Genomic DNA, 500,068 nt, shown 5'->3' with positions numbered 1-500,068 from the left:
GGAAAGAGGAAATGTTTTCTGAAGAACTTTTACTGTATCCCATGTATTTCAAAAAGGGTGTGCCTGACTGGAAAATCTTTCATATGAGAGAATAACCTGATTGTGTGAGGTCCTTCTCACAGATGTCCAGGTGGGAAATAGGCTTGGTAGTTAATGCTGGAATGATATGACCCAGTAAAACTGGGAGACAGAGATTTTCCTTCCACGCTGGAAAGTTTAAATATTATTTTGCCTCTGGTCAAAATTTAGTTGATCTGGGAGGGAAAGAGAATAAGTCTTCACTGACTTGGGTGTGTGAGGACAGGAAGAAGTGGAGGATTCAGCCTTTTCTGAAATTTCCTGCAGCTTTGGGCTCTGTGTGTCTCTAGGAAAGGGTATTGCTTATCCCAATCACAGTCAGAGCAGTCTAAGAGCTTCACCAGTCTCTTCACAGCTCTTGTATCAGGGACAGGAGCCACAGGCTCTCACCATTCTGAGCGCTGTTCCCTGTGTGCAGGGAATACTCTCTAAGGTCAGGTTCCATCAGTGTTATGGTCCATTTTCACATGTCCAGAGACCATCAGAATGTACAGAAGTTATATGACTTACAAAAAGAAAGGTGTCCAAAGCAGAAAGACATGGAATCTTGCTTTTTGAATGTATTATAAAGTACAAGAAGGACATGACTCTGGGCTGAAGGAAATCCATTAGCTCATAATTTCTCTACTGGCTTTGGTGGAGTTAGTCCAGGTGTTAATTGAGCAGTTCAGCATCTGGCAATGTTTGCAGAACTTGTCTAATCAGATCCATTTGGATTTTCTATTCTCAGTAATTGAGACCTTAAACCATTTCACCACAGTCACCAGATTCAAGTTCCATAAGCAGGAAGTGAAGACATCACTTGTTTTACAATGTCATGCATCATTTCTGGGTTTTTTCTTCAATTCCTTAAGCTATCTTATGACCTGTGCTCCACAGTCAGATAGTTCAACGTGCATTTGTTGGATGACTCCTGAGCCTGAGATATTTTAATCACCTGATGATGACGACTGTCCTCCTCCAAAACGACTTAAACACAACCCGGTCCAATTGGTTGGCTTTGTCAGAGTGCTGAGCCAACACGTTGTTTGAGTGCCAAGAGTCAATGAAGCCAAAAATCAGGGTCAAAAGTTGCTGTTAGTTGGCACATATCTCTGGCAGGCTTTATAGAATACCTCGATTAAAGCATTTGTTAAACCTTTACTGAATTTTTTTCCCCTTTATAGAGTTTCGTCAGATTTCGTTTTTTACTCTCCACGCGATTTTTGTGAAGAGCTCTGTGATCAGAATGTTGGAAGAGCAACCTGAAACAAAAAGCAGGATTTCTTCCATGCCAGGGGGATTTGTGTTATTTTACATTATTAACTAGTCTGGTGACAGGTGCTATCTCCTGCATTAGCCCAAGATTTTTTGCAAGGTCAGCTGGGAGAGCTGCAAGCGCCTCTGTAAGGCTGGGAACTGCTGTTGCATCGACTGCAAAGAACCACCAGATGGTGCACGGAAATAATTAATAGACTCGTGGCTTTGTGGCATAGTTTGAGTTGGAAGGCACCTTAAAGATCCTCTATTTCCAACCCCCTGTCACTAGATAAAGTTGCTCAAAGCCCCATCCAACCTGGACTTGAATCATCATCAGAGGAAAAGTTTCCAGCTGGCCTTTTCCAGCTTGGCCACGGCTCAGCCGCTGCTTGGTGAAGTTTCATCTCAGTTTCGGTGGAGATAGAAGAAGTGACCCCTGAGTGAGGGAAAACTAGATGTAACTTTGTGGTTTTGTATCAACCCAGCAGACTTGTAGTCAAGCTAGGTTTGCTTTCAGAGGTTTAGATGAAAAATGTAGACACCGATACAAGGAAGAGCAATTGACTTAAATTTTTTGAGATTTAAACGGAGTTCATTGTCTGTTGAAGCGTGGAAAGTGATGCGAGAAGTACAGTCCAGCTGTGTTTGGTCATCTTTCAAAGTTCAAATCCACAGTGAATCCAAGGTTAATTGACGGATGAAGTTTTTGCATCCAAATGGTGAAAAACCTGCTAATTTTTCAGGTCTTGTGAAGTTCCTACTTCCTTGGGTTTGATCTGGAAAAAATCTGGCAAACGCATTTTTTGTAGTTTGTGCTTGGCCCAAACTCAAAAGTTTGGAGTGAAGCTTCAATCCTTAGGTGTGAGTCCAACCTCTCATCTAGGCATTTGGCATTTGGCTTTTAGGTGCTATTTGGACCTATAACTGATCCAAATATGATACAACACAGCTGAGCATGTGCCATTCTGTCACAAGAGGAGGTAATCCAATGGTATGTGTCTTCAGAGCCTTCCTGGTGAACCAGAACACATTAAAAGTATCACTGATAATGGCTGTCTCTTTAGAATAAATCTCAAAAACCCTATTATTTACCTCGTGTGTTTTACATTTGGAGGCTTTACCTGTGTGACTAACAAGGACTGCACTTCATTATGTATCCTTGGCTGCGGAATGTTTTCCTTGAGCACAGGGGACTCTGAAGTACAGTATTATGAGAACTTATTATTTCAGGAGAGGGAAGCAACTGGAATCCACTTGTTGCCTGTGATCAAACCTTAACTTTCTAAACCTGTTGAGCACTTAAAGTCATACTTTTAGGAATTTGTAAGGTGCAGAACCCTTTTTGTAAATACAAAGAAGATGAATCCTTGTACAGATTATGGTCATTATCTTATCCAATTTGTGCAAAATTTAGCCTATTGTGAAGGCTCCTTTATAGTGGATTTTGGAATAGCTACAGATAATGCAATAACAGCAGCATTTACAGTGATTATGTTTCTCTATCCCAGAATGCAGAAACCAGAGGTGTAGCCTGAAAAAACCCACCCAGGATTGCCCACTCAGCCAAACCAGACATCTCTGATATGGAACAGCAACATGAACTGTAGTGAGGATTAGACTAGCTATGGAAGTCTTGTGTAATACAGGCTTTTACAGGCAAAGGGTCAGAAAAAAACCATTATTGGAATGAACAAGAAACTTAGGGAACATATGAATACCAAAGCTTTAGGTGGGCAATTTCATTAAACTCTTTCTTTGCCCAATGGAGAAAGACTTTGGATTGCACCCCACAGGGTCTGTACCTCTTCTTGAATCAGGTGCAACAATTTAAGTTTTGTCTCTTTTTTTGGCACCCTCGTAAGGGTCCACACTTTGAACACTTCGTTCCATGTTTGGTGTGATGTAATAACAGGGAGCTATTTTCTTATGGGAACAGTTTTCCTTCCTTTTCTTTAGAAAGAAAAAGTATCAAATCATTAGGATTTTTTTTCCCTAGGATTTTGCAGGACAAACGTTCATGAAGAAACCAACTAAAAATCCCTCTCCTAGGAAAGTTTACTCCAAGCAAGAATATTTTTTCCATCTTTCCTTTACAGGTTTATTCAGATATAAATTTGCCCACTTCCTTTGGAAAGAACTGTAGGACAATTGGAAGCCCTTACAGCACAGCCTGGGCTTTTCCTGTACTGGTAGTATTTTACTGATTTATAGTGTTTGAATAACTAAACCCACTTTCCATGAACATTGAATGCAATAGTATTAAAAACTTGCATGTTGAGAAATCTGAGCATTATTTGAGCACGTATCTAACTTGTGATATCTAAAGGATACAATTCAGTTGTCATAATTTCTATAGCAAATGGCATATATAAAATTAATTACCTGCTTGGGTAATTAAAAGAAGAAGAAAACAAGGCAGCTGCTTGTAAGATTCCACATTTAGAAAGATATGAGATCTGTGGAATAAATTATTCCCTCAAAATAACATCTCTAGCCCTAGTCTTTAGAAAGTTTCTGTGCACTTAGATCTTTGAATTGGCTCAGCCCTGGGTAGAAACTTCAAAAATCCTGGATGTAAAATTTCGCTTTGCATTATTATTAGTGTCTGGCATATGTCCCACATTACAAAAACCTCAGAATGAAAGAACTGAGGTTCACCAGAACTACATTTAAAAGAATGAGATGAAAGGCACTTGAAAAATTACTTTTAGCTACATTACTTAGTTGTGTCTTTAAGGAGAACCAGAAAGAATCATGACAGAGTAAGGTTCTAAAGGTCCTTACTAAATTAAGAACTAACAGGTGTTTTATCATGAACATCCCTGTTTTCTTCTCTGGAAGTCAAGTTTCCAAGGAGTGTCTTGGATCAAGACCAGTTTCATAGAAAAATTAAGTCACTGCAGCAATACAGCCAGAGAGGATTTAGAATTGGCTCAAGCTATGCAAATTGTCAAACATTGAGGTGTTTGAGGGGTTAGTGATTTATACTATCTGTCCCTGAATCTGCATGGGGAGCTTAGTCCCCCAAGGACTGCCTCTGCTCTACCTTTCAGGGGGGACCTGCCTAAATTCCTCAGCCCTTCTTGCCAGGTGACTCCAGAGTGTGATGGATGTGTATCCATCTGGTGCCTGCCACAAAACTCTAGCTGTCAGAAACATCACAGCTTTTTTTATACCCAAACTGTGTGTCTGAACAGAGGGAGGGACCGGAATGGATATTAAGCTCTTGAGTGGTATCTTAAATGGGTATTAAGATTACCATATGAAATGCTGACTCCAAACAAAGGATTAACCACTTTAAACCACTCTAAAATGTCAACACCATTATTTATTTTTCACTATCAAAGTGCAAATGGTCTCTCTGTAAAAGAAAGACTGACCTTACCATTATCATAAGGTAATCACTCTCTCAGGGACCTCTGGCTGCAGTTGCTGCCTCCCAGAGCTCAAGGACTGTGGTGATCTCAGGATATCTGTACTTTTATCTTTACTGCTTCTTCTGCATTGTTTAATAAGCAGCAGAGATATATTCCAAGAATTTTTTTTATACCACAAAATGGATGTAAAGACTACAAGACAGATTCTCAGCTGCTATGTTACCTTACAGAATTGTGCAGCACCATGCTGTCACATTTCCTGAGGCTACAGAGAGCTTACTGGAAATACTCTGCAGAAGAAAGGATTGTTTCCCTAAGCTTTTCTGTTTAAGTCACTCAGCCACAAGAATCCTTTGAATGGACTATATTATTTTATAAAAAATGTATTCAAATAAAAAAATACTATGTAATCCTATTAAAAGTTATCCTCTGTAGCTCCACCCAGCTGGGATATACAACCTCAGAGGAACTCAGAAAACTGCTGTCAGTATCTACCAAACCCACAAATGAAGTAACTAAAAAAAGAGAGCTAGTGAAAATACACAAAGAATTGATCTAAGGTCACCTGCTTGAAGAGAAATATTCAAAACCACAAATGATTCTATATCTTAATGACCAGCTCATCTCCTGTTCTGGAATTAAGCAAAGCCACAAAATGTCAGGATTGTGTTAATGTATTTTTGTATTTAAAGAAGCTATTCCCACTCCCCAGTTTATATAATATGTAATCAGATAACTTCAAATAGAATATCATTATTAATAAACTTGTGACTACTCGTGGTCATAAAGAAAAAATTCTGAAGAGCTTCTAAACAGAGAAATACTGCGCTAGCAAAGAAACTTCCCTGTCTACTCAATAATTATTTCTTGCCCAAGCAATACTATGGCTCCCTGTAAATTGTTTGGCCTGTTAGAACCACTGTAAGGTAATAGGAATATCTGAGCTCTGCACCTGCAGAATGGAGCGAGAATGTTTGTGCATGGTGTTAAAGAGCCACAATCTGTATGATCCAGCTGAAGAGCAATGAACCCTGTGAAGGTAGATGCTCCAACCCTCAGCAGAGTGTGAGAGGAAGAGCTGCAGGAGACAGCTGGCTCACATGGGAATGATGTTGTTAACAGGATGAAGAAAAAGTGATGCTATTCACAAAACCAAGAAATAGCAATGCCACTGAAGTAAAAGATGGTCTTCAAAGACCAGTGACAGCAACCTGAAAGATAAAGGGCACTTGTGGGTGTTCTCCACACCCACAAAAATGAAAGGAGCATCCAAGTGCCCAGTCCCAGTCCCAGTGACTTGGTTAGCCCCCAGACAGCATGGGGGACTGCTGAGGCCAGTGACTTGTGGAGATTAACTGAGCATATGTTTGTTCCTGCAAGTAGTTTTAGCTATAAAGGGGCTCTTCCCCACGTAATGATCTTGCTCATTTAGGATACAATATCTACTAAAGTTAAGAACGGTTGGCACACATAATTGCACTCAAAGCTAATATTGTATCTTGGCATTATGCATGCATCTCTTCTTCATGGTCAAACTCCTTTCATCACAGTTACTTTCAGAATTTTGGCCTATGCAACTGCAAAAATTACAGCCTGAGTACTTCATTTTTGCTAAATGCTAGCCACAACCATTTCACTAAAAGACGTGCATTTTGTGATCTGACTGGAATATTACTATAAATGTATTAGGTTATATTCATTGAATCAGAGAATAACCCGAGTTGGAAGGGACCCACAAGGATCATCAAAATCCAACTCCTGGCCCTGCCCAGAACCACAAGAATCACACCATATGTCTGAGATAATTGTCCAATACTCTCTTAAACTCTGTCAGTTTTGGTGCTGTGACTCCATGTCTGAGGGCCTCCTTCCAGTGCCCAAACAGCCACCTGGTGAAGAACCTTTTTCTAATATCCAACTTAAACCTTCCCTGACACAAGTTCAGGCCATTCCCTTGGGTTCTGTCACTGGTGGCCAGAGAGAAGAGATCAGTGTCTGACCAATCCCATCCTCTTCTCCTTGCAAGGAAATATAGAGAAAGGATGTCAAAACCAATAGTTGGCATTTCTTACTGTGACAATATCTACCTGTAGCTACCACTGTTTAAAAAGTATTTTGGAAATAAACATGAGCTCTTTCTGCCTGTCCTCTCACCTGGCATAATCCCATGGCTAAGAAAGCTGACAGACAGTATTTTAGTGATGTTTTAGGGATGCATTTAGCATAGCCACACAATTCTTGTTCAGTAGGAAGTGTGAGCTCATGCCCATCCTCAAAGCTTTCTGTTGTATTTCTCTAAGCCTAAGAAAAAAGTAGAATAATGTATATTGTTTACCACAGGAACAAATTTGTAGATTTTAAGGGTTAACCTTATCTCCCCTGTGTCTCCAGCTCTGAACCAAGTCCCTTTTAAGGTACCATTTCTCACAAAGTATGCTATTCTGATACCTTGTTCATCTCGTGGTACTTTGTCAAATCATGTTTCCATCCTTGGAGATCAGATCAGTTGGCCAGAGCGTGGTGCTAAAAATACCAAGGTTGTGGTTGAATCCCCATATGGGCCATTCACTAAGGAGCTGGAATTTATCCTTGTGGGTCCCTCCCAGCTCAGAATATTCTGTGTGTCTGTGATTCATGTAATGTGAACCAAATGGCTGCCTGTTGAATAGCAAGGAACTCCCATTTAATACAAATTAGACACAGCAGAGTAGAGGTGCCCCAGTTCAGCAGCATTTAACCTCCTATGAACACACCACTGTAGCCTCCTACTCCTTCCTGCAGGGAGGATATTTCACTGCTTGCAGTGTTCCACACCCAGAAGTGTCTGTCAGTGAACTAGATCAAGTCTTTCTCTACCTGAAATCAGTTTGGCTTTTGCTTAATTGTAGGCAATTTTAAATGCAAGATATAAAATTGTTTGAACGCATTCAAAAAAGTTTATTTGAGCAATAATAGCATAATTGAAAATTCAAACACATTTCAATATTGCATTTCAGGAAAACTTTCAAGCACTGCTTTACTGAGTAATAGCTAAATCTTTATCTTTGCTGACACATATTCTACCTGAAAGCAACTGGAAAGTCCTTTTCAGATAAGCATTTTGGCAGTTAATGCTGTATTGCAGTACTCTTATCAGCACTGAATGGACCCCTCAACACCCTTCAACAAATAAATTAGAAAGGAATCATCAAACCTATCTGTGCAAGTAATAACCCTAAATCATATTGCAATCAAAAATTATTTTATGTGTAGCTGAACAAATAAAGCTTAGTTTCATATAGCTTTGTATGTTGCGTGTCTTCATTCTCTTTTAGCCCCCTCTTCTCACGGCAGTATAATCAGCTCCTTTGTTATCCTCTTTAACTTAACAAGTAGCAGGGTGCATTGATCAAATGGATGCTACACCAGAGTAGAAACCACTATGTTAAACTGTCTTTCCTTGTTAGGGAGATTATTTTTGTCCTTCTATTCATCTTCTGATTTTCCCAAATCTTACAGGTACTAAATGTTTTGGAGGTTTCTCTCTCTCTTCAAGCATACTTTCAGTTTTTCAAATATATGAAAACTCTTCATCTCTTTGTCAAACTGCCTTACCAAAATATACCTGAAGTTGTCAGAAATGTTCTCCTCAGTTATTTGTGTTACTGTGGAATGCTGCAAAAACACATTTCAACATTTAACACCTCTGTCTGAAACATTTCAAGATTTCTCCGCACCTTTTATTTTCAAATCAAAATTGGCAGAAGTATATTCCTACTGTTCAATGAAAATGTAATTAAAATTAAATGCAGTGTCAATGCAAGATGTTCAAGAATTTATGGCAACAAAATTGCTAATTCTTTGGACATAGTTTTGTGATTTGGCCATTAGCTTCAGCCAAAGTCCAGCAGAACTGCCCCATGAAAGTGATTTTAGAACTGCAGCTGGGAAACCCTCAGTGTTTCCTTGTCATTTTCAAACATTAAGAAATGTGTTTTGCCACTTTTCTTTTAAGCTTTCCAAGCTGATTTTCAAGATATTGTGGAAGCCTTCTGCTGCTGGCAGAGCAACACAGGAGTGGATGTATTTTGGGGAGGAAGGAGAGATTGGTCCCCTGTGATGCCCTAGGAAGGACTACGGCTATGGAAAACATGCCAGAAACCTGCTGGGAAGAAAGTGGGCTATTGTGAGGTCCACTGTTAGCTGGACCAAATACTTCTTCCCAAAGGTCTTCTGTACTAGAGTCAAACACAGTGGGAATGTTTTGCCCATTTCTAATCCTTGCAGGAACAATTCACTGTTGCTGGAATGTATTTGCCTCTGGACTAAGAGGATTCATGCATATCAACTGGGTCCAAGGCACTTTGGCACAAAAAAAAAAAAAAGCCAGAATAAGGTTGGAAAAAAGATGTTAATTGGTATTCAGCAGAGAAATAGCAATAGTATTGGCCCATGAAAATGTATTTCAAGAAGTGGTCTGGAATCTCATTTGCAGCCATTTTTGGGCAGGGATCACGCTGGATTTTTTTCTTCATATGAAGGGCATATGTTATATACAACATGAACTCTCAGCTCCAAATTCCTTTATACTAATTGAAGTCTAGAGTTAACTCCACAGACTTCTGAATCTGGTTTGTGGAGCTTATTCAAAAGAGCTGCATAGCTCTTCTCATGCATTTAAGGGGATAGCGATATAAATGGAGTGAAGGAAAAAGTGGGTCACAACGTTGGCACCCTCTTTCCTTCCCTGCATGTTTGGTCTCAGAGTTAAAGCCTTCGACATTTCCTTGTATGGACAAAACGATTAATAAAGAACCAGATCTTTTAGTGGAGGCAACCACACAAATAAAATGAGTTGACTTTAGCAGTGAGGAAAATACATAAAAATGGGCAACGGCCTGGAAAAGTCCCAATATCATGCCACATATGGTGTGAACTGATAAAATTAACGTAGTTGATCTACAGATAATGTCTGCGAAATGCTAACAGTAAAACTGTATGTGCTGAAGGCCTCCAAGGTTTAAATAAATATTTTGAGCAAATGTTATGAAAACCTCTACTCTTTCATGAGCACCTGTTCCAAGAAGGTTAAAATAAATATAGTTTATTTATATGAATCCCATTCTGATCTTCAATAAAAATAAAGTAGAGGCTGTGTTGGACCGAATGATATTGCACACCCAGCAGGACAGGGCACAAATCCTGTTAGTCTCAGAGTACATCCAGCCTGCAGAAATAAGAGATATTGACCTCCCAGGAAAATGAGACATATTTTGTTCTACATGTTCCAGTTCTGCAGGCTCCAGAGTGCTTAAAAATGCAGGTTTGATTGATTCTCCTGTAGGAGGAAATCCAATTCAGTTTATTGCCTCTAAGAAAGCTATAAAAAGTCAAAGGGAATGGAACATGTTCTGAAACACGGTATTGAGGGAGGAGCTGAAATGCTAAAGCAGATCCATGCTTTTTCTGGGGCTGGTGGACCATTAGGAAACTTTAGTGGGGATAGATATAAGAGGCCCTGCAACTGAGAGAATATTTCTTGAGAAACTCCAGGAACAAGGTTTCTTTCTTCATCTCCCACCTTCCCATGAAGTCTTTCTCTTGCACAAAATACCCTGTCACCCTCCTGTACCTCTCCACTTATGTGGCATGTATGGCCAAAGGAAAAGGGTGGAAGAGGGCAAAAACAGGGTAGAAAGAGAGAGGGAGGGACAGAAATCCAGCTGGGCCAGTGAGCCATCAGAAGAGCCTCAGGTGGATGTCCTTGCTGGACTCTGTGCTGCTACAGAGGACAGGAACAGCTGGAGGAGGGAGAGGCAGAGGAGGAGGAGGATTTTTGGCAGCTGGGGATGGGCAGGTTAGGGCAGAGGGGAGCAGTCCCTCTGCAATCAGGGAGCAATGATTGGCTTTGTTGCTTGAAAGTCTTCCCAGGATTTCAGCTTGGGCCCCTCCCAGCGGGATGAAAAGAGAGCTGGTTGAAGCTTCCCTATCACTGCTCCTCTCCACCCCTGCTGCACCAGACTTCATTTGTGACTAACCATAAATCCCACTGTGTTTTATTTATAAATTAACAAATTCCTCCCAAGTCCTGGCCCAAGAGTTCCATAACTCCTGACTTCCAGTGGAAATGGTCCTTTCAATGTGGTGGATGATCAATGCATATGGGTTGCTATCAATGGGCTTGGGCAGAGGGATCAGGACTGCAATTTCAAGACATTTTAGGGTGGAGCAAAGGTGGGGACAATACAGGAAGCAAAAGGAGGAGCTGGGACCATGGAGAGGGCAAACTGCTTCCCTCAGGTGTGGCTTGTCTCTCTGTTTGAGAGAACTAGGTCATTTCATTCCCCTGGAAAATCTTTTGCTATAGATACAAACCATGGCACTCAAGGGTCAATTCTGAGTGATTCACATTTTCAGTTCTTGATTTTTAAAGGCTAAAAATCAGAAATCACAACAGAATCACAATTGTCAGGTTTTCATTTAACTGGACATCTTCAGTTTCCAAAACCAGTTTTCTTTTGGGTGTTGTGTGGGTGATACTGTGAGTGTTTAGTTTCATATTTATGACTGAGTTAAAGATCCTGAATTAAACAAATAATACAGAGCCATGAACACGTACTACTTTTTGTGGCAATATTTACTTTGTAGAAATTTTAAAAAATAATTTGCATTTGATTAATAAATTTTAGCTTGGTTGCATAACTGAGTCATTCACTTTTCTTTGTGTTCATTTAGTATAAATTAAATGGCAGTGAAAACCTATGTCTCATGACAGCCATGTAAATGGCTCCAACAAGAGTTTATCTATTTACTAGATAAACAAATTGCTGCTTGGATTTTTGTGTAGCATAAGTTATGGGGAATAGTTAAAGACAGGAAACCTTTATTCTTTGCCAGGCTGTGGGTTGCTCTATAAAAAGGTGAAACTGATGGGGGAAATAACAGTGGAGAATGTTCAAAATATTGGCTTTTCACTTTTGGCTTGTGTTTATGTCTGTTTTGTGTGTGATTCAGTTGTTAAAACTTGAATGCTTAGGAGCCTGTGAACTGTACATTGTCTTTGATAACATAATAAATAAATCTAAAATAATAAAAGAATGGCATTTCTGAGGAGTTTCCCCAATATTAATATTTCAATGACTATGTTTGCTGCAGGTAGGATAGGATTCTCTTTTATTTATATACATTGTTACATATGATATTTCCAGATGATTCACTGGATATGGAAATTTTACTATCATACTAAGTATCTTTGACAGAACAAACAGCAACATTTTAATTTCTGGAAGACTAGTACTTTCAAAATACTCTTTGTAGTATTTATAGATTACCAACCTTCATGACTTGGAGCTAAAAAGAATATTGAACTGAAATAAAATAAAAATATCAACAACTTGGGTATTTCTTAAACGTCATGTTTCCCTTGACAGAAAACCAACTTCATTCATCTGCACCATTTCCTTTCATTTTTACTAGTTTGGAGTCAGCACTGTAAGTCCCAGCCCTACTTTTTTCGAATTTGATAGGTCACACTGAAAACTGATAAAAGATGCCTATGTTTTTCCTGCTACATTTGCAGTGTTGCCAACTGCAAACTTAGAGAAAACAAGAATATAATCCCCATAGCCTTTAAATGGTGTAAAAGTCATGAAGAAGAAAAAGAAAAGTGGGTTATTCATAGCTGACTTGGGACTTTTCAGCCCTGAAACTGTAATTGTCTCACATTCTTCATACTTTGTCTGCAAGTAAAAAAGACAGAAGCTTTGGTTTGAATGCAAGGGGAGAGTCCCATGAAATAGAAAAGTTTTAGTTTTCTTTCAGCCAGAATCCTGAGGCTTTAAGAAAACCCATAAGTAGGGAGACTTGTGATGAAATTGTGAGACCTGGCAACACCTCAATCAAGTTTGTTCTTCATTTCCATTGAAGCTGAAAGGAAAAATGCCAAAACCATACTTCTGGTGCAAAAAGTGATAAACCAGCAGGAAATAGTCTTGCCCAGTCAGCTTTTCCCCTGAAATGAAAGACAAGCATCTTGTAAAAGGTCTGCTCAGAGTTCCAGTGAAGTCAAATTGCAAAATCAGCTCTCACTGACTCCTGTGTTGAAATAGTTTGCTCACTTAAGGCGTTCTTCAAGGGAAGAGAGGGTACTCTGCTACCAAATTGAAATTCAGATATTCTTTGGCTTGACAAACCTGTAGCTCTCTAGAAGCTGGCAGACACACACACAGATATTTTTTTATTTCCTCCTTACCAATATGAATTTCTGCTACTGGCTTTGCGGTGAAATACTGAGAAGTTATACAGAACATACCGTGCTTCTGTTTATTTTTAACAAAAGCAGAATTTATCAACCTAAGTTAAATGTTTAGTAGAAGTCAAAGTGAGTTCATTGGGTAAGGGGTATAACAGTGTAAGTTTAAGGGTAAATGTGTCACTGCAGTGAAGAGCACATAAGCTATGTACTCATTATCTTTAAAGCTTTATGGCAATGCTAGTGCCAAGTCATATTTGGCATCACAACATGCTTTTTAAAGGTGGTTTCTTCATCCAGTTCAAGGCCATGTTGCCATCAAAAATGTCTATGCAATAACCTGTGCTTCAGTCCTGTGCCTACCACATCTTTCTCATTAACACTGGCAATTATGCAATCTCAGAACTGTTGGATCTGCTTGCACAGCTGCTTGCACCTGAAAATAGTAATGAAAAGAAAAAAAGTTAACATTTAGCTGAATCAGTAAGCTGATTTGGCTCTTTGTTCATCCCAAAGAGCAGAGATGGGGGCAGCAGTGCCACTGGAAAGGCAGGATTACCCTTTCAACAGAAGCATGGTCTTAGAAAAATCTCAAGTTATTCTTAAAATTGGACCTCTACATCACAAGTTTGCTCAGAGTAACAAAGTCTATCTCATTCTAATTGTGCTGCCTTTTCACTACCTTGCACATTAGGAAACTTGTGCAAACTGGGCTTCAAAACCAGGGCAGGTGAACTGATATTCCTCTGATATTGTTAGTGTATTCTGTCCGCTTTCTGCAGGTATAAGTCACTACACCATGTGCTAAGCAGAAAGCCCAAGGGCTGCATTAATTTTTCTTTCTTATGACTATTTTGTTCTACTGCAGTAAAAATTAATGCAATCGTAATAAAAAGTTGTTTACGTAGTACCAGAATGCAGAACTTCAAATTGTCATTTATAACTATGAGATTTTAGGGGGTCATTTACTCTTTGCTTTATCTCTACCTGCCTATATCAAATTAATTTTATGTTAAAGACATGATTTCTATTATGAATCAAAGTAATAGTCTGAAATAGTTTCCAACACATGGTTTTGTTACTTACTATACCAGGGAGTTGAATATACTTTACTGAAAATCTTAAGCCAGTAAGAGTTTCCATGTCCCAGAGAAAATTCCCCACTGTGTTGCTTAAGACCCAACAAAAAAAAAACAGTGCTTGAAAAATTAAGGATGAAGAAAATTCTACAATGTAACATGATGCTTTTTGGTAGAACACGAGGCCATTGATCTATTAGTGCAAGCAAAGGCCTAAGGAGTGCTGCTGTGTCTTTCACTTTGTCACTTTGCCAGGAACAAAATGGGTGTAGTGAAGTCAAAATTAACTGTATACTGTAAATGACTTGTCGTGTCCAGATATACACCTGTTTGATGTGAGCAACCAAACACACAGCAGTTCCGAATTACTAGAGGAAAAACAACTGGTTTTTCCTCATCAGAAAGAAATCATACACTTGAGCAATTGCAATCCCTTCTAAGACAAATCCTTTGCCAACCTAGAGAACATGGAAAGCAAATATGGTGTATCTGTAGTTTCTGTCCTTTTTCACTGTACAGCAGGCTCCTGTCTCCCTGCTTTGCCTGTTCCTCTTCACACGGTGTGCAGTTCATAGGAGCAATGTGGGTAAAGCCTAAATGTCTCCATTTACTACTCTCTGTAAGCCCTCAGTGTGTACTGTGCAAGGCCAAGCAACATGTAAACACCACTCTTTTGACTGAGTTCTGATGGCTCTGAAACAGAGAAAACAGTCAAGGTCACTAGATGCTTCACAAGCTGTGAAAGGGATAGTCCTCAATTCCTACCACTACAGACATCCATTGATTTGATTAAGAAGAGAGATTTATTTAAAATTATAAAACAATATTAGTCTAACAGGATATCCAGAGATCTTGCCCAAAGCATGGCCAACTTCAAAGTTACATCAGGTTGCCTGAGGTCTTGTCCAAACTAATTTCGTGTCTCTCCAAAGATGGTGGTGACACCACAGCCTCTTGAACAACCACTTTCAGTGTCTCACCACATTAACCATGAAGAAAGTGTCTGTTCTTCCCCAGAGATTCAGTCCAGAGAAAGAAGGGATTGCATGAAGCATTACAGCCAAAGAAGAGGGGCAGCACATGTTTTGGCCAGAATGCTGGAGGGACAGGTGGCACCAGAGACATGAAGAAGATGGCCCCCAGGACTGTGAGGTTGTTTTGGTCACTTGCTGGGTGATGGCAGCGGGAACACCAGTGCTGTGCAGAAATGGAGGATGATGTCTGGGTCCATGAGAAAGAGAAAAAAAAATCTGAAAAAAAAAGTGATGATGTATAAAGAAGTTGAACACCATTTTTTTAATCTTTTTTGATTCAATTCCCCACTGAGTGCCTGTTGATTTCAATAGAGTAGTACAAGTGATTAATCTGGTTTTTGTGTACAATAAGTCCTATTCTGTAAAAAAATAAACATCTGTTTCAGAAAAGTGCTCACCACGTGTTTTATCAAGAAAGTTTTAAAGAGAATGTGAATTGATTTGAAAGGAGCTCAAGAAAACAAGTAACAAAACAAAGAAACGGTCTCTTTTTTTCTTTTAAAAATTTTTGCAGAAATGCTTGCTGAAAATATCCACTTAAAGAAATTAAGGTCTTTTTATCACTAGAAAAACTTCAGCAAAATCTGCTTGAGGCCTTGTGTTTTGCATCACAATCAGATGCTGCCTGTGGCAGAACTTCCAAAGTTCTGAATCAATTTTCTTTTCCCTGTAAACAATCAAGTCCCTTTTTGTTTGAAGCATTTTATATCCTGTGCTAAAGAACTCCTCTCATACACACATTTAAACATATACATGGAGGAATGTGCTGGGAGATTTTGTTTTTTCCTGAGGCCAAAAAAAGGCAATGGTGGAGACAGTCTGAAGTCTCTTGATGTCAGTGATGGAGATTTAAAGGTTACTGGATAAGCTCTGCGTCTCTGTATGAACATCTTAGATCAACTGAAAATGTGTCAAGACCTTTAATGTTTCCTAGAAACTTTAAAATCTCTGTGGATTAGGAAAACCATTCCCTCAGCTTACTTGTTCCCATGGGCAAACACTGTCATCTCAAAATTGCATGACATATGGGACATTACAAGCATTCTAGAGGCTCTAGGCTACTTTCTTCTGACAGTGTAATTTGGACCTCATGGGTGTTAGATGATTATTTAGATTTAATTCCTAGCTTTACCTTCATCATCAGTCTTTGCAGAATAAGAAAATGAGACAGATCAATTTTGTATTTATCAGCTGATGCTCCTATAATTTTAGAAGATAGTTAATTTTGACATAGTCTATTCCAGAAATTACATCCAGTCATGAAACACAGTTTTCTGTTAAGCCTGAGAAAAAAATAATTCAGAGAGGGAAAAATATATAAATCTGCTTACAGTTTGGATAATCTTTACCAGTAGTTAGCGTGGGAGAAATAGAAATGAGAATTGTCAATCTTGATACAATAATGATTGCAAACATAGCCCAGTGTTGAACTTCAGGTCAAATAGGATTACAGAAATGAAGGAAAAACCAAGTAGGCCAAGAAACATACAACAAAATTTACCAACCAAAATTATACCCAAGTAGGAAAAAGCCGTTGTGTGTGATCTTGTTTGTAAAACCAATGCACTACCTTTCGCAAGCAAACTGATTATTATATTTTTCAATTCCAAATACTCTGATCACTTACCCTGGGAGAAAATGCTTGTTGGAACTTTTCTACCAGACTTTTAATTATCCTACTGGGATGCAATTTACAGCCCTCCTTTCAGGGTGAGTCTTGGAGGTGCAGCTCCCATTAACATTAATGATGTGTGCATGCTGTGAAGATAGCTATAATCCCTTTGAAAATTAAACACTTGGTGCTGTCAAATATTTTACTAATGCTGCAAATCTGAAGGCATTCAAAATGGGTGTAGGGCTCTCTTTATTTTCCGTATGAGTGATTTTTGATTTCTTTGGATGAACAAAAAGATCTCTCTGAGACTGATGTTTTCTGCCAGAAAGAACAGTTATGAATGGGTAGCTTGGTTAAGGTAGGTGTTCAGAATCTTCAAAAGTCACACCAAAGAGTATCTACACTATATTCTCATTGGAGCTAGTGAAGTTTAGGTGTATAAAAGCATACAAGTTTGAATTTTTCAATTTAATTTAAATTCACTACCAGATTGCTGGTGGCCCATTCTGTATTGATATGCATTCAGTCGGCAGGAGGACAGTTCTGTGAGTTTCATGAGTGGTGGATAAAGCTGGAATGTTATGCTTTGAGAAAAGAAATTGCTCTGCTTTCTGAGATAAAAGCTTCTCTATGCACTAAGTGCACTATATCTAGTTTTGCTCTCCATGGATATAGCTCTAGCTGAACACAAAAATGATGTAAAAAATTTCAACATCAAATTTGTAGACATGCTCTGCTGGTCTACAATCAAATTAATGCACAGATAATTGTACAAAGAATTGATAAACGTGTTTCAGACAGAGCAGCCTAACAGCAGGCATCCTCTGCCCTAGAGACCTCTGCTTTGTAGCTAAGCCAATATTCAAATCCAGAGAGAGAAAGAAATACAGCTGTAGTACTCACACATGCGAGCTAGATAACAAAATCAGACATTTAAGAGAAAGAGATACAAACAAATCAAGACACAATGTAGCCCTAAAATTAATAACCTTTTTATTTATTATTCAGTTTAACCTTTTTATATATTATTCAGTTACACGTCTGACATGTACATTTAAACTCAGGGATACTAAGATAAATTCAGAGCCATGGATAAGTGGGTTTCCCAGGTGGGAAAAGCCCTCACACTTGTAGGCACTGCCTGCTCTGCTTCATCTGCTACAGGCAAAGCTGAGCTGGCTCCTCTTGAGTTCAGTGCTCTGTCTGCCCTTAGCACACATTCACCCAACAGAATGTAAAGCCTAGCCACATTGATCAGCTCTGTCTTCTTCCAACTGTGCAGTGGTAGTAACTAAGTCCTAGACTTTGCTCATAAGCAGGGAGAGTCTAGGAGTCAGTAGCTACCATCTTAGAATACATCTGAAGTATGCTTGAAGGAGATGAATTGTCACAGGTTTGCACCCAAATTGCCACCTGTTGGTGGTGTGATATAAAGAATAAAATCTTCAAAAATGGCACAAGAGTAAATTTGTCTTGGAAAGAATTTGGCTCAGGCTGCATAAGCTGTTTGTGCTCTTTAGCACTCTTCAATGTTTTGTGAACCATCGGTACATTCTGGGTTATCTCCATTTTAGGTGACAAAGATGTACGCAGAGTGCATCCACACTGGGTCAGGCTTGGTGCTGTTATTACTGAAGAAAGAGCAGAATTACATGAATCTGTCCTGAGTTCTGATTTTGAATTGGAGCCAAATTCAACACCTCAGTAGAAAAAGATTGTTTCTCACCCTTCATCCGCAGCTGGCATTTTCACTTCCTCACCTCTTCCTGCCGCCATTTGGGAAGAAGGCTCCTCCAAATCACCTTAATTTGAAAAGACCTTTTGAAAAGAAGGAGAGCAAGTGCAGGTATTACACATCAGGAAGAAACCCACATTATTTTAAGGCTATTTTATGAAGTGCAGAACACTCCAAAAATTTCTGAGCATGTGAATTAGGTAAAATATGAAAAGGCAGACCTCTGTGTAAAAGAACATATTTCCATGTAAATTACATGGAGTGATGCCAGCTGAGACTTGGGATTGTCCTCTTATTTAAATATTATACTATTTGTCTTTAAAACAAAGCATGGGGTTTTGTGAGTGGAACTGCAAAGCACTCAAGAATATTTGCATTGCAGCAGGAGGGACTTTTGATTCTGTGATCACTGCCCCTGCCTGCACTCCAAGTTAGTGCTTCTAGAAATAAGGATATAGCCCAAAAGAAAGAAGCACAGAATAGTCCTCTCAGTGAGGTAAGTGCTAATAAATCACTAATCCACTCTCAGACCTTCACGTGCATTCCTCCAGGAGAGGCCACTCACTTCTGCAAGGACAGGCTTTAAAGAAGGGGATGGGAGTGTACCAGTTGAAAAGTCATTCAGGATCTCTGCAGAAAATTTTTTTCCCAAGCCAGCTGGCTGCCTCCAGCTGAACTGCCCACATGGCACAAACCCATCAGGTGCTGCAAGGGGAGTGAGTGCCCATGGCTGTTGGGGCAGTGCCTGGACATGCCACAGACAGAAGGAGCCACGTGGAGAAGGTGGTAGGAGGCAGTTTGGTGGGCAATGCAGTCCCAAGGACACCTGCAGGGAATTTCCTGAAAGAAGCCTTGGTGGTAATGCAGTGATCTTCCTACACTAGATCTTGCTGCAAGCCTGAAAGTTTAACTGGTTTTTTGGCTGATTAAGCTAATTTTTTACCACATGCACGTATTGTGGTTTTGTGGCAGCTTAGTCAAAGGCTATTGCTATCAAGACAGGTTTGAACATAAGAAAAAAGTGCTAAGAGTTGGACTATGCATTATTTCTGAGCTTCTCTCTACTGCTGAGGCACCTACACATCCCCTGACGACTTCAGGTCCTGGCCCTGGTACTTTCAGGCAGAAAAGGAGACTCCAATCCTGCGGTAATGAATGACCAGAGTTGGCTGTGGCAGATCTAAAGCAGATCCTCCAGCCAAGCCAAGTTATGAGGCTCATCCCTTGCCCTCTTTTCTCTCTCCATGCAGCCCTGTCTCATTTTGGCTGAAGGTCACCAGTGAATTACAGCAGGTTTGGTAGTTATGCTGCTGGCAGGATTCAAGGATGGGAGGCTGAAAACACAGCTGGACACATGAAAACAAAGCTACTGGGATTATTGTAGGATCTGGTGACTTGTCCATTATTTCTGGTCTCTAAACTAAAGCTCTTTTTGCAGAGGTCAGTGCATCTAATGGAATATTTTAGGGCCTCAACCTGAAAATACCTGCTACTGGCAAAGCAGAGCTACTTTAACTGCAAGTCATCTGCCTCTGCAAGGGAATTATCTGGTGAAGTGTTAAAAGCTTGCATTGCACTGATGACAGATGACAGGAGATTTTTTTTCTCTCCTTCTGAAATACTTGTTTTCTTTTAATGAAAATACTATCAAGACCCATTTCATATATGCAGCAAGGATAGATTCTAAATTTGACATGTCTTGCTTTTCTGGTCACCCTAGTGTTGGATAAACTTTCACAGGTGTGTTTAACAACATGGGTAATAGCTATCTTTTTTTAAATGCAAGTCTGTACATTGGAGTGACTTATTTTCATAGCTTTTGTGGATCTTTTTGGTAAATAGATATGCTTCTTTTTAATTAGGCAAAATCAAAGAATGCAGTCATATTTGGAGTATAGGAGGAACTTGGTTCTTTGGATAAACTCTCTATTTCCTGTGGATTTCTCCTCTGATTCCCATTGTGGATAATACTTCCACACAGATAAGCTCTACCCTGGTAATAAAGCCCTCATCACATTAGAGAAATTTAATGATTGGCTGGTGTGGGACTGGGCTTCGGGCAACCATAAAGAAAATGGTCAAGACTGAGCTTGATTTGAAATTCTGAAGGGAACTGATATGGCTGGGCTTCACATTTTGTCTCTCAGCTGAGACTGTTGCATATGGAGGAGTATTTTCTATTTCTTCCAGGCTGAATTAGTGGGTCACAAACACTTGCTGCACCTTTACCTGCATGGTGCACACAGGTGTGTGGACACATAAGGGTAGAACTCAGTGCAGCTAGTCTGTCTGCAATGCAAGGACTTGAAGATCTCTTAGAGCTGATTAGATGAGTTACAAAGAGATGCTTTATCAAACTTCACATTTGCTTAAGTCATCATCTGACTGAAAAGTTTAATTCGCTCAAGATATGCATGGAATTTGCATGGAAAAAAAAACCAGAATGGTCGAGATTCTACAGATTCTAGTTGTGTGTGGTTTAGAGTATTCCTCTGCAGCTTGAGAGACAAAATCTGCCCTGTGCACTGACACAACCACATTCACTTACGTGAAGCGACATGGCTGTAACTAATTGGACTAAGCAGGCAAACTTTCACTGCACACAGTGATAAAAGCCAAAGATAAACTGCCTCCTAATATTTCTCCCTGAAAATATTTTCATGCTACCTGGCCTCATTTTAGTCTGAACAATACATTTCTGTCTCTAGACACTAAAAATAGTTCACGTACTAATTAAAAAAAAACAAACTGTGACAGAAAACAATAAAGGCAAGGAAATGGGAGAGCATTTTTACATAGCCAGCAGCTTTCCTGGCACCATTTCTAGCTATGAAGAGGGTTATTAGCAAGCCCAGAATTATATAAACAGTTCCCTCTGCCAGCCAGTGTACACCAGAATCATCATTTACTTTCAAATTATTCAAGTCAGCAGAATTCATCTTTTCATCAGTCCAGTGGAAAGATTGGCAGAGGTTCTCAAAAGTGGGATTATTATAAGAAAAAAATTACTCTTTCTCTCAACAGTTCAGTGCCCTAATTTAATAAACTCATAGCTATTCCTGTTTTCTTCATTGACAGAAATGTGTGTTTATTCCTGCTAGCAGAGCATACCCATCCGCTGCAGGAGTGGGAGCTGCATTCTCTGCAAAATGCACCATCATCAAAATCATCCAATAATTCCAAGATGAAGAATCTTTGCTATTGGATGTGATAATTGAGAAAGAAAGAAACTGACTGAGTTTTGAACTGTGCTAGTACTGATTACAGTTTAAAACAGCAGGGGAAATCAGCTCTGGATTTAATGAGAAATAAAGTCCTAGCTACTTTTTGCATGAATTTTAATAGTGAGTTTGAGGATGAGCTATTCATCTCTTTGGCTTTATATGCTGACAAAAAAGGAGCTGACTGGGCGCAAATCAGGGCTAATGTTTGCTCTAGGTCTGGCAGAATGGCGTGGCTGCTCAGAGGTAGTGCATGGAGAGGCTGGTGGCTGCAGAGTGAGGGAGCCAAGCCTCGGAGCCCTCCGGCACACCGGGAGGCCCCGGCTCAGTAAATCCTTCAAGATTGCACAACCTGGAACAAGTGAGCAGTCCTATGGTGGTGTTATTATGTGCCTTGGGTTATGTAAGTGCTTAAGTGTTTTGCTGGATAGGTGCCCTAATCTGTCAGTATCTTTTTATCCTGTCTTTAAAACAGTAATAACTATTCCTACATCAGGAAGGAAAATAATTTATTTAGTCATGATTGCAGAAAAGAGGAGGTCTGTAAATACTAAAGAAAATAACTCCAAAGTAGGGGAAACAGGAAAGTGTGGGGAATATCACCCTGGGATGATTATTTGGTAAGAGGCAGTTCTGTTTTGGAAAGTGTTAAACTGCCACCCTCTCTTACTCTGGCTGATCATGTGCCTCTAAAGTGTAAAACTACCTGGGAAACCCTGCAGGAAGATAGCTAACAAACAGGAGTCAAGTGGACTGTGTTCCTCACACATAATGAATAGGTGCCTTCAGATCTCAGCAAAGCCTTTGAAAGCAGTGTCCTATTTGGCCTGAAGAACCAGAACAGATTGTCTGAATAACAGGCTGACTTTCCAGGATCAGGAGTTTAAAAACACATCGGTTCTCCAAATACAGCCTGGTACTCAACATGTTCCCTCATGAGTGACCCCCGGGGGAATATTTTTCTGAAAATTACTAAGACAAATGAAAATTGGAACATCAGTAACTTTTAGATTATACAGCATTTAGAATCAAGATGAAATAAAAACTAACATAAGAAAATGTACTTATTAATGCACTACTACTATTCCATATGCCAGAGGCTGTTAATTCAGACAGGAGATGTAGCTGTAGCCTGATAGAGCAAGGGGAATGTTCTACCATGTGCACCAGCTGAACCATCTTTAACTGCTGCTGCTGGAAACAGTTCTGCAGCCTTCTGCCCTGGGTTACCTCCTCTTCCTATGATGGCTCAGGTGCTCCATTTCCTTTTGGCTTCCTGAATCTGTAAATGAGAAATTCAGGGGAAAAGACAGAACAAAGATGGCTTCCAGTCCTTACATGCTTAGGCTGGACACACAGATTTGCCTGATTTTTTCTGCATGGAAGCTCAACAGCAGCTCTGTGTTCATCACACTACTTGGACATTTCTTCAATAACTTACAGGGAGGGTGAAGGCCTTTAAAAATCAGCTGAAAATATCCTGATAGATAGCTCTTCTGTATTTCCATTAGCTTCTCCAAGTCAAACAATTTTGTGCACCATTACCAACCCCAACGAAAATCAATGGTTGTAATTGAGATGCAGCAAGCCAATGCATCTCCCATGACCCATGACAGACTTGTGCCTGACAGGCCTGCCAAGGTAAAGTGGATGCACAGCAAATGACCTCCCTCAAATACAGCCAGGTATTCAACCTGCCCTCTTAGGAGTGATTCAATGGAGAACAGCTCAAGCTAGTCATTGAAACAGCATCATGACTTCTGTATAATATCATGGACCATGAAACCCTCTTTCATGTATCCTCTGCTGTGTTTCTATACTGCTTGATCATTAGTGAAGAAAAAATAATCCTTATTTCTCTTACATACAAAATGTTGCTACTTCTTTAAGCTGTCAGCTACACTAGCAAACACCATGATTTAGTTATCCACCTTAGCAGGGATTATTGCTTATCAGGAAAAAGTCCACTTTTCCAGAACAATGGGAACAAGGGCCTTATATGACAAATGACCTTGTAGCTGACTGTGGGGCTCTTGGGAAGCCTGGCCCTGTGCAGCAGGACAGAGACAGCCTGTAGCCTTTGTAGTTACAGCAGTCACCATGTTGTCTCAATGTAAAATGCAAGCAGGTTGCTTTTGGAAAGGTATTTCTCTCAAATAAATAAAGCTGAGTGCAAACATGAGTCTGAAAGAAAAAGAAATGCCCTGCAGGATTTCTGAAGTCCTCTCAGTTTGATGCCATTGGATTAACCTCCCTAGCAGCAAAGAAAAATTAGCTCTATTTGTGCAAGTTTGGACCTTGCAGATGGTTTGCTAGTGTGGAGGTGTGGTCATGTGGAATGCTGCTGGCTGGCAGATAATATATTTGTAAAAAGACTTTGAAGTTTACTTGAATAGACCTTACATCAGGCACTCAGAATCACTGCAGTTGTCAGTTCAACTTGAAAAAATAAGAAAGGTTTTTTACTATCAAACACGTATTTTGTGCCTAGTCTGAAGCTTTTCCCACTTGCAGGTGCTTTCAGTCTTCTACCTACTGTTATGGGTAGACGTGTGCCACAGGAATAGACAGAGAGTAAAAGCTTGGCTCTGCTTTACATTCTTTATATAGACAAAATGTAAACAATCATGGTAAATAATAATACTGGTAAGCATAGTAAATAACAGAGACCAGTTCTAATTCTAATTTACTGTTGGAACACACTTGGCTCAGTTTTGTATTTGTGACATTTAAACCAGGGAGAACTCCATGTAAGGCAATGGGGACACTTGGATTGGAAATAAAACAATGGAACAAAACTCACTGGAACTGTATACATGTTTGAAAAACTAATTTAAAAAAATGTTCAAAGTCTTGGTTTCTTTTCCCCTCTTTAGTTTGGGAATCTGAGTTTAGAGATTCCAAAGCTAAAATAGAGCAGAAATGGAGAGAAAAATGGCTGACAACTTGAGCTTGATCATGGTTTTCAAAATCTCAGAGCCAATAGCAACACCTGTTTTTGAGAGGACTACAATATAATCCTTAGATTTCTCCTTACCTCTGGGATTAAAAAGTATTTTGGCATGAAGTGCACATGTGGAACAGATGCCTGATGACCTCTGCTCCATGCAATGCTCCTCTGTGGCTTACAAGAAAAAGTAAGGACTCTGCATGTTCCCTAAGCTTGCCTACATGTGCATTTTAAATCTCTGCTTTTCTTGTAAAGTTATTTGCACGACAAAAAGATAACCAACAGCAGGCACTGAGAAACACCTACTTTCTGTGGACCATTTAATGTCAGACTGAAAAGAAATCTCTGCCTGTTTTGATGGAATTGCCTGTAAGGGTTTCTATGCTGAGTCACTGCTGAGGGAACATCTCTGTGTTTCTTTGTCCTTCTTAGTTACCTAGTGCTACTCCTAATAGAAAGAAATTAACTAAAAGAAAAAAAAACACAAAGTATTTGCTGGAACAAACTGGGTGAGCTTGTTCTCTCCTTTAATTTTCTTTTTTCCTGGTTTCTCTGAAGAATCTGCTTTACTGTGTCCAGTAGAAATGATAAGATTTTTCATTTGTATTCTGTTTTCTTTTACTAGACTATGCAGACATATTTTCTTGTTTTTTCTGTAAACACATCCACTAGGAGAAAGCCCCTCTTTGACCTGTTCTGGACTCATCCAAGTTTTATTGACTCATCCTTTCAGCATAAGTCCTCTGCACACAATTTATCCACCTACAAAGGCAGTTTCTACTTCTATTTGCTAATATTTTGCCTTTCAGGGGAAGCACAGGAATACAATAGATGAGAGAAAAACATAAAGGTGTTCCTTCTCTCACACTGCTTTTACCAAGGCAGGTTGCACGTCTTGTTCTTCTCTCACTCACCCCAGGAACTCCCCCAGCATTAGCTATTCAGGAGTTCAAGTTTTAGGCTGGCATAATGCCAGCAAATTCATTAGTGGCACACTGGATAACAGATCAGAACCAATCCTCAGGGATTTAAACAACATTTTAACAGTAATATTTGATGGCTAGAAGAAATTAAACTCTGTCTGGCCTGAACTGTCTCAGGGGGTCCAAGTACCCACATGTAGTAGATAATATAATAAACTGTTACCTCCCCTCGTAGGCAGCTTTGGGAGACCAGATGTCTCTTGCTTTAGTAGCTATCTGCAAATTGAAGTGTGCAAAGCTAACATATTTTTGCAGTCACCTCACTACTTACTTTTGTGATTTGACTTTTGGCTAAAATTATCAGGTTCCATTAATCCTGAAAACCTCAGCACTGAAGTGAACTGAAAACCAGAATCCAAACCTCTTGTTACTAAGAAGTTACTTGGGAATCCACCTCGCTTTTCTTGTGCACCTGCAAGAACAGCTTCTTTTGTTTGTTCTGGAAACAGATTAAAAAAAAAAAAAAAAAAAAAAATGAAAAATGTAACACACACAAATGCTGTGTGGGAAATGAGAAATGAGAAAGTGCCTGTACCAACAAACCATGGCTAGTGGCACCAGGTCGTTCCCACCCACGGGGCTGTGTGGACACGGCTGGGGTTGCCCTGGAACAGCTTTGTGGGTCACGGTGATGTGAGTCAGCACTGCACACGGTGTGGCTGGGCCGTTCACAGCTGTGCAGGACACTGCTGGTTGGGACACTGCCGTGCCTATCGGTCCTGTGCAGGACACGACAGTGTGACACCACTGTGAAGGACATTGCTCTGTGGCATCACAGCATGGGACACTGCTGTGCAGGACATGGCTCTGTGGGAGGGACATCAGTACGTGAGGCATTGCTGTGGGAGGTCACTGAGTGTGGGACACTGCTGAGGCGGACATTGCTGTAAAGGTTGTCAGCATGTGGGAGACACTGCCATGGGGAGGACATTGAAGTCACCACTATGAAAGTCCCTGCAGTGGGATATAGCAGTGTGGGTCATGGTGTGAGGGCCATCCCCGTGCAGGACATCACCACGAGGGTCATACCTGCGGGAGTCCCGCAGTGTGGGACATGGTTCCTGCTGTGCTGTATCCATCCTGATACAGAACATCGCGGTGTGGGACATCGCCAGCCGTCCTGCCATGCGGATGCAGCGGGAAACACCCCCCCACCACCTGGCAGGACACCCCCGGGGACACGCGGGTGTGTGATTTCAAATTTACGAGATTTTAAAATTTACGAGAGATTTAAAATGCACGCTGCGGCTGCCCCCGCACCCCGAAGCTTCGCCGCGGCAGCTGTGCCGCTGCCCGACCGGGCAGGGCAGGGCAGGGGCGGGCAGGGCAGGGCAGGGGCGGGCAGGGCCGGGCCGCTCCGGCCGCCCCCGCCCCCGCCGGGCGCCCGCCCAGCCCGCCCCGCTCTGCTCCGCTCCGTTCTGCCCCGCTCTGCCGGGGGCTGGCGGCGGCCGCGGCGCGCAGCGGTGGCGGGGCCCGCACGTCGGGGCGGCGGGGCGGTGATCGGTGTGGCGGCGGCGGTCGGTGTGGCGGTGATGGGCAGCACGGCGCTGTCGGGAGCGCTGTGGCTGGGGCTGCTGTGGGCCGGGAGCGGGGCCGGGGGCAGCTGCCAGGGAAAGTGCTGCCAGGGCCGGGACGCCACCTGCGTCGGCGAGGGCTGGAGGGAGGGAGGCGGCTACGGGACCTGCTACTGCGACGGAGGCTGCCGGCGAGCCGGGGACTGCTGCCACGACCACGGCCAGGCGTGCCCGGGTAGGTGCGTCCGGCCCCGGCCCTGGCAGGGGGTGCGGTGGCGGGCGGCCGGCGGGACCCCGCGGCCCAGCTCTGGCCCTGTCCCCGGCCCGGGAGCTGCGTGCCGGGGCTTCGCGGGATGCGGGTTTAGCCGCGTTCGTGCGGGCATGGGCTCAGGGCTGCGAGGGGGACAGATTCCTCCCTTCCCAGCCGGGCACCAGGCTGGCTCAGGAAGGGAGACGGAGACTTTTCTCCCGCTAGAGAGAAAAGGTTTCCGGATCAGCTGTAGTACAGTGACAGTCTGAAGTCATTTTCCCTCTAAAATATGTTACTTTTCACTCAGGCAAGTCCCAAACACAGATTTATTGCAGGGGGGACGTCCGATTGCCGAGACAGCGGGGAGATTAATTCAGCACCCCTGTGTCTCTCAGCTGATCCCTCACATCCTGACAAACAAATATCAGTGAAATAATTGGGGAAGTCCCCACGGTGAGGTTTTGTCCAGGAGCATGAATCCGCAGGAATTTACTGTGAAGGCAAAGGCTTTAAAATGAGCACAGGAGCATGAGTGAGAGGGTCCTTTGCCAGCCCTCGGGGGATGGCAAAGCCTCCCAGTGAGCAGTGGCAAGGAGGAAAAAGTATCCCAGTTCTACCAAACTGAGTCTGCTTTGTAGGTATTCACAGTGCCTCTTTCTGTGGGTTTTCTACCCTTTGCAGTCTTCACAATTTGAAGACCTCTCTGTGCCTGGGATGCAGGACACAGACCTTGCTTTGCAGGTGCAGTATGAGTACTCGGTCAGCTTAATGTCTCTTCCCAGCTGGCTGGATGCACGCCAGTCTCAGCCAAAAAGTCATGAGCCTCTGCTGCACAGTCCTGCTAATTAGGGTGTATTTAGCAGGCTCAGAGCCATGCTGACATAGCCACATAGCTTTGGGACCCAAGTTGGCTTACATCTGCCTGGACTTGGAAGGGAGAGTACAATTCTCAGATGGTGTAGACCCATCCTGAGGGGTGTAGAACTGCACAGAAGAACTCAGCAGAGCAGAACTATGACCCCAGGTCTCTAGAAGGAGCATGGTCAGCTCCTCCACAGCTAAATAATCTCCCCAGAGTAACAGAAGGGAAAAAAATGCACCACAAAGTAAGACAGAAGGTAGCATTTTTGAAATCAGCATTTTTCAAATAGATTGTTCTTTCATTCAGGAAAGTCACTAGAGGGAGAACTGTCAAGATGCTTGTCCTACAGCCACAGCATATTGCATCTTTTCAGTAAATAAAATTATTTTTATTATTTAAGCATAAAAGGAGAGAGTTGATGAACATGCATAGTGTTAGCATTAAAACAGAGCTGAAATCCTTCAAAAAGAAGCTCAAGATTGTGCTTGAAAAGTTCTAGTTTGAACACTTTCATTACCATGACTTCTCTGGCACCTGATGATGCCCTGCTGTTATCAAGATTTTTTTTTTTTGTCTCGGGCTCAGGGGTAATTGCCTCGAAAGGCATTGTATGTCTACAATATAAGCACACCACGCTTGCACCCTGTGTGGGGGTCGGTGCCCTAGATCCAGTCAGGAAGATGAGTCCCAGTGGAGCCTCCCTGTCTCACTGCCTCTCCTGCACCAGGGTTGGAATTTGCCAGTCTTTGGTGGCCCAGTTCAGGGAGGTAAACTCACAGGGAACTATTTCTGTTCTCCCTTTTGCCTGTTTCTGCCTGGTTTGACTCCTGCACTGCCTCACTGCCCAGCTGTGCGAGCACCAATGCAAACTCAAACAGAGGGAGCAGCACATTTTGCATTCATGGGTGTAGCATGGGAGGGCAGAATTTTGGCAGCCTGGCAAGGTGGTCCTAGAATTCACACATCCACAATTCTAACTTTATGAGAAGTTGTTCTTTTAAAGGCAAATTATCATATATACTCTCTATGGCAAGTAGTTATTAGCTTGTATTCTGTATAGACAGAAATTCTAAATAGTTTCAGTGGAAGTTTTTATTGATTTACACAAGTGTGGCTGAAAATGTTAGATTCATTTTTATTCTCATTGGGTGTTGAGGTCTCCCCATCGAGTCTTGTTAAAATCTACGTGTTTAATGACACCAGGGGTGTTCCCTGGCATAGTTCATTGTTTTAAATATAGAGTTCAAAACTTTAAAATGGAAATGTGAAGAAAGGGGATCAATGATTCTCATGCTACTGCTTGTTTGTCAACCTGTTCACAACCCATGATTTCAGCGCCTGCAGAAATGACATTTCATCCTCTGGGGAAAGTTTAAAGTGCCGCAAATGTAAGTAATCAAGAGATGCTAGGATGCAAGAGATGCTAGGAATCATACAACCAATTCTCCAAAATAAAAGAAACCTCTGAAAGAATGAACATCCTAAAGCTGCCAGCAGCAGGGTTAAATTCTGTCATGTCTAAAAATCGTTGTAGGTTTGGTACTTTATAAATAGATGGCTCAGCAGAAGTTCATGGACTGCTGAACCCAAGTACAAGAGTTTTAAAATGAACTTCTTTATAGTTCTAACAATGAAGAATATTTTTGAATAAATGGAGAATATTTTTGAAGAAAGAATATTTTTGTACATAGCATTTTAAATTAGAACTACTGTCCAATGAGAAAGCCTGAGAAAGGAATCAGCTCACCATTTGAATCAGTGGTTACTCTGAGAAAAGCTGGAGATCCTTACATATTACAGTATATGTTGTGCAATGAACATACTACAATCCTCCATTTTTCTTTTTCCAGAGATGGGGAAAAATTAAATAGACTTTGACTCAGAAATCAAAGATTTCTGAGGATCTGTGTTTCATAGTGCTGCAAGTGGAGAAAAAACCAAAGTTTTTGCTGCTCGAGCTGTCTTTCATAAAATAGCAATGTATTTTTTCTGTGATTTTTTTTTCCTGCGATTTTTTTTTTTGAAATTTCAAGTGTTGCATTAGCTTCCACATTTTGGTAGGTACCTGAGAACAAATCCCTTCCTTCAGTTTCCTTTGACTTGCATCCTCTTCATTGTTTCCAGGAATCACCATTAAACATACTTAAAATCATCGTGTTAACTAAGCTGAGCAAATAGCAGCACAGAGAGGGATCTATAAAGATGTAGCTATGGATCCCTAATACTTCTTTTAGTGTGTCAAGAGATGGCACCATTCCTTTTATGCCAGCTCATGGACCCAATCTCTGTCATGCTGAGGAATTTGACATCTTTCCAACAAGGCACAAAATCAATCCACTGTCCCTTAACAGTTTTTGGGTGCTGACTGCAAGAGCGACATTATTATCTCACTGCCTAAATTCCATTCTAGCAACCCAATATTCTTATTTTTCCACATGACTAGGGCAATTCATCCTCTTACTCTAAGTCTTGATAGCCGTAAAATTAGCATGTATTTCTGCAGATGACCAATTTTTAACTGTCAGCTTGGTTTGATTCCAGTAAGACATGAAGTCATCACTTTATTTGTTATGCACTTACTCAGTCCCTTTGGGAGTTTCTTCGTGGAAAATTTGATGTTAGACTGTTGTTATCTGCATATCAAGGTGCTAATATGGGATTAAAGTTCTGTGGAAATTCTTGTTTATGCAGGTCATTCATGCAGCAACTTGGAAGAGAATCAATAGATAAGGAAACAGGCTGGATAGATACTGTCCTTTGGATACTTGGGCAGAGCTAGGATGTGTGATCAGACATTGAAATCTGTGCTTGCACCATAAATCAAGTGGAGTCAAGGACTGTGTGCTGCAGTGTGAGGTGTCTGCATGTGCCAAAGGGGGCTTTTTCTGTGATTGTCCAGCACAAATCATACTCAGGAGCTGTCTGGAAAGGTGTTCCTCAGTAAGTAGAGGAAAACACCAGAGAGTATGAATTGTTGAGCAGGATGGAGAACTGGTGTCCCAATACCCAGGGCAGCCCTGTGATTCTGTTTCAGTGGAATTCCTTAGGGCGTGGGATGCAGTGTCCTCAGCCACAATACACCTGGTGCTGTCAGGGCTCTCAAAAGTGGGTGAGTTTGGTCAGAACAGCTGGTGCACAGTGAGAACAGAGGAAGGGAATTGTAGTAAAGTGGTAAGGACATCTGCCAAGTAGCCTCTTTCAGAGGTTTTAGAGGTTTTATTTGCTTTATGATATTGGTAAGAGTCCAAGAAATTAGAGATGTAATGACAGAGCAGACACTGCAGTTTTTGTGTTTTATGAGAAGAGTCACAAACCTCTAGGAGGTTATCATATTCTACTCTTCCTTCCCAGTGTGTTGTACTGGCAGAATCCCAGAGGGCATAAAATATTTTCCTGAAAGACTAGTTTGGTCCCATCACTTTCCTGCAACACTGATACAAAGATGTGACTAGTGGTTAAATGTAAAGCTTCTTGGGGATTTAAATTGTAATCCAGAAATGCAGAAAAAAAAATTGAAAGCATGTGATATGTTCCATAACAAGCTAATGAGAAATAGCGCACCTGGGAAATGAAAAGTTTTATTTAACTAAATAATGAGAAGCCTGACCCAGAACAATCCAGAAGCAGTTTAAGATAGCCCACCTATTGTTGATAATGTGTATTTTGTACCATTCTCTAACCTGGAGCACCTACTAGGTGGCTTCCAGGAAAAAAGGCTACTGGGAATGGATCACCAGTCAGATTAAATGTCCTTGTAGGCCACAAATTGAGGATGACTCGTGTAGGGAAATGATTGCTTGTCCTCAGAGAACTCTTCCACTTGATGGATACCCATGTGTGAGACATTTTACTTATCTACTCTTTCATGGCTCCTCCTGGCATGGCTGTGCAGATTTGAAGCTCCCAGATGGAGAGGTTGTGTTTGTTCCATCAGTGAGCATCCAGAGATCATCTTGATCCAACCCCTCAGGGCTCAGCCTGCAGTGAAGCTTTGAAAAGCTGTAGTATTTATTCTAACTGCTAGGAAAAAGGAAAATTTTTAGGTTATACAGTTTTCAAAAATGGACTTGGTGTTCCTGGAGAGGAGGCTGAGGAAAGCAGGTTCGTAAAGGTGTGAAATGGCTGTATGTTCTTTACAGTTGCATATTGTTTTAATGGGAAAATAAAGTGAAGACTTCTGTGTTATGTAGCTTCTCACTCAGGAATAAGGTATCTATCACCTGTTTTTGTATTCTGGGAATACACAAAATACACCACAAAACCTTTCTTCCCTCCCTGAGGGAAATGCAGTTTCTTATAATTCAAAGTTTACTTTAGAAATAATGGTACTTTCCCCAGAATTTTTGACCAAGTTCAGAGGAAGTTTGTGATCCATGAGAACTGAAATTAAAATATCTGGTGGACTGTTCTGTAGTTGGATATGAACAGGACCTGTGTTAAAACAGGTGGCAGTGGATACAGTAAGTGTTGAAGAAAAATTAGTTAGAAATTGATCTGAAGGGAATCAAGCAAGCTTCTGTTTAATGTTCCAGCCTTTAAGCAAAATGTAGTGGTGTAGGAGCTGCCAAGGAATGTCAGACCAGTCTGGTGTAGGTAATCTATGAACTGGTCTCCTTTGAGGCTAATGCTTCATGCTTCAGAGGAGGGTACAGAAGAGCCCCACAGCTGTTTCTTTGTGGACAAGGGATGGAATAGGGAGCCAAGCATTGCAAGCATTTGTTTGAACTTTCAATTTGAGTATGCAAAATCCCGGAAGAGCATTCAAACCCATATAAATAAAATTAGAAAAGAAAAAGTAAAAAAACCCAAACCAAGCAAAAAGCCCCTCACAATAGTCTTATTATCTCAAGCTTTTGAGAGCAATTAGGATAAAACAGAAGTCCTGACCACTGATAATATTTTAATACTGCTTTGCAGCTATTCCCTGTGTTGTGGGGGAGTGGAGTCATTGGAGTGGCTGTGCAGAACAATGTCATCCTGGGCTGCGGGTCCGTCGGCGCTATGTACAACAGGAGCCTCAAAATGGTGGGGAACCATGTCCAGCTCTGGAGGAGAAGGCTGGCTGCCTGGAATACCTGACTTACCAGGGGGAGGACTGCGGCCACGAACATGGTATTTTGAATTTCACCTCTCTGCTGAATATTGTGTCCATCACAACCATCATAAATTTTACTGATGTCAATGAACAGCAAAAAAGCCAAGCATCTATCTGCAGTTAGCTGGTTAAAATGATAATTTAGAACTTTCTGCTGTCATATTGCTTTTTATTCAATAATTTGTTCTTCTACTCTGTCTTTTCTTAATTTCAGTTAAGCAAACAACTAAGCTGTGTGCATTCCTTCAGCTGATCAAAGTATCAAATTACCTCTGTGCGAAGTTAGAACACAAATTCACTATGAAACAGGAAATAGTACTCCTTGTGGGATTCCAGTACATCCTCTCTCCTCACTGGCTAGATGACATGCATTATTAGATTTTTTTTTTCTGAATAAAGAGAGCTTAGCTGTAGGGAATGGGGTTGAGGTCCAATGTTGCCAACATTTTATCACTTTTTCAATAAAGTGAGCCAGCATCGCCATCCACAAGCTCCTGATTCATTCACCCACTGTTACAGGAGTTGCAATATGACTCAGCTGTGCCTTGCTGTTTTACCATAACTGTTTTTTTCCTCAGTCCCTGCTTTCATAACTACCTCTGAATACGGTAAAGAAAGAAAAAGACGAGCAGCATCTTCTCTCTGGCCTTCAGACAAAGAAGCAGCAGGGTAATCTATTTATCATATGTATGTGGGTCATCTTGTTCAGTAGAAAACAGATGTCTACAGAGAAAAATGTAATTAAATTTGAAATCATTAAACAATAAGCTATAGCTTGTACTGGTTTTCTCTCCCACAGCTTATTTGCATGTTCTAGATATTGTTTATTACTTGCTAATTGTCCTGAATTAGACATTGGGATCATGGCAGGTCTGATGATAGCTGCTTTTGAAAGCCAGCAGTAAACAATGCTAAAACAAAGCTGAATGTATCCTAAGTGTAAGTCTGAGAAATTAGATGTAGGTCTCTGAACAACGTGGGCTGAATGGGGTTGGTCTCAAGAGACCTTTTTTTTTAAACTGTTTGACACAAACAGTAAGAAATTTTGTTTAGTTACCAGTAGAGATGGTAATGAAGTTTAAATTAGGCTATTACTGGGTCTGTAATGCCCATAATGTTTTGTCCTCTGCTATTTTTCCTAGAACAATAAAACTCATTGATATTCTTAAAGTCTCTCTTCCATTTTCTTTCAGCAGCATAGAAGAAAAAATATGGGTTACTGAGATCTGTTTTTCATAATTTAGGAATACAGAACACTACCAGAAAGTGAGATTATACATAAAACACTGGACTGGGGCATAGAATGAGAAATAGTTTTCATAATGTTTTTAAGAATCCACTGATTGGGTTAGGGTCAGAAGATTTGTTAGCAACGACGATGTCTAACTTGCACCACCCTTACGATATGTAAGTCCATTCAAAGTGCCTACTTAGCTCATGCTTGATTTCTCATAATTTGGTGCTTTTCCTCCGGAGCAGATACTGCGTGGAGTTCCGGACGGAATCCCTTTCGCAGCACTGTGCTTCGGAGACGCGCCCGCACGCGCGCTGGATGCAGTACCTGCGCGAGGGACACACCGTGTGCGTGGCCTGCCAGCCGCCGGCCATGGGCCCGGCCACGCGCCGCTGCTCCGGGGACGGCCACGGCGCACACGGGTGAGCCACACCCAGCACAGTTCAGACTGCTCAGGGTATCTCATTAAGAGATGCATTAAATGGATCTAAAAGATGGAACAGCTCAAACCGTTTGAAAAGCTCAGAAGGTTTTATCCTTTCGCTTCTCACAGAAATTGCTTTTAAAACCTCGATAAAATTGGGAAGTCATTTTAACATAAGAGTTTAATGCTTTATTCACTATTGTGAAGAAGTGATGGAATTTGTGTAGTGGAAGAGGACTTTTTACAGCTGTGTGCACTTTTACTTAAAAAAGGTATTTCCTACCATAGTCCAAATCTGACTGCAGATTTAACAGTGGTGGATTGGTACTCCCCTCAAGCATATAATACCTGGTTTTTAGAAAAGTAATTGTGAAAGCAGATATTTATTATTAAAGTAGATATTTATTATTCAGAACTGATTTTTATTTGATCCATACATTTATTAATATGCATACTACTTAATACCTGTACAACCAGCTGCTCAACCCACCATCCTGGATATTCCACTTAGTAATAGAATGTCTGCTCCAGAAAGCATTTTAAGAACTAGATGAGTTTAGTAAAGTCTTACATGATTAAATCTTCTGACATTTTATACAACTCAATCCAGTAACACTAAATACACAGCTTTACTCCTCTAATTTCATATTTATTCTCATTTCAGAGATAAAATCTTACACTGGGAAGCAATTGGCAACTCTCAGTGCCAAGGAACCTGGAAGAAGATCCGGCAACTGGACCACTGTTCCTGTCCCCTGGTGCATAGTTTTATTTTTACATGAAAGTTTAAAAGGCCTTTAAAATTGCAACAAAAAGACTAAGAAAATTAACACAAATGGCAAGAAACCTATATATTTCTGCTGCATTTCTGGAGCCTTAACAAATTTTAAATGAGTCAGGATTTCAGCAGAATCATTTCAGGAAATTCTCTTTGCCTTAATACAAAATGCAAAGACTGATCTCTGTATTAGAACACTAGAAGCATGTTACCATGTTTCTCTTTTGTAATTAAAGAGCTAATGTTTCTAACCATAGTAGTTGCTTTCCTTTAGTTCTCCATCTTTACTGGCCATAGCCCTGTCTCCAGGCAATGCTCCTACTCAGTAGTAAGCCAGCCAAATATTTTCAAGTCTGAGAATAGTTACTGTACACATTTAAGAGCAAGGGTAAATAAAAATGAAGTTTTTGAAGGCTAAAACTGATTTCAGTTTAGGTACTTTGTTCCTCTCCAGTATCATCTAGACAATTTTTTACACTATAATTGTGTAAGTATTCTTCCTCTACCCTGCAGTTTTCACGTTCAGCCTTCATGAAGACATAGACCTAGACAGCATTGTTAAGGAATTGGTCTCCTCAGAACTTCATGTCAGTAATACACAGTGTAACTTCTCTGGCAGATGAACTTAGACAAGACCTTGTGACTAAGGTCTTGGCTAAGAGTAAAAAAATTACTTATTACTAGTTAAAATGCTATCTACAATGATTAACATATGAACCTGCAACAGCTGAGCACAGGCAAGACTGCTATGCAGGTGGAGAAAATTTCCTGTTAAGACAGGCAGCATCTCCATGCAGCATAAAGACTTACTAGGAGAAGCCATAGAGTCTCTTAGCCAGAATGAGGAAGGTGATCTGCTTGAGGTTCTGTCCACAATAAATGTGTTGTGAAACAAACCTTTAAACTGCATTTTACTATTTTATTGTAATGAATGCAAGCCTCCAAAACAGAAAGCAGAGATTATTTTAATACTTTCTGAATGTTTCAGACTTCATAACTATATGTTTTCCTTTTTTTATGGGGAAAATTAGCTCAGAGAGCTTTGTTTTAATATGACCAATTCAGACAGGTGCTTGTTCTTAAAAGGTTCTTGGAAAATAAAAACCTTAGCCATGAAAAAAAGGTACAGAAAACATCTGAATTCAGGGGATTTTGCTTTTAAAAGAATGGTGTATTATGTTAGTTCAAGTCACTAGATTCACACTAGTCTGACAGTGGAATGCATGAGTTTTCTGAGATTGTTGAAATCTCTTCCAAATGATCTGAATCCAGAGATACAGGCTAGTGCCATCATCCATCTGTCCCAGTCTCCCATGAGCAGGAGAGTTGCAGTGGCCAGCAGAGACCTTGATAGTGACCTCCATTAAAATGTATCTTTGCTGTCACTGACAGTGTAGACTCATTATTGAGCCCCACTTTGGCCATGTGTTTTTGAGCTTTCCCTTTCCTGCTGGTCTGGAAGAAGGCACTGATCAAGACAAGGTAGGTGTCACAAGCTAACCAAGAAATGCTAAGTGCTAGTGTAATAGGGTTCCTTTCCATGTAAAAAACTAACCAGTCCCTTTGTTACTTAAAAATACAATATTATATGTATTTACGCTTTTTAACTGCAGAAAAAAACCCCAACAAACCATCATCTCAGAAAATTAGCAATACTAATACATACATACTTTTTGGTAAAACTTATAGAAATGTCAAGTCTGACCTAAATTTCAAAGTGAAGCAAAACAAATTAGAATGGGTTATATGGCAGGAAGTAAAATTATGAAAAGGTCAATCTAAAAAGAGATACAGCCCTTTAAAAATACAGAACATTTGACTTTTCATTAGCCTCCATCAAACTAAAGATGTTGCCAGTCAGATCTAATACCCCTATTTACATAACAGACATTTCTTAAATCACTACAAACATTTTCACATTTCAGAATCTAGGTGATCTGTTATTGCATGTAGCAAAAAAGGCCAGACTTTACATTTAAGTCATCATTACCAGAGTAGGTGAGCTTACATGTTTTACACGTGTTTTACACGTATGACTATTCTGTTTCATGTTTTATGACAGCAGCACTGCTGGACACTCTGAGAGTAAAATAAGATGTTATTCTGAAAAGCTAGAGTAGGTCCTTATGTAGGGAAAGGTCAAGAAGAGTTGGTTCCTGTAGTCCAAATCAACTTTGTTTCATCTTGCTCAATGTTCTCCACCGGTCTTTCAACATGACACTTGTTCGGTTGTCGAAGGCACCATGGGCTAAAATTTTAGCCCAGTTACCCACTCCAAACTCCTTTACTCCCAATTTCAGCTCCAGGTCTTCTTTCGGAGTCCATTTCTAGGGCAAGAAAAACAGCAGATTTTTGAACAGAGAAAGATATTAATGTGAGAGCTTACAGCAAATATAAAAGTAAGTTTTCAAACAGCTCTCTAATTGTTAGAGTACACGTCAGAGGGTTTTTTTGAGCACCGTATCTTGAAACTAGAGATAAATGATACATTTTTAACTGAACCTGTAGAGCTTTATGGGGGCTCCCAAAGGGGGATCTGTGTTAATAAAGCCCTGGGTTAATTGGAGTAACAGGATTGGAAGTAAAAAATGTTTATAGAACATTACAAGAGCCATAAGAATTGTAAATGGCTGAATCTGACAGCCTAAAATTTACAGCTTGGTGGAATAAAAGGTTGGTTTTCCAGAGTATGTATAAAACCTCCTCCTATAAGTAACAGATCACTTCCAGCTATCAAATGGATAAATGGCATTGGCTATAGAGCAGAAGGGAACTTTACAGAATCATGTTATGGCTCACCTTTACAATTGAAAACTTCAAAATTGTAAGGAACTGGGCACAAAGGGAAATGGAGGTGCAAAGGAATAGCCTCAGCTTAAAGCCAGCTAGTAGATCTGGTAAGTGCAAGGAAATGTGAATTAAAGGGCGACAAACATCACTTAACTCTGAAAATAATGCACCCAGTGGAAATGTAAATCTTATGGCTGCTGCCATTACACAAATGCATACCCTCCTGCCTGTGCACAAAGGGAGGATGAGCAGCAGAACACCCAGCCAACATGACTGTCAGTGGCACAAGAACCCACATCCATGGAAATAGCAGGAAAAAATAAATTTATTTCTTAATGACATGGAACCCCTTTGGGATCTTTGAAAGATTCTGCTCTTGTAAGCATCATCAGTACAGTCTTTGGCAGGGTGGCAATTTTAAGTGCTCTTCTGCATGGTTCCACCCTTCTGTTAATTTAGACTTCTAAAAATTGCAGCAGGGCTCAGACATGAAAGACAAGGGGGAGTCTCTGAGTGCGAAGAAACTTAGATAACATTCAGCCTCAAAACTGTAACAGATCAAAACTGTATCCTGGTTTTTCTCCAAAAGGGGAAAATGTGGCATCTACACAAAGTGCAAACTGAGGTGTATAAAGACCAAACTTCAAATCTCAAAGCTGGATTTATTCCAGCTTAATGCAAGTATCAGGGCCCTTCCAGTAAACTCTGATCACTGACAAACCTCACTAAGCAGTGAAAGAATTACAAGTAATAGTAGTTCAACTGTATTTCTACACAGTTAGGAACCTAAAACTTCTCTAAAGTAGTTTACCCTTTATCAAAAATACTTCCTTTTTCTAATTCTTCCTGTTCCACAGATCTTTTGCAACATTAGCAGTGAATAGCTTTTTTTTCTACTATTATTAAAAGGCCAGAGATTCCATTGGAATAATGTAGTTCATCTCATTTCAGAGCATGCCAGAAAACTTTACTAAATAAAATCTTTATTCAAGTAACACAGTTATGCTTGACCTACAGCACCAGATAATTCAAATACTTTCATCAAAAGAGACAATCACAACCCTCGTTACTTGCAATGATTAATTACATTTGCTGTTAAAAGGGTTGTTTTTAGCTTGTTTTGATTTTTAATTGCTCACATTGAGCTTTTTAAAAAAATAAATTTCTTCCATTTATTGTATAAATGAGGGCCTGCTTTACAGGTAAATCAGGGACTGACTCTTCAGTGAGGAGCAGAACAGAGCAGTAACTTGCCCCCTGCCCCACTCACTGACCAGGTCTCTGTCCCCTCTGGGACAGAACTTATGTAGATTCCAGCTCTGCACTGTTACAAGAGTGGTTGAAAGCCTGGACATAATGCAGCACTACGCTTGAGCTCACATCAGCACAGTGCCTGGTCCACAGCAACAGTGTGACATCTGGCCAGCTCTGAACACCAGGAGAGCAAGCTTCACTTAGCCAGGCAGAATGTGAAGACATTCCCTCACAAATTTGAAGATCTTGTTATTCATTTGAGTCAGTTCTGCTCTAGTAACCTGTCTTCCTTTATGCATTAGGGGACTCTGCTCTGAGTCAGAGCTTTTTCTCCTTCAGCTTTAAATATATGATTTTTTTTTCCATACAAGTCTGACAAAACTCCAAACATTCAGATTTTCAAACACATTGCTAATTTAAATCAAGTATCATCTAGATTTTAGACAACTCAAAGGACTTGCCATATAATTACTGGATATAAAATTGAGTACAAACAGTTCCCTAAATTCTGTGACACTTGCATCCCCTAATTTAGGGATGACAAAATAAAGTATGTGTCCTTTCAATAGCACTGCAGATTGTTCTATGCAGCTAACTGAAAACACTGCAATGAAAGGCTGAAAATGGGCACTGAACCATTGCAATGAAATGCCATTTACAAAACAAGAGCAAACAATGCCAACATTGAATGAGGGACTACATGGAAAAGGAAGTTCTAGAAGTCAACAGCTTGACATTCATTGCATTCTTTCATGCATGTGGACAATTTTATAACCCAGATGATTAAGCAGAGGAGCAGATTTATTGTTTAAAAGGCCAATTATCATTGCTTTCTATAAAACATTTATGAGGTTTTAGTGGTAGGGAGTAAGGCATAAATATAACAGAGGAGCAGATGCCCACAACTTTTCTAAGCGTTGAAAGAAACACAGTTCTGAATCTTAAGTTTCATTGAAGTTCTTTTAACATTTTCAATGCCCCTGTCAGATGCAGTTCTCTACAAATTTAGTCTTTATATTTCAATTAAGGCTGAACTATAATAACATAATTAAGCAAACAACTCCTATTTTTTTCTAACAAGATGTGTGTGTAAGCCCTAGACCTAGACACAGTGCTTGTAGGTGACCCTGTAACAGACTAGCTCAGCACAAAAATATGTGACTACAAAGCTTTCATTAGCTCTGTGTCATTGTGCTCCAAACAGTTTAATTCTTGAAGTTGAAAACAAGCTTGATGGAAGGGCTCATGCTTACCAGCAACTGCCTAACAAGGTACCTATCCAAGTATATGCGGGAATAAAGTAATTTTGTCTTTAAAGGCAAAAAGCAAATCCAGTAAGTGATGTTTTTTTTTAGGGCACTGGTTTTATCTGCAGCTTTTAAACAGATTGTCAGTGATCTAACTATTCCTGAGATTTATGAGAAAGTGAAAATCTCTTTATAGGGGCTTAAACTTCAAGAACAGGGGCTTAAACTTCAAGAATGAGGTCTCATTAGGGCTTCAACTCATTTGAGGACAGCATGTAACTGAAAATTTAATCAGTACATCAACTTCAGTAAAAATGCTTAAAGAAATAGGAGGAAGTATAACTCTCCTCCAGAAAAACAAAACCAAAAAAAACCCCAGATTTGGTCTTCCCTGTTACATGAAAAATGAAATATCAAAATGAACACCAAAAAAATGAAACACCTCACATCAAAATGGAGATATGATGATAACTTGTACTATAATCTAAACAGAAAGACTCCACATTGCTTCCTAAGAGATATTATAAAGACAAATCCAACAATGGCAACACACATACTCAATGTTAATTTCTTCAGTTACCATGATAAAATGCTGAATGCTCATGAAGGAAAATTGGCTATAATCAAAAATCAGCTTGAAAGACCCCAACATCAAATCAACTTCAAATTGCATTCTATTAAGGCATACACTTCTGCACATCCTACCAGTGGGAATTCTAGCATTAGTGAACCCAGTAGGGTTATTTTAATGTAATTCAATGAAGTAGGCTTATCCATGAAGAGTGCACAAAGGACCATTTGAAATGTAGCATTATAAGAAGACCCTACCATTTGGTTTATAAAAACTAGAGCAGTTTCCCAAGTAAATGTTTTTACATCACATAAAAAAGTATTGAGTTATAAAACTGCTAAATATTTAAGCGTCTAAGATGGAAAATGAGTTGCCTCTGATAATTGCCCAAAATTCTCACAGGCAAATGACATCCTGAATTCTTTAATCCAAGCTGTGGAAAGAATTTTTTATTTCACACTAAGCTTTGGTAATGGTGTATTTCAACAAATAAAAGCCTTGGAAGCATTAGCAACAGCAGTATTTGAGACAGTAAAAATATGTTATATTTCCTGTCTTTAAAATAAAGGGACTGTAACAATTTCAGGAACTGTAGCACTTGAGTAAGCTACAGAATCTTAAATCTAAGCAATAGATTTAAAAATCAGATTAAAGCTGAGAAAAAAAATCTGCATGCACATTCATTTTATCTCTGTTTAGAAGAGAGAATAGGTACAAACCTGTCTTCTTCGGCTACATGCTAAAGAAACTTCGTTTTGTCCCATATTTTGCATGCTGGTAAGATCTAGAAGACAGTTAACATAAATCCAAAACAAAGAGGAGTCAACATCAAGGCAGCAGTTTTGCATTTTACTATTTAGACCTGACAAGATGTACACTCTTTTGATATGCTTTGACAGATTGGGAAAATTTCAATGTCTCTTTACATACATACTTTTATAAATGAATACACATGAACCTTGCCATAGTCCAAGGGCTTCAAAAAACAGGCTATTCAAAAAACCCACCATAATTTCTATACAATAGAGTTCACAGAATTATATTTTAAACACTTAGATTAAAATTGCTACATAATAACAAAACATTTGATTTTGGTAAAAACATTTTTACTATATGCACTAGTTTCATTTTACATAGAATGGGAAGTAAGAACCAATCAGAGCTATGATTCTTTGTATACAAATTCCATCATTTCCAAGTAATTTATCAGGTTTTAACTGTGGCAAGCACTCAAGGCATCTTAAGAGTTTGTCCTTCCTTATACAACATGGTCATGGTGCAGGAACTATAACATCATCTTGCTGTTGTAAGAGGGTGCTAATGGTCTTAAGAACATACTTATAACTATTATATTATCTGTGTTAGGTTTTTAAGAAGTAGTACCAGGAAATCACACAAACATCCTGACTTTGTACATTTTACAATACAATTTGTTTTTCCAATCAGCTAACTTCTTTAGTTCCTTCCCAATCAAGTTATCTAGCACGGAATTCAGAAAGAAATGAATTTCAGCTTTCTGTCAGCTTTCTTTTGGACAGGATACCATAAGTCCTGTAAACCAACCAAGCAAACCAGAAAATAGTCGATGACTTTGCAAAATTAATTGCTGGAGAACATTAAGCCACTTCATAGCTTCCTAAATATGGCAACCACAAAATTTGCATTTGTGCAGAAACCATACACAACTTGGAGAGTTTTTATCTACCACAACCATTTCTGCATTATTTTTAAGCACTATCCAATGTGATTGGATTACGTGTCTGAAAGTGTAAAAATAAACTAATACTCACTCTGAAGAACTCTGCTCTCTTTGGGCTTCTGTCCTGAACCTCTCCTGCAAAGAACACAGATCTGAAGTAAAAATACAAAGTACTTGATGAAAAGTCTGTGACCAGAGCAATAACACAAATTTCTTCACCTTGCTATGGGTTTTATTATGACTCCAGATGATTGACTTGTGATATACTGTTTCTCTTTCACCAACCTTAAAAAGAAAAGACAAAAAAATTATTTCCTAGGCAGCAACTTGCCATTTATATGATTCAACAATATTTCAATGAAAGAATCCTACGACTTCTCTGTAGAAGCAGTGGCATACAATAACTGACTGCATCAATGCATTCACCCTCTTAACCTTGCCTCCCTATACCTGGAGGAGAAATACAGAATCTGCCAAGTTGGAAGGGACCCACAAGAATCACTGAGTTCAGCTTTTAGCTCTGCTCAGACATCCCCAGGACTAACACCATGTATCTGAGGCCACTGTGCAAATGTTTCTTGAACTTTATCAGGTTTGGTAATGTGACCACTTCCTTGGGTAGCCTGTTCCCAAGACATTTAAGTTGAAGATAAAAGGCATTTTGCACTTCTATTTTTCATTAGGAATTATTTCCATAGGTATTTTTGAATGAGTCTTTAATCATATCTCTCAGATGTGTCAGGAGCTGCCCTTCTAAAAAAACAACCTAAAAAAAATATCTTATAACGTGTCTTCCTCTATACTGTCTGCATCAGTGTTTTCTTAACTAAATGATGCCAAGTATTCCAAGTACAAAAATGAAGAAATATAGACTCTATCCCAGCTAAAGCCAGCAATTTATTCTCCCTGAACAAGTGGTGATAAACCTAGAATATTAGCATTTTCCAAAATAATCATGTAATTGTTCTGAAGGTTTGCACTGTCAGAATCATGAAGCAATGTAACTATTTCCCTCCACACTAGTATCATTAAGGGGTCAGCTGTAAGAAAAATGTAAGACTTAATAAATTTCCTTATTCTTTTTCTTCTTGAGATGACCTATAGCCTGAAATTAGAACTAAAAGGAGTTCAACCAAGCATTAAAAAAGCAGTCTTTTTTGGACTTACATTATTATGGACTGACAGCTGTTTAAACTGCAAATTGTGCAACCTCACAAATAATTAAACTTAATGACGAGCTTTTTCATGTAAATGCCAAAAGTAACAACCACAGAAGAACACAAATTTAAAGAAAATAGGGAATGTGCTTGTAACTAATTTTCTATTGAACAGCAATTTGGAATTTAGTGCCTCCCCCCCTTTTACCTACTCTTTGATCTACAAGTTTCCTGTTACTGTCCAAGTACATCCCTTAGCAGTATAATACTTAATAACAAACCTATGTTTTGTTTCCAAATCACTTCTGCCATTTTCATTGACTTTCACAGGTCTGTTCTGCAATGTTGTTGCTCCCAATCCTTTAGACACCACATGCTTTGTGGCTTCCTGTGAGAAATATAACTGATATGTTAAAATTAAAGCCAGGCAGTACCTAGATAGGAGTTTGTACTAAGTTTAACATGCATACTTTTTATTAGAACTAGCAGTGCTTATTTGACAGACATTTCAGAGGTATTAACATTAAAGTAAGTAGTTTCAAAACAACTTTAGCATGTTAAGCTGAAATCCATAAAGATCTTTATCAACTAATAACTTGGAGAAATTTTAGTCATAGCTGCAACTGATTTTTATATGGACACAAAGAAATACAACAAATAGTTGCATAATGAGTGAACTTAAAAATGTGTCAAGTAAATTACAGAACTTAACTAAGACTGAAAATACTATCAAAGTACTCCAAATCTGGTTTTTATAACTAGGTTAGAAACTAAAACTAACAGGTGTCAAGTTTATCTAGTTCTGTAGCACATGGCAGGACAAAGCATACATGTAGCATGTTCAAAAGACATATCTAAGCAGACTTGAGGCTTGTAATAGAACCTTTTTTGCACTGGCAAAAAAATATTTCTAACATCCTGCTCAAACTTCTAGCCACAAACTAGGATTATTTCTCCTCCATTGCCAAGAGAAGGAAGTAGTAATTCATTACTCCTTATAGAGTACCTAAAAGGACCTCCTACACTGAATAATGATGGGACTTTACCTCTTACCAGGGCTTGTAGAGGTAGGACAAGAGTTCATGGTTTTAAACTAAAAGAGGGTAGATTTGGACTAGATATAAGGAAGAATTTTGTTTTGTTTATGATGAGAGTGGCAAAACATGGAACATTCTGCCCAGCAAGGCAGAATGTCTGATCCCTGAAAACCTTCAAGGCCAGGTTGAATGGGGCTCTAAACAACCTGATTTAATTAAAGATGTCCCTGCTTACTGCAGGGTTGCTTATTGTGGGTTGGACTAAACTACCTTTAAAGATTCCTTTCAATCCAAATTACTCTATGATTATACTTCTACATCTGGCACTAGAAGAAAGAGAAATTAGCAGTTAAAGCTAGACTGTTCTTCTGCAGAGAGGACAGGGTGCACTGCTGGGAGACATGAGTGAGGCACAGGAGTGGGAATTCCTCACAAAGTTGTCTCCTCCATGTGCCAGAGTAACTGTTCAAAGTAAGAATTGCAATGTGGGTGACAGCAGGACAAACTTGCAGGCAGTGAGGGCCTTAGGCATGTTAGTATGGAATTCTGGGCCTTCTCTGACACCTCCAAGCCTCCGCTTCGTCTTAGACTCAAAGAAAGAGCCTTGAAAAATAAACTTGAAAACTGACATTAAAGTGAAACCATTAAAAAGTATTCCTTGTATTATACTCTGAGTGTATGTAATAAGTTGTCCATTCTCTCTGGTAAGAGAATGAAAAACACAGAGGAACTTCAGGATTGTTTATTTAAAATTTGCTTCTTATTACCTTTACATGTCTGTGCTTTTGTAATTGAATAATTCAATATTCTTTTATATGAAGTAAACATAAGAGAAATTCTTTACAATCCTCCTGAAGATGAACTGAAGAAGGAATGTTGTTCTTGCCAATTTTAAATCACTTTTGAGCAAGACTGTTTGTAAGGAACATTTGTATTTACAGGAAAACAGCAATAATAGTTTGCTATCTCCTAACTCCCCTGACATTCCTAAAGCTTTTATCTAAATTAACAGGTCTTGATTTTTTTTTATTTTTAGTATGTGAAGACATGTAGGCTTAAATAAAATAAGCATTAAATAAAAAGTTACATTTTTAAAGGAGCCCCATATCAGAACTGCATCTCTTAAACAGCTCTTGTTTTAATTACACTATTGTCCTAACTACTTTTCTAATCAAAAAGTTGTGGGAAAAACATTCATAGAAGATATTTAAGAGGAGTCTCTTTCCAACTAACTTCCTCCAAGACATATTAATTAAAACAAGAAGGTTTAAAATAGGACAATCCAAAGGAAGGCAAAGTTTCCTTTTCATCTAATACAGTAATTGAATATTGCCTAAACAACTCCCTTGGAAGGAGAAATCTATTTAATTGTATCAGGTAAATTTTTTCAAAAGTTTTCAAAATACTTTCAACATACCTGTATTAAGAAGTTAGTTTCATTTTCTTTCATGAAAAGTTCAATGTAAGACTTGATTTTACTTATCAAAAGACTGTAACTGAAGCTTTGGAGAAGAGGAACATATGGATCCCTGGTTTTAATTACGGTTGCCAGCTTCACCCTTAAAGGCTAAGAAAAGCAAAGCTTTATACAACACAATCCTGCAGCAAACTTGGTATCTATGCTAAACAGGAAATACAGAAAGCTCAACATGATGATTATTCAGTTTCCTGCATATCCCTATAGAGTCCATGCTGCAGTTTGAAACAGTTCTAGAGCCACCTAAACATTATGCCAGCTATTTACCTTATGTGCTCATAAATGGCCAAGTGTAGCTGACCAGAGATTTACATTTTCATTTCCTTTATAAATAACACTGAAAGCAGGGCTGTCAGTGGAGGAAAAACACCCAGAAAAAAGCCACCCCTTACTCAGTTCTCTCTTCTCATTTGCTATCTCAAAAAAGTGCCATTGAAAGGGCTGTACAGTATTCAGGAGAAGGAAAACTTAGTACAGCAGCATTAAGGATACATCAACATTGATAATTAGAAATTCTCATTTTGTCTACCAATCCCTTTGAATTTTACAGAAGCCAATGCAGCCAGAGAATTATCTTCTGTGTATAGGTTACATTTTTATTCATGAATTTGAATACTATTACCACAATCTACACTTTCCAAACATCCAAATGCTCTGAATGGAAGTATATCTGAAGAGTAAGTTATACACAGGCTACTACTTACATAGAACACGTGTCCTAATATACCAGTTGAGGATATAGGAAGCATTTTTAACTTCTCTTCACCTACAGTTCTTCTGTTGCTGTTTTCTCTACTCCAGCAAATTCAAGTGTGTGCACTAACTATCATATTAGAGAGTTATTCACTCAAACCTGCAACTTTCTGAATGATGCAGTCAACTTCAAACCAGGAGGTGGCCTAACATAGATGTTGTCCTTTCCTGTCAGAGGCATAATAGCATCACTCTGTACTACAGAAGCTAATGAGTTTTCCTTCCCTGGGATGCTTTGGTACATACAACACTAATCAGAGGTGACAGAGTCCACTACAATAGAAATCTGCAAATTGGCTGTTAGTAGTCAGCACTATCAAATTCCCAGAATTTGTAGTGCCATCTCACTCCTCAAATGAAATGGAAGAGGGGATGAAGGACAACTCCTGCTAAAAGCATTTTACTCCCACAAAAATCATCCCATTTGTCTATCAATATCCTGGCCACAAATTTCCTTTTGTATTCTAAAGAGACACAGGTAAGAAAGTGACTGCACAGACAATAATGAGATGGAAGTTATGCAGGTAGGATTTGCTAGCTTTGGAAACCAACTCCCCTTTTTCTCCTCTGAAAGTCAAGAGCTTTTAATGCAATTTAAACAAGTTACTACCTTATCTGATTCAGAGTCTGTGAACAGCCTTTCAAGAACTTCAGCAGCTTCCCTGAAATACCTGTTTTCCATATGGACTGCTACAATCTACAAGAAATATAATTAAAAGATATGATTAAATACTTTTCATCTGAGATTCAGAAAAAGCAAGAGAATTCACAATTCTACAGTTTTCTGAGACTCCAAAAATTCAGTTTATATATTTAAGGGTTACTGACACATATCTACTTCTAACAGTTAGTTCTGAAATTAGTTTTGAAATTTATTTCAATTGATATCTTTTTCAGATTGTACCAGTTAAAATTTGTTTGAAAAACTGCCAAACAGGAACTATATGAGATAAAAAAAGGTCCCCTGTACAGATCTATTTACTCTGTACTAAAACTGAAAATTCAGTTCAGTCTGCTAATAGCCCAAGATTTTGGTAAAAAGGGCTCTGTTTTAGTAAGATAGAATTTTTAAGGCTGGAAAAGACCTTTAAGGTCATCAAGTCCAACCATCAACCTAACACACACCACCATGTTCACCATTAAACCATATCCTCAAGTGCCATATACACATGTTTTTTTCAAACACTTCCAAGGATCATGTTTCCAGCAGTTCCCTGGGCTGTCTGTTCCAATGCTGTGAAACCCTTTGTGTGAAAGTTTTTCTTTATACCCAATCTAAATCTCCCCTGGCACAACTTGAGGCCATTTCCTCTCATCCTGTCACTAGCCACCTGGGAGAGGAGACAAACTCCCACATGGCTCCAGTCTCCTTTCAGGCAGTTGTAGAGAATAACAAGGTCACCCTGAGCCTCCTTTTGTCCAGGCTAAACACTCCCAGCTCCCTCAGCTGCTCTTTGCAAGGCTTGTGCTCCAGACCTTTCACCAGACCTTTCCCCAGCTCCTTGGCCCTTCTCTGGACACTGTCCTCTTCCCTGGGCACTCCCCAGCACCTCAAAGTCTTTCTTGCCCTGAGGGGCCCAGAACTGAACACAGGATTTGCCCCCTGTGCTCAGCGCTGGTGAGGCCACAGCTCAATCACTGCCCTGGTCCTGATGGCCACTCTGTTCTGGATACCAGCCAGGTGCCATTGGCCTTCTTGGCCACCTGGGCACACACTGGCTCTTGTTCAGCTGCTGTTGACCAGCACCCTCAGGCCCTTTCCTGCCAGGCAGCATTCCAGATACTCATTCCCAATCAGTAGGTAGCATCCTGAAGCATTATGAGTAAGTCACACAGACCTGAATTTGAATCAAGCGACGAATTTCTTCATGAAGTTTTTCCAGTTTAATTTCTTCCCTTTCAAGTAAAGTCCAGAAAGACAGAGCAGATTCCAAAGGTGAAATTCTTTTATCATTTTCAAACTGTAATCCTTAGAGGGAGAAAAAACCAAAGTACTCATAAAAATCAAAGGATAAAATTAAATAGATTACAGTATGCAGTAATGTGCAGTAAAGTAATATGTACTATACAATTTCAATTCCTGTTTCCTCAAGTTCTAGGTGTTTAAGAAACCCAAAGCAACTGCCTTCTTTTCAGAGACTGGGTCTTCCTACCCTTGCTACTAACATTACTGATGCATTTTCAGGGGCTATTATGTCAGCTAATCATTGTTCACTTAAAATGTCACTTGCAATTAGGTATTTGGTCTGGCATTAATAATGCATTAAACTTAGCATGAGATTTCACAACATTTGATATTGATACTATTAATTTTGTAATACAATCACCATGGTAAGTTGTTTTTTCTTCCTGTGTCTATCACTATTTCCATGTCTTAACTTGCTGTTGTATTTGAAGTGCTTAAACCAAGAGGGAAACTCAAACAGGTCTACACAGGAGCGTCACTTAAAAAGCAGAAGCAACTCCCCACGCCAGTGTACTGCTGGGCCAACACCAAGGTTTTGCAAACTCTCAGCAAAGGATCAGTGACCAGTTCTGGCAGAAATCTAGTCTAGCCCAATATTCATCCCCTTAACACTCAAGCAGTTTCCCAGTCTGGTCATTGCACACCTGCACAAGCGAGTGTGCCAATGTAACACACGCAGGAGGAGCTGGCAGGTGCACAAGTGCTTCTTTCCCATGGCACTGCCAGCTTAATTCAAGATGTTCACTGAACTACAGCCTCACTTATGCCTTCATTTTATGGTATCAGCAGAATCTCTCTTAACTCATTCCTTTCATTAAGTATTTTTCAGACAGAAGGTAAGCAATTTACACAATAATGAAGAGAAAAATTATTTTTTATCCACTACAATGTCAAACAATGATATTTTAAACAGTATTATGTGCATATACACACATAACTAAAACAAAAACATGTCCCAGTCAAGTAACATGACACTTCATATTGTTTAATAATGTGAAACAAAAGTGTTGAGCTCTTAGTGAGCTGAAACAGCCTTGTCTGTGTGATCATCACAGATCAAATATTTTAATAACTAGAGAAATAGGAAAGCTACCATGTATTAGCTTTCCATGTACATGGTGCAGCCACACCTGATGTAATACCTACTACACACATGCAATCTTCCTCACCACACATATCATTCTCTACTGATAAGATAAAAACACACATTGAAGTAATATTCTCAAGTGTTATATGCAATAATACAATTTAGAGCATTAGGACAAAAATTTCATAATTTGTATACTATTTTAAATAATTTTATGAACTGTTTCAAATATTAGAATTTGATTCCCAAGCTAAACTAAATCAGGATGCCATAATACCTGATAAGCAACATAGGAAATTTAATTGTATAAAAACAAGACTTTGTGGCATTGCTAGGCTAGAATACACTTTTTTCTTCCATGTTCATGCTTTCAAGACTGCTTCTGAAGTCTTTAAATTCCAAAGAGCTTTATCAAACAGTGGAATAAAAAGAAGTTAGTCTTCCAGAAACTCAAAACAAAATCATTTTGGCTAAACCAACAAGTTGCAAATGCAGCCAAACAGAAGATGTAGTGAGTAAGAGCCCCAAGGACTTGCTGCCAGCTGAGATCTTACAGTCTTCTGTAGGAAACATGGGCAGTCATCCTTTTCATCCATCTTCTCATTCCTGCTGTCTGTCCTACTTTAATCTCTAGAGTGAAATGTGCAGAAAAGAACACATATCCTGAGTTTTAAACTTGTAAGTATTGCTCACTAAGACCCAGTCAGGTCTTTCCAGTATATTTCTTTTGTTGATACTACTCTGACAAAAAAAGCCTGGTAATTTAGGAAGTATATGGTCATTGAAACTCCATGCAGCTAAGTCAGTCAGCACAGAGTAAGTGCTGCAGACAGCTCAATCACATGTGTAAAAAAGATAGTCCAAAAAGTGAAATTTATTCCATTTATTTATATATAGCTATATCTATATTTAAAATATATATATATATATGCATAGTAAAGGCTATGTGAAAGCATATCTAATGTACCTCTGTAAAAGTTCATGCAACTATTTTTAAACACCTGAAAGAAAGAACCTATGTATTTACCAAGGCTTTTTCCTTGTGCAATTCTTATCAAAAGCTGGCAGAGATATACTGTTTTTTTCTGATGTGGAGGTATTTGGGAGAGGCCACTAATAAGAGCTGGAAAAGAAGAGAAAAGTTAAGTCAGTTTTGCTCCAGCACTGCCACAGTGTGGCTAGATATATAGTAGACACTGTGTTACCAGATTTTACTAAATTTCTAATTCCTTAAGAAACCAATGAAGCCCACTTCATTAAGTATTCTTCCTTGCTAAAACAACTAAAATAATATTTAAGAGCTTGACCAGAAGAATATATCCTTTTCTGAAGAAACAGCAGAATTAATCACAGGCTTTTATTCATCCAATTCAAAGACCATAGTATTAAATGTAGGGGTTTTTTTTTGGTAAGTAGGGTACTACAAAAGACAGCTGTCTGCTCCAAAGAACACTTCCAGGAAATGCCCACAAACCTTGAGCCACAGACAGACTGGTATAGCATGTTGCTATAGCAACTTACAGAAATAAAGCAGTAAAAGATACATGGAAAGCTTAGTCAGAAATGTAAATTTAAAAGGAAAATCCTCCTTGCAAGGCTGGAAGGTCACAAGGATTATTACATATTTTAAAATGGGAGCTATCATGAGCTTATTCCCATCATTCAGGTTACTGTGAATTTCTTATGCTAATGTGCTGGATATAGTAATTCATCTTCACAGCATAATACACAACCATTCAAAATGAAAAGTGAATCACAGTTGGGGTTCAAAGGAGCTGCTGGATATTATCTGGAACCACAGCCTTCCTTCCTTTCTGCACTTGCTTCAATTTGAATTGACTTTCTTGTTGACAGCCAATCATTATTTCTGTAGGGTCTCCCTTTGTCACATGCAAGAGTAACAATTCTGTGTTTCTATGAAAAAAACACACCTACTTTTCTATTACAATCTTATGACTGTGCTAAGCTTTTCCCAAAGACTTCTACAATATTGACTTAATAATCTTAGAGTGCCAAACTCTTTCCTCTGTTGCTGAACAGAGTAGGAGCAAGTTCAAAATTTGCTATTACTTGTTATTTCTGCATGACCTTGAATTCTGTACAACTTTATTAACAGTTTCTACTAACACACTCAGTCTTCCCAGGAGATATTTTCACTCTACTTTTGCATTGCATTGTCTCTGCTTCTCACCTGCACAAAACCTCAGTACAATTCTCCTGCTGAGCTGCAGTCCAAAGGCCACACATAGAGAAGCAACACAAATAATTTAATCTAGCAGCCTCCCATTCAAAGTACTGTAGCAAGTTATCATTAGATTTCTTACCATATCCCATATCAACCTGCTTAGTAATCATTCTGTATGCCATTGTATTCCATTCTTTGCACAAGTTTAAACAAGTCATACTGCTATGTTCCCTTGAGTCAAGAACATATAAAGAGACAAAATATGCCCCAAAGCTCTAACCTGGCATCGTCAGGAAAACCGCTTCTCATTGAAGAAAACATTAAAAATCCATCAAATTTATCTGAGTCTTAGACATTTACTTCTAGTTGTCAACCACTCTCACTCTAAAGTTTATTCCCCGTTTTAAATATATATTTTTCCATTCAAAAGCCAGTTACCACACTTCATCTCATCTCATCTCTGTCTGCCAGACTATAGTTCTCTGAAATATTTCTAGCACTGATGTATTGCTGTCGTGTGCGAGAGCTGCCGATACCACCTCAGCCCTCCACAGGCTCCCCGGTAACCCGGGGATCTCCTGAGGCCCCCCATAGAGCTGAGCATCACCCTCGGCGCTGCTGACCGCGGTGGTCGATAGGCAATGAGTGCTTTAGCGCTCCCATGCCCCGGCGGGCAGGAGGGCGCTGCCCCTGCGGCCCCTCAGGACTCGCTGTCCCGGCAGCGGCTGCGCAGAGCCCGAACCGCCGCCGCCCCTCACCCTGCGCAACGTCCCTCCAGCGCCAGAACTCCGCCCCGCTCTGCTCCGCGAAGTGCCGGCACAGGCAGGAGCAGGCGAACTCCAGCATCCACTCCGCGGCCACGGCCTCCAGTGCCTCCGGCGGGGCCGAACTGACGGAGCTGCTCACGAAGCTGCTGCCACCGCCGTCCGTCGCTTCCGGCGCGCCCTGGGCCGCCGTCGCCATCTTCAAACCGCGCGCCAACGGCTGCCGGCCCTGAGCTTCGCCCGCGCCGCAGCCAATCAGAGCGATCGTACCGCCCCGCCCCGCTCCGTATCCAATCAGCAAAGCCGTTCCGCCTGGCCCCGCCCCGCTCACCGAGCCGCAACCAATCAGCGCTGCCGCGCCTCACGGCTCGGGCCGTCGTCGCCGCGCCCTTGTTTTGGTTCGCAAGTGCCCTTTAGTGGTGGAGGGCGCGGGGGGAAAGCTGAGGGAGCGCTGTCCCGTGCGGAGCGGGGCTCTGAGAGCTGCCGTGTCCTGTCGCGTGTGCAGTGCTGCCCTGACCCATGTCGAGTGCTGGTTCTAAGAGCTGCCCTGACCCATGTGGAGCGGTGGATTTCAGAGCCGCCGTGTCCCATATGGAGCGGTCGCTCTCAGAACTGCCCTGTCCTATGTGGAGCGCTGTCCCGTGAGGAGCGGTCGCTCTCAAAGCTGCTCTGTCCCATGTGGAGCGGTGGCTCTCAAAGCTGCCCTGTCCTATGTGGAGCGCTGTCCCGTGAGGAGCGGTCGCTCTCAGAGCTGCTCTGTCCTATGTGGAGTGGTGGCTCTCAGAGCTGCGGTGTTCCGCGCTTCCTGGAAGAGCAAAAGGCGAAACGTGGATGTTTTCTTGCATGTGTGAACCGAAGGGCTTCTCTTAGCGCGTTTTCGTGTGGGCTCTGGAGAGAGGAGGCTGTGGGAGGGAGGGGAGAGAGGGGGGGACATACCAGAGCCTGGGAAAACTGAAAAGTGGGAGCTTGGACTTGGCAACGAAGCCCTGGATTGTATGTGGAGAGCGACGGTATTAGTTGGAGGGTGTTTATCTGACAAGGCAACTGTTTGTAGATCTTAAAATGTAAAACCCAGGAAGGAAGAAGGTGGTCTGCAAAGGGCTGAATTCAGGGCAAGTGCTGAAGGGCAGAAGAGTTTTCCTCTCAGAGATGTGGTGGAGGTTTCCATCTCAGTGATGTTCTAGGTCTGGTGAAAGGCTTTAATTTGAGCTTTATTTCACTCCAGGGAGGAGCAGGGTGGTATCAGAGTCAGGAGGTATCAGCTGATGGGCCTTTAAATCCTTTGACTCCTGTGCTCACACTAAATTGCACCCACAGCAATCTTGCTGTGGCATGAATACATTGAGGTCAAAGAGACAAGAAGACACATAATTTAACTTCAAAGAATCTTCTATTTGGACAGCTGTATTAATAGAGTGCAAGACTTAGGTTTGCACTTTGGAAGAGATTGTGACAACTTCTTAATGCTGATGGTGTCAGGAATAAAAATTCTTAGTGTTTGACACAAACCAGGTGGACATAAAAAATGAGATTATTATGCATTAATGTTTAATTGAGTAGATTTTTATAAGTTTTGTAGTAAAAACTGGCAGGAAGGTGGATCAAATTACCTGATAAACAACAGCAGGACCAGTTTGCTGAGTGTAAGCTCTGCTCAGTACTAGCAAAATCATGTTTGTTATCATCTCTGTGTTCAGCACAAATCCAAAACACAGCTCCTCACCAAGCCACTGTGAAGAAAATTAACTCTGGCCCAGCCAAAACCAGCACAACACACAGCCCTGAGTGTCCTTGAGGAGTCCCTAATATATGGGCAAATGGATTTCAGGTACTATCCCAGGCCTATCTCTTCTCCTTGACAGTAGAGGGAGCTTGAAGTATTCTAGAAAAGATGCCTATCTTGTAGGTGTTTTGAGGTCAGATGACTCTTGTGTTGGGTGAGCTTGCAGCAGCATGAGAAAAGATACTCTAGTGTGGCAGAAAACATGTTTTTATTCTTATGAATGAGGTGGAAAACCACAATTGTTCAGTTTAATTCCTAAACCAGTTTTTTCTTTCTTTTGCAGGTGTTTCTACCAGTTCTGTCTGTGATGGTGGCAATGTTTTTCTTCCCAGATTTAGCTCCTGTAGTCTTGGCTCCAAAGCTGCAACATGTTTACACTTTCCTCTTTATGCTGGGAAGTCTTGTTATTTATCTGCCTTTCATACATTTTAAAATGCACTTTGCATTTCTTGATAAAATTACAAGCTGCTTAGAGCTCCTGCTAGAAAACTGTCCTGCTGATGGGTCTGCCAAGGGCAGATGTGAATAGTGTTTAGTCCCAGTATAACTAAGAGCCAACAGAGGATTTTGTTTAACTGAGAGTATAAAAGGTACAAGTTACATGTGATACACAAGTGTGCATGCCTGTGTGCATATGCATATGTAGATGTAAATGAATGTACATGTATTGCATACCTATACACATAAATATATATAAATATATATTTATAAAAGTGTAGGTATTAGCATAGAGAGTTAGTATGTATATATTTTTGTCTCTGTGGATACATTAATGTAGATGCATAGCAATTTAATAAGTGCAAGGAGTCTCACCTAAACTTGTAAAATCTGTAAAATGCTCTCTTGCACCTTAAGACAGTTAAAATAAGAAACAAGACTAAATTGCAACACAAATAATTATCACTATTATCATATAATAAATGAGTAAATACATACTTAACAGCATAATTATGTAAATATACTTTTGGTCTCCAGACTCAATCAATCAGGATTATTCTTGGTTCATAGTTGCTCATTTATTAGAACTTCCAGTTTAAAAGGGTTTAGTCTTCTCTTAATTTGCTAAAACTTTTTTGGTTTGAATTTATTTTAAATAAGAATCTTTAAGGTACATCATAAAATTGACAGATCTTTTTTAATCCCTGAAAAACGGTGCATTTTAGCATTTTAGCTATTTTAGAACAACACATACAAATTCATGATGGAATCTTACACTTTATTCTTCAATTTCTTTTTGGTTACTTTATTCTTTATTTTGTTTTAGGTGCTGTTGGGAAGTAGGAGGCCCCTTTCCCCCCATGTTTATTTTGTTTATAAAAGCCAAATAAATTAATTTTTCTTTTGATAAATGGTCCATATTAACTTCATACAGTATTTAATCTTAAAAGCAAAGAACCATTGCACAAGAAACATCACATACTTAGGTAATTAATATACTAATATATGCTATTATTTTTATAACTGCAATAGAATTACATGTGTAAAGCAGTTTTTCAAATTTGTCAATGAAAACATGTGTAAAGCAGTTTTCAAATTTGTCAATGAAAGCTCAGCAATACAACCAGTAGATGGCCCCAGCCTAACATCTCCCTTACACAGTGGTGCTCTGGTTTGCTGGGTGGGTGGAAAAGTTCTTGCTAGGATACTCAGTGCACTGATGTATGGAAAATAGGGATCAGAATGATGGATAAAGACTTTATTCATAGCTGCCCAAATGATAGGGTACCCTTCTTTAAAGCTGGGAACCAACTGAATGTTAAACTGAACATTTAAGGAGATTTGACTTAACACAAATGAAAAGAAGTGCATGAAGAAAGTGCCTTTTCTCACAGGTGGTAATGCGCACAGGATGAAAATTTGAATTAAAATTTAGAATGCTGTAGGGAGTAAATTTTGTGCAAGTGAGAAGCTGAGCTAGAGATTGGATCCCACTGAAAGCAAGACAAGAATCAATCTCTAATTTCATTCAATATTGCTATTGGAAAAAACATTTCTCTTGCTATTTAAAAAATCACAGGACTCAATGAAGTTTTCCAGCGGTAATATTTTAAGAATTGAATTCTACTGAATAATAAAAGGAAGGAGGGATTTTACTGCGACCAAAGCACCAACCAGGGATCTATAAATTCAGGTAGTGCCTGGCATGCCACAGATTTTCAACTAATCTTTATAAAATAATTTATTTAAATCCGTATTTTAATATGGAATTAAAAGTGAAATTTATAGGGAACAAAAAGTGTATGTGACAATAATATTGTGGTGTAGACCAGATGGTTAGAAAAAGCAAGCATCAGGGGGAAGTTGCTCAGTTGGATGTGTAATTTCTTGTATCTTGTTCATACACTAATTCCATGAATTGTTGAGTACTAGTGGATACATTTGTCAGGGTGTGTTTGGGTAACTGGAACATGTATCTATCTGGTAAAGATACAAACTTTGAATTTAGAGATTTAGCAGAGTCAACATATCAGGGAACTAGAAAGTCCCAATAAAATGTAATATGAAATAAAGTGCATTCGTGTATCCATTCATGCCATGTTTTAGATGGAAACAAAGGAAGTCTAGCCAGAATTATTCACTGACTTTGGGCGCCTTGGACCTGATATTTCATAGAAATTCATAACTATAGGCTACCTATAGTCCTCTAGAATCAAGGTCCAAGAATACTAAAAGAAGAAAGAAGGACAAGTTTTCTCAGTCAGTTTGGTTTAGATGAAGAACAGGTATCCTAAAGCTCAACTTCTGACTCTGGATAGCTGCAATTCCTGTATGATCTAAAGTCTATGAAATGTTAAATTACAAAATGAGATCTTAAGATTCCACAACCCAAGCTGGGAGGATTTAAAATAGAGTATAGAAAATGAGGAAAGCGGGATTAATAACAATTTTTTTAAAAATTATGATTTAAATTATTCCAGTATGGTTTTAGATTTTATAGAGAAAGAGAAGTTTGAATATCTCTGGGCAGTACTGAAATTCTTTAATCTAACAACTGTTCTGGAAGTGTTACCTTATTCACTATATCAAATACTTCTACAGCAAATGAGGTATTGGCTACCTCTCATTTAGCATCTCCTTCACCACAAACTGTTCACTTATTGCCAGATATAAATGAAATGGGGATCTTCTGAAAGAAACCTTCTCATTAAATGACCTGAAAAGGTATTCATACAGCTGAGATGAATTAACATTGTAAAAGCAATGTCAGATGTTTCTGATTTCCTAAATGAGTCACTGATGTTCTCTTAATGTGGCCTTTCTTTTGCATGAGTTTTTTGAATGTGGAATCACAAAGAAGCAAATACAGAATTAAATTTATAATGATTTCTTATTGTTGCTGGATCATTACAGATTTTAAAACACTAATTGTGAAGAACACAATTCAATATTTTAACTAATATTAATGACTGAAGGCTAGGGCAATTCAATATTTTAATATTACAATATTATTATTGTTTCAGTGGCACTGGTGGGTCTCAGCTGCTTTCCTACTTGAACATGCCTCTGAAAATACCATAAAGAAATGTGACTGTTCTAGTTCTAGAATACATCAGACATTAGTTTAAATTTTTAATTCACTTTTTACCTGTGACTTAATAATTCTTTTAATTCATACTTGCATATTTTAAAAGTTCAAGCACACAACAAATAAAGATAAAATGTGGGGGTTTTTTTTCAATATTGTACTGGCCCAGTTTGACATGTAATCTCCCTTTTTTTGTTTTGTTGTTTCCTATCACAATATTTGTGTGCATATCTGCATTACCTTTCTTTTATTCTTTATCTCCTTAAAAACACAGCTTTAATAAAGAAATTATTATCAGTTCTATTTTTTAAAATTACTTGTAGTGCTCCATCATGCTAACTCCATGTGTGTTGACTGCTTTATAAAAAAAACCCCACAGAATAGAAGAAAAAAAAATCCTTGGAAAAATAATGGAACATTTAATATGAAACTAATCAATAAATAATTAAAAATGAATAGCAGATTTAATGCAAATTCATTTGTGTTTATGAAAAGTAATCTGTGTTGGGTCTGGCTGAGATAGAGTTCATTTTCCCAGAGCAGCCCTCGCAGTGCTGTGCTCTGTGTTGGTAACTGGAAAGATACTGACAACACACCTGTGCTTTGGCTACTGCTGAGCTGCACAGACTTCAGCTTTTCTTTCTTTGCTTTGGTAAATGGCCTTATCTTAAGCTACTAGTTGTTCCCCATCTTATTTTTGGTGTCCTGTCACCCAGGGCTTGGTGGCTTGGTGGGCACCTGGCTTCCAGCCAAGATCAACCCACTTTATAATTCTATCAAACCATCTTTACTTTATATTTTCTGTAATACTGGTTGCTTAAAGGATGACGAAAATTGGGGTTTAAAGGTCTGTTGAAGCTGTTGACTTCGACAAAGTTTTACACCACTATAAATCGGTCTATTTTGTTTTGCAATCCTAGAACAAAGTAAGTTGGGTTTTTTTCATCATGCAGAGCTACTAAAATGAGCCTTACTAGCAAGCCTTTGTGCTGTCCATACTATTGGCTAGGGACTTTCTTTTGATGGCAGAAGAAGATGTTTTTATTCCCGGCAGCAAGTGGTAAATGCATGCATTGGTTGGGCTGAGACCTCCCTATGTGCCACTATGTATATGGTAAATCTTTGTTGTGAGGGTGGCAAGGTTGTCCAGAGAACCTGTGGATGCCCCAGCTGTGGAAGTGTTAAGGCCAGGCTCAATAGGGCTGGGAGCAACCTGGCCTAGTGGAAGGTGTCCCTGTCCCTGGCAGGGGTGTTAACTAGATGGTCACTAAAGGTCCCTTCTTACCCAGACCCTTCTATGGTTCTGTGATTGCCAAGTGTTGGGCATCAGGTGCCAGCCACAGTAAAGTCCCTCCAGGGACTTGGGGGTTGGGCATGATCAAGCTTGGAACTTTGGGGGGGCACTGCCAAGCAACCTGACAAACATTCCATAAACGTTCCACTGCACTTGGTCAGGTAGTGTCTCCTGCTTGCGGCTTCTCTTAAGGTTTACAATTCACAGACTGTGCACAGGAGGATGTATTTGTCAGGTGCTTTATGTGTAAAGATTTTGGACACAGTCAATGGTTAAATTGGCCACCAGTGCCTTCCTTTTGGTATTACCACTTGTAGAGAGATCTTTGCACCAGAGCATCTTTTATGTGGGCTGGTTTCTTGTGAACTGAAATGACCACTTCATGCCTAGGCTTTCAGTAGATGTTACCTTGCTTCTAAATTTATCTTCTTGGCACCAGAATTGGCTTCATGTTTAATTAACTTTTCTTTCATGCTTGCAAATAGTGTCTTGTTAGGAAATGTCAGAAAGTTGGATAAAGGCAAAGTGAAGCAGTCCTACATTTCTGCTTATGTGTCTATGACTTAATTCTCTTTGCTCAAATTGAAGCCCAAATTGACATTGTTTTCTGAAAGGTTTTCAAAGTATATCAACAGGGACATATTCTTTTTTCTAGTGTGTATATTCATGGAAAATCAGCATGAGACCTTAATTCCAGTTAAAAGAAGACTAAGCAACCTGTTGTCTGAGGATGGCTGTGAACTAAAATTCACTTAATGCTATCATGCTGAGCAACTTAAGTGCTGTGAAAAACTGCCATAATTTCTTTTTATCTTCATATGATCTTCAGAATTCTTTTTTTTCCTACTAAATGATATTCTTTTTATACTGTGTTCAGCAAGAGGGGAAAATTAACTGAAAATAATTTATATTTGCAAATCCTCTCTATAAAAAACAACATTTTACCTATTTTTAAGTAGTGTTGAAAAACTTGGTGAAGTGTTGATGACTTGCTTTATGCACACTATATTAAAATATCGTGCTAACTACTTGTGTTGTTTTCAGTGGGGTTTTTGTGCTCACCTGTCTGTGCTCTTACATATCAACTCTGTGTCTTACTACTGCAGAGGCAATCTTGCAAAAAAAAGGGGATGATGTGGAAAAGACACCTAGACAGCAAAGAGACTGTGGGTGTTCCACTACACAAAAGCAGATACCAAAATAATTTACTATTTTTCTATATGAATGGCATTTAATGTAAAGGAATTGCTTACTTTAATTTTAATTTAGCTGAAAACTTTTTCCAAAGCATAGTGTAATCTAAACTAATATTTTATTCATGTTCTCTGATTATAATTTAACATCTTACTATTACAGTCATGCCACAGCTACATTCTAAGGTGGAGGAAATACCTTCTTCAGAAGACAAGAAAGAGTAGTGAAATGCTGAAACATATAATATACTATGCTTGCTGAATTGCCTTACGATTTTTGAATGGATAAATAAAACCCCCAGCTTTTTACAAATAGCTGTCTCAGGGCTTGGGGTTTCATTCAAATCTTACTAAAAAGTGAATTTACTGGTATCTGATTTATCTGTGTTTGTTCTTGTGCCAGTATGTTCTTGCCTGCAAGCTCAAGTCATCCCTGTCCCAAGCAGAACTCATGTTAAAATTATAGACACTGATCAATATTTTTTCCTTGTCTTGGTTTTGCTCTGTTGAATCAAGGTAGTCCACTGTCTCCTTGAATGCCAGGAACTTTGTTTTCTAAACATATCCATAGCCTGATTTCATAGTTAGTTTTGGTCAGATATGAATTCCTTTGCAGTTTGTTTCAACCAGAATTTATCATAGTACTTTCTAAATCATCTCTCAAATGCTAGTATGATTTTTTTTTTTCTGCTAAGAATTGCTTTGTTCTAGGTTTTACCACACTCTTGGATAATTAACCTGTGACTTATTGATACAGCCAGTTTTGTATCTGGCCAAGTGTTTAAGTTTCACATCTACTAAGCCCTATTTTAGAGTAGAAATCCTTGTTATTAATCCTGGGTTCCTGAGTGGTGTTCCTATTCCCTCTTGCTGTGTGTTAGTTTAATCTTTTGCATGTATGGAGTGCCTTGAAATTGATACTATGAAGGCACCAGATATGCTCACAGGTTTTCTGCATGTTTGTGTGATTTTTCCTGTTTCTTTTAATTAGGAAAGTCTACATATGGAAACAACTGGTAAAGAAACAACTGACAATCCAGGTAGCATTGTAAGCTACTTCTGTTCTAAATTTCCTTGACTATACCCTAGCCAAAAGTTTTTTCTTAAGCAATTGAGATGGACTGAATTAGTGGGATTTTTTCATCTATTAAAAATCTGTGTTGCTCTTGACCTTATAAGCCATTGCCACAGATTCTAGGGCTGTACTGGAACAGAGCTCATAGGTATTCAGACAAAAAAGGTCTCAGTGTTTTTCCAAAAGAAGTGCATGACAAAAAGGCTGTGGACAGGAGGGAGTACCTGTAGTGTAGGACATTTTGAATATATCATTATTTGCAACAGTACTTAAAGAGTTTAATGTTGTGTGCAGTAATTTCCTCATAAGGAAGTGAATGAAGAAGAAAAAAGCTTTGCTTTGTTGAGTGCTATCAAGATACATTGGAAAGTACATTTTAGGCACAGTTTTTCTGAAGAGCTCATTTCTTGCATGGGAGCAAGATTTTTTGAATGGAAATACATGCATATTCTCAACTTTAAATTTCTTACCTTCATTCTGCCAGCACCTTTTCTAAAATGTCTTTATTCTGTGTACATGCTATTAATTTTTATCTTTTGGGATCCTTATTGTTTTCCAGTAAAAGTATGACCTATCTAGCCTTGAAAAAATAGTAATTAAAGAGACTTTATATTCTTACTCAAGTATTTTACTGTTCTCATTAAAAATCAGGTGTGTGTTTTTTCACTTCTATTGTGCATTGATTAACCCCTGCCTGCCTTGAAACTTCCCCTGAACTTAGAGATGGGTGATACACATCCTGTTTTCTGCCTCTTTGACTATCCTGCTTTATCTTAAACTTGTTTGTGACATTATTCTGAATTCTTTGCTTTCAACAGCACCTAGAAGATGTGAGACAGATTCTTCAGTCCATTCTTCATCTGTCTCAGAGAGAGATTCATGCAAAGGGAACAAAAGGTTTGTGTATGGTTAAGTGATAGTTTTTCTGTCTCAATAGTGCTGACTCAATAATGCTCTCAAGGGGTTTTGGACTGGTGGCAAATAAGATAATTATTATTACTGTGGTAGTCTAAGAGTATAAAGAAAACAAACACTGGCAGTGGCAGGCCATTCCTTTTACTAGCCATCAGATCTTATTTGGGAATGCAGTATTGCAGTATTTGTGGTCATTGATAAAGTGATGATGAGGATTGTGGCTGAGATTGTGTAACTGAAGTTAATTTGTTGTGTAACTGAAGCCAGAATCTCCCTCTGAAAACCTTAGACTATTTAATCTTGAGAGATGAAAGTTATTTTCTTAAAACCAAAGACAATTTAGTTAGAGGGAGAGCCTGCATGGAAGTTTTAATGGATTTTTTTTTTTAATCACTCAAACACTGATTCTGGTGTCTCTTTGGAATCAGTTCATGTTTCTGTGCGAAACTATCCTTAAACCAGAAAAATATTAAATGAAAATCTAATTTATGAATTGCGGTAGTAATGACAAAGGAGTGTCAGATCATTCAAAGAGAGCATGGAGAGTGCCTTCCCTTGCTAGATAGGAGCATTTTGTTTAGTATCATTGAAAGCAGACAATTATGGAAGGAAGGGGTTTTGAAGTCAAGTTTTTAAATAAGTTTAAAATGTTGATGTGTCACAGAGTGGCTACATAATGCTAAGTGAAACTATTTGTGTGTCTGAGAGAGAGACAGAGACTGGATAAAAGGAGTAACTTGGTTAAGAAATTTCTTTGCACACTAGTGATACATTTTACCTTCCTAAGAAAAATCAAATTTGCTGTCACAAGGAAAATCACATAATGTACTTTGAAAAAAGATAAAATTTCCAATGATCTGAAAACTTTGTATATTTAAAAGTAAACTCCGAGCTAGTGTTCACTTAAATTTTGGTATTAATTGGAGTGCATTTTAATTTTTTATTTGTTTGAATGTTTGCAGACAGAGATATGGAGTCCTCAGCAGTGATTCCTTTTCCTCTTCTGATGATGATGAAGATTTTGAAATACAGAAGAAAAAGAGAAATTTAAGGAGGTTAATGAAATTAGTGAATGGGGGGGGGGGAGGGAGGGAGGGAGGGAGGGAGGAGTGTGCCTGGGAGGACTTTGCATATGCCTAACAAGTGTTGCCATCTTCATATTGTACATTTTCAAAATTGTCATACCTGTTGGTATTGACAACTGTAATTGGAGTCTCTAAAACCGGATTTTTAGGATTGACTTTTAATAAGAAATTTAATTTCCAGGTGGGAATGGGAGGAAATGTAGAGATACACACATTGATGTGTTTTCTTGATGTAAAATTTCATTGCTGCTGTGTTTTGCTGTTGTTTTTTCAAAGTGAAAACCACTATAAGAGAAAATAGGGGAAATAGGTTTTGTTACTTAACAAATGTTCTAGGAATATTAATTTAATAACAGTCTAACAAATGAGTTTTCAACCTGACATCTTTCAGATGTGTATCTTCTGGCACACAGATTCCAAAGTCCTCAGGAAAGCCCAGGAGTTGTGGGCAGCCTTTATAATGTTAACACCCACTGAAATAAGTGTTCTCCTGGGCTATAACTTTTTGAAGGTGAAAGTTAAACTATTTGAAAGATGTCAGTGTGTTTGGGAAGAGGAGGAATTTTCCATCATATCAATCAAGGGCAGTCCATGGTCTCCACATATGGAGTAATTGTTCTAAGCTTGTATTCCTATATGTGCTGTGTTAACTGGCTTGGGTATTCATAAGTGATAATGTTAAAATAATTAACTCAGTTTAATGTCTGGAGAGACAATTTTCTTTTATCTACTCATAGCCATTAAATGTAAAACACTGGAATGAGTATTTACCTATTTAGGAAGTTTATGCTGGTTAATAAGGTCTTCTGCGTTCACTTGCTGCCTTTAGAAAATCAAAAATCTTCTATCTGCATTGTAAGTTGGAAAGCACCTTTTTTTTCTCAGTTCAAATCAGATCTCTTCTGGTCAGCTTTCAGAAGTGTGCCTCAACAGGAGTTGACAAGGATACCATGAAAACTGGAGGAAGTCTGGCTGACATGGAACAAATGCAAATAGATGGTTCAGTAAGTATTTTTGATTCATTGTGGCAGTGAGACATTTGCAGTATTTATGAAACTTCTAGTAATGGACCATCTATAACTTCCTTGAGTTTTCTCTCAAGCAATCCAGCTTCTCATGGAACCTTATCAAGGCTGCAGCTTTTCTTAACATATAAAATGTGTTCTTTCTGTTGACTTCATCTTTAGGTACAGTTTGATGGTGTGGGTGGTCTTTCTGACCACATTTCATCTTTAAAAGAGATGGTCATTTTTCCATTGCTTTATCCCGAAATCTTTGAGAGATTGAAAATTGAACCTCCAAGGTAACAGACACTGTTTAAAACTCTTAAATTCTAATTAACATATTTTCAGGAGAATTAAGCTGGGGCATCAATATGTTTTCATGCTTCCAAATTTTCAGCAGTTGATTTTTCTTCAACAGTAGTAAAACATAACTTAAAAAAATAATTCGTAGAATCCAGTATATATGTTGGCCCAAAGATTTACTGTGTGGTGAGACCATCCTTTCAAAGTAAAGTGTCTTGCCTTTCAAAGGCAGAATTGGGGATTTTTTCGTTATAGCTCTAAATGGAAATGGACTTGATTGGTTTGTAAGCAGGAAATACTTTCTACTCAAAGTCAAATGTTTGTTTAGTGAAAGTCCACTTGTCTCTGCCACCAACTCTTTTTTTTTTTCAAGTTCTCAAGTATCACTTTTGCAACTGATAGGATATGCAGCTAGAAACTTGCAGTATTTGTTGTACTTGAGCTAAAATAAGAATCCGTCCTCTTTTTGCAGAGCTAAGTGGCTTCTGTGTTAAAAAAAAATACCAGTGTTTTACTTGTTACCTTTATACATTCTTGGTCAACAAAACTCAGTCATGGCATATTGAACTAGGACCTAAAATTCTTTGCCTGCAATAACTTAAAAAATATTTCAAAATAGAAAGAAAATATTTCTGTGCTTTGCTTCTTCATTAATTGAAATTCTTTTTTGAAGCAGCAGTGCTTTTCTAGTTGAGGTAAATGCAGAAATGCAGAATATCTTTCCAGCTTTAGAATACTTTTTCCTTTATCACCAGCAAAGGGAAGCCAATTCCAGTAACTCAAAGCTTTTTAAAGGGGAATCAAATGTTTTACTATAAAAACTTGACTTATTTGAAAAAAAAAAATGAATATGGAGTGCATTGTTGAAAAATGAACTGATGATTCCTAAGTTAGCCTAGTCTCAGATTCTGCATTGGAAGTTTGCTCTTGTTTGGCTCCAGCCACCCCTGCTGGATTGCCAGAAGTTTTGAGAGTGTCCTTTTAGGATGCTGCAAGCTTTTATCAAGGTTTTGTATTTCCTCATTATCTTCTTTACTGCTTTTTTGCTGCCTTGGAGAATTATGCAGGAACATTTCTTACTTTTCTGATACTTCAGCTGTTAGTGTTATCTTCCCCATGAGGTGTTTTGTTTAGGAGAGTAGAGTTGTGTGTTTTAAGGATGGGGTTTGTAAAAGGTGCTTTTCCATGACGTTTTGTTCTTATGTGACTTTTTAAATTTTTTTTTTTTTTTATTGCAGAGGCTGTCTATTCTATGGTCCACCGGGGACAGGAAAGACACTGCTTGCTCGTGCACTTGCTAATGAGTGCAGTCAAGGTGACATGAGAGTGACCTTTTTTATGAGAAAAGGTGCTGAGTGCCTGAGTAAATGGATAGGAGAATCTGAACGACAGCTTCGTACATTATTTGAGGAGGTAAGGTTGAAATTTGGCATGTGCTCTGTATGAGTTTGAAATAAATTTCTATGTTCTACTTGTTTTGTCAGCTCCTTTCACTGAAATGGGATTGTCACTGTTTCCTTTTTCAATGAAGTTTTAGGGGTTGAAATCTTGAGATGTATTGGGAAAGGTTAGTAAAGGAAATAATAAAATCCTGCAAAGCACCACCAATACCACCCCCCTCTCCCCCAAAACAACAAACCCAACAACCTCCCAAAAAGTCACAAAAATGTTTCAAGAAGTAAGAGATGGTGGCTTAAGATCAGAGGGAAAGAGGCTGAAAGCAGGGTCATTTAAACTGATAACAGAGAGTTGCTTCCAGAACATGTAACTTAGCTAAGTCCTGTCTCTGTTCTTGTGGTTGCCAGGGAGATGTAAAAACTCCTGATGTGGTTTGTTTCTTGTCACCCAGTCTCCTAGAGTTGATATAGGCTGTTTTCTGTTACTCATGCCACTTTACTCCGTGACCTCAGTTAACAGAGTCTGAAAAATATAGTTGCCTTTCCAACCATAATGTTTTTCATTCATTTTCTCTTTCAAATAGGGCTGTTTTCCTGATGTCAATATTCCTGTGTTTTCATTGTAGGCCTACCAGATGCGACCTTCAATTATTTTCTTTGACGAGATTGATGCTCTGGCTCCTGTACGGTCCAGTAAACAAGACCAAATTCATAGGTAGGATATGTTTTGTATCTACATAGAAGCTGCTTGATATTTTTGAAAAAGAGATGGCAACTTATTTAACTTCAAGTGACCCATTCATTACCCATTAGTAATTCCATGAAAATGAATCTCAGATTTTTAAACAGTAATTGAAAACTGTTTGCTGAGTTTGATATCAGCAAAAGGTCTGTGTTACCTTGCCTGTATTTTATTATGGCTTAAAATGAGTCTTTTGCTAAACAGAATCTCATCAGTAAAAATTTGTCCTTTTTGAGTGATCATTGGACAAGGTTATGTGTAACTGAAGAAAATTTACTAAGCTGGTGAATGAAAACCATATTTTTCTGTTAGCTCTATTGTGGGGACACTTCTGGCACTTATGGATGGCTTAGCCAGCAGAGGAGAGGTTGTGGTGATAGGAGCCACCAACAGACTGGATTCTATAGATCCTGCTTTGCGAAGACCTGGGCGCTTTGAACGAGAATTCCGCTTCAGTTTGCCAAACAAAGAGGTCAGAACTTCAAATCAACCTTGCACTTCTGTGGCAAAGTCCATCTTCATGACAAATCCCTGTAATAAGGCAGCATTGTGCTGCAGTGCAAGTCTCCATCTGTAGTGTACAGTTTGGACAAAGCTATAGGGAGACAAAAAGGGACATTGGAGAAATTGCATTGTAGTGTACAGGGCAGACCTGGTGCTGAGTATATATGATTAGGGTGATTTCAACAAGTAGTTGATTCTCATTCTCTAGTTTTGGTTGCTCTGTGACCGGTGAAGAAAATAGGATGCTGATAGTAACTAAAATGTTTAAGAATGGGTATATTAATTAGTTTTAAACTACCCCTCTAGCATCTTGAAATTAAAAGAAAGGGTGAGAGAATGCCTCCTTGGTAGCAAAAACTTTGATCAAGGCTGATGCTAGAGCAAATTAAATATGTTGGGATCTTACTGGAAGTTATTGACAGGGACGTGGACAAAGATGTGAAGGATACTGCACAGGTGCAGGGCTTGGGAAGCTTCTAGTTCAATGGCAATAGTTAAGCAATATAAAAATGGGTAAATAAAAATATTGAAAGGCAGGAGATAGCATGCAAAACTGGTGACCTCTTTTTTGTGTTTTCTCACTGGCTGTCTCTGATATTTCTTATCACTTCTTGGAAAAAGGACAAAAAGGCTTATTGGATTAAAAGCTAGTAAAAGTGCACAAATATTTTTCTCCAGCTTTCATCTGCTCTCAGGAAGAGGAGATGAGATGTCATTAAAAAGATCTAATGCATGATTCTCTACTGTGATAGAGTTCTAGAAATCTGCCATAATTAATCTGTCTGCTAAAAGTTTCATGAAATTTTACTTAATTTGAGAGAATTTTCTTTGATGAAAACACTGCAGATAAAGATTTTACAATGATTTTTTCTTTGGAATCATTGGGTCTCACACTTGGGAAAACTCACTTTTATGGTACATGTTAAATGCCTTTTACTTTACTGCAGCCCCCAGCAAGAGTTTAATGTAACAAGTTCAGAATTCTTAAATTTCCTGCTTGAAGAAGCAGACAGTGTATTAATAATTGACCTTTAAAATACTAAAAGGTTTAGCAGATAAGAAAAGCATTTGTATTGGTATAAGGGATTTTGTGGGTTTGTGTTGTCATTGTTCCTTTAAAAGAAAACTTAGGCCAAACTAAAATGCAACTGTTTCCAGGCAAGAAAAGAAATTTTCAAAATTCACACACGAGACTGGAAGCCGAAGCCTTCCGACCACTTACTTGAAGAGCTGGCTGAAGAATGTGTTGGTGAGCTTGAAAACTGTGGGTTGCCACATGTGGCTTGAGTCCTACGGAACCTGAGCTTGTAGCAGGCAGCACTAGAGCCCTTGTAACTTGTGGCAGAGGGAGGCAGTGAGGAGGCACTTGGCATGGGAGCAAATTTAGACACTGCTTTCAATTTTCTTCTTGTCTCTCAGAACATTGAATGGGTTTGTGACATCTTTCCCAGGAACGAAGTTTTGAGCAGCAAGCTGCTGCCTGAGTGCAGGATATTAGGCTGTGAGGCATGTAACAGAACTTTTCTGTGGTGCAGTAACTCTTTAAATTGTCTCTTAGCCTGGTAATTTATGGCTGCATACAAAGTCTTTCAGTGTTGCCCTTTAGAAGTATTGGCCTTGAATTCTGTTTTGTCTGAGATTGGCATAACATTTGATTCCTGTTTTGTTTATTTAGGATACTGTGGTGCTGATATTAAAGCCTTATGTGCCGAAACTGGTCTCTGTGCTTTGCGGCATCGCTATCCTCAGCTATACGAAAGCAGACAGAGACTGCAGATAAACATGGATTCAATTAAAATAAAAGCAAATGATTTTTCCATGGCCATGCAGAAGACTGTTCCAGCTTCACGGAGGGCTGTGCCTTCCCCTGGGCAAGCACTATCAGCTATTTCAAAGCCACTGTTAGAAGACACCCTGGAAAGGATTTTACAAACCTTGCAGAGAGTATTTCCCCATGCTGAGCTTGCACTAAAGAAGGACCAACAGCAAGGTAGAACATCTACATCCACTTGTTTTAAAATCTGCCGGAGCAAAATCTTGGGATCTGGGCAATCAACATACACAAATGTACTCAGCTGTACTAGCAGCACAATTTTATAATTTGTGTGTGCCCAGTGCTGGGTGGGAGCTGTGAGTGACATGCAAGAGCAGTCAAGAACTACACATTCTCTGCTGGAGGACCCTGTTTCTGACAGGAGCTAACATCACATTTATCTAAGCTTTAAATTATTAGCACCTCTTCAAATAAATGTTTAAAGCAGGAGAAATGTTTTTCAAGTGTCTGGGAGCTACATAAGTTGTTCCTAACCATCTTTATTCTAAGGAGAAAAACTCACAAGTTTTTGTCAACAGCAAGATAATACCTGTTGCAAATCGTGGGACATAGGACAGCTTTGTAGAGACTTTTACATTCTCCTTTGATTTGTGGTAGAATGAACTCTTCAGGAAATAGCATTCAAAGGATGAAAGACAAAAGAAGTGTTTTTCAGCACCGATTTTGAAAGTGTATTAATACAAGACAGAGATGGATTATGCAGGAAAGTTAACAACCCTTTCTTCTCTTTAAATCCTGTTTTAGGAAATTATGTGATTGATAGTGATGAGGAATCACCAACAATTTCTGAAGAGAAGCAGACCCATAAAACGTGTGATCACAAGAAGGCAGAATTCCTCACTTTCAGCAGGTACGTTTGTCCCTGTTATGGCTGTTTTTAAGACAGCTGAGTGTGTGAGCTCTTTGGTGTGAGGGATGCTAGATGAAGGAGCTGAGTGTGTGTGGAAGGATCAATATTTGCCAGACATAAGTGTGAAGGTTCAGCTGGTTACTCCTGTTCTGAGTACATTGCCCTGACCCATCAAACTGAACTGTTGTGTGGGTATTTGGCTGGACAGTCTCTGGGATTTAAGAGCTGTTAGTTAAGCCAGCCAAAAGAGTAGCAGATGTGCTGGGGACTGGCAGGATTTCTAGCAGAGGCAGAGTACCAGTTTGTGAGAAAGTAGGCCTTGATAGTTTTCCTGTTCACGGACCAGCTTATTATTTTGTGGAACAGGGAGAGTATTTCCAAACAAGGTGTATAGGAAAAAACTTTAATGTCTGTTTTCCTATTCATCACTCATTTTTAAACTTGTTTTCTACTTATTGATGTAGAAATCCTCGTGACCAACCAACATCTTACAGGCCACGCTTCTTGCTAATTGAAGAGCCAGGATCTGGGCAAGCTTCTGATTTGGCAGCTGCAGTAATACATTCCCTGGAGAAGTTTCCAATTTATTCACTAGATACACCAACTTTGTTTGCTAGCACATTACCAGATGAGACATGTGTACAGGTAGCTTTTTTTCTTGTTAGTCTCATAGGATTAGTGTATAAACTAGTGAAGTAAGCAAAAGTCATTGTCAATATAACTGGCCTGACTTAAATGTGCTGTTTTGTTTACTTCTGTCTGAAAATCCACTTTTCCAATAGAATGACACCATGTAAGGATTTTATACATAGCCATGTTATCCATTTGAAATGTAACAGGGAGAATATTACTAGAAGCTCAGGAAGATGGGAATTGCTGCTAATAAACCTCTCTTTGTGGCAAGAAATCCTGCTGGTCTCATGTGGGATTTAGAAAGTTGTTTTTGTTCCTTCTTAAGAGTCTGTGCTACCAGTAGATGGCTCTGCATCGACCTGACAGCATGTCAACGCACATTCTGTAGCCTCTTTTTTGTTTGTAGGGCAGCCAAGGTTTTGAGGCAAAGAATTTTTTTCTTTGTTTGGAGTTTTTTTACATATGCAGCTTTTAATGCTGCATTACATGCAGCAAAAGTGTTAAAATGGAATACTTAGATTTGTATGATATTGAGTTTTCATTAACTAGGAAAAGGAAATGTAAACAATTTAGTGCTGTTTTGCTTTTTTACTTTTGGGCAGTAAATCCACTTTGTTTTTTGGCATCACTGTGTTAAAATATTGTTATCTCTAGTAGCAGCATTTCAGAGCTGTGCAAGTTAGGACAGACACATTAGGTGACTGGATACTCAATTGTCACATAGGAGGAGCAAGTATTTTTCAGATTGTTAATCTGAAGTGGTGCATGGAGAAGTTTGTTGTGTGAAAGGACTGTTCCACTTCCCTCATGCAGTAGATGTGAGTTGTCTTCTGTGATTGAGGTGCCATCTGTAGGCAGTGGCTTGTGTTTTTTCTAAGCCCACGTTTGGTAATGAGAGGCAGTGAGTGATTTAGCTCTTCAGACAGTCTAAGGACTGGTCACCTCTCATAAAATGTGCTTGAAGTTATGAATTATAGCCAGGCACTTTGTGCTGTGTTAGCCCTCATCTTTTCACATACACCTTTGTTTGTTCAGCCTGTGCTCCAGGCTGAATTGGGTGTGTGTCCCTTCTGAACTGAAAATGATTTAGCTGCAGTTGTGTAGTGATTTCTCCAGGCAAATACATCTTGCTGAAGAGTTAGCTTTGGGGGTTTTTAGGCACACCACTACATTGGGTGAGGAATTCTTAGGCTCTTTAGAGTTATTTTATACCTAAGTAGTTTTGAAATCAGGCAGAGATTCAAATCTGTTACTCTCTGCATAAAAATGTCCATATTGGAGTCAAAGTGCAAATTTTACCTGATTATTAAGGAGTCATTTATCAATTTGTCTTCACATCTTGTGTTTATACCTCTTATTTCATAAGGTAGTTTGACTGATATCTAGTTTTTTAGTAGTCTGTTGTATGTGGTGGAGTTTTTTTATCCAAATAACCTTTCATTTTACTAGTTGATGCGAGAAGCTCAGAGATCAGCACCGAGTATCATATATGTCCCACAAATCCCTTCATGGTGGGACACTATTGGAACTACGCTGAGATCTGTTTTTACAACACTACTGCAGAACATCCCAAGGTTTACTCCAGTTTTATTCCTTGCAACATCTAATGTACAACTGAGAGATCTCCCAGAAGAGGTATTACAGCCGATACTTTTCTTCCTTTGTTACTCAATTTCTTGATAATTTGTAACTCCCTGAAGCATTAGAGTTACATGCCTCTCTTAAGCAAATTGGTAGCTGTTACTCAAGCATCCAAACCCAGTCCCTTAAAACTTGCTTAGACAAAACAGTGCTGAAAGCGTTTGCCTAGTATTTTCTGAGTAAAAATTGACTTTGATCCAGCTTTTTCTCCCTTCTCACATACTCAAGATTATTAGACAGATGTATGGACTTGCTTCCAACAATGGTTTTGGTGGCTTCAAGGTGGTTAGCTGTGTCCTTAGTGAAGAGTGTGGTGCTTGAAAAGTAGCTAGGAAGGAAAGACTGTTTTTCTGAAAACATTTTTACAGAAAAGTCAGATGTATTTTTGCTGAAAAAATACAGAGGTCACAGTGTTATTGATGGAATGTCATTTCAAATGTAAGTTATTAAAAAAAATTGCTTCCTTCATCGAGGTGAGAACTCAACATATTAGAAAGCTAAGTTTCAGTTTCTGCTTAAGCAACTTGGAAATCAATTTTTAGGTGTATTCTTTAAGAAAATTCCTCAAGAAGACATGCTAAGCGTTGTAGACATGTGAGACTGCTCATTAAAGGAAGGTGTTCAAAATGTGAATGTGTTGCTCAGATTATTTTGTCTGAGTAACAGAAGTTTTCATACTGTTAATAACTGCCTTCTAAAATAAAGATTGAAATCCCTTCCATAATTTTTGGTAGTAGAAATAGAAAAATTACGGAATACAACTTGGAAGTATTTAAATTGAGACACTTCATTTAAATTAATTGAAAATAAAATCAGAGAAAGCCCAATCACCTTACTAAAAAGCCAGCACTTTTCCTCTGAGCCTTGCCATTTTCCCTTTGTAGCTGCCATAAAGATTCAAGCCAAAGGACAGCAAGGCACATAAATGGAAAATAAGCAGCCTTTGGGATGGTAAATCCCCAATCACTCCTTTCTCAGTTGTTTATAATTCAGTTTCTTCATGGAGCTTAAAATCTAGAATGTGATCCTTAGAAAAGGCACTTGAAATTGCCATGCTATAAGAACCTAGTCTTTTAAGGCCACAAAGATAACTGTTAATTTATAGTCTTGTCCAGAGAAGTATTCGGTTTAATTCAGAGAGGTACTAATTTTTTTGGAAGAAAATATAAGAAGTGTGCATGGCCTTGTATAACTGAAGTATATTTTCTCTTCATGCCTTAGATAAAAGCATTGTTTAATAATGAATATGAAGAAGTTTTCAGAATACCACGTCCGACTTGTGCTGAGAGAAGACGTTTTTTTGAGGACTTAGTTATGAAGCAAGCTGCTCAACCTCCTGCATTAAAAACCAACACAAGTGAGGAGGATGTTCTACATATAAAACTTTGCTAACTCTAGATTAACAGTTAATAAAGTATTTGCTTGGGTGATAATTTTCTATCAATCATTTTTCATGTGCTTGTATATGAGTACCATCAATTAACTACAACTTTCTGATTCAATTCAGCTTGCCAGCCTTTGGAAGTGCTGCCTGTAGCACCACCACCTAAGCCTCGAAAGCTGACAGAGGAAGAAATAAGACAGTTGGAAGAGCAGGAAGAGGATACATTGCGTGAACTCAGGATTTACTTAAGAGATGTGGCTCAAAGACTTGTCATTGACAAACGTTTCAAAGTATTTACAAAGCCCATTGTCTCAGAGGAGGTTAGTATTGACTTATAATGCCTTTATAACTGTGTGTATTCATAATTCCTCTGTGTTTATATTTCTTGGTGTTCTTGTGCTCTTTCTAGGAAGGTTTATCTTTCATGTTAGGACCATACTATTCTGATTTTCCAAGAAGAAAGAAGTGAATTTTGCTTTTACTTGACTCCTTGAGACTCTCAAATGTTTATTATTTGTGTATTCACTGAAAGCCCTATGTTCTTTCTAAAAGGTCTTTAAAACTTTAGAATATTTCAGTTAGAAGGGATCTACAAGGAAGGTCTAGTACAAGTGCCAGTTACACCAAATGCCGACACAATTTGCCCATGGAAAGGTTTGGATACATAGGTATGTTACAGCACTAAAGAGCAGAGGGATCACTTTATATTTATAAAAATACCTAAAGAGCTGCTTTAATAAAGTCTAAAGCTCTTTGATTAAATAGTTTCTGTGAGAACAGGAGTAGAAGCAACAGTTTGTCAAATGAATTTTCAGATACTATTCCAATTTCATCTGTGGTTTTTCTCAGTACATAATCAACAATGAGGGCTGTTGTTTTTTCTTGCTCCCATACACTTCCCATTGAATTTAATGAATAAGTCTATGCCAGGGGCATGTACTTCAAAGTCAGTTGTAGTTTTAAGATAGCTGTGCATTTCAGCAAAGTCCCATTCCTCTAAGCATCCACTCACTTTTCTTTTTCTTTCCTTTAGTTTCCAAGGTGTGAATAACCTATAAACATATAGATCATCTAAAGTAGTCATTAGGCTCCTTTTAAGCTCTAAGTAAAGAAATTGACATTTCTGGGTCCAGTTATCTCATTCTAGAGTAGATGCTTAGGACTGGTGCTTCAAAGGTGCAAATCCTGCAGTTTTTTTCTTGCTGCCAACAACAAAGAGAATCCAAGATGACATTACTGAGAAAGGTTTCTCTGCTGTGATTTTCTAAAAGGAAATGAAATGCATCCTGCCAGTTCTCCTCTCTGCTCCACACATGCTTCTGACCACCCTGCTTCTTTTTTTCCTCTCTCTTGGTCTGTCTCTTCAAAGACACCTGAAATACCTTTTCTATTTTCAAGAAGCTGGTTATTTTCTGCATCTTTGAGGGTGTTATAAATATTTAGGGCCTTTATGAAGTCCTTTATTTGACTTTATGAAAGTCATTAATTTTTGTAGCTTAAATCTCAGAGCATGCATATTTAATTTGTAGGCACCCAATTACAAGGACACCATTAAACAGCCCATGGACCTCTTGACAGTTCTCTCCAAGATTGACATGCACCAGTACTTAACAGCAAGAGATTTTCTGAAGGACATCGATCTAATCTGTAGCAATTATTTAGACTACAAACCAAATAAAGGGCCTGGAGGTATGGGTGTATTTTTATGCCTAATTTGGAAAAATTTCAGATGTGTAAATTGATAGATTTTTTCTGTGGAAATTTAGTAATCCCACAGTGGATATGGTATCAGATAAATTTAAAGAACCCCATTAGACAGTTTTAAACAACCCCAGAGAGCATTTATTGCCAGGTTGTAAATGTTTTAGTATTAAATATACTGTTTGGGTATGGAATTGTGATAGATGTGTTCATTGATAACTAGTACTTTTTCTTAAATAATAACTTTTCTGGTTTTATGCTGAAAATACAGACTGAGATAATCTTTCAGAACCTGCATATGAAAAAAACCCCAGTCATTCTAATTAATCAAAATAAAGAGTTTCATTGACTGGTGGAAAATGCTCAGTTCTGGCTGTAAAAATTTCAGATCATTTCCTGAGGCACAAAGCTTGTACGTTGAGTGATACTGCATATTCCATAGTGAGGAATGAAATGGATGAAGGTTTTGAGCAACGCTGCCAAAAAATTAAAGACTCTCGTAAGGAAAGAGGTATGTTTTTTGATGCTCAGGATTTTAAGACTTGTCTCATGCTTTGTAACCAGCCACACAAGACCCAATTCTTTGCTCTGCGGGTATAAGAAAGCAAACCCAAAGTGTAATGAGAAATGGAAGATGCCCACAGCACCTGTGGACACCAGTGCCTCCTGCTCTAATGGCAAGTTGCATTTTATTTAGACTTTCTTGTAGAAGGTGCTAAAGTCACTGCTACCTTCTCTGTTTCTGTGGCCTAAAAGCAGGTTGTGATGCTTGGTTCTTCATGCCAGAGGCATTGAATTTTTCATTATGCTGCTTCAAATTGTGGGGTAAATCCTGAGGTCTTTCATTCAGTATGGTTCTGAAATTAATTGCACTGGCTGCATGACATTGTAAGAGCCTGGCCTTGATGTCCCAACTGACATTTAATGCACCTATATCTTGAAGTTCAAAGCATTGTCTGCATCTGTTTTGAATATTTAGCTAGTTTTCAGTTACATGAAACAGTGTTTTTCCCTTCTCTGCCTATAATATATCTAATAGAGAACTGATCTCATGAACTTGCAACCTTTTCTCTAGACACATGTAGGGAGATGGTGCTGAAGCTCCTGTGGTTATTTTCCTTGCAAGATGCTGCTGCTGTGTTTTGAAGAAAGAACTGCTTTGGGAATGGTTTGATTTACTTTTTTTTGGTATCTCTTTGTAGATAAGTCAAAAAGAAAATGCAAAATGAAGGAAGACTCTTCAAGTGTCTCAGTAAAGAGGGAGAATGTTCAGTTTGTATCCTCCCAGGACAGTCCTATGGAAGAACATGAAAATGTACTTCAAGGACACCAGAAAAATGTGACAGAAAATGAAAGTGCGAGAGTGACCCTTGTGGCTAAATCCCCTGCTGGAGAAAAGAGTGTTGTGCTTCCTGAATGTTCAGACCTAAGAGAGGAGAGTGAAATGCCAGATTGCCAAATAGCCAGAACTGTTGAAGATGCAGGTTCAAGTGGTAAGTGAAAGGTCAAACAGGTAATTTAGCTCCTTTTGATTCTTGAGGAGGGTTACACTATTTTAGGTTTTAGCCTTCTTGAATTTCATTCTGTTACTTCTTTTGTGTCTCTCTCAAATCAACACACAGTCTTCCTTGCATAATGATGTTGTTCCTGTAGTTACATTGGCTACAGCCATGGTCTTTTACAGCGGCTGTTCTTTTTTTTTTTTGAATCTACAGTTTGTTTTCCAAATGGTACTGAATTGTGCAAGTATCTTCCCAGTAATAAGCAGCCTAAGTGTAAACTGTACAGCTGTACTTAAAACAGTGGGGACCCAGAGAACCCTGTGGAATAGAAGAATTATGTCCTAATGTTTGAAATATAAGATGTGTAGATGTGTTTCCTAACCTAAAATACTACTTTTTTAGACCATGTTTGGTTTTTTTAACTTCAGGTTTACTGTGCAGTGCTGGAGTGGCAGCATGAATATTTTTTCCTAGTTTTATCCTGCCTTTTTTTCCCTAGTGCTTTTTTTCATGTCTGAGTTCCTAGTTTTTATGGAGCAGTACCAGAAGGATAGAAGTCAAGCATTTCTCTGTAATAAAAAATAGATAACAATTCTGTCTCTGTTACTGCAGAGGGCTAGTCTTTTCCAGGTACAGGATAATTCACTGATACTGTATTACAGATAAAGAAATCTTGATTTCAAAAATGTGTGTAATTCCAGATTCACAAGTACATCATACAACTTGTGTGGGACATTCTCAAGTGGATGAGCAACTGCAAGTATGTGGAGAAGCAAAGAAAATTCACACACAGGGAGTGTCTGTGGATTACTCTGAACTTAGAGTAAGTCTAATTTCAATTTTGTTGATACTGAAGTAGGATGTTTTCTTTCTACCTGTATGGTTGTCAATTAAGTCACTTGTTAACCAATGCCAATTCAAACAATTAATGAGAGGGATATATAGCTTGTGAAATGATTCAGCCTGTAATGACTGTTGTTTCCAGAGCTGGTGTTGGTGGCTGCTTTTGCTTTTGGTGAACTGAATTTTAGGAGACTGTTCTCTTCCTCATTTTCAATGTTTGTTAAGTTTTAAGTTAGCTCACTGTCAACCTGCTACTGCTGTTGGTTAGCAGTTTTTATGATGGACTGGGGAGATGGGTATCTTGGTTTGCTGTTTGCATGCTTTCATTAATTAGGACCTGGAAAAGTACCTTGATTTTTAGCAGTGATGACTTTAAACCTGAAATTAGAAGGTTGATCAAAAGATTGTCTTGGATAAAATACTAATATCTACTTTTCTCAAATGTTTTCAAAATTCAGTGTTAGAATTTTGCATCCATACAGTTACAAGTTTTTTCTAGTCCCCTGTAGGATAGAGGCTCTTATCCTAAGGTATAGTCAGGGAAAGGATCAAACATGGGCCTAGCTGCAGATGGAAAAGGAGGCTCCTTTGCATGAGCTGGAGAGGGTGGAAGAATGACCTGCCCTTCAGGTGATACAGCCACAAGAAAAATTCAGGAAATTACTAGGTTGCACTTCTGAGGGTCGGTCAAAGCAGAGGAAGCTGCTGTTTACCTGCCATGATGAGAGGGAGTATTACTTGGTTGTTTCCCTTGTGCAGGGAGAAAGTCCCTTTGGTAAAAGGGCTCACCAGCATAATTTATATCACATTTTTAAGTGTTGATCTGAACTGTAAAGGTTAAATTAACTTTCCAAGATGGCTTCCAAAGGAAGCAAATTTCAGGGGGTTGTGTTGTTCATGACTGCTTGTATATTTAAAAAAGCTACATGGTTTTTTTCTAGAATCAGGATGCTAATGGCATGTAATCTGAAATTACTGCCTACTGACTGGAGAAATGGTAGGGTAGAGCCCTTACTGATGTTCCTGCTCATATGTGTTTCAGCTGTGAGGAGAGGGCTACAGCCATGAAACACATATTTTAGAAGTCTTGTTTCCATAACATGGGTGTCACTGGAACTCACTTCTTGTAGCAGAGAGCCCCTCTAAGATGGATCTGCTTGGTTTTGTACGGGGTTTTTGTTTAGTTAATTTTATTTGTTTTCTTGGGGGTTTCCTTTGGATGTGTGTTCACTTATTTGCTTCATATTAGGTGTAGAACTCAAATCTTGTGATAGCTGATGTAAGCGAGGCTGAGTCTGATGGCAAGCAGGTGTGAGGCTGTAATATTTTTATTTGGTGTGGCTGCTCTCTTCAGATATATCTGCACAGCCTCCCACAACACACAGCTACTGAACAGCCCCAGCAGTGCTGCTGCTAGCTTGTTAGTGTTGCTTTCCCCAGATTACCACGTTCATGTCTCTGCTAACACAAGGAACTGTGTGAGAGATTGGTAATTTCTTACAGACTGCTCTGCTAGTTCATCCACTCTTGAGTTGAAGGGTAGGAGCTGACTGATGTTAGTCACCGCACTGATTCAGCTAATGGGGAGAGGTGAGCACCTAAAGATGCTTCTGTTTCCACCTGGCACAGCTCTGTCTGGCAGATCTGTAGGCTTGTTTCTAAAAACACATTTTCTAGGGCCCTGTATTGCATTTGTAATGAAATGCAACCATGACTTCCCCGAGGCAGCTCCTCAGTGACAAAGTGGATCGTGTCATTCCCCACTGTTTTAGAAGTAGTTGAATCACAGTTATGATCACTGATGTCATATAGTGATGAGTAAGAAAATCCTGTCTGAAATGTAAGCTTTTTCTCTGACATGTGGAATATTAATTTGCTTCCTCCAAACAATGTAAGAAAATAGGATGTATCTTGTGCAACTCTGAATTGCAATTTCCATTTTTTTGCTTCAGCGAGTGCTGGATTTGGTCATTGTGGCAACTGAGAATGTCAGTATATCTCGCATGGAAAGACTCTATGCCCTTCTTAGCCAGTGCATTTACCGACATCGGGAAGACGATGACAAAACTGAGTTAGTGAAGGTAAATTTTTTGTCTTGTAGCCCTTTGTGTCACATGCTATTGTACATGTGTGTGTGTTGTGTATGTGTGTGTGTGCGCTGTGAACATCATGCTTATTTGGCATTACTCTGTACAGCTCAGTTGCCTGTCTCTCAAGGCTTTCATTTCAGCCTGGAAGACATTTATTCATATTGCAAAACCTTTGTTGTATGTAGCATAATTTTTGACAGTTTCAGCAGGAAAAGGCTTGAAGGCAATGAGTCCACCCACTCAGGGCTCTCAAACCATTTAACCTCAGTCTGTCAATAATCTTCTCCAGAAGCCTTTCAGGGGTGGGAGGTTGTAAAAGGAGGGTGCATTTCTCAGTGTGTCACTTCCTCTTTCTCCCCCTGGAGGCAGGCACATGTGGTAATGCTTGTATAGTAGTAATTCCATTCTTGAAAAGAAATTAAGGATACAGCATAACAAGAACTTGAGACTTTTTTCTAGTCTCAGCAGACTTTATTTTTAACTAGCATTGCCCAAGCATCTTTAATTTGACAAATGGGGAGTTTTCTGCCTATGATAGTTTGCTAATGAGTCAAATTCTCTAGTCTTTCCCTCTGTGAGAGGATTTCTGAGTTGTCAGAACTAGGCAGAAATCTTCCACAGGCACCCATGGTCCCAGTTGGACATTCCTAGCATTCAGTTCATTAAGATAGGTTGGATATTCAGTCTTCAGCTTCAAGGCCTTTGAATCCCTTTCAGATGCTTGTGCCTGAGAATAGATAAAATTTGTTATGCCTCTCAGTCTGCCTTAAAAAAATGAGTAAGCCTGTTCTCTTTGGCCCTAGCCATCTTAATCCGTTCTTCCACAGCTGATAGTTAGAACAGACTCTGTTCTGATTGTGCAGGCCAGTCCTGAAAAATGCACCCACCCTTTTCTCATTTAGCATAATGATGTGGTGTGGTGTGAATAGGGAACTGTTTGTGTTATCTCAGTGCTTTTGAGCTTTTGTGACTGGACTTGATTTTTTGATTTGTTTTCTACTTCTATCTTAACCAAAAAACACCTCCTCTTCAGAGTACCTTGCATGAACTGATCAGGGGGAACCTTTCCTGTATATGGAGAGAGAGACTTTAACAAAGTACTTAATCAGAGTGCAGAAAAGAACAGTTCCAGCTTTTAGTTGTGGTTCTTTGGGAACTGCTTCTTTTCTCATTGTTGAAACCATCATTGATAAAAATCCATAGTCCCATAATACAGATTCCTCCAGTCTCTCTAGCCTGCTCTGTATTTTGGGTGCCTAATGATTTGTTTGAAGCTAACAGGTCTAGAAAGATGTTAGCACATGTATCGGCTAAACGTGTATTGGCTAAACATTACTAATAATTTTAAATATCAACAGACTCTTGATTCTTTTGATGAAGAAGCAAACAAGGTTCTCTTGCTTGCATTCACACTGTGACTCCTGATTTGTCTTTTTTTCTTGTTAGGCAATGGTGAAAGAAATTGCAATGTTAAGTTATCTGTGATACTTGACTTCAGTATATTCTAATGTTGATGTACTTCTCCAAAATGGAAAAATTATGTTTAATGTCTCAGTAATTGCAACAACTAAGAACAGAAGAACAGGAGAAAGAAACATCTTTTACTGTATGAAGGAAACCAGACATAACCTCCACTCTGACTATGGATCATCTCCTCGGACACTGGATGAAAGCCCCTTTCAAGACAACAATGTTTACTTTCCATGGAAACATCATGAAATTCTTCTAAAGGGTCCTGTTTCTGACTCCTGATATTGTCACAAAGCTTCCAAATATTTTTGTCACTGTAAGATGCGGGGACTGATTTTATTTTTCCTTTAACTTCTTCCTCTAATTTCTACTGAATAGAAGTGAGCTGGGATGCTCTGGGTTCTGCACCTTGGATGCAGCAACCTTGGTTGTGTGTACAGACTGGAGAATGAGATGCTGGAAAGCAGTGCCACAAAAAGGACCTGGGTCCTGGTTGATGGTTGAATCTGAGCCAGCAGCCAGGAGGGCCAAACATGTCCTGGGGGGCATCAGGCACAGCATGGCCAGCCAGGCAAGGGAGGGGATTGTCCCACTCTGCTCTGCACTGGGGTGGCTTCACCTTGAGTCATGTGTGCAGTGTTGGGCTCCTCAATATAAAAAAGACATTAAATTATTACAGAGTGTCCAAAGAAGGGCAACCAAAATGGTGAAGTGCCTCAAAGGACAGCTGTATGGGGAGCAGCTGAGGTCACTTGGTCTGTTCAGCCTGGAGGAGCCTGAGGGGAGACCTCACTGCAGTCTACAGTGCCCTCATAAGGGCAAGAGGAGGGGCAGGCATTGAACTTTCCTTTGTGGTGACCAATGACAATACCCAAGGGAATGGTCTGAGGCTGGGTCAGGGGAGGTTTAGGTTGGATATCAGAAAAAAGTTCTCCACCCAAAGAGTGGTTGGGCACTGGAATGGGCTCCTCATGGAAGTGGTCACCGCACCAAGCCTGACAAAGTTCAAGAAGCGTTTGGACAATGCTCTCACACATGTGGTGGAGTTCTTGGGGCTGTCTTGTCCAAGGCCAGGAGTTGAACTTGATGATCCTTGTAAGTCCCTTCCAAGTCAGAATATTCTGTGATTTGTGAGAGGCAGTACTGAGATCAGCCTCCCATCTGTGGCACAGGTTGGCAGAGGATGCCACTCCTGCTTGTGACTCTGGCTACCCTGTCACCTCACAGGGGTGGGGGGTGAGGGGAGCACTCACTTGCCCCATCCTTGTCCCCCAGCAGCCCTTACCAACAGCAGTGGTGCAGGCATGGGCAGGTTGGACCACACTGCTGCCTTGCAGGTGGCCAGCACAGGGATGTTGGAAGTAGATGATATTTATTTATTTTCCAACCCAAACCATGCCACAGAATGTGTGTCCAACTGTGTATATATATGTGTGTGAATATTTATGTATAGATATGGTATATACCTGTGCTCTCTCTGCATGTGCCTACTGAGAATAAAGCTTTTGGCTGCTTATCAAGTGAGTATTAACTATTAACATAGCATAAACTCATTTTTTTACAATTCTCTTCTGGCCTTTAGAAGGAAATAGATAAGGAGAAACAAGAGATATGAGTATAGCACGTGGGTAGTCTGAACTTGACTTTAAAAAGGCCTGACAGAACTCTGTGCTGGAATGCAGAGCTTCTTCAGCAGGCATAAAGACTATAAAGTTTTTAGTCTGCAACGGTGCTAGATTAAGTAGTTTTTTAATACATATATATTGGAAAATATGCTGAGATCCAATATAATTTCTTACTACTGTTTACATTACATCACTATTTTGCACTGTTGCTGCAAATGTGTTTTGGAATGCATTTTAGCCTTCAGGAGTTTCAGTCCTCCCCAAACATTCTCCATTGTTTGTTTTTTTCTCCCACAAACACTAGAAATTGCAGTGGTTTAATTTCCTTGTTCTGAAGGCTTCCTTTGCTTTTACATATCTGCATGAATTGGTCTTCTATAATTTCCATATTGCCTCAAGTAGAATTAAGAACCCTATTAAAGAGTACTTATCAGAGAAGCTAGGAAGGTGGAAAAAAGAAGTAATCCATTGAAAACTCCAAAGTCCCTTATAAAGTTTTTGCATTGTTAGCCCAGTTTAGCACTTTAGCTGTCTTTTCTGCCTAAAAGGCACACTTTCAAAGCTGCTGAGCTTTTTCAGGTGTGTTGAATTACAGTCTTTTGTTGCATGACAGAGCTACTTCTTGGCTCACAAATTGTAATTCCTGCTAAGTATGACAGCACAAGTTCTTTTTTTTAAATCTTGCTAGGAGTGCTGAACCATCACACAAATTGAACCAGTAGACTTTAGAATGAGATATATTAAAATTCTCACAACCATGGAACATACATTTAGTTATAATAGAGGTTATATCATATTATATGCAGTTATTTTGGAACAAAGGGGAAGGAAATTGTTCAATACTCTTGATATATGTGTGTATTTTAGCATCAGCTAAAATGCTGCTCTGCTGTAATTACCTTTTCATATTAGTCAATGGCAATAGTTATAAGATATAGAATGATGGAAAAATTGAAGTAAGACAACTCAAAGGTTCTTTTAAAATAACATTACTGAAATTATTAATCATATGTAGAAATACAGGACAGACCAGACTTCTGGTAGAATACTGAGTAAAATAATGGATTTGGAAAATCACATCTGCCTAGAAACTACTGGCAGTTTCCATTAGGTGAAAGATTTTATTTACAAGTATGCCAAGATTATGCGTGGATAATACCATGCAGACATTTCACAGATTTATGGGTGTTTTCCTGAGCCAATAATACAGAAGCAATTAGATGCAGTAAACTTATGAGAAGGCAAAAAGACATGGGTGAAGCTAGTCTGCAATAGAAAATAGTTATAGTTCTGAAACCGTGTTCTGTCTTTCCTTAGTCCTCTGGGCATGCATCTGCTGTGGTTTCAAACTGTTTGGACTTTACAAAAGTGGCAAGGCTGAATTAATGACTCCCTTGTCACATTCACAGGCCATGTGAGTCCTGGGGAATTCCCATGGTGAGGTCTAAACACAATATTTCTGTATTTCAATAGCTTCCTTGGGAGATCTGGAGGTCTCTACCTAAGCCTATGGCCCCTTTGAGGATATTGTTTCTTCCAAGGGGACAGCTTTCCTTATGGAACTTTGATCAGTGGGAAGGGAAGAATTTTCTGATTAATTGAATAGAGAAAGTAAAAGAGAAAATGAGTCTAATTTCCTGAGACTTGATTAGGAGCAGGGTATTATCCAACATATATGTTCCCATTTTACTCTTTCTAACTTAGATTTCTTGATTCAGTATTAAAGATTTCAACTGCCTTCTTGTAAATAAGTGCATTTTATGGAATAAAATGAAAGGGCAATTTAAAAATAAATGAAAGGCTAAATTTCTCCTGTTGAGAGTACTGTTGGCACTTGTAGGATATTTTTATGACTTCTGAAGCTTAAACTATAGATCTTTTTGTAAGCTTTAAATATTAGACATTTTAATGGCTCATTAAGCTAATATATGTATATAAGAATAAAGGCTGCATTATTCTCAGTTAGTGTAATGCAGTTTTAGAGACAAATGTGTTACAGTATTCAATATTATGAACTCAGCAGGGTCTCCTCCCCTTTGCTGAGATTAATTCATACGTGGAAAAGGAACTGATAGGTGTTTTATTCTGTCCCAGCTGAAGAGCTACATGAGACTTGAGTTAAAGACAATGTATTTGCTACAGTATCACCAGCCATGTTCATTGGCACATTCACATCACTGAATATAAAACCATTGTGTTGCCCTAGTGTCTGGGACTCCCCCTAGAAAGGGGAAAGGTAAGTTGGAATGCTGTGTAGCACTGGCTGTGGTCCACCTTGCTTGCTACCAGAAGCAAATATTTCTCATATTTTGTCTTTTCTCTATGTCTCTTGTTTTAACCAGGGACATGCTCTAACAGCCCCTATGCAAAACTCCTGATGAAATTACATGGAATTCTCCTTGGCTAAGATCATAGAATGCTTGGATTGGAAGGGACCTTAAAGAACATCTAGTTGTAACCCCCTGTTGTGTGTAGCTGCACCATCAACCAGGCCAGGTTGCTCAAGACCCCATCCAGCCTGGTCTTGAACAATTCCAGGGATGAGAAGTCCACAGCTTCTCTGGGCAACCTGTTCCAGTGCCTCACGACACTCAAAGAATTTCTTCCTAATGTCTAATCTAAACCTGCCCTCCTTTAGCTTACCACTGTTCCCTGTTGTCCTGTCACTATATGCCCTTGGGAAAAGTCCCTCTCCAGGTCTCTGGTAGACACGTTTAGGTACTTGGTGTCTTCTATAAGGTCCTTTGTGCCTTCTCCTCCCCAGGCTGAAAAACCCCCGCTATCCCAGCCTTTCTTCATAGGAGAGGTGCTCCAGCCCTCTGATGCATTTAAGTAAATTGTACAAATCCATAGTGTTTACATGCTTTAATCAATTTAAATTATGTTTACAGATTATCTTTTATGTAAATGAAGATTTTTCTCATAAAAACACATGGAAAGAGTCCCTAAGTTACTGGCCAAATACTGGCATCCCTGGTGTACTGAATAATGACTGACATTTGGCACCATTTTCTGTGGAGTTATACCTGAGATACACAATTGCAGCTTAGGCAACTGTATTTCTATGAAATGATCATTAGGGACCTCTCAGAAACTTTGCTTGTTTAGAAGTAATAATTTATTTATGTGTTTGTTCATTTTTCTAAATATGCCAGACAGTAGGAACTAACACCTTTGCAACTGTTCCCACTGTGAAAATAAGGTCTTGGGAACATGATTCTCTGGCTCTACTGATTAGCTCAGCATTGAATGTGTTTAGCAACCTGGAAGAAAGAGGATGAACTTGGAACAATGTTAAATACTGAAATGCTAAATGTGAAAATATTAAAGAGAGACACACTTTATTGTATATCTATAGAAGTGTCAGAGAAATAAATTGTAATGAATACCAGAAATTCTGAGATTCATTTGAATGGGTGAAACCAAATCTGTAGCTCTTTTCAACCCACGCTTCCACATGAAGAGGAAATAATTTACTGTTGTTTAAAAATGGGAGGTTGGTAGATTTCATCAGATTTCTTATGCTGTGTAAATAGCTATTGTGACAGACAATACCTCTGAACACATGCACAACAGCAAAGTAGTTTGCCTTGATCACTCATCACAATGAATGTCAAATTAATTTGCAACATCAGTACATTCCTGGAATTACAATTTTATTCATTCTGAGCTCTGGATACATTGCTGACAGTCCCTGAGTTTTAATTCTGCAGAAGACATGACTAGAAATTCCAAGGGAAAAAAATATGCTGATTATACAGAAATCATTTTCATTTTTAACTGGGGAGAAACACTGAAGTGAAACTGTACTCACAGAAAGCAGAGGTAGTGGAATATTTATGCAGTGGTGCCTGTTTAAATCTGTTTCTTCTTTATTCATTTTATGTGGGTGAGAATGAGATTCAGACATGAAAAACAGTAGCTACTCTTCTGTTATATTTTTAACACTATAAAATTGATTTTCTTTCTGTGTGTACTAAGGTCTTTATTTCTTTTGATTACTGAGAATCCTATTTTGTCCTCCCCAAGAAATGTGAGTGGCTTTTGATTTAGTTTTGTAATATTTAATAGAAAAGTTGGAGCTTTTCTCCCATCTTGCAAGGTAAACATGTGAAACCTGCTTGAAGTTATTAAGCAGGACTCGCTTATGTGCTTCTGATGAAAAGGGTGGTCAGGCAAGCAGGAGTGGCTGATAATAAACCAGTGGTTGTATTGTTGCTGCTAAAAGACACTTCTTTTGGAGATGTAACTGTTCATACTAGAACATGAAATTTTGGAGATGCTTAGTGTTCATACTAGAATGAAATTATTCCAGTATATGTATGCTTTAATTTACTGCCAGGTATATAAGCCTTGTAACAATCCCAGTGATGTGCAGGTTAACACTTCCATTCTTCTGTGTGAATGGAAAATGATGTCCTGGATATGTGAGTTGTTTTGAGTATGAATTAGAGTTGTGAGAACTATGAGATCTTTCTGCTGTGCCTTGGTGAACTTGGTAAGAAATCTCTAAATTGTGGCTATATCGTAGCACAAATGCAAAGTATTGTAGGGTTTTGGTTTGCAGACCATGGTGCTAAGACAGTGCCACATTCCATATGTGCTCTGTGCATGTGTGGGTGTTTTATGTGTGTGTGTGTGTATATCTATATATATATCTATATATGTACATGTGAAAGTGCTCAAGTGGTCAGCAGACTTGCCACTGGAAGATGAGTCACAGATATAAGATGTTTCTGTTACCATCCTGCTAAAGGATTGAAAAACTGAAAACTTAGCTCCTTTCTAAGAATGGTACAATTATGCCAGCCTCTGTATATATTAAAATGAAATTATTAAATCAAAACCAGTAAGAGATTAAGAGGGGAAAAGTGGTAAATAAAGGCAGTTTTTTGAGTGGCTGAGGAAATAAGTTCTACTTTATGGATCGGTGGTTTTGATCATTAAATTCCTCAGTGTTTAATAGAAATACTTCCAGCAGTTGGAGCATTCACAGTGGCTCTTTTAACTGTGGATTGTCCAGAGTCTAACTGGACTAAAGTTCACTTAAAGCTCTTTTCCATAAGGACTCCACTAAATTGCAAAAATATCTGAAGAAGCTTTTTTAGCTTTCATAGCATGGATATGAATAATGTACTGATACTTGACAGCTGACAGCTCGCCTCTTGCTGTCTAGTAGAAACAAACTGTTGTGGGAAGATATTTTGAAGAATAATGGCAAATTGCCATTTGAAAACTGCAACATAAGAGAAGAAATAATAAAAGAAAAGATTTCTTTTGCAAAGGAAACCAATAGTTTCATGAGTAGTTTCAATACCAGTGAATGACAACAGAACTCAACCTGAATGTTTTGCTGTAGAAATACCTAAATTGTAATTTAGCAGTGATTCACAATAAATTGTCACTGTGCTGATTTCCAGTGGGGGAAAGATGATAATCTGTAGAATGCATGAGAATGAACGGTGAGAAATAACAAACCAAATTTATTTATAATAACATAAAAATGCTATTGAATGGCACCATTCCTTCTGATGCCATATGCATGGTATGTCTTTACTTTCTGCAAATAAATAAGATTTTATGGTTATCATAATTCAACATCATTAAATACTTTTTAGGACTAAAAATGCTTCTGTAGCAGCCTTGAGTAAACTCGTGTTCCCTCTGGGCTTCCTGATGTTAGCTAACAAAATTGCAGATAGTTTTTCCTCATCATCTGATTAATAGTGTCTATTTTTCACTCAATGAGAAATTTGCATTCAGAGAGTCAGCAGAAACATGGTTTAAGCTTTTTCAGTAAATTAAGGTTTAACATGATAACCTGAATATTTAGGTTGCTTACTTTCCTGGTACTTATATCTAGAAATGCTAGGGATTTTTTTTCCCTATGAATAGATTATGGTGGGATACTTTCTGTGCTAACCTAATGCTATCTCAGTATTTTGTCAATATTTTCTCTACTGACCTGCTCTATTCCTGGTCTGCTAAGAATACATCTTTCTTTAGGACCTAATCCCAGCTACATATCACACTTGCAGGTTATCATAAAATAGTTCTCCTGCTTTCTGGCTGGATTTGTGTCCAGCCATAGGTCAAATTGCATCAATAAAATAGTGGAGATTTTCTATATTTTATTTTCTTACTAGCATCGAGTCAGTTCCTTTCTTGGGCTGCTTTGGGTCTGGGATGAGATGCTGGGGTTCTTGATTTTTTTTTTTGAAATGTGCTCCACAAGAAAAAATAGATGGAGAGGAGAAGATGGGAAAAGATGAAATGTTTAGAACAGAAATATTTTCTAAGCTCATGGTATGATTGAAGAGATGTTGAGCTAGGAACTACATTGGTGTATCTTGGTGCTTTGAATCTGCTTTTTAGAAAATGCTCCCACTTTTTTTTCTTCTATGTGATTTAGTCTCCTTTCTGCGCAACCAAAATCTGAAGAGGCCCAGGTCTTGGTGCAGGATGGAACCATGTGGAAGCTGGAATATTCATGTAGAACTGCAGTTTTGCAAAAACTCCTGGGTACCATGATTAGGTGTGTGGGCTGCTTGGTTTTTGAATAATGTATAACCCCCGAAATCCTTTCCTTAAAATGCAGTTACTCGCATGAATGCCAAGAAGAAGATATTTGGACAAGCAATAAGAAAGGTGTGGTTTGTTTTTTTTAAAGGAAAAAGGAAGTTGGGAATGTGTTCAAGGTAGAATAGAAAGATGGAACAAATTTAGATTTATGTACAGTGCTGCACATTCATAGAGGGAACCCTTAGATTAAAAGCTGAGAGGGTAGAGGTTCTGCAGTACAGTGAATGGTGTATTAAGAGATGTATAGCACAGTGAGGCTGTGAAAATAAAGTGTCTCTATGCTCTCATCAAAGGGATGGATTTGGACATCCATTTTTGCTTCATTGCAGTGCTGTTCAGATGTTGTCATTAAAAATAGCTTTCTAATTTGAAGGTGAGGGCATTATAGTCCTACTTTTCTGAATGGTAGAGTTGCTCTATTATAGGTGGATTTGCAGCAAAATTTTGCCTGTAAAAAAAAAAATCTGTTATTTTCATGAGTCATCTTAAAAAAGTAAAAGAATTTCCACTATAATCTAATTTTTCTCTTACAGTTTTAAGGTGGACAAGAGATTGGTTTATCCACTACGCCTGAATATTAGGCTGAGGTACCTAGGTTTGACTAGCCAAAAAAAGGGTGCCAAATCTTTCCATGCTTCTGCTTTCCATCCTGCAGGCAATACTGTTTACTCACCCTTGTGAAGTCATTTGAGGCTTTGTATCCAAGACACTGTGAGTATAATTCTGAACAGAGGGGAAAAAAAAAAGGCTTAGAATCACTACATTTCATTTTTTTATAAAAAAGCATGGATTCTGACTTTATTTGCATAGCCAAGTGATTTATTTCTATACACATTGTCTGTCAGAGATTCCTGTATAATTTTGTTGAGCAATGACACCTAAAGACACTATGGATAATTGTTTTGGTTTATATGCAATGTTCAATGTAAAGCGGTTTCATGAAGAGAACTGAAATGAGACACAGATGATTCATTTACACATTTATTTACTATCCTGCTTATTCTATCAGACTGAAATGGAGAACAATGCATTTATTTTAAAGACATTTGACATAAATTAAACAGATATTTTGATGTTGAACAATTGTACAGACTACAACATGCATATTAATATGTAGATTGGTGCAGAAATACTTAGTTGATCAGCAAAATCTAGTATGACAAAAAATAATAATCACATTTCCTTTTTTATGAAGTTAAAATGCAGCTGATATGGAAACATTGATACGAATACCACTAAATGTGAGAAGTTATTAGTCTAATGAAATCAAATGGTTAGTTGAAAAAATAAAGCTATTGTCAAAGTTTTATCTACAGAAAGAAACTAAATCAAAATGTTTCTAACAAATACAATAATAATGAAAAAAAGCATGTTTGATGCAATTACCATTGCAAAATGCCCTATTATTCCCCTGCCCCACCCCCAAATACAACAATGCATGAAGCAAAAGCAGCATATTCTCCCACAAAATGTCTGGGGCATTTTGTAAAGGCAGATGAATGAGATTAGACAAGACTCATCACATATGCTTTTATCTCCTAGTGACAGTACTTTTAAAGAAAGGTACATTATTAATAGAGCAATGTATGATGAAATGTTGCTAAATCTGTAAAACTGAACAATAGTGAAGACTGCTATTGCCCCAAGAGAACTTGAAAAAATACTGTTGTGCTTTTTTTGTTTGCAGCATTCAGAGCATTCACAGAGGAATACAAAGTAAAGTTCATTAAACTCCATGAAACTAATAATAGTCATGCTACTGTATCTATGAAACTAACACAGTAATAACATATAAACATGAATTAGTACATATTTAATTTGATATTTACAGTGATCTTAAAGCAATAGGCTATGTATTCAATGCTCAGCTTCTTTGTACACTAATCCCTCCATGTTTTAGCTTATCAGCATGGCTCCTTTGATTTTTGAAAGAGTTGTACAGTTAAAACTCTGCAGAACTCTGATAATTTAGACACACAAATCCAGAACTCTGCATCCTAGCAGAAGTACCCATGATTGTCCCCAATAGCAGTATTTTAAATTTCTTTTTAAATGTATTTAGTAATGTGTTAGAAATTGTTTCCTTTGCCTAACACTATAATATATTGCTCCATCCTTCAGTTTTATACAGGCAGAATTCCCACTGGCGTTCTGCTTAAGGACTTCAAGAACAGGCATAAATGTTTTGTACTCTGAACCTTCACAGAGAGATGCTATCTGTGCAAAACTTAGAGCAAAAATATCACTACAAGACTTACGTCCTCCACCTTGAAAGGGTTGAAAGAAGTAAGATAAGGAATAGGTTTTTTGTTCCTTGCTTTACTGTACAAGGTATGTCCCAGACATCAGAGCAGCAAAGCACACAACCAAAACCTTACTAGTTCCTCAATTTAAATAAATTTCAGCTGGTGATCCAAACAGGAAGATATCTAGATAATGGCAAATCAGCACAAAATATTCAAGCTGGGCTTCTGATCCTCCATCAATGCACAGCAATTTGCTTTTATTCATACCAGTATAAAGTCAGGGTTACTGGTTAAGTAAGGGTTAAGTGAAATAAAGCTACCTGCAATAAGTTTAATCATTGCACTGACTTAGGAGTAAGTCTAGTGCTGTCTGTACTGTCTTCATTAAATGTAACACCAACTTAAGAGTAAATTCACTGTAGAAATATGCAGTATATAGAGTTTGGTCCAAACTACAAAACACAACTTTCCAAAGGTTATCAAGAATTTATTGCTTAAATGATTTTATGCGGGTTAACTTGGGGAATGCAATGGGAACAATTTAATCTTTGGCTACATATTGCTTTTTTGTGCAATACCACTGATGAAAATGGCATAATTCACTTGAATAAGTGATTTATCAAAGAGCTACATGGGCTGGAGAGAGTAGCCATGCTAGAGATCTATGTCTACATTAGCAAGTCATGCAATAGGAGGAGATTTGTTGAGGACAACAGTTTGTGCTGACAGTTTACACTATTGGGGTACAAATTTTGGACTCGCTCTCATCTGGTATCAGGACCTGAATGCTTTATCCTGCCTGCAGCATAGCTGGTGCCCTCATGGAAGAAGTTTTCTGGTTCAACTTCACCTAAAAGCAGTCCAATTTCCATGGTGCAGGATTGCTTGGTTATGTGAATCAAAGCATGAGAAGTGAGGCTAGCTGAGAGATCCATGTCAAGAGATCTCTCCTGATTTTCTCTAAGATGCCAGTGTAAACTTAACCATAGACTTCCGGATTTAGAAATGTACATTATTCCTGCTGATGCTAAATATGTATTTAAATAGTTATTTGAGTTAAAGAATTACCCTAATGAAATCAATTACACAGACTGCTGTTAGATTATTGGTTTATGTTAATCACAGGACTACAGTCGATGTCTAAGGTAATGACAGGTCACCATTCTGTTTAGTTGATAGGTATAACTAGGAAAATCATCTTTTTTGGATTAAATGTTCGCTAATACCATGTTTTTTTAATTACTTTAAAGTAAAAAGAGCAGTAATATTTGTGTGCTACTTCCTTGTTCCACAGAGGTATTCATCAGGATCTGCATTAGGTGTTATAAAAGAAAACTAAATATCAATCAATATTAATATAGGATTAGAAAGTATCACTGCTGTTTTGGAAAAAATCTCCATATTACTAAAGGGTAATGGTTCCTAAATATCATAACTCAGCATTTAAAAAATACTGTTTAAACCTGGAACAAAATAAATACAAAGACAAGTACATTACCCCGCCTGCAGATGTCCCATGGTGTATGATCACTGAACAAGAAACCATCACACAATGCAAACAAAATTTTTTCTTTCATTTTTGCCTGCCAGTTACCTAACCTTCCTTTGTTAAGGAAACTGACAGAGAACAACTGATCTGTTTTAGAAAGCATTTCAGCTGGAGTTAAAGCTGAGCACCTCTAATAAAACCAGGCTGGACAAAATACAAATATTTACACCTAGACCAATGGCTCTCTTAACAGCATTTACCAATCAACTGCTTTTAAGAATGTTCTTGCAAGAACACTAAAAGCTCCTGTGTGAAGGATGGGTACACTGTGGGGACACTGGAGAATTCAGAGCACTTTGCAACTAGAAAACAGGGAGAAGTGACACTCAGTTCTTGTACCTTGGTTAAAATGCAGCATCTGGTCATTTGCACCACACTCCCAAAACACTTTCCTGACAAACAAGACACTCCTGTCATCTTGTTGGGTGGGCTGCCTTCTGACCACTCCCAAGAAGAAGAAAAGATTGATATTGAGGAGGAAATGGGAAGAGATCCAAAGATCAATAATGATACTGACAGGTGATATCTTATTTTTCAGGAAAGTCTTCTGAAAAATTATTAAAGATCAGATATTCATGTGGCAGGCGAGTGGGTAATGGCATCACTGAACCTGTTGGTTCTAGGTTAAAATTACGATGGAGGAGTGGAATTAAATCTTTTGCTACTGGCATTTTTACCTCATTTAGTGTGAACAAGGATTCTTTTACATGTATTTTATTACATCTCTTTTTATATAGTACACTAAAACATGCCTTGTTTACTTACAGTTTTCTGCCCTTCTTTTCCCCCTTGTTGTGTTTGTATTTCTTGCTTGATCTGTGCTGGCTACTTAGAAAAAAAAAAGGCAAAAGGCATATTTGTTGAATTATTTTGCTTCTAATATATATTTTTATGATCAAAATATATATTTTCTATCCAAGTTATTAAAAATTATTTGAATCAAAAAGCCAATCAGTTAAACCCTGGACATATTTGCCAGTCTGACTATCTGCAATAGAGAGTCAAGAAAACAACTGTTGTTTTTACTGGACTGTGGTTTAGAGATAAGGTTGAAGCAGTTCATGAATAAATTGAAGGTAAACCTTGAAGGAAACAGAAGCTCAGTCAACATGAAGGGGAAGAGGTCTACTTTCAAAAGAACTCATTGTTTTTCAAGGAATACAAATACATTGCCCAGTATTACCTGATAGGAAATTACTCACGGAAGCCAATTGTCATTTAGATTTATGAGTGTTATAGGCAAAAATACAATTGTCTTTACACATTTTGGGCTACATAATAGTGTGCTAAAAGGCTCTTCATGTCCATTGCTCTAGTGTTAGATCAGATATCACCTCTCTAGCATCACTAATGTTTGAATTTTGAGACCAATTGTGAAGTGAGGACACAGTGCTTTAGATTGCTGCATTAGCACAGAGGCTTCTATAATCTATACAATGTAGCATTAAAAGGCCTTTTGTGTATTCTTTAAAAAAGTGTATTTTATATAAATTTGGTAGTGCAAAAACTTCCTACACCTTGTTACATTCTTTACATGACATATTTCCCCTGTAAACAGCTTTCCTGTAGGAACTTCCTTTGCAGTTTGTGCAATATATTATTCCCCCCTACCCTCTACGCCCCACCCAGATTTGGATTTATGTGATTATTACTCAAAAGCTCTTCTAATTACTCTGTGAACTTTTTTAAATAGGTGCATTTGGTTTCATCATTGAAAAGGAATTAAAATTTTGATTCACAATTCTGCAGTTAGTAAAAAATATAAAAAATAGATCAATTGCAAAGCTATCTCCCTGAACATTCTTCATTTTCCATTGATGCAAGGAGTCAGACCCCTTTCAGGTGCACAAAGAAGTCACATCTTCCTAAGACTCCTTAAGCTGTTTTGAAACTGCACAGCTGGCATTAGAGACTGACTCCAGAACTCAGACACATTCTCCCCTTACTGTGGTGAACGGGTAATAAGTCTGAAATGGCTTCAAAGTTGTAGAAAACCAGAAAAATATACTTGTGTAGTTTTGCATAATTTGCTGCATATCAACCCATGATGAATGAAAGGATCCCGGCCTGCACTTCTTACACCTGCTGTGCTGGATAGAAAGCTAGGTCCAGTCTGCAACTGCTCAGAAAGATGTTTTAATCAGGAATTATACAAGTTTGGCATTCAGAGGTGGATCCTGTATATGCAGTCAAGACTGGAAAAACCACATTTCTAAACCTGTGCTTCTGGAAATAGTTTTCAGCATAGACAAAAGTAGATAACAAAATTATACCAAAAGCACTTCTAAAGCTTAATCATTTTGCTTCCAGTATTTCAAAAAAATAAAGCATCTGTTAATAAAGTGAATTACATTTCTTTCAAAATAAATGTGCTTCTCTGAAAACATTTAAAATACAGCAGCAAATAAGGGCCTGATCTTTCATCAGATTTATATAATTAAAGCTCCAGTTGATTTTCGTCAAGAGAGAGAGACTATTGTTTTTCTCATTTAGATTTCAGTCAGTCCCTTTTTCCACCAGACTCCCATTGGCTTCAGGGGAAAATCATTTGCACAAGAATCGATGGCCTTGACTTTACTCCTTTGAAATTTGTAGTGATTGTAATGGGCCGGAATCAGGTTTGCATGAGCTTTAGCTCAGGAGAGCTTTAGGAATGAAATCTCTGTTCCTGCAGTAGGTTCCCTATGGCTGGACTCCTCCCTTTCCATCAAGTGTCATAGGTCTAAGGGGCTTTTCCAAAGTGTAAGGGTCACCTGGGAGCAAAAGCACACAGAAGAAACATGACAGACCTCAGTCTTGCCAGAACAACATTATTGTCATGAATGGGAATTTTCTGTGGATCCAGAGCATGTGACCAGGTCCCATTTGGTCTCAATCTGGACTTCAATAGTTCACTAGGATGAAAAGGCAGATCAAACAGGCCCATGTGATTTCATAAAACTGCACATAGAAAATACAAACCAACAATTCAGGCATATAAAAATTGACTGGCATTTAGTTTTAGTCACCAAAAATATCTAGAAACTAAAAAATAAATGTAGAAGAGTAATGACTATAAAATATTAAAGAACTAAGTTTGGGGACAGTGAGACACAACATGATTGAAAAGTCTTACGCAGAATACAACATAAATACATAAAACTGAATGCAGCAACAAGTTGACATGAACTGCAATTAAAGACAAAAAAAAAATTTATTTTGAGAATTAATGACCAGACATTGTTTGAAAAAAAAAAAAGACATATTCTCAGGTATTGAAATGACTGAAGAGACACCTCAATATTATCTTGTTACAGAAATAAGATGGAAATATAGAAAACTTTTTTTAAAAAAAACCCATCTAAATGATTGTGCTGTGCTCATTGTTTGGCCCAGCCATCAGGATCAATATTTTGGGGCTCTTCAAACTTGACTCTTTTCTATGTGCCAGACTTGATTGAGGTCTGTGGCATTGGCCCAGCCATTTAAGCAAAGGGCCCCGTTGTAATAAAAATGGTTATTCCTTTGCCCTAAATGCATTAGGTGCCTGGTTGCTACATATTCAAGTGACATAAAAAGACTCAAGTAAAAATTAATCTACTAACCTAGGATAGTAGAAGCCTGCTGTTCCAAATGATTGAACTGAAAAACACAAACAAGCTTTGGGGTATGGAAGACCTGAGGCAAATCACATGTAGTGAAGACTTTTCTTCTCCAGCCATATGATTTATGATAACAAAAGGTATCACTTTCCCCTACAAACTATGTCTCACGTCCTTACAGCTTAACAGCTTCAACAACATTGCCATTACTGAAGTATGTGCACTGCATGGAGAACAAAAGGTAAAAGATTGAAGATCAAGTAGAAGCAAATAGTGTTAAATCAAAGGAAAACTAAGAGTTTGGGAAATATTTTTTAATACCAAGTTATATTCTATGAGGTCGAAAACTTTTGGATATATCTGAATAGCCATTTGGCACTGTTTATTGCCACAGAAATAACTATGATTTTTAAATTTTTAAATTTTAAAATGGAACTTTTTTTTTCTCAGTTATGAAATGTTGGCAATTTTCTATAAAAATATCGAATGCTTCAAGTTCTGGTCATTAAATCTTTGCTTTCCCTCACAGGATCATTAATTAAACTGACAAATGCAATAACTGAAGTTCTGCAAGTAAAAAAAGAAACCCATCATGATTTATAACACAGATAAACTAAAATACTGTAGTTCTTAATTAACAGATATACTCATGAGCTTTTTAACAGAAAGCAAGATACGTGAGATGCTTTAAGTAGAAGTTGCAATTTTGCAACATAAGTCTGTACAAAACCTCCAGGCAGCACGCTGTGAAGGAAGTACCTGTGTCCCAGGAAATGTTTTTCCATAAATCCTTGTTAACAGTAGCTTTCCCCCCAACCCCAAACTATTTACAAGTATATGCATTTTGCAAGCTCAAAGCACCTTGTTTCACATCCTTATGAATGCATGCATTGACATTTCATCCTTTCATGTGCAAATTCTAAAATTCATTGTAACTGAGGGAAAAAAAAGAAAGTTTAAGAGTTCAAAACCTGTCTACAATCATAAGTGAAAGGATCAAAAATGTCAGATGTTGCAGACCACCAGCTCCTAATAAAGCTCTCTTTATTGTATTCACCATTCTTGAGTAATTTTTTCCCCTGTTTTTTCAGTTTGTTACAAAAGCAGTCTTTTTCTTTTAAATTAAACAATATTTAAACTAAACAACTCTTCATGCCATGCAAAAATAACATTTTATGCACTTTTGTTGAGGCTTTCCATGTTTTAGTTCATAGGCATTACTAACTGTGTTTTAAGAAAAGATATTTTTATTGCTTCTGTAACTAGTCACATGCTAGTTTCACGTGTAGGACAATAACCAGTTTCTCCTGGACTTGAATGAATTTCTGGAGCAAATAAATGGTTTTCCATTTTGTGACCTTCTTGATTATTGTCTGGCTTTACTTCACCCACAGCATGGTAAATGTCTTGAGTACAGTTGTGGCTCATGCTTTTGGGTGAAGAGCTGACCTGTGGCTCCCCTGGTAAATTGTTGCCATCACTGTGTTTATCCCCACAGCAATTTGTCTTGATATCCTGTTTTTTCTCGTGTTTCATACCGTGTAACTCCATAAATTCTTCTTCTTCTCCAGTGTCTATTTCAGTGAAGCTCCTCCTCTCTTTTGAAGGGAAAGTGAAAATTTTTTGTTTGGGAAAGAGAGGGGACGATTTTTTAGCAGGTCCCTGACAAAGTGCAGGTGCATCAGCACCAAGTATGGGCCGTTCACCTTGGGGGGAATTTTCTTCTAGGAGAATGGTGCTGATGTGCTGAGGGGTGGCCTGTGTGAAATCTGCTCCTGCTGTCACTGGCAGTGGCCTTGCGGTGCTTGGCGGAGTTTGTGGAGCGCCACCTCTATTGTCTTTAAAATTAACCTTAAGGGATCTAGATTTTAATGGGTTGCTACCTTTCAGGGAGCTTTTGGGGCTTTCCATGGCAGTGTCAAAATGAAAATGACCATGTGAAACAGTTTGGGACCCACTGCCATCACTGATACCAGCTCTGTTGATTGGATTATAGTCAAAGGTGACATCAGTTGGAGAAAATCCTCTGTCTTTTGCAAATGGCATAAACTGAGAACTTCTTGCTCTTTGGTTTTCTTCAAGGTTAACAGCATCAGCTGGAAATCTCATTTGCAAGTGAGAGCCAGGAAACAGAGAGAGTGGAGACCTCTCTGTTTCCGTGAAGTCAGTTGCACAGCTGGCAAAACTGTCGATACTGGATGTGCTTCTCATGTCCATTACGATGTCCGCAGGCCCCGTTGGCAACGGATCCCTCTGACCTATAACTTCCTCCATTTCTATTTCTTCTTCATAACTGGGTGGCTTTGCTGACTGGTCTTGGTAACCAGCATTAAGATTAGGCTGAGACTGGGTTTTGGTAATTTCATTATACAGCATCTCCAATTTTTGGGCACTGAGGTGCTGTGGGCTGGAGGATGCTGCAGCATTATTTAATTGCTCATGGGAGTCTTGTTGACTAACTTCTTGGTACTTGTTCTCATAAGATTTGTTTGAGCTTGTTTCAGACATTGTCCTTCTGGCCCATTTCCACCGGCTTGGGGACAGGTGGCTATTATCAGATGTCTCCTTTGGGCTGAGTGGTTCTCCAAGCTTTCCTGAATCTACTGCTACATCTATCATTTCCATACTGCGAGCAAAGGCATCTTTCAGATTCATGGAGACAATACTGCCGTTTCTTTTAGCTCGCTCAAGTGCTTCTCTCCTCTTAATTGCCTTCTCCTGTCTTTTCTGCTCCTTATAAAACTCTGAGAAATTGTTCACAATAATTGGTATAGGCAGGGCTATGACCAGCACTCCAGCAATACAGCAGAGTCCTCCAACTATTTTACCTAATAAGGTCTTAGGATAAATGTCACCATATCCTACCGTAGTCATAGTGATTGTTGCCCACCAGAATGACGCAGGAATACTTGTAAATTTTGTAGCATCCTCATCCTTTTCAGCAAAGAATACAAGACTTGAAAATATCATTATTCCCATGGCTAAAAATAATATCAACAAGCCCAATTCATTGTAACTCCGCCTGAGTGTAAAGCCTAAAGACTGAAGGCCCGTTGAATGTCTGGCGAGCTTAAGAATCCTTAGGATCCTCATAATTCGAAATATCTGAACCACACGTCTGACGTTTTGGAACTGCAGGACACTTTTATTGGACTCTGTGAGGAAAATGGTGACATAGTACGGCAAGATAGCCAGTAAGTCAATGACATTTAATGGGCCTTTGAAGAACTTCCACTTATTTGGTGAGGACAGAAAACGCAAAAGATACTCCATGGTAAACCAAGCAATACACACAGCTTCAACATGTGCTAGCTGAGGGTTGTCATTTGGCTGCCCAAATTCATCCATTTCTTGAAGTTCTGGCAGCGTGTTAAGAGACAAAGCAATAGTGGACAGGACGATGAACAGAATGGACACAATGGCCAAAATCTGTAAAACAAAATAAAAATGTTTTGGTTAGACTGATACAAGTGTGCTTGTCAGGGTTTGATTAAATCCTTTCAAATACACATGTCAAATAAACACAGAGTGGTGGAAGCTGTTTTTGCTGATGTATTCATTATTTTGTTTTATTGTTTTGAATTTTGCACAGAGAAAACATTAGACTCATCTTAGACATGGTCAAAACCTGATTGTGTTACTGCCTGCAGTAAGCCAATTCATTTCAGAAAGCAGGCCATGACTGGTCTTACCATTTTTAAATTACAATAGGAGGTGATGTTTATTAGTATAAGTCACCAAGTGAAAGATATATTGTCCCTGCTAATATGCAGAACATTTTTAATTTTATGCATTAATTGTGATTATGTAAAAGTTTACATAGTGTGGAGAATTGATTGGGGAATACCATGTGTAAGATGGTAATTCAGTACTACATAATGCACACTTCTCTAGACAGGCGTACATTTACCAGCTGAAAAGTCAAGAAGAAAAAATTAAGAATAAACAGGAAGCACTATTCAGGAGACTAGTCCTGCTGAATTCTCATGTCTGGACAAATTTCAGATGATACAAGAATTGAAGGTAATGGTCCTGAATTAGGTTGACAGCAAGATTTTAAAAAATAAGTAGTATGAAGGTGAACTGAGTTTCTCATAATTATTAAAATGTGTAAGGAGAAAAAGGCTTCCAAGAAATAAAGTTTTATTTCTGTCTAAGGAGATAGGTTTTTATAATATATTTTGTCACTCACTTTCACAGAGTCTTAGAATGACAGAATGATAGAACCATAGAAACATTAGTGTCAAAAAAGATCTCCAAGACCCTCAAAGTCCAATATTTGACTGAGCACCACCATGCCAACTAAACCACGGCTCTAAGTGCCATACCACTTTCTTGAATGCTTCAAGACCTACAGACTCCTTAGGCAGCCATTCAAATGCCTGATAAGCCTTTGAGTGAAGAAATTCTTCCTGATATACAACCTGAACCTCCCCTGGCACAGCTTGAGGCCATATCCTTTCATCCTGCCACTGGTTGCCTGGGAGAACAGGCTCTCCTCCACATGGATCCAGCCTCCTTTCAAGCAGTTGTAGAGTGTAATAAATTCTCTCCTGAGCCTCGTTTTATCCAGGCTGAACAACTCCAGCTCCCTCACCTGCTCATCATAACACTTGTGAGCTGCTCTGTGCTCCAGACCCTGCCAGCTGGATGCAGAACCTTTCACCACCTCTCCCTGGACCCAGCATCCAGCCAGTCCTGAACCCAGTGAAGAGTGCCTCTGTCCAAGGTGTGGGCTGCCAGTTTTGGACAATGCTGTGGGAGGCAGTATCAAAGGCTTTACTGGAGGTAGACAGCATCCACAGCCTTTCCCTCAGCCACTAGGCAGGACCCCTGGTCATAGAAAAAGATCAGGCTCGTCAGACAGGACCTGCTTTTCCTAAACCCATTCTGGCTGAGCCTGATCCTCTGGTTGTCCTGTTCATGGTGGGTGATTGCACTTAAGATAATCTGTCCCATAACCTTCCCCAGCATTGAGGTCAGCTGAGAGGTTTGTAGTTCCCTGGAACTTTCTTCTGACCATTTGTGTAGATGTGTGTCACATTGGACAACTTCCAATCATTTGTTCTTGAGCTCTACACAGTTGAAACACTCCCTAAAGTACAGACTCCCCTGCCACACCTCTCCTTCCTCATCTGTTCCATCTGAAGGGCTTATAACCATCCATTGCCACTCTCCATTCTTGTGAGTGCTCCCCTGGTGCCAACTACACCACAGCTCTCCTGCTCTCGATGGCTCCCAGCTCCTCCCGTTTGCTCCCCAAACTGTGTTCATCCATGCATGTGCACTTCAAGTGGGCTGCTCATTTCACCCCCAGCAACAGCATGCTCCCCCCAGGTGCATTTCTAGTCAGCCTGGTCCTATTCTCTTCCCCCTTCAAACCTAGTTTAAAGCCCTCTCAATCAGTATTGCTACAATACTTTCTCCCCTTTTTCCCCCACCTGTCTCCTGCAGGCCTGGTTCTGTAAAAATTGCCCTATGATGGAAAAAAGACACTTTGATAAAGTTCAGACATCTCTGTACCTCACAGCGTTCCACTCTGCCTGGAATAGCTGGTCATTGTCTTTTTCAGAACCAATATTATCAGAAAAATATTAATATCAAAGAACCTCATGGCTTTACCAGAAAGTTTATTTATTTACACTCTAAGGAATATGAGCAACTTTGAGACAATGAGCAAAGTGTTAAAATGATATAAAAATTATTAAAACATTTGGAAAAAAGATATTACTTTGGTTGGAAGTCCTAATTAAATCCAGAGTTTTATTAAAAATACTAAAATAAATAATTTTCTGTTTAAAAGATCAGTTTAAGCTCATTCACAAAAGCATTTACTTTAATTTCTGAGAAATGGAACTGTTAAATCCATTTCTTGATGTTCCAAGGATGCATTAGGTCTGACAAAATTGCTGGAACACCCAAGAAGAATGAAATGAAGCTAAGAAGAATGCAAGTGTGAAAAGTGTATGCAGACTGGTCACAGTGGTGATAGAGGCTCTAGAGATAGAAAGGCCACCTCACTGTAGCTTTGAGAAAAACAGCAATAAACTTGTTTAATCTATGGGTTACTGTGGGATCTCAGCACCTCAGGACTGATGTGCAGAGTGACCGAGACCACCCTTGGGGGGATCAGGAGTCCTGGAATGTTGCCAGAAGTGTCTGGTGGCTGGACTTTGATCCGATACAGGAGACGACGCCTGTATGAGGATGGGAGGATTTCACTGGGGTAAATGGTGAAGGGATAAGTTAATTAGAGTGTAAGACACAGGGTTTAGGATTTCTGTACAGGGGGGTCTAAAGAAGTAAGATGGAGGAATTGGGGCGTGTCCTGTTCTTCTTCTTCTTCTTCTTGGCCTCCATCTTCTGTGGTGATGTTGGCACTTTGGGATTGGTTATTACTAAAAGTGCACTGGTTAATAAGGGTAGAAGGCATTGGGGAAAAATGATAAATATTGTATACGTAATTTTGGGTATAAAGATAGGTGACCGCCCCGGGGGCTCTCAGTGTGCCCATGGCTGGCTTGCTGTGCAGACCTCTGTTGGACCAAGAGAAAATCTTTTAGATAAACAATTAATAAACACCGAGACCGAGAAAAGATCTGGAGCCTCTTCTCGTCCTTTGAAGCGCGGGCTGTCCAAGGCCACCCCGGGCCTTTCCAGGCCACCTAAACAGCCGGGAAACCAGCAGGTTACCAAGTGGATATTCAGTTCTTTAAGCACAAACAGAAATTGCTCATGGTGTGTGGTGTGTATTTGGCATAATGTTGTAGTTAGGTACTATCTTTGGCCTTCTTCAGCTACTAATAGTGCAGAACAGGTATGCAGGTATCACCTTTCATATTCTAAAGTATTCAAACATATTTATTTGAAGTTTTCTCTACCAGTGCTGCTTCTGTCCTTTCTTTTTTATTATTTTTTTTTCCTTTTTCCTAACTATTTTTATTGGAGAAATAAGATCCCTTCATTTCTTCTGCCAAATGAGTTATGGACCATCTGTCTTCATCCTTTGTACAGCCAATTCAGAACACATCCTTAGGTTAACCCATCCTATTTAGAAAGGCTATACATTCCTTTAAACCTTCTGCTACCAACATCAGCAAAAGAAGCCGATCTTAGTAAAGAATGAGAGCAATAACAGTGCATATGTAGGCAGGGCTGATTTATGAAATTTGTAGCTAGGACGGAGGCAGACTAAAGACAACACTATAAGAGGGCAATAACTACCTTTCAAACTGTGGAAGTTGCCTGTATCAGATTTCTGTATTAAAGTTGGAAACTTGAATAAGGTGTACTGGGTTATCCATTTCACCTAAATGACTGTGAAACAGCTAATGCAGGCTTGACTCCTCTAAAATACTCAATAACATAATTATACTTTTTGAATTTATGGAACAAATGAACAAGGCACAGGTCTGAACAGTTGAGCTTGCAGTTTCTGTCAAGCTGATGGAGCCTCACTGGGGCCAGAATCAGAATGCAAATAACAGGATTAGGAAAAGCTGCATAATACCAGGACCAAATTACTTGACATGCATTGCTCTTAAAAAAAAAAAAAAATAATTTGTAAGAATGTATCTGCCCAACTGTCACAAAACTGATTTCAATTAGGAACCACTGGCATTTCAGTCGGTCATAAGGGATTTATTTTATGCCTAAATGTCTACCAGCATACAAAAGATCCCAGAAAAGAGGTGAGTTAGTGAATAGCACCCTCTCTTGCATTGTGACATTGCTAAAACTCCATGCATTTTGGGTGTTTTATTGAAAACAAGCATCCATCTGTTTGTTCCAGCCATTCCTTCATGTACTGCTAACACAAGCCTGAACTCCCCCAGCTCTTTTAATAAAATGTGCAGTACAGCAAGCCTGGGACCTTAAGTGATTTATACATATAATCTATAAGCATGAGTCTGTTCTTAATGAAAAAATTTACAGCAAAGTAAAGTAGTTTAGCTTCTTCTAATGTAAGAATCTCAAGCTTTTATTTGTTTGGGACTTTGTTGTGTAATTAAAGCAGTGCATCATTCCACACACAGTATGTTTTAATTATTGCAATTGATTAGATTTCACAAGTCATTAGGCAAAAAAATGCCAGGGGAAAACTTGGAAGAACAAGAGTAGCTAAGAAAAAAGAAGAAAAGAAGAACTTATTCTGAGTCTACATAAAGAATACTTTGCAGATATTACTATGCTGGTAAATTCTCATAGAACAGATGCAGATTGTATTAAGAGAAGCATAGAATTTATAAAAAAGACTTGTAGCAAACTGCTAGACTGCTTATGCTGATACAGAAAAGTAAAGAAACCACCACTGACTGAATTTTTCCCAGCAGAACTTCCTATTTATCATGTAATATTTTTTAAACTATGTTCTGGACTGAAATGCCTGGAAAATTTTTACACTCCAAGTCATTAATCTATGACCACAGTTCTTGACATAATATTTTTAGCCTGAATTTCAGAATATACTCTGTTAAATGACATATTCTGGTAGGTTATGTCATTTAGCTATGGTACTACAAATGCATATAAAAATCCAGATCCTCTTAATCTTTAAAAACATTTCCTTTTCAATGACAATTTTTTCTAAAAGAATGGACAGATTTAGAGTTTTTTTCCTATGGGCTGGATATGAGGCATTTGAATCTGTTGATGCAATGAATAGAAAAACATTCCATGAGTTAATGATGCAGTCTTAACAGCCTCTGCCAGATGCTGTTATTTTATTTTTTGGGTGCAAGAACTGGTAGCAATCTCCTGAAAATTTAGTTGTTTCCCAGTATTAAATTGCCACTAAAAATGGCTTTTTTTCCCTCATTGCTTATTACTGCCAGCAGAGTGAGGAATTCTGCATAAAATGAGCATACAACTGAGGCAGAAAATAAAGGTGAAATAGAATAGCCTTCAAATTTTGCCTTGCTACTCTGCAACAACTGATATGATACGTGAAATTATATGCTATGTGAAAAGGCTTCTGCTATAACTGACAAGCCAGTGTAATTTTGTGTGCGGCAGAGAAAAAGTATGCATCAGGTGCACATTAAAATATAGCTGCTGAGGGGAATTTCCACTGAGCCCTACTGATCAGCCAGTACAGTATGTTTGATAAATATAGGTTTCAGTCTGCAATCCACTAAGACTGTATTAGCAATAGTGTTTCCTTAGTCTTTTTTTTTTTTTTCCCCAGGGTAGGATCTAGGCTAGGATCTAGACCATTTAATAATAGACAGCAGTATAGTCTCATACTTTTGAGATTTCTAACCTCCACAGACAATGAAAATTATCAGGCTGTCACATATTCTTCCCTTTCTGTGTTGAAATTTATGATCTTGTCTCCACATAAGATATACCCTGGCAGTATCTTTAACTCTGCCTTTAGAAAATCTCAGAAAAAATTGCTGTTGTTCAGCTTTTGAAAGGCTTCTGGAGAACTGTATCAACTTTCTTGTGTATTTAGCTATATATTCTCAATCTGCTCTTGGGAAAGAGGTGTCTAAATTTGGGCAGATAGATATCTGGAGTTGTTCTAGGTTCTTCAGGTCAACCTGAGAGCTACCAAGTGCTATAGCCTGCAGGTCATGCTGGATCTTGCATAAAGTTTGTGCCATTCACATATTCTTTGAACAGAGAGAGACATAATTCTCTCTCCCAGGATTTTTCCTGGGTAAGGCAGTGAGAAACCTCAGAGAGAGAAGAGAAAACAATTCTTATCTCTATTTGGTGCACCTGTTGTTTGGCACATATAGAATGTGTTATGGAGATTGTTTACCAAAAGGGATTTGTTAATTGGCCACTGGTGATGGTTGTTTGGATTGATTGACCAATTAGGTCAAAGCTGGGTCCTGACTGTCTGGTAAGTGTCCCGGGTTTTTCTTGAGTAGTATAGCAGAGTATAGTATTAGTATAGTATGTAATATAATATAGTATAGCTGAATAAAGCAATTGTTCAGCCTTCTGAACCACGGAGTCATTCCCTGGCTGGGGGTTGCCTTGCATCAATAGAAGTGTCCTTAGCTTGTAGCACAGAGCTCCCAGCTCTGGCCAGACAAACCACAGACTCACAGCCACGCTGGCAGGAGCAGAAGGTTACATAACAGATGCTTTCATTTTTCTGAGGGAGTAAGCCCATGACAGTGGAAGACATTTTGGGAGGTTTGATGAGAATTTTATAGAAATTAGTTTACTTCAGCAGCATTCTTTACTGTCAGGTGTCTTCAGATTGTGATATTGAGTTTGCAACTGAATGGACAGAAAGTCTTGCTGAGTAAGAGTGTTGTCTTGTACATCTGTCTAAATCTGTGTGCATTCTGTTCTTGACATCTGGGACTTTCCAAATGAGACGCACATTGGAGAAGAAAAGACAACACTACAAATTGAGTCACCTTGCAACTAAGTATTACCACATGAGGAATTTTAAGCTTAGTCAGGACATCAGTCTGTAGACATTTAGGAGAAGAGGCCATTAAAATATTCTTCTGTGATGCAAAGGATGAGAAGAAGGTCATGGTACAACATCTCACTCCCTGGTCACTCCATGTTCTCCCTCCATTGTGTTCCTTGGACTTCCCACCCCCCAGTTACAAGCATCACCTCTTGCTTCTGACCCACAGCTCTATCTCATGCTGCTTTGCAGAGGGGACTGTGCTCAGCTCACACCTGTAATTCTGCATTCCCACGTATCAGCGTGCCATAGATCACATCATGAACAGTCTGACAGACTTAAAATTATTCTGAATCTAAGGTTTCAATAGACCACTTCTGTATTTTCCAAATTTGAAAAAGTTCAACAAAAGGCAAGACATTTTACTACAGTCCTTTACTGGCTAATGCTCTTTTTTAACATATGTCCTTGGCCATGGGACATAAAAAATGAGACAAATAGAAATGAATCCTACTTGGATTTACTTCAAACTAGAATGCAATGGAGCTATGGCAAACCTTAAGCATGCCAAATCTAAGCAATCTCAGTAGTCCTGCAACATTGAGAATTATCTAAGAAGTATATGTTTGCAAATGTTCCTTGTTTTAAGTGGTGGAAAAATTATTTTCCAGTTACTAAAAATTTAATTTTTGGAACATAAGAGAGGGGAATAATTTAACAGAACAGCATAAATTTAGTGCAGCTTACAGCTCTATCACTGTTGCCCTTTCAGGAGCACATCTGATTATAACTCTGACAGCCTGTGTGATCACTGAACAGCTTCTCTCTGCTGCTTCCAATCTCCTTCCTTGATGACATTATTTAGAATTCCGACTTTTCATTTTCCCCCTTTTTCTAGAGTAGTATTAATATTAATGTTTTTAAGGACTTGATTTGACTGTACTTCATAGCTCTTTCAAGGATATTCATTAAGCCTCACACCAACTACATATATGAAGGTTAAGCTCTCAGTGTTATGTTTATTTAGTGTCTAAGGGATGCGGTCTTTTCTTTTGGTCTCTTTGCACTGTGATGACTCTCACTTAAGAAGCTTGGTTTAGAAATACTCATTTAGGAGGTTTTCACTAAAGATTTCATAACTAGCTCCATAAACATTCAACATACTTTTAGATATGAGAATTATTTTCTAGTACATCAGTAGGTGAAAAAGCTCTGTCTCCAGTTTAGCTTGACAGACAAGCTTCTATGAAGACAGTGAACTCAAGTGCTGCTAGATGTTTATGCATGGTTTTATGAAGTTCAGTGGTGACTTTACCTAAGGAGTGGCATATGTCCAGGGATGTGCAGTCCTATCAAGCTCACCCAGACTGGGAGCCAACATGTGGGACCACCATTGTTTCTGTAACATGGGATCCTTCAGGTCTCTGTCTGAGGAGGTTTAAGGCAGGTAGGAGTTTGCTGCCTGCCAGTTCCAGTGTGCATGGCAGACCAGTGATGATAACATCAGCAGGATCATAATCATGGTAATTCAAGTGGAAGGCATGATAAGAGGTAGTTAAAGCTCAGATTTTGCCACAAGTTAATTCAAACTTCTCCAAGCACAGCTGTAGTCAAGCAAGGTATTTTAAAACTGGCTAAGGTAGGTCTGACTGGAGAAACTGCTTCTGCCTTGGCCAAACCTTCACTTCAGAAGTTCAGTCATAAAGCCATTCTCTGTAGCTGATATACTTCCTGCTTGAGAGCACTGTACAAATTCCATTTTTTTCACAAAGTCTTTCCACCACTTTGTGCTGATCTTCCCATTCCATAGATGAATATTTGCCTTAGAAGACCTAGCATCTCAGAGGGAATAAACCTGTGTAGGAAAGGATGTTTTGTTCTTTGAGATTAGCAAGCATCCTTCTGGTTTAATGTAACAGTAATAAAATGCATCTGTCCTGCAATCTGTTGCAGGTAGATTACTGTTTATTGTATTTATGCTATTAGGATAACATTAATAGAATACACCCCTCCTGCATTCTGGGGTGAGCTAACTGCATTTACTTAATGACTTGATTATTGCTTTATAGAAGGGTGGCCTTGGGGTTTCTACCACCAAGATTTTCAGCATAAGAATTTAGTTTGGGTTTGAGAATTTGATTATGGCTGAGTATCGAGGTGGTTTTTGTATAAGGCAACTCCGTGAGTAATGTGGCAAATGGGAACCCTGGGAATGGACTGAGTCTCTGTGAATCTGAACACAGGAACCACTCAAGTCTCTTAGAACACTAGGGGCACATTAGGTACGCAGTAGAAAACTAAGTACAACACTGCAAACATTTGCAGGATGTATTTACTAAATATTGTAACCAAAAAGTGATGTTGGAGACCAGAGAAATTGCAATATGCACAAGCAATAGGAAATGGATTGCAAATGGGACTATCAGCTTGAACTTAAGCACAGAGAGAGAAGAGAAAACAAACACAGCCCTGATGAAACCTGCTATGATTCCTTATAGGGAAAAGCTGAGGTTAATTCTGAGGGCATCTGTTGAACTGGCAAAGATGGGGAACCTTAAGTAGTCACAGATGAAGACAGTCTTCATAGTTTGGGAAGAGACAAATGTATTTTGTTTAGCATCAGTGGAGACAACCTTGAATACTGAATCAGCACAGAGCTAATAAGAATTCTTTTTTTGAACATATTAAGATCCATATCAAGTCAGCTCTAATATTTTTTGCTGTTGTTCAACAGCAAAAAGCTATTTCAGTAGGAGACATGAAATCAATTATTTCATGATAAATAGCAAACTGTCCCCTAGGAATTAATGTAGAAGAAATGGCAGATCCAGAGTAAATGTAGGTGAATTAATTTTTTTTTCACTATGCAATTGGATAAGCCCATGAATTTGACTGTCATATATTGACAGAAATAGAGCTAGGACCTGCTTGAAATTATAGTGTGGCTAGTTTAATCAATTAAATAATTTAATGTAAGGTAGTTTACAGTGAAAATAAAAAGTTTATCTAGCTAATGCTTTCTTTGCTCTATAATAATGTGAGAGATTTAACTGCCTTATGGATGATCACAAAAAATTAACTTAAAGAGTCGTCTTAGAGGCTTTATTTATATATAGATTTTTGGCCTCCTAAGTATTATTTCTAAATGGAATAATTTGCTTATGTGTGAAAAAAAAGTCACCTACATTTATCAAAAATGAATGAGATGTCTTTATTAAAGCTCCTGCCTGCCCTTGTTCAGAAGTTTTCCAAGCCTTTGACATATTTCTTCATTGAGGTTGTGTTTTGCAGTAGCTGTCTAATTTTTGGGTAGCGAAAGCTGAGTATTATTACTTAGATGAATGTACTAGACTCTCCAAAATTTGCATTGAAGTCATGACAAGAAGCTTGCAGCTTCCAATCCTTCTGCATAGCAAACCATATGCAAGATCTGTTCTGCGCTACTTCACTCACAAAAACATTGGCTTCATTACAGGAATTTCATAAAAAAAAAAAAATACCCAAACAAACAAAAACCGACAAAACCCCACAGCAACACAGCGCAGCCTCCATACCCAGGCAGGGAGGTGGTCCCGAGCAGCAGCTGGGCTGTGGGAGGCCGAGGGAGCGCGTCTGGAGCGGGGCTGGAGCGCGTCTGGAGCGGGGCTGGAGCGGGGCTGGAGCGGGGCTGGAGCGGGGCTGGAGCGGGGCTGGAGCGCGGCTGGAGCGCGTCTGGAGCGGGGCTGGAGCGGGGCTGGAGCGCGGCTGGAGCGGGACAGGGAGCGCGTCTGGAGCGGGGCTGGAGCGCGGCTGGAGCGGGGCTGGAGCGGGACAGGGAGCGCGTCTGGAGCGGGGCTGGAGCGCGGCTGGAGCGGGAGAGGGAGCGCGTCTGGAGCGCGGCTGGAGCGGGGCTGGAGCGGGAGAGGGAGCGCATCTGGAGCGGGGCTGGAGCGGGGCTGGAGCGGGAGGCGGCACCGGGAGCTGTCCCCGGCCCGGTGCTGAACGCGGGGCCGCGGCAAATGCGCTTCACCCCATTCACCCTAAACCCCTTTTTTCTGTCATTTACCTGAAGGTATGCAAATGATGCAGTCTAAAAAGATAAGTATGGAAAAATAAAGATAGGTCTGGCATGATATTTGTTTCTTGGAAAAAAAACACCGTGTAAGGAGGCAGGAGTCTCACCAGAGGTGAGATATTTCTTTTTACCTCTTGCCATTTAGAAAGTTATTACTAGCACCCAGCAAATCACGCTGGAGATAAACAAGCAGGAGTAATGAAAAATCAAACCCCAATTATTTAACTGTAAGGAGTTTTTGCATAGGCTGTTGAATGGATTTAATGGGGGAAATCAGCACACCTGATATACAGATTTATCCTGACGCTGCCTATTTTGATATCAACATTCAACTTAAAGCAGAAAGCCAGATGTAACTGATTTTTAAAACATGGAAACTGGAAACCAAATTACTCGGTTCTCACTTTTTCCATTTGTCATTTAGTTTTAATGGAATCTGCTTTCACTTGGGACCTCAGGTTATTAACCAGGACTTGAGTCTAATTTGAAAACATATTAAGATTTTTTTGTTTGAACGATTCTCATTGTATCATCTTTATACCATTGAATAATACTGTTTTTCAGTCATATAACACAATGAGTAGGTATGGTCTTCCTGAAGGCTGATATTATCTATCAGACTTATTTGAAATTATGACAGGCCCAAAATTCTTTATTCACACTTTAAAAATAATTTCTATATCTTGGCTTCATGTCAATTTCTATACACATTTGAGAACAAAGGTTCTATATAAAATATCTATGTTAATCTATGGTTTTATGTAAACGTTAGGCCAGTATTTCCCAAACTTGCAGAATAAGAGAAATTTTTTTTTCTGTCTTTTTTACAATACAGTAGTTGAAGGTCTGCATATCTTAGGTGTCATTTCCTTATGTTAGCTGTCACTCCAGGATTACTTTTGAAACTTCATCTGTAATACTGCAGTTTCAAACCCTTATTAAGGTGTAATATATGCTGTAACACATACACAGAGTACCAGTGCTCTTCAATAAATATGTAAATGTCCTCGCATCACATTTAGGAAGGTCAAATTGTAATTGAAGACAGATTTGATTCACAAAATATATTATCCATTATTAAAATACCATTAAAAGGTACTGCTCATGCTGCTGTGAGCTCCGACTAAGAGGACAGTATATGAGAAAATGCCTGTAAATTACAGGAACATTCCAGTTTAGAGCTGTAATTCAGACTCTACTTTTAGCACAAATTCCTCAGGCAGGTGCTGGACAGAGTGTTCAAGGAATGTCTGTTTTTCCCAAACTGTGACTTGGACAGAAGAAGGGCTGACTATTCCCTGCTCTACAGAAGACTGGTTTTGTTCTGTCACAAATAAATGTCTGTTATGTTTATAGTCTATTAGAATTATGGTCAATCATTGTTACAGGGTCTGGCTTTTTCTCATGAAATCAAAGGGAGGTTTGCTGTTGCCTTTAACCAGAATGCACCAGTGGAGTTTGAATATTTTAGTCAGCTGTACTGGGAAGCAAAGGAGAGCAGTCTGACAAGGCTTTGTCTAATGTTCTGCACAGATTTTTGTATTTTTCCCATTTTCTATTTTAACCAGTAGATGTCTCTGTTTTATCATGCAGCTGTTGACAAGGACACGCTGCTCCTGTTGTCACAACACATATTTAGTAAGAGAACCATTTGTTTCCAATGGAATGAATACACGTGAACGCAAAAATGTTGACTTAATGCTCTCAGCATAACCCTAACCAACCTAAGCCCCCAGCAGCTTTGGTGAGAGCTCTGGTTGCCAAACAATATTGAAAATCATCTTTATGCAAATGTCCCACAGGATTTTAAGAGGGCAAAAGGGGAATTGGTGGGATTCTATGGATATTCATTTAAAAATAGGTAATAAATTTAGTACATCTTTTTTTATCCCATGAGAAGGCTCACAGAAGCAGCTTACAGAACAGTGTGGAGTGTTTGATTTCTACACAATGCCTCAGGAAATTCCATGTTGTGATAGATGAATTATCTCCTCTACTTCACAAATGTGTAAGATGATATTATTTCTGCACCTACAGGCATCAAGAGTAGCAATGTAGATTATTTGAAACTCTTGTACCTAACTGAAAGTATCATTGTGATACAATTTGATTCAGACTTCTGTGTTTTCCAAATTTGAAAAAAAATCTAGGATATATACAATTTTTCTAAAATCTCTACAGAAGAGATCAGCAATTTAAAAATTGTATTCAAATTCTATTATTTTAAATATATGAAAAATGAAGATATATTATTTCAGAACTTATAACATTTTGATTTTTAGTAATTATCTAAGAATGTGATAGGCTTCCATCCGTTGTTTCCTGGCCTTGTTGTTGTTCTCCTAGGGCAGTTGTCAACACATTAAAAAACTTAGGAGCTATTTTTTCTTGTCTCTGTTTTCCTGGATATCTTTATATTTGAGATCCTGGATTAGGTCATCAGAGAGAAAAATACTAGACTGGATCTACACCGAGCCCTGAACTGCATCAAAATTTTTGTTTGTGGGTTGCTCCATCTTGGTCAGTCGCTCCCTTTTAGAAATCCCTACAGAAACTGTTAGGATCTGTTGTTGGGCCGTATACTCATTAAAGTAAAAAAGCATATAATCTTAGAGAAGAAAAAAGTCACCTCTTTTAGGTGGCAGCTGTTCCTACATGAACAAACGGTATGCTGGGGCTTTTTGTTTCCCCATGTCAATGTTGGAAACAGAACTTCTCTAGCTGGAAGGAACATGCTCCTTACAGACAAATGCATATCACAGACCAGCCCTGTGTGTTCCCACCTGCAGTCAAGAGGAGCCAGAGGTAAGCTATTTTTTAGCCCCCATTTATGCTCCAAAAGCACTGTGATGAGAGGCATGGGCGGCCAGTGTGAGTCATCAGTCCCATGTCACTGGTTCCACTGGATGGCCACTTCTGGAGCCAAGCAGAACACTGTGTAGCAGAAATATCAGGCCTTACCCCGAAATGGTTTATTATTAAATGCAGGTTTTACCCAAATGTCTGAGTTGACTGTAGAGAGGGACACGAGTGTTGCCTGCTTTCAAAAGAAGGACCAAACTGTCAAATCTTCCTGGTTGTCAGGCTGATGGCCAGGCCATAGAAACCCCATAGGTTTCCTTGACTGCAGCTACAGCATAGTTTCTACAGCTCAATCAGGCTTAAGACAAGAAATAAACCTGGAAATAAATTTGTCAGGTACGTACAGCTATAATGCAGCTATCTGCAGCAAGCCTATGGACACTAAAATTCATCTTCAAAGAACCCTTGAACGTGGAACAAATACATTATATTCTGGCTATGCTTCAGGAAGTATCTTTCATAGCTGACAATTTCATAATACATATATTTTTTTTCTTTTAACTGTCAGCATCTGGCAATTTATGATAAAGTCTTGGAACAGAGTCTTTGGGGTATTTACACACTGATTACACATATTTCTACTTCTGAAAGCCACATAAAGCCCCCACACCCACCACCAAAACCTCAAAAATGTGCTGGAAGGGCAATGTGATTCTTTATTTTGCATGATCTTTATGATAAGGGATAGAACTGCATGAGTAATTAAAGAAGAAAAAAGTTTGTGTTGTTACTCAGAAGTGCTAATCAAAGCAAAGTAAATATTTTTGAAAAATCCCTTACTGTGAAATATATATGACAAAACCATATGGCTTTTAGTAATTACAGTAATGGCAATACTGGAAGAAAACACTATAATTCCAGCATCACCTGGAATAAACTGGAACCACTGTGTATAAGGAATATATGTCATATTACTATATGCTATTATATATGTTTTCTCTGAGATGTAAACATACAGTTATTACTTTCAAAAGGATTATTAATCTTATTGATCTTACAGATTATAACTGCTTCTGCTTTATTCTGGGTCCTTTAAGTCCAATTATTTTTCTGTGAGCTGTATAATTAGAAACACATTTTTATGGGGAAATACCTGATTTACTATATCTAGGAGCTCATTGGCAGTGAAGCATTTCACTGCTATTAATAGAAACATCACAATGACACCATGGCTGAGGTTTGCTTTTTTCAAAATGATTTATCTTAGCAGTCCTGGCAGTGCACACTCCTGTCATTGTCTCATGCTCCTTTGAAGGATAGGAAGTGGGACAGAGGTGATTTTTTGCCTTCAGTGCAATGCATTTGACATTATAACAGTTAATGTTAGCCTGAAAGGAAATAACTGCACTACTGCGTTTACTGTCATATCAGATGGAGAAATGGATGTGACATGGAGATTAGGGAGTCAAAACATAGGAATATCTGGAGTGCTTTGCAGAATTTGGGATCTTGACTTCTGAACTGAATTTTCAGCATCTAAGAAAACAGTCTTCTTCTTTGAGGACCTGTCTATATTACAGAATGTTATCCTTTTGAAATATTTCCATTAAGACAGAAAATGAGAACCTAGTTTGACATAAAATAGGATTTAGAAATATGGGACTATATTACAATGACTGAAGGAAATACAACATCCTCCATCAGCCCTAACATCATCATTTATGGATACATTTCTGCTCAAACAATTAGCTCCCTGCTTCATTTCCATATCCTGGTTCACTTCTAGGTTCTTTCTGGAGGCACATAATCAACTTTGTGTGAGATGAGATCAATGTTCTTGATAATGTACTCCAGGAGAATAATATGGACAGAACAGTGAGGTCTAAAAGCAGGAGCAAGGATGTTTAGACCAGATTTGCTCATGACCTCCACCTCTGCACAAGTGCCCCTCCTGACACTTCTGGAATGGGAGGGCCTTTTGAGTAACCTGTTTGTGTGCTTGGACTGAGACAGAAGAGACATTTTCATCACTATCACCACCACACTTTCAAATGTACCTTTTATAGCCCCAATCTGACACTGAATCTGATTTACACGAGGAAGCACTCATATAGCAACTGTGTGGTGCTGCTGCACATATCTAATGCTTCTGTTGGGGGAAGCCTGCTATATGTAACTCAGCAAGATAAACAGTATTTTCTATGGATTTTTATCTGCAGGAGGCTTGTTTCAGAGCAGCATGATTTGGGTAAGAGATTCCCCTAAAGGCATGTGAAATTGTAAAGGAGGAACAGTTTCCAAATCTCTCTCTGTGGAAATCAGAGAGCCAAACAGTGAAATGGTGCCAGTAAAGAAAGAGAGGAACAGATGTACTTTCATTGTCTGCTGCTTCCACTTACTGTTAGTCTTTCAATACGATGGACACCATTTCTAACATCAAAACATACAAATAAAGCTGCATTGAAAATGTCAAACATCAGCACTGTTAGTAGGGTCACGAGTTTCACACCGATTCTGGAAGCTGGGATGAAAAGAGCTTATTAATTTTATCTTTACATCAGAGAAAAATGTGTTCTGAAACACCCTGTCAAAAGGAAAAGATGCAATCCCCTCTCCATTACAAGCATTGGATTTTTATTAAAATTCATTTAGTGTCTAACTTTGTAGCTGGAAAGAAAAGCAATATTTATTTAACTTTGTAGCTGGAAAGAAAAGCAATATTTATTTTGGAGTTGCCAATTGCTTTTGATTTTGACAAATGACTTAAATTATTTGCTTATCAGATTTACTTTAGGAATGAATTGTATATTTTTTTCCAGAGGGTGTTACAATTCCTAAAGAGTTTCATCAATTTTCCATTAGTGTGCCAGTCAGTCTTAAGCAATAATTACAAAAGCAGAAGCATCATATTAACCTCTTGATACCAGAAGTTGGAATTACCATATATGCACTTAAGCAATGTAAACATTGGCCCATTGGTGACAAGGGATTAAACTGCAGCATGCTGTGTCTGCTGGGAATAAATTCACTACACCTGGCCCAGCATATTTTCTGCAGTGCACAAATCCTTCTCCAGATGCACAGAACTCAATTCGAATCCTCATAACTTCAGGAGCCAAACACCCATGTAAAGCAGGAGTCAGGAATAAAATCCTACCCCAGTCTAATGTATCTCAAAGCAGCTCAAATGAATGAGCCTTTAGCTTTTCTTATCCTGCACTCTGTACAGTAATTACTGGGGGCTTTTGCAGGGAATGTACTGTGCATACTATCAGCAAACATTTTTGATCAGTAATTTATACATCAAGATATGCTTCAAAATCTTATCCCCACAGTAATCCTAGATGTAAGAATCCCACACTAAAATACTAAAAAATGGACATGGTAGAATTATAGGAACGGCAGTATAATTTTAAACAGAAATTCAGTGACTCAATGATTTTTTTTTCAGTGAGAAATCTGTCTCAACAGTTATTATTAATTTTTTTCTTCCAGTAATATTTATCACATTTTCTTCCAGTAATATTTATCACATCACAGGAAATGAAACGAAACGAAACGAAAAGAAAAGAAAAGAAAAGAAAAAGAATCAAACATATAGGCATAGTTACTTCTATAAGAATTTCTAGTATTTATTAAGCATATCAGAATTTTACAGGAATAAAGTTATGAAAGGAATTTGTTGCTCTGCATTATTATTGCCTTAAGCTATGATGACCTGTGAGTTATCAAAACTTCCAGGTAGGTCCTGAAATTGAAAGCCAGGTGGCCTTTCTAGACATAAGCTGTTTAATTTTCAAGACAAATGGCAAAGAGCTCCTGGGGAAGACTCTGGAATATTGTGCCTATGGTCTCACATTTCTTAGCTATGAATTTCCTGTTGCATAAAACTTCAATATAAAAACTACTGTACAGTATCTGCCAACCTTACGTTGGTCTTACAAGGATCGCTAATTATGTCTGGCATTTGCTAAACTTTCAGAGATCAGTTCTCATTTAAATCACAGCATCTTGCTAGCTCTTTCTTAGCTAGGAATGCAAGATGGGGTGGGTTATTGTTGGTCATGTACAGCCACACAGGCACTCAGGGTTTGCTGGCCATAGTCTAAGCACCTGCTTTGATATTATCAATTCGTAAATGATTCTGGAAATGATACCACACTGGACCAATAGTCAGCACTAACCACAGATGTGCTGCCTCTCCCAAGTGCCCATTTGTATGACATGACTTTGGGGCACTGGATAACTTGTTTTCCTTATAATTAATCATTTACCACTGTTTGCACTGCATTGCTGGAAGAATCCAGTTCCCTTTGAAGTGGGCTCTTTACAGACCACTGGCAGACTCTTATCTGCATCTAGATTAATCTTGGTACTAGAATGAACACAATAAATGAAATGGAAAGATAGGAAGACAGGGACACTGTCTTTACCATTTGAAGCTTGGTATCACATATTATTTACTTTATATGTTTTTATATGAGTGTCTGCACAGGGAATGGGGGCCTTTATGAGCTCAGGACATTATGTAGCAACAAGTGCTCTTAAGGTGGATTAAAAATATGATTTATTATTTTCTATGAAAATTTAATTCTGTATATGATTTAGATATTAGGAACTTTTTGCAACATAAGAAAGACAAAAAAATCCCTTAGACTGAATGAGAATCATGTTATCAAATTAATAATAATTTTCATTTCCCCATAGTGAAATAAATAAAATCCCCAAAGATAAGGGCAGGATTTGAGATGAGTAAAGTGGTCTAGAAGCCCATAGTTTTTATAGCTCAATTTCTTGGAGTGGCTTATACAAATTCTGTTCACCTGCTCCTACAGCTCTAACAAATATTCCAACAAATCATTGACTTTCCCTTCTTTTCCATCCTGAAAGATACTTGTTTGCAGAAATTCTTCCAAAACCATGAAAACATGACAAATGTATTTATTTTATACATCTTCTACGCCAGAAAGGAGTTGAAAGGATCCCATTTGATGAGATGTCTATTAAGAAACTTGAAATGAAAAACAAAATTTTCTTTTCTTTTTGTTCTCCACTAGTCTGTGAAGCAGGAAGACTGACATTTTAAGTTTTTTTTCACTGGACCACTCTCTCACTGTATTTTGTAAGTACATTACAATTCTTGCTTACCAGTCTATAAGCTTCCACTTCAGCAATTTAGATGAAGAAATAACCTGTATGTGCACATAACTGTGGTTATCTATCTTAACTACATCATCTGCAAAAGCAGAAACCTTAATTACCTTAATACAATCAGGAAAGGAACTTCTGAGTCCTTTCAATATAAATGCCCTTTTACTGGCTTTTACAGCTGATCTCCAGAATGCTGAGTTGAAACATATGGGAACAGCTGATGCTGTGCTGATAGACAAGAGGTCAAATCTTTGCAGGGTCACATATGTTACTCCTGAAAGCTTAAGCAACTGCTTGCACGCAGGATTATTTATAGTGCTGAAGAGTGAACCAATAGTATTGGTATCTGATCCATACCTCATATAGGTAAACCAAACTGAATGCCAAATCAGAGAGCAGATGTAGGGGAAACTCGTCTGGTTGACAGATGCCATAAAGTTTATTAAATATTAATGGCCACTTAGGCAGATTTTCTCTGCTAGTTTCTCTCTGGAGCGGTCACAAAATCCGAAATTATCTGGACTGCATTATAGTCCATGAAATATGCTACTTCAAGGTCTAGGGAAGGTGGAATCTTGAGCACTTTCATCAAGAACCTTCTTTCTGTATCCCCCGCAGGTGTCAAAGTTCTTTCTCAGTTGGGGCAGGACTTGTATTGGTTTCCCTTTAGCACATTTTTAGGTTTGATTATCCTACTTTACAAACAGTTCTTGGATGCAAATATGCTGCTTGGTTAGGAATACAGCAATAAAACAACAACAAAATGCAACAATAAAACAACAGTACAAATAATATGTCTGGTTTATGAACAGCAGTAAAATCCCTTTGCTTGGACCAGGGATTCTTAAACTGCACAACACTTAACTGCCATGAAAGATGCATAAATAATTCCTAGGAAGCCAATAGCTTCCTTCTGAGTAGAAATGTGACTGGGAACTGCTGTAGTTGCTCCCAGCATTACCACAGACAGTGCATGAGAAAAATAAAGTTGGGGCCTTCTAGAGCCCTTTGTGTTTTGCAACAGATAAAACTGTTCAGTTCAGAACAATGAGCAGCTTCTCTCCAGGACACATGCAGGAGGCTGTGCAGCACAGAAGCAGAAACTTTATATATAATGAGCCACTTCACATAGCACATTATGTGGTAGCCTCTCATAGCAGAGTAAAATAATTCCCCCAGTGTGAGCCTTATTTTAAAAGACATCTGCTTACAATTGAAAGGGATAATATTTTGCAGAGATAGGGAACATCTGAATCTCGAGCAAGAGACTGGAGTATTGGCTGTGACTACCTACAATTACCATTTCTACTCTCTCTTACAAAGATACACTTCCAGGTCTCCACAGCTGTTCATATATTCATGCACTGTACAGATGAGGAGGACAAAGATATCTGCTCAGACTACTTGCCTCTCACAGATAATTTTTTTTAGATACTTTGGGTAATCTCAAATGTACAAAGCGTATTTCTAAGACAGAACAACACTGTCTCAAGATTACAGTCTCTGAAGAAAATACACCAAATATCAAATTTACTCTTTCTCAAAACTGCCATTTACAAATCTCGAGATTTCATGAGAGCAGCAGATGGTGAAAATACATTTTTAACTCATTTATCTTCCATGTGGTGGGATGAATTCTTTTGCTCCCCTCTTAAGTATCCTCCCAATACAATTCTAGCATTATTTCCAAAAGCTGAAATTGGTTATAAAGTTAGGGGTTTTTTCTCCATTTCATTTTGTATGGCTTTTGAAGTGACAAAGAAGAAAAGCCTCACTTGTATTTCAAATGCAACAAACACCGGTCAGCTTTCACATATATTAGACATATACACACACATGTTCACATACACACACACCTACATATATATGTAGATGTATAAGATAAGTATGTACACTTATGCCTAGAGAGATCTCTGCTAAATATTTACAAATCTGAAAGGCAAAAGCTTAATTCAGGAGCATTTAGGGTTGCTGGCTACACTGCTGGCATAGTGCTAAATTCAATTTACTAAACCCTTTATGCAATGTTTTATTACACAAAAAATTGTAGATATGCCAAAAGTAACAAAGCGGATTGGTGTGGAAGATTTAATGAATTCGTGTCACTCTGGAAGCCTGAATCAAACTCGATATTCCTGGAGCTTAATTTGGATTGCTAGGGCTTTTTAAAGTAATTAAGAACATACAGTTAGGAGACATTTGAACTGGGCTGGAAATGCTCTATGGTAAAATACAATTTGTTGCATATCTTTTCTGCATTGGGTTATTTTGGGTTCCTTTCTATTTTTAGTGCAAGACTTTGACTTTCCTTATATCAGTTCTCAGTTCCCACCAATTTCTGCAAGAATTGCACCAATGGAGAGTGGCAAGAAAGAAAGCTCAAAAATAACCATAAAGTGCTTATGTACCATGGCAGAACTCCATGGGCACTGAGAATTGCAGGTAGATACTTGTGTACCAAGTGCATAAAAAGTGATATTTTGGTTTATTCAATATGATGAAATACCTGGAACACCCTTCTCCACAGTTCTTTGAATTTTTTTTAATCAATTCACAGTATTTCCTGATTTGCTTCTCCAATCTGATCTCATTTCAACAGTTCTCTTTGTGAGTAAGATGAAATGGAGAACATCTTACAGAGTCCGTTCAGTTCAAAATTCAGTTACACAGAAATGTTTTTAATGTAATATTGTGCTGTGATTTATATCCATTTAACAAAGCCAAACATTAATAGACTCCAGAGAAAGAAAAAAAGAATTAAAGCATTGCTGGACCTTACATTAGACCTTTTCTTCACAAAGAAAAAGCAAAATGAAAGCGTCACTAGACTGACCTGTATATTGGAAAAGTTAACCACATAACATCAATATGTCAAAATTAGGAGTATCTACAGAATACTGAATGAATCCTGGAGATACTTCACCAGTAATTTTATGTTCATTATGCATTATAAATATTGATCACTAGAACAGATGGTGAAGGATTTACTGAGGAAAATTTTGAGAGAAATGAAAATGAATAAATATTTCCTCCTTGCCTTTTCTTCTGTTCTAATGGTAAAAGTATTTTGTTTAGAAACCAAAATGTCAGATATCCATTAAAAATGTGAAGATTTTTATTTGGAGGGAAAAGCTTCTCTAAACAAATTCCAAGCAGTAAATTTCTGGCTCTCTCCATTGCAAACTAGGAATTGAGCCTTAAGAACCTGGACAAAATATGAGAATATTTCTGGGGACATTACATCACTGTCCCTTGTGGTCTGAGTCACCTGTTGGAATGGCCACATTCCACCTTCCCAATTTAGGGACTGCTTTGTCTCAGGCAGGTGAATATCAGCACGAGTGTTTAACAGATCCATCACAAGGGTGATGGGCTCCAGTGCACAGCAAAATACCCAAACCCCTGAAAACAAGGCTGACTCAGGATGTGCAGAACATCACCTTCTGGGCTATTTGCACATGCTCAGGCACAACAGGCAGAGTGCCCATCTTTCCTCTAGCCTGATTTTAGTGGGATGACATTATGACAACACTATTAAATGGAATGAATCAGAATTCTGATGGTCATGATATTCCCTGATACTTCATAAAATCAGTAATTTGTGTATGATTCTGTAAAGAAATTAAGTAGCAGGCACGGCATATTAAACTTCCCTTACCCTGTGTATAATATAATATAATATAATATAATATAATATAATATAATATAATACAATACAATACAGACTAATATGTATGGTCATGTGTCTGGGAATATTAAAGTTCACTTTTTCAACTGCAAGAGAACTCTCTATTATTCAGAGGAGTATTCCATACTATTCATCCTCAGGCTAGAATGTACAGTGGAGTTCACTATTTGTCCGAGAGAATGTTATGATGGACAGAGTCAAAAGACTTATTAACATTCACTAATCTCACATCCACCAAGAGAGCCATGCTATTCCAGAGAGGTATCAGGTTAGTTAAGCATGATTTTCCCATTTGTAAATCCATCTCTCAGTCACCTTCATGTCATTAAAATAGCTGGAAGCAGCTTCCAGGATGATTTGCTCCATGACCTTCCCAGGGATTGAGGTGTGGCTGACCAGTCTGTATTTTCTCCTTGCCCTTTTTGAAGTTATGAGTGACATTTCCTTTCTTGCAGCTCACATGAGCCTCTCCTGATCACCACAACTTTTTTAAGATAACTGAGAGTGGCCTTGTGGTGATATCACCTGGCCCCTCATCACTTGTGGGTTTATCCCATCAGATCCTACCCATTTGTGGATGCCCAGTTTGTTTAAATGCTTCTTAATCTGATTCTTCTCCACAGAGGGCAAATTCTCCTTTTTCCAGAATATCCCAGGGTTCTTACAGATTTTGTATTGCTGATGGTTGATCTTATCAGTAAAGACCCTCTGTGCTGGCTCAGGCTGCAGCTTTAACACTGCTCATGTGAATTGTATGATCTTTCACTACTAATGGATGGGTTGGAAATAATTTTCTTTAAGTTCTAGGCTCATTTTTTACCAGCCATTAGCCAGAAAAGCCTTGTTTTCTCCTACCAACAGAGATTTGCATGTAGAACTCCATTCATTGCGGTGAAGATATGGGACTAGAAACCTCAGGATATGCAGCAGCTTTGAAGGAATAACTCTTTGGTGAATCTAATAGCATACCACTACTTCAATGCTACTAGTCCTGAACTGACTAGATTAAAACCAGCAAGTTCTGTACATGCAACAATAACTCCTACTATTTTTCAGAATTCCTCCAATAACAGAGAAAAGGCATGGGATGGCTCATAAATAAATAATATAACCCACAGAAACAGCTGCCATTATTTTTTGTTTTATTTTACTGATGAAAAATTTCCACTCTAAAGACCAATTTTATGTTCCATAGAGAAGAACATCCTGTTACCACAAAGTACCAAAAGTCACACATTCTGACTTGTTAGATATGGCAGAAATTGAAAGTAAAAAGCCACAGCTAAATTGTCATAACTATAAATTGCACCTGAAGAGCACCATCGCTTTTTTTTTGTGTGTGTTAAGTGGTAATACGGACAATAAAATCAAACACATGTTGGAATGATACAACTCAACAAATAAGTTGGAATTGAAAGAGTTTCCTGGAACTGAGAATGGCCAGAGTGAAAATAAGAATGAAACACCATTATAATAAAAAAGAATACTTGGGAAACACTTATTGTTTGGGATTTTCTGAGAATCTTTTTTAGTTTTTTCCATGCTGTGCTAGCCTGATTGCTAACAAATTTTCCCTTTTATATAATATATTCTCCCTACAATTTTCAAGTAACAACTTTTCTCGCATTGTTGTTACTTGAAAATTATAAAGAGAATATTATATCAGGAAAGGAGAGCTTCCTTTGCCAGAAAATACCTCCTATTTGTTTAGAGCTTCCCTAAGTTTAAATAAGACAACTCCCATCATAACACAATAAACTTTTGCATGCTCATTTTTATGTCTTATTGACATGATGGAAATAAATCACTGATAGGCAAATCTCAAAAATATTCAGAGCTAGCTATATCTAAAAGGATACTTGGAAAGTCACAAGGAAAAAAGAAAGGAGGCATTTGCAGCGGCAGGGATCTGGGGAGCTGTGCTGACAGTGCCTGCACAGGGGGGTTCAATGAGTGCACAGGCACAGCAGGGAGCAGTGGGGTGCTTGGTTCTGCACAGTCACAGAAAGCTTTTCCCTTTCAGCCCTGCTGTCCAGAGCCTGTGGTTAATGCCAGCAGATAACAGCTCCTAATGCGGCTGGGATGAGCAGAGGATTGGCTGTGTTTGCTGAAGGGCAGAGACCAACATGAGCCAGGAACAGTTGAGGCTTAAAAGAGAAAAACATAGCAGGAAATATGCTGGGGCAGAAGGATGGCACCTTTTAGAACAATATGCTATTTTTCTTAGATAGAAACAGAAGACCCGTTAGGAAAACTGGGGGCTGGATTACAGTACCCTGTTTTTGAAGCAGACTTAAAATCTACTTGCTTACCACTAAACATCTTAATTTAGCATTCACTACATTGCATTCACTAAACATCTCAATTTAGCAACTACATGTTAGCAAAATACATAAATGACATTTCTGAACTGTCATTGGTGCAATATGATATTTCCCCAGAGCATATGGAATTAGAAATGATCTTCCTTTCCATTGGCGGGAGCAAACGCTTCATTTCCTGAGCCTTTGGATATATTTACATCGTAGGACTGTCACTCTACAGCCCACACCTAAAGCCCCAAGGTCATTAATCACCTCTATGAAAGATATAAAGCTACTGGAATAGAACACTGTCACCAGACAAATTACAGTATATTTCCGACCTTGTGTCTTAAATATTTATTATCGCTGTAAGTAGATTTGTGGGGCTGCTCTTTTTGAGAATCTGAAGAAAGCTGCAATGAAGGGAAGCTTGTCACTTGTTCTATGAATAAATAGGGCACTTCAAGATCCATCAATCTGATGCCTTCCCAAAGCAATAAATTCAACTTCAGAAGGGGGAAAACTTCCACCCTCAGCTGTTGATTTAATTTGTCATTATTGTATGTGTATGTTTCTTTTGATGGTTTAAAAGCAAATTCTTAGTGACAAAATTTGGAAAAAACATGAAAAGATTACCTTTACAAAACATAATGTTGTGTTTCACTTTGAAATCTATGTCATTATGCTCACATCTATTTCCAGACTTTATTAGGGTGTGTGGTAGAAAAAGCCCATCAAATCAATCAGAACCTTTGAAGAAAGGTTTTTCACAGTTGTCATTTATCCTGCCTGGTTTTTGACTCTCTTTCAAACAACCAGGAGAAAACACTCTTATCCTTAGTGAACTTCTCTTGGTTGCTTCTTTCAGAAACAGGAGGTATCTAATACTTTCACACCTCAGATATGAAATACAGCTATGTCATGAGACAATGCACTGCAGCACTGCAGAGGTCAGTCCCCACGGGAAGGAAGTGGTAATTTAACTAGAGAAAATACAGGATTTTTAAGGGAAGGGAAGGGAAGGGAAGGGAAGGGAAGGGAAGGGAAGGGAAGGGAAGGGAAGGGAAGGGAAGGGAAGGGAAGGGAAGGGAAGGGAAGGGAAGGGAAGGGAAAGTGATATTGGCCAGTGAGTGAACTGGGTGTAATGGACAGCATATGTGTGTGTGTGTGAATCTTTGTATGACTAGCGATGAGATCAGGAGCAAAAGAAGACCAATAAATATTTGATTTTTTTCTCATAGCCTATTGTGGTTACAAGCCAAAGCGATCAGTCATGAATGAGAATGTTTCCTCAAGCTTTTGCCTGCTGATCAAGGCTGCCTGTATAATTCAGTGCACATGCACAACTCACATCCCTTCAAGGACAACTCTCTTTTCTGCTAGAAAACCTATGCAGAGTGGCAGGTAGAGTTTAATGCAACTTATGGTCCTGTGAAGGTCTGGAACTAAATCTTGACTGGCTACAAACGTGACAGAGAAACTGAAATGGCACATTTCTATTCACACCAGAGATATTTCATATGATTTACATGTGTGTAAATCCATCACGTGATGGAAGTGTGTTCTATTTTGATATTCCATGCAAATCAAATGGGTCACACGGTTTGCTATTCAAAAGCTCAAATAAATAGTCTAATATTAACAGTCCTGAAATAGTATCATGGAAAGGACAGGCATGCACAGCTAACATAAGACAGTGATTTTCACAGAGCAACTTTGCTGTTTAATAGCACGTACATTTGCTGGCTCAGACTTTGTTTCCTCCAGCCTTGCACTAGGCACACCTGCAGCAAGGAGTTACTTGCAAACTGATAAGCTATGTTTTCCACATCTTCCAGAGTCAGAAGCATCATCCTGTATACTGTAATACAGTGATAAATTCCCACTCTTCAGGTCTTTTGAGTATTCCCTTGGACAGCTCCCTCCACTGCTGAGAAGTATTCACAAGCACATTAGCCAATGCATTTCTGAATGTGTTTATGGGAAAAAGTAGTCTGTAAACTGTATATTACTGTGCACTGACACCAGTGAAACTCTTGTCCTCCTCTGCTCTGCTCTCCTGTGCTTTATCATAGCTTTAGGGTGCTATGCCTCATTACAATTTTAGTCTGTTCAGAGCAGCAGTTGACCTTTCCTTTTGTTATGGAAAACTCCATGCATATTCCTGGAGCTATCCAAATGACAAATAAAAATCACCTAATCCCTAACTGCATCACCTAGTCCCTAGCTGGTGTGCACAGAAACTCTCCATACTACATTTTCTACCATCACTATCTCCCTAGGTACTCATTACTGTGAACAGTCAATGATCAGGCTGTAACCTGGATAAGTTTAGTGTAAGGACACATCTGAAGCAGTTCAGAGTAAACACATAAATAATTTAATTTCCAGAGTTGTCCAATAGAAACAAGAGTCTGTACAGAAATCTTGTTTTACCTCTCTACCTCTGTTCTTTTAGGCTCTTTTTCTTGAAGTTTTAAAGTTCAGCCTCATATGCATGATCTGTTTGTTTTAGTCCCCTAGTACCTAATGCATGACATTTAATAAACTAATACCCTGCTAAAGCCTAAAAACGGTTCTCTTTTAAGGTACTGTTGAAGAAACATCAGATGGTTTGTCATCCTGTACCAGGAAAGAATGAGTAAGTGCTAAAAGTGGCTTCACATCCTTTCTATATATAGAAATCCTATTACAATTACCCTTAACTGTCCTTTGCCTTGCTGTAGTAGTTTCTTCTGTGTCCTCTGTACTTCCATAAGTAAATACAATAAGATGTCAGGGCTTGTTTGTGTATATAAAAAGAAGAGGCAATCCTGATCCACTTTTAGTGTACAGCTAATTTCCAAGCAAATGTGTGGTAAATCCTCATCTATCTTCCCCTTTGTTTCACAGTTTGTATGTGCAGTAACAGTTCTTGATGCTGTATCTACTTCCACATTTTGAGAGCTTAACTGTTTCTCAGAGTATCTCCCATTGCCACACCTTGTGCTTGGAGTACAAAGTATTCAGAAAAGGAGTCAGGCAGCATTAATAGCTTCAGGAAGCAAATCTGTGCAGAATTCATGGCCTGCATAAGGAATGAAGGTGGGTTTTAGTGAAAGATCTGCCACAGATGGATAATGATTATAATAATCACCAGTGCATCTAATCACATTTTTAGAAGGTCTTTAAGAGGCTTCTTTGTTGACAAAGTTTTTTACTCCCTTTGCTGTCAGTGCAGAGTCTGTTTCTTTCCTTCTGAAGATTAATGGTCAGTTAACTGCTCCTGGCTGAGCAAGGCTCATTAAAGGAATATTGTCTAATCATCTACAACACTGCCTGTCTCTCCTTATTCTAAGCATATAATTTTGCAGAAACAGGATCAGAGATTAATTGAATCAATTAGCAGCAAGATTTGCCGACAGTTTGGGAGACCTAAGATTTCCCACTTACTGTATTGATTTGTGTGCAAAATGGCATCTAATTTTCCACACTTCTAGGACTGGCAGGCATCCAGTCTGTTATTTTTCTGTCCTAATGGCTAAGAACATGCCATGTGATCCTTGCCCATAAATTGCATTTCTTTAATCTTCCTTTTAAATGCAGTCATTCTATTTAGGTATTTGGGGCATTGTTTAATATATTTTTCAAAAAATCAAGAGATGTTGGTAAAATACAGGCCCAGCCAAGCTTAAATCTAAGACATTAGCTCTAAATCAGGAGTCACAGTGCTTACCTGACAGAAAATGGGACAACTTCTGTACTAATTGATAACCTGTAGATTTATAGTGAATCACTGCTTTTCACAGAAGAGGACAAACTAACATTAAATTCCTCAGTATGCATATATAGCTTGAAAGTTTAGGCTGCTCTCTCTTCCCACATCTGAGCTTTGTCATTCCTTATCTCAAGGCAGAGCTCATGCAGTTGATAGAAAGATTCTGGCCATTGATCAGGACCCCAGAGTGGTTTCAAGCATTCAGAAAAGCACTCCTTCCTTCTTCCTGGGTGTGCTTAGAAGCACATGAGAACAATTTCATAAAGCTAAATGGTGCTGCTTTACAGGTGAAAACTCTGGCAGAGTTTCTATTTAATCTTTTGTCTTCCATCCTAATTGTGCTGAAGTACTCCCCAATCATTAGCAGAAAAGACCCTTTATGTCTTTACAAGATGCAGAGAAAATCAATCATTTAATCTGTAGCTCTGTTTGTGAAAATAAATTATGAGGAGCTTTGACTTGCAAGAGTAAATGGTTTTGTGACTATCTCTGCTGAGGAAGAGCACCCCAGCCACACAGTAATCTCCTCTTGCACCAGCAGAAAGTGTGCACTTACTCATCTCTCTCAGCATTTCTACAGGCTTGTTTGACCTAAAGTTTCAGGAAAAAACTCTTTAGATACAACTTTTCCTGTAAAGAGTGGAATATTGCGAAGATCAGCTTTTATGTTAATAAGAAAAGGAGTGGAGATTCATGTGTTTTTATGAATGACTGTCGCACATTTATTTCTGTCTAAAATAGAAATTAGTAAGATGGAAGTGAAGGAAGGAGGAGAACAAACTTCAGTATCTGATTCAGATAGCATTTAAGTCATTGAGAAGTGGGTGACTCATTTGAATGGACTTTCACAGGGATGAAGGGACCTCATCTACAAAACTGAAACTCCTCCAAAGTCATAGAACATGATCATAGCTACACCTACTTATTTCCTTATAGATAGCCCTCAGTTTGGAAGGTTAAGGAAGGCTTTTGGAAGCTCTGCAACCCCTTTAGTGTTTTTCAATAGAATAGGCTCTTTGTTACTCAGAAGAAAATAGTAATTATTTGCTCCTCCTTCAATTACTCTTCCTTCAGCAAGGAATCAGATCCTCAGTGTCCAACATTTTCACATAGCAGTTTTTTGCTGTTCACATGTCTAAAATGAAATTGAGAGTGTTAATCTGCTTGTTTACTAAAGTTCCTTAACAGCCTTACTATCCACCTCCTCAGTTTTCCATCAGCAAGTGCCACTGTTCAGCAGAGTGGAGAACAGAGATAATTGCGTGAAAGACAAAAACCACAAGTAATGCAAGATTGCACGAGCCAGCTCATAAGCTAGCGCTCTCTTCATTTCCAAAGTGCAATTCAAAGCTCTGGGCCAGTTATGCATGTAAATTTTCATTCCTGGGGATTATTTAGTGAAGGTGGTGGGAAATGTGCTATTCTAAGAAACCACAGCTTTCATTTACTTAGTGGGTGCAACAGATTCTCAGCTACTTTGTGTAATCAGATTTGCTTCTTTAGCTAAATCATAGTATCCTGTTAACTTAAAAAAAAAAAAAACAAAACAGGAAACCTGGTTTATAACCTGGCAGTTTTCTGCCTTTCCCTCATTGTTAGACCACATTTCCTGCTTGCTGTTTTCCTTCCAGGACTCTGATAGGAAAGCATCTTCTCAGCTGGTTTCTTGAAAGGAAATGTTTGACACTGACTCTTTTGTCTCACTTGTTTTCCTCCTGTTATCAGCTGCCCTTTTGCTCCATGGCAGGTATTCTTGAAGGTGAGAAGGCACTGCTAGGGAAATGGGGAACTTTCAGTGGGATCAATGAATCTGAGTCTGGTGTGGCAGAAGTTCTGGTGAAAGCTGACCCCACTGTTGCCATAGTACAGACTGCTGAGTAGCCAGATATTAAAAAAATGCTATTAGCCCCTGTCTTTCTCAAAAGAGAATCAGCAATTTTATGAAGATGGGATCTGAAGTCTTTCATTATACTGAAAAACAGCAAAAAAAGCAAGCCTTTCTAAATATTACCTCTTGCAATGGAATTAAGAGTCTTACACCTAGTATGCTCTGATGTTTGTGCTGCATTTTTCAGTACAATATTATTTTTTTAAATTCAGTGAAGCAGGCTATTTTAGCCAAGATTAAGGGTTCTAAGGATCATGAATACTAAATTCCATTTATATAATACCAGAGTCACGGCAGACCTACAATATTACAGGCAAAGAAGAGAACATCCTGTAGGTAAAAGACCTCAGTGTATGAATAAAAGGTTCTAAATAAAGTGCAAACTCCTCTTTCATTCTCTTTAAACTACTCACACCCTCCAAAGCTGTAGCAAAGACCAAAAACCTCAGGTCTGTAACTATCTCAGGAAGTGTTCTCTATTATTTCTAAGAGTGGGTATTAGTTGTCACTTACAGCACACGGCCAAAGCCAAAAAACCCTGCCTGACACTGGATTTAGGTAGATATTTGTCACTGAAGTCCTACATTACTTAAAAAAATCACAACTAAAGGAAGTACCTGGAGGGACCTAAACTCTTTTGCTACTTTCCTTTCCACTTCAATGCCTCTCCTCTGATATACAAACTCTAGGAAACAGAAAATATCTGTCCCTTGTGATCTCTTCGTTTAGGGGTCTCTTTTTAGAATCTGACAAAATGGTTTGGGGTGCTTAATATATCCCAAATTTGTAAACCAAACCAATGTCTTAGTAACACAATGGAATTAAAAATCCCACTGTACTTATTTGACCAGCTTAAAAGAATTCTGCTAAACACTCTGCAATGCAAATGAGAGGCAAATTAGCATATCTGACCACAGACAGTCACTCTCCGAAGAGCAGCGTGTTTAGATGGAAATGATTACCCAGTAATGAAATAGCAGCAGCAGTGATGAACCTATTTCCTCAGTTCTAATTACATAGGCTCCAAAGAGGTCTAAGCTGTGTTCCCTGAAAAGCTAATTATTCTACCAAGAACACTCTCTGCATTACAAATAAATTAATCCCCACAGGAACAACTGAGCTGAAGCAAATGTGACAATGTTTCTGCCATAGGGAAAAGTATTTGCTCCAGAATTTTTAACCATTCAAACACTGGAAAAGCTCCATTTGCCCCCTTGAAAATAAAGAAATTTTGATAAACAGTTCAGATTTTGCAAGGTTCTTGATCTCTCAATTTGGTTTTTCATGGCAAGGACCTTTTTAATCCCTTCTACATTTTCCAGAAGACATTATTTCTGGTTTTCTATCTAAAGTTAGTTACTCCTTACCTTTGAATCACCTTAATAAATGCTTTAATATGGGGGTTTAATAAAAGGATTTTACAATAAAAAAGTCCCAAAACTGCAACAGAACTGAAGATATCTTCATATAACCTTAATGTTGCAATAAAAATTACTAAAATAAAATTGATCCCATATCTAACAGCCTATTGCCTAGAAGTAAAAGAAATTATTATTGAGAGCTCAAAGGCTCCCTAAAAGCAAAAGGTACAAAGGGGAAATTGGCACTTGAGTTGAAAGCCTGTGTTTAGAGACATACTGCATAACACTAGGCAAAGCTGTAAGACTGCTACTTTCCAAATGCTGCTATTTGAAAATAAGCAAACTAAGTTGTCTGCAGCTTTTCTTCCTGGGGTATTTTGTATCCTTTCTCCTCCTCATCTCTTCCTAAGATTAGCAGCAACACAGGTGGAAAGGGAGGGAAGGGTCAAAGCTTCTCAGTATCTCAAATTTCCAACTCTTGCCCTCTTGTTAGGAAGAGGATGTACCCATGTATCCAAATGGAGAAGCCAACATATTCTAGCAGGGTCAGAGGGAATTGTCATGTTCAGTTCTTGCAGCACCTTGAGACCCTTTGCCCTTTCTAATTTCTGTTTCTTTTATTTCTCAGTTTTGGGCATGGAAGACATCCAGCAACTCTGGATTAAAGTATGAAATTCATAGATACTATATTCTTGTCTTTAAATGGCTGGTTTAAATTAAGATAGGCTTAGGGAATTTCTTGAGATAAATACCCACCAACCCACCCTGCAGCTGAGAGCAAGGGAGTGAGCAAGGTTCTCTTTTGGCTTGTTAAAAAACCCAAAATATTTCCATGGAAAAGCAGAGGCATCTAAAGCAACACTGTGCTGCAAGAGTTACTCACTAAGGAGCTGCCAAAATATATTTTGACTGTGCAAGTTATAGTATGATCAGAATGGAAAATGGATTCAAATATTTAAGTTTCAACTGACAGATTGGGGAAGAGGGCATATATTCATTGCACACAATTTTATAGTACCTAATTTTTGTACTTAGCATTGCAATGAGGATTGATAGAACTAATCCAAACCTTTCACTTAAAATGAAACAACATGAAAATGAGAGGACATATTATTTAGAAATTATGAAATTATGCACAAGATTAGATCTTTATGCCTAGGGTAACAAGCACAAGAAATATTTATTTTTATTATTTAATTTAAATATTATATATTTATATAGTTCTTTAAATATTAATTTAATTTATTTAATTATTTAATTATTTAATTTTAATTTTAATTTAATTTTCCTCTGATACAGAGTCCTTATGGATCTGTCTGAGATATTTGACATAAGAATGAAGAAAGGAAACAGTTTGTTGAGAAGTTAGGGCCTTTTCATGATACTGAAATGCTGAACCTAGTTTTTCGAACAGCAATTTGACTAACATAGAACTTGAAGTGAGATGAATGAGACTTCCACTTAGTTTTCTCTTTTAAAATCTGATCCCTATTTCTTAACTGAAAACCAGCAAAAATAAAGGAAATCAGAAATGTAATTGTTTTTCAGTCCATTAGATAAAGAAATGTGTATGCCATTGACTAGGTAATAGCTTTCCCAGAACTAATGAATTCTCAAGATTCAGTCTGGTGGTGATGCAGCGGAGGATTATGGCAAGGAAAGGAAATACAAAATGCCATGTAGAAATCAAATATTTGAGCTGAAAGCAGAGGGAATTTTTTAAAAAATGAATATGCTAGCTCAATAGCACATGCAGTCTCCTGTAAAAACAAACTTTCACTGCTTAGTTTTAAGATTAAAATCACTTCACTTGAAACAGTGAAAACCTGTGAGGAAAAACATACTTGATATGCTCCAGGCTTAATCCAAAAAGCTGTTTAGTTAAATCCATGCAAGTTTTTGACAGACCTAAGTGCCTTGCCTATGATTATCAGTCCACCTGCAGCTTTCAAGCCTTCATCCCTAACTGACGGCTCTGACTATGGAAATGCCTGATACCTCCAAAAGAAACCACAGCACTGAAGGACGCCAGGTAAAGCAGGGTGCAGAGGCATGTTTTCCTCAGCATTGCTGCCAGCCACTGAAAATGTGTCAGGCTTGCTTGCTGTGCTTTCCATTGTCCCCTGTGCAATGCAGAACCAGGTGAAGGTCACAGCCTTCATCTTTGAGGTATCTCCTCACTGAAACAAAAGATTTTGTTTACAAGGGTGCAGAACACAGATGACAACACTTCTCAGGTGGAATGGAATAATATGGCCACAGCTCATCTTTACAGAGAATAGAACTGACATTTAACAAGAATATCAGACACCTAAAACCTAAAATAGAAAGCTCATTTCTTTCACCTTGTCTTCTTACATAAGTATTAATGATGTTGCTCGGTTAATGTATATGAATTTTCAAAACCAGACACTCAAGTACTCACTTCTATATCTGGGGAAGGGGTGGGATAACAAACTGCCTCTCAGGCATTAGATACAGTACTTAAGCAAGAAAATACAGTACATGTCCAGTTCTGGGCTCCTCAGTACAAGAGAGACATGGAGCTCCCAGAGCTGGTCCAGCGGAGGGCTACAGAGATGATTAAGGGACTGGAACATCTCTCTGATGAGGGCACCCTGAGACAGTTGGGCTAGTTCAAACTTGAGAAGAAACAACCAAGAGGGTACCTCATAAATGTGTATAAATTTCTGGAGGAAGAGTATCTAGAGCCTTGAGCCAGGCTCTGCTCGGTGGTGCCAAGCAGCAGGACATGAGGCAATGGGCAGAAAATGATGCAAAGGAAATTCCACCTCAATGTGAGAAAGAAGTTCTTTACTGTGTGGGTGACCAGGCACTGGAACAGGTCATCCAGAGAAGTCATAGACTGTCCCTCACTGGAAGTATTCAAGAACTGTTTGGATGCAATCCTGTTCCATGTACTCTAAGAGAACCCTGCTTGAGCAGAGAGGTTGGACCAGATGAACCCACTGTGGTCCCTTCCAACCTGACCCATTCTGTGATTCTGTAGCTGATTTTTGTTACAATGAAAAATACAGCCAGAAAACAGAGAAGGTCAAGATGAAAACTCTTGGAAGAAAATAACACACAAAGTTGTTGGGATAGAGAAGGAGAAGGACAAGGAGGGAAGAAAAGGGGGGAAGAAAAGGACTGACAAAAGCATGTAAAATATCTTCCTTGTATTTCTCTGATTTTCTGCAATCATTAGCCCCTCTTTTAATAGCCATAAGAAGCATTCGACTTTGTACAAAATGGAATGGGAATGGGAGGAATAAAGAGAAGTGCCCTTGAACCATCCTAGATGCAGAAATCACCTATGGCTGTCTTCTGTATTTCATTATCAGTTACCAAGAGCAAGTAAGTAATTTTTTGCTATCCTTGGTTGGGCAGTTCTATTAAAAATGGCTTCCTTTTATAACACATAATCCACTTTTTAAAATAAAGGGATGCATGGCTTTGAATAGTGAGCAATTCCATCTTAACCTTGAATTTGTTTTGTTACAATGAGGCAGATTGCTAGCCTAACACTGCAAGCAAACATAAAATTATTTGATAGAAACAAGTCCTTTCTTTTCCATGATACTTACAAGGGGAACAGGTTTATAGTTCAGAAGACAGAAACTATCCTCTGAGCTACTGTTGGAATTTCTGCCAAAATCCTATCCAACAGCATGCCCAGGAGTTGGTTCCTGCTCATCTGTGCTTTGGCCATCTTTGTGATGAGGGCAGATAAGGTGATCTTTGGTTTCACCCAGTACAGACTTAGAAACTGATTCTAAAATTACTGATAATGACAGTGAATGCATGTAAGATTTATTGCAGATCATTAATTTGCTTATATATCACTGTAGAAAGGTACTCAATGTTTTTTAGGACAGGATCAGTATCTCATTGCTTGGGAAGATCTGTGGCATTACACTGTGTCTCTGAAGGCTGAATAGATGAAATTTAAAGTGATGAATATTTCCCAACAAGAATCTAAAATCTTAGAGCAACAGTTATCGAAGAGTGGATGAGGCAAGACAGAAAATTATGCTGATCAGTGAAGCAATGTCAGTGGAGGAGCTTGTGATTCTTCAGAGGTTAAATCAGTCAAGCGACAGGGATCTTGTAAAATCTGTATTTCAAGTGCTTGTTTCCATCAAATTGTGATAAAAATCTGACTGGTGAAAGCTTACAGGATAGCTTTAATGAACAACATCTTTTCTGATTTTTAATTCTCAGATTTGAAATTCAAATTCAACAGTTTATAAGACAGAAAGTATTTTCTTGCTCATACTTCAATAAGTTTACATTATCCTGTCAGGATGGCCAAAAGCAGAGTCTAGTTGAAGCACACATTGAATTCTGCCTAACTTCAACCAGGTCCAGCCAAACTTTTCAGTCCAACACTTTCCAGAAAGTAGCAGCAGAACTGGGGATAAACAAAAGCAGTAGAAATACTTCATAGGCATCACTTTTTACATATTAAGGTATTGGAAAAACATGGATAGCAGTTATGTGAGGAAAAAGAATAAGCTACAGATTTGCTGGAAAATAATTCATTCTGATGTAAAAATCTCTTTTTTGCCCCCCTTGCAATTTTAGCATGCACATACTTCCCACTGTAGTAGCTGGTTCTTTGATGAATGTCAGCCAAACTAAGCTGCCAGTAACCTTTCCTCAGGTAATTGAACTTATTCAGAGTAGCATTCATCTGGGCACATCTGCTCTTTGGGTGTTTTTTTTTGCAGAGGACTGGTAGGGCCAAAAAGCCATGGGAACACCTGGGAGCAGCTGCACCAGGTTGCCTGGTCATGTTTTCTCCCAGCGCAGCCTGCTCCGGGGGCTGTGCTGGCTCCAGCTCTGACACTCCTGCTGAGTGTCCCCAGAAATTCTCCAAGCATCTCTGCTAACACCAGCTGCTGGGCAACCAGATAAATTCAGGCAGTCTGTCCTATTAACAGAGATTATGATTAATTTAAAAGCACAGAGGTGAAGAGCAATTAGTATTAGTGGTGTTATTAAAGTGAAATTCTTCTAGAGAGGAAATACTAGGAGAGAGAAAAAATTTTTCCTGATGTTTTTCAGTTACTGAGAATATTTCTAGACAAAAATAAGTGATTCACCCTAAGCATTTTTGTCACTTGTTATTTCAAGGGAATTATCATGGCTTAGCATTAGTTCTGAGGTATAATTCACAGTGTTTAAAATAATAAATATGTAAGATCCTCTTGGTAAACAGATCCATAGAAAGGGCAGGCAGATGGAGGTCTGCATGCTGTTTTGTTATACGTCCAGCATTACTTACATTTTGTAACTACTGAAACCCTTAAGCTTTAAATCTCCTCTTTCTCTTATAAAATACTGTGAGATTAGGAGGTCTGCACTAATCAAGTGTTAACAATAAAAAAAACCCAAACCCATTGTGGAGCAGCCAAGTCAAAGGTGAAGGTATTGCCCAAATCCTCAATGATAGACCTTAAGTATATTTTTCTCTGCTTAATGTGATTTGTAAAATACAAAGGTAAAGGTGTTTTTCTGTGCCTGGTTATCTGTTGAGAATAATGCATGAACATATATGCAACAATGAGCATAAAGAGAATAATGCATTAATAAACAGGAACAAAAAAACCTTGTTGACTTGATTGCTTCAGAGTCTGAGATTCACACTCTGATTATCTCTGATCTATTTTGAAAACAAATATTTGTTTTCTTTTTTTTTAAAGTTTCTCCATCTTAGATTTGGGGTAGACTAAGTGTCCTGGGTGTAGGTGCACAAAGAAGCAGATAATAGCAGATGAATCTCTGAGTTGAAAAGATATCTGTTCTAAGTGGAATTCCAAGTTGGGGACATACTTTGTTCACATTTTCTTTAAAATATCATAAAATATTTATCTAAACACTTCTGTGCCTAAATACCTTCCCCAGGTTTCTTGTTTGCCAGGTAATATGGCAACAGGATATGTGAAATATCAATTAAATAAATACAAAAAATAGGGTTTCATTTATTGAAAAACTTGATTTCTGACATTTTCTAAAGGAATGTTGATTTGGTATGTGGAAGATGCAATTTAAAATAATAAAAATATACAAAGAGGTACATATTTCCAAGCTGAAGAAAGTGTCCTTTTCATTAAAGATTAATAAAGTTTTTTACTTTAATAATTTCAAACATGAAATTGAAAAGTCTACAGTTACTAAATAAAAAAAAAGTATTCAAAATACCCAAATAATTGTATTGATATAATATTTACAGTTCTAGCTTGCTTGGCTTAGTGCCAAATCTTTATCCTCTTCTAGGAGATAAAAGAGAGTATTTCTTGGAGAAATGCTAATGGCAGTTCATTCAAATCCTGTGACTGAAGGCCTTGAGCTGAATATGTGGCACATTTTACCCTTAAAAAGATTACCCCCATATTAATTGAATTTCCCAAACATGCTTTAAGGAATATCACTATTATCTTACTTCTTTATTGAAGGCAAAGCCCCTGAGTGTTTAAAATGAGGCCAATTTTGCTGCATTAAGAATAATGATTATCAGTTATATTGAGGATAACACTATGCCACTTTATATTAGCTACTTGAGAAGGAAAAATAGAATTAACAAGGTCTACACTTCTCTGAGCCTATATCAGTATAATAAAATTTGATTAAAAATTAACTTTTTTTTGTTTTGTTCAACTTATGAGCCAGAGGCTCTTTGGATGGCTGACATTTGAAAGAAAAACTTTTAGTGTGATGTATGTGCATTGAATGAGATGCGCTGAAGCCAAGAATTCTGTAAGTGACCCAGCTGAGTAGCATGCTCCAACTGTGAATGAAGTTCAGGATAGTTTATTGGCCTCTTGTCTAGTAAACATGAGATGGATTCTGCCACGTAGCAGGGCATAACATTCAGAATGTTACAGAAGTAATCAAGGAAAAGAAGTACAGCACAGAATTGGTCACTGGCTGAACATTCATTTCAGTTTTGGTTAAAGCATGAGCATATTTGCATGTTCTCATGATGCATTTATCAGAACAAACAATTAGAAATGGATCCTGAACTCCTCTCATGATTCTCCTGTCCACCCCACGCATCAAAATGTTTTTGGGCTGAAAGTCAGCTGTAAGCAACAGATGCAAAGTAAAAGCTATTTTTCTTTATAATGTGAATATCTCCATCCCCACCATACTTATTTCAGCAGAATGCCAGAGGGCTAGGAGAAGATGGAGGTCAGTGAGTTTTTAAACCTATCATGGATATTCTTGTTCTTTTACATTGAAAGAATTTTCACTGGAAATTTTAAAAGCCAAGGCTCATCTGAAAAGCTGATGGTTTGAAGTCAGGAGTATCCATACAGTGTAGCATATTAGAACCTGAAAGTGGAAAAAGCTTATTCTCAATCCCCCATAAAACACAGAGATTTTCAGAGGTACAAGCGCTTTCATCTTGCCCTTGCAGTTAAGAGATCTTGTCAGTCCTGAAATTCAGAAGAGAAGGTTTTGTCTCGGCCATGAAACATAAGGCACATGAACATTTAAAATGCAGTTCAGAAAAAGATCTCAGTAGGATTGGATCTGAAACCCATTTACATTAATTCCTGATTCAGAAACACATCTGTAAGACTGATCTCTCATATAAAACTAAGGATTTAGATGCAAGTATGTGATGAATATACCACGTGAATGGTTATAGAAAACTTTCCAGAAAGGTCAGCTTTTTGGTCTGTCAATCCTGAAACAGTTGCTTTGAGCAGCAGGAATTATCAAACATCTCCAGATATTCAATGTAAAGATGAAGTTTTTGATGCCAGTCAAATAAATGCAAGTGTCAGCTTTCAGTGGCTTATAACCCTCACAACTGTAACAAGCAGCTGGGAAAGGTGACAGTCAGAGCATGGTCACTGACCAAACACAGCCAGCGTCACTCAGGATGCCCTTCTGGACCCTGACTGGCCTCCAGCTATTGCTCCACACGGGCACAGGTCTTCCATTGCTCTAATGTCACATCTGCAAGACTCCTGCAGATGCCCTGGATATCCCACCAGGGCACCTCAAATGGTACTGGCTATCAGCATTGAGGCAACTGAATGCAGTTCTCTGTGAGAAAAGCATGAAAGCCAAAGGATCCAAAGCTGGTATCTCAGATCCATAATTATTTTAAAATTGTTATGAGAAGCTCACCAGTGATTTCAGGATGCTTCAGCTGGCAAGTATTCAACTGGAGTATGCAAAGTTATTTTTCACATGTCTGCAATTAATTAAGCACTGGAAGTATTCAGCTAAGTGTTCCCTCAGATGAGCGTTTATAGAAAGGATAACATTTTGGTGCAGTTCTTTTACTAACAGGCTGCTTGGGAAACTGCAGTGTTTTGTGAAAATTTTGGACTGACTGCTTCAAAACCTTGACAATATGTTAGACTGCATAAATGAGGGAAAACATATTTTGTTTTGTTCAGCATGCTCTGAACTTTCACAGTTACATAATTATCTGCTCAGATGGTCCCACAGTCTTATTTTGACTGAAGGGAAATTGGAAGTGTTGATAAAATAAACCCAGGCTGGAAGCTTGGCAGCTCTGCCATTTGTTGGAGAGAAAAAGACCGAGGTTCAGGACTTTCTTTAGCATGTGATGTTTTTCCCTGCAAACCATTCCCTGTCATGGTGATAGTTAGCTGCTACAAGGACATAAAAAATGGCTGGATTATGCTTTTCTGGTCTTCTCCTGAATAAAGATATTATGAGAGTGTTGAGTTGAATATTGTGGGACAAGCTGAGATGCTGGCACTTCATACCACCCAGAATCTGAATCAAAGTACTTGATCTGATTTTGAAATGAAAGAATCCAGGGTTTAGTTGCGAAACTTTAAACTCTCAGGAAGCCTAATTTTTTTTTCCTTTCCAGTACCTTGTGTGTAAAACTAAGGTGTCAATGATTTCCTCTGCAAAGCATTTTGGTGACACCAATGCTATGGTATCACCACAGTCGTGATGAGTAAAAAAGGAAAGGTATGATTTGAGTCATAACAAGTTGGTAAAAATAAAATTGAATGAAAATTTTCAGATTATTTCTTGTCAAATATTTTACAAACTCAGTCCCTGACCAAAAAATGGATTTCAATGTGGGAAACTTTCTCCTGTGAATCTCTGAAAATTATTGTCATTCCTTAGTTCTGCAAAAGCTCTTAAGGTGAAAGGAAAAAGGAAACTAGGAGCTTTTCCTTGCCAGCCCTTCACCTCTGTATCGGCCAAGAAAAATATGGTCTGAAAGTGTAACTGTCCTGCACCTTTAATCATTTTCTGTGTTAGCAAAGAGTAAAATCTGCTTCTGGAGCTCCTGTAGTTAAAGCACCTTACATCCCTTGTCCCTAGGGGTAGCTGTCATCATGGCACCCAAGGCAGCTGAGGTTTGCTTCATTAATTTTTCACATGTGCATCAACATGCCATGTTTTTCTGCTTACAATTTCATTGATTGGTTCTTGACAGACAATTTTTTCCCAGAAAAATCTGAACTGTCTCCTACTGCTGCAGCAATACTGAGGTAGGCTTTGGGCAGATCTAGAAAGGAAGGCTGGCATTTTGTTTTCTCTTCCACACAACCAGTGGTGTGTCTGCTCAGTATTCATGAATATCTGCAAAGAACAACAGATTTCTTAATTTCTGGGACTGCTAAAGAAGTGCATTGCTTTTGGCTCCTTGCATCTTAAGTTTCACAGCAAAACTTCCCTGCTTACTTCAGTTCTGCTGGTTTCATACGTCCTTCCTTATCAGAGAGGCTGAACAAAACTGCCCAGGCCATGAGGCACTGTCAGCCTTGCCCATCCCTGCCCAGCTTCCCCAGGAGCCCCTTGCCCATGGGGGAGCTCCCACTCTGCTCAGGGCACAGGATGCCAGTTCAGCCTACTGGGGCCAGCAGCTGCCATGGGCTCAGCTGAGCCAGCTCCCCTCAGCCCAGGCCCCACAGCCCAGCATGGCCTTGTCCCAGTGCCTGGGGAGGTGCCCAGTGTCTGGGGCTGCCCTGTGCCTCCCTGCTCCTGGCTGGGGAGGCCTGTGATGAGCTGCCAGGCCCTATCCTGCTGCGCTTGAGGTGCCCTGACAGGAACATCTAAGCAATTATTAATGGCTGGAACTAAGGCAGAAGGAATCCATATCTTCCCATGGTATTTATTTGGGAATGCCAAGTCCTGGAAACGGTTTAACATGCAATGGTCCCAGTGGAGAAACACTTCAATCATGTTACTGGAATACCAAGGCTACAAACTTTTCATCCAGACTAGGCCAGGAAATGAATGTCACTTTCTCACAAAACACGTCGAACATCCATGGTGTCAGAAGAACACAAAAGCTCTGGTTAAAACTATGTAATGTTCCTATATAAAGAAATTAAAATTGAGGGGAATGGAGAATAGTGGAGTTGGGGGTCCTCTGGATATGAATTGAACACAACTTTCCACAGGCTGGCAGCCAGGTATACATATGGTATATCTCTTGATGGCTTTCTCTGGTATTGACTCTTCACAATTTTTGGATTTAGTTTAGGATGAGATTAGGTGTGTCCACCATGCATAGGCAGACCTACTGTATCTGCCTGGAGAAGACCCTGCCCATCAGGACTCACCAAGACACAGGCTGTGTCTTGGGCCGCACAGACTACCCCTTGGCATCCACCAACAGCCTTCCTACCTTCTACAGCCTTTCTCTGGAGACTTCTTGTGCCTTCATACACCTGTGCATTTAATATTAAGAGAAAGCTTTTCAGAATTCATACTTTGAATATTTTCCAAGGTAACAATCTAGAACCATCATGTGTCCTTTCTGATGATCAAAACAATTAACCTTGAGGACTAGAATGAAAAAAACATTTTTTTGCTCTCAAGAAGAGCTCTGTTCTGAGAGCACTGACAACTTCATTCTGCTAAGGATCTCCATTGGTTTTCCTGTATTCCAGACAGGAAAGAGCAATAGGGCTATACTTTCTTGCAGGTATTCAGTGCTAAAACAATCCTAATTCTGGTGGACAGGGATCCCCAGGAAACGTTTCTCTCTTCCAGTGCAGCTCACAACCTGGCCTGAGTGACTTTTTCCTTATTATAGATATTCTGCAGGTCTTACAGGAGATATTTCTGGATTAAAGAAATTCTTTTCCTTAGATGGGCATTTAAAGGATAAAGGCTTTAAATTTCTCATCTAGAAATTTTTCTGTGGGACATAAATATCAGGGCTGCAGGAACACATCAGGACAGGTTTTTGCAGGACACTCCCCACTCCTCAGAGCAGCATACAGTCAACTTTAAAAATACAATCTGTTTTCATACTGCATAATGCTCATGATTAAATGTGAATTTCTCATAGCTGTTAGAGCCTGGGGCAGTCACCAAGCCCCAGCTGATAAATGTTGCTTAAATGAAAAGACATTCTTTTGTTAGGCTCCTGGCAATTCAATAATGATGTGGACAAATCTCTGGCAGGGTAACTAGCAGACCCTGCAAACTTTCAAGGAGTCTCTTTTCAAATGTCATGATAACAATAGGTCAAATCCCTAATTTCTGAACCAGAATCACATACCACAAGGATAAAGCTCATTTCCTTATAACTCCTACATGACACTGCAAAATTTCCTTTTTGGTTTTGGAAAATCTACCAGGAACATTTGGAAAATGTACTAAGAGCCGAAGTAAGAAATAGATATATAGGCCCTGATAAATGGCACGACTGATGAGCCATTTTTTTTGTGGTAACACCTCAAGGCCTCTGACAGGATGAGGTCCTGTGGTGGGAGGTGCAATGGGAATGTTGCAGTGAAACCATATCTGCTCAAAGACTTTGCAGTCAGAAAAGCAGTTTGCAGCACAAAGAACAATCTAATCCCAGTTCTACATCCTGATGAGTGAGGTGTAAGGAGTGCCTTTGGTAAGCATGAAAGGGGAATAACTTATTTCACTGCTGTGTAGGCTCCAGCATTATAATTATATTATAAATATCATGTCACGACACAGGATGTTATATAGTCAAGTTTGTTCATATATCCCATTGCTGGAGCTGGGAAAACTGTTCCTGATGAGTAAGTTAAATTTTCAGCAGTTTTAACTTTTAGCATTAATCATAATGATAATAAAGTTCATGCTAATAGATGCATTCTATAATTTAGGTATCTAAATATAGCAGTTTCCTGAGGCTCTGACAGTGTGAGGTATTAGCCTTTCCTGACTGGTGTACTGAATGGGGCTTTCTGCTGGGAGCAATGTGAATCATGGATTTAATGTATGTAAATTCTTTCATGTCGAATCTTTTCATGGGTTACAACCTGCCTGCTTAGACTCACAATCTGTATTTGATATGGCTGTGATAAGAAGTTCTGCAGTATTTTCTTATGGTGGCATACCACGAGGGGAAAGGGTGGTTACAGGGGAAAGGCAGAAGCTGTGTGCTCTCCTTTGTAATTCAAAATAAATGAAAATGAAAAACAAGTGCAATATCTGAAGCACCATTATTTTAAATTTATGAATCATTAGCTTTCTAGTACAATAAGAAATAAACATAATTTAATAGGCAAAGCATAACAGAGGGAACTCTAAACATGTTTAAGTGATTAAACAGCAGAGATCAGCAGGTTTCAAAATGAGAAATTGTTTTAAATATATTTCATTAAATTATTAAGTGGATTGCTTCACTTATTAGCTTAAAATTTTTGTTCCCCAGAAATTATATCTCACTTTCCAAAGAAGATGTATTAAAAGAGAAAGTACATGCTTTTTCTGCCATGATGAAAATTGGGAAAGGACGCCCAAACCTCTGCCTTATGTAAAGGCTATTGCCCAGCCAAAAGAAAAAAAGAACAAAGAGGTTTTTTGTTACTGATACAATGTGCTGTTCTCAAAGAGGTGACAGGAATTTGTTTGCTGAACATACAGCATGTCTCTGGAAAACAATAATCCCCTTTAATTCTTAATCTTACTGGGAAAGTCTAGAGCTAAGAAGGAAGACCTAAATTTAACCAGACTCAAGAATTTAATCAATTTTGGGTAAATTTAGCTCTCCTTCCATGTAATCTGGTGGCAGGCTGGTGAGACAGCAATCTTGTGACAGGGTATGTACTACTGAAGTAATGAATTGGTGACCACAACCTGACCTCAGATTGCTTCAACATGAGCAATGCTCTCCCCTGGATGCTTGTTTCAGTACCACAGAAATGAATCCAACAAATCTCACCTCCAATCTGCTGTTCAGTGCTCCTAAGCAAGGGTACCACAGGGCACTTCAGTCCCACTGAGGGACAGAGACACCACAGCTTAGAGGCACCTCAGAATTCCTCAATACGTAGGGAACATTGACCACTTCCAGGGTCCTGCTAGAAGCAAACTGAGGGGCATCAGCACACAGACTCTTTCTCCTTTCTTACATGCAGCAGGCAAAATTTCCATTCCAGTATATCCTCTTTTTTAGGGATGTGACCTAGCTTCATGGGATATTTATGGCAATATTAACAGCAGGCATTAGCAGCATTTCCTGGATGGTCTCCAGATAATAAACAATGTATGGGATTCCTGTCGGCAGGCTTCCACTCCATAGCCAGGGGGAGTCAGCTGAGATGCCCAAAAAGCACAGCTTTGTCAAATGGTGGCCCTCCATGAAGCATTAGGACAGAGGATAGAGGATCACAGCAAGAGCAAGTGCTATGCTGGTGAACATATGGATAAACTCTAGAAAACTGTCCCTTAATTGCTGGGGAAGGATGGGCAATTAGTGCCAAGAATATGTTTATTACTGTATGTGGGTACAAGAGTGCATCCCGGTATTCTGGCTGCTCTCCAGGACTCCCAGGGTCTGTGGGTAATTATAATAGACACAGAAGTGTGACCTAACTACAGGTCCCATAAATTATCCTCCTGCATATTTTGTTTAATATTTTCTTCATGATTTTTATATATACTGCATATACAGTTAAAGAAAGTATATTTATCCTATAACAGCATTTTACTAGTAGAAAGATCAGAGAAAGAAATAATTTAAAAATCAAGATCAGGAACATTTATTTCTGTTATGATTTCTTTGCCCATATTTACCGAATGCCTATTTAACCTTTTAATTATTAGCTTTCCTGGATAAGTCTGCTATGTATAAGTTTTGTTAGTTTCCTCTAAGTAAGAAATTTTAAACAATCAGCTTCAAAAATATTTTTAATTCTGAACAGAAGTGGTTCAAATTGAAATGTTATTCTAAGGTGATCAAAAACCAAATGTAAAGCTGAGCTTTTGAAAATTATCAAATATGAAAAAACATGAACTACTCAAAAACCTGATCTAGACCGGAGTTTTGTGTTATTAGATAAGTTATAGCTATTTCTATTTTTTACCACCAAAATAAAAAAAAAGTTAATTAAAAATTCTCCTTTCATTTCAAAAGTCTTCTTTTTTTGAGAAAGAGAGAAAAATAAGAAATGGTACAAAGTTTTGTCTTCCATTTTTCCTACAAATTTACCAGAACTTACAGAGGACAGTTTAGGCAGAACTACAGTAGCATGCAAAACCTTTTTGTGTCATAACCCTTCCCCATAAAATATAGTGCTCTGTATCCTTCTGAGTAATATAATATGAACTTTGCAGGACATAATAATGCTACATCCGTCAAAGCCTCAATTACAACATAGGAACTCAGTTTGATCTAAATTGTCTAATAACATAGCCAGTGGAATTTTGCCCAAGCTACACTGATCATAAGTTTCCTTTATAGTTCAAAACCAAACTGCTTCTTCTTCTTTTGTCACTGATGGGCTAAAGTGCTTGAAAAATGGAATAGAAATTAGTCTCACAGAAGGACTTCTGTGATGGGACTTGACAAATAGAACTGTGGAATGAAGTCAAGATCTAGTGCAAGGTCTATAAATGTAATAGATTTCCAATTTCACATTAAAATTTGTCCATTCACAGATGAGGGCTAGCATACCTTCAGAAACAGGGAGGTTTTGTCCACAGGCACAAAATGTGTGGGAAAGAAGTGCCTGACAGAATATGTTCTAGGTAAATAAGGCAAGGGGGAGAAAGTAGGAGATTTGGGACAATGACTGCCTAAGTCAGGAATAAAGCTCAAAGTACAAACAGCTTGAAGTCAGCCTCCAACCACCACTTTGTGAATGGTTTGAGCTTTACCATATTCATTGCCTTTGTATGTGAATCCCTGTCAAAGTCTTAGCAGCTGTGGGGATCTAAAGTAATCAAAAGGAGCCAAATCTGAGAACAAAGAACTTGATATTCCATTAAGAATAAGCACTTCTGCACTTTGATCTAACATACAATTGATTTTGTCATTTTTCACTGCTCTAATGCTGTTTTTCACTTTTATTTAAATTTGATTACATTTTTTATGTAATTTGCTTTAAATATTCTTAGCAATAGCAGTAAAATGAGGTATGGGAATGATGATAGCAATGTGGACTTTGAACTGATAATAACAGTCCTCTTTTATTAGTCTGCTCAACAAGAGAATAGTAATCAATCCTTACCACAAGGTAATTATGGACCTGTGCAATCTCTACTGTATTTGGTTTGAGCAAATTTTTTGATTTTGCTTCTTCCACTGTAAAAAAATAACAATTTTCATAGTAACTCATTTTTGACTATGTCTTTATACCACGGCACCTGAACTCCTCTGTGGCTGCCATTAGCCAGTGTCAATAAGAAACTGTTATGTGTTTCAAGTCATATAGATGATTAAGAACGGGTTCTTAGGGTCTTAGGCCCAGCAAAGAAAATCACAGGTAACTTCCTTTAGTTTGTCTTAAAAACCTGTGGCAGGACCCAAGAAGTTCAGTCCATGATGGCTATCAGAACTCTATGAAATCTCCACAGATTATACAATGAAAATGAAAATTCAGCAAAACCTGCTATATCTCAAAGACAGGGATTTTTTCTAGAATTATTCTCTGGAAAAATTTTGTGTAATTGTCTTGAGAAGCTAATTCTATACTATGACAAGCAGTTTGTGGATGCAATTCATGCATTTGTTAGTACTCCTTCTAAAAACCCAGATATTCCTCATTTGCTAAGGAATCACTTTGATACCAAAGCATCATCCTGGTGTCACAGAAATGCATGACAACCCTGGCTGAATGAATTTTAGGTGTATAAACACGTCTCTGTAATGTCTCTTATATCTAGAGAGCATTCAATGCCCTTAGCCCAGCAAAAGGGCTAACAAATCACTGCCCTGCAAAGCAAGAAGCAAGCCTGGAAAACCTGGGGGAGGTTGGGCAGAGTGGCAGTGTGCTGCATGAGTGCTTCATCTCTTAAAAGGAGGTTCAGGCTACAAACTACAAACTTAACACCTGCTCCCTCCAAAGATCTCCTGGATTTGGACAATCTTACCCAAAACCAAGATTTCCCAGTCCAACCTCCCCTTTGGTTCTACAAACAGTAACTTTCTTGTATTTTCTTTCAGCCAGAAAAAAAATCAAAGTCTCACACAATGTGCCTTGGGGAGAAGAAGTTCTGGCTGCTGAGGAGGCAAACTTCAGGAAGGAGTGGCACCTCCAGCTGTTAAGCCCAGTCAGTCTTCTGCCCAGTAAATGCTCTAGATTCCTGGCAAAAAAAAGGAGCATCACCACCCAATTCCATGCCACTAAGTCATTTTTTGCCTTGCAGCAGTTTGTTTTGGGGTATCACAGACATGAAATCGTTAGTATATTACACAAGAGAGCAATGGTGCCACTGCAGTTGCGACAGCCCAAAGATACAAGGCACAGGGTTTGCAGTGAGAGATGGTATCTTTTGCTAGATCAACCAGCACCATGTTAAAAAAAAAAAAGGACAAAATAGTGAGTGAAAAAAATCTTGTCTTTTTTTTTTCTGATGGCTTGATATAATCTTCTTCTCAGCCTCTAAGAACTCCAATAATTAAAAAATATTTGCTTAAGGATGACACTGTTTGTTGATATTTAATTATCAAGTGATCAAACAATAGTTAATTCTACAGACCATTTAGTAATGTATCATGTTGCAATAACAAAAATAAGAACAAACATTTAATGAAACATTAAAAATCAAAGTGAGTGTTGACATTCATCCTGCTATTGCCCAGATTTCATCAAGTTTTCCACTGCTCTTACTAGTTCCAAAGGTTTTGCTCCATGTTTCACTGTATTATCTCAGATTGTGGCTGATGACTGAAGGATCATAAAGAAAATAAAATAAGAAAAGAGGAAAGATAATATTGTTTGGAACTGTGGTCAATTATTCAATTGGGACAGCTGTTGCCATGAATGATGTCACGTAGATCTCACTTAGAAATAATATACAAATAGAAAATATTGTTCCACCAAATGCAAAGTACTGCAAATTATGTAGATAATGAGTTTTTAATGACTAAATTCACTTTGTGCACAGTCTCAGAAATGTCTCTGCAAATGTCGTTTACGTCATGAAAAGGGCACATTAGGTAGAGTTGACCACTCTGTACTCCCTCCCTGCACTTACACCAAAACCATTAGAGAAGGGACTTGAAGATATTTGAAGCCTGTTGTAATTACCTCACATGAAAGAGAAGTTTCATACCAAAATCCACTGAGAAGGGATATTTTGGTAACAATGTAAAGCCAAAGTGCTTCAAAAGACCCTAGAAATTCTTAAGCATTTTATCCTGCTTGTGAATATAAAAGGCTACAATTTCATTCCCAGTTACAACAGCAATTCCAGGGATTTAAAAACCTAAGCGGTTCATTTTGCTTGACCTTCAATTTGCTACTATAGAACTAATTATGAACATCTAGCAAATTTTTTTTTGGAAGAAACAAGGATGTACATACAGAAATTTGGTTAATAAGAGAGAAGTAAGAGAATAAAAGTAAAATTTTGAGTTGCCTCACTATGACAGTAATTTTAAACTAGTTCAGTCAATTTTATACACATTGTGACAACCTAGGTTTGATCATATGAGATCTGTATCTGTTTCACTTGGAAATCAGAAGCATTTTATTGTGATATTAAGGCAATTCATTACAGCTTTCATGATGAAAATGCTGAGTGCATTGTGAACACACAGTGCTTTGTACTGCTTGCATTGTGTTTTTAGAGAATGTTTGCTGATTTAGTCAATTGTAAAAATTCATCAATTTCAGCAATAGAAAGGTACTAAATACCTTTGACTAATGTATAGTGACTTCATAATTGCATGCTGATAATTACAGCAGTATCATTTGAAATGTTTTATTTAGACAAAATTAAGCCTTTTTCTTTAATTTCTAATTCATACTTATGGCATAAAGTTTTAAACAAGAGAAATTTATTTTTAAATACATATTTTTTCAGAATTTTTCAAGGCTAAAATGTCAGTTTATGGTGGTGGGTTTTTATTCATAAATCTGTATTTCTCAATGGAAAAATCTTCTGTTTAAAAATTTCCTAATGAGCTTCTGTGGTAGATATATTATATAAAAACGACATGTCAACTAGTACTCTTTTACTATGGCAATTTTGCATGGCATGATTATTTTACATTTCCTTGTATATTCAAGAAAATAAGAAAACATTTAACCCTAATTGCATCTTCCCCAGTAAAAGATCTAAAAGTTTACAAATGTCTTTATCTTGAGACATTATCACAACATCCATCCTGTATTAAATGATTTAAATTCTTCACCATGTCTTGGCTTTACTGATCCTGGTTTCCAAAAGCTGTTGGTTTTCTATTTTCATATGACTTTGTTATCTAGTGATCACTGGTTTCCTTTGCTGGGATTTTTCATCACTTCTATCCCGAGAACGTTTTTCCTCACAAAACACTTCACCAGTCTTCATTGCCACTTTGTCAGCAATTTGAAAATGCCCATTCAAGCAAAGAAAAGAAATCCAAGGAGTCAAAAATTTTGAATTAAAATTTCTAAAGTAGCCTAACATGAGCGGTAGGGTGTCCACAGTGGTCATTTAAAGACCTGAGAATCTTTATGTTAGCAAACAACTTTTTGTTGATTGCTAACATATTGATAAAATGTTTGCTAGCTGTGCTGTCACCTCACTCCATCCCTGTGGCCACAGATGATTGCTTACTCATAAACCTTTTGAACCCAATTAGCCACCACAGTAATTATCAGCAGTCCCCACAAACCCCACTAACTTTGTAACAATACACCAGAGCCATTTATGGGACTTTGTAATGATGAGCAATACCCACAGCATTTTCACCCTGCACTTGAAATGTTTCTTTTCAAATGCAGACAATTTGAGCCACAAAAGCAATTTTGCACACAAAAAAGCCAGTATCAACTAACTTGGACAGAGAGCTGGAGCTGTAGCAAAAATGTCATGTCTGTTCCCCTGAGAGACTTGGAAATCATCACATTCCTGCAACAGCAAACTTAAACATTCATTTAATTTATACTGGATGTTATGAAGTCCAGTTGGTTGAGAAATTACAGCTTTGTATTGATTTTCTACTCCTTTTAAAAGGCTCTACCAGAAGTATTAGTGTTATGCCATATTCAAATTAATGACATGCTAGTTTTTATAGCCTATGTCCATCACTAACATAAAAAAAAAAATAAGACCACAGAAATAGTAAGTCTGTTTTCTTCTGTACAAGGAAAAAGACTGTAGTCACTATTTTGACTGGGCCTGTGAAGAATAACACAAATAAGATTATACAAAAAAAGAGCTCCTGCTTGACAAGAAGGTGTTTTTGTAAAATGATACACAATGGGTCAAATCCATTATGAGGAAAAGGAAGTCCCAAGAATTGGCTGGGGCAAAGACTGAACAGCATTCATAAAATAGCTGATGCCTAAAACTGTTATTCATTATGCTCTATTTATCAGCTTGTAAAGGCTCCTATTTTAATTTATAATAACACTCCTCCTCACTTATCACCCTTCTGCCACTTTTCATTACTTTTCATTAAAAAATTCAGTTTTGTATAACTTGTTCTCCCACAGAGAAGCAGAAATTTATTTTCCTCCCCGTGTTTTGATTACAATATGCATTTTTTGCCTAGATTCTCCTGACTTTTATTAGCGCAATAATTTACTGGACAGCTCTCTGCCACCTCAAATCTGGGCCCATTAACACCATGCTGCATCTTGATTTGTCTTCTTGATAGCAGAATATTGAATTCAATTCCAAAGATAAAAATGCCATCCTGTTTGATTCATCAAGTGGAATAAAGCCCTCTTGCTGAGAAAGCCATTTGAGTGAGGGTTAATTGTGACCTGTGCTCCTCCACAGTCCTTGGAACATCTGGCCATATGGGCTGTAAGCAGATTAACCCAGTGCTTTGCACTCTCCTCCTTTAAACAGCTTAAAGGTTGCTGTTTAAATAGCACGGCATGCAATTTTTTAAAAAAAGATCAGCAAATATTCAAAATAACTGGGACCAGATGAATAAACCTTCTCTATGGGAAATTTTCAGAGGACCTGAAGAAGCAAATTATTTGGAAATTGCTTCATTTTGTTTCAGTCTTATGTTTTAACTGGATATATCTAAATTTAATCTTTCCCAAAGTTGTCAAATCCTATCTAGCTTACATGATTGATCCAGACATACAACTTCCACTACTCCTGCTCCTGACAATTGTAATAGACAGTTTTAAAGTCTGGGTAAGAGAGACCTGTAGTAACACCAGCTTGTCTGGATGAAGCCTCCATGCCTCGGTGAAGCGTCCCCCCAAGGGTGCTGGTGGCAATGCCCTTTTAGCTTCAGCTGTAGCTCCAAAAAGCTGGAAAGTTCACCCTCCCCGCACTGACCACCCAGCTGGTGCCTGCTAGTGCCCAGAGCTATGCAAGCATCTCGCTTGACACGTCCTCTGTGGTGCAAGCCGAGGCAAGGCTCTGGCTGCCCTCCTCACGCCGGCTGATGCTTTTGGCCGCAGGAGCAATTGCAGATGGACCGCCCTGATGAACCAGAGGTCATGTGGAGGACAATAATGCAGAGTCTTTCTTTCTACCTGGGTGTTGGTTTTTTTTTTTTTTTTCCCAACAGCAAAATAAATTGCTGATGCTAAAACAAATATGTTAATTCTGTTTTCTTTAAATTTATGTTTTCTTGGAGTTTTTTTCCCCACTGAAAATGGAAACCTCCTCACAGGTGGAATTTTGGTTATATTTGAAAACAGGAAAATCCATTTAATTTATTTTAAATTAAAAGGTTTCACATAGAAATAACTGTTTTAAAAAGAAATCAGATTGAGGACAAGTTCCAAGCCATGTGAAGTTGGTACTTTTTATCCCCATCTCTGTGTCTAGGATTTTCTTTGGTAAAAGCAGAAGCTAAACTCCACAACCCCAAATGTTTGCTTTGTTTGAAATTGCCCTCTCAGGTTTTGTAAAACATCTAAATTTCTATTTTTCTCCTGATTTCCAAGCACTTTATCTCTCAGTTCTTGTACTTTGTAGTTACTGCAATAGAGATTTAGTTCTGATCACTGTGCTTTTGGGAGTAGCATGACCAATCCTGGCCAGTATTGTTTTCCAATGTGAGTTTGAAGAAGTGTCTTCTTCACAGGTGCAGGTGGTCACTGCAGCTCTGCAGACAAGCTGAAGTCTTATTATCTTCATTTTACGTAGCTACTAATTTTGAAGTTGTCCATCATGATTAGTTCTGGGACTAAATCCTGTCAATTACCAACCATGGTGATTTCAAGGTTGTCTCGCTAACTTTAAAGAGAGGAACCAAGGAAATATTGATGATATCCTCAGAAACAATATTAGAAAACAGTTTCTGAAATTGGATTTCTTATTAACATGCAGAGCAGCACACTGCCTATTACTCTGCATTCCTAGTTAATGGAAAAGTTATTAGCAGACAGCACTAAGTTAAGAAAAGGAATGATATTTTGATTGAGTTATTGAACTGGCTCTATTAAAGAAAACTCCATCACTGAGCTGACAATCCCCCTCCTCATCCTGCTGTGCATCTTCTAGGAGGGGACCTGAATGAGAGCAGAGTGCCAAGGCTGAGGACAGCCTGCACTGGAGACAGACTGCAGGAGCATTACCACAGTGCACAAAAAACTAAGGCAGCGTTTTAAGGACTAGATATCACCTCTTGCTTAAATTGTAGGTATTGTGTACACCAAAAGGCGCTCCTAAAACAGGAAAATGGCAGCAATTCTCAAATTTTGGGCTGATGATGCCACTGGCAATACTCCACCAGCCAGTTCAGGTCAGATGAGTGTGTGATGCATGATCTTTGTGGATAATTAACAGTAGACTTTTTTAAACACCAAAGGCCCAAGCAACTCTTTCTTTCAAATAAAACATATGCAGCACTGACATAGGAATTCTTTATTCCTAGACCATGGTAGAATATAATTTTTCAGTCCTTTAGAAGGTTTTGATTTTCGATTTTTCCCATTCCATCTGGGTTGAAACGAAGGCCTTTCTAGTGAAAGCCCAAATCTCAGAATATCATAAATTAGGATCTTTGTGTAAAATGGAAGATAATCCACATGAGCCTTCTTCAACTCCCAATTTCTGCCAGAGATTTCTATTTTACCAGCTCAGCTGGGATTCCTGACTACTAGATTACAGACTTGCTATCTCTTGCTGTGCCCTAGTAACTACTCAATTATTTAAATATGGAATAGCTCCAACAGATGCTGTTGCAAGAAACACGTTCTCTAACAGCACAGCCAAGTCATTCATCTGGGACACTGGAAACCAAGGGTCAAGTCCTCGTACCAGACAGGTATAAAATCTTTATACAAAGAATTAATTTTTGTGCTAGACACACAACACCACTGGGTCAGGGGAACATAAGTTCAGGGCTAGATTCATTCCTAGGATGGAGTAAACTCCACCACTGGTTATTGGGAAAGTAATTTAACTGTTGAATTTTGGCAGAAATAAGCTCTTATAAAATGGCATCCTAAGAAGGAATAGACATCCTCCCTAATCAATGATGCAGAAGTCTAATTAACAGTGCTACTGACACTGATATTTGGTATGAAAACAAGATATTTTGTGGAAGTGCAGAAGTTTTATTAAAATAATAAGGCATTAAAGCAAATTTCAGAGTTCATGGTGGTGGTTCACATTCTCAGCAACTCAAAAAGCATTTTTGCAGTGCAAGCAATAGACAAAACTGCCTTGGAACTAGATGTTGAACCAAATATTCCTGCTGGGGAAATTATGGAAGTTCAGTGAAGATCCATGCAGGTCAATGGAACTTTGTGACTTCACAGCTATTAGAAATCCAGCGCACAATCCCTTGACAATCAAACCAAACCTCCAGAAACTTAGCTATAGTCTCCGGGGGAAAGGCATTTGCCTTCAGCTCATGGTGAAACTGCTGCTCCAAGGCTCCTAGGAAGGCTGGTGGTGTAACTCCCCTCAGTCTGGGGCACTTTCATCATGCTGGTGTTAGAGCTGCAGGCCATAAGTCTGGTATGGCTCTGAGGCTGTGCAGGAGCAGCAGCAGCACTGAATGAGGCTGGAGCAGCGTTCATGAGCTGGGCACCAGCAGTAACAACCACTGCCCACCCCAGTACAAGGGGCTGCAACTGCCCGAGGGCACTGAAACCTGTATGAGCTCAGAAGAGTAGGAAGATGGACAGCACAGAATCATCCCATATGAAAAGCCCTGATTTACAACAATTGGATGCCATTTCTTCTTTCTGAAACTCTGAGATTTCATGATATGAATGATTCTCTGACTACTGCTAAGATAATGCCTTTGTTCAAACTGATACCCTGCAATAATTTATATAAACACTGTTAATTACATATTTGCACTGTATATCAATTTTGTCTGTGCCCAATGATTTCTTTTACAAAACAGAGAAATAAAACTTAACACAGTTTTCAAATAAATCACCAGCTGCCTGTCTGATTTCTTAGAAGTGAACAAAAACAGTGTAGGTGACAGTCAAGACAGGCAAACTCAGTCACTCCCAAATCATATTTACCTTCCAACACTGCCTTTTCCTTTCTGATTCATCTATAATGAATATCCTCCTCTCTTCATCAGATCCAGTTACTGTTTCTTTGTCTACAGTAACATAATCCACATGGTTTAAAAACATAGCTCTCTATCTCTATTTCTTTCCCTTTACCATTAGTATAATTGGGATGAAGCTTTGCCCATGAGACCTACAGATAGAGTTTGCAGTAATAAGGTATTGGAGGAGTTTAAAAGAGAGAGACCTTGCAGACAGGAGGAAAGACTGCAGCAGCTGTTCAGATGAGCAAGCCTGGGTTTTGTGAGGCTCTGAGCGCCTGCTGCTGCCGCGTTACACATGAAGAAATAAATGTGATGCCCAAAGGCAGAGTATGTGCATTTGACAAGGTAGGATGCCTTCCCCCACCTGGGTGCTTTCAGGCACAGCTAGAACAGGGCCAGCTCTAGAAAGCCACATGGCAGCAGCTCGTCAGCCATTGTTGCTGCTGCCACTGGTTTTCGGGAGAGGACGACAGCACTCGGTGAGCCCCGTCCTCATGGCTTTCAGAGACAGCACTGCAAGATATCCACATATAACAAGAAAGACGGGAGAAGATTTGTAAAAGAGGGAAATTGTAAGATTTCGATACTCTTTTAAATAAATCTCTTACCCTGCACAGTGACTTATCTTTCCGGGATTATTTTCACAGCCACGGATTTCCCTTACTTCTTCACTAAGTGAATATCCAAAGCGAGACTTTAGTACTAAGACATATGGAAATCAAACAAATCAAGATCCATATAGGCTGGTGTCCTCTGGTTGACCTGTCATGTGTGGAAAGCAATGACAATCTTAATCCTCAGATTTTGGATTGTATCCAGTCTATAAAAACATGTGAACTGAGAGGAGAGGATTGGGAGGCCGGCTGAGCTGCAACGGGCAGTAGATGTGGACACTGCTCAGCAGTGCCTCGAAGAGCTAAAACCCCACAAGTGTGTGGGATGCCTCCCTCTCCACTGCTGCTTCTGCCCAGTTTGGCTTGTGAGAGAGAAAGCCTTGAAACAAAAAGCAAGTCTCTGCTGTGAGATCAGTAGCTGTTAAAGCCCATCAAACCAGTAAAGGGAATCTCAGTTCTCATCTCTGATGCTGGGTGTTAGAGTTGGCAAAATAGCACTACAGCACGTGTTCTGGTATTTGTTTCTGCCAGCTGTGCTCTATTTTGTATTTTGGAGGAAAAGGATTGAGCTCTTTATGAACTCAAGGAGTTTATTTCAGTTCCTTTGCCTTTATAGAACAGAATCCAATATGAACAGTAAGCATAATTTGAAAACCGTTTAAGAGGAATATATTACAGTATAGTAATGAAGTGGTCCCTTCTCAGCATATTACTGCCTGCTATTTGACAGCATTTTATAAAGCAGCAGCTTTCCCTGTTCCATTGCAATGTGCACGCCTGTATCCTGCCTGTTACAAAGAGAGGGCTGGCTCAATCTGTTTGACCACTGTCTCTGCCAGAATGCCAAAATGCTGCTGTGAGCATCAGAGGAACATGCCAAAGATTAGAAAAAGAAATCCTGTGTAAACCAGCAGAACACAAGTGCTCAGGGCCCTGTGAGGGAGGTTTGCTCTTTGAGCTGCCCAGCTTGCCAGTGGGTCTCTTCCAGCCCATGCACCACCAGGCACAGAAACCAGGACCAGGGGCCAAATGCAACCCAAACCAGAGCTGGCAGCCAAAGATGCTGAGGAATGCACTGGTCCAGAGTTCAGAAAGGCAAGAGGCAAAGCCTGTGTGTCCTGTCCCTGGAGGAGCCAGGGCAAGGACCAAGGAGCAGAAATGACTGTACTAGAGGAAGGGTGAGGGACAAGGCTCAGTAGCAAGAGGAGTACACAGCTGCTGCCAAGAGACAGGAGAGCCAAGGTTATTGAATCCTCTACTAAATGAGCAGGGCACATATTTAGTAGCTGGATTTAGCAGATCATTCCAGTGGAAGAACTGGGCTGTGGAGCTCTGAGCTTGGGCAGAGCCTGTTACCTGAGCCAGAGCCCATGCTGCAGTAGCAGAGAGAGGATGACATAATGAGGGAGGAGGAATACAGCTTGAGCAACACAGCTCTTCCCTGCTAAACCTACCCTTGCTTATGGAGAGCTGGAACCGGCAACTTTTTTGTCAAAAAAGGGATGAGAGTTGTGAGCCACCTCCAGCTCCTGCATGCCTCACTCCACAGCCCTGCAGCACAGGGGGCACAACCCATCATACTATAGAAAAACCAGATCTTCATGAGGCCATTACCCTTCAGAAAAACACATTGGTGTGTGGACAAGTAGCACACAAACATGTTAGATCCACTCTTAAAAGAACCTCACTCAGCTCGCCTGCATTTTTTGCCTTTTGATACTTAACAAAGCTCTCAGATCCCTTTGAACCCTCATTCCAGCTCTTTTAAGTAATAAACTCTCACAAGACAGGCACAAGAACGAAAATATTCCTTCATTAAAGAAATCCTGCATAAAACACTACCCTTAGAATAAGTTTTAGGTAAGAAATGAATGTAGCTGAAAATGGCAGAAATGTAGAAGCTCTAATGTAGGATTTTTCACATTTCACGGAAACACAAGTACAAAACAGCACATTTGTTATTCATTACATGAATCTCCATAAAACTCTAGTCTTATAAAAAGTAATGTCAGGAAAAATCTGATTAAATGATGCTGTTTTCCCTCAGGGAAAACCTACTTAAATTAGAAGAAATTGTGTTAAAGCCTGAATTTCCTGCTCCATTTCACCTTATTTACCATTCCAATAAATTTATGCTAGGCAAAAAAATTGCAAAAACCACTCAATGTCGGGTGAACACAAAAAAGTATATGCATTTAATATGCTCACCTATTTAGACTTAATGCTTTTCAGTTGTCTACTTTCAAGGCTAAAATATTTTCTTTGGGCTTAGTTTTGTCATCTTGACATTTTTAATAATCTGAATATTTAGCTACGTTAGTCTCTAGCATAACTGGAGCTTCCTGCTTTAGTTTTGCTCAAGAATAGCCCTTGAAGTGGATAGTCAATGCTATTTTGAAATTACATTCAAGTATTCTTAGGTATTAAGTGTGAAATTTGACTCCAGATTAATAAAAATCTTTGTTTACCCTTTGCAATAATTGCATCAGTATTCATTTAACTTTGATTTAGGAAGACAGTTGTATGTGAGTGATTAGATGATTACTGAGAATATATCTGAGGATTATCAAATAACAATAGATATTTTGTCTTTTGCTGTCTTTGAGTTTGTGTCTATTATGCAGCTGTGAATTCTAGTAATTCTTCTTACTGTTCAAGTTGCTACTCTGTCAAAATAGAGCCAGCTTTAAAAACATTAGCTAAATTCGTACCTTAGACCACTGACACACACATAGAGGTATTAAGAAATAAAGCTTGATACTTGTCTCCATAAAACAGAGATGTTCACTTCATGTGTCGCATAGGCTGGACTGCAGGAGAATATGTGTATGAAGTGTGTGACTTCTGCTATGGCTAACAGATATTAATGACCTAGCACATGTGTTCTCCTTCAATTTACTGGGCTCATGGCAAAACTCTGAAGGCTGCTGCAGAGGCAGATTTCATTGACTGCTTCATTTTCTACATGCTGGAGGCAGCCTGGGGAAAACCAGTTGGGTTGTCTTCTGGCAGGGTAGGGGGTCACTAGCAGCCAGGTGACAGTCATCACTGCAATTGAGCAGAGTTTAGTTTCCTCTTAAACTCCTACCTAGGTTGTCCCTCCCAAATTCATGCTCCCCTCCACTTTAAACTTTGTTCATGTTTTACTGGTGAAATTTTTGGTTGCTTTCTAGACTCATGAATCAGCTGTAGGGAGGGACAAGGACATGCAATGCTCCTGCTGATGCAAGACCTGTTTTGCAGCTTTAATAATACCAAGATATAAAGAATATGCACTTCTGGGCAGTGATTTTCATTATTAGAATGATTTCTAGATTGAATGAGTTTCTGATAGATTTCAGTTTCTTGTCCACCTTTTTGAACACCAGGGAGGGGCCATTTTTTAAAAAAGAACATTTTTTAAAAAGGCTTAGGCATTGTTCAAATACTTTTTAGTGTAAAAACTTAGAAAAAGAAAAATTACATATCCAACTTTTTCTGTGCGCAGAACGATAAAAATAAGGATTCACTATGAAAAAAAATCAAATAATTCATTGCTTTTAACTAATCAGAATTTAACTTTCATTCTGTACATAGAACACAGAGTTTAGCAGAATGCTGCAATGCAATGTGCAAAATATTAATCTTTGAATTTTCACTGAAATTTTTTGTTGATGTGCTGAATTGTGGTAAGAACTTTGTCACTTTGGATGCTGAGTGCTGGACTTCAACCTAAAGGAAAACGTAAGGTCTAAAAAAGGACAATTTTGGTTGAAAACACACCAAAATTAAGTGTCAAAATAAGGTAACATTTGGAATAAAACTTTAAAATAATAAACAAGGTAGAAAGGGAAAAGAGAACAAGCAGGATACCACAGATATCATAACCAAGTCCAAGATAACTGATAAATAAAAAAGACAGATACAAGAAAGTGATGATTGACATCGACCCATTTCTGTGTAGATGGTGTATAACACACAGACAGGGCTGTTTTGCTCATTTTTTTCTGCTTTCACAAGAAAAATGTTTTTACAAGCATGATGAAATACTTTCTAGCACTTTCAAGAAGGATATCAAACAGCATGTACAGGAGATAAATACTTTTCAGGCTGTAACCCTGAAAAACTCACATAGAAGATCCTATTTCTTCTGGAACTCAGTCAAGCTTTTGAGTAGAAGCAAGCTCATCTGCCTTTGATCAAAACTTTTAATTCAGTTAGTACTTAGGTACCTAAGATTTTACTTAAAATGCAGACTTATAGCTAGTCAATACCTTGACTCTAAATTAATGCACTCTACATGTCTCATTAGCAAATTTGGCATGACAGAAGAAGATCAGAAGATCAAGACTTGATAAGGGTTCCTACATCTTTGTCAGAGATGTAGTTGAAGGAGTTTACTTTGAAGTAGTTTGTCTGTTTCTGAGATTGAAAGTCTCCACCTGTTGGGGCTCAATGCTCCTCATGGCCACATACCTCAGAGGGAGGGAATGACATGTATTCATAAGCACTTGGAACGGATTTTCCAATTTAGCTTCCTCCAAAAGAAATTTAAAATCCAAAACTGTGTTCCTAACTAGACCAGAACACAGTAAATGGAGGACATACAGGGATTTGCTTCAAACCAGCCCAAATAGCACTACAACTCTAAGCATTCACCTAAAGCAACAGTTTCCTGCTGTGCCACCATCCATGTCTCATCTCCAACACAGTTTCTTGCTGTGCCACCATCCATGTCTCATCTCCACAGATTTTACTTAAGCCCTGTATTTAAGAGGATGATTCACAACATGACCAACAAGTTAGAGAAAAAGAAATCAAGCTGTGTATGCCTCCCCTGTGGTTCTCCAGAGGATCACGTCTCCCTTTGGCAGTGCTGGTTCCTGATAGCATTCTCTAAGCTGGGAGGCTGAATGAAGCACTTGTGAAGGTGCCATGAGAAATGTCTTCTGCAGATGACCTACCTGAAGACAAAAGCTATGAAAGGCTTCCTTTAAATCATTTTGAAAGGCTATAGTACTATGGCCAGTGCTGGAAAGCTTTACTGCCTGAAAAATATTGTCAGGATGTGGAAGAAGAAAAAGCAGCAATTTACACAACTTCTTCAGGGCTAAACTGCTATCTCATATTTAGGAACTCTTGGCATCAAGTATCCTTAGTTACCCGTGGAAACTAGGCCTGTGTTAGTCAAAACCACATAGCTGAACAAAAATAAACACAACAGAAAATCTTCAGTTGAGCTGTTGCAGATAATAATTTTTCTCTATGCCTTCTTTAGTAAATTGAGATGAACATTTGAGAGTTGTAATATTTTTGGGGCATTTATGATAAAAATAAGAAAATAAAGAAATTCTGGACTCCTTTTATAACAAGAGTCAATTGATTTTCAAACACCAAGGAAGATGCAGCTGTGCAAACATGCACAGTACCACCATACTCTCTGGAAGTCAATCTCTCCAGCAATTAGCAAGTCATTTCCCAGGCAAATCTGGCCTGACTGATTCATCACAGAAACTGGAATTCATAGATGTCTTCTCCAAAGACAGGATTCTAGCCATCAGACTGTAAGTGAAGTACAGGCAATGAGGAGCCTCTAGTTTCTCTTCTCAAAGCCACTGAATTTTGGCTGAGCTTTTGCAAATCAAGTTCAATTGATTGACATTATGGCAGAGAGAGAAAATGGTGTTGAGCCTGTAGTTCATGTGCTAATAAGGAAGGTCCACCACATTTTCAGTTGAATTTAAAAGGTTCTAATTAATTTTTTGAACAGCTTTAACAAAAATAAGCTTTGAGTAATGGAAAAGTAAGATTTATTTTTCTAGAAAATATTCTTACTTCATTGCTAATAGAGCCCATGGATGTCAACTTCCTCACTTGCATCTGCCCCTTCTGTGAGAGAATTTTTCAGATAGATGCATGCAAAATGGAAAACGTAAATTACAAATTGAACATCTGTAAGGTAATCATCTGGTGAAGACAAGTAAGCCTTCTCAGGAAAGTACAAGAGTTCTGGTTAAATTATTATGAGCTGCAGAAATGCGCTCTTGGGTGTCTGTGTATGTGTATATATTATAAATAGACACACACATCACAATTCCAGTTTTAGCAAGGGGAATATGCACATCTTGTCTCATTACTCACATTCCATTTTCTACTTTGCCTAAAATATATTTAGTTACATCCCAGCATGGAGTATCTTTGAATTTTTGTTTGGAAGGAGTACCCAGCTTTCTAAACTCTTACCTGGCTAAGCTCTTTTCAGAGGAACAGCTCTCAATCCCCTTTTACACTAGAAGTACAGTAGAAGGAACAATTTGCCAATCTATGTACAAAAAGCTCTTATACAAAGAAAGTTTTTGCAGGTCTGTTGTGCAGCATGAAGGCAACTCTTTGGGTCAGCACTGAAGCCTTCTTTTGTGTGTAACATTAATGGCTTGACTTGCTAGAACCTTCCATTTTAGAGGCTGTAAATTATAATGTATTTACTGTTGGTAGGATAAAGTATTAGGGTATTTTTAGACACTTAATCCTGTGCATACCATATGTAAGGAAAACAACCCTAGGTGCAACTTAGCCTACGTACTTCACATTTAGTCCCATATTTTTTTAATACAGAATGGTCTGGCATGTTTTTCTTCAACTATATGCAATTTAATGTTATGGCTTGCCAAGTTATTTTAAAGAGATTTATAAAGATGGCTCATAACATCTTCAGAGGCTGAAAACTGCTATATCTGTAGGAGGGATGGAAAGGAATCTGAAAACCATTTTCTGGAAGGGGCTAATAGCTGAGAGCATGAAAAGAACCTAGGAAGAATTTCAATGGTACTTACAAGAATGCATTTTTCATTTAGCTCTTGGAAGAGGCTCTCACATGGGTCAAATGTGTCTTGGCAATTTGTCAGTAAAATGCAATTTGAGTTTGAAGCACTCTGAACTGAAGCTTCCAGAGTCTTACTTGTGGCCTGATGAGGAAGGTTTAATTTCAGTAACTGCAGGCCTGATTCTCTATTTCCTTTCTTAAACCACTGATGCCACTAACTGGGTGAATGCACTCCCAAAGTGGTACAAAGAGCCCTTCCTGAATGCCAATAGTAGAGCAACTGTCACCAGGGCCACAGGCCACAGGACAACTGGAGAAATTGTGTCTGGGCTTCTGGCATGTCTACATACAGGAAAAGACAGAGGCAAAAGCAGAGGTGAAAGAATCACACCTTAGGCACAGCCTTTACTGTGTGACCCCTCACTGTGGCCCAGAACATTTTACTCAGTGTCAGTTTGCTTAGTCTCCAAGGCAGCTGAATTCTGTGGCTGAATAATTTATTCCAGCAGGTCAGAGGAGTTCCCCACCGAACAGACTGTACTAAGCAATGACCCAAAACAACAACTAATGAAGGTGGTAGGCTCACCAAAAGCATTTATATGAGAACAGAAAGGAAAACTTTAAAAAAATCCTGCTCACAAAGATGATAAATCTCTTTACAAATCATATGACAATTGGCGGTACATCCACTACCCCTGTTTACACACCCTTTTTGAAATAGCTGCTTCACAGTCACACAGAGGATGTTGTCCACTGCCCACCACACATCACTCTCCAGAGAATCCATATGGAAATCTTTATGTCTAAGCCCAATTTCTGGTCAAATAAAAATTCTTGAGTCCTAATGCTCAAATGCTAAAGGGATGATATTACTTCCTTTCCATGGCAATTATGGGGAACTCTTCTCAACAACGCAGCTTGCTGATGTATTTCGATGATACTATGACTTTGCTACATAAACTCACGACTGTATTTTGCAAACATCCATGCACAATGAAGTGTCATTGCTTTTTCTCTTGCGTAGGAAAAAAGATTTAGTCTTGATTTGATTAAAGAGCATCTAAGAAACTAAGTATGGTTTCTACTCAGAGAGAACAGCATTAAGTTACTTTTATTTTTCTTCTAACAGTGAGAAAGAACAATGACAAAAATGCAATGAAAAGACATGATACATTTTAATTTCCATATAACAATCCTTGTCAAACTGAAAATGATTTTGCACTAACCTTGAAAAGATGAGCTGCCTAAACCTCAGGCCCCTCAAGAAAAAACAACTGCCAGTGGAAAGGACATAAAGGTAAAAATGCTGTATTGGGTAATTCATTTACATAACACGTTTAAAATGCTATTGTTTAGGATAAAGATTATCTTTGTTAAAAAAAAAAAAGCAGCAAAAATCCTTCTGGCTGTTACTATGCTACTATACAGACATTTGGTGAAGATTAGGACTATAACTCTAAGTCTCAGTCAAGCAGTGCTTTTAAATACATCATTACATGGAACACTGCAATTACACAGAACAGCGACTTCCACAAAACTCATTTTAGACTCGTCAATTCTAGCAATTTATGCCTACCATCACCATAAGCAAATGGGATGAAGAACTCATTTTATGACTGCTAGCTGAAAGAAGATACAAGAGGACTGGAAGTGATTGCCTGGACCAATATTTTATTTAGTTTTTCCTCACTTACAGAATGAGTCTGCTAGAGAATCTGTAAAAACATGGAAATGGAATAACACAGTACATTGACTGCCCAAGGTTGGCAAATGTTATGTTATAAAACAATCCTATAAATATCTATATATCTCCAAGTGGTTAACCAATAAAATACCAATGGAAAGCACTAAGGATAAGCAGAGGATTTTCTGGGTTTTATAAAAACAATAGCAGTTCTGATTGCACAATGCAAATAGGCTCTTCTTTGCAGTCCTTGATCTGGAACTCTTGTCGTGCTCTGTAGAGAATCGAATGGTTTATCCAAGCTCCCCCAGCAATCACACATAGAAAAAGAATTCCATTCCTTTGATGGAATTTAGAAAGGTCAACAGCTCAATTTCTAATCAATGATCTGCTGAAAGTCAAGAAATCTTTAAAGCTTGTTGGGCTAGTGAGATATTTGTGTAATTCTTTACACAAGTAGTAAAGAATTAATGCGTAATGATTCAGATTGTTCATAGAATAAGGAAGGATAAAGGCAAGAAAATGATGCTTGATGATCTCATTCCATGAGTGTCATTTTTCCTGGGATTGAAATTTTTCCAGGAGTAATGTAGACAATCATACTGATTTTGAACAACCTGACCCACACTGTAGAACCAGTTAGAGAAGAAGAAAATAAAAATATTCCATTTTCAGATAAAACTCCAGAGGGAATTTTATTGATGGGATGCAAAATAGCCATTTGATTAGTATCAAATAGCTTTTTTGACAAATTCTACAATATTTTTGAAAACTCCTTGCCCTTGTATGCCCAGTTTAGAGGTCTAGCTGAATCACTCACAAATGTATTTCCGAATATGTTGTTCAATGTGTTCCATGACATTTTAAGTAAAATATACAATGAATACATTTTCCCGGTTCTCAGATGACTCAAGTAATTAAACAAAACTGGGACTTGGCCAGGACATGGGAACTAAAAAAATTACTAAAAAATGTCACGGGAATTTTTAATAACACAAAAAAAATTATAATACAGCTTTGTCTCTCCTTTCTGGACTCATGGGGGAAGATTAATTGGGTGCAGGCAGAGAGAACATGGTCTACTGACTGAGCAGAAGTACTGTCTGAGTGTAATTACTGCCAAGCTACAATATAATTATCCTGAAGCGTGAGAGGTGGAGAGATCTCAGTGTGACATGTCAGCCAGGAGTATGGGGCAAGACAGGGAACCTGAAATGTGGAAAGCAGAGATCCCTCCACACTCATTCCCTGCTTCACTGGAAGTGTTTCATAAATGTAAAGATATTGAGCACTGAGAACTTAGGGAATGCTAGAATTAGTGGTTTTTATTCAGTATTTGTCCTTATTTACCCTTCCCCTTCAAGGCATAAGAATAGTTTTTAATGACTTGAGCCCATACAATTTTTTTCATAAGCCTCCTATCTCATTGAGTGAGTGCATGAAAGGGCACTTGATGTTATCTCCTTGCTCAATATATTGTGTACATTTCAGTGGAGAAACTCTTTCCCTAATGTAAGAGATACATTCTTGGGCTGTTCTGTAGTACACAGAGGACCATCCGGTGATTTGAAAATTTTATTTATATATTTTCTTGACCTGTAAGGTAAGAGATTCGATGCCAGGACAATTTTACAGATGTGTTACTAAGTGAAATAGAAATTGAGATTACCTACCACTTTTAAGCTCCTTTTGAGATGCCCCAGGACTGACTTTTCAGCAGAGGTAACATTGTACAGTGGTTAATATATTCTGAGAACAAGTCTTTTAAGTTAAACTGTATTATTAAGTATTGGCAAATCCAGGCCAGTACTTAATAATACAGTAAACTGCATTATTAAGTATTGGCCTGGATTTGCCAATACTACCCCAAATTAGAACCATGCTGCTCTCAGGCAAGGCACAACTGTAGAGAGAAACCTACAATTAAAGGGCGTGACAAGTCTGGTTTGTGTGACTTGCTCACTAAAGCACAGAAAGGAGCAAGAACTAAGGAAAGAATCCTATTTCCTTGGACCAGAGTCACCTTAACTAGATGAGTATCCTACCTCCTCTAACAGCTCCATGCGCTGCACTCCTCAGCTCTTGCAATGACAGAAGCAGTGTGCAAACAGCAGTCATACTTAATCATACTTAATTCTCCATTTGAGTGAAGGGCAACACAAAGAAACACTCTCTTATGAGAGACCAAGAGATTCCCCTTCTCAAGATTGTGAACTTACTAGGAATAGTATGACAAAACGTACAAAACTGGTTTTCATTAAAAACATAAAATTCAGATAAGTTGAACAAAGTATTCTAAGTCTTGTAATAAATATAATTCATATAGGACCTGTTTATCTTCCAGTCTGCAGCAAATGGAGAAGGGGAACAAAGTTTCACAAAGCTCTGCACTAAACAAAGGATGGTGGTTCATACATCTATTTTGACTTGTATCTTGAGTTTCCAAGCATGATTTCCAATACATGCAGGAACAAGTCTTAGGTGAATTCATCAGTTCAGAGCATCTGAACTGACATATTCACCCCAAAATTTATGATGATGTGAAGCAGTTGCAGTCTACTCTCTTTCTGAAATTTCACTATTTAAAAAGCAAAATATTAATTCTATATTTCTTTTACAAACCTAGTATAGGGTTTGTAAAAGAAAGATAGAATTAATATTTTGAGGGTTTTTTTTGTTCCAAATAACTTAGGGCAGTTGAAGTCTGCTGCCAGCCTGTCTCCCTGTGTCTCACAAAGCATTAACAGAACTATTTCCTGAGCCTCATACTCCCCTAGTTTTAACACCTTAAAATCAAATTACAAGCTCAAGGATCACAATCACAGCCTGGTACTGAAGCCTAGCTTCTTTCACCCTATGAAATGAATATTGCTTGAGAAGGAAATCAATACCAAGCCTTGTATAGTGAACAGGAAAGATACGAAAGCATTGCTCCTTTTCTGCTCCAGCATTGCATTCTGAAATCAAAATGAACACAACAGCTTTCCCAGCTAATGGGCTGTGCTGGTGAGCCCTGCTCTGCTCCTGTACAGATCTGTGCACAAGGCACTGCAAACAAATCTCAGGAGAGCAGGTGAGATTTGTCAGAGGCAACTCTTGTTCCAATTGACATTATATTCTGGTGCTGACAGCTGAAGGCTAAAATTCTAATTGATTAATTTTCCTTTCACTATAAACATTTTCTTTTTCCTGAGAAGGTCCATTTAATCTAGAAAAGTGATGGCCCTTGGCAGTACTGGTTATTCTAATGTGGTCAGTAAATATGCAAGAAGGCTTTGACTTCTAATTTTTCCCTGAGTTTTCAGCTCTGTCTGGATCCTGCTCAAGGAATGAACAAAAGCACAGAGTTCCAGCAAGCCAATAACTGACTTATTTACAGAAATGAACAGTTCTGTTCTCTGATCTGTTTTTTGGTCCCTGCACAGTCAAACAAATAACTTAAGTGGGAGTTTTGCCTGTGTAATGAATTTAGGAAACCTTCCAAAATAGCAATAGGATGTGTGGAGAGCAGCAGTGCAATAAATAGCCATGTTTTTTTCCCCCAATTATCTCTAGAGAAAGAACAGACATTGGACTGTGGAACAAAATTCAAGTTTCAAATGAACAACAGAATGAAGATATTCTGATATACTTTATTTCTGACCTCTGAACATCCAAAAGCCAGGTACAGGCACTAGATATGGAAACCGAGAGAAAGACTACCACTATTTCCTTTGACTCTTAGAAGCATTTAAAAAACTACGTAATATTAATTTAAATTACTCACAACAGGACACATTGAGCTAGATCTCTGTCCTGCAAATGGCAGGACAAAAGAGAAATTCCAGATGGGCAGCTAAACCCTTCCTGAGTTGCAATCATATTTTGTCAATATTTACCATTTCCCAGCTCACTGGCTTTTTCTTGGCTTTTGTACTCTTTGTTTTGCCACTGAGAAAATACTGTGCAGTGAAACTGTTCATTAATCCCTGCAAACATGTTCTGGAAGAGAATAAATAAAGAAAAATGCTGTTTACTTAGATGAACAATCATAATCAACATAAACTGGGCTTGAGGGAGAGTATAACACAGAACTATAGTCTCCTTTATCCTAAGTAAAGTCCATTCATTATGGGCTTTAGGATAAATTTCTAGAACTCTTGTGACTTCATCTTGTTTTTCCCTAAGCTTTTATGGAAAGCACAAGAAACCCCAAGCTCCATTTTCAGTTGAAATATATGTTTCCTTCAGCTGGAAAGGAATGGAACCTAGAATTCTGCCTGGCTGAGACAAAATGAAATGTCTGTCATGTTGATCTGCCTGACGTTTGGTTTTGATCTGGACACTGAACAACAAACCTCAAAAATCCATTGTTACATTGCCTTAGTGAACAAGAATTAGATGCAAATTGAGGGGATTTTTACTTTGTTTAATGACTGAGTATCCACAGTGGTGCCAGTGATTTAAGGTAAGGATCTGGTCAATGCTAACCTTGTCAAGCCAATGCTATCATGTTAATAAATGATATTATGAAGAAGAAGTAAAGAGCCAGGTAATATGGGTATCTAATCCTAAGCTAATCCTGGCCCTGGGTGAAGATGTCAGTGCCACACAGAGAATCCCTCCAGGCTGGATCTGGACACTCACTTGCACACAGTCTGCAGCCAGTACCTTCCTTTCCAGATGACAAACTTCATAAGGGGTCCCACAGTGTGTGACCAGCCTGTGCACAACACTAGCCCTTAATGGGAGGGGAGGGCTGCTTGAAGCAAGAATTTGATTGTTTGGAACAAAGCTTTTGGCCCAAACTGCATGACTCCATCCATTTACATCATGAAATGCTATAGTAAATCTAAAACCACATTATCTTGCACATTGAGCAGTCTTTTATAAAGTGTATTATAAACTAGTAAATATTACATTTGGAAAAAAACCAATGTAGTGAATAGAAGAGATTTTCATTTTACACTATCCTCAGAGACATCTGAAATTTCTTTGAGATCAACACTCTGGACAAAAAATGCTGATTTCAAAGGTATTTATGGAAATATAACCTCATATGAGTTCTGTGCAACAGACAGCTTGAAGTATTTGGGACCTGCATGCTTGAGGTTTATCTGTCAAAATACAAAAGGTAACAGGGAGGGTGGTAAATGCTATCAAGTAGTTTGGGAAGCAGGGATCCTTTTACCTTTCTCACTTACACACTCTTGGGCTGGCTGAGCAAAGCACTAATGTACTGTCTAGACATTTATATAGAAGCAGATTTAGTTTGTAGGAGAGTGAGCCACATAAATGACTAATTACCCTGTATCTTACATGAGCCATCTTCAACTGCCATATATTTTATTGAGATGAGCATATTAAGAGGCATAAACTCTATATGGGAAACCCTGAAATGCCCCATGTAACTTAATTTTCATAGATAAGAAATGCAAAACAGTCTTTCCAGCGTACCATGACTTTCTGCAGGAAGTAAATCCATTAGAAAATGAAAGCTTTCTAATGAAATGACAGGGTGCAGTCTCATCATCTGCATGTGGGACTGGCACTCACAAATTATTGTTCCAGCTGCCACCAGGCAGCTCTCTTTATCAGATCTAATTTACTTGTCTTTTATCAAGCCATGTGAGAGACATCTTAATCATGAAGGACAGGATTTATCTTACCTAATGTCAGCTTTCTGAGGTTAGGCAAATGGAACTCAAGGCAATGCTTAGGGTCAGAGGAGTTGGGCTCCTCTGTGAGATACCTGCTGCGGGATTGGGTCCATGACTCTCCTGTCTCTTGCTGCTGTCATGAGATCAGAGACATTTGGCTTCAACTTTGGTTTCAGCCTTCTTAAGCAGGTTGGGATGAATCCTGTGTTTCTTTCTCAGAATACTAATGACAGAGGTGAACCAAGGTTTTAAAATTTGGAACTGGAGACTCATCTTTTCCCCAGATGATGGCTATGTGATACCTTTTTTTTTTTTTTTTTGTTAAGTCCATTAGAGAGAGGATGTCACAGGTATTTGGACTGGTACTATCCTCAGGTTACACTGAAGAAAATGTCCTTGTGAGATATCAACCACCCAGTTAACATGACTGACTGATCTAAAGGCAGCTGAAAGCATTAGGCACTAATACAGTATATGCCAGTTTGCTACTCCAATGGCTGGTAAGCACAAAATCTGACATGAGAACAAAACTATCAAGCTGAAAACACCTGATTTCCCTTATTGTCTGCAGAAGGTGTTACAAGCTGGATGCTTTATGTCTATCTGATGTGTTGTAACACATTTTTGAATGCAAATAAATTGAAGTAGCCATAATATGAAGGCCATCAGATGGTTGCCTAGATCATGTTTGGTACCTCAGAGACAGCCAAGATGAAGAGAATGGTTGAATGAGAACATGAAAATATGTTTAGTTTAAATATTAGATGAAATCACATTCCATCTGGCCCTCCTTAAATAGTCTCCTGCTTGAGCTTTGCTGTGCTCTTGAAAGCAAACAGGTTGAAAGCTTCTCTAAAACACAAAGATTCAGCAGCACTCAGAGATGCTGTGATTAAGAAGCCAAGCAGTGCACAGTACATAATGTTACATCACCATCCTTAACTGTTAATGCCTTATTAATACATATACAAACCATGAGTTTATGTTCTATAATACTGATTAGGCTAAATATATTGTGACCAGGTTTTACTATTCCCAAGTAGAAAACTCTGTGTATTAAAAGAAAAGTAAATGCATGTATTTTACTAAACTATATGTGTGACTGACCAGCTTCAGTAAAATTACAGAAATTGACCTCAATGTTAGTCAAGGCATTTTCCCAAAATGTTGTTTTCTTATCTTTTCCATTTTCCTTTCCTGTAAATCAAGTTAATCCAAATATAAATAGTGTAAAATGGAATGAATAACTGCTGTGAGGTCAAAAGTGGGTCAAAGAAGGATAAAGAATTAATCTCAAGACCAAAGGCCATTGTATTTCAGATATGCAGCTCACAATGGGAAGAACTCTATAAATTTTAAATGAAATTTGGCAGGCTGACCCTGGTGTGATTGACATCTTTTTCTAGACACCACGATCTGAATTCAGTCTGTCCCTATGCATGTCCACATGTGTGAGAAACACTACTGAAGTGAAAACACAACCTACTATATGGGAATTGATGGTCATCATCCACAAGAAATGCATTCATTTAATTAATTTAATGAATTAGTTTTATTCAAATACATTGATTTTCCTTCTTTTTCTGCGCTAGATAGCAATCTTAATTCATTATAATATGCCAGAAATGTATATCCAAACATCATTTAACTATAGAAAGCTTGATGTCAGCTAATATTCTGCAGTTCCCAGTAGCTGGGAAACCTATCTCTAATAAAGTGACAAGACATATAATTGCTTTTACACATACCAGTACCAGGAATTCCTAACATGATTCATCTACAAAGGGTAGTTCTGAATACCTGCTGATGCAATATAATAATCTTAGAAATTTGATTAAACCTTGTTAGAGGCAGAGTCCTTCTTCTTCACATAGTTATCACAGCCCAGTATTGGCTGCTTTGCTAAATGGGATAGATCCTCCTCTCAGTCTGTTGTTTGAATTTTCTTCCTTTTTTGATATTCAGCTTGAGAATTGTAATAGTAAACACAAAGAAAGTACAATACTGCTGGAACACTGCTTACAGAATCAGCCCAGGGGACAAGCCACAGCAAGGCATTCTAGGCAAAGCTAATGGCTAAAGATTTATCCTAAGAAAGAAAATGAAGGAAAAACTGGTAAAAGGCTAAAAATCCAATCTGATGCTCCAGTACATGTGCAAATAGATATACTTTAATGACTTCAGTTATGGAGGAAATGAGGCTTTAGAGATAATGCTGCCTTGCCTAGCATAGCCTCTTCTCCCTCAAAAAGGCATTCACTTGACTTTCAAGACTCTGAGATTCTTTACTAGAGTTAATATCCTGTGATTTACCTCACACATCACTGTAGTGGACAAGAACTTCTACATCCTCTAATAAGCAGCAACTCTAAGTTTGTGACAAACTTCACAAGAAAATTTCAGAAACTTGCTTATTTTTCATCCTTCCTGTGTTCTGTAGCATGCTCAACTAAATCATAGTTATGGCCATGTCCAGAGAAAGATATTTCTTCTGCTTGATTTTAAACTCTGGTTTAAACTTGGTTTTAGAAGCTTAGCCATCTAAATTAATTGGCAATGTTTAAATTTATTGGTAATGAATGGTGATTTACCCTGAAAAAGAAGCCTCACGTAAATGGACTTCAGCACAAGAACACCAAAACTTCATGTGACAGAAAGGCTACTTTAGAGCTGGGGCCTGATGCCATTCCTCAGCTGGACTCAATTGCCATCAGACATCTCCTTTTGGCAGCTGGGATGTTCCTGTCCAGCTGGGAGGTCCTTCTAGCACTGAAAGAGAGGAGTGGATAAAACACAGTGTGCCACCGTTTGTCTAGAAGATGAAGACTTGGTGTTTTTGTGGCAGAACATGTCCAACAGGGGAGATGCCCACTGGACCCTTTTCAGGGACCTTTATTAGCTTCTCAGTAAAGGACTGTCAGACAAACTCTGCTCTAAACTGGCTCCAGGACTAATGCTTGCTTTACCACTTTGTAACCAGTAAAAAGTACCCCACCAGTGTGGAGGAGGATGAGCAGGAATATTTTGGTTCACCCACTCCAACACAAGCAAATAGTCAGCACAGTGTCTCTGGGACTGAAATTCCTCTGCCTGAGCAGAAAGAAGAAGGAACGAAGATTTTGTCAGCAATCTGATATGCTTCAGATTACTTGACTGGATACTTAGCTGACTAAAATCAACATAAACCAAACTGATACCTTTTTGGTCAGGTATAGTCAAGGTATACTTACTTTATGGGAAGTATGCTATCCATTGTATTTTCTAATACTGAAATATCTGAAGTAAAAGGATTAAAGTATTTGTCATCTTGATATCTCAGCCTAATTAACTGCACAGTCCTGACGGAGTTACAGAGAAATTTCCTTTTTGATCATTAGGTGCCAGACATAAGAACAAATGTCATTTCTGAAAATGAATATATAAACTACAAAAACCGTTCTGAGAATTTATATCGTGCCACAGAACATTTTCCCTGAATTTGTATTTAGGAATTAGGGTTTGCTGCGGTGACTGAGCCCAGGTGCACTGGCTGACGTCCACATGAGCAATTACATTCAGCTCAAATTCCTCTTTTCAGAAGAGCAATGCACTCTCTCTCCATCCTGACACATTGTATGGTGGCAGTGCCTATTATTTCAAAGATGCACCCAGCCTCAGAGACACCTGTACTTTATTGATAGCTGAAAAAATCCTTGTACCCACAGCTCATATTCTCCTTCAGACTCTGCTCTAATTCACAGAACAGACTTTGTATTGCAGGTCTTATGTAGAAGTGCCTACCCTGTTTTGCAAACCACTTTGAGAAGCACAGAAGAGCAAGTGAGTCACCTGGGTGACAGCTAGTCCTCCCAAACAGTAAGAAACAAGAAAGCATAAGGGGAGGGAAAATGAGCTCAATATCATAACAGCCATCTCCTGTGTCCAGAGACATCACAACATCCCTTCTTAAGCTTGCCTGGAAAAGCAGAGAATAGCTCACATCTGCCCCAGCCATCAGTCAGTGAGATGTGCGCAGAAATCTAAAATACATTCTTTTTCCTGAAGACAAAAAATTTCCTCAGTCCTTTTCCATGTCTAATATTCCACCTGGAGTAAGTACTATGTAATATCCTTATTACTCAGCCTACTCCTGCACTAGACAAACTGTGCTGCCACTGATGTGTGAGAACTTGCAAGGACTGGATATGAGAGAAGTCAAAGGGTAAGACATTACCATTCATCAGTGTTCTGTTTTTCAGTCTTTGATTTGTCATCCTCCCTCCCTTTTTCCTTCCTCAGCTACAGGTTTCTCAATGCTATAAATTATTTTCTTGGTTTCATTACCAAGAGGGGTTTGCTTGTAAATGCATTAAGTGTCTTAAGATGTTTAGTCATAAGGTGTGGAAAAGGACACATTTTTTTTTCATGGAAGTAGCAGCACTTTCCTCTGGTATCTGATGCCATGCCATTTAAATAGTAGGCATACTTCTATTCTCTTCTTCAAATCTCTGTCTTCCACTTTTTAGTGTTTTCTTTTTTCCTTTATCTTATTTAGTATCTGAATCTGGTTCAGCATAAAAACTATATAAAGGCAGTGCCAAATTCTACTCCAGTATATGTCTGGCTGCTAATAAATCATGACATACTTAGCTTTTACTTCATTAGGAGTTTACTAGAAATGCTGTTATTACCCATGATACCATCATGGAATTACAAAATATTTTTAGGAAAAGGATACAGGAAAAGTTGTTCCTACACAAAAAACTGTTGACAAGTATCTTTATTGTATTGTCATTTGACGTATGGGAGGGGAAAATAAATGCAATGGTGAATTTGCCAAATGGAAAAGTACCAACCTGGTTAAACGGGAAAAATTATTTTCAGACTTCTGACAAGATTTTACAATTAGCAAAGAAATATAAAATTAAATTAAATAACATACAAAACCCATGCAATTTTTCTATTTTTTGCCCTTATTGTTTATTCTTCCTAATAGCCCTGTTTACTCTTTTTTGCCTCTTTTGATCTGACTTGATGGAGTCACCACCCATTCTCTGGATTTCATTATAATCTCTCACACTTGGCCGAAGAACAGAGGAATGAACAAAGCTGTTGATATGTAAATAACAGCTTTGAAGATAGAAGTACCAGATTGTTCCTAAAAAGAAAAATGCAATTGCTTTCCTTTTACCAGATTAAAAAAAAAAGTCCTGATGTATTATTCAAATGGTGACTAAAATCAAAGATTCCATTATCTCTGAAGAATAATCATTTCAGTCAAACCAGGTATTTCCAGAGAGCCAAGGAAATTGAATTAAGAGTTCAAAATGTTACATTCTAAATGTTGTTGCCAAAATTGCTTATTTCAACCCTATTTCACTTTCTGTGTATTACATTATGAGTGCCTTTTAGCAGGATGTTTTAAGAGATGGGTTGATTTTACCCTGCATAAAAACAACTGAGGGCCAAATGCTGATGCCTCAGCTCCTGTAGGTGATGTCTGAACCACAGAGTCACAGAGCTGCAGGGTATCTATGGAGGTCATCTGGTCCAACCCCTGCTCTTCAAGCAGGGCCATCTAGAGCTAGTTGCCCAGAACCACGTCCAGAAGGCTTTTGAAGATCTCAAGGATAAGGAATCCACCACCTTCTTGGGCAAGCTGTGCCAGTGCTCATTCAGCCTCACAGTGAAAATGTGTTTCCTGGTGCTCAGAGGAAACCTCCTGTGTTTCAGTTTCTGCTCATGTTTTTCTCTGATTCCAGAGAGAATCTCTCCTGATCACAGAATTTATGATAAACAGGCACCAAAACTCACTGCAATCATGTCAGTCAATATTTCTGTATAACTAGAAGGAAGAAATTAGGTTCATTTACCTGGAAGTGCTATTGCAGTTTGCACTGCTAAGTCCATATTTCTGTATGAAGTGTGTTCATGGAACAATTTCACCATTCAGTGAGATACCCTAATGCCTTAGTCCGAACATGCAGTTGGTGGTATGCAGATAATTTGCAGATTATGAGTTGCATGTCCACAAATATGATAGAATGAGCCTTAATAATTGAAAAGGGCTTAATGCAAAATAGCCTCAGAATGGAATAATTGGAATACCCAAGGAAAGCCTTATTGATTGTCCTTCTGAACAAACAGGATTCAGATATTATTTTCTTGAACTACCCAAAATGAATAAAGTGTCCTGTTTTTAAATCTTGATACTCAATAGTGAATGAGTGGAAGTGAGCATATCTGCCCCATCTGTTGTCTTAGAGATACATAAGGTGTCTTCATGTGTCAAAGTGTGTGTCAAGGACTCCCTCCCAGTGTTCAGAAACAGTTACATTTTTACCTTTTGGAGAAAGCCATGGGGAAATTCAGGAGAGTCTCAGGTGAAGTTCAGGTAGTTCACAAATTTTGTAGTGGCCTCCCCCAAACAGCCCAGTTTGCCTCTTCTTCAGGACACTTCAATGTAGACAGCTTGGTCTGTTATTGATTCTGTCCACATTCTGGAAACTGGCAAAGTGATGCTGACTACTGCTTTCCAAAAGGTTACAGTTCTACATGATGATAAACGATGGGTAAGCACTACCATAAGTAAACAGCCAAGGTGTCTGATAGAGAAAAGTCAATGAGACTAAACAGCACAGAGCCTGATTAAGTTGGCCCCAATTTAGAATTAAAGTGACATAAAAATTATCTACTCTTATCTGGCATGGAGGCTTATTAACTACATTTGTTTCAAACCTGCAGATATAGAAAAGACAAGATCTACATTACTTGATTTTTCTTGCTTAGTGACTGTCAGCAATATGACACTATAGCATGGTAAGCAACAATCTAAGTTGGTCTGGGTTTTTTTTCCCCACAATGTTCCTTTTAATAGGAAAGTAAAATATCTTTGCCGTCCCCAGCATGAGCAGGTGAAGAAGATGAAGGTTCAGGAAGAAAAGTAGCACATTTTTTTCTGACAAAGGTGTGGTGAATTGGATGGACTTAAAAGCAAGAAAAAGAAAGACTGAATGAGAGAGATTCCAAGAAAGCGAACACAAATGGTAGTGCAGGGGCACAGGGTAGTGTGGGAGTACCTGGCTGCCACGTTGAGCCTGAAAAGTTAAGAGAAGAAAGTAGAAGCTCATTTCTACCCTTGGATCTGTAGATGTAGGAGTATGGGAATATCTGCAGTCTTGGAACAAAAGGAACTTTATGCAGGTAGATCCCAGCTGGGTTTGATACCCAAGGTTCACTGTTCATCAGTGGGAAGATGAGCAGAAAGATGATTAGAGAGATGGAGCACCTCTCCTGTGAGGGAAGATTAAGAGATTTGGGTTTGTTGAGCCTGAAGAAGAGAAGATTTTTGGGTGACCTAATTGCTGCCTTCCAGTACTGGAAGAAAGCCTACAGGAAAGATGGTGACAGACTTTTTACAAGGGCATATAGTGATAGGACAAGGGGTAATGGCTTTAGACTTTAGATTAGATATTAGGTAGAAATTCTTTACTGTAAAGTGGTGAGGGACTGGAACAGGTTGCCAAGAGAAATTGTGGATGCCCCACCCTTGGGAGTGCGCAAGGCCAGGTTGGATGGGGCTTTAAGCAACCTGGTCTAGCAGGAGATGTCCCTGCCTGTAGCGAGTGGGTTGGAACCGGATGATCTTTAAGGTCCCTTCCAACCCAAACCATTCTGTGATTCTGTCATTTACTCAGCCATCAAGGCTTTTTTCCCTCTGGCATGTCTACCACTGGCATCAAGACAGCTGTCCTTCCAGGCAGTGCAGGGATTTTAATTTCACTTTGGACTTCTTGGCTCTCTGTGTCCACCCCCTGAAGCAGCTGAGAAGGACGATCCATATCAATGCAGGGGACAAGGGCAAGGTGGAAACTACCACAAGCAAGCTCTGCAAGACACTGCTCAGACCAGAGCATTAGATTACACTTCTGTCTGAAGCTGCTGCAAAACTACGTGCTCAAGGCTGAATCATTCCCCTGAAATGAATTCTCCATGTGAGGCAATTCAGCAACTCTCTAGTGGGGTGTTGGGTTTTCTCATCTTGTCCTCGGGCTGCAAAAATGTCCTTGACCACTACCAAGCAGTTTAGAAAGGAGAAAAAGGAGAAAACCACTTCTCACAGAGTTCATTTGACTGAAACTGGAATTAAATCTATTCTTCCGACCTCACAACCTCCCCATTGTATCCAAGTACAGGGTAAGAATAAAGTATATTAAGTCTATGCTCTTGAGTGGAAAAAAAAAAAAAAAAAAAAAAAAAAAAGGGAGGTTTGAGAAATTTCAACTTGCTCCCTTACTCCTAGCATGAGTTAAAAAAGCTTAAATCTCTGGTTTCTAAATTCATCCACTCACTCTTAGGGAAAAAATATATATTTCATGGCATATGCTAGCAATAATCCTGTTTACCTCTGAGTAAACTGGAAGATCAAAGTTTCTGCCAATCTAGTGAGTGAGCAGTCAGGCTGCAGCCCTCTGTATATTACAAGGCAATCAGAGCTCACTTTTAATTAAAACACAATGTGGCAAATAATTTATGGAGACAATTATTAGACAGTCACACATTAGATTGCCCCAGAAATGGCACAAATTTAACCTGAAGAAGTAGTGGTTTATTTAAGCAGTACTTGTACAAGTTTAGGCACACTGTGCATGCCTAAAGATGTCTGTGGATGCATAACACAAAAGAATCTCAGCTCTGATGTGTCCTTCCATGCTACCATGAGGTAACATTTGCTACTACTATGAATAACATTTTGCATCTATTTATTTATTCAGATTCACCCCAAAGCAATCTCTCTGAAGGAAGCTGGGGTCTGGAATATCACCCATTAGCACCAACATGATGATATAATGCACAGAATATACAATCATTTGTCATGAAGGATTTCAAAATACTTCAAAGGTGTTCATCAAAAGCCGTTACATGTTTTTATCTGTGTATCTGCAGCAGCACATCTATGAGATTTTTATACTCAATTGGATGGATTTTCTAGTGTATCTATCATTGGTTAACCAGGTTAATTAGGAGAAAAATAATTCTAAACATTATATTTATGCTTTGACCTTGAAACTTTCACAAAAAAAAAAAAAATTCTTGCAAAGACCAAAAATGGTACTTCTTATTTATTTAACCTGATTCTAATAACTGAAAACAAAAAACCCAAAAAAACCCACCAACAAAACGAAAATGGGTGAAAGCCCACTAGTGCCAGTTAGCATTTGAAGAGATCCTTTTGTGAACCTTGCTATTAAAAAGACCATGATAGTAGGAAGCAACTATAATTTGGCTGTGAATCACAGAGCTATTCACAGGAAGACTCTTAGCAAAGACAAAGGCCCTGCTGTCCATTATAAACCCATGAACTGCCTTCAGATAAATGCAGCTTGTCCTTCCATGTAAAGCTGCTCGTTGCAATCCAGCCAGCAGCCTCCACTGTTCACCCTAATGAAAATGCGCTGCAGAACACAGAAACTGTCTAATTCCTTACAGGGGAGACTAATTTTTTTCCAGCAACTGCTTTGTACTGAAAAATTTAAAAATCCCCAGTGAAAGCAGAAACATACTGTATTTGTTTTCCGCACAAAATTCAACCTTTATTTGCAAATGGCAAAAACACCTTTTCCTTAAAAAAAACAAATAATAATGGTGTTCCTTTTGTGTGTATTTAGCAGAAAGGTAAATCTCAAAGAGCTTTCCTCTATACCACCTTTAGAAAGACTCTCTTTTTGCTGGGTTTTGTGCACCTACAGAGGCTTTGAACAAGACAAAGCAATTTCTTTGGCTGCATTTATTTTCTTCCAGACTCCTTTCAATTAATATTTGTCTAATATTTGCTAATTGCTACTAAAGATGCTGTATCAGGTAACGACTTTTTTTCCAACCTACCGAGCTTGGAACTGCAGGATAGAAATTGTATCTATGGATATGCCACTGTAGAGTAGCAACAATAGCTTTGGGCTACAGCTGCTAAAAATAACTTGCTCTGTGCTGCAACTCAGGCATGAGAGATTCAGACCATTCATAAGAATTGCAATTAAAAGCATCAAATGGAATGGAAATACCCTCCTCCATCACTCTGACAATTCCTTTTTGATGAGTCTTTGCAGTAGTGGAGTTTTCCTCTTGTTTTGTGTGTTTCCTCTTGTTTTGTGAATGCTTTACTGTTATATGAAAGGCATGGCATTTTTTCTTTTTTTGCTGCGAACCATTAATTTTAGAGTAGAAAAAGGGAAGTGGGCATAATTTTAATTTCAGATAGACAGCAAGGAAGAAAAAAAAGACAATTTTTCAAGGACAAACAATGTTAAGACTGCTGGCAACTTTTAAAAAGCAATTAAAACAGTATTCCTCATAATAAATAAAACCCCTTCATAATTTAAATAAAATCTGGCCTCCTGCACATATTTAATTAGCATATTTTCCTTCACAAAAAGTCTCTGTGGGCATGGTTGACCTACTCTTACCAAAGCACACATCCTTGAAAAGCAGTCCCACTGAAGTTGAAGAGATTGATCATGCAAATAAATCTCTCATCACCTGGGCCTCAGAATAAACACTGCACTGTGAAGTCAGAGGAAGAGTTGAAACCCTGCCTGGCAACCTTGCTGGGAAACTGGCTGTCAGGGAACCAAGCAAAACCAGAGGCAGCAACTTGTACCACACGCTGGGATGGCTCAGGGGATGGGGACAGTTCTTTTCCTCAGCTTCCTTCCTTCTCAAAAAGCAACCCTTTGTGAAAGGCACATGCTTGGTGTGACTGGAGCAGCTGCTGGCTTGCAGCGGTGTTGGCTACTGATTTTCCAAGGAGAGGTGGGCAAAGCCCTTTCCCTGTGTGCTGAGCAGCACAGCACAGTGCGAGGGCAGCTTGCCCCTGTTACCCCACTGGCAGCAGCACCCCAGGGGAGATGCCACCAGGGACTGTGCTGGGGCTGGTGGGGCACCCAGGCACACATCCTGCACAGGGGCAGGCAGAGCAGAAGCCATGACCCCTGGCCAGCTGTCCAGCCACCTCTCTGCTGCCCAGGCCACAGGTCACTGCCCTGAGCTGGGAGGAAGCAGCTCAAATCAGCTCCAGCAGCGCATGATTTATTCACCCCAGTACTCAGGCTCCTCTTCACCTGTTTTACCTGTGCTTTGTCCCCTCTCTGCTGTTCACAAAGGGGACAGAGCTCCTGGATGGTGTTGACAACTGTTGCTGTGCTGTTTTCTTCCTCAGGATACCCACTCTTTGGGATATGGAAGGGATCTTCTCTGCTCCATGTTAAGCAGCAGCAGCACAGACAGAGGTTCAAGTGTCCCATCTATATCAATGATCTAATGAGGACTGAGAGTGCCAAAAAAAAACCAATTCATTTTTCTTTCTTCAAGTTGGAACAAACTGAAAGACATGTCTCCCCTCCCTTAATTTTGTTCTGCCAACACAAAACAACTTCCTTATCAACATGTCTTTGGGTCAAAACATCTCTTCAGTCTGAAACAAAATGTTCCATCCTGTGGCAAACATCCAAAAAACAACAGGGAAAGAAGGACTGGCTACATTTCCACAAGTGCTTCCCTCTTCCAGGATCACCTGTGATGAGGACACTTCTGGGACCTGAATTCCAAGCTCCAGATCCAGTTCTCACTGAAGGGGTTCCAATCTACACCTCTTGTGAAATGGGGCAGCCACTGTGCTATGCCATTCTCCTGCTCTTGACAGTGAATGGTTTAGTACTTATAAAAAATGTGTTTCAGAGTGGTAAATATCCAGCAAACATATATTGGGGTTTTTTTTTTAAGGCACTGTTGAGACAAGAAAATTATAGTTCAAATCAATACAGGCAGCAGTGAATACAGCTTTACTACATTTTGCTTGACAACATTAATCACTGGACACTGAAAAAGCAGAAGGGACATTGACTGTCCCTCTGTCAAGGTATGATGCCCCCTCAACAGCCTCATGTTTACAACTGAAAGTACTTGGCAAATTTGATCCAAGTCCAGATAGATTTTAAGCTCCACAAAACCACCTTTTGGCAAATCTTCTATTTGCACTACTTGTAAATTTAAATCCTGTTTTGCTATACTGTTGCGCAAGAACAATGACTTATAAGGAGTCATTCAGAAAAAAAGCTGTATATTTATTCATATTTCTGTGAAAACTGAATACGTTTTGCATCTGAAATATTTCCTGTGTTAAATTCATTCTCACAGTGCTGTTTTCCATACTAATCAGTACCCAGTATATTCAGCATATTCAGACTGATATATCAGGATGATAGTGGTTTAGTACAACTACTAAATTATTCATGTGAAAACATATGCTGCACTAACACTGCCAAAGTGTTTATAAGCAATATGTCTAGGGAAAAAAAAAAAGAGACAAGAATTATCCACAAATTAAAAACGAGAGATCTTGCAAAATTATCATTAATACAGTGTAGTAGTATGCTGATGAAAATTGCTGATACTCCAAGGTAGGAGGTAATGTCCATTAGGTAAGAATTAAAAAATCACATTGGAAAGACTGCTGTTAAAAAACCAGGATTGGCCAAAAGGAAATATGGCAAAGCTGAGGGTTATGTTCACAAGTTGTCTATATGGTCAAGTCAAACAAGGGTCAGGTAGGAGAGAGGCTGTGATATTTACAAGTTAGAAACAGTCAGTGGGCAGAAACAGTGACACTAAGAAATAAAAGGACACATTCAAACTTCCCCTAAGCCAGGGAAAGCACCAAAACCATAGATCCATGCAGTGTCTGGCCAGTGTGCTAGGACCTCAACACAGAGCCTTTCCTGACAATCCCATTGCTGTTACAGGACAAACAGACTCCCTTGCAGATGGCACCATGCATTCCTAAGTTCCCTGTCCAGGAACAGTTCTTAGACAGACATATGTTAACTTCCAAAGGAAAAGCACTGCTAGGATCATCTGTTTTTCATAGCTATCATGAAGTTGGGGATAACATCTGAGGGTATTTTGTGTTATTTCTAAACTCTCCAATCCATCTTTTACAAGAACTTTTAAGGTCAGCAGAGAGCAACACGTGCAGCAAACAGATTTACTGGGCAGATTAGCTAAGTGACCTCATAAAGCGAACAAAGCATGCTGCTCTTTCAATCAGCATCTTTTTAAATCTGTTAACTAGCACTGAAATATTTGCTTTGACATGAGAGTTTGCTGCAAGTGTTTCCATGGTAATGCCTGGCCTCTCAACTGTGAGGACAATTTCAGCTAGCTCCAGCAGACAGAATGGGCTTAAGGATATGTTCCCAGATAGCCTTCAGACTACATTCTGCGCAGACCCCAGCAAGAGCTGCAATACAGATAAGAGATGAGGAAGAGGGTGGTCAGCACCCCCAGCAGGCTGTAAGCTCAAGGATGATCTTTGGTGTAAAGGGCAAGGGGTGCAAATGTTCCTTCCCACTGATCTATCCCTAAACTGAGATTAAAGACAGGAGATGCAGGATGGTGTTTTCCCAGATTTCCCTGAGCTCTGCCTGTGGCTGCAGCACAGCTCTCAGTCAGCACAGCAGCTGGCTGTGGGCTCCAGCTGTGGGCCTGCAGCCCATTCTCTGCAGGCCAGCAAAACCCCTGCTCTTGGATGGCCCTCTGCTACAGACAGCGGGAAGGCGTCAGGCCACGCGAGCAAAATCCTTCCTTCTAATCACTGACTGCCAGCTAATCCTACAACAAAAATTCTCATCCACCTTTCCAAACAGCTCAACTGCATTTCCTTGTATTGCTCCTTCCAAAACCTCTAAAGTACAGCTACATACAAATAACATCTGGACATTGCTTTGTGCAACTAACGTGATTATAATTTTTACACATTTTATGCTGCAAACTGCATGTGGTCAATCTTTGACCTTTGCCAAGAGGGTTTGAATTTTTTTTCCAAATTTCTTTTGAACTCAGTTTTTTGCAACCACTTACTAGGACCTGTGACTTCTGCATTCTATTGTTTTCACATTGTTCTCAAACTTATTTTGGCACTTGAGGATTGCAGAAGGAAGAGGAAAACTGTGGCTCCAGTCAGATTACAGGCTTGTGAATTTCCCTCTTTGACTGTCTCACTGTGCACCCAGGACTCTCTGCTCTAAAGCAAGGGGTCATCTTTGCTCTAAGCAGATATTCTGCCAGAGCAGTTTGATTACAGGCAACAATGTAACACTCACTGAATCCACGTATCATTAGAAGATAGTGCATAGGTTTCCTATAATTAGGAAGAATTACAAATAATTCTCCTTATTACAAATTTGGACCATTTTGTATGCTGGGCTGCATCAAAAGAAGTGTGGCCAGCAGGTCTAAGGAGGTGATTCTCCCTCTCTTGTGAGACCCAGTCTGGAGTGCTGTTCAGAGTTCTGGTGTTCCCAAGAAAGGAAGGACATGGAACCATTGGAGCAAGTCCAGGGGAGGGCCACAAAGTGGAGCATCTTCTCTATGAGGACAGGCTGAGCAATTTGGGACTGCTTGGAGTCCCAAAGAGACAGCCTGGAGAAGAGAAGGTTGTGTCAGACGTCACAGCAACTTTCCAGTATCTGAGGGGGCCTACCAGGAAGGCAGAGGGTGGCTCCTCATCAGGAACTGCAGTGATATGACAAGGAGCAAGGGGTAAAAAATGAAGAAGGGGAAGTTTATGTTAGATATCAGGAAGAAATTCTTTACTGTGAGAGTGGTGGACAGGTTGTCCATGGACATTGCAGATGCCCCAACCCTGACGATGTTCAAAGGCAGGTTGGGTGGAGCAAGGTCCATCTTTAAGCTTCATTAAAACCCCTTAAAATTCTATGAAACACATAAATAACAGGCCTATAAATATTATGCACGTAATAGCACAACAATGTAAATATTGGATCTATTTTGCAAAGTATTATGCACGCTACATATAATATTATACATCAGTAAGACATCTATACACATAAAGATGTACAAACCTGTGTACATCTATATAAAAAGATTATGGAACACACTATGAAAGCAAAATTATTTGTTTGCTATAATAATGAAGAGAGCAAACATGCCCTTTAATAACATCTATGCTGCAAAGTGGCACAGGAATAAGGATCCTCCTTACCAAGCCTTTGAATGTTAATGATATAAATTGTCTCTGCTGTACCTTGGAGTGGTTTTATAGCTGCATGTCATCATGACACACAACACCTCCCAATTTCTATCAGCATATTTCACACTGGAGTTACTTATATGTCCACTGGTTTTTGGTGTGTAGTACTTAGTATTTCTTTTTTATTCTGTTACTTTGAATAGGGTGAAAGAAACTCAGAATCGAAGGCCAGGGCCAAGTCACACAAGTATTGCATGTGTGCTGCAGAGGGCATTTCCATTTTGCTGTCACAAGGCTGCTGCCAGTTAGCACAAAAGCCCGTTGCCCAAGCAGGCTTTGCACAGGCAACCTCACAGCTCTCACAGGTTCAGCCTGCAGCTCTGTGTGACAGGATGTTTCTGTTTGTGGGGTTGTTCACACCCTTCAGCTCTGGGCACCTTCTCACTCTGAGAAGTGACACACAGTACGGGAAGAGTCAGGAAATGGCACCTGACCTGCCAAAAGCAAAATGTGTCCTGACACATTTACCAGTCTGAGCAGAGCCACAGTGTCACCAAACAGGAGATTCTAGTTGCTCTGAGTCTAACAAAGGAAGAGCAAAGGAAGAAATATTCCCCATTGGCTCCTCCCATCACCCCAGTGCTGGTCCCCAGGAACATGTGCCACTCACCCTGCCAGGGCCTGGGAAAGCCAGAGGTGTTTGGGGCTCTCAGAAAAAGGTGATGCAGGACAGGCCAAAACTCCCCTCATGCACCTGTCACTGATAGAGCCAAATCGAGGAGATTCCTAAACCTTATCTTTCTCCCGGATTCTTCATTCTGATCTCTTTAATTTAACTGGGGGTGAATGATCTGTGATTTGATTCTGACCTTCATACACAGTCCTGAATAATGTACTTATCTGAGATATAATCAAATATGGCAACCAACAGCACTGTCTGGCTCCCTAGCGACTTTCTTTCTCTTTTGTTGTTTTATTTTTGGTTTTGTTTCCATTCATCATGCAAATAGTTTATTTGTGTTATTTCCTTGAAATAAGGATATGTTTTTCTTTTATTCATCTCCAGACATTACATACTAAATAAATACTGAGTATTAAGGTCTTAGATGAGAAAAATCTCTTGTCGGCTTCAGTATGAGATTTGTATAACCTACAGAATTCTTAATGTACTTGCAGATTGACTTTTATCTCTGTTTTTAGCCTTCCTATTTAATTTGACTACTTACATAAAACAAAAATGAAACTTACAATGATGTCCAGTTGAATATTTGAACCTTGCCATCATGCCAACATAGCTGTCTAAAATAAAGCTGAAGCAATTGGTGGAAATAGGAAATTAAACACTTGAAGATGATTATATTTAGAGAAAGGATATAAAAAAAGCAGCATCATTTTTTGGGAAGCTATGCACTAAGAAGAGCTATTACAGACAAAATGAATTGTTACCTCTTGGAATTAAACAAGAATATTCCTGGTTTTGACATGTACCTGCATTTTCTACCAGGAATGTTTTTACTAGTGTCTTTAGAATACAAATAATTCTTGTTTCTCATCTGAGAAATATTTTGTTTTGCTCTCCTTTGCGGTTCCAAGTCAATAAAGAAATATGACAATGCATTTAATTAACTTATCATATATGATATTTTCCATCAGTAAAAGAGACACCAGCAATAACCACACCAAATTCCAGTCATTAATCACATTGCTTTCAGTCCTTTTATCTTAGCGTTTATATATTGTCTTAGATTTTGCAGAATTTTACAACAGACATATGGTTTTTCATCTACCTGCTAATTCCACATTGAGAGATTCACTATGGTGACTATAGCAGCAGTTGTGTTTAATTAGAGCATTCTTGTCAGCTGGGGAAGGTAGGACAGAAATTATTGGGTAAAGTTTCCATATAAAATGTCCCTGGTGGAGATAAGTGCAAATAACAAGGAGAACCTCAATTCCCTGCTCTAATCCCCTCTTCCTAGGGTTGTTTACCACTGAGAAGGAGCTCAGTGGTAAAACAAACAGCTGGTTTTCTGGGAAAACACCAGGAATGCATCAGTCTGAGGATGTGCCAAAGGAAGCAGAGGATTTGTACTTTTTTCTGCCAGCATCTGTGGGCTGCAGATGTGGTCAGCAGGCCCTTGGGAGGAGTGGCTATGTCACAGTGTCATCTGGGGTGCAGAATACTGTGTATTCCTGAAGGTGCTAAACCTGTGAGCTCTGGGAGGTACAAATCAAATCTAGCCCATGACTCTCTGCATTAAGCTTTTTGTTGGTGCCTTGTATTGCATTCCAAAACTATATATTAACACTGGTTAAATTATTACTGGATCACACCTGGGACTGTATTGGAAATTCTTTCAGCTTTTACTATTCACAGCTTTATGAAATCAAAGTTACTTCAACATACACACAGGTAGCCATGTGTATGTATGGAGGTTTCTACAGAAAAATGATCTCTAAGCACCCTGTTTGTAGAGATAAAAGGGTACATGTGTGAGTATCCATGCCCCAGAACACATTCGTGTGTTTGTATATAACACAGTATACACAAACACGTAAATTATGCATTCAAACACAAATGAAAGACACAAATATTTCAAAAAGTTAGGATTTGCGCCACATTTTGTCTTTCCCTGTTGATTATTTTTTGGGGAGGTAGGTAAATGAGCAGTAAAGAATGGTCATGGCACTGGCTGAAAAAAAGCACACCTACTTTAAAGTTATTTTAATCTAAGAAAGTATCTAATGGTGCTTTGGAGAGGTGAGGCTATGAGGGGAGGACCAAAACAAATAGAATGGTTAGAATAGAATGGTTAGAATATGAATAACAGGGAAGGCGCATCAGAACATAAATGAAAACACAAAACCTCTCCCTTTCTCAGGAAATGTAGTATCTCTGTCTGTAAGGTGTGAGGCTCACTGAATCTGTGGCACTGAGAGAGACTGATATCTCCCTGAAAACTGAGAGAAAAGAGAGCACAATGGAGAAGGCTTTGATAAAAAAAAATAAAAACCCTCTGTCCCCCAAAATATCATACCCCAAAACAATTCCATGTTTCAATAAATATCATATGTGTCCTATTTGTCTAAGTTTATTTGAGTTTTCATAAGAGATTTCATCCTTAGATTTTTCTGTTCAGATTCCTGAAAGTTCAGTCACCATGCTTTACAAGAAAGAACTTGGTTTAATTTCAGACATAAACACCTTATGTAAATTCTTCAAATAAGGGTGAAGAGAGCACCCTTACTTATGACAGAAGCAAGACTTACTTAGTTGTGGACTACTTCTAATATCAGATAGCAACAAAACTAATGAATGAACACAGGGTACATTTTTTGCCAAATCTGTAATTTCAGGGCTCTGTTTTGTCTTTGAACACAACACATGATTAATCTCAGTGTAGGATTTACAAAATCCGCTTTTAGCTATAGGATATACTCAAAAAAGAGGAAGTAAAATGTGGATTGTGCTAAACTTAGCAGCTTTGGCAATTAATGCAACTTTATTCATTGATTCAGTCAAGTAAAATAGTTTGTTAGATAAGTATATGAATTGTTCTGCAATTTTGAATGCTACTACATATCCAGCCAAATGGGCTTTAGGATAAGGAAGCCAGGGTGATTCATTTGTAATCCCTTTAGTTGCTTTTTTATTTGTTCTTTGAGATTGCAGAGACTAAAGAATATCATACTTACCCAAACCCTTGGATTATTTCCATGCAGAGATTCGACCTTAATGCTCTGTGTGTGTAATAAAATCAGATGGGTTCAAATGATCCCGGTACAGTGACGCATTCTTGATACTGTCTAGTTATTTTAAGTATGCAGTTCTGGTAATGTATGCCCACTTTTCCTCTCACAGCACATGATGGGGCTCAGATTAACCATTAATAAAGGATTATGTGATGGCAAGTCTTATACTAGAAGCATGATGAGCAGGGGGATGAGCTGGTCAAACTCCTTTTCACCACCCTCAGAGTGTCTTAGCTATGTTTTTATTTCAGCATCTGCCTCCAGATGTATTTCAATTAAAATGAAGTGTGGAAGGGAACTTTGAATCCTACATTGTATATCCTTCATCAGGGAGGAACCCAAACTTCAATACCCATTGGGAACAGTTTCCTGCCCAATGCAATCCCCTACCTTTTGTCTGCTCAGACCCCAGCCCCACGGCACTCATCTTTCTCAGGCCATCATGACCTTTAAGAGCCCTGATCAGAAGACCTCAAGAGGAGATCTTTGATGAGACCACACTGAGGAAATAAACAGTCCCAACTGCTGCAGCATTCCTCTCATTGCTTTGGGGTGTGTGTAAGGGATGAACTGAGTACCCAGGGCTTTAAAATTAATTTAATGCATAATGGAGGATGAGCTTTTAAAGGAGGAGAGGGAACAGAAACCCTGCTAGTCTAACAAATAAAACCACAAATAATGTTGAAGGAGTATAGTTTTATTCTGTATAATGCAAAGAATGAGGGTGGGAATGAAAACATTTTATGAACATTTCTATGCACTGAATGGAACACCTAACATGATAATTAACTATAAAACCTGCTTTTAGCAGAAGTAAGTGAAGACCCTCAAGTTGAACCCTCAGTCCTAAGAAAGATAAGCATCATCTCCCCATGTCTACTACAGTGTCATATACTGAAAAAGCTATTCTAAATTTTAGGTTACACTTCAGAGTAAACTATTTTACAAGCATTCAGCATCTCTGCTCATATTTCACACACTGAGTATGTGGGACTAGAAAATTAAATGGTTTGCTGGAAGTCACTTGAGGTGGGCAGTGGTCCAAATCTTGTGCACGTGCTTTATTTTGTCTCTCCCCCGATTGTGAAATTATGGTAATATTGACTATTATTACCTTCTGCTGTCCCATAACTTGATGTGCAAAGGTATACTAAAAATATATGAAATGTTCAGGATCACTTGTCCACAAGGCTGAGTAGTGAGTACTCCTGTGTAAGAATGAAGGGAATAGCTTGCAGTACACACAGACTGATCTAGCAGATTAACAGTTACTCAAACTTACCTCCAATGCCAAAATACTCAGAAAGAGGACAAATGCAAAATCTGCTGAAGGGCACTACTAGTATCAGGTGCAAGATAAAGACAGTCATCATGTTCTCAAAGAGTGGAATAAAATTATGTGGCAGCAAAATCAGAAATAATGGCTAACTTTACATCAAGTCCTCCAGTCTCAGTGTAACTGTGCAAGTCTGCCCTACCTTTGCAGAAATCATATGGACTAGAGGTCTTTAGATCCATCTTGAATGCCTAATCCTTTTGTTTTCCCTTCTCAATTACAAGGAGCTTGCAAGAGTAGTAATGATCTAGAACTATGAAATAGTGGACTTTGAATTCCACTGCTGAAAAATTCTGAGTCATCTCTGAACATTTTTATTCTTACTTTCATTAATTTCCTTGTATTGGGGCAGGTGCTTTTTATGAACGATGTAATTATACATAGCAATCCTTCACATAACACAGTTCTCTTCTTACCACTTCTTGTGCTAGCATCTATATATGTCATTAAAGTGTTAATAATTATGGATGTGGATCCCTAACTATGCATATTAAGGCCATAAGTTTTCTTTTTAGATTCCATGCTTCTGATTAGGATTAATTTCATACCAGACAAAAGCTATTTCCAAGGTTATCTGCCAAAAAGCTCCAGGCATGTCCTACAGTTGATCATTTCTCATGAAGTTCACTAGCAAACACAGTTTTAAATAGTTCAAAAGTGATCTCTTCCTCTGTTGCAGGGGTTTGGTTATTTGTTCAGGGTTTTTTTTTAATATTACCTAATGGTACTGGACAAGGACATAGAGGTCAACACTAGTCTCAGTAATGTCCCCCAGAAATTGTTCCAGTGTGTTTCAAAGACCTCCAAGAAAATTAGATGCAGCTCACTTTTGTACAAGTACATCCCCTGAGGAATCATCACCTCGCTGTCTTTTGATCAAGAGGAACACAGAATCACAGAATGGTTTGTTCTGGAAGGGACCTTAATGATCATCTAGCTCCAAACCCCCATGCCACAGGCCAGAGACACCAGACCAAGTTGCTGAAAGACCCATCCAATCTGGCCTTGAACACTTCCAAGGATGGGGTATCCACAACTCCTTTGGGCAACATGTTCCAGTGCCTTGCCACCCTTGCAGTGTGGCATAGTGATCTGGTCAATTACATGGAGACAGATTAAAATTGGGGTACAGTAGCTTGCTCAGGCTCTTTCTTGGATAGATTTCTCTAGATGAGACTTTTCTGTAGCAATACAAGTAATTTTACAGCTTTTTTGGGTCTGGTGAAAATACTACTTAAATCATCAGAAAAGTTCATTTTTCATGAAAGTTGTATGGAAATGTGCTACACATTGTGGGAAGGTGATGGCCACGTGGTTCCCCTAACCACCTTTAGCTGATCTGTGCTGGGTAGCTGCAGATGGAGCAGAAAGGGCTCTTGGGGCCACTGGCAGGACATTCTGGCCATCAAAGACAGCCAGCACCACCATCCTCCCTGGCCACATTCTCCCTCCCAGGGCTTGGTCCTGCATTGCTGCAGGGAGACCAGAGACAAGCAGCCACTTTTGTCATTGGGGATTTAGTCCCCTCTAGGCAATGCTTGTAATATTCTTCTCTAAGAGTAGTGTTTACACAAATCTAAGCTGGATAACTGAATAAAGTACTTAGGCCATCTAATTTAATAAGTTACTAAATATTACCCAAGCCCCAAGCCCAGGAAAAGAGGCAGCTACTTCTGAATGGAGCAGAGAAAATAATTTGCTATCTGAAGAGAGGTCAGAGTCTCATATAAGGAAAAATAAGATGGTTCCTGGATATCGTAAAATTGCTTACCAAAATAAATCAGAGCACTACTAGGAGCTTTAGAAATCTATCCCAAAACATTCAATAATCAATAAGTTCATTTATTAAATCTTCAGATAGGTGTCTCATTTAACAAATGTTAAATTTGTTAAATAGGTCTCTGAAAAGGACAGAGACCTATAACTTCTGTTTTACTCATGACTACCTCCATGGATACGACCATCTGGAGAAATGCAGTAACCTAGTATATACCAGTAATATTATTTATAACATTCTTCTTTCAACTATTCAAAGAAACAAGGTAATCCGGGACATTTCAGTATGTTAGCATTCAAACATCCTAAATCAAGTTAACCTGTTCTCTAACTTCTTTATCTTCTCAGAATTGTACCAGAGAACAAAATGGTCCCCTGTATCTTATGAAATATTTTATAATTCAACAGTAACCATCCTTCTTAAAAATTCTCCTAAAACATCTACATCAAATTCAAGAGGTGAAATTGTCCTAGAACAGAACTTCAGGCTATAAAAATAAATCTACAATATAATTATTTTGGGGAACAACTGGCAATTAGAAAAGACTGAATTCAAGGACAGTCAGGCACTTTGTGTCTTTGCTAAAAGTCAGAGGTATGATTTACTTTTTCTGTTTGATTAGGTCATCAGAAAAATAGCATAATTAGGAATAGTAATGAAAACTTTGATGTTCAGTCGATAACTTTCAGCCAACTTTCTCTCACAAAGAGGAAACATATGTGCTTTTCAGCAACCCATAACATTAAATATATTTCAGTGCCATATGCTATCTTTCCTCTTTGGATCCTATCATAGAATCTGTAACCTCTAAAAATGTTTTGGGGTTTTTTTTCACCAATTGCTTCTTTGCATCAGTCATAGTCACATTTTTTAATCATAAATTTGAATTTTGGCCATAATTTTTTTGTCAGACGTGACAGGGTCATAAAATCAATTCAAGTGAGCTGTGCAAAATTAACAGATGAAATGGTGTGTTAGGTTTGTTTTCACCACCATGATCATTAAGTACAAGGCTGGCTCATTATGGGAAGACAATGTTTAATCATCCTCCAAATTCTGCAGATGGATTTACGTCTGTGCATATCCCCTTCTGTGATGCTCAATAGCCAGGCACAGTCTGTTCCCATCGTCTGCAAACAGAGCCCTGTTCAGAGGGCTGCTCTGGTTTAGCAAAGCATTCCAACAGTCTGAGTGGGTCTTGCTGGTTTCAGAGGAGTTTAAGCCCATACTTAAAGCTAACAAACCTACACTAAGACCATGGAGACTGGCCTTGTGTAGGTGCACTGCTGCTTTTGAGAGCTGGAGTACACCACGAGCTTTGAGGACTAACAGCGAGATGGAACAATCTGGCAACTGTGCCTTGATTAGCCAGTGCTGCTGCTGCAAATGAAAGAGTGGGAAGAACAAAAAAAAACCTAAGAATCCCCAGAGATCTAAAAGCAAAAACAAATGTTGAATAACAATTTTCTTTACAAGATTAGAAGACATTCCAAGAAGAATTAAAAATATACATCAGCCTATGCTTACCATTTCCTTGTCACATTCCTGGCAACAACTTGAGGTTAAGTTATGCTTAAGGGAATCTTATTTTGGTCTAATTTCTCAGCGCAATTATTTCCCTCTCAAAGGGATGACACATGGGGGAGGCACTGCAGTGCTTTGAGGTTCTTTTCCTCAAACAAGACAAACGAGCAATGACACCCAGGATTTTGCCAGTGGGACTCTGTTCCAGCCTTGCCCTTCAGCTGGAGAAATCTGGAAAACCATAACCTGGCTTCTCAAAAAGGGAAGTCTCGGTGATGCTAAACCTATCACTGAAGCTACATTTCTAAGTTTCTGCTTAAGAGTATCAGATTTTAATGATGACTTTAGAAAACAGACATGACTCCTTGTACAAAAATTGTTGGCTAGTATAATTCTTCTATTGCTATTGGAGGTATACAGAGCATGGGGTCAATTTTCTTTATTTGACTATTTTATTTGTTTTAAAAAGATACATTTCTTTAAATAATTCAGGAAGATAATCACAATTAAGAAGCTTATTCTCACTCTTTCATTGTGTGCTTGACACTGTGAAATCTCTTGCACAGCTGTAAAGAAGGGCACAGCAGTTGCTTGGTGTCATGGCAGAAAGAGGACATCTGATATATGGCTACCATTGCCTAGCAAGAAGCGACCAGAAAACCCAAGCTGTTGTAAGGATACAAAGCATATGACAAAAAGGCAAGGGACTCAGGTTTTGTTTCAATCCTGAGAGGGAGTCCTCAGGACAGTGGGTTTCTCAGGGCAGTGAGGTCTAGGCAGTGGTCATATGACATTTGGGCCACGCAGCAATCAAGTGATAATTCAAATGCTTTACAGTGCCAAAGTTATTTACTGAAAGTCAAAGCTTTGTTATCAAAACATCAAGACAGATCACTCTGTACATTCATAAAGAAGAGATGATTAAAGGTGTGGTACTAACAGTGCATGATGACAGGAAAAAATAATCAAATTTGGAAATATAGTGGCTAAAAGTAGATGTTCTCCTGAGAACTCACACATACCTGATCCACTGAAGGATGGATCTGACTCACTGTGAAGAACAATGTGAACTGTGACTCAGTTGAAGTACTGCAAGGCCCTTTTACTGAGTATTAACCAAGAAATAAAAACTGATTCATCTTTCTTCTTACCTAGAAACTAAGGTTGTTACAGAAACTGGGCTATTGCTGTAGCTCACTGGAAACCAGGAGTATAGAACTGGCCCTGGTGGCAGTAAACAAAACAAATATTGGCAGGTATGGTAAAAGATTAAAACTTTTTCCTAAATGAAAAGTATAGAAAAACCATTTAAAAGAGGAGATCAGATGAATTATATGCTTCTATTTGTATTATCTGAGGATATGGCAGATATGGAACATCCTAATGTAAACAAATAAATCCTACACAAATGACAGTAAGATCATCCATTTGACCCTGAAACTGGTACTGTTAAGGAGACTTCTTACTCTCTAATCTTGCATAAACTTAGTGAGAGAGCTATGGTGCAAAGCACCTTTCTCCTCAAATTAGTGTTATAAAGTAACCAAGTTGTTCATCTTGATGTTATCTGTTTTTTTTTTTTTTTTTTTTTTTTTTTTAATATAGGCTACCATGTATTAAAAATAGAAACTTGAATAAGATTATTTTTTAACATTTTAATATGAAGTAACATGCTTTGGTGGTATTTTCAACAAGGATAAATTTAAAATGAATTATTCAAAATTTCTCAAGTTGAGCAATCTTCTAACAGCTTGCTATCTCGTCTCTTTCCCTATATTCTTTAGAAAGGTACATTTTATGTCCCATTACTTATTACATTTAGTAAATGTTAATAATTTTATTATTATTTTTATTGAGTTAATAATGTTATTATTAATTATAATTGTGTTTAAATAACTCAAATTATTTAAATTCAAATTATTATTACATGTTATAATTATTACATTTAAATCAGGTTATAAAGATTAGCAGGGCCTGCACCTCTGCTTATTCTGCATTTAAGAGACTTATAGATTCATACTCTTGCTCTAAACATGAATCAGCCAATACATAAATAATGATGCATTATTATTTTATTATCATTAATAAATAATAGAAACAACAAGAAATTTTGCCTGAGTCAGAACTCCATAATTTGAATCCAAGACTGGAGTTTATTGTCTGATGGGAAGAGAACCAGTAACAATAGGATGGTGTGGGCCAGAATATGAGAGGTACCCATTACATCTTGATAAACCCCTTTTTTCCCAGGAGAGTGTTGAAACAGTAGAAGTGACTTGATGCAGGAAAGCCATAGGCCCGTGTGAATATACCTGTGCTGAAGGTGCATTCTTGTGGGCATGAAGAAAAAGTGGCAGTAATGACTGCAAGTTATATGGAAATAAACCCATTCTTCCACTCCATCTCACTTACTTCCCAGGGAGAAGACAGCCTTTTAAATAGACTTGAAAGCAGGTTTTTTTCATGCTGAGAACAAATTAACAACAGTCAGACACTAGTTAATAATGTGGGCATCTGAGAGAGAGGTCTTGTTATCCAGCTACAAATAAAAGAAGGGGACAGGCAACTTCCATCTATTTGCCAGTAAATAGCGAGAAAAATACTGGCCACACCACGAACTAGGAGGTGGAAAGAAGATTAATGTGATGTTTTCCAGCAAGATGGCTCATTTCCCCAAGCTCTAGAAAGGCTCCATTTAGAGTAACAATGATTACTTTCCATTTCTAACAATGGTAAGAGGAGGATTCACAGCCAAGGATCCATTTCTTCCATCCTAGGGTGTGCTGAAGGAGCGCGCATTGCTACCCGACATAGCAACTGGGGATTTGTTTTGCAAATCAAGCCCCAGGTTATCACACAGAGACAACACCCAGAGTTATTTCTGAACAACCACCATGTTCAGTCATGGGATTTGGAGGTGTACCTACTATTGTGTCAAGGCAGGAGAGCGCTGCCAGCTCTGTGACTACTCCAGCTGGCAGCAGCACTTCAGGGGCGGCACAGGCAGAACTCGCTGTACTTCATGCACTGAGGTGCTGCTGGGTTTTGCCGACAAACCCAAATTGCCAGGTGCTGCTAAAGGGCTTAGAGGGTGAAGGTCAGATGAAGCTGCTCAAGCGTGTGCTGCCAAGGCCAAGTACCAGGTTATCTTAGGGGGAATGATTCAGCGACGCTAGGTATGAAAGCCAAATGCAGATCAATCCCAAAATCTTGAAAACCCACACATAATCTCTTTATCAGGCGTTTTATAAGGTTAAACTTCAGTGAACTGTCAAAACTTTAAAAAGAAGCTGCATAGCTTTTCTAACAGAAATCAAGTGATCACAACTGCACTGCTGTCTGGCTTATAGAAAGAAATGTCACACGTGAGTCTCAGATGGGTTTATTTCACAGGGATAAACAACAACTCTCTTCAGACAGCTTGTGCATTGCCTTCTTGGAGGAAATGGCAGGTCAAGTTTAAAACTGTTCTAAACATAACAGTGCAGAAAAAGGCAAAATTTGAGGGGAGAAAGGACATTGTTTACTTCATTTTACATTTCTTTTCTGAGGCTATTACCAATGTTAAATCTGCAGTGGCATCCAATGGTGTATGTCAGGAGAAATCCCCCCGTTCATTGTGGCTCTGGGACTGTCATGACAACCTGTCACCAAAACACTGAGGGATCTGAAAGACAAGGTTTCCTTTCAACCAGCCTTCAAAGTTCAGCCTTCCTACGCTGTTCTGTATTGTCACCAGAGACACTGGGATCTGAATCCCTGCACTCATACAATTTGGAACAGGTATTGATAATTAATTTCTGCCAAGGGTTCCAAACACTATCACACTTATATTTAGTCTCTTCATTATAATGTTTTGATACACTATATGATCTTTGGGCAGCTAAAACAGCCATGATTCCTCCAAGCTGGATAAATGGCCCCCATTTGCCCTGATGAACAATGCAGCAGGGCAGCTTCCTCCGCGTACCTTTTTCTGCAGCATGTGTGACTGATGCTGTCAGGCAGAGCAATGTTCCCCATGCACTTCACGTAAAATTAAAGGGCTTTTACAGAGGATTTCAGCTCACCTCCCACACTAAGCTGAAAATTCTGAAATAAGCTCAACTTCTACAAATCAAGAGGAATCCAGATAGGAAGCTCCCTAAACAGACACAATCCAAAATTGAAATGGGTTGAGGAGGGCTTTTTCTTCTTTTTTAATGATAAACAACTTCTATTGTATATTGCAAATTGACTGTCACAATAACAGATTGGGTTCTTCTGCAAGAAGCTAACTAGCTAGATGTAATAGAAGTAGACTGATTATTTGTGCATATTGCATTTTGCAATTCTTTATGTTGATGAGTTTTTAGCCTGGTACTTTGAGAGATTTGTCAATCTCTCTTGGAAAAACAATAGATGCTACATGTAATATCACATTATGCTAACAATCAACACTGACTACTTTTCAAGACCAATTTTCTTCTCTAAAACATGAACTGAATTTTATAAATGTGGCCATTTTCCTCTTAAAAATGCAAATTTCCTGCTGTTTTCCAAGATTATATATTCTAAGTCTTCCAATGCATAATGACAGAATTATTCAACCAGGGTCCTGTAATGACTTAACATTATTTATTTCCTGTTGGACTATTTCCTGACTTCTGTAGCATTGGAAAAAATTGCTTCCATTCAAGATGTCTCTTTCATTTATTTTGATATGACTGATTTAAAAATTGCTAAATATGGGGGATTAAACATTTAGGAAGGAGATACACAGAAACAGATTTCAATCTTTTTATTCAATGAAGTAAGCCCACTCACAATAAAATAAGTAATGCAGACAAAGCAGAGCTTAGAGCAGGACCTGGACTGCTGTGTTTATTGAGCTCTCTGTCTCCATTGGAGCTTCTTCAAATTTCACTTTCCAGCCTATCTATGAGGGGGTTTGGGCCTACTGAGGCTGACAGTTAACTTATTAAAATAGATAGAGAAATTAATTTGCCACATTTGAAACTTATTTGCAATAAAGCTCCAACTCCTGAAGCTTCATCTATTCTGTGGATTTACCCTTCTCCTTTTCAGCCCCAATAGAGTGTAAGAGGGCTTCAGACTTTCCTGAAATCTTCAGCTCTCTGTATGTGAAATGACTTACTCTAGATCCTTTGCCTTAGCATTTCTGCTCTCATGACCTGGGGCTTGTGTTAGGTCCAACAAATACCCAACAAAGTGCCATTTGGGAGATATCAATATAGGGAAAACACAAATAAGCAGACAGGAAATGGGAATTAGGCCCTTTTAGATACAGAATACATCTCAAGAATTGGCTTGCATCCAGTCTAACTCTTCCTTCTTCCAAAGTGATCTTCCCCCTCCTCATAAGAAGCCTTTCTGTTCAGAGCTTCCATGGTTTAGTTAAAAAATGAAAAGCCCCTTCCAAAATCAGAAATTAAGTTCTTGGTCCAGCTCAGAGCTTGTTTGAACACCTGAAATACATCATATATACTTGTTTACATCTTGGTTACATGGTCTCCTTAGAGAAGTAGGAGATAATTTTGAAGCTTCTTTTAAAAGAGGACTGCCAACACCTTCCCATGTTTACTGAAATATTTGTAGGCTTTCCAGTGTGGGTGGCAGCTCAATTGTGCTAGCTAGCAAGTCTTTTACAGAACTTGGCACCACTGCTACAAACATGCAGTGGTATGGAAGAAACAGCAGTTAAATGTAATTCAGAAGCACCATAAATACTGTACCACATTGTTTGTAAACAAGCATCAGCAGGTGGAAAGTATGGTCTGGAAAAGTCATTCTGGGAAATTGGTCACCAGTGAGAAGACCTGGGGAGAAATAATGTGGCTTGCTGAAGGTTTCTCATCTATGAATGGAGCCTTTTTCAGCTGGCAACATCTTTCCATTTCACCAGAACTGGTCCAGAGTTGTCATCTGTTCTCTCTTCACTTTTCTTAGCTGCTTTTATTCTCTGATTTCCTCCAGTTCCAGCCTTTCTGCCCCCTTTTTCCCACCACAAGGCCACTTGGCCACTGTCACCATGTGCTCCCTCTGCTCTTTTTCCCTTGTCATGACTCTTGTTGGACTCCAAGCTGGACTTCATCTCACCTGGTCTCTGTTGAAAGGTAAGAGTTTGATCTGAACTAGTCATCCACACACCCTCTGTAAGCAATGGGGAGAGAGGCATTCCCAGAGTATGGCACAGCCCATCCTAAGAGAGAAAAATCTACTCAAACTCTCAAATTAAAGGCAAATGCCATCTGCAGCACTTACAGTTCAATCACGTTTAGCTCCACCACCTCCTATCCCACTGCTACAAACCAACAAAAATCAGCACTAAGGGACACTTCCCTGGGAATATCCTAGCCACTACATCTCATAAATTTCCAGGGACTCATATTTCCTTGGCAAATTTGTTCAGAATTTCTTCACAGTGATAATGGCAATGATGGGGAAAAGGATGCAGTAAAATACAAATAAGCAGTACAAATGTCTTTAGGCAACACAGAAAGGAAACATTTGATTGAATTTTAATAAGCTGTTCCTTACGTAGCTCTACATTCATTGGTACTACACTTTATATCTTCATCATTTCATATCTCAGTGTTAGAAGTATTTTTCTTTTGCCTTTTTGACCTCTCAAGTCTCTTCTTTTCTGGTAGACATCACAAGCTCTACTGCAAAGAAATGGTTTTCTTAACACTTCGAGTATGATTAATCTGCACTTAACAGATATTCTCTCACTCCCCCTTCTCCAAAAGATGAAGCATCATCTGCTTGAAGTCTTCCCCATCTACTTCTAGTCCTTTCACACATATGCTTCACATGTTGATGCATGTAGAGCCAATGACACCTATCACATTCAGTCGGCTTTGAAAGGACCACCTTTATCCCACATATTTGTGTTAAATCTTCACATTCTTCCATTACATAGTTCTGTGGAGGCTAAAATCTCCCACACCCTCAGTCAGCAGTCTTACTGTCCAGTTTTGGGTGCCAGAAGGGAGCAAAGCAAATGATTAGCTGTTTAAAAAATTACCCATGAGGAAATATGCATTAGCTATCCTATCTGAGAGAAGGCTGAGAGCAATTTGCATCAGATTAGTGAAACAGGACTTTTACAATCAGCTCTCCACATCTACTGTGGAAATGACAAGATGTAACCGACTAAAATTTCAGCATGCAGGAAAATTGGAACAGATTGCCTGGGATGGTTGTGAAGGTGCCATGACTGAGGGTGCCTAAGGAATGATCAGAAGCAAAGCAGGTGTATTTGATTCTGTGCCCACAGGATCAGCTAAGCACTCTCTTCTTGTCTATTCAACTTTATTACTCCATGACTCAAAGATAAACATCTGCTGCCTAATTTCATTGTGCTTCTTCAAACATGTCTATACAAACCTCATTCATCATAATCCAGGAGAAAAAAGGCCCAGTGCCTATCATAATTTGTGCTGCCTTCTTCTAACCCTTCAGGCATATTAACTCAGACCATTTGGATCCCCTTTCTCTTATCAGCTCACTGACTGTATTAACTACATTAACAAACACAAGTCTCCAGACAATACAATGGCATTCAAGAAAGACAGCCCTGAGTGGGATGGTAGATCACCTTGAAGCCAGACACACACTCTTCCCAAAGCAGGATACAGATTATGTAGAAGCAGCAAGTCACTTCCTAAGCACTCCATTCCAAACCACTCCCCAAATGTACTCAGAAGCATTTGCTGTCCTGCAGGCAAACACAGTTTAGGGAAAAGTAATTACAATTTTTTTTATTTTTAGCTTTTCCTTTGAAAATGCAGTAGCAATACCAGTGCTGTAGTAGTGAAGGACTCCTGTACCCTTGTCTATTTTTTCCAGCTGCTATCATCTGGTTCAATACCAGACATTATGTCTCCCTGGAACTTCTGCTTGTTGCTACTTTTTTGTTTGTTTGTTTGTTTTTCAAGCATAACCAAAATGCCGCACAAAAATGATGTTGAGAAGATAAATATTGTAACTCACTTAAAGCTTTTTACCACTGAGAACAGGACACAGGTTTTTTTGGGACATCTTTCATATTGATATAGACAAAACAAACAAATAGCGATCTTAACTGACATTTCTTACAACACTAAAAGCTCCAGGACTCCTACTTTGAATTTTTGCAATAGCTGAGACTTTTTTGTTTGGTGAAGCTCTGACTTGTCAGATTCAGTAACCAAATCATTCCTCAATAGCTTTGACTCTCAGAGGATATGACACAACCTCCAGCATTGCAGTGGATCCTGTAGGCACCAACCTGCTCATAGGTAGTGGGGAGGTGGTCAGGAGCCTCAGGCACGGACTCTTTCTCCAAGAGGAGATCTCTGCTCACAGACCCTGTATGGGGCTTATCCTGATCTTCCTTCTCATGGGACTGAGCCAAATCCATCTCGTCTCACCTAATCTTTTCCTACAGCTAATGTCCAGCCTTCTGGTGTTACTAGTGTTTCTTCTATCCCATTCATCCTTTTGCAATAATGAGATGATCTGGAGGAAGGTGGCTTGGTCTGCCAACAAGCAATGCTTACTGGGATGAAATGTGGTTTATCTCCTTTCAATATTAGTCCATATTATTTACCAGATATTCCCTTAAGTTTTCCTTGTTTTCTTTTCACAATCATCCCTCTTGTGTGATGCAGCACCTTTGAATGAGTGCAAACTACAAATGCTAAAGTGATATTTTTACAGCATAGATAAAAATCATCAGTTCAGATTCATGTTTATGAAAGCCAGAGAGAATAGGAAGAGAGCTGTTCTGGCACTAATGCACCTGATACCATTGGACTACATGAAACAAAGTTAGTGAAAACAGATAGCACCATCCCCAGTGGGCATGAGCAATGGATTAGCACCCTTGTTCTTACCTACTTCTTTTGTGTAGCTTATGAGCACTTTATGCAGGTTTGTGCTCAAGCAAAGGAGGTTTGCCACTTAAAATCTTGTGTTTCAGTGTGTCAGTAATGTCGGCTACATTGGCATTAAAAAGGGGATGTGGGCACCTGAACAAAAGATGCCATAAAGTAATTTTGGTTCTGAGCTGCAGCAAATCCAGGCACAATTACACCTCTGGCCACATATGGGCACTATGAGAACCCTGCCAGGACCGGCTGCACAGCACCAATCCACTCCAAGGGACTTATCCTTCTCCAGATCCACACCCTGCAGGAGTCAGCATGGCAGATGAGGACATGCTTGCAAAGTGGCAGCAACATCAGAAGACTGAGATCAATGAAATAGGATCTCCTTTGCCTTATCTATTGACTACTTCATTAAAATGTTTTGGTCTGAGGTGGGGGTACAAACTGGAAGATAAATGGCTTTGAGTTTGCTGAGATTTTGCCCAGTCTCGGAAATAAATTGATTGGATTAATGTTACCCAGAGAAAAATTGTCAAAAGATGTTTCAGAGTAAATGTCAAGAAGGCAGAGGTTAAAAACCAGAACTCTGAATAGGAATTAAAAGAGTAAAGGACATTGATAGTACTGCTTAGGATGTCCACTGGAAATAAAGAGCTGATGAGCAAATCAGGATGCAAGAGAAGAGCAATGGGAGTATTTGAAAAGCTTAATTATTTGAAATAGCTGATCACCAAACCTCAGCATGAAGGGAAGGCTGAGGAAAGCTATTGTTTATTTTTTTGTCAGTTAATGACAGGTGTAAGAGACTGAGAGCTTTTATATTTTATCAAGCAAATGTCTGGGTACTGGCAGAATCAGTTAAGTTCAACTGGAATTTAAACTCCAAGTCTGATTTTTTACTATTCTATTCTCTACACGATTTTGAACAGCAAAGAGCACCTAAGAGCAGCACAAAATTTTAAAAAACCACAGAAGCCAGACGAGAGTGACATGCCCAGAGAGCATACTACCATACACCAGAGTGTTCAGTGAGGCTTCCTGGAAAGGAAATATAGTCTAGTTTTCTCACCAAATTAGAAACATTCAAATACATCTTTGTGTACACTAAACCCTAAGGGATTGAATATGCTGTGTGAAGGAGATAAATATAGTCTTCTTGATTAATCCCTACCTGAACCTCATGTAAAGCCTCCTCACTTTTTTTTACATTTATTATATTCTTATGAGTTTAAAAATTGCTGCTGTATTGCAGAGGGGTTTTGTATAAAAATCAGAGCTTTTCAAATATTTGCCTTAGAAGTATTTTCTAAATTTGGATTAAGTAGGTAATTTATTTCTTTCCACAGAAAGAAATGGGACCATTGATATTGATAGGGATGTCTTGAGATCAACTTGTCCAATGCCATCCTGCTGAAAGCAGGGTCCCCTAAAAAATGTTGTCCTTGACCATGCCCAGTATTTAGGTGCCAGATCATTTTATTCATCTCTTATTTGGGAAGAAATACTTCACTTTGGTACAGAATATCCACAAAGAGCTTCATTTGATTTAAAAGAAAAAAAAAAGAAAAAAAAGAAAGAAAGAGGAATTGCATTCGGTCACTGTACTGGCATGAAAATATGCATAATGATCTGAGCAGAAGGCCCCAGAAGTCCTTGTGTATCATTTATTTGGATGCCATTGATTTGGCAACCAGACCTCAACAAATCAAAAGAGAGGGGGTTGCCATTTGTCACACTGGTTTCCATCTCTGAATACATATTTTCTGCCCCACTTTGTCATTCCAGTTCAATTAGAGAATAGGTTACAGTTAAATTAGAGAATAAATCTACCCACAATTATATGTCTAAACCTATTTCAAATTAAGGAAGGTATATAGTCTCCCCTGAAGGCCCTCACATAATTATTGTGGATTTCAATTACTAAACAATTCAAACTGTAGGGATCATTTTATAAGGGAACACTTAAAAGAGTATATAGGGCTAGCTTGGACAAATACAGACTCAGTTATTTGTCTTTCAACCACTTCCACTAGAGAAAAATATTTAATGAGCCTACTCTCATGGTTAGAATGAAGTATGTGCTCATGAGATTTCAGGATTGAATTTCGGGATCTAATCCTACAACTTTTTTCCAACTATTCTCAATACAACAATTAAATTACATCCTGCTACATGAGTCTTCAAGAATGTATTTCCTAGGGAAAAAATGATAGCAGCAAACAAATACTGATGACTTTGAGAATAACAACATGGAAGAGGATTTTCAAAAGCTCATGACTAAAGATTATGAATAATATTTGATGCACAACAGAAAAAGCAAGTAAATATTTAAGTGGGGATGAAGACCCGTTAAAGTGTGGGGAGCTTTGCAATAGCTTACCTGACATGATTTTAAATTATATGGCATTTCAATAGCACTAACAATTGCCAAATTTTTTTCTGCTGTTGGTGACTTTAGAGGAAATGTAACAATGCAGTACTAACCTAGTAAATACAACTGAAGTTTTAATGGCAGAATAAAAATGACAGTGTTGTTACAAATTGCATTAATTTCAAACCAGCCCAACTTTATGAAAATGAATGAGAATTGTTAGCAATTAATTTTAGTTTATGCAATTTGAGGTTTCAGACTAAAGAACTGCTTAACATGTTTATGATGAAAAACAATATGAGCATCTATAGCATCTGATTGATGCTGTGTGAATAGCTGCATTCAGAAACTCAAACACCAGAATTCTACAGTGGACAATTTCTTCACAAATAAAACACAGGCTTCAGGTAATAAGCTTCTCTGATATGTGCTAAATAATAAATGGCAACACTTTGGCCAAAATTAGAGAAAACACAGAGGTGAAATTCTGTTCATGACATAGCAAGGTATGTGGAAGTTCTGAAGCCTACACAATGCCTTTTGTTTGACCTCCTGTTTTTGACTGCAGAAAATTACAAGCATAAAGGAGACAGAATATGCCAACTGAGCAGGCTAAACGAGAGGTTCCTAATGCATGTACAGAAATAGCCTATATATATGGAAATAGCACCTACATACATACATACATAGAGCTTTATTCAGGCTTCCCATACCAGTGTTGACTTCATTAATTCCTAAAAATAGCCTAGCAAAAGCTTTTTCCTTACAGGAACATAAATGGTACCAGGACTGTCTTATTATAAGCAATGGTAGACTGGTGTGCTTCTACCAGCCTAAAAAAAGCTGATGTGGCCTTCAAAATCTTCAACTCTAAAGGACATAAAATCAATAATCAATTTATGAAATGGCTATCTCAAGGAAAAGAAAAACTAATAAACAGTTATTTAACTCTTAGAGCACCAGAGTCCTCTAGGCTTCCAGTAAAATCAGTGTTTTGGAAAATATTTATTGATATCTACATTTACTCTCCAAGGGGTTACCTTAAGTATTATTAAGCAAAACTTGACAGGTTGAATGATTGCAGCATTAACAAACAGGTTCTCCTTGGCAGACAGGAAGGCTTGTAATTCATACTAAGATGACATCTGCCATTTATAATTGCTTAAAAAAGACAAAAAAACCCTACTACACTGCTGCAAAGTCAAGTGTTTTATCTTCTACCCTGGTATCCTACACTTTCAGCTTGAAAGCTATTTACTTTTAATATATACAGAAAGTTCCAAGTCTAGAAATGACAAATATAGACCTTGGCAAGGTGACAGTGACATTTGGTGCTTGCTCTTTTGCTACCATTTGCTAAATTTTAGGCACAAAATCTCTCAGGATGGAAACACTCAGTAGGAAATTATGTCTTTCAGCCAACCAAATGTTGTTCCAATGAGTACTGCCTTAGAATATTGGCAACATAGCCATGATCTAACAAGCTCTGACAATGCATGCAATATTGTCTTGTTACCCATTTGATGCCTGTTGATGAGAAATACTCACAAAAACAATTTGGCCTGAAGCCATTCTAGAAAAATGTAAGAGAGAGATACTTGGACATATTCATTAAAAGTAAGTGCCTATAGGAAGTGGAAGAAAAGGAAAACTCTCTTTTAATATGCCTTTTGTACTGATGTCCACATTGACACCAGTTTCAGAGGTCTCTGCAGCACAGGTATGAGCTCACTCACACACAAATCAGAGACAAACCATAATTTGCTGTTTTCCCCACTCACACTGGCCACTAGGTGTGAGCCCAGCTAACACCCACAGCCTGAGCACGCTGCCTTTACATCCCTGCCCTGCTCAGTGTGCAGATGCCTTGGGTGGAGAAGGGTCCAAAAGAATGCTTCTGACATATCTTTTGCTATGTGTAGACCTTCCTCCAGCTGCTGTATTGCCTACTGGCAGCAATATTTATTCTGAAGGATCATAGTGGAGCACTTACCCTGGTTCTCTGTGTGCTGTAAAGATGATAAACTCATCTCTGACGAATTCATGATAAACTCATGCCACTTGTCCTACAGAGTGTTAGGAGCAGACTAAAATAAATTAGTATACGATAGAAATCCATACATAATACATACTTCCATGCAGCTTTACTGAATAACTGGGTGCTAAATGCATCATTTCATTCTGGATTACTCTGTAGTAACTTGACTGAAGTTCTCTCCACATCTTTATCTGCTCTGTTATGCAAGGCTTCTTTGCAGTTAAAAACCCTTCTATGGTTTACCCAGGAGCTCAGTGTGATCACATGCTGTGTGTCAATGCAGGAAGGTCTCCATCAGGCAAAAAGTATGGAAGTCTGTTTGTGGCTAGACTTCCTTAAGGATAAAAAGTCTTGCCTGCTGGATTCTAACACTTTCAGGGACTCTTACCGAAATGGTCTTCACACCTATTTGTTGTCTTCTTTGATAAGGGCTGTCCTGCTCCAAGAAAATTTGAAGTATGAATGAATAAGCTTGGCCTTGAGTTCCACTATGTGTTATTAAGTACTTGCCTGTGTGAAAAAGATGGGCTGTAGAGAGAACTGGTGATAAAGTTACATTCTGAAATTGCTGAGATCTCCCAGCAAAGGTTTAAGTCTGGGGTCATGTCTGATAGAGTGGTAAAGTCACCACAAACTCTGGTAGACTGCAACTATTTTGGTTTTATTCAGTGTTTGCTTTTGATAGAAAGTGTATTAGATAACTTGCAAAAAGCGGGGGTAATCTTGCTTCCCATGGCTGCAGTTTTGTTTTGGAATAACCATAAACTTCTTCTCCAGGCTTTTTAATTAATTATAAGATCAGAAACCTGCTGAACTTTCCGGTAGCTTCTGCAAAGATGTCAATTCATTTCTATCCCTACTCACTTGCCTAACAGCACTGGATGTGTGTGAGGGGGAGATCTAGAGCTGCTGGAAGCTTGTACACAGCCTGAATTCTCATAAAATAATAACAAGAAATGAAAAATGAAGTAAAAGACATGACATGGCTTTTACTAGCTCAATCTAATTTATAACCCAAAAGCTTCCTTTAATATAAAATGCCATCAGGTAAAGACATGGTTATAAAGCTAATAGCCAATGCAATGAAAGGAAAAAGAATCCAGAGAAAACCTCCTTGGAGTGCTCAAGAATCTTCAGAGCTCATGGCTCATCATTAGAACTTCTACAATTTCTCAGTGCCTCAATATCTCCTGTAGGAAAATACATCAGTTACATTTTTTCTCTGCCTTGTTCCCTGCTTTACCTATTTCGTGCCATATTGTGCAACTTTTATTCAAATTGTGGGACTTACCACTGACTTTACAGAAAATACCTATCAAACCCCTTATCAACCTAAAACAGGGTTACTTGGTTCATCAGTTGTCTGAGGTGAGGTACTGTTCATTCTTATGGGTTTCAAAAGTATTTAACAAAAAAAGACCTAATTTTCATAGGTCCATTTTCTGTGATCAAAACACCAACAAACCTTTTGCAGGTTTTTACCCCAGGCATTCTTTTTTTGCCCAGTCTGTGCACGTGACTATCACCTTCTATGGGGTAATTTTGTCAATTTAGCATAACAGATTAATATCAGGGATCAGTTCTGTGGAGATACAAATACTCAATTGACTGGATGCACTCTAACACAGACACTAAAAACCGGAGGTAAGAAGAGTATGTAGTCAAATTTATATGTCAGCAACATTTGTGTTTCCTGCCAAAGCACCATGCAGCTTTGACACTGCTGCCAAAGCACCCCGCTGCTGCTGGTTTAACACCAGCGGCTTGTGCGGCTCAGCGCTGCCTTCCCCGACTTCAGCAGGCACAAAGGTGCCATGGATCGCAACATTAAGGAATCTTTAGCAGCGGGGGATTAACGACAACTGTTAGCGCTGGATGCTGAGCACCTCAATCACAATTTTCTTTCGCGTTTGCAGCTTTAGCATTCCGACTTCCCTGGAAGTGAAATGTAAATTTTGGAGCACTTCCCAAAAGCAACACACTTTCCCTAAGTTGTTCCAAAGCAGTGATTTTATGTACTGTTATGATCCCCTTAATCAAAGGCTGAATAAGAATTAAACACAAGCCCTAACTCCTAGCTACTGCACATGTGAACTGTAGAATGAAAAGAAACATTTCAAAGCAGAGAGGATTGTCTTGACTCAGCAGTAAATGTCAGTCTACCATTTTTGCTTTGGATTTCATAATGACCACTGCGAATCACAAGATCCTGCTCCCCAACTACTTCTGCTACTCTCATGTCATAAATATTCTAAGCTCCTGGAAGCAGATGCTCATTTTACACAGAGGTCACATATAGTTTCCTACATAGCGCTCGTCTGCAAGGCAAAATTATCTGATTTGTCTAATAGGCAGAATTACATTTTATTGTTGCTTTTGCCTGTCATATAATCAGAACCTCAGGTATATAAAAAGTCAAAAGTTATCTGTCCAAGAAATAACTGGAATTCAGATCAGGATATAAATATGACCCTGCGTCATCAACTAAGCTTTTGGAAGCCCTCACAGATTGGGAAAGTAGCTGTGAAGTTCAGGAAACAGCATCACAAAGTGGGGCTGCAGAAAGACAAACTAAAGAAAACACTGCATTTCAAAGCCATTGACAATCCTTTTTCTTGGCAAGTTAGCTGCAGTAATCTCCAACCAAAAGTGCCTTGAATAATAAATGTGAAGAATTGGATGGTACATGGAATATATCTATAGGGAGGGGGCAGAGATGCAATTACCAATAACTTCTCTGAGACTGTACAGGATGCACAGCGTAGGCAATTCGGGCACTTTGCCACGAGTCTGGGTTAGCATTAAAGTTTTGCTAGTAAACCATGACAACCACTGTTTTTATTAGGTTCAGCAATAGAATTGTATCCCCTTGCCACACAGCATTACATACAAAGCACTTAAAAATGGGGGATGTTGCTGCAGCCTCAGGGTGGGGTGAAATAGCTAGAATGAAGCATGGGAGCTACAGTAAAGAAAGCTGCAACACCCTCAGAGGATTTTTAACACGCTGGTCAAGTTGACTGAGGTAGCAACGCTCATTTAGCACCACTCCAAACTTGTCACATCTGCAAGGCCCATGCTGGCAACATGATATCAGCACCTCCCTTCTCATTGGGGCACAGGCACCTCAGCAGAGCAGAGTGGCCGAGTCAGCAGCTGGGGCCAGGCTGAGGACAAAGAGATCTACACTCCTGCCAGGATGCCTGCTCACTGCACAGGGGCTCCAGAGCTGATGGGGCTCCTCTAACTCATTTCCCAGCGCATCATCCCCTGAAAGAGGGGTGTGTGGTGTGAGGTCCCCAAGATGAGGTGAGAGATGAGAATCTGACTCCATGTTCTCAGAAGGTTGATATATTAATCATATCATATCATATCATATCATATCATATCATAGAATGCTATAGTAAAATTATACTAAAGAAAGAGAAGGATACAGACAGAAGGCTTAAATAGAATTAATAATAAAACTCGTGACTGACTCCTCAGAGACAGTCAGACACTCCTCAGACACTAACACAGCTGGATGGTGATTGGTCATTAAGTTAAAACAATTCACGTTTGGATAAACAGTCTCCAGATCACATTCGAGAGCAGCAAACACAGGAGCAAACTGAGGCTTCTCCTCTTCTCAGGAGAAGAAATCCTGGTGAAGGGATTTTTCAGAAAATATCATAGTGACAGGGGTGCTGGGAGGCAGTCTTGTCAGCCAACATATGAACATCTCTACCTCAGGTTCTCCAGGTCTGCTCTCCACCAAGTCCCCAAGGGGAACTCACTCAGGTTTATCCAGCCACGCTGCTGGATTCTTGAAAGCACTTGAAAATTTTCCAGCCTGCCTAAATTAGGAAACCTGAACCATTTTCACTTTTAATTGTTGGGCATATATGGGGTTTTTGATTTCTGTAGGGAAAGCCAGATTTTCAGAAGCAAAAGTATTGAGAGTAAGTTGCAGAGTGAGATATTTCTCACCTAACAATGCATGAATTAGAAACTAAAGTAACCAGTCTCACATGAAATACTCAGTAACCATGAAATACTCAGAAACCATATCATGATGGTAGTTTAATTAGGATAAGATTAATTAAGATCCAGTTGACTACCATACAGCAACAAAGCCTTTTCAGTTGGCATGTGCTGATTAGGACAAAATCACCAATTAAATGACTGTTCTAATTAGAAGCTGAAAAAAGTTAGCCACTGCAAGCAAACTAATGACCAGGCAACATGCCATTTTGGGGAAAAGTAATCAAAGGTAACTCAGTGATTTTTGTAAGTAATACTGAATTATCAAAAGTTTCAGCCAAGCCAAAATCAATGGCTCATCTGAGGAAAATAAAAGAAATATTTTTCTCACTCACTCTTTTCCAAAACAACTGGTAATTTTTTCAAAATATTAAAGCCAACCTAACCTTGCAGCAGGGCATAGCTAAATACTCTCCAGCTCCATTTCTGAATATGATAGTGCTTCCCAAGGGAAGGAGATAGACACTGTCAATCTGTACTTCTGCAGTTCCCAAGACAGAGATGTGTCAGATCTAACAGCTTGCTATCAAAAAAGCTGAATCCCAGTGCACTCTTTTCCCACCTCTTCTGCTCCTAATTGCCAGCTTCTGCTGCTTCTCTTTACAAGGCCCAGTGCTCACTTGACCTCACTGTAAGCTGGTTCCATTCATTATTTTTGGAGGAAACTAGCAGAATGAGGCAAAAGAATATTAACAGTTTTCTTCCATGCCAGGTAGCTGAATTGTCTCTCCATAAGGTCTGATGAGGGTTATAACAGAAAAAGCAGGATTGTATGGTAGGGTTAGGAAGAGGGTCAGAAAAATGGGGAAAATGGGATTTCCACTTTCAGCAGCAAACAGCTGCAGGACCAGATGTCATCAGGTCTCTAGGAACACATTCAGTGTCTCTGCAGCCAGTAACTCTGCTCCTGCAGCAGTCACTGCCTTCAGATATTTTGAATGACCAGAGAACTGCTATCTACCTTTAACTGCTGGCAGAAGTTCAAGTGTCAGCAATTCCAGAGCAGAGGACCAAGAACAGATATCTGAAACAGGTGCTGCAGACAGCTCCGCTCCCCAGTCCTGGTGGAGGGAGAGGGAATCTCTCCTAATTCGGGTGGTCATGCATGTGTGCTGTTTGGCAAACACGCTGTATATGGTGCACTCCAGCACACATGGCTCCAAGGCAGGCAAAGGTAGCTCTGGCACTCTGAACTCTCAGCACGACCACTTCTCATTTCATGACTTGCTTAAAACAAGCAACTCACAGCCAAGCTGTGCACAGCGATAAAGCCTCATAAAAACAGCTCAAAGCACAGCATTTGGTGACTTTATGGGGCCAGGGAAGACTTATGAGGCAAGCCCAGGGTTTATGCCACAAAAGCACTCAAAGGACAGACCTTCAGAGAACCTGCCATGGAGAGGAGTAAGTTGTGCCATCTAGTTGTCTGCAGGCAGTGAAGCAGATGGCACTGACTCCAGTTATTTATAAGGACCCCGGCACTCTTTATCAGGATGCCAGTAATTTTCATTTATTTGTGTGAACCCACAGGCTTAGAGGTGTTCAGGGTGGGGTGCTCCTAATCAGATTCTTGCCAAATAAAATCAGCACTGAAATAGCCGAGTGCACTGCATATATATGCCTATTTCAGGTGTTTCCTTAGATTACAAAAGAACTCATTTTATCATTTTCAGATGAGGATAAGAACAGATACTGAAAAGATAACTGCACTGCTTTTTGTTTCACAATTTAATTTGCAATGTTCAATTAAGAAGTTACTGCTTTGCTATGTAGTACAAACACTATTAAACATAAATAATCAGAGACATTACACAACTTCCATTGAACAGCATTATTCCTATTGACTAGTCCATTAAGTAACAGTATTTAGATCACAATTAATTGGCTAAGGGTATGGGTAAAATTTTAAAGTGTCATTAAGAATATGGTTTCTAACCAGAAGGAGAATTTCAGTTGTTCATCTGGGAGCCAAACTCAAAATGAAGCAAACTACATAGTTTTTAGGGAAAGATATCCAAGAATAACTTCCCATGATGAAGACACGATATAAGTAAGGGCTGCCACAGTGCAAAGATTCCAAGAATGCCTTACATTTAACATTAAATAAGGCCAGATGCATTCTGAAATTAAAGGTCCTGTTCTTCCAGGACAGATTAATAAATTCAATATTCCATACTTGTCTTAATTGGGATGTGCATAATTAGAATAGCACCTTTTGAGGATACATCTCAGAGAACCTTTTTGGCTTAATGATAGTGAATGATCATGACAACTGTTTAGCTGGGATAGTATTAGCAAAAATTTCCCCTAATGGGATACATGCAGATTGTGTCAGGGGGTTAAGTGGTGTTTAACTAAGTGTGAAATTCCAAGTCCGTGTCCCTTAATAAAGAAATTGTCGAATAATAATTAACAGAAGAAGCTGAAATGAACAGTAATGAATAAAATCTGACACCTTGTGTTTATAGTCAGCACGAAAGTAACAGGTACACACAAACAAAATGTACTTCAGAAAAATATTTTTTGTCTTTCCTGAACAGATTGCTATTTTTTAACTGTTTGCATTAATTAAGTAACTGAGAGACAGTTTTGCAAATAACTTTATCTGAGGCTAAAATGGAGCAGTTTTTTGTGGGGGTTAGCTTGCCTGCATTGGAATGCCTTTACCTGGATAAACAGACCACATGATGAGTTGCTGATCTTTGGCTGGATGGGCATAACATAGAAGTGCATTTACAATGAGAAAAGCTGATGAATGAATTTCATTATCTGATCATGCTCTCCAATATTGGCTTAGGATTTAAAGTTCAGTGAATGCTCATCAGTAAACCCATTAGCCAAGAACCCTCATGGTAAGAAATGAGCAAAGCTGCATTGTCAGGCGGGAGGCATTGTATTTTACACTTCAGCGACAGGCATTTTACAGAAAACTGTTTCTAAAATTAACTCAGAGGATGCTGCTACCTTGTGAGTGAGGTAATGATTAGGCTCCACACCAGGGAGAGCACATCTTCCTCCTCTCCTCAGCCCTTGCAGCCAGGCACACCCAGGAGGGGAGGAAGAACAAAGCTACCTCCAGTCTCATCCCACATCCCACCTGACCACCCTCAGTTTAAGCCAGTCCTGAGGATGCCCCAAAACCAGGACATGCACTGAATGGGGAGCAAGTTGGAAACTAAGTGTGAGTCCTTTATGGTGTTAGTGAATCATGATCCTGCCTCAAGAACAGGACTCACAGGGAAACCACAACCGAGCCCTTCCTCTCAGCTAACGTAATTTTTATATGACTAGGCATCTTTCAGATTTATTTTATGTCTGCTTCAAATCAGGACAGCTTAATGAGGGATGACAAACAGTTGATAGATGTCCTCATTAACAGAAATTTAGTACCCTATTTCTACTCCAATATGTCTTGCTTTGTTATTTTGGAAAAAGCTGGCATTTAAGATTTAAAATATTTTAAAGCTGGCTGCTGAGTTGAACACACTGAAGTTTCGCCATCAAACTGTCCAAATTAACATTATTGGGATGTGCAAGGGGATAGTTTACAAAGTATATGGTTCAAATACTTTTCAGCTGAAGTAAGCTGTTCAGCCTAACTGCTCGCATCCAATTTAGAAATGTTTCCATGTGATACAAGTAGTGGCATAGTATGATACAGCACCCATTTACACAGGTGAAACCACACTTTTGGAGACTCAGTTGCGTATCTGCAAGGGTTTTGTGATAGTGTGGTACTTCACTGCCCAACCTCACCATTATTTCCCATAGCCCTGCTGCAGGGGTAACACCATGGGTAGTTGTGCTGGACATGTGGTTGTGATGGCTGCATCTGGCTCAGAGTGCTCTCAGGGGAGAAAGGTAACAACACATTAGCCCATGGCTAACTGGAGCAATGAGCCCACCTAACCACAGTGCTGATCAGTGTCTGACTTGAGCCAAATTTGAAGGAAATTGACTTCTGCAATTGGTATGCAAAAAGGACTGGCTCAATCATCTCACTCCATGAAGAGTGGACAGTCCAGGGAGGGCCCACTAAGCTCTCCTGCAACGCTGCATGCCATGATCTCCCCTTGGGCAGGAGCAGCTCTCAAGGTTACATCTCGAGCTTGAGAGAATTCTTGCCATGTCAGATACTTGGTAGGTCAATTTGAAATAATTGTGCTGAAACTTTGGAATCTTAGCTAAGTGATAGAAATGATTGATTGTGCACATCTAATCCTTTAGATATAAATCACCAAGTCTGGGACTTAGTCTGGATCCAGCCTCACCTAAACTCCCCTCTGAGGACAAGTTTAGAACTCAAGGGGGTCCTTCTGAACCTCATACCTCATTGGGAAGGTTCCCCTTACAGTTTATCTGACCCTGTCCTCTATGCAGTAAATAAACAAGCGTTTCCATTGAATCTAATTAAACCACTGTCATATGTACTATCGAACTTTGTTAAATCATTGTTTTGTATCAAAAGAAGTATCTCTACTTCCCTTGTATGATTGAAGTGTGCCACTCCATCTATGAACAGCTTTTCACTAGTGCAACTACGATGTTCAAGGACAAACACCTTGGAATATCACAGGGACTTGTAGCAGGGGCTAAATTGTAGTTAGACATCTGTCATCAGATATTGCTTCTTCTTCTTAATTGAATGAATAAACATAACTATAGAAGATAATAAGCACTTGGACAAATTACCTTTTAAACAAACACCAACACAAATGTATGTACATTGTTTTGTTATATTATATTTTGGTGTGGTTTTTTTCCCGTTCCATGAGCCTCCTCTGACGTAGAATTTCTGGTTAAAAGTAAACACAGAGATTGCTAGTGCTACTGAACAACACAAAAAGGTTTTTTTTCTTTAAGGTTTTCCTGAATGAATCTTGAAAGCAAGCTTTCTGTATGCCTAAGTTCTCATCATAAGGATACTAAATTTCAGTTATTTATTGATAGGGAATACAGGGATGTTTGCTTGGATGGGCCCAAAAATGTATAGTCTTTATTACAAAATTCATGCTCATGGATGAGTTGGCAGGCTTATATCAGTGCAAATAAAATGCTGGCTATTGTGCATCATTCCTATTTTTTATTCTTAAATGGATAAAAATAGGTGGATGAGGTAGAAGTCTTTCATTTCAAATCCATCAAAGCCCAATTATTTTCTATGGACTTTCTTCCTCTGTGAAAATATAATCAAATTATTCAAAATTATAAACAGCACATAAGCAATAAAATATATCAAATTATAATAATACAGAATTTAATAAATTTTATCATTATATATCATCAATACTACACTGCTTCAAGATAAAAAAGCAATGCCATATTGCTGCTTTTATTCTTTTGCTTTTTCTTACTTTTTGTTAAGAAAGAAGTTGTTTCCTTTATGCATTTCATTCTTGTTCAGAACTTCAGAAATGACATTTGATTTGTCTGATTATCTCTTCAAATTGTACATCAGTGGAGTTATTTCTGATTTACCAAGCAGGAAACCAATATACATGCTGAAAAGGTCTATGTATGGAATTACTCCTCACACAGCAGGAGATCTGGATGTGGTCAACTCATCACTGGGCATTACTTGTCCCTCTGTGCTCTGGACCAGAGTGGAACAGTGGATCCATGTTTGTGATAGCCTTAGATACAAAGATGTTGAGATGTAGTGGGCAGCTGCAAAGACTAAAACTAATAGCTCTGCAGTTTGAAGCTCCCAGTCTTAGCTAGGATAGTAGATATCACAAAAGTGGGAGTTGATCCAGGGATGAAATGCATTTACTATGCAAAAAATATGAATGATGTCCGTGGAAAGTAAAGTGGATAATAGAACATTATTGTGTACAAAAATAATTCACTGCAAACAAACTTCTGAATCTGTTTAAATCCAATTGTTCGTCCTCCTTGGCCTAACAGAGATAAGAATTTTTTAAAATTATTGTATGCAGAGCATCTTCAAGTGCATGTGAACACTGTCATACTGCTGAAGTCACACACCTTTGTCCACCAAACTAAATAAAACATCACACCAACAATCAGCTATGGCATGACTGCACATTGCCACATTACTTTTATAAGTGCAAAACTGCAGCAGTCAGTCCATCTGATTTAAAACTGTATCTTACAAGAGCAAGACTTTGTAAGCCTCCTGTAGGATAACTGCAGTCGGTCACAATCAAACTATGGCTAACCCTGTAGATTATTCAGGCATACAGTCTGTTTTTTCTAAGACATTTCTGTTGTAATGAGCTTCTCTAATCTAATAAACAAGATACATTGTCTCTGCTTAGACATTTCTGAGGAGTATCTTGAGCATATTCTGGATTGCGTGAGGAAAAAACCCATAAAACCACAAGGAGACAAGAACGATGGAAAGGCTTGCACATCACAGCTGTGCAAACTCCGAAGCCTGGTAATCCACAAGGGTTCTCCTGCAGGCTGGTAATCTTTGTGATGTGTTGGCTGCGTTGCTCAATCCTTGGATAAGCCAGCCCCGAGACTGCGCCTGTGGAGGCAGGAGCTGCTGGGGCGGCAGGGACGGGATTGGTCCCGCGGCCGACTCGCAAAGTCTGATTAAGCGATCTGCCACTGCTGAAGTCCTTCAGTGACCTGCCAGCTATTTCTGTGTCTAAGACATTTGTGAAACAGCCCCAGCATGTGATGCCCTCGCTGACGCATGCACACACCAACTGGGCAAGGTGGCCGGTGGCTTTTGTCTTACAGCTAGGAAAAAAGCCTACGCACACCTATTTCCTCTCGCTGGCTTCTAATCCAGGGATTGAAAATGTCATGTTAGATGCGAATGGAGCTTCATAAACAATAAAAAAATTAACAGGAAAAAAAATTAGGAAAAAGAAGAAAAACAAAATCAAAGAGATTTCAAACTAATTTTCAAATCCTTTGATTATTTTGAAATCTTTTCCTTCCCACAGCAAAACTCTCAGTCCATTTAAGAGAACCAAACCAGCTTCAAGCATTACACTCAAACTTTCTGCTTTTTCTCTGCTTTCTTGAATGCATTTATTGGAACCAGACTGACAAAAAGAAAAAACTTTCGAATGCTAAGATGTTGATACTTCCACGACAAAGATGTTCTAGAACACAGAGGTCAAAAAACTCAGTTACTGACAACTTTTACTGGTACCACACTAAAAATCTGTGCTTTTATTCTCTTGCAATGTGATTCTCTTGCACTGCAGACGATTCAATAACCTGCACTGATTCATCTTCTCTTTGCCAAGTCTTTATCTATTTTGGTTTTGGAGTGGGGGTTCTGTTAGATGCATTTAAACCAGTATAATACACCCAAAGTTAACTCTTTAATGAAGATTACCACACCTGAAAGCATTGACACAATTTTTTGCTTTGTAGATAAGGAAAATGAATGCATTTCTTAAAAGTTTTTAATTATATAACACATTATAGTGATTCACTCGGGGAAAAAAAAAAAAAAAAGGTACTTTGTATAGTAAGTCACTAGAACTCTCCTAGCAAAGATAAGCTGATTTTCACTATTCAAAATCTTCTTGTGCCGGGTACCTGTCTCTAAGCCTTACCCAATTCATCAATACTTAGGTTTCCCAGTTCTAGGGAATCCTTAAGACAGTGACACCAGAAGCACATGTTGACCACACTATACTGATATTATGAATGGTGACCTTTCAGTTCTGGGCACTGTAAGACAGTGGCTGCAGCTATAAAACACCTCCTTCCAAGTAAGCTGCCCCGAAAAGGTAATTATTGCTCCTTGCAAATTTCTGTACATGATCAGAATGGCAGAGTGACATGACAAAAACCAGTGCTACTCACAGTGTCACTCAAATACCTGATCAACATGGCAATCTGTGGCACAATCCAATCAGTTTTTCATAGCACACCATGAAAAAGTAATTAGATACACAGATTCCTTTAACAACTACTTAAGTGATTTGCGCTTCTATTTTTCTGCACACCAATTGAAATTGTATTCAAGACAGTGAATGATTATTTTATCTTCTGGTATCTAATGTAAGGCTCACAAACATTCCCAGTTTGAGTTTTAGGAAATTATTATTCCTAAAGATTCCTACAATAGTTTGATATCTGTTAATATCCATTTCATGCCAAGATTTTCTGCACTACTGAGGACAGGTCTGAGAGTAGATCACTCAGAAATAATGGTCAAAAAATGAAGGAAGAGTTATTTGCCAGGCTGTAAAACTCTGAAATTGGTATGTCTAGCAAATGACTTTTAAAAATGATCAGTTTTGTGTTCTTTCTCCTACCCAATGTCACAACTTTGTATTCACTACCTGTACAAGAAAATATACATAATCTAAATTTTGTACCTAATTTCAAAAACACTTTTTATGGACTTCACCATTTCAGAGTACTTTCAATCATTCTGTAAACAGTGGCACAGGCAAGTCAGTCTGTCTTATCTAGAAAGAAACTGTGTGACTTGAGTGTGCCTATATTTTTCCTTGTAAATGGGTTCCAGGTCTATGAGACCACAAGCAGCTGAGGGAGCCAGAGCTGGGCAAAATTATGTTAATTGATTTCATATAATATTAGCCTTCTGAGGAGCAAGCACCTAACTGCCTAGGCTTCTCCATAGATAGAGATGATACTTCCAAAGGGCATTTCCTCCCTATTTTTGAAAATAATGTCCTCTAATTATGAGGCAACAAATTCTTTTACAAAGTGCTGCACATAGAAGGAGACAGATAGCAGAGTTTCAAGACTTCTGCTTCATTCTGCCTTGATTTTTTTTGAAAATAACTTCCATTCCCAGGACAGTTAAGAAGCACGAACAAGTCAGTATCAGTGTTGTGCATGAAGAAAACCATTTTCTACAGGAAAAGGCAATTAAACCCCACTTTTACCATATTTTCAGTGCTCTCTAATGTAAAAAAAGCATTGCAGATTCCCTTACAGATCAGGGATCAGTGGATGTTTGAACAGAGGGCTGTCTCTGAGAGAAGATCACATACATTCTCTCAGCATTTCATGTGCCCTAATGGCAACAAGAAATTGAGAGTCCTTAAAACATGCAATGGTAAGGGCAGTCTGGTTTGTCAGGAGTGCCAGTTTTAGACAGGCCCTCCCATCTTACACATGGAGAGCACCTGCATCTGAGGCTGAGCACTGCAGCAGCCTCCTTTAAGGCACAGAGCCTGTCAGCTGGGATTAAACTGGATTACACTGGTTGAAGCAAGCGTTACCTGAGAAATGACTCCTTATGCTATTTAAGATTAGACCAACTGACTGTACAGTAATAGAAGTAATTTTACAAGGAAAAATAAGTCTGTATTTTGGGGATGAAGCAGCCTTTAAAAGGATGTGGTATGCTATAATGAAAAGAAAGTCTTGTGCAGGCTTTATTATTTTATCAGGTAGATTAATAAAAGGAATGAAGGGAGCATGGCATGTGCTATTTGAATTTTAGTGAGGCATTTTGGAGTCTTTCAAAACAAATCCCAATTTTCTAGTTAATACAAATTACCATGGATATAAACAATATTATGAGGATTGAAAACTGGCTGAAACAAGAGGTGATGATGAATGACAATGTAGTAGTGAGAATGTGTCTACTGAGGATCACAGGTATCAGAGCAAGGCATGGTGATTGCAAAGTACCTCCATTAGGGGAAGGAAATACTTTTAGTAATGAAATCTCCACATAAGGCAAAACAGAGATGAGTTGAGTAGCCAAGTGTTGATAATAAAGTAACACAAAGGGGTCTATAACAATTAGGAATATGAACAGACTGGTGGTGAATTATGACTTGCTCAGGGAAAATGCAGAGCCGTTCAGGAACAGGTGCCATAGGTGGCGGCTCAGACGTGATTTCACAATGCAAAATTTCAGCAACACTGTGCTTAAGGGCACTCAGCATTCACAGCAGGGGAAAGGGAGGTGGCCTGGTGCTCCCTGTGGTGTTCCCTTATGTAAGTGCTTCGCATGGCTGTCCCAGCAAGGTGGCACTGAGCTTTGCTCGCTGTCAGAAACACTCAGTGCAGCAGAGGGGCCCTGGAAGAGAAGGGTGGAAAGCGCTGACTCATAAGCAAGGACCAGAGGAGTTAAACATGTAGCTGGCTAAAAGCAGGCTGAGTGGGGAACTCTGTAGTGCTTTATAAATATATGACTCTGGAGATGAATTTCCTCAGAGTGACACTAGAAATCATGGCATGCAGCTAAGAAAGGTAATTTAGAGTAGGAGCCAGATAAAACTTCCTGACAAGGAACAACATTAGCCTTGGCAGACCCAAAGGGAAGATGAAGATTTGAAAACTCAGCCAATATATGGGAGATTGTGTAATCTGATTTTCTGGGCTTGAGGGAAAGGTGAATTCCCAACAGGAACCACACCTAGTAGAAAGCAGAAATGCTTAATATTTGACTCTTATCCCGAAGAGGTCAAAGCTACAGTGACAGTCTTCAGTCTTGTGGGGCTGTGCAGACACAGAGTTTGACGATTCCCTTTTCCAGAAGGGCCACACTGGACCTGGACCTCTCCTGCAGCACAGGGAGCCCTGAGGACAGTCCTGCAGCCAAGTCATACACAGGGGAGCATCATTCCTCTGCCTTGCTCTATCTAATGATGAATTCCTAGTGTGGAGACAGTTCTACAATGCTCAAACAAATTGAAAAGGATAAAATTCAGACACTTGCTGTTATTTCTTAATTGAAAGGCCTGACTGACACTTGTGACTGTTTCTGCTGTCGGGAGATAAACCAGGAGCACAAAATCCTTCTGCCACTCCTTGGCCTTACAGGGGGCAGACACACAAGGTGGGGTAGCCCTCTGCTAGGGTAGATGCAAAACTAGGGGATTACACCTACCTGGATGATAAAGTGGCACTTCGCTCAATTTGTCATGCTAATATTCCATGCTGCAGCATGGAAACTGTTCTCTAAATAGGTTTCTAATTTCTGTACAGATTAAATGCAACCAAGCTACTTTACTTGCTGATAATTTATCTAATACCTCTTAGCTGTGCAGTCACATTCACCACAATGAGTTAGACAAGGAGATATCAGGTGTCCTGTGGAAATTCAGAGAATTACTAATAAAAGAGCAGCCTGCTTGGATTAAACATACATTAGTACTGTACTTTCAGGCTGGCACCTCTAAATCCTCATTCTCCTGATGTCACTGCTACATCCTGCCCTGCCTGTCAGCATCCATCTCACGCTTGCTAAATTCCTGTGCCACATACTATCTTAGCTAAGCCAACCTAAGGAAAAAGGGCTGAGATACGTTGTAAAGGATCAGGGTTCATGTCACTGTGATGGAATGAAAGTCTGGACAAGCCTTTTCAAGGAGCTAGCTGAAGTGTCACCTTAAGTTCAGCAGCCGGGAACACCAGGAACATTTCCAGCAGAAAAAACCCAGAGAAATAATGACTTGCATGACATATTCAACCGATCCATGATCTTGTATGACTGAAGTTCTTACTCTCTGGGCAGCAGTGAACCCTTCAGGATCACAGATGAGAACAGCATGTGCTTTGAAATTCTCCCAGGATTTTCTTACAAGGATTTCTACAAGTAGAATGATCTTGCCTTTATGTTTAAAAATTGCAAAATTAAAATAAAAGGTCTTGACTAGTTTTTTTTATAATAGGTGTATCTGTATAAATAAGAAGTAGAAATAGTTCTACTTCAAAGCCCTTACTGTGAACTTACTCAATTGCAACTGGGTTCAGAAAAAAAGTTGCAAATAATTCCAGAAATCAAATGTATGTGAGAGTTTCTATGTTATTTTGTACATGAGAAATAAGGAGCATCCCCAAGAGAAGAGTACATATCTCAATATCTCAAATATATGTTTTTCATGTCCCTGCCATTGAAAAATATAAACATAAGAAAACCCAAACAGTCAGACACTTCCGCTTTGCTCTGCAGAATGGATGCATCCAAAGTGCTTAAAGGAGGCTGAGAGACCACTGGAACACTTGGCCAAACCCTTCCTGCCCCAGATCTTGCTGGTGGAAACCTCCATAGCTGGTGCAGAGGAGAGAAACAGGAGGTAGCACTAAAAGCCCAGGAGCATCTCTTATGTAAGTCACTAAAGGACTTAAATGAGGTGACAGGAAATTATACTTTTTTGTTTGATTTTTGCTTGAGTTTCTTTTTGTTGAAAGCATGAATATTTTTACTTGTATTTCCTCTGAATACTCCTTGCTCCCCTACTTCATCTATGATGAGAAGGTTCTGTTTAGTCTGTATGTTACTTTTTGCAAGAAATTATTGACATTAACTTAATTAATGAGAAGTAGTTAGAGATGCTTCTAAGTCCCTTTTCCATGTAGGGCAAGGCAGATATAGGGAAAAAGATGCGAGGTATAATTATCTATCACTTATAAACAGCTGTCCATATTGTCTTTTAATTCTATTTTAGTCTGTTTCATCCAATTTATTCAGCATTTCAGAAAATGAGCAAAGATATTATCTTAGAAAGCATTTCTTCTTGTTTATTAGGAAAGAGTGATTATCTCAAGTAAAGATGATGCTATCAGTGATTTAAAGAAAAGTGACTATTGCTGCCCAAAGCCTGCCCTTAGAGTAATGCCCAAAAGCCATGGTGGTCTGGTGATCACAGATCACTGTTTGCTGTGAGCCTGTCTGTTTAGGGAATAATAAAATAAATATTAGAGGGTCAGACATGTGGCTAGTAGCTAGCACATGCTATGAACAGACGCTTGCTAGTAAAGACTGGCAGTTCATCCATTTTGAATTAAACTGTAAATCAAGGAACTATGAATGTGTGGGAGGAGTGGATTAAAAATTTAACAAAAAAGCTTTTGGTTTCTTAATTCCATGATCTGTCATACCTCTCCATCTGTGCAAAATTAGTGAGGGTTGCAGAAAAAAAACTGAAAGGGTGGGATGTTAAAATGGTTTACACTGAGGTTCCTGTGCAGTGTGGCTGACTTCCATGCTTCCCAAACAGCACCATTCCAGAACACCTCTGCTTTTCTACAGAATCCACCCAGACATATTTATCTCCAGTCAGACAAAAAGCAGTTTAAGTAGCTGGACTGAAAATGGAAATAAAGACCTTATCATGCTTGAACAATACCATTGACTTTAAAGGGAAGTTTTTTACATAGTGAGCACTAGCTCAAACACTGACAGAAAGGGATACCACATACATTCTGCCAGTTTGCATTGAGAGAATGTTAGGCAAAACAAAACCTACCCTTGGAGAACCAACAAGAAAGAGAGATTATACAACACATGTCTGAAAGAAAAATGACAAATGATTCCAAGATTTTATTGTAATTTTACTCCAGAAACCGAGCTTGCTATTCCCAAGCTCCAGGTATTGATTCCTACACATTTTAAAACATCATGAAAGGGAGGCTGATCCTTAGAAGTGCTCTCTGACAATGACGTACAGTGCTTGAAATATGACAAAGTTAGCTGAAAAGTTAATATATTTTACAGTGAAAGGAATAGTTTTAAGTGCAAACTCCTGAAATAACCTCATGTAATTCATGTATCTCCCTGAGTTGCTGGATCTGTTACTTATTTTAAACTGTCTGTATATTCAAGCACAGAGTCACTCATTGAAAATGTGAAGTAGTTCATCCCTAACTGTAGCTGGTCTCTGTGCAGGGAAAGGCCACAGGCGAGCTCCTCTCAGCTTTGAACACAGCATGCTTTCATGCAAAGGGACTCTCAGCAACACAGCTGGCTAGAGCAACAAAAGCAGTACCAGCAGAGTCTGGACAGCAACAGGTTCCCATCTGCAGCTCTCCTTCTGTCATGAACAACCTCCATGTCCTGAACAGCAGCCCATTTGAATGAAAAAACAGGGGAATAAAAATCACTGGAGTATTGCAAGAGTGCAGAGCCAAACCCAACTGGCACATAAATTCTCCTTCCTACACGGGGATCAAAGTAGGGAAGATTGGTTGAAGTGTCTTCTTTCACCTCAGAGCACATGTATATCCCTTTCAATGAAGAGAGGTACTATTAATCATGATCTCCCACTCTCTCCTAGGTCAGATAATTCAAAATTCCCATCTGGCTGGTGTTTTGGAAGTTTCATTACCGGCCTTTCATACTTCTGGTGTCTCATTATCTCTGGAGGAGTTTCTATTGGCAGCTTGTCCCTGACTGTGAGACTACTCACAGCATCAAGGAGGGAGAAAAATATAATAAAAACCCACTCAGCAGAAGCAAATGATGATAACTGGAAGAAGCCTACACTGAGAATGGGAAAAGAAAGAATGATTTGAGATGTGGGCTGTGTGTGGGAAAGTCTCCTCCCTGGGAGCCGACCTGGCTGGCCAGAAAGTAGGGTGGTGCAAGAGGATACCTCCAAGACAAATACAGGAATATGCAAACCAGAGAAACCTTTCATCAAAAGAGAAAACTAACCATCAACAGAGATGGTAATTCCATCCCTTCTCTCCCTCTTCCTTCTTCTCTACCCTCAATGTTGCAAATGATGTCTTAATCCCACAGATACATTTGCCTCTCCTGTGAGCTGGATCTGAAGCCTCCTGAAGCCAGTGATTTCAAAGGGCTTCACTAGGCTCAGTGGGGTCTGGATGGCTTTGTTTCATGGGAAAATCCTTTCCAGCCTCATGACCTATCAGAAAAGAAAGAAGAAAGAAGCCTAAGAGCTCACTATCCTTTCTTCCTGCCCTCTGACAGAGTCAAAAAACAAGAGGTCCCTTCAGTCCTGACTGCAGAGACCAAGATCTGTGGGGACAAACCCAAAATGGCTTTTACAAAATGGCACAAAAATTGTCCCAGGGTGCAAAGCAGAGAAATACACAGAATGGTTGAGGTGGGAAGGAACCTCTGGGGATTATCTGGTGCAACCCACCTGCTCAAGCAGGGCCAGTTGTCCAGGAGCATGTCCTGATGGATTTTGAGTACCTCCAAGGATGGAGACTCCACAAACTCCCTGGGCAAACTGTGCCAGCTCTCAATCACCTGCCCACTGAAAAACTGTTTCCTGCATTTCAGTGTGTGCCCATTACCTCTGGTCCTAAAACTGTGCACAAAATCCATTCAAGAACCTTGAAGAATCTTGAGTACTGAAATTTGAGCACTAACACGCTTGTTCTTAATCTGGTTAATTTAAAGGTACCCTGAGTTTGCACTCAACCCATTTTAGTCCTACAAAAATCTAAGGTCCAAAAGGTAATCTATGCTTTTTTTGGTTCCCTTAAGCAGTAAATTAGGTTCAAAATATACTTTCTGGTCATTATTTTACTTCAATGCAGTATTTCAGGTAGGTGCCCTCCGAAATTCTGTTTCAGCTGCAGTTGTTTGGCAGTCAGACAGGCATAGCCAAAAAATATGATGCAGTAACATTATCAATAAGAAGACTCCTAATACTTTCATATAGCATATCTCTGAGGCAATGGCTTCTCCAACTACTTCTTTGACCATGACAATAACCTTTAGAAGCAAAAATTTTTGCATTTATACTTAATTCATTAATTTGTTTTCCATTATGTTAGCAGTTTTAGGCTTGCTGCATCTTGTTATTCTAATATTCTAAATAGGATCAGGCAGAGAATATTTACATTTTAATTAAAAAATATAGCAATAAATTGAAGCTTACAATTGGAAAAAAATGGGGGGAAGGAAAAGCAGGTTACTACTATTTAATTCAATGGCACTAATCAGGTTTTTTTTTACTGTGGGCTTTCTACAAACATCTTTAGTGTGTAAAAGTATTTTTTTGTCATGCAAATCATTCTGAGCTAATATTATACAAATTTATTCTTGAAAGACTTCAATTGCTTTCCAGAACAATAATAAGCTTTAAGTGCTTTGTATCGGAAATGGTTTTTCCAAGCTTAGAAATACCTGAAAGGAGAAAAAATAGATAGAAAAAGTTCAGTTCAACAAGATCACAAAGTGAACAAAACAGGTCTAATTCTCATCACTTTCTGCCACCACGGCAGCATTAAGGATTTCTGTCTATCTGTTCCCAGGCCCCGTGGAGCTGCCTTGCCAGAGGGATGTCAGGTAAAACTATCTGGATGTAAATGCAAATCTCTTTCTCCATGTTTGTAAATTCCTAGTAAGATGTATTTAGTGAAATGGAAAGAAGAAAATGGATATCCCAGTGTAGCACTTCCGAACACTTCTGTTCCAAAGAAGAAAATAGACACAAAATTGGTAGAAGTAGGATATGTCAGGTTGAATGACAGGAGGAGGGAATCACTTCTCAAAAAAGATGAGAAGTGATGACTTCTGGAATGGCTATGGGGTCCCTCCATGGCCCCACAGGTCTAAGAGAGTGTAACTTCTCAGTCTAAAGGAGCTGTTAGGTCAGCAGGAGCAAGAGCAAGGAGACTTGCCTTTCTCCAAGAACCAAGTTTCTCAGGTTTGTGTCAGTCTTGTGCACTGTGAAACATGAGCCACCATGCAGACACTGGAACCTGAGCTGTAAGGTTTACAATAAACAAGCAAGATCAGGACATTTAGGCTGTGTTAGTCCTGTACTATCATTGCATCAACATGGCAAACAAGGAAGCGAGCAATTATCTCAGCTCACCAAAGGTTGCTTCAGTCTCCTCCAGGAGACAAGGAAATGTGCAGTTAACACGGGAAAGAAAATCAAGTTTCCAAACCTCTCAAAATTCTTCTAAAATGATGATCCAGAGAAAAATTACTCAAAGAAAACTCAGTGGATATCAGATAATGACACTGTCGAGTCAGGGACAGAAAGAAGACTCCAGTCTTCAGGTGGCTCAGAAGGCAAAAGCATTTAATGAAAGTAGCGGGTGTTTTTATAATGTGACTCTCTAAGGTGATTCTTGATTGGTCTCAAAGTAGAAATATCTCACATTATTGGTGACTATGAACAGCACACTCTAGAGAACCATAATTATAAACAATGGTTAAAGAAAGAGAGATAATAATTGTTTTAATTCTTCTCCTCTCAGATTCCCAGGCTCAGCCTGGGAGAAATTGTCCCTGTTCTTTCTTCGACTGAACTGAGAATATCCACAAGATAATATTTGTTTCAGTTCTTTCTGTGTAAACTTCTCATTATTCTCACGTGAAACCTGAAATGATGTCCCTCAGATCCTGTCTCAGAAGCTATACAGTGTTCCACTTCTTCTCCCCAAAGACTTTTCCTTTGCTCAGGGTTACTCAGAAAAAGCCTGGAACCCACTGGGGTAAGAACTGTCCAGAAGTTAATGGTTCTAATTCCATGGTCAAGCCTATTTCAGTAGCAAATGATGCCTATCTAAAGGAGCAGACAGGTCTCACTCAGAATATGGGATGCAAGACACATACCAGAACTTAAACACATCTAGTATCACCAGTATAATATTTTCTGCCCATATCTGGGTATAGAACAAGACTTTTTTTTTTTCCAGCTCATTGCATTAACTTGCAAGTCAATTGTAAGCCCTTCCAGAAAACACAAAATAGATTTAAAAAGAAAACAATTACATGGTTTAAAGAAAATGGATTAGCCTTCTGACTTTGTGCATTTGGGCCATGCATTTAAGTTTCTTCCCTCAAAAATGACAGCTAGAATATCACTTAAAATCACAGCAGAGGTTCTAACTTGGAATCAACTTTGTATTTCTTGTTTCTGAGCATTTTTTTTCACATTGAATATCATAAGGTTCAAACAACTGGGAAGATGTGGCACCTTTGTATGGAGCACACCTTATGAGTCCCCAGATTCTTTGGTTCATTCCTTGAAAGTGCAGTACGAAGGAGCTCCCTGGATATGTGTGTGGATTACAGATGTACTCCGAAAAGTGGTTTTGTTGTGAGAAGCAGTTCAGTGCTTCCATAACTGCAAAGTAGGCAGGCGAGTACAGTCTGCCACTCCAGCCTGGCACTACACAATACAATTCACCTGTTTCAAAAGCATCACCTCAGCAAACAGTGCCAATTATTTAAAGGTAAAGTTAAAGGATTTAAATAAAAAGCCTGGACACTTCACATAGAGCAATTGTTCAGGGTCAGGTTCAATGGAACTTTGAGCAACATGGTCTAGTGAAAGGTATTACTGCTGATGGCATGGGGTAGTAGAACTAGATGATCTTTAAGGTCCCTTCCAACCCAAACCATTCTGTGATTCTACCATTTTATGATTCTGTGATTCTATGAAATATTATCTGAGAGCATGTTCAGGATTAAAAGCTCAAAACTTATGTGTAATTTTATGTAATGGATGCAATTTCATATACAGTAATAATAGCTGAAGTATCGAGAAGCCAATTATACATCTCAGTGGTCATTTGTATTTGCAGCAATTATTCTAACAACCTAATCATAGTAATTAGCCTGGCTATTGTCCCCTATCTAGATGGAAAGCTAGGTCGACAGCTCTTATTTTTTAAGCTACCTACATGGAAATCAGGACTTTATTTATCCATCTATCACAACCAACCGTGTCATTCTTTCAGAGCATTTGATACTACTGTTTACACAAAGGCAAAGCAAAATGACTGACCTGAAATATTCCGGCCCCTCATGATGTATTGCAAGAATAGGCTGGAAAGTTTTTAGAAAGAAAATTAAGTTCTCTATGTGCACTTAAAAACCATCAATCATATATATTTGGAGAAACACAATAGTCACCAAGAGTAAAGCTTCACTGCAGATTCAGTCATATTACTTCTTGGTGATTAGAGAAAATAAAATATAATGTCAACAAAAGCTTATTGGAGATCACAGGTTTGATTCAAATTCCACCAGAGTCAAGAGGAATGTTTTCCTAGGACTTGAGGAAGGTTTGGGTCAGATTTTGTGGCATGCTTGCAGAGTTTCCCAACGTGAGGGTCTGAGTGGGAGATGGGGAATGGTGCTCACCAACACAAGCCTCTGCTTCAGCATTGCACCAAGCTCAGTGTGTGGCTGCAGGAACACATGCAGCAGTCCTGTTTCCCTCATGCTGGGAAACTCATGGCATTGGAGCTGTCTGGGAAGAATCCAGGGTCAGGTATTCTGCACTATCTGGAGCCATATGGGGTGTACACGGCCCATATGGGGTGTACACGGCCCATGTGTGCCACGTGTTGGGGTAACCAAAAGGATGGACTCATGTCTCACCTCCCATATGTGGTTCCAGTAAACCCCACAATTCCTGCAGGACTGAGCTTGCCTTCAGAGAGAAGAGCTTCTGACAAACCTGGTAGCAAATGAAGATTCAAGCCTATGCCAATGTGCATTATGAATCTGATGCATAATCTGCCTTGCTGGGCAAGCTTGAAGGGAGTACATCTCCTTCAAATTTTGGAAAAGGATAGGATCCTGCCTTTTTAAAAGAAGAGCATGAGATGAAAGTGGGAAGGACACTGCCTTTTTGTTTCCTTTACCATTTACATACTTCTGTACCCGTTGAATTTTCTTCTCTGGTGGCTGTCATCTTCTGGGACCCTAGGAAGAGTTTATCTTAAAAAACCAAAATTTAAAAGGTCATAAATACTGAGTTGTCTTTCCAGTTAAAAATACTGAAGTGTTCAACTTAACATTCAAGGGTCGTCCAAAAGCAGCCATTAATTTTCAGATAGCAGGTGGGATCTAAAACATAAATAGGATCTATCACATAAATGTGATACTGAAAGGATTTTGTTAACTTCTCTAGACTATTAAGGAAATTTAGAGACTGATGTTACTTAAAACTAGAGGAAGAAGGTTAATCTATTTTTTCTATTTTCGCAATCTTCTGCGATGCTATGCAATTTTCAAACTTTTTGTCAGTTTTTGCAGAATTTCTTCACATTTCGGTAATTTTTACTTTTTAAAGAATTTACAGAATTTCTCATTTTCACTGAATCTGAAAGATGTGTTTAAAAGATGAGTGACCATTTCTAATACATTTCTACTGAAACACTGTTTAATACTATTAAAAACAACATCCAAAAGAGCTCTGACCTTTCCCATTTTTCCTTTCAAATGCTTTAGCTAATTCTGATATTACTACAGCACTTAAGTCACTGTAGAGTTTCATTAATGAATGTTTTAATATGGCTAGCTGTAAAGAATTCAGGTGAATACAAACTCTAACATAGAAAATTCATTAATTAATTTCTTTGCCCTATGCTTTTTCCCCTCTAGTATTTAAATCTTGTGGCCCTCTGAAACTCTCCTGTTGCATATGTTGCATATATCTCTCATGGTAGGAAGGAGATTGGTCAAAAAATACCAATCTCCATTTGGTCAAATATCTGGTGAGGTGGCATCAGAAGATGCTACACTTCATTAAATGCTTTCCACACAGACTGAGTCAGGCCCGTATTTTCTAGCTCTATCTGTACAAGCCTGCAAGAAAGGGACTTTCAACCTTTTAAATACCAATGCTTAGAGATGGATGGAGGAAGGCCAAAATATTCAGCCTCCAGGACATGTCCAAAGACACTGTGGCTGGGAGGTGATCCCACAAAGGTCTTTTGGGCCTTTAGAATCCTTTGGAGTGAAAAAATGGGGGAAAACTCCCACTTTAGCATTAGTCCAGCTCCTGACATGCAGGCAAAGCTGTCAGCCCTTTGGGCCTTGCTGCTGTGGCCTCCCACTTGCTGCAGGTGGGGAGGGAATGTCCTTCACTCCCCTGACCTTGGCTGGCTGGAATCACCACCATGGGGCTGCCTGCTCTGCAGCTGGGTAAAATACTGGCCAGTGATGGCCCCACTTATTTTGCAACTCTAATTGTTTCCATGCATGCCTCAAAATACATCTAAATGAAGCTCAAATAAATCTAATTACTTAATGTCCTTGTTATCATGAACCTCAAACAAAGACAAAATGCTGAATAGCTGCATGTTGCAATTCAAACTTTTATTACAAATAAATTTCACAATAATACTCTAGTACAGTCCATTATTTTTATATTGCCTGTTTTAACTCTGCTTTTAAATGGTTCTCATAAATCTGCAAAAGATCATTTATACAGGTGTCTTAAAAGAGTCACATATACTGTGAGCAGAAATTGAGAAATTTCTAAGCACATGTATGTATTTTGTTTGATTAGACTTAAAAGATATACTTGGGTTGTAGACCTTTTATAAACATGTATTGAACTACTATTTTCCTAATACAAAATATTCTTCCAAGTTGGATTGCAGTCATCAGTGGCACATAAAGAGAGTAATGAACACATTTGCAAAGCAGGCTGGAAGGTGGCTGAGGGAGACAGAAAAGACTTGACAGAGCTCTAGTTTAGCAAGAGAACTGAGTTGATATTCACTGAAGAGATCCTTCAGTTATGACTAAAGGAGTACATGGCACTTAGAAATACTGAAAATTGCATTTGTTTTACGGGCATTATGCAATTACTGTCTGAAAAAATATCTTTCGCTTTTACTGCATTATTTACTAAGCAGTTGTAAACTCTGAAATCTCTTTTTGTGTGTATTATATTTAAAACTTGCAAACTTTGCTGTAACATCACAGTTTGCTAGTGGCGAAGAGGGAACTTTACCCCATCTAGAAGGTCTCTGAAGTCCACTGTAAAGAAAATCCACACAGAAAGAAGCTGGATGGCAATGAGATGCCTTCAACTAGGTATTGCAATGCCTGAAACATGTGCTTCTTGCTCCAACAGGGTTAGCACCAGTGCTGGACTCAGGGTCCAGGCCACCCTGCTGCCATGGGGAGCTGGGCACTGCCCGAATGGCAGGCAGAGGAGAAGGCACACACAGCTGGATGGCAGCATCCAGGCTTCTCTGTGCTGGGGTGCTGCAAACAGTGGGCATTGAATTTAATCACTGGGGTTATAACATAATGTAAATTATGTCATCAAGGAAATAACTAAGCAAAACTCCCAGGGGCCAATATTGGTGCAGCATCTCTGCCCACACTGAGTACCCCAGGAAGGCACCCAAAGGCTCCCCAGAGCAAACTGGAGAGCTGCTGTAAGTTTAAAGACTCCCAGGGCCAGATATTTGCTTAAGTGTCCATGTTCTAGGCATCCTAGGCAGGAAACTTCCCTTTTTTACCCCTAAAATAAATGTTCTTGGTTTGCTACATCGATCCCAAAGCCAAAATGAGTATTTCTACCTGTGTTTGTTATGAATATGTTGTTTACCCAATACAAACATAAATTTATTTCTAGATTAAATATTCATACATTCTAAATTTATAAGTATTTTAAAATATTATATATGGATTTATACATTAAATCCATATGTCTATATATAGATATTGATATGGATGTATATCATTTTCATACTGCCTCCCTGACAAGAAAAAAGGTATTGACTATTTTGCCAGGATTTTTCTAATCTCTGATAAAGTATGTACACCTGACAGGCTGCATGTCTCACTGCATTACAGCCTTTGAAGACTCTGCAAGGCTTTAGGCATCACACAAATATGAGGACTGTGAACTTGGGCAAGAGCTGGCAACATGCAAGCAATGATGTTATTTTTCTCTTACTTCAGCTAAGATTTCTTCTCAGCTGATTGAGGGTTTTTTTATCCCCAAAGCTTCTAATGTAAAATATTTTCAAATATAATTACTTCAGATTGTGACCTGTCATATCAAGAATTTATTTACATACGAAGGAGACAGTAATACATCTGCTTAAGAGGAATAACCTATCACTGCTTCTTCAAAGCCAGAAGGCAATATAAATTTCTTGCTCAAGATGTACACATAGGTTACAGCTCAAAGGCTGTCAGGCTCAGAGCATGTTTTTACATATATTTTATTATTATATAGTACTTAGGCAGATTAAAATATTTTAAAACAGGGCAAAAGGCCAGCATTTTGCAAGCCTATCATCTCATTGCTACACTTTTGCAAGGCAGAGCTCTTTTCTGGGCTTGTTTTCGGGACTGTTGTGCATTCACAGCTGCTGGGTGGGCTGTTACTAGCTGGCAGAGTGGCATCAGCTGGATCTGCTCACTCTCCGTATCACCAGTGGGATTTAAAACGTCTCTCTCCAAAAAGGATGACAGATTTCAGTGAGAGTACACTTGTCCTCGCTGGAGAAGGGATGGAGAGGAGTGGGGGAAGCCCGTGTGTGCCCGCCACCCCTCCGAGGGAAGCCACAGCCACCAGAAACACTTCCAGGCTGTCAAGGCACAGAGCCTGATGTGCTCTGCCACAACTGGGTTGTTATTATCATTACTCTTTTATGGGTGGCATCCTCTCTGGATCACCCACTGGCACTGCTTGTGTGGCTGTGCTGCAGCAGCCCCTTGCTCAGAGGGCACTGCCAGGCACTCTGCTCAGGGCAGGGGTGGCCAGTGGTGATGCTGAACCCACTGCACAGGGCACAGCCTCCATCTGCGGGATGCAGCAATGAGACACCATGCAGGGACATCATCCACCATGTGCTCCCAGCTACAGCAGCCTGTTTGGAAAAGCAAACTTGGGCGAGACTGGCAAAGGCCTGAAACAGCTCAGCAAACCCGTACCTGAGAGACCAGGGCTTGGTGTGGATAGCAGGTACCAATGAATGAAGGTAACTGCATCTAAAAATGGGTTTAGGATGGAATCTGAATCTCTAATCTACCTAATAATACCTGGTATTTGTATCAAATAAAATCTAATACTGTACATTTATAAAGTCTTTTCCTGAGACAGTCTGACTCTGAAAGTTCTTTCTGAAGATAATTTAACATCATGAAAAATGCACAGTACTACCTTCCTTGGTGTCAAATCAATTATAGAATCATAGAATGGTATGGGGTGGAAGAGACTTCAGAGACCATCTAATTCCAACCTCCATGCCACGGGGAGGAACTCCTTCCACTAAACCAGGTTGCTCAAAGCCTCATCCAACCTGGCCTTGAACACAGTTAGGGGAGTTTCTACTTTGATGTCACTTAGATATTTATACAATTCCTTCAAACTCACAAAATGTCAGAGGGTCAACACACTCACAGGAACCAGAACCGCATGCAAATCTTACATAGGATCTTGTGAGGAGGTGCTGCAGGCTTTCTCACAGTGCTGCTGTTCCCAATTTTAGATGCACATCTCCAGTACACGCTCTTTTAAAGCAAGAATTTCTCAAATTCCTACTGGAGGTTTGCTGTAAAGTACTTTGAACTAATTAAAAATGTCATGTAGTTGCTTTAAAATTGTATGATGTTGCCAGAGAAATTGCTGCATGATGAGACAGCAACTTCCTTCATGCAAAAGTAAAAATTATCAAGAATTACTTGTTCTGAATACAAGACAGAGAAATTTTTGAGATTATCTCCTGCATATAAAGATAGCCAGCATGGTCAGACTCTTCATGTACTTCCATGATGGGGACAGACCACATAAAGATCCCTCTGAGGACTCCTGTCACCCTCAAACATTCAACCCAATCCTTCCTCTACACTACAGGGGAAAGTCTAGAAGAGACTGGATAGACTGAAAATCTAGAAAGACTGGATAAACTCTGACTATCTACTGATCTGATAGACACGATGTAGAGACAGGAAGAAAATTAATTAGACAAGAGACAGGGTACAAGATATAAATGACAAGTTATGTAAAGAATAAATTCAGCACACGTTTGGGAGGAAAAACCAAAACTCTTGGAAAAAGACAAAGAGAGGATGACTTGCACTGGAGCAAAGACAAGAAATTGGGCCAATGGAGGACAACACAATCTGAAGAAAGGAAGGAAAAAATGAAGCATCAGGAGATAGGATAAAAAGGAAAAGAGAAAAAAAGAGGCAAAATAGGGAAACCTATATCTTTTAGGAAAGAAATCCCTGCTACTCAGAGTATGCTTCTGTGGCTCCTCAGTGAATACAACTGCTTTCTCAGTGCACGCTAGACTTAATGTGCCATGAATGATAGATTTCAGAAGAACTTTAGAATTCAATATGTACTGTGAAATGTTCCATGCTCAGCCACTCCTGTAGAGCTGGGAAATGGCAGGAAATCATTTTGAACAACAGTGTGTGTTATTTTGAGGGAGACATAATGGCTTGTTTGGTTTGACATCCAAAACAGATATAACTGTGACAAAGGCATTTAAATGCTAATCTGTCATTTACAGTGGGTAAACAAAAACTAACCTGCATAAAAGCTGTGGTGCTTGTGAGACAGTGCCCTAGAAGCCTGAAATACTGCTTAATTCAGAGAAGACAGGGATCTTGGCAGGCACAATTTATACCCAAAATATATGAATGTCGAGAACAAATTTTAGGTACTCAAACCTTTCTTTCCTGGTGCTGGATTTGGATCATACAGTTTGGGTCTCAGACAGGAGTGATTTTTCATTTGCAGTATATTTTTCAGAGATGGAAATATGCAGGCAGGTATTTTTCAGGAGCAATCAATACCTGCACAGTCCAATAAAAATGTACCCCACATGTGCACATTCAAGAGAGACAGAGAGATCCTAAATTCATCACAAGGTGGCTCTGGGTAAGTCAGGAAGAAATGTTTGCTTTATTTTTTGGGGTTTTTTTGTTTGTTTTTTTTTTTGAGGTTTTGTTTTTTGTTTTTTGTTTTGTTTTCTTTTGTTTTTTTCATATTCTTTTCTTCTTGTTAAGCCTGCTTGTATGTGGAAGTCTTCAAAACACACAAAAGCAACTTATGAAAAGTCTCTACACTGGACAAAATGCGATCTGTGACTTATCTCAAGCAGGCAAAATGACAGGAACAGAAAGAAACTCAGTCACCTGTTCCTGCTCCTTGTAACATGGTGTGATTTATCTCCTTACTATCTCATCACGTGGCTTTTGTCACGCAAGTCTCTTGGCTCCTGAGAGCTGCTGAGTAACCTGTACAGAAACCACACTTCCACAGAAATAGAAAAATGTGTTAGTTTCTACATGAAGATTGGCTGCAAAAAAAAAAACAAAAAAACAAAAAAACAAACAAATAGTGAAGTTAATAGGATATTCTGTAATGATCTGTTTGGATCTGGCCTTGACATGGATGGCCAGGCACTCTGGCAGAACTGTTTCTAGTTCTGGACCTTCACTTTTCAACTTTGTTTTGTCTTTTTCCTGTACATACTCTTCTGCAATACAAGAATAAGCAATGTGTGCTTTGCACGGAGAACTGCACTTTCCTGTGATACTGACATGTCCTGTTTGTCAAATGTACCTCCCTCGAGTATAAATGTGAAACTTCTGTTGAGCAGGAAATTTCCCCAAGCCCCTCAAATGGATGTTCATTTGCTCCATGCAGTACTTGGGTGCTGGTTCATGAGATGTCATCTTCTGAACACCCCTTCTCCAGTACTTGCTGCTTGTTCTGTGACTGAAAAGGGAAGAAGGGAAGGCTATGCCTGTCCTACACAGAGCCTGTGTGAAAATGTACACGACAGACATCAGCCTGGAAATCTGCGATCATAGCTGACAAGTTTAGAATCAAATCATCCTCCCCTTATCCTGAGATGTGTATCCAAAGGAGCAAGCATAACCATTCAATTAAAAATAATCACCAAAGTCTGATATTCTTTGCACTATTCTACTTGTGGGTTTTATGTCACTTATTAGAAAGTACTGATTGGACAAAAATTGGCAGAAACTTTATTTTCCAAGAAAATTTCCAGCTCAGTTTCAAGTACAGAGGTTAAAGGTATTCTAGAACTGTCTTAAAAACGTTCTGTAGAATAAGGAAGCCAACACAGCATTCAGTTTTATGTTTTGAGAGTCTGACAATTTATTACTGTGCTTCAAAATGTTCAGTTATGCTTGTGTGGGCTTTGACATTGCTCTTTCAGCCGACAAACATAATCTCACAGTGTGTCTAAGCCTCTCCACATAGATCTTACAAGCTTTACTCTGTTGTCAATATCCTGCCTTGTGTTTCATGACCTCGGTTCAGTGAATACTTCAGGACATCCAGCACATGGCATCAGACATCTTGATGACACCAAACCTTGCACACTGCTGTTTAATGACCTCTTGTATTATTTTTGTCTGTTGACTTTCTAAACCCATCAAAGCAGATTACAGCCACTTACAGTGTTCATGTCTTCTGAGTACTCTGCTCAGCTTAATACAGCAAGGAAATCACCTTATCTGTCAGATATTCACTGTACCCCAAAATCTCTCTAAAATACATCATAATCCTTCAGTTGGACTAAGAAAGGATCTCTTTTGAAAGATAATTGCACAATCTGTTTAAAACATCTTTTTCATTTCTATGTTCAAAAAGGAACAGGTTTTACACTTTCTTAATCTATTTTGCGAGCAGTTCACTGATGCCAATGGTGTAGATATGAATGTAAACAGCAGGATATGACTTTTGGTTATACAGTTCTTCTAAAATTCCTTGAAACTGATACAAGCTAAAAGCATAGAGAAACTGAGCCCAGGCACTACAGGTTACACATATTTATCAGCCATAATTCCTGACAGTCTTGCATTCATATACCTGGGATAAATTTTGCTCTGCTAAATACGAATGTGTCTGTCTTGCTTTAGACAGCCACTTCTTTTTTAATTGAGAAGATGATTACAGCAGGATTTCCTGATACTTGTTCTTGCACTCCCATCCTCTGTTGTTGCCCATTCTCATGTGAGGAAAAGTTAACACAAATAAACACATATGTTAAGGTGGTAGCAAATTCAATGCTTTACCATTGCCAAGTATCATTTCACAATATGTGACTGGGATTGATTGAGACAAGGGGAAAATACAAGAAATAATTTTTTCAGCCCTTTCTGCTTGGACATATCTTTGCTCTCTATGCAAAATCCATAACAACCATTTTATACTCATGAAGAAAAACTAAGGCTAAAGAAAATAAGAACTTTTTTAAGGAGCAGGTGATGTTCTGCTTTAGCAAAGGGGTTACAGTGAGCAGTATATTTAGTTGTTTTGTTTTCTCCTCAGTGAAAGATCACATGCTGCATTTCTGCAGGGAAATTTACTGCCACCTGACTAAAATTAGATAGTCCACACTTATGCTTTGAGTTTATGTCGTTATCCTGGGAATGGTGTGGGAGTTTAAATCTATAATCTCTGCATACTCACGGAAAGGCTGAGGACTATTCTGAATAAATGCAACAGCCCTGGAAATTCAGGCCTTAGCATTTGAATAATTTTTTTAATGAACTCTTTTAAAGCATAGATGCTGGAAAGCAAAAGTGGAGGGGAGAGGAAGGACAGGTAAGCAAGCATACCATATGGGTACTTAATGTATCTGGCAGCCTGCTGTTTTACCACTCTGGAGCCTTGTAATAGCATTAGCTGACACAGACGTGTGACTGTGCTTATCAGACGTCACTGCAGGGCTGAGGGACACACTGTGGTGACAAGCCCCACCACTCCAGTTTACACTGCATGCTGCAGCTCCTGCTGCTCAGACCTTCTGAAGGCCAGCTAATTCACAGATAACAAAACACTGCCGGGTGTAACTAGTCTTGATAGGTTTTTTTTTTTTCTCTTGGGTTTCTGTTGAAAAATTTTGCTTCACTATGTTGTTTTTTTTTTTGTTTTTTTTTTTTAAGCAAGCTAAGAGCCCAGAGCATTTGTAGTCATTGGCAAAACTGTATTGGGGGGCAGGGAGGGAGATTGGGAAGGCAACAGCAGCTCCCAGAAAGTGACACCAGCTCTCAGTAAATTAGTTGTGGGGATTTGCCAGGCAATGACAATTTTTAGTTCTAATTCTCAGACCCCTCTTTTTACGGCAGCTTCACATACTGTAGGATATTGCTTACTATCTCTTCTCTCTATGATAGGCTGTAAATTCAGAGAGGAAGGAAGTAAATACATAATCCAAGCCTAGTGTCAGTGTTATTTTGCTTGGATTCCACTTCACTGCACTCAACTGCACTCTATCTTTCCAGAACTGAGCTCTTACAGTAAGCTCCTTATATAAAAACCAATGCAAAATATTAAAATTAAATGCAAAATATTGCCATTTTTATCAGATGTCCATTTCCAAACAACCTGAAAAATAAAAGAACTTTCTCACTCACCTGATATGTCTATTTGTAAACCTCACATCCTATTTTTGAGACCTATCATAAGCAAAGTGGTTTGAACTGTGACACAAATCCATGTTGATGACCCTTAAACAGCCTTAAGGATAAGTCATGAGCCTAATGAAAACTGCTTGCTCTTTTCATTCACTCAAACATCTGTGCTAAATTCTTAAAAGAATATTTAAAGGATGTAAGGAAGTTTTCAGAAATTCCCAAGAGGCTGGCTCACATCTTACAAATGCAAAAGCAACTGTTATCCCAGAGAGCATATAAACAAAAAACATTAATTTAAAAGCCAGATTACAGCAGGACTCCATTATGAAGCCAATTTTGGATTAGTAAAGCCCTTCTTTCTCCTTATTCTATATAATTTCTCCATTTCTTTCAGTCAATATAAAGTCAGAGTAGACCAGATACAGTGGATGCTTGTTTTTTCCCATTAAACTAATAACTAAGTAGGCAAACAAATGTTGTGCATCATTTTTGTACACATCTACACGTGTGTTCATTTCTATGAGCCTGATAATGTCTTTTCAGTAAAATTAACCAGGCAAGCCCTGCAAGACTAATTAGTTTTTCTTGCACAAAACTTTGGCAAGAAGTCAGCATTTCTTCCCATTTAGCATTTTGAATTCAAACTGGCTCCATTTATGCCCAAGTCAAAATCCAACTCAACTGGTTTTGGCCACAATGGGAATTTCAGTCCTCAACTAAGAGTATATTTCTGACTCAGTGATTCAGTTCCCTGACCTGTCTTTTACTGTGCATGGTCAAAACAATGCACTTCATTTCAGTGGCCAGTCCTGATTTAGTCAGAATAGCCACGAGCCAGACAACTTGAAACATGTAGTAAATTCTGGGTTTTTCCAGATTTAGAAAAAGATGTAATTTCTGGGATTTTTCAGCTGTCAAAACAATTGCCTTTCTTCCTTCTGTCAGGTGTTCTTTGATCTCTATCTACTATTCTGTTGTTTCCCTAAGCGCAGTATTTTTCCCCCCTCAGGTTAGATGTCAGCAAGAGAGGGTTTTCAAGCTAGAGTGAAATCTTCTCTTTCATGTGCCTTACACTGTCAGTTCAATACACAACAAGTGTTAGATCCTGAGACTCTCTCTGATCCAAACCATCTCATAGCTAATAAAATAAAATTATCGCAATGGGATACAATTGAGAAAAATATAGAGCACTGTCTGCCCCTATGTTGCTCAACAGAAACAGCAATAGGAAAGTTTATGCAGACTAGCAAATTATTCTCACAGCAGAAGACATATGACTCTGAATTAAAAATGAGCACATATGCTTTTATTCCTGGAAGCGTGACATCCACAGTACTGGCAGTTTGGGACCCAGTGTAACAGATTCTTAGGCAGTTTCCACCCTTCTGGAGTACCAGATTAATTCTCCACAGATGAATATGATGTAAATATGAAACATTTGGCTCCAGCTTGAAGCAGTCAAAAGTGATTTGCTGACTATCCCACCAGTATTTCAGGATGCTCTGAACTACCTTATTATTCGTGTCAGCAAACCCTCAGGTGGCCGATGAAAAAACTTTCTGTTTCCTTCCCTACAATGCAGCAACCATTCATGAGATACTCAGAAAAAAATAAAATGAACCCCTCAAAAGTCAATTAACCAGTTCAATTTCAGATTGTGTCACTGAAACAAAATCAGGCACCTCAGGGGATGGAGAACCTCTCCGTACCCTCAGTATTTAAAGTTCTGCATCAGCTGTGACAAGGAGCTTTGAGAACAGCCATCATCACCAACAACAGCCTGTAGGTGTGCTGCTTATGTGGTGTACTTGCAATGTAATTTTGGAGTGGTAACTGAGGAGAAGAAACTACTATTTCCATTGCCAATACATGCTTTGATCTATAAAAATACCCTACTAGCTACCTCTGGGTAGGGCAGATTCATTTCCTAAGTTGACTACAAAACAGAAAGATAAAATACTACACTCGTGATAGAAATAGAGCACTGCAAAAATGGCCAGGCTAGTCATAAGGTCACTAGTCTTACCACAGGCCATTAATATCTATATGAAAATTAATTTTAGAATTTTGTCCCTTAGGCATAACTTATACATAATGACATTGCCACAATATCTTTGACTCTGCTTTAATTTTCTCCATGGTATGGTAAAAACTTCTTTGATTTATTGCTATTTCTCTGCCTGTGAGGACCATTTAACAGTACTATTTTCCTGATTAGAATTCAGCATGTTTTTAGATAGTTCTTGGAAAGTGAAATTTTATCTTAAAGGCAGGTGAATTACAAAATCTATCACATCTGTATGAAATTATCAATAGAAGGAAGTTTGGATCACAACAAAGTTGCTGTATCTCATGTCTGTTTCACCAAACCAATCACTTTAGTCAAATTCTAGATTTTAAGAGATTAATTGCAGTTAGGTACATGCTTAACTGTAAGTCATCTCTTAAAATTTAGCATATTAATAATATGTATATTATATATAATACACAAGTAACATAATGTGATGAAAAGAACAAGGCATTCCTTATTAATTCTGTAGACAATGTGATAATGAATTTTTATATTCATTGTCGTGGTTTCAAGGAGGTCAGCTATGATAGTTTCTAAGAAGTGACATATTGTTTGTATGTCACCACATTTACTGCTTTAACAGTGCAATGCTGCAGCTCGTGAGAAGGAACTTTTTATGACTAGCTGCAAACCTTTTCTTCTGATGGTAAGGACAGTTTAAAATAAAAAAAAATTAAAAAAAAAAACCACCAAAAACCAAGGCATAAATAATGCTTTTGCTGTATTCTAATACCTGGATACATTTCTGGGGAGCACAATTTGTTCACTGCTGGGTGCTTAAGCACACATTAGATGATCTTTATCTTCCGAGACAAACTGAACTCCCATTTCTTTCAGGCACAAACTGAAGATGTTCTTTGCAGAGAACCCTTGAAGCTCTGTGCCAAATCCAGCTCTTTCCAGTCAGCATTCTGGAAAAGCTGCAGCTTCCATCCAAACAGTAGAGAAGGTGAGAAGCTGACATTGCTGCCTCACGGGATCAGAAAACTGAGAGGTTGTTAGAGCTAATGCAGTAAATGTGCAGCAGGACAACAAAACCTGTTTTGCCTTCCCTTCTTCCTCCCTCTGGTGAAGTCAGACATGCTGCTTTTAAGCTTTTGAGAGATGTATTTGGTGATGCTGCACTGAAAGATGACTTTGCAGAACTTTACCCATGCAGGTGCTCTGCCCAAGGTCCATCCTGCTGAGTGAAGGTGCCTGCCTGGGACTTGAATTTCTCCTATAGTCAGTGGAGAAAGACATGTTACCTAAAGCTGCTGTCAATCCCACTGAGCCCCTGTTTTTCCTGACTAGGTGACAGAGCTTTAGACAACCAGACTACTGATCCAGGCCCTGTGGTTTGGGTGCTGGGGGCAAAAGGGATGAACCCTTAGCTCTCTTGCAGCAGGACTGGGTCTGGAGAGCCAGATGAACTCCAGCTACTGATGTGAAGGAGGGCTGAATTCAATCTCAGTGCTGCAGACTTCACATTTAGCAATGTTGCAGAGTAATCCAACCAAGTCAATTTTTCTAAAATGCGTGGAATATCTCAAAGTCAACACCTAAATTATTTTGACCCCTAAGCAAAACTCAATTACTGTAAAACACCTCAGTGTGAGTTTAGATGGCTCTCCTCTTCCTCTTCAATTCTTTACAATTTTTTGCAAGTGAATAAAAAATGAACCTTGGAAAAAACATTCCCTATACGTAATTCCATTTCAGCAGCAACTGAAAAACTGGAGTAACAGGAGTTCAGCTACCAAGAACTTATGGAAGAAATATGATAAAGTGGGACACCTTGGGATTTATGTCAAAAACATGCCTGAAAGAATTGCTCGTGGTTTTTGTCTTCTCCATAAGATAAGTGCTGGAAAATGCCGACAAGTATTATATCTAAATATATACATATACATACATACAAACACAGACATATATATATATATATATGTATATTTACAAAAACTTATGTATAAAAGGACAGAATTCACTTATAGTTTGAAAGCTGGACTGAAAGAGAACACAGGGCAGGGCTGTCTCTTGTCTCCTGGGCTGGGGCTCTGGGGGCCACCCGTGAGGAGCAGATCGGGGTGCTGGGCAGGTCACCCTGACCCACCCAACAGCTGCAGAACCGAGAGTGTGCTGCTGTTCTCCTTCTGGTGTTGCTGTAGGAAACGTCTCATGCCTCCTATAGCTCTTTTGTGTGGAGAAATTGTATGTAAAATCTAATTTTTGGCTTTATACAATGTCTCTGGGCATTGTAAGAGTGCAGAATATCAGCGTATGAGATCACTCCCATCACATGAACTGCTGACACTTGAAATGCTCTTTTGATTCCTCTTTTATTTGCACAAGTTGTTAGACTAAAGAGCCAGGCCCCATATAATTTTCTCACACACAGATCCTCTTATTTTCTATTGTTAGAGAAACCGAACTACCACATATTGTGTCAAGTGACATTTCTTAAATGCTGTAAAATAAAGGAAAAACAATTTCTTTTCTTTTTTGGATTGATACCTTGATTTTTGTTTCATTATACTAAAATCCTTAAGTCTACTGTGTAATAGATATTCCCTTACTAACCCTTCTAAAAATCTCTATACAGAGACTAAGATTTGTGCCAAAGACATTTGATTCTAAAGGACAAACAACTGAGATTATTTTTATTTAGCAGATTTCCTAATCACATACTGCCTTGGCTTCCCTCAGTATATATGAAATTCTCTAACCATATTTCATTATCTCTAGACTTCTGAAAGAGAACTTTTATTAAATCAGTGTCAAAAATCTGAAAGACAAGAATTCAGATATGAAAAATATAAACTCTCCTTACAGTATTTCAACTGTTCCCCTATTTTTACTCAAAGGTTTTATTCTATTCTAAGAACAGTACAAAAAATTACAAATTTTATTGATGAAATGATTTTGAAAGTGGTGAGGGGTACCTCTAGTTACAGGGAGTGAGGGGGGAAATTACTGGACTGTCATGTTCTCTCCAGGCTTCAACTTGTTCTCTATGGCTGTCAGACTGTATCCATCTATCTGAGAAACTGCAGGGGTGGAAGCAAAGGAGTAATTGCCTTCCAAAGGAGCCTTGGTGTTCAGCTAACCCCTAATAACATGAGCATCTGTATGACAGAAAGAGCACTACTGCACAGTGCAACAAAGAAGGTTCCCACATCAGCCTTGTCTGAAAGCAGACCTGCCATAAGACACTCCCTAACACACACCTGTTTAATATTTCCTTTGCACAAGGACTATGATTAATGAAGGCTCATTTCTTTGCTATTTGTCAATGATTCACACTAGCACTCAAAAGAAAAAAAAACATTTTCTTTTATTTCTCAATGCCAGCATTTTATGGCCTTGAGAAAGACTAGTAGTTAAATGCTTTCAAGCCACAATAAAAGCCCAAGACAACAAAACACAAAAAATCCCAAAGCCCTGAAAACGGAGCAGACTCAAAAGATCAAAACCTGGCTTTCCTGAAGAAAAACAACATTATCTTTTGTGGCTCCGACAATGCAGAGGAGATGGTAACCATCTGTGCAGGAGCAGTGCAGCATCACCTTCTGCAGTGCTGGACACAGATTCCAGCTGCGCTTTGTCACTGGGCAGAGCCAGGGAGGGACATATGTTCCATTTTTCCTGTCATTTCCCTTGAGTGCCTTTTCATAACTACATTCCTGCTAATCAGCTTCACCTCAGAGTTGGGCAGGGCAGCTAGTTTCCCTTCAGGCTGCAGAGTTTCGAGAAGCCCCTACAGTCGCACCTTGTTTGATCAGCTCTGTGGGTATGAGCAGCACAAGGACACACAGACTCACTAAATAAACTCAAGCAACTGAAATAGCCCTGTTTACCAGAAACAGGCAAACACAAACCTCAGCTAAGGGGCCATTTGACCTTCAAATACACAAAATGCAGTGTTCTCTCACTCAAAAAACTCCCAGCACAATGCAGTGGTGGTGATGTGAAAGAGGAACATGAGCTTTCTCATAGCTGAAATTGTCCATGCTAGGGCACAGCAACAGCAACACACATCTTGAAGCACCCAATGCCAGGAAACACCCAGTGCCAGTGAGAGTACAAAAGGGAATATCTCATAAGGTCTAAACATCTTCTCTTTATTGTGTGTTTTTTGCACTTGCGGTCTTTTGGTTCCCTTCACCTTTTCACAATCCCTGTCCAGACCCAGATGGTGCAGCAGATAGAAGAGCTGTGAGTTTTCATCCTCTCTGTTTAGGTCACAGATTGCGGGTTCTTCCTGATAGTGTGAGCTCTTCACTCCTGAAGTATGGGAACTTTACTCCAGTGGCAAATTTCCTCTGTCATTCCTACATACTTTGTACTTTTATATTACAGGATTTCTCTCCATCAAGGCTCTGAAACACTTACTTGGCTGACATCCTCAAATAAAACCAGGCATTTCACTTCTTTTGCCTTTTTTTTTTAAACCTACATGGTTTACATAGCACCTTAATATATACTGATTTGTCTGTTTTTACATATTTGGCTTAATTAGGACTTTGCTAGCACTGGGGTTTTTACTGACATTTTTCCTATTTTTATTTAAGTGATAATTTTTTTTTACTTTCTCTCAAGTGGATGATCACCTGGATTTTGTGTGCTTTTTCACATGATATATTTTCCTTAATTTTTTTTTGTAAAAAATTTTCATGATGTCTTCAGTTAACTTTTTTGTGACACTGAGCAATAACTAAGTGCAATGTAAAGTGAAGACTTTACTGAAGTTTACCTCCCACATCAATTCTGTTCTTCAGAATGCCCAGTTCAGACATTTTCTGAGCTGTACAAGAGTCAGAAATTGGAACCAGGTAAGGAAAAAAATGAAAAAAAGTTAATTCACAGAAGTTTTACACATGTTGTGTAAGAAAATTCCAGGCACTCTGGAACCCTTTGGCAGCCCAGCTGCAGTGCTCCAGTGGCACCAGCCACTGGAACCATGTCCCTGCTGGATGCCATTTGCTGCACCCAGGTTTTCCCTCTCCTGCTCATCACTTGCTCAGCCTGTGAGGTCTGTGGGATTGCACACAGATTTTCTCTATTGGCTGGTGCAGCTTGAGAGTAATGGAAATGAATTCTGACCTCAATGTCTCCATCCAGACAGCAGCTGCAGGACAGGTCCAGCAAGTTATTTACTGAAAGCCAAAACTGCTGTCTTGAGTGAATACACAACAGCCTTTGTCCCTCCTTGTCCTCTTGCAATAAACTCTGTTTCTTCTCCTTTACAATATGATGAACAAAAAATTTGGAAGATCAGAACTCCATGGATGCAACTTCCTGGAGGAATCAAGCATCACTCAGTGTGCTGGTCCCTCCACAATGCACAGCAACATTGAAGCTGTCAGCATGGCCCTGCATGCAAGTTAATAACTTTTGCCTCCCAACCAAGAATTACTATGAAAGTAGCACCAAAGGGTGATCCAACAACCAGGCTTCCAGTCCGGGCTAGAGCAGCTGGAATTAATTTAGTAACTTTTGCCCTGCCATTTCAGAATCTGGAGGAAGCTGCCTGTACCCATTATAAACTCTTGCTGTCTGAAGTGTACTGGAAGTGTAGGCAGATTGCAGCATCTCAGAGGAGATATTTAATATTTGCTTACCAAAGCCAAAAGACCAGGATGGAATTAAGAATCAATGACTATGGATAAATATCTAAAGCAAAATCTGGATGCCTTTGAAGACTTTCTTACACTTTTATCTCAGCTCTTAGCATTTATTTTTGGTTTTCCACCCACAAAGTCTTTTTTATTGACTGAAATTAAATATTAATTCACTTTTCAAGCTACACTGTAGAAACCTGATCAAAGGCAAATGGTTACTATAATAAGTACTAGTTAAATTCTATAAGCATAAAGTAATTTATAAATTTTCTTCTAAACTATAGCACTGAACTAAGCATGTCAAAAGGCTCTGGGACCAACTGACATGTACACCATTACACAGACACACCCACAATATATTGGCTAAAATAGCTTATTTTCTATTAAAAGAAATAGAAACAAGGCAGTTGAGTCTCTTAGACTTGTAAGCTTTCAAATCACTGCCAGCATTATTAAATGAGAACATTATTTAATTACGAATGGTATGAGAGGATAAACTCTGCCTGTTCTAAGTCTAAAATATTCTAGACCAAATTTCCACATAAATAAAAGATGTTCCAGGTGAAAGATCTGGATCCAGCTTCCCACTTTGTCAGAAATTTTTTGTGGGACCTTAAAGCACATGCAGTGAACCTCAGGTCCACAATTGTACCACAGGGCTTCCCTACTCTGTCAAACGATTGTAAATCTCAAATCACTTCAATATTACAAGGAACTCAGTAGTAAAACAATGACAGTAGGGACAGATAAGAACACACATCTACTTGTCTGCATTTAATTTGTAAGCAAGGCTCATTAACTTTGCTCCTCACATACAACAAAATGCTCATGCTTTCTTTAATTGATGTCTTTTCACCCCAGAGGTAAGCTTGTGGCACTAAATCTTTACTAGGATTGATTTACACAACAAAAAAGATGAGAATATTCTCAGGCACAGTGTATACCCGTCCCTGGGGTGTCTTGGTTTTGGGCTGGTGTGGTGACATGCTGTTGTGACTGAGCTCAGCACCTTTGCACAGTGATTTTTGAATGCATATGCCCAGGACACACAGAGAAGCTGTCAGTAAACAGGCAGGAACAGCTGTCCCCAGCTTACTTTAAAATTCTGACCTACACAGCTGGAGAAAACACTGCTTTGCTTTCACAGAAGGAATAATCTCACTCACAAGCAGGCTAGTCATCAGACCTCCTCTCTCAGGAGATGGCTGTCACTACTCTGAAGTTCCTTGCTGTGAATTAAGACATGGCAAACTGGAGACCCTTTGCATGGCCACTGCCTATGACTGAAAGGTCTGACAATAAAAACAAAAGTTATTTGAGATAACGTGCTAAGAATTTTTAAAAAGAAAGGAATAATAATGTGATGGATTTTAGGAATAAAAACCCTATTAGGCATTGGGATTTCAATACATATAGATACTTGCTGATTATATTTCTCCTATTCCCTACCCTGTCCTTAGTCTTCTTTTCGGATGATCTTTTCTAGCCTTAGAGAAATTACCTGATGACTTGGATTGCCTATTTATTTTCTTTTTCCTTTGTTTTGCATCCTTACCATACGAAGAAATGCCAGCTGTACAGCTGACATTAGGTCACTTATACAAGGTGCAGTTTAATGATCTAAATTGCTTACTTATTCCAGCTAACATGCATCTTGCTCCTGACACACATTTCCTGCCTTTGGCACATGACAAGCCAGGCAGAGCTCTGACACCCTGCTCTGTCCCCAAGGCAGCCTGTCCCCAAAACAGGCTGCAGCCCAGCTGCCCCAGAGCAAGCCCTTGTGCAGAGCCCCCCACTTGCCCAGGGCTGTTTGCTGGTGAGGCTCCATGCAGCACCAGCTGCAGTGCAGAGCCTGAGCTCTCATCCTCACCAAGCCTGGTGGCCTTGAGGGTTTCCTACGGTCAAAGAACAATATGGAGACACACAATACTGTGCAGAAGAACCCGAGTGCACTTGCACAACTGGGACTACAGATCTTGTGTGGAAGGGGAAGGACAGACTGCTTTTGCTGTTCAGACACAACCTGGCTCTGTGTTTTTTATGTTTATTTTGATCTATTATCCTGCTCCCATTTTTTTTTGAGTAAATGTCCTTTAAAAACTGTGTTTCAAAATAGCACCCTTAAGTCTAGAATCTACCTTAGCTGTGAAAACTTACCAAAAAATGAATGCCAAAGTATTTGACATCATTAAATAAATTTATCAGCATTTTTTATCCACAGAAAAATGTATCTTTTTTTTTTTCTTACACGCTAGATCAGTGTTAAATTGGTGCACATCAGTCAATGGTTGGTTGCCCTTCTTCTATAAACACAGAGATCTCAGGTGACTTAGATGAACATCCCTCTGGAGGGGAGGTTTCATTCCAAAGATGTTTTAAAGCAATAGTTATGGTGATATTAAAAAATAAACATAAATAAATATTTTAAAAATGTAAAAATGTTGCAAGATTCTTTTGTTTAGACCTAAAGAAAAAAAGAAAGACTGGCTTGACTTCTGATTGACTCCTTCATGCATTTACAATAGAGAAAAGAAAAATTTAGTTTTGGACCGATGGGAAGGGAAAAAGGGGAAATCCAATTGAAAACCTCTGTTCCTCTTTTGCATTTTACTTATGTCAACTCTAGGCAGGTTCAGCACCATTTCTGTGCCCAGAGGCGCTGTTTGTCTATGGCATAGCACTGAAGAACTGTTCCTCCACCATCATCACATGGCTGGAACAAGGAAGGATTTCCATGTGTGCTCCTGCAGCAAACTGATCTGCCACAAGGATCCATGATGGCACATGTCCAAGCTCTTCCTGCTCTCAGGAACACTCTTGAGTTCCGCCTAGTTCCCAAGGGATAATATTCCTTTTCACACAATTGGAATATGAGAAAACGTTCAGAGCTTTTGAAGGTTTTCTTCCCATCTTCCATTTTAAAAATGGAGGGGGCAAAGGCACCACAGAGCTTGCAGTTGTGCCTCCTGCTCACAGGAACCCAGGTTCTCCTGCTGCTCCCATGCTGGCTTTCAGCTTGGCTGCACAAGGAGGAGACATCTGTGCCTGCCCTGTGCCCTTTCCAGCTGCCTCCTGCCTTCCAGTAAGGCCCTGGGGGAGGATGCCTCCATGAAAGCAAAAAAACCCTCCCAATAACTGCACTCACTTAACCACCTCTGTCACACACAGCCTCCTTCTCAGGAACATGGGCTTAGGTAAGGGCTGGAAATCCTGTTTTTAAATCCAGTTAGAGAGGAAACTTATGCTGGAGTTAGAAATGCTGAAGTTACATTAATATGAATCATTATTGCTGAAATGCTTCAGACATGTTATCAGAGATTCAGTGCAATAATGGATATTTCTAAGATTAGGTTTTTCCTTTCAATTTCATACCCGCCTAAACGAAAAAATTTGTTTTCAATTAACAACAGAAATCAGACTGAGAGGGGACACCTGTGAGTCAGACATAGCAGCTCTCATCATCAAAGCATCTCATCATCATCAAAAGAAATGAATTTGCTTTCAGAAAAGAGGAGTATTTCAGAAGACCTTATTCTTCGTACAGACATTGCTAACATCAGTTACACAATATTGTAATAAGACTTGTCCCACCATTCTGTGTTGACACGTACTAAGAATGCTTCCTAAAGAGCACATCTAGCCCTCATCTACTCCCTCTGTAATACACTCATCAAGCAAATTATTTTTCAGTCCAAGAGCTCTCATCTCTAGCTACTCTAATTAAAAGACCTCCTCTTCAACTTACTTATTTAATCCAAAACTACACATATACGTATGTAGCAAACTGTGTTGATTCTTCCTAATTTCAGTGCTGAAGAAGCACTGAAAAGCTAAAAGGAATTATTCACCATTTCACTATTACTGGAGCACCTACAGCATTTTGAGTAAGTTTGTTATATGTAGTTTAGAATTAAATCCATGAACACCAACCTCACTATCAAGCAGGAGAATATATCAATCTAAAATGCAGATTACAATAAATTAGTATCAAGTTCACAGAATTATTGACCTGAGTAATGTGTCCATCCTGTTTCAATTCTAAAAAAATGTCATAGAGTTCAGTGAAACAGGACTGGCCTCATCCTATGTACTCTTTTCATATTACACATTTTGCTTTTTGTGCTAAATGCAGGTAGCCATAGCCTAAAGAATTTTGAAGTCAATGTTAGTGTTACAACTGAATTCAGGGGCACTAACCAAATTTTTCTGTGCTATCATCTCACAAAATGAAACTGTATGGACACATGTATAGACCACAGGCCAAGATACTTTTGGAACAGTTTTTTTCAAATAGTATTTAACTCCACAAAAGAATTTATATTAATTTTTTTTAAAAATGACAGACGAAAATACAAAAGCTTTATGAAAGTAACAGAAATGGAAATGCGTTCCCAATTTTTCTCAGAATAAGCCTGTAACACATTTATCAGTCTTCAAAAGAACAGCCTTACCTACTTTATTTTAGCAATACCCATTGTTCTCCAGAAAAACCTCCCCCAAAGTCAAACACACTGGTGGATACTTCAGTAAAACAGAACAGACGGGTCATCCAGGGATCCTTCAGCAAGCAATCCAAAAGGAGGCTATAGTGCTTGGGAAACACTGTGTGAACGTGAGTTTGTAACAACAAAGCTTGATGTCATTTCTGTCTGTCACAGAAATCCAACTGACTGAAGGAGTAGGAAAAACTGAACCATCTCAGGAGTTAGCCAAAAATACCATCCCCAGGAATACATGAAATCACAGCAAGATTAACTGTGCCAAAGCATGCCAGCCAGCAGCAATCCCTTGCAGTGGGGCATTCTGCAAGGGGCCAGTGGTACCTGAAACTGTCACTGCCACTCGCTTGTCCTTGGGACAGCTCTGCCCTGCGCTGGAGCTGTGCTCCTGTACTGGAGCTTTTAGCAATGTCTGACCCTTGTGGTTGCATCAAGAGGGACTAAATGATGGATGATTGAAGACAGTGAACTCTGGCTAACAAATGTGCCCCAGAATCCTGCAGTGAGACTCATTGCTGCCTTGGAAAGGAAAGCTCCCCCTTTATGAGCTTTTTTGTGAAGAACAGCTCTTTTTGGACTTTTCATTCTTATCTTTTAGAGACGAGGACAGAATAGCTTAGAAAACCCCAGAAGATTTTTCATTAGTTTGGTGAAGCACCAGTTTTTAGGCAGAAGCTTAGCGGAGCAAAACATCATTTCCACAAGTAGCAGGCATAAAAGTTTCTCAGTGAGGAATGAGCTTGAGCATCAGAGGTCAGGTAAGACTAAACTCAGGAGTTCACCTTTTCATTCAGATAAAAGCTTCCTCAGATTGCAGGTTTGCATCCCATGGCTCCTGTCTTTCCCTGCATTTTAGAAGAAATCCTGTATGAATATTTATTACAAGTAGCTACATGATGATCTGAAAATTCAGCAAATATGATTCAGGCAGTTTGTAGGTACTTAAATACTGAAAGAAAACTACTGCTCTGATAGCTTCAGCCATCTCATATATCTTCTTGATGTGCAATATTGTGAGCAATTTTTTTAAATGGCTCAGCTGTCAGTGTTGTATACACTTATATATAGTGTATGTGTAAGATAAACTCCAATAAATCCAAACATTTATTTTGGAAATAAAGGCTAGTTGGTAATATTTAGAATTAATGGTTACAGTACCAGAGTAAGCATGTTTTTCAAAGATAATTTGCCCCCTCCCATGGCTGCTCAAAAACACCAGAAGAGCTGTCTCAGGTATGGTATGTGAGTACAGGTATTGGCTCACCTATAATGCTGCAACACTCATGTGGAAAGGATACTGCATGTTTATGAAATTACTTAAAATGTAGAACTGTTTTCTGAGTCCCACCCAGTGTAAATCAAATTCACTCATCCCACCTGAAACCCTGGCCTTTTATCATGCTTTCCCAAAAAGAGAACGACCAAGGCATATTAAGAGCAGACTGTGGAGGCTTCACATAAGGACTGTACTGGGATCCTGTTTTAATCTCCAAATCATTTTGAAACAGCTGTGCCAGCGCCACTTGCTTGTTTTCAATATTCCCTCAAAGGACCTGGTTTTCAGTGCTATGTGTCAAATATTCACATATCTTCATCAAATAGAAAACTCATGAGTCTGCCATATGTCATGCTAAATACCATGGGTTTTTTTTCTGAAATAAATAACATGCAACAGTCTGTTTGGCTTCCCAGTCACTTGGGAGCAACTTTTTGTTGTTCTGCATCTTGCAACAAAATCGGAGAGCCAAACAAAGGCCAGTTTGCAGGGGATCATATGGATTTGTTTTGCCTCTCAGCTCTGCAAAAGCCAGACAGAGCCTGTTTATCCAGACAATAAGATGCAGCCCTTTGTGTCCCATGGATTTTGCCTGGATAATGTTTCATCATTTAATTCATTACTGTATCTCCCTGACATCTGATTCCTTCCAAATATCTTACATGAGAGAAGACAATACACTGGCAGCTGCTTATAAAAACATGGAACGGAAATGCAACATTTTTAGGACATATGATCTGCCTCTGGGTGAAGGGAAAGGCAAAACAGCCTGGTCTGCCCCCTCAGGCATTACCCAGCTTAAGTGACAAGTCACAGCTGAAAATCCAGCTCATGAGATGCCTCTGATTTTGTGAGGGGCATGCTGTAATGCCCAAAGCATCACCCTCCTAACCAGAAATACTCCAGGACATATTTTAAAAGATATATACCATTGATGCTACTCTACACTCAATAGATAACAGCATAAAAAAGGGATATGATCAGTGGTAAAAGAAGTTGTTGTTGTAGTTAAATTACTCTCCTAAATTAAATTATGTTAATTTGCTCTCCTAAATTAGGGATGCAAGGTGCTGGGGTAAATTGGAATAAATGCTTTCTATCCATTATGGCAAAGGATAGCTGCTCTCATGCAGATGGTACCTGCTGGTAAATCACTGTAATATCATATATTCCAAATTCTAGTAGGTTTCTCTGTGCAAGAGCTACTGTGTGATTCTGTGAATGGCGTCACAAGTGCAGGCATATTCTCTTCATTACTGTAAAACTTTGTTTTGCAAAACATTATCAGTTAGACATTACCAAATAAAAAAATGGGTTTCCCCAATTTTTAAAATAATTATTCTTGCCTTTTTCCCCTCCCTTTAACAAGACTCATCATGAATCCCCTTTGATTTTCCTTAATGTATCCATAAAACCAGAGTCAGGGAAGCCCCTTATCACAGCTACAAAAGTACAGCTCTCATCCCTTTGTTCATACAGGGAATGGGGATATTCCCTGGTGCCAGTGCTTGATGCCAGTGATGGACTGTTATAAAATGAGTCACTGCATCTTTGCCCTTGGCACTGCTTCCACAATTTCAGCATCTCTTTTACTGAGAATTAGGTGCCAATAATAAGCAATGGGGTTCAAAGGACATTTTACTCATTCCAATAGCAGTTTTGGGTAAGTTTTTTAATAAGTTTGCACACCACTGATAAAATCTCAGGGCTGAAGGGAACCTGTATGTAACTGAGGTACTGAACACCTCTGAAGCAAGACAGATCAGATGGTAGCTGTATTCCCATGACACCTTAAACTGACCAAAAATGCTGAATCATGGGTTACATGATACTTCATACAAGAACTAAATAGAAGGCAAATAATCTTTTAATGACCAGCTCAGCAGTGAGCATATGTAAGTTCTTCAAACAAAATCAATTAACTACTGTCAGTCTTCTTTGTTCCTTGATATAATATCTATTGAAAAAGCAATAAATTCCCTTATCTTTCAAGACATTAAAACACTTGAGTTATTAAATATGAATGACGAGGATCCAATATAATCTCCTTATCTTACAGTCACATTGACTGACTTTATCGTTTGGCACAAGAAATAACTTCACCTTAAAAGCAAAGTGTGGTAATGAGTCTCCTTGGAAGAAGCAATTGTGAAATGAAGACACCTATTTATTACCAGTGACCATTCTCTGTGCTTTACTGTAACTTATTTTCAGCGGTCAAATTTCTATAAAGTATTGGGAGTGACAATGCAAATTATATTATTCCTGGTAGTCCATTTGAATAGAAGTTTGTGACAGGACTGCTCCCAAAAATAAGTTTAAACCAGAGGTCAGACAGAAGTTCAAGCCACATACCAGCCAGAAAAGAACACTTTTCCCCAATTAATATCCTGCCCTGAGGTATATCATAACATACCAATAAGCTAAGTTTTTCTAAAGTACTTTGAGTGTATATGGTTTACCTTCAACCCAAAAGGAACCAGTAGCATACCATTAATTAGGGTTTACCCCTGAATGAACACTGTGACAATCCAATTTCTGAGGACTTGCAAAGGAAAAATGAAGTGTCCTGTATGACACTCTGCTCTGTTCTGGTCATGCATAGTGACTCTGCTAATTTCCACTCACTCTAAGACCACTTTTAAGCTGCTTTATAAAGAATAGGCATGAGAGTAAGTGTGAATTATACATAAGACTGTGGAAAGTAATAATCAGGCCTCTAATGTAAAATAGGTGTCCTGCTTCTCTTGGCAAGTCACTGTGGCAAGCCCAGCCAAAATGCACTTGTAAATAATGCTAAATAAATATTGGTAGCCTAAATCTCCTCCTGTGCGCTCCTGCTTTTTTTTTCCCCTTTGTTCACAAAAGGGATTAGTTACTCAATACTGCACACAAAGTCTTCACAATTTCCAGTCAGGCTTGGGATAATTATACCTTCTGTAATCCACAATCCACTAGGTTAGCTGATAAATTAGTGTGCTTTTTACAAAGAAGTAATACTCATGTTACAATTTGTAACACAAACCAAAATAAAAAATCCTCTGAAAACTAACCCAAAGAAAAACAGAAATCAATAAAATAAGGAAAAATCAGCCATCCAGTGAAACAAGCAGAATTAACAGAGAACATTTTCAACCCTATCAGGTTTCAGTTTAAATAAAGCAAACCCCATTCTGCAGAAACACAAAGCCCAATGTTTTCCCCTTCTATGTATGTACATCAACAGGGGTTATGCAAAAATTCAAGGACAGAATGTGACTGAATAATAATTTTTTAAATTACTTTGTACTACCTTTTGTACTTGATCAGTTAGTAGTCACATTGAGTTTGATGCAAATATTCATATGAGAAAAAATAACTTGCATAAGAAAGAAGTGTAGAATCAATCACAATCAATAACATCCTAGTTGTATTCAAAGAGGAAACATGGAATATAAAACACAAATTGGAAAATCTGAGTGATAATTGTTGATAATGTTACTGTAAGGTAATTAAAATATTCTTGTAGATGAAAGGTGATAAGTCACTATCAGATATCTTTAGGCAGACATAGGGTCTTCGTTACTCCTGGATATTCCACTTTTTTCTTGTTTCATTCACTCTATGTTTACAGTAAAACATCTTGACTAGATGTTTAGGATTTAGCCCAAAAGAGCTTCATCAGTATTAAAAACAAGAGAAAATAATCAGGCTGTTGGACCCACTAAGCAAGAATGAAAGGAAGAGCTTGTGCATTAACACTTTGAAAGACATACTAAATGTATGGGTTCATTTGATTCACACTCATTCCAAAGTAAGGCTCCTTTGATTTTGGGAGCACTGCACAAAACAATGTACCTCAGACACAGCTGACATTGGCTCACATAGGTGCTCTCCTAAAATGCCAGTTCCACAAGGTGCTGACCATAAACACTGATGCAATCCAGCTGCACTAAGTTCACATCTGGATGAAGTCAGTGCTCATTCTGGAATCTGTTGAGGAGTTTTACACTACTGACAGGTTGGTCAGAGCTGCTGCTGCACTAAGGAGACTGTTATAGGTCCAGCAGCTGCAAATAAAAGACTACATGATGGCTGATAGCATAAGTAAAATATTTTTTTTAAAGGACAGTTTTCACAAACTACTGGTTACGCAATAAGTATAAATAAATGCCTGGTCTAAAACTCAGATGTTATTCTGGACCTAAGAATGCCAGACACATACAAAACTCTGTGGTTTGGGGACCAGGCTTTGCGACTTCTCTGGGATGTAAAATATGCAAAATTCCTGTCCTTCATAAATTCCAGCACTGCTTCTCATTCCATAGCACTGTACATGTCTGAAATGGCTGGACTTCTGCACATCTTTATCTTAATCCTACTTAAAAAGCTTATGAATGAGAGCACTGGAAAATGGAGGCAAATCCTATTTTCCTCAGCTGAAATGTCTACTGAATTCACAACTGTTTACTGAACTCCTGGGATGAGGACAAAGCAAGAATAGCTGTGCCTCTAATATGGTAATTAGTGACTGAGATGAGGTGCACATATGCATTTACTAAATAGAAAAAAATCAAAAAGTTGTGTCTGTACTGTGCTACAGTACTTGACCTATAATATTCTCTTTTTTACTAGCTAAACATAGTCTTAATTTCTTGCCACACATTGTTCTTGCTTTCTCCTATTTATTGTGGCATGCCCTGTAAAATACATGCTGCTCATTCACTGTCACCTTGCTCTGTCTCACCTTGCTGTAAGTGAAGGCAGTGGCAAACCTTCACTGACCTCGAAAGGAGCAGGATTTGTCCTGAGATGCCTAATCCAAAGCAGGACTCCCTCTTAATTCAGTAAGCTTTGGATCAGACCTAGAAGGGTTCTTAGCAGAATCAAGAAGTGGCAAGACACAGTCACATATCAAAACCACATCCAAGTATTTATCTCACATTTCTAATCTTTGATGTGAAAGGGATTAAAAAGCAAGCTGTTCCTGTCAACTGCTTGGATGCCACACAGGATTTAAATGACTGAACAAGAACCTATAGGATATTTATGCACATTCATATGGTTTAATTTCTTCAAAAGGCAGCTGATATTTGAATTTGAGGCTTATGGTAGTATTTCCTCACTTGCTTCCCAACTTGCTGCTGTCAAAATCCCACCATCCTTTCTATTCCTACAGAGTAAATAAGATGTTTGTGCCTCTTGTCTCAGGACAAACTAGAAACGTATTTGACCAAACACAAAAATGAAAAATCTAAAAGAGATGTTATCTAAACACTTCAGACAAAATCTTGCCAGTGATCCTAAAGCAGTCTGTTTCAAAATGCATTCAACTGATTCCACCATATCTTGTTTTATTTTACTAAGGTAAAATGTGTTGTGATGGGCTTTGCTCTCCTTTATGTCATTCAGCCAAGTTTCTATAGCTGTCTGAGCTGCCATGGGCATATCTGACAATGATTTTGGTTCATATATGTATTTACAGACTGAAGGTGACTAGATAGAGAAAGTGACTGCATGAATTATGGTGACTTCTAGCTACCAGAACCACAGAAACCACATCAAATGGCATTAACTTAGACAAGAGGCAATTGAAATAATGAAAATCATTACATGTGTACAAGTGCAATGTGAAACTCCCCGTAGCAAGAAAGATCTATAACATTGAATCAAATTAGAGCATGAGGGGAAAAGGAAATAAAAAGTTAAAAAATAATTATTTAGACATCTGGGGAAATTGAAGAAACAGCCACATCTATCTGCAAAATCTGAGGAGAAATCTGCTCGGAGTGACCAAAGGGGGATTTTCTTAAAAGCTGAGGGTCAGCCTAACTTCTTTTAGCAAATGCATGATGGGGCACTGTGTAAGTCATAAGAACAGTTGATGAATGGCAGGCACTCATGCAAGTTTAACCATCCTATATTTCTGCATTTATTCAACATGCAAATGAATGAAAACAAGTCACAGGCAAAGAATGTAAAAATCAGTATATTACTTTTGTTTTATTCATCTGCTTCATCTTGCTGTGTAGACTCCCACCCAGTCTTAGGAAAACACCAATTAAGCATATGTCTCAAGCCTTAGAGACAACTGCCTTGGTTATATGAAAGAGGAAACATTTCACACACAGATCTGCCTGCTGGATGTCTCTGGGGCGCTGTCCGTGGCCGGGTGATCCCGCAGGTCGCGCGCAGCGTGTTCAGCAGCGTGGCTCAGACAGGATTTCCTCCTGCCCGCATCCAGGAGGAGACGTCCCTCATGGAACACACTGGTGACATTCAAGGTGTGCAGGACTGAGAAGCTGGCCCTGAGCCCTGCAGGCAGTGCAGGAGCTGTGTCACAGAACTGCTGGCGGGGGCTGATGGATGTTAGCTTGCACCAGGGGATCACGGTGCGTAACACGGCCTCCCCGAACCCTGTTTGGCAAAACTTACACCCATCTGCTTCCCCTCTGCTCTTTCTCCTGGAGAGGAACATATGGCCCAGAATATGTATCTTGGAAGCAGAAAATGTATTCATGTAGTTTTCTAAAATATTCTGAATAAATTTATTCATGTAGTTTTCTAAAATATTCTGAATACATTCATTTTTCTCCTATAAGCTTTTATTCCACTTATGAACCTTAAATTCTGCCACAAGATTTTTTTTAATAAAGTAAGTTCCTTGCTTAAAAAGTTAGGCAGCTCACAAGAAAAATGAAAATTAAAAAAAAATGTGTATTGTACCTGAATAATCAGAGTTACTATTGCAAGAAAAATCTTTGCCAGAATTCTCATTTTTTTGTCAATTGCAGCATTCTATTTTAATACTTACCTTGGTCCCAGAGCATTGCACCCAATAACAAACAACAACAGAAGAAAATAAAGCCACAGTTAAGCTTAACATGAACATCTAAACATCAAACATTTTAGAGTCATTCAAACTGGAGCTGAGCTTCCAAAATTTACCTCACATTAATTAGTGCATCACACCACAAACAGAATCACTAAGTTCCTCAAGATGGAAGAAAATCTTTCTTTTAAATACCAGTACCAATATCTGTGTGTGCTGTCCCATTTCCACAACCAGGGTAAACTTTTCCGTTGTATCAGTGAAACTTCAGCCAACTTCCCTGTTTGGAGACAGCAGAACTGGACCCAGGATTCACCCGAATTTGTTCTCACTTCTGACTAAATATATATAAACTTTACACATCTATATTTGTGTGTGTATACATGTATAGAACACATACTTGTTTATATACATATACCTGCATACACATAAATATGCATGCATATATATATATATATTATTATTTTAGTATTTTTTTACAAAACACTCTAATTCTTGATTGCAGAAATGGAGTATAAGAGAAAACATGCCATAATAAAACCATGCCAGACCAGATGATGATTCTTTGATAGCTTATCCAGCACAACCCACCAAACACTGACACAGCACATATGCAGTGCCTGGAATGGGACAAGCAACACTGAAACGGATGTTTGTCATAACCAAATACTTTTCTAACAAATAAGTAGATAATGTACTCTGTCTGCATTTCATTGAAGTGTTTCATATGGAGTCTATTAAGAATCACACAGATGTTTCTCATCACATGCAGCAAAAGCAAAGTACAGTACAGTACAGTAGCTGCCTAAAAACAACTGAACTCAACAGGGCTCCTTCTGCTGATTTCAGTGGGTTTAGGAAAGATTTGGGTGTTTTCACTACATGATATGTAGATTTTTAGATTCTTCTTTTCTCTAAACATTTTAACAGATGTTGTTGATTCCTACAAGTCAAATGCATGGGTCATGAAACCATTTTCTACTATCTTTGTATTAAGCCTATTGTTTATCCTACCTTTGCTGCAACAGATGAGTTGGGTTTCTCAAGCAAGTCCCAAAGCTTCTTCCTTTTCTCTGGGCAGCAGGTATTATCAAACTCTTCCCCTTCTCTCTCTCTCAATGTCTCTGCCTCCCTCCTCAGTTCCTCATTCATTTGCTCTTTCTTTTGATGGTATCTTGCCTGACAGCAAGATTCTAAATATATTTCATCAATCCCCCAGTAATCAAGCTCCTGGCCAAAAGAGAGAGCACACATTTCTTCCATCATATGTAGTTTCCCTGTCCTGTAGAAATTCAAAATGGAAGTGAAAGCCCCTGGGTGTCGATCAAAAAAATACTCATTTTCATTCAGATTATAGTCATCACATACTTCTAGCAGAGATTCATGGGTATTGCAGTCTCTGAGCTTTCCCAATCGTGTCCTTGGAAGTCTGTCCAAAGTCCTCCACAGCACTTCATGGTTGAGTCCACCAACATTTATTTTAACTCTCCGCGAGCAGGCTTTGCTCCTGATGATCTCCACTGGCTCCGGAGGCAGAGAAAGGGTGGACCTTGAAGACTTTTTGGTGATTCCTGGTGGAGCTTTCTCAGCCATTCTGAAAAAGATGAAGTTGTAACACCAGAGTCTGTAGGAAAATGAGCTTGGGGACTAGGAATATTTGGGCAGAATCCTCTTCAGACAGACACCTCCATTCCTGAAGCTAAAAAAGACAAAAAATTAAAATATTGCCAGGTACAATGCATCCCCCAATCTCTCCCCCTCTCTTTCAATACTTTCATATGCAGATGAAAATTTAATGATTTTAATTTGACCCTCTTTATAGTGATACTCTTTGCGGTAATATCCAGAAGCACTGGAACAGCTGGAACAGCTAAAAGCACTATGCTTAAGCAAAGGAAAAACTCACTGGAATTCCTGTATTTGTGAAAATCAACTGCTACAATTTGTAAAAATGACTTGGATTTTTTTCTCTTTTTTTTTTAAGAATCAGTTTCTGATGCAGCTGTGTTAGCTTAATCTGACTACTTATCTTTCAGTGTGTGAGGTGTGCAAGGGGAAAGATTATAGGAATATCTATAAGTAAAGACACAGGCTAGTCTACTTTTTATTGAAAAAATTCAAATTTGGGAGACTGAAACAGAATAAAACAATCACAGTATATCAAAATCTCCACACCAAGCTGCTTCCCTCCTTGTTCCAATTCAAATCAATCTGTATTATTTCATGGGTAAATGTTATTTACCAAACAATTCAAATGCCATCCTGAGAAGTCGTATTTTTTACCACCACACAGCACTTTTTTCTTTACAAATGAGTGAGAAGAATCCTAAGTCTTTTGTGGCCAACTGACCAGTAGTACATGCTATACAGGCAAGGGCTGTGCATACAGTTCTCTGGATCCTCTGCAAGGCTCTTCCCTGCCCCACTGTTCACCTGTTACATTGCTGCAGACACGACTGCATGACAGCAATCAGTGACCTCAGTTTCAATAATCCACAAGTGCATCCTCACTCACTGTGCCCAGTGCTTCAGAGAACTCTGAGGTGCAGCTGCTTGTCACTAAATGTAGAATACCAGAATCAATCAGGAAGGAAACCCACCCACCAGCCCTACTGCTGCCAGCTGTCAGACACAGTGCTTAAATATTCACCTAGCAGTAGTATCATGGCCAAAGAATGCTTAGACAAGGCTTCTGTTTCAAACTTGGAAAGTCCTCAGTAATTCCCAGAATTGACATCTCCTCCTCCTGTTCTCAGCAAATCAACAATTCAACAGTCTGGTGGGTTGTTTTTGTTTTTGTTTTTGTTTTTATTTGCGTGTTTTGTTTTGCTTGAAGTGAAATAAGTCTAGCAAATAAAAGAATTTGAAGTGTACAAGAATTTGATCGTCTTTGCAGAGTAAAGCATGAAAGTTGTGCTGGGAGGGATTTCTGCTTATAAATACAGCAGGAGTGAACACCTGGGAGGGGTTTGAACTGTTTGTACTGAAGTACCAGTTGGCACAAGAACAAATAGGTACAAACTCATCATGAGAAAAGGTAGAAATTTGAAAGAGAATTAGAAGGTCACACAGACCAGATCCACACCAGAGCAGTGAGGATTTAGAATAACCCTTTACTAGAAGTATCAGGAAAAACAAAGAATAATTCCAGTGTGTCCTCTGACATGCCCATGATGGTATTGACTATGTTGCTGGTATAAAATCAAAATTGCTAAACTTCATTATAGCTAAACTTTAAAAGTTCCTCCACCAATAGATAAAATAAGACGCAGTCAACTACAGCCCAGGTATGACTGTCATTTCCAAAAACGTCAGAAAAGAGGAAAATTACTTATGAGGAAAATACTTACATCTAAAGATTTACTTCTTTGTTTTGTTTTGTGCATAATCACAAAATTGCTAAACCATGGCAACATCCCAGAACACCACAATTTTAGTTCCAATTTCACTGTCAAGCTGAACTTCAAAACTCTAAGGGTCCAAATATTCTGCCAAATATCTTCCCATTCAGCCTCCAGCACTGCATTGTGAAGATCCCTCCTCATCTCCCAGTGAAACCCAGAGCACTTGTGTGCCTAATTACATAAGGGTTTAAGACTGTAACATTTACCTTCATTGAGAAAAATGGTTATCTGATAACTTCACTTTCAAAGACAAATATCCTATTAAAATCGAAGCCCTGGCATCAGTAGGTTTGCATAATATATATCCCTTTCTTTTGTGTGTGTTTTGGTTTTTTCCCTCTTGAACTTAGGCTGATTTTTCCCTCTGGTTTTACCCTCCTCCTCATTGCCTTATGTGCAGGGGGATGATGGTGATGGTGAGGCTTCTGAGAAGTGAGGGACTTCAATCCTTGCAAGATCTCCTCACTTAAGCATTTCCTAGTGATCTGTGATGCATTTATCAGTCTTCTGACATACAGACAGCTACATAAAGAGTAAACAGTTATGAGAGGATATTTCTCTACACAGGAAATATTTGCAAACTCTATTTAAAAAAAAAATCCTTTTAGATTTCAATGCACAATGATATTTCTCCTTTAACGGTTATCTTACTTAAGAAAACATAAGAATTTAAGAAATTCATAAAGAGGTTTTGTTATTCTTCATGAAATCAATCAAGTCTTCAGGCATTTCCTAGAGAGGTTCAGTAGTTTATTCACTATTGTATCTCAGGGATTTATTTTTCTGTTTTTAAAATGAAAATGTGTATCCTAATATTAGCAATATCAAGTAACAATACAACAGAGATCAAGCATCTCATCTGATTAATCTTAAGTTAACCATATCCTTATTTATTTTTTCTGATTGCAAAAACAAAGGATTAACAAGACTATGCATTGTTTTAACTTTTCTGCAGTGTAGTTACCAGGCATATTTTTTAAACAATGCAAATACTCTAGTGTCACCATGACTGGTCTAAAGCTCATAAAACATTTTTTGATTTTTCAGTAGAATTATTGGTTGCATTTTTGTACTTGAGGAAATGTGGCTTTTCTAAAAAACTTTCAAAATCCTGGTGGTCATACTGAAGTCAGCAGTGAAACATTAAGTTTAGTGTTGAGAATGTGCTATGTACATATGCATGTACCAAGGGATGAACCACCATTCAAAAAATGAAGCATTCTGAAAAGATTAAAAAAGCACATTGTCCCAAGTGAAGAATCTTGAACCATGAGGCTGATTTTATGCCTTTTTTACAGAGCTCATCACTGAAATATGCACTGAAGAAGGAGGATGTATAACTTAAAAGTAAATAAATTAATTATTTTAGTTTCCTTCATAAGAGCTTTTCTTCCCACCTTCTTTCATTCTTCATACCTTCTTTAGTTCTCTGATGATAATTTTTTAAAAATTTCTTCCTGAGCAGCTTTTCCCCAAACCTTGGCTAAAAAGTCTGGTTTTAACTGTGCGCTTAACAACAACACAATCAACAGCCTCTACTTTCACAGTCATAGAGTCCCTTTACCATCTTCACAGCCCTCCTCTGGGCACTCTGCAATAGCTTTACATTATTATATTGTGGCACCCAAAACCGCCCCCAGCACTCGAGGTGAGGCTGCCCCAGAGCAGAGCAGAGCAGGACAATCCCCTCCCTTGCCCATCTGGCCATGCTGTCCCTGATGCCCCCCAGGGCACGCGTGGCTCTCCTGGCTGCCAGGGCACTGCTGGCTCACATTCAACTTGCCAACAGCCAGGACCACCAGATTCTCTTTCCACAGCATTGCTCTCCAGCCTCTCATTCCCCAGTCTGCACATCCATCCAGGGTTGCCCCATCCAGGTGCAGAATCTGAACATTAGTCCTTCTTACACTTCATGTGGTTGGTGATTGCTCATCTCTCCAATTTATCCAGGTCTCTCTGCAGGGCCTCCCTGCCTTCAAGGGAGTCGACAGCTCCTCCCAGTTTAGTATTCTCAGCGAACTGAATATCCCTTCCAGTCCTACATCCAGGTAATTTATGAAGATGTTGAGGAGCACAGGGCTGAGGATGGAGCCCTGCAGAACCCCACCAGTGACAGGTCAGTCTGATGTCACCCATTTACTGTAACCCTTTGTGCCTGACTCATGAGCCAGCTGCTCACACCCATCCCATGATGGGCTTATCCAGATGTGGCCTGGACATCTTATCCAGAAGGATCCTGTGAGAGATGGTACCAAAAGCCTTACTGAAATCCAAAAAAGATTACACCCACTGCCTCCCCCCATCAACTAAGTGGGTCACCTTGTCGAAAAAGGAAATTGCCCTTATGTTACCGTGTAACATTTCTAACTTGACAAGGCACATAATCAATTTAATACAAAATCACCAGATCTTTCATTATAACAAAATTTTACAAGTGAGGTTACCTTTACAATTTATTAAATTATGTTTCTGGATTTCAGCTACTGTAACTAACTCAGAAGATTTTTTTTTCATAAGAAGACTTAAAATACTTTCCAGCTTGGCTCATTGCCTTAACCTTCAGGCTGTGTGCAATTCCACCACACACTTTGTCCACCATGGGCTAGTAATAAGTGTAACTATCACTTGGGAGGCAGGCAAAGCCAGCCTGGTGATAGAAGAAGCCAGCAGGTCTGAAGAGTCTAAGATCAATGTGCTGGATTTCTTCATGTGCAAAAATGCTCATCAAAATCAAGGAAGATCTGGGGAAACAATTGTTGCTTTTACTAATTTAGCTGTTAAAACTGACTAAAGGCTTAAGAATTTCAGGCTGTATTCAATGCAGGTATGTAACACTTTCTGGGAAAATTAGCTTTGGGTTTTGTAGTTGTAATGCCAGGGGAAATTCTGAGCAGACATTAGGAAGAATTGGTAGAGAAAAAGACAAATTCTACCCCCATATATAAGAGCAAATCTAGATAAACCCTGCATTCTTCCTGTGCAATAATAAAATTACTTTGTAGCAAAATACCTGTAATATTACATAAAACTCTTCAAATCAAAGTCAATTCTTTGCATTAAATAAAAAATGAAAACTTCAAAGAGTACAACTCGAGAAGCTAGGGAAAGCCAGAAGGAAGGTTAAGTGCCCTCCCCCGCACCACAGACATGCAGCTTTTAATGGTGTGACTCTCGCATCAATCCCTTCCTCTTTACATGAACGGGCAATTATTTACCATTTCTTTTCATCTTTCTCATTCAGTATTTGGCCTCTGATGTTATTCAGCTTTCCCTGCTGCAAGGCCTGCATTACACACAAAGTGCTGAATTCCCCTCAGGGAGCTCTCCCTGTCCTACCCAAGCACTTCCAGGGTATCCCAGTCTCCCCTTCAGTAGGAGGCCATTACTACCATTGCTTTGTAATGTAGAAATGAAGGTCATACATGCCTGAGGTACCCAACAATTTTGGCTGCTCAGATTGAGATAGCTGCTTTTTACAGAGTCCCTAGCATTTTCAGCCCTTTTGATGGGCAAGCCTGACCAGATTAAACCCTCAGGCTGAGGAACCCAGTTATCTGTGCTGTCACGTTGCCCGAGCAGCGCCTGCCATGGCACAGTTAGGACTCTCCCAAGTCATTTGCAAGGATGGCTGGAGAGCTCACATGCTTCGAGGCCTGCTCCTAGTAAGTGGTTTGTTCCCAGCCACCCGCCTTGGAGTGCAGGGCAGTGTAACTGCACACAGAGAGGTTGCTGTGCCGAGCAGTGCCAGCCCCTTCCACGGACTCCATGTGCGAGACCTCTCCTCCAAAAGGGTTCACATCCCAGCCACTCTTGCATGCCTTAGTCATAAACATCTCTCCCAATCTTTGTCACACAAATTTTGCCAAAGAAGATGGAGAAGTTACAGTACATAAGCACGCTTCACTGCTGGAGCATGTCCTGCATTTAAAGCAGAGAGGAAAAATATGCAGTACCTAAGAAGAGGTTGTATCATAAGAACCCCAGTAAAAGTGAACAATTTTGCTTTCTTCTGACTTTTAAGGGACAAACTTCTATCATTTTTGATTCTTCAAATTATCATTTGAAGATGTCTTTTTGTTAGAATTTGTCAAATTGCTTTCAAGAAAAGATTTGATTAATTAATTTCCTTGCTTTGAAAACAAATGGAAGAGTTTTTCACAATCTGCTGGAAGTGTTTCCAACATTTTAAAACAAAATCTGGTTCTAGATGTACTGATATTTAACTATCTTTTTAAAAGTTCAAGAAAGCTCTGGATTAAAAAGAAGACATTGCAAAATTATTAAACATTAAAGAAATTATTAAATGAGTTATTCCATTCAAAGTATTTATTTTCAAGTCCAAAGAGTCTAAGATGAATGTGGTGGATTTCTTCACATGCAGAAACGCTCACCAAAATCAAGAAAGATCTCAGGAAACAACTGTTGCACTTACTAGTTTAGCTATTAAAATTGACTTAAGGCTTAAGAATTTCAGGCTGCATTTAATGCAGGTATGTAACACTTTCTGGGGAAAATTGCTTCAGGTTCTGTAGGTGTAATGTCAGGGGAAATTCAGACTAGACAATAGGAAAAATTTCTTCACCCAGAGGATGGTTGGGCACTGGAACAGACTCCCCAGGGAAGGGGTCATGACACCAAGCCTTTCAGAGTTCAAGGAGCATCTGGTCAATGTTTTTAGTCATATGGTTTAGTTTTTAGTTTTAGATAATCCTGTGAGGAGCAGGGAGTTGAACTCAAAGATCCTTATGATCCCTTCTAGCTGGAGAACTGGAGGTACTCTGTGATTTAAAAAAAAACTTTAGAAAGCCTGTGCTCACCTCAGCATCTGATTCTTAAAGCCTACAAATGAGATCCAGCAAGTTAGCCAAGAAAAGATGAAAGAAGTTGGTTGTGACAAACCAATATATTTTTACTGAGCAAACACATTTTTGCTAACTTATTTGTTTGTATGATTCTTCTTTCAGTGTCTGTTTTGCTGTAATCTCTCTGCTGCCACATCTTAGCTCTCAAATGTCTGCTCTTTGTTTCAAAATATAAGGATCTTTAGTTTCTTAATGGTGTGCTGTGGGATCTTTTACTAGAATTTCCCCTTAATTTCAGTTTTTAAAAAGATAGCTGAGGTGATAGCTAAAACTCTGCATAAAAGCATCCTGCTCAAATGAGTTGTTAGTTATTTCCATTTCCCACCTCTAGAGAAGTCACATCTCATACAGTTAAGGATTGGCAAGCTGAACGCAGGAAGTGTCAGGAAACATGTCGAAGAATTCCTGAGCATCCTTTGTATGTCTCAGATTCATATCTATATGCAGGAACACATGCATGTGTGCACAGGAGAGAAGTATTGAGCTTTGGTTATCCAAATTGCTGGTGACAGCTCTTGGCACAAGTCCTCAGGGGCTTCAGTGGGTGACACCACTCAGAGCAACGTGGTCTGAGGGGGCAAAGAAGGACCTTAGCCTGTGTCCCCTGTGACACATCTTCTCTGTGAGCAATGCCTGGCTCTTGACAGACTACAGTCAGGGGCAGAGCTGTTACTGGAGAGCTGAGTCTTTCCATGAACTAAGACAAATCCCACCTGTTGCTTTGACTGCTCTGTTAACAGCTATAGAAGGGCTGGTCTATGAAAAGTAAGATTTAAGAATAAATCCTTGCTTTAAGAGTAAGTCCTGCAAAATCAGCTCTTGGGGCTATGGCTAACTGGTCTGAAATGATGATTATCTCTACTTCATAACAGATCTCACCAGTTATTTATTTCTGGTATGAAAAAATTTAAACTTTGGCTGCACAAAGTCTTGGAGATCTGCAGGAAAAAACTCAAAAAAGATGAGGCCTTTTATAGACCAACTTTTCAGATTGACTAAATCAGTCTGTCTGCTAACTCGCTGTTCTCACCATCTTGAGCACAGAGGTGTCTTTTAGATGGATGAGCTGAACTTCACCAAGGAGCAGCAGACTCTGAGACTCTATATATTCCCTAGGAGCCTTGGATAAGAAAACCCAGACAGAAATAGGTAAGGTGACAAAAGACAGAAAAAGAGGGAAAGTATAAATGATAAAATGTTTTTAAAGTCTTGCAGTCACACAAGCCTGGCAGTTTTGGCTTATCTGAGTTTTCTAATACCCCAGTAGCACTTGTAATCACTTACTGAAGCTCTTATGCAAGGTAAAGCCACGTGGGTGGGCTCTAGACACACTACAGGTGATGCAGACTGCTTTACAAAAAGCTACATGCTCTTGAGAGCATTCCGAGTAATTTTACCTCAAGTCTCATGGAATTTAGGGCTCAAGTGGTCTTTTTGAGTAGCAGCTCTTCACAAGTCTGTATCTGAGCACTGGGATTGTAGCATCCCCTCAGCCTGCACTGGGGTCTCAAGACAGCACTGAACATGGCTTTGTAGGCACCCAGTGCTGAATCAAGATCCCCACCAAACTTTATTTCAGATCAGCTCCGACTCTCTCTTTCCTTACCAGCAGCTCTGCTGTTGGTGCTTGTGACAAGTGTGGCTATATGATCCTTACAAACAATCCTGATGCATTCCTGCTCAGTGTACAAAAACCTTTCCATTTCCATTGCAGGTTGAAATATCTCTCATTTAGGACGTTTTTGTTGGTCATGTCTGCACTTTACTGCTGATGTTTACAATTGGTTGCTAAGGGCTGTTACTGCTTTTGCCAAAGATACTGTCTTTCACTGCTTATTTAGCCTTCCCTGGAAACTTCTGAGGAGATGAGCTGTCACAGAGAAGTACAAGGCCGAATGGCAGATCATTTTCTTTAATGTCAAACAACCTGATATTACAGAAATGTGATTATGTAAGGTCCTCATGTCAGGTCTAAATCAGACTACATATTTATATCCCAACTAGCACTCTGGATCCAAAGGTTTGATTGGTGCTTCCATACAATTCTTTGAGTCTACAGATGTTACATGTTCAGGATACACTAATAATAGCAAATACATTAATATTAATAAATTAGAGCTTTGAGTTGCAATTTATCCATCCACTACCTGATTTTCTCTTCTAATTGCATTGCAGTGCATTAAGATGATGGAGGAGATTGTCAACACATCATTTGTTCTTTCAGGAGGCACTAATGTAACCAGTTGTCCTAAAGCAATTGGTTTTAGGGTTATTCTAAATATGTTATCTTCTCTAACCCTTCAATCTTCCACTGCTCCCTGCCAGTAACAGTGCTGCCAAGTAGCTGAAAGCAGTGAAGAACTTCACAGATGTCTTTTTGTTCTGCTGAAGAAAAGCCTGCACAGTGTAGTAATAAATGATGATTCTAGATTTCTAGGCAGGGAAATATTACACAACATATAATATTATCCTATATACATAGAGAATGATGTCTGAAGCAGAGGCACATCATACAGAAGAGTCAGATTTTATCCCTCTTTGAATAAATTTGCACCCAAAATTTTGGAAGTTGCATTTTGGTCAGAATCCTGGTATACTATTGAGTTTTCTAATAAAGAAAAAACATGCAATGCCACCGTCCCAAATCTACAATTAAGAAAAGCAGAGTTGTATTCCTAAATGACTTCGGAAATTAAAACATTTGTGTTCAATTGCTGCTTCTGTCAAAATTTCATTTTCAGCCATTTCTAAGAGGACTGTTCCCTGATTCAATCAAGGTGAATGGTAGGCCTAAACCTACCTGGGCCACAGACAGGAAGAGACTTGGCCAAGGGTTACAGTCTGAAAGGAGCAGACTTACTCAAGAGACATTTGTCTCAGCCCATTAGGAGCCCATCTCAAATTCCTATTGTGGTCCTTTACAGAAGCCCTGAAAGCAGAACAAAGGAATGAATCAGGCCTTGATTTTTGGGAGACTCAATTTTTGACAAGTGCCTTTGTTGTTTGTTTTTCCATAGCTGGAAATGTCCCCGAGGTCACAATGTCCCCGAGCATCAGCAAGTCTTTACAGAAGGCTCTTATCATTTAAAATTAAGACAAAATTCCATCTAATCTTGATCTGAAGAATCCAACCCTTCAACATCTTGATGTCTTCAACTATAGGATGCCTTGGAAAAACATCCCAAACGACTACTACAAACTGCTGTGCAGAGCCTTGGGGAACCCAACATCTTCTTTTGCCTATCTGAGGAAAGCAGTCACCATAAAACAGAAAACTTTGCTTCCTGACTTTATCTGTGACCTTATCAGTTTTGGTTCCACAAAATGCACAAAGACACAGTTGGTCTGGGGGTCGGTAAGGGGCAGCTGTTTTTAGGAACTCCAGTTTAACACTGTAGAGAAGAAGCTACACTGACTTTTAGTCCTACCTGATACCAAGAGTATTGATATTTTTTGACCCTCAAATTGACCTGACAATAGAAAAAAAGTGAAGACTCACTATCATGCACAACCCTATGCTACTGTTACTATAATTCTGAAATCAAGACAGGCTAAAAGGAACACTTTTATAAAAATGCCACTATAAATTAATTTATTTACTTCTATCAAGCCAAAATGTATTTTTAAAAGCCACAGCATCCTCTTAAAAAATGTGCTTCATCAGAGCCATTAGTTCAGGGTTTCTAATATTAAACACCCAAGTCCCAAGTTCAAAGAAGGGTGTGGGAACCTCTAAGGCAGGATCAACTCAATACTTCACAGTCAGGAAGAAGATGCTCTTAACTTCCATCCAGGCCCAATGCATAAGCAGGATCAAAAGAGACACAACCCACCCACATGATATTCTAAGACTGGAAACCTCCTCTTAAAAGAGGTATGTAAAATAGTCCTTCAAAAGAATTGAACAAGGTCTACTCTTTCCAAATACACCTTGAGGCGGTGGCCTTGGCTCCACCTTGATGTCATTGCTTGGTCATTAAACATTCACTGAAAGGACCACACTCATCCCTGTGACTCAAACCTGTGGTTTACATCTTCCAGGCTCCTGCTGCTATCAGTAATCCCCAGGACAGCTGCAGTGACGGAGACCATCCCCAGTCCTACTGAACAAGAATGAGGCAGCCTGTGCTTGAAAGACAACAGACACGAATGAGTCTATAACTGGAGGGTGTGACCAGTCCTTTGGTGGGTGGTCATCTTGGACTACAAGAAGTGAAATGTTTATTTGCATCATGTTAATCTATGAAAGGCCTAAAAGCTCAATTTTTCTCCAAACCACAAGATTACCAAGTACCCAAACCACAAGATTACCGAGGAAAAGCAAGATATTATTGCTTCTACCTGGGTTATCTATTAACATGCTGAAGCAGCTAAACATTCTCATCTTTTCTTCAGTTCAAAAGGAGCAGAAGATACTGCAGAAGCACTGCTAATGCCACTTTAATGGCATGCCTAAATAGGCACCAAAGTGACTATCAGTAGCCAGGCTAGTCCTGAGAATAAATTCAAGTACAAAACTTACCCAGTTAAGAGGTTTGCCCTGTGTCAGCAATAATAAGAATGAAGAAAGCATAAGAGGAAATATTCCAGAAGGCAAGACCTTCTAGACAGCACTCCTGTCAAGGTAGAGCGCCTCTGTGCTGTTAATCTCAGCAACCACTGGAAAAGCACGTTCAATACTGTCATTCACAGTTGTGTGATTTCAAGGCTAATTAAGCCTATTCACTGTTTTGAGTCTGCTTAAATACATTAGCGGGATTCTTCTAGCTTCTGCAGCTTGCCAGCACTTTCTGCTCAAACTGTCTCAGAATGTCTCTGGTATATGCAAATTTACACTGAATGAATGGCTATAAATTATAGCAGGATTATTCTGCCATTTGAGATGAGATGAGGTCAACAACCTTGTAGGTAACCAAATCTTCATACATTAAGAGGGCAAATGACACAACTGAAAACTGTATAAAAAGAAACACTGTGGCTTCATTTTGAGTTCTTGCATTTGACTGTAATTTTTATCTCTATATATATGGAAAATACAGCTAATTTTCTAAAAGTTAACTATTGATGAGGCACTGTGAAATACTACTTCATGAACTGCCTTATAAATGCTCTGAGGCAAATTTATTCTGTATTTGGACTGTACTGCCATAACTGATTTCTATTTCTTAACTTGTTAGGCAATCAGGGGGAGAAGCTCATCTCCAGTGTCATCAAAGAAGATTAGGTTTGAGAGCTTTGTTCAGTTAATTATCAGCACAGCTTTGCATTCATTTCCTCGTAGCGTGGTTTTACCTGAAGGGCTGACATTTATTTCCTAACAAGCTAGTACCTGGATACGATGGCAGCGAGAACACCTTGCAATACCAAAGTCTGATTTCCTAGTAGGAAGCACTTTCCTAGGAGTAACACAAACCTAGGGGCTTATGCATCACATGCCAGTGCTGTGGTGAGAGAGCTGCTCAGCCCCTCTGCCTTGGCTCAGGCTGCAAATGCCCTCACCCAGTTTTACAGGGCACTGTGCTCCCCTGTCAGGGTGCTGGGAGGGGCAAATTGGTCAGTTCCCGCTGTTCCCTGTCAAGAGTTCAGCCGCTCTTTATCGCAGCCTGCTCCTACATGCTCAGAGCTGCATTATGCCAGCATTACATATATTATTTATTGGCTAATAGATTGTTGTTCTGACTCTCTTGCTGGTGCCAGCAGTGATGCTACTGACTACTCTTTATAGTCATCCAGAGAAGGAACAGGGATGTACAGAATCCAGATACCTAAGTCACAGCTGATCTATCATTATGGCTAAATATAGATTTCCTGCATTAGAAACAAATACATTTAAAACCCCACTGATTTTACTGGCCTGAGACTTTTTTTAATTGTTTCCCTACTGTTCATACCATAATCCAGGAAGAAGTGCATTCAAAATAATATTCCTTGTTTTCTGATTATGCCGTTAACATCATCATACTTTGATGCTGGTGAAAAAAAAAAGTAGCTTAAGAAAGACACTCATCCTTTAAGAAATTCATCCATTAAGAAACTTCATCCCTCCAGACTTGGAAGAAAGAATGTATTGCACAGCAAACAGGTGAAAACTTAGAAAGATGCCAATGTCTGACTTGTGCTGAAATTTCTGCACATTCTATAGCAAGCACTGGGACAGACAAAAGGCAAAATAGCCTTTGCTGTCCTTCCAGATTTTTATGAAGAATACAGGCAGGTTTAAGCCTGATAGATTTTAAATAACTTGACTGATGCATACTCTCCTAAGGCTTTTATGGTATATAGTGGTTTGGGAAGCTTTAGTGGGACTGACTTTCTACAGTAGCCAAGATAAGAAACCTCCAAATTCTGTTCAATAAACACTTGAGTTGTTAAGCTGCTCTGTTCAATTTTTTAAAAGAATTTAGTCATATATATGCATTTTACTTGGACTTTATTTGAGCATGACTGAGCACTGTATATATTATAACATGCAATATGATACCTCTAATTGCATAATAGTGAAGAAAAAAATCAAAATAATGAAATTCTTTCCATATCTTTTCCATATAGCCAGAGAAGTATAGATTAAAAACATATGAAGCTATGGGATTGCACAAAAATCTACATTTGCAATAGGATTACATTTACTCTGTAATGTCCTAAGGAATTTCTTGGCACATTATCCCATAGAACACTGTTGCACATCTTAAAAAATATCTGCAATTTAATATTGGAAAATTTATTTTGGTTTGAAGTTAATATTCTTGTTACAAAGTAAACACGCATTTCTCCCTACTAAAATGTGAGTTAAAACACAATTCCAAAGATTTATTATGAAATCCAAGAAATCAAATACCCAGTTCCACTACTCCAGCAATAACCACAACAAAAATATGCCAACTACAGATGGGAAATCAAAAATATTTTCTCTTGGGGTGCTCATATCGTATTACTAGAAACAGCAAAATACAACAAAGTAAACTACAGTCTGTTTTTTTATCATGCATCCATTATCATGTTTATTTTATATTATTGTTTAATGTTTAGTTTATATTTGTTTTATATTTATGTTTATAATAAATACAGATAAATAAAGTACAGTTCAGATACCCCTTAGCTAAAAAAAACTTATTCCTGAAGATGATAAAAACTTACTATTGCAATATTAGACAAACATGTATAGTCCTCTCAGAGGCAATCATTGCTTAATTCCAAGAGCTGTGAGCATTGCTGGGTCAGAAGACATTATGCAATAAAATGATGAATTAATAGAATTGACCCTTGAAAACATCCAAAAATTCATTTTTAGGCTGCATGTATGTCTACTGTGATGAAGCTGAAGTGTTGTACAGCTTTAAGTGCTTCCCTTTCTGGCTGCCATCTCTTGCTGTGGGGAGCAGCAGGTCTGTACTCTGGTAAAACAGACAAACACCTCCAGGAGGGTCTGCAGTGGAATCCCACTGCACTGACATACTTCCAGTCACTGCCCCCTTCACCAGATATCTCAGCTTGCATTCCTCCTCCGGGCTGGGACCAGACAGACCTTCCCCAAGGTGCTGTTTATATCATGACAGACGAAGTAAAACACTGAAATATCCTTCAGCAGGTAGCTTTAAATACAGCAACATCATGGAATATACTTTACCTGCACATGTGGTTACATGAAGCTCCAGGAAGTCACATAAGATCAGAATTTTTTTTTCTAAAAGTGACAGTAGCAAACTGTTTGGCAAAATCCCAGCTGTTGGCAAGAAAGCTATTGCAAATCTTGACCTCTTGCCTTGCTTTGAATGGCAAGCCAGAATTTGCCAATTAACTTTCACTTAGAAGAAGAAAAAGGCTGAGTGTGATATGGCATTGTTAAGGCAATGGGACATTTTAAAATGCTGGAGCAAATGGAGATGTTCAGGCTGAAGCATGCTGCTCTGAACAGCACCTCTCCCTCATCTCGAGCTGAAGATGTTTCACTGCCTGCACACATCTGAGTGAGGGCAACCTGCTGAGCTCCAGCAACAGCATCCAGCCGAGAAAAGAGGGAGAGAAATTTGAATGCTGAGGTTAAAGCAGCCTGCAGAAGCACTCATTGGAAAAAAAAATAACAACAAGCCAGCCGCAAGTTCCACTAATGCTGAACTAAGTGAGAGTTTATCAGTTGTATCAGATTTATCAGCTGTTTGAACAGAATAGACAGAAGTGCTAAGAACCAGAAACAAACTATTTTTTTCTGTACTGCATCTTATCTCTCTGGGAAAGACTCCAGAGTTTTGCTAGCACATCTTGGTGATCAGAGAACAAACAAATCCCATAAGTGGCATGTACTCACTGACCCTGCTCCCCTGAAAGTTTCTACTAAAACTCCCTGGAGGATCATGTCCCAGGCTTGGTGGAATGTTCAGTTTTGGAGACCTTGCCCAGCCGCTGAGGCTTGGTGCTAGCTCTGCTCTAAGCTGGACAGACTCACCAGCTGAGCAAACTTGAACTCTCGGTGTTTTTAATGCAAAATGTTACCAGACAGGCTTTTCCCCCTCCCAAGCCTGCCCAGTCTCCCTGCTGTTCTTCCTCTCCTAAACCAATCCTGGCACCTACTCAGAGCTCCAGGACAGGGTCACTGAAATCCTTCACTAAGGTGTGCTTTTAATAGCAAGGTCTTGATGACTATATATTCGCTAAGGAACGTTGTCTCCACCTGATGCTATGGACACTTGCTTTCTTACACAAACATTGAAAAAGTGACAATTTTGGCAGTGTTGCTAGAGTCAGTGTTTTCTGCATTGAATTGAAATGTCCAAGAAAATGCATATATATTGCCTATTGTATCTTAATCATTATGTAACTTGAATTGAATGGAGTCCAAACCCTACTATAAATATGGACAGTACATACACAGGGTATAAACAAAGGTCTACCTTCACCCAGGCAGTGAAATTCTGATGGAAGAAACACACTGAATGGTTTGTAGAAGCCATGTAGCCAATGAACATGCCTATTCATAAAGACATTTAGATTTTTAAATCCAGGGGCCAGCATGCTCCCTACCTACAGAAAGCATATATAACAGTATATTTTAGACTACCACAATGCTACATGTATTTTCTTCCATAGAGGGGGTTTTTCAGTCCCCGGGAGGATGGGATAATTCCAACGACAGCTACCGAGAAGGCTGAGGTTTTGTATCATCAGGTTTCCACAAGCACTATCAGAGCATCGGAAACAAATGACGAGCCTTTATCGCTGGAGCTCACCCACGGCAGGAGGCAGAATACTACGAAATGTCATTCCCTCCCTCCCTTTAGCAGCTCTGAAGGGACAAAAACACAAGCCACGGTTTCCGAAGCGCTCCAGGGTGAGGGTTCTGTTAGCCAGCCTCAGACGGATCCAGGCAGCCGGGGAGAGCCCCGCGGCTCCGTCCCGCCCCGCCGATCGCGCTCCGTGCCCGGGGCGCTCCCGGCCCGGGGCACCCCGGGGCTCCCGCGGGAGCTCCGCGCTCCCGGCCCGCCCGGGCGCCCCCGGCCCGCGGGCAGCCCTCGCCTCCGCGGGCAGTCCCACCAGGGCGGCAGCGGGCCGTGACTCGGGCTCTCCAGTAAACACAAATAAACGCAAAAGGCAGCCCTCGGCGCAAGAGGGATGCCCTCCCGCTTACCTGGCTCCGCGGGCGCCCGGGGCGCCGCCGGGGGCTGCAGGAGGGATTCCCCAGCGCTGGCAGGGGCTGCTCGGGCTTCCCCGGGCACCGCGCGGCCGCCACAGCCACGGCGAGGGATTTGTTTTGGTCGCTCCTTCCCGGGGAGGGTTTTCCTCTACATTCTCGGCTCCACATCACCGCCTCTCCCGGCACGGAGAGGGCTGGGGGTGGAAAAACCACGGCAAAGGCATCTCCCTCCTACCCCCGGAGACGAAAACCCGCCGGAGCAGCCGCGCGGCGAGCGGCTGGGGTGTCGGGCGGAGGATGGGGGGGGGCCGGGGGGGATAAGAGTGGAGCTCTCGCTGCCCTCGCCCCGCCGTAATCCCCGGCTGCATGCGAGCCGCCGGCTGCCGGCGCGGCCGCCCGTGTCTGCGGCTGTGCGTGGCGGCGGCGGCGGCGGCGGCGGCAGCGCGGGGCGGGGGGGCACGGCCGCTCCCGGCCGGGGCACGCGGGGCGCCCCCCGCCCGCCCGGCGCGCTCCCGAGCGCCGCGCGCGCCCCCGCGCCCGCCCCGCGCTCCCCGGCACGGCGGGGGCTGCGCGCTCCCGGCACTGCCCCGGCGGGGCGCGCCCCCCTCCCCACACCGCGCCCGGACCAAGGGGGCGCATCCCCCGCACCCTGCCCGGGCGGGGAACCGCGCTCAGACACACCAGCCACGCACAGACACCGCGCCAGTGCCTCGGGAGGGGTGCACACGCTCACAGACACACGGACAGACACACAGACACACACGCACGCTCGTGCACATGCATGTACACACACAGCCCACGCTGACCCCCAGGCAGGGGATGTGCACACACGCACACACACACAACCCACGCTAAGGGCACCCTCCAGGCAGGGGATTCCCCTCTCACACACGGCTGAATCCACGTTAACATTCCTACGTATGGGATGCACGCACCTCTCAGACCTCCCCAGACAGGGAATGTGCGGGCTTGCACACAAACACAAACACACACACTTCCATGTACTGTCCCCTCCCACACACACAGACACACTCCACCTTCTCCTGCTCAGTAGAGCATCCGCAGCATCCCTTCCCAGTTTTCCTTTCCCAGCCAGGGGCTGGAAAGCCCAGCAGGGCACCCAGCACACAGCACACAGCACAGGACTGTACCCGGCCGATGACCCGGCCGGCCCAGCCTTGCTACTGACATCCTGAGAGCCTGCCGAGGGCTGAAGCCCCCGGCAGAAATCCAGTGCCGGGAGAGCCAGGACCCTTCACCCCTTCATGGGGCAGGGCTAATGCATTTTTGTCATCAAGTCTTGGCAAGGTTGCCGGCTGCAATCAAGACTTCAGCTACTCCTGCTGCGTCCCATAGTATTTTATAGCTCTTTATTGTTTTTCCTTGATCATTCCAGATAATGGGAGGAAGTCTCTTTCCCTCATTCATTAGTGCCCCACTATATTTCAGGTATCAGATTAGAAAGCTTTTTTCCTTTTCAAGCTCTTCTCTGTTTCTCAGGTTTCATAACAGTCCATCTGTAGCTTTGCCCTCTGCATTGTGTTGCTCAGGATTCATCATCCTGTAGCTCTGAGATTCAGCCTTAACTGTTGCACATTTTGCTGCTGGGATGAAGGCTTTCCAACAAAACTTTTATCAGCTTCCTTTTTTTTTTTTTAAATTCAAAGACCTCCTAGTTCTTTTGAAAACTATCCAAGAAAAAGATTGGGCAGTATCTGCCAACATGATTTTAATTACAAACCACCAAAAAAATAGGTTAAACTTTGAATGCTCATTTACTGTTCTGATGTTCACCCATATTATGTGAAAATAAAATCTCACTGTCTTGGGGACATATAAATGTATGATTTTTTAAAAAGTTTGCCTACCTTCTCCCAGCCTAACTGCAGAAGTTTTCTGAATGGCAACCACAGCAGTAGTCCTAGTCAGTGCTGAGTTCAAGGCTAGATTCCTATGAAAGCTCCAGCAGAATGTACTTTTTCTGAAACCTGGACATCTGTGGCATAGGCATCCATGCTGCTCAGCCTAGTCTTACCCTTATGGTCAATCAGGGAAATTCTCTTCCACATCTTACATGTGATAAACAAAGCTCCATAGCAACCCATTCCTCTCCTCAGCTGCTCCCCAGCTGAAATGTTGGTATCTCTGTCTTTCATATGTTCCACCCCTTGTGTGTATCCACGTGTCTCATCATTAATTTTTGAATGCACCAATCAGTTTCAGCTGAGCAAAACTCTCAAAGGCAATTAAATTACAACAAGTTTAAGAAAAAGAAGGCAGGTGGATGAAGTTAAGTACCTCTTTGTGCTCAGAGCATGGCAAAGGTGACATTAGGAGTTCATGTGCTCAAAATCTGCATGTACATGTGACATCAGTGAGAAAAGTTAACTGGAGCATCTGCCTTCTTAGGCACTGCAGTTCAGTAAAGCCCATGAGGCAGAGCTATAGGAAACTGGAGTTCATTCCTTCAGATTCTCATTAAATAATAGGTTGTGAGGAGCTCCAGTTCTCCTATACAGCTTTTCATGAAGCAGTGAGTGGTTTTGAAGCACACTGTGTTTTTTTGAGATTTTATTACTTGATTTTTCATTTTTGATAAAGGAAGAATATCTTATGTCCCTCTCATACACACACCTCCAGAGACTAATAAGTCTTGCTTATTGGGAAAACTGACAGAAAGTGCAGTTCATAGGTGAGTTGCTGCAGTTCACTGGCTGCAGTGGTATGCATGCTGTTAGACACTGCTCCGGAGTAAGCAACTGATTTGCTTTCAACAAGAAGAAGTTATTCTGGAATAAAAAGCTCCTTATTTTGCTAGTATGTCCGCAGTAAAAGTAATTTTATTCTGGGAAATTATTTTTGCACATAGAGGTACATTATCCTGCCTAAATTCATGTTTACATCACTGCATCTTTGTTATTCAATTTTCCTTTATAAAGAGATGCTAGCAGTTCTTGGCTCACTCCTTTTCTAGGCTTTGAGCATTTATGTTTGTGAACACTCATCTTCTGCTCTTACCAGCATGCTTGGATATTGAAGGGAAGCCTTTGTTGGCTCTCTAGTTACCAGAAATAAATGCAAAATGTATGGCCATGCTGCTGAACAGTGTCTTTCAGATCATGTGGGAAAGATTTCCTTTAGAGGAGTTTAGTCTCAGTTGGTCAGATAATGGGAAGAAAGAAAGAGCTTGAGAGAAAGAGAAATCTCTTTTCTACCAAGATTCTGCTGCAGGATTTTTCCCCCTCATTACAGCAATGTTCTTCAGAATACCTTTCATCCATCAAGACCATCCTTGTAAACATCCTGGGCCTCTTCCTTCTGACTTAACACTCAATTTATATAGATGAGCGTGCTAGGTCTCTGTGAGGCAGTGCTTCCTAAATGCCTCCCAGCAGTGAGAGGAGAAGCTGTTTAGAGGAAGGCATGGATGGAGAAAGATGGGCAGACATTTGGAAAAGTACAACTTAAAATTACTATGACCAGGAGGATTGTTCAAACTCACACTAAATGTTGCAAGAAATAATTGTCTTCTCCACTGCTGAACACCTTGACCATGCCAGTGAGCTCATGTGAGCCCCTCATTTGCTTGCTTTTGAAGAAAGAAGAGTGGGCTTATGTTTGTCAGGGCCTTGAAGGCATGACCAGGACTGCTGGCCCTGATCCACTTTCCCTGAAGACTTTCCAATCCCTGTCTATGGTCCAGGACACCATTTCAGCTCAACACAGGGCTTTCAGTCCCTGCCTCAGACACACTTCCCTGTGGAGAAGGGAATAATCTACTTATAGACTGGTTTAATGGCTATTCCTTCTTGTAGGAGCAGATATTACATTAAGCACCAACAACAGCAGGACTGCTGTAATCAGCATCAAAGCTGGCCTGTCTAAATAAATGGTTGATCATTTTCCTGAGTGTAATCATATCAGTTGTTGCAATGCTGAAATATGGTTTTGAAATGTATCTTAATTTCCCAGCAGTGTGTCTCACAAATGGCAAAAATAAGTTCTAGAAGAGTGAAGCCCATCCCAGTGCCCTTTGTAGCACTGAAGACTTGCAGAAAAAACAAGTCAAACAAAGGCAGCTTCTTGGCCAAGTCCAATATTCTCTTGAAATAAATCACATTAGGAATAGCATCTGGCAGTAGCATAACCCACCACAGTTCATACCAAGTCTTGTCTGGATTAGGGACTTCCTGATTATTGGAATAGCTTTCCGTGCTTCCTATTGAATGGTTGGGGTTTGTTTTGCTTTTTCCCCCCCTCTTTTGTTTAAGTTTTGGTTTCCTTTATCATATTTCTCTAACTCAGAATACTATGTTTTCTATTCTTGTTGCCACAGATTAGGCTCTGACATTCTTTTCCCCTCTTCCAGAGGGGCTCCTGGAAGTGTTTTCAGCCCTTTCACAGGCTGCAATGAGACAGCAGTCTCACTAGTGTTTGAAGGCTGCCTTGTGACACATCCAGGAGTGATATGCTGCTGCACACAGGGACAATAGTGGCAACTTTCCCCTCTTTAGTTGCCATTGAATGGAAATTTACAGAGCTGGGTATCCCAAAACCAGAAACAGAGAAGAGCAAGAGCATAGCCAGGAAGGACAGACCATGGGAAATATGCAATTGTAAAACAAGCCATAACTTGGATGGGTTTGAGGGTAGTGTTTTGTCTGTTCATAAAAATTGTTCATTATTCCTTTCTTCTCTAGGTGGATTCTTGAGGGGTTTTGTTTGGTTGGTTGGTTGGTTTTGGTTTTTGTTTTGTTTTTTGCAGGGGGATATTTAGGGTATTTTGTTGGGGGTTTTGGTTGGTTTCTTGGTTGGTTTGGTTTTTTGGTGGGTTTTTTTGTGGGTTTTTTTGTTGTTGTTTTTGTTTTTTGTTTTGTTTTTGTTTTTGTTTTTATTCTGGACAAATCTGCATAAGAGAATAGTAATTGGTGTCAGGCAGGGCTACAATCAGTTGTAGACGTGACAAAACACGACCAGAAACCAAACTTGAACTAAACAAAGGCATGTCGTTATGATTAGAGATGAATTATTAGAGTTACAGTTAGACCTGAAACTGACATTTCAAATTTAGACATTTTCTCATATGCAGAAGTCAAATAGATATGATTTGCTGGTTGGGTTTTATGGCAAGCAAACAGGATGCCTGCTGAGTGGCTCCTGGAGCTCAACACTGCAACTTAGGTTCTAGGATGTAGGGCTCTCCTTTGTGTAACATGAGATAATGATGATTTCCAAAAAGTCAAAAGTTTTTTAAACCTCCTGTAGTAAGCTATTGCAGCTTGCATTTTTATTTTTAAAAAAATGCGTATTTGGTCATGTAATTTTCATACTTTTATTTTTTATTAGCATAATCTGGATATTAATACTGCCTGACAATTAAAATGTTATCTGGTGTTACTCACAGACCTTTAAATGGAGATCCCTTATTTTGGCCCTATGCCAGATCACAACCTGAGAAATAATTAAGCTTTTTTTGTGAATCTCAGGGATGGTACATCCCAGATACAAACTTGGTCTGCTATTGCTTTCTAGAAGTAGCAGTGGTTTGGTCCAAGTTGATGCAACAGAGCAGTCTAATAAAACCCAGTCCTGTCACTACGAAGAGCTGGCACTTGCTGGTTACATTATATAGGGGATGCTTATAACCAAAGCTACATTTAGCATGAGGCTTCTTTAGGTGATCCAATACTGCCTGCTAACTTTGAACTCTGCAATGAAAAAATATGTTTCCTTAAATACTATCTCTGAGAAGATGGCTTTCATGCCTTCCTCTGGCGCTGCCTCTTCCACAGTCCCTCCCTGCTACCTTCTCCCCCATCCCTTTCAAGGCAGACGCCCACAAGGAGGGTTCTTCATTCCCAGGAGGGCTGTTATGGAAGACATCCTTTGCAAGCCTCTTTTGAAGTTTTGCAGTACCTGCCTGGGGTTTATGTACCAGGCAGAAATTTTTCTGCTTTTCCCCAGTCTGGTCAAACGTGAGTCAGAATTTTCAGACTTTAAGTTTTGGATTATTTCTGTTCTATGTCAAAAATGATTTAATGATGGATTAATTAAAAGTCATCTGTCACAATAGTTTAGACATAAGCAGAAGGTATTTTCTGCATAGGTCAAAGCTGAAGGAAAACAGCAAGGACTGGAAGAAGAGATGTTCAACAGCTGCTCAGAATAACTAGCTAAAGACTCTCTTTTTTAGTAAGGGAGAATGCAACATGTAGGAGCAGAGGATTTTGCAATGGGAAGATGCCAATTGCAGAGAGAGGAGGATGAGATTGTGATAAGCTGTGAGAGGTTGAAGCTTATAGTTATAAGGGCACTCTCCTGCAGCTGAGTAGAAGAGGATGGATGATCTCAGCAAAGTTATAGGGCTAGGCATGTGGGAAGAGAGCTTCCTCCATATCTTGATTTCTAACAGGGTCTTGGGGGAGCTATGGGGAGGTGAATTTTCCTGAAAGGCAGTTTGGGCCTTTTCTTGAGCAGGGCAGTTCTGCAGGTACCAGGCACTGAGCTGTGCTCAGGCAGCCTAGTGCTGCCATTGGGATGGGAGCTGGGAAGTCAGCTTCCAAGAGATTGGACTGAAACTGTCGTCAGCACATCTGATAAACTTGTACTGCAGTTAAATATGATAAATTACATGTGGATAATTTGTTTAAAACTTACTGTATTCACAAGTGAAGTGTTAGGCCTTGGAGCTCTCGTTCACATCATTATTTTTCATTTTCAATATTTTCCCCAGGGATTAAATCTTAGGACTGGAATGCAGAAAACCTGTGGAAATCTCCTCTTTTAATGAAATATCTAGATATCACCAGCAAACCCTGAGCAAATAATAAGCCCATATTTCTCCAGCTGTGAATAACACATGGCATAGAACAGTGCTCTGCTCCTGGCTTGCAGCTCAAAACAGCCAGCAAGCTAAAAAAACCTTCCATTTTCTTTAAACTATGTTTCAGGCCTTAGATAAACTTGATGATATTTTTTGGTTTGGTTTGGTTCTGTTTTCATTGTATGGGATTGTAGACAAATCTGATAGAGTAATAAATTAACCTAATTGCTTTTTTTGTTGGTTTTTTTTTTGTTTAGCATTCACCCTAAGAGTTCCCTACAGTGTTTTCATCCTTTGTAATGTCTGGAAGAGAGTGATGCTGTGATATGTAAATGGAACACTGAGCCCAAGTGGAACCTCCTTGAAGACAAACAATAATGAATTTGTTGCCAGGTAGTGGTTTCAATTTGTAAGCTCTTTTTGGGAAAGAGCTGTAGTTTTTCTTACAGCCATTTGGAAAACAGAGTTTTCTGCTCATGAGGACTCTTGCTTTTTCTAATGATGAATTGCAGCATCTCAGCTAAAAAGAAGTGCCAGCTTCCTGGAGAAGTTGCAGATTAATTCAGAGGTGGAGGGTGCACCCTGCATGGGACACACTTGCACAGTGAGTCTGTGTAAGTTTTTTCACCTTCAAACCTAAGGTGTATGAGCCCAAAAGCTTGGGGAGTGGGTGCTTTCACTGGCTTCCACTTCTGAACTGTGCCTGCTTTCACTGGCTTCCACTTCACTGCTGAAAAACTGGAGGAAATCCCTGTTTGGTGGATGGTTCCCAGGTTTCCAGGGTCTTGCCTTAGGGAAATCTGAGCACAGACCAGGATGTGGGGATCAGCACTAGCATGGGACACTCCAGAGAGATACAAAGCTGATTGCTTGTGGCATGGCAAGCCAGGCTCCTGAGCAGCTTTGGTGATCTTCCATGAAGAGGTCCTTGAAGAGAATCAAGGTTTCTGGTTCCAAGGCACCTGCCAGGGAATGGAGTTGGTTTGAAGCTCAGCTCAAAAAATGATAGAAATTTACCAAACTAACAGAAATTTAAATAAGCATTGTGATACTTACACACTGGCTTTGCTAGAACATTTCAAGAGCTCTATGCTCATAACCAGCTTCAGAAATATCAACCAGTAAGTGATCAACTTTTTGAAGTAATTTCTTGGGTCATGCACATTTCCTTATTACACAGGAATGCTCTGATTCTGGTACTGGATACTGGCTCTGTGGGGTTTGATTAATGCCATGGGGTGTTATTTAAGTCAAGGAAGTATGACTTTTATAAAATTACATGTCAGGTCCTCAGGTTCCCCCTAAGAACATCAAATCTCAATTGGTGGGTTTCACACCGTAATCTCTTCTGAAATATTTCATTAGACATATTTTATACCTACTGTGGCTGTTTTAAAAATCTCCTGTAGTGTAGGATGAATGCAATGGCATTATGTTTAAAAAACCCATCTTGGAGGTGTAAATTACATGTTCACATTTTCCTAACTTGGCTAGAACACGTTTCTCATTGTTTCTATTGAAAAACCCAAAACCCACAAAAATCCACAAAAACAACAAAACAAGAACCAAACAAAAATCAAAAAATCTTATTCTTAATTTGCATATTATGTCCTTTGCAAATCAATGGAAGAATGCAAAAGGTGCTGTGTAGATACAAAAATGAAACACACTGGTTTTGAGAAATGTAAACTAACATGGTGATTCAAATATGGAAGCTGATTGAGACTGGAAGCAGAGTCATGAAACTTTCTATTCTTACTGTAGATTAAGCAGATTAGTTTTGAAGTGACTCGTGTTTTATATTTTAGTGACCTTTATTTCTGGCTACCTTCAATTTACTTCGAAGTTATTCCCACAAGCTCCATTATTTCACACTCTTGAAATACTGCATCTCTTGCACAGATACATTCAGTATCCTCCATCCACCGTGTCCCATTCCCTAGCTGCTAGTGACATATGCTGTGGATGGTTCTGAATTCTATACACTTAAAGGTCAGTGTTTCTATTAAATTACTCGAGTAACAGAAAAGGTGTGTTGCAGCCTCAGCAGACAGACTAATGTGGATTCCTTTCCTCTCCTGTCACTGTTTTTCGTGAAAGTTTATAAGATGTTTTGAAAGAGGCTAACAGATGTAGAAGTGATGGGAAAGAGATTGTGGGGAAAAAAATGGACCTGAAAGACCAAGACATAGATTTTTCCCCCGGAAGTCAGGCTGAGCTGTCAGATGCCAAGCTGAGTAGGCAAAAGTGGTCAGTGGAACCTCTTTCCCAATTTATCTGAATACTTGATTGTATCACTGCAGTGACTTTGAAGCAGGTAAGAAAACCTACCAAATTTCATTTGAAAAATGTTGCATTCATTTTGCATGGATGGGGATGACTGCAGAAGATGCAAGTAACAGGAAATTGTGCCCCATGCTTTGCACAAGCTTGCATTGTCATTACTAATAATTTGTTTATAATTGAATTTACTTGCAAATTACATAGACAAATATCCTTGTTTAGGAATTGTTTGCCTGGTGCTTAGTTCTTGCTTTAAATGTTCATTATTGGTATTTGCTATTTGCTATTTGCATAGTGTTCTGGAATCATGGCAAGGCTCTGTGGGCCCCATGATATAATTTCACTCCCCCACCAGGTGATTCTCAAACCCGCCAGAGACTCAGGATGGCAACATGACCCCTGCAGCATAACACCTCTCTGCTGTTGTGGGCACTGGTTATGAGAGTGGGGATCAGGTTCAGTAGAGTAGCAAACATGCCACGCTATTGCTGCCAAAGCTAATTATGAGGTGGAGACACACTGTGACAAAGTTAATTGTACACTTGCATTTGGTCTGGACTGAAGACCTGAGAAAGAAAACTATGCCAGTAATCCAGTTCTTCACAACAGAAAAGGCTCGAAGCCTGTGTGTTTGTTTGAGGCAAGAGGTGACCATGGCTGGGGAGAAGGAGGATGGCTTTATCCACCCAGAGAATGGGATGTGGAGCAAGCCATGTGGAGGATAGAGCTCTTTTTCTCTGCTTTCCCAACATCTTTCTTTCCTGGATGTGTCAGCTCTCTCCTTTATTCTTAAAGCCAGGTGTTAATATCAGCTGTGTTACATAAAGCATGGCTAATCTGTTAGAACTAACTCTTGGACTTGTATTTTTGGTTTTGTGGGCAAACATGAGATTCTTACAATAGATGGGGTTTTCTGTCTGTACTGCCAACTGAATATACATGATCTTCAGACTGATGGATGCCTGTGATCCCCAAAGCAAGAAATGGTTAGGACATGGACTTGTGCAATTAATTCAAGGTGTTCAGAGTGAGCCCCGGTGTTAATTTTCAGTGAGACATTTCTGTCACTTGATGAAGCTCTTAGAGAATTGAACCTCCATACAAACTACCATCATTTAAGACATAACCATCCATTCTATAAACTGACGATGAACTGAATTTTTTTGGCAGTTCTAGATAGGAAAGCACTTTCATCTCTTTCTTCTCTCTAGTGAGAGATTGACTTTCTGTGAAACAAGGAATAAGCCCAAGCAGACTGACAATCAGAGCAATAGGATCTGTTTCTAATTCTTAGAGCCAAAGGTTACTTTAAAGTACACACTTGTTGAAAATGAGTGGATTAGAAAAATTTTAAAAACTACAATATTGGACTGCTGGTTGTGTGCCTTGATAAGTACACAGTCCTTTTTCCTTCTAATATCCTGGTTATTTAATATGACTAGGAGCAACATTTGAACCTCTTTATAAGGGGAATGCTTCCCAGAAATTACTTTATCTTTTTCATTTATTACTATTGAAATTGTCTAATGGTTTTCACCACCTGAATATTTTAAGCAGGTTCACTCTGAGTACTACAGGTCTGCATTATTCTATTTAGCTCCTTTTAGCAGAATGGTCCCTTAGTGAGAGAAAGGCCCTAAGGCAGAAGCTGGATGCAATTTTAAAAGAAAATCTTGTGGTTTTCATCAGGTAGTGGAAAAAAATATCTTTAACTATGGAAAAAGCTGGAGTGTAAGCTATTAGGTACCAGAGAATTCATCCTAGAGAAGCCCTTATAAATATCCAGAAAAGACTTCTCATTAATATTAAAATTGAGTTTTCATACTAACGCTCAGACACAGATTGTAGGAAATTAGGCTTCACTGATTCAAAGAATTGCTGTTTGCTGTGTTATCTCTAAGTAAAAGATGTGCTGAATGCCACTCGTGCTTTTCTTTCAGAAAAAAAGCCTCCAGCTGTCCTAGTAGAGCAGTTACATATCCAGTTTGTCTCATGTGCAGGAATTTGGCATGGAGAGCTACAAGTCATCTGGGACTTGGATGTTACAAGGACAGTGTCCAAGGTATGGAAAGAAAGGTGCCTACAAGTGAGAACTGTATGAGCAGGACAAAGGACACATGGAGAAAAATTAATACCTTAGTAAATTAACTTAAAGTTCATCATCATGATTAATGTTTCCCTAAGCTCTTGAGAGTGCCTGAATAATGATGTATTAAATCAAGAAGATTTTTTGAGTATCCTATATTGGCAGGTGCTCATTAGAAGTATCCCATTATTAAGAATGTCTATATTTTCTCAAGATCTTTAAAGATTAATGGTTGCACATATACATCTCTCTCCCTACCAAAAAAAAAAAAAAATACCATCCTTATACGGCAATAGTAAATATTGGTTTAATTTTCTCAATTTTTTAGGCTTCTTCAGTTGGCCTAGACTCATTACTGGACTTCAACATATAGAAAAGTGTTATGTTTTTCTATAATTAGATAAGAAATTCTGCACAAACTGCAGATTACAGATTGCAGATTGCTCCTAGATTATGTGCATTATGACTCTTTTGAGCTTCCTTATTATGTTATCAGTCTAATTATGTGTACCAGTGCATTATTTTAATGTGACATTGAATCAGCGCAAAAATTTGTTAGCTGGGGCCTGAGCCATTGTCTGTGCTCTGTCTGAGATTCATCATGCTGTGCTACCATCTGTGGGCAGCCTCCAGGGAGAGAAGGCTGTTGTGCTGGCTCCGAGGGCACTGTGACATGCGTGAGACACAGCGGTGAAGGACAGAGAACGCGTGTGTACCACGATGAGTCACAGCTGTCTGCAAGCTTTTGATAAACCACAGCAATGTTCCTATGCCTCAGCAGCTCTAGAATCTGGAAGTGTGGAAGTTTCAGCTCCTAAAATTCATGCTGGCAGTCTCCCACATGGTTGTACTAGAGTTGGGCAGTGCCTCACAACTTGGGCATAGCTGGGAAATGAGCTCAATACATTTCACTGGGTATCTACACACACAAACCCTAAACTTTTGTGAATATCAGACTAGAAAAAACTGCCCAGTTGAAACACACTTTCTGGAATGTTTTTGTGATATAGGCAGCAGTTGAGATATATCAGTATAAATTTCTGATATATGATACAGTTGACAATACCTAAAATATTTGGGTGTCACAGGAAGGAACTGCATCAGGCCTTTGATTTTTTTCTAAGTGCTCAGTGAATGCACCCTAAATTGCTATAGATAGTTTAAAATTCTTTTGTGTTCACGAAAGAGATATTAGCACCACTTATGATGCTGAGACTTCTTTTAAGACCTACATTTGTTTCCTACTATTTTACTCAGCTGAAGACTTGATAGACAGTATTTGAAAAAAGAGGTTCAGTTACAGAGAGTTTAATTTGCAGAATGAATCTTTCTGCTCTGAAAGCAGAATTATTTGATTAATTCCACTATTAATACTGTGCCCTTACATGTGCATTTTACATGCAAATATAGGTGTATTTTGTGAAATGACAGGTACTGATAATGATGTCAAGTTTCAAACAGCCTGGAGTTCAAGGTTGGTAATGAATCATTTCCACCGTCATCTTTACCCACTTGAAAATTACAAGGAAATTAACCTCTCTTTGATGCAAAAAAAAAATAGAGGTCACAAAAATAATCCTCCAAGATCACCAAAATTCAAATTTTTCCCACTGATTCTCAGTAAGAAGCATCTCCTTCTCCCATTCACATATATTGACAAGAATCAGACATTTATGTATGATGGGGAGCATCTTGCTTTTTTGATTGATTTGGCATGGGGGAATGAATTGCTACTTTACCTAAGGCAGAACCTGCTGCATATGTGCCCTTCTTGGTGGTGTTCTTGTTACATTAAACTCTTGTTTCAATGCCTTGGCCATTGTTGCGGTCAGAAAGCTTAGACTGAGCTTTAAGGTGTTAACCATTTTATTGCAGTTGCATGGGAACAGTTATACACATTTTCTCTCTCTCACTCTCATTTTAAAGTCCTGAAATCAGACTGATGGCAGCCAGATGAACTTACAGAGGCTGGTGTAATTTATATCTATGCTCGTGGCTCATTTCTCCTAATTGTGGGAGAAATCCCTTTGGGCTCACTTTAAAGGATTCACAATTCTGTCTCAATCTAAGATGTAAGTAGATCAAAATGCAAATGTGCTTATTGTGTTACTCTTGTCACATCCTGAATTGGTTGGAATTATTGATACATGTGTCCAAATCAGTTTCTGTGGATCAAAAAGCCGAAAACAACAACAACAACAAAACCCAAAAACCAACCAAACAAAACAAAACATAAAAAAAACCCCAACCGACCAATAGAAAAAAACAATCAAGGAAAAAACCCCACACCATCAACAAAAGAACTACAGCATGGTATTTTGTGTAATTTCTAGGAAGGAGGCAATAAGAAAAAGAGATATGGACATTTTTCCTTTTTCCTTTGAAACCAAGATGAGCTTCAGATATTTCATAGGTTATATGTATTCCTAGTTGGTGTGAATATTTGCTCCTTTCCAAAGGAAAAGGGTGATGCCCAGGGAAGCTGTATTTTCAGATTGTAAGAGGTTATTGGGCTGTTATCCCTGTAATAAAATTCAGTACATCAAGTGAATGACTTGTTGTTTAGTGAAACATGGCACAACATCGATTGAAGGTGCCCATTAAGTCAAGACATCAAATATACCCTTGTGGCACTGAGCTAGGGATCACTGTTGAAATTGCAGAACTTGCTGGTAACAGCAACTGAGCTCAAGATAAACATTGTCCTTAACTCATGCCACAGTGACATTAATGGTTCACGATATCATGCAGTGATCAAAGCCTTCTGGGAAGACATAGATGCAAAAAGACAATTTTCTTGTTGATCCATATCCACTTTTTTATTGAAAAAATACACCAGATTTGAAATTGTATAGATATCTGCTTTAAAATAGCCAGAGAAATTCTGTTCTGTAAGCTCTTTTATTTTCTTTCCAAGTTTTGCATGCAAACCTAACCACTGATGTCTCAATATGTGAGAGCCATCAGAGGGTTTTGTCAATTAAATACATCAAGAAAAGAGAATAAATGCATTACTATGCATTGTCTCTCAAACAGCAAGAGCTTTTCTGAAAAAAAAGTGTTTTTCTACGCTTATAAAAATACACTCATAAATTCAAATTGTGATCATGGTCTTCATCTTGAAAGCCTCATTTGAATACCTTTGCAGGAAGCTTTTTCTTATAGTATATATTCTTGACAGGATTGATAAAAAGCCAAAATTCCAGGGTGCAATTCCGTTCATGTGGATACCACCAAAGTACCAACTGCCTTGTTGCTCCCTTGAGGTATTTATCAGATTGCTGATGGGCTATAGATCACCACCTTTCCTCCTCTGTAGTTTTTTCTTGTCAAGAAAAGTCAGATTTGAGTACAGCTTGGGGTTTGAGGACTTTGCATAGACACCCTGCCTTTTTCCCCTGGGACCATCACCATCCATCTGTGGCTGTGCTTATGTCTTGGGAGGGTTTCGGCAGGCTGGCAACCCACAGCAGATATCCCATCCATAACATACCTCACTTAATATCCTCACAGTCTTCTAAACCAGATTTCTGCACACCCCAGTGTTTTGCATATTAATGGAATTTTGCCATGATTCCTGTGGCAATCACGTTTGACCTTTCTTTTGTTTAATGTGGTTCTAATGCACACTTGTGTTTGGAAGCAGAGACTGTAGAATTGTCACATGGAAATACCAGATTTAGTCACAATGGTTTTTATATGTCTGGTTTCTTTAGTTGGGTGTAAATTAGTACTGTTTTGAGGCCTTCCTTGTAGCCTCCTGAAGCAATTTACTTCCCTCAGGGAATAGTACTACCATTAAATACAGCTCTGCTTCTTTAGAGAACTTTTAATCCATTGGGGAAAAACATATTAAAAAGGGAAGAAAATATTGTCTTCTTTGTGCAGGAAAGACACTATAATACCCCTTTACATTTATTGAATTCAAACTTTTTTTAAGTAGGAAGTTTTATTTTTTCATTCAAATACTTCATGAAGAGTCTAAATTTTCTATTCATTGAAATATGTGGTAGACAAAATAAGGCTTGCATTTATTTGAAAAAATAAGCTACACACAGGATTCCATTGTTTAGATATATATCTGAAACTGTCTAGAAAATTTAACTGTCTCATACATTTATAGAAGTGCTGAGCACCCAACTTGTCTGATGGTAGCATAAGCAGCACTTTGAGAATACCTTTAATTTCTAGAAATACTCCAAATCCTTGACAGTAGTCAAATAATGTCATATTTATGTTTTCAGTCTTAACACTCTTTATCCTATTTGAATATCTCACTAAGAATAAACAGTGCTATTTATTAGCATCATCTGAAGACCAGTTTGCTGAGTAAGATCTTAGAGGTCTCAAAATACTTGATTTCCCATTGCAGACTGGAAATGCAAATGTTTGCAGAGAAATAACCAAAGCAATCTGTAGGGAAGCTCCACAGTAACACCCAGCCAATCCTGATATTCCCTTGAGGGGCCGGTGAACTGGAATAACCACTTTTGTTTTCCACGTGCAGCTGAAGAGATGTCAGCAATGAAACCACAGAATGGAAACGTCATCACACTGCCCCACCAGAGTCATTCCTCAGTGCTGGACCCTGCACATTACATACAAGTCATGGAAGAGTATTCCCAGCTTTGGAGGAATTCATCTTGAGATTATACTTGTCTGCATTTTAACTATTTTCTTTAGTGTCTCCCTGTCGCCTCTTCGTGTCCACACACACGTACACATTTAATAAGGTTAATAACAAATAGCTCCATCCTATTGTTACTCAATCAAGCCATGAGTTTAAAGAACAATTTATTTACACCTGCTTCTTCTTTTCACGATTGTCACTTCCACAAGTAGTTTTCTTATTTTAATACACACTTGCTTTAATGTACTGAAGCATTTTGAAGACCAAATATGAAAATGACCTGTACACCCGAGTAATTTCATCACCATGAGATACCACGGCAGTAGAAAAACATCATCAACCACTCTTGGCAGTTCATATATTTCTGGGCTTTATCTGGTTTGTGGTGAAGTCATTGCAAATATATCCATTGACACGAAGTAAACTGACACTCCAAAATATCATCTGGGAGTTGCAAATATTACTTTTGGAACGAAAAATTATATATTAGTTATATAAAATGCCTCCAGTTGGCAATGGAAGAAGAAATGACAGAAGTGCTAGTGATTAACATACTAGAAGATGTCTGATTTTTTATGATGTACAATAAAATCCCAGGAAAAAATTAAAAAAGACAGAACTCACATATTTGAATAGCAAACTGAAGATATAAACTGTGACACATACCCAAAATGCAGAAGTGTTTTATGAAGCATTATGCTTTCTGAGTGTCTTTTGTTTAATCCCAAATCTTAAAATTCAGGCTAAAACAATAGGTGTTTTAGGAGGTGGGATTCTTCATTGACTGATAATTCATACAAAAAATATGAATTTACAAGCTCTTCTTTAGTGAGCAGACTTTAGCAACATCCTTTGGCCTTACTATAATCAGCTCAGCTGTAGCCCTCCTAAAACTCAGCCAAAAAAATAATTTGTTGTTTTTTCATGGAAAATCAGTAAGACTTTTGTACTAAAAACTACATATACATTAGAAGGGATGGTAACTTTATTTTCCCCCCCATTTCAAAGTCTTTTGACACAAAATGCCTAATTTTGAAAATGTTAACACAAAGTTATATAGAAGTTGCAGTTCAAATATGCTAGTCATACCTATACTTTCAGTCCTAGAAAAAAAGCCTGTCTTGATGGGCTCCTCTTCCCATCAAATGTCTCCAACTTCCCATCTTGCTGAACTACTCAAGTGAATTAACTTTCACTGTGCATTATGGGGCCTGGGCTGCTTCACTTTTCAACAAAACAGGCATATGAGATTTCATAAGTATGGGTTTTCATTGCATTGTTTATTTTCTGGTTTTGTCTGAAAGTCATAATTTTCCACACAAAATTGTGAAAGATGACATTCAGAAAAAAAAAACACCCACATTTTCTCTAAAATCATCGATGAGAATTTCCAGTTGAATTTAGCATCCACATCATCATGGATCCCATTTTGGTAAAGAACTTGATGTGTGCTACTTATTCTGTGGGAAGTGAATAATATTTCTTGCTAATGGAGATAATGCATCTGTAAAATATAAAAAATGCATTCCAATAACTTCAGGTTTTCACTTACTGCTGAAACCAGACTTGAATTTGACCCATTATTCTTTTTAACTGAAGAGGAGAATAATGCCTTGTGTTGTCATATGGCAATACATCAAATTGTTTCTAGCTATCAACACCAAAATCAGTTGCACCCTCAGGGATTTGGCCCTGTGCTTATTAAACAGTAATATCTTTGTCAACAGATGGATTTTATACTGCTGATATCCTGACAAGTCACTAGAATGAATCTGAAGATTCCCAGCCATAACACAATCCTATTTTAACCTTGGTTATTTTTAAAAACCCAGTGTAAAAAACATGACAAGCATCGATGCTTAATGCAAATGCCTAGCAATGCGTGTTACCTGGTAACCAAATGGATGGCATGTTGGAGAGGGAAGTGGCATCAGCAAGGGAACATATGCCAAAGCAGCTCCTTGCAGATATAGAGGTGGTCACCATGGATTTTGCCACATCAAAAGCAGAGATTGTCATGACCTAGGCTGAATTCATGGAAGAAGAAATCAGGTCTTTCTTCTTACACACACCCATGGAGGCAGAGGACATTCATAGTCTGTGGCATCCGAAGTTGCTAGAAATGTCACTTTTGTCTGGAGGGACAAAATTTCCCACAAACAAAGAAGAAAATGTCCCACATTTGTCCAGTGAAACAGGATTAGAAAACTTAACTGCAACATCACAGGACAACCAGGTCAAAGTCTAAGTTTCCTGAGTAACTAACAAGGCTCCTTTTGCTTTGTTGGCCAAAACAGAGAACGGTTTCTTAGAGAGATCAGGATTTATTTTCTTACTGTAAGTTCAAAGATTTGTTTCTTTGCTTTGGCCTTCCCTCAAAAATTCATTCTGCTGGAAATTCATCATCTCAAAAACATAAGGCATTTCTTTTGCTTGGGAGAGTCAATCTGAGAGCTCTGCCACAGAGGCTTTCACCAGAGGTCAGCGTAAAAAACTACAGTAAAAGTTTGAGGTATGATCATTGTATCCAAATAGATTGTTTTCTGTGAAAAGAGGAAACCCAAACATTTTTTCTAAATAAAAGTTTTCTTTAATATTTTTTAAAATAATTGCAAAAATAGCCTAGAATTTAAATAGAAACTAAAATTATGCAAATAGGAGCTAAAATACTGGAGCATCATGAAAATATTTCTATTTAAGGAGGTATCGGTGTATCTTTTTTATTTCCCAGTGATATACAGGACAACCACAGTTTACATTGCCTTTGAAGTGTTTGGGTTTGCAAAGCAACTTTGGAATGGCTTCCAAAAATGGCTGTTTTTCTGAAGCTATTCTTGGCTGATGCCTTATGTTGCACCACTTTATACTAATGCTGGGAGTGGAAATGTCACATGCCAGACAGTCTGCTGTACCTTTACAGATGTGGCACACAGTTCTGGGCTCACATACTTCATTCTTTAAGCTTGTAACAAGTAGCACATTCTGCACTTTTATAGAAGCTGCAGAATCCAGCCCATCCCATGTTCTCTGGTAGATTTCAAATAATCTGTGTTACTGGGGAATGTGTTGCAAATAGCCAGCTTAGCATCTGATTTCATCTACGAAATTTCAGAAAAAAGAATGAAGTCCAACTGTTAGCAGAGAAGACACAAAAATGGATCACTAGCACAATTAATGGTAAGTAGAAAAAGGTCAGAGCCTTGAGGAAAAAACAGTGCCATTTCCCTAAGGAAATTCATTTTCACAATGGATGCTTTTCTTTCATAAGACCATGGGAGCACAGTTTGTGCTTGTTCAAAACACAGTCAGAGCAGCTTACTTCATTAAGATGTGTGTCTCTCTGTTCTTCAGCTACCTTTCAGATTTGTCAGTCTGTCCCATTTATTAAATATATCCCAAATAACTAATCAAGAAGCTTTTAAGAATGTTTACATGCAAAAATGAGGAATAAATTATTCAGTACCTGAAATCTGATTATACACAAATTTCTGGAAAGTACTTAACTACGTGCTTACATCCTTCCTCAAGAACGCAGCCGGCTCAGGGCTTTTCCACCTGGCCATGCTGTAGTGACTGAGCCACAGCCACAACCTGGAAATGCCTTTCATGCTGTTAAGCTGCGAATTTCCAGACAGGGTCTGTAGGGGGAGAGAGGCTGCAGGGCTGCAATTTGCAAGAAAAAGTTTCCCCTTCCTCTTCTGTGGTGCTGCTGTCCCTCCATGCTTCCTTTCCAGTCTCCCCATATTTAGGAGCACTTCTGTCCAGGCCACCCTGCCACTGATGTTCAAAGGTCCTCTCTTGAACATGTGCTACTGGTTTCATAACCAGATTTTCTTGTATTTAGGCCTGGTTGGCACCTAAGGCACCTAGGGCACCTAAGTGATGAACTGAATGTCTTTCTGTACTTATTTGAAAACACTTAAGCACTTGAAATCAAGTTTGTGTCTATGCCAGGTCCTATACCATGGGAAATGCTGTCTCTTCTTGGTTTTAGGAGGGATGTCTGAACCACAGAAAAAGTCTGCTATTGGCAAAGCATATGAAAACAACCAAAAGCAAAAAAAAAAGGTGTTGCTTTTCAACACACACTTGGACGATCGGCACCAGTGTTTTGAGCTAGACATGTTTGACTACTACTGTGATGGCAGTCCTAAAAATGCTTGCAATAATAAGGGAAGAGTATTTACGAAACCTTTTTTGTCTGGAATCTGTGGGCAGAGATCTCGACCTGTTAACTGAACCGGGAAGATTTATGTGCATGCAGCACAGCAGTTTCTAAACACGTTTCCAATGTTATTTCAGGAAACTGTGACAGCTCCACCGTGGTTTATTAACCTCCTCTATAGATTGACTGATTTTAGCGTGGGGAGTGTTTTGTCATTGCATGTTAAATGAGTGGTGTTGCTGAAAATTTTGCTAATGAGGACACCAGACGTGGAGCTTCCCCTGGTGCCCTTGGCTATAGGGATTTGTTTCTAGCAATGTGTCATCTTCAGTTCTCAGTTACATCGAAGGCATTACTCAAGTGACAAAAATAGAAAGATTATTGCTCATGTATGTATGCATTGGAGTTATTTGCATGAGATTGACAGGGAATGCCTGCCTGTCCTTACAAACAAGCCAAAAAAGGAAAATGCCGTATGATGTTGCAAAATGGCACGTGAATTACCTCACTTTCTCATCTGAGTCTGTCTCTCACTACAACTCATGTTATAGACACAGTGAATACTCTAAAGCTTGAAATGGATCTGCCATTTACAGCCAAAGGACTCTTTTAAGCTTACTAGTCCATTGGAAAAATAGCTCGTTCCTTTGACCAGTGGACACTATCAATTGAAAACAGTATCAACACTGAATTTTATAAATAAAAACATAGATACACCTACAGAAATATACATAAATTAATATATATGTGGGGTTAAATATTATGTTTATATACACATAAAAATACATACACACACACACACACATATATATATATAGTGATTTTGTAGGTATCTCACACATAACATATATCTAGATACAGAAACCAAAAGGTATTCTCATAAAATAATGTGGCTGTGAAGAAAAATCACTTTCCTTCAATAGATCCAATCAAGAATTATGGAGCTGCCAGTAGGACAGTTAGAACCATCATATGGAGTTAAAATAATTTACTTAATTTTAATGACTTAAAGTGAATAAAAAACAAGGGAGTAAAAAAAGCAGCACAAATCAACAAATGCATTTTTATTTTTTAAACACCTACCAGCTAAATAAAGTTGGGCTTGCCATTATTTTATATATATACAGCCCTGCCTTCTGGAAGGCTGAATATCTTCTGTGAGAAGTTCACCAGATACAATTTTTAATGTCTAACTATAAAGGGAAAAGAATGTAACAAATGTCAAGCATTAGTGGAGTTGGGTGCATGGCGATGTGCACGTGTAGGGGTGTGTGCATATGAACTACACATAAGGATGAAAAGTAGAAATCAGAGCATCAGAATGATCTGGACAAAAGAAAGAGCAACTTGGCCAATTATTTGTTTAATGACAGGTTGCTATTATCAAAATTTACAGACAGTTTTTGAACTCAGAAACTAAAGGAGTTGGTTCATTTCAGGCTGAAGTGAGAGCTGAAGCCTCTCTCCCTCTGTGAGCTGAATTTCAGCTGGGATTATGAGAAAGCTTAGCCAGTAATGAGTGTTAATGAAGGGCTTGCTGGATGTTTATGACATCCACTTTGCAGCAGTTGAGGAGAAGGCAGAAGGTGTTAGTACAAGAGTTATTTACCAACTTCTCAGGCAGTTTCAGATGTGGTTCACTTCTGAATAGCCACAACTCTTTCCATCTCACCTGTGATCTCAGCATGGAACACAAAAAAGTTATGAACATCTGACTGCCAATAAAACCCCTCTCTTGTGCCTTTCTGTTGCCTTGTGAACAAATGAGATGTACAGGAGAAATAACTACCCTGGACCAGTGCTTCTGTCCCCCACTAATCATAGTTCCTAGAAGGCCATTACGAGCAATGAAAACTAAATGTAGGGTTGTCTTTGGGTTATCTCTGTAATTGCAACTTCTCAGGCAAAGCAATTTTAAAAGCTTGGCATCTGAGATGTGAGATCAGTGCATATGAATGCACACGATCGTTTATGGAAATTTGTTGGTTGAGTATTTCCTTTCATGCCTTCTGGCACAGGAGACTTAGGCACATACAGTTTATTTTATCCTCTCTACAGCCCACACTTGTAAATAACAACTAAAGCAGTACTGAAGGCAAAGACTTGGCAAGCTTAAAAAATGTAGTAGATGGTTACAGTGGCAGCAAGAATAGCCAGTTATAAAAGCAAAAAATAAGAAAAATAAAGTGGTTTGGATGCATAAACCCCTCAGGTTGTACAGCTCAGTTTTAACAGTATTTATCAACTGAGCTGATAGATTGACTTAGGATAAATTCTAACTGCAGTATGCCTGTGAGCAGATTACAGCATCCTCCACTGCCTCTCTCTCACTCTTTAGGATGGATTTACTTGTCTTAATGGCTTGGAAACGGAGATGATTTCAAGTGTAGATTTGCATGGCATAAGAGAGTAACACATGATAGCAAAACAATTGAGATATAAGGACATTAAACTGGTACTAGCAAGCAAAGGTACAGACTGCTACATGTATTTTTCTGAAATAAACCTGGATTTCTCTTCTCTTCTCTTCTCTTGCTTTGGTAACTTAGCCAGAAATGCTTTGGTAATGTGGTAAGACATGAGACTTGTAATTCAGAACAAATCAATGGTAAAAGAACCTTGTTGCTCTCCATTTGACACTCCAATGACTGTGCAATAGCTTAGGGATAGCCTGTGGATAGCATGAACATTTTCCTGGTCTGCAGTTTGCAATAGGGAGTTTTGATCGTTCACCTGGGACAACCGAAAACAATTGTGCCCACCTTGATTCATATGCATATCTAATTCTACTGTTTCAGACTCATTTTCAGATTGTGACAGTGTGCCCCTTGGGTCACCAGGCTTCATCCATTAGGTTAAGCCAACCTGTGAAACTCAGAACTTCACAAAGTGGGACAGTGGAGCACAGCTTCCCACATTGACGAACCATCTCATATTCTTACCCTCCTAAAATCCATTTCCTTTCAATTTCCATGGCTGTCTGTGCTGGTGCTTGTTCTTATACAAGGATCATGACTGATTTGCATTAGCATCTAAGATGAAAAGTACAGTTTAACAATGTGAGGTTTTTTACAGATAGAAGGACTTTTCTGAAGTTTTTCTAAAGGACTTCAGAGTATAATGTTTGAGAGCCATTCCTGAGTGAGGGTTAATGATTTTACTGGCTCAAATATACTTCTATACCCAGATCACATTTGGGAACAATGATCAGAGGAAACTATGGGAGAGTTAATTATGTCCTGTCTGTCACTCATGACATATTAAATGCTTCCACTCAACATTACAGTTTTCAGATTAGATCCAACTTCACCTACTGTGGCAATTACTGTTAATGTTTATTGCTGAGATTGGAGAGATTAAGCTTGACATTATCAAACAGCATGATATAGTTAGGTGTATTATGGGGAAGGCTTAAAGTAACACATGTATCTTAGTAATTTGTTGTTAAGGACCTTTTAAAGTTATTTATTTTTAATCAATTCTGTGGATTTTTTTTTTCCTGACTGAATTGATAGATCAATACTAATTGTAATCAAATTTCGCTAAGTTTTATCTCTAACATTTATGAATCAGCACTGTCATATAGTAAGTGTTATTTCACTATGAATATCTGATTTTATATGAAAAAAATCAGTTTATTTCCATGTGATGTGACAGAAATAATTTTTAGCAAATATTGTTCCTAAAATAATCTCTCCTTATTTTTCTTTTATTTTTGGATAAATAATACTGGGAATTTTAGAAATGTTACAAAATACCCAGTAGCTGAAATTCCTAAACATGTTTCACTTCTGGTAGTAGTTTTATTTTTATAGCAATGTCATGTATTTGTCTGAATTTTTTTAACTCTCTACAAACATAAGAAAAATATATTTTCTTTTTAATTTTAACACATTTTCATCATGTAAAGGCATGAATCATGCAGAATTTTTGAAGCCAGGCTAAGCTCAAAAGCCACATGGTTAACTCAGCAGTTCTGGCAACTGTTTTGCTATTGTTAGTGGTATTGTATCTTGCAAAACAATTCAAAGGCTATTGTCTTAGGATAGCCTGTTTGGAAAAATATGACTTAGAAGTTACTTACCATTAGAATCCTGGATAAATCCTTGTACAAGAGCAATTGCCTTGTGTTCAAATTCTATACTACAAGGTTCAATGCTATAGATGACAGATATTATAAATAATATTAATTCAATGCTATAAAATGATGGGAGCAATCTCACAGATGCTCACTGAGAAATCACTTCGTTTCAACAGCCCTGAAAAGTTAGAACTAGACAGTCAAACTTCAGCCTATTTTGGTTTTGCTGCAAAGCTGCTTTTTGGGCTGGCTGAGCATTCATTGTGTGCTGCAAAATTAGACCAGAATTTCCCCTACAGTAAAATCAAAACATTGTTTTCAACAACATGTTTTTCACTATTCAAAAAGCAAAGCTGGCAAATCAGAGACAGCTGGTGAGCAGCACCAGTGGAGGGCTTAGAATAATCACTGGGGCTCCAGAGCTCCTGTGCATGTCCATGAGCCTTGCTGGAGTCAGGGGGCAGGTGGCAGCTCCAGGCACTGGGGAGGAGGGTAAGTCTTGTGCCACTGAATGGTTGCCCAGATTGTGTCAGCCTGACTTAGATGTTGGATGAGATGATTGATGTAGGTCCCTTCCAACAGAAATGGTCCATCCCATCCCACTCCATTCCATTCCGTTCCGTTCCGTTCCGTTCCGTTCCATCCCATTCCATCCCATCCCATTCCATTCCATTCCATTCCATTCCATTCCATTCCATTCCATCCCATCCCATCCCATCCCATTCCGTTCCATCCCATTCCGTTCCATCCCATTCCGTTCCATCCCATTCCATTCCATTCCATTCCATTCCATTCCATTCCATTCCATCCCATCCCATCCCATTCCATTCCATTCCATCCCATCCCATTCTATTCCATTCCATTCCATTCCATTCCATTCCATTCCATTCCATTCCATTCCATCCCGTTCCGTTCCATTCCATCCCATCCCATTCCATTCCATTCCATCCCATTCCATTCCATTCCATTCCCTGAGGGGCTTTAAGGAATGCTGATGTTCAGCATACACATCATGGTTTAAACCAGCTCTTGGTTTCATGGTGAGACTTGGGCAAGGATCCAAACTATCCAGTTTACAGAGATTTGGGGTTTGGTTTTGATGGGTATCCCACAACCTCCTTGTAGGTTTAGCCATCTGGAGCAGATTCCACTTGATTCCACCTGACTCAAGAAACACTACAGAAAAATTAATGTTTGGAAACACAGCAGCCAGGTCAGACAGTCAAATTTTAGTTCTCTAGGGTGGGATCTAGCTTCGCTGAAATTCATGAGAATGGGATTTAAACCAGGGTGTGATCCCTACAACTGCTGTGCTGTCTTGGGTTACCTTTCCACGAGCAGAAAATAAGCCAGCCTCTTTTAACATCCAAAAACTGCCTGTTTTACATGAATATCTATTTTAAGCATGGTATTAAAGACAAGTCTAGACAACATTAAACAAAACTAGATCTTTACACATGACACAAAGGAAAATGGGAACAGTCTCCTAAGGCTTCAACAAAGTATTAAATGTGACATATGAAAAAAAATCTGCAGTAAAATGAAATTGTGCAGTAGACTGCATTATTAATACTGTAGTTAAATGTGAACAAATAAGGCAGGGAACTGAATGAATAAATAATCAATTTTAAAAGGTCATTTTAATAGTTCAGAACCTCTCTATGGGATAATTTGGAAAGGAGAAAATACTGTATTTTCAAGCTGCATTGAAATAAAAACATATTTATAGCTACATAAAGAATACCTTTAGGTGAAAGTATAATGCTGGAATGTAAGTTAACAGCCTAGAACCCCTTAAAACCATAGAATCAAGCACTCGCAAACTAAACATGGACCTTTTAACTTTCCTTGTTAGATCAGTTAAATTCCATACAATTTTCCAGATGAGAATTAGGGGCTTCATTTCTGGAATTCTCAACATAGTTTTGGTGCTCCCCAGTCCCTGACTGCACTTGCATATTTTGTTTTATGTTTCTTGTTGCTTTTTCAGTAAGAAAAATAACTTTATGTTCACAATTCAGATTACCCTTACAAATTACTGATAACTGAAATTTGTCTGCTGTATACTTGTCAGCAGTAAATGAAAATTTAACTGAGCTGCATTTAGAGGTTATGCCCTCAAGAAGAATCATGGCTTTCTTTGGCTTAGGTGTGGCCTCAACCACATTCTTAAATCAACTGGCTCACTCTTAGGTAAAAACTCGTGTTGGTTACCTAAAGAAAATATTGTTTGCCATGTTGGAGGATACCTGTAGACTACCTTCCAACTAGGTTTGCCTCATGGAAATTTTACAAATATTGTAGTCTCTTTTTCTTTTACTAGTTTTGTCCCTAGGTATGCCGTGGTAGCTACAATCTCCTGTTCACTGCTGTCCTGACATAAACTGTGTACAGTTCTGCTGTGAAAGGCCCAAAGCTGCTACTGCTCTGCAAGAACTGTATTTCTGATTATTTATTGACATTTCTAACAGCTTTGGTCTTAGAGGACTGCATAACTGAGTCCAACTCAATCTGGAATTGGAAAAGTTTGGATATGGAACTGGAGTCAGAACTTGGCCTGGTATAAGTTGTTTTATAGATATAAAAAGGCCCCTAATGGATCTTTTTAATGGAGCCTCAAACTTCTGAACATGCACATATTCTCTCATAATTGATCTCAAATGGATGCACAATAATGAATTGTAATGTTACATTGGAAAATCCTTAAACCACTCCAGATGGCCATAAATCAGAAAAGCTGGTGTTGGCTGCTGGCACTGAACTTTGTGACAAGGCTTTAACTTTTTTAATCCAAGTACTAAATAGGAGTAAATTCACCCAGACCATTGGTATTTTGGTAGGTTCAGAAAATCATTGCTGTCAACAAAGTACCTTTTATATTTTGGCAAGAAAATACTACAGAACTCTAATATATTATATTATTATAATCATAACTTGAGCACGTTCAGGTTCTTTAATACCTAAAATAGTTGATGAAGATGAATGAGCAAATTAAACAAAGGGCTGAGCTTAATATAGCTCAGTAGTGAACATCACTAGTAGTAGAAGAGGAAATGCAGAAAAATGCATGACATTTTAATTGAATGTTAGGAAAATATACATTAATTAAAAGGTTATTGTGCCTCTACATGCCAATGTTCTTCATAATTTGTTATAGCTTTTGAATAGTCCTCTAACAAAAGGATGTTATTGCAAAACACTGTAAGAAAAGACACATTTTTCACTGATTTTTTGTGGTTCCCACTGAAGACTACTCATCATTCTATATAAATGGGAGGGGAAGAAACAGGCTGCAGAAAACATTGAGCTAAAGAACAGGATGTTCTATATTTTGAAGTCCCAAAGATTCTGTCCTGTATTCTGGGCAGGTTAAAGAAAACAGTGAACTTTGTCTGGGCATCTACTTTCAAGCATAATTAGGATAGAACTTATTTTTTCATTCCAGTCTTACTGAAAATGCCATTTGAAGTGATAAAAGTGATAATACTTCTAAAAACTAAATGTAAAAAAAATCCAAACAAAACACAACAAAAGGTTTTCCTCTAATTTGCTGTCACAGGGGTTGGAGCTGATTTTGAATTTCTGGCTATGGGCCAGAAATAAAAGAAGAAATAAAAACCAAAAGCAGGTAATGGAGCCTGGGACAATGCACTGGGACAGGGCACAGCTATTATTACCTCAATGGGAGTGCACAGACATTGGCTCTGATGGAGCGCAGGGAGGAAGGGCTTCAGGACAGAACATCTGGTTGTGGCAAACGCAGCTGGCAGTCCCAGGTGGAGGGGCTGCTGTCCCTAACTTATGAGGAGCTTTCCAGGTTTTGGTGGTGGTGGAGTAAAAGCAGAGGTGTAGGAGAGGACTCTGGTCTGCAACAGTGATTGACATAGTCAATAACCTCTGAGTTATGACTTCCCTTCATCGCTGTGTAGTGTGGAGAGAACAGTGCACTGTATATTGTGCACCTCGTCAGTATAATTGACACGATAACATTGTCAGGGATAAAAGCAGCAGGAAAAGTAGGAATTTCTATGAAATTATACATTTTGATAGTTAAAAATTTATAGGTATCATGCCTGTTTCCACAGTCACTTTGGTATCAAACCCATACCAGTTAATATGGAGCTATTCAAACAGATAATCTGTCTTCCACTGAAATACTATGTGAAAATGAAACAATCAAGCTAATAAGAAATGATCAAAATGTCATCCCTGAAAGAAAAATGTTTCTTATGATGATTTCCTTCTTCTACTGATTCCGATGTCTCAGTGAAGGCCGACCTAGAACAGAGGCTAGACAGAGTTAAAGAATAAAGTGGGTATTTATTAAAAGGTGTCAATGGGTACACCTTGGGCAGCACAAGAGCCCAGCCAGGGCTACACCCAAGATGAACCCAAAATAGTCACAAAATGGACGACTGGTCACAGAGTCTCACACTTTTATAAGTTCTGGTCCGTTTGCATATTGGAGTTAATTGTCCAGTTACAGCTTTAGCCCATGAAGTTGCATTCTTCCTGTTTTTCTCTCTTCAATCCATGTTGTTCATGCTCTTGGGCCTGAGATCTGGATCAGTTGTCCTTGGTCCCCAGCTAGAGAAGGAATTCTTTTGTCTAACTTCTCTGTGGAGAGAGCTTACTATCCCCTAATATGAAGCCCAGACCCATACAGTAAAGCAGTCCAGAATCTGAAAAATACAAAAGCTAAAACCTGAGGCATCAATTCAGGTCTGTTTCTCTGAGTTTACAAGGTTTTTCCCAACATGAATTCCACCTTGATAAACTGTGAAAACCCTTCTATATGTTTGGAAAATATGGTTCCACTAAATATTTCAGGTTTTCTAATTTTTTATTGAGACTTGAATGTTTTGCTACTGTGATATTTTGTTGTGATAATGTCACCATGTCATACAAAGTCTAATTAAAAATCTTATATCGGTTGGGCTTACTCTGCCTTCCTTTTACAACTTTTTTTTTTTTTTAATTCACTGGGATAATTCCAATTTCCTTTGGTGTAAACGTGAACAGAATATGACCTAATGGATGGTAGTTATTCCTATTATAATTCCACTTAGTTTAGTGGCTTAGCTAAAAGGTAATTTTTTTCTTACATATAATTATATTTACTTTTTATAGGGAGGTGAATTTTGAAAAGGAATTTCAGATAACAACATTTCTTTTCATTACAGCAGACAGTAGCTGAGATTTCCCTGAAAATACCAGAATTTTTGAAATACCAGAAATAACAACAAATTTGCTTGTTCTTGCTTCAATGCATTTCAATTTTAAAACAGCTTTAGTGTTCTTAGAAGAAGACTTTTTTGTAATCTGATTTATAGTGATTCCAGTTACTTGGCTAAAAGCAAAAGGGGGAGGAAGAAAGGAAGCAGTCTAAAGGAAAAAATCAGCTAGGATTCAGCTCTATTTATAAACAGAAACACCATAATATGATGCCTTCATTGGCAGTTGTCTCCATGCTGAAATGACATTATGACCAGTTACAAGATCTGAAATGAATTATAAAACAATCAAAGGAAATTAGCTTTTACTGATCCATTCAACTAGATCAATAGCTACAGCATTTTATTTCTATGGGGTGATCTATGCTGTAACTTGTTTGTGTAGAACCAGACTTTTAATGACATTACCTGTCATTTTTAACAAGGATGTGCCAAGATACATTCTGCAGCATGCTACAAAATGAATAGGAGTACTAATTAAACACTCTTGCTTGGTATTCCTCTCTTTTCATGCGCTGTGCAAAGAAAAACTCTGAACAAGGGAAATACCAATTACACGATTCCAAGAAAAGGCTGTAGCTGCAACAATGTGTATTTTTCAGATGTGACATTGTTAACACCCAGTAGATCCTTAAAAAACGCCCCACCATCCATGTGGTTATCCAGGCAACAATTCAAAAGCACACGAAAATACTTAAAAATACAGAAATATAAAAGCCTTCAGAAGCTTCCTGTGTAGTTGTCACAAAATCTTTTGAGCAACCTTCCAAAACCTAGCTAAAAACTATCAGAGTATTCTTTTCTTAGAAACTAAATGATAGTGTATACAATAAAGATTTTCTAAGACGAGAATATAATTAGTACAGTCACAAATCTATGCACTGATCATTTTTCTATTATTGCTACAATTAAATTCTGCTTTTGAACCATTTCCAAACTGCAGATTGAACAGGGAGAATTTTCAAAGCATTTTTATCTTTTTTCTTAGAGGAATACATTGTCTTGGTATTGTCTGGTTTCTCCCTAGTGAAAAGGCAGACAGCAGTAAAAGGCAAAAAGGTGAGACTTCCACAACTCAGGGTGACACTTCCAAATTCTGTAGGTGCATATGTGTGGTTGGCATCTTTTTTTGGTGATGTCCACAGCAGCAATCTATTCAGGCTATAATATCTTGCCCTCTTTCTTTACAGCCAAGATTAAAAGCACCTAAAAGCAAGAGATTTAATGTGTAGGACTCAGATGTGGGTCCAGATGGGAACTGAACACTGCTTTAAGAGGACTGACAGAGGAAAATGGAATCCTCTTCCCTGACATTTTACAGACCTTCATTTTATCCTCCATCTCCAGGCTGAAGGGATTTAGTTTCTTTTGTCCTTCCTCACATGAAAAATATACTGTACCTCTGACCATTTTCTACTTTTTTCTGAAGTCTGATGTTGTTCTTGTATTTTCCTGAAGATGGGAGAACCAGCAGCAATGGCCAAATAAAAAACTCTCTTCATGCCACAGCCATTCCGTGCACCGGATCTCACTGATAGACAATTTGTCACTGTGGAAGGCTTAGACTGGACTCCCATTGCTGCAGCCCCTTCTTCAGAGCTGTCCAGCTTTTTGAGGAGCCATCATGAGGAAAGCCAGGTGTCATATCCTGTTTATGTGAAAGTAGCAAGCACATGGTTTGTTATGATCAGGCCTTCATCTGGGAAAAAGAGGACTAACAAATGGGAGACGGAGAAATGGGTTTTTGCAAACTGATATGTAGTTGAGCAGAATGAATGTAAAGAACATTGCATGCAATCAAAACCAGGCGATAGTGTCTCACCTCCATTTTGAACAGGTAAAAACTATTCTAGATGAGGGAAAGTGGTGAGAAGAATATGTCTGGAATTCCAGAAGAGGAATCGTAGGCCACAGGTTTTGGATTGGGCCCATTTCTTTAAAAATTCACTGAAAAGTCTGCTTTAGTTCTTAGGATATTTTTTCTGCTTTCTTTCATCCCTGAGATTTCTCTTCAGACTTAGTGAAAGAAAGAAAAAAAATTGTTGTGTGGAAGAAGAAAAGGCAGCCAAAGTAGTGACAAAGAAGACAGAGGAGACTACACAACCTTTTAGCCTAGATGCATATCTCATATCTCCTTGTGGCTGTGATACTCTGAATGTGAGAGCTGCTTGAGTTTTCCAGTGATGAGTGATTAAGCATGCACTGCATTAGAGATCCTTAGATTCAAAACCAATGGAGTATGTCTAAGTTCATTCCCAGAAAACAGCCAGAGAAATGCAGAGAGCTGCCTAGCTGACTGCCTCACATATTAAATATTTTAGCTTTGAAAATAGTGAGACATATCCCATTCATGAACAAGTTGCTGAATAGGTTTATGCTGCATGAAAGTCACTAACAGACCACTTTCACAGCCATGCCAGCATTTAAAGTAATTCATGGGAACTTCAGCTGATCAAATAAATTTCAGTTTTCTGACATTTATGGAAAATAATATACTTTCAGTATTTCATATTGATAGAGAAGAGCCAGGATTTCATCAAATTCTCCAGACAAATCAAGTATAGTTATAAAGTTGCTGGGCAGCTTTCCCTGTCTTTTAAAGAGGCACATCCTGAAAATGGATGCTCTACCCAAGAATATGGTTCTGGAAGAAGCATCACATTTTCTATATATTAAGACTTGAATTTTCTGTTTCCCTTGTTTATCCAAGCATATGCAGATATTTTTTGTCCTCTTCACACACAGCACATCATACAAGTTTATATATTTTTCTTCTTTATAGGATGTGGCATAATTTTCTACTTGCAGCAGAACATACAGTAACTCCTTGTTTGTCAGGCTGCCAATCACACAATCAGAAAAGAAACACATCAGCTTTTAGGGGTGAATTAATGCTTCTGATTTCAGGTTGCTTGTAGTGCAGATCCCTACACAAATCTATACCCATCCCAGACTTTTATCTCAAATTCCTTACAGTTTAATAACCTAATTTTAAGACTGATAGCAATCTAATGGGCAGAAGAGATGTTTCCTTGTGTATTCAACATTAGCTGTCCTGCTGAGAGTTTGTGGGATGAAATGGGCAGCTGCACAAGGGATGGATGTCATGCACAAGCCATGAATATATTTCTACGTAAAATACATAAAATGGAAAGAAAATATTCAATGCCAATACCTACAGTTGTCCAAAGTTTGCATGATTTCCCTCCTTTCCTACTTCTATCTCCTGAAAGTTCCTTTTGGATACTTCATTCTGTGATCCCTTATGCCCTCTCTTCATCTATATCTGTGTGTAAAAATAACTGATTAAAAAAGAGTAAGAAAAATGAAAGAATTTTCTGGATGGAACAGAAGCTAAACAAGAATGTCATGAGTAGTTTTATGTTAACCAGTACTGAAGCAGGGAAAGCTACAGCTGTGACAGCTCAAAGCTGAGATAGGACCCATTTGAAAGTATTCAATAACTAAAAAGCAAGGATCTGCAGAAGACATGGAGAGAGAGAAAGAAGAATGAGGGAACTTGCTATTAGGAGCTGTAGCTATAGGTGTCCTGGAGACAGGGACCATCCATCAACAACTTGCTGACAGGGTAGAGGAACAAGAGTTTTTTTCCATTCAACCTGTTCCATACTGAAGGCACTTTGCACTTCTCACTGCAAAAACTGACTTATATGTGATAGCAGGAATAATTTGGACCCAGTCAGAAAGTATCTAAGAACTAGAACTTTACATCCCAGTGCCAAAAAAAAAATACTGGGACCTTTGGTAGGAGACACATCTGAGGAACTGCCAGTAACTGGGGTTGGGGTATGTCCCTGAGGATCATTTCTGCATTTTTTTTTATATAAACCCTTCAAATGCTGGGTACTAAACACTTCTCTCAGACGGGCACTCTTCAGGGCAGGAAAGTATTCAACTGAAATGGCCAGATATGTCAAAACATGTTTTATTACCCTGTAATGAATGGTATAGGTGAAGTGGACCAAAGAGAAGAAAAGAATTACACAGCAAAATAGGCACTTACTGTACTATGAGCAGCTGTATGGTTTGGGAGCTTATATAAATTATAGTGTATTGGATTTCAGACAAGGTCACCAGATTTACCCAGCACAAGACTGATGAATTCAGAAGGAAATGAGAAATATTACTGCAGCACAAAAAGAACTTCAATCCATCCTGTACAGTCCTTCCCTTTGTGTACTGCTGATTGTGCTACTAGTTTAGTCAGGGAATTTCAAGGCAGCAAGTGAGGTGCCACACTGCTATTGAAAGTGCCTCCCTTTTACAATACAAACCTTAACAACAACTGAGGCTTTATTTAAAAAAAACCTTTTTTACTTTTTTTTTTTATCTCCCTGGTTTCTGGTTGCATCATCTTGATTTGATTGTATTACAGCATCTGCTTTCAAACTTGTTTTCTTAGTCCATGAAAGGAAAGGCACTAAAATTACACAAATGGAAACTGCAGGTAGTTTTTCAATTCTTTTGTGCTTGGCCTGGACAGATATAATAAACACCTTACAAGAAGCAATGGGCTGGACAGAACTTTCTTGTTTGATTCACAAAGCATCATTTAGAGTTATGAGAAACTAAGAAAGGAGAAAGGGCTCTGATCAGTTGTTTCCTTTTTTCCTTTCTTTTTTTTTTAAATATATATTAACAATGAAGGTACTGAGTTTCACAGCCTGAAGAATCCAATAACTTAAATAAGATCAACAAAGTAACTAAGATAACTGTGAAAACTGTCCAAAACATGAAAAAAAAAAAAAAAAAAGGATGAGCAATAGAGAAATGCTTCATATAGCTCATTATGTTTCTGAGTTTTTAATGGACACTTATAGTTCAGAGCTAGGACAATTGAAACAAATGGAGTATCTTAAGCAAAGGAGTAGCTGTCAAACCCACTGTTGGGTTTGTGTGCTCCCAACTCATTTATGCATGTTGCTTTACAGGTAATAATAGATAGCATCAGTGTTCACAAACAAAAGGCATAGGTGCCTACTCCATTTTATAGAAGACTTATGTGCAAACTGGGAATTTTTCAGATTTTCTGGACACTTTTATGAGATTTCTGAGTCCTTTCCAAGCCTTGAGATCCAAAAGGGAATTATTTAGGTATCAGGAGTCTCCTCCAGCAGGAAAGCAGCTCAGTACATGCGTGTTGGATGATCAATAGGCCATGAAGAGGAGATGCCATTCCTCTGAATCTCAAAGGCAGCTCTCCCCTTTACCTTAGCCTGTGAAGCACCCTGGCCAGAGACACAGCTGCGCACAGAACCAAAGGCAGACAGTAATTGCCATTTTTGATACACTAGGAAGTGACAGAAGGTTGCAGGGCTTGTCAGCCTTCCTTGGTGAGCCAGCAAACCCTGCGGTGCTCGACAGCCCTGCTTGCAGCTTAAAGCTGAAAGCAAATCCCAAGGTGCTGCAGGGGCTGCCTGGCTCCGCTCTTGAGTGGCATCTCCGGCGATGCCAGTGGGCACTCAGCGCAGGAAACGCTCTGCGCCTCACCCCATCTTCCCCCAGAGAGCAAGGCGTGGAGCCTCATGGAAATAATGCATTTGGAGATTACTTTTATAGCAGGAATCTGTTCTGATCAAACTAAATGTTTGCTTCATGAAATATTAATTTACAGAGGGATTCCATTTTTTCTCAAAACTTTCAGTCAACATACTGCATATGCTTCAAAGGTGACCTTACAGAAATATTTTGGTCCTCTGTTGTAAATGACCTAACCTGCTACTTCTTGGTCACTTTAATGAAACTTAATGAGAATATCTCTTCACCTATAACTGGTCACACAAAGCTGTCTGTTGGGATATATAATATAACTTATTTGGGCATGCAGAATTTACATGGAGAGAAGGAGGTTCTTGCCTTTTTATCTGCTCTGCTAAATCACAAAACCACTATTAAACTGCAAAAGGTTAATGAAGTCCAGATTTGTCTGTCAGGTTCCAAAGTGGGAAAAATGTCAATTGCTGTTACTTTAAAATGTCATTAGCACATCCGTTTAATTATGTATGAGAGACATGGTTACCACAGAGACTCTTGTGCCATGTGAGCAAAGGAACATTTTTTAGAAGTGAGGCTGGAAGTCCCTGACTTAGACCCTGCCCACCCTTGCTGCCCCAGCTCTGTACATGCATGCAAGCACATATATGTACATTATGGTCATTACTGGGGAGTCTGAGTAAGGAGGATATATGTGAGAAAGGAAAAAATATGTTTGGAAAAGGGAGGTTCAAAGCTTGTGGCTGGAAATGGCAGTTCCTCACAATTTTGTATCCACTCTCAGAACAGAATGTGGGAAAATATGAAATCATGGGACTAAAGAGAAAAATACCTACCTTCTTGATCCAGCTAATGTTCTTTCAGATTTATCCAGCTCAATACACGTGGGTGGCCAGTACTCTTTCCATGCAATTTGCTCATTGTGCATGACAGCATTAGGGCTGCAGCTGGCGATGGGTGTTCTGCTGGGGCTTGAGTATCTTACATTTGCCCAAAGCAGGAGGGCTACATTTCTGGCTGATGGGACATCTTGCCAGCAGACAGATTTTGATTGTAAAAGTTTTCTTCCTTACCACAGGAAAAGCAATGACTTCAGATAGCAAGATAAAACCACAGAACAGTGTGTTACCCTTGCTTTGGAAAGAAATCTACTTATTCAACATTTTTGAGCTTCAGAAGTCTTCAATGCTTTTTAAAGATAATCCTTTGCCAATTTTCAGGTTTTCACTATTGATCTGTTCTCCTCACTGTACCAAGAGGAATTATAGAATAGAGTTGAAAGGGACCCTAAAGTATCATCAAAATCCAGCTCCTGGCCCTGCACAGGGCAGCCCCAAAGCCGCATCATGTACCTGAGAGCATTATCCAAATACTTACCAAACTCTGTCAGCTTGGTGCTGTGACCACTTCCCTGGGGAGCCTGTTTTAATCCCCAAACATCTTGTGGGTGAAGAACCTTTCTTTTCCTAATATCCAACCTAAACCTCCCCTGACACAACTTCAGGGCATTCCCATGGTCCTGTCCCTGCTCACCACAGAGAACAGATCAGTGCCTGCCCCTCCTCTTCCCCTCATGAGGGAGTTGCAAACTGTAATGAGGTCTCCCCTCAGTCTCTTCATTTTCAGGCTAAAAAAGCCAGATGAGTGACCTCATCTGTTCTCATACAGCTTCTCCTCAAGACCTTTCACCATCTTTGTAGTAGTAATTTCTTGAAAAATTTCCAGCAAAACAAGAAATCCCTCCTGTACTTAGGCAAAATCTGCAGACTTTAAATTGTATCTAAGTTAAAATATAAATATATATGTGAGAAGTCTATAGAAGTCTTTCTTGAAATGCCAGATCCAAATCTGGACTCTGACTTCTGTCCTAGCTCCAGATGGTGTTTCCCAGTATAACTCTGTTTTCAGTTGCTTTTACTTTTGTCAAACTTGAATGGAGCTGAGAACATAAATCACCTAGCCCATGTGCTATTCAACAGTACCACAATGATGGCAGGATTTTTTGGGTTGTGACATCTGTGTGGAATCAGGTCTGCTGCTTGGTGCTGTGGTTGCTGTCAGCTCTGTGAGTCACTGGGATGCTGCGGGCGGTGCAGGGGAGCCCCCTCACTGAAGCTGACTCCTGTACTATAGTTTACACACATTCCAAATGTATTTTCTGGAACTGGCAGCAAGTGTAGCCCTGCTGCAATCTGCAGCTCCTGTATGGTGCAGCTTGGAAACAGTCCTGATGCAACTCTGGCACCACAGCAGTGCTGCCTGGCCGTGCTTGTGCAAGGATGCTGCTCTGCTCTGAGCCTTGCCTGCAGCCACAGCACAGCACCCTGGCTGCAGGGGGGAATCAATCCCTCATGACCATCCTTTGCCCCTGGGGTAGCTCCAGTCCAGAAGTAGCCCACAAAAGGGTGCCCCATGCCCTGTAGGGTTAGGAAAGTTGGTTACAGCTGTTGGTTAGTGAGAGTAATGTACCCAGAGAGTCATAGTTTTCACCCAAGGAAAATAATTTTTCACTTCAGATTTTTACTTACATTGAATCACATACAGTAATTTTTTTAACAGACTAAATATTGAAACAGCTCAAAAGGCTGCCTTCTTATGGAGGAGGAGGTGCTTTCTTCCAAAGGTTATTTCTTTTTACCCCACTGAAGAATGGTCACAGAAATCTACTATTTCTCTGTCTAATCTCTCTGTTTAGAAAACCTGGCTGACACTAGGGTCAGGCTATTCTTCAGTGACAGCTGGCTTGCATAATCACCGTGTCATACTACCTGGCTCATTTTCTGTTGGTGACTGAAAAGCCTGGAGAAGGTAATTGGAGTGGACCATCGGAACATTTTCATTGTATCTGAAGAGAGCCATTACAGCTTTGCTATTGAATATACTTGTCTCATCTCACTATGCTACAAAAAATCATATTTGCCTGGGGTTTTTTTTTTCTGTTCCATGTGCTAGCTTTTCCACTTTTTGATTATGTTTTTCTATGGACAAATTTAATGGAATGTGATACCACAGTGTAGAATAGTGTCATGTTGTTTTAATGGCCTCTGGCTCCCAGCTCTTCCCACCCAACATTGCGTTATCTTTTATTGGTAAATGACACACTCATGAAAATCAGTATTTTATCCTCTGAAGCAAATTTAATGGTGTGTCTACAAGAGGATTTTGTTCTCAATCAGAATAATGTAATCTTTGAGGCCCTAGATTTTCGTGACTTCAAAATATTTTTGTCAAAATGGGTTTGCAGTCTGAAAGATCAATATTGGGAGCAGATAAATGTCTTAGGCAAAGTGGGGAAGAACACCGGTTGCATGAATGCCAGATTTCCCTGAAAAAAGCATGGGTAATAAGTACCAGATCCTCTTTCCTCCCCCTCAGTAATAAATCATTTTGTACTGCTTAATAGCAAATCTCACACACGTGCAAAACTAACACCATATACCTTGATTCGGTGATGAATAAAATTAATTGCATGCCATTAGTTAAAAGCACTAATTCAGGCTTTTAGTGTTCCAGGGTTTTATTTCTTGTCTTCTCTAGAAAAATTCATTTGAATGGGATTGCACATTGAGGGCAGAAATAATGACTTGCGTTATTCTCATTGTTCTGTTTATTCTCACTTCTTTTATTTTCTGAGAAATCTACATCACACACTAATGACAGCAGCTCCTTTTCAATAAGAAACAGACCTTTTGAGAATTCATAGTTAAAGCATACAAAGGAACAGTGTGTTGAGAGTTTTCTTTCCATCTTCAGTTTTGCTATATTTATCTTCTCAAATCCTTTGTATATCAACAAAGCAGAAGTAAAAAATTACTAAAATAGGCCTTTCACTTTATCAACTTAACCAGTATATGATAACATGCATAGGTTGGGTGTGAGTCCATTTCTTTCTTTCAGTGCTCCTGTTTGGGGAAGAAAATGTTCCTTCTTTGGGTAATAACTATTTTGAGCTCTGGCACAGAACTCAGATTCTTAAGAGATCATTTATATTACAAAGGCTCACTCTGTACTTCCTCAGTGCTTAGAGGCACATTTCAGCTTCCAAACCAAAATCTTTTTATGGTTTTTTAAAACAAATTAGGGGTTTTACTTAGGGTTTTTAAAAAGAAGAAAAATCATGTATGAACGCCAAATTAATATACTAGTCTTTCTAAAACAGAGAGAAAGTTGTTCCATTCTTCTCTACTTTTCCAACAGTTCTCTGAAATATATTTGACCCTCACATAGTGTCTCTATAAAAGAGATTGTATTTCTTAAAGCCAAATGGGAAAATGATTCATAACATCCTATTCAAGATGACAACTGGGCTGATGGTCTAGCTAACTACATATCTATTTCCAAAGGTACTAAATTTAAATGGATGTAATCACAGTTTTTAGTACATACGTGATATTGCATGACAGCCAGACAGATTAGATACATTCTTGCCATAGAAGAGTCCAGTGCACAAGGCAGTGTTTATTCACACAGCTCAGACCACCCCATTCAGCCTTTTTGCATAGATGCTCAGTTCACTTGTAGGCCAGAGACTGTTTTCAATAGGGCTGATGAAAAATGCACTCAAAAAATAAGGGTACAACATGGCAAATGCCCTGCCTTGTTATGAAAGGGATTTCTATCCTGATGTCTGAAAGCAGCATTTTGGTCTTTGGTATTGATTTGGTAAATTTTCAAGTATTCTATTTGACCTTTCATAAAAAGATGTATTGCTCTGTTTGAGCTGATATGTTATCAAGGTGGAAAACTGTTTGTCCTTCTTAAATAACCAAAGGAAAGAATGAACCTCCTGTACTGCAGATAAATATAGTTCAATGAGACAGGAATAGGAGGAAGAGAATCTCTTTGGAAGTATTTTAAGACATCTTTTCTTTTCCATTATTAGTGCTTGATTCCTGCCATTTTTCTTGACTTAAATAATTAATTTACATCCAGTTTGGTGCTTTGAGTCATGTTTATAAACTTTAGTCTTCATGCTGTTACGTGCTTTCAGGTTTTGAGAAAGGCACTTGGCTCTGTCTGTGTGAGAAATGTTTGCCACTGCCCCTGACAGAGCAAGCCCAGCTGCTCTGCAGGATGTGACTGCAGGTAGAGGAAGGGCAAAGTAAGAACAGAACCAGAAAAGGAGAATAAACCACCCAGAAGCTATTTCATATTATCCTGGGGAAAGGTGATTAGGGAGGAAGCTGAGATGCTACAGGAGCCCTTTCAGGAGAAGAATCAGATCAATAGGAGTGATGGATAACTTGTCTCCAAATTATATTTAGGGAATGAGAAATGGTAGAGATGGATTTAGCAAAAAAAAAAAACAAAAAAAAAAACTTTTGGAGCAAATTTAGCCCGTCTAATTAAGCTCAACAATCACTTCACAGGTTTGATTATGCCCTCCATTATTCTGGTTAATAGTTTCTTACTTCTTCCATGAGGGTCAGCATGATTGAATCTTTGTGTGGACCTGGATGGCCCAAGCAGGTGAAATTTCAATAATTTTGTATTTGTGCGTGGAAATACAGAACCATTTTACCAACCAGGAGACAGCTACTAGTAGAAATATCCAGATGTTATGCAACAAATTTAAAACAATGAATATCTTTTCTCTTGCATTGACATACATTTGTGGCCATTTCTCAGGAGTGTTTTAAATAATGTAAAAACCTGTGTGTTCTTCTGGGAAAATCTTTCCCCCTGTTTTAATTTTCTATGCCTATTGACTAAGTAGCTTCTACCTACTGTTCTCATGCATCTAAAAGACTCTATGTGTGCAAGCCAGGTAGCTACTGGGGCAAACCAGCACAGAAGAGACACCAGCAGCTCCCACTAGAAAAGGCTCTGTACTTCCAGCTGAACCAGGATTAAAGAGGTGTGAGTTATGTTTCTAATTTTATTGCTTTATTGACTTCCACTTGGGAGCTGTCAGTCAGAGCCACAGTGCCTAAAAGCCAGCAGAGGCTTCATGTTGATCGGAGAACCCTCTCAAAGTATCTGCCCAAGGAGATGGAAAACTGAAACTCTGTCAGGTAAAGAAATGTACTGCTGGCATGCACGAGGCATTGTAAAACCTGTGCCTTAGAAATGTGTTACTGGTTTAACCCCAGCTTGCAACCAAGTACCATGCTGCCCCACACTCACTTTCCCCTGGTGGGATGGGGAGAGAATCATGGAATTGTGGAATCATAGGATGTTAATTTAAGGGATCGGAATGGACCTTAAAGATCACCTAGACCCAAATCCTTGCTGAGGGCAGGGACACCTCCAAATAGACCAGGCTGCTCAAGATCCTACCAACCTGGCTTTGCACACTGCCAGGCTTGGGGCATCCACACCTCCCTGGGCAAGATGTTTCAGTATCTTACCATCCTCGCAGCAAAAAACTTCTTCCTAATATCCAGCCAGAATTTGATAAGTAAAAGCGGACAAACTCATGGTTGATAAAAAAGTGCTATAATACATGAAATAAAGTTAAAATAATAATAAAGTAAAAATAATAACAATATTATTATTAAAATGAAAAAAAGGAAGGGAGAGAGGGAAAGGAGTAAAAGAGAAAGACCAGTGATGTACAATACAGTTGCTTCACCAGCTGCTGACTGGTATCCAGCCTGTTCCTGAGCAGCAATCTGCAGCTCCCAGTCCACTTCCCCAGTTTAAACACTGAGCATGACGTGCTATGGTATGGAACATCCCTTGGCTAGTTCAGGAATACAGCTTTCCTGGCTGTATTCCCTCAGATTCTTGTGCACCTGCTAACTGGCAGAACCTGGGAAATTTGAAAGTCCTTGACTACTGAGCAACAACCAAAACATCAGTGCATTGCCAATATTGTTCTCTTACTAAACGCAAAACATAGCCCTGTACAAACTACTAAAAAGAAAATGGACTCTATCCAAGTGAAAACTAGGACAGTGGGAAACACAAGCAGAGACACCTTTGTGTGAGAGATTGATGCAGCTGTAAATGTGTCACTGCTACACCATCTGCACATCACTCATAACTGTTTTAACTGGAGAGAAGTTTGGAAATAAAACTCTTCATACAAATAAGAAATCAAAGGCCTTCTCTCGTTTTGTTACTTCTCTCATTGCTTGGGTCCTCCAAAGTTCTGCTAATATTACATTCCAGGTGCAAAAGGGATGGGGGGGTTTCCCTTGTAATACAGAAATTTTTTTGTGAGGTAAATGCTCCCATTTTTTGTAAGGATTTTGATATGTGAGGGGTTTCCTTCCAGTGTTTATTTACTGGTAGCTTGAATCACTTATGTCTCAGTTTTGGATGATTTTATGAAATTAATTAAATTTAAAAGGTCATCTGAATCACAAGGCTGTAATCTAGAATTTCAGATGTGCAAATTCTAAAAATGTTTTAGAAATATGTTTGGTGGGGGTTTTTTGGGTTTTTTTTTTTTTTGGTTGCTTGCTTTCACACTTGGCTTTGTTTTATTCAGCACAGATGTAGTGCAGGTGGATGCTTTGCAAATGTCTCTATGTCTCTATGGTATTTGGGAAGGTATCTAAACACTGGCCAATGCAAATTCATCTTTTAAGATTACAGGCATAAGATGCTGTTTAGCTCACAGTGCAACTGAGGAAACATTTCAAAAGGAAAAGGAAAACACTATAGGGGAAAACAAGTATTTTCCTGTAGCAGGTGTGCTCCAAACCAGTAGGTGTTGCTGTAATATACCTGGCCCTCATCTGAGTATTGATATCAGGCCAAGATGAGTATTTGGGACTGCGGTCTAACGCAACATGACACTTGACACTATTTCTCAAAGACCAGTGCTTACCTATTTTCTTTGAAACCCACCAACATCCACTTTGTTCTGCTGTTTGGATGGTCCATCTGTGATTCCAGCTCACGCACTGGTAACAGAGAAAATGCATAACCTGTGCAGCAGGTGAACACAAACTCTTCTCTGCATCATCCACACAAATAAAACATAGCACAAACTACCTCAAGTTAGATACATCCTTGAAACATCAAGGTCAGCAGAGATTGCTTTGTGCTTCATGTAGCATCAGTGGAGAGGAACAATCATTGCAGGAGGTCACTCTGGTCTTCACATCTGAACGCTCTGCAGAAATTCTTGTCTCTCTTTCTTGCCAGGCTCTCCATTGTCAGTAACTTAGCTCCTCCTTCCAAGAGATGTTGCTTAAAGCGTTTGGAGGCAAACCTGATCACAAAACCTGAGGCATTGCTGTGAGTGGGAATACCAGTAAGAGTTTTTTTGAAATATTCATTCTATTTTCTGTGGCTGAAGCCTGATGTTTATTTCTAAGTAAGAGGAAAAGATTGGAATTACTACCCCTGTATTTCCAGTAGGTGTTCTCTTCTCTTAAAAAGTCCTTTCACACTGCTCTGTTTCTGAATTCATTGGAAATTATCATTTGGGGTACTTCTACAGAGGAAAGGGAAGAATAAGGTGTTAACTAAACACATTAAAATGTAGATATACTAGATACCTGCTTCACTCAAATGGGAATTATATATTCCCTCAATTATAGCTGTATGAGAACACACAGGCCACATCTGTTTCTATTTACATCACTTTTCTACTACAGATCATTTGATTAAGTGGGATTTTGTGTAAAAACCTGTTCTTGAACCATTAAGAGGGAGGTATTAATGGCTTCTTTGGTACATTGAACTATTTGTTGTGTGCTTTTCATGGTGCCCATGCTAGGGGGCAAAGTGGCAGAGGCTATGATAGATATGGCTATCTCCATGCACCCAGCAACAGGACTGAGCACATATTCCCAGCAGGCACACATAGAGCACACAAGTGCACATATACACAGCCACAGACAGAATACACACTGAATTGTGGCTGTGCTCCACACACAAGGCTCTGCCCAGCCCTGTGTGCCAGGGAAGGGTGGCAGAGCAGTGTGTGAGAGGCAGGAACTGCAGCAAAGGTGGATGAAGGAAAAATTTCAAGGATTGGAGTGCGAGCTGTGGTGAGTCTTCAAGACTGATAGCCCATCTTCCTCTATGCTGTCATCCATTTTCTTTAAATAATCAGCCACTGGCTTTTTAGCTTCCATTTATCCAGTCATCACTCTGCCAAGAATTTCAACATATTATAAGTTTCATGCACCACATGAAGTAGAACTGATAGATTAATGAAAAAATTGTTTGGGAGACTGTTGACTGAACAACAATCTGATTAGCCTGTACGTGCCTTCTTATTATTCATTGCTTATATATGATCCAACAACTGAAAATGTGGTGTAGATAACTATTTTAAGAAGGAAAACTTCATGCTTTTAATCATGATTACTAACAGCAAGAAATTATTCTATCATTCAACTTTTGTTGAAGCCGAAGTAATTTGATTTTTAACAACAGTTTTCTGTAACAACACCTGCTGCTGCAGGTGCTGAAGCTCTGCCCACATCAGAAGCATTGTCTTTCCTTTCAGTTCTGGTGTATGAGAAAAGGAAATCTGCTTTCCATCATTGCCACATGAAATACTTGCAGTCATAGCTCCAGTGATAAGGCAACATCAAGTGACTTTTTAAGTGACTAATGACAAAACAGAAGTGCTTTGATTAAATCCAGCTTTGATTAAGCACTTGAATAGTCACTATGATCAATTTATGAATAATCCAGGGATCAAAGAGAATCATGAATATGCCTGGTCTAACCCTTCCAAGTAACAAATATGTCAGTATAAAGCAGGATCAGGAACAATTTGTGAACAGAGAAGTGTTAAATCTGTCAGTTAACTGGTCATAGTGAGTAATGTGACCAGCTCTGATAGCAGAGAAGAGACCGAGCAGTTTCAAAATAGAAAAATCCTCTCTTTTTTTTTCTGGCAGGTTCCAAGAGAAATCTGAGAGAGCTGCATCAAATAGCAGAGTTGAAGCAACCCCATGATGAATACACCATCAGTGCTGCAACACTGGCAGCCTGAGAAATTACTGAGCAGAGGTAGCAAGGGTTCAGCTCCAGGGCAGAGCTGCCAGGCACGTCTTCCTGAGCAGACCCATGATGGCTCTGACAGGTCTTGGGTCTGCCTCTGAGCCTGGGGAGCACAGCCTGAGGCTTTTGAAGCTTTCCTTGGGTTCACCTGCGCTTCACTCAGCCTTCCTCAGTGTAGTCTTTCTTCCCCATGCTCTTCCTCCAACAATAGCTGTATTTCAGGAGAAATGACTAATCATGAAACTGATATGTAAGGGCTGAATTTCCTTCCATAAAACCCCCAGACATATCCATTCCATGTGGCAGTACAGGACAACCAATGCAGAGAATCATGGACAGAGCAGACAAAGGCAGAAGAATTGAGGAATTTCTTACTTCAGAGTTAATTTTCAAATGCCTCTGTGCATCTGAACTACCCACAAACAACATTGTCAATTTCTCTTTTTTTATTTTTTTTTTTGTAAAATACTCCATTCTTACTCCAAATGGAAATATAAAACCAATTAAAGAAAAATCCAGCACCAACAACAATCACCAGATCATCCCCAAAAAATAACAATTGCAGCTGAAATCCTCTGTGAAGCAACTTTTACCCCAGAAAGGGAGGAGAGCCAGAGACATCACAAAGGCCATTAGGACATAGTTTCTGGCATATGCAAGCATGCAAATAACAGCTCATGAGGTCTGAAATTGCCAGCAGGTATCTCTGGATGATATCAGACACGACTGAATGCATAATACTTCCGGATGAAAGCATATTACTGCAGAATATGTTCTAAGATAGATCCCTGGCAGGACTTTGAAATTACTTACCACTAGAAATGTTGTAAGTATTCAGTTGCTGAAACAAAAGCCTCAGCTCAGATGTCTAAAATGCTTTTGGGAAGTGCAACCCTATGAGGTTAGGAAGCAAAAGTAAATCACTGGTCAGCAGATATAAACAGGTCGCTTTGGACTGTGCCAGGACAATTTTACTGCTCCATTGCAAACCTGGGATGAGCTCTTAGTTTTTATGGTAGCTTTTGCCTTTTCAAGCTCTAGGTTCAAAGTTTGCAGTCATGGTTTTGTCAGAGCCAAAAAGTCTTCTGGATAAAATATATAGGCATAGTTCTAGCTTCCAGATATTGTGAAATTCAGTTTCTGGTTTATTACTGAAAAATTTTTTGAGTCTCTGAGCAGTTACTTAGTCACACCTTCTAACCAAGGCTAATTGCACCCTGACAAAGTTCTTCATTAAAGGGGAGGATAAATGTTTCCTTAGCCTCCTGATTGTCTCCACAGAAACAGCCAACCTGCTTTCCACTAGGCTCTTTACAGACTCCCACTGAGGTTTTGGCTACTACTGTATCCCCTTCTCCCAGTGAAATCTGCCCTGCACTTGGGTCATGTATTTACAATTACATTTTGGTAACTGGGAGTCCTTTCCCCTCAGTGAAAATGTGTGACACTGCTCAGCAGGAAGTACTACTGATTTTTTACTGCTTTTTAGCCATCCTTGCTAGAAGTAGAATGCAGGAGCTAGTAGAATTCATGTACATATTCCTTCAAGGCTTAAAAAAAATAGGATTACTTTGATTCGTGTTGAAAACTCAGAGGAGTGTGAGATGGTGTGGTTAAGAGCCTGCATTTGTTTCTTGATGTGACATCCCAGTCCCTAGAGGATGGGGGACCAGCAGGGGAGCAGTGCAGTGTGGGGAGCTCCATTCCTGCGGGAAAAGCTCCTGGAATGAGGTCTGAGAATTCCCCAGAGTTACATTTCTGCACCAACACTTCCCCCAGGTTGTGGTGGCTCTGCAGCTCCTCTGCTGCCCCTCTCATTCACATGTTCTGGTAGCTGCAGTCCTGCCTGCAAACACAACCTGGCCTGCACAAAGGAGGAAATCAATGATCCTGGGTTATGGTGCAGTGTGGGATTGTGGTGCTTGTTGGCTTTACATCAGTAAAAGAACCATAGCCTTTGCTCACGATTCTAAACCTGAGAGTAGTTACAACCTGCTTTTCTAGCCAGAAAACTAGAAGGAGAAAGTAAACAGAAAATACTTCCCAGGCTTCAGTAGCTGGCGCATGATATCTTTTTCAGATACATTTTTTGGTATACTGGGATCTCAGCAGTGCCTCACAATTAAAACCTTGACCTGTTTGTGAGATTTCATCTCCCTTCCTTTACTTATTCTGGGACCTTCCATATCATTCAACTTTAAAACTGTGCCTTCTTCCTCCCTTCCTAATTAACCCCCTGCATGAGCACCAAGTGGAGCCTGAGGAACACAGGAACGCAGTTATTTTTGTGTTCATAAAGACGTAGGGAAGGCAGAATTAAAACATGCTGACATGTGCACATCACAGCAACTGCTTTCTCTGCATGATCCCAAGGTTTCTGATAGCAATTTTTGACCTTCAAAGATTTAGGCATTTTTATCAGATTAAAAATTTTCCTCACCAAGTGAAGAATTTGCAGTAGGAAAGGTTTATTGGAGTGCCAACATACTTTTTACGAGTTTACCTTATGGTATGTTGCTTATGTGGTGTGTCAGGCCAGCTCTATTCAGTTATACATGTTCACCATTAAGTAACTTTCACCTTCTATCTCTGATTGAAGACAGAAATCTTGGAAATACATTTGCTTTGTTCAATTAAAAAGTTGGTTTGTATGACATGACATTAAAAATATACCTCAAAATGAGATGCAGACACAGTAACTTTTAATAGGAGTCACAAAAACTGTCAAAAGCTCTGAACAGGATGCCCTGCAATGTATTTCTCTGTGCCAGTTGCTCTTGCAGCTCTTTGGTGACACTGTACCACCAACAGTTTCCAATTTGAAAGATTATTTCTGCAGTTACAAACTTGTATCAAACAATGAAAAGCAATGAGAGCAAAACTTCAGAGCAAAACTCAAATGAGTCTCGATTCACTAAGAGAATCTCTTTCCTTTTAAAATTTACAGCAAATTTCACTTGATTTTTGCCTCTTCCCTTTTGCTTATATAATAACCAGGATGACAACGTGATTGCAGATAGTTTTTGACATTTGCTGATCAATCCTCATTTTGCTTCTCTGCCTCTGTTTTGCAATATTTTGGTCAGTGTAACCAACCAACTGAATTGTGAAACAGGAGGGAGGGCTATGCAGGAGAAGAACAGAGCCACAGAAACTTTGGCTTAGCTGTGCTCACAGTAACAAGCCTTAATACCAAATATAAATGAACATCATGAGATTAAATTACATTATCTTTTGCTGAGGTATTTTTGGAAATATTTCCTCACTGATCCTATTTTACTTACATTCTGAGGATGCTGATGTCTGAAACTAGATAAATATCTAATCCATTTTTTTTCTAATTAATCTGCGTAAACAAGCTGGAATCAAAGCAGCCTCTAGTTGCTCCTAACTATGCAATCCTGCCACAGTTGTCTTACTTTCAATTCTAGCATCCACTATGCTGCAGCTGTGTGAGAAGAGATAGATGCATTTTTGAAAAAGTGAGATGGGAAATTAGGGATTTAAAATTTTAAAAAATCCAGTTTGAATATAAAGCCAAGCTTGTAGAAAACACGTATTTCTGCAACAAATGAACAACAACAAAAAAAGAAAAAAGGTCAGAAATGCATTACATTTGGAAAGAAAATGGAAACTATTGACACGCTGATAATATTTTTGCCTTAGGAATGCTTTGAGCATAGAGTGCAATTACATACCTAGTATTTCAGTTCAGTACTGTCTTCTTCACTAATATGAATACATCTAAATGAAATGAAAGAGCAACAGTAACAAAATACAATATTTGTATTTCACAACGTCTGAGTGCTATATTTGCTATCAACGCAGCAACTCTGAGTAAATCAAACCATGACTTAGTGTGGGGCATTTTCAATGAAAGATAGTAACAGCCAAAATAAAAACCCATCCAAAACCCACTGGGCAGTGCATACCCATAGCAGCATGACTCCTATGTTTTATACCTAGAATGTTCTGTCTAATTTACTAAAATGGACTGATGTTCCTTCCTAACTTGGGAGCTAGCAACATGCAAAACATCTGATAGCAACAGGGCTAGCAACATGTTTTATCTGATAAAATATAAAACAAAATATGTGAGCTAGTTTTGTAAATTACAAAATAAAAACAAAAAGATACCATGAGAAAATCCTAATTGCCTAACAGATTACTTGAAAGATGGAGGCATCTGTAACAGGTAGTACCTTCTGTGGTCAGAGGTTTGAAAATATGCAGTTAGAATGATATCAGCAAGAATGAAAGTGGTGATAGATTCAGATATATCTAATCTGGCTGAATTGATTTAACAAAAATGTAGTTGATTTATTACTACTTTGCACTTTTCCTTCTGTAGCTCTCTACCCCTCATATGAGAAAACCATTGAGACTCAGCATTTTCAGAATGCTGAGCCTCAAGTCATCCAATAATACACCTCATGTCAGAAAAATAACATCAGAAAAATAACATTACCTTTATGTAGGACAACCCTCCAGGCTCAAACCCACGATCAACTTAATTTGGTTTGCAGAGCTGTGGTGTGTCAGCTGAGCTCTAGTCATTGACTGCAACTAAGCTCCTAACTTCCAGCAAGCTCAAGGTAGGATGTGCAAGTTCCAACCACGTTGTGGGGAAGAGAGATGCTCTGTGTTCAGTGCACAAGGAAAGTTCCTCATGTACTAACATGAGCACTTGAAAGACTGTATGTAGTAAAAACTTCAGAACTTGTATCCACAAGGAATATTTCCAACATTCCTGGAAATGCCTGACAAACTCATTCAAGTCCCATAAAAGTGTTGGTAAATAAAGGATCAGTCTGCCTGCTCTGTCTCATCAGGTGTCTAAGGTGGCTTTGCTAGGCTCAATCAGACATTGGTGGCAGTCTTCTGTATGACGCCAACCCTCTGCTCATTGGAGCACCCATCAGGACACAGGAACTTCAGTTCTTAGACAGTCACAATGTGGAGACAAAAACAGTGGGTTTATGAAATTCTTGTTGCATCTTGAATGTTTAGAAGTGGCAGATCCATATGGGTGAAATAGAAAGAAATTTCCTTCTGGGTTAGGCCAGGAGGATAATAGGGTTCTGGTCCCTTCTGCCTAAATTCTTTCTACTTTCATTTTGGGTAGAGTCTATCAGTTTTAATGGTAATATACTTTATTATATTTTATTCTGTTCCTTATACAGAAAGTGCATCATTTGGTATAACTACTGCAATCAAAAGTAGTTCCCCTTTTCTCAGCTGCTCCCTATGGAAGAACTTTTCCCTGTATTGTGTTTTGTTTCAAACAAGCCTTTATCTAAGTTCACTTATCTAGGACTGGAGCCTTTGTAAAAATTCACATCCCTCTTAGATAGTTACAGGATAAAAGGTACTGGACAGCTACATCTCTAGAAATGCTGCCACTTAAAAAATTAGCATGTTTGATATGCAGTAGTATCTACTAGACAGGCAAGTACTAACCACTGCCACTCTCTAAAGGATTGTCAAATGAATAACAAGGAGCTGAACAGGCATTTGGACAGGTCCATTCCATTGCTACAGGAGCATCAGGGGTAACCCAGAAGTTATAGCAATGTTGGCACTCCAGCTCTTATCAGGATGGAATTTATTTTTTTTAAAGTGGTGCTGAACAACAGCCTTAGTGGCTCTGTTCTTGAAATTAAACAGATTATCTTCATCTCACATATTTATGCATGAAAAGTTTGCTCCAGTCTTGTATTTACAGTACTTCCCTAGGTAATTACTAATTCAGTGCCTACAGCTTGCAGATATCTCACTACATCAACAATAATTGCTGCTAAATCTCTATTATTTTTATTCTGACAGGCGGTGATTGAGTCATATTCCTTTACATTAGTTAATGAAATGCTGAAGCTAACCTATATAATAATAAGTTACTAGAGAGACTTTCAGAGGACTTTACAAGTCATGGTGGGTCTGGCTTCAGGGATTACTTACATGGTGGAAGAAGGAGCTGTAAAGGACAGCTGCCATACTGAGGAAGGTCAGTAGGGTTGGTAAAAGGCTGTGAAACCAAGTTTCAGACTGAATCATTCAGGCTGTGAAATAAGCAGTAGGCACTGTGCAGAAACCAGGAGCTCTCTTTGCCAAAGCACGTGGAAAAACACCATCAAGGCTGTAGCCCAAGGACAAGTTTTAACTGATACCAGCTGCAGAGGGGCAGGTGAGGGGCTGTTAAAAGGTTTCCTGCCTTTAATGGCAGAGAGGATGTCTGCAGGCTGACATATCTCTTCATATAATATGGGGGAGATGTACTGTACTGCATGGATAGCTGTACATCACTTACATCACCTTCAGGACCTCCTCAGACCTTTAATATGTGCCACAAGCCAAATAAGTGAATGTTCCACCATATTAAAGCTTTGAGAAATTTAATGTTAGGACGTTTTTGAGTCCTTTTATATAGGAGGCACAATTAATAAAAAACACACAGCAGATTAAAAAATAGGATAAAAACTATGATTCTGTTTTTAAAGACATCAGAAATGTGGTGAGCACTGCTGTCCTATGGAGAAAGGGTATACGAGTATGTCTGCACAACAGAAGTTGTAGTTAGCAGGGGTTACTCAGTATATGAAGCCTGCAGCCCTACAGAGTAGCAAAACTGCAGTTTAAAAGGATAAGTAGTTCTTGTGCAAGAGAAATCTATTTCAAATTGAGGAAGACACCTATCTTCTTCCACTTGAGTCTTATTATTTTTAGCCAACCTTGGTTGTCATTAGTCACATAAGAAATTAATCTATAAAAATTGCTAAATCTGCATTTGATATAGATTATATCTATAAAAGGCTCAAGGAGAGATACTTTTTCTTCCCTCACGCTGCATCTATCACTCCACCAATTTGCAGATTGCTCTAACGGGATTTGGGTATAGATTTGAAATGGAGGACAAGTGGAAGGTGTTTGTGTTTTATTTCAAGGAATATGGCACCTTCCTGTTTGTTTTTACATGTCCGTAGAGGCAATAAATAAGATGGATCCTCTCATCTGTATTTTTCTGTCCATTGCTCCAGGCTAAGTGCTGCTATCAGACCTTTGTGCCACAGTCTCTTCCCTTGGCTGTCCTATCTAATCTGGGAGACTGTGGCTGATTTAGTACCCAGGCTGTCAAGTGCAGAGCAGACCAAAGGTGAATGTGTTAACCTGTGATTCTCCTTGCCAGCTACCAAGCAGCTCCAGTCCTCCCCCTGTCACAGCTGCCACTGCAGGAAAATAAACTGAGATTCTAGAGCAGTTCTCCCATTTGTATAGAAAGCTGACCTGCTGGGAAGTGTATCATTTTGCATTTCTGACACACAGCCTTGTAAGAGGTGGCTTTGAAGTAATTTTTTGACAGTTACTCTTTTTTATCAGTCTTTGTTTCTAAGTTGAAATAGTAATCAAAGAAAAAAAGTAGCAAAACTAAAAGACAAAGGCTGTTAATCAGGCTTTTTCAAGTACTCATATGTTAATTTAAGTGTTTTAAATTGTTTGAACAGGTAGACCTTGATATGCATAAACAAAGCTCCTTTAGTATCTGAATTGCTTTGTTGCCATCAAGTGGTTTAAGGAGGCATTTCACAGCATCCTGGATTGATAAACCAAAAGTATTGAAGTTACACCAAGTCAACCAAAATTAAGAAAAATTGATTCAAAATGCAAACAAACTTGTGTGGTAGCTCCTCTTTGGATTAACACTGAGTAATTCTGATGATAGTGAACATCTTGCACTCCAGTAACAATCATTAGAAATAACCATTATTTTAAGAGAAAAGGCTTTTTATCTATTCTAACTTTCACTTTCTTGGCCAAGCATAAGACTTGGGGCTATTGCTTGACAAGAAGCTCAACATGAGCCAGCAGTGCGCACTCCCAGCCCAGAAAGCCAATTGTGCCCTGGGCCGTGCCAAAAGCAGCATGGCCATCAGGGCAAGGGAGAGGATTCTTCACCTCTGTTTGATGCCTTCTGAAAGCTGACCTAGAGCAGAAAGTAGACACTGAGAGCTAAAGAATAAATTAGGTATTTATTAGGAGGCCTCTTTGGATCCACCTTGGGCAGCACAAGAGCCCAGACAGGGCCACACTCCAGGTGAACCCAAAATGGTCACAAAAAATGGACGACTGGTCACAGGGTCTCACACTATTATAAATCTTGGTCCATTTCCATATTGGGGCTAATTGTCCAATTACAGCTCCAGCCTGTGAAGTCCCATCCTTCTTGTTTTTGTCTTTTTAGTCTATGTTGTTCGTGCTCTTGGGCCTGAGGTCTGGATTGGCTGTCCTTGGTCCCCAGCTAGAGAAGGAATTGTTTTGTCTAACTTCTCTGTGGAGAGAGCTTATAATCCCCTAATATGAAGCCCAGACCCACACACTAAAGCAGCACAGAATCTGAAAATATGAAAGTTAAAACTGAGGCATCAATTCCAGTGTCATGAGACTCCACCTGAAGTTCTGGGCCCAGCTCTTGAGTCCCCAACATAAAAATATGTGAACCTGCTGGAGCAGGTCCAGTTGAGGCCACCAAGATCATGAGAGGGTTGCAGCATGTCTCCTGTGAAAAAGGGCTGAGCTGGTGTTGCTCACTCTGCAGAAGAGAAGGCTCTGAGGAGATCTTTTAGGAGCCTCCTAGTACCTACAGCGTACCTAAAATAAAGCCAGAGAGGGACTTTTCACAGGGATGTGTAGTGATAGGACAAAGAGTAATGGCCTTAAACTAAGCAAGAATAGGTTTGGATTAGATATTAGGAAGAAATAGTTCGCTATGAGGATGGTGAAGCACTGGTACAGGTTGCTCAGAGAAGTTGTGAGTGTGCCTGGAAGTGTTCAAGCCAGACTGGGCAGGGCTTTGAGCAATGTGCCTCTGCCCATGGCAGGGGATTGGAACTAGACAACATTTAAGTTTCCATTCTATGATTCTGTGATATTTGCAGGTGAACATTATAGACAGAAAATGTTACCCAGCAATGATTTTTCTGAATTATCATAATGATAGTCATCATTATCATGCTGATAATCCAGTGGCTGAATTCTGTGAAGTCAATGCTTATGCTGTTTATGTTTTTGATGAGTTTTTGTAGTTTTATCTACTTGGGAAGATCAACTAAGTACTTGTTCCTTACAATTAATCATACTCTTTTTCCAATCTCCTGTGGCTCTCATTTTGTTGATGAGCAATGCTTCTTAAAGTGCCATATCCTCAGCTTTTGTTTCTATTTCCTTACAAAACTTAAAGCACAGAAGAACTTTACTAACTGTAGAGGTGATAAGATTTATATCTTCAAATTGTAAAAGCCCCTGTGAGAAGCAATAGAAGGCCCTTTCTATTCTTCAGTTTTGTTGGTAGTTTTCCAGCTCACCAGAAATTTCTGGTGTAGTATATTAATACCATTCAATGGTAAGGCATCTCTTTCATTATTTACACATTTTTCCCCAAATACATCACAATGACAACTTCTGGGATTTTGCTACAGATGGAACTGGGAGCAGTCAAACTTACAAGACATAAGACTTAGGGGAAAAAGTAAAGAAGTTCTTAGTATAATCCAGCTTTAGACTTTATGTAAGCACCACACAGACACAACTTAAAAGAAACTATTTATAAGTAGTCTGACAAAGGATGATGCAAAGAAAGCCAAAGGAAAATTATGTACCTCTAATTCTAATGAAGTTGTTTTCCTTGTGCTACAATAAAAGAGCCAAGGATGACTTAAAAAGGCAGTTGAAGGCTGGATAACTACTTCACATGCTAATAATTTATTTCATTTCATATTTAGCCATTTTTGTGCTCATGAGTTGAGAACCAATAGGTTCAATGTGCAAAAAAAAAGATCTTTTGAAAATAAACCATGTTGTTTTTAGTTTGTGAAAATAGCTCTATTTGTGAGTATTTGATATATATATATATATATATATATAAATCAAATACTCACTATATATATATATCTATATATATCTATATATATAGATAGATAGATATCTGACAGCTTGAGTAGGTTTGATTCTGAGAATCAACATATGGAAGCCAATTTAAAAGGCCTGTTGACTTCCCAAGGACAGTTACTCATAATTGCCTGAAATGTTTTGGTTTTTTTTCCTGCAGGCAGGAAAGTCCCAAAGTCATGCTGGCAAATAAAATTAAGAGGTCCAGATGAAGGTATAGCTCATTTACTTCTATTTAAGCAAATTTTAGAAAAACTATTCTATAGAATCATAGAATCATAAAATTAGCTGTGTTGGAAGGGACCTATCAGGATCATTGAGTCTGACTCCTGGCCCTGCACAGCTCCTTCCCCAGCAGTTCCAACATGTGCCCAACAGTATTTTCCAAACATTCCTTGAAATCTGGTTGCTGTGCTGTGCCCGCTTCTCTGGAAAGCCCATTCCAGTATTCAACTCTGGGTAAAGAACCTTTTTCTAATATCCAAACTAAACCTCCCCTGACAGAATTTACTCCCTCCTAAGTCTTTTCCAATGATCACCACCCTTGGGCCCAGCCATTCAGACAGTTTTACAGTTTTCCATCCACCTCACTGTCTGCATATTCAACCATTTACTGGGTTCTTTATGATGATGATTTTGTGAGAGACAGTGCGAAAGGTCTTCCTAAAGTCCTAGGGAGACAACGTCAGATGCTATCTCCTTTACCAGGCCAGTGATTTCACTGTGTAAGTTCATTAGACTGCTGAAACATGACTTCTCCTTTTCATTAAAGATTAAAGACTTACTTTGAAACCAGGTATAACACCAAAGACTTGCTGGTTTTGTAGTATTTCTCAAGAATTAAATAAATAAATAAATAAATAAGGAGTTTTACTCAGACACAGGCCAGTTTTTCACTTCCCAGGAGAGATCATAGTCATTTATATTAAGTAAGAAAAACCCCAAACTTTACTTCTTTCATGAGAGTAACGACTCAGAACATGGAGCCCAATGGAAAACCAAGCCTATACTTCAGTGCTACAGTCACTCTGTCAGAATTTGGCATGAATTCTCCTAGAAGCTAGCCAGTTGGATAGTTCTAGGTATTTCCACATGTATAGCTAAAAAAATAAAAAAAAACTTCACCTGAAATATAAAGCATGACTGAGATTCAGTTAAAGACTGTAAAGAAAAGAGTTGCCATAAGGATGCTGCAAATTTTATTGAATAATCAAAAATAATTCTGCAAGATGAGTCAGGCTTGCAATAACTTAAATGTGTTTTACAAAAAAATATGCTTTGGTGATTATTTATACCTGTAGTAAAAACCACTATTAAATATAAATATTATTACCAAATGCAGTAATGATTGGGTCATCTTTGAAGTTCTGATGCTGGTAAAACTCTCTGTGAAAGCCAAGGTATATCCTTCTGGCTAAGTTATTAAAACAGGTGGTTTTGTTTCATCCTTTTCTTAATTTTAGAATGCCTTTGTTTGGTTTTAAGGCCTAATATATAAATAAAAGTTACAATTTCCAATGCATGATCTCTATCAGGAGAACAAATGCCTTTTTTGGAGGGGGAAGGCAGGTTTTTCATATTGCAAATATTCTTCCAGACAGATGCACAGTTTCTTGTGAGAGATAATCTGATGATCTCTGCTGTTTTTTCTCTTTTAAATACAGCTCAGCTGATGAGTCAGCTCTTCCACAATCTCTATTGCCATCTGTTTTGATTTAGAAATTAGTTTAAATTACAGATATGATTTTTCTCTATTCTTCCTTTTTCCTGCTGTTTTTAAAGTAATGCATTTCTAGGAGGAAAGGAAGAAAGAAAAAACACCATCTGATTAGCAAATGTCAGTAATAGATATAATCATTTATTACTGTCAGAACAACTGAATTCTTCTTCCTCATTTTCTTCAGTTGACCTTAGTGGAGTACTTAATTACTTTTGATTTCATAGAGGGCATTTGTTGGGGTTGTTTTGTCAGCTCAGCTAGTCAATTATATAACAAATGAGAGATAATTGAATGAATTTCAAATTTCTAATAAGCATCTGACAGGCATGTGTGTGGGTTGGCTAAGCCATGTCTGGGTTAGCTGTCACTGTGAGGTCTCGTGGCCGTGCAGCACTCAGTGGCTGCACCTCAGTGGCACAGCATGTTCATGCTGGCACCCCTGCGTGCTGCAGCAGCAGCGGAGGGCACAAAAGGGTCTGTGCTGTCAGTGTTACCCGTTCTGGGAAGTTGCTCCAGTCACCAGGCTCCAGCAGAGCTTTTTCTCTCTGCAAACGTGCGCTGGACAACGGGATAAAACCAAGTCATGTGCCTGTGCCTGCAGTGTCAGGTTTTTTGGTATATGCTTGGTAAGATCTCCCCAATAGATTAAAAACTTGAAAGACCACTGCATGTTTTCCTGTTTCCATTCCCACTCGTTTCTTTGCTGATGATTTCTATTAAAGTCATTTGTAATAAGCACATCTGTTTTGTTGAATACTTGAACACTGGAAAATCTCAGAAGTTTCTATTCTTCTAGACAAATATATATAACCACAATGATGTTTTTATGATTTGAAATAACTTAGAACTATAAATTCAGGAACAAGAAAAGAAGATGATGTTGCAACACTAATTTTCACGGCCATAGATCTTGTAAGAGTACCGTAAGCTTGTTTGTAGTAATCTTTATTTTGGAAATAGATGAAAGAAAAAACCCAGCAGTATTAACTAAAGATTACCAAACAGATAAAGAACATGTCCACAATGCATAAAGGAAAAAAATATTGACTAATAGTTAACAAATTCTTACATACATCACATAATTATTTATGGATGATAAACTGTTCTAAGCATTTAGCTGGCAGCAGATGAAAAAGAAGCCTGCTGTTGATTCTGGCACAGAACCCTAACATTACTCAGCAACATAGTTATGAGCATTGTAAATACAGCATATGGAAAAACCAACAAACCACTCTTTAGATGCATAAGTGATTAAAATTCTGTGTACTTACTGTATAAGGTCAGCTGTAAACACTCATTAAACTTGAGTCTTTGGCATCTCAGCTGCTTAGTCCTTGATTCGTTTTTTGGAGTCTCTCCACTTATTCACCTAATCAAGCATCTTTTAAAGAGTCGTCTGATTGTGTCCTGGTAGAGATGAACTACAAATCTCCTAATTGTCATGCACTCTGGCTTGATATTACCTGCCTGGATGTCAGTGGTCCTGTCTAGAACATGAAATGAAGTGAATTCTCAGGTGAGCCACAGGCAACAAAGACCATTTACATCTCATATTTGAGCATTGTTTTAAAATGAAATGTGCTTGAGATGGTTTTGAATGTAGAAAAACTATCTTAACATGGGAGATTTTTTATTTGGAAAATGAAAAGAAAGAAATTTCTTCCCAAAATGATGAAGAATTTCTTTACTGTGTGGGTGACCATTCACTGGAACAGGTTGCCCAGAGAGGCTGTGGAATCTCCCTCACTGGAGGTATTCAAGAGCTACCTGAACACAATCCTGTGCCAAGCTGTGGCAGAGCTCCTGTCCTATCTTTTGTAACACTAACAGCTGCCACAAAGCTTCATCTCCACCCCTCTAAAAAGAAGGCAGCAGCCTTCTTATGGAAGAGCACAAGGTGTGGCTATGTATCACCATAATTAAAGACTCACAGTAATGAACAATGGCAAGATACATTCTTCATGACATCTTTTTACTCATTACGAAAACTCCAGACCAACCATAAATAGTAGGAAGTTAATTTAGGGTAGTCTTTTCTTTAAGATGATTATTAAAATTATAATTCGAGTCCTCATTTAAATAGGATTCCCTCTAACTTTGGTAATGTTCATTACCATTAAATGTTGATTTAAATTAATCTAAAATATTTGCCACCCATTGGGGTTGAGAGGCTTTAATATGAGTGTAAAGTTTGAATTCAGAATCTATGGGTAGTGATTAGATTGAGAAACATGTATGAAAACTGTAGTCCAGTCAGAGAATAAGTGTATTGAATTAATTTTAAGCCTTCTGTCATGGTACCAGATAAAAAGCAGGTTTAGCTCTGATGTAACTGGGTGGTGGAGAATGGGCTGCTATGCAGGGGTGGTTTCATGAACCATTAAATAAGTCACAGACACGACTGGTGAGTAGCAAGTGGATGGGAAAAGTGACTTGAGCCTCTCTAGGCTGTTGGAGAGCCATAGCTCAGATGCAGAGATAAGGGGAAATGCTGTGTCACTGTTTATTTGTCAAATATGCTGCCTCTGGCCACAGGCAATACCATGTGCTTCATGGAAAGGAAGTTTGTAGTAGGAATTTTGCAATAGGAAATTTGGACTATGCTGTAAATAAAATTCCTTTCCTGTAGCAAGCTGTCATCTGTGATGGTGTTCACAGGGGTCCAAGGATGTGGAAAGAGATGAGGATCTGACTCCATGTTTCAGAAGGCTTGATTTATTATTTTATGATATACATTATATTAAAACTATACTAAAAGAATAGAAGAAAGGATTTCATCAAAATGCTAGCTAAGAATAGAATAGCCAAGAATGATAACAAAGGTTTGTGGCTTGGCTCTCTGTCCGAACCAGCTGGGCTGTGATTGGCCATTAGTTAGAAACAACCAACATGGGCCAATCACGGATCCCCCTGTTGCATTCCACAGCAGCAGATAACCATTGTTTACATTTTGTTCCTGAGGCCTCTCAGCTCCTCAGGAGGAAAAATCCTAAGGAAAGGATTTTTCATAAAAGACGTCTGTGACAGTCATCATGCAATAAGACAACTCTGTGATGCTTTTGTGGTTTTATGCCCCGTTGGAGATGAAATACCCACAACTGCCCACTCAGCTCCACCTCTCTTCCCCTAATCCTGGTGGAAGGGGGGATAAAATCAAAGTAAAAATTGTATGTTGGGGTAAAAACAGTTTAATAATTGAAAATAAATTGTGATAATAATTGTAAATAAAAATAATATTAATAATAATTATAATAAAAAGGGATAAAGCAAGTGATGCACAATGAAACTGCTCACCACCCACAGACCAACTCCAGACTTCCCTTCCCAAAACTGGATCAGCCCCTCTTTCAGATAACTCCCCCCAGTTTATATACCTGGCATGACATTCCCTTCATTTGGTCTGTTCAGGTCACCCATCTCCCAGCTGTGTTTCCTCCCAATCTCTTTTGTGCACCTCCTCACTGGTAGAGTGTGAAACAAGTGGAAAAAAAAAAGTCCTTAGGTCAAAGACAACTTGGTAAAAAACCTAAACATCAGTGTGCTACCAACACCACTCTAATTCTAAATCTAAAACACAGCACTGTAACAGCTACTGAGAAGAAATATTAACTCTATCCTTGCTGAAGTCAGAAGAAATATATATATTCATGTCATGCTGTGAATTATTATTCCAATATTTCAGTTAATATGTATAAATTAGTAATAGAGTAGCCTGACAGAAGACAATAATCATCATATACAGCTGGATTCAGTTTTGAACTTCATGTAAAGGGCCTGTTGCCTCACACACATGAGAAAATCCAGGAGATTCCAGCCCATGTAAAGGCTACTGGTCTCAAAGGGAGGAACATACTAAGTGCTATCACAGCAGCTGAAAAGGCAGCACCTTTTCTGGCTCCATTAACTCAGTTTCCCTCGATACCAAGTGATAACATAGCCTGGCTACTAATGAGGTTCCAGGCCTTCATCTCCTACCTTCCCCTCTCTTTCCCAGTTCCTGCAACATTTGTGAAAGGCAATGTGAATCCATTTCCATTCTCAGCATGTGGCCAATAGCTGTTTTCTACTTTCTGATGTGTTCCTTTGGCACCCAGCAGAGGCATAGGGTTAGGAAGGAGTGGAGGATGAGGAAGCCACTGCCCATCCAGAAAAGAACATGGAGTTCAAGGCTCACTGTGCTTTGCAAGCAGGACAGCCATCTGGCAGTGATGGTGAGAGGAAGCTGGGGCTCTGTAGGGGGATAGAATATAAGTAAATAAAGGTAGTATAGAATCCTACCCCCTAAAGAGTTGCAGCTGGGCCAATTATTAGAGATTGGGAGCAGGCCTAATTTTAACAGGCCACACCTGTAGCCAATAAGAAGAGTGTTATAAAAGAGTGGATTGGTTGCTTGAGGGGCAACTGGAGTCAGTTGGTTGCTGTGAGGACAATGAAGAGTCAATGCCTGGGGGAGCTGCCTACAAGAAACATCAAGGAGGTGTGAAACTCTAGCAATATGGAGCCCTTGCAATGTGATGATAATAGAACTCTCGCAATATAATGACAACAGGCCTCTGTCCATCCTCTAAGAGCTGCTTTGTCTCCTGGATAAAGGATGGGACCTGCCCTCACCTGAGTGGTGGCAGGGAGGCACCCTGCTCTGAGCCCATGGGGACATGGGGTGGATGAATTCCAGAGCTTACTTAGATTGGCCTCAGCCCAGCCTGAGCTTCCTCATTATGAATCAGACCCAGAGGAGGCTGCAGGGGGCTGCCTGCAACAGGGGGTGACCTGGGGGCTACGGGATGGCCAGGCTGGCAGGACACCTGGGGCAAGAGCAAGGGTATGAGCCCTCTCCTTAGTGCAGGTCCCAAAATACATGGGAAAGGACTAAGAGAGGCCTTTTCTCCCATGGGTCCTGTGGCACGGGCAAGTAAAGCCCTCAGCAGAGAAAATAGGGTATTCTAAGCACCTCAGTGTCTGCAGTGCTGCTGGGCAGGACTCCTCCATACCTCAGACTTCCTTTCTCTCTCTGCACTTGCTGAGCTTCCCCAGGGACAAGGTGATGGATGGGGGCTGGCAGGACAGTCCCCTGCCACCTTTCCTTTTCCTGCACATCTGTGCGCAGCCAGCCATTATTTGTTCTGAAATATTTGTTTTGAAAAGTGACAATAATGAGGTGACATGCTGCAGAAAGTACTTCAGAGTTGCCTGGGGAACAGCAACAAGATTTTAAGTAAAGCTCTTTTGTTCAGTAAAGAAGTACAAGGACAGGAATGGATAATGCAGGAATAATTGAAGATTAGAGAAAAAGAAGACAAAACCCCTGAGCTTTGACCAGGAAATATTTTTTTTCAATAATATTCTCCTACTGTGCAACTAAATTGTGAAAATACTGCCATCATCTGGATGATTAAAAATATAGTCCTTATTTTTTTACCATTGCTTGGAAAAAAGATTGAGCAAGTAATAGCAAATTTCTGCCCAAATTTAAAAAATTGCCTAATCAGAACAAAGAATAAACAAATAGCTTTCGAGATGGAGGACTGTGGCTCTATTTTTGATAATCTATGGTTGCAATGATGACAAACTTAGAGGGCAATTCAGGTAGCAGTATGTTGGGGGATTCTCTGTGAGGAAGGGGGGCAGATAACTTTAATGAAGCATAAAGTGCTTGTCTGCCCTTAAAGATCTTGCAGGACATGCCTAATTTTGAGAGAAATTAAAATAAAATGCATGAAACTCTGTAGTTTTATTCTGAATGGAATCTCTCTTGAAAAGTATGGTTTTTTCAGACTTGGAACCTGATTTTTAGATGGCATTTCCTCCACACTCCTTTTCCTCTATTTCTTATGTCCACTGACAGCAAAACTTGTAGGTATTTATCCATTTAAAATTCCTAGTATTAGATACTGTCACAGATTGAAATTTCATATTTACTTTGAGCCATAAGACTTGTGAAAATTAGTGATTCAAATATTTTTAGGTAATGTACGAAACTCGGTTCTGCTTATTACATCTGTACTCAGTAAAAGACAGTGGCTTAATTACATTTTAAAATATGAAAGATCCTTTCATGCTTGTACTTGAACAAGTTTGTTAAATGAACTGAACCTTTGTTGACTTCTTAAATTAACAAGGGTATAAAAGACTTGAAGAAGGGAAGCCTGCTTTCTTTTTTTTTTTTGGTCAATTAGAGAAAAGCACAACCTTCCTACATTAAAAAATAAACAGACTTATTAATTCCTTAACATTTGAAGTCAATCCAAATGGCACACTGCCAAGATATAAAATGAGAAAACTCCATATTTTATATTCATTCATACTATTCTAGAAAATCTATGGCTCTCCAAAGAGGGCTGTGAAAATACCTTGTGAATACTAAGCAGACAAACTGCATAGTTTTAGAGGAAATCTTTCCACAAAGGGGCTTGATTACCACAGTATCATGATATTGTCAGCAAGCTTCAAAGGATCAACTTTCTACAGTCTTTCTGAAACTTGGAGTTGTTGACTGAATTTCACTTGCCATGTCTGTATTTGAGTGTACAGTATATTTCTTACATTCAAGGGTATCACATATACACATATATAAATTATAAGAATAAACAGGAGAGGAGGAGGAACTCAAATCTAAAATGTTGGTGGCTCCAGCAGGATAAAACCTGAGAAAGTGATTGCAATAATTGATCCTCATGTGTAGAGCCACCATTTGCTATTGTGTACTTGTATAGAGGAATTTCTTTACCAGTCTGAAGTTCAGCTGTCTGAAATAGCTGAACCTTCTTCATATGGAGAGCAATTAAGAAATAACTAGTAGCTAAAAGGTAGTGAATACAAATCAATATATTTTTATAAGAGATGATTATCCAGTACAATAGAAAATTGCTCAATGTACGTGGTGAACACAATATGTCCTTCAGGGGAGGACAGAGGTGGTAGGGATAATGTCATCATAAACCTTTATAAGCCCAGATAAGATAACCACTATAAACTATAGGAACTTTCTTGTCCCAGAGCTAGGTGATCAAACACCACCAAAGTGAGCAAAGCACAGAAAACCAATATTAGGAGCTGCACTTTGTTGTATTCATAGATGTAATACTGACAAAAGTCAGAAAATAAAATAAAGGATAAAGTTTAGAATTTTAGAAAGTTTGGAAATTTGAATTTTAGAAAGAAATATGCAAAGTATAAGCTTGGCTTTGAAAAAAATGTTGGCTTCCTACTGTGTTTCTCAAGGACAACATTATGCCAAGTCAAGTGAAATACTGTGCTAGGGGTGCTGAAATAATGGAGTCCTGGGCTGTTGTATTTCAGCTGGGCATGTGGGAGTAGCTGTGATGTGACAAGGGGGCAATGAGGAGCTGGTAAAGTTTTGGAAAAGATCAAACATCCCTGTGCTTTCTGCTAAAAAATGTAAGCAAAGATTTTGTGGCAAATATCTGTGGAGGATTGGGGATTTTTTTTGCAGTACATTTGTTTTGATAAGAAATATCCTTCATTTTGAAGGATAAATTGGACTTCTGTTTTGAGAACCAACTTTGTTGTTGTTTGTGGTACTTTAGGAATTTTTGCCTGCCTCTACTTTTTTTTTCTACCTGACTATTGCTGCTCACAAACAGCCAGGCATCCCACAGGTCTGGCTGCCTCCACCAGGAAAAGAGAAGTTTCACAGGCATCAGGGGTGAGGAGCACCCAGTGTGCCTCCTGAGCAGGAAGGGAACTGCTGCCCCATCCATGTGGTGAAATGGACACAGGACACAAAGTATTTCTGTATCAAAATAGAAAAAAAGAATGCCCTTCAGCAAGAATCCAGGAGAGAGAACTGCATAAAGGTTTTATGTAGAAGGGGAGGTTGCACCAGTGTGCTGGTACAAAACACTATTCTTCTTGGCAGTTTGAGGTGTCCATCATCTCAATTCTAAGTATTTTAGAAAAAAACCTTAGTTATCTGAATATTCATTCAAAACTTTTTATCATAAAAATCTGACATGAACTAGATTTCTTCTTTTCCTCTGCTGGCAGTGTTTAGGTTTACTAAATTTTCACTTGAAATCTCTTAATTAAAAATATAAAATCTAATGGGATGCATACAAATCTTTATGTCTTTTACTGTAGCACACCCAGTAGTGCTCTTTTCTACAGTACAAAATATTTTACACTAAAAGAAAATAACCAGTCTATATTTCTATCATTTCAATATTCCACTAAAAATGCATCAAATATGGAGCATAAATAACTCTGATTACTGGCAAATAACCTTTGATTTCAGTTACCAGTTCTTCACAAAACCTCTGTGTTTGACAAGGAAGGCACACAATTTAACAGATCACTTCAATGAGACCTGAACAGAGATATTTTGAGCTGTTTCTGTAGGTAGTGTTCAGAACAACCTGGAGTCTGTCCTACACTCCTGCACTGGCCATTTAAAGCCAGAGATGTTTGTTTGGACTGTTCCAAGTCCCTCAGTGACCTTTCAATGCAGTACTACAACCCTTAGATGCTTTTTTATCTTGGGAAAGTGAATGTGCATAGAGGTACCCTGAAGAGAAACATGGAGAAAATCTGAATGAATGGGACACAGGGAAACTAAAACTTTCCATCTAAGGGATGGAAAGTTTTATTTTCCCTGTATCCCATTCATTTACCCATGACATGATGGTTGAAAGCTGAACACCAAAACCCCACAGATTTACTGAGCGCATACCATCACTTTGAAAATAACAATAAAATTAGCAAAAAAATATCCAGTGAAAATACATGACAGAAAAGAACATAGTAGTTCATCATCAGGGAAACATCTCAAGAAAATACCCTGCTTAACTGCAGCTGTGGACAGCCTTGCCATGAAAATGGTATTGGTGGTGGGAACTCCAGAGCTGGCATGTGTCAGTCTGTCCCACAAGCTGCCCTGGACTGTGTGTGTGGCCCTTGGTACCCTGAGCTGATTAGGATCCTTAAAATTCAGGATCTTCTAAACTAATTTTATTTTTAAACCCTGTAAAATATTGTTTCAAAACATTTCTTTCTGCAGAAAATATTAGAATTCTCTATCTTTACTAATCACAGTTCTCTTTTTCCCTTCCTAGGCTGGAGTTGAAAGCATCCCACATCCAGTCACCTCTGTGCAGGGCATGGTGTCCTTCCCACAGCACCCTGCCAGCCTTCTTGGCTCCCATCCTGCACTCCCTGCTGGCGTTGGAGACTGCATCCATCCTCTTGGCTCTTTCCCATTCACCAGGATCAGAGGAATGCCTCTGCAGCAACACTCTGGATGGGAAGGAAGGAGGGGCCTCATATCAAACTAGATGATGCAAAGCTATGAAGACATCAGAGAAAACTCTGGTTTGACAGAAGGAAAAGTAACTCTCACAATACTTATTCAAGTCAGAGAGTGCTACCTCGCTTCTAAGGAGAAGAGAGATACAAGTACATTGTTGTATTAATATATTGCTTGCAATTTTTTTTTGATGGTCAACTAAGGTTGGAGGGGAATAAATAATATAACATAAATCAATATAAGATTGATACATCTGCAGTGATCTATTCAAACTGCCAAGCGGCATTATACAACTTGCCTCATATTTAACTAATTCTAACTTTTTAGTAAAGTCTGAATGCTCCAAATTAAAGTTATAGGGGTTTTGTTTAAAGGGAGATAGAGGACTGGTTCCTGATTATGCTGTGCTTGCTGAAACAGGATATTTCATGTAAACTGTGGCTAACAGTTTTGAGCAGATGGCAATTCCAGGGGTCAAACTGTGTTCACAAGGAAAATACTCAGAAAACATTTTCTCCTTGTTGAAATGTTGTGTATTCACAAGGAAATTGTAAAATTACTCTTCCACCGACAGGAATAAAATAATCCTGAATGAAGTTTTAAAACAGTCTTTAGGAAGTGTGAGTTTTGCCAAAAGTCCTGAGATGAAATTGTTCAGAGTACTGATGGCAGGAAGGATTGCTTGTGATAGGAGTGCTTGAGTCTGCAAAAGAAGGAATGCTAAAGGGGGATGGGAATAGAGCGGAGGAGCTTTAACATCTGTGAGAAAGGAACATTCTTATGCTCCAGTTCATTAGTAACCACCTGTGAGTGGTGCCACTCCAAGAAGGAGCAGCAAAAGCAGCCCATCTCTGACAGCCTTTCGACTCAACCCACTTCTCCAGGCCTTTTGAGGAATTAAACTAAATGCATATTTTTATTTAATTAAAGTGTACCTTCAGTGCAGAGGTGTAGTTTGACTGTTCAGTGTATTGAGCCCTGAAAATTGATAGGCAAAATTAATTTTAATACAGTGAATGCATGTTTTAGTGAAGTTTAATTAAAGGATTTCTGCAAAGCCAAACAGATTGTACATCCCTTCTTTTTAGTTTACTTAAAATATTTTTTAAGAAAAGAAAATAAAAAGATTGTATTTAATGGATCTGTATGGTTTTGGCTTTCATTTGCTTGTCCCATATAGCATGTCTTCGTCTAATCTCTCAGCTCATTCCAAACAGGCTAAATCTAATTTGGAAGTTAATGCACTGCTTTAAACAAAAGGAGTCTTGAAAGTAATTAAACCTGTATAGATTTGTATTTGGGAAGTCTCATTTATTCACAGTTTTATGTAGAGAATTTAAGTATATTGATGAGTCTGCGTCCTTAAAAAGAAATTAATTTTAAAAATTTATCAAAGCTAAGTCCTTTCTTTGAGTATTGTCCCAAAACTTTATCAAAACCTTATTGCTTATTTCTCACCACCATTGTCTGGAATAATAAAAAAGAAAAGCAGAGTAATAGGAAAACACCATCAAGGAGCCAAAGAAATTCAATATTTATATGTAGTCATTTCTGTCTTTGGCAAATGTATCATTTTCTTAGCACACAAATCCTACTGGTATATGAAGGAGCATGCTTTCAGCATGAGCATGAAACAGGAAAATGTCATCTATACCAAACTTCTACATAATTTTTAATTTGGGCTGTATAATAGTTTTAATAATCTGTAAACACTGCTAAATAATAATATTAGAAATACCTGCTGCTTTATTTTTACATTTCTCTGAACCTAGTAAACAACAATGATGTCAACATTGAAATTCTCATTCTTTTTTTTTTTTTTTCTTTTTAGTAAGAAGCAGAGGGCAAGTGTGTAAAAAGGATCCTTGTCACTGCCGAAAGGAATTTCACTCCAAGTCCCGGCAAGATCAATAGTGAATGCAAGTCACATTTTCCTGAACATTCATTAGAAATATGTGAAACGAACTGCTGGTGGTTTCCTTTTTGTGCTGGACAGATGTGTTTACAAACTACTAGGAAAAGGAATTTAGTTGGCAGCAAATTTAACACAAAAGTGAACAGAAAATGAACAGCGAATGTGTATGGAGATATTTTAGAGCACTTTGAAAGCACTACAGGACTAAATGCAGAAAGTTGCATTTCTGAGTTTCTTCAGCTTTTGAACATGTATGAAAATTGACTCAATTATTTTTCAGCTTACTTTCTATGTTTATTTTCCATTAATATTTTAAAAGGGTATTCAGTTCATATCTAGACAACATATAGACAGCAGACTGATCCAAAGACAGATGCAGAAAAGGGATTGGAACTAGGAGGTTAATTCTTCTAAAGATTTTATCAGCATTTTGCATTTCTGCCTCACTAACAATAATAAAGCTATATTAAATAAAAAATAGATGAGAAAGAAGAAAACCATAAGAAAATTTAAAAATTATTTCAAAACACTGAATGAAATGAAGCTAGGGCTGGATGCACTGCAAAAGATAGAAAAAATACAACATTGCCTCATGGCTCATAGTCCAGACTGAATATACTGGTAGGACATTTAAAGTTTCAAAGCCAGTATGAATGAAAGAACCTTCAGTCAGATACTTTGCTCATCATGCCCCATCCTAACACTGCTGCATCACACCATGGGAGCTGAGAGGAAAGCAATTGCATAAAAATCCTAGTAAAGTAAAAGACAACATCTCTTCAGACTTCTGTATTAAAACCAGAAGTTTTTATGACACATCTTCTTTGATTTAATGGTAATTGCCATAAAACCATAAAACACTCTTCAGTAATGAACTGAAATAGAAAATTAAATACAGATCTCCCTATCACATCTTTCCTTATTAAAGAAACTTTAATAGTCATAAAATGATTGTATTGTCATCTTTCATTGAGGCCAATAGAACATAAATTCATTATATTTATGATCTTGAAAATCAGTCCTTGCCATTCCTTGATCTGTGATTCCGTGATCCTATTTATTTCCAGAAAAAAATATGTTTTGCACAAAGCAAAGATTATTTCTAAATAAGTTTGTTTTTCTGTTCTGTATGCAGAGTTTCAGACACTAGTTACCTCTTATACAGTAGAAGAAAAAAAGCCCATTGAGCTCATAACTGTCCCTTAAAATCAAATTTTTGTGCCTTAAGGATGTTGTTGTCTCTTGTGGTAAACGTTAAATTTCTAAGTGGTCAATAATGTTCTTTCTTTTTGTTGAATAGTAGACTAGACATTTCAATATATTTCATTTTAAAACATTTTAAAATAGAAGTTCTGTATTTCAGCAAGGATGCTGCTTTATAAGGCAATAAAAGCTTTAAGAAAGATGTTTCAAACTTCCACAATAAAAGCAACTAAACCCTAATCCCAGTGTTGCCACAGAGATCTGAGGTTTTGTGTAATAGCTTAGGATGACGGTTTCAGCTGTAATGGGAAACATCTTCCTGAGTTTCTTGACTATTGTAAACTACCTCAGGAAATCATTCCTTTTTGAGTGGGCAACAAAAACGTTTCGAAAGAAATGTAGAGCAGAGTCTACAAAATATTGTCTGTTGGCAAAATGGAAGATGGAAAATGAACCCAAGGTTTTAGACACTAAAACACACTCCATAATCACAAGAAAGATCCTCAAGATGCCTCAGGTGGGTGCCTGGCAGGACTTCTGCTCGTGCACAAAAGGCTGTCCCATTGTCCTGCTCTGTGATGCTCAGCTTTGTCTCTAACACAGCCTTAGAAAATTTAGTTTAGTAATCTATTTGCCTGTTTCCTGTGGCTGACCCAGTCCAGAAGGTGAACTTGAGATATTCACCATGTTTGCTACCCTAGGTTCCTTACAAAATGTTGTTGTCACATCCCATTTCATTTGAAGCAGTATTTCTTTGTAATTGGTACTGTGTGTATTGTACTACTCCTTAGGAGCTTTTTTAATAGCCCACCCATGCAGGAAGTGAGAAACTTGTATTTAGCTCTTTCTTAGTGCAGAAGACATCCAAATCTGTATTTCACAGATATCTAAATGGCTAAGCAAGAGGGCAGTTAGGATTCAAGTATTCTCTGGACTCTTTGTTGAAGCCCTTCCAGAGGAAAAATGAAAATTCTTATGACCATGCAGCTGAAGCACAGTAAATACATTTTAAGATGGACAGAAGTGCAATTACGCATTTAATGTGTAATGAATATTCAATTTCATTCTGAAAATTTAAGTCCAAAAATGTGTCAGTGCACTAAAGGTCTAAATGTAAAAATGTTTGTTTCTGTGCTTCAGCCCAAATTTTATGTTCTAAACCCGGGCTGGGATCTAAGATTTTAAGACCCTAGGGCCTATAGTCAAAAATTAAAGTCATAGAAAAGGAGCCCAGATGCTGAGGAAGACTCTTTAAGCTTTCATCCACCTACATTTTTCTATGTAGGATCAATATGCTATGTCCTCATAGCGTATCACTGAATTATAATGTGGTTTAAAGGGACTTAAAAATCCCTTAGTTCCAAGCCCCCTGCCATGGGCAGGGACACTTTCCACTAGAACAAGTTGCTCAATGCCCCATCCAGCCCAGCCTTGAGCACTTCCAGAGATGGGACATACACAACTTCTCTGGGCAACAGGTTCCTGTGCCTTAACACCAGTTGAGGTTATGAATGTCTTCCTAACATCTAATTCAATGTATCTTCATTCATCTTAAAGCCATTACTCCTCTTGAGTAAACCTGAACCAGTTCCTTCTTATTCTCTAAGAAGAAGTCAGCTTGTAGGCTATGGAATGTGCTACAAATAATCCAGTTTGAAATGGTATTAATACCAGTAGCAAATTTTCATAACAGCTTTGCCTCCTGTCAGAAGAAATTCTTGCAACAGAGCTTAATCCCCACATATATTAAATGGAAAATCTGCTCTCTAACTCCAGTGGGAAGGTACCAGGAATGTAAATATTGCCCTTTTTGACTTTTACCTTGTAGAACAGAGTTCTTCTCATCTTATAAAATAGAAGTTTTCATATGGATGTATGAAGTAAGATGTTGAATTCTTCAGAATATCTCAGGTATTTTAGTGAACTTTTATAAAGGTCCTACTGCATTCTAAACAAGTGACAGAAGATAATTTATCCTGGAGGGTGTGACATTTTTGAGACTGAAAGAACTCAAATTTAAGGCACTTTAAAACAAAGCCAACAAACCAAAATTGACAAAAAATATGAAAGAGTGAGTAGTGTAGAGGTCATAGTGTAGTGATTGAGGTCAGAAAAATTTCTAATTGGTTTTAAGTAACTTCTTCCTAATCCCTAAGGAAACACAGAGTATTCTTTCTAATAGAAAATGTACCTGCACAGGGGGACTTTTCTTCATTTACTGGTCTTCAGTTTCAGCATCTCCTTAGTTTTATGCATTTGGTACATTGTAAACATTGCTCTGATCAAATCCTATTGTGGGTAATCCACTGGCATCAAGTTACAGAAAGGCTTTCTGCTTCAGCACTTCACACAGACTTCCATGATTAAAAACATGGATGTCATAAAAACTTGAATATTAGAAATATTGAAGTGCTTAGGTTGGAGGTAATGTGTGTTTTTATCTAGATACCACTATAGACTAAATTTGTGATCAAATATATCTTCTCTCAGCACATTTCATAAAATTAGACTATCAGTTAATAAAACTGGACTGCACTTTAATGGAGCTTATGGAGACAAAAGAAGGTATGGACACAAACAAAATGCCTGAGCTTTAATCTGCATTTTAGAGAAAGATTCTGTCGGACAACAGGATAAAGTAGTAATTGCTTCAGACTCACTGGTATTCTGGTGGGCTTTCTTACCTGTGGCAGTATATCCCACCCATGCAGGTTCTCAGGGAACTGAAGGTTCACATCTGACTGCACATACCCTGGGGTCCAGTGAAACAGATTTTGTATATGCAGCTCCTCTTGACTCATAGCTTTTCTCCTTTGTAGTATTTTGTTACATCTTTCTTGCCATTTTGGTTTTTTCCTCCACACTCTCCAGTTTAAAAGTGTTCAGTCTTCCTTTCTACAATAAGGAGGAGAGGGGAAACAAAAGCTTGGGTACTGTGAACTCAGATTTACTGTGCAATGGCAGCTCCATTTCTCATGTACAAATGAACCCTGCAAGATGCATTTCTGCTTTTCTGTTTTCATTGACATTAGCATAAATTGTGTCTAAAGGTCTGACACTTCTTTTATGGACCATTTGGATGAAAATGTTCTTCCATATGTGCACTTCACTGCCTGTACAGTTTATATGGATGCAGCTTTTGCTGCACTGGAATGCATACACGGGTTTGCAAAAAGATAAGAGTGTTCAAAGGGTAAGCCCATGGATGGGAAAACATGCAAGGAGATTTAACAACTAAACAGAAAGCTAGATTAAAGGATGGCATTTTTCACTGTGTTCCTTCCTCTGCTAATGTAAGCTCTCTCTCATTTCCACTCAAATGTGGCTGAAGAAGTAGACCAGTCCCCTGCAAATGGGCTATGTCAGAACAATGTAAAGTAAAAGGAGCACAGGAATATTTACTGCCTTTCTTATTCCACCATAACCCCTTAGCACATCACACCTGGCAGTAATGTAAATATTGTAGTCTCACTGTATTTAAACAGACATTTAAAGTATAAATATAAGAAGAGAGAAAATACCTGAAGAGATGTTTAGAAAAGTGACATCTTTCTCATTTAGAGGCTGATGATTAAACAACAGGTGTTTTCTCATTTGGTTTTTGGTTTGTTTCTTCTTTTGAGATATGTTAATATTTCCCCAGATATATTAGGTTGATAAGAAAATAGTTTATTTCTGAGCACTGGACTGAAAGCTAACACTGCAGTGAACATTCCTTTTCCTTCCATGACCCTATGGAAGTTGTTTGACCTCTCTGCCCAGTCTAACAGGCAATCTGTAAAGCCAGCAGGAAGAATATCAACTCCCTACCTCAGTTTGATATTTGAAATACTCAGTATTTGCAAATTACTTTGAACTAGAGATCAGTCAAGCATGAAAACAACTCCCCATCAGGGGCAGAAGACAGTAACCTTCCACCGCTGTAATATCTCATGGAACCTTTGTCCTGCTCCCACTCATGCTTATAACAGAGTGATTACTTTCTCTTCTCATCTGATTGATAATTTTCTCTCTTCATCTGATCACTCCTGATTTCTTTGGTTAAGAAACATGGTCATTAACCAAATGATTTTTGTGTATCATCTACTAGAGAATTATGCATTCAGCTACTTGAAACAAGTTTTTCCATTTCCATAAGGATTTTAGGAGATTTTTTTTTGTCCAGTTTGAAACTGAGAAGAAAAAGTAATGTTTTTTGTGACCAGGTAGTTCAAGCCCAATTTTAATCTTAAAAGAGAAAGAGATTTTTTTAAATTTTGCCCTCTACATTTGCCTTTTTTTTAATATAATTAGAAATTCAAAAAAGCTGTTTACAATGGTGCAATCTGTGGATTTTTTGGAAGATGAAAATGGGATATTTTCCATTTTGAAGTGGGAGTGCTCCCCACACTTGAATTGATTATTTCCTGGATTTCAACACTGACATGATGTAGACTGAAGGAACTGAAGTATCTGAGGTGTGTTTTATTTGCTGAATCAAAACCACAGCACCAAAGAGTTCTCCCATATCCTTGCTGGTTTTGTATTTCCTGATGCAAATTATCTCTGTAAGTATTGACATGAAATCTCACGACCATAGGAGAAGCAGTTGTGAAACTGAGGCGTATCTTTGGAGGAATTTGTTAGAAAACCAGTGACCATAAATCCTCTGCAGGCTGCTCAAGTGCCCGCAGTTGGAATAGTGCAGAGCCTTTCCCACAGTGGAAATGAAGGCCAGGGTGTGATGGTCTAGAGCTCCTCATCCCTATGGAATTAATTTCCAGTCGGTTATCTGCACGCCAGGGCTACTGACAGGGCAGCAGAGATAGCAAAGCTGAGGAAACACTCTGGCCTGTGTTAGACACTGGAAGCTTATCTGTTATCTGGGTACATCACACCCTGTAATGGCAATGTCTGCATCACCAGACGTTCTGGCCAAAGAGAAGGATCCATGTGCAATCAGAACCAGACCAACCATCCAGGAAATTTTACTGTCACTCAAAAGAGCCTGTCCCAATACCAGACTGTTTTGTTTCCTCAACATCATGAATGTATTTACATATTGCTAGTGCTATGTGTTGAGTATCAACATATTGTTAGCCCAATACAAATCTTTAATTAATTTTAATTCCTTTTTTAACCTCAGTTTTTCAAAAGGCTTCATTCTGCTTTTAGTTTTACACTTTGTTTACTCTGGGTCATAATATTGAACATCAAATCATTATTCAGAAATTTTGTTACTTTTTGCTTTATACTAGAAATTCAAATTGAGGGGAAAAACCCCAAAATTCTTTTTTAGAATACATGGAGAAAAAAGCAGCACTCACATGATATTTCTCATATGACCCATAAGAAATGCATGTAAGTATTTTCAGCCCAAATAATAAGAGGCCAGACAGTTTTGTGATGATGGGTAAGGTGACAGCTGGTGATCATGGAGAGCTTCAAGATTTCATAGTCACTGCCACTACAAACATTTTCAGTTTCATTAATACAGTTGTTCATGACAGTTACCTAAACATGCCAATGAATTGCACAAGTATCTGTTCATCCTGGTTTCAAATTATGTTTGGTGCTTCTCCATCCAAAGTTTACATGAGTTCAATCTCAATAATCACAGAGTCAGAGGATGAATAAGGTTGGAAGGGACCACAGAGGGTCACCTGGTCCAACCTCCCTGCTCAAGCAGGGTCATCCTAGAGCACAGGGCACAGGAGGGTGTCCAGATGGTTCTTGAATATCTCCAGTGATGGTGTTGGATAAGGACATGCTGTTCTAAATCATAGAACATGCACAAAAGATGAGAAGACATGGTGTCCTAGGTTGTATTCAAATTTTCAATTATGTAAGATTTAATGGCTGGAGCTTCCAGCCATTAAATTCCAGTAACTTCCAAGTTACTGCAGAGAATATAATGAATGTTACATTTGCCCATATCAATACCTCAAAATCAACATTTAAATTGCCAAAATTACTTAGTCTACCTCATGGGAAAAATGTTGTAACATTAAACTAAATCCTCAACTACTTTGAAATGCAGAACAAAAACCTGGAATAAAAGGCACTGAGAATCTGTTTTGAATATGTGTTTCAAATGTTCTTTTCCAGACAATGCACAAAAATTATTAAGAAAAGTTAATAGCTAAAGTTCTGTGGTTTATTCTTTATTATGTTGATGGAATAATGTATGAGACAACGATCTAGCTCTACCAAATATTAGAAACCTAAGTCCATTCCTAGCTCCATCTGACTTTGAAGCCAGTGTGATGCTAAGTACAAAGTGTCTTCATGGATTTGGACTGCAAATTTTATGCTGCTTTTAAGTCGTGAGCTGAATTTTTCAAGGGATGCAAAAAAGTAATAAAGGTTCCTGCTGGTACATTGTCCAGAAAGTGAAGGTCAAAGAAAACAATAAGACAGAAAATGTGACAGCCAACATGGAAAAAGCTTAAGAACTCAACCATTTTTTCACTTATTTTCAATGGTAATCTCTCTTCCTACATATTTCAAGGTGGAAGCAGGGGCAATGAAGTCCCTCCTATTTTAGGATGAGACCAGGTTCAAGACCACCTGATGACCTAATCATATATCACACCATGGGACCTGATGAGTTGCATCCCAGAGTCCTGAGAGAATTGGTTGGTGTTACCAAGACACTCCCAAGGATATTTGAACAGTCATGGAAGTCAAGCAAAATCCTCAGTGACTGGAAAAGGGAAACAGCAAGCCCATATTTTTAAAGGATGGAAAGGATGACCCTACCCACTAGTGAGTCATATCCCAGTGCCTGGTATGATCATGGAACAGATCCTTCTGGACATGTGAACAAGCATGTGTGATGGGGAACATACATCAGGTGAATAAGTCTCTTCACTGATGCTGTGGATTTTAATGAGTACTTACATGGATAACATGAATCCTTACATTAATCCCTTCACATGGAGGCAGTGGTAATTACTCTCAGGCCAGCATGGCACAGTTAAAAGAGTGGAGAATGAAAAAAATGCTTCAAAAATCTTCTGAAACCACTAATTTTTGGTAAAACTGGTTCTCTATTTGACAGACTTATGTACTCAAGGGAGATAGTATTCCTGATCCTAAGAGCTACCAACCAAAATAATTTTGTATCCAAGAGTCTCAACATACCCTTGGATGAAGTGTGAAGATCAGCCATTTGAGGACTTCAAACACAGACAAAAGATGTTTATAACTCCCTCAGGGTTAAAGATTTCAGGTCAAGGTGTCTTGGTGGATCTGGGCATATGCCAATGTCACAGTCAGAGAAAATATGGACAGTCTTAAAAGGCTTCATGGCTTGGATACACTAATGACTTGTGTTTGCCACCCTAGGGAAAAGCAGATGACTGAACTTGAATCCTGTCAATGGCAGGCAAGTGTCCAAACCAACAGATTCATTCTGCTACCTTGGGAGTTTTTGCTTAAAGTTCTTATGTTTAGAAGATTTTGGTTTTAATGCACTGTCCAGAACATCCATGGAAAAGTTGGATACCTTTTGCTGGTTTGGGCTGGGGAAAAGTTGGAAACACAGAACTTTCAGTTTCCTCAACCTAAACCGGCCATGGGTAAGCAATGCCCTGTGCAAAAATGTATTGTGGTTTTAGCTTAAAAAAAAAAAACAAAAACAATTTTAGATAGAAAAAATGTTTCAGATAGAAAAAATGGTGTAGATAGAAGAAAGAGTTATAGATAGAATAAGCTAGTAAAACCTTGCCTATTTTCCATTGCTATACTGCACACAGTGCACAAACTGGGTAAGAAATTTTCTGTTACTGCTGAGATCTGTAATTATTGACTTTAAAAAATTCTATTAAGAAGTCATTATATTTTAAAAATTTGGTTTTAGACTATAATCTGAAAATACTGCTATGGCAAAGGCCAGTAAAAATCACCAACCCACAAGGACTTACATTAGCTATGTTCTCTCTTTACTCCTCCTACCTGCTATATCCTACTTTGACGGGGATTGTAAGGCAGATGAAGTGACATCTGTGGGCTTGTACAGTGCATAGGGCCAGGAAGCCAGGATTATAACATCTGGATTCTGCCTCTGAACAAAGAGCAATTGCTTGGGGAATCTGCTTGCACTATAATTGAATATTGCCTATAATGGACTGTGCTGTACTTGAATTGTCTGGTTTCAGATTCCCCTGTGCTCAAGCATCTGCTCTTCAGTAGCCTAACCCAACCAATTCACAATTCAGCATAGAATTACTGCATTTTTTCTTGTTTTATTTCTCACACATTGTGCTACCATCTTCCCTAATGCACAGCAACATCACTGAGGTGAAATTTCTCAGTGCAGTCCTTTTTGTAGCCACAGGCCTTGGTTAACTGTTGGGCTGTCAAGTCATAGCAACGTTTTAGCTGCAATTTTCTGCTGCTTTCTTTTTACAAAATTAAATACTTGCCCATCTAGATTGTATATTTGGCTTGTCTTTCTAAGATTTTCTTTTGCCTTTCTGAAGTACATTAAGAATAGCACTTTTTTCATGGAAGATTACATCCCACAATTTGGAGCTGATCACTATCAGATATGTACAGCTGTATAACATACTACACATCTTGGCCCTATTTAAAAGCAACATATGTAGCTAAATGTAAATTTGTAAATGCATATGTATAAATATTTTTCTTTTGATTATGTAATCTTGGGACATTTTAATCTCTGGTCAAAACCCATATGTAAATACATCTTTTTAAAATACACTGATGAATATAGTTCACATTATCTTGTGAGAATTTCAGCCACCAACTGTGACAGATCCAGCTTTGTTTTTCTTCTGAACAAGTATCAGCCACAAAATTCAAGTATTGATTCTATATTGGAAAAAATCAAGATAAGATGGATTTAAAATGGAAACACTGAGCCCATTAGCTAGGACAAACAGTACTGAGAGAGAATTTATTAGATCCACCTAGTAGTGGATCTATTTGTAAGGAATTCTAATGGACTGGCATGCCATATTGGTCTTTCTAAGTGGATATTCCAGAACAATCAAGGTTTTATTCTCAAAACTGGACTGCATAACTGAGGTTATTTTCTTCTATTACTGCTATTACTTTCCAATTACATTGCTCTATTTCCTCTTTTTCCTTCAGTTTGTCGAATCCTGAAGCACGGTCTATAATGATTATGCTGCTTTCACTAACCAATAAGACATTCCACTGAACTGAGGTTCATCAGCTTTATTGCCCCAAAGTTGATAATTGTTTTACACCAGTTCAGTGTAGGTGGCTTAAGCAGACAATGGCTTTGTGCAATTGCATGTCAGGTTTTCTTTTCTGTCATTAGGGAAGTGCAGAAAGAAACTGTGTGTATATACTGAACACTTCATCATCTGGGATTTGCTTCCTGTTGTATTGTTTCCAGCAGTACAATTTTTAATTTAGACTGAATCGGGAATTAAATGAAGTCAGTTTACTGTGTTTGTAAGACTACTATTAATATCCAAGCTAATATTTACAGTCCTGACACAATCCATGTAATAAAGTTTCTACTTACATTATAAACATTAAAAGCGCCCCAATGTAAATATTTAAATCACACAGATCCTCATCCAGCTTCAGATAAGGTATATGGAGGTGACAGATGCAGACAGTATTTCAAGCCTGATAGCCAGCTTCTGACAGAGGCAAGGTATGACCTAAGGCTGATGGAGAAGTTGTAGAGCCCATTTTTCCATCATCTGATAACTTAGTTATTATGAGCCAGTTGAAAGACATGCAGCATTTTCACACTTTCAGCTTGTATATCTGAGAATCTTTTAGACACAAACATCTTACAAATCTCTCTAAAATGTTCTTATTTTTTTCAGCTGCTCTCACTTGTATTTTCATTTTTCATGGCAAGACATTCTCAGCTGGAGTGACCAATTATCTTCGTGTAGTTTTAAGGATACTTTTAATGAAAAAAATATTTTTCAAATGGCTTTAGACTTTGACTAAACAGAATGAGTCACACTAACAGATGTGGTAATGCCTGTAACCAGATGTAAACACTGGTGTCTTGTGACTTCCTGTGCAACACCATTGACGGGCATATGGCTGTCGTCCTATTTGTGGCTCTGTTTAAGTAATGCAGTCACTATGGGCTCTCCAAACACACATCTGGAAGTTCAATGCAGTGGGCAAAGCTGACAAGTAAAGCATTTCAGAGTGTCTAAGACAGTCACTAACCTTTTTTTAATGGGGTATTTATGATGCTTTGAGAAGCCTGGTCTAGTGGAAGGTGTCCCTCCCCATGGCAGGGGAGTTGGAACTAGGTGGTCTTTAAGGCCCCTTCCAACCCAAACCATTCTACCATTTACTCATGTGGGGATCCATGAAATGTACCAATAGGAAATAAAGCAAATTGGCTCCTGTCGTGGATAAAAAAATACCATAAAAGTCTGGATTGCTGGGATACTTATAAAAACTGATGAGTATTTACAAATCAATTCTTCATTGCCAAAGAGGAAGAGACAGTGTAGAAGTAGTAGCGGCCAAGAATTCTCCTTATCCTCCCCCTGACCTGCCTCCCCCTCCTTCCTGCCTTCGGCCAGCCTCACTCACCCTTGGCCTCTCAGCCTGTCTTCCCTCTCTTTCTTTTCTTCCTGACTCCCCTGATATAAGGTTTGAAGTTTTTCTTCTCATTTTAGAAATATCTGGTATTATACATATAACCTGAAGTCCTCTGTGTACTTATGAAAGACAGGAACTTAACACTCTACTAATTATCTGTCATTTACATGTCATTCCACGGAGTTTCTGACAAAATGAGAGATTTTACAGTTATTTAATTACCTAAAAATCCAGTGTCATTTCAGTTAAAATTACTGCTAGAATGCACTATAATAAGATCTCTTATTTTCCAGCAACTAAAGAATGACTGTTGCAGTTTTAATGCATGATTACTAAATAATAACAATGTTAATATAGGTTTTTAACTTTATAAATACTCCCATAAAATCTACAGGTTTTGACAACATCAAATATAATGGTTAATAATATTGGAAACACTTAATTAACCTCCTTCTTGGTCCTGAGACAAAGTATAACTGAAGCTTTTCTGAAAGTCTGCTTTCACATCATATTTCATACAAATTAATGCAAACATATATTTTGACATATAAGTTTCTTACCTGAAACTGAGAAAATTTGGAAAGAAGACAAATAAACTATGCTGATTGCTAATTTTAATTCCTGAATAAAAATACAGAATCTCTCTGAGGGTCAATATAATATGCTCAGGGAAATCATACAAGCTGATTAGACATAAGAGGAAAAGAAATTCATAACAGCTCATACTTTTTTAGCACTGAATGTAGACTTTTAGATAAAAACACAAATATTTGTGAAGTACTAATATCTACATAATTGAAGAATGAGTACTAGTTGCTTTAATCTCTTTAGTTTTGAAATCAAAAATACAATTTCCATTTCCATTGAAGGTATCCTTTTCTGGTTTTCCAGGTTGGTGAAACCCCAAACACGCAATGGACAGTTTTATTTACCCTGTATTTGAGAATCTGAGAATTTGAAAATCCTGTGCTAGGAAAGGAGTGGCTCGATGCCATCCTGCTTTCCCAGGGCAGTTGCAGAGCATGCTAATGTTCTTGGTGCTGAATCAGTAACACAAACCCTGGAACAGCCATTGTATTACTGGAACAATTTTGATTTCTAATGAATGCCAGAAATCCCATTCAAGAAGAAATGAAGGATTGAGAATTTTTTTAAAGATATTTTCCAGTTTGGCAATAATAGATGGGGTGATTCACAATGATCTGTATTGAAGGAGTTCTGTCCAAATGTTAGAATTCTTTAAAATACACACTAATGCCTTAAATACCCTGGATAAAATATTTCACACAATGTCATCCCATTGAAGTCACCTGCATTTGTTGTTATTAGAATTTTCCCCAAGTAAAAAAAAAATTTATCCAAGAAGCAAGTGTGTAACACCCTGTTTGCAATGTGATATTAACTATTATAGTTTAATGAAATTGTGATAATTAAATTCTATATTTTAAAAATCTGTTTTTTCATGAAAGTCACATATTCATTGAGCAGACAGCACAGTTCTAACAAGAAGCTTGAACTTCATACAGGTTTTATCTTCATATACACTCTAAATAATTTTAGTAATAATTATCTTGCTTCTTGCTTTGAAATCTAGTGCAGTATCTCCACTCCAGAGAGCCAAAATGAAATCATTAAGAGACAAAAAAATTGTAAAATAAATGAGCAAATTAGCTAGGGTGTGTTCAAGTGGGTGTATTTAGACAACATTTCTGATTAAAACCTTCTAATTGTGAACCTTCCAAATTGTTTCACCTTTTACAGTGCTGAGTACCTGGTGTGTTTTGTCACTGAGCATGCCCTGTGCATAGGTTTCCTCATCTTCAGTTTATAATTAATTTCATTAAAGCACAACTTGCCTTCAAGAAAGAAAACACTTGAATATTTTTAATGCTTTCTTAACTCCTCTTTTCTCTCGCTTCCTCAGAGCACCACCATATAAAGACAACCTCATAACTCCCTTTATCCTTTTATTCACTTTTTTTAATGTTTATACAGTGAATCTATGAATCTCAGCTCTGTATGTACTAGATGGCATTTGTAAATTTTTTCCTCTGACTTAGCCACTGCTAAGCTGCTTTTGGTGCTGTAATAATATTTTATTGTTTTCTCTAATGCAGTGTACTTTGCTTTTCAGCTTCTCTCTGTATACATTATCACCAGCTGACACATGACACTGCTGGTTCCATCCCAACCTCTCCCTTAACTTGTGTCACTTCAGTGACAAGAAAACAAACTTTTCACAGGTACTTCTCCTAATCCTTTTGTGTCAGTTTTAAAAACTGAATTCTTAAAAGTGGGTAAAAAATATTTAAGCACCTAATACCCATTCATTTGAGCAGGGCTTACCTTTAATCTAGCACTTACTGGCTTTTAAATTTGAAAGAATGCTCTTGATATTCATATGACAAAGTATATAAAAGATGCAATGTTTATTTCCACATGTATGCAGCCTGGGTACTCCTCTAGCTGACACAGTTGTATCCTGGAGGTTTTCCTTCATCATGTTATACTGTCTCTTCCTTGCTTTTCCCTTAAGAGTGGTATCTAGGAATTAGGGGCCTAAATAACCTTAAAGCATAGGTCCCAGTAGTTCTCAGCCCTCATACTTGATTTGTAAGTCCCTACCCCCAGAGGTATATGAGAACAGCTGACCATCAGTTTGGCCATCAGGAAAAGAGAGAAAGAGACAAGGGAGACACCTTTGAAACACTCTTAGTCTATGTCTTAGAAGTGAAAAGCATGACTACAATCTCAGGACAACGGAAAGGGTGCAACAAGGTCATTAGTCCCATTAAATGTTCAGAAATTGTCCTAATGTACACTCAGAATTCTTGAATGTGCTGTCATTTGCACAGCTACCTATTTTAATATTCACAGAAGGCAAACCCTACAAATTGCCAATTTAGAAACTGTAAGAACAAACAGGTCTTGAGAGGCTATTGGAATTTTTGAAAATAAAATGAATGGTTTGGTTTGCTGAGTCTGACAAAATCGTGGCTGTAAAGGGCTGTTTGTCTTCTTCCAAGTAAATCAGAGCATAGAGAGAGATACCACAGTGAGGGAATGATAGCTTAAAACAGAACACAGTGTTGATCAAGAGGAAATTATCATCCCTAGATCATGAATAAATTTAATTTAGGAGTTACAGAAACATCCCTAACTATGAAAGCAGTAAGATATTAGGGAAAAAATAGATGCAAGAAACTTAACAGGTTTCAAAGTAGACACTGTTCACTTGGTGAATGATATGAGGGAACACCTGGGCTATCAGGTGACTGAATTTAGTGAAAATCTCTTTTTAAAAAAATGTTCATTTTGAAGTTTCCTCAAAGAAAATGTCATGGTGACTTGGATTTTTAATTTTGAGAAAAATAGGTTTTCTAGCTGACAACCACTATTCAATATCCACAAAATTCCAACCATGTCCACATTAATAAACCAGTGCACTGTATTATTTAGTTATCTTCTGTAACAGCAGCCCATGAACACAATAAATACCATGCCTCAAGAATTAGAACCTGTGCAGCAGCACTGGAAAACAATTCAAAGTGCACTGGTAAGTTCACAAAGTCTGTCAAGACCATTCTTTCTTGGTTCTATGTTTTTAAAGATAATCATGAGGTGCTATAAAACTTCAACTAGCACTTAGACTATTTTTGTGTTCATATCTACTTTGTATTTACCGAGATAGAGACTTCATCTCCAAAGAGACAGATAAATAGAATTACATAGTGATGCTAGACAGCTTTTGTAGGGAGAAATGTCCACGTTGCTTGACTGTTGAGAAGTTAGGAAGCTCCATCTGTCTCCCCAAGTCACTAAGCAATCTGGTCAAGGCCAGTACTAGCATGACTGAGTGGCAGTGCTAGGTGGGTTTCTGCAGGCTGGGCAAAGATGAGCCACAGAATGAAGAGCCCCAGTCATCCTTAGCCAATGTCAATTTAGAAGACTTTTCTAAATTTCTTTATCTAAAAATAAATTTAAATAAATTTTTATTTGAATTTTGAATAAGTATTTTATTCTGAAGATTTTATTACTGTCTGGCTACTGTATTATCAAAATGGTAGAAAACTTGAAAATGTTACTCTCTGAACCACAACTCAATCCTTTGTTTGAGAATCAGCAGGCTTATGGATTCTGAAAGAGTATGAAATCACACAGAACTTATATTTGTGATCCTGCTTGAAGTATATGAGCTGCTTTCCCCTGACTGCACAATTATGTATTCTAGTTTATGTGATAAGACAATGTAATTGATAGGTGCTAGTACAAGAAAACTTTGTTCTTTATCAAAATGCTGAGCACTATAACTATTTCAGCTTCAGGAAACTGTGTAATCTTGCTTTCAGTCTAATGCAGATGGGGCCAAGGAGTCCTCTGAGAATTAGTTCAAATGAACTGAGCAGTATTGTGATGCTTTGAAAATAAAGTGCAGAAGACAAAGTAAGATTTATATTTCAAAGAGAAAGCATATGCAATTTTTACACTGTTTCATATTGCATTAGGAATTGATCACAGTCCACTACTTTTTATATTGTAATTCTAATTTTTGAAACATTTATTAGTAAAGTGAATTTCAAAAGCAGGCAGTTTTCCTCTTCAGTGATGTTTAGATTTTCCATTAAAGGCAATTAGTTCACTGCAAATAGGTAAACAAGCACCCTCCAGTGACCACCTGACAAACTGAAACTACTCTAAGATATTGCATTAGGAAAAACCTTCTTGTATGGAAGGTACATTTGCAGCCAGAACTGAAATGGGGTTGGATTAGAGGTATTAAAAATAGCTTCAAGGATGCACTGATGCTCCTCCCACCCTGAGCAATGCATACCTGCCTCTTTTAAATAAGCATCTCCTTACACAAAGTGAGCCACCAGATGACACAACTGGTGGCTTCACCTGCCACAAGAACTTACTGATATAAACATCAGATAAGGATTCAAACTGTCCAATCTTTGTGTTCTTTATATATGTGTTGCTTCAGAGAGAAATCATCTGCAAACTTCTTGAATGGTAAGCGTAATATGGTTTTCGCTCAAATTCTGTCACTCAAATTTTTGTTGGGCCTATTTTTCTTTTGCTTTTAGGGAGAATTTTTTTGTTAAAAATACAACATAGAAGATTTTGGATTCATGTTGAAATGTAAATTTGGCATAATTTCAGCTAATTGGAAAAATGTATATACGAATTTTAGTTGATTTTCATAAAATCTATCTTTTAAAAGTAGGAAAAGGCAAGTAATATACAAATAATATTACATCCTTTCATGTTCAGTATGGAATTTACATTTATTTTTATTGGCAAAAGTTTTTCACAATCTGTATTTTTTTTCTTTTTGGCCACCATTTATTTTCCCCAAGATATCCATATTAAAAAAAACATTCTAAGTATTGTACCTACCTTAGTGGTAGATATTAACTATATTTCCAATTGACGCTTGTAAAAAAGGAAATATTTAATTAAATATGCTTTAAATAGAATAAAATAGACTATTACTGATGAGACTCTGGTCATAGTTTCAAAACTACTAAATATGAAATAGAAAATATATTTCAAACAAATACCCATACCTACTCCATCTAATAAGCCTACATAACCTCATCTTAGGCAGTGAGACTGACTGATTGAGGCAGACAGTATGACTGATTTTGACTTAGGTACCATCCTTCAGTTAGGACAGGAATGGTCAGGGCTTGTGGAAATCAAGTCAATAGTCAACAAGTCTTAAAGAAGAGCTAAAATACCCAGTACTGTTCAGTTTCATTGTTTTTGCCTATTTCTTCTTTCCTGAATTATAGTTGTTTAAACTGACTAATTTAAAACAAGACTATGTATTTTAAAATTTCAATTTTTTTTTAGATCCAGGTATGTGAGCATCATTTTTGCTTCATTATAGATGTAACCATTTTCAAGATAATTTTTTCTTTTATGATATAATATTAATATATATGTATATATATACAGCTCATGTGCACCATATAAGTTACTTTTTAATAAAGTTAATTTTTGATTAGTCTTTTTTCTAACCTGATAGAAATATAGTTTAATACATCAAAAGTTTTCCTCCTGATTTCAGTGCAATTGTATGGGTAATTCATAGAGAAGAAATAGAAGTGATACAGAAAACTTGCAAAACACATTGTTGATATTTCAAAGAAGTGAAGACCTGAGGTATAGCCTGACAACAAAAATAGAAATTGCATTCTATTTTTAAGAACATGGTGCAGTCTGTGACGATCCACAGAAAGCGCTTACTGAAGATTTCTAGTGTTGCCAATTCCTGCAAAATAGAGTCAGTTCATTATTCCCAGTTACTTTAACAAGAGGGTCAGGTTAACCACTGGAAAGTCAGGATCCATATCTCTCTTCAGATATCAGAAACCATGGAAGTGCTTTCAGAAAATGTGCGTCCCTAAGAAAGTTAGAGAGTTAAGTGAATCCTCTTTGTTTAAAAAAGGAGAAATTAGAGTCAGCAGAAGTTAAGAGGAAGACAGACTTTTGATGGATAATATGGACAGAAAGAAAATAATGTCAGGGGAAGAGAAGACAGTCAAGCAGACTTGAAATATAAAGAGAGAAGCCAAGGGAGAAGAACAGAAAAGATAGATAATAGGAAGGATAAAGAAATTGTCATAAAAATGAGTTTGAAATGCCAAGATGAAGAAACTGGAGATCATATGTGCTGTTGCTTTACTAATGCTTTACTTTTCCATGTTTGAGATTGTCATTCTTCATTTTCTATATTTGCAAACTGGTGACAGGGGAAACATCCATGACATTATCCGAAACTAGTTCCCAACAACTTATAGCTTATAGCATGAAAAGGTTTGAGCTCTCTGGTTCAGCAGTGAAATGTACGCTACACTCTGAAAAATATATGACAAAATGAGGGAATTCCAAGATAGCGAGCTTAAAATTTACTGCATATTTTCATTAGAAAATATGCATGGAAAAATTTGACAGAATTATAAATATTGCAGTTTATATACTTGTGTTAATAAATTATTCCTACTTATTTTGTCCTTCTGTTACTGCATATGGTAAATACAAGTACATCCCAATAGAGAGCTATGAATTACTAGGACACATTCTGGCATGTTTTCCTTCAGTCATTTTTAAGAACTTCCACCTTTAAAGACATTTATCAATAACAGCTCAATATCAGTAACCACCAAAGGCTATATCTTAGGAATGACAAAAGTAATGTAAGGCTCTTTTCAGAGATGGAGAGAGAGAGTAGAAGTTGTGTGATCAAGATGTTTTTGTAGATTTAGCTGGATAGGATGTCCATAGGAGAAAAGGATTCCTAAAAGACAAACTAATGAATGAAAAGCACTATTGCAATGACGATGCTGCGTTCCCCGACAGGCAGCAAATATATAGGAGGAAAGTTCTGTGGATGCATATTAGTGATGCCTTGGTCATGTAAATCACACAGCTGCTGAGCAAAGACCAAGCAGCACAAAGAAATAGTGTTTCTGAATGTATTACTGGTCATCAAGAAAGTGCTTGAATTAAATTGCCGGTGAGATTTGGGTTTCTGAAATCTAGACCGTCTTGCCCCAAACAAACTCTTGTCTAATTCTCACATGTATAAATACCCTGAGGCACCAGTATCTTAAGTCTGATCTAGTTGAAGATGTCTCTGCTCTTTGCAGAAGGGTTGGACTAGATGTCTTTAAATATCCCTTCCAACACAAACTAATATTTAGTTCTAGATATTTTATCAAGATTCTCCTTTTTTTCCAGATATGGTACAACTGAAGGTGTATCTCCACAATTTCCGAAACCAAAATAAGTTCATTCAAAATAAGCAGTGTAAAGCATATATTCAATGCCTTAGTCTCATTGGAATGAGGGATCAGAAAGTTTCTGAAGCCTGATAATTCAGTTTTTCCTAAATTTCATGGTTAATGAAAGCCCAGGATGGAGTTCCCCAACTTCACAGATGGTTTCTGGGTCTGGTCAGTGGTAACTGAATGTGAAACCACAAAGCCAGTGCTGAAGGCAGGTACCAGAAGATGAGATTTCCAGGGTGATGGAGAGTCAAACATCAGCACTTTGACCCAGTCTCTGGCTGTACATGGGCACAGCTCCAATAGGAGGAGGAGAGAGCATTGCTCAGAAAGCAAGCTGCCACTTGGTGACCATGATTGTATTTATTATGAAGTAGAGAGAGTGTTTTAATCTCTTTAATTTGAGGTAGAAATATGATGCCTGCCATGTAAGAGGCCCTTCACTTGTTTAAAAGGTAGTTTGCAAGAGATGGATCAGCTCCCAGGAGGATTTCTGTCTGAAATGGGTACCTAAGTCACCCCTCACCTGTACACACTCCACTCTGAAGCATCCAACCCGCCCAAGGACAAGGGCTTACATTCACTTTTCTACCATACCCCTAAACTTCTTCTAGATCCAGCATAATGTTTTTTCTCTAGGAGCTAATTTGAAGCCAATAGTTGGTTCAACTGATTGCTGGGCTGCGCTGGATACCTTAGGAAGTATCCTTACCAAGAATGTTCTCATGGAGGGACACCTGCTTATTAAATAGATACTAACCATAAAATCAATTTATACTATCTTTCAAGTCATTTTATTTTATAATCAGATTTACTCTGCAGGCCTCTACTTAAATTTCTTCTTGTCCAAAGTAGTCAGAGTAGGACTCAAAATCTGAGTGATATTATTTCATATAATGTTTTATCATGAGAGAAAAAAAAAGGCTCTGCAGGGTAATAAAATGAACTATTGTTTTCTATACCCCCATTTTTATTTTTTTTTTTACAATTAGGCATGTAACAAACCTGTCAATAACTTAAATCCTTCTGCTGAGCATAGCAGCATATTCCTTACTACAGCAAAATCTCACTAACAAAGAATGCAATGAAAAATCCACAAGACATAAATGTAAAGTGTTAGTCAAGTTGACCTCACTTGTTTGACAACAACAGTAGCATTTTTTTTTCCTTGGTACAAGTATGTTTCTGAAAATTTGTAGGAGACAATGCATTCCTGCTTGTCAAGGCAGTAACAGATTCATTTCTGAATGGCTGTAATTAATATCTAAAGTAGCATCATGACTTCACTTGGCTTACTGAATTAAGCTGATTCACTAAATCCTAACGATCATTTTACACATCATAATTTATATCATACTGGCGCCAAATAAATAAATTCCAAAGCAAAAAAACATACAGTGCATCCTTTTCATTACTGCCACTTGCTTGAATTTATGGTTCCTGGGTCTGGAAAATTAACAAAATTGCAGTACTGCGTAACTCAGGCTCCAGTATTCTAATGGTGCATATTTACTGTATATACAATTTAATTATTAAACAATCATATTTTTAATGAAATGTTGTGGTATGATTACCCTTAGTGAACTTTGCTAGTACTAATGGATCCACTCCCTCCATTAGCAAGATCATGTTTGAAATTAAAGGGTATAAATGTATTTTAATCCACTCTAGGGAAAAACAGCTGTAGGAAGGGTTGCTCTTCAACTACTTCTGTGAAGTAGTTCCTTATGCCAAATCATTTTGCAGAAATAAAAGCTGTGGTCAGACCACTTAAAATTCCATTTGAATCCTACTGGGAATGGAAAACCTTTGTACTATTTTTCATACTCTGAACATTCTTCTGAACACTTACTAGAAGACTAAAATGTAGCAGTAATTTTAAAAGAAAGGAGCAGTATTATCAGATTCAAGCAAATTAGTAAAGCTATGCTTGGTTGAGGTTCATCAATTCTATTGTTTCACAGTATTTCTTGGGCTTCAATTGAGAGGATTTTAAGAAGAAATGGATGATATTTTTATTAATTTTTATTGATATTTCAGTGACACTTCTATTTCCAGATAATGATTCCTACATAAAACTGCATTTATTTTCTTTATACAATACCCAGATGTTGAGTTTAATGTCTCATAAAGAGGACTGTGAGCAACAGAAAAGTCAAAGGCAGAGAGGGAATTCAAAGGGATCTCACCCCAGGAAGGTGAACATGCTCACCAACTGGGGATGCTTCCAATCAAGGCACCATGAAAGCGATGGGAAATACAGAGATCTCCTCCAGTTCTTAATCCCAGGTCACATAATTAGGATCTCTGCAGGCACTAAGAGCAAGTTTTCCTGAGTATAGCTTTCTTGCTATAGTATAAATATCCCTTTTGGTCCTAATTAATGATGATGTAGCAACAAAAACATACCTTAATGCACTGCTGTTTGCAATACCTGTGGCTACAGCAGCTTATGAGGGGAAGAAAGTTTTTGTCTCATTTTTAAATGTTGTTGATAATTGACAGGAATGAGGGTTTATACCACAAGCACTTAAACCCCCCAATTAATCTTAGAACTATTTCAGTTTATGGTCTTAAAGCTACTTAGTTAAGGATTTCAGCAATTTACAACAAACAATTCAGGAGTTACAGGCTCAAAAAAACCAGGATCAAAATAACAAACAGCATTTGTATAGAGAAGTCTGGTGTTATGCACACCAGTGAAACTCTCTGAAGGAATCAGCAAGCAAACCAAGGTACAAATGATGCCAGAGATAAACAGATTTGGAAAGTTTTTCAAAAAGGTCCCTTCTTGTAGTCTTTTAATGAAACTAAACTGTCATAGGACAGGCAAAAATGCTTTTCTGAATTTGGTTAAGCACTCAAAAACATGGAGTAGGAATACAACCTTCTAAAGCAACGAAGTTCCTTGGGACCCCTTAAAGTCAGTGATGCTATTAAGGTGCAAAAAACATTCTGGTGACTTGGAAGGCACTACTGAATTCTCAGAATGACCAAAAATACAGATGATTGTGGCAGATCCCAAAATATTTGTGATGAAATGTCAGATGAGATTCAACGTTGATAAATTCTAGGTAAGTACCCACAAGAAACATAACCCTAACTAGCTGCATACCTGAATGCTATTTATTGATACTATCACCAGCTAGAAAAGGGACTGTGGTGGAAAAAATTTCTAAGGAAACTTAGCTCAGTGGCATACAAAAAACCCCAAATATATTTGTGAGCATTTATGAGAGGAATGAAGAAAAAAAAATTTAAAAAAAGAACACTACTGCCTGAATATACCTTAACCATGTAAGTCTTCCCATTCAATTTCTAAAAGAACATGGAAAAGATTCAGAGTAGCAGGATGTGGCTATTCAGAGATAAACAGTGGCATCTGTAAGAGGGAAAACCACATGTGCAAGGCCCCATCAATGAGCAAAGTGCATCAAAGTGCATCAATGACTTTGTGAAATAATGAGCACTAACAGGGATGAAAAAAAGGGGGAAGAATGCTCCGTTTTTCAAAATAAAAGCACTAGGGACCACAAAGTGAAGCCAGTGATAAAAGAAAACAATTTTTTTCCCAAATATGTAATGAAATTATGGCACTTAGTGCCACAGGATGTTGTGGCACAGACAGTATAAAAAGGATTTTAAAAGGGAATGAGCGAAATAATGGAGAATTGCTTGTTGACAACTATTAAATAGGCTATATGGGGTGCGACACTTGGTTTTGGCAGTCCTTAAGCTGCCGCTTGCCATAAACCATGAAAACACAGGCAAAAAATCACCTCCTGCGCCTCCTACTGCTGTTCCCAACCCACTACCTGATCTTTAGCAGAGCTACTCATCTGAGGTTCAGTAAAGCAATAAAGTAATTCGAGTTACACGTATTTCCGTAAAGACTGACTCAGTTACGGGCTCTTTAGGATTAACCCTTTAAAACACCTCATGCTCCTTCTTTCCCTACTCTTCCCACAGCACACCTCCCCAAACTGCCCCGTCAAACAAATTCTGCGAGAAAATGTTATGGTTACTCAGAGAAGCCAGTAGTAGCAAACCCGACCCGCTTTTTTCGGGGCGGGAGGGCGGTGCAGGGCAGGCAGCATCACTTGGGGCGATGCCTCCCGTGGGACACGGGCGCTCCTCTCCCGCAGGCCCGCCCGGAGCCGCCCGATGCCCGCCCCGCCGGGATCGCCTTCCCTGCTCTCCCTGCTGTCCCTGCTCTCCCTGCTCTCCCTGCTTTCCCTGCTCTTCCCGCTTTCCCTGCCCTCCCTGCTCTCCCTGCTCTCCCGCTTTCCCCGCCTCCCCGCGGGCCGGGTCCCGGCGTCACTCGCTGTGTCGCCCTCAGGTCTGCGGCGCGGCCCGGGCGGGCGGGCGGCATGAAGCGCTCTCTGCTGCGGCTCTGCCGCTCCCGGGACAAGGCGGCCAACTCCAGCGCCTACCAGGGCGTCGTGTGCGAGGCCGATGCCGCCTCCGTCGCCTCGCAGGATGTCTTCAAGGTGCGTGCTGGGACAGAGGGATGGAGGTGGAGGGTGAGGTGGCCGAGGGGGCGGAGGGTCCCTGGAGCTGTGCGGGCTAGGCAGGGATGATGTCCCAGGGATCCATTTCTCCATGGGACCCTGTCCCTCGCTCATGGGACCCGGAGGGAGGATCGGTGCGGGATGGGAGACAGGCTGGGAGCGTCCCTGGCCGTGGGGTGTGAGGGCACAGGACGCTGATGTGGTGCGGTGCAGGCTGAGCGGCAGCGTGGGGCGCAGGGAAAGGAGGATGTGGGTGGCAGGCTGCTGAGGCAGAGCTCACATTTCCCCTGGGCATAGAAAGAGACCCTCTCTTAGAGGGAAGCCGAGGTCACGATGGAAATGAATAGATCATCTTAGCAAAAATTATACGAAAGAGTTTAGAAGCACTGGAACTGTTACAAAGGGAAAGGGAACCATCAGTGCAACCTACACGAGTGATATTGCAGCCAGAAAGGACAGAATATCTTCCCATTTCTAACAGAGATTAGGATGAGAAGTCATGTATTTGTGTTGCTGCTAGGGACCCCTAGACCAAACTTTAGTGCAGCCTTTTAAAGCATAAGAATAATTAAGCAAAGGAAGAGTTTGCTTACAGGATGGAAGACTTGGATAACTTTGGAGATTTTTAACAGCAGCCTAAACAAACTTGACAAAGTTTGTAAATTAATTTAAATACCTCCAGAGCTCATTTCCATTCAGATATGTTTTCTGTGTACTAGCTATATAACTGAGCAGCACCTCTTCAGCATAATACAGCTGGTCACTCTGGTGGGTGATCTGCCACTACAGAGCTGTTCAGGCACAGGGCAAAGGAGTTGCTGCTGTTTAAAATAGTTTGCTTTACTGAGAACACCAAATTGACTTCTTGCTTCCTTATTTTGTTAGTGAAACTCTGCAGGATTGGCTGATAAATCTTACTTTGATCGATAGAAATTATTATCATGCCACATTTTGTCTTACACTGAGAAATAAATCTAGTGTTAAAAGCAGAAAAATGTGGTCTTGATCAATAGATATAATAAAGGCAGAATGCTAGAAGAAATAGAAAATACCAGGCCCTCTAATAAGGTTTTCTTAGACAGCTTTTTGGTGGGTTTAAAATGTATAGATGCTGCATGTGTAATTGAGCTGTTATTTTTGTGACAATGGATTAATCTTAACCATCTTTTCCACAATTATATCACATGTTTCATTTATCTTTTTCTGATTGCACTATTGAAGCTGATACCAGCCCCATATTTGGCCTCAGTCTTATAAATGTTTAAACACATTTGTAACATTATTGACATGAGTAACCTCACTGAGGTCAGTGGGACCATTAAGCCGAATGAAGATAAACACGTGCTCAAGCACATGAATGAGCTTGCCCTGTAATGTACATTTGCTTATGGCTGGCAAAAATTGTTGAGTCTTTGACATTCAGGGCATCCTGGAAAGCAAAGTTTTCTTTTTCAGATGTGAAGTGATTTTAGGGAATTCCCTCTTTTCATTCTTTGCTTACTTACACACCATTTGATGGTTTGCATTTCTTTAGATAAGCATTTTTTTCATTTTTTTTCCCACCCAATGTAGTTGAACTGTTTTACTTTTTTATTCTCTCTTAATTTTTAGTGTCTGTTTCTTAAATTCCTGCCCATTCTACTGCAATCATGTTATTCTATCACTTTACATATAAATATGGGATTTTAATAGCTTTTACAAAAATATTTGGAGAATATAATAAAATAATAAACAGCAGTGTTTCCGTAGTGGGCTTTGGTTGTAAAACATAGTACCTGGAATATATCAAGCTGTCAGTGGGCTTGCTGGGAAGATACTGAGATGTTTCAGGCTGAGATAATAGTCTGATGTTCTAAGCATGCTGCTGAAATTAAAAAATATATCGGTTTCTCTGACACAAAGAACATCACAGAAGTCCAATGGCCGAACTTGAAAGCCAAGAACACAGTATCAATCTCTGTAAAAAGATCTAAAGAAAGGAATTTATCAAGACTTTATTTTCCTCTCTGTTGGATTCATTTTACATGGCCACTGCAAGAAAGAGTATAAAAGTGTAATGGATGAATTTGCTTGAGATTTTCCATGGTAAAGGAAGGATCTTGATCTCACTACAGAAGAGAGAACAGTGTATTCAAGATGATTTTCAGTTTTGTTCATTTTCCACTGTTTCTCATCTGGATCTTATAGTGCAGTCAGTTAAGCCAACAACCAATCAGAGTTTCACTGTTGGCTCCATCAGATCAGGATTTGTGAACTTCTCTGTGAGCCCAGACAACTGGGCAGGAGTTACTGATTGTTAACATGCCCACAAAATCGCATTACAGCATTGGTAACTTCCTGCCTTTTAGGAGAATGAGAAAATGAGAATGTTTTTACCCAAAACAGGTTATTTCAGACGGAAGTGCCTGTAGGCTCCGGAGCTTCATTAAGAAGAATCGTTCTGGGCTTACAAAAGTGGATGAATTAAATGCCACCCCGCTGCATCACGCTGCCGAAGGAGGACAAATAGAACTCATGCAGCTGATCATAGATGATTCGTCCTATGAAGGTAACACTCATTTTATGAACTACTTTATTTAGCACAATAAAAAAAGTTCAATAACCAAGATGTCCATTACCCAACTGAAATAGGACTGATAAGTGTTATCTCCATTTATAGATTCAAATCTATTTCTAATTGTCTATGGCAGTTTGCTCTGTCTCAGGTGTGTTTTGGGTTGCTTTTGTTTTGTAGGACAGTTTTCTCTCTAATGCACTGAATCAATATGTCTTACTTTGTTTGACACTCAGATATGTAGACTTCAGATGTGAATAACTGAAATTATTGAGCAGAGGACTTGACTTTCTGTCCTCCTTATTCATGTTATGTGTCACTGGTACAATCAGCCTTGTGAACTACATCAGACTCCACTGACAGACTGTGCTACTGAGTAAACCTACAATGGTCCTGAACAGCTGGGGTTTTTTCACCTGTTGATGGCCAATCTAATTTTAGATCAATCCAGCTGGAATATATATATTTTTTATTTTTAGTCTGTCATTTTTTTCCCAATTTTTTAGGATATTTGTAGAAGTTTATCTTCAGTTTTCAAGCTCAAAATGTATGTTTAGAACAGACCACTTTTTTTAAATGGTGTGAATTGATTTATCTTTGTGTTCTGAAGCAAAACAGAATAGACATGGTCTTTAATTTTCTTACAATTTGCAAGCACTCATTTGTTACTCTTATTTAAGTTATTTGCACTCATTTATTCTGTGCAGTCTCTAAAGAAATTACTGTGAAGTCAAATAAATAGGAAAAAGAAGAATCAAGTAGAGAGGGAAATCAAGTAACTCTTGGGTGAGGAGAAACATTATAATAGCGGACAAGAAATAGACAAGTGTTTCACCACTTCCATTCCTCTCACCAATACTGTATATTCAGCACAACATTTAATCAATTTAACACAATGTGCTGCATCTCATGAAATCTTTTCCTTTCCCTTTCAAAAGAAATGCAGTAGCACAGACCTAAACCTGACTCTGAAGACACCTTTTTTTGTTTCAGTTCAGTCAGAACATTTGATGGTTTTGCTTTGTTGTTTTTGACGTGCTTTGTTTTCTCTCCTTTGGTGCAGTATTAAATGTGATGGATTCTTCTGGAAATACCCCACTGCACTGGGCCACAAAGAAAAACCAGGTCGAAAGCGTTCGCTTGCTTCTCAGCAGAGGAGCCAATCCAAACATTCTCAACTCCAATATGATGGCACCTCTGCATATGGCTGTTCAGTCCCTGCACAATGAAATTGTGAAGGTAAGTCTCAAGTCTGCCTAGATATGCACACTTGATGAGTAGCTCAGGCAGCAGAGCTATGTGTACCCAGGCCTTGTTGATATATGCCATATCTCCTCATGTGCTTTCTTTAGCAAGCAGGATGTGTAACATGATGCCTGTAAAAATGTTGGTGTCCTCTTAGCACTGCCAATAAAAAGTAACTTACTGATTTATAGAAATATTGAAGTTTGTGCTATAATAGTAGTCCTTATGTTTCACAGAAAATGGGTTTTGATTTTTCAGACACAAGGTACTTTCTTTAAAAGTTCTTTTTAAAATGGAAACTTTATGTAGGCATGTGTATTTCAAATTATAATATTCTGTTTCTTTTTTTTACAACTATACAGGGTGTCTTAGAAGTATTGACATTCTTGAAACTAATGTATTTCAAAATAAAAAACAGATTAAAACTAGTCAAAAAGCACAGTCCTTAGAACCAGCATTCTAATAATCAGTTGAATGGTAGCAGAACTAAATCTGCAATTAAGAAACACTAAAATATATTGTGATGAAATTACCGAGGTGTCCAAGTTGAACCTTGTAAAACAGTGATAGCTATGAGATTTTAAGCAGCATAATTTTTTAACCATTTGTCTAAATGCAGTGAGATTTTTTTCACTTCATGTTCAGCGTTTTTAAGTTCTTTAATTTTTTAGATAAATGCAACCTTAAAATTGCAACACTTCCTTGTCTCTTTAAATTTCTCTCATTTTCTAGCTCATCCATGCAAAAAAGAAGTACATATTATCTATATTCAAGACAAATAAAGAGTTCTTTGGAAATTTTTCAGTGTCCTCAAATCTTTTACAAAATCTGTACTTATTATGAATTAAGAACAATGAAATCTGGAATCAATGACATTTTTAAAATGGGCTTTTTATCAGTTTCTGTGCTTTGGTTCTTGTCTAAATTGGTGCTCTCATTTTTTCTCCACTCTGTTGTTTATGCAAACTAATTCTCCCTTGGTTTTTGTTGCCAAATTGCCTGAGAGTGATTAAATGTACCAGTTCCTCTAGTGCAGAAAAAATAAATAACTGAAATTACTGAAAGACAATTAAATAAATATGTAGCTAGGGGAATAAATAAGCCAATATGGTCATTATAATTTCCAGATCCTTTACTTCTCAAAAAGTGCAGGAAGCAGCCATAGAGATAATTTATTGTACTGATAGTTCAGTATCAGCTGTTAGCATAGAGACTGGAGCAAGATTTCAGGACTGCAAGGTCCCACTTTTCATCAAGACCCATCTCCCCTCATTTTACTGTTCAATTGAGCAGATTTCTAATTGAGCAGATTCCAAAATACTACCATTTGCCAGGGAATTTTCTGTTGAAAACTTCAGTTGAAAATCCTTATCTGCAATGTGCTACAGAAAATACTTTCTCCCATTATTGATAAATTCTTAAATCAGACTTTAAAATACTTTGCAGCTATGTGCAGAGTTTAACTTAGTTACCTGGCTGCCCACTGGAAAGAATTGTACTTCATATCTGTTCATATCTGTATTTTTCACCAGCATATTTTGGCATTCTGCAATTTTCCCCCTCATCTGCCCATGCATTATGGGCCTTTGGCATGCCAAACGAGGAAGTTACAAGGGTTCTATGGGCTGTAAGCAACAAAAATAATGGAATAGGCTTTTATTGTTGTATTTGACTGAATATTTTCCTAAACATTTAGGTTTTAGTCCAACATAGCAGTACAGATGTTAACTTGGAAGGTGAAGCAGGGAACACACCTATAATGGTAGCGTGTTACAAGGACAATCCTGAAGCACTGACACTCCTGGTAGGTAGAATTATCCATCATCTTTTGAGATTATTCTCTCTACTTTGATGCAGAGTTATTCTGTTCCTGGGTTTGGTCTTTGTTCAGTGCAGGAAGGTTAATCATGGACCTAGTGTTCAACTGGCTTTGCATGGGTTGCTAAGAAACTTTAATCTTTTAAGAGGGTACATTATATCTATAGCTATCTGACTGGCCAACTCAAGCAAAAAGACTGATTTTGAAGGTCATGAGAACACAATGAGGCATATGCATTGTATGGCTATAACATGCAAAAGATACTTGTATAAAAACTTCATAATATATTTGTATTATACATTAAAAAAAAGGAGACAGCTACCCAGGAGACTATATCTATAATAGTATATTCATTTGTCAGATTTTTCTGTATGTCAATAAGCTGTATTGAGACTTATTTTTCAGATTGAAAATGGAGGGAAAATATGTAAACCAAACAAAACGGGATGCATGCCTATCCATGCAGCGGCATTTTCAGGTGCAAAAACATGTCTGGAAATTCTTCTGAAAAAAGGTAAATACAATGCTCCCAAGTAGCGAGTAGCAATTTGCTGCTTTAGTTCTCAAATAACTGTGAAAACAAGCAATTATATCTGTGCTTAAACTTACAAGATGTTATTGCAGTTATTCTTATGGGCGGTTTATGCTGACAACTTTTGTATGATTGCAGCAGCAAATTAGCTGCTTTCCTAAGTGTATGTTCTTCCATTGTTAAATGGCAGAAGTGACAGGTTCTTGTTTTGAGAAGGGAGAATATTATTGCACACTTAACATGCTTGTTTTGATAGCCTTTATATCTTCTCCTATCTTATTCTTACTTAAAAAAAATCTATTTCTTTTCATCTCTCAGGTGAAGAATTGGGTCACTCTGCTAAAACCCACATCAATTTTACCAATAATGGAAAGTGCAGTCCACTTCATTTGGCAGTTCAGAGTGGTGACCTTGAAATGATTAAAATGTGCATTGAATTTGGAGCTCAAATTGATCTAAAACAGGTAAAACTCAGACTGGAGTGAAATGTATTTCTGATAAAACCTAGTACTCTCTAAAGCTCTGAGTGGTATGAAAAAAGATGAGCAGATAATCATTGTTCATTCTCTCTTCCAACACAAAGCACAGGGAGAGCAAACGAAAGCAAGTCTTTGGTTCAAATCTGGCAGAATGTGATGTTTCTTTACACAAGTTACATTGGGTCATTCCTTCCCAGAAGTGGAATCTTAAATCACTTTCTGATCATTCTTCCCTATCATCAGCCTTGCCTTGGCCTTTGCAGTATCTGCTTTGTAAGCAAACACAAATTTGTGAAACTACTGCTGCTTCCATGGTGTATGACTGCTGGTGTAAGGTTCTGTGCCCAGATGCATTAATGAATAAACATTTTTAAAAATATCTATTGCTAATCAAAATGTTTTCAAGGATGAAATCAACTCATGAGAGCAAAACTAAATATAGTTTTGCCTTCTTTTACTGGTTTGATTCTTTGAACACACGGAATTTTCGAATTAGATGATTTATGCTGCTAATTTTGTGATGGGCAAAACTATTTTGAGAATGCTTATGGCATTGTGGAAAAGGCCATTCCAATGCATTCATCAAAATGGTCCTGCTCTAAAAATGAGGTATATATCAAAGCTGGTTAGTCCCATCTTGCTAAACAAAGATCCCATTTTGGCAAGTACTGTTTTATTCATCTGTATATTGCTTAATTATTTTGTAAGTCTAGTTTATAATAATTTTATAGCATATTGGACAATGTTATTTTTTACCTGCAGAAAAGTTGATTTAAGAATTACTTCTAAGGAGGATTCAATTTTAGGAAGTAAATGAAGTTTCAAAATAATGCATTTTCTGTATAATATAGGCCTATTTGTTTGCTTATTCCTTTGTATTGGCCTAGATATGGTTTTCTGTATCTTTGATTTGCTTCATCTCCTGTATTAAAGGGTGCTGCAACTTTCTGGTTTTTAATTAAACTACAAAAGGTTGTTAGGAGTATAATTATCTCAAATCTTAGGGACTTCATACAGAGTGATAAGAAGCTTCATAGTAGTCCTTTAAAACTATCTCTTTAGTCTTTTTTGGTTTTGTCAATCTCTTTAGAATTCTACCACAGTTAAAGACAAAAGCTTTATTGCTTGCATAGAAATTTAAGCATTTGGGAATTACAAATCCTGGGCTGGTTGACCAGTGTGTTTGGTAGATTGGAAATTAGGTTTCTGAGGTTTAAATATTTGTGTTTTGTCTTGTTTCCCCATTTATAGAATGAAAAATGCACAGCACTTCATTTTGCTGCCACTCAAGGAGCGACAGAGATTGTAAAGCTAATGATGTCATCCTATGCTGGGGAGGAATCCATTATTGATGCTGTAGATGGGAATAAGGAAACATTGCTTCACAGGTAGGAAGCTGCTGTGCCTGCCAGATTTCACTATGAATTGTGAACCACGATATTCTTAGTTATTCCTTGTGCTTGGAGCATCCTTCCATGTAATTTGGAGCTTCTCCATGGTATGGGAGATGGTTGTAGTGCTGTATGAAAGAGGGAAAAAAATGGTCAGAATGTTAAAAAATCTTGGTGCTGATACCAAAATGAAAACGGTTGCAGTTACCTTGGAACCATGTCAAGGAATGGTCACTAACAGTTTGCATTGAAAATTTACTCCAGTAAAGTTGTAGGGGAACAAATTTGTGGAATTGTTAACACCTTCTGACAATGTGGAAGAAATGCCTTTATATAATCACTTGATGTTCTCCAGAAAATGAATGAAAAATAATATGAACTTTTTAAAAAAATATTTTCCTTTATTTTCAATAAACTCTTATACCTGATCAGGTAAAAGGAAATGTTTGTACATTTCCCTGTGACTTCGAAGTTGCAGAGATGGTGTTTGTGTATGTCATAATCCTTAAGATTTGTAGTCTTTCATTCTCCATTTAAACCCAGAGCACTAGACTGTGGAGAAGTTTCCTAAATCCTTTGTAGCAGAAAGATACTCTAAGTTAAACAAGCTGGCTCCCAACTCTATGGAATACAATATATTTCCCTATCTATACATTTTTTACAAGAAAGATGTGTTTCGCTGCATTTAACTGTAATTATTTGACAGTGTTATTCTACAAGTTTTACAGTATATGAAGTAAGTGGTAGAAGCAGTGGAGATGATTGTTCATTGGACACAGTATAAAGTGGAATGATTCAAAGATAACTGAAGACATTAAAAGAGTTTGTTGTAAAATTAGGGTAATGTTTGGGTACACTTGGAAATGTTACCATGGCAGAACATGATTATAGATAAAGTGATGACAGAATGCCAAATCAAATTGTGCAGACACATGTACTATTTAATAGATAACTGGCTGCCTTATCTCTGAAAATTATTGTCCTTGGAAAAAGCTTGGTAAAAAGGACAACTCTATTTTAGTCCCTGTGTCTGTGAAACAGTAAAAAATTATATTAGCAAGAATAATTATGAAGGTAGAAAGTCACCCAGATATTGCAGAATATAAAAAAATACTGAGTAGGAACATAAGCAACTTGTTGAGAAACAAAGCAGCAGTGAAGTATAGGTAGCACTTGATGCTTTTGCATTCCTACTGCCATGTTCCCAACTAAATATTTCATAAAATGACTTTGCTTTCTCTTCAGTCACCTTGGAATTTATTTTAGCATTTGTGCAGTATTCAGTATTGATGTGTGGCTGGAAAGGTCCACTATAGATAATGGAGGCATCTCTACATATTTGGAACCATGACTTGATTTTTAAAATATGTCTTTTGAGCAATCAGTTCTAACTATAGTACACCCAATGTTTTATTACCTCTTATAATGCTAAGGCAACTGTTATCATCTGAGATACAGTGCAACCTTGGAACTGTCCTTCTGTGTTGCTTATTGAGTCAAAATATTTTGCAGAGGTCTGACTTGGGGAAATGTTTTGTGTGTGTGTGTATTTACTGTGCTATACTTTCATGCTTTGACCATTTTTTTCCTGTAATACATAATTCAATGCCTTACTGTAGAATAAAACCTGTATAGAATATACAGTATATTCTATACTGTAGAATAAAACCAGATTCCAAATGTATAGACAGCTTTAAAATATTTCTGGTAAATGCCATAAACTTTTTATCTGTATGTTTAACTAATGCTACTGACTATGCTCCAAATGCGCAATTTATACCAATTAGTTTGTTCATAATTTTTCAAGTAGACTTGCCTGCCACAGTCAGAATACATGTTTAGACATTGCCATTTTAACCTCGCACTGGCATTATTGCACAAAATACTTTTGTACTTTCGTATAAAACCAAATTATTTTTGAATAATGAAATGAATTTGAGGCTCCAGGCATGCTTGGAAAAACTGCATATGAAATTTGTGGAATTCTGTATTGGCCTTGTGTGGCACACTGAATGATCTGGCATATGAAATTATTGTTTCTCCTAAAACTCGGTGGTAAAATACCTGTTTACCTACCAATAAGATCTTTGTTTCCTGCAGTGAGTTTTGAATGCAATAACTGAACTGAACTTAGTTTGAAAAGATAAGTCCATGCAAAAATATAAAACCAGTTTATTAAGATGAATGATGTAATAAGGGTGTACCTCTGTCTTTTTATTTTAAAATTGATTTATTTGAAAATATTAGAAAATGGAGAAGAATGCTATTCTTTGGCTTGAAATGTCTTTGTCCTTTCTAATATTACTGTATTTTTGCATTTTTCTCCACAGAACAGCACTGTTTGATCATTATGAACTGGCGGAGTATTTGATTTCAATGGTAAATATTTAATCAAGCAACATGTTTAGAGAGATTATTGCTATCTATTGCTGCAGGTCTGCATAGAGAAAATCATTAGGTAGAATGTGTTCTCAGGTATAGGCTAATTAGATAGGTAGATATATGCATTTCATAATGTATAATTGAGAGTTACAGTACAACAGTAGTTGTTGATCCATAATATCATCCCACAGTTACAGAGGATGAAATCTTACATTTCTATTTCCATTTTACTTACTCAGAAAAATTTCATAAACGTCTTTTACCAAATATGGTGAAGTGGTCTGGTCATTCTACACTCTTCAGACATGAAATATAAAAATAAAGGCCAAACATGCATAGAATTTCATCTGAATTTTATCAAGATATAAATCAGTTCTTTAAAGAATGTACATACAGTTAATATGGGAACATAGCCATATATCAAAGTTTGTGTATGATGTAGAAAAAAATTTTATTCTGTGTTGTTTGGTTGTATTTCTTCAGTGAATAATTATGAAGAATAAAGAGAAGAAATATAATCATGCTACTGGCTATGTTCCCAATTTGTCCATAGCTACTGGCTATGTTCCCAATTATGTCCATTTGTGCCAATTAAACTATGGCTCATAATAATTTTGTGCCCCTCTCAGCTGAGGTCATTTTCAGAAATCATCAGATTTCTTTTTTGTTTTATGTGTGTTTTGCTTCATTTCATGGCAATTATACTAAAAGCAATTATCTTCTACATACAGCTTTGCTTTTCTCAGAAAGTTTGTTATAGAGATTTGATTTTGTTAGAACTAGATGTTGGGCTTACTTTTGATTAAAATACGAAATGGTGAGGTTTGACTACTCAAACTTGTCTGACAAAACCAACTGTCAACAAAACTTATTACCTGAGAAATGCAGGTGCAAGTTTTTTGCATGTGGAAGCTTGTGTGTGCAAAGCATTTTATCATAAATATCTTCAACACTGCATTTGCTAAGAATAAACTTTCATTCCTTGAGCACAATTTGACTAGTTTAGCCTAGGGTGAAAAAGAAAAGGTGCAGCAAGGTTACTGCCTGAAAGGACTAGCAAATTCCAGTTCCTAAAGGTTTTCCGGTTTTAGTAAAGAACAGCATCTATTTTACACATTAAATATTCACATTTTGCTCAAAATAAGTAAGCAGTAATTTTACATATTTTCTTCCTGGTTTTTGGAATTTTTTCCCCTTTTGCTTCTTTCATCTTTTCTAAAAGGAAAATGAAAGATCAAATAGGTATAAATAATAATTGATATTTACAAAATTGGCATGATTGTTTTTATATTAATATCTGTTTAATTCATTTATGTTAATGCATTTGGGGCAACAGAAATGGAAAATAAAATGAAGTTCAAAAACTATTTTCCAAACTCTCAATTTAGCTGTATCATAAATAAGGTAAATATATGTGGCAATATAGAAGTTACTTCTTACTGAGATAAGTATTTATGAATGTTGCAAAATTTATTTTATTGAAAACTGAGCAATTATGTTAGCTGGTGCGAAGATAATTGAATATTACATAAGGAGAAATTGCTGCCCTGTATTCATTGAAATAAATGAGACACTTGGATAAAAAAGATCTGTTTCTTAATAAAAAAAAATAAATTTTAAGATGTTGTCTGACCTTGTAGAAAGGTAAATGGGGAAAGGGTCTTGCATATATTACTCCCAAATATTTAATGAACATACATTGTAAACTCCCTATTCTCTGTGGTAATCTTTGCACATTTATTATGTGCTTCTTAGTACCACGTTACAGGTGTTACCATCCTGGAAAGTAAATATTACTCAGGATTGTTATTAATTCTCTCTCAAATTAAGACTGGACCCAAAGATGATTCAAGTTAATGGAAAAACTGCCATCGATTTTTTTTGTCAATCATCTTTGGATATTATCTGAAATAAAATAGATTTTTTTTGTGTACTTTGTTCAACTCATCAAGTTTGACTTGCAACTCGGTATCTAGAAAAAATGATATCTAAACTGTCATTAAATATACATACATCTCATTGGTTCATTTGTGTGTATCTTCCTGCTCCCTTGGTGGGATCTTTTAGATAACTATATTTATGCTTATAGTAGTGTTTTGCTGATATGACCATAGTGATACTGTGACTATAGCGATCATACTGTCCTGGCAATATGTGTCAGTGCAAAAGTAGACAACACAGAATAAAATATGCCCCTGATGATACAGCTGCTTTGGCATCAAAATGGACTTGGTTCAAATCACTTATGCTGAAGGATAGAAAACTAACATAGATTGAGCTATGCAGATCGAACTATACTAAGTTCTGGATGCATTACTTCTTGAATTGTGTTCATAAAGTGCAGAGGTTTAGAAAGATCTTTTTCTGGTAATTGTTTGATAGGTAATACCACATCATTGAAAGGGCCATTTTTGCATTTTTCCATAGCATCAATCTTGGTATTTTCAAGTTAGAATTTTCAATTTGGAATTTTATATTAAGAATACATGGAAAGGTTCTCTAACAAAAAATCATGAGCTGTAAGTTCAGTACACCTAGAAGTAAGCCACTATTATTTAGGCATCTGAATTTTTATATATAGATGACTGAACTGTGGCTGATGGTTAGAAAGCCTGGTAGTTTTACAGAGAGATATAATGTGTTTACTTATTTTTTGATTTTTTGTTTGTTTATTTACATAATGTGAAATTACTTATCTGGACCATCTGGAATTACTAAGAATGCCTGTATTTCTGCTGTGCCTATAAAGGGCAGCACCATTTTAAAGTTCCATTTATTCATTATTCACCATAAACTTGGAATTCTTTTTCTCAGGGGGCTAATATTGATAGTGTTGACATAGAAGGTCGATCCCCGCTCCTGCTGGCCACTTCTTGTGCATCATGGAAAATTGTGAACTTACTGCTTTCAAAAGGTAAAAAGGAATATACACATACTACATATACATCTCTATATACATATATATATATATATATATATATACTTTCTTTGAGCAGGGTTCATGCATTTAAAAACTCTGCATCCAGCTTCCCTCTCAATTTGACTTCTCTACTCCAGCATCCAGCCCAGGAGCAGCTGAGCTGAACAGCTGCACACTGCTGGTGTCCCCTGAGATAAAGGAAGAATTGGTGTGATGATTTCACCCCTTTCACTGCAGCATGAACAGGCTGTAGAACAGGCCGTGTGTGCCATGTGCCATGCTTCTCATGGTGGAGGTGGCGCTGGCACTTCATCCCTGCACTCCTTAGGAGCTCACAAAGTAAACAGAACTGCAGAATAAATACACCACTTAAACAGAGCTGTGTTTCATACCAGCAATCTTTAGATGTTAAAGCCCACCATTTAATCCTTACCTGCAGTTTTATAAAATCACAGTCACCTTGAAAAATGTTTGAGCGTTATCTCTTTCATTTGCTGCATTTTGGTACAACTTCATAATTATTACTGTATTTCCTCTTGTTAATAGTGTAACTGATTTTCTTTAAAAGACTTAAGTAAGTTTTGAAACTGAAAAAAGGTTACAGCTTTAAAGATTAGAAGAGGTGACTGCATCTTTAAATTTCCTCTTGATTTGTGGGTGATCAGCATCTTGGAATGTAAGGGCCCCATATAAAACTTAGTGCTGCTTAGAGTAAATACAAAATGCATACACACAAGAAAATGCTGAAATCTAGTTTAATTACAGATTATTTTTTTGAGAAACAAAATTATATGTTGGAAGGTTGACTTGAAAGAATATTTTATAGATTTATAAGAATTATTTTATAAAATTTTATAGATTAATAAACATTAGTTCAACATTTGTTCCTTTGTCTTAAACATCATTATGTAGTGCCAAGAACCAGCAGTTTTGAAGTTGCTGGTATTTATTTCCATATTTGTTTAGGAGCAAACGTGTCATTAAAAGATCACCTTGGTCGGAATTTCTTGCATTTGACTGTGTTGCAGCCTGGAGGACTACAACATCTGAATGAGAAATATCTGCAGGTACAGTAAACATCAGTTTATGTCTTTCTGTTATTTTTTCTAGGAAAATGTAAAGAAAAAAGCAGCTACCATTTTATTTTGGTATGTTTGTAAAATTTTTTGGTAATTGTTAAATAGTCTAGTGTCAGAAAAAATGGTTTGAAGAGGTACATATCACATATCTCTCATGAAAACATTTCAAAGCAAATAATACAGTTTTCTTATTGCCAGGCAAAGGAATAACATAATCCCATAAATTATTTTGCTGTTGGGGGATTGAATAGCTCAAGAGGTAGGCAATAAAATATAGAACTTTTCACTTCTGTTTTCCCAGCTTGCATGCAGTAAAGCCAGGAGATATCCTCCTAATCACTCAAGATCTACAACTTTAAAAATAGTTTGCAGCATATTCTGCAGGAGCTTTCTGTGGACTGGACCATAATGAAGTCTTGGATTTGGTTTTTTAAAATATTTCAAACATAAATTTGTATTTGGCTATGTTGAAATGAAGCACTCATATTGATAGAGCCCAAGCTTGTCTGAAAAAATTAAATTTGCTGGCCTCCAGAGCTCCAGAAATAGCCTTTTAAATGTGAATCAAATATAACTCATCTTACAACATGTGCTGAAATCTGTGAACACCTTTGATTGTTATTCAGAATGGATTTAACCTCCCAGATGTAGTGGATCAGTTTTAAAACAGTGATGATAAGCCTCAGCATTACTTTCTGATTATTGATCATATCAATAATTCAGAGAAGTAAGTGGATAAGATGGTGGAGGAGTTTTTTAGTTGCTTAAACAAAGGTTGTAGGATAGCATTAGACAAAGAAAATGGGGAAATGAATATGAAAAAGAAATAGGGGAAATAAATTAACACTGTAAAACAGTGAACTGCTGGGTTTTGACAGTCAGAGGTTTTGCTACTGAATGCAGACTGTAAGACTGCCTTTAGGTTTGGTACAAGCCTTCTACTGCCAGCAGTGAGCATTGCATTGGAATGGCAGCAAAGAAGAATTACCTTTATTGTGCTGTGAATGGTTTGCAGTGAGGATGCAGGATGATAAACTCCTGTGCCCTTTGAAGAGTAGTTGTTTGAAAAAATGGTGACCCACAAATCAGCAGATAAAAAGGGTGCTCTTTGTTCCTAAATTTTATTTTAAATTTATTTATTATTTTTAGATACTGCTTTAGAGTATTAATGCTGTTGTTGCAAACTATTAGAAACTATGGAGCAGAAGAGATATACATGTAATTCTGTGCTTTTTTTGGGTTTCTCTTGGGGGATAACAGATGGAACATATTAAAAACCTTGTAGTGGATGAAGATAATGAAGGATGCACTCCATTGCATTATGCATGCAGACAAGGCGTGGCCCTCTCTGTAAATAATTTACTCAGCCTCAACGTTTCCATCTACTCCAAGAGCAGGGACAAGAAGTCACCCTTACACTTTGCTGCCAGGTGAGTAGCACAGTGCAGGCCATGGAATCCATGCCTTGCCTTTCATCCCTGTGTCTCTGACATTAATTTCTGTGCATTAATTTCTGTGCATCTTGCAAAGCTATGGGCGCATCAATACTTGTCAACGACTTATCCGAGACATGAAAGACACAAGACTTTTGAATGAAGGTGATAAGAAGGGAATGACTCCCCTTCACTTGGCAGCCCAGAATGGTCATGAGAAGGTAGTTCAGTTTCTTCTGAAGAGAGGGGCTCTCTTCCTCTGGTAAGTATACAGATTTTCATTCATTAAGCCAAAAAAAAAAAAAACCCTATCCCCCTATGTTTTATGTTCATCTGCTGGGAAGTTAATGCAATACAAATATAAATGCAGTATATTAAAATGATTGTTATATTAATATATGCAAATACAAACATATGGTGTAAGAGTATGGTTATAAAATACTTGTAAAACAGAGAATAGCTAGCTGTAAAACCAAGGCTTCTAATGCTAGGTTTCTCTAAATCCAACTGAGAGAAGATTATTGAACATTTTCATGAGAAAAAAAAAATGGTTTGGAAATGTTACAATCATTTCAACTTCACTCACAGGCTTGAGAAGGGTTTCTTAGTTCACAGGCATTCTGCCTTGCACTGTAAGTTCTGCCTTCAGGTCAAAGATCCTCAGATCTCAGAAAAAGATGAAAAGGGAGAGATCTAAGTACTCTTATTGAGTTGAGCCTTCTGCTTCTGAGTGGTGCATTGATCATCACATAATATTTGACAAAATGTATGGACATCTCTGCAGCAGTCATGCCAAAGAAAAGAGGTCTGAGTCACAGCAGCAGTCATTTATATTCACTTCAAATTTATAAAAAGCTTTTTTATTTATAATTTCTAATTTTATACTATTGCATGTAAGTGATTATAAAGGCTGGACAGCCCTGCACCATGCTGCCTTCGGAGGATACACTCGCACAATGCAGATAATTTTGGATACTAATGTGAAGTGTACTGACAAAGTGGATGAAGAAGGGGTATGTGTTAACATTATTTGTTTCTTGTCTGCTCTTACTTCTAGAAGAAATGTCAGGGCTAGGCTATTGGTAGTTTTCCACTGTGCATTACATGTGTAATATTTTATTTCCTGTGGCAGACTCAGTGATTAAAGATTTCTTGGATAAATATATGATTGCTGAAATTTTTATCCAGTTCTTTTAAGCAGGAGATAAAATAGATTCAAATATTCTAATAGAAAACATGAATCACTGAATGTATTAGACATGTTCCTCTTGCCCCCTATACAATGCAAGAATATTTTAGCAATGTAGTACAAACACTGCTAATGCAAATTTAAAGAATTTACACAGATGTGAAAAAAATCTGGTATCAACTATAGCTCATTAGCATGTTGTTTGAAATCTACTGCACAGTGATGTCCAACAAAAACAGCACCTGTCTTGCTCTGGAGTTTGGACAGATGTAGTGTGTTTTAGGTCAAAACAGAATCCCTTTCAAGGATGGAAGCCTCTTGTATGAACCTGTCCTATCAGGAGTATAGGGTGATCATTTTAAAGAATTGTTTAATTCTCAACACAGAAGCTGTTGCTAATTTCTCTTGAGAACTGGTGTTGAAAACATTTAAAGTACTAGATTAGAAACAAATCTTCAGTTTAAATTTATGAGAAGCCTTAATTTCAATCGGAAAAATCTGTGTGCAGATTCTGTGCTCAGAAGACTCTCAAATGTCAGTTTTAGTGTATCTTGATTCCTAAACCCCTGATTCCTTTACTTTTTCTTGATTCCTAAACCACTTTTCCTTTACTTAAAATTTAAAGAAAAAATAAATATTCCACTTAGAAAATTTCACTCTCAGATTTTCTTGCAGATTTTTTTTTTGTATGAGCACATCTGCATATAATTGGATGCTTCTCTTGTTGATTATCAAATAAGGTGTTCTGTGTCTGTAGATGCCATGATTTTTACCTCTTTGTGACTTGAAGTTCATTAATTACAAAACTAAAAGATATTAATGATGTTACCTATAGTGAATTTCCTCTTCAGATTTTGCCCTAGTGTAGCTGTAGGCATAAAGATCATGTCTGTGATCTCTGTTAGAATCTGACAATATTCTAATGTTTTGTGTTGCTAGTGAAAGCATTCGAGACTTGCAGCTGAGAAAAGCATGTGGCTTTTCAATGTGGGAAAGCACTGAAATGTACTCTTTTTTAAATTACTCATGTACTGCTTGTCTGCACAGAACACAGCTTTGCACTTGGCTGCACGAGAAGGACATGCAAAAGCAGTGAGGTTACTTCTTGACTATGGTGCAAAAATTCTGTTCAACAAAGCAGTGGCTTCTTTTTTCCATGAAGCAATACACAATAGGAGAAAAGATGTGGTGTCTGCTGTCATTTTGCACAAAAGGTAAAGTATAGAGAAGACGCTTCTTCAATTTGTTTGCCCATGTGTTTTGTTTTGGTTTTCTTAAATGAGATTTAAGTTCTGAAAATCTGTTGTTTAATAAGAAAAACTGAGTACTTAGTTTACAATTCAAGAGGTTATGTTCTATTCTAATGAGCTCAAATAAAAAATGGCATAATTGTAATTGACATGAGACATATGGCAAGTTGTTTTTCATATTACATTGAGTATTTGGATTCTGTGTGTAAAAAACATGTAGAAGCCATCAGAAATAATTTTGACCTTCCACATAATGCTTTAATGCCTATAAAATTTTAATCAAAATGTGAATACAACTGAAATAATTCAAGAGATTTCATTTAAAATCATGCTTTTTAATGTTGCAAATATTTTTAATTGTAGCATTTCAACTGCAGTTTAGAAAATTTTAGGTTAAGGCATAGTGAAGCCCCACTTTTGGAATAAAGCAATGCACTATTGCCTAATGATGACATCTTTTGGTAAGAGTTACAGGAATACTGACAGGGTTTCACTGTATTTATTGTTATTTGCGTAATTTTGTAACCCAAGATTCCAAAGTTCGTTCCAGTTTCATATTTTTTAGGAGGCCTTAGCATAGTTGAAACATTTCTGTTTAATTGATAACAGAATTTAACATGAATCATTCTTACAAAAGTGTCCAGAATATTACTCAGCTGCTCCCCAAACAGCTTAGTTTCCATTTAATAGTGCATAAAATTAGCACATTATATATTATGCTTTTTAATATCTTAAATGAAACTCAAATAATCTAAAAGTAGTTAATTTAGAGCAGCTTTAATTACTTAATTTTCTATTATCTGAAATAATTTTTTGCAGATGGGAAGAAGCTGTTGTGACTTTCTCTCACTCTTCCAGTGCCAATAAGTGTCCTTTGCTGGAAATGGTTGAGTATCTTCCTGATTCATTTAAAGTAAGTTTTCTGCACATGTTAAAGAAACAACTTCACAAAATAACCTTTGTTGTTCTGCATTCATTCTTCTGTTTGCTGTGCTCTCTAATACGTATTATTATAAAATAGAAAGAAGTTCACAAAATTATTTAATAGTATTTTAGTGATAGTCTCAGTTTGTCCAGTTTAAGTTCTGTATTAGAAAAGTTCCTAGCTTCCTGAGACCAATGGAGTTATAAAAGTAACATAAAAATTATGTATAGATGGAATGAGAGTCATAAGTGAATTGGGTTCAAAATCATCTGAGATATTTTCACTCTCTTAGCTAACTGCTAAATGACACAGCAGAAATGATTTTTAAATAAAATAGCAAGTGGTACGCACATATATCACTGAGGGGGTACTGGGGACAGGCAAAGGTGTTATAGAGACTCTGTCATCAGAAGGCATGAAAAGGCACTTTATTATTAAAAATCTGTAGTTCTCATAGAAACAATGGTGGACCTAAGACCTGACTGGCTTTTAGGAATCTTCTCTCACACTACTGGTGAGCTATAAGTAGCACACTCCGGAGAACTAAATCTATAAACAATGGTTACAGAAAGAGAGATAATAGCTGTTTGAATTCTTTCCTCTAAGTTTCCCACAGCTTCTAAAATCTTGGGAGAACTGTGTCTCTCTCTGTTCAGAGGATAGGTAATTACTACATAGGTATTCATAAACTATTCACACTTCATACTGGTAAACTGGCATGTAGCCTTGTAAACTGCATTTACATTTAACTCCTACAGGAAAACTCTAGAATTTTATGTCTTCAAAACCTACATCATAAAAACTGACTGTCATCACTTCTGTTAGCTGATCATTGTATTTGACAGTCATTTTCTTCTGGTCTAAACATATTCTTTTTGTTGAACATTGTCTATATCACCTTAATTCACTTTTCTGTTCATCTGCAAAGCTGGTGTTGGACAACTGCATAATTGAGTCTTCAGAGGAAAAGACAAGTCGAGACTTCTATGTAAGTAGATGAAAAAGTCTGGGAAAGTACAAAACATGTATTTTAATGTACATGTCAAGCTCATATATATAAGGTACTGTTGTAGATGAATCTCAGATCTTTGCACAGAACACAGGAGACAGATTTTATCCTTTGGACTGTCAATAGTTTGAAGTTCAGTTTCTGTAATCTTCATGCTTACATATTTTAATAAGTGTGACATTAAAGTTCTACAATCCATAAACTGTATCTTTGCTGTGGCAATTTTTGCAATCAAGCTGGGTATCAGAGGTTATGGGTATTTCAAAATAGCAGTGAGAGAAGACATGTAATATCTATTTATGAATATTGAAAGTGTGCTTATAATTAGTAGTGCATATGTCATCAATACTTTTGAGTTCAACATGTTTCTTTGTTTTGTAAATTCTTGTTGAAAATCTCAAGCAGTAGATTGCTTTTAATGCTAGGGAGACATGAATGTTCTCCAGTTATGTTACCTTTGAAACCATATTGAAAACCACCTCATCAGTGATTATATTGGATTCTATCCACATCATTAACAGAAAACTTGCAAATATTTTGCTACTGTGCATTTTCTTTATATTGTATTATCAAAGCCATACAACTTTTAAAGACAAGCTTTTCTTTAAAGTTGGCATTAAAAAATCACGGTTATGAAAATGACCTTTCTTAATTGTAACATTTTAGCAAGAAATGTAGACTTTTTTTTAAAATTCAAAATGGCTGTTCATTTAAACACCTGGCAGTCACAGATGTGTATCTTGATGACATGTGTTCAGCTAACAGTGAATATACATCTTGATTCTGACTACCTTGACACAATATGCTCTCTAAAAGATAGACTTTTTTGTATTAAGAACATCATCTAAGACTGAGATAATAATTTGCATTGTATTTAACTTCTGGTGTATTATATAGATTGAATACAACTTCAGATATCTTCAGTGTCCCTTAACACTTAACAAGAAAGTAAAGGATGGTGAAGATATTTTCTATGAACCACTTACCACTTTAAATGTAAGTTTTACTTTGACATCATTGCCTGCTGTCTTGGTTTAGATAAAATGAAATTTTTCATCATAATATTTCTTCTCCAAAGCCCATAACTTTGTATATTGAAGGGATATTGAAATTAAGTATGGGCCAAAGTTCTGAGTAATAAATAAAATTTCTTTTAGATCTAGATAAAGCTATGAATGCTCAAGATATTGTGCTGTACGTGCAGGTAGTACATCAAAGAAAACCACACTCCAGTCATTCCAGTGACCATGCACTGGAATGTAAGGCGCTAAAAAACCTGACAAACTGATTTGTTTCATATGGTAATTGCAAAATATTTATAATATGAAACAAATTTGCTAGTTTTGTAGCATTGCAATCTGTTCTCTCATTCTTTGTCAGAAAATGTCTATATAACAAACTTTCTGGCTTAATATGTTTGCTTTTTGGGATTCCTGTTGGCAATTCATTGTTATACTGTCTAATAATAAATAAATAAATAAATATTTTTCTCATTGAATGTAAAACTTGGTCTCACAGGTGTAGTTGAAAATAGTCTGTATAATTTTTGAAGCTTGAAATAGACTAACAGAGTCTCAGCAGAGAAACTGAAGGCCTTAGCAGGCAGAGAGGGCAAGACAGTGATGGGTTTGGGCCAGGTGCTTAATCAAAAGAACTTTGCAATATCTTACACATATTTTACTTTTCATTAGGCTAATAATCAGGTTAAAAAGGTGGCCTACCCAGTTTTTTTTGAAACACTTTGCTTGCCTGGATGAATTAAGTTTGACCCTCCTGTATTTGTATTTTGCAGGCCATGGTGCGCCACAATCGCATGGAGCTACTCAGTCATCCTGTGTGTAAAGAATATTTGCTTATGAAATGGTTGGTCTATTTCAGTGGATATAAAATATAATACTGCATGTCAAGATAAAGACTATTTTGCCTGAAAGTTGTTTATTAAAATGTGCATGTTTATAGAGCTGACTGAGAAATGTCTTTTCCATAAAATACAACTTAGTATTTAGTAAAGATTTTTTGATGTTTACAACAAAGGCAGCTATTATCTTTGTTTCCTCTTTTTTATAAAATATATAATTAGGTTGCCAAGTAAAAGTGAAAGGAATGGTTTTTCAGAGTGGCAAATACACTTTTGTCCACATAAGTGATGAACATATTCATCACAAAGGGACATTTTAAGAAATGCTTATTCCCTTGTCTTGAAGACATTATTGAATGTTAAATTTGAATGCATGCTCTTCTAAATTTGAAAAGTGTTGTAACTTTAACATTTTCACTTTCAAGGATGGCCTATGGGTTTCGAGCACATTTAATGAATTTAGGCATATATTCTCTTGGTCTCATCCCACTGACTCTTCTGGTCACTCACATACAACCAGGAAGACCTCTGAATGGAACAGAGCTCTATGAAGCAAGACCATTAGAATATGAGGTACTTTTTATTAATAGTTACAATCTGTTTAAGATTTTTACACCAAAAAGGTATGATTACTTAAATAATGTCTAGATTAATTTATGATCTAGCAACTCTATGGAATAAAATTGAAGTATATATTTCTAAACATTCAGCAGCAACCTCTGCTGATAGATAATTTTCAGTTTAGATAATTTTCAGTTCCCATTTCTTATTTTTTTCTGAGAAATTTATATTTAGTACATGGTTACTTCAGTTTTTTCCCTGAAGTGAATATTATTTATTTAATATTGAAGAAAAAAGATTCACATGAGAGAAAAAGAATGAAACTCAAACAGGAACTCAGAAAAGATATGCTAGTAGAAAAATGAAATAAAATAAACTCAAGGGATATCAAAGGTTCATGAAGATATCCTGATCAATGAAAAAATCATGAGATCACATATACGGCTCAACCCAGAACATGGATTTCACAATAAATATTAATTAAACAGAATATAGATAGTAATAAGTATATGATACAAGCTAACAGGCAATATAATGTATATATAATAGGTAGAGATCAAATTAACATTCCTTTAATAATTTCTAATTTCTTTTGTGCTCTGATTTTGTTGCAGGACTCATACTTCACAAGAGTGTGTATGTGTTTAGTTTTAATTATGAGTTTACTGGGCATTTGCAAAGAAATATTTCAGCTGATTCAGCAGGTTAGTACAGAGAGAAATAAGATTAATCAGACAATTTATGTGCATGGCAGTTTGTATGATATTGAAATTATCTGTTTTTTTCCTGATTAGAAGTCAAATGTCAATTTATACTTTTTAATTTATATATATAATGATTAAAACTGATTTTGAATGGTGAATTTAAATAGTGTATTGAACTCAGTGTTTTAATGATGGATGACTGATAAATATTAACCTTTCTCTCTTAAATCCTAGAAATTGAAATATTTGTTGGATTACTCCAATCTACTGGACTGGACCATTTATACTACAAGCATAATTTTTGTATCTTCTTTATTTATTAATACACCAGCTCATTTGCAGTGGGAATGTGGAGCAATTGCTGTGTACTTGTCTTGGATGAACTTCTTGCTTTATCTTCAACGGTAAAAAAATTTTACAGGCTTTACAATAAAATATTTTAATATTTTCAGATATTTTACATACTCTAAATTGTGAAAGATCAAGTTTGAGAGTCCCATTTTTTATTTTTATTTTTTTTCAAACTATACAAGTTTCCAGATTAGGACCATAGGAATTTTTTATCTCTGATGAGCTGTAATTTTCAGTGTTTTTCATTTAGAGCATCACAACATATGTTATAGCAACTATAGAAATAACAATATTTATTTTAATATTAATTAAGCACAGCCATGCTGAATTTTATCTTTTTTAAATCATCTTTCACTACACTATATAAACTTTGACTTTAATAAAACCCAGAAGGATATGAATTATGAATGGCATAAGGAAGTCAGGTTTTATGAGTAATACCTGGGAGAAGGTAAATTCCTTTATCATTTCCCATATTAAATGGCATGTCTGACTTTATGCTGTAGTGTCCTGTAAAAGAATTGCAATTGATGGAATTGTAAATTTCTTGAGTTGACATCATGTCTGTTTATTGCCCTTAATTATCTTAAATCATGTCACTGGCACAATAGTTTCCAAGAGTTATGAACCGCAGGAGAGCTGGCTGGAGGAAAAAAATATTGTGGGTGTAGTGCTTGAGACAAATTAAACACATTTGTGTCTGAGCAGGACTGAATGTGGTAACACTGCATAGATGTTCTTCCAATTCTTGTTGTATACATGCACTAATCACCGCCACAAAGTCTTGCAGACAGACAAACACAACATTTGCTGATTAATTTCAGGGCTGTTTTACTGCAGTAGGGATGTTTAAGGACACGGTTTGTAAGCAGAGTTAATGTCAAAAGAGAGGACCTTTATGGTCTTGCCTCTACTGCAAACCTTTTCCTTAACCCCCCACCCCCATGTCTGGCCTCAGGTGACCAAGAATGGGTGTGTCCTGTCTGCTCCAAAGTAAACAGGTGATTGCACAACCTTTCTTCTGCTGATGGATGAAATGCCTTCCTGGCCTGACTGTTATTTCAAGTGTGTTGCAGTAGAACTCTACACATGATTTTTCTAACTCATTCAGGCTCTTTTCCCAAAGCAATATGTGAGTCCATTGACTTCAGCTGAATTTTGCCTAGTAAATGCCTAATATGTAAGGGAAGATTGGGTTTGCTTTATTTCCAGCTTGACCTTTTCAGTCTTGCACATAATGTTTCAGAGTGAAAGATACCCACAGGGATTTTCACAGTTGCTCCTGTGAGCTTAAAAAATCTCTTGGTCCCTGGATATGAGAGGGGACATAAATTCACAAGTTCAGGTTTGAAACAAAAATTAATGTGCTTTATGGTAATTCCTGTTTCCATATTTAGTTTTTGTGTCAACCAAGAATAGGAGAGGCTTGCCAACAACAGATTGTTGTTGGAAACACAGGTGTCTTAAAATTATGCTATTCTCCTTATCTTCCTGAACAGTGTGTTTCTTTTTGTTTGTTTGTTTGTTTTCTAGTGTTTGTATTACATTAAAACTACATTATATCATTTCTTTCACTTCTTGTAAAAAGTGAAGTCTTTTAAATCAGGCATGTAGCTGCTACATGGATTATGGTGCCAGTTGTCCTTTATTTTGGTTGCTGCTTTGCTTTGAGAAGCAGAAAAAATTTGGATAGTTTGCTATTGTTTTTTATTCTGCATGTAGCAGTGGTACAATACTGTACTGCCTGTGCCTATGGAGGGAATAAATGTTATCCATGAAAAATACGATGTTGAAAACTGTTCTTGTGCATTAAAATATAAAACTATGCAGTATGGAGTTGCTGTGTGTAGGATCACTTGCACTCTTTTGGATGTGAAAGTAGAGCAGGTTTGTTGCCATCACAGAATCTCTCAGAGAGGCAGTGTCCCTTTCCACAGATGAAAATCAGTGTTACATACTGCCTTACAGAAATAACTGAAAGGGACTCAGACTTCAGTATTTAATGCTTTAAGGGTAGACTTGGCTGTGCTAGATTAATAGTTGTGCTAGATTAATAGTTGGAGTGGATTGTCTTAGAAGTCTTATTCTATGACTGATTCTCTATCTTTTTTGTTTACTTATTGCCTAGATTTGAGAACTATGGAATCTATGTTGTGATGTTCTGGGAAATTTTGAGGACTTTGATTCGGATTGCTGTGGTTTTCTTTTTCCTGATACTGGCCTTTGGGCTGAGTTTCTTTGTCCTTTTGGGTTCACAGGTTAGTTCAATACTCTAGTTAAGTTTTTATCATTATAAATATTATCTTTGACTAAAGCATCTCAAGACTTTATTTACAAATTCCATCAGTTGGGTTTTATCTTTATTTTGATGTTTCTTTTTGCAGCAAACATACAGCACACCTCTGCTTTCTGTAATGAAGACATTTGCAATGATGCTGGGAGACATTAATTACCATGATGCATTCCTGGATCCTTTACTAAGCAGTGAATTGCCATATCCATTCCTGAGTTACACAGTTCTCATTATATTTACCTTGCTTATTCCAATCCTTCTTATGAACTTACTAGTAAGTGTAAGCTATTTATTAATATACAAAGTTGGTTAAACACGAATATGTATATAGAGTTCTAGTGTATAGAATTACTTCAGTAAGTGACAGCCATTCATTATTTAACAAATATTTTCAGTAACATATTAAAATGTCCTTGTTCTCTGCACTTGTTTTCCATCCAGTGTACTGCTATCAGTATTTTCCTACACCTCACTTCCACAGGAGTATTTTTATATGTTTAGGTAATAACTTTGATGGAATTTGAATTGGAGCTGCAATGTATTATTCTGAGGTCTTGATAAGGAAAATTGAGGAACAATGATTTTTGTTCAATCCCTTGTTGTGTCATAACCTAACACTAAAAATAATTTAAATTAAAAAAATAAAGCCCAAAAAGCCCAAATTCAAATATTCACTGCGTACCAAACAGCAATCAGAAGTAGTGAAAGAACTAACTAACAAACCTGATCTGAAAGTTAAGAATCAGAAAACACAATAATGGTGGAAAGGGGGGAAAATACGTAAAATATCTTCAGCCATGATCCACTGAATATAACTTTTATTTAGGAAATCACATTTTCACTTGAGCTGGGCAATAAAAGTCAAAAACCTCGTGTTTTTTAAACTTGTTTATTGCAGCCATGATTCTACTTAATCAAGAGATCAACTGGTTTCTTAACATTCCAGCAGTAATGAAGAATGTAAAAGATGGGATGTTATTCTTGGCAAAAGTAGCACTTCAGTGCCTTACCAACAGAGTTTTGTCAGTGAAAACACTCTCTACATTTATTGATACATATTACAAATATACAAAAAACATTTCCAAATTCAAGTGAAAAAGTAATTTAATTCTAGAATATTTTCTTCTTTAAGTGTGAAAGAGAAATACAATTGAAATCACAGACTATGAAAAAGTAGATAATGAATGATTTCTCTTTTTTCTAGATTGGTTTGGCTGTTGGTGATATTGCTGAAGTACAAAAATATGCTGCACTCAAAAGGATTGCAATGCAGGTGAGTAACAGACCATAAAATCATCAAATGTTGGAAGTACATATCATTGCTAGAACACCTTTTAGATAATTAGTTGGCTTGTCATCATATTCCTAACTATTGTTGGTTATCCGTAAAGCAGATTTGGCAAGTTTGAACATGGCATCTTATTCTGAATCTCATTTTCACTCATACAAGTCATTGCCAAGGAAATGTACAAGTAAATGAATTTTTAAGAAATTTTTCAACCATCAGTTCAAGAAATTCTGAGTTTTTCCAAAACCAGAATCTCAGAATCAGTCACTGCAAAGCCTGAAATTGCAGTTTTCTTCTAGTAGAGAGTCTATGCAGTGGAAAGAAGGTACACAAAAATCAAAAGGATACCAAATTCATTCTGCTGGACTAAATTCTCATTAGAGTGCACATCTATGTGGAGAAATTAATTCTGTCAAGATACTCAATACTGGTCATGACAATGTACTTTTAGTGTCTGGGCTGGACTATTCAGATATTAAACCACTGTTTGCAGTGTGGGGTAGTACTAGTGAATTGGATATAATGGCTATTATATGATGGTTATTTTCACTAATAATGTGTATTTATCGTAAGATAACATATCTCATTCTAAATGCAAAACCTCATTTAGGTTAATCTTCATACCAACTTAGAGAAGAAGCTGCCATTTTGGTTCTTAAGTCGGGTGGACCAGGAATCAATCACTGTATATCCCAACAGGCCCAGATACTGTGGATTTATGGTAAGATGGTGAATATTAGATAGAAGGATTCTTACTAAAAAGGGAGGTGTACACACATTGCTAAGGACATTGTGTTATTAACTGACATCAAGGGAATTGTGGTTAGACCTTGACTAAGGTCAGTGAAAATGATAAATCTGTTTGAGTGCAGCTGTATTCAGATAAAATTAGTGTTTGAGTACTCAGTGCACGGTAACTTTATTAAGTAAGTCAAGGTACAAAAGATGTTCAGATAAAAAGTAGAATTACTCCCTTTTGGCTTTTCTTCTTTTATTTGTTGTTGATAGACTGAATTTTCTTATAAAACAAGCATTTGAATATATAAGCAAATAACATCATAACAGAAAATCTTTTCAATGTTTACACTGTGTGAACAATGTTCACATATTTAATCTGTTCACATATTTATTCTGTTGTCAGACTACAGGATCTATTTAAGTTTGGTTCCATGTTTTGTTTAGAGTGTGTTCCAATATTGCTTTGGGTGTGAGGATTCTACCACATATGCACAGAGCCCTGATACTACACTAGAATTGGAAGTTCTGAAGCAGAAATACAGGTATTTTTGTGGTATTTTAGAGTTTTAAAAATAAGTAGAACCAATATTACAAATATACTCCTATTTTTAAAGGTATTTTAAAGCTCCATACTGTATCTAAAAAGTAAAATTCTTAAAATTCTGTGTCCCCAGCCCAAACCAGCACAGCTTGTTGCGCATTAAAGTAATCTGAAGTAATGGAGAAAATGGATTTTCATTTTAGAGAGTTGCAAATGGAGGTTTGCAAGGGTTATTCAGAACTCCCAAGTGATGTAATTCCAGTTGGTTTGCAAGTATATACAATCTGTTACTGACTTTCCACTGGGTAAATCAGATTCAGATTGTTTCCCCAAAGTTTGATTGGTGTTGATTCTCTCTTAAACAAAGCATGTTTCCCACAGCCTTGGGAGGAATTCTTTGTACTTTCTTGATTTACTTGTCATACCAACATATCCATAAGAATGGTTTCAGAAAAGCTTACTCTGAATGTACAGCTAGAAAAACACATTGTTTCTCACTCAGTCTCACTTTTCCCTGCACTTGTTTTCTCTCAATTTTTTCCTTTCCCTTTTTTTTTTTAATCTACCAAATTTTTGTCCACCTGCACAGATTCAGATTGCATTTTTTTTTTGCATGAAAGACTCAGCAAGAGTTGAAGCATGTGAGACTACACCCTACAGATATAGGCAAATCGTGGACTTTAGCGAGTCTTTCTTAAACTGCATACTACATCATTATAATATAAAACAGCATAAAACAGACTCTTCCTTGGTTGGGATTTTTTTTTCCTACAGAGAAGGAAGAAAACTATAATTTTATAAAATTATTAGCAATAGAATAACTTGTGACCTAATCATTATGGAAAGTCATATTTATTTCTCTGAAAATATTGGCTGAAAACTCTTACTACGTTGCCAGTGTGTTTTTACCAGAGTTCAAAACTGAGTTCAGTTACTACTGGAGCTAGTGTCAGTGCTGGGTGTATGTATTTTTGGATTTCGGTATGGGGCAGGGTTTTCTTTTGCTTTGCATTTTCTTACTTGTGATTCTCACATATCTCAAGATGTATTACCATTTCTTGTTAAAAAAACCAACAAAACAACAAAAAACGTAACTACATCTAAAGCCCCTCAACTGTTCTGCAAAAGCAACTTTTCAGTCACATCTTTTCTTGTTGTAATTTTGTGAGTGTAGACATTCAGAAAAGTAGATTTTCAAATGCCTCTTTGGTAGTTCTGTAAAGACAGCTTATAGTCACAATTTCCATTTATTTCCCTGTTTCCTTAAAGATAACAGATACTGTGTTCTGTATGTGTGATGCTAACTTAGTTTAACTACTTAATTGCATCAATTGCACTTTGGATAGCACTTTGAAAAAGATCAGTGAGTGCCTCATCAGTATTTCTCATATGCTGTAAAAGTGAATGTGAATTTCACTAAATGTTTTTGGTTGCTGGCCTTTTTCTTACGGAAATAGGTTAATAGGAAAAACTTTTGATAGAGCAGTCAACAACTTTATTTTAAGAGTGAAGTTGCTTAATTATATATTAAGTTATTTTTCACAAGAACCACAGATTTGTTCTTTTATCCTATTTCCTGTAACATGGAGAAGAACTTCAGCTTAAAGAATTAAATGTATTGTAAATAATAGTCCTTGTTAGCAGAAGGGTTTAGTTAAGTACTGTCAGAAGGGTGAAGTACTGTCAATTTTTGCATCTGTAATTTTAATGACTTAGATGTCCTTTGAAATCAAATGACAAAGTCTGATGTGTATTTGTTTGTTTGTTTGCTTTTTAGGCTCAAAGATATATCAACATTGTTGGAAAAGCAACATGACCTCATTAAACTGATTATCCAAAAAATGGAGATAGTATCAGAGGCTGAGGATGAAGACAGCAATGATTTATTTCAGCACAAGTTTAGGAAAAGGCAGTTAGAGCACAAGAATAGTAAATGGGATACAGTGTTAAAAGCTGTTAAAACAAATGTGCCTAACCCAAGCACAGAAAAGAACAATACCTTCTTCTAGACTTGGCTATGATATCATGTTGTATTATCATTTTGTTCTACTTTAGGGTCACTTCTCTTATTGTCTTTGCATAATGTTAATGTGATACATCATGTACTCGAGTATAAAAAAAGGCCAGATCCAAAACCAGGATGCAGGTGCTCAAAACAGTATTTAAAGAGACTGGAGATGTCTATGTCCAAAACTGTGATCCTAAAAGTGACTGGCTAATCAGGAAAGTGCCTAACTCCACAGAGGCCAGCCTTGCTGTCCTGGCTTCTGTCTAGATCTGTTCCTGGGTTTGGCCCTAGTACACTTAGGTCTGTATGTAATTACATTGTTTTCTGTTACAAATATTTTTAGAATTTCTAAATTTTTAGAAATTAGATTCTAGTCATTTATTATTCAGGTGTTTGGAGAGAGCCAATGGGCTTTGTGTAGCTTTAATAAAAAGTACAAAACTAATCTGACAGAGTGCATTGGAAGTTTTGCTGAGTAGGGACTGCAGGATCAGGCCTGAAAGGTAGGAAATCAAGGATCATGAAGTTGTAATGTAAGGGAAGAACTACTTTCTTTTCTAGATAGTGGAAGCAGTTCACAGCAGGATCATTTGTACTAGCATGCCTGTAGCAGTGGTAGAATGACATGTTTAATATTAGTCATTTACAACTTGCTGTCCTTATACTGCTAATGTGATTTTGCCCTTCCTGATAACCTAAAACTGATCTTGCTACTTTTATCTGCACTTTGGTTTCATTATTCATTTACTGAATATTCAGTGCATTATGTAATATATGGTAATATATTAAATTTAGTAAACATTAAATAAAATGTGTTTGAGTACCTGAATATATTTGTTTCAAAACCAGTGCTAATAAACTAATTATGACTATGCATGGTGGTAAGGCTCTGTGGTCTGCTTTTGAATTCAGAAATTTTCTTTAAGAACTTAGTATACATTATTCTTATACATAATTCTTCTCATAAACACCAATTATGATTCCTATTTATTTAAAAGGTAGTCATTAGGAGGTAATTCACACTGTACAGAACTTGTTCAGTCTTCAGAAAACACTGGAAGCTGCACTGTAAATTAATGTGACTTGTGCCTTAAAATTGCCACAGATGTTCAGTAGGCAAAATTCTTTCTCATCCAACTGCTCTATCCCAGCTTTGAGACTGTAAATCCTTGCCAGGTAAAACAGAGAAAGGAGGAGGCTGCTGGAGGAGCAGCTCTGCTCCAGGGCAAGCCTGGTGTGACACAGTGAAACAGGAAGAGAACATGTAAGCAGAGTCAGAGCGGAAAAAGTAAAAATGTAACTATAGTCTCTGAAATTGTGGTGGCTCCTAAAGTCAGATCTGTTCCTGTGAATAAACTGTTCAGGTTTTCTGCACTGCTGTGCATCTGCAGCTCCCTCTGTCAGTAAAAAAAAATGGCCAGGTTCTCAGGATAGGGCCAAACTTGAAAAATGTAATAAGAGCAATTTTAAATTCCTGGCAGTCTGTGCCATTAACACTAGATGGCAGTGAGTGATAGCATTTTTGGGTAAGTAAATGGGACCTAAATGCATTGTTTTGAGTGAAAAACAGTAGCAGGAAAAAAGTAGTCAGCACTCATAGTTTTAAAGTCTAAGCCCTTCAAGCCTCTTTAAACAGAACTCTGAGACCTTTATATACAGCTGCCTCTCAGCTTTCCTGAGTGTTCACAATTTGAGAAAAGTTTTCCTTTCCAATTTTATATAGACAGAAATTAGTTATTGTATAATTAGCAAATATTACAACATTGAATTAATGATGCAGCTTTCTATGGAAATTCTCAGACTAATATTACTTATTTGTATGTGGTAGAATGATCTAATAGAGCCTAAGTACAAAAGATGTAGAGTTTAAAGAAAAGTACAACTGGAATATAAATCATGATTAAAAATTTTTGCAGACTGAGCTGAAGATACAGGGCCATTTGAGCAATCTCTAGAAGCAATCCTGTTAGAATCATTATGGTTGGAAAAGACCTCTAAGTAAGGGAAAACCATTGAGTACAAACATTAACTTTACACTAAACCATGTCTCTAAACACCATATCTACATGTTTTGTTAACTCTTCCACAGATAGTTATTTCATTTTCCTGGGCAGCCTGTTGCAATGCTTGACCACCTTTCCAGTGAAGGAATTTTTCCTAATATTCAATGTAAACCTCAGCTGGTTCAGCTTGAGCCAATTCCTTTTTTCCAATTGCTTGCTGCATGGGAAAAGAGAGCAACCTCCACCTGTCTTGATGTGTTACATGTTAGGTACAGCTAAATATATGTTAACCAAAAGTGTTACCAAAGTGAATTTTTGAATTCACACTTAGGGATTGCTATTCAATGGGAATGTATCCTCTGAGTGTGAATATAGAATCTGCAAACTGTGATGGGTGTGTATCTGTATTCAATACTCACCCACTTCCCTTCAGTCTGTATGGAAGTAACGCCTTTTCAATTGGGGTGCTGGCAGTTCTGTAGGCACTCATAGTCACTGTATATCAAATATTGCTGATAGTGAGAGTAAATATTCTATTTCATTTCCTGCTGCTCATCAGTGCTGTCACTGTTTACTCCTCAAGATGAATGGCAGCATGGTTCAGGCAATGGCACCATCTCCTCCGCCCAAAACCAGATAATTCCCATAAAATCCTGTTGGGAAAACTGATTTGTGCCTCATCTGTGTGACACACAGGAGGGTCACAATTTGGGACAAGAAATGACATTTCTGTGTGAGTTGGTAGTCTGAAACAAGGTGGCAATCCTTTCCTGAACCCAAAGATCCAGTTGCCTGCCTTTCTAGCATCTGACTCTTGCTAATAAGAAGGGCTATCAAAATACTTTGCCCATTTAGATTAAAATTAGCTAGAGCAATAAAATACACCCTTAGCAGAAATCTGAAGTGCCCAGATTCGAAGTGGATTAGAGTGAGACTCTTTTCAATATATAGGAAATAACTTGCTTCAAGCTGTCTAGTGTACATACTGGTATTCTCCATGATATGCTGCTGGACCAAAGACAAAGCCACTCTGTAAGTGAGTCTCCATAATTTTTTGACTCACTTTATTCTTCAAAGAAATAGCCTTGAATTCTCCTTGCTCTGATATATAAAACAATTTTGTTTTCTGCAGCACACTGAAAATGTGGCTTTGTGAAATATTTCACAACAAAATGCTGTCTGAAAATTTGTGTTGTAGAGGATTGGTAGGGGAGAACATCCCCACTCCCCAAAATCAGCTGGGAATGATTTCAAACCCTTGAGGGATAGATATACTCAGAAAGAAGAGGAATCCATATGAACTGGTTACGTTTTTTGTTTTGTAAGATGAAATGCCCATAAGCAGAGCATGTAGTAAGAGAAAGAAAAAATGAGAAAATACCCTTAATCTGTAGAGGAGAACCCAAGAGAAGAAACCAGAGGCAGATTTTCCCTTATATCAATGGCCTTTTACCCTGCCCTGTAGGTGTAAGGAATCACTTAGGCTACAACAGGGCACGCATCAGTTGTAACCTGTCTTACAGACTGGCTTTACCTTGTCTGTCTGTCTCACTGTGGGCAGGAATTAGGCCCGTGTAATGAGCAAAGTACAGGAGTGTAGCAAACCTCACCCTGGAGTTGCAGTCAGCGAGAGAGTTTTTTAAGCTTTCTCTTTTGAATGATTGAGAAAATACAAAGAATGACACAGGAGCTGAGGAAATCTCTGATAACAAAAGTAGGAGCTCTGCTTTAAATGCAGCATCTTCTGAGCAGTAAAAAGCCTAAAGCAGTAAAAAGCACCTACACTTAGGTTGGTGCCTAAATGTAAATCCATACTGACATAGGCACTGCAAGAGAGATTTGTATAAGCCAGGGCATGGGTTGATCCATGAACTCAGGCACATCTGAACCTGTTAGGTAAAGATATTGCATCCTTGTAGAAATGCACCAAGACAATTTCACAGTAACCATGAGAGAAGATGCTTCAGATGCTTGAATGAATCAGTGTTGTAGAGATTACCTCTATCCAGCTGAAACTAGGACACTCAGGCAGGGGAAAATCTAAGCAATGGTAAGATTTGGTTTAGAAGTCAAGACAGGAAGTAATGAAAGTGATGACAAGTGATGCATTTTGTGTTGCTTCATAATTGGGAATCACATCTTAAAAAGCAGAGCCAAGTTTAAAGCTATTCATTTCAGAAATTGTTAGTACTGTTGTTAGTATTTATTTATCCAGAGACATGATTGCAGTCTAAAAATTGACCAGCAGCAGGAAACAGGACTGTAAAAAACAGAAGGTTCAAACAGGCCAATAATTTGGAGTAAAAACAAAAGGAAAAGGAACTGGGACTGACATTGACATTAGTGATCACATTAGAAAGGACAGAAAGCCCCAAGGTACCACTGGCCCATCTGAGTACAACAGTGCTGTCACAGCAATGGCAAATTCAGCTGCATTCAGCCACATGGGATCAAGGATAGGGAGAGTTAAGAACATTTAAACTTTTAAAAGCAGAAAGTGTGCTTCCCAATTCAGTCCTGATGCTAATCCCTGGAACTGGCAATGTCCATGGGAATGATTCAGCATGGCAGCATGGATGCTGTGAGAGACAGCCATGATGCACCTCAGAGTGGCTTCTCATCTCCTCAGACTCACTTCCTGCAGAATCAGATTTTACCTTTTCTTGGCATGTCTGCCTAGTTTGTGAGATAATTACAATTGAGTTAAATGGCTGAAAGTCATCATGGTTCAGTGCTGCCACTGGCACTGTGACTCCCGCCCCAGGCAGAGCAGCCCATGGAGCTCTGGGACAGGCTGGAGTCTGGCACCCCAAGGACCACCTGAGAGAGACATCTCCCCTTGCTGGATTTTAGTTGTGCTGGTGCCAACATGCAACAAAAGGAAAGGCGACAGCTTGGATCTCAGATGGCTCTAGTGAGTCTGTAGGGTGCTCTGAATGTGCTTACCTCATTCAGTTTTGAGGAGACGTAGGATTAGTGTTTCAAACCTGTGTCTGGTCTAAGTTTGGGCCCTGAGTATTTCTCCCTCAAGAAATCTGACTGATAGCCTTGTGAAATGTTTTGTGGACAAGTTTCACACACAAAGGGAAGGTTAGGGAGTCTGCATCATTTCAGCCTTTAACCTTAACCCAAAAATCTTTGATGGTTAATAGAGCTGGACTGATTTAATTTCATTTTATTTAGATTGTATTCTCTTGCTAGTTAAAGTCTTTCATGAGTATGTAAAAAAAAAAAACAAACCAAAAAAACTGTTATTCCATATTTCTTCATAAATTTATAAAGCTAGCCAAAAGATTTCTCTATTCTCTTCATTCCTTCATCTGACTCAAATAAATGATATTTTGCTTTCAAAAATTTTCTAATATTTTGTAACATAAGCAAATGAGTACTGGGGATAAAAAAAAAAAATACATGCTACAATTAGGTCAGATAAAACAGAGGCAGACGACCACAGTCAGAAGTGTGCACATTTACCCTCTTACCCACAAGTGGAAGGATGCAGGGGCAAAAGTGAGGCTGATACAACCACAAAAAACATTTGGAATAGAGAAAGAAAGTGTTTCCTGCATAAACTTACAGGAATGCAAGGCAGAAATACTCATTTCTAAACACTGTAAAAGAAGCTTAGAAAGCAAAGGTGGCTGCTGAAATCGACCTCTGCTGCCCCAAGACACAACATCCACTGTGGCCTGAAGCTGGGAAGTCTCCCATGACCTGGGAGATTATCCTAATTGTTGCTTCACAGCACCTGAGGTGGATCTGGGATGCCTCCTTTGCCTGAGATCAGTTGTGTGGCTGTAGCTGTTGTGTAGCTGTTGTCACACAGAGAGGTCACACACAGGTGGCGCAGAGGATGCCATGTCTGAGTCCCTCCTCCTGGCCGTAGCACACCCTGAGGTGCACAATCTAATATCACTTTCTCCAGAAAGCATGAGCAAATGAACACTCACTGTTAAAACTTTCCTTAACTGTGAAATCTATAGATATGAGCAGAGAGGCTAAGAAAAAACAGCATGGAAGAATGAGTGACAAGTGAGGAGGAACTGCAAATAAAAAGCATATCTGACCCAGCCAGGGCAGGCAGGCAATTATGGCAGATCTAAAGGAGGGGAGAAAATGTGTAGAGATGTGTGACACTGGCTCAGAGGTCACCTGGGACCTCTGGGTTTGGGACAGAAAAGTCATCAGTGCTATGAAAGGTTCTTAAATTTCACTGGTGAAAGAAAAGGCAAGGCATGCCAGGGGAATTAAGGATGGAGCCAAGAGTCCACAAGGGCTGTGAGTCACAAGGGAGGATTTTCTGGTTTCCAGAAGAGATAAAAACCATTGTCCACTTATCTGAATAACAACAGCAACACACCAATTATTCCTGAGGAACTCATAAAACATGTGTTAATCACTCTAGAGTGAAACAATGGAATCCTCGTTCCAGCATGCATATATTCTGATGTAAAAGACTGCTTTTTAATGTCTAAAATCCTAACTTACAAAATAGCCTTTAAATAAAGACTGAATAATCAGCTTACTGTTGAATTTTGAAAAAAGCAATAGTACCTTGCTAGGACTTTTTTCTCCTAGACTTTAAGAAAAGTAAAAACTTCTAATAATAGAGGCTGAAGGAAATAAAAATGAACATCACAGAATCACAGAATGGCTGATATAGGAAGGTGCCTCTGGAGATCATCCAGCCCAACCCCCCTGCTAAAATAGGTACAACTGGAGCAGGTTGCACACTATCTCATCCAGAGAGCTTTTGAATATCTCCAGAGAAGGAGACCCCACAACCTCTAGATATGCTGTTCCAGCGCTCTGTCACCCTCAGAAGGCCAAAGTTTTGCTCATACTGAGACAGAACTTCCTACATTTTAGTCTGGGCCTGCTGCCCCTTGTCCTGGCCCTGGGCATCACAGAGGAGTCCGGCCATTGAGATAAATATTTGTATATATTGGTAAGATCCCCTCTCAGTCTTCTTTCTCCAGGCTAAATAGGATCATCTCCCTCAGCCTGTCTTCATGTCCCAGCCAACTAATCATCTTTGTAACTCTCTACTAAACCTGCTCTGGTAGTTCCTTGTCTTTCTTGTACTGGGGAGCCCAGAGCTGGACACAGTACCCCAGATGCAGCCTGAATACCACACCAATGTGATGGGAATTGAGCCCTCACCCAGCACAGGCAACCTGCTCTGAGCCTGTTCCATGCCAGAGGTGGCTTTCAGGTCCATCTCTTTACCTGTAAGCCAACAGCGTGGAATATGCACTTGCTCTGCTGCTTTACTCAAAAGGAACTGAGAGCCTTAGGGTAGCTTACTTCAGATACCCCATTTTTTCTTTGTAAGAGCTGGTTTTTGCAGTGACTTTACTGCCACATTTACCCTTCACATTGCCTAGGAATTTAAGAAATGTGTGAAGGTCCTTCTTGATTGCAGGTGGTAATCCTGGTTCCTGCCAGGGGACACACACTGAACATCACCTTAGTTATGGTGCAAGTACCAAGTATGGCATTCCCAGCCTGAAAAACTTTAGAAATGCTGGAGAAGTTCATGCAAACCTTCCAGCAAATTATGCCATGTGTAGGATGTCTGGATACATCCAGAGGAGAACTACCACTGACATTTTGCCCTGTGCTACACAATCCCTGACCAAGATCATTCAAATATGAAGAAGCAGCAAACCTGTACTTCTGCCAAAGTGTGAGTAGAGTATGAGGCTCAAAATGCCTCAACTGCGACCACCTCCATGCTAGCACAGCACTTGGCTCTCAGCTTCTATCAGCAGAGTCAGGTCAGCCAGTGCAGGCAGAACTCACAGGGATGTGAAACACAATCACCAGGCACCCCCAGACCTCCCATCTCCATTTATGGGGTGCACTTAACAACCAGCAGCCAGGAAAACCAAACAACAGGTGCTGCAGTGTGAGTTATATATTCCAGGACAAAAATAACCTCCCAAAGCTGTGGTGGCCCCAGTGGCCACCCTGAGCAATTAGAATCTTCTAATCTTCTGTAGAAACTGAGCTTCTGCCATTTGGCTTTCACTGGTTCAGTGGCCTGCACTCTTTCTGCAATGCAGCCTCAGAATGTTTATGTGTACTACTGTGGTAATGTTATAAAAATAAGAAGATCTTTTTCAAGATCACCTTCTACACCAGAACGAGCAAGGCAAGGCAAGGCAGTGACTGGCAAGACGTGTAGGAGGTGTCACAAGTACTCCAACATGTGTGGTCTTTCCCAAACTGAGGTCATATGATATTTTCTGAGAGGCTTTCAGGCTTGCAGAGCCTTGTGGATGCCCTTTGTGCAATGCCACAGCTTGCAGCTGTGGAAGTGGAGGGATGGTGAAGCTGCCTCAAACCCACCAGTGACTCTTCATTCTTCCATTCATATTTTGCTGTTAGGCTAACTAATAGCTGCTCAGAAGTAATGACCATGGCAGAAAGTCCCACAGATCATTGAAAACAAAGTTCCATTTTTGCTTCAGAGAGTTTGAAATCAGCTTCCAGAGGGGGCTCAATGGGCAGCAGCCTGAAGATGATTCAAGCATAGTCAATAAAATGGGTCAATTAAAGGAAAGCAAGTCCCAATAGAGAAGGAGAGAAAAATAGAAAACACTAGCCTGTTCTTTGTAATTCCTAAATTAATTCAGTTGTCATTGCAGACTAAGATATGCCTTGATTTCCTTCTCTGCTATTCTGACCCTGAACAAGGCTCCAGGTTGTTCAAAGTTTCCTTGGCCCTGCACAGAGCAGTGACACCCATCACAGAGCCTTGCTCTGCTCACAGGGAGTTTCAGACAATAATGTTCACCCACAGAAGGTTAAAGCAGGCTCATGGAACCCAATTCACCCTTTGTGCAGGTGCATCAGGACTGGGTAAGCACTCAGCTGACTGTGGACTGAGCTGGTGACAGGGCTGTCAGGCCTCTTCCCACCCTGCTGCATCAGCCCAGTGCAGGATGGAGAGCCCTTGGTAACTGTGGAAACTGACCCTTAATAAATTGTCATCTCTTTTGTAAATTTATCCTGATCACACATTTGCCTGCTGGGGCTGTGCATAACCTGGCCAAATGTAAGCTGCCTGTAGCCAGTTCCTCCACACGCCAGTCTGGTGTGGCAATCTCTGGGAGCAGTTAAAACCAGTTTAATTATTTTTCCATTGCTGTGGCTGAAAACCACAGCCATTTTTTATTTCATAGCCATGACAGAATTTGTGTTTGCTATTTTGTTTTCCTTTTTCCCATTAAAAAAATTGGTCTTTTTATATAAAGATTTCACCAAATGCAATACAAGTTCCCCTTATTATAACCCACATAAGACAATACCACTGACGCTGGGATGCTCTTCTTCCTGTCTCAATACTCACTAGAAATGTAAACTGGATATCTGACAGACAAGGCAGTAGGATTAGACTCTTACTTCCTGTGAAAAATGAAGAATTAAATCTGGGTTTCAGTCAATCAGCATGCACAGATTGTATGGTTGGCTTTAACAAGTGAAAATTTAGCAGCCTGAAAGATGCCTCTCTGTACAGCCTGAGGAAGGTGAAGTTGCTGAGTTTGTACTCCCCTCCCCAAAAAACAGAGTGAAGATCCAAAGATAGGGCACAAGGCCAGCTCTCTGGAGCGCTGTCTTAAGCCTTTGCTGCTCCAGCCAATGTTTTAGCATGATTGTATCAGGGAAACCAGATAAAGAAAACTCTTTTGTTCCTCCTGCCAGCTCTCAGTTAACCTCTGAGCCCTTTGGATTAGCAATATAGTGAGGATGTGTGCCTTGTACATTTTTTGCTGACTTCCAAGTTGCTCTGTAATTCTTCTTTCTGGGAAAGTGAGCAGTGAGGACTGGCTTAAGGGGAATTGCAGTTTGATGGATGTGGGAGGTTTACATGTTTGGAAAGAAATGTCCTCATTTTCTTCTGATTACTCTTTGTATACATGCCCAGAGATGTGGTTATGAGCTATGAGCCCACTTAGAGCTAATGAATGAATACATTTGAGGCTTTGGGTGTTTTTAGGGCAAAATTAACCTACTCAAACCCTCACTACAGAGTTGTAGCACCAAGAGGTTTGCTAGACACACTTTTTGTAACAAAAGCAGCATGGAAGAGCTGGAGTTTTCCCTCTTCATTGCCATCTCCAAGTCCTGTGCCTGACATTCATAATAGATTCAGAAGAGAGTGTCAGCATTGGAAAACCAGGAGCCATCAGTGGCTCTGCCTGGCATCCTTTCCTTCTTTCCTCCTGGGCCTCTCCATCTGCCCTCTCAGCAATGCTCATTCACTGCAGGACGTCAGCCCTGCTGTCCCCTCTCCCCTGCCCTGAAGGACACTGTCCCTAAGTGTGACACCCTGCCCCTCTTCTGTCTTCATCAGAGAGCCCGGGGAACAATTAAAATGCTGTTCTAAATCATAGTTATTAGCCAAGTGACTCATCTTACAGCACTGAGAAGGAATCTCCCATCTCAGGAGTGCTGGGTGTCTCTTACAGAGAGGGCTGGGGTGTTGATGTGTCTTTATGGTATCCTTATCTTGCATTTCCAACAGCAAAATCCAACCTGTGTTTTAGTCATGCTGTTTATATATCTAATCAAAGTGGGTCAGGAAACGTGGAAGACAGCACCAGGGCTGCCTGAGAAACATAATATTTGTCAAAGAGCATTAACTCAGCCTCCCTCTTCCAGGGAATGATAGATGAAGTGTGCCTGAAACTCTGTTTAGATTATGTGAAGTAATGCACTGGTGGTTACATTCATCCTAAGCAAATCATTTTCACTCACTTGAGCTGCCTTACAGAATTTTCCAATAACACTTTAAGCAGCCTTAAACAAAATGAAGTCCTCACAGGTCACTCACGTGGGAGCTCCTCCTGGAGCCCACTTGCACACAGACATGTTCAGAGGGCTCTGCACCTAAAATAGAAATGGCTCCCAGGCTAAAGCCTGCATCAGCATCAGCACCAAAGTTTGAGAGGTGCCAGGGCTGGTGTCCATGTCCACTGCACAGCACTTTATCTGGTTCAAGCAACAGAAAGACTGACATTAAAGAAACCACAGCAGCTCTTTATGAAAGGATAAGGTGACCTTCATGAATTCTCTCAGAACTCTCTGAATGCCTGTGGTCACCTGTGTCAGGGCAGTTACCCTCTCCCTGCTGGGAGCTGTTCCTCCCCTTAGAGGCATCATCCTCAGGTAATAAATAGTGTGGGGGTATTTCCTGAGCCCCTCTGTTCAGGGACCATGCCCTTCAGGCAGCTCTGCCAGTGCTCCAGCTCCATGAGCTCTTGGGAAAGAGGAACAAGCCAGCCTGACAGTGCAGGGAGCCCGTGACAGGTCACACCCCAGCAAAATGGGCTCTGGAAGGACCAGAGCCAGCCTCGAGAACCATTCCTGCTTCTCCACAAGAGTAAGTGAAAGGGTTGCTCTAAAACTCAGCACATCCCTTACTGAAGCCCTGGAAATCTTACTAGAGATAATTATGGCTTGCTCAATTTAATAATTACAGAGGGATATATTTCATTTGCACTCAGTGCCAGTTTTAAGATGAAGTGAATATACTTGTTCAAGTTTAATATTTTTTAGGGAAGAGTGCTATAATTTTCAGGGGAGGAATGCAATTAGATGAAGCCTAAAAATGTTTCTGCTAGCCTGCATATTTTTAAAGTGTTTTGCCTTCATTTTTTTTTAAAAGGAACCTTTGTTGATATCAGCTCCTGCTTTGATACGTGCTGTGGCCCCAGCAATTAAGAGTTCTGGGGATTAACTAAAAAGTCCCATTTAAGACTTTTCAGAAAATACTTTGAACGAGAGGGGGAAACCACTTAAGTCAGCTGCTTCTGTGCATGTCTTTTTGTGCTATGAAATATGACTTCAAAGAAAACCCTTCTCTTTCCATTTCAAGGTCTTTTCGTAAGGCAAGGAAGATAGGCAACCAGCGCTGGAATGCTGCCACTGGGAGATTTATTGGAAGTCTTGAAGGGCTCAGTGGACTGGGAAGGTAATTCTTGTATCCTACAGCACTCAAGACTGATTTAATTTTGTGTCAGTTCTGGAACTGCAACCAGAATATGAGCTGTGAGTTTATAAATTGCTCCTCCGAGAGCCTGACCTTGCAGGGGAGGAGACTCTAGAAGGAGTTAGAAGATAAAGAGATCTTGCACAGCCAACCAAACACATTTCACTGGGTCAGTGGACCTCTTGCTTGTGCCTCATTTCACCCTCAAGCTCTCTGGCTTTTACAGGATGCCAATCTCCTTGACAGCATCCATGCTGCAAGGGTTCCACTGTCCATCAGGGTACATCTGACATACAGATCAGATTGTTTTGAACAGAGGACACTACTACTGCAACAAACAACCATCATTATATAGGAGTATTATAACAATATCCTATATAACAATCATTATTAGGAGTAATTTTTTTATCTTATTATTGTAATATGTATAAATCTTTAACTGAAGTGGAATTTCAAAGAAAATATTTAAGGGCAGAAAATTTAATTCAAATAGGAGTAAAAAAAAGTTAATTGGTTGATTAGATTAGGGAATATTGTCTAAAGAATTTCAGAAGTTCCATCACATGAGTGATTTAAAAATATATTAGACAAAGGTTTTGGGAATGCATTTCAAAAAGCAGTGTTCTTTTGGCCAAAATTAAAGAGAAAATTACCTAATAGCACTGTAGGACTTTTTGTTGTTGTTGTTCAGTTCCAGCTCAAAAGTCTATGATTCAAGTTATGAAAAGTGTAAAATCTATGAAGTCCAATCGGAAGCTAAGCTTCATTTCCAAAGAAAATTTTATTAGAATAAAGTGCGCTCTCTTGGCATTAAATCATTGCTCTTCATAAGAAATGATGCACAGGGTGACTGCCTTTGAAAATAACTTCAATAACCTGGCATTAATATAAATTCCACACTATAGTTGCCACAAGTTTTGATTTCTGTACAACTGATCTTCTCCAAAACAAGCAGAGTGGTGTTTAAATAACTCCACATATATTAAAATAACACAGTCCTATTGTAGACATGGTATGAGCACCATGACATGGCAGAGCCTCCACATGGTGGGTGCCTGACACAGGACAGGGACCATCAGCGGCAGCCCCTGAGCTTGGCTGGCTCACTGGTCACATGCTGCTGAATCCTACCATGGTTCCCATGCTATATTTTTGCCCAAAGAAAGCTAAATTATGCTACAAACGTTGCCTGAATATCAACTTACTGTGTAAGCACTCATTGGTGCACCAGGAGTGCTGTGCAATCAGTAATGGAAAGCCAAGTGATCTATTAACTATGCTGGTGAGATAAAAAGAAATCAAAATCCCCCTGCTCCATATCAAATCAACAAAGGCTTTCTGTATTATATACAGTTCATTTATAAGTGTCATGTGTGATTAGCAGTGGTGGAGCTATTAGGGAAATACATTTTCTGCCTTTGTATTTGCTGCCTTGTCCATTTCAGCAGTCATTTCACAGTTTTATCTTTTGAAGGAGTTATCTCAAGACCAGGTGGGAGGGAGACCATGTACTACCTTCTGATTCCCCCACATCTTGTTCATTTAGCACTGTGAACCAGAAGCAAATATTGATTGGCACAAAGTTTTCCAGGGAGAAGTGTCTCCAGCATTAAGATATGCCACTGAAATGGGAAATTCCCTAGAGAAATGAGAGAAAATGCACTACACTCCTTATATTCTATGTCTTTATGGGGTCACCAGACTCTGTACATCTGTGGCTATGGAAATGTGCCGCAGATGTACAGAGTCTGCCACACTCCCCTTCCTCTTTCCATTCTCCATTTCTTTTTATTTTTGTCATCTCTCATTGTTCAAGCACTTTTGAGATTTTTGGGTACCAGAGGGATGGGTTATTCTTGTAGCTGATCTATTGCAGCACTAGTGCAAGAGTCTGTTGCCATCCAGAACACTGTGAAAGGTTCTCAGCATGCAAATCCCATGTGAGACAGTCTATCTGATATCATCTTGGGATCCTTTGAATTAATTTACTTTATTCCCACTGGCATTGGGGAGTCCAAGTCATGCAACATGCTGTGGAAAATGTCTGACACGATGGTTGGTTGACTTGCTACCTGTAACTAGCAGTGGAAATAGCAAATGGAAATTATACATTTTTGCCTCAGATGGGGCTGAGTGCCATGCTTCTCACAGTCATGATGTGATCATAGCTCTGCACTTGATTGTGGTGACATTTTATATTTCATATTCAGAAGAGTGTAGAAGACAGTGGAACTCAAAAGACCACTATTTAATTCACTTTAAATTGGAAGCTGACCTTCCAAGTGTTCAGCAGGACTAAATGAACCCCTAACTGAAAAACACACTCAAAAAAGCAAATGCTGCAAACAAGAATCCTTAAATAATTTTTTTTTTGTTATGTACAGGCCTGTGTTTGCTAAACGTACCTATTCTAGCTGAGAACTGCAGAGGGGCCACTGAAAACTGTGTAGGGACCAAGTCAAAGGAGATGACACAAAGCCTAAAGCTTTATTGTTACAGCTGAGTTATCCATGCCATTTTGCTTGGCTGGAGACAAGCTCTCTTCCTGACCAAGCTAAACAGAATCTGTCACATCTCTACAGAGGACTGAGATCCATCCCCATTTAGGATCCAGGCTTTTGTTTCCATGACAAGCATTTAATTCTAGGTGCTGACTTTGCAGGTGTCTTCTCATTTGAGTGTGTTGTATGGTCATGTTTTGAATGAAGAAAATAAAATTACAAAAGAAATATCAGAGAAAGAAACATGATATCACCTGATGCATATTTAGCATTTCCCCCATACTCCACCCACTTTTGCATCATCTCTAAGAGATCAAGAGATGCAAGCAGCTCAGCAAGGCCATGTCTGTCCAGGCAGAGGTTACCTCCATTAGGACCCTTCAGGAGACAGTTGTGAGTCACCTGCAGAGGACACCAGAGGCCCAAACTATAAGTACACATGATTCTGGTGAGGTGGAACTACATCTCTAAGGCTTCAAGTGTTGATTGTCCTTGCTGAGAACACCCCCACTCCTAAAAAAAAAAAAAAAAAAAAAAAAAAAAAAAAAAAAAGAATAAACAAACCAAAACACTGCCCTATTCATTTGAGAGAAAGGTGAGGGGCAGAGAGGAAAAACAGTACTATCAAGCTCAGTCTCCCCTTAATGTGGTTTATTAATACATGAGAAAATTGCCAACAGGATTTAAAAGCTGTTGCATTGTAATAACTGCTTTAAGGATATTTTTGTGGATGCTCAGTGTTCAGATACTTCCTTTTGGTGAGATTATTAATGACATGTTCTAAATGAAAGTGTCAGGCACAGATTTAGGTTGGAAAAATGTTGTCTTTGCTCAATATGTAGAGCTCTGAACCATTGCAGAAAATTGTCTATGGTTGGCAGCCAAATGAAATCTCCAGGCTGTGTCTGCACTGGCTGTCTGTGCACAACACTGATGTCTCCTTTTTGCCTGCCCATGCTCAGGCTTATTCCACAAAAGTGAAATATTTTTCCACTGTCTACCTACAGCGTCTGCTCCTGGAACATTGTCAAAGAAGTAGCTGCTGCCTACTCAGCTCTGCAAATATGTGTCTCTTTTGAAAAATGCTGCTGCAATTGCAATATTAGCTGGACTGTCGACATGAAAGCTGAATTAACGCTTCCATTAATACTTAGACCTGTCATGCCCAAGAGAAGGTTCTGAGCTAGCATGTTTTTGTATGCAGCAAAATCAAAAATCATGATGTTTAAACTGAGATATAGATTGATGTTAAGAGTCATCTCCCATCATGGATTTTTGCCTGAATGGAAGCTCAGCAAACAGAAAACCTTTATAGAAGTGGCTCTGATGGGTATCATTAGACATTGGCTGGCACTGATTTTACTAACCTTGCATATCTGCTCTTTATTTTCTGATGTGTTTTTGGAGAGATATGCCTCTGGGATATTGCATGTTTATAATAGGTAGCAGCATTGAGGAATTCTCTATGCACTGGCAGCTCACCAAGGCTTATGCAGAGATAATCATATTGAAATAAAACTACTTCTGTGGCCACAGACTGGAAGATCTTTTCCATTTTTATTCTTTACTTCTCACAGTATGATCCATGTGCTGTGTCTCTTGTGTGAGCAATTTGCAATGTGGGGTTATGCATGCAAAGAAGAAGAAACCTGTCTTACAGCATTTTATGGAAGAAAAAACAACTTGTCATTTTGTAATTATGGGTCTCCCTATTCACCAGCTACTTAATGTTTCTCTTTTGCCTCCCCCAATCTAATTTCTCAGGTATAACCTGGGATGTTTGACAAAAAGTATGTTCTGGAAAAAAAGAAAAAAAATACCCATGCTACAAATTTCTTGAAAAATCTTTGTTTTGGCTCTGTGGCATTACTATTTCAGTTTTCACATACATATTTTTCTTCCCAAAATGAGCAAAAATGTTACATGATATTCTGGTTGGTTTTCCCTCTTGGCAGTTACGAGGAACTTTCACAAGTGGTTCTGATAAGTATTAAGTATTTTTGTTAAAATGAATCATGTCAACTAGCTAAAGAATGAAAAAACAAACTTAAATAAATATTTTGGGCAAAGAAGGGGAAACATTTTGAAAATCCTGCTTGTATTTTCCTGGTATCTGATCTTTTATGGCTTGTCAATGAGCAAGCTGAAAATCTTTTAGTTATTCCTAGCTGAATTCTACTTTGCTTTACCACTCTTCCCAACTGTTTATTAAAATCTATAAGTGATCCTTGGATATTTTGCTAAACTGTTATTCAGTCAGAGGATGAAAAGTCTGAGGAATGCCATGGGATTATTGTAACAGTATAATTAGCTGCAGACAGCTCTCTTCTCAGCAGCTTTGAAAAGCTCTTCTATCCATTTCACTTACCCACATAATTAATTAAACACAGCTGCAGACTAGAACAACTGTTGCAAACAAAAAAGAAGTGTTTTCCATTTGCTTTTCCTGCTCACTTCTAGGCAGTGGGAGCAGAGGAAGCCATGTAGGAGCAGTGAGGACAATTAGGGACCGTGTGCTTCGCTCCGTTGCCTGAAATCCTGTTATGGAGGAGAGAGGTGCAAAAGCATCTGTGGAGCACAGCTGTTGCTGTGGCCAATTCTTGCCTGAAGCAGGGGCAAATCTTTTAAAATCACATGACTGTGTCCTGGAAATGACCCAAGGAGGAAAAGCCCCGAGCATCCTTGCCAAAACTCGCGTGTCGTGTCTTTTTTACACAGTGTTAGAAATAAAGTACATAAGTGAGAAAAATGGAATAACTGAAGCAGTCTGAGTTTGGAAGGGAACTGGCAGGAAGCTGGAGCAGGTGATTTTAATACTTTCAAATGTTCCTGGAAGCCAGCAGTGCTAAATAAAAACAATACTGGAAATAGTGCTGTCTTCTCAACTGTTATATGTAGCAAGATTGAAGGTGCAGGGATCATACAAGGAAAGCTTTTGGGATAACTAAAAAAATCCATGGAAGAATGTGACTATGGAAAGGTGTATTTTCTGTCCAAGAAGTGATCTATGAGGACAAATGACTGAATATTGAATATTCAATTATATAAGAGTGTACAACTCTTATTGTATATAAGAGTTATACAATAAAGGTATCATGAAATGGGAACAGTAAAGCTGAGATAACAGGCAAGCTGAGCAATACATGTCAGTTCTTTTGTTCCTTCTTTTTAATGGCATCTACCTGCCAAACATAGCAAAGACTGCAAAGAAAGCTCAACTGAACTACCATCAGTAGCCAGTGTTACCTGGTTCCTGCAACAAGAAGAAGCTGTGGTTGTAAGGACTTGAAGAGTGAATGATATTGCATCTTTGTGGTTTTTCATGCATTTGGTGCTTTCCTAACAGAAAATTTAGAGAAGGGCAAGAAGCAAGCATTAGTTTTTCCAATGGCATCTCAGGATATGGTGTGGTGTCACAGCCTTTGCAGTTCCACATTTACAAATGGCCTACTACTGCACAAAGTGTTTTATGACCTGTTTGATTGCTTTTCCACAAAATGCCAACACTGTCAAGAGCTAAGGAAGCCCTATATCCAGGGTTCAGCTTTTTATTTGTATTTGCTGTGTGTTCAATGGCAGTGATTCTAGTTTAAAATGAAAAAGGGATTTGTCCTGGAAGAGGAAACCATTTATCCTGACAGGCACAGGTTTTGCAATGTGTGGGATTTCATCATCCATGTACCATCCAGCTTTCATCACACTCTCCATGATGGTGGAAGTCCTGCCTGCTTGCCCTGAATGAGTCAGGGACTATAATGAGATTTCCAGGGGCATGGCTAGAGCCTACAGCTCTTTCCAGACACTTCTGAAGATATTTTAAGGGCTTTCTAGACACAAATATACTTGTCATGAGTTCCTGTGCAGACATGAGGATGAGAGATGCAATTTAAAAATCAGTATTTGAAAGTACATGTGTAGACTCTAAATAAGTACTTGAGAGGCTTTTGCAAATTTTTATTTGTGAATCATTGAATAGGTTGGGTTGGAAGAGATATTGAAGATCGTCAGTTCCAACCTTCCTGCTATGGTCATGGTCACATTTCATTAAACCAGGTTGCTCAAAGCCCCACACAGCCTAGCCTTGGCCACTTCTAGGAATGGAGGATCCAGACCTTGTCTCCTACATGAGGTGTACAGAAGTCATGCCTCTTTTCTCCTAACTGGCAAACAGGACTTGGAGAAACCACAGTGTTTTTCACTGGTGAACTAAAGACACTGTGAATGAGGTATTTGAGAGGTAATCCTGGAAAAAAGTGTAGGACTGGCTGGCCATATATTGCATATTACTAGTGATACTGAGTCTCACAGGAGAGGCTCGGAAAACACAAAATTTGTTAATAAAGAGATTAGAATGCAAAAACAGGCCAAAACCCAAATGGCAGCCCTTAGTGTGCTTCTTCAGGGACGGGGGGATTCTCCAAATAATGTATTATCAATAGGTAGCTGGTACTCAAATTACACAGCTCTGGATTTCCCACAGGCAGCAGGAGGGAAGAATGCCCACTGCAGGAAACCATCTCCCTTCCCAAGGTCCTGCAGTGGTGTAGCTTGCAGGACCCCAAAGCCCTGCTCTTTCCAGTCCTTGAGCTCTGACAAAAATGGGGGTAGAATAATTTCCAGACTGCTCAGAGCACATATCCTGATTTTTTTTCAGACCTTTCTTTAGCCAGTGTTGATGGTTTATGCTATTCCTCCTTGCTCTAAGTGAAAAAGCAGGCTGTATCTGATCTTCAGTGATTTCCACTGTTACAATGTCATTTATGGGCTCTCCACACATTTAATGTGCACAGTGCCTTCCTTACAGGATGTGGTAATAGAGACTCAGCTATCTCCTTACAGTGTTTCTCCTCAGGCTAGTTAATAAAGTCATGCCCTGGAGGCTGAGGATGGGACTCCATTTTTCTCTGTCCAGCACCCCTCATGTTCCTCCTTCACTGCTGTTTAACTGCACCATGTTTTAAATGAAGGGCTTCTTTCCTCAAAGTCTGTACCTTTGATTAGTAGCCAGCACTTCTTTTCCAGTGTCCCACACGTGCTGCTTGGATGGCAGTGCCTCTGACAGGGACTCTCATTGCACCTTTGCAATGCACCAGCAGCTGAGGGCATCCCTCATTGTGATTCTCACCATCTGGAAAATTTCATTCCCACAGCAGGCTGGGTGCCTTGGTCTCCTGCCCCCATGTTTTATCCTGGGTCAGGCTGAGTACAATGACAGGGAATAATCAGTAGTCACAGTGCACAGCCATGGCACAACTCCTCAGGAAAACTTCTCTGTCAGCTCTTCCTGCTTCAGTCTCTGCCACCAGGCAGAGAGCAAATGGAAGGCAAATAATCTGTGTGCCACACATTTACAGGTAAAGTGGTAATAAATGTGTCACTGCCAGTGCTTTTCCACTTCCTCCCAAAGAAATCAGGTAAACTGATCTGAAACTCCAAAGAGAGGAAACCCAAGGACTGAAATCCAAGCATTGACTTGGCAAATAGACATGCCAGCCTCAGTGCAAGGTCCTGTTGGTGCTGATGTTACTCTGTTTTCCTGAGTAGGCCTTTGGAGATCTCTGATTCTGCAGCAGTGACAGTGGGCACGTTCTGGCATTGAGCGTCCTGCTGAGGCTGGCAGATAGAGCAGAGGTTACAGCAAGTTTTCTAAGCTGGAGGGGGTCTCAGATCATCCACCTTGCCCACACAGGCTGTAAAATGTGAGTTGTAAACAGCTCTCAATATAGCTTGATCCTAAAGTCAAAGAAAGGAAAGGGCTTAAACCTGGAATGCACACTGCATGATTACTGCTTTCATTATAAACACATTCAGAATTTAGTGAATTCAGAAAAAATTACCCATTAATCAGGTGCAGGAGATTCAGCTCAAATATGCCTCTAAACTACTCTATTTGCCTTAATTCAAATATCTTGCAAAAATAAATAAAGCTAAGTACAAATGTATCTCAATATCTAGCTCTGTACTTACTCTTTATTCCAGTTTTTATTTGCAATGAAGGGGAAGAGATAAAATATTGAGGTGGATCCTCACTGCCTTAGTCATCACATTCTGAATGAATCAATTTTCTACTGTATACCTGCTTAGTTGCAAGTATTTCTTAGATTTTGATCTTTGCTCTCTACCAGACTATGGAGAGGCATATTAAAAATAGGGAGCACATACAGTCTTTAGAAAGTTTTGATACAAATTTTTCAGCTTGTGTTGCATTCTTTTAAACATTCCCCCTAACAAGTTTTTCCTGTATTAATGTACTTAAGGTTTTATTTGCTCCTCAACAGCATCTTGAGATCTCAAGACTTTGCACTTGCCATGATACATTGTTTGGCAGACAGACTATGGCACAAACTTTTCGCAAGATAGAAAAAGGATAGGTAAGAAATGAAAAAATATATACTATCCCAGAATTTTAAAGTGTGAAACAGAAACACAAGGGAGTCAGACACCAGACACCTGTCCAAAACCACCCAGGAAGTGTGGCAGAAACAGAAATTAAATCCAGATCTTCCCCATTCAGATCTAGAAATGTGTGAGCAGGCTGACTACCATAGCATATACCATAGAATATAAGATTTTATTCTGGACAACCTCTACCAATGCTGAACATTACACAAGTCCCAGCTGACACTTTCTGGGAGGTGCGCTCACATGAAAGTGAATTTTGCATCCTTTCTCCACATATTCTAAGTTAATTAATTGAGCAGACTGTATTTCAATCATGAGCTTGCTGCCATTCACAAAACAGCTTAGGCTGTCCCCTCATAGTTTATGATGTCAACAGGCCCCTTGATTGAAATACAGCCTTGAAATTTACCTCTTTCTTCCAGACTCCAGTATATATTATTCTTGTAGTTTTTAAAGACAGCTGTGTGAATTAATGAACTGATCTGAGAATTGAGGTTGGCCAAGAGCACCATTTAAAAGTCATGTAGATGACCTCATAAAAACTGCAAAGAATGCTTACAGCTTGCTTGTAAAACAAATCTATTCCTTAATAACTCAAAATGCCCACATAATTCAGTACACATTTTGACCCGAGTGAGTGCTTCATAAGAGAAGATGAAAATTTCCCATGAAAAAGACATTTAACTGGTACAGGCAACTATAAACTTTAATTGATATTTCACAGTATGTACAAGTTTGCTCTCCAGGGAGTGTAGAATATCATTTTTGCACCTGCACTCTAACTGCAGTCTTATAGTATTTCAGCCATTAAGCATTTTTCATTAAAGCACTTCATATAGAATTAGTATAATCTGATTTTAACAAAAGCATTCTATATATAGGTTTTTCACACCATATTAATGCATAACTGTTAGAACTGGAGAAGCAGTATTGTGCAGGCAAACCCCAGGTTTCTATGCACGGTCATTAGTTAGGGTGGTCTCTGTACTTGGAGCACTATTTGTAAAACATATTTATGATAATGTATTTGACTGTATTTGAGAAGAAAAGGGTTTTGAATAAATTAAGGGGGGTTTCCACTTTTTTTTTTTTTTCCCTTGGTGCTAGATTTCCCCAAAGAAATTGCAGAATCTAGTGAAATAGCAGTTTATGGTATAGCACAATGGTATCACATTCTTTACAGCTTCCATCCTTGGCAGTCATAAAACCTAACAGTAGAAAGGGTGTTTGCATATTGGGCAGCAGAGGGAATATTTTTGAATGGCTATAACCTAGCAAATCTGCAGAAATATTTGTCTTATGGCTTGCATTTTATAGCTGTTATCTAGCTGGCAATAAGAGGTGAACAGCTGCGCAGTTTTAAGATGTATGATTTTAAAACAATGAACTGGAGGCTTGCTAAATGGTTCAAATTAGACGTGGGTAGTAGCAAACATCACAGGACTTTTCACCTTGTGCTGGAGACAGAGACTAAAGTTGAAAGTGCTCTACAAACTCAGTGAAAGCAGCACCTCCTTAGTCATTTTTAAGAGACTCTGGAGAATATCTGCAGGTTTGCATGAAAATACTTTCTGGGATTTTGTGAATCTTTTACATGCTGTTCCCTTCAGAAAGTTCTCACCCCAAAACACTTCCCCCTGCTGAAGAGCTAAACTTCACAGGCATTACTCACTATTGTCAATTCTCCAATTGACAAAAATTTTAATGTTTGAGCAAATGTCTTAACTGAAAAATGGAGAAAATAAGGTACAAGGATATACATCTTGGTTTCACAAATGCCAGTAAATCACAGAATTTCTGTCACACACAATATATGATTTGCACAGGGCTGCAGGGAATCGTGGTTTGCCTGTGACTGTGATGAAAATATGAGACACGTTTGTGTTTATCGGAGGCACAGGGAAATATAGTTGTTTTGTATAAAAATAACTCTCTCCATACCCCAGAGATTTACAGAGGAGGTGTATGAAAGTGTGACTGATTGACTCGTGATAACCAGCTTCAGACCACACACAGGAAATGCTTTCGTCAAGGCTTTTTTTCCCATAAGACAAACACAAAATACAGTTTAGGATTTGCAACAGTCCAGAAAACCATAGGCAAGCACTGTAACAAAAAATTTTGAGAGGATGGTGTAGTACAATTTCCCGTATAAACATTTCTGCCATCACTTTCTTCAAGGAAAATCACTTTGCTTATGATGGGGAGCTGGTCAGATCTATGATTGCAGAATGAATTATACACAGATAATCTATGTATTCTTCCTTCCATTGTCCTGAAGAAGAAGGTTTTAACTTTCACAACCATAAAGACAGTGAGTAAGATTGAACTTTAGTCTGGTTTTAGCATCAGATAAACTGTTTAGAATTTACAGCTTACAGATGATGTCCCAAAACGCTTTGAGACAAAGACCTTGTACCACACATTAAAAAGTACAAAAACAGTCCCCGGGGTTACAAAACTGAGAGTTAGCTGTGGTCTTGTCAATATTTTGTCCCTGGCCTTGTCCCATGCATGTGGATATTGAGCAGCCTCCTCCTTCCCTGTGAGTCCTGGTGCATGAGCCAAGGTTTTATGGTATTTATACTTACTCTCACAAGATATTTATCCTTCAGGAACATTTATACTGGGTGACTTCTCACATTAAATTTTTAATAGTGCCTGTCTTTTTTAGCAGTCATTATCAGTGTGTTAAAACAGTGATCTTGCTAGGAGCATTAAGGATCTCTTCAGCATGAGAGACAGGTAGAGCTTAGGAGACTTCTCATCTTAGCAACCATAGGGCAAGGCTATGCTTCAAAGCAATCCCAGTACTGTACACCACCAGCATAATTCCACACTGATCACTGTCCCGGACTTGCTGGGTTTCTCTCCTTGTGCTGGGCAGACTAACAGAAATGTATCATTCCTGTGAGATGTTTTCTCTTATCCTGGATAATTATTTGCCTCTGTGGGATAAGGTGGGGTTATATATCCAAAGCTATTCTGAGGCTCACCCAAACAAGACCTCTGGGTCTGAAAGGTAATGGCTGGTGGGGTAGGAGAAGACAATCTTGGACAAACATGATTTTTGGAGCCTGCTGAGGGCCCAGGACAATGCAGCTGATGGGCTGCAGGCAGAACAAGGTGTGAGGGCAGCAGCTCACCTCCCTGAGACCCTCCTCTCATCTGAGCTGAAATGGTGACATGGTTGTTTGCAGTTCAGAAGAGGGGATTGCTAAGTGCCTAAGGCTGGTTGTTGAGTGACACTTATCCCATAATATATTGGAAGATAACGCACCTCTCAGAGCAAGGTGGGGGGAAAGTCAGTAACAGGACCAAGCTGGGGCAAAAAACACTTCTGACAATGGTTCAGTGAAAATGTTTTTTTTTTGTTTTAATGCAATAAATCTTACACAAAGGAGCAGTTAATTTTTTTTCTGGTTGAGGGTCTGATGCAGTGTTTAAAGAGGCTGGATGGAACCTGGATAGCAGCATAGCTGGAGGCCCCCACTGCTCCCCTCTATTTGATGGCAGAAGTTCCACCCTTCAGATGTGTGACCAGACTCACTCTGGTTTGTGGGTGGGGATTTAAGAGGTTCTAGCATTTGGGAGCCCAAGCAAACAATCCTTTTATAAATATCACTTGTAAGGAGAGGAAATTACTTTCACTGCTCATAAAATTTTCAAACAACAAAAAATACAAATGTTGTCTAGCAAACAAACCAAGTCATGTGAGTTCAACTAGAAGTGCAGCCTGTGGAAGCCTTTGGGAGATATTAAATTTATATAATTCCCCAATTAAATTTAGGGAATTTTGTTTTGTTTTGTCTTCTTTTTCAACCCATCAGCTACAGATAAAACTAGTTCCCTAGAACACCCCAGAGAAAATAAAGCATGTAAGAAAAATTCCTTATTTAACTTATTAGCTCTACTTCTGGGAGCTGCTTGAAGAGTATGTTTTGTGGACAAAGTCAAATCCAGGACAAATCAGCGCAGTAGCCATAGCAGCAAAAAGTCATAGAGGATATTTGGCTGTATTGAATCATTTGCTTCAGCAAATCCCTCTGCTGCCTCTGTTACTACAATGAGATCTGTCTCCTTTGCCTAGGCAGATGATAATAGATGGAAATTATGGATTGTCTCTCATAGCAGGTAAAGCACAGAGGTTCTGGCTTCTGCTGGCACATCTCGGCACTACTGCCATATAAATGCTCATTATATGTCAGTAAAATTTTATAAAGGGTCTGTTGTAGAAAAGTCACAGCAGTTGAAGAATGATGACTAAACATCCTTGACTTCAAGGGAGTCAGAGTTTTAAATTTAAAATTTAATTTTTAATTGGGTAAAATATTTCAATATTTTATTTATTTCTAACATATTTTTAATCTTAAATCATGCTCCAAAAGAGATACATAGAGTATGCAAGTCTGACTCTGTGCTGTTGCTGGCATTTATATCACTTTATTATGCTTTTCATGCTTTTGTGAAGACAGAGACCAGCATAGTATTATCTTACTCTGTTCACAGACTGTCTTGAACTTCAGTTGCTGATATTCTTTGGAGCAGCAATAGTATATGGCCAATGTAAGGTGATCTGTTAATAGTAAATGGAAAACAAAAAGTTAAGGAGAAAATAATTTGTTCATAACAAACTATTTATTTGCAACACTTTTTAAATTGCATTTCTCATGCATCTAGAACAACTTTATTATTATTCTTGAAACTGAATTGATTATGCACTTATTCCCATATTTCAAATGTTAATTTTTCTTAATTATGTGTGAAATGAGTTTATCTATGGAGTAATCAATCAGTTCTGTCCATTTGTACAGTTCACATCTGTGATGGTAGCCACTTTTATAAATAAGACACAGTAAATTCCATAATCTGTGAAATAATTTTAGCCCAAATGAGTGTTTTGTGCCCTTCTGTCATGGAGATTGTTTAAAACAAGGCACACATGTTTCAATAGTAACTGTACCCTTTCTGAGAGAGACAAGTTTTGCATACTCTCTTAAATCAATCATTCTTGCATATTTGAATAGGGCTGGGTATAGCAAGCTGAGCAAGAAGCTAATATAAGTCTAGCTCTTTCTTTTCTCAGGATCAGGAACTTACATTTCCCCTCTACCTGACTGCTTTTTTTTTTTTTTTTTTTTTTTTTTTTAGCTTTAGCCACAAGTTCCTGTAACATTCCTAACAGAAGCACAGCTGCTATTTATTGAAATATAAGTCATTGTTCATGGATTGCATTTATAATCCACCCTACTGGTGAGATACATAATTGTATTTGCCATATGTGAAAGCAATTACAATACTTTTTATAGAAGAAAAGCCTCCAAGAAAAGCCTCTGCTTGGCTAACTAAGCCTAGCCTGAGTTGTGTATTTGAGAGCAAAACTATATTTTCTTCAAAGTAGCTGTTGGTTCCTACAAATGGGCTAATATTGAGAATTTAAAGTATGTGTACAAACAAACAGGCTTTTTGCCATGCTGGTTTTCTTGCTACACCCATTTTTTTCCATACCAAGTTTTTAGCTTTCAGCTGACATAGTTATACTGTACTGATTCCAGGAAAGATATATCAATCTATTTCAGCTACAGATCTGAAGTCTAATACACAGATTATACCTTCCCTTTAAAAATGAGATTTTGTTTTTCTCATTCTTTACTCAAGTCTTATTTCATTCTAAAAAGATGAGCTTCCTATTGATATGTTTTTGATGAAGGCTGCTTGTCAAGCTCTGATCTCATTTCCTCATGACATTTCTTAGCCTGAAGATTTATTCATAGACTTTCCTGTAAGTAGCTACATCATTTTAAAATGTCAGAAGAAAACCTTCAAAAAGATGTCTTCCTCTATTCACTGAAATTCTTTGCTCAAGTTCTGTGTCAAATTGACAGCGAGTGTAGCACTTGCCATATATAGTGTAAGTAAGGGTTAGAGTTTTGGTTTTCTACCATTCCCTGCTTTTTTTGGAAACAAATATTCCATAATAACACTTCTAGGGATCTTTTGCTCAATGCTGTGTAAATCACCTCAATCTTTTCAATGGGAATTTGATCACATAATACCAGAGAACAGCTCTCCTACATTGAGTAGGTCAAGGCTTTACATTTTAATGCATCCTTTATGCTCATTCTGCTCCTCTACTGTAATGATTCAGGGCATTAATATATCATGTTGCCACCTAACCAAGTATAGAAGAACAGCTTTGTGGGGCTGATATTTTGTATTATTCCATGAATCAGGTTAAAAGAGGTTGCCACAGTATCTGCCAATCTCCCATAGGGTTACTTGGAGTTAGATTCTCCTGGGCTTTAACCTGCAGAGTGTAAGGAGGTTAAACATTCAATGGGAACCCACTGTCTGCAAAAAGTTAGCAAAATTAGGTTTTTAGTTTATTCCTGTGACAGAGCAACATATTAGATGCAGTCCTGGGGGACTACAGAGCTATCTCTGTAGCTTTTATATTCAGATCAAACAGCAATGATGTAAACAACTTCCCTACTGCCTACAAACTATTGCAAGAAGGAAGTCTTACTTGCTTACAATATTTAGTTGTAATGCACATATTAGATATACTCTTGCATGTCCAAAAGGATGAAAGGTGTATCAGAAATTTATTGAGTATATTTTTAAGACCTAACCCTAATAAAACAGGGCACACTCATTTCCCAGCAATCTTTAAGACAAGCATATACAGTGCTGTAGAGAAGCTTTGTGTCAGCAGACTTATGTCCTACTCCTGCTTAAAGAAATCTGCATTTTCTGACAAGCAAGAAATTCTCTATTGTTCTTTTCAAAAAAACGTATTTTTTAAAGCAAGCAAATTCCATATCTCTGGATTTACACTACTAAATTACTTCAGGGTGATGAGAAGGAGGAGAATGAAAGACAAAATCACAGGACTACAGGATGGGTAAGATTGGAAAGGACCACTGGAGCTCATCTAGTCCAAGCCCCCTGCTCAAGCAGTGTTCCCTAGAGCAGGTTTCTCAGGTTTGTGTCCAGGAGGATTATTATATCTCATATTTGTGTCCAGAGAAGGAGGCTCCTCAACCTCCCTGGGCTACCTGCTCCAATACTCAGTCACTCTCACAGCAAATTTCTTCCCCATGTTCAATGGAACTTCCTGCATTTCAGAAGATGAGTTTTCAATATTGTAAAAGATATTTCGTTAACTAAAATAACATTGAATCATCATTTCATCAGAAACAATCTTGTCTTAGTACAGCTTTTGTGACAAACTATTAGATGTGCACCTGCAAAAGCAGGCACTTTTCAAAACTGTCCTCCCAAGTTAGTGATGCAGTTTTCCATTTTTTCACCAAAGACTAATGTCTGTCAGAGAACTCCAAAGGCATCAGTGTGCTACAGACCTCACTGTTCTGAGGCACAGCTCTTAATTTTCCTTTGGGTAACAAAGCAAAAAATGGATAAATACTGTAGGATCAAATGCCTTCAAGCTATCAGAGTTGTGGCTGCAGGCTTTAATCCACATCAGAAGTGGAAAAGAAAAGAGAGCTAAAAATTGCAGCAAAAGAATTTTATTTGTTGATGAGTTGATGATTAATGAGAGATTAATGCCACTGACAGTGTAGCATCTTAGAAGGGCTTTATGAGAAGAAATACTGCCACTGAAGATCTTGGTTTAAAACACTCAGAGGTACTCAAATAAATTATTTAATGAGGGTTTGTGTCATAACTAAATGAGAAGTTCTGGGGTTTTTTACCTGCATTTTCACAGTGAGCATAGTACTGCCTTACCCTGAGTAGAACAATACTGTGGAGTATTGCTGGACAACAGCTTGCTGCTGTGGTGCAGCTCCAGATGAAGTCTGGCGTGAAAATGAACTTGTGACACTGCTGGCATTTTAGTGCACAGTTGCTGCTGTATCTGCAGAGCAAATTCCTCAGGGAAACAAGCAGCCTCATTTTATCCTTAAATTTAGGGTCCTTAAATTCTTTGGGGATAAATTTTCTAAATTAAGTCTGAGGAAGCCACATGACTGTTTGCATAACAGTAAATAATTTTTAAGCAGGCAGCACTTTCAAGGCTAGTCAGCCAATTACTGTATAAAAAGGAGGCTTAAAAAAAAGAAAACATAACATTCAGAAATCTATTCTTCTCATCCATTAGAGTCTTGTTTATTGTTTTTACATGTTGATACAATGAGAGTGGAAAAAATATGAGGAGCATGGACCTACAGAACAGTTCCTTCAATGCGTCTGGAGTCTCTATCAACTTCTTTCAAAAAGACAGAGAATAATAAAAAAAACTAGACAATATTTATTGCATATTTGGAAAATGCAACTTTTTAAAACAAAGTTTTAAAGGAAGTGGCGCATACCTTTCCTTCAGAAAAAAAATGTTGTTTTAAATTGAATGCCTTTTTTCAGAAATTGTTTTTGTAGTGGAATGACTTACAATGGTTTGAGAATTAAAAGTCCAGTCTTGGCTATAGGTAGTTTTGAGTAAGGAACATGTGTGTGCTGTCTCCTGAAGAAAACATTGACAGAAAATTGAAAGGGGATAGAGAGTCTCATAATAAAAGTTACCCTGGGTGTGTGAAACCTGGGCCAGGCAGAGACAGTTTTTATCCTGGTCTTTCCCATTTTTCCACAGGTAGGCAGTGCCTGGTCTGGCGTGCTGGAAAGGGAATTGTGACTCTTGCCAACAGCCTGGTTGGGGCACCCTCTCTTCTCTTCAGACAGTGAGGACCTCTGCAGTTCTCTCGTTTTCAGAAATAAAACAAATCTTTACCACTAACTTCAGGGAGAGCCTGAATACTATTTAAAATGCTTCTTTTTTGTGGGCTCATTTGCTCCACCTAAAATTGCAAAAGAGTTCAGCTGTATGGAGTTCTTTGCACTAAGCAGTCTTTTCCTCCATGCCTATTAAAAGAATTAAGATGTTTTCTTTGGCCAAGAAATTCTTGTTTTTACTTGTGTGCTTTCGTATACTTTCAAGGTCAGTTGGGGCTGGCTTGTCTGAGCTCACAAGAAGTTTTTGATTAATTAGCAGAACTCCATTTAAAGATGTTGCTAATAATTGGTAAGGATGAACAAAGTCTTTTTAAAGGAAAAATCACTGCTCAGCTAAAACCAGAGAAACATTTACCCTACTTCACTGAAAGATAAACTATATGCTTTAAAAAAACAAAGGGAACAACTGTGCTTATATATGTTAACTTATAAATCTAAAAGATCAAAGAATTTACAAACAATTTTTAAAATTCTCCTCAACAATTTGGTTTTATCTCATTTTTGTATTTTAGTCTTTTAGACTCTTTAACATATTAAAGTAACCATAATTATAGTGAAAATTAAATTTTGAACTGATTCTGATAAAAAGCAGGTAAACTTCTAAACTTCCTATATCATGGAAGAATTTTGTTTTCATTTCCCAGGTCTATTGATTTGCTACATGAGTGTAAATCCTTAAACTGATGCAGCTATAACTTGTCAAGATCAATTTTTTTTGCTTAGTCCAATTTAAACAGATCTTAACATTTGTTTGTGAATGCCAAATATTTAAACCATTTAGAAGGAAAAAAAATCATATAAATTAATTGAGCTAAGACCTTCAGTCCTATCTTTCTCCAGATCTTTAAAAATACTGCATTTTTAAGAGATTTATATTCTGAGACTCTATAAAACATAGCAGCACTTTTCTAAACTTGATGGATTTGGTATGTAAAGACAAATAAAGATCACATTGAAAATGTTGATTTTACCATCTTAGGGAAGCCTGTTTTTTCCATTTCTTCCTCTGCCTAATACATCAATAGCAGGAACTCTGTGTCCAATATGAACATACATGATTATTGATAGAGATAAATTAGAATTTATAAAAAATCCACAGACTGCTTCTCTGCACTACAATGTGGAGAGAGCTTCAAAACAAAGTATCTGTGAATTGCTGGGTCCAATGAGACAGTGCAGGTGGTGCATTCCTGGATATGTTGCCACCCAGACAAGATGCTCCTGGCACTCCCATGCCAGCCAGGGAGATGATGATTGGAAGGAATAAGCTCCCAGAAGCATCTGGCCTTGCAGCAGTAGGAAACTGATCCTGTGGGATCCTACCTGACAGCTACAGCCCCTGAGTGAGTCTCAGACTCTCACCTCCTGCCCCTTGGAGAAGGCAAGCAGCCTTCCCAACCCTACCTTTTGCCACAATTACCATGTTCTTACTGGCCCAAACCAAACTGGGCCAACTTACCCATGCCAAGCAGCAATTTACTTCACCTATTTACCCCCATGAACAATGGTTTTGGGAACCCTGTACACATCCTTTAAAAATGTAGTCCCCTATAGCACCAGTCAACCAACACTGCCCATCCTACAGCTTATTTCCAGGCTTTCTTTTGGGAATCAGGAGGAAAACAGAGATGTCCAAGGTAAGCACTTCATGAGAAAACAGCAATTTTACCAATATCTGAAAATATTCCTTACATGTGGATAGACTCCATGATCTAAAGGTATTTTCCAATCTAAATGATTTTACAATCCTGCAAATGCAAATAGGATTTCTGAAAGCCAGTTTAGTCTACCCAAACAAAGCTTACATCCAATATTTCATTTAAATCAGATTTTACTTGCTTGCACATGTGCTTTTAAGGACAGAGATCTTCATTATCCTAAAATCTTTGCTCCACTTCACAGAAATTCCTGCAGAAATTTACACCAGAAGGAAACCAATTCCCCACCCTGCCGGATTATTGCCTTGCAGGGTTTGATTCAGTTTATAGTGACAGGATGAGTTTAGCCCAAATGAACAGAATTATTTATTCATCAATTAACATGCTATAGCATATCTTTTTTGGTTTATCTATGGCATATAAGGCATTTCTCTTTTATATAAAGTCCCTATAGCACTCTTAAAGGGGGCTGCCACCCAGTTTCTACTATCAACACACAACATATTGGCAGCACTAAAGAGATAAGATTATTACTCTTTTACTTTCTTTCAAATTATTTGTTCCCTCCTTTGGGTGTCATGATTTCCTGGACAAACATTCTGAAAGTGTTCCCAAAAGCACCTTATTTATCTTGCCAGTGCTGCCCTTCCCTCACCTCTGCCAAGCCCAGCTTTATTTCTGGTCCGTATTCCCTTTCTTGCAGCATTCTTTCACCTCTCCAAGCCACGCCTGTGTGGAGATTGAATAAAACCAGCAGAGATTTTGGACAGTTTCCCCAGAACTGCTGGCAAGAACACAGCAGTGTTGTTTCCTCTGCCCTGGGTGGATGTTTTATGATAACTGTGAGCTATTGCTTCAGTAACTATGGGGTAAGCATGGGGCTGCTTGACACATTTCAGGATTACTTCACTTTTCACATTATCTTCTTCTGTTATCTTGGGACAGCTTCCTCTTTCACTTGGACTGCTGTAAATTGAGAGTTATTTCTATTTTCTAGTAGTGTAACTGAGTAAAGACTGACACTTCTCATGCCTGGCCTGATTAATTCAGCATCCTAATTTAGTCTTGTACCTTCTGATGTTGAGGAATCCTTTGGGCCATGTTGGGTCATCCACAGCCATCACTGTGGGTTCCATGAGCATGCTTGCCACTGGCTGCCACTGCAAATCTTTTCTGTCTGCCCAGTGGGCCTTTGCTTGAGGCATGGCAGACTCACTCTCTGCTTGATGGTGTCTTCATTGTGCCAGAGCAGGAGCAGCTGGGATGGCCTCCAGGTTGGGCAGACTCCAGAGATCCAGCCCAGCCTCCTGCTCCTGTGCAGCACCGAATACGCAGCAAAGGGGCCTTTCCTACCTCACCACTTGTGTTCTTTATTCAGGACCAGTTTCAGCAGTATTTCCAGTGGAGGGTTCTTATGTGTTGACATTCCATATCAAGAGACAATCAAGACTTGTAATGTCTGAACTTCTCTGCAAAGATCACAGGTTTACACAGAATCACAGAATATCCTAGGCTGGACAGGATCCACAGGGATCATTGAGTGACCCTCTTGAGTGAGTGTCCTGTATGGGGACCAGTGACCTTGGTGTCATCAGCACCATGCTCTGACCTAGTGAAAAATGTAACAGCTACTCTGCTTCTTTCCACAGATCCCAGGGGCCTCTAATCTCCCTGTGTTTGACTTTTTGTTGTCTGCAGGTACCAGATCCATCTTGGGGATCCCTTTACTTGGTCAATTAGTCCCACTGATTGAAAGGGACTGTTGCAAACTCCGCTCAGCACAGAATTAAGTCTCTGGCCATGCACAGCCATGTAATTTAGGTCCTTCTCAGTACTTTCCTTACATATTAAACTTTAATAACCTTGGTGTGCCAGGAGTTCAAGTCTACCAGCTTTTAGTATCTTTCTGAATATTAATGTCCATTTTCTGCCCTGCTGCACAGGAAAATGTCTGGTAAAAATGCTATGGATTTCCAGTTGTAATTTCTAATGCATCCAACATCATCAGCTTTTCTTGGCAGCTTTTTGTTTTGCTCATTCATCCACATTTCATTAAGAAAATCTTCAATACAAATTTCATTGTGTTTTTTATGACAGTCACCTGAGATTAAATTTTGAAAATTTACAAACATCAATTTTAAAGTGTACCCAGGGGTCTCATTTGCCTGCATATGAATGCTGCAAATACTTTGTAAAAGCAGAGAAATGTTTGGAGCTGCACATGTGTCATTTATTGTGAGGCAATTTAACAGAGGGTCCCACACAGGCTTAGAATCTGTCCCTGCTGAGATTTTGCCCCTAAATAAAACACACACTGAGTTCCATAAATCACGTGCAGGATCTTTGCATAACAAGTGGTGGATGTTATGACTGAGGCCTGATAGGCAACATGAAGACAAATTGAGCAACACTGTGATGAAATTAACAATTAATTCTAGAGCAATCCTTTTGGAAGTGTTTCTTGTGCACTTAGTCCTAGTCAGAATAGCAGCTAAAGAAACCCATTAAATATGTTTGCTTTTGTGAAAGAACAGGAAGTATGTGATTCCACTGAAATCCACAAAAGCTAAGAAAAACAAAACTTAAGTCAAATGAGGAGCTCTGTCCATAAAGCTGGAATTCAGATCTGAATTTGAACTGCCCTGAACTGAAAGGATTTTGGTGCTCAGGTGATTTTGATTTGATACATATCCTGAAGGGAGATTTTCTGCCCGATTTAAATACACAGCTGGACATTTAAATCTAAACTCAGGCAACTCATGGCAATTTTTACTATAAAACCTAATACTCTGTGATCACTTTTCATTTATAGATAAATTACTGTCAGTGTGTCTGTGTTGCCTGTACCAGATTCTGTGTTGGGATTGGATTATAGCAATATGTCTGCATACATTTTTTATACATTCTTCTACAGGCACCCAAAATCCCACATAAAACTAGAGATACCTTAAGCATTCTTTCTTTGCTTCTTAAGGATCCATGAGAATCTTTTGGATTTCATATTTCAAGAGTTATAGTAACTTGTATATTCCTGAAATATCTCTTATCAGTTAGATCCAACACAGAAGACATGGAAATATAGAGGGCTGCCAAGCATGGTTACCAAGCCAAAAATCTGAACTTTCTACTGAAAATAGTAGATCTAAGTTTGATTGTCTATGATGATAAAAGTAAGTATCTTTCTTTCTATAAACTGATTGATAATCTCAAAGTGAACACTTTTTTATGCTCTTCTAGGTAAAAATTTAGCACTTTTTAATAAAATATTGCATCAGAGGTCACTGGACTTTTATTTGATGTATTTAAATATAATATTAGAGAAAAAAAGACAACAGTGAAACAAAGTTCGCTTATTCCTAATTGGTTGCAAACTGAAAGATGACTGTATTTTAACCATGATCCAGATCCTTAATTGCCAAATGAGGAAGATCTGTTGTGAATTTTTTCATGCAAAATCCCAAATGACTGCAAGAATATAGATGTAAATTATTGCCCATATTGTACTTCAGAAAATAATAGGTAGAAGAGAATTTTGCCCTAATAACATATTCTCCAGTAAATTCTGTTCAAAGCATCCCATCATTCCATGCAATCTATATGCAGATATTTTAAACATGAACATGGAAAGCAGCAGAACCAAAGAGAAGGTAAGAAATGGGATCAGCCTATATTAGTGTTTGACAGGCTTTTCTCTCCTTATCTAATCTCCTGCCCATTTTAGATCTTAAAGTAGATGCTGTGGCTCACACACTAGTAGACTGCCCAACTATCTGTCCATCTATTTGTGTAGGTCCCAAGGATAAATTACCCATGAACTCTCTTTCTCTAAGTTCTCATCAGTTCGGAGCACCTTCATTCACTGTTGAGGAGTGAAGCATGAAGGAGCATCTGGAACAAACCTTGCAGCTGTGATGGTGATGTACAGCACAGTTTTAACAACAACAATATTTTATGATAAAATACATTTGTGGAAATTTTAATAAGTACTGCCTACTGAAGCTCATATTCTGTAAATGATCTGGGAGTCCTTTCTGAAATAACCATTCCCTGTTTTTGGGGAATAATCTGAGTGATCCCTGTGATTATTTCTACTGTGAGTGAAGGCAGAACCAGGAAGCCTCAATAAGCATCATTTCTTATTTGATTGTCATTCAGAGATCAAAAGCCAAAAGGTAATGGACTAAAAAATTAGAATTGCACTTTTTAATGATCCCGTGCTATTTGAAATTATACATATAAAAGAATAAATCAAGCAAAGTTCTCAGATTCAGGGCATCAGATTCCCTGATGGTTACAACAGTTCTCTGTTACCTGGCATGTTTAGTTAATTATTTTAAAACCCATAGGGTTATTTGTAATTTCAGTCAAATAACACTACTCCATATTCACGTTCATGGGCTGAAGGATGGGAATTGCTCAGCTTTCATTTCTAAATCACATAAATGGTGTTTTGTTTGTTTGTTTAAATAAAACCAGTCTACTACTGAGAAGAAAAAAAGAAATAATTATTAACTTTTCTAACATGTCCTTTAAAAATCCACAAACCTGTGGATGTGACCAGTTTCAACACGACAAAACAAAGCATATGCCCTCTCAAAATGTATCTGAGTCACCCAAGTATTGCTAACCTGCTACTTGCTGCTAATGATTCCATTTGCTAGCATGGAGTTGGAGGGTGCTCTAATTTAACAGGGCAGAGGCAAAGGTTACATTAGCCTGGTGTGGGCAGACATGGAGCTCTCAGATAGAGTTGCTGGGAGCAGACAGAACTGAAAGGAGCACCTGGTCTGGACTCCCAGCAGTGCATTAGTTAGAAACAGGAGAGAGAAGTAATTGCAGCACTAATGAGCCCCAGGTGAAAAGACTGGTCAGCTAGATGTGGGCCTTTCTTTTTTATTTTTGTTTGAAAATGAGAAAGTTTTGATTGATGAGCCAAATTGTTTGGAATTCCTAATTGTTCATTGCAGTAAAACATAGCTTTTGTGTTCATTTAGAACTTAGGTTGCTCACCATTAAAAGCCCACATAATGATTGAAAATGAAAAAAAATGCCAGACACATCCTGGAAGGCAGTTGGTGAGATAAAACTCTATATCATATCCTGTGTTTGCTGAGTGTTTATGAGTCAGAGCAGTGCAGTGGGATTCTTTGAGAGTTAAAAATGGCTTATTAAGCACTTAAAATACAAATTTTCATATAATTGCTTCTTCTGAGAGTTTGGATTCCTCTGTTTCTTTCAATCAAATTATTTTTTAGTGTGTCATTAAAATTTCTTTTGATAGCCACAAATATATGTATTAAATTACTTACATGTCAGTGTAGACAGCTTTACTCTGTCAAATTATCAGTCTATTCCATATGTTTATGTATAGTGTGATTTTCTGGCTAAAACCAATGGTTGCTATTCTTTGGCAGCATTTTATTCTTTTTTTAATTTTATGGACAATTATTTTAGATTTTCTGGCAATAAGGAAAGGTGTAAAATAAATGTTCCAGCAGAGGAGACCATGAGAATGAATTTTCATTCATGAAGTAAGAAAAATTTCATATTTTTCTATCCTTATTTTTCAGTGTCATGTAGCTTTTGGCAGCTGAGAGGATCCATATTTGCTTAATTATGGGACAGAATCCAATTTTAATCAATGTGGTGGAGAATTGTGTAAATCTGTAATAATGCCTCAGCAGAGTCACAGCAGGTCACCTCCACAGAGCTGGAGCTATCCAGGTACATTTCTGGGTAAACTGAGATCAGGATCTGGCCATGAGTTTGTTTTCCAATTTCCCCAAAGTGAAGTGATCAAGCCAGGGCTAAAAATGAGAACTTCCTGCTCTTGCAAGAGGATCATTGAAATATTTTCCTGATACCAAAATACAGAATATTTCCCACTGTCTACTCTTGCTGACTAAAGGCGAACCATGCGCACGATGTTAAACCATGTTGAGAAAAATCTCCTTGACCTACAGTGAAAGGATTAAACACACAAAAAAAGATTTCTCATGAACTTTGGTTCAGCCCCAAATTGCATTTATTTCTTCTAATTCATATAATAATTTCACTGTCTAGCACAGAGAGAGAGCTTATTTGGATGGTGCAATGAACTAGAACTTATTCAATATGGGGCTCATGTTGTCATTGCACAGTTGCTTAGTGCCATTGGGGCAGGGAGATTTGTAAGGGCTGCCTCAAAGCTGGTAGGTGTCACAATTCTAAGATTCTGTTTCTATGATTCATTCTTGGCCAATGTTTTCCAGATCAGTTGTGAGTGGCAGTGGAATAATGCTGGCAGAATTCACACCTGGGAAGTGACACCTCAGTGCCTGCTGGCACCTCAGTGTCCCAGTGATAAAATAAATTATTGGAGCCCATCATTGCTGTTGCAAATGAGGAAAAGCCTTAAAATCAGAAATTAAAACTGTGTGGGACTGAGCAGATGAGAATTAAATATCAGAGAATGTCCACAATAAAACATTTCCAGGGTGAGATTTAGGTCTTTTGCTAACACCAGATCAAATCAATGGGAATAAGGTCAGCAAAATTCACTTTGCATTCAGTGAGGATAATCCTTCATGATTCTTATAATAAACTGTATTCATTATGAGTGGTTTGAAAACAGACTTCACCATTTTTAGACAGAAATATTAGAAAATGCACATGCTGATAAGGCACTTCAATTTAAATATGTCAGGGAGATTAAATGGGAAAAATCATAATTATGAACCATCTTTATAACACAAAACAACTTCCTGGTCTTCCCCACAGGAGATTAGTGACCATACCAAGCTTTACTAGCTTATCTAGACTATGTTCTGCTTCAACCAAAAACTCAGCTGCCAGACAGCTGCAAAAGATCAAGCTCATTTTTTTTTTCTTGACATTGAGTTTGAAGGGTGAATCAAAAGGCCTAACAGATCCATTCCATTGCCAAGGGTTTGGGTTGTTTTTTGGTTTTTTTTTTGCCAGTTGATATAAGTACACATTGGATCTTCAGAAATTTCTCATTACCATGATGTCAGTCAGCCAAAATATAATCTGCTCAGCAGCAGAACTGTCACACACTTGCTCCATTTCTGCACCAGATGGACGGGTTCACATGAATTCTCTTGGTCCCTGGACTGGAAAACTCACATAAAAAAATGACTCTTTAAAGGCTTTTGTTTTTACAAGGAAGTTCATCCCAGTGAGTTTCTAGTTGTCTTCCACCCAGAAACGAACGTGCTCATATCCACGTAGTGTTCTTCCCTCCCTGCCCATGCAGAACAGCAGTTTGCTCTCCACTGCAGGCACTAAGCTGTAGGCCTGCATTTTGTAGGCTCTCTACATTCATCTGTCCATTTCAGGAAAAATTTGCTTTTCCCAAGAATGCTTGTCTTTACTTACATCCAGGCTCGTTCCCAAATTTTATTGTTTAAATCTTCAGCTGTGACTATGTTGCAGCCGATGATTTTGTCTTTCTCATAACAACTTTGGATGAAAAACCCCACAATGAGTCATCTGAACCAGATTTGCCCTTGCTAATTTACTGGCTGCTGTACAGAGCTGGTTGATGAAATCTGGCTTGTTAAATAGAGGCAAAGCACAAAGTTAAGGATTTTTGGAACAGGAATTTTATTTTTACATTGAAGAATCCTCACACAGATGACCAAAACCTTAGTTAAATTAAATCAGTTCTTCTTATACTGCCAATTAAGAATTCATACTGATAAGTGTATCCTGTTAAAAGAATAATGCCACATTTAGCTCACAATGATACTCCAGGGAGCCAGCAGCAAACTGCAGGCACGCTGCTGTGTCAGGGAATGTGGCACTTGAGCAATAAGATAGGAGATAATATAAGACTAATATAATTTAATATAAAAAATTATCCTATTAGAAGCATGATGAGATCTCGGCACCCCTGGAAATGAGGATATATGTTTACACAGAGTAATGATATGGTCCTGGCTGCTATGTTATACATCTTAATTAGATTACCTATTGCAAGAAGAATATTGAAAATGTTTCACTGAAGGATGACAAAGTGGCTAGCAGCTGGGTAAGTAAGTTCAGGCGCTGATTTACATCAGAGGTGGATTTGGAGTTTTTTAACCTTTAGCTGGATGCATGGAAGTATGTTGAGAATTTGCAAGATAACTTCAAAATTTCCAAGTTCAGGAATTTAAAAATATATTCAGGGTAATTCTTTTTTATGAAAACTGCTTTTGCTTTTTTTTTCATTTGTCTCTTTATATATTTTGTGCTTCTGTAGATAGAATATTTGACTAGAGATTCATGGAGGAGCTCTAAGGTATAAAATTCGTGTGAATGGTTATGGAAATATTGCTGTATCTGAAGCAAATGTTTTTTAGGGTTTTTTTTTTCAGAGTGAAAGAAAGTTAATTTCAGTTTCAGCAATGCTGAAACTTATTTAAACTTCAAATAAGCCAATGGAATTGTAACTTCAATAGATATTTGCATAAATATATGTTTGAGTGTAAATATATGTGTGTGCCTCTGTGTGTACATCCAGGACAAATTTTCCAAATATAGGAACCCAAGGGAGTGCTGTTTTGGGGTGTCAGAGTGATATAACTGTTTTTATCAATGCATCTTTCCCCAGATAAACGGCTGTATTTGTCACTGGGCTAATGAACATGTGGATGTGTATCACTAACACCTCCCACTTCCTCATCAAGGGTTGCACTGTGGAGACATATCTCACACAACTAAGGGATACTATTTTCTCTAAAAATCCTGTAGGAAAAGTAGTCCTAGACAAAACATCTGAGCTTTTTATAACTGTGGAATTTCTATACTGGGGGAGGGGAAAGAGCTTTGGCTGTGCACACTAAATCCACTTATGTTCGAAAGTGTTTTCCTCATAATGAAGACAATTAGACCTCTAGCTGTTGTTTAATGTCTAGATGAACATTTCAAATATAAACATTTTCAACAAACCTCTGTTTTTTAAAATCCAAAATATAACTCATACTTAAAAAACAAACTTGCACAAAAATAAATTAAGATCACAAAATCAGAAAGGACAGAGAAAAATATAATTTTAAAATATAATTTCTCAAATGCAAAAGCTCACCTTACTCATACTTATTTTAACTGAGCAGTTAAAAACACTGTGATACCACCTTATACCTAAAGGAAGAAACAAACAGTCATAGGGACTCCACAGATGGGTATTTGACAGTCCTTGTCTCAAAGGCATGTACACAGGATGCCTTTGATATCTGCCATGGACACAAGTGTCTTTATTTTTCTCCTTAACAAGAGTTCACCTAATCTGGAGCAAGCTGGACAATCTTTTTTTTCCAAGTTGCTGTAAATAGAGAGGTCAGGGAGAAGGGCAGGATTTTCCCTGAGCGCCTCCCTCCCTCCTTAACCTTGCCCCAGACTGTTGGGAGGTTTACAGGAGTTCTGGTTCTCCTCACTCTCGACACAAGGAGTTGGATGCTCCCATTGCACATCCTATTATTACTCAGACTCGATTTTGCTGCAGATGCACAGTTATAACCAGGGAGATAAGTTGGGAAATAATTGAGAGTACAACAGCTGCAGCCTCTGCCAGGGTACTCAAATTTCTGGTAACTGAGTCCCAGGAAAGACATTTTTCAGTCACTTGGAGATAACTGCTACAAATGTGATTCTCCCAGTTTGTCTGTTTGGAAGTCAATTTTTAATCTTTTTGCTCATAAAAGTTCTTTAAAATAAGTGTCTAGGTCTGCTGAAGGGCACAGGAAGGGTGGAGCAGTCTGTGAGAATACAGTATGGAAGCTCTGGGAGCTAACCAGCTGAAGGGCAGGTTCTCCAGGGGATGGGTTTAGCTGGAGTCCCAGCCCAAACTGAGAAACCATCAGAGTAGGGGAAGGAGAATGCTTGCTTCCAAAACTGATAAGTGCAATTGTTATACTTAAAGATGAGTCTGCTTTCTTGCCTTGGATATGTTTATACTGACTCTTGTTAATCTAGCTGCAACAGGTCTTGTCTGAGGGACTTCTGATTGAAGTAGCTTCTACTTCTACTGAAGCTACTTCTACTGAGCTAGCAGTCATCTGCCTTTGCTGGGAGAGAGTGAGAGGCACTGGCAAAGGAGGGAGGTTCTGCATTTTCAAGCTTTGACTTAGCAGTGCAGGATGAACTCTGCACTTTCAAGTTTGGCCTTTGTGAACAGAGTCACGATAAACTTCTCCTACACTACTTTTACTCCCATTCCTTTAGCACTAGTAAGAGAATTAATAGTTCTAAACTCCAAAGGGAATGTTTGGCTCCTGTAAACACTCTTTTTAAAGTACATGATGTTCGTCATTCTGTGTTGCACTCCGGTGATTTCACAGTAAATATCCTTGGAGGCGAGTCTGAGAAACATTTGCTCATTCTATAAGTCAGAAATTTGCACCCTTTAACAACAACACATCTTTCTTCCACATGTTTATTCTGTGAGAAAAAAATATAGAGATATGTTTGTTAGAAAAAATTATTCTACTAGTCAGCTCAAAATGTAAAAATCTGTATTTGAAAGGGTTTTTGTATGGATTCTCTGCTCTAAAAACTTGTTCTACTCAGATAATTCCCATCCCAATACATCTAGTAAAGCATATCCTGGTGGGCTGGACTTTCTCAAACATAGACATAAAAATTAATTCAATGTGGAAATCCTGATGCCTGGCTATTTATTTTAACTAGATTGATATAAAAAATTATCAAACAGCACTGTGACACTAAAGATAATCTAACTATGAAAAAGCACATGATATATTTAGAAGTTGTTTAGACTTCATTTCAACCAAGTATGAACTAATCTTATGAAAATCCACTGACCCTGCTCATACCTTATATCTCAAAAGGAAAAATGTTAACCCATTCACACTCCTTTATGCTGTTGGTCATCATTCAAAATAGTAATCTAATTTTTGATTTATTGGTTAATATTATTATTATTACCTTTAGGAAAAAATATGAGCTTGGTTTGGCTCATAAATTGGCCTGAAATTTTATCTGGCTCTAATTTCAATTATTAAATGTTGCAAACCAAATATATTTCTAGCACTACTTTTGGCAGTGCAAAGAACTCTCAGTTAAAGCCAGAAGGAATCAGGGCAAAAAGATCATTTAGGAATGCATCAGTTTAATCTTAAGAGTATTTATATGAACTGGATGTTCAATATTACATTTTATAGTTAATCAGTTGTGTGAGCAATGCAATGAAAGTCAATGCATAGGATCACTCAACAAACAAATTCAAATTATTTTGTTCTTATTGGTTTTGGGGTTTTTTTATGAGCATGCAAAGTGTTGAACCCTTTTGATTCTAACAAGTGCAAACCCTTAATATCAAAGACCTGAGTCTTGCTAGAATATTTTCAAATAAATGCACACTGCTAAAAGTCAAATGTCTAATAAAACCAAATCTTCTCAGCCACATAAAGGACGATCAAGTGAAATGCTGAGACAAAGCTCATAATTTCTTGGCCTTAGTTTGTCAATCCCATGCCAACTACCTATTCAGCAGCTGTCCTAGCTGTCTAGGATATATGTAGGATACTTGCATGGAACAGCTGGATAGATCAGAAATCTTAGCTATTCTTTTTCCAGTTTTTCACTTAAAGGTTTATTGATCAACACACCAGGAATGTGAAGCACACAAAGCAACATTTTACCTTGATGGTCAGCCACAGACCGCAGGAGGACACTGAGGCAGTGCTAAAGATCAGCCTGCCTTGACAGAAAATCAGTGCATTTTTGCAAAATGACTGAAGACATCTGAAACTTTGTTCAGCACTTGTTTTCCTTCCCCTGCTCTGAAATGACATCACTTCATTCTTCGCACCTCACAGATAGGCCATGGGATTTAAAAGATCAGTGGAAAAATATCCTACTACCTAGAATGACCAAAACCAAATCTAAGCTACATTATACACAAGAAGTTGTAAGGAATATATATATATGTATATATGTGTGTGTGTGTGTGTGTGTGTGTGTGTGTGTGTGTGTGTGTGTGTGTGTGTGTGTGACCTCTGGAGCTCTCTTTGGAGAAGGCCTGCTATGTTCACTGAGTTTTTGTCTAACTCTGTCCAGGGTCTGCTTAAATGAAACAAGTTACAGCTTGTGAGGCTTTGCTAGTCCTGTTTGTTCATCAACTGTTAGCACAAAATTTCTGTACTTGTATTTTTATCAAATTCGACACTCACATATTCTTGTTCTGCTGGTACCAGCCTTTCCACAGCATGAGATTACAATGCAATGCACCAGGGAAGAATAGCTATAAACAAAACTTTTCCATTTACCTTAATACAAATTTTGTCATTTGTAAATGACCAGTGCCCTTCTGAACCTTTCACTCACCAAAACCAAGAACCACAGGCATGCATGCAACTGTCCTCTGGAAAAAAAAAAAAAAACAGAAGAGAAGAAAAGCATGTGCAGAAGGAAAGAAAAGAAAATTAAAGAGAGGAGAGGAGAGGAGAGGAGAGGAGAGGAGAGGAGAGGAGAGGAGAGGAGAGGAGAGGAGAGGAGAGGAGAGGAGAGGAGAGGAGAGGAGAGGAGAGGAGAGGAGAGGAGAGGAGAGGAGAGGAGAGGAGAGGAGAGGAGAGGAGAGGAGAGGAGAGGAGAGGAGAGGAGAGGAGAGGAGAGGAGAGGAGAGGAGAGGAGAGGAGAGGAGAGGAGAGGAGAGGAGAGGAGAGGAGAGGAATCTTCTATTATGTTTGGCAGTAGCCCAGGAATATGTGGAGGAGGACATTCATCCCAGAATACACTTCAGTCACAGCCCCTAAATCGCAGTAAATTGTATCTGGGTTCTTATTTTTCTCAGTTGTAAAATAGGCTTAATTTTAAAGCATGACAAAAGGTCATTCATCATCTGCCAAAAAGCACTTAGTTATTGCATGGCAATAAGAGAGAATGTGCAGAGTTATTGGGATGGACGATTTTATTGGTGTGCATTTTTTGCATTTTGTAGAGACATAAACCTTCAGCAGAATCTGGAGCAAGCAATTTTTTCCAATCTAGTGAAGAGAATGGCTATGGCTCATTTCCCAGGGGCTTGAGGATCACACATCTGTAAAGGATACAACCATTCTCCAGACTCTTCTTCTCAGTACAGTACTTCAGTTCAACTTCCCTTCAGCACCTGCTGTAAGAGCACTCAGAACTACTCTTGAGGGAGATATCTGTGTAAGATGATGATTTCCCATATAAATACGTGGGAGCAATTCTGATCCTATAGTGCTTTCTATTTACACTTATTAGGCAGAAAGAAAACTTTTGAATTGGTGACTTTATTTCAACAAAATTTATCACAATGGAAGACTTTGTAGCATGCAAAATGTAACATTTTACATGCAAATCCTTTTCAGACCGTCTCTTCATGCAGTCCATAGGACCACAAATATTTCAACAATCCCTTCCAGCTTCAAGACTCCTAAAACCCATCAGCTGTTTTGAGATTATTTTTTAGTCATTTAGTAATTAAATATCTCTCAGAAACACACGGGACTCCTTGTTTACTCTCTGAACAAATCCAGAGACATTAGTATGTCAGAAGTAAAGCCTTAGGTGAAAGCATAAATCAAGCACTTTTACTTTAGGCTAGAATTTTAATTTGTTGTTGTCTCTTTCTGATAGTTTGGCATCCTCTTTGTTCAGAGGCTATGAAAAATAGTCAGAAATCTTTCCAAAAATTATCACCTACTAATATATCAAATCAAAATTGTACCACAGTACATTCTGGGCATTAGGCCAGCTAACAAAGCCTTTACTTAATTCATCATTTTATTACTCTGTCACTTCAGTGCCACTTAAGACTTTAAAACAGTTGTTGAGACTGCTCAGTTTATTGTACATTTGCATATCCATTACTCCTAGCTGTCAGTATCAGGAGTATGAGTCTCTCAGCTGTGGTGAACCTGACTGTTATGGGTGTCACCAATGAGGCAGTTCAGGTTTTCATGGTTTATCTGTCTTTCTCTGTGACCAGTAGGTAAAAGGAGAAAATTAGTCTGGTCCCTAATAATTCAGCTACTTCAGAACTAATTTTTTGCAATCTCATCCTCTGCAAGCAATTTTATTTTGCTCATCTGAGTAATATTGTCTAAAAGGGAGTCTCACAGATTTGTTTGAATGAACTTTTCAAAGCAGACATCAGATAAGAGGTATGAGTGACCATTTTCACTTTTAAAAGGATGTGTGGTCCAGCCCAATGGGTTTCACTTTGAATGCTGGGCTGTGGATGCCCTCTTTAGGAGTCCAACCTTACTACAGTTGTTTATTGAGATCACTGTAAGGGCAGGATTATTCTTTCCCAATGGAGGTGACTTCAGATCAGATGCCTTTATCTAAGCTAGTGTTCTAGACTCCCATAATACTCAGCACTGAGAGAGCAGTTAAAAGAAGTGATTGTTCCATATGGTCAGCACTGGTGCAGCCTCAGGATGAGTACTGCCTGCAGCTTGGGGCTTGACAGCATGAGAAGGATATAAAAAATATTATAAAATTTCCAAAGCAGAGCAAAAAAGTGAACAAACTAGAGTGCTTGACTTATGAAGAGTGCCTGAGGATATTTGGTTTGTTCAGCTTAGAGCAGATTTAGGGGAGACCTCGTTGTCTACAACATCCTCATGATGGGAAGCAGAGAGGTACCTGGTGTCTGGTGGTGGGACTCAAAGGAATGTCTTAAAGTTGCTCCAGGGGAAGTTCAACTTGGATATTTTTCACTTAGAAGTTGTTCACTTGAAGAGGCTCCCCAGGAAAGTGGTCACGGCCCCAAGCTTACTAGTGTTTGAACAGCACTCTTTTATCTAAGCTTTAACCTTTAGGTTGTCCTCTGTGAAGACACGAGTTGAACAGAATGATCCTTTTGATTCCCTTCTGGCTCAGGATATTCCATGATTTTACAAATCTATGGCTGGCACTTTTAATGTATGGTGAATTTCAGCCTAAAGTAAATGGGTCCAACAGGTTGTCCTTCTACCCAAGAATTGCCTGTTTCTCTGCAATATAGACCAAAAGGAAGGCACTTTACATGGCTGCATTGCAGAGTCTCCAAGTCCAACTAGAAATATATTCATAGAGAGGTAGAGTTGTGCAAGAGATTTCACTTCTTCCTTCAGTTCTCATACATTTTTTGTCTGGAAATCCTTTTTTACCTACTCCTCATCTTGATAATGGTTGGACAATACAGCATAAATGTGCATCTCTTCTTGTCAGGATTTTCATTTTTTGTGAAATACGCTTCAGCAGAATTCCAAGGAAAGGGTTTGTGATCAGCTCACAGTTGGTTCAAATTAGGGACTCACAGGTTAATCTGAGTAATGATATATATGTTTATGATCTCATGTCTGAGTTATCAAGAATATAGACTATGTAGTTGAAAGGAGGGAAATCAAGAGTCAAGAACTTAGAGAAGCATATTTGGAAAAGAGGATATAACCAGTATTGTCTAAAATATAAAGATGTAGATAGATACATCTTAGATGTATCTAGATGTATATTTAGATGTAAAATTACATCTAAAATGAAATTCTAAATTCTTGTTGACCTCTACTCCTGTTCATGTCTGGACCCCTATCTGAAAGACTGGGTTTTGGGTATTCTCAGCTTAAAAGACAAAAGTTCAGTTTGATTTCTTGTTTGTTTTTTCTTTAATTTTGTAGGCCGTAGCATTGATTGTTGTGTGAATACATTTATATTTTACAAAAAGAAATGCTTCCCATATACTTTGAAACATCCTCAGCCTCTTTCAGAAAATATTTTCTATTTTATGGAAAATACCTATGAGGATGGCAGAGCGCTTGAATAGGTTTCCCACAGGTTGTGCAGTCTTTTCTATAGAGATATTCAAAACCCCCAGGACACAATCCTGAGTGACAGGCTCTGGGCTACCCTGCTTGATGACCTTCAGTGGTTCCTTTCAACCTTTCTAATTTCGTGATTCTGTGATGGAATACAATTCCAAACACAGTTTTTGCATCTCACATTTGAGGTCACAGCTTAACACCTATCTGATGGGTTGTGTTCAATGTTTAGGCACATATATTGGTTTTGTACTATGTCAATTTTTTGTTCAATCTTTTTAACTGTAAGTATTTGACAGAAAATTTTTCATCACTTGTAGTGACTTAAAAGAAGACAATCCCTTACTGGCTTAATACATAGTTTTGTTTTCCTTGACAGAGTATTAGATTTACTTACTCTAAAGACCGTTTTGGAAAATGAAGATTGTTAAAGGGCAAATATGAAAGCTTGAGGGAACTTGTGGAAAATGTTTTTGCTCCTGCAGTCTTCCAAGTGCAATATGCTTCTATCAGAAGTTGTGGTCATGACTCCGCATCACTCCTCTATTCTGCAGTCACAGCCCAGATTGTTCAGCACTGTACTCTGAACAGGGAGATACAATTTCCTTCTTACACCATTTGCCTCTTTCATTGTTTGATTGTAATGAAATTAAATTTCCTACTTTCAAAGTGTAAAATTCACCCTTAAAAATTTATTTGGCCCAAAATTAGATAAGCAACATGCTGTCCAGGGAAGAGACATGCTTTACTCTCAATAAGTTATAGGGGTGTACAAAAGCAAACTAGATATTTTTGCATTTCTACTTTCTGTTTCTCTCTATTAAAAAAACTCAACTGCCTTTTTTTCAGCAGCAGAGCACATGAATGAAAGGGAAATCCTTGTTTAAATGCTGAGGGACAGAAGTTTAAAAAAAAATAATTTACATGCAGACTTGATACCATTAGAACAGGTCTAAAGAACAGGATTTTTGTGTATATACAAACTTAATTATGATCCTTTAATAACTGACTGATGCAGTGATTGTGCAACAACTATTTTGCTGCTTATGGAGATTTGAAATGGACAAAACACAACAAGAATTAATGCACTGTTGGATATTTTCCCTCTTACTCTTTAATGACTGGTCCAGTATTTAATTGAGAAAATACTGTTATGTTTAAGGATGTTGCATGATAATGAAAAATGTAAGATGGAACCAGTTAAATGAGATTCTCAGATATCAGCTCCTCCTTACTTCAGGGATGATTGATCATATCTACCTCTCTGGGACACAGCTCCTCTTGCATGCTTTCTGTTACTTTTCCTACCAAGCCCTTAAGAATTTACTTATTCCCTTGCTGAATCAGGCCCCCAGTTGGTCCTGATCCCATCATATTTCCAGACTTGGGAGCAGTTAATTCATACATCAAATATAACAGTTTTGCACATAAAACCAGATCTTTGCAGGTACTATAATTTCACTATGAATTTTCTTTGAAACAGAAAAATTATTTCCAGAAGGCTTTTTTCCTTGAGACAATTATTTCTAATAGCTAGTGGCCTGAAGAATATGTAATTCATCAACATTATCCACCCTGTTCCCTTACAATTTCTTTCTGTTACATGATACCCCTAGCTCCTGCTGTAGGAATCTTTCCTCTGAGCTCCTCTCTCACTGATTCTTCTCCTCTTTGTCTTTCTCTGTTCTGCAACTTCTTCTTTCTTGGGTCTGGGCCAGCTTGCTCCCCTATGATCTTCTACTTTCTCTTTCATCCCCATCCCAGACTGACTCTGACTCTGTGACTGCAGATCCACTGACAGCTTTTAAATATACAGCAATGCAAATCAAGCCCCATGAGGAAAGCCAGCTAATTATGTACTGACTCCCTTGCTGGTATCAAGACTCAGTTTCTCTCATCAATCACCCCCAGGACTCTCCTGATTATTAACTCCCCTTGTGCGTAGTGACTCTCCTCCATGCCCTCTTTGCACACTCTTCCTTTAACCTCTTATTAATTTGCTGAAATCTTCCTTTTGAACATTGGCAGATTCATGGATCCACTATTATTTTGAGCCAAGATGCAGAAGTTCAGCTTGATTTACCTTCAACCTTCTTTGGCCTGTTTTAAATTGACTGCTGCACCCTGCATTCTCCGTAGTTTCTCACTTTGCTGTTAAGTCTTCCAGTCATTTGGAGATTTGTCCTTGTATTCCAGTATTGTGAACTTGCTTCTACATTTCAGGGCATTTGGTAAGCTTAATTCTTCTTCCCCACATTTCTTCTGGTTTTGGCTAAAAAGCTCTTTCATTCTGTTGCTTTGTCTATTTATTTCCATCAGTCCATCATCTTACTTACATCTCTAAAGTAAGCAAAAAGCATGGAGGAAAAGAAAATGGTGCAATGTAACAAAGAAGATAAAGACAAGAATGCAACACACAAGGATTATGCAAAAGCAGAACTACAAGGAAAATTAAATAGCCCATGATTTCTCACTCTCTCTTCCCAGTCCTTCATCTCCTTTTAAAAACCAGGAACAAATTAATACAGGTCTTTCCTCCTACCTGGCAGAAAGTCAGCTCTCTTTTTTCTTTTTCATTGTGAAAAAAATTGAGCAACTAAGGAGAGATAAAGGAAAACAACAGACTCAAAACATTCACACCTTTTGTCGTAAGAACAGAAGAAAGCAACAGCATAATTGTGTGTGTCTAAGAGAAGCATTAAACTTTCTTCATTCACTACACTTCTCAACTCTGCAGGAAGTTCTTGGGCTGAATGCTCAGGTTCTTGAGGGATTGAAAACCCAGAGCCATTCTGGTTGAAAAAAGCCTGCCACCTCCAGCCTTAAATGGCTCTGTGTGCTGCTTGAACATTCCCTGCTCGCATCATTTCTTCGTTCTCATTTCACATGTATACGTCACAAAAACCAGAAAAATAGGATATCATCAGGTTTGGCATCACTGGAAAGAGTTTTATTAGGGCTGCATGGCTTGCAGAAAGCAGCCAAAATCCACAGGGAAGCTTACTAGAGAAACTAACTCATGTTAGATAATTAGCATGGGCTCACAGAAGCCTACAGAGAGATTGCTACTGACTACAGCTTCAGAAAAACCCCAGTTTGGATCAGAGTGGAAATGAATTAATCTGTGTTTTTCTTGGTTCATTTCTCATGCTCAGGCATAGCCTCCCATTGGTTTACAAGTTAGCTCTGGAAACTTCCCACCCAACCATTGTTTTGGAAAAATTTGGGCTTGCTGTGGAGTATTTAAGAACTTTGTGTCCTTGGCAGCATCTTTCAAGTGACAGAGGCATGTCACAGAGTTGTGCCTCATCAAAAGTCACTTGTACACAAAGTGAACCAGGATCATACATATAATCACACATCTAATCTCCATGAGCTTGTCTCATAGCAATGTACTCGATGACTGCTTTGAACATGATCTAGCCTTTTTTTAACTAAAGCTTAAAAATCTGAGACAAAAATATCTACCAAATAGTTTCTATAATTCCTATATTTATCAGCTTTGATGCAGAATTATTTTTCATTATAAAATGAACACATGAGCTGGGTCTTTAAATAGAAAAAAAAAAAAGAAAACCCTACATCAAGGTTATCAAAACAATCCTTTTCAGGAAGTTTTCACAATTTTACTTAGGAAATCAGCAGTCTTTATCGTTTAAAACCATGATCTTCCTAATATCTTACAATCAGTCAACATAGGAGGAAAACTCTGTCCATGGAAAATCTTGTAGAATTTAGATAACTATTAATAAAATAAAATCTTCATAGTAATGAAAGCATTAAGCTTATTTGTCATAGTAAAGACAAACTGGGAATATACAATTCTGACAGCAATTATTGAAGCATTCAGTATTCCCCAAAAGAAATCCACAACACTGTTACAGAGACTAAATAACATTTCAAAGTGGTTGTAATTAGATTTGTACTTAACCTTTTCTGTGACCACTTCTTTGTAAATCCCTTTTACTTCCTGCTACCATGCTGTGATACTGCTTTCTTATAAATGAGAGTAAGTAAACCAGCTGTGCTGAATATGTGAGTGATTAGGGAATAGTTTACTCTGAATTATGGATTTGTTAAAGGAAAGTGGTTTATACCTGTTCCAGTGTTTGAAGAAGGATTTTAAAAATTCCCTTTAACCAGGTTCTGTGACTTCATGAACTTTCTGCCTATAGAAAATACATGGCTGATCCTAGGATGGGGTACTTTCAAAAACATTCATTTACATAATCTTTGTTCCTGAATCAATGCTTTATTCTAAAAGTTTAATTTACAAAGATTTATGCTTATATCACAATTCTACCATATATATGTTTCATCAAGAAATTCCTAAATAACTCTGTAGAAATTCAGACATTAATATAGAAATAGAGCACTGCATTAGAGTTCTGCTTATCTTCTTGTTTAGTACCATAGTGCTGTTTCCATGTGAATCCTAGATGCATGAAATTTCTTATTTTCTTCGCTGCTCTCATTTCCATTCAAAGCATTCAGCCCCACGACCCACAGCTTTCCCTGTGTTCTGCCAATTTGGGTAATCACAAAAACACAATCCTGGGTACATCCAGGTAAAATACTGCTGGTAAAATACTTTTATACTATCTACCATAAAATTTTCAGTTAAGCTATTACTCATGTTTAACCCCCTAAATTTTGCTTCTTCTAGACAAACTTACTGATTCCTACAAGTTTGAGTGCTATTATTTTTCATTTATTTATTAGAAGAATCACTTGAATTTAGTCTTTCATATTGGATGCCAGCTGAAAACTCTAATTCTGAAATTCAGTAGTAGTTTAGCATGAAGTTGGTTTTTTTTAAATTGCCTTAGTCCACACTCACCTTTCATCAATGATGGAAACAAAGGGATTTATGATGCACCCAAAGGCTGGCAGAGAAGAATTGCTAAAATGGAAGATGCCTAACAGCAAACTCTGCACCAGCATGTCCCTCTCAAAGAGCTTCAGCTTCATGAGCCTGTATCATCAGGACAGAAGTGCTTCACTGTCAAGGGAGGAGACTAAGATTTCTAAATTAAAATCCAAGTTCCATCTGTGTAGGGGGACATAGTATGGGTAAATGAAGGTGGTATAGAATGTAATCATATCCCCTAAAGAGCTGCAGCTGAACCAGCTACTAAAGATCAGGAGCAGGCCTGATGTTAACAGGCCACAGATAAGAAGAGTGTTATAAAAGAGTGGATTGGTGGGAACTGGTGTTCAGTGGTTGCTGTGAGGACAAGGAAGAGTCAGTGCCTGGAGGAGGTGTGAAACTCTGGCAATATGGAACCCTTGCACTGTCGTGACACCACATCTGGGTGCTAGAGAGAAGCCAAAGCTATCAATAGCAGGTGGAATCATAACGTCCCTATTTACCAAACAGGCTACAACATTCCAAACTGCTCTGAGAACAATGCTGAGTTTCAAGTGCCTGGCACCAGCCCAAGCCTGCAGTGAAAACTGTGTGGAGAATCACGTTAGGGAGAGCAGCAGTCCTCGGGAGCAGGAGCTTGCCAACTCTGGGTGGAGGTGTGCCATGGCTGCAGCTCATTCCTGGCTGTACCTCAAACATTTCTGCAGCACCCTGCCCCAGACTGTGCTCCAGTGGTGACTGCAGCCACTCTGGAGTGGTGCTGACTTACCCTCCTCTCCTGATAATGCTACCTGGGCATTATTTACATTTCAGTTCTGATTCAGTGTAGCTGACCCTTGCTTGCTTCATCCAGGAAGGAGTAGTTTGCTCTACTCCTGTAGGCCCAGTCAGTCAAGCAGGTAAATTCTTTACTGTGGGGATGGTGAGGCACTGGAACTGGTTGTCCAGGGAAGTTGTCCATGCCCCATTCCTGGAAGTGTTCAAGGCCAGCTTGGACAGAACTTTGAGCAACCTGGTCTAGCAGGTATCCCTGCCTATGCAAGGGGTTTGGAACTACATGATCCATAAGGTCCCTTCCAAATCAAATTATTCTCTGATTCTATGGTGATGGTCACAGAGAGGCAGAGAATAACAGCAAAACTAATCCTCTGCAAACTGACTCTTCTCAAACCCTCTGGCAGGACCATGACAAAACCAATCAAACCAATGGACAAAACAGGTCATTACATAAAAGATACCCATGGGTATATATTGTTTGAAATATCTGAATTCTTTTTGTTCAGTTCAACTTATCAAGACAAAAACTCAACATTTCTTTTTGGCATTACTGACATTGGAAAAGAAGAAAATAACCTGCACATACTTTTGGAAATATGCTCACTTGCACAGATCTGTTATGACTGAAATTGGTCTAAAGTCAGTTATTAAACGAGTATCCTCAACCCCAAACTGTTTCTTAGGGCGTAATGTGGCTGAACCATTCACTTTTGTTCAGCTTGGTTGGAAAGAACCTTTAGGCTATGTCTATTTTAGTAAACTAAACATTCTAGTGAATTAATAGCTTTAGAAAATCTTCCCAAGAAGCCAAACTCCACAGATGATGTGGTTAATGGGTTACAGAAATGGTTGTAGTCTGGACCAAATATCATTCCCTCAGACAACTCCCAGTCATCACTTGGGAAAATTTTGCAGGTCATGGGCACTTCCTGGTAGGCAGCTGCATAAGACTGGCCTATTTTGAAGAATGAGAGGGTTTAATAGCATGAACACAGGTTCTGCGTTAACTGGCTTCACAGAAAGAACATTTTTGTGTAATTCTCTTTGATAATTAATGTCTTACAATTTTTTGGTCCTGAAAACAACTAAGTTATTGAAATGCAGGTGACCTGACAGGGGTGTGATGTCTCTAACAGGTCCCTGCCAAGTGACAACTCAGATCTCTCCTCTTATCTCTCTCCACTTGTGACAGCAGGAGGGCCAAGTGGAGACTTGGGTATTTCCCCACAGAATATTCAGTTCCTGGCCTCCTCATTTTATGCCCAGGAGTGGATTCCAGCTTGTGACAGTTCAGAAGCCCATGTTCCCCCTCTCAAGTCCATAACTGAAAAACCTGATTTGTTAGTTTCATATCTTGTTTAATCAGAAGATATTTTCTGCTAGTGCTTGGCGAAGGTTTCAAGGTGTCTGGGTGCCTGAGCTGCTCTCTACCTGCAGTGGGAGGACCCCCAGAGCCCTTCCTGCAGTTGCTCAGCTGTTCCTGGCTTAGCTCCTGTAGGTCCCGTTTCAAGTCAGCCTTTTCCCAGCTACTGTTTCCTGGAATCCCTGCTGCCGCAGCAGCTGTTCACGTCTCTTGCTCTCCCTTTTCTGGGAGAGGTTTGTCCTTCTCACCAGCTGCCCTCTCCCGTTCTCAAGCTATTCAAGTCCCAGCCCTGCACCCTTACCTCTTCCCAATTGCTCCTGCAAGCACTTCCCAAGCCCAGCCACGTTCCCTCCACAGCCAGTCAGGAGGGAGCTGGCTCTGCCCTTGTAGCTCGCTCACCCCCTTTGGAACACCAGCATCTACCTGTCTGTGCAGGGCAGGATCCCAGTCACAGCTCTGCATGGGCTTCTCCAACATTACACACTTGTCCAGAGCATTTTGTTTCAGCAGAAAATCCAGCTGAGAGAAAGGACAGCTATGTGAGAAATATTGAAAAGTATTTTATCTCTTTTGCATAGAAATTCAAGTTAAAAATGCAGTTTTGCTGCTCTAAAACCTCTCGGGGGAGCTAGAAATGCTCTAAAAAGAAAAACACCCATTTTGGCTTGCAGTATTCTGCATTCAATCTGAGATCAGAAGTGTGCAATAGTGTTAATTTTTATAATTTTTAATTACAGCATAATTATACAGATTCTGTGAAACTGCTATGTTGCAATAAGATACCTCTTGCAAACTCTGCCCAAAAAATCCAGTGTTTTTGAGTACAGCTACAGAAGCAAAGACATGGGGAATATCTCATAAAGTTGTTTTTAGAAAAACAAAAATATGTTATCCAAGATGGAACTTTTTGCCTACAGCTATTTCAGGACAGAGTTATGGTTTTATCTGAAACAACTCTTTTTAATATGACATGCTTAATTCTATTTTAAGAATTTTTTTTTATTTGAGGCATTTGTTTATTTCAAATTTTGCCCCATTTTGGAATATTTTTTGCTGTAGTGATTTTTAACTTCAATAAATGGATCATATTAAGTGTCAGTTAACCGTTCTGCAAAGGCACTATACCAGGTTTCATAACACTGTCTTCCAGTATGAGAAAAAACAAACTGCACAGAGATCTAAAGTAAATATTAATTTGTTAAGTCATGTTTGCTAAACTCTGGATTTTTAAAAAAGGGTCTTCTAGTCTTTGCAGAATGTATGCAAAAAGGAACATTTACATCCCTTTCATAGGTAAATTTTTAGAAAAGGTACAACTTCCTGCTAAGGGCCATTTATAATTGAGAGATTCCTGAAATTAAACAGTTAGATGCAATAACATTTGTTCAAAGTTGAGAAAGAAATGGCAATTTGCCACATTCTTAAGATCATGTAATTGAGTGAAATCTGGAATTTAATACCTCAGCAGATGACAAGTTCAAGGATGACCCTGTTTTACAAAAGCCCAGTTGGAACGCATAAAGCCATCTGATTTTGAGTTTTCATGTGAAACATTTTAGAGCAGCAGGATTAATGAATGTATGAGAATGTGTCCTTGGATTAGAATGCATTCCTTTAGAATGAGAATAAGAAATATGAGAAATATTAAAAAGAAAACAAATGCAGCATTGTTAATTTCTTGCTATGTGACTGAAACACTTGTAACTAAGTGTCTATAATATGACTTCAGTAGTGACTCATTTTCTCACAATGCACCTGCATGTCTTGAAAACAGTTGTAAACAGTACATGATTCTGCTAAGAGACAGAGCCCATAAACTGCCATTAAACTCTGCTTAGTCTTCTGTAAGTGCTGGTAGATCCCTCTTCTGGAACTAACAAGATAATAAATATAAGTCTTCTCACGTTTCTAGTTTAGACCACAGCATTTTCTATCTAAGAACAGATCTTTGTAAGGAGAGGAAAAATATCATTTAAGGGCATGTGGGATAGTCATGAAACCCTGTATTTAGGGAACAAATTGGAACTTTGGGTAAAATGAACACTAGCATCACGTCTGCCCCACAGATCTTTATTTCCACCTTACATTCCTTAGTTCAGTTAATATAATACCTGATAAGCACAGGGGTTGGTGAAAAATATTTTAAATCACTACTACATTTATTCAAACAAAAAAAAAATTAAAGAAAGAAAGGAAAAGAAAAATCTAAGCCATGGAAAATTTTCTGAATTGTGAACTTAGGTTCACAGTTTGCTTCAAAGTGTCCCAGCTGTTCTATTAGATAATTCCTTGGCTAAAGATCACTCTGTTAATAAGAATGAAAAAGTTCACACTCTCTAATGACAAAGCATAACTACTGAAGAGAGTGAATTATTGCAAGCATTCAAGATGCCCGTGATGCTAACTTTTTCCCATTACTACATCTGTGTCCTGAGCCAGAAAACAAACCATAACATGTTGTGGGGTTCAGTATTTTAGCAGTTTATATAAAAAAAAAGGGCAGTGTCCAAAGTAACAGCAAAAACCTTCTGCTGATTCCAGAAAATAGATGCTCTCTAAAGAGTGGAGGGCTGGACTTTACATTCCTCTAAAACTTGAAGGATGCATTTACTGCCTTTTGCAACTGCCATAGGTCTGACCCTTCTGGAATCTTTTCACTAAAACAAAGTTCACTTTACTAAAATACTCTATCAAATGGGAAACATGCCAGCTCTCAAAATTCACTTCTTTGGAAGGACACTACAAACACCTACATAGGGGAAAGCACAGGAGGAGCCATGGCATCACTGGCGGTCCATGACAAAAACACAGGTGGGTGTGTTGATAAACATGTTCAAGCTGCAGCTGCTGCTGGTTCTGATGGGAAAAATGCTCTTCTGGGGATTAGGAATATACTGTAATCATGCCAGCCAAAACATGCATGACAGTTGAAAAGGAAAAGAGAGCAGCTATATAAATGGCCATGGTAACCTGAGTGCTTTCTTTTAAATTTGCAAAAGAAATACCTTCTTTAAGACTTTTGTCTCTTTTTTCCTACTGCCAATGTCTTTATAAGAACATGAAGAATAATTACATTAAATTACAAATAATTTTCTAGTAACTTGCTGTAAAATTATTTTAGCCCTGCTGGGATTTAATTCATAAAGTAGCCTGAACTCCTGCAGAGCAGAAAACAGGTACCCCTTTTTCCTTTAGATTACTTGGAGAGCAGGGGGTGCTCATCCTGAGAAAGGACACCGAAGTCTATTCTGGGGCAATGAGAGATGAAGCATGCACTCGTTATTCTTTTACCACAGAAGACATTTCATACCACATATGATATGCATGGCTGACATAGAGTAATACTATATCTACATTTTTCAGGCAGACAGAGTAGTTGATGTGTCCTTTTCCAGGGCAGATGTTTTCCAGATATGCTATTGTCAGTCATTAAAATAGTAAGTAAGACTTGTTTGAGTTATGGTATGGTAAATACTATATATGCCAGCTCATCCGTAAAATACTACGGATTTCTTAGATAATTCTCCTTTTGGCCAGCTTTAATCATTTCAGTATGACTAGTTTCCTTATGAACTCAGCACAACTTTTATATATACCAGTGGCAGTGTAAGTACTACATGAGAAACAAACTGACTGGATTTTTATGGAGCTTTTCAGTAAATGTATTTATTCTCTCCTGTACCCGATCATAGTCCTTCACTTATGTCAGAAGAAAGGGAGAAAACTGCAATATTTTAATACCTTAATTACATTATCAGCAAGGATGAAGCAGTACAATTATTCCAAATATATTGTGCAGTCTAACACAGTGTGCTTTCTTTTGCTGTCTTTGCCACAATAATGACTGCAGAACCATCTTAGTGGCTTTTCTTTTATTATTTGATTTTATTTTGGGAATGTCGACTGTTTCTGGATAGATTCTCCAATTTGCTAAGTGCAAATATGTTTCTGCTCCACAGAAATGTAAAATTGCTGTTCTTTATGATGGCTCTGTTGACCCAAATGAGGCAAAACTCAATTTTTCAAACCACATCGTTGAATTTACAACCTCTGTGTTGCATCTAGAGTGCCAACAGATAAAAGTGGTTATCACCCCTGGGCCTAAGGAAGGCTTGGGGAGCTGGAACACATCAAGTCTTCAGCATAGCTCTGTAGCCTCTGAAACAGCACAACAGGTTAATGTGGGCATGTTGCTGGAATGAATTTAAACTCTTTTTTTGTTTTTTTCCAAAGCGAGGTTAAAGGATTCAGTCTTTATCAGGGCTGGACAAAATATTAAAGCTGCAAGTGCATAACAACCTGTCACAGATAAAGAAACATAGAATGACATCCAGTGCCCCAGGCTGAATGTATTTGCTTCCATCCAATCTGGGGAGCTGACACGGGACAATTTCAAGGAGGGATTCAAGCCTTCTGCTCCAAATGCAGCTCCTTCGGCAGGACAGTAGTGCATGACTGTGACAGAAGCTGAATTGCCAGCATTCTCCTGGAAAGCTGTGAGGGTTGGCTATAGAATACCTCCCTCCCTTTCATCCTGTAGGAGATAATTAGTGGCTCAGGAGACTGCCTGAGTTGGCTTCCCTGTCTTGATATTTCCCTCTTGTCAGTCTTTTACTGAAATGTCTGTCCCTGTATTGAAGGGAAGGGTGATGCTTTGGCAGATTTTGTGGCTCTTTCTAGGTTAGATCACACTCAGACAGAGCTTATTGCATGAAATATGGGGTGCTCTCTATCTATTCTGAAAATTAAGTGCTTCCAGTGTAGTTACCTCTGCAGGCACCTGCTATATCCATGTAGTCATCCTCAGATCTTTGTAGAATCAATGAAGACAAGCCATTCAAGTGTCAGTCAGCTTGCCTATTTTAGCTACATGTTTTAGGAGGAAATTAGTAATCTAAATGCAAGGCAAGGTTTATTAGGGCCCAGAAAAAGCTGAAAGCACCACAAATTGTCTTTTAGTTCACTGTTCCTCCCTTTAATTACTTTTATTCTTCAGAAGTCTTGAATTTGTTCCTTCTTCTGGTTTTTGCTGTTTCTTTTATACTTTCTGAGCTTCTGTCCCCATCTGGTACTATCAGCCTTCATAAAAATTGTCCTTGAGCCCATCTACCTTAGAAAAATTGCTCCCAACCCCCCAGACATTCATTGTTTCTCTCTACTTTCCCCATGTTCCAGAGCTCTGTTTTTCACCAGGTCTTCCCGCTGCATTTGAACAGATGATCCTGCTACCCCTGCAGTGTCAACAGTTAAAAAATAAAATCTCCTCCTCACCATTTCTGAGACTGGGCTCTTTATAATAACATGAAGTATCCCAGAGGCTTTAAAGTTTCTGGAACTCCTCCTCCACTGAAGACTGGGTTTCTTGACTCAGATTTAGGCACACTTCATTGTCTTTTTTCATTATAAGATGAGTATTCTAGACATGATCATGGGCTGTTCACACAGCTGAAACACCTCTGCTAATCCAGTTTAGAGCCCATCTTGCTCTCCCAGTTTTGTCTCACCCTTGCTGGATACCTTTTTTTTGACAAACAGAAAGGAAAAAATTGTCAAAGTGGTCAAGAACCATTTACTAGGTATTACTAAGTAGATTTGTGTTCTCTTGCTAGCCATGTCTTTAAGATAATTATGCAACTTGTGCATCATTTCATGTGGCTCACCCCATGAGGGGGAACAGCACCTTACCCCAGTTTCCAGGCAGCAGAGGCTCATCCTCCCTAAATCCTGTCAGGGAAAGAAATTTATTAGTGCCTTTCTGTAGGTGTTTTGTTTTTCTTTTTTGTTGTTGTTGGTTGGTTGATTGTTTTTATCAGAGGAAATTATAAGCCCTTGTTCTCAGTATAAGCTTTTGGGCAGTCTTTACCTTGCTCTGCTTTAGTGAAAAGTGGAATTTTTTACATGATAATGCTGATATTACTCTTCTCTGGAACTACACTTTGATACATTATCATGGAAGAAATACTGAGCTAGAGCATCTTCCTCTAGTTACTGGGTCAAATCCAGGACAGTACTTGTATGGTCTTATAGTACTTGTATGGACTTATATGCAAGTCTTCAAGCAGCATCAAAGGAAAATTATAAAAACAACAGCTGGTTGGACATGTTGCTATAATATTTTTGTCCTCCTGGACAACCAGCAAATATGGTTTTTGTAGCCCTTGATGACTTGATGTTCTTTAGGGGGACCACTAGATCTACCTGTGAAAAGGAGCTCTGTTAGCACGTCTTGGTGAGAAACCACATTTGTGGCTCATAGGCACTCCTGTACTCTCAGTCATGAGCAGATGAATCCCCACACAAAATGTGTGATACAGGTAGGGCTTCAAAATCTACAAATTATTTTGAAGTTTCTATTTAGAAAATCATTTTCTAATGCAACAGCTCTGAGTGAGGTGCTCTGGCCAGCTGGAGTCCATGGAGTGTTTGTAGAACATTTTTTAATGTGGTCATCTTGTGCTGTACTGTCGGTGAATTTTATTGTGTGGCCGTTCTCACTCCCGAGATCTCACTTTGCGAATGAATTTATGGAATCTCTGCTCTAACTTTTACTTCAGAGGAGCTTCAATAATAAAAGTTTTTCCACACACATGTTCAAACTGATTGCAGCTCTTTTAATATACAGATCTACGTGTCTAATTTGTTAGACATGCTTGTACACAACAGATTAAAATATGTTTGTTTTCACACATATGTATTTACAAGTGCAATAATCAAGAAGCAAAAGTAACAAAATTTTGGTGAAAAGAAGTTGGGTTAATGAAGAATCAAAATGATACCCTCACTGTAATTTACATTTTCAAGTCTGAAAACAAAATCTAAACTTAGTTATCACAGTAGTCTTCCTTCCTTGCCCTTGTTGCCAGAACATACATCTGGCAGACAGGTGTATTTTCTCAAAATCTGGGTTTTCTCAACATGTCTCAGATCAATCTCTAAGGATTTTTAATCATTGTCAGTGTAGTCAGGCTCCATATCATTCTCAATAAAAAATGTTAAGCTTATTATCTGGTATTTGTTTTTCAGGTCAGCTTTGAAGAGTGGTCAATACACTGAACTTAGGCAATGCCTCTGCCTCCTGCTGCATCAAGAACATATCTTCAGAGTAAACACTAGATGGTGGAAAAGTCAAGTGCAGTTAAGGAAGTATTACAGATGCCCAAGCACTTTTTTCTCCCTCTACATTATTTATTTCTTTATTTGTCAAATTAAATTATCATGATAATAGATTTTGCTTGCAAAATTACCACTTGACTATTCTGGTTTCTCCCACAAACTCTTGCTGCTACTTTCATGTAGTCTTCACTATTAGGTATGATATAGAGTAAAATTTTATTACTGATTTTCATAATCAGGACACAATTTCTAGGCTGTATACAATTCTAGCAGACACAAGGAGGAATAGCTCATTCTGTAGAAAAACATGTTCTGCCACATTTTCTTCTTGCAGGAGAAATCACTGAAATTCAAATTACTGGAATTTCAGGATAAATGTAGTAGGGTGAAAAAGCAGGTCCATAATTATAATGATGGCAAGAAAGTACATTACAGAAAAAAATTTAAATTTAGAACTTCTTAGTCAGTTATATTATTCTATCTTTCTCTAAAGAGGCTCCTCAGTGCAGGTGGGTTTTTATCCATGTAATCATTGGATATCCTCTTTCCATGTGACTTATGCACGTGACAACCCTGAAAACTGCAAGTATAATAGTTTGCCTGGAGGAGGAGGTATCCGTGTACAGAAGATTTTAATGAAGTGGGTTTGTGCGGAAATCCAGCACATATGGAGGCTCAGTGAAAATCGTGTGCAGCTTGAAGTTTAATTGAGCTGATTAATACTCTTTAGTGATGTAAATCCTGAATGTAATAATCACTTTCAGCTGACTACAGTGCACAGCTCAGGTGTATTGGAGAACTAAACTTCAACTAAACAATCACGTGTCACCAGAGTGAAACCATCTAGTGAAACGTGGTTCTAATGGTATTAGAGACAGGCTTTGTACCACACAGCACCAGTGATAAAACTTACATCACACCCATTGATATTACACCTAAAGTAATTCAGTCATTAATATACAATGATTTTCCATATAAGAATTAACAAACTGTACTAACCTTTAAAGATCTCTATATGGTTGGTTGGTCTTTTATCATTACTTTGCTCTACTTACAAACATAGGAGCTACATCTGGAGCAAGTCTGAGATAAAGTTACCTATAATTTTCTCTCTATATAAAGAAATATGTATTTTATTTCACTATAACAGGATAACCTGATGTATTATTTTCCCAGTTTAACATCTCCCAAGCTGCTATTAGCAGGTTTTTAATCAATTGGTGCAGGGTGTAACTCAACAGATTCCTCTAACTGACAGATCTTGGATCTATCTTAAAATTTTGTTTTTCATTGTCCCACAAATTAATTGATGTTCCAGACTATTCCTACTGTATGTACAACTACTATGTCACATCCTCTCTAGCATTTATAGACTCTCCATTTTTTTGTTTTCCCAATCTTGGATCTCATGAGATACATTTAATACATTTTCCTTAATGGTAACACAAACAGAAAACTCTTGGCCATCTTCCAAGATGTTTCCCTGTTGTGCTAAAGCAATATCTACTTTTATGTCCTTTCCCATTTCTCCATATTGGGAGAAAAGGCAGCCTTGTTTTCTAGCTTCATTACAATTCATTACACAGAGAAGAGATCAAGCCCTTTAGGATGGTCTTTCCTCTCTTTTGAGTTTCTGTCCTTCTTGCATAAGGCTGGCTATTACAATTGAAAAAATATAGTCCAAACTGCTGTATTAACAAACCCCATGAGAGCTTTAATGCATCATTACAGAATAACTGGCTAACAATTGAATGGTCTTTTTTTTTTTAACCTGAGTGCTGAATTTGATAAATTTACAAAAAATTCTAGATTGTTTTTCATTACTGTAAGCAAAGAAGTAAAGGACCTACCAACTCTATGTAATAAATTTCACTGTAGAAGCTGAAACACCTGTTACAGCTGCTCTATTTTACCACTGTAAAACATAAAAAGGGAGAAAATCCGATGTTTGCCTACAGCAGCACTGCTGGTCTCTACCAGCCTTGGTCCAACACTCAATGCAGGGCAGACAGCAGCAGCCACTGTAATAGAAGCTGCTCTGCTCCCATCTCACTGGGTTTATTTTAAGGAAAGGAAGCTGAGAAAGTGCTTAAAGCACTGACATCACAGGATAAAAAGCAAGATTAAAGCATTAGCAGACTGTAATGAACTGTGTAACAAAACAGTTTGCAGTGTCTCTCAGCAGTACTTTCTAAGGCACTGATGAGCAAGTACTAACACTGTTGAACAAGCAAAGCTGACATCTGGAACATAAGCAGAGATACAAGGGTGTTCCATATGCTGAGAAAAAAAATTTATCTGTTTAAGAATTAGTTACTGCTCACATAGAAAAATCTAGCAATTGTCACAGAGGTTGGAGGAATCATTGCAAATCATCTTGAACTTTATTGAAAGATCAAGCCAGGAGAACAGTGCTTCAGTGCCATGTGGGGTTGATATCCCAAAAGCCGTCAAGCACCAAATAAGTAAGGCATTCATTAATGCCATTAATAATGAATTAAGAGTAAAATAGAGAGTTGCTATACTGGTGTGCAACTTACTTGGCAGAAACATCTCCCAAAGAAGGCAAAAAACTTCTGTTTACCCCTGCACTAAGTGGGTAAAATACTTTGTACAAGCAACAAAGCTTTGTCTCCTGTAATTGATTAATAGGCATTCAAGAACACATAATCTTAACTCCATAATCCTTAATAGTCCTCCTGAAACCAATAAAGAATACTTCCAAGCCAAAGAGCTATATTTTTATTTTTTTAATATTATTATTCATGTGGTCAGTGCATTTTAAGCTGCCTATCAAACTCTCTTGCTGTCTTTTGTCCCTGGGGAAAAGTCCTGCAATGGTTACATGGCAAATATTGCTAACACAATGTATATGAGTTTGAAGCTGGTTATGTTGCAGTGGATGTATGTGTAGTCCTGACAGCCACATAAGACACCATAAACATTAAAAAGGCTTCTTGCCAAAAATATAATGAAATAAAAGACCAGCACACAATGTAGGCAACACAATATCTGTTAGAAACCAAGTGAATTTATATAGAGATCTTTGAGAAACAATGACAGAGACAATAATGTTCTATCATGGAGGATCCCTTTTACCATAGTAGTCAATGACCTTTTAACACACCCGACTACTGCATTGGCTGCCAATCAGCTCAGCCACAGATGCTAAGTGAATTTCCTTCATCTCCTTGATAAATAGTTTATTCTAATTTGAATATGGTGCCATTTGTCTACCAAACACAACTCAGAGTTCCACAAGTGCTTAGTGATGCTCCCTCATGAGTTTTTCTTTAAGTTACTTGTGAAAATGTACAAAATCCTAATTAGGTCCTGAGGATGAAATGCTGGCAAAGATCACAGTTATCTGTGGAAGACCAACAGAATGACACTCTCTGTAGATAGTGCATATACACACCAATACTCAGTAGCTCATTATACTTGTCTGGTGTAGAAATAACATTACATGCAGAGGAGTGTGACATCACATTGCATAACTGTGAAATAGTTTGTAATAATGAAGTCATCATTGTTGTTGATGGAAATCACTGAATGAGAACTGTATCTGTATGTCCCAGACAGGATGAGAGCAAGCACAATGAAGGCATGTAACAGACTGAGAACACAAGGCTGACAAAAATTGCATCGATTTATCATCTTTCCATTAAGTTACTCTCTAAAGAGCTGGCCATGTCTGTATAACCAAGAAAGTCACTAGCCATTTTTTTAGTCCAGGAATGAAAATGAATGTTCTTTCCAAAAATCCACCTGTTGTCATAGAGTCCATCTGGCTAACTTGGAAAGATCTAAATTATCTCCACATTAGAACTACGGAAAGTAAAATGTAAAATGCAGAAATAAAACCACTGTAAAAGTATGAACATATATGGATGTGGAGACAGACAACACCAGTGACTCTTGAAAGATACAGGCAACACTGAGGGACTGACCTTCAGTGAGGGTCACTGAGGTTCCACAAAAGGTGTTTGACTATTTGCCCAAATTGGAAAAAATAAATGTATCTTCAGGTAGCAGAGAAGAAAATATAAACATTAAAAAGCAGAGATACCAGGCCATAAAAACTATGTCTGCAACACTCCGAGGGAGGAGATTCAAGAGAAAAGGGAAGATGGGTGTGATCTCAAATGTGCCATGTGTTTATACAGCTGCCCAGTGGGCAACATGCACACTGTCTGAAGGCCAGCAATGAGGGGAGTCATGCAAGCACTCAGGCCTGGATGTAAAGGATACTTTCAGCTACATTTGAGACTATGGCTCTGGATTTGCTGTCTGAACAGATAATGTGGTCCTTACAGAAGTTGCAGGATGGTCCCCAATATGCAGCAATTTCATTGAACAGAATTAAGCCAAGTTGGCTTGCTACAGTTTGAACAGGCATGTTAGAATTTACATGAATGGATAATCAAAAATCACAACTTGTTACCAGAACGGCTTTGGAAATGTAAGGTATATCTGACAAGACAACCAGCCACAAAGGCTTTATGGATGATATTTCTGCAACCACAAAACATGTCCTGCTTGGATTTGGATGTGGGACACCACTTGAGAAAACAAACTGAATGTTAGAAATTTTGTTCTTTCAGCAGTCACACAATGCAATCCAGGAAAGTTTTGTGAAGCCAGAAAAGAGACAAGGGTTTACTTAACTGTGAAAATTAAAACAGGACAGGCGTTTTAAGTTTTGGCTTGACATTTCAATTCAACACTCTGTACTATTTTATTTTGACTTAGAGACAATTTTTTGTGTTGAAAAGGGTTTCATGTGTCATCACAAATCTTTGTTGATGACAAAATATTTTGAGGAATAACACTACTGTTGGGATCCAAACCAACTTATGAAACCACACTGACAAACAGATGTGCATATGTCAAAGATTTATATTAGGAACAGTGGTTTAGAAAGCTTCCTTCTCAGCCAAGCTGAGCGCAAAAGTGTATTACAAAAAAAAGAAAACCATCTCCAGAAGGAAAGATGCATCCAGTTTGGAGACATTACTCATCCTGAGGCTCCACTGGAGTCCTTTATAAATGCAACGGCTACTGCTTGGATTTCCTCAAGAGCTGTTTTTGATGTCCATTCTGGCTAGACCTGACATAGGAAATTGATTTTTGGCAAGACACTTGTTATAACCACAGCTATTCACCCAAGCCTAGCCAAATGTTAATTTTTCCAATCCAGCAAATCACTTTTTAATTTTGAAATAACAGAAGGAAAATTCATCTTATGAAACTGACAGAGGTGAGGAGAAATATTGACTCTTGATTTCCTCATTTGTTTAGACCACACAAATACAAATGTATTCTACAGCTGTTTAATTGTAGCTTTCTGTATTTCATATTTCAGGTTTAACATAATCAATTTCACAAAATTATATCTAATTAAATTTATTCATTTCATCCAAAATAGAAATTGTAGGTACTAATGGATAGATCACTGTTAGTAGCCCACAGATCATGCTAGGTTTGTGCCTTTGTGTTAGCCAGCAAGAGAGAAGAGGCAAAGTAGGTGGAGATAGAGGACAACACTGTTCAGGTCCTCTCTGCAGACAAAATTCTGAGGAGAGTATGCCATTAATTTTTCTCCTGGGAAGTAACAGAAATTTGCTTATGCAAGTCATCCCATGAGAGTGGTCCTTCTTTCAAGAAGACTGCATAATTTAATATTAATGCTTTTACCATTTAATGATAATATTTTTTTTTTTGCTTCTTATAAATTATTCCTATAAAATTCCTGAATAAATAAAAAGAGGTGAAATTAAAATCACTTTGCACTACTCATTGAGTAGCACTTTGAAGTTGTGACTTCTAAACTCTGATTTCTTAATCTGAATGAAACTATGGACTGCTTTTAGGACTTCATGAAGGATAACTATAAAAAGGAAGTTCAGACATAGGATGTGTCCAGTGATGGCAGGTAAAGCTCCTCAGCACTTTTTCTCCTTTTTTCACTCCTCCCCTGACTTGCCACAGAAATCTTCTTCACTCATTTAAAAAAGATTTTTGAGAGGTCTGTAGAGGTCTGCCAATTTACCAGTGCCACCCAGAAGGCTTTGTCTCAAGAACAATTTGTATTTTTGAAGCTTCAAAATTTTCCCTTGGATCAACTAAAATGTTCTTGTAAACATTTTCAGTGAAGATCTGATTGCAGTAAAACTAGCTGCAAGAAGAGCATCTACTTTCTGGCTTGTTTGTCTGTTTGTTGGTTTGGGTTTTTTTGCTTTGTTCCATGTGGTCATCCTCCAGACTTGGCTACTAGCAGTTTTACACTAGATGAGAGAATTATCTCTGCTTCCAGCTCCAGAACATCCCGTTAAAGGGAGCAATGAAAAATCAGTGGGCTTCAGATTGAACAGGTCAAGGACTTTTCTGGATCTTGAAATATAAAGCAAGAAGGATATTAAGACACAGCAGTCCTTTGCTACCAAAATTAAAGTGGTTTGGTTTTTTAGGCAGAACAGAAATAGTGGCAAAACAAAACAAGCCATGTAAGTGATTCTCCATGCACACTAAACCATTTGGATCTCTGTGTGCAATCCCCTGAATTGCAGACCTCAGACAGTGACAGGAAAGTTCCTCCTGCCTGCAGGGACAGATGTGTTGGTGGCAGCACTGGATGAAGAGGAAGCCAAGCAGCCTGGGCCCCTGATCAGGTGTTGTGGCTTGCCAAATTCACAGAATGACTGAAGGTGCTCAGAACAAGCTTACATACAGAAGGAAGGATAGTTAGGTACTTGCTTTGTTTCTTAATGAGACTGGAGAATTAAGCTTATTTCCAGCTTACTCGTATACTAGAAGAACACATTTGAAAGGGGGTAGCTAGAAGATTTTTTGATCCTGATATGTCTTGATGGCCTGCTCAAAAATGATACATGTTTTATAGAATACTAGTTGTTGACAGCTTTGTACAAGAAAAATGAATAAGTGATTGTACATACAGAACTAATAAATTTTCAACTGCAGAGCTAGAATGTTTACATGCTTTGGAGTCAAGACTTTGGGTTGGTTGTCTGTTGCAGGACCAGGAGTTGGACTCAATGATCCGGTGGGTCCCTCCCAATAAGGACATTCTAGGATTCTATGGTTCCATACCATAAGAGGTCAGTAACAGGAAGTTCAGATGTCCCATTGTATCGAAAAGCACTAGTTTCAAAAATGGACCTCTTTTCCTGACCTTCTCCATAAACCCATAAGCTACCCAGAAAGTAGAGCAAAAATGTTTATCTTTTTGCTTGATTTAAATAACTCCTATGTGAGTGTTGAGCTGCTGGAGCGCAGGAAGGCTCTACAGAGGGATCTGGGTGGATTGATGGACCAAGGCCACTTGCATAAGGTTGACAAGGCCCGTTCCAGCCTCTGGGTGACAACAGCCCCCTGCAGCATTACAGGCTTGAGGCAGGGTTCCTGGAAAGCTGCCCAGCAGAAAAGGACACGGGATTGCTGGTTGACAGTGAGCTGAACATGAGCCAGCTTGTGCCCAGGTGGCCAAGAAGGCCAATGGCATTCTGGCTTGGACTAGCAATAGTGTGGCCAGCAGGACCAGGGCAGTGATTGTCCCTCTGTACTCAGCACTGGTGAAGCCACATCTCAAATCCTGTGCGCAGTTTGGGGCCCCTCACTATGTGACAGACACTGAGGCACTGGGCTGTGTTCAGGAGCTGGTGGAGGGTCTGGAGCACAAGTCCTGTGAAGAGCAAGTGAGGTAACTAAGGTTGTTTAGCATGGAGGAAAGAAGGGTCAGGGAAGACATTTACTACCAGAAAGGAGGTTGTAACAAGATGGGGCTCAAATAACAAGCAATAAAACAAGAGGAAATGACCTCAAGTTGCACCAGAGGAGGTTTAGACTAGATATTAGGAAAAATTTCTTCCCTTAAAGGGTTGGCAAATGTTGGAACAGGCTGCCCAGGGAAGTGGTTGAGTCACCAGTCCTGAAAGTATTTAAAAGAAGTGTAGACGTGATGCTTAGTTGTGGACTTGGCAGTGCTAAGTTAATAGCTGAACTTAATGGAATTATTGAAACTCAAATTATTCACTGTGGAGAGAGTTTTCTGAGGACTACCACCCTGTTCTTGCTCTTTAAATGCACTCTTCTAGGCATTTGCTTTTAGCAACTTAGACAGGACTGGACTGAATCGGCCCTATGACCCAATATCATTTTTGTCCTAATTAATTATCTTTTTAATTAAAAATAACCTTAATTTTTGGTGTGCTTAAAAGGCAAGACAGAGGGTGGAATATATTATCCTATTCCAAATACTTTATTCTTCCTGAATTTACTTTTAAGAGGATATCATGAATGAAAATGAGCATCATGGCTGCTTGGAAAGTGCCAACAACACCATCTTGGTGAGATAAAATTATTCAGCATAGCAAGAATGGGGTGAGAAACCAAAAGAAGAATGAAAGTAATGGGGTTTTTTATTACACAGCCTGCTCTACTCCAGTTTTGCTGATCATGATAGCATTATAGAGACTCAGGACAAAGAGAGACACGTCACAAAGCCTAAGCACTTTCTAATCTTCACCTTTGCTGAAAGGCAAAGTTCTCCTAAGGAAGGTCTTTCTGATCATATTTCCTTTCATTTCAGGCATGATCTCTGTTTCTGCCTGCAACTGCCCAAGCACTGACATCTTGTTCATCTAAAGAACACAGAGAAAGAATTGGATGCCAGTGCAGTATTTAATTAGGCTGCCTTAAGAATGCCTCCCACATTTTGACATTTCATGTAACAAATGTAACAGGTGACATTTTGACCTACAAATTGTAACTCTTGCCACTCACTCTGAACTATCTGAGTTGTGATACCAAACTTTGAGGTGGCTGAAATAAATTAAGATTAACTGCACCCTAAACAAGGTTTATGATAATTTATCTGCATCTCAAATGCTACACATAGTTAAGAAAAAGACACTAGCTATGTATCTTGAATAAGTTATAATTTAGAGGTAAAGAATCGCAGAACATGCCCCTCTTCAATCTTTCTATCATGCTTAAACCACAGAGATTTACATAAAATCACGTAAAGGGCTGATCTTATGTACGTTGGACACAATCTCATTCTGCTCACTTTAGTTAGATTTGCTCCAGACAGATGGAAACCAAAACCAAATGGGATAAAACTAAAAAGTAAGTTGTTTACATATTGTTGAAGTGAAACAACCCTTTGAATAGTTCTGTACCTCTTCCCTGGAAATGATCCATCATTACCACAAGTGACTATTTCTATTTGCAGGGAATTGCAGCCATCATCTATCTTCACCTACATCTTAGTTTGGCACCAGATGAACCTTAACTTGTTAAACCTTTCAGATGTTTTTGATAAAAACAATCTTTTGTTTCCCTAAAGGCTTCATGAGGTGTGTTTGGACCCAACTTCCAATGTTTGTACTTATGCTGAGGATGTTGGCTTTGCTCCCCATTATAGTACAACAGATATATTTGTTCCAAAATAATAAATGATAACATTAATAAATTATCCATCCAGATCCTTCCCCTTCTGTCATTATATAATTTTAATAATATTTGTGTTTCAAAACACAAATAACAATCTTTTGAGACTACATAAATCTCTGCAGCATTTTCTTTGTGAGTCCTGCCTCTATTCAGGAGGAGTCCTTCACAGGATACTACTGTGAAGCTTTTATTTTTGAAGTCGTATGATAAACCATACCTGTATCCTTCCTACTGCCTGCTGGAATTCTCTGTTAGATAAGCAAGTAGAGCACTAAATTTGTCTTTCCACGATATGATGAATAACAACCTTGAATATAATGGTTACCCCTTCAAAGGGCTGTTAGTTGGTCTGATTGTTCCTTTCTGCTTGTCTGGAATGCAAGAACCTGATTTTTTTCTACCATAAAGTGATGTCAGAGGTTTTTTAAAAGCACTTTTTTCGCTCCAAGGAGTGTTCAGTATTTGAAAAACTGATTGTGGGCATCTATTTGAGGGGGTAGATTTATCCACATTCTAGTACAAGTCTGGAATCTGATGAACTCACTGAACCTGGTGAGCATTCCCCCAAGTACAGCAATAAATATATCTGCTGTATCCATGCCTCACCAGTTCTCCACAGACCTGGAATCACTCAGCTTTCACCTTACTCTTTCATTTTCTGCCAATAGCAGCCAAATGGTGCAGCCCTTATTTTACATTGGGTCTCTGTGTCAAGTGCACGCAGAAGCAGAATGCACAGCAGTAAGACCAGGATCAAGACCGCATCCTAGAAGAACCATGTCTATTGAATCTAAAAGTCATTGTCAGAACCATGCCATGTCACCTCTCTCATACCCAGAATTAACCCAGTAGTGATCAATATGGTCCTCTGTAATTTTATCAATTTAAAATCTAGGTTCATTATAGGTCCACCAATTTAATAGATGGAAAATTGAATATTATACCCAGATACACAGTATTCTGAGAGGGGGAACAGAGAACAAAGTGATGTTGTCTTTTACAAAAGGAAAAGCACCCATCCAAGTATTGCCAGCACTTGGAGCCTGAGTGCTAGTGAGGTAAGGTGTGGCAGCTGCCCTGCCTGATGTTCAGAAGGCTGCCTAAGTGCTTTCCACAGGAAATTTATTCCCCAGAGAAAATAATTTCACCAACAAATGAACTGCAGTGACTGCAGCCTGCAAGCCTTGTGTGCCTTGCACAACCTGCCCTGGATACTGTTAATGACATGATGCCAGGGTGACGGAGTTCTCTTTGACTCTGGATAACTCTGGGCAGTGATTTTCATCTCCTACTGCCCCCAAAGCTGTCTCAGCGGCTGTGTGCCCCGGCTGAGAGCCCTCACTGCCTCCACCAGCGGCTCCTAGGGCAGCCGCACTCCTCCGTCCGCTCTGCTGCAGCCCAGCCAAAGCAAGGAGCGTGCTGCGGTGCTCAAGGATATTGAAGTGCTGCGCTGCTGTTATCTCTCCCCAATCTCTTCCGTCTTGCTCTGGTGGGCTTCCCTCTCAGAGTGAAACACAAGGAGGAGACTAACACAGTGTTTCCTCTTGCCTGATGTTTGCTTGTTATTCCAGCTAATTTGCTCCAAGAGAAGAAATAAACTGGGCTTGAAACAGCACCTTTAATTCTGATCCTTTTTGACCAATTGCATATCTCCTGGCACCATTAAAAAATTACTTTTTTTTTTTTAATAAAAGGAAACCCCCCCACCTCCCCCTCCTCAATCCCCTTCCTCCCCCCGGCTGATTGACAAAGTGAGCAGAATCCGTGTTCTCACACCAACGGGTATCTATTACATGAGAACTTTCTTCTGGCGCCAGGAGGTATTTAGAGAGTTTGCCTGGCTATTCCACAAGGGAAATCCTGCTGAAAGTTGGGGATACCTGAGCAAAATTCACTGCTGGTCAAAATCCGGGCAAAGCAGTGATCACACTCGATAATGTCTCGTTGTGGTTATTGCACTAGAAATTCCGGAGAGAAGAAGCTGCTAACAGGGAGCAATTTCATTCCTCGGGGAAGATGCGCTCATGTCGTGCTGAGGGGCGGGATCCCCTTTGGGTCAATTAGCGGCTCGAAGGACAAACGTGGGGAGTTTTTTTTGTTTGGTGGGATTTGGGTTAGTTGGTCAGGTTGGGAGTTTTGACGGTGGAAGAGTTGTTTCTTTGTTTTTTTGATTTTAAATTAAAAAGCATGTCCCCGCTTATGCTCAGCGCTGCTGAGCGAGAAGCCGGAACCCTCAGCGCAGCCCAGGCGGTAAAAGCAGCCCCGCAGCCGCAGGACACCAGTGATCGCTTCACTCCCTTCACTCCTGTCCCCCAGCAATCCCCTCCGGCCGGGTTTTCCTCCTGGAGCCGAGGCTTTCCTCCCCGGGCCGGCCATCGCCCAAGCAGAGACTCCCCCGAGGCCAGAGGAGAGCGCTGCCCGTCCCGCACATGGAGTTCGCCCCGCCGGCTCTCGGGAAGAGACACGGGACAGCCCCAGCCCGCAGGGAGCCAGGAGAGGGGCGGAGAGGAGGGGTTTAACCTCGGTTTGCAGTCCCTTCACTGAGTGAACCATCGAGCATGTGCCTTGATGGCAAGGTTTGCTCTCGCTGGGCAAAATAAATTCTAGTAAATACTTTATTTGTTTTCCTTCTAGGGGTTCATTTATCATTATCCTGTTTGGTTTATTTGACGTGGCTTGACCCACAGAGTACCCCTTGATTTTGTTATATGGTGGAAAGCGATTTTTAGGGAAGTCCATCCTGCTCCTATATCACATTCACACATACACACGCACACTCACACTCACACTCATTTCCAGTAGCTGCTTGGTTTCTGCTTTCTGATTTCTGAGAAATCATTTCTCCCGTGATGATTTCGGGATCCCTTGGGCTAGCTCACAAGGGAGAGAGGCGGCTGCCAGGGTTCCAGGACGCGGGTACCACGGCGCTGCCACCTTAGTAAAACGAAAAAAAAGCAAGGGAATTCTTTAATGGTGCCTCGAGCCGTGCTAGACCTCTGACTAAGGACAGGCTACCCGGGGCACTGTCTGTAGCAAAGATTGTTCCAGGTACAGACGTTTTAAGGTTGTTGGAGCAATGAGGGACAATCAAACACTTTTCCCTTCATTCAGTGCCTTTACCGGCCAATCTGAGCCAAGAGTCATCTTTGCTCTAAGTGGCATTAAGCCAAGATTATAATTCATCCACCTGCTTTTCCTACTAGACCAACCATCTCCATCATCCACCACTTCGTGGCAGGAGCCCTGCACGCCCTTCACACAGCCTGGATGTGTGTTATAAATGCTTGTGAAGAGATGAAGGCGAACACATTTGTCAGCCGCTGTCCTCTTCTCCTCAGAACATCCCGCCTTTCTCATCACCGCGGAAAAAATGAATTAAAAAGCCCTTGTTACTTCTAGGTATTTCTGAGAAAGCGTAGCACGTAGGTGAGGCGAACTCGGTAACTGCTGAGTTCGAGGAAAAGACGAATGCCAGAGAAAAGTGGCATTTAAAGCACTTTATCGAGAGCACATCATCTCCCTCCTCCACCCTGCTTTGTCGCTGCCAATACCCCAGAGGATGAGGGTGAAAGACACGGGGCTTTTAGCGGTTCGCCGTCCCATTCTCGGAGATAACCCGCGTTTTGCAGACTTGGCCTCCGGTCATTTTTTCTCTTTTGTGGTTTTTTTTGTTTGGTTTTTTTTTTTTTTTTGCTATAATTTATTCTGAAACGTAAGGAAGGAAATGAGAGGATTATTCCCCCTGTGCCTCATCCCAGGCACCCGCCGGCTTGTTAGGGCCGCGCTTTTGTCGCGGGGCGGCGGCTCCCGGGCCCAGGCGCCTCCCGTCCTCGCCGGTCCTCAGCTGCCGCACGAAACACCCTCGCTTGCTGCAAAAAGCCAAGAAGAGATCTGGGTTTCGTGGTCTACTCTTTGCTTGGTTGCATTTATTTACCTAAACGCCTGGAGGAAAAGTGGGAGGAAAAAAAGCGCACTCCGCCCCAGTGAGACTCCCCAGTACAGGGATCTCCCCTCAGTGGAGAAAAGCTGATTTTGGGGCCAGCAACGACGGCAGAGGCAAAGCTCCCTGGGGGAAGGAGCTCTGCAGCTTCTTCCCATGTAGGAGCTGTTCTAGCTGCTGCTGCCATCCCCTCACACACACACACCCCGCACTGCAAACCCAGGCTGCCCCTGCACCTCGCCCAGTGTGCGGGGATAGACCGTGGAACAGGGAAGGATGCTGGCCTCGGAGCTCGGGCACAGTTCGTGGTTTTATCTTTTGACGGAGAAAGGGGAAAGGGACTGCACCTGATAACGGTAAAGCATAAAATGCTGCCTTGATATACCAGGGGCTTACCCTACTCACCTCACAGAGATCATAAAGGATCAAAATCTTGACAAATGTAAGCATGATGTAATGCCCTGGCCCCATCAAAGACTTTATCCTGAAAATGATATCTTTGTCAGGGTCGCAGAAATTAGCGGTTTGATAGATGAGTCAGGTCTGCTAGGTTACATTGGGCGTAAATCCGAAGTAAACCCTGCCTTCAGATTTACTCCACTGCGTTTCCCATTTCTTTTACTAACCAAGAAGTAGGCAAAGACGATCTGAGAATTTGGCTCATCTTCCTGCCCCTAGTCGTTTCATTAAAAGAGCCCATTTTGTGTCGCCTTTAATCCGCTGAGGCAAAGGTAGGCAGGAAAGGGGAGGTTCGATATTGTGGCTTTTAAGACTGGGTACCATTTTCTTCCCTACTTAAAGAAATTCAGTACTTTCTTCCATTAATCTTTAGCAGGGAAAGCGTTCAGCCCGCACCTGTATAAACAACCCAGATGGGGGGGAAAAGTAAACCTATATCTCTTCCCCTGCAGTATCTTTATGTACTTATATATATATATATATATATATGGATAATGGAGTCTAATTGGGGAGGAAGGGCAACCCCCAAGTCCAGCGTGCTGCCCTTTCACTGTGCGGCGTGTGGGACCCAGCCTGAGCATCTATTGTAGAGTCAAACCAAGTTCAAGAGATCCAGTTGCAAGATCAGCTGCCTGTATAGGTGGTTCAAGAAATGTCAAGTTTCACTTGGAAAGGCTGCCATTAAACTCGGCTCTGATGTGGTTCTAGCCCCAGCGGGTGAAGTCGGGGTTTGCACAGCGTTAAGTGGTCTCAGCGAGCCCGCAGGGCTGACGGGGGGGGGGGAGCAGAGCTCTGGGCCCAAAGGCGGCCGGCGGTGCCAGGAAAGTTGTGTGGCAGCAGCCGGGAGGGTTCCGCTCGGGCGGGAGAGAAATGGAATAGAAAAACCGTGAACAGAAACTGCGGGACAAGATCTTTCCACCTGTTGTAGTCATTAGACTATTTTCTGAGAACTGCATTTTTATTCTGGTTAATCATATCCAAGTTGTGAAAGCCAGCAAGGAACTAAACGCTAGTTCTTCACTTGAAAAAGGGAGGTTCTAGGGGAGGACCCAGGGATACAAGTTGATGGCTGATTTTTTAATATTTCTTTTTCATTATTAATACCGCTGTTGAACTTGTGTGTCAGCACTTCCATTGGATGTGAGGTCCTCTATTCACCCATGGACTCTATAATAAAAATTGAACTACAGAATTTGTTTAAAAAACTTGCAAGCAGTATTTTTTAAAGAACATCGAAAAGCTGTCTCGTTTAATTTACTCTGTGACAGAGAGGCGAACACAGCCCATTTAATGGGTTTTAATTAATTGCTCTGAGGAAGGAGAAACCCTCGGACAAGTGTCTGGAGTTTCACCCGAAACTAGGGACGCTATCAAACCACAGTACGCACGTTCCCAGCGACTTTTTGCGCTGCTCCCCACACACCGCACACCCAGTCCCCAGCGCCGCGTCTCCTGCTGCCTCCGCCCGCCCCGGCGGGGTCACCGGGACCCGAATTCGCTTCCCGAAGCTGGGCAGGCAGAGGAAGAGCCCAGCGGGCTGGGGCTCCGTCCCGCCGCACCACTCGGCTGCGCTGGGGTTCATACGTTGGGAAAATCCCACGCCCTCGGAGGAAAGGCAAGAGGAGAGTGGGCTGGAAGCAGAGTCCCGGGTCTCACTTAGCCCTTAGGCACAGGGAGCGGTGCGCTCCTCCCCGCGCAAACATTGGCGGGACCAGCCCTGGAGGTATTTTACGATCTCCGAGGAGAGGAGAGGGGTCTGTCCATTGGGAAAGGCGTGAACCCCAAGAGCGCACACACACACGGAGACACCCCGCGTGTCTGTATAGCCCCACCCGCGCGTGTGTGCCCCCACACAGGGCTCCGGCTCCGCGCCCCGCCGCACCAGCCCCGCCGCGGAGCGCGGGCCAGCGCGGAGAGGCGCCGCCCCCGGCGCGGGGCTCCGCAGGGCCCGACCCCCGCCCCGCGCCCCTCTCCTCCCCTCCCGGCAGATGGTTCGCTCCGCGGACAGCCGATATATAGCGCTGTCAAGGGGCGCATCCCCCCTCCGCGCCCCCCCGCGCCCCCGCCCCGGCACGGACTCTCCGCGGCGGGGCCGCCCCGCTCTGGGCCGACTCGGCTCGGCCGTCCGCCCCCGCCCGCCTCCCCGCCGCCCGCCCGGGGCCATGTCCACGGGCTCCGCCAGCGAGGCGGAGGAGCTGCCCGAGATGGACCTGCGGGCGCTGCAGCTGGAATACCCGCCGCCGCCGGCCAAGCGCCAGCCCCGCGGCGAGCTCTACCCCTCGGGGGACAACTCCTCGGCGGCGGAGGAGGAGGAAGAGGAGGAAGAAGAGGAGGAAGAGGACGGCGAGGGCAGCTGCGCGGCGGGGCCGGCGGGCGGCGGCTGCAAGAGGAAACGGGCGCGGGGCGGCGGCCCCGGGGGCAAGAAGGCGGCGTCGGGGCCGCGGGGGCCGCCGCCCGAGGGGAAGCAGTCCCAGCGCAACGCGGCCAACGCGCGGGAGCGGGCGCGGATGCGGGTGCTGAGCAAGGCGTTCTCCCGGCTGAAGACGAGCCTGCCCTGGGTGCCGCCCGACACCAAGCTCTCCAAGCTGGACACGCTGCGCCTGGCGTCCAGCTACATCGCCCACCTCCGGCAGCTCCTGCAGGAGGACCGCTACGAGAACGGCTACGTCCATCCCGTCAACCTGGTACGGCGCGGGGGGCGGGCGGGATGCGGCGAGGGGGAATCCCGCCGGGAATCCCCGGGCAACGCTCGGGACAGCCCCGCGGGCCGGTGCCCCGGGCAGGGGGCAGCGCTCAGGCCGTGCCCGGCCCTGGCTGCTTGGCAATTCCCGGGAGCCTTCACACCGGGGCCGCGCTTGGCTATGGGTGATGGCGGGTGTGTCAGTCCTGGGGAGTCAGAATAGGGGACCCTAAAGATTACATTCCTCTGGCATTAGGCAAGATTAGTGTCCGAAAAAGGAGTAACTCAGTCTGCCGGCTGGCCTGCAGCACAAGCAGAGCGTCATGAGTTCATCGGTACAAAATTAAACGCCCGATGCTTGTCACAGGGGTAAAACGTTTTCTTATATGCAGCAGATTGTTTTGGAATAGTTTGTATGCTTTTTATTTATTAAATGACGCAAAGAGTTTCAAAGCAAGAGAAACATTGGAGTTTGGATGTGAACAGTGTTGCTGACTATTGCAGACTTTCTGTGGAGCATTTAATTATAATGAAAAACATAATGAAAATATTTGTTAGAGGAACTCAGCTCTCTCTGTGCTTCCCACAGGGACTAAAACATGATGACGTGTTTTCAACTGAACCAGAGTTAGACGTCTATCAGTAATAAAGCTCCAGTTTCATACCAGGATAAACTTTCTTTTAATATGAAATACCTTTTTTTTTTTTTGCTTACAGACTTGGCCGTTTGTGGTTTCAGGAAGACCTGACTCTGACACCAAAGAAGTTTCTACTGCCAGCAGATTATGTGGAACTACTGCATAGTCAGACTAAATTGAGGATTTCTTATTGTTGATCTTTTTTTTTCTTTTAATGGGTTGGATATTTTTAAGAGCTGTGATTTATCAGCTCAGGACTAGAAGATGGAGCAAACTCCCATCTCTAACAGTGTTAAATCTGTATCCCTCATCATTTTCCCCCTTAATATTCTGAGGGCAGATTATTTAAAGCAGTAAAGAATGGAGGTGGTTGAAGTTAGAGGTTTTATGAACTGACTGCAGCAGCTGAAGTCTAAGACTTGGCTTCATCATTCTTACCACTGCCTGAGGACCTGCTGTTCTGAGGCTTTTAAACTAATGGAAGAGGAATATAATGATATAGAATTAACAGCATGGACCAAAATACAGTTCTACAAACTAACCCCAAACAGTGTTATTTCTATTGTAAAGCAAAACAGTATTTTAAAGTAGCTTTGAAAGTCAGATAGATTTATAATATATTTTGATGGCTTTTGTATTCATGGGTCTGGTTTATTGCAACTATGCAATTAGTCATACTTCTTTTCTTTTGGTCCCTTTGATCAGAGTTTTCTTAAAAATGTGTAAGTGGACACATTCTGCTACAATCCATTGGAATTAAAGTAATTCCTTTGGTTATGTCTTGAAATGCCACATGTAAGAATGTGGGACTGCCCTAGAAATGTGGCAGAGTTTCTGTGCCTTAATCTGGAAGGGAATTCTGCTTACTGTAAGGCTGGTGTGCATGTGTTTTAAAGAATGTGTTTGTATGATGCTGCAAAATAACAAGAATTCAAAGTGTTTTAAATATTTTTCCTGTACTGTTATGCTTATCATTGAGAAGTTTACTCTCAAACTAGTTAGTGTGTCATTTCCGTACAGATTCAAATGTTGTAATAAAAGAGGATGCCATCAAATAAGTTGCAAATGTAAATAACTCTATTTTTTTATAAATGACATTAAAAGCTTGGTTAAAATGACTTACTGGTACTGCGATAGTGTGTGTCTGCATCCATATGTGTCTTTGTAATGCATGTTCTTGAAAACCACTTTTGTAAACACGGTTATCTTCCCCACCTCTTGAAGGGAGAGCAACAGATTCAGATAAAAACACTTTCACCCCAAACAATTCATTTGAGGTGCAGTACTGTATCAATCTGCAGGGATAGCCAAGTTTTAACAACTTACAGAATGCTCTGTAGTATTCTCTTCTGTGAAGGAGAAGAATAAATAAATGCAGATTAAGAAATCAGTGTCATATAGTGTAATAGCTCCTTTTGCTGGTTTTTGGCATTTCCATATGTAATGTGTTTTGGTTTTATCTGTATTTTTGCAGTGAGAAAATCAGATTAATTTTCCTATTTGAGGACAAAATTTTCCTGTTTTAAGATTAAAACTCCTGAGATAAGATATTACTTTTCTCAAAATATTTTATCAGCAGTTAACTCCGAGTAAGGGAGAAAACTGAATTCCTTTAGAGAAGAAACAGCCACCTCTTCCTAATATAAGCAGTGAGGAGGAAGAAACATTTTTTTAACAAGAAACAGTTTAAGCTAATTTGTTGTCATCCTATGTTGTCAAGTCATCCTATGTTATAGATTTCTGGTTTGAAATACTGCCTAGAAGACCAAGTGTGACTATTGGTAGTGTCCTGCAAGTAGGTGAACTGCAGAAATTTGGTTTTCTTCTTGTGAAATATAAAATAATCCAGAGACACTGCAAAAAAAAACCCACAGTCCATATCTGCTGAAAGTGTTGCTTCTAGGGATTTGGGGGCAAGCTGTACAGAGACCATAATATAATTTAACTTCCATTTTTTTCCAGAGAAAGTCTGTGAAAGAAGACGGCTATCTTAATTTGCAGTTAATGTAGCTGAGCTGGAACTCCACCTCACTTCCTCTAGGAAGCTTTATAAAAAGAAAAGAACATAAACAATAAAGCAAAAGTGAAGGACCTTTAGGAAGGCATAAGGTATGAGAAAACTCAACCAATGTTTATCTGAACCCTAAGAAAAAGATTATTCAGCAGTTTAACTAAGGTACCGCTTGAGATAATCTCAGTTGTGATACTTAGCTGGTTTTGGCCTTGATCCCAGCTGTAATTGGTTAATGACTCTAGGAGATCAAAAAAAACAAGGAAAGCTGGAGAACTTTAAACATTATAGAAAGGTCTGTGCAGAGTGATGGAAAAAAATGTTCAGTGTATATTCCGAAATATGAAGTGGTTATGTTAAGTAAATACAGTAGATCAAAACAGGGGGAGAGGAGTGTGACATGAAGAAAAACATAGGATTGCTTCCACCCATGCCCCATACTGTATGCTCTCAAGCACATTTTTCTTTGTGGCTGCATGATAAATAGAAATACTTTCTTCGGAAAGTAATGAATGCACTTACTGCATTTGTTACGTAACAGACACATCCATATGGTGGTGGTGTCCCAGCAGACCGTCAGTGATTTTACAACAGAAGTAAACAGTGGCCTCAGGTGACATTTAATGTCAAAATCTGGAGAGAAAATGACAGATTTTAGATACTGAATGTTGTACAAGGCTCGTTTTTTTTCTTTTACATACCTCTATATGGAGATATATGTATTAGTGTATACTTATTTTTCTTAATATAGCAGTTAGGGATGTTTAGATTTCTCCAGTAAGGATCTGATATTTAAAATCATTAATTTTAATCCTTAGGTTTATAAATACTGTTTTTAAAAAGTAAATTAATCTTCTTCTCTCTCAATGAGATGCATTCTATGATTAGGAAAAAAATCAGGTAACTGAACAGGTTCCACCTGGGTTTGTCCTGAGATGAAGGCTGATGACTTTCCAGGGAAATGCCAGGTAAGTCATATATTCTGGAATTCCTCACATATAAAGACACACCAAAAATACATGATTGTAGTTTTGAAACATTTTTTAAAACTCAGATGAAAATCAGATCTGTTCTTTACATGAATGAAGTCATCAAAATATTTTAAAATGCTATTTTTAAGCATTAATAGATTCCACTGAAACACAATAGAAGTCCTCGTCTTTTTTAATTTAGTTTATGACAACCTGATATGGTAAATTAATTTCATTTGTAAAATCTGACTGTTGGGTTTGTCTGGATAGTTACAGAGGTGTGTGGAAGGGAGATTTAAAATGAGAAACAACCTCACATATCTACAGTTCACGAGCACAGAAGATAAGAAATACACACATTTTTATTAGACTTGGCAAGTTTATGCTTGATGATTTTGGGTTGTATTAATGTTCCTTGTACAAGGTAAAAGATGAACCCTTCTTGATCCCATAAAGTTATGCAGAATTTGCTGAAGCTGTTTGACAAATAAAATGCCAATTTACCTGCAACTGCTATTCTGCCAAAATCTGTTTCATGTGAAGTCTGACTGGCAGATTACCTGCATTGACCTCTGGGGCAAACAGTCCACATATAAGGAGGAACACTTGCCTCCCAACAATATTTTTATGACTTTAGACTAATGTTGTGTGGTATTTTGTTTTGTCTCTATTCTGTGTGGAAATATGATGGAGCAGATCATTAGCCATCATTAACCTTTCCTTTGCAATGCATGTGTTTGCTTACACAAGGGAAATATGTCTGTTATATAGAAAATGTTAACAATTCTGAGCAAAACAAACATAGTTTGCATATAAAAAATATATACTTTTCCCTCTTAGAACCTTTATACATGTACTATTTAAAGAACTTTCAGCTACTCTAAGGATTCTCAGTAAAAATTTGATTTTTTTGTCTAAGTAAAGGTGACTCTGTAAGCAATACAGTTGCCATAGGGGCTTCCCAGGTGAAATGGGGAGTTGAATAAATTATTGTAAGATCTCAATAAGTACCTGAAAATTACTCTGCCTTTATTGACTCTAAAAGGACCCTAAGAGGACCAACTGCATGATTCAGTTAAATATCGAATGCTTTAGTTAAACATCTAATGTTGGGAGAGATATAGGCAGGTTTAAATGTCAGAACTTTATATGAGCAAAGGAAACTAAAAAGAAGGAAGAAGGGGGATTTAGAGCCACTCAGCAATACAATCCTATAGTAACCTGTTAAGCAAATAATATATGCATTATTTGGATGAAATAATGTGGAAAGCTGTCCATTCTACTGAGCAATAGTCACTTCTCCACAAGTAACTAATTGCATGTAATGATGAATTTGCACTTGGTATGGCAGGGCAGGTTCTCACCAAGACTTGTTCCAGTTATACCTAAGAATAAAGGTTCCACCACTGGACAGAGCTTATTACACTCCAGCTGAAAAATGTGTACACAGATATTTTCTTCAGTGCACAGAGAACAGATGCTGAGCTGTCTTGTGGACCCTAAACACCTACATCCTACATGATTTTATTATAATCTGACAAGAGGTCTTTGGGGTGAGTTGCTACATTAAGCAGAAACTTGTGCTATCACAGTGCAGGCTGGTTAGGATTCAGGTACTAATTTCAGGTACTAAGAAGGAATGGGTGTCAGTATTTTCCTTGGCTCTGAAAAATGTGTAAATGCAAATTAGTAAAAAAAAAAGCCTTAGTTAGAATGCAGCATGTGAGAATCTTACTAGAGTTAAAATTCCTACAAAAAACAGCTAAAAGAATTAATGTAGTTATCTGTCCAGCAAGTCAAGCAAAACTGAGAACTTGTGGCTGATGCAGAGCTGAGGAATTGCTCCTGTAATATTGAGGCTCTGACAGTCTGGGAGGGTGTGGGACTAGAAATATGTGGTGACACTCAGAAGTATAACTAACCTTGATGTGACTGGAATTTAGCAAGCAAAGGAAATCACTCTATCTTTTCATTGCAGTGAAACTGTTAAAAAGAATTCACATTTCCAGGGTTAAAAATAACTCAGAGTGTAACAAGAAAAGCTCTCTGTGACAACAAAGCAGGCAGAACTTTGAGTCAGAATAATTGCAAAAACATAACCCTAATCTAAGCAAACAGGCTGCTCAGCATTTGGGACATAATGTCACGAGAACAGCAGAGGATTGCATCACTGTGTAAGTGTTTATGAAGGCCTGTGTAGTAAGCACAGAACACATGAAGGGCACGGGAAACAGCACCTTTATCTCCTTTATCTTACAGGAATTTTCATAGGAACAACAAAAATAAGATCAATGGACAATAATGCAAAAATTAATGGCTCACTTTCTAATTTTAATTCCAAGTTGCTGTGATGGCAGAAGGTACATCATTAGCACCTTAAATCCCACAGTCAGTAAAAGGTATTAAGTTAATGTAAGTATGACTATTCATAGAAAATTGGGATTGGAACAGCACAAGCAATTATTGTATTCTTTGAATTTTGTCCACTTCAAAGGGGACCAAAAAAGAGATACATAGCTATTTACAAGGAAGGTGATTTGAAGTCCTGAAAAAGCCTTATATTCCTGTGTGTGACATTTTCATGTTATGTATGGATATGCTTGAGACTGTAAGGTCTATTAGGATAGATCTGTATAACTGTGGAGGTTGTAAAAGATCACCCTGTGTATGCAGGAAGACCTCTGGGGCGCTCAAACCCCAGAACCACAACTAAATGTCAACACAGGAAAAACACACATCACATTCATTTGGATTGTGCCCAATTCTTGCCCTTTTCATTGGAAAAGGAGAAAAACTTGTGGTGTTTGGGGAATGATTGAGTAAATGACATTTTGACATGAGGGGAAAAAACCACAAAGAGAAAAAGTAATCTTTTTCTGTAGGACCCCTGGATTAAAACTAAATTGCCAAATTTGTGGAGTTATAATGAAGACCATTATAAGGAACTACTCCTCAAGAGTAAATTTGTCGTCATCCACTAGAAATGAAGTGTCAGCTGGAGGTACATGGAGATAAATGTATGAAATTCAGCGCTCTGTACAGATATTTGGATTACAAGTTTAGTGTTTAACAGCATGACAGTGATGTTATGAAGCATAAACTGAAAACTCTCTTGAAAGACAGCTCTGAGGTGTCTTATCCTGACTAAGGTGTAACTATATGTCATACACAGAACTTCTGAAATACAGCACCCACTTGTGCATAATATGAATTGTACCACAGCCTGTACTGAGCCTGCCCCATGGAGATGTCATGAGTTAAAAAGAAATGGTGGCCAGAAGCACTGCTGGGCATTGCAGCTTCAGTGTCTATGTTGTCATGTTTTTGGAGAGGTCCCTGCTTGGTTTGTGGGTTTGTTGTGGGACATGTGCCATTCTCCCAAGCACTGCCAAGCCACAGTTAGTGAGGCAGCAGTGGAGAGGGATCATTTACAAAATACAGTTGAAGTCATAGTATTCTGGAGATTGAGTGTACAGTCATAAGCAGCATGCACACAAACTAGCCCAGGACAGGTAGCCTCAAAGCCAGAAGAGAGTCTTTGTCAAACAGCCTTTTGTGCTATTTAGTACTTTAGACATAACCTCTGTATTGTAAGTGAAGTCTCCAGTCCACAGGACCTCCTATGTTTTATTTTTGGTTTAGATTTTTCTCTATTTTAGATTCTTCTGGGCAGAGAAGACCATGCATCCCTTTATTCTTATGTATCTATCACCAAGAAGCCTTACATCTGACCAGGATGTTACCAAACATCTGAGCAAAATGAATGAAAATCCTGACATTACACTGTAGATCCTACTGCTGAAGCTGAATAGAATCCTTAGGATTGTAAAATTTCTCTAAGGACATTGAGTGCAACCATTAACCAGCCACTGCCATGTTCACTACTAAAATGTATCCCCAAGTGCCAAATGTTTTTTGAAGTCTTCCAGGAATGGTAATTCCACCACTTCCCTGAGCAAACTAGGTAGGTGATTTCAGTTCAGTTTTATGTCCAGCTCCCTTGTAATATATGCACCAGTGTGCAGGACAGTGGCAAGTCTAGCAGTGGATTGAAAGACAGCAGGTCATTTTTTTTCTGAGTATAGTTTAACACTAGAATGTTATTGTACATGAGGCATCAAAGCAATAAAACAATCCCTATTTCCTCTTCCAGGTTTTCAGTGAGTGTCTCAAGTAGTAAATATTAAATAAACCCTTTTATTTTTTTTCGCTTCTTAGATATGTCAGTATTGTAAAGACAAAAAAGCTCCTTTTTATCAACATTTAAGACAAAATGGACAAATTATGATTTACAGAATTTTTCTGACAGCAGCCACTTTGGATACCTACAGACATAGAAAGACACATTTCCCAAACTCTGGTTATCCCACAAAAGTGTGCCTCTGAATGAGGATGGGGAGACAGCCCTGGGTGGCCTCAGCATCTCTGGCTGGCACAAGGGTTTCCCCTCTGTCATCGAGACGTGCCTGGCTCTTTTCTGAGATGACTCCTGGAGAACTGGCAGCTGGCTGGGAGACATGAGCAAGAGGAAAAAATTTCAGGTGAAACAAGGAGAAAAACTGATTTGTAAAGAGCCTGCAGATACAGCCAAAAGGGCTATGATGGATTTGGAAAAATCTCGGGGTGGGATGAACATACTCACCATTTCAAAAATATTTAAATACACCTATAGAAAGGACTAGATTGGGGTTATCTAGTTAGGCTAGCTTAGAATGATAGAATTATTAAGGTTGGAAAAGATCTTTAGTATCACCAAGTCCAACCATCAGCATGTGAGCTTGTTCACTCACTCCTAAGCATTATTTTATTTAATAAAGGAGTATCAGCATCAAATACTGATGGAGGACTCCTAAGTCCTCTGCACCTGATGCAGAGCGGGCACCTCTTTTCTTGGCACTGGGCAGCACCGTCCCATTTGAAGTGTCCGAGAGTGCCGCCTCCTCTCTCAGCTCCCTCGGGTGACAGAGCCGCTCCCGGGCCGCTGCTGCCCCCTTGCTCCTCCTGCGGGAACGCAGCGCCCCGGGCCGGCGGCGGAGTCAGGCCCGCCCGCCGGGAGGCGCTGGGAAAGGCGGGATCGGCCCCGCAGGCGGGGCACGGGCGCCCCCCGGTGGCGCCCTGGGTGAAGAACCTTTTCTTCCTGTCCGACCTGAACCTCCCCTGACACAGCCTCCGGCCGTTCCCTCGGGCCGTTCCCTCGGCTGCTGCGCTGGGCACCACAAAAGGGAGATCAGTGCCTGCCCCTCCTCTTCCCCTCATGAGGGAATTGTAACTGCAGTGAGGTCACCCCTCACGTTCCTCCAGGCTGAGCAGACCAAGTGACCTCAGCCGCTCCTCACATGGCTTCCCCTGAAGGCCCTTCACCATCCTCATTGCCCTCCTTTGGAGGCTCTGTGATAGTTTAATGTCTTTTTGATATTGAGGAGCCCAAAGCTGCCCCCAGCACTGGAGGTGAGGCTGTCCCAGTGCCAAGCAGAGTGGGACAATCCCCTCCCTTGCCTGATGCTGTGCCTGATGCCCCCAGGACAGGGTTGGCCCTCCTGGCTGCCAGGGCACTGCTGGCACAGATTCAACTTGCCATTGACCGGGACCCCCAGGTTCTTTTCCACTTTCCAGCCTTTTCCCTTTCCAGCCTCTCATTCCCCAGTCTGTCCATACATCCAGGGTCACCCCACCCCAGGTGCAAAATCCAGAACGTTCCCTTGTGGAGCTTCATATGGTTGGTGACTGCTCAGAGCATTAGGAATAAATGAGGATCAGCATTAGGAATGGTGTGAGGGCCCTTGGTGCCAGCCACGGCTCCTTCAATAAACCCATGGATGGTGAGGCCTAAGGAGCCTCCTGAGGGGGGTCTGTGTGTGCACGGGCTGCCCACAGCTCCAGTGGAAAATCCCTGAACATCCCCAGCACCCCATTCCCTGCCAATGTGGCCATGAAGAAACACAGGAACGGGAAGCAGTTGCGAAGGTGGTGTATGCATGGCTCCATATAGTGTGGCACCGACCCAGAACAAAATAAAAGCATTAAAAGGAGATGAGAGGGAGAGGAGCCTCCCAGGATGCAGGGTCCAGCCTGCACCAAGAGGCCTGGCTAGCTCAGTGTGGCTCACTCCTGGCCACTTTACAGCCATAGAACAGCCCTTGCCCCAGCAGATTTTGAGTTTCCCCCATCAGGGCTGGGACCTCTTGTGGTGAAGGACCCTGGGGATGCTCCACAACCTGCTCTTGGTGTACTTTTCCAGCACAGGGTTCCCTGAGGCATTGCTTATTTACACTGGCTGTTTTATTTGGAAAGTAATGACAACCTGTAATCCTGAATGAAAGGGTCAGTATGGAAAAGGACAGCTACATCTTGTGGTCAGAATGGGAGACAGGGAGTTCTCATTTGCTGGGCTATGGAATAATATTTAACTTTTCATTTCTCTGTACTTGCCTGATGGTGTTCAGATATGTTTTGGGCTCCAAAAACCATTCAGAACTTCTATTAGAAAATAAAAATAAGTAAAAGAATGGCAATATTTTGTTACTATAACTCTCTTTAGGCAATTAGAAAGTAACAAATATCTAAGTATACAAACACAATCTTAGTATGACAATCTGTACTGATATTTTTGTAGACTGAGTGGTCCTTTTAATTCATTTCTCCCTCATTTTTTGATTTAGATAAGAGAGAAAGGGATTTTTTTTTTTTTTGTGGCTCCAGTACAAGAGGCCTACTTGAATCAACCCCTTTGCATAACCTTCTGAACTTTTTAATGAAATAAACATAGTGTTATGCATTCATTAACAAATACTGGTTTTATACCCAAAGTACTGAGCGAGGAAAACTGAGGCTGACCTGATTTCAGACATTCAAAGCATCCAGTAAGAAAGTAAGAAATAATTTCTCAAGGTTAGCTCTCAAAAGCTGGGGCCAGGACAACAGTGGTGACAGGGCAATAGTAATGCAGGGAACATGCCTGGGGTGAGAGGGACAGGAGTCAAACTCAGTCTTGCCCTGTGCACCAAAGCTGTTTTCAGCTGTATGCTGAGGCAATAGGAGCAAACCTCCTACATTCCCAAAGACCAGAAGCAGGCAACTTTCCAGCAATGGCTGGAATTGTAGATGTTCAAGACACTTCATATTTTTCCCCTTTATTGCCTTAAACACAGGAATGAAAGACATAAACTTTGTCCCATTGCTTCTTATCTGGTCTGACAGCTCCTCACCCTTGCACAGGAATTAAAGAAATAAAACATCTTCTTGTTACAAGTTAACCTACCTCACATCTGCTTATATTAGGTAGAGGCTTCAGTCTTATCTCTCCCATCACAGAACAAGGGATGCAGCCTGAAAAAAGAGGACAAGATCTGTGGCAGATAAAGAAAAAAATGCAGAAGGGTTTTTTTCCTCCTCTATCCATAGACTGATTCAACAGAGAACTACTGACTGCAGTTAGGAAAATTTACTACTATCAGTACCACCCAGCAGGAATACCAGAAATGGCACTATGATGATACCTAGATTTACTGTGTCTCTGTGTTCTTTCTTATGAAGCAACCATTCCAGAAATTTGAGCTGTCTCCTTGTACCTTCACCTTTTCACTTTGACTCTCAGCTGATAAGCTAAAATACATATTGACTGGAAAATGTAGTAATGAAATACTGACTTGGATGCAAATGTTGACATCAGTGGGATAAGACTCATTCTCAGAATTTAGCACATTCAGATTTTATCTCTTTCTGCTCTTCTAGTTTATGTTAGGAGCAGTGATCCAGCATGAAAAAAAAATTACTGGTGTGGAAAAAAAAAGTAACTTTACTACATGAGAAAAATTTTTTTTCAGTTCCTGAAGCGAAGCACTTCTACCTCCTTAACCTATAATCCTTTAAAATTTTGGCAACTAGGCATCATTAAGGAGGGCGGATTCATCACTCATCTTAGCCTGATGTTGCATTGCATTGCTTGAAATCAATCTCTACCCTGTTAAAAATATATCCCTGATGGTGGAGAGTTGTATTCTGGACAAAAGAATAAACCCTTACAATTTGAATTGTGCCTTAATGTTCCTTGCACTGAGAGCACAGATAAAGTAGAGATGAGATGTGATGACTGCCTCTCTGATTTGTTTTGGTTTTCCCTATGATTTTCTGACACTAGTTCCCCAAGAATGAAGTAGAACAGCTTCATTAGCAAGCTTCTTTCATCTTGCCACAGAGGATAGATTTTTTTCCTTGCTGAAAACAGTCTTCCAAACATGGGGAATTTGTCCAGACAGAGTTTCAGATTTTATCTGTAGGCAATAGATTTGGACTAAAGATCTTGACAGTGTCAGATTGCAGCAGACTGTGAAGAAATGGTAGTAGGAACCTTTAGGCAGCCTACTTTGTTTGTGTAGTCTTTGAAAGAGCTGAAAAGCTGGGCTGCCCTGTCTGGAAGGTGAATGGGGATGTACAAAACCCTCTTCTCTCATCTGCCTCCTTACATCTTGTTCACCTTGGTCTACTGATAACTTAGGTGTCTGAGAAAATGTGGAATTGTTTTCTTTCCATTTTTCTTAGGTGACCTCTTGGGGATAGAACAAGGAGACCAACCTTCATCTTGGGAAGGGACAGAGTACACTGCTTCCAAATCAGTGTATCACTGCAGAGTCTCACATCTCTGACACACGGTTCCTCCCAGCTCCAGTCTCTCCATCTCTGTTCTATGTTACTGTATACAATGGACCTCAGGGTAAAAGCATGTTTTATCCCAGAGTAAATTTTTATAATTTAGGACATCAGCTAAACACAGCAGTGATTCTTTACATATGTTAGTATTTAAGTTTGCTTGAAGCAATCATTCTGCCACTGTAATAAATCCTGCTGTAGGATTAAATGCTTATTTGAATATTTCAGTTTAATTATTTTCAGCTTTAATCCAAGAAAGCAAGTAAAGGCCAAGGAAAATCTTCACATATGACATTCAAAATATAAACTGTGGGATCTCAGCTGAGTTCTTCAAGAGTAGATCATCCTAAAACTGAAAGTGTCTTGGACTCAGTAGATTTCAGAACATAAGCCCGTACCAGTGCATAACTGAAGTGATAGAACAATTACAAGAAATTATTATTAGAGAATATTTCAGAAGCTCTTTGTGCTTCAGATTATGTATTTCCCAGTCAAGTCAGTAGGAACTTTTCACTAAAATTTTTCACTAAAAACTTTTAGTTCCCCAAAACTTTTCACTAAAATTTTTATGCTTCTGTGAAAAAAAGTTCCTTGAAACAGCAAATTCTGAATTTACTGTGTGGTTTAACCATTTTCAGTAAACAGTGACACCAAGCCATATCTTCACTTTTAAAATGATAGGGAATGTGCACACCTTCTAATTTTAGGTATACTATTTAGATAGCAGCTGAGATAATTTGCAGAGAACTGAAGTCCTCCAGACCTACTTTTAATGACTTAGCACAGTTCCTTCCTAACATAAGCATATATTTTGGATGCCTATATTTAAATAAATGGCCTTGCAGATCTGAAGCAGTGATACTGCTTAGCTGAACACCCCCAAAAGGGGGTAGCACGAAGGGACCTGACTCAGGACAGAATAATATATGCCTGCCTACTGAGAGCTGGACATCCCATAACCACAGAGGAGGTGTGAGCTCCAGCTTCGCTTTGGCTCACCACTGGGCCAATGGGAGGAAAGGGTAAATTAACAAGCTTCTTCTTAGAGAGAAGGGTGACACTCAGTGAAATTGCCTACCAGCAGCTCCACATAGCTGATGTGCCAGGCATGTGGGCCTGCATGAGCACATGTAGACAAACGTGCTCAAATCAAACCATACCAAAGTCATTATGCACTTGTCTGACCTTTTTAAGCATAACAATAACTTTTCATACTCATTTGAACCTAGAGCAATCCTTTATGTCAAGCAGTTCACTATTTATGTCAAAGGGCACTTAATGAGAAGGCATTTTTCTGAGGAGATTGAATTTGTGATGACAGGAAAAAAAAATTATCTTTCAGGAGGATGCATTTAGGCTGTGTGGGAAAAAATGGTGCAACCAGCACGTGAAATTTAACTGGAGGTTCAAGTAATTTGCTCAAGTAATCATTTGTTTTTATTTAATGAAGTTTGGAAAAATTAAAACAGAGAAAGGGATTATAATGCACTCTTTGTAAGGGGCTAGTTCTGGACATTTCAATGTTCATATTTTTTGTTTTATAAGACCTAAGGTAAAAAAAGCAACTTTGCTCAGTTAGAATAAATCATGCAACTCAGTTCACACTTGATGGTTTGATGTAATGCTTTTCTGCCTGAATTCATTCCAGTAACAGTTTTATACCACTGCACACCACAACTTGCTTAATTTTTGACTCTTATTCAAGAGCATCTAGTTTAGAGTTTTAAAACACAAGCTGATACTACCCATCATACAGGAGGAAAAAACCAAAACCCAACAAACCCAGGTAAAAACTCTTAAAATAAACTTTAAGAAAATTTCCTAATCAAAGCAACACATTTTCAAAATATGTACTCAAAATGCTGAGGTTAGAAATTATTAGTGTCTGCATATAATACACTGAATCCCACTGTAAAATGTTCTGTTTCAATACACTGCAGTCAATTGCAAGTTTGAACCAGCACAGTTTTCATCCTTTTTATCTGGCCCACAGACTTGATAAAACATAATAATATACTAAGATATATTTTCTATTTTTTCCAAATAAGGCATATGTCCAAACATTTTACCACTCTATTTGAAATATATAACAGAATATTTTACATATATATTACACAGAAGTAAGAACCAAAAAAAAAAAAAAAAACAAGGCAGATAAAGTGTTCCACTATCCAGAGATTGGTAACCGTGAGAATTTGTTTTTTCAAATGTTCAAAGGCATAAAAAAAATTCCTTTGTTTTCACATTCCAGGTCTTAATCCATAGGCAGACAACTAGATTTATTTTCCTACAGCTTCCAGCTTCCCCTCTCTTATGAAGCAACTTTAGGTACAAAAGATTATGAGTTACAGAAATTTAAAGGCGAAGCTTTGGGGTTTTTGTCTGTTGTGCCAGTAGTACTATTCTGATACCTGAGCCTTCAGTTCATTTGATGAATTATTGTTCTGACAATTTAGGATTCTCAGAACACCTGCTAATGTGCATCAAAATCCACCACCAGGGAGGAGCATGCAGTTTTAGCCATATTGCCTTTGCTAGAAATTTCAGTGACTTTTAATTCTTATAGTGTCTTCAGAGAGCAGAATGTGCCAGACTCTTAAGGCTTATGGTAAAGTTAAGATGGAAAATATTTGCTGTTGTAGCTGAAGAAAAAAGTTGTTGCAGACAAATATCTGGGCCTTTTGTATCAGTTTAGACTGTTTCTAAGCTTAAAAAAATTGCATTTTCTATACATTCTCATATTTCACTATATGTCTGCTTGAATTGTACCTCTGTTGTCTTAAAAAACTGCTAAAAATTTTCTTTAAAAAGTAAATCTGCAAACATCTTTCCTTGTAAAACTAGTTTAAGCTCAGGGAAGAGGAAAATCTCAACGGGCAGATCAATTTCACTCTCCAAGCTCCTGGGTAAATACTATCTGTCTAGTCTGTAGCTTGACAGGGTCTGAGTTTTGCTGCAGTTTTGTTCACCTTTTAACAGATTGCATTGACAAAAAACATGCTAGCATCTTTCATCTGCATGAATTAAAAGGTCCAGTTCCATTTGTAAGACATTAGTCTGACTGAAGCCTGTCTTCCAGAGAGGAATCAGGCCTCATCTCAGTGTAGCAAGAATCTACCACTACCTATTTTAAAATATGTGCATTCTGCCAAATCATGCATCCCTGGATCCTGGATTTTTGGGTGTATCTTTTCTCCATGGACCTTGGGTGTTGGGTTTTTTTTTGTTTTGGTTTTGATTTTGTTGGTTTTGGGTGGGGTTTTTTGTTTTTTGGTTTTTTTTTTCTTTGTTTGGGGGTTTTTGTGTGGGGTTTTTTTTTTTTTTTTTGAGTTTGGGTTTTTTTTGTTGGTTTTTTTGGGGAGGGTTTTTTGTTTGCTTGGGGTTTTTTGGTGTTTTTTTGTTTTTTGTTTTTTTGCTTGCAAGTCTTCTTCTTCACCTACCTGTATGTGATCTCCAGGAACTTTGTGGTAGGAGAAAATTGCTTGAAAGAAAAGAAGCAGAGGTTGAAATTATGTTTTTATTTTTACAGCTCCCAGGGTGCAGAGAAGAAGTACCTAAGTTCCCCTCTTCTACTTTCCCAGCTATTTTACTAATCCTCAGCCCACTTACCCTCAGGCACTGATCCCCAGAGCCTCCTGCGGTCTGCCAGGAATAACAAACACAAATTTGATGCTGATCTATCTTCCAGTCTTTCTCCGGCTCTCTTCTGTAGACATAAATCCCAGTCTGTATCATCCAATTCAGGAGAAGCTGCAGCAGTGACCAGTTGCCCTCAAGGTCATCAAATCTTTGATTTGGATCTGGCCTGAGGGAGATAATTATTCCTGTTTGGGTGGGGAAGAGATATTACCTTTTGTTGTTTTTTTTTTTCTTTTAGCAGTAAAAAAGAAGTGTTATGACCAATTTTTGACTGCCTAGATGTAGAAAAATAGGATAAGATTTCCTTCTAAGTAGTGAGCACAGAATATAAATTTCCATCAACCTGTTGTTGTGTCTAAAAATGTTTTATTATGGCAATATGTCTAGCAAATTTCCTTCCTTCCTTCCTTCCTTCCTTCCTTCCTTCCTTCCTTCCTTCCTTCCTTCCTTCCTTCCTTCCGACACTTCCTTCCGACACTTCCTTCCGACACTTCCTTCCGACACTTCCTTCCGACACTTCCTTCCGACACTTCCTTCCGACACTTCCTTCCGACACTTCCTTCCTTCCTTCCGACACTTCCTTCCGACACTTCCTTCCGACACTTCCTTCCGACACTTCCTTCCTTCCGACACTTCCTTCCTTCCTTCCTTCCTTCCTTCCTTCCTTCCTTCCTTCCTTCCTTCCTTCCGACACTTCCTTCCTTCCGACACTTCCTTCCTTCCTTCCGACACTTCCTTCCTTCCGACACTTCCTTTTTGTGGAAGAAAGCTCTTCATTTTAATATGCAAATATTTTTCATATTTTCTGGCTTTGCTATAATTGCTCTAAAAGTCAACAATATCAACTTGATATGGATTTCTGTGTCTGCCAGTTTCTAACTGGGGCACTTTGAAAGAGAAAAGAAATATTTCTATACTGCTACTACAAGAGTGGCATGTATGTAAGTGATAGTAATTAATTGGGCAACTGCATGTCCTTACTGCTCTAGAAATGTCTGCCTTTCATTTCCTCTTGGCTGCAAGAAACAAAAAACTCTCAATATCTACTGGCACACTGAAGAACGTGGATATTGTTGAAGCTTGGAGGGAAATAAAACTGTCCCTGGATTTTTGTATATGAGGGACAATAGACTTTAAAATAACAAAAATGGACTCCAAATATCTAGATGTAAGCTAAAGAGATCCAAGACAAAACAAAAAGACTACAGCTAACTCTTTTTCCATATAGGCTTTATCTATACTGTATAGGCAGATCTCTTGATGAAGGGCTGAGTTTTATCAAATGAAGTTGGAAATAGGCTGTCTCACTCTTCAGGAAATTTTCAGTCTCTTCCATTCTTTTTAGGGACAATTTGCTCTGAGTCTTGTGCATTGAGCTGATTTAACTTGCCTAGTTCCTAAACAGATCTATTAGCAAACTCAAAGTACAGACTTGAAACTATGAGACAATGAGCAGCATAACCGGATACCAAATTGTTAGTACAGTAGTGCCTGTTTCATAAGTTGTCTGTGGTCCTCTGAGTAGAGCATATGGGTAAACAGGGTATGGATGGAGTGATTTTGCTCCTAGTTAATTAGAATCAACTCATTTTCATCTTAAATAAAACCCAACACTTCAGAATTACCATAAATGCAGAAAATAAGAAGGTATGAAATTAATTTCTAAAATATACAATACAAAGAACGGGTGGAGACAAAGCTCCTCTGTTTTAATGGCTTGTATTGCAAAATGAAACTATCAGAACAAAAATCCATATTGATAATCAAAATTAAATATATATGTGAAAGGCAAAATTCATTTTAAGACTAGCTTTTGAATTGCCATAAAAAATTGATGATGTTAGGACATGTGGGATTTGTTCCCATCTATTGCTAATCCATAGCCAAAGAATTGAAAAGCCTACTTTAGGGTGGTAGACACAGAGTGACTTATTCAAACTTCTTGATTTAAGTTACACACCAACATATTACCAATGAGACCTCTGTTTTCCCCTCTAACCACAGCCTATGTATAAAACCAGGTAGCAGAAATTTTAGCCCACATCTCTATTAAATTGGGTAATGACTATTCACCATGCAGTTTTTGGCAAGTACAGACAGGGCAACTGTTCAAGAAAAACAAGAAATTTCCTGCTGTATATGAACTGCTCATAAACACTTGAGCCCTGGCACTTTTTACTCAAACTCTGCAGGTCTCAGATGCCTAGTATTAATAGAGACTGCTAATTACAAGCAGTGTGGTTAAAGCAAATGCTTAGCCATACAGAACATTAATTGACACTGTTGTTGGGGAGAATGAAGGGCTGTGTGTGTGGGGAACTGTTTTCCCAGTGAGAAGGCTCAAGTCACTGCAGTTTTTGCTGGGTTTGTTCATATTTTCCCAAAGCAGGCCTAGATTTAGACTACATTCTCTGCCTTAGAAGACCGAAGAGGGAACTGTGATTTCTTTCTGGCTCCCATGGCTCAAGGTGGGAGGTAGTCTGATAAAAGCTTTTTCCCATCAAATTTCCACAGCCAGGCCTTTGGGGGTGTGAGGTCAAGGTTCAGTTCACTGCCTGTGCTGTAGCTCCGCTACTCTGCATTCTGTGTCTCATGTGTTGTGCCTCCTGCCCCTGTGCCTCAGTCAGCTGTGCTGGGCATCACAGCAACAAAACCCAACCATACAGGATGTCCTACTCCTGTCTGAGTTATTCAGAGTGTTTGTGCTAGTGGATTCCTTTATACATCTCATGTTTCTCATCTCAGAACGCAGCACAAAGCACAAAGCCTGTCTTTGGAACAGGAGATTGGTGGCTTGTTCTGGCTGCTTTCTACCTAAGGAGCTGCCATTTTAACTTTTGACAATACTTGAAATCTCCTTCAGTCAATCTATCAGCTTTTAGGATGAAATTAAGGATGATAGGAGTACCTTGGGTCAATAGCCAGGAGACTATTCAAAATGAGTTAACCAGGAAGAAAATGTAAGACATAGTGGTCATATACATCATATACTTGCGCAGAGGAAAAGCTGTTAGAGTGATCCCAAAGAATTTACCCTTTCCAACAGAAAGTGAGTTGACAGATAACTTAGTATAAAAGTATAAGTATATATAAGTGTATATACTTAGTATAAGTATAAACTTAGCAAATTCTTAGTATACCCTCTTTGTCCAGTGTCTTCTACCAAGTGGGAAGAATTTTACCTATATGACAAAATTTAAAGAACAGAGAGAAAAAGTCTAGGAAATCACTATAGAAACTAACATCTTGCCTGCTCTAAGTAAGAAAAAAAAGTGATTTTTACTTCACTTTTTTTCTGGAAGAATTCAAAAGGTTAATGACCCAAACAGACATATTTGTTCTTGTTAGAGTTTTTTTCCCCTCTGAATTGCTATTGTACAGAAAGTAAAAAGAAAGAGTTTCAAAAGAAAGGAGAAAATTCCTCAATTTATGGAGTGTTCTGTTACTTTGCACAGCAGAGAAGGGCTTAGGATCCAGCAGGTTTTTAACAGGAGTCATGGCTGACAGGGTTCTATGGTGAAGCTAGAGAAAGACTGAGGGAAGGACAGCTGAGATAGTTTAGTTTACATCTTCCAGTCCCACTCTAGAGTGAAAACACTTTAGTACAGTGGGGTGCATTCTAAGCCTCTCTATTTAAGGTAGGTTGGCTTTGCAGATGAACTGTGCAGTCTGCAGTGTGGTGTCTTGTAAACCTGCAGAGATTAAATGCCTGAAACGAAATGTTGTCTGAAAAATATAATTTATATATTGAATTCTAACAGGATCAGCTTTACATAACAACACTATCATCTCATTTGATTAGTACTGATTGGAAAATGGACATTTTATACCTCCCCTCCTCCTGTACAGAGCGCAGTAGCCTCTCAGGTATTTTTAACTCTGAAACACTACATCCAAGTGTAGATTTCCCTCTGCACAAGAGAGGGCAGCCTAGTCCTGGTAATAGTTCCTCCAGAGCTCTGGACATCTGGAAAATCTGTTACCTTATTTGTTATGCTTGACTGTAAAAATTACTGTGTAAATTGCAAATTAATCTTTGTTCTTAATTTTATGGGGGACCGGAGGCTACTCTAAGACTTCTTAAGATTGAAAAAAAGCTACAAAATAAAATCCTTTGTTTTATTCATGGGAAATTTCTGCTAATGTGATACAAATATGTGGGTTTCTTCAGTGATAAATTACTTTACAACTTGTAGTGTGAAAGCTGAGCTGTATCAGAGCCCTATGTCTGGACTGATCTCATCAATTTTGGTTCCTCAGCAGGGATTTGGCTTTTGATCACACACTTCTTAATAGATCCAAATATCTAGACACTATGGCCACTTGTGTTTAAATCCTTGCTGCTTGGGTTTATTTCATGCATTGCTTTTAGGTCTTAAAAGCTGAGAGGTGCAGTGCAGGGTCAGACTGAAGGTCTGCATTGTCTGGTAATCTGTCTCTGAGAGTGGTTATAGCAAATGCTTAGGGAA

At 38.9% G+C, this 500,068-nt stretch overlaps 6 protein-coding genes across 6 annotated transcripts; 4 read left to right on the top strand and 2 right to left on the bottom strand.

Moving 5' to 3' along the window:
- Window positions 1–27,058: 27,058 nt before the first annotated feature.
- Window positions 27,059–36,564, top strand: SBSPON (somatomedin B and thrombospondin type 1 domain containing). Its single transcript, XM_058808253.1, has 5 exons — window positions 27,059–27,290; window positions 33,085–33,279; window positions 33,841–33,931; window positions 34,742–34,918; window positions 35,585–36,564. Exons 1-5 carry the CDS (start codon window positions 27,074–27,076, stop codon window positions 35,700–35,702), a joined length of 798 nt encoding a protein of 265 aa, XP_058664236.1. The 5' UTR covers window positions 27,059–27,073; the 3' UTR covers window positions 35,703–36,564.
- Window positions 35,349–53,884, bottom strand: TERF1 (telomeric repeat binding factor 1). Its single transcript, XM_058806562.1, has 10 exons — window positions 53,680–53,884; window positions 51,764–51,859; window positions 49,522–49,652; window positions 48,294–48,380; window positions 46,871–47,020; window positions 44,698–44,804; window positions 43,479–43,544; window positions 43,351–43,394; window positions 42,280–42,344; window positions 35,349–38,025 (listed from the first exon to the last, which is right to left on the bottom strand). The coding sequence occupies exons 1-10, from the start codon at window positions 53,882–53,884 to the stop codon at window positions 37,867–37,869; spliced, it is 1,110 nt and encodes a 369-aa protein (XP_058662545.1). The 3' UTR covers window positions 35,349–37,866.
- A 355-nt stretch (window positions 53,885–54,239) lies between these two features.
- On the top strand, window positions 54,240–82,469 carry LOC131558561 (ATPase family AAA domain-containing protein 2-like). The gene is made up of 21 exons (XM_058806429.1): window positions 54,240–54,532; window positions 64,434–64,535; window positions 65,449–65,560; window positions 65,744–65,859; window positions 67,102–67,276; window positions 67,887–67,975; window positions 68,315–68,474; window positions 69,665–69,755; window positions 70,182–70,497; window positions 71,065–71,190; window positions 71,655–71,835; window positions 73,273–73,458; window positions 74,686–74,821; window positions 74,972–75,168; window positions 76,378–76,537; window positions 76,938–77,064; window positions 77,114–77,226; window positions 77,752–78,042; window positions 78,753–78,874; window positions 80,847–80,975; window positions 82,431–82,469. Exons 1-21 carry the CDS (start codon window positions 54,240–54,242, stop codon window positions 82,467–82,469), a joined length of 3,261 nt encoding a protein of 1,086 aa, XP_058662412.1.
- Window positions 82,470–99,303: 16,834 nt separating this feature from the next.
- Window positions 99,304–263,440, bottom strand: KCNB2 (potassium voltage-gated channel subfamily B member 2). Its single transcript, XM_058813790.1, has 2 exons — window positions 262,862–263,440; window positions 99,304–101,466 (listed from the first exon to the last, which is right to left on the bottom strand). The coding sequence occupies exons 1-2, from the start codon at window positions 263,438–263,440 to the stop codon at window positions 99,304–99,306; spliced, it is 2,742 nt and encodes a 913-aa protein (XP_058669773.1).
- A 107,723-nt stretch (window positions 263,441–371,163) lies between these two features.
- On the top strand, window positions 371,164–402,757 carry TRPA1 (transient receptor potential cation channel subfamily A member 1). Its single transcript, XM_058812718.1, has 27 exons — window positions 371,164–371,357; window positions 373,764–373,926; window positions 374,996–375,171; window positions 376,874–376,981; window positions 377,402–377,510; window positions 377,847–377,992; window positions 379,259–379,395; window positions 381,729–381,777; window positions 384,595–384,694; window positions 385,667–385,767; window positions 387,040–387,209; window positions 387,310–387,474; window positions 388,111–388,225; window positions 389,449–389,615; window positions 390,471–390,564; window positions 391,505–391,564; window positions 392,483–392,581; window positions 393,378–393,448; window positions 393,869–394,016; window positions 394,619–394,708; window positions 394,943–395,112; window positions 397,188–397,317; window positions 397,444–397,626; window positions 398,557–398,625; window positions 399,251–399,361; window positions 399,823–399,920; window positions 401,697–402,757. The coding sequence occupies exons 1-27, from the start codon at window positions 371,238–371,240 to the stop codon at window positions 401,926–401,928; spliced, it is 3,381 nt and encodes a 1,126-aa protein (XP_058668701.1). The 5' UTR covers window positions 371,164–371,237; the 3' UTR covers window positions 401,929–402,757.
- A 76,419-nt stretch (window positions 402,758–479,176) lies between these two features.
- On the top strand, window positions 479,177–481,408 carry MSC (musculin). Its single transcript, XM_058816813.1, has 2 exons — window positions 479,177–479,698; window positions 480,412–481,408. Exons 1-2 carry the CDS (start codon window positions 479,177–479,179, stop codon window positions 480,496–480,498), a joined length of 609 nt encoding a protein of 202 aa, XP_058672796.1. The 3' UTR covers window positions 480,499–481,408.
- The last annotated feature ends 18,660 nt before the right edge of the window (window positions 481,409–500,068 follow it).

This window comes from Ammospiza caudacuta, chromosome 1, assembly GCF_027887145.1.
Source record: "Ammospiza caudacuta isolate bAmmCau1 chromosome 1, bAmmCau1.pri, whole genome shotgun sequence".
NCBI lineage: Eukaryota > Metazoa > Chordata > Aves > Passeriformes > Passerellidae > Ammospiza > Ammospiza caudacuta.
Note: the sequence above shows the minus strand (reverse complement) of the source record. Positions and strands in the feature narration are given on the sequence as shown.

Coding starts and splice junctions, on each gene's coding strand:
- SBSPON (XM_058808253.1), top strand. CDS start 27,074: ATGGGCAGCACGGCGCTGTCGGGAGCGCTGTGGCTGGGGCTGCTGTGG. Junction 27,291..33,084: donor CCACGGCCAGGCGTGCCCGG/GTAGGTGCGTCC, acceptor ACTGCTTTGCAG/CTATTCCCTGTGTTGTGGGG. Junction 33,932..34,741: donor TCAGACAAAGAAGCAGCAGG/GTAATCTATTTA, acceptor CCTCCGGAGCAG/ATACTGCGTGGAGTTCCGGA.
- TRPA1 (XM_058812718.1), top strand. CDS start 371,238: ATGAAGCGCTCTCTGCTGCGGCTCTGCCGCTCCCGGGACAAGGCGGCC. Junction 395,113..397,187: donor TTCTTGCTTTATCTTCAACG/GTAAAAAAATTT, acceptor CTTATTGCCTAG/ATTTGAGAACTATGGAATCT. Junction 397,318..397,443: donor TTGTCCTTTTGGGTTCACAG/GTTAGTTCAATA, acceptor TTCTTTTTGCAG/CAAACATACAGCACACCTCT.
- LOC131558561 (XM_058806429.1), top strand. CDS start 54,240: ATGTGGAGCGGTGGATTTCAGAGCCGCCGTGTCCCATATGGAGCGGTC. Junction 65,561..65,743: donor AAATGCAAATAGATGGTTCA/GTAAGTATTTTT, acceptor CTTCATCTTTAG/GTACAGTTTGATGGTGTGGG. Junction 69,756..70,181: donor GCTGGCTGAAGAATGTGTTG/GTGAGCTTGAAA, acceptor TTGTTTATTTAG/GATACTGTGGTGCTGATATT.
- KCNB2 (XM_058813790.1), bottom strand. CDS start 263,440: ATGGCTGAGAAAGCTCCACCAGGAATCACCAAAAAGTCTTCAAGGTCC. Junction 101,467..262,861: donor ACTCATCTGTTGCAGCAAAG/GTAGGATAAACA, acceptor TTTGTTTTACAG/ATTTTGGCCATTGTGTCCAT.
- TERF1 (XM_058806562.1), bottom strand. CDS start 53,884: ATGGCGACGGCGGCCCAGGGCGCGCCGGAAGCGACGGACGGCGGTGGC. Junction 44,805..46,870: donor AAACTAACTTCTTAATACAG/GTATGTTGAAAG, acceptor TATTTCTCACAG/GAAGCCACAAAGCATGTGGT. Junction 42,345..43,350: donor AGAGAGCAGAGTTCTTCAGA/GTGAGTATTAGT, acceptor ACTGTCTTCTAG/ATCTTACCAGCATGCAAAAT.
- MSC (XM_058816813.1), top strand. CDS start 479,177: ATGTCCACGGGCTCCGCCAGCGAGGCGGAGGAGCTGCCCGAGATGGAC. Junction 479,699..480,411: donor ACGTCCATCCCGTCAACCTG/GTACGGCGCGGG, acceptor TTTTGCTTACAG/ACTTGGCCGTTTGTGGTTTC.